Raw genomic sequence first — 576,716 nt, 5'->3', positions numbered from 1 at the left:
AATCTCACTAACTCATTATGGCTCAATTCTATTAGCTCTGCTAGAGTAATCTTTTAAAGAAGAGGGCCTAAAAAGGAAAGAAGGACAGACAGTAGTGGAATTTCAGGTAGCATGTGTGTGGGGGAGCCGTAATAGCCTGGGGGAATGAGACTGGTGAAGTAATCTCCTCAAGATCCCCCTAGATCAGACTAGATAGATATTTGCAGTGGCAGACGAATGGGGAGAACTGTATGGATGAGTATCTAAGTTGAATTTCCTGCTGTGCCACGGCAGAAGGCCATGGAGAGGTGCTGGAGTGAGAGCACCAGCTGGTTGTCCTCTACATCCAGTATCAGGGTGAATATACATCACAGCTTCAAGGTTTCCTCCACTGAAGCCCACCTTAAATTTGAGTAAAGCTGATCCCCTGGGCTCTAGGAGACCTGGACACTGACTTATGGTGTGCCCTCTGGAAATTCACTCAAGTAGGGCTTAGTTCCGTCATTCATTAGATGGAGTTAAGCCTGGCCCTGCCTCACAGGGAAGTGACCATGAAATGAAACAACATGTTAAATCACTTTGTAGAACATAGACTTTTATATTATTGTGAGAGGCTACCTTTCTATTGAACTACGAACTCTTTAAAGGCAGGAATCCCGTCTTGTTTGTTGTTGTATTGCAAGCCCACCAGATAGTGCCTGGCCATGGAGGCTTCCTTTGGTGGAATGGATGGCTGGATGAATCCTAGGATTGCTGGTTGGCTTTGTGGGGCAGCCTTAAGCAGGGAATCCTGCTATACCTTGGCTGATTGACAACTGTACACGTTTTCTCTTCCCCCTCACCGCTGACAGTTCCATGTTTTCCTCCTTTAAAACTCCATTTTGGAAATCTGTTCTGTCCCAGAGAGTACATGAAGGTAACTTTGCTTGTGGTAACTTCCTTCCCTCAAAGGCTCATTATTTAAATTATTGTTCATTGTTAGCAGTCTTATTTCCCCTGGCAGCTGTGAGGTGCAATGACATTTTCAGGTCTCTCAAAGCACCTTGGGAATGATTGTGCCAAGTCAGGTTGCTCCCACTGATATAGCAGCAACAGGGAATGTTGCGGGGAGTTGCCTACCATCACATTAAGTGGGCAACAAACACGGAGGTGTCCGAATTCCCTACTGCTGACTCTACTCTGGATAAAGCCCCTTTTTCAGCACTGCCTGAAAGAAAAGAAAGCAGAGGGTACCTGGTTATTGTCCTGTGATAGAGTGAGCCTTAACTGTCAAGATTGGACCAGCCTGGCTGCTTTTGGGTTAAAGTATCAGGAAGAGGAGGTCATAGGCAAGGTGGGAAGGAGGGAAGCAGAGAAAATCTGTCTGTGTTTTTTTTAAAAAAAAAGAAAGAAAAGTTCCTGCCTTTCTTTCCTGCGTGAGAAAAACTATTTAAACTGGCACAAAATATATTTAAGAAGCGTATTCTTAGAGTTACTTAGAAAAATACCCTGCATATTCTGGCAGCAGCAAAATGTATCCTTAATAGAATTCATATGGGGCCTTCAGTGATCGTGCTGTTTGGAGAGGAGCCAGATAGTAAGTAATTTAAACATCACAGGAAATTAAATTTTAGAATTCAATTTTGCATAAAGTTTTCTGTAATGAAAATGTCACACATAAATTATGAAGTCTGATTATATTCTTTTTTGACTTTTTAATAAAATAATAGAGGTACTTGACAGTCAAGAACAAATGCATATTTTATGTGAATAGTATTGCGTTCAACCAACGTCCTCTGGAAATAATGGAACAGATGTTAACACTGCTCTATCAGCTATCAGGTGCTCTGTTAAACAGCTCCAAACACAAGTATTTATTAAAAAATGCTAACGGGGTTGTCTTTTAGGGTTATCTAATTGTAGGCTTAAAATGTAGATGGTTAATGTAATTAATTATACATGTAGAATTATATAGTCAGGCTGTAATTTATTATATGTATGCATATATAAATTATATAATATTCTGTTGTAAATTAATTTAATATGGGCACAGGGAATGACTTCTTGAAAATATTAAATAGTTCATAATGTGGTTATAAATCAAAACTAATCTGAATTTCCACTTAATTTTGAATTTTGAGAAGGAGGATGCTTTAACTCACTGTAGGGGACTTTGGGGGTGCTGATTGTGTTTTAGATTAAATCCACAGCCTGTAATTATTTTTAATAATATTCAGCTAAAAAAATGCCCCAAATAAAAAGCCTGAGCACTCTTAATTTGTTTAAGGCCAAGCAGCATTTTTCTTCAAAGGGTAAAATATAATGAACGTTTATTTTGAAAATTGACCTCCTCCATCATAACTCCAGGGCCCCAAGCGGGTCTTTCTTCAGGCTAACGATGAACTCTTGCTGATTGCAGTGATCATGACCTTGCTGTCTTTTAGGAGAGAGAAGTTCTGCCTATGGATGTCCCATTAAATATTTCCTTCTTTGAATCCTGTTATGACTTTATCTATAAGCTTTGTATTGGGGAAGGGGGCTGCACACATTTTAAATTTTCAAAGCCAACAAAGCTTTCTTACTTAATCAGAGTCACACAAAAATGTGGGCCAGGCTGTTTGTCCAGGAGCTTGTGTCTTCTTTTGGAAAGTAGGCCATGTCAGTTCACAGTGGAAGGAAGATGAAGAAGATGCCTTATATGACTTCCAAGGCAGATTCTACAGACATGGGTACCTTTTTGTTTTTATCTGCTTTTTTAAGAGAACAATGACTAGGGTGACCAACTTGTCCCAGTTTGCCTGGGATTCTCCTAGTTTCAGCACAGAAAGTTTCATGTCCTGGGAACCCTCCAAGTCTGTGTAAACTGAGGTAGTCGGTTACTCTATCTATGGCCCACAAAAGCTTACAAACCAATACTTTAAAAAGATTAGGTACAAAAGCATATGCTGCCTCCACATAGGTGGCATGAAGAGACAGAAGGTGCCTATGTTCATTGAGGCTGGACTTCTGCCTCTGGATTTTCACTGTGTGCCAGGGAGCTGGCCCACGCCTTTATAAGTTCAGTACTTAGACTTTGTACTCTGGCCCTTGGTTGATCAGGCTCTAGTCAAAAATGGAAGGGAGCTTTTGTTTGCATCAGACTTTATATAAACAAATATGAATTTTCATTGAGCTGAGTCACTGGGATTTGGGGATTGATCTGTGGTGGTGACTTGTGTAGAAACTACTATCTTGAAGCGGGGTGCTGTCATTAGAAAAACTTTTTTTTCAAAAATATTTTTTATTTATTTATTTGACAGACAGAGATCACAAGTAGGCAGAGAGAGAGAGAGGAAGAGAAGCAGGCTTCCCACTGAGCAGAGAGCCCGATGCAGGGCTTGATCCCAGGACCCTGGGATCATGACCTGAACCAAAGGCAGAGGCTTTAACCCACTGAGCCACCCAGGCGCCCCCCATTAGAAAAACCTTAAAGACATGCCATTGCTTTAGTCATCACGGGTGGGTTGTGAGTAAACTAACATTGGAACCTGGAAAGATGACGATCCCTTATGTTGTGACACAATATTTAGGTAAACTGTTGCTTCTAATAGCTAGGCAGGCAGACATGTGCCTAATGAACTTGTAGGGCTATCAGAAGAGAGTGAGGAACAGGACCTTACTATTGTTTTATTATTGACTATGTTTGGCAAGATATTATAAGAAAGTTATGAACTAAGGATAGAAGTAGTTCATAAAGCAGAAAAAAAGGTACAGGGAGAATTCAAAGCTCAGGGCCTAAGAATTTGTAAGAATTGTTTGTTTCTAGAACCCAAACAGTAAGAGGTGGTCTTTTAAAAAGACCTTGAGGGGAAAAATGCCTCTCCCTCGATTAATATGCCTCAAAGCAAACACTGGTCAATATGTAGCCTTCTCATTCATGTCTAATAGCCTAATTTCAGTAGCCACCATGAAGGTGAGAGAGAGAGGCATGGAGGTAAGGAAGCAAAATAAAACAGATCTGAGGACCATAGGCTAAGAAGTCCTTTGAGGGTGCCTAGTGTTGAATGAAGAGAGAGAGTTTTTAGAGAACTACATAACTAAAGCAACCAGGAAAGAATATCTGAATATTCAGAAGTTAAAACAACCCCGGGGGCGGGGGAGGGGTGGCCCTGATAGTCAATGCGTAGGAAGCAAGATGAGAAAGCAGAGAAGTCACCCAGAGGTCCAAGTTCCTCAAAGTTCACTTCAGATGTGGCCCAAGAAAAAGTGAAAGAAAGAATCTTCTGGAGAATGAATTTCAGAGCTATGGAGAGCAATGAAAAAAGCAGCTTTCCTGGGAGAGTAGAATTTCATATATCCTAATGTGGGAACCTCCCATTCCCAGAGTGGGAGGTTTCCTGGTCACCTGGCTGAATTCCAGAATTGCTACAGTTCAGTGGCTGCTCTGTTTCCCCCATTCTTCTCCTTCCAAAGGGAAGTATTTATACCCACCTTCATAGGTAGATGTGTATGCATGTGCATATATGTGGAGAGGGAGTAGATAACGTGTCTCTTTTTAGATCAAGACTTTAGAGCCTGAAAAGTCACATCTAACTGAATCTGATGGAGAGACAACTGGACATCACCCAGAAAGATGAACTGAGTTGGATGTGGTGGCTGGATACAATGTTGGCTTGTCTTGTTTGGGGAGGAGTCTAGTGTATTCTGTGTGGGAAGAAGAAAACAAAGAACTATCTGGTGACAAGAAGGGTGGATTGTGGCAGAGTCAGTAAATGATGATCCACTATTACATGTGCTTATTTATTCTTCCCAGAGTCTGTGCAGGTAAATCGGTGATGTGGTTAGTGGACTCCCACTCTGTGTTCCTGCAGGTAGTCATTTCTACTTTTTTCACACAGATTCTCATTTATTTACTTCTTTTTCAGACAGTGTTTCCTGACATGCTGGTACCTATCCCACTTGGAACTTGTCTCATTCCTTTCACTGTCAGTAGATATTACTTTGTTCTGCTCATGACAATGTCACCTAGTGTTTAGGGACCCAAACTTAGTTTACATATATACAACATTGGGCAGGCTTCTCCCCAGATCTACGTGTCCTGGAAAGAGACTCTTATTTTTGCCTCCTTGCCATTTTTGGAATCAACTAGAAATGCTACATATGAATGCGAGAGATTTCATTACCTCCAGAGCACTGTCCTTTTTAAGCCCTTACCATATTTATCAAGCAGAAAATTTGGTCTCAGTGAGCCTTGCAGAGAATGTGATTGGCTGGAATCTCAAGTTTTTAGTTTTGAACCACTTCTCCAAAGTGTTACCCTAAGGATTTCAGAAATTTTATTTCTTGGCCTAGAAAGAAGATGACTCATTGAACCAGAATCTTTTCTTGAGTAAAGAAGTCACAGGAGAGTCTATTGCTGATGCAGTGGCCAAAAGGAAGACCCTTATCCAAGTAATTGCTTCCTGACCTCAAAGCCTGGAGCTCTAATTCTATTGACATCTCTGGTTGTCATGAATACCAGCGGCATTGTTAATGGGACCAGCCTTATCTTAGGACGTACATTCCTTTCCTAGCGTGCCTTCCAGAGACACACATGTAAAACTGTCTCTATTTATGGATCATAGCAGATGAGTCTAGTGGCTTTTCTTCCTTTGATCTGCTAGTTCCTGTGAGCTACCATTTTCACTCTTTGCCTTACTCCTAAGAGAGGTGGGGTTTTGTGTCCTCACGGGACAGCTCTAGGAGGAGAGGCAACCAAAGCAGGCCCAAGGAACAGTACTGCTGTCCTGAGGTAGAGAAAGCAAGAAGAGTTCAGGTCGACACTGTGACTGTGATGTTTCTCATGTGATTTGGGGTGTTAGGGATTTCCTTACTGAGGTTATGGAGCATACCTGTAATGAGTTTACCTGAAGTGCTGCCCCAGGTGATAAGTTATGACATCCCATGGAAAGGGCCTTTGGGCCTAGCTTACTTAGAATCTCCAGACACCGGCTATATCATTCCACATTTACCATGCAGATGTAAGAAAAAGTCATTACAGGAGACTTTTATCCTCTGAGTTTTCAATATCTAAATTTCTTTAGTAGTTTTGAGTGGGTTATTGTATCATAAAACATTAATAAAGTGACCTCCTATAAAATTAGCCTCCACTCAATATTTGTGTCTATCTCTGCTCATGGCATCAGCACCCTTGTCTGATGGCTCTTGCTAGGTTTCTGAGGTGGTAAATATCTGACAATAAAATGCAAACACAAGGGAAATGGACTGCAGGAGGGAAATGGGCAATTATGCAAAAAGTGCAAGATTTCATGAAGTCGATAAAAGTGATGTTAGAGAACTATTTCAGCCATACGTAAAATCATTGACAAATGAAGGATTTGTCGGGGATGACAGTTACAAAGTAGAGAGGGATGGCTTCGCTGTGTATATTCAAAAGAGAATCACTGAAATATCAATTTTTTTTCTTGAAAACATTTCTGAAGTTCTTAGGTCTATTTGTGAAAATGACATTTCCTAGGATTTTCTGCATATGTATAAAGTGAATACCACATTGCTGTTAGTTTGATTTAAAAATTTACATAAAATCCAAACAAACCAATAAATACTTGATTCATTCTTTGTTCCTTCTAAGACTTAGCAACTAGTTGCAATTATGACCCCAATTTTGTTAAATATAGTATAACACTTATTTTCATTATCATAGTTTTATCAGGTTGGAGTCATAATAGAAGCTTCTGTCCCCCACTACATTAAAGGGACTTAAAACCTTTTCAGGTACCAATTAACTTCAGAGACAAAAGGCCTTCTATACTTGTAGTAATGGCATAGAAATTATTTCATTTCAATTTCATTATCAACAATTCAAATAAAGAACAGGGAATAATGTAATAGCAAATATATTTAAATAAAATGTTGTATAAATATAAATTATCTGAGTTCAAAAATATGCTCTTGTTAAAAAACTTAATTATAGGGGCACCTGGCTGGAGGAATCAGTTAAGCATCCAACTCTTGGTTTTGGCTTAGGTTGTGATCTCAGGGTCCTGAGATTGATTTTCGAGTTTGGCTCAGCAGGGAATCTGCTTAAGACTTTCTCTCCCTCACTCTCTGCACCTCTCTCTCTCTCTCTTTCTGTCTGTCTAATAAATAAATACATCTTTAAAAATATTTAATTACATTTACCATATTGTTTTCCCCCACACACCTTAGATTGTCTCCTTTCAGGGCTTCTCACCCTTGGTTTTGTTGTCAGCTGACAAGCAATGTGTCAGTGTTTAAATAATCCACTATTTACTGATCCCCTTGGAGCTGCTTACTTGAATTTATATGCTCTGATTATTATTTCTCAGGAACTGATCCTTGGTGCTTTGGTCCTAAATGTTGGAGAAAACTCTCTTTGCTGGTTTTCCAAAATGTGAGACAGTAGAAGACTTAAGTTATAACCCAAAACCCTTACTGGGTTTATGATAATCACTTAATTAGGTGAGGACCTTAGTTTCATGATTTCTTTTTTTTTAAAGATTTTATTTATTTATTTGACACACAGAGAGAGAGAGAGATATCACAAGTAGGCAGAGAGGCAGGCAGAGAGAGAAGGGAAGCAGGCTCCCTGCTGAGCAAAGAGCCCGATGTGGGGTTCAATCCCAGGACCCTGAGATCATGACCTGAGCTGAAGGCAGAGGCTTAACCCACTGAGCCACCCAGGCATCCAGTTTCATAATTTTTAAGATGGAGTTAACACTATCCACTTATCTCCTTTAAGTGGTGGTTGTGACTTTAATGGGACAATGTCTATGTTTGGGAAAGCACTTTATAGTGTGAATGGAACTAACATTGACAGAACATCTGTTAGTGTATTTGCAGACCTTTTCTCGTGTGCTTAAGTGCAGTGTTTGGATATTATGATGATGATGATGATGATGATGATGTGGTGACTGTCCTAAGAGTCTTTGATTATTGTGAAGCAAATTCCCTGCTCTAGTTCTTTGACCTGCACAGTGGAGACCTCCAATCCCATTATGTCTTGCTGAGTTGTTTCTAATAGATTCACTCAGGCTATCCCTGGGTGAGCAGCTCAGTGAAACCCTGTGACCTTGGAGCACACACTGCCCATGGGAAGACCACCCAGTAACTGAGAGTCCAGATTGTAGAGCCATCTTTCAGTGCTCCCACTCTCTAACCACCTCCAAACATCCAGCAAGTTAAAAAGATCTTTGAATTCCACCATTGCCGTACCTGTTGAATCTATTTCTACCCCGTCTTTCCTTTTTTATTGGTCTATTCCAGGTGGTTGTTAGGGACACCCCCTTTAGGTGTTGGCAGCAGGACTTCTCAGAGGGTATAAGGCCCCCTGTCTGTGTGCTGGGTGCTGCTGCTCCTGCATCCAAAGGGCAGCTGGAGAAGCAGCAGGGCAAGAGTGAGAATTCTGCCAAGGGCCCTGGTCTCAGTCCACTTTGACTTTGATTGTCTTCCTCTTCCTTAGTCCTATTGGTTGTACCAAGAGGGTGACTTGGTGGTATAGGTTGAGGGGGCTTCAGTTTCTCCATAATTTCCATCAGAACCCGCTGGATGTACTCCCAAAGGATGTAATCCAAGTTTGTCATGTGACTATAGCTTTCAGTCCCTAACAACCCTTCCAATGAGATTGTCATTCTGCGCTTCCTGTAATATAGGGATTCCAGAGTCATGGAATAGTCTTGCAACTGGATTTTCCATCATTGGTGCCTGATTTGACCTTCTCTGCTTGCTGGATCCAGCTTTGCTACTTGTTTTTCCTCCCCACTGCTTTAGTCCCAGCCTGGGAGAGGGTCTTCATGGCAGTCTGACAATGAGAGCTAGTGGAGTTGAGGATCCAAGAGAAGAGCCTACTTACAAAGAACTTTGTGTCCCAGGGGTCCTTAACGTGGTATACTGTGGAACTGCCTACAAAGATTGTATATTGATTGAATTTTTTAAAAAGGTTTTATTACATAAACTTTCAAACTTATATGAAAGTAGAAAGGAAAATACAATGAACCCCCATGTACTCATCACTTGGCTTCAACTGTTATCAACTCATGGCCAATCTTGTTTCTTCTATACCTTACCCACTCCCTGTACCTGCTTCATTATTTTGAAGTAAATCCCAGACAAAATAACATTTCACCTATGAATATTTCATTTTGTATCTCTAAAAGATGAAGGCTCCACTTCTTAAAAAAGCTACAATACTATCAACCACACAGGGAGCTTTGGGAGAATTCCAAATGCCTGGACCCCAGACCAATTAAATCAGAATATCTGGGGGTGGGCCCCAGGCATTGGTAGTTTCAGAAAGCTCCCAGGTGATTTAATGCTGTTATACTTGGTTTGGAGGTTGAAACTGAATAGTGAGGGCTAAGGCTCATATGCAGGATGGTCATAAATAGGGAACAAGAGCAGCATATGCTTCTTTTAGTGTGAGGTCATGTTTGGTGTTCCTCTGACCTTTCTCATCTTTAGCAAACCACGCCACTTCAGTCCTCACCTCTCTGCAAGTAACTCCCAATATCAACATCTACTCCTGACTCATCTTCTGAACTCCAATCTCAGACATTTCCCCTCACTGTAGGCCATTTCCATTAGTATATCCTACCATTGCCTAAACCTTAGTATGCTTTATATAAACTTTTGCCTCTGTTTCCCAAAACAGGCTCCTCACTGAATGATTCCATTCTTGCTATCAGGATAGCAAAAGGATGGTTATGTTTATATTCTTCCTAGTCATTTATGTATCAACCAGAGCCTAAATCTGTCCATTTGTCACATCCATCTTATTCTTTTTGTTCACATGTTCACCACCTTACTTTAGTTTTCTATCCTTTCAGGCTATCTTATTGCAATAACTTCCCAATCATTCCTTCACCCCTTTTCTCTTTTGCTTCTGATCTACTCCATATTCTGAAATCATATGTTCTCAAAATGCAGTTGTAGATAAACCCTAAATGAATCTCTATTACTTATAGGGCTTTAAAATTCACCAGGCAGGGGTGCCTGGGTGGCTCAGTGGGTTAGGCCTCTGCCTTCGGCTCGGGTCGTGATCTCAGGGTTCTGGGATCGAGCCCCGCATTGGGCTCTCTGCTCAGCAGGGAGCCTGCTTCCTCCTCTCTCTCTGCCTGCCTCTCTGCCTACTTGTGATCTCTATCTGTCAAATAAATAAATAAAATCTTTAAAAAAAATAAATAAAATTCACCAGGCATTTCAAATTCCCATATTTCATGAACTCTTACAAGACCCTCCACTTTAGCCACATTGTACACTATTCTTAAATCTGCCACATACATTGCCATCTCCTAATCTCTGCCCATACCATTCTCTCTTCTCATCCTGCTCTATCCTGCCCTATTCCATCTTAACAGATCTCAAGTTTTTCTTCTTTCAGAAATGCCCTTACAACCCACAATAACATCTTTTTCTCTTGATTTCCTCTAGCACTTATTATAGTTTTTATTGTTCATTTTCATTTCATATATATGAATATATACACACGTGAGTATGTATTTTACCCAATTTCTGCCCTACAAGAGCAGAGATCTTGTTTTATGTTGCTATGTTTCCATCACATGAGCCCACATCATATTTTGTATATAGTAGATGATGAAATAGGTGATTAGTACATATTGATTGATTTTGAATTTACCCTCTAGAGTATAGCACTATGTCTTCAAGGACTCATCATTGGCAGGGGAAGGGTCTTTTAGACCTATATGGAAGCATATATATCACATGATGCTTCGATAGGAGCTTGATTTTTCTTTTCATTGTTCTCAGTTGATGGTGATCATTCCAAATTTGGTAATTGTTTGTGATCTACTATAGATACCACAGAGCAGAGTTGAAGTTTGGCCTCATATAAAGGAAATACAAAGTGCTTCTTCTTTCAAATACAGCAATAGCACCAGAGGCTAAAATTTCACCTCAGTTCTGTAAGCAACTTGGGCAAGACACTTCCATAACTTTGGTGTCTCCCTCTATGAAGACAAGCAGTTAAGACCAGACTACATGGTCTCAAATGTTTTTCCAGCTAGAAAAGAGTTGTTAAGAGTTGATGTCATTTTCTGCTCATTGGTGCACTGTGGCCAATCACAACTTGAGTTTGGATAGAGAATAATGGAAGCATCACTCATGGAGGATTTAAGTAGTAGATAAGGATTGTGTATAGTCAAAATTCTCTTAGTTAGGATTCTGTTTTGCTTGTACATCAGGCAAAGAACTGAGATTGGCTCACATTTAAGAGGCATAAAAAATAATGTTAAGCACTAGAGATCCCATTGGTATGAGGAGATACACAGTGAGACACTCAAAAGACCTGGGAATAGCTGAGGGAATAGCACATCTAGTTTCCCCATCTATCCTTCCTTGGGTCCAGGTGCATTGAATGAGATGACAGTTGGCATGGCCTTCTGTATTAATGTTCTCTCTTTCTGGTGTGTGCTTGAATTTGCTCAACTTAATTGACCATGTGTATAAAATCAGGGGTAGAGCTACCACTCACAGATCAGACCATGCTTCTGAAAGAATGAGGGGAAGAGCCAAAATGCCATAAAGAAAAGATTTATTGTCTTAAAAATTCTTTGCTAAGGGAGCATCCACTCCTCTCCCCTTCTGCTCCTAGGTCTCTTTTGGAAAGAAGCCAATCCTCTCTCTGATCCCTTCCCAAGGCCAAAGAAATGCCAATTCAGCATTGAGAGTTATCAGGAAGTGATCGAGAAGCTGGCAAAATCCCAGATCTCATATTTAGGGCAGAATGTGTGAGGGAGGTCTCATTATTTCTCACAGAGAGATGTCAAGACATTGTATCCCTCAGATAGAAAACATTGAAAAGGAATGGGCATGTGGATTTGGATATAGCTCCTAGACTAATTTAATTTGGTTATCACTGCTTACTTTTTGATATAGGAGACTCATTCCTGAGAATCTCCTCTGAATTTCTTAGACAAGAGAATCCCAACAATTTCTAGCTTCAACACAACCATTCTTACATTTCAAACTAATGTATTTAAGTATGAGAAGAGGGTATAATTGTGAAGAAAAAAAATTAAAAGCTTATCAACCAATTAAAATGTTTCCTTTTTTAAATAAAAGAATGAAGATAATTAAATATGTGCTCAGACTCTTCATTTTATTTGGGATTTACTGGAGACCATGTAAGCTCAGATATAATTGGAAGGTAAAGTTTCTTCAGTTATGGAGCATGGTTAGAAATAAGAATCATGGACAATCTAGGATACTGGGGTGTGCCATATAGTCAACACTTCCCTCTTGAAGAAAATTCTAGAATCCAAAATTGTATTCTAGAACTTGGCCCATGTAGAGTGGTCATTAAGTGAGTATTGAGGAGAGGGGGGTACATCCTAATTCAAATATTGCAGATGTGGAGTCTGATGTTTTGTGTACTTCATCTTTTCCTCCTACTTCTGCCATTACTCTATGCATCTATTCCTCTATCCCTCATCCCCTTCTAGCTCTTAGTTCCTGGCTAACTAATCTCTTCAATGCATTAACTAAGCATAGTTTAACATATTTTCTCTCCCATTCAATAATTCAAACGTCAAAAAATTGATTTTCAAATACAGAATTTTTAGGTGTTAGGGGAGACATCTGGAGACAGGGAACCTTGACCAGCTATTTTATTCCCCACATAAAGGCTACTGTTGGGCACCTCCTTTCCCTTGTTATTGCTTATACATAATTGTTATCAAAATACTTCCTTGCTAGAATAATAAACTTCTTGAGGGTAAGGACAGTGCTGTCCCCAAGACATAGCACAATACATGGCACCTAAAATGTGGTCAGAGAGGGAAATTGAAGAAGGTTTCAGAGTCAAAGAGAAGTGGAGCTAGGAGGTCATTTAGAGCTCATCTAAGACTCCTTTATACTATAGAAGAGAGGGGGAAATGACACATCTTGGCATCCCCCATGTGTATTATTCCAGGCACATATTTCTTACATCATTCCATACCCCTAATATGGTTTTATAGTTAAAATTTTTATGCTCAGTACAGATCAGGAGACCAAGCCTCATGGAGGATAAATAACTTACCCAAGCTCACCCACCTGTCTTCTGGGAAAATGCTGGGGATAAATAAGTATTTAGGCCCAAGATTACAGAGCTCACTGGAAGCAGAGCCAACACCAGCATTAAATCTGACATCTCTCAACTCCAGTCTAGTTTGAGGAAACTAATGAAATGAAATAATGAAATGTAATAAATGTAAATGAAATAATACTTTAAGATTCCATACTTGTCTCCACTGTATTAGAACATTTCAAACACTGGCCTAAATAGTAACAGCACGTCAGTACAATAGTTACCAAAGGAGGCCTATTCCATCACCCCTCTCTTCTGATGCCATGAGCATGGGCCCCACATTTCTGATCACCTGAGGTTTTCTTCTGTTTAGGGGCCTTTTCCATTGGCTAGTACACCTTCACTCATTCTTTGCTCTCTTCTATTGAGTTGGCAACTGTTCTGGAAGAATGACTTTGCTGTTGAAAAGCTTTTACAAAATCCTTGACATAATTTAGAATGGTTTCCAAAAGATGATAGTCATTTTGGTGGTGTTTCTTGTATGTGTTCCATATAGATCTGGCCTGGCTTCTTGAAGGATTGACAATTTGATCACATTACCGTTCAGCTTAGTGGTCACTGTTGGTCACTGTCACTGCAGGCTGAATAAAGCCCAAAGCCTTAACAGGATACACTTCTTGCACAGGTCCTCTCCTGCTTCCCTGACTTTATTCCCCTCTACTTTTTGCCATTGATACCTTGCTTCATCCATAAGAATTTCCCCAACTTTCATGACCTTCCATGACTTATGTATATGGCATTACCCCTTCTCTGATGGGTAATTTCCAGACTATATTTTAAAAACTAGCTCAAATTCACCATTTTGTGATACCTTTCTTAACTCCTGAAGGATAGCACTTATGACCTCTAGACCCTTTTTAGAGTACTTTGCACAAATCTCTCTGACAAGGGAAGGCAGGAGAGTACCAGGCTGAGGAGTATCTATTTTGCATTTAAATCCTGGCTCTGCCTTTTTAAATTTGTAGAAACTTGACAAGTTATTTAACTTGTTAAGCCTCAATTTTATTACTTAAAAAACAGGGATAATAATGGTACTGCCTCATGGGGTCATTGTGAGAGTTATATTGATGATCCACTAAGATATTCAGCAGAATGCCAGGCATTCAGTGAACCACAGTCACACTGTGATGTAGCTTGTTTGTTTTTTGTTTTTTTTTTGAACCTGCTGTGTCCTCTGCTAGACAATGAGTTCTCAGAGGCCAGGAAGTTGAGTCTTACTCTTCTTTGGTCCTCTGGTACATTACAGGAAGGCTGGCTACATGACCAGTGCAACTGAATAGGACCCTTGCTCAGAAAGGTCCTATGCTTGGGGTTTAATATTCTACAACCCCTGTCTTAAAATTCTTAATTGTTTCATCTTTGAGTTTGTATTTGTGTTTAGGTTTAGGTTTGTATAAATAATGTATGCTGGAACAATGGAGGGTGTGTCAGAAGACTTGGAGCCTGGGCTCACATCTCCTCCCCACCTCTCTAGGTTTAGTGCCTTACCTCACCCAGCCTTCCCTTCCCTGCCTCCCCCAAGCCTGCTGCTGCCCTGCACTGGGGGTCATGACCAGTTCACTTGGCTGAGGTGGGAGGATGTTCACATTGCATTGGCACTGTGAGCTGCCAGCAGGGACATAGGTGTGGGTGTGGGATGGGTTCAAGTTGGGTGTGTGCCCCACAGCATCTCAGTGGGGCAAGGTAACAGCCATCCTTACCCCAGGCTGGCAGCTCCATGATGCACTGGGCTGATGTCTCAGTAGTCGTCTCGCTAGATCTCACTATGAGTCCATTTACTAGAGGATATCCCAAAGCAAAGGTTTCAATCCTTGGAGGGTGGTGCCAATCTTCTGTGGATTGGGGTGGCTGGCCCATGGGGAGATTGTCTTCATAGTTCTGGGAGGAACCCCAATTTTTATTTTGTACCAGGCCCTCAAGTTATGTAACCAGTCCTGTGTGTAGATACTTCCAGAAAAATACTTACTGAAGGACTGCAGACCAGCTAGGGTTGAGTGAAGATGGAAGAAGACAGTGTTTACGAAGACCAGACTCTACCAAAAATCCCACGTCTGGAAAGACAGATGGCAGGCTGTAAGGCAGCTGGGAGCTGGAAGGGGGAGCATGCCATTTCTTAGAATGACACGTGCTTTTCCATGTTCAGATACATAGTTCACTTTCTCCTTCCTAATTCAGTTTTACTCACTTTTTCCCTCACTCACATCTCTTGCAAGGCCCCCAAAATATCTTCTGTTTTCCTTTTGCCAGGATGAAATAAGGATCTACATTTGGGAGATGGTGAAATAGTGATAAAATCTCATTAGAAGGAGTTCCTTATCGTGAATATAATAACTAGGCTCAGACATGTGAAGAGCTTTCTCTTTAGCAGTCACTGTTCATAATGAAAAAGCAACGGGTGATAAATTCTCAGCAGCTTTCAACACAGTCTTTGCAGAGATCTCCTCACAGTGAGAGGAGACAGGCGCTCTGGCTGTGTCTTACAGATCTTTTATCCTGCTTCCAGCAGCTCCCTCTTCCTTGTCCTGTCCTCCACCTTCCCCAAACACCCATAAACATCCCAATCCCTAATTACCATGCCAGGAAAGTTCACTTTAGCTGTTGCAATTTCTTCCCATATGTTACATGACTTGAAAAAATAAGAGGATCGAAGTAAACTTAGCCATATAATATCGACAAATACTTTTTGAGACCCCAATACACAGCAGACTTCTCTTCATTGGCTAATTCGGTTCTGGAAAGAGAGAGGAGAATGTGTGTTTGTGTGGGGTGGGGGGAGTGGGGAGAGAGAGAGAGAGAGAGACCAGACGTCACTTTGATATCATCTCCAGCATATACAGACTAAGAATATGATTTATAGCAAAACACTAATTAAAATGAAATCATTGAAAAATATTTGGGAGCCCAGTGGAATTCTTTATAACAGAGTGTGATCTATAGCAGACAATTAGAAGCATACATCAAGTCAGCTAACTTGTGTGTTAGGGAAAGGCAGGGGAGAAAAAGGCCAAAATGAGAAAGAAACAGACCTCAGTGGAGGCGGTTTCTCAAGAACCAGCCTGAAGTTTCATATCCAACAGCCCTTGAGAGTGCTGAGTGAGACTGCAGTTCTAGCTCAAAGATTTTCCAGCTGATAGGTTTTAACCCTCTTCCCCAGGTCTCTGCCAGTCCTGAGGCTGCCAACTCTCAGTCAGCCCCCCGTCCTCCTAGCTTCCTTTCCCCTCCTCTCTTCCCCCATCCCCTTTCTCCCCACTTCCTTTTTTAAAACCTGGGACAAAGTATGAAATGCAAAATGTGCCATTGCCTCCAGGCACCATGGCATTTCAGGGGTTGCCTGTTTTTACACTAATTTATCAAAACACAAGCAATAAAATGGCAATGCTAATCTAAAGTATATATTTTGTCAGGGAAAAAAAACAAGAGAGAGAAAAGGAAAGAAAAGAAAAGAGCCCAGTGAAAATAAACAACACAAACGCAGTCAGTCCGCAGAGTTCAAACTGCTTTGAAAATAAAGTGGGATTTGTTTGCAAGGATTTAAATTGGTAAATGATTTGAATTTCTCCACCCCTAGGTGAATGATTTAGATGGCCTTGACCCCAGTCTGACTGCAGGGATTAATGTGGTATAATGATTGCTGAGGCTATCATTGCAGCCGGCATCATTAATTATCCTTATTGATTGTAGCTTTCAAAGATAAAGCATTATGCTGACTGGAAACTACCCTCTTCCTGCAAGGTCAAGGCTAAAATAGGGAAGCTAAATAATTGCATTAACAAACAAAGAAATAAAAATAACCTCTCAGAGCATTGTGTAATTAAGATCCAATTACAACGTTTGTTCTTGTTTACAAAATGACAGAGTTCTTCTTGTCAAGTCATTTTCCCGAAAATTGCTTCAGTACATGATAATTGCATTATAGCAGGTAACCAGAATGGAGCATTAAAAGGGGGATCAGTTTCCTTGGATAGCTGCCATGGCTCTTCCTGTCTGACTCACCTACAAAGTGTGAGAGCCCCTGGAGACTTGTCTAAAAATACTAATGATATGTTAAATGAAGGAGGTTAGATGGAGGAAGTAATAATTGGGCTTCAAATCCTATTGTATTTCTTCTGGATAGTGTAATGGAGCTGAGAGATATCCCAAGGACGTTATCGCCAACATATTTCTTTACCTCCTTTCCCAGGCCACATTATTTTCACTGCTGTGAAAATCTTTGCTCTAAGGCCCTATTCTGTTGTAAATCTCTCCAGTGAAAAGAATTGGTATTAGAGTTTCCCTGCTATTGATTAGGATTTGGGCTCCTAAAAAAAGAGGCTTCTAAGTGTAAAACACAAAGCTACATGTGTTTTTCCGTGTGAAAATATGTCAAACAAATGCTTAGCTTTTTCTTTTGCTAAAGGTCTTCTGATGCTGAACATATTAAGTTCTGATTAAAAAAGGGATAGGCTTGAGCCAGTGGGGCTGGTGGGGGATTTGGGTGTCCACTCTTCAGTGCCCGGGTTTATGACTTGTGCCAGACATTTTGTCTTTTGGGGACTTAGTTCCTCCACCCGAGAAAGTGGGGATCATTACAACCCTACCTTAGTCAGGAGGAACTGAAAACTAAGGACCTAACAATGACAAAAATCCTCTATGTAAATTGTTTCTCATGGAGTGGGATTCTTAAATAGAAGATATTGTCAGAAGAGAAGGTGATGCTTTATACTTCCTGAATTTTATTGAGAGAGAGAGAGGGAAAGAGGGAAAGAGTGAGTCACCATTCATAACCCCCTATACAATGGATTGGGCACAAGTGCTGAACATTTTAATTAATTATTTATTTATTTAGTAAAGATTTTATTTACTATTTTTTTGACAGAAAGAGACACAGCGAGAGGGGGAACAGAAGCAGGGGGAGTGGGAGAAGGACAAGCAGCCCCGATGCCAGGCTCGATACCAGGACCCTGGGATCATGACCTGAGCTGAAGGCAGCCGCTTAACCACTGAGCCACCCAGGTGCCCCTTAATTGTTTCATTTAATCCTCACAACCACTCTGTGAGAGATTCTATAGCTATCTTTGTTTTATAAACAGATGGGGAAAATGAAGCTCAGGGAGGAGAAATCATTTTCCCCCAACACACAACTGGGAAATGACGGAGTAAATATTTGAACTCAGGTCCTGACTACCAAGTCTGTGCGCCTCTGTTTTTGATCCACATAGTTATAGAAAACTGTGTTCCAGGCTTGTACCTCAACTACTTGAAACTAGTCTTCCTTTTTTAGCTTCATCTACCAGCCTACATTTCTTAATATAGAAGTGAAAGATGGATATCTTCTTGTTGTAAAAGCTCATGCAATACATAAGTTCAGAGAATAAAATGGGAAAGCCCCTGTCTTGCTAACCTCCAACTCTTAGATCCCTATATGTAGCAACAGTTAAGTTTGGTATTTTTTTAATACCTTTCATTTTGCATACATGGATGCATTATTTTACATATAATGGGATTATAAATTTTATTCCATAACTTGTCTCTTTTCCTTAAGAGTATACGTAAGAGAGATTTCAAGCAGCATATATAAAGCCATTTATTTCTTTATAATGACTCTGTAGACTTCCAGTATGGGAATATATCATAATTTATTTAACCTGCCTCTTTGAGAATTTCAGTTGTTTTCAATTGTACTATTACAGCCAATGCTGCAGTGAACATCTGTGTACATCTATCTTTGTGGACATATGTGAACATTTTTCTAGATCATATTTCTAGAAGTCAAATTTCCGGGGCAGAGGATATGCACATTGTAAAGTTTGATAGATAATGAAAAATTCCCCATCAGAAAGACTACCAACCTACACTAGTGTAGAATGTACTTGTTTTTTCCCATATTTGCAAACACAAGATGTTATTAGTCCTCTAATTTTTCTGTCAGTTTTTTGATGAGAAATTATTTCTTATTATGCTTATAACTTGCATTTTCATAGTGAGGTAAAATAGTTTTTATATGTTAATTGGCCACTTGTTTATGTTTTTGTAAATATCTATATATTGTGATTACTTTTCTATTGGGTTATTTAATAGACAGTGACCTTTTTTTGTCATGAAACATCTAAGCACCCTGGCCTGGCCAATTGGTTGCTCTTGTCCAAAGCACCTGAACCTTGAGGAAATAAGGTAAAAGCACAGGGATAGTTGATTAGTTATCCCTGGCAGCTCTGGTAGCATCAGTAGTCTTTTCTTTACAAGATTGTTTTTGTGGCAGGACCTTGTCCTATTTCCTGCTGTCTAACCTCCCCTTGTTCCTGCTCAATCCCAAATATGCTGACATACCTGATGACCTTCCTAGAAATTCTTTTTGCTTAAGTTAGTCAGAGATGACTTTTATTGGTGGCAACAGAAGGCTCCAAAAGTTAGAGTAATCCACAAGAGAGTGGATCACACTCAAAAGACCTTCAAGGAGTTGAGAGGGATCTGGAATTGGTTATGTAGTATAAATGAGACTAAGACAATGAAAATCCTATTGGTATTCAAAGATGCCAATCTGGCAAGAGATGGTGAAGCAATTATTATTATGTAAAATTATTTAAATTATTGCTTGTGGTGACCCAGAATCAAGTGCCTATTGAGGACCTCTTGGACGCTCTGTAAATATCACTATTAAAATCCAGTTGTATTTAATGAACAGCTGACTGAACAACATAATTACCGCAATGTAGTTAGGATAATGTTGTGACTACGGTTGTGTTTTTTTGTTGTTTTGGCCCAAATTTATAGATCTTATACGAAATAGGAATGACTAAAATTTTTAAGGCATTTGTTTAAATTTTTATTCCAGTATAGTTAACATACAGTGTTACATTAGTTTCAGGTGTATAATATAGTGACTCAACAATTCCATACATCACCCAGTGTTCATCACGATAGGTGAACTCCTTAATCCTCATAATGTATTTCACCCTTCCTCTGCCCACCTCCCCTCTGGTAACCATCAGTTTGTTCCCTGTAGTTAAGAGTAGGCCTCTTGGTTTGTTTCTCTCTCTTTTTTTCCATTTCTTGTTTATTTTGTTTCTTAAATTCCACAGATGAGTGAAATTACATGGTATTTGTCTTTTTTTGACTTATTTTAATTAGCATTATACTCTCTAGTTCCACCCATGTTGTTGCAAATGAAGATTTCAGGTTTTTTTAAATGACCAAATAATATTTCATTTATATACCACTTCTTCTTTATCCATTCATCTACCAGTGGACACTTGGGATTTCCATAATTTGACTATTGTAAATAATGCTGCTATAAACATTGGGGAACATGTATCTTTTTGAATTAGTTTTTTGTGTTTTTTGAGTAAATACCTGGTAGTGCGATTACTGGATAAAAAGATAGTTCTACTTATAATTTTTGAGTAACCTCCATACTGTTTTCCGTAGTGACTGCATCAGTTTGCCTTCCCACCGACAGTGCAAGAAGGTTCCTTTTTCTCCATTTCCTTCATTTCCTTGCCGACACTTGTTTCGTGTGTATGTGTGTGTGTGTGTGTGTGTGTGTGTGTGTGTGTTTTATTAACATATAATGTATTATTTGCCCCAGGGTTACAGGTCTGTGAATCATCAGGCTTACACATCTCACAGCACTCATCATAGCACATACCCTCCCCAGTGTCCATAACCCAGTCACCCTATCCCTCTCCCCCACCCTCCAGCAACCCTCAGTTTGTGTCCTGAGATTAAGATTCTCTTATGGTTTGTCTCCCTCCTGATCCATTCTTATTTCATTTTTTCCTTCCCTACTCCCCACGACTCCACACCCTGTGTCTAAAATTCATCATATCAGAGAGATCATATGATAATTCTCTTTCTCTGAATGACACACTTCACTTAGCATAATACCCTCTAGTTCCATACACATCGTTGCAAATGGCAAGATTTCAGGTTTTTTTTTTAAATGTCAAAGTGTTTTGCATCTTTTTTTTTTTTAAGATTTTATTTATTTACTTGACAGACAGAGATCACAAGTAGGCAGAGAGGCAGGGCAGAGAGAGAGAAAGAGAGAGGGAAGCAGGCTCCCCGCTGATGAGAGAGCCCAAAGCAGGGCTCAATCTCAGGACTCTGGGATCATGACCTGAGCCGAAGGCAAGGGCTTTAACCCACTGAGCCACCCAGGTGCCCCAAGATTTCAGTTTTTTTTGATGGTTGCATAGTATTCCTGTGTGTGTGTGTGTGTGTGTGTGTGTATTCATATATATGTGCATATATATATTTCATATCTTCTTTATCCATTCATCTGTTGATGGACATCTAGCTTCTTTCCAGTTTGGCTATTGTGGACTTTGCTGCTATAAACATTGGGGTGCATGTGCCCCTACGGATCACTACATTTGTATCTTTAGGGTAAATACCCAGCAGTGTGATTGCTGGGTCATAGGGTAGGTCTATTTTCAACTTTTCAAGGAACCTCCGTACTGTTTTCCAAGGGGTGGCACCAGCTGGGATTCCCATCAACAGTGTAGGAGGGTTTCCTTTTCTCTGTGTCCTCGCCAACACCTGTCATTTCCTGACTTGTTAATTTTAGCCATTCTGACTGGTGTGAGTTGGTATCTCACTGTGGGTTTTATTTGTATTTCCCTGATGCCAAGTGATAGTGATCTTGAGCAGTTTTTCATGTATGTTGGCCATCTGGATGTCTTCTTTGCAGAAAAGTCTGTTCATGTCCTCTGTGCATTTCTTGATTGGATTATTTGTTCTTTGAGTGTTGAGTTTGATAAGTTCTTTATAGATTTTGGATACTAGCTCTTTATCTGATATGTCATTTGTGAATATCTTCTCCCATTCTGTCAGTTGTCTTTTGGTTTTGTTGACTCTTTCCATTGCTGTGCAAAAGCTTTTGATCTTGATGACATCCCAATAGTTCATTTTTGCCCTTGCTTCCCTTGTCTTTGGCAATGCTTCTAGAAAGAAGTTGTTGTGGCTGAGGTCAAAGAGGTTGCTGCCTGTGTTCTCCTCAAGGATTTTGATGGATTCCTATCTCACATTGAGGTCTTCCATCCATTTTGAGTCTATTTTTGTGTGTGATATAAGGAAATGGTCCAGTTTCATTCTTCTCCATGTGGTTGTCCAATTTTCCCAACACCATTTCTTGATGGTGTTTCTTTTTCCATTGGGCATTCTTTCCTGCTTTGTCAAATATTAGTTGACCATAGAGTTCAGGGTCCATTTCTGGGCTCTCTATTCTGTTGCATTGATCTATGTGTCTGTTTTTGTGCTGGTACCATACTGTCTTGATGATGACAGCTTTGTAATAGAGCTTGAAGTCTGCAGTTGTGATGCCACCAACTTTGGCTTTCTTTTTCAACACTCCTCTGGCTATTTGGGGTCTTTTCTGGTTCTATATAAATTTTAGGATTATTTGCTCAATTTCTTTGAAAGAAATTGATGGTATTTTGATAGGGATTGCATTAAATGTGCAGATTGCTTTAAGTAGCATAGACGTTTTCACGTTTTCACAAAAATTTTTCAATATTTGTTCTTCCAATCCATGAGCATGGAACGTTTTCCATTTCTTTGAGTCTTCCCCAATTTCTTTCATGAGTACTTTGTATTTTTCTGAGTACGGATTCTTTGCCTCTTTGGTTAGGTTTATTCCTAGGTATCTTATAGTTTGGGGTCCAATTGTAAATGGGATTGAGTCCTTAATTTCTCTTACTTCTGTCTTGCTGTTGGTGTATAGAAATGCAACTGATTTCTGTGCATTGATTTTATATCCTGACACTTTACTGAATTCCTGCATGAGTTCTAGCAGTTTTGGAGTGGAATCTTTGGGTTTTCCATGTAAAGTATCATATCATCTACAAAGAGTGAGAGTTTGACTTCTTTGCTGATTCAGATGCCTTTCATTTCTTTTTGTTGTCTGATTGCTGAGGCTAAGACTTCTAGTACTATGTTGAATAACAGTGGTAATAGTGGATATCCCTGCCGTGTTCCTGACCTTAGCAGAAAAGCTCTCAGTTTTTCCCCATTGAGAATGATATTTGCGGTGGGTTTTTCATAGATGGCTTTGATGATATTGAGGTATGTACCCACTATCCCTACACTTTGAAGAGTTTTAATTAAGAAAGTATGCTATGCTTTGTCAAATGCTTTTTCAGCATCTATTGAGAGTATCATATGGGTCTTGTTCTTTCTTTTATAATGTATTGTATTAATGATTGATTTGTGGATATTGAACCAACCTTGCAGCCCAGGAATAAATCCCACTTGGTTGTGGTGAATAATCATTTTAATGTACTGTTGGATCCTATTAGTATTTTGGTGAGAGTTTTTTGCATCTGTGTTCATAAAGGATAGAGGTGTGTACTTCTCCTTTTTGATGGGGTCTTTTTCTGATTTGGGGATCAAGGTAATGATGGCTTCATAAAATGAGTTTGGAAAAAAATTTCCTTCCAGTTCTGTTTTTTGGAACAGTTTCAGGAGAATAGGTATTAATTCTTCCTTAAATATTTGGTAGAATTCCCTTGGGAAGCCCTTTGGCCCTGAGCTCTTGTTTCTTGGGAGATTTTTGATGACTGCTTCAATATCTTTACTGGTAATGGGTCTGTTCAGGTTTTCTATTTCTTTCGGGTTCAGTTTTGATAGTTTATATGTCTCTAGAAATGGACCCATTTCTTCCAGGTTGTCAAATCTGCTGGCGTATAGTTGCTCATAATATGTTCTCATAATTGTTTGTATTTCTTTGGTGTTGGTTGTGATCTCTCCTCTTTCATTCATGATTTTATTAATTTGGGTCCTTTCTCTTTTCTTTTGATAAGTCTGGCCAGGGGTTTATCAATATTATTGATTCTTTCAAGGAGCCAGCTCCTAGTTGTGTAGATCTGTTCTACTGTTCCTTTGTTTTCTATTTCATTGATGTCTGGTCTGATCTTTATGATTTCTCTTCTCCTGCTGGGATTTAGGTTTTTTTGTTATTCTTTCTCTAGCTCCTTTAGGTGTAGAGTTAGGTTGTGCATTTGAGACCTTTCTTGTTTCCCGAGAAAAGCTTGTATTGCTATATATTTTCCTCTCAGGACTGCCTTTGTTGCATCCCAAAGATTTTGAACAGTTGTGTTTTCATTTTCATTTGTTTCTATGAATTTTTAAAATTCTTCTTTAATTTCCTGGTTGACCCATTCATTCTTTAGTAGGATGCTCTTTAGCCTCCATGTATTTGAGTTCTTTGCAACTTTCCTCTGATGGCTGACTTCTAGTCAAAACATTATGGTCTGAAAATATGCAGGGAATGATCCCAATCTTTTGGTACCAGTTGAGACCTGATTTGTGACCCAGAATGTGATCTATTCTGGAGAATGTTCCATGTACACTAGAGAAGAATGTGTATTCTGTTGCTTTGGGATGGAATGTTCTGAATATATCTATGATGTCCATGTGTTCCAGTGTGTCATTTTAGGCCTTTATTTCTTTATTGATCTTTTGCTTAGATAATCTGTCCCTTTCAGTGAGGGGGGGTATTAAATGCCCCTGCTATTATTGTATTATTGTCAATGTGTTTCTTTGATTTTGTTACTAACTGGTTTATATAATTGGCTGCTCTTATGTTAGGGAAATAGATATTTAAAATTGTTAGATCTTCTTATTGGATAGAACCTTTAAGTATGATATAGTATAGTCTCTTGTTCTTTTTTTTTCTTTTTTTTGTGTTGAGTTTTTCCACTGTCATTTTATCCAGATAAGAATAGATGAATGAGAGAACAAAATGCTAAAAGGGTATCAAGGACCCCAGAAAGATATACACTAACCGAATCAGAAGAGACTCAAAAATGGGGAGAGAAGAAAGGAGGAGGGGAAAAAACTTTAAAGATAGGAAAATTCATATATATATATATGTGTGTGTGTGTGTGTGTGTGTATGTATACACACATATATATATGTTTACCTTTATTTTTGCATATATGTGTGAATACACACACACACACACATATATATATACACACACACATATATGCAAAATATGCAAAAATAAGGGTAAACATGATTAAGGGATAGAATATGAGTGTAAAGATGAAAATTTAAAAAGATTGTAAAGAAGGAATTGATAAGTTAAGAAGTTGGTTTAAAAAAGAAAAGAAAAAAAGAAAAGAAGAAAGAATGTGATCAGGCTGGAGACTAGAACAAAGCCATGTGCTAGATTTAGGGTATATTTTGATCTATTAGAAGAAATTGTATCCCAAAGTTTTAAAGAAAAAAAAAACCCTATATGTATAAAAAAATAAGGTTAATACAATGAAGAGATAAAATATGACTATAACAATGAAAATTAAAAAAAGATCTTTAAAAAGGTATTGATAAGATAAAATAGTTAAAAAACAGTAAACCCTGAAGTGTGTAAACCTGGTGATTCACAGACCTGTACCTCTGGGGCTAATAACACATTATATGTTTATAAAAAATAAAAAAATTCAAACAAACAAACAAAAAACACATTAAACTAGGAAAGAGGAAAAATTAAAAAAATAGAATAAGAAAAAATAAAATTAAAAAATTTAACTTTGAAAGACTAAAGGATCATAGGAAACAAGCCATGGATTCTATGTGTTCTGGAATTTGCAGTTCTCGTTGATTGGTGACGTTGGTCTTGGCTGGATGTTCTTGCTGATCTTCTGGGGAGGAGTCTGTTGCAGTGATTCTCAAATGTCTTTGCTGGAGACAGAATTGCACCACCCTTGCCAGGGGCCAGGCTAAGCAATCTGCTTGATTTTGCTCTCGGTAGCTTTTGTTCCCTGAATGCTTTCCGTAGAGCTTTGGAGGACAGGAATGAAAATGATGACCTCCCAATCTCCAGTCCTGTAGGAGCTGAGAGCTCAGGGTCCCACTCCTCAATGCACCTGCCAAAAAAGCAGTCAATCCCTCCCATCTCCCTGGTCTCCAGCTGCACTCTGTGCTCATCAGGCTTGTGATGGAGTGTTTCTATCTCTGGTGCATGGCCATATTTGGAGTCTCCAAACCCAGCAGATTCCTGCAGCATGCTCTTGCAGCACTCCTCCTGGAGGAGAAAGGTGAGATCTCCAGATCTGCTGCTTGTTTGTCCCTGCCTGAAGAACAGTGGTCCAGCTGTGCTGTGGGTCACAGTTTAAGGTAATCCCGAGCTGAGAGCTCACTCCTCGGCTCCGTCTCTGCAGCTGGGTTTCCCACTCTGATACCTGGGAGTTTTGCCACACTCAGACATCCCTAGTCTTTTTGTGACCCTGTGGGTCCTGAGACCACACTGTCCCCATGAGGAGTCCACCCCCTGCTTAGCCTCTGGAGTGACATCCCTCAGTGGAGCAGACTTCTAAAAGTTCTGATTTTGTGCTCTGCTGCTCTATCACTTTCTGGGAGTCTGCACCACCCCCCTCTCTCCCCACGGTCTATCTTCCTGAATGTTTCCTCGGATTTACTTCTCTGCATATCCTACCTTCTGGAAAATGGTCAATTTTCTATTCCTAGAATTGTTGCTCTTCTTCTCTTCTCTCTCCTGTTGAGTTTGTAGCTGGTCAGAATGGTTTGATAACTATTTAGTTGAACTCCTGGGACCTGATGATATTTAGATCTCCTACTTCTCCACCATCTTGCTCCTCCTCCTTTTCTTGTGTTTTTGATTTTAACCATTTTGATAGGTGTGAGGTGGTATCTCATTGCGGTTTTTGGTTTGCATTTCCCTGATGATGAATGATGTTCAGCATCTTTTCATGTGTCTATTGACCATCTGGCTGTCTTCTTTGGAGAAATGTCTGTTCATGTCATCTGGTCATTTTTTAATTGGCTTATTTGTTTTTTGGGTGTTGAGTTGTAGAAATTCTTTATATATTTTAGATACTAACCCTTTATTGGACAAGTCATTTGCAATATCTTCTCCCATTCAGTAGATTGCCTTTAATTTTGTTAATTATTTCCTTTGCTATGCAGAAGCTTTTTATTTTGATGCAGTCCCATTAGTTTATATTTACTTTTATTTCCTTTGCCTCAGGAGATATATCTAGAAAAATGTTGTTACGGCTGGTGTCAGAGAAATTGCTGCCTGTGTTCTCTTCTGGGATTTTTTATGGTTTCAGGTCTCACATTTAGGTCTTTAATCCACTTTTAGTTTGTTTTTGTATATGGTGTGAGAAAGTGGGGGAATTACTAATTTTTTGACAAAAAATATTAGGTTAAAATCAGAGAACTGACGAGAATTAGGCTAAAAGACTCCTTTAGCTCTTAGGACCCCAGGACTGATATAGCTTAACATCAAAGCAAAGTTTAATCCTGTGAACTGGCCAAATTGTACTATTCATTGAATTTATAGCTTTCTTGGGTCTTTTATATAAAAATTAAGTAATTGATAAAGAAAAGTAAAAAAGAACTGGAATAGGGATATACAGTAGGTTTTAAGGAACTTGGACTATGCTGAGCCCCCAACTCCCACTAGAGCTCCCTTGCTCTCCAGATTAAATAGCCCCTCCTTCGTGGCCAGATGATACTATAACATGTTCACCTGAAGAAGGCAATTTGTAAAAGGATGCCAGTATTCATTATACCCTTCTCCATCTATTGTCTCTATACACGTAATTAGGCTATGTGCCAGAGTGTTGCTTGGGACCAATCACAAAGTCAAACATAGGAGTGGAGGAACTTAGATACACACCTGTGTACTCACACACACACACACACACACACACACACACACACACACAATCTCACTGTCTGTATAGTTTATGGTGAATTGGATTTTCATTGAAAACACACCAGGGAGAGTTTATATTTTTATAGAATGATTATATGTTTGATATTAGTAGATAACAGTTTGCCAAAGAGATGTACCAATCTTAAATTCACATGAGGAACATATAATAGTTTCACCTGTTTGACATCCCTACTAACACTTAGTATTGTCAGTCTTCATTTCACCCCTTCCAGTGGATATGTAGCGATCTCAATCTGGTTTTAGTTTCAATTTCTGATAACTAATGAGATTGAGCATTATCTTGTATGTTTATTGACCATTTAGATACTCTCTCATGAAATATTTCATGCGAGATACATGGTCTAAATTTCTTGATTTTTTTTTCAATTGATTATCTGCTTTTAAAATATTGATCTGTAGGAATTATTTACATAATCTGGGTATGAGTTCTTTGTGACATATATGTGCTATAAATATCTTCTTCCACTTTGTGGCTTGACTTTTCACTCACTTGATGTTATCTTTTGATGAATGTTGCTTATCTTTCAACTTTGTTTATAACATCTTTCCTTATACAAATATTTAAATATTCTGGATACTCAAAACTAATATTTTTAGTTTGTAACTGTATATCTTGTGTAAAATGGTCTTTACTGCCTCAAGATATAAAAGCTCTTCCTTCAAACTTTTAATTCTTAAATAGCAATAATTAAGTAGTACTTTTGTTTCCATACTCCCTTTTACATTTTAATGTTTTGTATATAATCAAACAAACTCTTATATATCCCTGGGTCTGTTTTAAGACTCTAGTCTATACCACTGAACTATGTTTATTTCTGCATCAATATAGTACTCTTTGATTTACTATAGTCTCCCAATATATTTTGATGTCTGGTATGCAAGTGCCACCATACTGGTTCTTTTCAAACATTCTGGATCGTTTCTCTTTATATTAATTTAGAATCAGGTTGTTGACTTCCATATAATATAACTAATGGGATTTTGATTGGGATTGCATGAAATGTATAGAATAATTTGAAGAAAGAATTAGAGTTTTAAAATATTGGGTCATTCTATTTGGGAACTAGGTATGCTTCTCCAATTACTTAAACATCCTTTTATGTCCTTTAATAAAGTTGTAAGTTTTCTCCATATTGTGCTTTAGTTTTTGGACATTTTATGCCAAGGTACTTTATGGCATATAACTAGTTGCCATTATTTTTTTTGTTTAAAGATTTTATTTATTTATTTGACAGACAGAGATCACAAGTAGGCAGAGAGGCAGGCAGAGAGAAAGGCGGAAGCAGGTTCTCAGCTCAGCAGGGGCTTGATCCCAGGACCCTGAGATCATGACCTGAGCCTACGGCAGAGGCTTAACCTACTGAGCCACTCAGGTGTCCCGCTAGTTGCCATTATTAATGGTATCCTATTTTCCATTTTATTTTTGAAAATATATTTAACCATTGTGTAGGAATTATTTCTATATGTTAATCTTGTGTCAGGCCACCTTAATTACTTTACTAATACTAATAACCTACAGTTGATTTTCTTTGATTTATTACATATTGTTTGAATTTGTTGTAGCATCAACCAATTTTCATATTTTTGATTATGTGTGAGAAGTGAATATTTGACTTAATGGATTTGAATTAAGAACAAGTATTGCTGTCTGAGCTGCTGGTTTGCCAAAGAGCAATGCTACATTTGTAGTAGATGCTGAATATGAACTTCATGAATTCCTGACTGGATGTGGTGCACTTCACACACCACCAATTATCTGCAGCCCACATTTGGGGACTACCATATAAAAAGGGACACTGGAAGATACACAATTTGTACCTATTTTGGAATAATACTTTGCTTTGGAAAATTTTTTTTTCATTATTTATTGTTGCTCTTCCTTTCCTAAATTAGCACAGGTTACTGTGGTTACCTGTATTTTCTATAGATTCCTAAACTCCCACTATTCACTTAGCAGGTATGTATGAAGCTTGTATTGTGTGTCAGGAACTGAGGACATAGAATTAAATATCACTCCATCCCTCTCTTCAAGGAGCTTATTGTCTACTTAGGAAGCCCCACAAGTAATGAATGATTGTAATTCAGAGTGCCTCAATGTGAACCATAATTAAACAGCACTATTATACCGGTGATGGAAAATTAAAATCAAGGCTTGAATTTTAGGTATAATGTTATTGAGAGTCTGAAATATATCCAGAAAATGTTTAATATTCCTCATTGCTTCAGACTTATGGGTATTTGTTGGATCACAGAATTTTAAATTTGAAAAGGACATTAGAGATCACCTAGTTCATTCTACAGATGAAGAAAGAGAAGCCCAGAGAGGCCATGTGCCTTTGCCAAGTCAGTAATCTGTATAAATGCTGTGGTGTGAAATTTAAACTCTCAGATTCTTTATTTAGGACATCTTTCATTATAACACATATAATTTATTCTTCCTCAAGTGATGTTCCATCCAGTGATACTTTTTTTTTTTTTTGGATCAGTAATTTTTTTTGGTCTCTGTTTTAAGGCATCATAAAGTGTTATTGTTGGGTTTTCAAGAATTATCTATTATCCATCTATCTAACCATCTATGATTTTCTAGGTAGGAGACTTTATGAAATAAAATTAGAGTGAAAGATTAATCTTTGATGAATACAAACTGAACCATACCTGCTGTACACTCCAAGTTGATGACATGGGTCTTATAAGGGTTAAAATCTTTCGCTTTGATTCCACTGGTATGGAGCTTTCAATTCAGTTCTTCCATTTACAAGTCCTGTGACTTTGGGCAAGTCATTTATCCTCTCTAAGCCTTAGTCTATCCTCATTGATAAAATGGGTTAATCATATCTACATTACAGGATTATTGTGAAGATTAAGTGAGATAATATGTATAAGGGATAAACACAGAACCTGGAATACAATAAATTTCCTATAATTGATGGCTATTAATTTATTAGATATGGACCATTACCACTGGCTTGCTCTGTTCACATTTTATGATGTAAATTGCCTATATCTTTAGATGTTTTTGTATGTCTGCACTTCTCAAATGCAGTAAAGTCTCCTGTTAATATCACCATATCATGTTATGGTGTGACTGAAGTAGTTCTTTTTTTCATCCATCTTTTACTTCATCATACTGAAATATGACACTAAAGATTTATAGTGCTGAGGTAGATATAAGACAATCATTAAAGTATCTAGGAATATTTGAAAGACTTAAAACTAGTAGCTATTTCATTTTAAAGCTGATGCTTAATATTATTTCTTTTCTATCAATAGTCTAACTACTCAACAAAATGGTTATTGAAACATGTGAGCAATGGATGGTCCCTGCCTTTAAGGAGTTCAAAGGGTAGTGTAAAGTTATAACCATGTGAAAGGGGCAAAACATTCTGAACTCTATGGAAGTATGGCAAAGTACATTATTATAATAGAAAAAAAAAAAAAGAGCTATGAGTATAAAGGAGGGGAGAACTTTTTGACTCGCAAAGCCTGATCTGGGAAAGGCTCTTGGGTGAGGACTGATGAGAGCTGGTTATTGGATAGGGAGGATCTGGGGATAGAATGGAGAGAAGGCAGAATTGGGGGGTAAATTGTGTTTAGGGGACCATAGTTGATCATTTGGCCTGGAAGACAGAGTTCATGGAAATATAAGTTAAAACCAAATTTAAAAAGTTTTTGACTACTGTTAAGTATACAACATTAAGGACTTTAAAGTTTATTTTTTTGACAGTGAAGTTTTCAAATAAGGGAGTGAAATCACCAAGATAGTATCTCAGAAAGATTCATCTGTTGGCCAAATATAGCTGGATTTAGGGGAAAAGCTAGAGAGAAAGAAATCATTTAGTAGGCATGATTATGAGGTGGCGAAGGGCTGAGTGATGGAAATGAAAAGGATGGGGAGAATGCAAATTGCCAAAAAATTGGTTACTGACTGGAAATGTGACAAAGTAGTTTCAAGTTTGGTACCAGTTATAGAAATGGGGAAGTCAACAACAGGAGTGAATTTTGGCTAAATTTTTGTCGAACTGTGTTTGAAATGATGGAGAGATATCCAAATGGGATTGTTTAATAAATACTCAAGATCAAGGCTAAAAACGTAGATTTGATCATTAGCACCAAGAAGTTAAGGAGACCATTGGTGATAGGGAGTGAATTGTTAGTGAGATGAAGCTTTAGAAATTCAGGAGTGGAAAGAAGAAATAATGCTGGAAGATAGCTAGCTAGAGGGAGGAGGCAACTGGGTGACACAATTTTTTTCTTTCTCTTTTTCCAAAAGATGGGGAAGCGTTGTAGAAGTTTGAAGTTAAAGATGATGCAGAGGAACAGGAGCTATGTAGAAGTGAAATATAGAGAGAGGGATTTAATGTGAACTATGAAATCAAGAGAAGGATGAAATGGGACCCATGATGTGATGACCGTTTTCCTTGCCATGTCTTGGGTACTTCCTATCAGGTTTTGTATGTCATTTATAAGACCCCTTTCTCAGGATAATTAAGTTTGGATGAAACAGCACGAATCTTGTGTATATTTTTTAACTTTTCTTTGGGTAAGACTATCCAAATCTGACAGATCAGCAAATTAGTGCTGCTCTTTTTGCAAAAACTATAAAACTCCAAATTTGAATTCTATGTGGTATTGTGTTTATAGGTGAGATATTTGCTTCTTAGGTTATGCAGGCAAAACAAAGAAGACTACAAGCATTTCCTGATAGAAAATTAGGAAAATGAACTTGTCAACTGCTGAAGTATTGTTAGAGTGCTAAGGTTTGGATTTGCAGTGTTTGATGTCACAATTAATTTATCATTGTCAAACTATGACTTCCTGCTTTTGACCCCACACCAAAAAGGCGTAAAAGAGTTTGTGAAGAAAAGCTTGTTGGAAGTTAAATGGCTCATCCAAAACAGCATTTTAATGATTTAAGTAAAAATGAATCAGAAACATGTGGATTTAATTTCCCTTAAAATTCACATGGGTTTGAGACTTAAAGGAAAATAGTACTTGGCACAATGTGTTTAGGATTTGGTTAAACTCAAAACATTTGAAAAACTTTGGAACACTGGATGACTTCGAAATACATCTGGGTTTGCCCATCCATGTGGGCATGGTTACAAAACCCTCATCCTTCATGGTACTATTCAAACATTCTATCAACATGCTTCAGCTTTCAAAAGGTTTAATTAGGATAAAATCAACAAATTTTATTGCCTACTATGTGTAGTCAATAAAGTAGAGAGTCATAGTTTTCCCCACTTAGGTTAGGAAGTCTTCATTGGAGTGTGGTCAAGAGAAATCCCCACACAGACAAAGTCAGAGTGGACCACTAGAGTGGTCCTTTGGGAATTAGAATTCAATTCCACCAGCCATTCCTATTCATATCCTCTGCTATTATAGAATTCCATTAATTTCAGGAGCATGAAAAAGAGAAAAGTTATGTTATATGGTACTGAGTTGGTAATCAAGCATTGCTTTGGGTTTTTAAACCATTGCTTTAAAAGGTCATTCTGGCATGTGTTGAAAACACAATACATGTTTAAAATGTTACATTGGGGACATTAATTAAAATATGTAAAGAAGACCATGAAAATGAGGAAAACCAGGGGTTGGCAAAATAGCCTTTTTGCAATTGCAACCCCAACTAACCCGCATGGCAAACCCAATTGTTAGCAACTCAGTGGCAAGGGGGTTGTAATGAAACCCGCAGAGGTTCTGTCTGAAAGGTACTCGTATTATTTATAGCCAATTATATTAATCCCAAAGCTGAGCGACACCTAGGGAGATAATTGAATTTCTTAGATTTCTCTCTTTACACTCATTGCCATGATCAGAAAAACACAATTTTGAATGCTCTTCTCTCTTAGGGTAAGACCATGCTGTCCGTGTAATTGGATAAGTCTCCAGGGAAAACTGGCTTCTCCATGGCATTTTATAAAAAGCTTTATGGAAAGTTGGCCTCAATTTTTTGGGCAACTTTTTCAAGTAACAAAAAGGATGCAAGTTGCAAAAATCTCTTCTGATTTGTACCCAAGGAAGTTTAAGAACCTTAATCATACAAAAAGCACCGCTTAAGGAAGTAGCCTCAAAAGGTCTAGGCTACGCGAACAAAACAGTCTTTAGAGAAGGACAGCTTTAGTTTGAATAAACAGTAAAATGAAACTCAAAGAGAAATCCCTCCCCACCCCCTCCCCTAAAATCCTAAATGATCCTAAATGATCACAGTTGGTAAACGAAGCTTGGAAGAGGCTGTCGTATACAATGCCCCAAGTAATTTTGATCAACTTAGATAACCAGTCCACAGGCTATAAAAAGACCAAAATGACATGTTGGCATGTGTGAGATACTAGGAAATATCTGTCTTCATTCATAGAAAAGCTTACAGAGCCCTTCTAATCACCTTTCATATTTGTGCTCCTCGATGACCATCTGACATTCTTGGCAAACTTAGGAGGAAATCAACTGTAGATATAATATCCATCACTTTAATTCAGCAAATTTGAGATTCTGAGATCTGAGACTATTGGAGGAAGCAAAGCAGTATGTCTTTCATTAAAGGAGGCAGAGAGGTTAATGGAGACTTCTGCGTTACTCAGAGCCAGGTCTCTTATGATCCTGTAGCTGAAGCTATATTATTCTCATTTGCCCTGCTGGGGAGAGATGAAAATATCCCTCACAAACTTAGGTAAATAGAAGGGTGTTAAGAAAGTAAAACCTTCCTTGGTGTTGCTAAAATCCTCGTGAATCTCTTTGCTTATTTCTCTGTGGCTGCTGCTGTGGAATTGCAGAGGGAGGCACCACTGGTCTTTTCTTCACAGAGGACCAAAGAACTAGCTGATGAATACATCACAGGCAATATGCCTACAAAACAGTCAAGGGAAACAGTTCATTTCTTCAATTAATTACATAATGAGGCGAGTTGTTCATGGCACTGATTAGGCCCATGAAAAGCTTTTCTTTCTTTCTTTCTTTTTTTTTTTTTCAAGATGTTTGAATAAATAGAGGGTATATATATGTATGTATATGTCTATATGTATGTATTCTTTTGGTATGAATTAAAGCCTCCTTTCTCCCTCCTCTCTTATTTCCACATAAATTAATTCTACAATTTAATAAAATAACAGGTGGTTCCACTTCAGGCTGAGCAGATGTTAGACTGAATGAATGGAGACCCCTCTTGTGTTCAATATATCCCTGAGCTCTTTCTTTCTTTATCTCTTCACTTCTCCCTTTTCTCTCCACCCCCCACCCCCAATTTCTGCCAGATTTATGAGCAGCTACAGTATGAGCTGTTTTGTTTGAGCAATATGAATATTGATGACTGACACGTGCTGATTTTAGATGTATCAGTGACATTCATAATCCTGAATATGTAGACATTTTTCACCAGATAATGAGGTACCAGATTGCCGTACAACGAAATTCCCTTCTCTTGGTTTCTATAAGTAGATAATTTCTATTACTTTACAGATGGAACTTGAAATTTGAAGCTTATTGCAGAAGTTAAGGGAAAATATAAAATTAGATTTGCAATTCAGAAAATCTCTGTGTTGCTCAGAAGTCTCATGTATTACTTTAGTGACATTTTTGACTCCCCTGTTGGTTACTTCTGAGAAATAACCCCCCCCAGTTTAAAAACAAGAACTTTCTGTGTTCTTCTCTCTCATTAAGTCTAACGTAGAATTGATTCCATGTTCTTTCTCAGTTTCACAGACTTTGTAAACAATGGGACACAAGAAGTGAATCAAGAGAGTTGTTTTTTCCAATGAATCCTCTTACAGTTGTTCACCCAGGAAATGCCCTTGGGACAATAAAATAGTGGCCCTCAGGTGAAAATTATTTTTCATTTTTCATACTAAAATCACATGTTTATGTTTATGCTTCTAACATTATTTCAGATTGTGTTTAATAAGACATTTTCTGTATTTTAATTCTGACTTCTTCCTAAAAACATACCTGGAAGTTTATGGCATGTTTCTGGTTCTCCCAAAGCTTTGATGAAAGTAATTTTCTTCCCTTGGGACCAGTCAGATATGGCTGAGACATTGCTGATGAGAGGAAAAAGTCACTCTCAGCCATTGATTATCAGAATTGGGATGAGCTTGATACTATCAATCCCATTCTTGGCTATTCCCCATTTTCCCCTTCTTTCCCCCTTCTCTCCTCTCCTCTCCTCTCCTTTTCCTTCCTTCCTTCCTTCCTTCTTCTCCTCTCCTCTCCTCTCCTCCCCTCTCCTCTCCTCTCCTTTCATCTCCTCTCCTCTCCTCCCTTTCTTTCCCTCCTTCTTTCTTTCTTGGCCTACCCTGCAATAAGAAAGGAAAATATAAAGCAAAACCATAGGAGATGTTAGTTCTCTTAGTGTTGGGATATAGTTTCTTCAGTCATCTTGGATTTTTCTTGGAAAATCACCTAAGTATATAAATTCTATTTCCATCACTGATTATAAGTAGCATCTCTTGGAAAATTACTGACATTATCTACATAACACAAATCAGTTTCTTCCCCCTGTAAAATGGAGTTGTCAGGATCTGTGGGGATGCAGAGGGTTCTGAGAATATGGGGTTAGTTTGTGAACCAGCTGTGAGTATAAAGGCCCTCAGTTCCTTTACTGTCTCTGGTGTTATTCTCCCTTTTTGATTCCGTTGGTATCAGCAGCTTCCTTTATCATCCACATTCTGATTTCTCTTGTTTTTGACCTTGACTTTACTTATTAGGCTTATAATATACCTGATATTGATTTGGCAACATGATTGTCATCCCTTAGATTCCTTACTTAAACTTCCTGTTTGCTGCTTCAATTGCTCCCTAAATCTTGACATCTGTGTTCTTGACTCCAGGCTGATAACCTGATCTCAGATCTGGAAATTCTTCCTAACAACCTCAGGATCAAGTTGCTGAGGCCTGCCTCTGGTAGGGGTTGGTGTCTCAGATAATGTAGAACTAAAATGTTGCTAAGGACACTATCAAGTACCTCTAATGTTCTAGACTTTATGATAGTAATTTTTTAAAAAATATTTTATTTATTTACTTGTTAGAGAGAGAGAGAGTGAGAGCACAAGCAAAGAAAGAGGAAGAAGTAGGCTCCTTGTTGAGCAGGGAGCTCAATGCAGGACTCAATCCCAGGACCCTGGGATCATGATCTGAGCTGAAGGCAGATGCTTAACTGACTGAACCACACAGGTGCCCCTGTGATAGGAATTTTATATATATAATTTCTACTGTCATGTGATGTCTCTAACCTAATGAGGCAATATAATGCAATGGTAAGAGTGTTAACTCTGGAGTTCAGATCTTTGGATTTGAATTCTCGTTCATACTTATTAACTGTGTGACACATTGGGTAAGTTACATGAACTCCCTATGCTTTGGGTTTTTCTTTTCTTAATCTGTAAAATGAGGATAATAATAGTGCCCATTATATAGAGTTCTTGTGATGATTATAAGATTTAAAAGAAGGAATGTGCTTATGATAGTTCCTGGCACAGAGAAAAGCTTAATAAAAATGTTAGCTATTATTACTATTTAAAGTCAGTGTGTTTGGAAGGACAAGTACATTAAAATATTGTTAAAGTGACTTGGTCTAGATTTGTTTTCAATTACTTATTTAATTAAAGAAATTGTAGATTCCATTTTCTTTGGAATAGCTATGTTAATTATTTTGGGTTTTGATTGCAGTGAAAAGTGAAGCCAGGGAAATATATGGATGCTGCTGCTATTTTACATAGACTTTCTAGTTCTCATAGACTTCTTTGGCCAAACAAAAATAATTTTTGTTCTAGTGAGGAAAAATTAGAATAGAAGCAAACCTAAAAAATCCCATATTACCTAAACCTACAGCAAATTCAGTCCTCTGGAAAGATGTAATTAGGCAAGACCCAAGAACCCGTTTAGTGTTTTCAAGTATCTTGCTTCTGTTCTACAGTTATTTCTGCTTCTAAAGTATCAGAATCTGATCTTGACTAAATATCACCTAAATTGGTGAGTTATGAAATCTGTACAAATGATTCATTTGTCAAGTGCTTTTTGAGCACCTACTCTATCTTGGCTTATCTATCTTATCTCCCAGCTCTGGGAGTTGAGCCATAAATGAGATAGGTGAGGTTGGCCTCTTCTTGTCACTTATATTCCAAAGAGAGAAAATGGGGCCATGAAGAATGGAAAAGATGGCGCTGTGACAGTGAGTGTTGGGGTGGTGTGGTTGGGCATTCCTTTGGTTAGGGCCATGGAGGAGATGATAAAAAGGAATCAGCCACGTGAAGATTTGGGGTCCACAGTGCCCAAGCAGAGAGCACACCACATTCCAGCTAATGCCCTGAGGTGGGAATGAGCATGGTCTATTGGAGGAAACAAAAGATGCCACTGTGGCTAGAGGGACATGAATTTAGATTTTTAATAGAATAAGAAGTCACTGGAGGATTTTAAGCAGAAGAGTCATATCCAATGTTTACTTTATACCAAGTTCGTTTAGCTGTGATGAGAATGGAAGGAAGTGGGGCATGTGTATGACCAAGATGATCAAAGACAGGACTCCATGGCAGTGGTTCTGGCAGAGGCAATGGGTGGCTGGGACTAAAGCTGGTGCAGGGGAGACACAAGGAGCGGAGACTCAGAATATGTGTTGGAGATAGGACTTGGCAGTGGACTGCAATTTGAGAAATGAGGGACAAGGACCCAGAAATAATTCTTAAATATGTGGCTTCATTGGCCGGGTAGATGATGGTACCATTCTTGAGATGCGGGAAAACAAAGGAGGAACAAGTTTGTGAGTAAAATCAAATGCTTTGTTTTGATCTAGTTATTTTTGGAGTGCTGTGGGCCAAACATACCAGTGAGTAAAAACAATACTTTTGCTAAACCTATCTGCAGTAGAAGGCAAGTATATGAATAACCAAATAACTTAGATATTAAAAAACTCCATTTTAAGACATAATATTGATTTGTTAAATAAAACATGCAATGAAATATCCCTCTGATTTTTTTATGCATATAAGGAGATCTTAAAGTCAAAATCAAACTATTACCACCAGTAGTTCTTTTAAAGACAATAAGTCTTTTTTTTTTTTTTTTTAAGATTTTATTTATTTGTCAGAGAGAGAGAAAGCACAAGCATGGGGGGCAGTGGGCAGAGGGAGAAGCAGAATCCCTGCTGAGCAGGGAGCTTGACATGGGGCTTGATCCCAGGGTCCTGGGATCTTGACCTGAACCAAAGGCAGACACTTAACCGATTGAGCCACCCAGGCATCCCAAGACACCATGTCTTCTTTTAGGAGTATGGCCATTGATCCTTCCAATGTTTTTCCCACCTACTTTCACATACCTATTGTGCTTTGAGATTTTATTGTTTTCAGATTTTATTAACAAAGTTAATCCTGAATATTTTTGTCTTATTTTGAGTTGATGTAGATTCCTCATGATTAGATAACAAATGGCTGAAAATAGTGTTAGGACGTAGTTGCTAATTGGCAGGTGAAAACTGTAGAAGAGTTCTATCTTCATTAGTCTTCAGGGTGAGTATTATCATTGGATACCCTTGTAAGCAATAGACTCAGAAAGATTTGAGCCCAACTCATACATTACATATATCTATGAACTAACCTGGCAGTCATCACTCCATCTGTAGTTCAGCTGCCTTTGATTTTATTATGTACGTTTTATAAATAGACTCTTGAATACTGTATTATCTTGCATTAACTTTAGACACTAACAACTACTTTTAGTGTATTAAAACATACAGAAACAATGAGCTCCCATCATTTAGACATAATGAAATACTAAACTTTTCTTATTTAGCTAAGGATTAAATTACAAGCTTAATTTACCGATTAAAAAAAAATTCCCATCTAGTAGACTGTAATGCACGCAAAGATATGTGCTGTTTATATAAATAACATGGAGGTTAATTCAGACCATTTCATGGGAATAGTTTATGTATTGTAATCATGAGTCAATACACAGTTCTCTCTAAATTTAAAACAATATAAATTCGCCAAGCCAATTTGATTCCTGCCAAGAAAGAATATTCCTTAAAGCCATGTTTTTAAGTTTATTAGGTTAAATGCAACTATATTATGTAACTAATAAGTGAGAGGATTTATTGAATTTTGAAACTCACTGATTGTAAGTTATGTTTTTAAAGTTACTTAAGCCAGTTAAATATGTTTATAATAATTTCATTTCCTATATTACATCTAACTAATAAGAAAAAAACAAGGCCAAAGCCAAGTTTAAATCCTGTACAAATGCCACTTCTCAATCACAGCTTTAAAGGATTAAATGTGATTATCATGGCATTTCTCTACTTTTCTGATATACAAGTTCATGTCAAAGCTATCTTGAAACGTGCCATTGAGTTTCACCCTTGCGGTGAGAAAGTAGCCTGATGAGTGAATACTTTATTTCTACAAAGAAGATACATTTGCTTACTATAAATTGGGTAGCATTTACAGCTATTGTATCTGACTTCTTTATGCAGAAATCATGTGAATACTGGACTATAAGAAGAGAATTTATATCAGTGTTTTTGCAGATTTGAGTAAGTTTTTCTGTGCTCAAGAAATTTCTGCTTAGTAAGTCTGGCTTTCTGCTTGTTTCATTTTGGAGAAGAGTCTAATTTAGTTACAATGATTTTAAAGCTGACTGGACCAAACATATAATATGCAGTAATTTCTTTACATTTTGGTAACATGTGGGCTCTGAGATGGAAAAATAGTTGGTTTAGGATATTCCTTCCTTGTTTGTCTCAGAGTATAGTCTAATTTGAATATGTTTTCTCTACTATGATCCTTTCTCATTTTTCTTTTTCTTGGGAGTGTACTGTAAGGAGAATCATCTTGCCAATGACAATTGTAGTTTTATTTATTTCTAAGCTCTCTGTATCATGTTACCCATATTTCCTGATTAAAATATTTGGTTTGATTATCTCTCAATGTACGTTACTATTTACATAATAGGTATTTTGAGTTTGGATTTGGAAAATATGGGCACAGTCTTCTAAGCTTGCTTTCCCCATCTCAATGTGGTCATGGCAGAGCCTCAGCAAGTTTTCTCTGTGCTTTGTGCTTCACTTCCTAATGTACAGTGGCCTCCTGATGCCTCACATGGCTGTGCTGTGAGGGGAAGTTTCACTTGCCCTCATGTAAACCACTGAGGTCCTCTCTGGGCAGGACCGACACGAGTTCCAGACTCCTGTCAGAAGAGATGCCTGTCTGCTGCAGCCATTCATTTGAAGAACAGGGTGTTGCTGGAAGTGCTGAGTCAGCCAGCTTCAAATGGTATTTAAAGGAGACTTTAGAGAAGTTAACTGCTGGGAAGCTATTTCTTCAAGAATTTTTTGAGCTTGCTCTGGTGATAAACCTGCCACCTGATAAGTACTAAGTAGTAACTGTACATTTTCAAGATAATGATGCAACCAAAAGGTGGTCATTATATGCCACCAAAGGAAATGCATTTGCCCTGGGGTTTTAGATATGATGTTCCTACTTCAGGGGTGTTAGCGGGCATTCCCCAGTTAGCCTGTTCCTATCAGAAAAGTCCTGTCTTAGCGTGACGGCTACTTGGAGTGCATGCCAGACATATATGGCAGATTGTCTTGCATTTGTGAAATCGCTATTGGTTAAACCTTTATGAAATGCCATTAACCATGCTCAGTATAGGGGATATAATGATAGTTAAGTCACAGCCTCTGCTCACAAGGATTTTCACACAAGAAGAGACAGACATGTAAACAAACAAGTACGATAAAAAGGACCAGATATTGGGTTAGAAGTGTGCATGGGGAAGTGACAGTATAATGAAGAGGGCTCAGTCTACTTATTTGGAACAAGAAGGGAACTGGGGAAGATTTGCAGAGGTGTTGGGCTTGAGCTGAGCCCTGACGAATGCATAATGTGGGCACACAGAGGGAGAATGTGTAGGAAGGGCTGCACCTGGGCCAGTGGCTCATAGGCTGCTGGGGTCTGGAAGAATCTGGTGGGAGATAAACCTGAGGACAGAGGCAGGAGCAAGATTATGGAGGACCTGGTAAGCCATGGTAAAAATTGATACTTCATTTAGTGCATGATGGGTTTTAAGCAACGGAGTCATACTGACATATTTACTTTTTTTTTTTTTTTTCCTCTAAGAGTAAGATCACTGACAGCAACATGAAGGATAATTGGGAGGGATTTGGCTTGACAACATTTTGGAAATCAGTTAGGAGACCAAGGCAGCAGCCCAGGAGAGAGACCATGAGAGCTCAGACTTAGGCAGATACGGAGTATGAGGAAAAGGGGAGGAGGTAGTTTAGAGAGATGTCATGGAATAGAATGAGTAGGTCTTGTATTGGTGACCGACTGACTGCAGGAGGAGATTCCAAGTCCCAGATTTCTGGTCTGGGTGGTCAGATAGCTAATGGGGCCGTTTCCCAAGACCAAAACAGTGGGGCAGGCTTAGCCATGTTCAAACTATTGGATGAACTCATATCAAAGATATTGATGAATTCTATATAGGATTAACAGTGCATTCCACTTTCTTCAAGAATATCTAACAACTTGATAATTCAAGTCCTCTCAGCATTTCCTTGCCTCTTCCTCTGTCAAGATGTGCCAAGATAGTTGAAAATGGGTGTGTGTTGATTTTGAATTTTTTGGTGGATTCTTCAGTTCTCCACATACGAATGCATGTGGTACAGCACAATTATCAGCTCTGGAAAATACTGCTGTCTGCATTCACAGTGACTCTTTCTAGCAACTTCAGGCAATTGTCAAAGCCCCAGTGAGTATACAAATATAAGTTGGAGGATTTATGAGAGGATGAGAATGTTTGGGTGAGTCACAATGCCATTTTTTAAAAGTCTCAGATTTTATAAATAAATAAAACTGAATTATAGTAATTTTAAATGTATTTTATGTGTATGTGTCTCTTTAAGCTTTAAAAAATACATGAAAGGATGTGAATTGTCCCCTAGGATCCCAACAATAGAAAGCAATAGTAATTAAGCAAAAAATAAAAAAAAAATTGACGTGGATGTATTGGAGCTAATATAAATCCTGTGCAATTGGCATAAAGGAATTTGTTATTTTCAAAACAGAACTAAATCTCTTTTCCATTATAGATTTAATTTAAGTAACATGATAAATAGTGGTAAATTGAACTTTATTATGTATTCATGAAATGCAGTTTAATACAATTGTTATTTCTGGCATTTGTGGTTTAAAGATATTCCCTTATGGGTAGATGTTATTTTTAATGTGCAAATTCAGAAATAATGACCTCCAGTTCCACTGGTGAATTAGGGCTGATATATACACATGGACAATAAGGGAAAAATAGTCTCTGAATTCTGGGCTTTATGAAAATTTCTAGTGTAATCTCTGATCCTTTAAAAACTGACATTAAACAAATTATTTTAAGGTTACAACTGTACTGCCAGTGAAGAAGAAAGTAATAAAGTAAATATTTTCCTAAGGTTCTTAAAGGAATGGTATTTGACAAGGACATACCTGAAAGGGGAAAACTCACTTACCAAGAACAGGTTATTGAAAAATCTCTGCACAATTTAAAAAAAAAAAAAACAGATTAAAAATTCACATGAAATGATGTCTTCCTGGCATGTCCAGAATATAAAATTGGAAACCCAAAGGGAACGGACAAATAAACAACATACGCCAAATAATTTCTACGAGCTTCTCTTCCAGATAATCAGCAAGAACCGGTTCAAGGGAGAGAAAAAAGGACTAGTTCTTTGTCATAACTTTATATTTAGCTCAATTCTTTTCTGTGCCGGGAAGTTTGTTGGCTAGGTAAACCAACAGGAAAAACTGTAATTAAAAGGCAGGACTTCAGGAGGCCCTCAGTTCATAACTAATGGTGTGGGGTGACTTCTCTTCAACTTTTCCTCGTTGGACCAAGAGGGCCTTCTAGGTTGAAGCTGTGTTCTAAAGACTACTTAAGCTACCTCTTTTAAAAAAAACCTTTAGAGGGGATGTTGGCTGGTTGAGTTTGACTTTCATCTGATCTGTCGTTACAGTTTATAAAGTTTAGGTCAGGCCTGTATGTAAACGGAGATCTCAACCAGGAGCATGTAGCTATAGCTTGGAAGAACAGAAATGGTTTGGAGTTATCCGCTTGTGACAAATGTTTGTGGAATGTGAGGCCTATTTTGGGTGCTGGGCCCTGGTCTTGTCAGCATAGCTGTGGTCCTCTCTGGAGGCAGGCAGGTGTCTGAATGCAATGCTTAAATCCTGATCCACTTTGAAGGTTCACAAAGGTTTCCTTAGATCTCCGTTGTTCTACGTAGGTTGAGGGAAGCAGAACTTCAGCTACTGGAATCATCACAATGTTATTCTCAAAGTTGTCCCTTGAGCAATGACCTCAGATTCATTGACCAGAGTGCTCTTTCTTACATGGAAGGAATAATTCAGCATGCATTGAGCCCACATTCAGAATTTGGACACCCCACAACTCTGGAAAGTGGACATCACTGCCATAACTTATTTGTTGGCAAAACTGGACCCCATCTGAACTTACTTGATAGAACAAGCTGACCCGACGTTATGTAAGACTATGTATATCCCTTACCTTATTTAGTGCAAATATTCATGCATTTTGATTACTGGGGACTGCCTCAGACTCTACTCAGGGTGTAGTAAGATATATGATATGCACACTTTATTGACTTCCTAAAACATGAGAAATTCCGAGTTTTGAAACCCATCTGTATCCAAAGGTTTTAGATAAGGAAGGAAACTGTGGAGCTGTATCCACAAATGAGGCTTAATTTTCCTTTTTCTGCATGCAAATACCTTCTAATAATGTCCTTAGGGATAATTTGTTTGGGGAAGTTAAATACTGTTACTAAAATCTGATTTAAACTATTAATTTGCTTAGCAAAATCATATATTGCACATTGGCAAATTCAGCTCTGTTGTGGTAAAATTATCACAAATTATAAATTAGTTGCCTCTGAATTAATGAGGTTTTATTATAAACATAAAGCAGCATTACTTCCAATGCCTAATTTTCATTAGTACAAAAAAAAAAAAAAAAAAAAAGAAGACCAAATAAAGCCAAAGGGGAAAATAAAAAGAAAAGAATTGCTTCTGCTATCTATGTACCCCTCAAATATTTGAAACGTGGCTGATTTTTTTTTTAAATTTATAAGGGTCTGAAAAGATGTTTATATTGCCTGCCCCAATTTGATTTAGATTAAGGCTGCCATAAAATCCTTTTAGTTCCAGTGGTCTGTGTATGATTCCTGGACTCCTAATCTCTTATTTTTAAATGTACTAAGGCTAGAGTTTTCTCAAGAAAACAAAGAAGAGACATGATTTTTTTTTTTTTTTAAACGAGAGGACAGGTGGGCTGCCCGGGGTACCAAGGGCATTGTGCAAAAGCGCCAAAGCAGATAAAACTCAAGCAGGTTAAGGGTGGAAGGGCGGGATGAAGGAGGGGTGGGCGGGTCAGGGCGGGGTGGCGGGGAGGTGTTGGTGCTGGGGGTCCCCGGCTCCGTGGCACAGGGGGGCAGCGGGGCTGAAGGCTGGCCTGCCAGCCCTGAAATCCACTCCGCTTCTTTAAAATCAGTCACGCTCCTTTCTGCTTGTTTGCAAAGAGGAACTGTGTGTTTAGTTCCTACTGAGTATAAGGAGGTTTCCTGTCTTTTAACCATAAACCCACGCATAAATACTACATAATAATCCTTTTATTAGACAAAAATGCTTTTTATCTTGAAGCCTATAGGGTTACTTCCGGACCTGTGGCTCTTTTAAAATCTTGGCCAGCTCACCTTTCTCTTTTTTCTTGCTGTTCTGGACTCTTTCTTTCTGGTTTCCCTTTCAAGGGGATGTTGTCACTGTTCTATTCCAAAGCACACGCTCAGACGGAACAGCAGGCAGGGGTTGCAGACTCCTTGCGGGAAGGAAGAGAGGAAGGTGTTGATGTCAGCCGATTGGCTGCTTCTCTCAAATACGCTGGAGCAGGGGCCCCAGTAACGACGACCTCCCAAACACTGAGGAGCCCCGGAGGATGGCAGGAGACCAGCTCACCCACGGAGATGCTGTTCGAGCTGGAATCACTTCTGTGGCAGAGCTGTCTTCAGTTCTGTGGGAAACGTGCAGGCCCAGCGCTGCCGCGCCTGGGGTGTCAGTGTTGGGCCAGGTAGTTGTAATTGAGTCAGGCGCCTGCTTCCATTCTGCCTTGCCGACTGATAGGATGGAACCTTCACAAGGGTTCCGCCTATGAAGGATGAGAAAACCCCTGCCAGCAAAGGGGCTGCGTCCCGCTCACATTCCTTGGTTAGAATCTTCATTACAGGAGATGGAAAGAATATAGGAGGCTGAGCCATCCATTCCAGACCTCCGAGGGAGGCTGTGACATGAAAACTCATTATACTGCGACCCAAATAATAGCAAGTTCACCAGAAAATGTAAAATAGTCCTTGGGGGGTATGAAAGAGAGAGCAAGGTTTAAAGCAGAGGGGTGGTGGGCAGAGGCATTGGGAGTGTTTGGCCCAGACCCAGACAGCCTTCAGTTTGCTTCCCACACTGCTGTTGGTTATCATTTGGAAAAAAATAAAACAGCTAACTTTGTTATGTCTAATTTACAGAAATCAGCGAACTCCCTGTAGCCTCCAGGATAAAGTCCTGGCATACAAGGCTCTGTATATGCTGATTCCAACCTAAATCTTTGTGGGCTTTCCCATTCTCCCTCCCTGTGCCTTTGCCCCTACCATGGTGGTAGGTTGCCAGACCTTTGTGGGCCTTAGACGTGGATCCTGTTTCTTAACTCTCATGTTCTCCTCTTGGCAGGTTCCTCCTCATCCTGCAAGGCCTTGGTTCAAATGCTACCTCTCATTTTTTTCTCTCATTCACTCACTCATTCATTCAACAGAGAGTGACTAGGCAGTGTCAGGCACGTTGCTGGGCTCTGGGGTACAGGGCGTGGAAGAACAAATGGTTTGGGTCTTGTTCCTCAGGAGCATCAGTCTTCCTAGGTACCTTGCCAATCAGGGAAGGAGTCCTGGAGGGAATTACTATCAAGATGACAGCTGAAGACTCAGGAGGCCTTAGCCAAGTAAAAGTTTGCTGGCATGCACCATGCAAAGCAGTATCACAACAAACTGTTGATTGCCTGCTAGGATCCAGACATTCCTCTGTCATGTTGTATTGTAGTGATCTCTTTGCTGTCCCTGGTTTCATTCCCAGACTGCGTGCTCCCGATTAGTGAGACCCATGGCTTAACCTCTTCCATGCCCCTGGAGTCTAATTCACTGTCTGGTACCGAAGACTGTGGCTCAGCTGGGTTAGTAGGAACTGGGACATTGAGGCAGGATTGAAGAGTGCTGTGGTCATATCTCGAGACCAGACAGATCGCAGTGGTAGCAACTTCACCTATGTTGAATGGCAATCCCATTTTTTTCCCCCCTATATCCCATTAGCTTGGGAAGTAATTTTTTAAATGTTTTCATTGTTGGGAGGTGTGAGAAGCACCTCTTGCGTCCTCATCACTTCATCCCCAAAGCTGGCAGTAAGTAGCACCCTTGATCATTGTTGCATGTCCTGAAGGAGTTTTTAGTCCCCTGATGGGCCACCAGGAAGTCTGACAGCAGGGGCTGGTATAAGAATGGTAATCACTGGCCAGATCAAGAAGGGAGCTATGAGACTTACTGTGTACAAGCTAGGATGCCTCAAAATGTTATGGGTGCCCTGAAGGGACAGGAAAGGAGAGAGGACTATAGAGCAACAGGGGCCTGTGTGGCTAACCAAAGCACTGGGAGGTCCTGAGTAGGTGATGCGAGCAAAGCATAGTGCTGCGTGCTCCGAGAAGTCAATAAGGAAAGTGTCTTTATCCAGGGATGGACAGTGGGTGTTGGGTTAGGTGGTTGGTTGGATGTCTGAAAGATCAAGCTACTTCGTGTGCCAAAAAGATGACCATGATCTCTCTAAGAATTACTCTCTCATAATGTGGCTCTGTCTGGATCGCCTTTGGACTCAGCTTATGTTCTGGTCTCCCAGGAAAGCCAGCCCCTTTGAAGTATTGCAGAGAAGATGATGGAAATTTCATCTTATTCCTGGAGCCCTTCCTACCATTAAAAAAGGAGTTGGACACCCCTTCTCTGAGGGACACTGTCTTTTCATTCATGTTGACTAAGCCACTCCTGTTGTTCCTAATGTACTCTCAGGCAGGAATAAGCAAACCTTTTATTCTGTTAGGAACAAGTGCTGGACAACAGGTAAAATCTCTACTTCAAAACTTTTAAGCCTGTGTGCCCAGAGAACCAGTCTTCAATTCCTTTGGATGTAAGGGTACAATTGGCAGGTGAGACTTGAGATTACGAACACCAGTTGAAGCTAAGCATGAGACCCAAAGAATAAAATTTACCAGAACATCAATCTTAACACACAAATTAAGAGGAATTTTGTAAATAAATGAAGCCATGCAATTCCTGAAAAGCAAAGAGGAGAGGGCTGGGTTTCCATTTTAGTATAGATGCCAAGGGTCCTTTCCAACCTGATGGTGCTTGTGTGGCTCTGAAATTTGAGAATCATTCAATTTCTCTAACAAGTGAAGATTAGTGATCTATTCTTTAGAAAAGTTTTTGTGAAATAATGGTTAATAATAGATAATTCTCTAAGAGAGAATCCAGAACCAGATTATCTGACTAAAGTCTTAATGGATATTCTAATCAGCCATTGTTTTTTAAGCTGCTGTTTGAAGGGTTCAGTGGCCAAGGGCTACGGAGGGGCCACAGAGCTGTGGAAAGTCTGATCCGTATTTAGTTGGGGTAAGGAAATATGTGATAGACTTTCTGCTGTTTAATTGTTGAATAAAGAAATGAAGGAATGTAAACAGATCCTAACTTCAGAGGGTCCCCCTCCACCAAGGATGCAACTTTGCATTATGAACATAGGTAGAATTTGGTTACTGGATAGAAATGCATTTCAAGGATATCAGAGTCAGTGCCAGTGATAACATACCTTTCTTCTTAATGGGTTAAAACAGTGATGTGTCTGTATGTACTTGTATCCCTTGAGTTTTAAGAGAAATCTTAGGTCCCTGGAAACTTCAGGCATATTGTCTGTTCAATAGAATGGAGAACATTTTCCCTGTCTGAAAATTGTATTACTATTTATTTCTTAAGGAGAAAAAAGCAATTTAATGGTGCTTTTGTTGTAGAAATTCTCAATAGGAATGAAGAGCTAGAGCAATGGTAGGATTAAAAGTTTTACTGGCCCCGATTAGCTCCTAAGATCTCAGCCTCGAATACCTTGATTCTGTGCCTCATCTATAAGCAAGGCTGGGCTGTCCAATCCGCTGTGGTATGCTTTGTGGGAATCATCTGCTCCCTCATGCAGATTGCGTTGCCAGAAAGATCTCAAAGCACACATATCACAATGGTTTCTTTTGGTATTTTATTTTCTTCAGAAATAATGATGTCTGTAGTATAACTTGGGTTTCCATGGAAAAAATACATATCACTTGGGATTCAACCTTTGAAACCAGGGGTCGGCAAATTATGGCTGGTGGACCAAATCTGGCCAGCACCTGTTCTTGTTCTGTATTCAAGCTTAGAATGTTTTTTACATTTTGAAATGGGTAGCTTTTATTTTTATTTTTATTTTTTTTTAAAGATTTATTTATTTATTTATTTGACAGAGGAGAGATCACAAGTAGACAGAGAGGCAGGCAGAGAGAGAGAGAGGAAAGCAGGCTCCCTGCTGAGCAGAGAGCCCGATGCGAGACTCGATCCCAGGACTCTGAGAACATGACCTGAGCCGAAGGCAGCGGCTTAACCCACTGAGCCACCCAGGCGTCCCATGGGTAGCTTTTAAATTGTTGGACAAGTTGCTTACATAATATCCTTAATTTTGCCTTTTGGCCCACAGACCCTAAAATATTTACTCTCTGAACCTGTACAGGAGAAGATGACCAACCCCTGCTCTAAAACACCTGACTGTAATGGCTGTTACTGGAAATAGGGATTAATGAGAATGGCACCCAAAATAGATCTGTAATGGGCATAAATCTAGTTACCTCTTTATTTTTGATCAGAGCTCACAAGGCAGAAGCCACAGCTGTTTGTTGACTTTGCCCTGAGAAAAGGCAGCGTGTTTAGGCAAAGGAAACCCTTCAATGTGACACTGGGAAGCAGTGAGGAGAACTCAGGCTTGGGAAGAAGATATGATTTTGGAAGTGTCCTCCTAGGATAAAGTTGATTAAATTTGAAGGGAGTAAGATCCTATCACAACAATATGCTACTTCATATGGTTTTTCATTATTTCTTGGAGCAGCTTCTGGTTTCAGGCTCCAGCCTCCTCTTCAGGCTTCTAGATTATGGATGAGGTACAGCTGTGACCAATAAAGCTCCTTCTTTCAGAGTAAAAACAGGTCCTGTTGGTGTGGCTCAAAGGACAGCGCAAGACAGTCAAGGGGCGGACCCATTCGGGCATGGATCTCTGGTGGGCCTTCCAAAAATGGGATCCTTTTTGTTTGATTCTTGCTTTGTCTCTCTGTTAGTCCCTAAATCCATTCCCCATCCCCCTCAAGTCCTTAATACTGACAAATTCAAAAGCAACATGAAACAATATAGAACATTATCAGTGTTTATACCATGTAAAGAAAAATAGTCAGGAAGCACTGAGATGCCCATGCAGCACCAGAATTGATTCTGAATTCTGCACTTTTGGAAGTCAGTGTGCAAATGGAATGCTCGGAGAGCAGCTGCCTTGAATGGCTTCAGACGCCATTTGCGTTGTGGGCAATGATGTTGTGTCGTGCAGCTAGCCCTTCCTCCTGTATGGCTCCTGTTGCTGTAGTTTTGACCATTTGAGAGAGAACATCAAGGAAAAACTTGCTATTTTAACAAATATCCAGCTCCTACTATGAGATGCTACAAGGGATGAGTCAGATAGTTCCTGACTCCGGGATGTTTCAGGCTGAGAAAGGGAGAAAATATAGAGCAGAGCATATGGAAGCATATGCCTAGTGTTGGACAGAGGCACAGATGAAGTATTTTGGGAACTAAGAGTCATAAGGTACTGTTTTTGGCAAGGGAGGCAGGGAGATTTCATGAAGAAGGTGGCATTGGAACTAAGCCTTGGGAGGTTGTAGGGTTTCATCAGGTAGGGAGGGAAGTTGGGAGAGGGACAGGAGAGAAGCCGTGGTGAGCAGGGGTGAGAAGGGGGGAATGTGGAGTGTTGGGGTGAGTGGCCCGATTTGTTTGAAGTGAGGTTTCCCATCAGAAAATTGTGCACTGTTCAGTTGGGGGAACTGCTCAAGGCCCTATGTTTGAACTGACCTGCATGACCTTTAGCTCCAGAGTTATACTTTCTCTCTGACCATCAGGAGTAAGGGAGAGGAGGACTGGATGCTTGTCCCTGACACCTCATTTCAGAATAAAGGGCTGCAATCATTCAGGGAGCTGTCTCAGAAGTGATAGATTTTCCATTCCTATTTGAATAGCACTCTTATCTCATTTCTGGATACAAAATGATCATGCATATCCAACAGTCTTCTTTGCCTTATTCCCGTCCTAGCAGAAAAAAATACACCCACACCCCATCATCCATCTAGAAATATCCATGTGCTTAGCATTCTTTCAGTGCCGGGCTATCACCTGTCTGATTGCCACTTCACTTGAGATAGCCCAGAAATTTCTTTTACTTTCAGTAAGCAAAGACCTGATCAATTTAATCTGGCCAACATCAACCTGAAAACCATATGCTGCTTTATAGGAAAAACACATGTGTATGAAACTGCCTGATCCCTCACCTTCTTCATCATCCGCTGCTCTCTTCCTGTAGGTGAGGCAGAGATTTTGCATGCCTCAGAAAGAGGCTGAATATGTTATTCTACCCAGGGAAATTACTGCTCATCCAGAAAAAGGGCCTATTTATACTGAACAGGGGAAAAGCAAACACTGAGGCCATTTATTTGCTAACTGCGAACCCCTTGGGCAGAATGAACTTGAAGATTTAAAATTCTGTGTGGACTGCCTTGTCAAGTTTCAAGCTCGCAAGATCAATTTCTGCATTGATTTCTTATCTCTGGTACATAGTTTGCTTGAATGTTCTACATCGAAATGCCATAGACCTACTCATTGCTCCCTAGCAGAGTTTGGGGTGTCATCAAATTGTTACCACGTTGTGTTAGTCTGCTCAGGCTGCCATAACAAAATACCATCAGCTGGGTAGTTTACATACCACAGGTTTATTTCTCACAGTTTGCGGAGCTGGTTAATCCAAGATCAACATGCCAGCCAGTCCAGTTCCAGGTGAGAACTTTCTTCCTGGCTTGTGGAGAGTGGACTTCTCGCTACTTCTACAGATAATCATCCCTCTGTGCTGGTGTGTATGGGGAGAGAAAGGTCTTTCCCTCATTTTCTAAGGCCACTACTCCCAGCACAAAGGCCCCACCCTCACACCTGATCTAACCTAATTATCTTCAACATCTCCAAATCCCATTACATGTGAATTTTGAGGGGACCCAAGCATTCGGTCTGCACAAATGCCACAGAGACCATGGTTTCTTAATAGGTATTGTGGGGAGATGAGACCAGGCAGAAGTCCTGGCATGGCTTATTATGTCCTGTCATGGATGGGCACTAGTGTGTCATTAATTGGAAAAAAAAAAAAAAAAAAAGAAGAAGAAGTCATGTGGAAATACAATATCACAATGGTGTGTTGACATTTGCACACAAAATGATGATGACTAATTATGAAGTTCATACATATTGAGCACAGGTTGTGCCAAGTACCCTGCTAAGTTCTTTCATATAAATCATTTTGATCCTTACGAGAAGATGTAAAGGTAACTTTTATGTTTTCCAACTTACACAAGGAGGAGCTGAGGCTCTGTGAGGTTATGAAAATTGCCCAAGGTCACATATCTAGAAAGATCTGTTTGACGTTAAATCTCATGTTCTTTTTTCAATAGCACTTAGACTAAGGGAAAAATAACATCCTCTCTGAAATCTACTTGTGAAATTTAATGGGAAGACTTACAAATAGCTTTTTTAAAAAATTGGGTGAAAAATTGATAGTTTGAGATCAATAAAACCATGCAGAATTTTCTGCTCATAACGAGGGAAGAAAAAAAGTTAAATGCCAGGGAGGACTGTAGAAGTGGATTAAGGTCAGTTGGAAAATGTTTGCCAGACTAAAGTAGCACGAGTGTGATCCAGTGGAAGAAATGCAGCACTGAGACAGGTCTATCAGATACTGCTGGGCTAGTGGCACACTGCCCAAATTTGAGGGCCGTCATTGAACGCCGCATTCTGCACAAATGGTACACTCTGGAGTTGAGCCATCCCCAACCTGTGGGAACATGTAAAGTGGTCCTGGCAGAGTCCTAAACTCTATCTAGTCCTGAACTCTAACACAATTGCAGAATTGAGTTGGGCCACTCGTTTCCCTCCTAGTTTTGATGTTTCCATTGTAAAATCATTGTGAATGATGGCTTTTCAAATTTTGTTTTTTAAACTTGTACTTGATTAGAATTTTTTGAGAGAAAATGGGAAAAAAACATGGTTAAGTATTGTCTTTGTGAGTTTATAGCATAAAAAATAGAAGACTAGATTTTGCTTTAAAACTTTTTTGGGATTTTTCATTTATAAATGTAAAATTATCTTTTATGTCCTATTAATATCTTTTTAAGCATACAATCACCTAATGATTTTTTTCTCATGTTTAGTTGTTAGTACCCGATTTTTATTTTAAGTAAGTGAAAGAACTGAAAGGATTTCCTACATTATATAGGGAGTTGTTCTTGAGCTGAGTTAGCAGTAGTAGAGAAGTGGAGATGTGTACCTTAGTCTTATTGTTGTACTTGGAAACATACATTTATTTTCAAATGAATGAAATAATGATGGGAGAAAAAATATTTTAATCTCTAGCATAGAAATGTTATCCAGAAGCAAGATTACTTTTTTTTTTAAGTGATGAGAATAATTTAAAGGCCTTTTCTTTTGGATTATATATTTAGGTAATATAAATAAGATGTAGTAATGAGATTTAAGAACAGATCTTAAAATTTCCTTAAAGGTGGAAATAAACTACTTAGGCTATAAATTAAATGATCAATAATGACAATGAGGCAGGTTGCAAGAAATATTCCTTCTGTTTTCGTAAATTATTTCTCTATCAGTAGAGAAGCTTTCATGAAAAATTAAAAAGCCTAGAGCAAAATTAGTTATGATATTTATGTCTTAGCTTTGAAATGGACTTGATAGTTAGTGTTTTGTTGTTTTTGTCCAACCCCTTTAAAAGGAGAAGAGATAATTATTTAATAATAATATACTTTGTAGCATTATTTATGATCATTAATTAAACCTGGCTCATTTGAGGTGGCTTCATTTTATAAAGTTCATTGTTGGAAGACAGGTTTTCACGGGTTTTCTGTAAATATTCCATTATTCTGAATCTTTTGCCTTGGGAATTTTTGTCCTTGAAATTCTAGGTTATTAATTTAATTGATGTCATCCTTGGGGATCCATTTATCTTATCTTTGTAATCAAATAACTGGGATTTAAGCAGATGTTAAACAGAAATCCAAGAGAGAGGGTCTAGCTCAGGAGGAGAACCCTTTGTCCTTGGTGACTATCCTCATGTGTCTTCCTTTCCCCACTAGCTTCTCTGGGGCAAGGCACCAGCACCTTGTGCTAGAAATAACCACCATAAACACTTAAATTTTGATCCAAGCCCGGTTTCTATGTTTTTTTTTTTCCTGTGTTCTTTGAAGTGCTAATTAACTGCAACAATCTAAGATGTCAGTGGTAGCTATGTATGGGCAAAGGCAGAAAATGATTTATATTCTGATTCGATTGGCATCTTTTTGCCAAAACACAAACCAGGAGTTGATGATGTAACTAAACAAAAGTAAAGGATGCAATGCCAGTCTCCTGAGGACATGATTTGAATTGAAGAAGAGACCTCTGCAGAGGCTTTTTTCTATTTCCTGACCTTTTCATATTGTGAACCAACAGGACATCAAACCTTGTCAGGCTTTAAGAAGGGCTGTTCAATTTATCTCCATGTACGTAAGTGCAGTTGAGGGCAGAACACGCTGAAAGTCTATAGCTGCTGAAATGATGGGTAAACATGCAGTACCCTTTGAACAAGTTGAAAAATGTGTTTTCCGGAGATTCTTGACAAAGAAAGTATCCAGTGGTAGATTTTGTTTTTCCAAGACAAGCACAGGTAAAGGTCAGCAATTATTAATGATTTGGAGCCACCGTTACCAGTTGGCTATTCTTCGTGATGGTTGAAGAACACTTAAAAAGACTAGTTCTAGTCTTTACCACAATGTCTGATGTGTCTACAGTCTTCATAAAAACAGTATTTTTCATGAATAATTATAATTGAGCAGTAATCAGATGCCCAGCATATAATGAGAATGAAATGCAAACACATACAACATCCACCACCATTGTTAGCAGCAGTGGAAGCCACACAGCAACTTGTCTTATCATCCACGTGTCAAAACTGCCCCTTTGAAAGGAACCATTTCCTCAGTCAGTATATTTTGTCCCTTGGGGAAAACTCAGAAATGATAACCACTTTAGGAATATCTTTGTCAAGGCTGAAGAAAACAAAGGGACATATTGGGACAATAATGCAAACCATATTTAAAAAAACCAGAAAGTAGATGGCAAATGTGCCTGTGGGAAACACAGCCTGTAACAAGGCCATGACAAGAGAAGCAGCTGCATAACGATATTGAGCAAGGTGTTCTTCTCCTCAACTCTATGGTTTGACCTTGTTCTCTATTCTTCTCATTGTCATTTCTCGACTTACGGGAATCTCTTTGGTGAGGGACCTGAAATCATGAGTAAAAGAAAACACAATCGAATGATAACCAATAAAGGAACCTTGGGTGATTTCATCAAAAGGCAAGAGCTTTGATTCATTACAGAACAGTTGGTGGAGAGAGACCTGACAGTTTATGCCACCTCCTTAATTTTATAGATGAGGAAACTGAGGTTAATTCATTAATTCATTCATTCATCTATTCATCTATCCATGCATTTGACAAATAGATATTCCCCTGATCTAGGCCCTGGGGAACAAAAGAGATAATGCCCTTGACCTACTGATTCCCATACTTTAGTCAGGGGACAGGCAATACAACATGTAAATAACTAATCTCTGAGATTAGGCTGTGGTGCGTGCTGGGAAGAAAATATATCAGGATGAGAATGACTGAGAGCTAGCTCTAGGTTGGATAGCCAGGGAAGGCTTTCCTGAAGTGGTGGCATTTGTGCTGAGACCTGACTGATAAGAAGAATCCAGCCACAGGGCATTGCAGCCAGAGGAAACAGCAGACACAAAGCTGCAAGGCATAAATTAACTCAACAAAACTGAGTAACAGAAGAAAGACACGGTGGTTTGAGCTAGGTGGACAGGAAGGAGAGGGAGAGGATGCAGTCAGGTAAGTTGGCCAGAGCAGGATCACAAAAGCCTTGTTGGCTATGGTTGTGAGTTTCAATTAAGGGAATCTAATCAGCAGAGCAGAGCATGATGAGGTTAAGAAAGGGAGTAGCTCTATGACTTCCCTAAGCAAAATCACATGGTGTAGAACATTTATTCAAGGATTATTTATTGAGTATCTTTTCTATGCACAATGCAGTTCTACGTGCTATGTGCTGAGAAGTTACAGAAAAAAAATCCTGGACACCCTCCCCCGCTTTTAGAAACTCACAATTTAATGAGAATATAAAACTCACAAATGAAACAATTGATGTTGCACTTATGGAACAAATCAAAACAAAAGGCACGATATGATTAAATGGGAAGGAGTACTGGGTTAAGAATTAGAATTCTTGACTTAATCTGTTTCTCATAGTCTTGGCTTTGTCTTCCAGAAAGAGAGGAATAATAATGCCTGTCTTGCCAATCTTCTCAGGGTGTTGTGGTAGACCAAAAGAGATAATGTTTGCAAAAATGGTTTAGGAAAACACTTTCAGAACCATCCGCTGTCACATAAATGTAGCCAGATGGCTCGGTATAGGTCACTGGGGTTGGATAAGGGATCATGTTATGGAGACTCTTAAATCCAGATTAAGAATTTATTCTGAGGGCAAAAGTGAGCTCTTTAGAGGTTTTAGAAGAAGGAAAAACCATGATGAAAAGTAGTTTCATTCATTCATGAAGGCATGGAATACTGAGTAGGGAGGAAGGAGAAGAGGAAAAGATTATTCTCAAGGTGTTGAATTTTAATGCCTGCGAAAAGGATGGTGCTATTGCTTGAAAGCCTGTGGCTATGAAGGGACCACTGTTCACAGGAAGATAATGAGCTAAGGTCTTAAAACACCGATAACCATGAGATGTTGCACCCTTCCTGTGGGGCTGTGATCTGTGATGTGGGGACATGGGGATCCTGGGCATGAGGCTCAGATTTGACCACCATTTTGCACTGCAAGTAGTTGAACCTTGATATATATATAGGTCCTGTGAATGAACAGAAGTGGAGAAAGTACTAAGAATGAGGACTGAGCCTCAGTTTGTACCCAGAATCAAAACAGAAAAGAACTAAAGAGAATGACAGGCGGGGAAGCAGGACTAGAAAAGCATGGATATTAAACTCCCCCACTCCACCCCAGGAATGTCCTGCCTGCTTTTCCTTCCTTGTAAACTCAACTCTGATCTCTGGACCCAGCTCACATTCTCTAGGACATTATCTTTGGCTTGGTTTGTTGGTAAGAGGATAACAAGGCATGTGCTTCTGACACCCAGTGCATCTTCCAATAACATGCCATTCTTGTTTGTAAATGTAGGATTCTTTTCTGCCTTCTGTATTGGGTTATAGATTTCTTGAAGGCAGGGATGGTACTAACCCCCATGTTTAGCACAGACTTGTGTCCACCAATAGATGTTTGACAAATGATGGCATCCAGAACTGAGACATAAGGTGGCTCTGAGAAGAAAGGATGGTAGACAGAAATAATGCATAGTGTAGTATAAAATATTAAGCACTGATGAGAACATTTGGTTTAAGATTTGGAGTTATTAGAGAACTTTAAGGCAGAATCAGTAGAGTAGGACTGAAGTGGCCTGACAGAGATGTCATTGTGTGGGCTGGGGAGGGGTTGGAGAGGGAATGGTGATAATCAATTGGAAGTGGAGGGGTCTTTTGCACCCAAAATTTTGGTAGGGAAATAAAGAAGATATGGAGGAGAGGAAAAGCAGAGGTTTTGTCCATTTTTAAATTGTTTTTGAGATAAGGAAAACCAGGTATCGTGTATAAGTCCCCTCAAAATGCAGTTAAATATTATGCCTACATAATGCCAGACATTCAGACATTTTTGACATTGTGCTATCCACCTTCACCTGGAAAACCCCCCTCAGGCACAAATTAGAACTGAATGTGGTAGAACCATATTCCCTCATGAGCTATGACTAAATGCTCTGCCAATAGTTAGTCTAGGGATTATTTTAACCTAGATGGCAACTGCAAGTTTTAATTTATTATTTATGAACCTTTACAGCTGTATTTCCATGAGAATGAATTGCTGGCTCATTTATCAGGTGTGAAGGAGGGGATGTTAACAGGTAGGTCTGAAAACTTGGGAGAAAGGATAACCTATTTAAATCATTGCTGGTGAAGGTGCAGAGAGGTTCCTGACAGGACAGTGAGGTAAGGCGGAGGAAAAGCCAAAAGTTGATTGATATCCCTCCTTTGGGTCAGAAAGTGTAAATTTCTCTCACAGAGATTTTGAAGTTGACAGCATTTGCCCCTCCAAAACTTTATTGGCATGTATGTTAAAATAGCTTTCTATTTCTTCCAGTCAAAATCTGTCAATGCCTCAGGTATACCTGTGCTCAGATTTTCAGACTGATAAACTTCTATCTACCTTCTGGGACCTAGTTTTGGGGCCATGTCCTTTCCTTAATTCTCCCAGGAGAGTCAGTTGCTTCCTTCTCTGTCTTTCTTCTGTACTCCTGTTGTGTGTGCTCTGTGGGATCATAATTTATTTTGGACACAGTATCTTTTCTGCTAGACTGAGCTCTTCTAGGTCAGGGGTCATGTTTTATCCTTGGCATCCAGCACAATCCAGCCAGAGTAGGCTTTTAATAAAGAGTCTGTTAAATGAATGAAAGAAATGGCAGGGACTCAGCCTGATGCAAACTTGGATTATTCTTAAACACACAGGCAGTTGATTAATTTTTTTTTAAAGACCACCTGTGTTGAAACACAAGCAGCAACTGTGGAGTGAGGGATGGGGGGAGGAGATAAAGAAGCCAAGCAATGGTGCTACTGAAGAGTTTCAGAAGAGGGAGCCACCAGGAGGCTGGTGAGGGAGTGGACTGATAGACACTGAGGGGACTGGCTAGTGTTTGTTGGACTCCTAGGTAGTGTGCCAGGGAGGAATTTACACGGATCAGGGATGGGGAGGGCTCTTTCCTGAAGCTGAGTCAGGCACATCCCCATAACGCTACTTCTTGGTGTAAGAAAATGAGCTGTGTGGAAAATAGACAAGAAAAAACTTCTCTCATTCAGAACAAAACTCTAATTTTCAGAAGTCCACTGAAAGATACATAAGAAACTTCTGAAAAGCAGAAATTGCTTGTAGAAGTTCTGGACAATAGAGGCTGATCATCTAGATATACCTGCATGTGACAATTTCATCATTCAAAGAGTGTTTTTCTTTTTCTTTCTTTTTTTTCTTGAGCTCTTTGGTTAAAACTATGGTCTCCCTTCTGTCCTATACTGGAGGACTCTGCCCGGAAAATATAATAACCTTCTGTGTTACTGGAATATAATATTTCATTTATTCTTAAGAGTGCCTGCTTCTCAAAAATTCAAAAATATTAAAACCAAATAAATTGTTTAAAGGTTGGCAATATAATGTTCCCTTTATATGAAAATATAATACATTTAAATATAAATTCAATTAACCTATTGAATGGTTTATTTGAACAACAATGAAACCTAATGATTTTGTGAGCAAATCAAATTATAATTGATACATTTCATGTTTCATAAACTAATGAGTACTTTTACATTCCTAAAGGCTTAAAAAATTCTTTCAAACCTTAAATATAATGTTTGCATATATTTTACCTCTCCAATTTATTAAATTTCACCATCTCTTGAAATTTTCAGGGGATTTGTCATCACTAATGAGTGTGAATTAAGAAAGGCTGACACATAATTTGGGTGTGGGTTTGTGAAAGAAAGCAGTAAGAATTTCCTGGCCTTGCTGAGGTACTTGCATTGGACAATAAGATTAGGAATTTGGGGAAAATCCTGTGACCAAGAAATCTTTCCTGCAATGGCTTTTCTGAAGACCTAGGTGTATTTCTGTGCTTAGATGATATGGAGGAAGTGACCGTCCCAGCTTCTTGTGGCTCTTCAAAGGCCCCAGAGCAGGAAAAAGCAACGGATTGAATCTCAGCTTTGTGACCTAGACCCTGGATGACACTGAACAGATGATTTAACCTTTACATGCCTCTATTTTCTCATCTCCAACATGGAGCAGCTAATGCTTGCCCTACTCACGTCACAAGTATGAAGTCATAAATGTTACTGAATGCTACAACTGAAAGTAAACATATCTTCAAACACAAACTCTTCACTTTCTGGGTCAGGAGTCAAGTGACTTTGGACTAAAGAAAGCAAAATGGGACTTCTCAGTACTCATACTGATCAAAGGTGCATGATTTCTTGCCACAGAGGGATCTAGGTACAGTATTTCCTGGACTTTGAGTCTCTTTCTTCGTGGAGCATCTTCTGGGTCTAGTGTTTCAGGTAATACACTTTGGGAAATGTAAGGGAACTCCTAAAAATAATGGAGAACACTTTGAGAGAAACTAATTTCTGAAAAACAAGCTAGTGATGAATTCTGTCATAACTTACTTGATACTCATAAATGGATGAGGACTGGATTGTCTGCATTATAAGATAAGAATATTTTTAGTATATTATTTATTTATTTATTTACTTACTTACTTACTTAGTTTGACAGAGATAGCGAGAGAGGGAACACAAGCAGAGGGAGTGGGAGAGGGAGAAGCAGTTTTCCCGCCAAGCAGAGAGCCCCATGGCGCTTGATCCCTGGATCCTGGGATCATGACCTGAGCCGAAGGCAGATTATTAATGACTGAGCCACCCAGGCACCCCTATTTTTAGTATTTTAAAAAGAACCATTTAGTTATATCTGATGACAACCATCTCCTCTGAATTTTGTGGGAACAAATGGAAATTATGAGAAGAGCCTACTGTACCATTTAGACTTTTAAACTGCTGAGTAGTGTTTTAATGTTTAAAAAATGCCATTTTTTATGGTTTCAATTCCATGCTCGTGGCTATTCTTTCTCTCTTTTTATATGACGATGTCTCCAACTGCAAAGGGACATCTCTGCTCCTTGAACTGTTCTTTTACCTGTCGCCCTATGGTGACTGAGCTTGTGAATGGTGGTGATCATGTTTACAAACACTGGATGGAGTCCTCACGCAAAGCTCACTGCTCCCAGAGGAATAATTCAGTCTCCCATAAGAAATCCATTTAGGAAAAGGTCATTGGCAGTTTGTGTCTTTGTATCTAAGACATTTGGAACCTAGGACTTTAGAGAAATGTCAAATTGAAAAAATTGACTTTACCTTTCCTTGTCTCAGTTAGAAGTTTGGGTGGTGGTAGTTGAAGAACCCACCTTTGGAACAGGGAAGGGGCTCTTTAATTTTATTCTAGAGCCCGCTTATTCTAGAGGACCATTTCTTAACTTTTTTTAAAAAAAATTTTTCTTTTCAGTGTAACAGTATTCATTGTTTTTGCACAACACCCAGTGCTCCATGCAATCTGTACCCTCTCTAATACCCACCACCTGGTTCCCCCAACCTCCCACCTCCCGCCCCTTCAAAACCCTCAGATTGTTTTTCAGAGTCCATGGTCTCTCATGGTTCACCTCCCCTTCCAATTTCCCTCAACTCCCTTCTCCTCTCCATCTCCCCTTGTCCTCCATGCTATTTGTTATGCTCCACAAATAAGTGAAACCATATCTTAACTTTTACCTTTAAAGATGTAGGGGTTAAGGAGGTAGGAGAAGAGTAAATGAAACAAGTTGGGATTGGGAGGGAGACAAGCCATAAGTGACTCTTAATCTCACAAAACAAACTGAGGATTGATGGGGGGAGGGGGGTTGGGAGAGGGTGGTGGAGTTATGGACATTGGGGAGGGTATGTGCTATGGTGAGTGCTGTGAAATGTGTAAACCTGGCGATTCACAGACCTGTACCCCTGGGGATAAAAATATATGTTTAAAAAAAAATAAAATTTATTAAAAAAAAAAAGATGTATCCCTTTTTTATTCTGTTGAAAGCCGTGCACCTTCTCCATAGAAAAAAATGCATAGAATCAATAGAATCTGGTAATTCATAAAAACCCTGTTTGTGTTTCCTCTTTGCTTAAAGCTGGAGCCCTTTGCATTTAAAAATGTTCTTTGTGTTTCAAAACTCACCTGATTTGTGTTTTGTTTTTCCAAAGAGAACTTTAGAGTTTGATATTAGGAAAATATTTTGTGGGAATACTGGGGTCCTTCCCAAGTTATTTCTGTTAGCTGTATATTGGGATTAACTACTTCATACATTTTCTGGTTTGGACTGGATGCCTGTTCTTGGGCAAAGATAACTTCTATCCTTTTCAAGAGAAAAGAAAGTTTCCCAATTGAAAGAAATAACTCAGAAATCTTTGGTTGAGGATTCATTTGATTTTATATTTGCAATAATAACCTAATATATTCTAAAAGAGAAGATTTGGATTCACCTGTCAGAACAAGGCTGAAATGTTAAATAGTGACAATGTAGGTTTGAAATCATACATTTCAGTTGTTTCTGAAAAGGTATATATTAACCACTCCTTTCAAGAGTCTGCCAACAAATGACAAGAGGAGCTATAATTTACAGGACCAGAACACGTTTTAGAAATAATCAAAGCATCACAGGCAAGGAGAAGAAACTTTAAAGATGTCCTTGAGCCAGGATAAACTTTCTTTCCTCAGCAAGTTAGGATCTCAGGGCCACAGGATTGTGTTAAACCACATAGTTCCTGGCATACGATTGGTGTGTGTGCATTCTAAAAATGAGATCTACTTATGATGTAAAATGGAAAATTTAGGATAAATGTCTGATGTATGGTAATGGACATGGTTGTTTCAGGTGCCACATGTAACTAAGGAAGTATCAGTATTTTATAATGTTAATACCAACCTAAACATGGCAAATTTTAGATATGAGAGCATACAATAGCATAATGTGAGAAACCAGCTAAGTATGAACTGAGCAACACTACATCAGTACTTAGTAACATATTTGTATGTTGGAGAGTTGAAGAACCCAAAACACATAAAAATGAACTTGGGAATTTGAAGTTAAGTCTAGCTTCAGATATAGCACACTATAGACACAGAACTAAAATGTGCAGACCAAGACATTTCCTATACTTTTGCTTAGTTCTGGGAAAAGTGAAATGTAGAGGCCATTTATCATTCTTTTTAGGCTTCTCAGTGAATAAGCTCCCTTTCTGTGTGAAGAATTCCCCCACCTTATGAATCTTAGTGGGAAATAGAGAACATGTTCCACTAAGGGCATAGAAAATGCTAGATGAGGGCTCTGCCAGCTTCCCTGAGAGCCCGGGGGGGAGGGGTAGACACATAACCATGTTTTGCTGATTTAGTTTCAGTAGTGGTGACACAGAAGCAGGCACTGCGGGGGTTCCATTCTGGTGTGGATGGTGGACAGGATTCGTTTGGTAGGACTCCAACCAATGGAACTAAGATTCCATTCTGGTACAAGTCAGGGGTCTAGTTATATATCCCCTGCAGCCCATACTGGGGATACCAACAGAGTAAGTGGCTGGGGCATGGCCAGGCCTGTGCCCCAAGAGGCGGGGCTCTCACAAGACAGTGATGAAGTATGTTGGGCCACTGCTCCTAGGTTTGTAACCTCAAGTCTGGTTTTTTACTTTCTAAAGAGTAGCCTTTTGAGAATTCCTTTTCTGCCTAAATTAGAGTTGTTTCTATTGTTACTAAGGACTCTGGCAAATACAACTCATATTTGATTATGTCATATTTTAAGTTCCCTGCTGAGAAGCCATAAAGCCAGTCTTTCGTAATGCTCAATACTTAGCATAATTGTCTATCACACGAGAAGACGTTGGAAAACATTGCAAAGTTGATTGTAGTGCTTAAGATAACATATCTTTGACTTACAATTGTGACATTATCTCATGTTGTGTGCCAACATCACATTCTTATTTTGAAGACTATTAGACAAGAACAAAAAGTTATAGTCACTTCCAAGAAAAAGATACACACCTACCAATCAACAAAAGCCAAGACCAATTAATGGGAAAAAAGTTGCTCCAAGGTTTTTCCAAACCAGTGTCCTCAACACTAGATGGCCAATAGCAACCTCTTGGACAGCTTTAAAAAATCCTCATGGAATTCCTGGTGTAAGGCCCTAGGCATCAGTATTTTAAAGTTCTTCATTTGATCATGGATCAGGATTACAGCTAGGTTTGTAGTCCACTTTACACAGAACCTTTTCCCTAGCCCTAGGCTCTGGCTGTGGTGTCAATATCCTGTGTGCAGAGAGGGACTATCGACTTCTCTGTAACATATATTCCCTGAAATAGCACGGACCCTTTTGACTTCCATATCATATTGCCCTGATATCAGATTCAGTGAAATTAGGCACTATCCCTGACATGTCTCCTTTTACTTTGGCTGCTTTCTAGGTTTCTGGGTTTGCTGAATGGCTTGCTATGGATGCTTATCTGCATATAATAAAATTCCATTCGTTTTTTTAAACTATATTCCATGGGGTCATTTTCCATATACACTTGTCTGCCTTACCATTTTGAATTCTTCTCTTTAAGCAGTTTAGATAATTGCATGCTATATGTGTTTTATTTTAAAGGCACAAGAGAATATATTACTGTGTTTAATTTTAGACATCTCTTCATTCTGTGTGCTAATAGGGTGGTCTTTAAAATGTGTCAATCTATCTTTTACAATGATTGGCTTTAGTTGGTTATCCACTTCAGAGTTTGTTTGTATTAAAAATTAATTATGCTTTAACTCTTCTCATTATACCCCATTGCATATATCCAATTAAATTTTACTAATTAGCTTTCTACCACCATTAATGTTTGAATGTTGTGTGTTTAGGCAAAGTCACTATGAACTTCCAACTATTCATATTGCCAATTATCTACGATCAGATTTTATTTCACTAAGGTGTTTTCTCTCTCTCCCCCCCATATATATATATATATATAGATTGATATATATATATCAATTATATATATATATATAATTGATTGGATATTAGGTTGTCTCTACTGTAACTGGAGTGCAACTTACGTGTCAGTTGATGTTGAAGCTGTAAGATTTATCATTCAATTAGAAATTTTAGAGGGATAAAGATAATGTATCTTAATCCTTGAATGACGAAAACAAAAATCCCTTCATAGTCACCATTTAACAAAATCAGAAATTTTGACTCAAATGACTCATTTGCTCTATGTCCTTATACAACACTAGAAGCTCAAGAGAAATTTTATTCTTCACTCATATTTAGGATTTCACAAAAATCTATGTAAAATTTATCTTCTTCTAGATATGTAAAACCCAAAGTGTCTTATCTCTTTCCAGCATGAGATACTTTTTTTTTTTAAGATTTTGTTTATTTATTTGACAGAGAGATCACAAGTAGACAGAGAGGCAGGCGGAGAGAGAGGAGGGAGCAGGCTCCCTGCTGAGCAGAGAGCCCAACGCGGGACTCGATCCCAGGACCCTGAGATCATGACCCAAGCCGAAGGCAGCGGCTTAACCCACTGAGCCACCCAGGCGCCCCCAGCATGAGATACTTCTACATAGGATGGTTTTTCTCACTCTTGTTTAAATATTTCAGTTAAAAAAAACAACAACAGACTTTACTTATGATAAGAGCGCTTCAATAATAACTGAGATGCCAGAAATGAATATAGCTTATGTTTTCCAGAAAAAAAATGAGATGTAAGAGAATGTTCAATTGGTATTGTGGTCTGTCTTTTTTTCATAGAAAAAGAAAAGCTTTTTAAGTGCATGTTTAGTTTTGGTCTCGATATACATATGTGTGATAAATATATCCTGTTCTTTGAGTAATTGATAGGCAGTCAATTCACGTTACATTGTCATGTGATCATTGCAGTTGCAGTGAGATCACAAACTTCTTGAGGATTCAGACTATGTCTTCTCTTCTGTATTTCCTCATCTGTAAAATAACTTCTGATGGTCAAGGTGATGGCTAATATCTTGCCCATCTCCACAATTTGAGTTCTTGACCTTGGCCTCCAAAACCTAGCACCAAACTGAACTGTCAATGAATACTTAAAACCATAGTGATGAGAATGATGTTACTGTATTTTGCTGATTCAAAGATGGACTTTTTGTTTCACATTTATCATCTCTGAAATCAGGATGCATCTTGTAATCAATGATGTGTCAAAGTTCAATTGGCAGTGGGTTTCTTATTGGTTTATTGCCACCTGTTAGTGGCATAGACATTAATGATGCAACTTACAATAAAGGGGGTCTTAGATTGAACAAAATAGGGCATTTACTCCCACTTTCATAGAGAATGAAATAGGGCATTTGCTCCAATTCCAAGAAGAATTTGAAGCACTTTTTCAAAATACATAAAATAAGGTAAAATGGATAGAGATAATATGAAAAAATGTAAAAAACTGAGGTAAGGTAAATTTTAAAAATAAACCAAAAAAAATTACAAAGTTTTGTCAATTTTCAGGTGTGAGCCCCAAATTCAGTTCTGTTTTTCTTGGTATCCAAAGCAAAATGAGAAATTTCCTAGACAAGCTTAAAGTAGTGGTCTGTATGATACTCTTTAAAACACAATAAATATGCTCTACGGAATCCAATTTCCTATATCAAGATTTTTTAGGATCTCAGAAACATTCCTTCCCTCTTTCCCATGCCCTGGCACATTTTTCTTCCCTTTATAAATTTCTTATCCTGACTACACTATGTCTCATTTGTCACTTCTTATTAATTTCAGCTTATCAAAAACCCAATATTTAGTGTTTTGCAGTAACAAAGCCGTAATTGGAATTGCATGTGCTAGGAGAGCAAACACATCCCTGACTTTATGGTATTTTTCTCAACCTCAAATTGATAAGATTAGGATGATGCTATTTTAGGCCTAGAGCTCAAACAAATGGTTAATGTTTAGAAATACCTTGACGTGTTGCATTTGTTGTAGAGATTATCACAGTAGTAAGTCTATTTAAAATTTGTGGTTATTTTTTCTTCCCTCCCATCACACAGTATATTGATATATGTGCCTAGATTCTGGTGTTTATCATCACCTTGACAGTATCTATTAACAGGCTGTGGAGAAAAATATCCATCTGGATAAAAGTGACAGTGTCATGGGCTTGATTGTATGGCTCAGTTTTATGATGGAGCAACTAGATTGTTATAGTGTTGCCTCAGTGAAGCAATCCTTTACTTGTTTAGTTAAAAAAAAGAAATTTTCCATTTTCCTTGTTAACTGTAATGGAATGGTAAGCTAATTTTATTATTTTGTTCATAGGATTTTTATTTGCATTGAAATATTTTAAACACCACATCAAGTAATTTTAAATATTTATATACAACTTTTGTTAGCATCTTTATTTAGAATGTTGATTAGATTTTTCTTTATTAAAATTATATCCAACATTTGACATATTTAAATGCACTCACGTTTTTGTAATCATAACTTATTATATTTCATGTCTACTTTAAAACTTCTTGTGAAGTTTTATGGGGAGTTGGTGATGCTGAATGGTATTTAATAAAACCCAATACGAGATTATTGGAACATTTAAAAATTATTCACTTATATTTCCACAAGGCTTTGTCTGTAGTCAGCATACAATCTGACTGTGGACAACTGTTTCATTCATCTTGATAATAAAGAAATTGAAGCTGTTTTCCTGTAAAACAATTAGTTCTTATAACAGAAGCATGTGTCAGTTGAAGTACATCTGTGATACAACCTCCGCTTCTGCTGAACATAAGGTTATCTCCGAGTTGTTTTAGCTGAACATGAAATGGGATGTCCATGACAATTCAAGGCCAGCGGTCCATGTGATTCTATAATTACTTTTGCCACTTTGCTTTTGTGGAGTCATTCATTATGAGGGTGGGCTTATCTTGTCTTACCTCCGTGTCATTAGCAATGTTTTAGTGTATTAGTGACCAAATGCAGGTTTAACGGTTGTTGATTAGAGTGGGACAGCTGCCAGCAGAATGAGTGGGATCTGAAACTCAGCCATTGTTTAGTGAACTTCTATTACTTACAACAATAGTATTGGAATGGTGATAAATGAACTTGTTTTCTATGAGTAAGATACACAGGAAGGAAAGTGTCTATAAAAAAACAAAGCCAATAGGATGGTTAACAAATTATAAATCATTGATATTTTCCAAATTAAAATAAACCGATGAATTAATGTTACCCTGACTTCTCATTGTAAAAGTTACAGATCTGACTAGTTTCAGCTTTCAAAGGGGAAGAGAAAGAAAAAAAGAGCCTGAACCAAAACTCAGTGCTAAGATGTGATATTTTGATATGAAATAGCCTCTATTCTGAGATCAACTGGTTTGGATCAGCAGTTCATTTGTGTGAGCTTAGTGTTTTATCCAGTTAATGTTCCTTAGTTTCCCATACCCCATCCGTCCCCCATCCCCATTCCCCATCCCACTCCCACTGAGCACTTATTTTTCAGTTTGTTCTAACTTTCCCTGGTAAAGGTCAAAGTGATGATGATATGCTGGGAACAAGGTTGAATTTGAATGATATTTTCTGTTACAAAAATAAGGGAAGCTTCATTTTCTTTTTAAACACAATTTGTCTTTTTCTGTACAGCATTTGCATTTTCAATAAAATACAAATGATACTGTTTATTTGGTCACAGCTTAAAAAACCATTGAGTTAGGATATCTCTTCACCTGAAGTAAGCATCTTTAGATTAATTTGTTTTTAATGCGATGGATTGTTTTCACTTATAGGGTGGACTGTAAAATATGTAATTAGGTAATTTCATGGTAGCATATTTACAACTCCTTAAAAGATTTATGAAATGTGAGGACTTTGTTTTCACAATAAATTATAGGAGAAATAATAAAAATTTTAAATTTAATCATGGGTCAAGAAAATAAAGTTAAGCATTCCATGACAACATTAGTAAGGTGTTTACGTTGCATGAATATAAAATTTTGTGTTAGACATGAAAATATGAACTTCACTAACCAGCTTCAACAAGATGAACAAGTTGCCATTGCAAGGAAAACCAGTTCTTCGGTGTTTGGGGCTTTTTGTTTCCATTGGCATCTATGAAATCAGATGTTTTCAGGTCACTGGTAAAAAATGGAAGCATTAAATTGAGGGGAAAGAATCGAGTTAGTTCAAATTGAGTCTTAATTAACTTGAAAAGATATGTTAACCCTTTTAATCCATCTCCAACTAAGGATTGCATGTTTTACGGCATGACTGGAGATTTGAAAGCATTTTAAATTGATGAAGTCATTTCATTCCATTTAGAAGTATATATCTAACCACAAAAAGTTGATTTAGAATTAGATTTTATAAGCTCTTTTTTTTGTAGGGGAAATAAAACACTTAAATCTTACATGAAAGAGGTAGACTCAAATAAGAAATAATATTTAAACATTTTGGCTAGAAAAAATGGTTAGATTTTGCCTTTCTTTGTCATGTCCCAAAAATAACCATGAGGTTCACATAAGAATTTTGGCCCTTATGTAATCTAAAATGGAAAAGAATTGATTCAAACTTGTCTCCTGCTGAAAGCAAGTTGCCCTAGATAAAGGCCAAAATCTTAGGGACTTTTGTGCATGTAAAATCTCTTAAAGTAAAATCATGTGTTGCATTAAATTAAATGTATGTTATTTTGACCATTTTTTACACTGGTAAATTTACTGAAAGGTTTATCGTTAAGTATAATAAATGCAATAAGTGTTACATCATTTTTCATAGAAGACATTTCAGAGAAAGTTGAGTCCAAATAGTGTAATAATAAATCAAAATGAACAAAAAATACCAAAAGATCTTACATACATAATCTAGATCCGGACTGATGTGTAAAAAGAAAATTATAGAGACAGTGCTTTGGGACCATGTAAATCATTTTTAAAGAATCAAGTTCACAGCTGGCTGTCTGGACTTGGGCGATACTTTATTATCTGAGAATGTTCTCTTCTTCTTTCACCAAATTTTGCAAATGTATTGCATTTTATTTGTCAGTCCTAATAACTGAAAGGCCATCTAAGCCTTGAAATCACCCACATTCTGTCTTACAAATAATATCATATGAGTGGGCAAAAGTCTCTGCCAGCAGGCCCCTTAATGAGATAGCAGCTCATTAATAAATAGTACTTAATTCAAAGGGAGGGTCATGTGTATTAAGGGAAAGTAGTTCATATAGGAGACTCAGCTCTATGGCTTTTGGTGGTACTTTTAAATGTACACACCTGAGTTTAAACAGTAAATAAAACTCCTAGAATTATTTAGCTAGAAGTCTATTTTAATTATTCAAATATGCACAGGACTTCCTTTCCAAAATTTGTCCATGGTGTTGTAGACATAGTTACAGATTGAACAGAACGCAAAAAAAAAAAAAAAAAAAGCAAATGAACAATGACTTGTTCTGAGTTAAAGTGACTGAAAAGGTAAAAAGATAATAAGGATAATTTGTTTTTTAGCTAACAATATCAAGTACAATATGAAAATTAAGTAGAGGAGTTTTTGTTTCCTTATTTAAAAAACATTTGTGAAACATACATGTGTTCCTAAGAAAATGGAACAGTGAACAGGTATTCACTTTTATTTATTTATTATACCAAACTTACTAGAAATTATAACTCATGGATAAGATTATGTTTAAAAATCTGTCATGAACGTAACAATCTTGAATTTATAACCAAATTCAAGATTGAATTATAGCCAAATGTTTGTATTTAACTTTGAGTAGTTTTTCCAAACCAAACCAAATTTAACAAGGATGATTATCCCTATCATTGTTCTAACACTGTAATGTCCACAAGTGAGGAGAGTTTACTTCATTACAGGGAAATTATATAAAAGCAGTGAATGCATCTGTTAGTGGAGACTGTAGATCTTACTTACCTCTTTGTTTTATAATATGGGTATGATGTATAGTAACAGTTCTCAAACTCAGGAATATATCAGGATCACTGGGAGGGCTTGTTGATACTCAAGACACATCTTTTGAGTTCTGATACAGAAGGTCTAGGATTGGGTGGAGAATTTGCATTTTTAACAAGCCGCCTGTGATGCTGATTCTGCTGGTCTGGGGAGCACAAATTTATTCTAACTCCTTCACTCTGCACACTCTTTCCCCCAAACCAAGAGCTGTATTTTTTCAGTTATTTATTTATTTATTTAAGTCACATGATTATTGTTTGAATCTGTCTCTTATGAAGCCAGGTCAAGGGTTGGGACTCGATTTAGGACTTCAATTGGCATAATGATATATTGATGTAATCAGGCTTTGCCTGTGGAAAGGGCTCCACAGAATATGAATAACTATATGGTAATTGTATGTGGTTTTCCTAATTCCTGGGAAGATAATTTCCTATGGGAGATTTCCCATTAAAATATTTTTAGCATGAAATATTTTGTAATAATTCAGTGGATATTAATGTGCTTACGCTATGTCTCTTAAGTATTTTCTAAGCGTTGCTCAACAAATCCTCACAACTGTAGATGAAATAAGTAGTGCACCTCATACAGGTGAGGTGAAGTAACTTGTGCTTAGTACATGGCAGGGTTGGGGCTTCTAACCATTTTGTAATAAAGTCCACTTCTCTTCCTGTCTTGAGAAATTAGGCGGATGTGTCTTGGGAAGTTAGTTGGAATCGATGAAGAAGACCTTATATTGAAGGGAGTGTTTACGCTTCTATGCTGACTTCTAACTCTTGTTAATAAAGCAGTAGTATTCAAATTAGGAACCAGTACTAGGTGAGTCACATGAGGCATTGGGATGCAGAAAAGATATATTAACATTTATATTAACTTATATAAAGAAATTAAATCAAACCACCAATTATCTAAGGTATGGACTTCCCCACTCCACAGCTGGTGATCAGGTGACTCCCAAAGGATGGACAAGAAGAGGGCGTTGTAATGTGCCCGCGGTGGATGGAGGGGCATATGGAGGACCCTGACTCCTGTGTTGGTCTTTAGATGCATAGCTTTTTATGTGTCAAGTGTATTTATGAGTGCTATCTTGTTTTGTTTAAACCCTCACTTAATAAGTAGTTTAACAATATTTCTGTAAAGGAATTAGTTTTAATCTGGTACTGAAAATGCACAAGTAACTCACAAGAAAACTGTGGAGCTGATCTTTTCCTTCCTGCCAGATGGACTCTTCTTCAGTTACTTCACACAGTAAAATTGATGTTGAGCTAATCATACTCTGACAAGAAGTTTAGCCAAAAATATTCAAAATTATCAGGAAGGCTTGTCATATGATTTACATCTAGTATTTTAAAAGCATGAACCTTGCCCTAAGCTGATATTATGTCTTGAAATATTAACTATTGACAGCAGTACTTATTCTATATTACATAATTTATAATAAATAAATGCATATATGTTGTGGGTATGTGCACAGGAATTTTTCTTTCTTTTTTTTTCTGAGAGCAGCATGTGACTAAGAAAACCCTGGAGACCATTGACTGCAATAATGAATTTTTGCAGCTAGTGAGTAGAAATTTTCATATGTCTGATGTTTCTGGATCTCTATTGATTTTGCTCACTGATAGCAAGTATACAGCTTTTCGGCATGACTGAAGTTAGCCTAAGGTTGGTTCTGTATGTCAGTCTCCTCCTCCATAAAATGGGACTATGCATGGGGCTGTTGTGAAGACTGAATACACTAATGCATGGAACATCCTAAACACAATGCTAACCACATGGTAAAGATGCAATAAATTTTAGTTCCCCTATATTCTCTAGTATATCACTAGAAGAAGAACAAGTTGTATTATTTGAGTAGGAAATTGGTAGACAGGTTAGTGATTTTCATCCTCCAGTATTCTTGAGACACCCAGATAGGCTCTGGAAACAAGCCCTTTAATGACCAAGAGTGCTTTGAGTTACCTTGATCAGAGAATTTGTTTGCACTCTCTAATTCTCTGCTTTTACTTATAAAAGAAACTCCTGTGATGCTCAACATATCCTAACATAGTAGTATGTAAGAGAAAAATAGAATATGGAGAACTCATTTAAAGTTATACTATACTTTAAAAGAAATTGTTTCTAGGCGCTTAGAAAGATCTGAAGGGTTATGATTAAATTTCAAAATGGCCAGTACATTTCTATTATGGAAAGGCCTTTTGACACAAGTCTAATAGCTGTCCTTCTTTCAATCAGTTTTAGATTCACATAATCTGAAAACGATCAGGTTCTTGCAGAGTAGGAGAGTCTGACACATTGCTATCGTATTTGCAATACAAGTACAAGACATCTTTGCAGATATCAGCCAGACTTAACTCCATCTGCTGACTTCCTTGTTTTCCTCCCCAGCTTTATTGAGATATAGTTGACATAAAACATTGTGCAAATTAAAGATGTATAGAGTAATGGTTTGATGCATGTATATATTGTGAAATGCTTAACACAGTAAGGTTAGTTCAAACATCCTTTGTCTCACATTATTACCTTTTTTTTTTTGTTATTGTTATTATGGTGAGAACATTTAAGATCTACTCTCCTAGCAGCTTTCAAGGATACAATGTATATAATACAATATTGTTGACTGTGATCACCATGTTGTCCATTAGATCTTTGGAACTCACTGATAGCTGAGGGTTTTTACCCTTTGATCAATATCTTCCCATTTCCCCCACCCCTGGTAACCATTAATCTACACTCTGTTTCTATGACTTTGACATTTATAAGTTCCACATGTAAGTGAGATCATATAATATTTGTGTCTGTCTGACTTATTTCACATAGTTTAATGCCCTCAAGTTCCATCCATGTTGTCACAAATGGGAGGATTTCCTTTTTTATGGCTGAATAATATTTCACTGTGTGTGTGTGTGTGTGTGTGTGTGTGTGTGTGTGTGTGTATCATGTTTTCTTTATCCATTCTTTTGTCAATGGGTACTTAGGTTGTTTCCGTGTCTTGGCTATTGTGAATAATGCTGAGTGATCATGGGAGTATAGACATTTTTTAAAGATAGTGATTTTATTTCTTTTGGATATATACCTGAAGTTAGAATGGCTGATCGTATGGTAGTTCTATTTAAAAATTTTTAAGGAACCTCCATAATTCCATAGTGGCTTTACCAAGTGCTGACTTCTTCTTCTTTTTTTTTTTTAGAAAGAGAAATCACAAGTAGGCAGAAGTAGGCAGAGAGGCAGGCAGATAAAGAGGGAGAAGGAGGCTCCCTGCTGAGCAGAGAGCCTGATGTGGGGCTCAATCTGGGATCATGACCTGAGCTGAAGGCAGAGGCTTAACCCACTGAGCCCCCCAGGAGCCCCCCAAGTGCTGACTTCTTGAGTGGTTTTGACGCCTCTGTCAACAATGTGCCATATTTTGTCATAGCTTTGGAATTTTTATGTTTCAAAGCTTGATTGCTTTTATTTCTGATTTGAATTTACTTTTTAAAAAAAATTAGGAAAGCTGTACTTTATTTGCTGTTTAATCTAATATATGTATCTTCTCTGTCTTTTATATTTGCCTCCAAACAACTCAAAATATTTTGCTTCTGAACAACCTTAAATATTTACAAACGTAAGAACTATTGAGAAAATAACTTTGGCACATGTCGATGTTTGCCTTAAGTGAGCCCTTCCTTTCTGTAATAGATCAGATGCAGGCAATTGTTAACATTTAACACTGGATTGCATTTGAGTGAGTTTACATCAGAACAGCATAAACCATCTTGGACCCTACTTAATAGTGTACTGCTGCTTTCTAACAATTTCTCAAGTAGTTATATTTTCTTCTATAGCTATGCATACAACTTCTATGCTGGGATTGATTTTTTTTTAACTTCATTGTAAACAGCAAGATAAGCAACCTGTGGACTAAATTCCATGTAAGTGTGCATACTTAAAGTAGGGTTAAAGAACTCTTAATGTTGATATTTCTTTAGCTTGGCAGTAAAACAAAATCAATGCTAATTTAATAGGAGCTCACAAACCAAGTTTTGCTTTCATTGCCCTTTTAAAAAGAGTAAAGGGCTGTAGTTATAAACAGAATTAGTAATTGCTTGGTTGATATGCCTGTTGAATAGCAGATGATTTTTATTCAATCTATTCCTTTTAAAATCCATTACCTTAATTTTAGATAGATTACTCAATAACAAGACTGTTGATCAAAATGGTTGCATTAAACCTGTTTATAATTTTGCAAAATGATTTTTAATTCTCCCTAAACACCCTTCCTCCTGGCAGAGGAAAAAAAATTGCTTGTGGGTTGTTCAAAATTGGCTCTGTTTTTCTTAGATGATCTTTAATTACACTTTAAAGCGGGATTTCTTTATGGGGAATTGAAATTCTGCTTGTTAGAAAATTACAGAGGGTATTTTGGGATCTGCTATTAGCTGCAGGAAAAAATAGAGAGATTAGTAAGACAAATGATCAGTAGCCTAAAAAAATTACCTATGGGAGACAATTATTAGCCCGGGGAAGATCTAGCTGTGGTGATGAAGGTTGCCTAAATGATGAGTTTATCAAACCTGTTTTAGAAGCTGCTGAGAAGAGAACAGGAGGTTTATATTAGCCACTAGGATTCAGTGGAAGGGGTCAACTTGGAGATTAATAAATTTACTGTGGTGTGTTTTCAGACCTCAGTCTATACCAGCAGTGATCAAGGCTGGAGTTAGAAGTGTGGGAATAGCAAGTAGAAGTCCATGAGCCCAGGTCCATTGAGGAGAAAAGGAGAAAGGTTTTATGGTGATATTTTGGAGCAAGAAGGTAAGATGTAGGTACACAGAGAAGGCAAAGTAAATGGAATGCTTTGTCTCTTTCAAGGAATCCAGATGTGATAAAAATTTGGGGTAACCATCTTGTCACTAGTAATCTTTCTGAGTCTCCCATGTCATGGTAGCTTAGAACTGAGAGACAAGAGAAATCAGAGCTGATACACCAAACACGTTGCCTAGCAATTTTATTGAGACAAAATGAACATTTCATAAACTGATTCTTTAGCTTTTTTACAGATGTAGTATTTCTGACATGAAATGTGAATAATCTCTGTGCATATACATAGAGCTAGAGGAAAAGGAACTGTGTGTGAGTTAAGGGGATGAAGCCATGGAGAAAAAGGCAAGGAATCCTAGAGTAATTAAATACACAGTCTTGTCTTGTACCTGACATTTTGACCTTCTGTAGGGTTTCACCCTAGTGCGATAAACACAAAGATCACTCAGAGACAACTTTTACATCAGACAACCTATCCATCCCTCTGTATGACCATTTGAAAACTTGACACCTCAGTAAAAGATCAGCACGAAATAGGTGTTCAGTGAAAATGTATTGACTCGGTGAATGAATAAGTATGTTTATAGATCATTTTGTCAGACAAAGATAGGTATTATTTATAAATAGGTTGATTTTGAGAAGCTATTGTGTTGAATTTTTTAATTTATTTTTTAATTTTATTTTTTATTATTGTGTTGAATTTTTTATTCCCAGTTTTTTTTTTTTTTTTGTCTTAAACTTGAAATGGGTAGGCCTCTTATTACACCAGAGCTTTCCCCCTAAAATTTACAATTTTTTTTAGTCATTGTTTAGGTATTTTGGGAAACTCTGAATAGATCCAAGTCAATTTAACTGCTTTTTAAGCAATTCCTCTGGGTAAGGTACCTTATTAGGCATGGGAGGATGTAGAGAAAATAAAACTTGTTCTGTGTTCTTAAAATATACACTAATAATTTTTATTCCAATTTTTAATTAGAATCATAGCAAAGGATAATGGTAAGGCTATAGTTGAGTATGGTAAAAGAGATAGATATTGTACCAGCTATAATCCCATCAAAAGAATCAATAGTCTTGATCAAAATAATGGCGGATGATACTTGAGGTCATCACTGTCTTGGGTGTTGTCTAAGGAGACTTGTCTCTGGAAGTGAGGTCATAACCATGTTGGTCATGGAAGGCTTATTTTTCATGGGCCAAGCAGCATCAAGTTGTCTGCTGAAAGTTTCGTAGGAATAAATAACATTACTAACAAAGTGGAAGAGGCAATTCATTGGAACTCTTTGTTTATTGATGTTTGCCTTGTGGGCTGGTACTATGTTTTATATGTGTTTGTTTCCATTTTCTTTAAGTCATAGAGTCATAGGAAATTAGTATTTGTTGAATAAATGTATGAAAGGTTGTAGACAACTTTTTCTCCATATTTGTAAGTTTGTAACAAGAGCATTAGCAAGGGCAAGAAACCATTTTATGGGTGGTCCCTGTCGATGTCCAAAAAAATACTGCAGAGGACAGGGGGGAAACACTGAGGCCACTTCTGAATCGTTCCATTAATGTTCACATTCCCCAGATCACAGGCTGTCCTAGGGCAGAGTGCCCCTTTGCTTCAAGGTGAAATAGTTCTGCCTTTATGAATTTTGAATAAAATGCAGGATTTGAAGGAGTAGCTTATGACCTCTTGGTTGAACTGTAGTGTCAATATCCATGAACTTTTTTTAAACAGAGAACTGGCATATTGGGGTTCACCATTTCTGTCTTCTTTTTCATCCCCCTGACAGGGTAAACTTAGATCAGAGAGATACACTCTGCTTACTCACCACATCCATGCATGTGTGTATGCACACATGCACACATACAATCACACCAATATGTAGAAGAGACGGTGCAAGTAATGGGGTTGGTGATGGTGTTGGTAGAAAGCTGGGAAAAGTTGGGGAAACTTCTTATGTCTGAAAAATTGCAATGTCTATATTTGAACAAGTCTATAATGGTACCTCAGTCCCTAATTACCAGATTTATAATTTTATTTTTTAATGGACTTAACTTCTGAATTGGCCAATTGGATAAGCCATTCCTGATTGGGAATGGTCTTAGAACCTTAACAAGCAACTTGAGCCTCAGGAACTTTAGTCTGAATTGCTATGGGACTTTTTCTTTTATGTTACTATGTAGGAGAACAACAATCTTAGTTTAAGCTGTAGCTGGAATTGTTCTTTAAAAATATGACAGTTATAAGGTGTATACAAATACCTTATTTTAAAGAACCTTGAGATATAGTTCTATTATTGTTCACTCATTCTGTGCTATAAAAAATTGGACAAATCTAGTGGTAACAAAATATTATGCTGACAGAAGACCTGAGACAAGGAATTTCTGCCACTATGCGGTTATTTTATGATACCCACAAACTTTAGTTAAAGGTTTGCACTCAAATAACATTCTATTCAAAGTAACCCTGAAGCAGTCTTAGTTTGGCAATTTAATGACCCTCCAGTGGAGCACCTTCAGATTGACCATATACATTTCCAAAGTTTGGCAGAAGTTAGAGCTTTGATGACTCATCTAAAAATATTGAGTCTATCTCCCTGCGAGACCACTATGAATTTATTGTTTCCTTTAAAAAAAAAAATTCCCAAGCTCCAGAAGGCTTTGAGGGTGTTCCTAGCTTAAATGGTAGTGGCAGAGGGGAAAATAAGATACCATGTTTACCATTGGTGATTTCCAAATTGTTGTGTCTTCCAGATGGTTTAGAGGAATTAAATTACTACAATGAATACCATTTTGAAAATGTTTCTTTTGATATCCAAAGGCATCAAATTAAAATCTTCATTTTGTGGAATTTTAACAGAACCCACATTTTCGTGGTGCAGGCTGGCAGGCAGGGGCCGGGGGGACATCACAAAAGGTTTTCACTTATTGTTATCTCCAAACTCCGCAATGATAACTGACCGCTTGTGCTGTTGTCTTGGGGCAGATAATGTTTCCCAGCTGTCTTGTTACCCCTTCTTCCTTCTCTTACTTGGGACACCACTTGCTTTCAGTGTAATGAAGCAGTTAAATGTGCATTGACTATATCATCAGATGAAAAAGAGTAGACTGAGTTTATAATATGTCGCATCTCTATCAATTAGAAATCAACTCTGAGTTTCAAGGTGACTGTCATCAAGACGTAGAGGAAGAGAACAGCCACTAAGCCAGCTGCAGAGAGGCGTAAGTCCTTTCCTGAAATGTAAAAGCTCTCAATATTTGTTTTAACCTGGCTAATTAATTATTATTAATGTAGAAATGGAATTATAGAAAAGGCAGATGATCACATAGATTCTGATACTGGCCTGCTTTACTCAATGTAGAGTCAGGAAAAGGGACAAGTGCCCATCAGATCCCCATACTACAAAGAAGCTCTCACATGCACCTGTAAGGGCAGCCCTCCCAATACTCATATTGGCTTTTAAAATATGTCTTCTTAAGGTTCTCATAGGTTTAATAAAACCTCCATCAAATTTTGGTGTTGCAGCAGCCCCAAACAATCAAATTTTAAGGACTTGTGAGGCCTCACCTGGATTTGCACAGCCCCAGAGCCAGACAGAGTTTTTATTAAATCTGATCTCACACTGTTGGAGATGCTTGTGGAGTCAAGTGAATGAGCAAGTGGACTCATTCCACAGTGGGGCAGATCCAATCGGCAACCCTCCTTGCAGGCATCCCTTCAGCATTGCTTTCCTGTTGTATGTTGCAGTGTTTACATAGAGTTTTCACAGAAGGATTCATTTAGGATTAACCTAATTGAATAAACACAAAGCTGCATAATTTATGGACCAAAATAGTTTTTCCTGGTTGGGTTGCTGACTAGCATTTCCTTTCTCCCTAATGGAATATTGCAAAGCCCCATATTGTTATAATCAGAACTTCATCTTTGAGTCAATCCAGTTCATTTGCATGATATGATTTTATTCTAAGCCAGATGTATAAATAATTGCTCATGAAGAGAGCCTTTTCTTCAAGCGAAGTAATGGATGTGTGTGTGTATATATGTGTGTGTGTGTGTGTGTGTGTATGTGTGTGTGTGTATTCTTTCTTCCCCCCTAACAGAAATGGCTAAGGCCAGTAGCAGAACCTATCATTATGGGAATTATACTGAATTCTTGTTACTGTTTCCAAAAAAAGATAACTTAGGAAAATAATAAATATTGTGACTTAGATTTTGCTAATATGATAGGATAAATAAAAGAGCACATGCTGGGAAGATGTGCTAATTTATTTAAGATCCTAGAAAATTAGCAATCATAGGACTTCCCCATTTAAAAATGCACAACGATTCTCTATTGCCTGTTAGATCAAGTTTGGGCTTCTTATGTTTCAAGAGCTTGCATAATCTGGCTCCATCCTAACTGCCCAGGCTGATTGACCTTGCTCATTACTATATGCCCTCCATCAGGGATTGATGAGCAGTGATAATCACTCCCCATGGGCTCTACATATGGTCTCATGCCTCATTTGCTGAAAACACATGATGGCCTTTGCACCTGCTGGTCCCCTCACATTGAATGCCCACCTTTTTGTTTCTGCCAGTTTAAAGCTTAACCATCTTTACAGGTGCTTCTCAAGACCCATCATCTCAGCAGTAAGAAGCAAATGCAGACTATTCTTCCCCTGATACACTTTTGCTTTTGTGGGTAGGCTGAAAAATGGCCTCTCGAAGATATGCCTGTTTTCTAATCTCCAGAACCTGTGAATGTAATCTTATGTGGAAAAAGGTCTTTGCAGATGCAATTAAATGAAGTATTTTGAGATGAGGAGATTATCCAGGATTATATAGGTGTAATAAAGCCATAGCCAATGTCCTTACAAGAGAAAGGGAAAGGGATAATTTAAGATAGCAGAGGAGAGTGAGGCAGTGTGATCATGGAGGCAGAAACTGGACTGATGCAGCCACAAGTTGAAGAATTCAGACCACCAGAAACTGGAAGAGGCAAAAACCAAAAGTCTCTCTAAAGCTTCCATAAGCAATGTTGCCCACTGACACTTGGAGTTTGGAATCCTGGCCTCCAGAACAGCGAGAGGACACATTTCTGTTGTTTCAAGCCATCAATTTGTGGTCACTTGTCACAGTAATCACAGGAAACTAATACACCTTCTTTAGGAAGTACCATGCATTTACTCTGCTTGGTAGAGGTAAGTGCCAGATGGTACCCTAGTGTTTCCCATGGAAGGCTGCTCTTTTCCCAAATAGATTACAAATTCCTGGTAGGCTTTTAGAGGTAACTGGTACAGATTTGGTCATGGAATGTCACTGAACTCTTTGGAATAATTTATTGGTTATTTTTAATGTACTGGGAGAGATAAAATTCTGGTTGTATCTCAGTGATCTATTGGTGATTGATGTCCTTGCTTCAGGTATATAGTTCACTTCTATAATGAGACTGTGGGTCTAATAAAATGTTTTCTCTTAAGCTGGCTGTTGCAGAAGAGTGTAATAAATGTAGGTCTTTGATATGCTTTTGTTATCTAGTTCAATCTCCTCCTCACCTGCAAGTCTTCTTTAAGGTGACTTTCTGGTTCCAGGATTACTGACCCATCTGTAGTCCATTCTCATCTGTTGCAGAATATCAGCATTATTATGATATCAGTAATATAAGCAGGATATATTACTACATACTGCTTAGATTTCTCCTGTTCCCAAAGGAGAGGTACCAAGAGGTTTATGAGTTTGGCAGTGTTGTATCTTGGTTTAGAATGCTGGGTTTACGCAACTCAAATTGGGTTAGTGAAATTAGCAGGTGTAGGAAACATGCAATGCCACACCTCATGAGGTAGGTAGTGCTTTCATTTCCTCTGATATCCAGGGCTTTCTGGAGCAGTGCTCACAGTGATTCAACATTCTTTCATGGAACATGGGTAGATGGGGAATTGAGCTCAACAACCTACACTGATAGACATCTGACAATCTTTCAAAATGATTCATTTATAAGAAAGCTGAATTTTTAAGAATTAATTCCTTCAAGTTCAAGGTTTGGAGCCCCATTTTTATTTGGTCACTCACTATAATTATTATTTTGTCACAAATGTAGCTTGTAATTGTAGAGAGTATAGGCTGGTTCTATCATTTACGGCTTTAGAACCTTCTCTGAGGTGCATAAATACTTAGGAATCTGAAGTGCAGAGGGAAAGTTCATCTAAAGATTTATCTACAGGATATCTAAACTAGAAAGGTTGGTTCACCACAAGACTAATCTCTTGAGACAAAGATGAAGTCATTTGATCAAATTAATCTACAACTGCATCTTAAGGATATTAAATAGTAACCCACAGGGTTGGTCTACAAGGAACTTTCATAATGTTTCCAATCCTAAGACTACTAGTATTAATATAACTAGTGACTTCCCATCTGTAGGAGAAGGACAGGTTAGATACTGTAAAAAAAAAAAAAAAAAATAATAATCGCATCCCCTTACTTTGCTATTTATACTGCCCCCAAGTGGGTCCTCTTGGTAAGCCAGTGTGTGGGTTCTGGGGTGTTCCTGGCGTGGCTTCCATGAGAGGTATCAGGTAAACAAAATCCCTTTGATAATGAGATAGTTTTTCCTGATTTACTGATGCCACAAATTTACATCTGTAGAACTAGGTAAACCTACTTATTGTAGCACTTTTGTTAATTTCCCTTAGAAAGAAAGTCCTTGTAGAGGGAGGTCTTTAGCTGTAAAATGACTTTAATCCCTCTCTGAGTGATGGCGCAACTTGATTAACTCTTCAGGTGTAGTTAAGGTAGAATGGAACAAAGAAGAGTCAACCTAATTTATACAAAGGGCAATAATTTATGACAACCAAAGTCATCCAACTGGCTTCTAAGTGTGTCCTCAAATCTCTAAATCAACTTTCTTTTCAACAAACTACATACAGGTCTGTGTCTCTCAGTCTATTGTTCTGTAAGAGGAAGGGGTAGGCTATAGGCATAATAATTGTTGCCACTAATCAGGACTATATTCAGTATAACTCAATTGAAAATATTTAAGAATAATTTTAGACATTTTGTAGCATTTTTTGGCTTATCAATGGCCTTTGATTCATATATGGGAACTGTCACTTAGGCATGCCATCTGATCTTGATCTAGCCTTTTAAAGTTTTTTTTTTTTTTAATAACATTTGTCAACACACTGCATCAAAAATCACAGTGGGCAAAACAAATTCCATTCTTAAGTAGCACAGGGAAGACTTTCTGTGTTTATAGTCATTTCTAATGATTTTCTGTGGTCCTAAGATGAATTGGATGCCCACTACCAAATGCAATATATACTTTACATTCTGCTGATTCCAGAATGTCACCTAGACTTAAGATTGCCTTAGGACTCAGGGATGACTTCATAGAGGAGGTGATACTTGGAAAGTGGCTTGACCAGACAGATGAAGGGTCAGAGAGAACTCTGGTAGAAGAAACAGCATATTTACATGTATATATATAACAACTTCTGTTGTTACATCATTGTTTGTATAATACATTAAAAATTAATATGAGATATGAGAAAGAATTTCTTTAAACTTCCATGTGAACAATTATCATAATATAAACACCATTTTTTGATTAATTTTAAAAGAATGATATTTTCATAATTAACCTCTAGTACTTTCTTCTAAATATTTGTGTTAGTATATGGATTCTCTATATCATTTTCAAGATCACAAGTCAGGGAATTTCCTGAAAGCTCAGAATATGAATAAAGCACAAGTTTAAAAAAAGTATTAGATAAAATCTATTCAGATTATAAGATCTATTTATTGAACAATCTCTATATGCCAGACATTATACTCATGGTACATAAAAAGAAAAAAACATACTTCCTATCTTCAGGCTTTTTAAAGTTTAGTGCAGGAAATGAAGAGTGAATAGGCAATTATTCTATAGTTAATGAGTGAGATTGTAGGAACTTACCCATAATTCTAAGGGAACACATCATAGGGACACTTGGGGGCTTTCCCAGGTGAGATGGTGTCTGCACTGAGTTTTGGGAAAATAGAGAACTTGAGCAAAGGAGCAGGGGGAATTACTTTCCAAAAAGGGGAGAGCATCACATGTAAACACTCAAAAGTAAAAAAATTATGACAAGTTAGAGGAACTTGTAGAAGTTCATTCTGATGGAGAAGGGAAGTAAAGTTAAGAGAAGAGAGTAGGTTCTGAATGGTCTTATTTGCTAGGCTCTGGATTGTGGACTTGGTCCTGTAAGAAGTGGAGAATCACTGGAAGACTTTAGCAAAGGGAGTACCATGGTTAGAAAGATGATTCTGGATGCACCCGTGGTGAATGGATTGGGAGGGATTAGAAGGGGGATCATGAGACCTGCAGCTGTTGCTATGATGCAGAAAGAGAAATTAGACCCCAAGTTAGTCAAACAGGACTGGAGACAAGGGCATGGGGATGAGAAATATTCATTAAGAGGAATCAGCACTATTTGATGACTGAATATAGAAGGTGAGGGAAAGAGAAGAGTCAAGAATGACCTCTGGGTTTCTAGCTTGGGAAAGGGGGTGGTTTCCCTCTCTCCTGAGATGGGACGAACAGGTGGAGAAGCAGACATGGGTGGGAAGATGGTAAATTTAATTTTGGTAATTTGTGTTGAAAGAGTCTGTGGGATGGCCACATGATGGAAGAGTCTCATGGGCGGTGGTATGTACCAATTTGAACTTGGATGAGAAATATGGGCTAAGATTTCTCTAATTCAGGGCATACAATTGGCATTGGAAGTTGAAGGACAAGGCAGTGGTGCTCTGTGTCTGGTACACATAAAATGCAGATATAAATTTAGATGTATCAGTGAGTCAGTTAAGGCATGGAGTCATGAATTCTTTGGAATTAAAGAGAACTTCAGGGACCATGTATTCTATAAGATTATGGATGAGGATATTGAGGTCACACAGAGAGGTTTACCCAAATATACAAGTTGAATTCAGATGAATTCAACATCTATGAATGTATGTCCAGTTCTCTTTCTACCCTATATTGTTATTGGGTGTGGATCAAAAGGCGAACTGAATGAGAAAATACATGAAAGCGGAACTGGCTTAGCTAGAGTAAGAAGCAAGAGTTTGCCACCATGCAATGATGAGCAAGGCCATCATCCCTGACCCGCATACCCCATCCCTTTCCTAAAAGACAGTCATTCAAATTTTCATCTCTCGGACACCATCTCAGAGTCCATATTTCTCCCCTTTTTCCTGAGTTAGAGGTCATTTTGTCTCAACCTGAAAATTATGAAGGTTTGCTTTGTTCTGGGAGAAATTTTTAATCACCTGTACAAGTCAGAAGCCATGACTTTCATTGCTCTGTGACCCAGGAAAAGCTTCAGATTTTCAAAAAGAGAGATGCAGTTGTGTAATAGCTTTTTCACTGCTGTGATGTTTCAGGGCAACCTCACTGTAATGTCATTTCCATGCTTCTGAATTGTTTTTATCGTAGATGAAATGAAATGAAGCTGTTAATGACAAGCCAAATGGGAAATGCATCTGGCAGCTCTGTGTGATACACATCGGGCTGCCCTTTACTCCGTGAGAGTGACACCTTGCTTTTATTTTGCCCAGCTCTTCAAAGGGAAATGGTCAATAGCATTAGCAGATCAGGTCGGAGGACTTAAGTCGGCTTTGTAGTGCAACTTGGTGTTTCTTTGCTGTTAGACGCATTTGTGTGAAGTGCCTCAATCTGTTCAAATATCAGAGGAGGAAAGTTGGGATTTGGACAGTAGTGATTCTCAGGTTGATGGGCAGTTCGTAGGATAGGTTGCTGTATTAAAGAAAAGAGGCCATTTCTTAAGGTTGGCCTTGGCAAGGCCTGGGTAAAAGTTAGGAAGACGGATCTCGTTAGGCTAGAAGGTGTTTTATATTATCAGAGCAAGACTTTCCCTACGAAGTTTGTCTTTTGCCCGGGGGAAGATGAGTTTTCTAAATGACTTAACTAACTTCTTTTTTGGCATACTTTTGCAATTGGTTCATTTCCAGGTACCAGAAAGAATGTAAATATGGAATGAATCAACTTTTTCCACATTTTTCTCTAGCAGTTCTTTTATGAAGAACAGATTTTCCATAGAGGAAATTAAAAAATACATAAAACTGCGAAACTGTGGTGTTGTTGAGAACGGCCTCATTTTCCCCGTCACTTTGTAACTGGCAGTGTATTCAAATGGCATTAATATAAAGTACGGAGTTTGTTTCAATTAGCTTCATTTTTCCTTGAGACGAGGAATTATCATAAATCCCTGAAATAACAGTTGACTCACAGAGATGCTTGTGTCATTGCATTGGGAATTTTTTTATGGCATTTTTTTTCCTCACTACATCTAGTTCTAAAAATGATTAAACTCTGATTTAATGCATTTGATATGGGCCTTTTGCCTAAATTAGGAATGGGGAGAGAAGGGCAATGGTATAACTCATTTCTTCAAGACAGACAAATTACTCTTTTTGCAGTAAATTTGGGTAGAATGATTTTTTCCATTTTAGAGCATTTTCCTACACAAAACACAAGAATTTTCATTAGCATTTGGTTCACATTTTTTCTTGGATGCCATTCTTTTGAATGATTTGAAAATATTCTTCTGGTGCATCTGTAAACATCTGAAAATTAGATATTTGGTAAAAGACAATTGATCCGGACAGCTCAAAAAGCCAGAACTTAATGCAAAACGGTATCTGGATTGCCATCTAAATGAAAACCGCATGTCAAACAGATGTCATAAATATGAATTCAGACAAATGCCCATTGATAGTTTTTCCGTGGTGCGTCTTAGATGGTTCAGCGAGTTACAGATCTCATGAAGTGCAGCCTGTTTGGTATGCTGAAGGCAAGTTAAAGTTCTTTTCCTTTCTATTGTGACACTACAAGTCTAACCTTTATTGTCAGGGTCTCAACTGAATTTTCTAACAGCAGATGAGTGGGAATTCATGGAAATAGCATGTGTTTCACCAGTTTCCTTTATTTCTCCCTCAGGATAAGCAGCTGTCAGGTCAGCCCCCCATCGCAGAGCTTGAAGCCATCAAGAGCAGGGATATATTTGCCTTGTTCTGAGGGCAGGCTTTCTGCCGACTCAGGAGATCACATAAATACCTTCAGGCCAGCATATCTGAGTCATCAGTGAGTGACCTCCCTGACAGGCTGAAACCACAAAATGCGACTTATGGAGCCATAGGAGCGAGCTGCCCGGCTCTGGGTTCAGCTGAAGCAATAAACAGGAAGGGATGAATTCATTCATGTTCACACTCCCATTTTTCTACATGGTAGGAAACTAATTCCAGAGAGTAATAGTAGCATAAAAATGCAGCCACATAACTTTTATAACCTCGTTTCCTCGAGTGCTTTACAATGAAATTCAGAGTCTTTGATAGAACTTGCTCTATATCCTAAGTTCTTAATGATTACAGCTAGTCATGGTTTCGGAGAGGAAACCTGACTTTTTAAAATATGAATTTGGTTTCTTTTCATTAGCAGACCTCATGTTGGCAAGACAAGGAGGACCAATTTTGCAATTAATCTACCTCTCTTCTCTGGGTCCTTGGAGGTGGACTTCCTGGAGTGATGAGAAGGAAAATGCTAATCTTTAGTTTCAGGTATATGTCATTCATATGTGGGGATGGAGGATTTATTTCCTTTGTGTCTTTTAAGAGTGTTGGTCCTCCTGTTTTTCTTCTCAATATCTAAAATCTATTCATTGCTAGATTATTCACTAGATCATTGCACTTACATCTTCAATCAACCTTATGAGATTGATATTAATATTATTGAACTTGGGGTGAAACCAAAGTTGATGGAGGTAAATCCAGAAGTTCTGCTAATGAGTAAATGACCTGTTTGAATCCTGACCATCTGACCACAGAACCTATGCTCTTATTCATTCCTTTACCAAGGCATGAAAAGATGTGTGAACCAGCAGTGGGGTATATTAATTTACCTTCATACCACAGGGTTGTTAAATACCTGTATTTGTTATGTATATTTATTTAGTACACTATCATTTAAGTTTTTGGTGTTTTATTTATTTATCTAACAAGTATTTATTAAAAACCTTCTACGTGTCAACATTCTATGAGGTGCTGGGGATATAACTGTGAATAAAACAAGTCTAGTCCATCTTTTTGGGAATTTACAGGCCGGTGGGGGACAAGTGCCATCTGTACTGCCAAAGAGGAGCCCTGAGGATGGAATCCCTCACCCGGTCTGGGGAGTGAGAGTTGGGCCTTTCAGGGTGTTTAGGAGTCTTGCTATGTGTTCAGGGTGGCAAAGAACATTTTAAATGAGGGAGGACTCATTTGGAAACTATGAAGAAGAAGTGTGAGGGCTTCCAGAAACCACCTACCTTTGTCCCCTAGTTTGGAATCTCCCTGTACCATCCTCCCACAACACACATACTTTGCCCCCACTGCCCACTTACCTGGTGGATCCTTCCATAGCCTTCATGTCTTGGTATAGATTTTACTTCATCTGAGAAAACTTCCCTACCTCTGTCAATACTATTCAGATGTTCACCCATAACAATCAATGGTTCTCAGTATTCTAACACTGAAGACATTATTATTTTAATTGCTAGCTGTCTGCTGCTTCAGACTGTAGGCCTTTTGGAACCTAGCACATAGAATGTACTAAGTAAATGTTAGTTGAATGAATGTGTATGGGAAAGAGATACAGATAAGGGATAAGTGGGAATAGATCATGAAGGACAGAGTATGGCAAACAGGTGTTCTTCCTGTGTACAACCATGGCTAACCAACAGACATTCCCAACCCCGTCTCTTTTGCCACCTCTATTCAGTGGCTACAAAAGTGAAATATTCACTTTCCCTACCTCCCTTGTAACAAGGGATAGCCATATGACACGGTTCTGGTTAAGGAGTCCTAAGCAGAGGCCTCCTGGAAGGGCTCTGAGAAAGTGTTCGCCTTCCTGATAAAAAAGAGAATATTATATTTAGAATGGTTCTTCATTGCTTTGAGTGAAAAAGTGAGGTTGGGATAGATATAGTAGTTACCTTGTAGCTAGGTAGGAAAGGCCAAGAGAATCAGAAAGATTTTGATATCACTGAGCTGCTGAGCCAGTGCCAGAAGCCTGGACTTCTTCTTGTATGAGAAAAATAATCCTCTGCTTCAGTTGTCTGTTACTTATAGCCAAATGCATTCTTAATTGCAATACTATAAAATGATAATAGTAGTTATACTTATTGAACACTTACTAATTCTATAATAGTTTCAAATACTTTCCCTATGTATATCTCAAGTAATATTCACAACAACTCTACATAGAAGGTACTATTACTATTATCAACTCCATTTTACAGATGAGAAATAGATATGTTCATCCATTCAAAGTTCACTAGCCAAGGAGAGTCAGAGCCAAAATTTGAACCCAGGACATCCCACCTTACATTTGTGCCTTTGACCCCTGTACATAATGCCAGGTCAAGGAGCTTGAACTCTGTTCTGAGGTTGGTGAGGTGGTCAGGTAGGAGGAATAATGATGTCCTCCAGATGTCCATGTCCTAATTCACAAGGTTGCTAACCAGCCGCCCTTAACATGGGGAGATTATCCTAGGTCATCCAGGTGAGCCTAATGTAATCATAAAGTTTCTTAGAAGGGGAAGAAGGAAGCAATAGAGGTCAGAGTGAGTCAGAGAACTCAATCTGCTGTAGCTGAAGATGAAGGAATAGGCTAGGACCCAAGGAAGAAAGATGGCTTCTAGAAAGTGGAAAATGCAGGGAAATGCATCTTGGAGCCTTCCTCAAGGAATAAAACTTTGCCAATGTCTTGATTTTAGCCCCATGAGACCCATGTCAGACTTTTAACCTACAGAAATGTAAGATAGTAAATTTTTATTGTTTTATGTCACTAAATTTCTGGTAATTTGTACTCATACGGGTAGCACCAAAGGATTTTCCACAATTAGATCTGCTGTGCAATCAGATCTGCTGTCTTTTTGAAATCCCTGTGTTAACTATGGAAAGTTTGGATCACTGGGGCAGAGAGCTGAATTAGGAGGCATTGCAAAGGCAAAAGCAGTAGAGTGTCCACCCAAAAGCAGTGGATGTGGTTCTGTTTGTTTTTCAATGTGTTTGTGGAATAAATTTAAAGTTGAAGAGAAGTCAGAGATGAATAATACCTTTTAAAAAATTTAAGATGAAGAGTAGATACTTGTTGGAACTAGGTGTCAGAACCAGTAGGAGCAGGGATGGGTGTTAGTCTTTGGAATGGGAGCAATGTGTTGATAGGGAAAGTATCACACAGTTTCTGGTGGTATCTGGGAACAAAACTGGTTGTGGTGTGATGGTGGAGAGGACAACATTGTGGGGGGTGGTAGCTTTGGGCACAGGTAGAAGGAAAATGCAAGCAGCCTGCTTAATATCTTCCATTTTTCTTTGTTGGCAAGGAGGAGAGTCCATCAATGGAAAGTGAGTGAGGTAAGGTTTAAGAGTCCCTCTGTAGAATGGAGGGAGGGGCAGTCCAGGTGGGATTAAAATTTTACCTGTTTATGGTACTGTGTTTTAAGATTGTGTTATATTTGGAATCAGAGCCTTGGAGTTGGAACAGAGATGGTGTATTAAGGAAAGGGAATTTGGAAGAGAGAAGGAAGTGAGAATTTTTACTCCCCTCTTTAGTAGGAGAATGGTTCTTATGTGGGACAGAAGGAAAAACCATCTCATTATGTCTGAGGCTGACGTCATGAATTCTTAATAAGCACATCCCTCATACCATACTCTACAAAACTCCCTCATTCAGTTCAATAATACCTCCTCCTAGTATTGCAACTAGATCTTTCTTTCAAATTGGGGTCATTGTCTCCTGTGAAGGCAGATGTCTCAAAAAGAGGGGCAGAGCAATTCGTGCCAGCCTTTGTACAAATAAGTCAGCTCCTCTCCTGGGAAAAATATAGCTGGAGTAGGAATGGGGGAGGACTACAGTGAGCTAGATGGGAAAAGGGCTCCATTTGGGGGCTAGAGGTCTGAAGGTAAATGCTTTCTCAGCCACTTATGACCTCCTTCCTACTTCCCAAAGGGAGTGCCTGGGCCTGGAGAGGTGTAAGGAGATGGCAAAATCCTTTTTCCATGGGGTACCTGGATATTCTGTACTCTGTCAAGGTTTGCTTACACTCTGAAGTGTGTCTGCAAGGGATCGTTTGGGAGGAAAAGGTGAGAAACCACAGGAGCGGTAAAGGGAAGGCATACACCCTCCTTGTGGGTCTGGAAGAAGATGTCCCTCACACCCTCTGGCAACAGAGAGAAGGAATGAGCAGAACTAGTGCCATCTTATGTCAGACAAAGTCAGGAGGATGAGAAGATACAGCATTCAATCCAAAAGGTTCCTCGAGGGCTGGTAAACCTCTTTGAGAGGGATATCCTACAAGGAATGCACAGCTTGCTAGGTTTAGAGTTCTGCTTATTATCAAAGGAAACCTTTCTCATCTTTGAAAAAAAAATTTAAAAAGAGAGCCTGTAATCCCTAGGGCCTCAGATTTATGTTTTCCAAATGTGGACCTCTATTTCTCCATGTGCTCAATATCTTTTTAATGGACCACAAATATTTGAAATGTGTAAATACACCGTGGGAGGATGAGTATTTTAAGTGTGTAGGGATGTGGCTGGATTAGGAGAATGAGGATGTCATTATGAAAGAGGAAAGCAGGAGATGAAATGTCCCAGCAGTCTGAATTGCTGGACTGGAGCACACTTGTAGGACAGGCAAACTGGAAACATTCTTGCGTTTGAACTTTTAGGCCAGTCACCTGGACAAAAGCACACAACATCTTTCTTATTGGAGGTATACTGTCTTTGGACTTTATCCTTTCTCTGGGGAGAGAGGGATTGTTTCACTCTTCCTCCATACTGGCCTATCTTCCAGTGGAAGTGGGGTCAAGTGTGTCTTGGAACTGCTCCCCTGGTGTTGCTGATAGACTCTTCTCTGCTTCCACCCCAATCCTTCCCAGTGGGAATTAATAAGCTCAAAGCCAAATACTGACACGATCAGAAAAGATTGCTCGTTCTAAATAGGGTGATGTGTTTCCACTCAGAATAATCTCTGGAGTCTTCTCTGTGGTTTTCCTTAATGGACTCTATTTTTCAGACATACCTCCGCTGGAGATCTTCTGTTTCCCCAGGTGCAGAATGGGATGAGGATATCCTGCATGATGTTTTGGTGAAGATTAAATGAGATATTAATGTAGGTGAATCACTTGCATATGGAGAGCCCTCAATAAATGTCAGTTCTCTTCTTCATCATGTCATCAGTTGATAATAAATTATTCCCTACTTCTCCTAATGCTTATTAGTATTTCCATGCATTTACATACCTATTAGAGAATTTAGAACTAGAATGGAGGTCCATGGGTCTCAGCTGTCAGTATTTTGTTTGCTTACTTTTGGTCATTGAGTCGTTGTCAATAAGTGGCAGGATGGCATATGGTGAGAATATGGGCCCTGGAATGAGATTGACTGGATTTGAATCCAAGTTCCATCCTTTTAACTGCACCTTCCCAGGCAAGTCTCTTAACTTCTTCATGCCTCAGTTTCCTTATTACAGTGTAGGGGGGAATGATAATAACAATGCCTGCCTCATAGGGTTGTTCAGAGGATTAAATGGGCCAGTACATGTGAAGGATACGGATCAGGGCCTGACATCAAGTAAGACCCATAAATTGTGATTGCCATTACTGGTTTTTGGTGACTACATATAAGGCATTCATGATGGTGTTCAATACATGTTAGCTATTGTTTTTATTATAATATGGCCTATAAGCATGGTCAGAGATCTCTGACCCATGAAACTAAATTCCAGCTTCTTGAGAATAATGAGACTCAGAATGATTTCTAGGACCAGAACTGGGAATTATTAGTTGTAGTTAAGGTGGCAGCAAAATTCAGTCTGTAGAAGCAGATGGCCTGGCTGGTAGGGACTTCAAGGTCTTATCGGGAGCTCCCATGAATAACAGAGGAGTATTTGTTTCTTTTTTTTTTTTAATGATTTTTATTAACATATAATGTATTATTTGCCCTAGGGGTACAGGTCTATGAATCGTCAGGCTTACACACGTCACAGCATTCACCATAGCACAAACCATCCCCAGTGTCCATAACCCAAACACCCTCTCCATCCCTTCTCTCCCCGGCAACCCTCAGTCTGTTCTGTAAGATTAAGAGTCTTATGGTTTGTCTCCCTTGCGATCCCATCTTGTTTCATTTTTCCATTTTTTCCTCCCCTACCCCCCCAAACCCACCACTCTGCCTCTCAAATTCCTCATATCAGGGAGATAATATGATAATTGTCTTTCTCTGATTGACTTATTTCGCTAAGCATAATACCCTCTAGTTCCATCCACGTCATTGCAAGTGGCAAGATTTAATTTCTTTTGATGGCTGCATAGTATTCCATTGTGTATATATACACCACATCTCATTTATCCATTCATCTGTGGATGGACATCTAGGTTCTTTCCATAGTTTGGCTATTGTGGACATTGCTGTTATAAACATTCAGGTGCATATGCCTCTTTGGATCACTACATTTGTATCTTAGGGTAAATACCCAGTAGTGCAATTCCTGAGTCATAGGGTAGCTCCCTTTTCAACTTTTTAAGGAACCTCCATGTTGTTTTCCAGAGTCGCTATACCAGCTTGCATTCCCACCAACAGTGTAGGAGGGTTCCCCTTTCTCTGCATCCTCTCCAACATCTGTCATTTCCTGACTGGTTAATTTTAGCCATTCTGACTGGGTGAGGTGGTATCTCACTGTGGTTTTGAGTTGTATTTCCCTGATGCTGAATCATATGGAGCACTTTTTCATGTGTGTGTTGGCCATCTGGGTGTCTTCTTTGCAGAAATGTCTGTTCATGTCCTCTGTGCATTTCTTAATTGGATTATTTGGTTTTTGGGTGTTGAGTTTGGTAGGTTCATTATAGATTTTCAATACTAACCCTTTATCTGATATGTCGTTTGCAAGTATCTTCTCCCATTCTGTCAGTTGTCTTTTGGTTTTGTTGACTGTTTCCTTTGCTGTGCAAAAGCTTTTGATCTTGATGACGTTCCAATAGTTCATTTTTTGCCCTTGATTCCCTTGCCTTTGGCAATATTTCTCGGAAGAAGTTGCTGCGGTTGAGGTCAAAGAGGTTGCTGCCTGTGTTCTCCTCAAGGATTTTGATGGATTCCTGTCTCACATCGAGGTCTTTCATCCATTTTGAGTCTATTTTTGTGTGTGGTGTAAAGAAGTGGTCCAGTTTCATTCTTCGGCATGTGGCTGTCCAATTTTCCTAGCACTATTTGTTGAAGAGACTGTCTTTTTTCCATTGGACATTCTTTCCTGCTTTGTTAAATATTAGTTGACCACAGAGTTGAGGGTCTATTTCTGGGCTCTCTATTCTGTTGCATTGATCTATGTGTCTGTTTTTGTGCTGGTACCATACTGTCTTGATGATGACAGCTTTGTAATAGAGCTTGAAGTCTGCAGTTGTGATGCCACCAACTTTGGCTTTCTTTTTCAACATTCCTCTGGTTACTCAGGGTCTTTTCTGGTTCCATATAAATTTTAGGATTATTTGTTTCATTTCTTTGAAAAAAAAATGGATGGTATTTTGATAGGGATTGCATTAAATGTGTAGATTGCTTTAGGTAGCATAGACATTTTCACAATATTTGTTCTTCCAATCCATAAGCATGGGATGTTTTTCCATTTCTTTGTGTCTTCCTCAATTTCTTTCATGAATACTTTATAGTTTTCTGAGTAGAGATTCTTTGCCTCCTTGGTTAGGTTTTTTCCTAGATATCTTATGGTTTTGGGTGTAATTGTAAATGGGATTGAGTTCTTAATTTCTCTTTCTTCTGTCTTGCTGTTGGTGTATAGAAATGCAACTGCTTTCTGTGCATTGATTTTATATCCTGACACTTTACTAAATTCCTATAGAAGTTCTAGCAGATTTGGAATGGAGTCTTTTTGGTTTTCCACTAAAAGTATCATGTCATCTGCAAAGAGTGAGAGTTTGACTTCTTCTTTGCCAATTTGAATGCCTTTAATTTATTTTTGTTGTCTGATTGCTGAGGCTAGGATTTCTAGTACTATGTTGAATAGCAGTGGTGATAGTGGACATTCCTGCCATGTTCCTCACCTTAACGGAAAAGCTCTCAGTTTTTCCCATTGAGAATGATATTCGCTGTGGGTTTTTCATAGATGGCTTTGATGATATTGAGCTGTGAACCCTCTATCCCTACACTTTGAAGAGTTTTGATCAAGAAAGGATGCCGTACTCTGTCAAATGATTTTTCAGCATCTATTGAGAGTATAATATGGTTCTTGTTCTTAAATGTATTGTATCACATTGATTGGTTTGTGGATGTTGAACCAACATTGCAGCCCAGGAATAAATCCCACTTAGTCATGGTGAATAATCCTTTTAATGTACTGTTGGATCCTATTGGCTAGTATTTTGGTGAGAATTTTCACATCTGTGTTTATCAAAGATGTTGGTCTGTAATTCTCCTTTTTGGTTGGGTCTTTGTCTGGTTTTGGGATCAAGGTAATGCTGGCTTCATAAAATAAGTTTGGAAGTTTTTCTTCCATTTCTATTTTTTGGAACAGTTTCAGGAGAATAGGTATTAATTCTTCCTTAAATGTTTGGTAGAATTCCCCTGGAAAGCCCTCTGGCCCTGGCCCTTGTTTGTTGGGAGACTTTTGATGACTGCTTCAGTCTCCTTACTGGTTATGGGTCTTTTCAGGTTTTCTATTTCTTCCTGGTTCAGTTTTGGTAGTTTATAGGTCTCTAGGAATGCATCCCTTTCTTCCAGGTTGTCAATTTGCTGGCATATAGTTGCTCATAATATGTTCTTATAATTGTTTGTATTTCTTTGGTTGGTTGTGGTCTCTCCTCTTTCATTCATGATTTTATTAATTTGGGTTCTTTCTCTTTTCTTTTGTTAAGTCTGGCCAGGGGTTTATCAATCTTATTAATTCTTTCAAAGAACCAGCTTCTCGTTTCATTGATCTGGTCTACTGTTCTTTTGGTTTCTTTTTCATTGATTTCTGCTTTGATCTTTATTATTTCTCTTCTCCTGCTGGCTTTAGGCTTTCTTTGCTGTTCTTTCTCCAGCTCCTTTAGGTGTAGGGTTAGGTTGTGTACTTGAGACCTTTCTTGTTCCTTGAGAAAGGCTTGTATTGCTATATAATTTTCTTTCAGGACTGCCTTTGCTGTGTCCCACAGATTTTGAACAGTTGTGTTTTCATTTTCATTTGTTTCCATTAATTTTTTCAATTCCTCTTTAATTTCCTGGTTGACCCATTCATTCTTTAGTAGGATGCTCTTTAGCCTCCATGTATTTGAGTTCTTTCCAACTTTCCTCTTGTGATTGAGTTCTAGCTTCAGAGCATTGTGGTCTGAAAATATGCAGGGAATGATCCCAATCTTTTCGGGCCAGTTGAGACTTGATTTGTGACCTAGAATGTGATTTATTCTGGAGAATGTTCCATATGCACTAGAGAAGAATATGTATTCTTTCCTTTGGGATGGAATGTTCTGAATATATCTGTGATGTCCATCTGGTCCAGTATGTCATTTAAGGCTTTTATTTCCTTGTTGATCTTTTGCTTGGATGATCTGTCCATTTCAGTGAGGGGGCATGTTAAATTCCCCTACTATTATTGTATTATTGTCAATATTAATGTCAATTCTTTGATTTTGTTATTAATTGGTTTATGTAGTTGGCTGCTCCCATGTTAGGGGAATAGATATTTAAAATTGTTAGCTTTCTTGTTCTTGTTGGACAGACCCTTTGGATATGATATAGTGTCCTTCCTCATCTCTTATTATAGTCTTTGACTTAAATCTAACTTATCTGATATAAGGATTGCCATCCCAGTTCTCTTTTGATGTCCATTAGCATGGTAAATTGTTTTCTACCCCCTCACTTTAAATCTGGAGGTGACTTTGGGTCTAAATTGAGTTTCTTGGAGACAGCATATTGATGGGGTTTTGTTTTTTATCCATTCTGATACCCTGTGTCTTTTGATTGTGGCATTTAGCCCATTTATATTCAGGGTAACGATTGAAAGATATGAATTTAGTGCCATTGTATGGCTTGTAAGGTGACTATTACTGTATACTATCTCTGTTCCTTTCTGGTCTACTACTTTTAGGCTCTTTCTTTGCTTACAGGAACCCTTTCAATATTTCCTGTAGGGCTGGTTTGGTGTTTGCAAGTTCTTTTAATTTTTGTTGTCCTGGAAGGTTTTTATCTCTCCTTCTATTTTCAATGATAGCCTAGCTGGATATAGTATTCTTGGCTGCATATTTTTCTCATTTAGTGCTATCAATATATCATGCAAGTTCTTTCTGGCCTGCCAGGTCTCTGTGGATAAGTCTGCTGCCGGTCTAATATTTCTACCATTGTATGTTACAGACTTCTTGTCCTGGGATGCTTTCAGGATTTTCTCTTTGTCATTAAGACTTGTAAGTTTTGGGGCACCTGGGTAGCTCAGTGGGTTAAAGCCTCTGCCTTTGGCTCAGGTCATGATCTCGGGGTCCTGGGATCAAGCCCCACATCAGGCTCTCTGCTCAGCAGGGAGCCTGCTTCTCTCTCTCTCTCTCTCTCTCTGCCTGCCTCTCTGCCTACTTGTGATCTCTCTCTCTCTGTCAAATAAATAAAAATCTGTAAAAAAAAAAAAAAAGGCTTGTAAGTTTTACTATTAGATGACGGGGTGTGGACCCTTTTTTTTTTTTTGAGGGAGATTCTCTGCACCTCCTGGGTTTTGATGTTTGTTCCCTTTGCCATATTAGGGAAATTCTCTACTATAATTCACTCCAACATACCTTCTGACCCTCTCTCACTTTCTTCTTCTGGAATCCCAATTATTCTAATATTGTTTTGTCTTATGGTATCACTTATCTCTCAAATTCTCCCTTCATAGTCCTGTAGTTGTTTGTCTCTCTTTTGCTCAGTTTCTTTATTCTCCATCATTTGGTCTTCTATATCACTAATTCTCTCTTCTGCTTCATTTATCTTAGCAATAAGAGCCTCCACTTTTTATTGCACCTCATTAATAGCTTTTTTAAATTTCAGCTTGGTTAGATTTTAGTTCTTTTATTTCTCCAGAAAGGGATTTTATTTCTCCAGACAGGGATTCTCTATTATCTTCCATGCCTTTTTCGAGCCCAGCTAGCACTTTGAGGATCATCGTGCTGAACTCTAGTTCTGACGTATTACCAATGTCTGTATTGATTAGGTCCCTAGCCATCAGTACTACCTCTTCTTTTTTCGTGGTGGGTTTTTCCATCTTGTCATTTTATCCAGATAAGAATATATGAATGAGAGAACAAAATACTAAAAGAGTGGCAAAGACCCCAGAAAAATGAACGCTAACCACATCAGAAGAGATCCAAAATGGGGGGGAGAAGAAAGAGGGAAAAAATAAAAATAAAAAAATAAAATATATATATTAGACTGGTGAATAGAACAAAGCCACCCATTTCATTTTGGGTGTATTTTGGTCTCTTAGAAGAAATTATTCCCCCAAATTTTAAAGAAATAAAACATACACACACACACACACACACACACACACACACACAAAACAAGTGTAAACATGATGAAGGCATGGGATATGACTGTAAAGATGAAAATTAAAAAAAAAGATCTAAGAAAAGGAATTGATAAGTCTATTGGAAAAAGAAAAAAAAAGGAGGAGGGGATGTGCTCAGGCTGGAGACTAGAAAAAAACCATGTGCTAGATTAGGTTATGTTTTGATCTATTAGAAGAAATTGTATCCTAAAATTTTTTAGAAAAAAAAAAACACTTATATGTATAAAAAAAATAAGGTTAAATACAATGAAGGGACAAAATATGACTATAATATGAAGGTTTAAAAAGATTTTTTTAAAAGAAAGGTATTGTTAAGATAAACTAGTTTTAAAAACTCTAAAAGAAGAAAGAGGAAAAGTTAAAAAAATAGAATAAGAAAAAAAATAAAATTTAAAAAAATTAACTTTGCAAGACTAAAGGATCATGGAGAAAAAGCCATGAATTCCATGCACTGCTTTCTGCTAGCTCTGGAGTTTGGCTCTTCTCCTTGATCAGTGAGCTTTCTTTTGGCTGGATTTTGCTGCTGATCTTCTGTGGGAGGTGTCTGTTGCAGTTTTTCAGATGTCTTTGCCTGAGGTGGAATTGCACCACCCTTGCCAGGGGCCGGGCTAAGTTATCTGCTCAGGTGTGTTCTCAGAGCTTTTGTTCCCTGAATGCTTTCTGTAGAGCTTTGGAGGACTGGAATGAAAATGGTGGCTTCCCAATCTCTAGCCTGGAGGAGCCGAGAGCTTGGGCCCCACTCCTCAGTGGGCCTTCAGAGAAAAGCAGTCAATCTCTCCTGTCTCCCTGGTCTCTGGCCTCACTCCATGCTCACACAGCCTGTGGCCAAGCATTTCTATCTCTGGCGCACGGCCCAGTTTGGAGTATCCAAACCCAGCAGATTCCTTCCATGCTGTTTCTCCTGGAGCAGGAAGGTGAGTCTTCCTGGATCGGCCACTTGTGGGGTCCCTGCTCAAAATGTAGTGGTCCGATGGTGCCTTGGATCATGGTTTAAGGTAACCCTGAGCTGAAAGCTCAGTCTTTGATTCCATCTCTGCAGTCGGTTTCCCCACTCTGATACCTGCGAGCTCTGCTACACTTTCTTTCTGTGACCCCGATCTTTCTGTGACCCCACAGGACCTGATACCACACTGTCCCTGTGAGGGTTTCACCCCCGCTTAGCTTCTGGAGCGATGTCCCTCAGTGAAGCAGACTTCTAAAAGTTCTGATTTTGTGCTCTACTGCTCTGCTGCTTGCTGGGAGCTGGCCCCTCCCCCTGAGGTCTATCTTTTCATCACTTTGAATTCCCTTCTCCGCATGTCCTACCTTCCAGAAAGTTGTCAATTTTCTGTTCCTAGAATTGCTGCTCTTTTTCTCTTCTATCTCCTGTTGAGTTTGTGGGTGTTTGGAATGGTTTGATACCCATCTAGTTGAACTCCTGGGATCTGATGTCATTACAGTCTGCTATTCCTCCACCATCTTGCCTCTCTCCTGGAGTATCTGTTTCTTAAATACCATAGACTACACCTGCAAACTTATGATCAGCAGACCCAACTGTGCCCACAGACACAAACCAAATAAATTGGATGCCAACATTGAAAATTTGGGTGATTTCACATAAAACTGGGCTTCCTGCATTTCAAACAATTACTGGATCTACAACTCTGGTCTTGCTCTCCTAAATAGTGACATCTTCATTTGTATAGAACTGCCTATTTTAGATTGCTTTTCATTTTTCCACAAACTGTACTATTTCATGTTGTATTACATTTGGCCCATTTCACTCACCAGTGTTATTGAGTAATCTCAGTAGGTCTCTAAATTTGCAACTCCTACTGTAAACTGGTAAGAGGGAAGTGTTCCAGAGATGCAGGACAGGTGGTACATTTCTGCCATATGTGGAAAGAGATACTGTTCATCTTGTCTTGATTTGTGACATGTTCTCTCAGCCCACAAATGGGTCACTTAGTGTAAACTATTTATCATTGCCTCTAAGTGAAGTCAATTCCTACATCTCAGGTGTGCTAAGTGTGCTTACTAATGTCCAACAGTGACAATTACTATCAGAAAATGTTTATCGTAGATAAAAAAAAAAAATCAAGTAGTACCAAAGAGAAGGCTGGGTTAGCACTGTATTTTCACAGTTACACAAAATATGTTTGAACCCAAATATTATTGGTAATTATGGTTTTGTTACATAATTCTTCTGGAAACAATAAATGGAACAAATATATTTGGAATTGAATTATGGGGACATCTTTAGAAGTTGGGTAATTAAGAACTTGGATACCAAGTTCTCATTTCTGGAATTAGAAGCAAGAAGGCTAAATAAGTAATATGGTTGATCTTTGGTATATCCAGGAGGTTGGGGGATATATTTTAAATCTTACATGTAATTGTGTTTACTACCACCAAACCATCACTCTGATCCTGACATCTCTCTCTTTTTTTTTTTAGTGTTCAATAATTCATTAGTTAAGTATAACACCCAGTGCTCATCACAGCATGTACTCTCCTCAAAACCCATTACTCTGTTACTGCAGCCCCCCTCCCTGCTGAAACCCCTAGATTGTTTCTCAGGATCCATAGTCTCTCAAGTTTCATCTCTCTCTCTGATTTCTCCCCCTGGCACCTTCTTTTGAAACAAGTCATTGAATTGAAACCTATCTTCAAATTACTGTTGTACTGAAAGAAATGTTCTATCATTTAGATCAATCAGAAACCCACAGGTATGTGTCAAGTGTGCCTAGGTAAGAGATGTATTTTTCAGAAGTAGGTGATGTTCAATCATCAGAATGAAAATATTTCTCCTTCACTTGCCAACAGGGAGAGGGTTCAGAAACTGTTGCCTCAAGGCTTTCTGGACCAAGTAGAAGACCGTCACTGTCAGAGTATACAGTTAGTGTTGCATCATGCAATGCAAATTATAAGACATGCTTCTTTATCAGCAGAGCTTTATGTTAATGTAACTGTCACATTAAATATTTGCTGCTGTGACTCAGTTAATGACTGTCATAAAAGTGTGGCAGTATCTGGCATTTTAAGTGTTTGTGGTGCCTAATGTACAGCTTGCTATTGTAAATAGGCCACACATTTAGAACTAATTACATGCAAGCTATGATAGCAGGTTTATATTTTACAGCTATCTGAGCTGTGATCAGCACTTGTAATCACAAAACAAGGAAAAAATAGGCAGTGACAGCAATACCTTCATGTTGAAAGCAAATTCTTGTTCTGAAGTGTTATGAAGTATTAAGTATTTTTCAGTAGAAAGTGAATATGATTAGTCAGAAGCAAATATAATTATGAAATAGCCTGGATCTGGTTTATATACTCTGTTTACATCAATACACGTTTTTTCTTTAAAGATTTAGCCAGTCCAGTTAACAACCCAAATTGTATCATTCTTAAGGCAATATATACTCTTTTTTTTTTTTTTTCCAAACTTCCAAGCATCAAGGAAAGGAAATTTGCTGTCTGGGAGTCTACATGATGCGTTGTTTTCTTGTGATTTTTTTGGTTGCAGCAGAGTTACAAACTCTGCTTTGTAACTTTATGTACTTTGTAACTTTTGTAACTTTATGGTTAAACCATAAAGGAGGCTAATAAACTCTTCTTCCTCCTGGCTTAGCAATACCTCTTACTTGGGCTGCAGTCCTGAGCATTTTCCAATGCTATCCTCCATGTCCGAAATAAGAAATTAGAGGTTTCTGGAAAGCAGTTATAGATCAGGGAATCTTAATCTGTAATCAGTGGACTCTCTGGGGTCCATGGATAGGGTAGGGGGCTAGAGGAAAGCAAAACCCCCAAAATGCATGCAAAATTTTATAGGTACGTGTCTTTTTCTGCCCTTAGGGAGATTCTCCAGAGCTTTCTTCAGAGCCTGAGAAGGAATATTAAGCATCACCAATTTTCACAGCTTGCTTAGACAACATGAAATAATGAAGAAGTGGTTCTTGAAAGTCACCTGGTGTCTGTAGTCTTGAGGATGATGACAAAGGGGCTTGTGATAATTGAGCAGAATTCTCTGAGTAACTGCTGCTAATTTTTAGAAAGCCCCAGAAAAACCTGACTGCTGGTGTCCTCCTGAGAGTGTTGGAATGTGTCCCATTTTCCTCTTCTCAAGTACAGGGCTGGGACCCCAGCAGGAGTATGAGAGAGGAGGTGGAGATGAGGGAGGCAGCCACGATGGTAGGGTAGCGGCCCCTATAACAGCAGCTCACCAGTCTCCCTTTGGTCCAGTGTCCAGCCTGGGAAACCAGTGCTTCCTTGGCTCTGTGGGAAATCTCTTTCCAATCCAGTGGAGATTGTACAACTGACTATGCTGGGCCATTTCTGGACCTCAGGCGGATGGAGACTGGGGCTTGGGACTGAGGGGAAAGGTTGTGGTCTAGGAACAGGCCAGGAACTCTGAGGCAGGCTGTCGCCTGGCCGACCAGGGAGGGTGACAAAGGCCAGGAAATCTGCAGAAGATTGAATGGAGACCCCCAATCCCTACATGTCTTAGAATCTCCATTCCTTTATTTTCCTATGTCTTCTCTTTTCCCCTTTTTGCTCCCTGGGCAGACTCCAGAGCTCAATGCAAACTCTCCTCCATATCTGCTAATTCCCTGCTCTCTGTTTCTTATTTCCTTTGAAACCTGTTCCCTCTTTCTCTCCTTTCCCTCCCTTTCCTGTTTTTGTTCTATCTTATTAGTATCTGGAGCTTGCCTTCTCCCTACCTTTTGGTTCTCCTTATCTTTTGTCACCAAATGCAGTTTTTGCTGCTGCTGCTGCTGTTGTTGTTGTTTCTGGTGCATTCTTTCTCTCTCTGTCCCCCCACCCCCTTCCCCCTTCTCCTCTTCTATGTTTTTCATTCAAGAGAGGGAGAAGGTGGAACAGATGACCTTGGTGATCTTTGCCCTTTTAAAATGATCTAGGGGAGCCTGGGTGGCTCAGTGGGTTAAGCCTCTGCCTTCGGCTCAGGTCATGATCCCAGGGTCCTGGGATGGAGCCCCGCATTGGGCTCTCTGCTCAGCAGGGAGCCGGCTTCCCCTGCCCCTCTGCCTGCCTCTCTGTCTACTTGTGATCTCTCTCTCTCTGTGTCAAATAAATAAATAAAATCTTTTTAAAAATTAATATAAAATAATCTGAAATTTTTGAGCACAAAGCATCTTTATTTTATTAACATAAAGTCTAAAATATCCCATGGGTGATGAGAAGAGAATGGTTTTTGGGTCTATGGGAATCTACCTTAGGCAGCCCACCTTGTGAAGCAGAGTTCAGCTACCCTCTGCCCTGGCTCAGCTCTAGCCATAGCTCCGGCTCAGGATGATTCTGGATGACATGTGGATTCCCTGGAACCATCACTGAGAACCCAGTGGTAGACTTTATTGCTTGGTTGTTTTTATGCAAGTCAAAGAGTAACATTCTTTATGAGCCTGAACTCTTCTACCTACATTTCTACTGAGAACTGAGTTGTATCTTGGAGAGATTTTGGGGGGACTTGGAGCTCTCTGGCTCAGTCTCATTCTTAACTAGAATCCTAGCTACATTCAAGCCCATCTCCCCATCCAACTCCCTCTATCTTTAACTTTGTTCCTCTAACGTCTCACAATTTCAACTTTCGTGCCTTTGCTGCTGGTCTTCTCCTCCAACCCACTTTATTGAATCACTTCTCCCTCTTCACTGCCACCTGCTCCATGAAGCCTTCTTAAGTCCTCAGCCAGGATGACTGTCTCCCTTAGGCTCTATTGTCTCAAGAAACTTACCTATGTTTCTGTACATATTTATCATAGTTTCTTGAATTATAACCAGGTATGTACCTCAGGAAACAAAAATGTGAAGGAAGGGACAACATCTTTTTTATCTTCACTGTGCCTAGGACCATAGTTTAGTAAATGATCGTTCAAGTGACTTGCAGAGTGGCCAATGAGGATATTTATCAATAGTCCTCTGCTTATTTTTCATGCATGTCTAACAGAGATTCTCTTTGATAAGTTTAGTGATGTTCACAATAATTATTAGCATATCTGTTTTATCTTTTTGATTTCCATCCTCCCATTAACGTTTTGAGGGAGTGGATTGTCTCCACTGCACAGAAGAGGGTGGATGCTCATCATGAAGCCAGCATTCTTATCCTTGTCAATGATCTCTGAAGTCCCTGCCCTTTCTACTTTATTCTGAGATTTCTTATGGTAAGGGAAAGCCCAGCAGGCATATCCTGATGGTCTCCACTTTCCTGAAGCCATTGTGCTGTCTGTACTTCACCTAGGAGGACATCACAGTTGGGTTGGGGCACCTTGCTTGGTTTCTTTTTTAGGGGAGCAGACACCAGTCCCCCTATACAAGGCTCTGGGGCTGGGTGTCTGGTGCTCTCTCTGGCTGAGACAGCAGCATGACCATGCACTTGAAAAGATCACAGCCCTTGTTTGCATACAGTTCCCACTCTCAGCCTGCTCTGGGGCAGAAGCCAGCTTTGATCCCTGTGCAGGCCTGGGAGGTTATGGCCCTAATTAATTCATGCATAACAATCTGAATTTCCTTTTCATTTGGCAAAAAACGTGATCATTTCAAAACTTTCATGATGCTGGAATTCTTTTTTTTTTTTTTTCTGATGCTGGAAATCTTTATACTCTGAATCTTATTTGTAAATCTGGTCATGGTGACCTATGGAATAGCACTGAAACAAAAAGATAATGGGAAAATGTTTCCTTTAAATAACTGAAAACTGTTTCTGTTAGAAGAATAGTTCTTGTCATCACGCAAGGTTTCAGAAGAAAAAAAATTATAATAAGCAGTGGAATGTCAACAAACTCTTCATTAGAATCCATTTTTTGTTACCTGAATGTACCAGCTTACTAAACCACCCCATTCAATGGAAATGTCATATAAATTGAAGAAAAATAAAGGGTATGAGGGAGACCATGGATATGAAAGCACTTTGTAAACAGCAACGTGCTTTATAAATGTGACATATTATTATAGCTTGACTTCTGCAGTTCCCTTCCCCATGGTTAGAAAGTTATTAGAGGTCCCCTGACTCCTGTCAGATGCCTTTTTAATGATCTTTAAGCCTTATTCCTAAAGGCAGGACAGTGATAATGGCAGGAAAAGTGCTTAATAATTTGTTTATGGTAAAATGCTATCCTAATTAGTAGATCTCATTAATTTCAATAAGGCATCACCCAGCATTTTCTCTCACTCCCTGAAGTCAATCAGCCAGAAAGTCTTCCTGCCTTTACTGAGATCTCTTTCTTACCTGTTTGCTTTGTCCCCATGGCCACCACTCAGGTTTGTGACCTCTTGGCCCACCTGGGCAGCAAAAAAACCTCCTACACCCTCCTACATTCCATCCTCGCCAGAGTCAGGGGGATCCCTTAGAAACAAATCACATTGGTCACCCTCTAGCTTCAAACTCAGCAGTGGGTTCCATCCCAGACCCAGCCCTGGATGCTGTCATCCTCTTCCTGTACCACCTTCGTCTTCCCTACTGGTCTTTTCCATCCCTCAAATACTCAATGCCTCTTTCTGCCTCATGGTTGGCCTCTGCTATTCCTTCTGCCTGGAGTGCCATTCTCCCAGATCTTTGTGTAGGTTGACTGCTCACCTGTTCATTATCCGCTCCCCCACTCCTTCCTCAGTGAGGCCTCCCTGACCATACACCCTGCAGTGACTGCCCATTGCCACTAGCCTCTCTTACTTGGTTCTTTCACCTTTAACTCTCCAACATTGTCTTATTTATGTAATTGTTCATTTATTAGTCATCTCTTTCTGCTCAAATATATGTTTCACAAGGGCAGGGACTATCTCTGCCTTGTTCTCTGCTATTTCCCCAGAGCCTAGAATAGGGCCTGGTACAGGAAACCTTCCTCCATTTATATATTGGACGAATGAGTGCTAACTAAAGGCAGAACCTATGGAGTGAGGGGGAAAAAAAAGGTATGTTCCAATAAGGTGATTTTGTTTATGTTGGCAGGATGTTAAAACAACTAGCAAAATTCAATTCAATCGAGAAAAATAGTCAAAATGGGTGTTTTTTCTAATTATTGGTTAATTCAGCTACAGAAGTAACTCATTGTTGATAAAATTATGGCAGGTATTACAGAATTTGACAGCTATCCCTCTCTTTTAGTTAAGCTAGCCATAACTTCTTATGATGCATATGATTCTTGGGATGCTTCTCATTCAAATTTAATAAATGAAAAAAATACGGGAGTCAGATAATCTATTTTTCCAGAAAATAATTATTTCTGGGAAAAGTCCTAAAGCCCAATCTGAAAGGTCTGAAATGATGCTTTTATTCTTCTCTTATGTCTTATTCATTTATTCTAGTGTGTATCACTTCATCATGGGGAGTGTTCACTCTACAAATAACTTTTGTGAGCTTCCTTTGTGCTAGGCTCTCACTTTGCCAGTGGAGAGCTCATTTGGAACCAGACACATAATATCCCTGCTCTGGTAAATGTTGGTTAATGAGTTCGCCTCTATAGGAATTTAGAATGAACACATCTCCCCTGTGCTGTCACTTCCATGGAGTTTCAAGGAAGACAGACGGTGATAGTAGGATGGTATGGAGGTCCCAAGAAAAGTTCATGTCCTTATGAAGACCAAGTAGGAGATTATCTGTAAAAAAGAAAGACAGACTAGGTCACATGTTCTTAAAATAAACTTTATAGTTAGGCCACAGTAACAGTCATGCTCCTAGTAGAAGCCTACCAAGTAGTCTGAGTTAAGAGAGAAATTTGGGGCAAATTTAGAGTCTTTTCAAACTCCCTCGGCTCCATGTCTAAAACCACATTTCGGCCTTTTCAATATTGGTATCTAGTCACTGCTAAAGGAATGCCTAGTTAAAAGATAAATGAGGTTATAGAGTCTGGGTTAGATGGAAAATAACTGGAACTAAATTGTATTTTGTTTAATTTCAAAATGGCTCAGGAACAATTGGACCATATTTTCCTCAAAATTAACATCAGTAAAACAGATTAAGCAAAAATAAGTCCCTCCTGGGCAAAAAAAAAAAAAAAAAAAAAAAAAAAAAAAAATTGTAAACTGAGATTTGCTCAAACCAAACTTCTTCCAGTTCTTCCATCCTTGGTTGACAAAGACATAAACTTGGGAGTGTGGGCAGGTTTCTAAGCCTTTAAGATTATTATGAAATCAGAGTTCCAAGTTTTGGAAATGTTTAAAGAAGAGGATTTTTTTCTTGACATTTCTAATTTCTGCTAAGTATTGAAATATACCACCCATAAAATAATTACAGGTCATAGGATTTCAGAGCTGGAAAGAACCCTGGAGACAATTTAGTCTAGTCTATGTATTTCTACAGAGGTGAAGACCCATTCAGGAAAGCAAATGGACTTGCTCAAGGGTATGCAAGAGCTTGTGACAGAGCTGGGGTCTAAGTTCCTTTCATCTTATGGAAATGCCCATATTGGACAGGTCCAGTCTCACTTGACTATTTATGAAGCTCTGTAAAACCCCTGGAATTTTGTTGTGCTAAAAATGTGAGACTTTGATGGTCAGATAACTTATGGGTTAATCTTATGTTCACAGTCTTGCTTTTTCTTCTGAGATGTGGCTGTTCAGAGGTAATGGGCACTGAAGATACTCATTAGAAATGGAATGTAAAGATTTAGGGAGGTGGAATGGGACTGAAACAGTGTGTGGCATGAACAGATTGTGATTGGAAACCCCTTCCTTCACTCCACCATTCCTTTATGCTGTGATGCCCTCTTTATTCATGGTTGAGTTTTGAAGCCTTCATTTTCTCCACTGCCTGGTGGGAAGTAGTCCACAGCCTAAAATCAGAGGTGGCCTAATGAGTGAAACATCTTTGTGAACTTCTCTTTTTGTTAGAAGGGTGTGTGCGTTTAGGACCCCTTAGTTTCTGATTTCATTGCATGATCCTGACTGCAAGGAGTTATTTACACTAAACTTTAAGAATGAAAAGCAGGAAAAAGAGTGCTTTTGGTTGTGTTGGGATTGCCCCAAGCCTCTGTGATGGGTTGGGGTGTTAGTCATCACCCTCATCTTTGAATGCCAAAGTCATGTCATACAAATAGAAAGAAGGGTCCTATATGCCTTTAATACAGAGTAACACTTCTTTTTCTTTCATCTTTTTTTTTTTTTTAATATGGGAAATGTTCAGCTATGGATTCCTGTAACCTGTGCCCCTCCCAACCCCCTTGTATGACAGCTGTGTCCAGACAGGGATGGGTATGGATATAGAATTTAAAGGTACCAAGAATTTAACATTTAGAAGGTACCAAGTGAGGAGAAACTTCTGCAGGGGAGAATGGGAAGAGGCTGCCTGAGTAGTGATGATCTGATTTGGCCCTTTGAAAATACTTAGGACTCAACAAGTTGCAACCAAAGTTGTTTTGCTTTTGTTTTTTTAAGACTGTTTTAACTGAGGAAAATAGCTACCTTGCTTCAACACCCCCAACACACACACAGCCTACAACTGCATTTCCTGAGGCTGTGAACTCCTCAGTTTTTACAAGCCAAGAAGAAATTTAGCAGGTTGGTAGTTGGAAGACAGATCTGTAGGGAGTAAGTAGCATGAGTAATGAGTGGGCCATATCCTTTTCCAAGATGTTCCCAACTAGTTTTGGACCTAGGCCTGGGAAATAAATATTATGTGAATTTCCCTTGGAGACACTGTTAAAATGTATTTTATTAATTAGTGTCTACTTAAATTTGAGTCAGTACCCAGGGAAATCAGTACTGTTCTTAAATCATACCAATACTTAATGATGATAATAAAACAATACTTTATAAGTATAATGTCTACTGCCAAAAGTCCTTACATCTATTGGCTTATATATTGCCTTATATATACCTTCCAGAATACTTCATTAATCAATTTTTTGATGGTAACATGGAAATTCACCATTTTTCTAATATCAGATGATGATAAAAACATTCATATTCACAGTACTTTTTAAGTACCAATTCCTTATAATACCAACAATACTGATCTCATTTGACTTAAGTGAAGAACCACAAAAGAAGTTTCTATTTCAATGAAGTTTATCTTTCTGACATTCTCCACTTTATGTTTAAAAGGAGAATGGGCAAAGCCATTTGGTTATCAGAGTTTAGCTGGATGACACACATTCCACTTGTGAAATTGGTCAAGATCAGAGAATGTCTTCATTTCTTGTCTCTTAGAAACTTAGTAGTTAATATAGTTATCTTCTCTGGCATTGAGGTCGTGAGTTTTTCACAGACCCACATGAAGGAGAAAAGAGACCTTTTCTATGTTAGATTTGCAGAATAACTTCAGATGTTTTGAGTGGAGAGCTGCAGAACACAATGGAAACCATGCAAAGTCATGTTGCCTTCCAGAATCCACTGGGCTCTGTTATTGTTAGTTATCTGTTGGAATATCATGCTAGGGTCCTTAGCCAATGTGGTTTGGCTTTATAATTCCTCTTAGGATCTTGTTAATGTTTAGTTGACCTGCTTTCTATATCAGATCTCCTGTCAGTATCTCCTATCTAAACTTTTAAAAAATTGAAATTATTTCATGTAAACCTTCTACATAGAAATATACGTACATAACCATCTTCCCTTTCTGTGGAGAGCATCGGAACTATCTTAGGAAGCTTGCCTTATGGGGATCATCATGGAACCTACACACTCTTTTGATGAGTAATGCTATAGCCTCTGAAAATCTGAGAAGCTGAGTAACTGTCCGTTCTCTCTTTACTCAAAAACTGTGGACAGAGCACCTGGTGGATTGCGGGGAGAAGATACAGAGTGGGATAAAAGATGATTTTTTGCTCCTCACTGAATGGCCTGATCTCTTCCCTGCATAGAAGTCTTGTCCTTGAGGAAACCAACATCGTGTTGCATCCTGGATGCATCCAGGGACTCGCTTACCTCTAATTTTTTCAGCGAGTCTATTCTCTGGGGTTAATTTTAGCTGTGTCCGGAGATATCTTTGGAAGTCGGTATTACGCAAATTTTTTGTTTTGAGTGAAGACAGCGGGGGGACATGGTTAGTAGGGTAGAATGTGCCTGTATTAGCCAACATCACTGCGTTGCAGAGACACAAAGAGACTTGTTCCAGACTTTCAACTTTTCCTTGAAATCCACAGTTTACTGGCCCAGGCTGTGTGCATGAGCAAGGCCCTCAGATGGCTCATCTTTCCCCACTTTATCCCACCTGAAGAGAACTACCACCAAAGAATTGGGCCATGATGGCTAGGCATTCCCTTAAAGCTACTTTGCTTCTTTGAACACACTCAGAAAATGGGCAGTGCCCAATAGTCTGTCTCTTCCTTCATCTTATAGGCCTTTTTTGGGGCATGAAATAGTCTTCCTAATTTTTTTTTTTTTACCAGCTTTTTTTTTTTTTTTTTTTACCAATTTTTTATGAATATTATTAGAGTGTATTCATAGGTGGTTGTCTTATTTGGGCTGAAGTTAAGGTCTCATTCTCTGTTGGGAGCAGCATGTTCTCTGACAAGGATGGTCAGCTCAGGTTTTAGTCCCAGGGAAGAGGTCTAACCTGAGATTGGACACCAGAACACTGGACAATACTCTCCTTAATTTGTTATCTTGGATTTCTTATGTCAGGAGCTGAGATGTTTTGGAATGTATTCTGGGATGGTGGGTACAAAGATGGTGTCTAACACAAGGAGCCAGACGCAGGGATGGGGTGGGATGGGTCTTGAACCCAGGAGATCTGGTTACAGGTTTCTGTCTCAGCCTCTTTCACTTAATTGTTTAAAACTCTTAGGGGCACCTGGGTGGCTCAGTGGGTTAAAGCCTCTGCCTTCAGCTCGGGTCATGATCCCAGGGTCCTGGGATCAAGCCCCGCATCGGGCTCTCTGCTCAGCGGGGAGCCTGCTTCCCCTCTCTCTGTACCTGCCTCTCTGCCTATTTGTGATCTCTCTCTCTGTCAAATAAATAAATAAAATCTTTAAAAAAAAAAAAACAAAAACAAACTCTTAGCATTTTCTTAAATGTCCTGGGCTGGTCTTAGCTTGACTTTAAGTGAAGATTTGGGCTATACCTGGCATGGATTGTTAAAAGGAGCAGTATCCTTTAGATTGGGACTGTGGTGGCAGCAGGAATTAGGGAGAAATACCCAAGAAGGAAAACAGGAGTGGCAGTGAACCTAAAAGTCAGTGTCAGGACGTTGACCCTGCCTCACTGCTGAAGGGGATTCTTTCCTCAGGGCTGGCTTTAGAGGATCTAGACAGTGTTTTCTCAAGAAAGGAGGTGGCTTCCTAATAACTCTTGGGCACTTTGTTTCTAGAGTATGTTTTTGTTGTGTTGTTGTTGATTGTCTGGCTGGTTTATTTGTTTCAAAAATACTTAACAAGAGTTGAGCATCAACTGCTGCTTCAACAAACAGAAAGGCCAGAGGCTCCCTCTTTGAAGACAATACTCTGTGTTTAAAATCTCTAGAGAGAAAGTGAACCCTTGACTCTATATGATCATCATAAGAAGGGATTTTTTTTTCTTAAAGACAAAATTAAGAAAACATGTATTATATTGTTTGGCGATAAGGAAGATCATAGATATCTATCAAATGCCATCTGATATGATGAAGTTGTAGGTGAAAAGAATAGATAATGGAGTTTTTTCTCAGCATCTTAAATATGACATCAATCATAAGACCACTCTTGTCCAGCACAGCAGTATGGGGAAAGTTATCCATGATGGCTAATGTTTAGGCTGACCAAAATGATTCACTAACATGCCTCTAGGTCTGTGGTTTGAAGTGAATCCACCACTTAAGTCAACCTAAAGTAATTCAGCTGCACAGCACCACCTGTAGGAAAACTATGTCTGGGTGCTGTTCAACACCCAGACATAGGGTAGATTTCATTTTTGGAAACATGATCATTTATTTTCTTTCTGAATTGAATGAGTATGGCATGTTCAAAACTATTTTTTTTTTTGAGAACTTAATGATACTAATGTTTTCTAGGCATAGCACTGTGACTCATAGTTTTGGGGCTGAATATGTCTCAAGTACTCTTCTTAACTGACCGGCAAAAACAAAACTAAACATATTACTAACACAGGTATTTACATTCACTGACTTCTTTCTCTTTTTAAATTAAATGGGTTTTTTTTCTAGAGTCATTTCCTACAGCTTCAGTGAGACATTAGATTTGAGATTTTTATGAGACCAGAAACTCTACAAAGATCGGACCAGATTTCTGCATTGTTCACCAGTGTAGGTCTTGCACCGGACACAGTGCTTTGCACACAGCAAGTCCACAGAAGATATTTGTTGAATGAAGGAAGGGATATATGTAGTCTCTTCATCTGACCCTCTTTTAGGGTATGCCAATAATGGTTTCAATAACAGTGCCCTTTCTTTGTAGAGCCTGACTTCCTAATACAGAATAACCAACTATTTCCTTCAGAGAAACCAGATTTCCCAACCACCCCCAAAGTACTTTTTACATTGATATATTTGTAGTTCATTTACTTTATGTTTGTCCCATCCGTTTGACAGGAAGCTCAAAGAGGATGAAGCCCAAGCTGTTTTGTTCTTCACTCTAGAACAGTGCCTGACACAGAGCAGTGCTTAATAAATAGTAGATGATTGGATGTGTGAGTGAACATTGCCTATCCACCTGCACATCTGTGGTGACAGTCATATGCTGGCCCTCTTTTACCCTTGAATAATAAAGAACAATTAAAACTACCACAGGCATGCCCATAAGCACATCTTGTTTCAGCAAACTGTTAGAGACTGAGTAGCTAAAAAGAGTAAATTTTATCCTATAGTCAGCTCCAGGGTTATCTGGTTTGGGATAGAGAACGTGTCCATTTCAATGTATCATAATATGGCCTTAGATAGGCCCTAGATGTAATTTTGTCTCTAAGAACAACTGTGTGATCTTGGGGAAATTACACAACCTTTCTGAACCTCTTTTTCTACTATGTCCATGTAGAACACAAATAGTACTGACTTCCTGTGGTTATTTAGAGGGCTAAACAAGATAAAGTATGTTGAATATGTAGTCTAGTGCTTGGCACAGAATAGGGAATAAGTACTCAATAAAAATTATTATTAAATTAATAATAACGTATGAAGTCCATCAGTGGGCTAGCAGTGTCCCAGGACTCAATTTTGTTGTAATTAAATGTATTAAACAGTATCTTAGGCTCAACTTCAGTGAAAGGAATTATTGCTTTGCTTTTAATGGCTATAAAATTCTACTTATCTAAATAATGGAATCAGATGAATTCCCTACAGTCAAGGCTAGATTTAGTAAGATCTGGAAGGTTATGGCACAAGCACACAGTCACAGCAGATTAAAATATCTCTGCAACCCAGCTATTATGTTATTTAGTAGCATGTTGGATGGTCTCTTAAAATTTCTCTGACAACAAGGATATTCAACCACATAAGATAAGAGTTTAAAAGAAATCTATATCTGTAACCTCACCAAAGTGTGATATAAGCAATATCCTGTGGTAAAAATAATTATGTGAATATCTTTTTTAAAACTTTTGGCTAAGTATTACCAGTGTATTAGAGTTTTTTAGAAAATAAAATCTTTGAATGTAAATGTTGAAAAATATTTAGTCTTATTGACATGACATAATTTTTTATATATATGTATGTATATATAACAATTTAGATAATTTGCAGTGACAGGTAAGGCCTAAATTACATGAACCAGAAACCTAATTATTTCAAATTGAATAATCTTGCTAACCAGAGCCACTCATTTCACGGGAACAAAGGCAATGGCTTTTTAAAAATTTCTTACTTATCTTAATAGTTGTTATAATTTCCCATTAAATTTTATCAGAGTTCTTATATATCACAAAAGCTGGTGTATATATGGGGATCAGTGGAGGCTCTTATTCTACAACAGTCAGCCTACAATCTTCTCATCACTCTTCAATTTGGACCAAAAAAAAAAAAAAACCCAGTATTCAGGAAAAAAAAAAATCTCACATTTCAGACATTATGGTAGATGTGGGTGGTATATTGTAAAATAGTTTTTCTCCCTGTTACTCATACCCTCGAGTTTTTGACAGGATAAAGACTTTAGTAAGCCACTAATCTCTTGTGTTTGTCATCTCTTTCTTTTTAAGGGGTTGACAGGGTGTGTGTTTAAGAGGAGAGGGTTTAGGTTCTGGAATTCTAGCTCGCAGCTTCTGAGGCATGTTGGAGAAACCACCTCACCATGCTCTTCCTTTATGTCTCTGGAACATCAAATAAGCAGGCTGTCTTCAGGGATGGCAGAGGGTAGTGATACCAACAGCTTTCTTTATTATTACCAGATTTGCTGCTACCCACACCCTGTGAAAAGGGCTATGAACTTAAGACATGGGTGAGAACAATAGTGAAATAATTGCTTTTTTAGATTAAGAAGACCTATTTGACTGAACTTGTATTTTAATTCTAGTCAAGGTAATGCCAGGCAGATACTACCCTTAAAGAATATATATTATGTGCTTTCTGAAACACTTGATATTAGGTAGGTTTATGCTTGCACATGCCTCTTGCACAATCAGCTTCTCTCCTTCTCTCTTCTCTTTCTCTGTCCCTTTGTCTCTCTCTCTCCCAGATACACACACATACACACACACACACACACACACACACAATTTTTCATTGGCATACTCATCCAAAAAACAAAACAAAGAAACAACAACAAAAAAACCCCAACGTAATGCTCATCAGATACTTCTTCATTCTCTTCTCATCCCAGCAAAACTCATGAAAGAATTGTCTATATTTTGTGTCTCCACTTTCTCACCACTCTTTCCCTTCCAAACCCACGTCATCCAAGCTTTCATCCCTATCACTCAATTAAACTGGCCCTTATCAAGGTCACCTGTATCCAACTGAAGCCACTGGCCGATTTCCCATTCTCATCTTACCCTGTCAATAGCAGTTGACCTTGCTGAACACATTATTCTTTCTAAACATACCCTTCTCTTCTCTGTCTTCTGTGGCATCATTCTCTTGCTTTTCCGTACCTTGGGGGTAGCCCTATCTCCTCTCTGTTCCTGCTTACTCCTTTTCTACTGATATGTAGAAGGGCTCAGGACCCCAATGACAGAAAACTCCTCTAGATGCCCTTTCTCTGGTTCCATGACATTAATACCTCCATACACTGACACATCTCAAATGCGTATCTCCAATCTAGCTCTAGACTATTTATCCCAGTGCCTACTAAACATCTGCATCTGCTTGTCTAAGGGATACAAAGAGGAAGGGGGAGATAAGGACCCAGTTGCAGTCCTCTCTCCACAGATAAGAGAGAGTTATTTTATTTCTTGAAGCCAAGAGAAGAGTGAACTCAAGTGAATTCTTGAAATGGTCAATTGAACTGTATTTTCAATTTTGAACACATCTCAGGACCAAGAACAACTTATAGTTGCAAATAAAGGTGTCTGCTGAATAAAGTGGGGGTTAGGGGTGTTGACTGCCTGTGTAGTCAAAAATCCACTTTTGACTCCCCAAAACCTTAACTACTAATAACCTGCTGTTGACTGGAAGCCTTACTGACAACATAGTCTATTAACATATTTTCTGTTATATGTATTATATACTATAATCTTACAATAAAGTAAGCTAGATAAAAGAAAATGCTATTAAGAAAAATCGTAAGGAAGAGAAAAAACATTTATTGAACTGTACTGTATTTATTGAAAAATATCTGTGTACAGGTGGAGCTCTGCAGTCCTAACCTGTGTTGTTCAAGGGTCAACTGTATAAGCTTATAGTAAGACACCACTCAGCTCCTAGATAATTTTGCATACTCCAAAAACCTCTGAATGTCTTGTCCTAAAACTGACTACTTACTACTAGACTCCCAGTTTTCCCCTGCCACCTCTACCCTCACTGCTAAACCTTCATGTACTTCTCAGACTAAGATTTGACGGTTCAACTCTTCACATTCTCTCTGTGTGCCTGTAGTAGCCATAAACCCCACTCTTCCAATGTCCCAGCTTCACACCGCTCAACATAATTTCCCTTCACTCTTATTCATGAGACAAAAACAGTGAATATTGATACTGTCCTAAAGGACTCCTCTCAAATGATCCATTTTTATACTAGTCAGGAATTTTAAACACATGTGAGAATCAAATGCTAAACTTATAGAGAAAGATCTAATTCTTTATTCCTTTTCTTATATCCAGTGATTGTTTCTGTCATCACAATTATTTTAAAAGCATCTGGGATTTAGTGCTTTAAAGGAATTTACCCTGCCAGCTTCAGATATAGTATTCCAAATGGTACCGATTCACAGATTCCCACATTCTCTGCTCCATCTCATGACCAACCAAAAAGAATATTCAGCCTGAAAGTGGTAGGGAGAGTCCTTTCTACCTTCCCTCATATTTCAGCCTTGTTCATGGAAAAAACTTCTACTTCTCCCACCCCAACCATCGATAACTCACTCTCCCTCAGTGGAACAGCAATGCCTAATCTGACTGGGAAGAGTCCAGTATTCACTGGGTCACCACCAATGGGCAGTGTCATTATGCTCTCAATGCCTGTGCGCCCCTCCTGCCCTTGACGGTAGGAGCCTCTTGGCGGCAGCATGCTTAGGGAGGACCATGGTCATATTTTTAGCCCTTTGTCCCTAGTTTCTGAAGAACTGTAGGCCCATTCTCAATTAGGAAAGAAGACATGGGATACTCCAAGTTGTCCTCAAGCTTAAGCTCTATTCTTGGATATGCGCTTCTCAGGAAGCCCCTGCTTCTCCAGAGTTAGCAGTACTTGCCCAAATTAATAAAACAGCACTTCCTATTTCATGAGGTTATCAACCCTTGGGCAGTTCCTCTGCCAGAAATGACCCCTGGGGAGGGAAACAAGTGAAGGGTGCTAAACTCCTAACATAACGATTAAAACAATTTAGAAATTAAAAGCAGAATTTCAGTTGTGTCAGTTTTCCATTATACACAAATGACCACAAATTTAGCAGACTCGGACAACATCTGCTTACTGTCTTGTGGTTCTGTAGGTTGCAAGTGTGGGCACAGCACGGTTCAGCTACTTCTCTGCTTAGGATCTTGCAAGGCTGAAGGCAAAGCATCAGTAGAGCTGCTTTGTGGAGGCTCTGGAGACGAATCTGCTTCCATATCCATTCACGTTGTTGGGAGAATTCAGTGCCATAAGGTTGTAGGACTGAAATCCCTGTTCCCTTGCTGGTTGTCATCCAGTGGTGGTTCTCAGCTATTGGAGCCTGCCCACATTCTTCTCTTTGGTCCCCTGCCTCCATCTTCAAAGCCAGCAGCGGCAGATAGAATCCTTCTCAGCCTCACATTTCCTCTGCTGCATCTGTGGCCTTCCTCTTCTCTTAAAGGTGACTAGACTGGGGGCACCTGGGTGGCTCAGTGGTTTAAAGCCTCTGCCTTCAGCTCAGGTCATGATCCCAGGGTCCTGGGATGGAGCCCTGCGTCGGGCTCTCTGCTCAGCAGGGAGCCTGCTTCCCTTCCTCTCTCTCTGCCTGCCTCTCTGCCTACCTGTGATCTCTGTCTGTCAATAAAAAATAAAATCTTTAAAAAAAAGTGATTAGATTGGGCCTGCTGGGAAACTCGCCATATTTTAGGTTCAGCTGATTAGTAACCTTAATTCCACATGCAACGCCCTTTCTCAGCGATGGTCTAAATGAGCATTTGGCTGAACAATCAGGGGATGGAAACAACTCTCAGCTCCTCTCACACTCTCAATTCTGACTAAATTTTCACGTTTGCCCCAAATGTCTAGGCATCAAATTTTACTCAGTGACACCCTTCCATCCCAGGGGCAGCCACATTCCAGCACTGTCTGTATATCATTGGACAAGTGCCTGAACCTCTCTGAGTCTCACTTTTCTCAAAGATAATAGAGATTTCCTATACTACAGTATTGTTCCAATTATTAAAGGAAAATTTATTAAGCAAATAGATTTCAAAGACTGTAAAATGAAATGTGAATGTCTGTAATATGTATTCATTTTGTTCTAAGAAACACATTTTAAAAATAATATTTTAAAAAACAGAATGGAAAGTTTTTTAAAAGAAACCAAGGAACAATAACTGTTCATTCTAAACCAGCACATATATTTTCATATGATGATTTGTAAACCTAACTGGAACTGACGTCAGAAAACACAGGCTAGAGCCCACTCATGAGCTGGATGACCTTGGTCATGTCATTTAGTTTCTCTAGGTTTTTTTTTTCTTTCTCACCTGTGAAATTAATGTGGTTAACAAGAGAACCTCCCCATTCAGCTCTGAAATTCTATGCTTCTATTTTATGCTCTCTTTTCAAGATACACTAAGAATCAGAGTTGCAAGAAGCAATCTATTTATAGTGAGCTCTTCACAGGATGACTGTAAAATGCCGGAGACAAGCTCATAACACTGGGACTAGAAATCTCTTCTAGGATAACCTGAAATATGTCTGTAAATCCCCACAGGTTTTCAGTCCTTTATCATTATCATCAAGCATGTCTTCAGCATGCAATGCCAAAATATTCGGCTAATAAACAGTTCCCGTTCAGAAAGTCATATTGTTTAATTGACTAGATCCTATGGTGTTTCAGAAAAATACTAAATATAATGCACTAATAAAAAGAAGAATTTTGTTTCTAAAGAAAAAAATCAACCATTAGCATCTAATTCAACATTTGTGAAATTCTGGATTCCTCTACTTTTTCAGAATCTCTACATTGAGTTATAACGTAAATTGTAAAATCTGCCTTTTTTTCTCCATAAGAATTCTGCTTTTTGTTTCAAACTAAACCATGAAGATTGAGCTGTGTGTCTTTAGTGATGGTATCAAGAGTCACTGATGAATGCATTTGGTTTGCGGGGTGGTAGTCTCTTCTACATCCCGGATCTGGAATAAAGATGATTTTTTTTTGTTTGTTTTTAATGAATTTTACTTTTGGATTTTAAAAAGGAACCATTTTCCTCAAACTCCCTTTGGGTGGGTTTTCATTTCTATCAGGGCATTGGTGCAGGATTTTAGGGGAACGAGGTCCTGAATTTTCGAGCCCCTTTTCATTTGATAGGCACCTTGGAGAGCCCCGCTCCCTGCGGGGGCCGGGCTGGAAACAGGAAAATGACAGGGTCGGCCGAGTGTTAGCACACGTCCTTGTCACATTTGAGTTAGTGCTTCTTAAGGGGGGGAAAATGAGTTATTTTGACCACACTGTGATGGTCAACCAGCCTTCACTTAAGGAAAATAATTTTCTTTGCCATGGTAATCTCCTAGGTTGTTGTAGCTGGCTGGAGCTGAAGTTCCACAAGATGAATGTGGTGTGTAGTGTTTGTAGCTCTAATCAATTGCACGTGTATGATGGCTTCGGCTCCCAGGGCTCTACCTCTGCAGCGGGTGTGAGCTGAGACATCTGCCCGACAGCCGCGCGGAGTGACACGGACGGTGGGTGGGTTAGCGCACTGTACTTGCAGTCTCTCAGCCCGAAGTTGGCAGTCTTCACCTGGGGGTTAAAAAGAGCCCAGAGAAAGAAAAGAAGACAAGAGAGAAGGGGCTGTAAAAAGGCGAGGGGGTGGGGCAGGATGGAAAAATAGCAAAATAGTAGCCGACTTTGAATTTGTTCTTGGAGTTGCAAGAGAAGAAGAGAGGGAAAAAAGAGATGTGTAGGAGAGGCGCTTGTTGATTTGTTTATTACGCATTCAACAGACCGAGTACCTGCTTCTTGCTCCGTGGTCGGGCGAGTTATTGGCGATCCAGCAGTAAGCAGAACAGACGTTGTCCCTGCCCTTGAGGAACTGATGGTTTGTAGGAAAAACTAGTCTGAAATGTGCATTCAGGTCCTACTTAGATGCGTAGCTTTGCTCAGAAAGAGAGGAACTCCGCTGACCAGGCAGATGCTTCGTATCTTCCCAGAACCTATTCCTGTAAGCACTGAGTGCTCCTTCCTGAGCTTGAGGGTTAGGCCCATCTCACTGAGTTCCTCAACTGTAGAAGCTATGTGTTTGAGGAAGCACTTTCCAATTTTCAGTTTGGAAAACTGTTGGTAAGTCACAGTTTATGGAGTTTTCTAGTAGACAGATTTGTTTGTATTGGGGGAAGAACAATCACAGAGTGACATATGAGTGGGGTTGGAATAGTTCTCCAGCATAGTCAAAATACTTAGTACCTCACCTAAGAATGGGTAAGAACAAAGCTGGACAAAATTGGGAAGCCAGTTTTGGTGACTTTCCATTTGCCCCTCTGTGGTCCTCTTCAGACTCTTACCCTACTGAGGGCCTTATGGCACCAGCCTCCCGGATCAGATATCCTTTCCACAAGTCCAGTTTTATTTGTCCCGTATCTCAGTTCTGGATCTTGCTTGGCAACAGGAAGCATCAAATAAACTTATTCATTCTGAACTGTCCCTAACAGGTACCGGGCCAGGAGTAACTTGTCACTCTTCCAGCCAACCATTAGTGTCCGTGTGGCTCAAATGAGTTAGCGACAGGGGATTTCAGACACTCAGCCAGGGCCAGGGTAAGGGCAGGGCCTTTGGACTCTACTCAGTTCTTGTGCTTATTCTGGAAAAGCATAAATCTACTGGGGAAGGTTCTGATGTCTCTGTGACCAACGGGTAAAAAGGGGGAAGCATCTGGGGGCTGTTCTGGTGAAGCTGCTCATTCTTCGCACATGAAAAATCACTACTCAGATCTTTCCACTAGAAATTCTAACAGCTTAGATCCAAATTCTGACTTGAATTAAAAGATGTCTTTCATTCTAAGACTGGGTAAGTACACCTCATATATAATCATTTTTGTCAGATCCTCCCGCATCAAAAAGCATGGCTTTTTAGACCAGTCCCTGGATGAAAAGTGCTTTGAGTTTGAGATGCATCCCCCCACCCCTTTCACCATTTTGCCTTTAGCAGCCTTGAGAGCCACTGAAGGGGGCAAAACATCTGCAGCGCTGTTCCTGGGCTTAAGGGAGGGGCTGAAAGAGCCCCAAGTTTATTCTTCTAATCACTCATTGTTTAAGAAATAAAGTTTTATTTACTTATTGCATATTTTTTAGTCCATTTTCCTATCAAGTGAAAAGATAGGAAACTGAAATTTGAAAAACTTTGTGGGAGTTATGTTTATAAATCTGTTTATCTACCTGCCTGTGCTAGATTTAATACATTAAAAGGTTATTTTAACTGCCGTTTATGGGGTATTTTATCATTCCCAAGGTCCTTAATATACATTTTCTCATTTGCTCCTCATAGCAGCTCTATGGAGCCCGTTACTGCCTTTCCCTCACCACCACCCCCCACTCCAAGGGGGAGGAAGAAAAGGCCCACTTACCTCTCCCTGGATTGCACTAGTCACTTTTATAAATATCTGATTCATATGTATATTCATGCAATTCTTACAGTGAAGTAATATTGTTTATGTCTTTGCAAGTGAGACTCACCCCACTTTAAAACAGAGAAACCAGGTTTGTTGGGCCTCAAAGCCCTATATTCTTGCTCCTACTCCTCCATCACCCCCCCCCACCCCCAACCAGGGCTGGCATTGTTTATTCTGGCCCTGGTGGCTATTTCCTCTCCAAGCACTACTAACCTCTGTCTGCAGGAACAGCTGGCTTTGTTCCCAGTCATGTTAGAGACTTAGCCTTCTTGGGAGGTACACAGGCCAATATGGCACGTTCTCTCACTTAATAAGGACCTGGGTGGATGCTTCTCCCACAGCATCCCCAGCCTCTGAAATTATGTGGTGGGGACAAGGAAGGGTGCTGTTCAATGCCTCACTTATCAAAGGCAAACGTTGCTGCTTTTACCCATATGCTATCAATTATTGCTTTTTGCCTGCCCATCGCCTCCATCACATTTTTCTAAGTCACTTCAATCTGCCCCCAAACCTAGAAAAACAGACCTGAAGTTGTAGATTTCTGAGTTACTCCTTTAGGTCATTCTGTCTGCTTCATCCCACTTAGTAAAATGTAGATTTTGTGCTCGCCACCACACTCATGCATCTTCTTCACTTCAGCCCTTTTCTAAAACCTACAAATGTTGGTTCCACTGAGGAGAGAAGGCAGGGGATGTAAAGGGGGGGGGGGAATCAATGCCAGTCTCTGGCTATCATTTAAACAAAATAGAACCAACTTCTGTGGACATCTGCTATTCGCATGCTAAATTATGGTGTTAAAAGACTTGAAACTGAAGAATGTAAATTATGAAATCTGTTTTTTAAGTGAAACTTTTGTGATTCCAATATTTAAAAAATACATTCAATCCCTTGTTTCTTGTCCCATCCTTTAAAACTACGAATAGCCTAGACCTACTAAAAAAAAACTGATAAAAAATATACCTGGATTAAAATGCAGTAACCCATTTCAAAGCCCAGGCAAGTAAAGCCCTTTTGCCCTAATTTTGGCTATTTTAAAACAAACTCTTGGAAATGTTGTCAACTGTAGTCTTCACTGAACATTTCAAAATGGCGCCTGGAAGGAGCTTTCAAAGCTGACAACTATTTCCTATTTGTCAAGAATAAGAAAGAAAGTTTTTAAAGAAAACAAGATCTCCTCCTTTCAGATGTAAAAAATAATAATAAAAATTACTCTCTGGTCCAAAGGGTTGGCTGGAAGACACATGCAAGAAGAGGCAGTGTGAAAACCTGATGGTCATGTCAGTTCAGATACAGAAGTTATCTCTCCACTGTAGGGGTGGCCTCATTACCCACTTCTGGTTTAGTTTTGCTGCAGCAGCCATGAGTGATGAGGCTACCCTATCTCACAGAGATGAAGACCATATTCTCCATTACCGTGACGTGCTCTTTCTGTGTAACCGATTATGACACAGATTTCATTTCCAAACTACACATGTGCATCTCTCTCTCTCTCTCTCTCTGACACACACACACACACACACACACACAAAACAGAAGAAAGAACTGCCTGTCTTTAAGTGACGTTCAAAGATGAACGTGACACTACTGACATTTTGAACGAGAACTCCCCCTTCCCCAACACTGTAGACACTTGAATGACTTTCAAAAGTCATTGGGGGCACCTGGGTGGCTCAGCGGGTTAAGGCCTCTGCCTTCGGCTCAGGTCATGATCCCGGGGTCCTGGGATCGAGCCCCACATCGGGCTCTCTGCTCCGCGGGGAGCCTGCTTCCCTTCCTCTCTCTCTCTGTCTGCCTCCCTGCCTACTTGTGATCTCTCTCTCTGTCAAATGGGTAAATAAAAAATCTTAAAAAAAAAAAAAAAAACTGACTCCCCATTCTCTATCAACATGGTTTTATACCAGTTCAGCTTCTTGTGCCAAAACATTTTAGAAAACTCAGTGGCACATATTAAAAGCCAAAAAGTGACACTGCCTGTCTGTGGAGTGGAAAGCAAGCAAACTCCTTGTTGCTAAAGTTCCAGTGTATTGAATCATCGCTGTCCCATGAGTCATCGGCGTCACGAAGCTCTGTCAAAATGTACATTCTCAGGTCATTTCTTTTCTAGAGCAGGGCTCCTGGTGGGAGGCCTGGGGACATGAAGAGTAAGGCTTTGACCTGCTTAAATCAACTGATCGCTCTATATTGTGCTTTCTCTTTTTGGTTTTAAATTATTTATTAAAAGACACAATGCCTGTTAGGGCAACCTCATCAGGATGGAGAACATGGATTCAGTGACTTGTGCATAAAATCTGCAGCTCAGATGAAAACTGTGGGGAAACTTCAAACAGTGACAGAAGAGAAGCTACTCGAAAGTAAGGTGTTCCCCTTCCTGATTTCAGGTCAGAAAAAGAGATGGCTCGTAAATATTTTGGCTTTATTCTCCAAACATTTCCCCCCACCTTTTAAAGGTAAAATGTTTTTAGAAACTCCCAACTTGGCTTTTCCTCGTAAAAATGCAGGGAACCCTGCTTGGCGTTAGTTTTGTCACTCCTGCAGGAGGTGCATGAGGGTTGGTTGGGAGGTGAAGAAGGGCTCGCTGCTCTCTTTTTCTTTGCTTTGATGGATTCCTCCCCTCGTAAACCATAGCCCAGCTCATAATTATAATGCAAAACAGCATCCCCCCAGCCCGCTTGGTGCATTTCAAATCTGAACTTCCTTGAAGTTCTAAGGATTTTTAAATATTGATATTCATTAATTGTGTGACTTTTGGTGACATAAATGCACATTACATACTTTCATGTGCTGGAAACAGCTAAAAATGCCATGTCACAAATGTTTACATGGCTGTTATGGAAAATGGTACCATGCTAATCTATGTCTGCTTCTTAAATTCTGTTAGCAGTTGTAAGACAGTTAGATACCACCCGTGGGATCTTGTGCCCTCATGAAACACAATTACAATGAGAATATCTCATTATCTCATTGGCTTTAGCTTACTGCTCTGTTACCATGGTTTCAAATACACAGAGGAGTCTGAAACTAAGAGTGCTGCTAACAAAGAACATATCCTTGTACAATGACATCAGATCATGTTAGACAGAATAGACTTAATTAAATACCCCCTGATGGAGGCCAAAATACAGAAGTTGGGTCTACTTTTTAAAAAAGGAAGCCAGCCATTTCAAAACATTCTGCCTAATTTACTTGGGAATTTTGCATCCTCTTCTAAGAGGAACTGCAGTAATAAAAATAAACAACTCAGATCCCATTTAATATTCACCGCTGGTGATGAGAAGTTAAGGAAACGGTGAAGGAAAAGACAATTGCCAGAAGGGAATGATGGCAGATGCTTGTCTGGCTCCCGAGCCCACCAAACCTCAGACTGAGCAATTGGAACAGTTCTTGAAGGTGCAGACTCTCGGCCTCGCCGTGGTGGGTGATGTGTTGGTGGAATTCAAAGCACGATTTCTGGCCTTCGTGGACAAGAGATCTGGTTCTGCCAGACCCACCTATGGCATTTCACACTCTCTTCTGACGCTATTATGTGGAACTGGAAATTTTACTGTTTTTCTTGATGGGAAACAAGTTGACTCTATGAGAAGACAGCAACTTCGGACTCTGGGATTTCTGGCTGCTGAACAGCAGGTTATGCCAGGATAGATTTCCAGGCCAGGGCTTAAACTCTGCATTGAGGAAAGTGCCTCATGACTCTGGCTAACGGGGCTTTTGTTGAAGCAAATCTTTAAAATACACTTGCGTATGGAAACTCATTTAGGCCTCTGAGTTATGGTAGTGTATGACCATTTTTACCCAAAGACCAGAAACAGGGGTTTGCTGATTTCTCAGTTGTGAAATTAATTTACTTATAATAGAAATCTCCCTTGTCAGTGTGAAGCTTATCCTTCCTCTGGCCAGCACACACATGCACACACACACACACACACACACACACACAGGAATCATAGCAGTAAGAAAAAATTTAAATCACTTATAGGCCCTGGAGACTATCGGGTGACATAATGTGACAATAATGACATCCCTGGTGGTGTTAATTGATTTTGTCCTGGTAGAGGGTAATTTGGCCTCCACAATGACTGCCGGATCATGGACTTACTGATTGGTCTGTCTAGGTAGTATTACCATTAATGAACAGAAAACACACTTACCTCCTTAAAAGATACTGGTAATTATGGGGAAGGGAAGATGGAAAGCCATAGGTCCTTAATCATTTAAGGAGAGTTAATTCTGAGCTGTTTGCATTAAAGGGGATGTATGGTAAAAGACTGTGAATTAGCAATTCAGAGTCTCACTCCATAAAATCCAGCTGCTTTTATGCTACCTTAGGAAGATCTGTGAAAAAATCAAATGATTTGTAAAGTGCGCTTTTTCCGAAAAAAATAGCAATTGGCAGTCGCATGTGCTGTGTGATTAAAAGTGATACATCATTTGTCAAACTGGCTTACTTTATTGGTCTACATTCCTTTCTTTATGGCTTCTAATTGGTGTGATTTTAAAAAATATTTTAAAAATGAAAAACACATCTCATTCTAAATTGTGTGCAGAATAAGATACTGAGATAATTCTGATTTTCAGAAGAGTTGGAGAGATTTGGGGATCATTCATGTTAAAATCAAATCAAATAATTGATTCTGTAAATAGAAATGCTGTTACCCACATCAGTTAAAGGCACCATTATTCTCCATGTCACTGAGCTTGGAAATTTTGGAGGGAGGTATGTCACTTAATTTCTCACCCGTTGAGTTCGGCCGGTTATCAAGTTCCAGCCATTCTCCCAGGCCTGTTGATACTCTGTCTCTAGGTCCTAGCTCTGCATAGCAGTGGCTTAAGGCTGGTCTCCATTCTGATGGGTCAACATCTGTGCAGACTAGCTGTTAAATATTTTGTATATCATCCCTTCCATTTAAATGTCATTGGAGGGGTGCCTGGGTGGCTCAGTGGGTTAAGCCTCTGCCTTCGGCTCAGGTCATGGTCTCAGGGTCCTGGGATCGAGCCCCACATCGGGCTCTCTGCTCAGCAGGGAGCCTGCTTCCCCCTCTCTCTCTGCCTGCCTCTCTGCCTACTTGTGATCTCTGTCAAATAAATAAATAAAATCTTTAAAAAAAATGTCTTTGGAATCCACCCCATTTTGTCTGCCACTGTCCTAGGTCAGACTTCAGTTTGCTCTAACATGATTCCAATAACACTGTATTTTTTCAGGGTGATTATGGGCTAGTAATTTCTTTTTCTCCAGTAATAGCCTTTCAATTGGTCCTTTTTACTCCAGTCTCCTCGTACTGTAATCCATAGTCCACACTCCAGCCACAGATACCTTTTATATTTATAGAAACTATTTTTTTTAAATAGAAGTATGGAGTACATACAGAAAAATGCACAGATTGTAAGTCTACAGCTGTATTGTTTTTGAACAGTGTCCCTAGAAGCAGAACCTGAGATCGGGATTTTTATGTATGTGATTTATTGAGGGAGTGCTCTCAGCTGAAACCTGAAAGAGAACAGGTGAAGCAGGGGACGTGGGAGATGATGTTGTAAAGAAATGTGAAGGATCTGAGATTAGACTCTACTTGCAAGCTAACAAATTAGCTGGCTACTTTCATGGATGCTAGGTCAGAGATAAAGGGCTTTATTCCTGACAGCAACAGCACCAGCAAGAATATCAACATTTGTATGGGTTTTCGGAGCCATAATTCCCACAGAGAGATACAAGAGGGCCAGGTAATGCAGCACAAGTAGTGCATTATGTTACACAAGAGGACTCTGACCTCCGAATTTTTTATAATGGCCAGTAACCTGTCTGAACTTTGTCCTGGAAGGAGGCATTATCTTTATTATAATGGACAGTAAACAAACCTACCTTCTGCTCCAGGGAGATGCTATTTTTATCTTCCAAGGCTATTTACTATATAGACATCCTTGTAAGGATCATGCAGAACAAAGGCATTCAGTGCCTGGATTTTATAAGATATGCAGAAATGTGAAAGACCCGTAGGGAATTGTCTCCCAACAGAAGAATACAGGTTCAGCTTAAGTCTAGCCTTATTGTGATTCCACTGGGAGCTCCTCAGGGAAGGGGCTGCACTTCCTCATCATTTGACCATTGGCTGTGGATCACACTGATAGTAAGGCCTGATCAAATATTTCCAAGGGAAGCCACTCCCTTTGAACTCAGAATAAGGATGCTGCTGTGAACTGCTAGTAGCCACCCCTTAACGTCAGCTGAGGAAAGCATAGATTAGGTAAAGGGGATCTGGGTGAGGCATCAAGAGGATCTACCACATTGATTAATTATCACAGAACAAATATACTCACGTAATTACAATCCAAGATAAGAAATGGAACATCACCAATCCTCAGAAGTCCCCTTTTGTGCCTCCTTCTGGCTATTACCTACCCACTCCTCCTTAAATATAGCCACTATCTTGACTTCCAGCACCACAGATTGGTGCCTGTTGTTGAACTTTTACAGACAAAAATCATGCAGTATGTACTCTTTTATGACTGGTGTTTCTCACTCAATGTTATTTTTGTGAGAGTCATATTGAGGTGCCCAGCATTAGCTCATTCCTTTCTCATTGCTATATAATATTCCATTTTGTGGACATACCACAGTTTGTTTATTCTTCCTTCTCTTAATGGGTATTCTTCTCTTAATAATTCATTCTGGGTTTTGTCTATTGTGAATAAATCCTATAATATTCCTGTACCTGATTTTTGTGTTCACATTTCTGTAGAATATATACTTTAGAATGGACTTGTTGATCATAGGATATTCACATGTTCAGCTTCTGTACCTGCTGCCAACCACTTTTCCAACATGATTGTCCTAATTTATATCCCTCCTAGTAGAATAGCAAATTTTCACTCACCCTACAACATTACCAACCCTTCAGCTTTGTCAGTCTTTTATATATTAGTCATTTGGGCAGGTATGTAGTTGTTTTTATTGTTATTTTTACTTTTTATTTCTCTGATGACTCACAAGGCTCAATACTTTTTCATGTATCTGTTGGCATTTTGGATATCTTTTCTTTAAGTGCTTATTTCAAATGTTTTGCTCATTTTTCTATATTGTCTTTAGCTTACTGCTTTGTAGGAATTTATTGTATATTCTAGATGTAAGTTCTTTATCAGATATAGGTATACAAATAAATGTCTTCTCTCTGTAGATGCTTTTTCACACTTTAAGTGATGTCATTTGTTGAATAAAAGTTCTTAATTTTAATGTTATCCAACTTTTTAATCATTTTAAAATGGCCAGTGATTTTAGTGTTCCCATTTAAGAAGACTTATCTACCCCAGATCCTAAAGTAATTGTGTTCTTATATCTGAAAGCATTATTGTTTTACACTTCACATTTAGATCTACAATTCATCTGGATTGATTTTTTAGTATGACATGATGCAGAACTCTATTCATTTTTTCCCCATACATGTATCAATTAACCCAGTACTGTTTTTGAAAAGACCATCCTTTCCCCTCTACACTTGTTGTCACCTTCATTATAAGTCTAATGTCTATAAATGTATGATCAGTTTCTGGGCACTCTGTTCTTTTTCATGGATCTGTTTATCTTGCCTTCACATGTCTGTCCAATTTCACATACTCTTAATTTTTGTAGCTTTGTAATGTCTTGATATTTAGTAATGTAAGGATTATAACATTTTTCTTCTTTGTCAAGGTTATTTTGACTATTCTTTGCCCTTTGTGTTGTCAAATAAAATTTAAAATTAGCTTGACAATTTCAAATGATAACAAAACTGCTAAAGATAAAACTCACAAACACAACCAGAAATAATGTCTAATCTGACCAGCCTGCGGTCAGTCAAGATGATACATAAAATTAACAAATCATACATGGTGTAGAATTTTCCATCCTTTGATTTTTGTAGCATTCTTTATTCTTTTGTTTATCATCTGTCATTTGTAATTCATGTATAGTTACATTTTTATTTAGGCTGAAAAAATTATCTTTTAGTTGGAATATTTAGTACATTTACATTTGATGTAACTACTGATATAGTTATATTTAAATCTACCATCATCCCTTTTATCTATTTGTCATCTAGTCCTGCTCCTTTTTCTCTTTTTTCTTTTTTTGTCTTTTTATTAATCCCATATTTTTGTTATTCTGTTTCCTCCACATTGATTATTTTTACATTCTTTTACTATCCTTCAAATGATTATCTTAAATTAAAACTTGTATTCCCAATTTATAAACTTGAATACAAATATTTACATTTCCTGAAACATGAAAGGATTTTAGAAAGTGTTAATTCCACCAACCCATGCCATCTTCAATGTGGTTTCATTTTTTTTTTTTTTCCTGAAGAACTCTTCTTTTGTCAGAAGAGCTTCCCTTACATATTTCCTGGTTGTGATAAACTATTTCAATATTTGGTTTTTTTAAAATTTTATTTATTTTTTATTGAAGTATATGATTGCCATATAATATTATATCAGTTTCATGTGTACAACATAGTGATTCTACATTTGTACACACTATGAATTGATCAGCACAATAAGTGTAGTTACCATCTGTCACCATGCAACATTATTAAAATATTACTGACTATATTCCTTATGCTATATTTTTCATCCTTGTGACTTAGTTATTTTATAACTGAAAGTTTGTACCTCTTAATCTCTTTTACCTATCTTCGACATTCCACATTCTACATTCCACATTCCCCAACCTGCTTCTTTCTGGCAACTACCAGTTTGTTCTTTGTGTTTATGAGTCTATTCTTTTTGTTTGATTTTGTTGTTGTTGTTGTTCATTTATTTATTAGATTCTACATATAAGCAAAATCATATGGTATTTGTCTTTCTCCATCTAACTTATTTCACTTAGTGTTAAGACTCTTTAGATGTATCCATGTTGTTGCAACTGGCAAGATTCCATTCTTTTTTATGTACTATTTCATTATAATATATATTTATATATATATATATTTTATTATAATATTTCATTATATATAGATTATTATATATTATATAGATATTTATAATATCTATGGATAGAGATATATCTATAGATACAGATATATAGATATATCTCCCACATCTTTGTCCATTCATCTATGGATGGATACTTGGGTTACTTCCATATCTTGGCTATTGTAAATAATGCTACAATGAACATGGCATGTAGGTCTTTAAATGAGTGTTTTCATTTCATTTCTTTGGGTAAATATCTAGCAGCAGAAACATATCATATGATCCATATGATCATATGATATTTCTATTTTTAATTTTTTAGGAACCTCCATACTGTTTGCCACAGTAATTTTGCCAATTTATGTTCCCACCAAAAGTACACACCTCACCAATACCTGTTAGTTCTTGTCTTTTTGGTGATGATAGCCATTCTATCCGGTGTGAGTTGATACTTTGTTGTGGTTTGATTTTCATTTCCCTGATGATTAGTGATGTTGAACAACTTTTCATGTACCTATTAGCCATTTGTATGTCTTCTTCAGAAGAAATCTATTCAGTTCCTCTGTCCATCTTTTTAATCTTAATTTTTAACTTAATTTTAAATTAATTCCAGTACAGTTAGTATACACTGTTATATTAGTTTCAGGTGTACAATATATGGACTCTGACAATTCTGTACATTACTCAGTGCTCATCATAAGTGTACGCTCAATCTCCTCTACCTATTTCACCCTTTCCTCTACATACCTACCCAATTGTAACTATCAGTATTTTCTCTATAGTTAAGGTCTGTTTTTTGGTTTTTCTCTGTTTGTCTTTGTTTATTTGTTTTGTTTCTTAAATTCCACATAGGAATGAAATCATATGGAATTTTTCTTTCCCTGACTTATTTAACTTAGCATTATACTCTCTAGATCCAACCTTATTGTTGCAAATGACAAGATTTCATCCTTTAAATGGCTGAGCAATATTCCATTGTGTGTGTGTGTGTACATATGTGTGTGTATGTGTGTGTGTGTGTGTGTGTGTGTATCTATCCCTCTCTATAGATATATCCTTACCATATATACCATATATTCTTTGCTCATCTATTCGTGGACACTTGGGCTGTTCTCGTAATTTGGCTATTGTAAATAATGCTACAATATACATAGGGATACATTTATCTTGTCAAATTCATGTTTTTGTATTCTTTGGATGAATACCCAGTAGTGGAATTACTGAATCATATGGTAATTATATTTTTAATTTTTTGAGTAATCCCTCAAAAATGAGATTTTTTTTGCATTCCCACCAGCAATAATTGATGAGGGTTCCTGTCATTCCACATCCTGTCCAGGATTTGGTGTCAGTGTTTCAGATTTTGCCATTCTAAAAAGTGTGTAGTGGTATCTCATTGTTTTAATTTGCAATTTCTTAATGGTGTATGACATTCAGCATCTTTTCCTATGCTTATTTGCTACCTGAATATCCTCTTTGGTAAGGTGACTCTGCAGATAATTTGTCCATTTTTAAATTCAATTGCTTGTTTTCTTAATGTAGCATTTTGAAAGTTTTTTGTATATTTTGGATACAGTCCTTTATCAAATATGTGTTTTGCAAATATCTTCTCCCAATTCTCTGCTTGTCTTTTCACATTCTTAATAGTGTCTTTCACAGAGTAAAGTTTTTAATTTTAATGAAGTCCAACTTTTTAAATTTTTGCTTTCGTAAATCATGTTTTTGGTATTGTAACTAAAACTCATCATGAAACCCAGGGTCAGCTAAGTTTTTTTTTCACCTCTCATCTTCTGGAAGTTTTATAGTTTTGTGTTTAAATTTAGATCTATGATTCTACTCAGCTTATAAAATTATCTGACTACACAGCTTACAAATACCCAACAACCTTGATAAGAAAGGAATTTAGACTATTGTTTCACTTCTCTGCAATCCCCTTCTCTCTGCAATCTTGACCCCCCCAAGTATTGATTGCCTTGATATCCCTCAACTCCAATTTTTGTCTCTTCAACTGTAAAAATGGCTGAAAGATATGCCTAGTTTTAGTTTTTTAGCATCAGCTTTTTCCTTTCCACCCAAGATGTTTATGAACTGGAAGATCCTTAAGGGAAAGGGAAGTGTAGAAATCATGTTTACTTCAATGATTTTCTTTTCTCTTGACACCTTAGTTCTTTAAGCCCTCAGTGGTTTGGCAATTACACAGTGTGTTCAAAGTAAATTTAAAAAATATTAAATTTATCTTTTCAGCTGTTCTTACAAAAGGACTGACCTGCTATGAATCAGTCTTCCAAAACTGAAAGCACAGTTAAAAATACAGTTTATACACAGCTTTTTAAAAACTATGTTCAATTAGCCAACATATTGTACATCATTGGTTTTTGATGTAGTGCTCAACACTCATTAGTTGCTTATAACACCCAGGGTGGCTTTCTTGTCTAAAAACCTTTCAAGGCTTCTTACTGTCCACAACTTGGCGTATATTGGGTAGCATAGCTTACTATCTTTATATTGTGGTTCATGCCTATGCTTCTAGACACAGTCTGTACCTCATACATGTCAAACAATATCATAATTCACATTTTTTCCCCATCCTTTGGGTCCTTTGTCTGTGTTCTTCTTTCTACCTATACCAGCATTCTTCTGACAGTCCTCCAAATTGCCTAATTACTCACTTATCCAGCCCAAATCAAAAGTCACCTTTTTTGGAGACCATTCCTTAACCTCTCTCCCTAGGTAGAATGAACAGTTCTCTCCTCTATATTCTTATTGAATATTTTACAAACCCTAATCATGGTACTTTTTACATTTCATTTGATTAATTTTTAAAAATTTAATTTGTTTTTTCAGTGTTCCAAGATTCATTGTTTATGCACCACACCCAGTGCTCCATGCAATATGTACCCTCCTTAGTACACACTACCAGGCCCTCCCAACCCCCCATCTTCCTCCCCTCCAAAACCCTCAGTTTGTTTCAAAGAATCCACAGTCTCTCATGGTTCATCTCCCCCTCCAATTTCTCCAACTCACTTCTCTCCTTCACCCATTTGATTAATTTTTTGTGTTTCTATTTCATACCTTTTAGAAATTTTCCTATCATCAGTGCAGTAGAGCACAGCCTATAATAGGAACTCAATAGCTAACTGTTGAGTGAATAAGTATTCAAACTATTAAATCTTCTGATTGACATCACTACAATTTCTCACTTTCTTATGTTTTCTCCAAACATTTCTCAGCAATAAAGTTAGTTCATTCACTTAATTTTTTTTCATTTACTCATTCAACAAATGTTTGCCAGTCATCAATCAGGCACTTTCCCAGGAAACACAGGAAACATAATAATGAACAAGATAGAATCAGTTATTACCCACATGGAGCTTCTAATCTAGAGATGTTAAAGCAGTTTTTTGAAAACATGTTTCTCACATTGTTTGATAGGAAGTAGTTTTAGCCAGAACGCTTCCTTCTTGATTTTCTTTCTTTACTTTGTGTCCTAGATCTGTTAAGCTAAATGTCATTATTTTCAGTATTTCACACTCTTATCTATTACTGCACCCTATGTACCATGGAAAACAGAAGGGCTCACATGCTGAGACTTCCCATCTCAAAGAGCAATTAAAATATTTTAGGTAGCTCCTGTCAGTCAAGTTACAGAGAGTATTTCATTAAACAATATAATTATTTTATCTTCATTTTAAGTGACAAGAATGTCAAAACTTTGATGTTAATGATATTGCCAATTGAAAGGTTGTTAAAAATCTTTCATTTGATGCCAAATAGCTATTTTGATGTTTTTAAACCTCTTTTTTTTTTTTTTCATTGAATTGATTCTTTTTGTGGGGTGAAGGCATGGAAGGTGTTGGATATCTGAACTCTGTAGTAAGTTCATGCTATGTGGCAGCTGGAATAATATCTTGAACATATTATTTCAAATACAGGATACTTCTCTAATTGTGACATTGTAATTTTCTTTGTCTTATTTACTACATTTATCTTTATCCCTGGAAATGAAATAGTCCATGGTAGTAAGGATTGTAGGCTATAAAAGAATTTTTTTCTAAAAAGATTTTCCTAATATTAAATTTAAAACTCCTAAAATTTAAATTGTGATTAAAAATTCTTACACTTAATAATTCTTATACTGTTTTATTTAAATTGACCCACAAATTTAAAAATGATTATTGGGTTTTTTTTTTTTTTTCAGATCTCCATTTACCACATTTGTAACAAATAAAGCAAATAAAGCCTGGGAAATTTAAAGTTTGGCTATATGAACTCCACATTGTCTAAGCTAAACTTCTCATTATTTAATAAAAATTATGCTTAGGATTTTAAACACTGTGTAAAAAATTACTGAGAACTTCAAAAATATGTTTAGTGTGAGTCAGCATACAATTATTAGATGAACACAAAGGGCATCTTTTAACAGGTTGTGGAGAAGACAGTTGATCCTGGAGTTTGTAACATGTTTACTTACATTAAAACATTAAGCAGCTATCTAGTGGAGAAATAAAAAAGTGGATCAAAATGTTTGATTTGAACAAGAAATAATGGGTGTTGAGAAGGGAAAATTTCTGGAAAGAGTAAGATGTCTCTAAAATGTATACAAATAACACCTTTCTTCAGATTTTATACTAATCACCCAGGGTAAGTTAACATTTTGACAGTACATTTCCCCATGATGACACTACAAAAGAGGCAAGGAATGGGACCCAGTTATTATAGTGGAGGAGACAGGCCCAGATTGAGAGCATGTGTGTGTGGGGGGTGTAGTTCTGCATGCAGATGTATAAGATAATGAGATCAGAGGGCAAGAAGAATACAACTTACACAGAGCACAGAGCAGTTCACTTCTTAGCTACAAGACAGCAGCAAAGCCTCATTTGGCCACAGGGATACTCAGTACCAAAGAGCATGTGTAGGCCAGGGAAATTAACTGGCAAGCATTGTTTAGAAGCAGCAGAGAAGATAATAGACTGTGACTTCTAGAATATTTACAGTTCATCTTGGGCTTTCCTTAAAATATAAACTTTCCTCTGCTTAAACCTGGTGAGGGATATAAAGAAAGCACAAAATTCCAGTGGGATATTAGTTGAGAACACTCATTCTCTCTAATTACTGGAGGGAAAAAACAAACAAACAAACAAACAAACAAAACCCCACAACTCAGGATCAACTTTCTGGGAGGGAATAGGTATGTGGAAAAGTTTTAAAGTAGGGACAAGATTACTTCACTGGGATAAAATTCAATGCTTTTATTAACTTTCTTCCCAATTCAATCTAAGCTTTGTTCTGGGACATCAGGATCTGGGGCTCACTCTCACACTCACATCAATATAGCTCATATTTCCTGGATTTTCCAGTTCTGGGGTTCCAGGCCACCTCCTGATGGCCTTGCCCCTCCATGTCAAACACCTCTGCTTCTGCCCCAGTGATCTCCCTATGAATCAACAAACAGAATCTCTGTGCCTCTAGTCATGCTGCTCCTTCACTGAGATGCTTTCTCCCCATTTCTCTGGAAAGCTACCCATTGTTCAATATGGACCTCACTGCCCTGTTTCATGACCTGCCACTTCCCTGTGTCTCTGAGTCCTTTGGACCCCTGTGGTCGTGATCACATTCTGCTGTTTTCATGGTCAGTTGTGCACACCTCTGACTCTCCTCTCAGATGGTAAGTTCCTTGAGGGTCTGGACCATGACTTGTTCATATTTGATTCATCCATAGCATCTAGCTAACAACAGCAACAATGACATTTATATGGCAGTGTATAATACATAACACTCACATACCTCTTCTTCATGTGTGCCTTTCAACAATCTTGTGAGGGCAATAAGAGAGACAGTGATTTCTGTAATTCGCAAAAGCTGAACTTGAGGTTCAAAAGGTTAAGTAATTTATCTTCAGTCTTCCAGCCAGCAACTGGAAGTTTCTAGACTTGAGTTCAAGTCTTTTGACTCTGCATTCTAACTCTTCCTTGCCCTATTCCACTTCAATATGACTGTGAAACTGAAGTAAAGAAACCACTGGCTTAGTCCCAAAAAGAAGAAAATAATCTCCAAAGAACTACTTGTATGTAAGGTCTGACCAGTGAATGAGCTTGTAGAAAAGCACCTTGCTTCATGGTTTGGGATTTGTAGCTTCCCAAAACCTATAACTGAATTTGACTTCAAATTAGTTAAAAAGGGCATTTTCAGTTACATTTTGCTGGGGTTTGTGTGATCTCTGATTAAACACAACCAATCTCTGCTTTTTTCTATTCATCTTGTCAAATCACAGGCTTTCCTTTTCTCCCTGAGAGGAACACTTGAAACTCATCAAAGTAAATGGCAGGGGTTTTACTTAACACACATGGCAAACCAAACAGAGAGAGCAGGAGATCTCCAGGAGTGAATCCAAAGAAGCTTCTAACAAAGAGAACAATTTGTGCATGTAGGACTGGGGGAAAAGTCATCAGCAACTAGCAACTGGCAGTATCAACTGAGAAAACACCTTGAAGGAGATATGCTGTGGCTCTTGGTGCCTTGTAACAGAATGCAGGGGACATAGAACTCAGGGAGAGGTGCCCATGATGCTCTTTCTGGGTTCAAAAGGGGCAGGACCCCTTCCTTTCCTGCGCTCCTTTGTATGAAGTTGGTAAAGCTAGAGGGTGCTAGAGGGAGCTCTTAGGAACATATTTTGATCCCTTTAGTTGGAAACTGCCCTCAGACAAAAATAAGAACACATCCTCTTTTGATGTGAACTATCTGACTTCTCCAGGATGTAGTCTCTAAGTTAGAATGCTGTGTCCTTAATTTGTCATTGTGAGTTTCTGTTGGGCTGATACTGCATCAGTAAAGGCACAGTTGATGAAAATTTTTCTGCTAACAATTAGTAACAAAGCAATTTAGAATATTTACTTCATGGCTCTTTGACCTTAGGCTTAAATCTGCTTTAGATACCACATAAAAACATTTTAGTAGTACCGGATACAGAGATGGCAGGGAAGTTTTACCTTGTCTGAATATCATCAATTAATTCTCTTTTTTCTTTTGTGCCTATCATTTATTCAGTCTTGGGTACTATCATAAAAACCTTGGGACCCCAGGCCACGCCACCTGGAGTTAAGAGGATCATATCAAGAATGGCAATCTTGCCTCTCACCTGTTCATGCAGGACCATCAGCCATCCACAAAGGTCTGTTTGATGATTTTAAGAAGGGTTCAGCTTTGTTCATGAATATTCAAGACCAGTATCACTGGGCATCTGCTGGGCGTTGCTGCCTCTTCAGGACCTCATTTCATTGTGTATTGGTATCTCTTGTTAGGTCTCCTGGTATATCTACTATGTAAATGACCATATCTTCTGGGCTCTGCCATTTATGCCCCCGCGAACCCTGTACACCATGGCCCAAGTCACTACCAGACATCTCTGCAGGCTTTCTGAGGTTTCACAGACTTTTGTAGCCACTCCACGGCTGGAGCACACAGTAGACAGGTCTCCATGCCCTTCTGTGTTACACCCTGCTAGCAGGACTCCATAGCTATGCTTCTTTATGGTGGTTTTATTGAAAACAGTTATTTCAATTATTACTTTGCAACACCCAACAGCTCCTGCCAGGGGACTAGATTGGGAACAAAGCCAGTGATAAACACCATGTGCACTTTTCCTCACCTCCTCCTGCCTCCAGCACATCTATAGTTCTGTCATGAGGCTTGTCTTGCCTGCCTCATTCCTATAACACAAGTTCCAAACATATTTAGGGAGATGTTTAGGATCATTTTCTTTGGGTAATTTGTTTCCTATTGCTGTTGTAACAGATTGCTCTAAGTTTAGTGGCTTAAAAAAACACAAATTTATTGACTTGTTGTTCCAGAAGTCAGAAGTCTGAAATGGATCTATTGGGTTAAAATCAAGGTGTTGGCAGGGTTGTGCTCTTCTGGATGCTTTAGGGGATTTTCTTCTCTTCTCCCACATCTAGAGGCTGCCCTCATTCCTTGACTTGTGGTCCCCTTCCATTTTCAAAGTTCACAACGGATTGTTGAGTCTCTCATGAAGTTCTCTCTCTGGTTCTTTCTCTTTTGCCTCTCTTTTCTATTTATAAGGACTTGTGTGATTACATTGGGCCCACCTGGATAATCCAAGATAAGCTCTTCATGTCAAGGTCAGCTGAGTCCTTAATTCCATCTGCAAATTTAATTCCTCCTTACCATATGATGTAACTTATTCAAGGTTCGAAAGATTATGGACATGACATCATGTATCATTCTATTTAACCCCAGGTAGGTAGAAAAGCATAGTTCAATAGTAGCTACTCATGAGGGTTATGTGCACGTGCAATGGAAAGGAAGTGCTGGGTAAGTGAACATGGGTCAGTGTGACTTGGGGTTTCTCTATAGATCGGCCCTTATCCCTGGAGCATATTATTAAACACTACTACACTAACTAAAGTGGCCGCATTTTGTTCTTAGAAAGACTTGCTATTGGGACACCTGGGTGGCTCAGTTGGTTAAGCTTCTACCTTCGGCTCAGGTCATGATCCCAGGGTCCTGGGATCAAGTCCTGCATCCGGCTCCCTGCTCGGCAGGGACCCTGCTTCTCTCTCAGCCTCTGCCTGCTTGTGCGCACTCTCTCTCTCTCTGACAAATAAATAAATAAATAAAATCTTTAAAAAAAAAAAAAAAAGACTCGCTATTCCCACACATAACCTGCTCTTTCTTTCTTAGGATCTTCTATTCCCCCAAACCCTCTGATGCCATAAATATCATTGGCTACTATCCTAATTTTGGTGAATCTTTGTGGAGAACTCCGGACCCAAACTGATACTCTCATCCGCATATTAGATGCCGATAGGTAAGTCAGCATGTTTTAGAAACAATTATTCTGACCTGGAATTATCACATTAGTTACATTAAATGGTCCTTACCTTGATTTTGCACAGAGTTTTCTCAGAAAGCAGGCATAGTGCAAATGGGACTTTCATGCCCTCTTTCCATTGATTTTAAGACCTACAGATCTCCAGGCCACTTACATGGACCTCCATCCACTCTCACCTCAACACAAGAGACCTTCATGGAAGAGGAGAACAAAGATGGTGCTTATGGAAACCATGACAGATAATGAGGTCAGAGTTGTAAGTCAGTGGAATTCTTCCCCTGCAATCCCTGCCTCCAACTGGAGATCTAGGTTGTCAGTTTACCTCAGCCCCAAGGCCCATTCTTGAATCAGTGATATTTTATAAAATATTTATGGTGCTTACATGCATAGGCTTTCTACCTTTTGACCTACAGAAATACATTTTTCAGGTTTGGTTGATGGGGTACACTGACTGGCTTTCCACTGCACTTCCCTGAGATCTTTCATTTTGTTTCATTTCTGTACCTGTTCGGGTTTTGGTGTGCACGCACACACACAACAGTAATACCAGGGCTAGTCCTTGGTAGCATGTGTTAAAACAACCTCCAACCAAACAAAATACCAGCAAATTTCCCCTGATTCTGAGATGGGCAGCTCATTTTCTGTGAAAGCACATGATATTCAGAGTAAGCATCTCTTGAGAATACCAGAAATCTTGCAGAAATTCCTATCTTGGCATAATGTTGATCTAATTTATATGGAAAATATGAGAACTTTAACTTAAGATGGAAATGTAACCCATTTACAATATCTGTACACCCCAGATGGGTAATAAGTTGTCACTCTCATGTGGTGCAAATGCATCTCCCAAGTTTGAATTTTGAGAATTTCTCATTTTGCAAATCCCTTGAGAAGGAATCTCTCAAGAGGGAAGTAAGAGACAGCAAGAGGCAGCAAGTGGTCCCTGCACCCTGCAGCTAATTTGAGCATCAGTGATAGCCTAAGCAGCATCCTGCTGCCACATGTAATGAAGAACATGCTTAGCTCTAATTTGTAGCATTTCTCCCCTTCCTGATTATACAAGATGGGTTCATTCATTATTAATCTGGTTTGTCAGACAGCACAGCCCTCCAAGTGTCAGGCTTCCTTGTTTCCAGGCAGTGAGTTTGTGTAGGAGCAATGAAATTTCAGAATGCACAGATCAGCAAGCTCTTGTCTGCACCTGATTAAAGTTAGATAGACCAACTTAACAACCTTAAAATAATTCTACATGAAGCAGCAGGACACCTTTCTATATTTGTCCTTATTATTGGAAAGGAAATAGACTGAAAGAATCGTTATTTTCCTTCCAAACTGCACATGATTTGAAAGGGAAGGAAAACGATCCCTCTTTGTCCACACCAAGTAGCCTAGAAATCAAAAATAGCAAAGGAGACATAACTCCAACTTTGCTATAAAGACAGTGTCATTTTAGCATACACACACACAGATGCACACATGCACACACAAACATTCACATACACACCATGATCCTTGCTTTGTGGAGCTTATAACTTAATGTTAACCATATTATGATATCGTATTGTCACTGACAAAAGAGCTGGACTTGCCAGATGAAGATTTGGGTTGATATGATTCTTGGGGAAGGAGCCTGAACAAACAATCTGGTCATGGGTCATATGACTGGGCTTCAGGGCACAGCTGGAGAAAAGGAAAAAGTAATACATAATGGGGAACAGTTACAGACACCATGCATTTCACAACAGTAATTATTATGTAAAAGACTAAGAAATGGATTCTAGCTGATTTCCAAGTCATTTGAATGAGCGCTGGAATTATTCTTCTTTTGTAACAACTAGCTTTAGAGGAAGTGGGTAAATAAAACGATGGGATGATAAAATCTTGAACTAAATGAACACATTTCCATCTATGCCTGTTGAGAATGTTTCATTAAAGGTGTCTCTTGACCTTTTTCTTCTTTGTACTCCTCAGAAATCCAGCACTTTCGTCAACCAAAAAAAATCTTTAGGCTGGTTTTTGCTCCTGGGATGGGGGTACCCACATATGTGGCAGGAAAACCATTCATAATTAGGACTTTTGGAATAGCAGCCCTCTCCTGGAGGGCTGTTTGGAAAAAGAGGGAGAACCGTGTGTGAGGACAATGGTGGAATATTTGTATGGACTTGCCAGCCAGAAAAATTAAGTAGATACTAGGTAGAGCCTGAAGCTGGCACAGGGACAAAGAGGGCAGGTTGCAACTGTTGGGGATATGCTGGAAGTCTCATTTGCCTAAAGAGTATAGCTAAGAAATCTCCGACACAGATTGCCAAAAATTTGATCCCCTAAATTTAGAGAAAATAACAAAAGTAGTTTCTACTTTATACCAGTGGCTCACAGCAAGAAAAGGGGGAAATTTTGTCTTTCAGGGGACATTTAGGAATATCCGAAGATACTTCTGAGTGGCACAGTTGGGAAAAAGTAACTTGCTATGAGCAGAGAAGGAAAGAAAAAGGGGCTGGGGAAGTGCTAGCTAGTCCTTGCCACAACCTCATGGAATATCAGTGTCTCATTTGTGTGATGGATAGTTTAGTAGTTACTTCTTTGGTTATTGTAAATGTTAGATGAGATAATGTATGTAAAGTACTTTTCATGGTACCTGACATAATCATGCCTCTACAAATGATCACTATTATTATTAGCATTATTTTTTAAAGATTATTTTAAATTTATTTGAGAGAGAGAAAGAGAGAGAGAGAGAACAGGAAGGAGGGACAGAGGGAGAGGGAGAAGCAGACTCCTCGTTGAGCAGGAAGCCTTACATGAGGCTCTATCCCAGGACCCCAGGATCATGAACTAAGCCAAAGACAGATGCCTAATCAACTCACCCACCCAGGTGCCCCTATTATTAGCATTATTATATTATTTTTAGGAATAGAGTTTGATTATCACACCAAGGGAAAATTACTTTAGAATTTGGGGAGACAAAAAGAAATTTCTGACAAATCCCACACAAAGGATGCCAGTGGAAAACTAAGTAAGGGGGGTGGGGTGGCGTGCAGAGCTCAACAGGGGAAGCTCCTGACTGAATTCTATTTTGTAGAATGCACACAAAGCATAAAAGAACATACTATAAAGAAGTTTTTTTTTTTTCCTAAAAGGAATATAAAACAGAGAGAACAATCTTAATGACTAAAGACTGAAGTAACACTGTCCAATAGAAATATAATGGGAATTCCACTTACAATTTTAAATTTTGTAGTAACTACATTCAAAAAGTAAAACAAAAAATAGAGAAATTAAATTTAATAACATTTTATTTAACCCAACCTATCAAAAATATCATTTCAACATGAAATCGATATGAAAATTATTAACCAGATAGTTTGCATTCTTTTCATCATGAAGTCCCCAAAATTGAGTGCATATTTTAGACTTAGAGCACATCTCAATTTGGACTGGTCATATTTCAAGAGCTTAATAGCCACATATGGATAGTAGCTACCGTACTGGACAGCAAATATGTAAGAGATGGTTGTAAAAATGTTAGGAATGCCAAAAACAAGTCTTTAAAGCTATGTCTAGAATAAGGAGGGTAAGAAAGAAAATACAAACCTGCTGATATATGAAGATAATTTAATGTTAGCACCCCTCACTACTTTTTTTTAAAAAAAGATTTATTTGCTTGTGAGAGAGAGATTGAACACAGCAGAAAGGGTCAGAGGGAGAGAGAGTCTAAAGCAGATTCCATGCCAAGCCTGACTCTGGGCTCAATCCCATGAATCGAGATCATGATCTGAGCTGAAATCAAGAATGAGAAGCTCAACCGACTGTGTCACCTCAACTACTTTTTAACTTCCATCTTCTCCTTCATGAAACTTAATTCCCTAGGAGGTACAGTTAGACCTCACCTTAGTGTAAGATATTTAAAGGCCAGGGGTGCCTGGGTGGCTCAGTGGGTTAAAGCCTCTGCCTTTGGCTCAGGTCATGATCCCAGGGTCCTGGGATCTAGCCCTGCATCAGGCTCCCTGCTCAGCGGGGAGCCTGCTTCCCCCTCTCACTCTCTGCCTGCCTCTCTGGCTACTTGTGATCTCTGTCTGTCAAATAAATAAATAAAATCTTTAAATAAAAGATATTTAAAGGCTAAAGTATGTGATAAAATATGAAGAGATCATTTTGAGTGATAATAATAAATTAAAATATCTTTTATTAGATGAATATGTTTTAGGGATCTGAGAGATTCTGGAATTGTTTGGAGGAATTATGAGTGGCAATAGGGGTGTGGAGAAACTAATGTTAAAAATAAGCAAGTAATGGGGTGCCTGGGTGGTGCAGTCAGTTAAACACTGACTTCTAGTTTCAGCTTAGGTCCTGAGCTAAGGGAGGTGAGATTGAGCTCAGGGTGGTGAGATGGAGCCCCAAGTTGGGCTTTGCACTCAACATGGAGTCTGCTTGGGATTCTCTCTCTCTCTCCCTGTGCCTCTCCCTTGCTTGCACTCTCTCTCTCTAAAATAAATATATCTTAAAAAAAAAAAAAAAAGCAAGTAATGCTTCAAAAGGAAGAGGACCTGTGGGCTCCTGTGCAAATTTGATATACCCTTTTGTGAAAGCCAATCTCTGGGTCCTAGGTTTCTCATGTATAGACTATAGACTCAAAGTCTGAATCAAATGAATTCCATGGTGCCTTGTGTTCTAACAGCCTATGAATCTCTAAGATTATCCAGAGTTGTCTTTTGAGCACTGAGGCAGAGAAAACATGATCAGAAGAGTCCAGCAATAGCTTATGAAAAGGAAATAACACCAGCCTAACTTCATTTCCTCTTGTAAGAGGGTCTCTACCTTTTATTGTCAGGGAAAGGCTAGGGTCATAGACTTCTGGATTTTGGCAAGAAGTTTGGAACTTATGTTTAGTGAGTACCTACTATTCATTTAACATTAATTCAACAGATATTTATTGAGCATATATTATGTTTTAGACACTGAGGCTATGACACTATATATTTCTTAAGAAACTAATTACACAAGGGGGTGCCTGGGTGGCTCAGTCAGTTGAGTGTCTGACTCTTGATTTCAGCTTAGGTCATGATCTCAGGGTCATAGGATTGAGCCCTTCGATGGGCTCCATGCCCAGCAAGGAGTCTGCCTCTCTCTTCTCCTCTCTTGGCCCCACCACATACTCCCACCTATGAATGATCTCTCTCTGAAATAAATAAACAAATTAAAAAAAAAAAACTAATTACACAAACTTCGTCATGGAACAATGTGGAAGATGCAAGGGACATAGATTTGAGGGGTCACTTAATTCAGTTAGAAGAATTTGTAGGAGGATTTCTCTAGAAAATGGCATCTATATGGACACCTAAAGATGTTATTCAGAAAAATTTTGCAATGTGACATCAGGAATAAAATCTCAGGAAGAAGAAACAGTAGGTCTGAAGGCTCAAAAGTCAGGACAGAGCTAATGTATAGAAAAACAGTGTTTCTCAAAGCTTAATGTGCATCAAAATCATCTGAGGAATCTTGTTAAAATGCAGATTCTTGTTCCAAAAGTCAGGGGTGAAGTCTGAGATTCTGGATTTCCAACAAGCTCCGAGGTACTGCTGATGCTGCCAGCCTGTGGACCTCACTTTGAGTTGTACCAGTGGAGATATGCAAAGAGAGAAGTAAAAGAGAGTACTGAAAATGTGGGTATGGCTTAGACCATGAAGGACATTGTTGGTCATGTTGAGGGATTTAAACTGTTATTTCAAGGGCATTCAGCAGAGACGAAATGTGATGAGTTTTGTGCTTTTGAAGGATTACACTGACAGAAGTGAGGAATTAAAACAAACAAATCTAGAAGCAGTTCTGTTGAGAGTTGAGAGGATCTTATGTGAACTCCTGGAGGGAGGATCATGGTATTTAGGAGATGAGAAAGAATGATTAATTCAAGGAGGAATTTAGGAGGCAAGATTGATTGGAATTGACGAGGATGAACCTGGCATGGCAGCTGGAGGGACAGAAGGGGTAAGGAACAAGATCCTGACAACCAGCAGGTTCAGCTTGGACAATGGGAAGGAGGTCAATTTACTGAATGGGGAAAACAGGAGAAGGAGAGGGTTTGAAGGGGACTGGATAATCGTATTGAAAAGGAAGCATAACAGAACAACTACATGGAGATGTCCAGTAAGCAGATAAATGTGCAGGCCTGGTACTCAGGAGAGAATATGAGTTAAAGATATAAATAAGAACCATTATCGCTTCTCGGCCTTTTGACTAAGATCAACTGTAAATAAGAATTATTAGCATAAAATGAGTAATAAAAAATATAAGAGTGAATGAGATTCCCCAGAGGAAGAGAGAATTGAGAGACTGTCCTCAAATGCTGAAAGTGCTGTCATGTGTTTAAGAGTTATTCTGTGTTTCCAGATGAAAGGATCTGGATTAATAAGAGGATATTTACAAAGAGACTTTGTTTCTTTATAGGGGAAGAAATTTCTCATGGTATTCTCTCTCTCCCATTAAGGAATAGGTTATCTTATGAGGTAATGAATCCCTAATTTATGGAGGTATTCAAATAGAGGATAAAAGTCCACTTCTTAGGGAGTGTTGGAAAGAACATTCACACGTCTGCTAAGGAGTTGGACCAATGAAAAAGATATATGCACTCCCATGTTCATCACAGTACTATTAACAATAGGCAAGACACGTGAACAACTTGAGTGTCTATAGATGGATAAATGAATAAAGAGATTGTGTGATATACATTCAGGAATATTATTCAGCCATAAAAAAGAATGAAATCTTGTCATTTGTGACAACATAGATGTACTTTGAGGGCATTATGCTAAGTGGAACAAATTAGAGCAAGACAAATACTGTATGATCTCTCTGATAGTGGTATCTAAAAAATAAAAAAATAAAAACAAAAAACAAACCATCCTCATAGATACAGAGAACAGACTGGTGGTTGCCAGGGGGAGGGGAAGAAAGTTGGGAGAAATGGGTGAAGGGGAACAAAAAGTGTTAAATTGTCTCTAGATGATTCTATGTGCACCTGGGTTCTTAAACTTGGACTACATTGCCTCCTAAATCTGAATTTTTACAGTAATCTTTTTAAAAAATATATCATCCTCAAGATCCTAATGTTTACATCTGTGAAGAGTCAAACCACATTTCCCACAGTGTCATGATGAGACATTTTCTAGTTTTCCACCTTCCACTTGGGGCATGCCTTTTTTTTTTTTTTTTTTGCAAATACCACCTAATGGGTAGCCAACTGTTTCATGTTTTCTCTATGCATATGAGATGATGTGATGGGTCTTACCAGGAGGGCTTGTTAAATGGGAAAGCCATGCTATTAACAAGCACAAGACTCAGTGGCACAAAAGTCACCAGCTTTTCCTTAATTGAAGAAAAAGCAAACATGCATGTTCCTTATATAAACACTGATATATTTTTTTAAGATTTTATTCATTGATTTGACAGAGAGAGATCACAAGTAGACAGAGAGGCAGGCAGAGAGAGAGAGAGAGAGAAGCAGGCTCTGCGCTGAGCAGAGAGCCCGATGCGGGACTTGATCCCAGGACCCCGAGATCATGACCTGAGCCGAAGGCAGCGGCTTAACCCACTGAGCCACTCAGGCGCCCAAACACTGATATTTAACATTTAACTCAACCCTCATGATTCATTAAGGAAAGGAAATTCAATAAAGTTGAGCAGATATGACTATAGGAAAAAACTACCCCCAGTGAATCTGGCTGTTTCTGGAACTTTAAGTAAAAGAGAAACCAGTCTTTGAAATAAATGTTAATACAATGACCATCATTATAAATATTATTATTTATTTTTAGTCCTATAGTGATGATCTTTTATATCTCATACAACTGGGTTTCTTCATTCCTTTGGAATACTTATTAAAGAATCTCATTGTGTGTGAACCTCAAACTCTTGGGTCAGAAAGTGAATCGTGATAGTTAAGATCCTAGCTATTTCTGATTTCCAAAAACAAAAATTGATTTTTAGGAGACTCATTTTGTGGGTTAGAATTTGTGGGAAATGAAGTAGGCACAATAAATTGGCAGCAGAGAGGAGGCAGAAAATAATAGAAAACAGACGTAAGGTCTGGAAATGTATGGCCGTCTGGGACCATTTAGTGAAGTGGCAGACAGTTCTACACACCTCAACAGTCCCTGGGGCATCCCTGGGGCAAAGGGTATAATCTATTTTATAAGGCTTTCCATCCAAATAAATTTTAAAAGATGCCACTAAATAGTATTTGTGCCTAAAAAGCATGAAAGATGCCTTGTAGGGAGTGAACAAGGGGTGCTTAGGTGGAGAGAGAGACCTTTAGGGATTTAAAAACCTAGAGATTTTCAGAGGGAGTCACAGAGAAGAAATATTCCATGATGTTATTTTCCAAAGTCATACAGCTCTGGGTACACTACTTTAAACAATAAGTTGTGAAAAAACTATAAAGAACATTTTAAAAAGTACAACAAAAGTTTCAGTCTAATTTTCTGCCTGAATGGGACTTAAGAAATGAGTGGCAGGTTTCACACTGACTTTCCCAAGGCTTCCCTTTGGAATTATGGGCAGCAGCCCTGCCACTTCCTCTTCCAACAAAATTTTCATTCTGCTAGGCCAAATAAATACCACTGAGGTCATTTTCTTTTTCCTTCACTCTAGTGCAATTAGAGACAAGAGAGTGTGAGCTTGGGAAATGAAGGCCGACAGCTGAAGTCTGAAGGACTCTGTCAAGACAACAACAGTGATGCTGAACTACCAAAAAGCAGGTCAGAGACTTAATACAGAAATAGAAGTAAACCCTGAACTGACCTTTAAGGAAGTGACAGTGAATGGGACAATGGCAATAGTCCCATCTACAATGTGAACGCAAGGACCATTTAAAATAATGCATACTGGTTCCTCCATTATTAGATGGTTTTGTGCAAGTTGAGTCTTCCTAGCTAGTGCAATATGCAAATATTCTAAACACTGTGATTAGGATCATTATACATAAGTTCATTGTAGTTAATTATTCTATTGTTTCCTGCAGAGGCACATCATACTTAGCAAATTTCTTAGTTGCCCTAAGAAAGTATATATGGTACTTTTTGTTTAATTCTGGTTCAGAAGTTCAAAAACCATGGGGGCAAAATTGAAGAGATCTTAGGACCATATGAACAGGTTGAATGATTGATGTACCTTGTGCCCAGTGTTTCTGCTTTCTTTCTGTTTAATTTGGAGAGGGAACTGTTATAAACCAAAATGTGTCAGGATTCTTTGTGACTCAATTATACTATAGTTAGAATATTTTAGAATTTGGGGATTTTTTTCAATATTTATGAATTTGGGGATTCATTACTAGAGTAAAAAGAATGAAATCCTCTCATTTTCTCTGCCTCCTTCCATCCTTCCTTCCTCGCCTCCCTTCCTCTTTTCTTCCCTCCTTCTATCCTTCCTTTCTTTCTTCCCTTCTCTTTTCTCCATCAGTTTTTCTGTGCCTTTGCTAAACAGTGTGCTCAATCTAGAAATGAAAATCTAAGTCTCTGATCCAAGATCCTGATATGACATGATCAGACTTGAGTTTCATGGGTGGAGCAGTAAGCTAAGTTGGGGTAAGAGAGTCATACCTTAATGCTGTGTCAAGGAGTATGAACTCTCTCATCTAATGTCCAACAGGGAGTCATTCAAGATTTTTTGTGCAATGCAAGTTATTATGTTAGACTTAGAATTTATAACTTTTACTCTTGGAAGAAATTTAGTATCACATAATTGATGTTCAATTCATGCTTTGTTATATATGCTAACAAGAAATGCCATATACAAAGTAATAAAGCTTTCTTTTTTGGTACATTTTTCCAAGGCATTCCACATCCCACATATTGACATGCTCCATGAGGTTAGTTATGGTAAAGTTAGAAAAGTCTGCAGCAATTAGATTTTGTTATCAATGATTTATTAAAAATATTGTTATGCATTTTCTACAATGTTGAAAATAACTATTTCTCAGGGCATCATTAACTGGTTAGGTATAGCTCTTTTTTACAGAGAAGCAGCAAAATTTGGTGGGAAGGGCATGGGCTTCAGACTCAACTAGGCCAAGTTCTGAATTTTCTATTTGATCCTAAGTGAGTTACTTATATTATCTGAAACTTGGGTTTTTTTTTTTTAAAGCTGTAACGTTGGGATCACAGGGTCATTTTGAGGATTATATAAATTTATATATATAAAGCACTTAGCACAATGTTTGGCATATATACTAGTAGTGATGATGATGTTGACAATAATGACAATAGTGATGATAACAGTGATAATGATGAAGGTGATGATGGTAATGGTGATGTTAGTGAGGATTATGGGGTATCTTCTGAGAGGTAGTGTGGTATCAATATTTATGAGCATATATTCAGGAGCCAGACTTTTTAGGTTCAAATTTTGGCTGTGCCACTTACTAGCAATATAATCTTGGGTAAGTGTGTTAGCTATCTTTTGCTTCATAACAAATTACCCTAGGGGCACCTGGGTGGCTCAGTGGGTTAAAAGCCTCTGCCTTCGGCTCAGGTCATGATCCCAGGGTCTTGGGATCAAGCCCCGCATTGGGCTCTCTGCTCAGCAGAGAGCCTTCTTCCCCCTCTCTCTCTCCCTGCCTCTCTGCCTACTTGTGATCTCTGTCAAATAAATAAAGAAAATCTTAAAAAAAAAATTACCCTAAAGCAAAGTGCTTGAAACAACATATATTGTCTCAAAGTGTAGAAGGTTAGGAATCAAGAAATAATTTAGTAGTGTTCTCTGATTTGTTGTCTCTCAAAAGACTGCAGTCAAGGCCTTGGCCCAAGGTCTGGGATCTCTTCTGAAGCTTGACTGGGGAAGGATCTACTTCCAAGCTCAGTCATGTGGTTACTGACAAGATTCCATCCTTGATAACTGTTGGATTGAGAGTCTAAATTCCTTGCTGGCTGTTGGCTGGCAGTTGCTCTCAGTTCCTCGCCCCATGGACATTGCCAATGTAACACATCAAAACCAACAGAAAGAGTCTTCTGGTGAGACAGATATCACAGACATTTTTAAACTAGCCATGGAAGCTATGTCTTTTTTTTTTTTTTTTTGTCTGTTCATCTGAAGTGAGTCATTAGCTTCAGCCCACAACCAAAGGGAGGGAATTATAGAGCATGACTGCCATTTGGGGACCATCTTTGAAGTCTGCCTCAATAGCAAATTATTTAACCTCTCTGTACCTTAGTTATTCCACCTGTTAAATGGAATTAACAATCATGACTACTTAACTGGACTATTATAAAGATTAAACAAGTTAGGGGCTGCCTGGGTGGCTCAGTGGGTTAAGCCTCTGCCTTCGGCTCGGGTCATGATCTCGGGGTCCTGGGATGGAGTCCTGCGTCGGGCTCTCTGCTGGGCGGGGAGCCTGCTTCCTCTTCCCTCTCTCTCTCTCTCCCTCTCTGCCTACTTGTGATCTCTCTGTCAAATGAATAAAACCTTTAAAAAAAAAAAGATTAAACAAGTTAACATCTGTAAAGTACCTGTGTCTGTCACACAATAAACACTCAATAAGTGTTTGACATTATTTTTCTAAAATATTAATTTACAGCCTTTTTACCTGTTACCAAAGCATTGGCCAAACCTGCATCAAACTCTGTGTCAAAAGGTGGTTATTGCATCATCAGCTTATACAGGGAAATGACAACAAAGTTCAGGGCAAAGTGTGAGAACACCAAAGGAGCACTGTGGAGTGAGGATCCAGTTCAAGTTCTGTTTTTCTTTTAATGGGAAATGTAGTGTGGGGGCATCCAGTTGGCTCAGTTGGTTGAGTGACCAAATCTTGGTTTGGCTCAGGTTGTGATCTCAAGGATCATGGATGGGATGGGGCCCGCCTGGGGTTCCACGTTCTGTGGGGAATGTGCCTGAGATTCTTTCCTTCTGCCCCTCTCTCCACCTTTGCTTTCTCTCTTTCTCTCTCCCTCAAATAAGTAAACAAATCTTTTTTTTTATATATTTATCATTGTGTCTTTACCTGAGAAATGAGTGCTTCAGACCCTATCAGGAGTGATATTCATGATATTTAGCAACTTCTTGGGATCAGGCACTGGACAATCAAAATAAGGGTTGCCATAAGTATGGTATGGTTTTGCTCATGTGGACTGGTTGCATGACAACCTCAAGAAGCTACCTTTACAGTCCCTTCTAGCCCCAGACATCTGTGATCCTATGACCTATTTCCAAATCACTTAATGATTTTGTGGTCTACACAGTCTTTAGTTTTGTTTCTCTTACTTTTATAACTTTTTTTGCCAAAGTGGCAGGATACTAAAACAATCTAAATAAAAGGCCATTTAATGTGATACGATTACCCTGTTCTGTGGATTTAAACAGTGTGAGCAAATATATCTAAATATAATCAAAGTATTTGGTTCAGGAGCTAATCCCATTAAATGTGTTTTTAAAGCTCAACAAATGTTATTTCAGAGACTCATTACCAGAATGAAAATTTTAGCCTGAATGTTTCTGGCAGACCTTCTGGATCCTTCTCAAGAAGCTCACATATGCCTTCAGACAAAATGTCACCCAGTGAGGTAACAGTGTCCTTGCTCTGTGTCTGTAGTTTTCCAGACTCCGCGTGTGACCTGCCTCTTTCCTAATGCTTGCTAAGTACCTGATACTTTCCTATGCAGGAAGCTTATTTGAACTAATTAACATTTAATGAGAGGAAACCAACTGATTAGAATGCTTTTCGTGGTACTTTAGCTAATAAATGTTGTATATACTTTTGACTACATCTAGGCAGCATGTGGCTTCCTCCTCCCAACTGCATCCCTTCTTTTTCACAGCTCTGCCATGCTTTAAGGCTTTCGGCAGTAACCTGGCTGAACAGTTTGCCTTAGTTAATTTGAGGAAAGTTTTGGACCAAATTACCAAGGTAAATATTTTGATTAAATTTTGCTTAGAGCAGTAAGTGAATGAAGCTTCTGAATCCAAATCAAGACCAAATCATTCCAACCATGGTTGATAGAGAACAGCAAGTTTGATGAAAGGCAAAATCTGCCCAGCAGAGTCCTAGGCAGCTGAAAATGATTTTGCCTGTGTTTATGAAGGCAATTAGGTTGCACTAGTGCAGCTCTGGAGGCCCAAAGGAAGGGGAGGGGAGGTGTAACTTCAGAGGCTCAAGCACTTCCCATGGAGTATCTGGATCTAGCTGTTCAGTATCTACTAGTGGTTTCTGAATTATGGGAAGTGCCCTGAGATGGGTCAGATTAAGGTCTCCTATATCAATGGTGTCCCATTTTTTTGGTCAGGTATTATTATCAGCAAAAGGTTGTTGCGCAGCACTTCCAGTGTATTTATAAATTATCTACATGTGGTTCGGTAATTTGTTAATAGCTCAGAGGACAACATACACTTGGATTGAAGTGCATCTCTGATGACAGTGGATAAATCCACATTTTAAAGAGTCTTGGTGATTTGTTATACTTAAATAAATCCTCATTTTAAAAAATTCTTGACCTACATTCAATTTAGTTAACATATACTGTATTATTAGTTTCAGGATTTAGTGGTTCGTCAGTTGCATACAACACCCAGTGCTTAATACATCACATGTCTTCCTTAATGTACATCATCCAATTACCCCTTCCCCCCACTCCTCCCCTCCAGCAACCCTCAGTTTGTTTCCTTGATTTCAGTGTCTCTTATGGTTTGCAGTTCTCATGGTTTTCTCATGTTGTGGCTGGGATCAAAGCAAATGGAAAGGGTACCATAAGTAGCACTTGGGTCAGTTCTATCATTTTGTTTGCCTGAGTTTGCCTTATTAGTATCATTATCAGCAATCATATAACTTGGCAGGGATATTTTAAGCCACATGACTACTTTATTTTTTTGAAGATTGGTTCTGTTAAAGCCAGGTAACAATTGATTATGTTAAAACGGGTGTGGTAATTAATTTTTTGTGTCAAATTGACTGGGCTAAGGAATGCACGCATAGCTGGTAAAACATTACTTGTGAGTGTGTCTGTGATAGTATTTCAGGAAAATATTCACATTTGATTTAATAGGCTGAGTAAAAAGATTCACTCTCACCAGTTTGGGTGGGCATCATCCAATCTGCTCAGGACCAGAACAGAACAAAATGGCAGGAGAAGAGTAAATTCCCTCTCTTTCTTCTTGAGCCAGGGCATCCATCTTATCCTGCCCTTGGGTAGTGGAGCTCCCCGTTCTCAGGCTTTAAGATTCTGGGACTTATACCAGTGACTTCTTGTTCTCAAGCCTTTTACCTCAGGCTGGGAGTTACAGCATTGGCTGTGCTGTTCCTTGGGTTTTTCAGACTCACACTGAATTATACCACTAGCTTTCCTGGCTCTTGAGCTTGCAGATGGTATACTGTGGGACATCCCAACCTCCATATTCCCATAAGCCAATTCTTATGTTAAATCTCCTCTTATATATGTCTCTCTATGTCCTATTGGTTCTGTTTCTCTGGAGAACCCTGACCAATGCAACCAGATAACATAACCTATAAATCTACCTAAACAGAACATGGAAATTTCAATGTGTTGTAAAACAACCAAATGAAAGAATAAGGGCTCTGCTCTCACACTGCTATGCCATGGAGCTACCATTTCCCTAAAGACGTGACAGATGTGCTATTTGTCCTGTGTGACATAAGGAAGGAATGAAAGCGCTGGTATGAGCCTATTTATTAGGTGTTAGAAAAACTTAATTTCTTATTTTAAAATAGAATTACTACATTAAGAGAAGTTCTCATATTTTCTTCTCATTCCCCAGTGGATTTTTATGAGCATCCCCCCCAAAGACCATTGATTTAAATCTATGTCTGATGGCATAATCTAGCCAGTTCTGTTTACGCTGGAATAAGTCTCTAATAGTCTCATTTATTCCTGTCAGCTCCCAGGGCCTTGACCAAATTTCATAGAGTTGTGTAGGGCATTCTACATAGTTGAAAGCTTAATTATGCACCACATGCACAGCAAAAGGTGGTATTAGCCTTCACTGAGATGTTCAGTTTAGATTTGATATCCCTGGTTTCCCCAAAACCACAAATGAACTTAAAGTTCAGTATGGCTCAGTGTACAGCGAGACCTCTAATAGGTACCCTTTTATGTGAGGTGATCTGAGAGCTGCCAATAAGTCTTTTAGTGTACATAAATCTAAACTTCTCGCAATTAGACATTTGGTCTTTTTGTCATTAGTAAGGAGCATGAAGCTGCAAAATGAGTATGGATTTGGTCATCAGAAAAATATGAGTTCAAGTCCTGGTTTTGGACACTCTAACTGTGTGAACTGGTGCAAATTCCCACCTCTCTGAGCTTCAGTCTTTTTATCTTTCAGTGAGTATAATAATATCTACTTTCCTTGACTTTTATGAGAATTAGAAATAGTGTATATTTGATGGTAGGCACTTAGTAAATTCTAACTACTGCTATTGTTATTGTTATAATTATTTAAATATTTTCTTGAAAAGAGAATGTTTTTGCATAATATTAAAATGTTTGCCAGAAATGAGTTTTATCTGTTAGTATTACTTACATCCTAAGGCAGCTATAGATCACAGATCATGTAGATTGGTGGGGAAGGACTGGCTGTGGTGTACGTCCTGGGGGCTAGGTGAGACTCAGTTACTGAAAGGCATTGATCCAAGTGTGTGAACATAATCAAACAGAAAGCCACCAAAGCACAGAAGTGCAGCTAGGCTGTGAGGAAAGCTAAGCCTCATAAATGCTCTGTGGTTGTGGACCTTAGTGCTTTTGGGGTGCTGTGTTATAAAGGAGTTGGGATAAGGCCAGAGGCAAGAGAATGGATAACCTCTCCTTGGAGTCCACTCTTTTATCTGTCCCATGTTAGTTAGAATAAGCAAAACTAGGTGCTATAACAAACAAACTCCTGATCTCAATGGCTTAATACAAACAGTTTGTTTTTTACCCCTTCACAGTTCAGTGTGGCTTGATGAGTGAGCAGCTTTCCACATAAACATGGAGGGCCTCAGACTTCACCTGTCTTACAGATTCAGTTACAGGAGAGGAGAAAGCAAGAATTATGTTTGGGAAGTTTTCATGGGAAAATTTGAAAGGGATGGATGGCATATGTATTCACACTTCTCGGCCAAAATTCAGTCATGTGGGTACACCTAACCATAGAAAAGGCTTATGATCTAACTGTGTTAGCAGAAGAAAGGAGAAAATACAAGCATTGATGAATACTTATACTTTGCCTTAACTGGCTTTCAAACTTTTTGGATTACAGTCCACAGAAAGCATATCAATATCCAACACACACACACACACACACACACACACACACACCACTTGTCAGAAAATACTCAACCCTATTATAAACGATACCCTTTGATATTTTCTATTCTTCTGTATTTCACTTAAAAATGCTGGTTGTGACACATTAAAATAATTTCACAATCTGGCAGAGTGAAAACTACTAATCTTATACTCAGTAATGTAAGCCTGAATATAATATCCCACTAGTTATCACCAGAGACAGAGCATGAGGCCCTGCCTAGCATGATCAGGATGTAGGGTGCCTAAGAGCACTTTCTGGGGGTCCATGTGAAAAAAATGTGATCAATGGGTCTAAAGACAGCAGAACTCTGAGACAACACTGATGTAGTATAGGGTTCAACCTGGGATGAGACACAGCATTCAGATACTTCCCTTTCAATATAACAGCCTTGATACACAGTTAAAAATAAAGGGAGGACAAAACTAAACATAGAGTCTTGATGCTTGGTGAATGTTTCTCCTTATCTCCTCCAACATTTACAAGTGTGAAACAGAATGCCTTTCTCATTAGCTGTACTTCATACCCCATATCTTCCCACCTCCATGCAAGTAAAGAATTAGTATCTCATACTTTAGATACCACTATTTTAAGAAAGTGACCCGTGGGCAAGTGAAACTGGAAAACTGCTCTCCTAGGGTGAATAACAGGTATATATTATTTTGTACTTAGATATTTTCATTGCTGTATAACTATGGACTCCTCCCTAACTCCTTATACAGGACTGGCTTGATATTAGAGTGGTGCTGAATTGTCGTGGGAACCGAGGTGGAGAGCTTTATTGTTAAGGGGAGACCAAGTCAGGCATACTGAAAGACTTCATACATACAATTTTTCCTCTATGCAGAGAAATTCTAGGGGGCACCAAGTGCCATTCAGATCTCCAAATCATATGAAGTGAAGCATTTAATCTAAGAATACTTTTTCCAAATCCTTCTTGCTGTCCTGACTCCATCAATTACAGAACAAAGTTTGGTTTTCATAGTGTGGCTATAGTTTATTGTTTTGAATATTAAGTAGCCTTGCTTTATGTACGGGTTGCTGATTTTCTAATCTTTAGAAACCTAATACAAAAGGAACTAATAGGTTAGGGGCAACATAAAATTGACTATATATTAATGACAACAGTGTGTATAATGAGTATAAATTAGCTTTCATTCAACAAAAGTTCACTTTCAGGTGTGTATTTAATGAGTAGATGCCTTATGTCAACAGAAAGAGTAAGAGGTAAAATTTGAAGCAACCAAGATAATCAACCCCCTTGATTTGGTGAACAGAGTTCCCTGAGAATGTTATGACACATCATTATAGGCTCTGGGTCCCTAAAATGTATCACCAGGAAGATACTTGTGTTAGATCATTCTGATCTCAGCTATATGCAGAAGAATGAAACTTGACCATTCTCTTACACCATACACAAAGATAAACTCAAAATGGATAAAAGATCTCAACGTGAGACAGGAATCCATCAGAATCCTAGAGGAGAACATAGGTAGTAATCTCTTTGATATCAGCCACAGCAACTTCTTTCAAGATATGTCTCCAAAGGCAAAGGAAACAAAAGCGAAGATGAATGTTTGAGACTTCATCAAGATCAAATGCTTCTGCACAGCAAAGGAAACAGTCAAAAAAAAACAAAGAGGCAACCCATGGAATGGGAGAAGATATTTGCAAATGACAGTACAGACAAAAGGTTGATATCCAGGATCTATAAAGAACTCCTGAAACTTAACACACACAAAACAGACAATCATATCAAAAAATGGGCAGAAGATATGAACAGACACTTCTCCAATGAAGACATACAAATGGCTATCAGACACATGAAAAAATGTTCATTTTTATATTAGATTAAATGTCATTGTAAATTGGTACTAAATATTTTGGCCTTGGTAAACTCTGTCTCTCTGTAGGTGTATTTTAGCTGGACCAGTTTAACTTTTAATACCTGGGACTTTGCTTATGATTTTCAGCACTATATTCAGGGCTAAATTGGCTCAAAGAAAGCTTTCCTCAGTCCCTTTCCCCACTAAGAAGAGAAGAAACAATTACTGGACACTGTTGTTTTTATCAATGGCAACATAACTATAATGAGAATTGTGGAGTCTACAGTTTAAGTGAAAACCACACAGACCTACATTCCCTTACCTTTTAGTCTTCAAGAAAAATAAAGCAATTTGAAGGAGTAGCAGCTGATAATTCAAACTTCAAAGCTTTGATAAGTGAATGGTATTTTTCCAAGTGGTAAAAAGATGTTAATACATGCTTTATCAATGAGCATTTCAAGTGTCTGATTTAAGAAGTGAAAATGTATTAATACTGTTAAAGTTAAATGTTAATATTTTATTATCTCTTTGCTCTCAACTATCTATTTATTAATTTATTTGCTTATTTGACAAATACTTATAAAGCTTACAATGTGCTAGACTCTGCTCTGAGTGCCTGGGGTATGTCAGTGCACATATCAGAAAAAGCCCTTGCCCTTCAGGACCTTACAGTCTAGCAGGAAATAAATGAGCAAATAAAATATGAAATATGTGAGTGCTGAAACCTGAGGAGAATAATAAAGAAGGGAAGAAGGAGAAAAAGTGGCAGAGTGGAGTTGCAATTTTAGACAGCATGTCCAAAGAAGGATTCGCTGATAACATGACACTTAGGTAAAGGAGGTGAGAGAGCCAACCATGTGATATCTGGGGGGACAGGGTTTTGGCACAGGGAACAGCAGGTGCAAAGACCAAAATGGGAGCATGACTGCTGCATGGAGGAATGTCGGTGAGAAGGTGGTCAGATAGGTAGAGTGGGAGGAGTGGAATAGGTAAGTATGGTAGTAGAGCAATGACGGGGGCCAGACCGCATGGGGCTCTGTAGGATGGGGTGAGTGCCTTGGTTTTTACTCTGAGTATGACAGGGAGCCAAGGGAGGATTTTAAGCAGAGAAATAACAGAGATATTTAGTTTTTAAGAGTCACTCTGTCTGCTTGTTGAGAATGGACCAGTTAAGAGGTCAGTGCAGTAATCTGGAAGAGATGACGATGACTTGGACCTGGGAAGTGTGGTTGTGAGAAGTAACTGGATTTTGGAGAAGGTTGGAAGTAGAGCTGCTCTGATTTGCTGATGAATACGGGCTGTGAGGGAAAGACAGGCCTTGAGCATGAAGGGGGTTTTCTGGGTGGGCAGACGATGGGAGAAGCAGATTTGGGACAAGAGAAAAGCTCATTTTGGGTCCTGTTAAAAATTGAGTGGAGATGTCAAGTAGGTGGCTGGCCATATATGAGTCTGCAGTTCAGGGAACATTAGGGTTTACCTCCAGGCTTTTCTAATCCTCCCATGTATTGGGTAACAGAGCTGTTGTAAATTATGAGTGGGGCAGCTGCATCTTCAAAGAAAGAGTGTCTAACCTTTGGTTAAAGGTCAGGTTTCCTTTTTATAAAGACTAGTTATTATGTGGGGTACATTTCTTAGGATTCATCTCTATAGCAGCCCCCTGCCAGTTGCATAGCCTTAAGTTTCTCTTTTTCTGCAGTCTTTGTCATGATCAGTGGGGGTTTGCTTCTGACCACAACCAAATTAGCAATTACTACTTCAGTTATTGATATAAAGATCTGTAACATACATTAGACTCAGGGCATAGCCTCTTTGTCCACGATGTGATAATTATGCATTAGATCATGACTTATCAGAACCCGTGAAGGGCTGTTCTTTTGGGTTTCTGCAGGGTTGTGGCCAACTGCTAATTGAAATAGAGTTAGCACCCCACAACTTGTCAAGAAAAGTGATTTGTTCTAAACTGAGCCGGTCAGGGCACCAAATGTGGGCATCTGAGGTGGCTGAGAATGCACACTCAGAAACATCAGAGAACCTGGGCTCAGCTCTGATGATAACACACAGCACCAAGTGAGCCTCGCTATCTTGGAGAGTGGATATTTTTTTCCTTTGTGTATGATAGGAGGTTGATGGATTGTGTCTGTTGCAGAGACACAAGGAGAAAAAGGTGACTCAAATCCCAAAATAGCCCCTTTGAATGCATTAAGAGAAAGCATCTCTGACACAGACAGGAAGAAACGAAAGAGGGGGCAGGAATCGGTGACAAAATGTTCAGTGTGTTGGTCACCAGCATTGATTCATATTAAGTTATCGTCCTCTGCTAGGAATGACACTGTCCTTTGCTTTTACGTTAAATTATGAAAACCCTCTAAAAACTGTACAATTGTCTGAAGATTAAATTGATTGTCCATTATCTGTATTTTAACAATCTACTTGGTAAGTGTTTCCTATCATTTCTTCATCATTTCACACCCGGTTGAGGTTTGGAGTGGGTCTTATGCACAACTCTATTTGATAATGTGGTGGTTACATATCTGAATTCTCTATAAAAGTAAGAACATCGGTATTGAAGTGGGACTAGGCAAAAGTCTCATTTAAGTTTGCTTTAAATAGACAAACAATATCTGAAAGAACTTTAGTGGAAGAAATTATCCCATTCACAACAGCAGCAAAAACCATTACGTATCCCAAACACAGTAAAGAAACGCAGAAATATATAAAGAAAACTGTAAAACTTGTAAAGGACATGAAAGGAGACTTAGTAATTAGGCAGAAAGACTCAATAATGTAACGATGCAAGTAATTCCTAAATTGATCTATAAATTTGATGCAGTCTCAATCGAAATCCCCTACAGTTTATTTTATTTTCTTTGTTCATCGTTCACTTATTTTTTAACTTGTCGAGACTAGTGAGAAAAAGGAAAAGAATATTGAGGGACACCAACCTTATCATACATTAAAATGTATTGTAAAACTATAATAATTGAAACTGTGCAGTATCAGCATAGACTAGAAAGATTACACCAATGGAACAAAATTGAGAAATAGACCTAACTTTATATAGAAATTTCATACATGATAAACCCATGATCTAATATCAGTAGGAAAAGTATATTTTTCAGTAAGTGGTTTTAGAAAAACCAGCTAGATCTCTGGGAAAAGAATAAAACTGGTATTACTTAATCTTCCTCCTAAGAGATAGATGAATTGAAGATTTAAACATTTAAAAATGAAACCATGGGATTACTAGAAGGAAACATGAGGTTTGTATATATTTTGAGGTGGCAAAATCCTTTCTAAGGAAGAAAAATCCAGAAATCATAAACTTAAAGGTTAATAAATTTCACTATCTAAAAATTAAATGTTCTGCACAGTAAAAATGTCATAAATACACTCAAAAGACAAATCAACAACCAGATAAATATTTAGAACATTTATTACTGACAAATGATTAATTTCTTCAGTATATAAAGAGTTCACTCAACTTAATAAGGAACAGGAACACAAATTCACATTTTAAAAAAACGTTTATAAATATATGAAGAGATTCCCGATCTCACTAATAATAAAAGATATTCACTAACAGTTCGATAACATTTTGCAATTTTCAAGTTGAGGGGGAAAAAACACTTGGGGCAAGGATCTAAGCGTCCTCATTCACTGTGGACAGGAGTATAAATTGTTTTGCCCTTGCTATGGTCTGAATGTTAGCATTCCCCCACCCCCCCCAACATTGCCCCCATCACTGCCCAAATGCATATGTTGATAGCCTAATGCCCTAGGTGATGGTATTAGGAGGTGGGGCCTTTGGGAAGTGATTAGGTCATGTTGGCAGAGCCCTCACAAATAACATTAACACTCTTATAAATCAAGCACCAGAGAAATCCCTTGCAGGCTTCTACCCTGTGACTTTATGAGAAGTCTGCAGTCTGAAAGAGGTTTTTCACCTGACCGTGATCACGGTAGCACCTTGATCTTGGACTTCCCAGCTTCTTGAATTGTAAGCAATACATTTCTGTTGTTTACAAACTACCCAGTCTAAGGTGTTTTGTTATAGCTGCCTGAATGAACTAAGACAGCCCTCATTCAGAGGAGAATTTGATAATATCTACCAAATAATAAGGAGCACACGCCCAGCGGCTAACACCTTGTGGAAATTGTCCCATGTTATATTTACACGTGTGCAAGAAGTGTGAGGGATTATGTTTATTACAGCTTTGTTGGTCATAGAAAAAGTTTGAAAAAATTGTCAACAGGTAGGCTATTTATTTAAACAAATTATGGTGAATACATACAATAGAACACTGTACAGTTTTTAAAAAAGAATGATGTAGTTCTATTGGTAGCATAGAGTTCCAAGATCTATTATTTAGTTTAAATGTGAAGCAGTGCATGTAGTATGCTCTAATTGATGTAAACATAAAACAGGTTGCATATGTATATATACTTGCATGTATTATGTATGCATCACACCTGCTTGTACATGCCTTGCATGCTTGTATATGCCTAGAACATTTCTGAAAAATTGTTCCCTCTGTGGAGGGGTGCTGAGGAACTGGAAATGTTTGGTGGTAAGAGGGAGATTAATTATTACACATAGGTTTTGATGCTTGTGTCCTTTTTTCATGTATATTATTTTTGGAATAAAATAAATTCTTCTAAAAATAAATTCTAAATATATGGGATTTTATAGTATATAAATGTAGCATTTCAAATTAATAAGGAAAAGGTGAATTATCCAATAAATAGCATTGACACCACTCCTGGCCATTTAGAATAAAGTTGGATACACCAAAATAAATTCTAGAGGGATCAAAGTTTTAAATGTAATAAAAAATAAAACCATTAAGCTTGCTGAAGAAGATGATACTATTATTATTATTATTTTAGTTGTTGGGAAACAACTTTCTTTTAAAATGTTTTTGTTTGAGTATAGTTGACACACAATGTTACATTAGTTTCAGGTGTACAACTTAGTGATCTGACAAGTTTATACATTATGCTATGGTCATCACAGGTATTGCTACCACCTGTCCCATTATAATATCATTATTACAGTATCATTGACTGTATTCCTTATGCTCTATGCTTTTTGTTCCCCTGACTTACTCATTCTATAACTGGATGCCTGTATCTCCCTCTCCCCTTCACCTATTTTGCCCAACCCTCCCCTCCTGCCCCTCTGGCAACCATCAGTTAGTTCTCTGTATTTATAGTTTTGATTCTACCTCTGTTTGTTTATTCTTTTTTTATATTCCATTTATGAGTGGAATCATAGTATTTGTCTTCCTCAGTCTGAATTATTTCTCTTAGCATAAAACATTGGTCCATCCATGTCCATCCATGTTGTCCCAAATAGCACAATCTTGTCCTTTTTTATGGCTATGTAATATTCTATTGTGTATAAATATCATGTTTTCCTTATCTATTTATCTGTTGATGGACGCATATATTGCATCCATGTCTTGGTGATTGTAAATAATGCTGCAATAAACATAGGGTGCATATATCTTTTTGAGTTCGTGTTTTCATTTTCCCTGGGTAAATACTCAATAGTGGAATTATTGGATCATATTGTAGTTCTACTTTAAATTTTTTGAGGAATTTCCATACTGTTTTTTACAGCAGCTGCACCAGTTTACATTTCCACAAACAGTGCACAAGGGTTCCTTTTTCTTTACATTCTCACGAACACTTGTTTTTTCTTATATTCTTGATTTTAGCCATTCTGACAGGTGATATCTCACTGATGTTTTGATGTGCATTTCACTGGTGATTAGTGATTTTGAACATCTTTTCATGTGTCCATTGCCCATCTGTATGTCTTCTTTGGAAAAATGTCTATTCAGGTCCTCTATCCATTTCTTAATTGGATTATTTGTTTTTTTGGTTTTGAGTTTTATGTGTTCTTTATATATTTTGGCTATTAGCCCCTAATGGGATATATCATTTGCAAATATCTTCTTCCATTTGGTAGGTTGTCTTTTGGTTTTGTTGATGGTTTCCTTCATTTTGCAGAAGCTTTTATTTTCATGTATTCCCAATAGTTTACTTTTGCTTTTGTTTCCATTGCTTTAGCAATCTGATCTAGAAAAATGTTGCTATGACCAATGCCAGAGAAATTACTGCCTGTGTTCTCTTCTAGGATTTTAATGGCTTTAGGTCTCACCTTTAGGTCTTTAATCCATTTTGACTTAATTTTTGTGTATGGTGTTATAAAGTAGTCCAGTTTCATTCTTTTACATTAGCTGTCCAGTTTTCCCTGGGCCATTTATTACAAGGACTGTCTTTTCCCCATTGTATATTCTTGCCTGCTTTCTCATAGATTAATAGATTAATTGATGAGTTTACTTCTAGGATCTCTATCCTATTCTATTTTTGTGCCAGTACCATATTGCTTGGATAATTACAGCTTTGTAGTATATCGCAAAATCTAGAATTGTGATCCTCCAGCTTTGTCCTTCTTTATTGATTGCTTTGGCTATTCAGAGGCTTCAGTGGTTCCACAAAAATTTCAGAATTATTTGTTCTATTTCTGTAAAAATTGTTATTGATATTTTGATAGGGATTGCAATGAATTAATTGATAGATTGCTTTGGGTAATATGGATATTTTCACAATATTAATTCTTCCGACCCATGAACATGGAATATCTTTCTAGTTCTTGGTGTCATCTTCACTTTATTTCATCAATGTTTTTTAAAATTTTTTTTTAAATTTTTTGGAGTACAGGTCTTTTACCTCTTCGGTTAAGTTTACTCCTAGGTATTTTATTCTTTTTGGTGCAATTGTAAATGGTGTTTTAAAAATTTCTCTTTCTGCAACCCTGTTTTTACTGTATAGAACTGTTACCAATCTCTGCATATTATTTTGTATCCTAACACTTTACTGAATTTATGACTTCTAGTAGTGTTTTGGTGGAATTTTTAGAATTTTCTATGTATAGTGTCGTGTCATCTGCAGATAATGACAGTGTAACTTCCTTTTTACTAATATAGATGCCTCTTCTTTTTTTTCTTTTCTTTTCTTTTCTTTTCTTTTCTTGACTTGACTTTTCTTTTCCTGTTTTGTTTGTCTGTTTAATTGCTGTGGCTGGAACTTCTAGTGCTATGTTGAATAAAATTGGCAACCTTAAAGGGAAAGCTCTCAGTTTTTCACCATTGAGTATGTTGTTAGCGGTAGGTTTTTCATACATGCCCTTAATTATGTTGAGGTTTGTTCCCTCTAACCCCATTTTGTTTAGAGCTGTTTGTTGTTGTTGTTGTTGTTGTTTTTAACAATTAATGGATTTTGAATCTTGTAAAAAAAATTTCTGCATCTATTGGATGATCATATTATTTTTATCCTTGGGTTTTTGATGGGGTGTATGATATTGATTGATTTGTGAATTTTGTACCATCCTTGCATCCTGGGAATAAATCCCACCTTATCTTGGTGAATGATCTTTTTAATGTATTGTTGTATGCAGTTTGCTAATATTTTGTTGAGGGTTTTTGCTTCTGTGCTCATCAGGGACATTGGCATGTAGTTTTCTCTTTTGTAGTATCTTTATTTGATTTTGGATCAGGGTCACCCTGGCCTCATGAATGTATTTGGGAGCTTTCCTTCCTCTTCTAATTTTTGGAATAGTTTGAGAAGAATAGGCATTAACTCTTCTTTAAATGTCTGGTAGAATTCACTTGTAAATCCATCTGGTCCTGGACTTTGATTTTTTGGTAGTTTTTTGATTTGACCAGTTCAGTTTCATGACTTGTAATCAGTCTATTCAGATTTTCTATTTCTTCCTGATTCAGCTTTGGAAGATTGCATGTATCTAGGAATTTATCCATTTCTTCTAGGTTGTCTAGTTTGTTGGCATATAATTTTTCATAGTATTCTCTTATAATCCTTTGCATTTCTATGGTATCAGTTGTTACTTCTGCTTTCTGATTTTATTTATTTGGGTTCTATCCTTTTCTTTCTCTCTTTCTTTATTTATTTTTAAAAGATTTTATTTATTCATTTGACAGACAGAGATCAAAAGTAGGCAGAGAGGCAGGCAGAGAGAGAGGAGGAAGCAGGCTCCCTGCTGAGCAGAGAGAACAATGCGGGGCTCGATCCCAGGACTCTGGGATCATGACCCGAGCCGGAGGCAGAGGCTTTAACCCACTGAGCCACCCAGGCGCCCCGTATGCTTTTTTTTTCTTGATGAGTCTGGCAAGGATTTTTCAATTTTTTTTAAAGATTTTATTTATTTATTTGTCAGAGAGAGAGTGTGTGCACACAAACAAGCAGGAGGAGCAGGCAGCAGAAGGAGAGGCAGAAGCAGGGAGCCTGGTGTGGGGCTCCATCCCAGGACCCCTGGGATCATGACCCGAGCCAAAGGCAGACGTTTAACTGACTGAGCTACCCAAGGCACCCCCAGATTTTTCAGTTTTGTTTATCTTTTAAAAAACAAACAAAAAAACAGCTCAGCTCTTGGTTTCCTTGATTTTTTTCCTATAGTGTTTTTTAGTTTCTACATCATTTATTTCTGTTCTGATTTTTTACTATTTTCTTTCTTCTACTCACCTTTGGCTTCATTTGTACCTCTTTGTCTAGTTCCTTTAGGTGTAAGTTTAAATTACTTATTTGAATTTTTCTTGTTTTTTGAGGTAGGCCTGTATCACTATACACTTCCTTTTTAGATTTGCTTTTGCTGTGTTCCAGAGATTTTGCACTGTTGTGTTTTCATTTTCATTTGTCTTAGTGTATTTTTAAATTTCTTCTTTGATTGTTTCATTCACCCATTAGTTGTTTAGTATCATGCTTTTTAGTCTCCATGTGTTGGCTTTTTTTTTTCTAATTTTAATCTTCTGATTTATTTCTAGTATCATACTACAGGGATCAGAAGAGATACATGGTATGATTTCACTCTTTCTAAATTTATTGCATCTTGTTTTATAACCTCATGGGTGTGTACTTGTGGAGAATGTTCCATGTGCACTTGAAAAGAATGTGTATTCTGTTGGTATTGGTTGGAATGTTCTGTATATATCTGTTATGTCCAACTGGTCCAGCGTGTCATTCAAAGACATTGTTTCCTCATGGATTTTCTGTCTGGATGGTCTATCCATTGCTCTATGTGCAGTGTTAAAGTCCTCTACTATTATTGTATTACCATCAATTTTTCTATTTGTGTCCATTAATATTTACCTTATGTATTTATGTGCCCCAGTGTTGGGTGTGCAGATATTTTCCATTTTATATCTTCTTGTTGGATTGATCCCTCTATCATTATGTAATGTCCTTTTTTTTCTCTTGTTACAGTGAGTGCTGTGAAGTGTGTAAACCTGGCGATTCACAGACCTGTACCCCTAGGGCTAATAATACATTATATCTTAATAAAAAAATAAAAAATTATAAAAAATTAAGGTCTCACATAATTTGTCTCACATAAGTATTGTTACTCTGACTTTTTTTTTTCTTCCATTTGCATGGTGAATGTTTTTCCATCCCTTTACTTCGGTCTGTATGTGTCTTTAGTCTAAGGTTAGTTTCTTGTAAGCAGAATGTAGATGGATCTTATGGGGTTTTGTTTTGTTTTTGTTTTTTATACATTCTACCACTCTATGTCTTTTGACTGGAGACTTTAAGCCATTTATATTTAAAGTAATTATTGATTATTGTTAAGTATGTACTTATTGCCAATTTAAATTTTGTATTCTGGTTATTTTTGTAGTTCTGCTTTGTTCCTTTCTTCTTCTCTTGTTCTTTTTCTTTGAGATCGATGAGTATCAATAGTGTTTTGTTTGGCTTTCTTTCTCTTTCTTTCTTTTGTGTATTTATCATAGGTTTGGGGTTTGTGGTTACCATGAGGTTCTTATATAACATTCTAAGTAAATAGCAGTCCATATTAATCTGATGGTCATTTATGTTCAGACACATTTTAAGAAAGAAAGAAAAAGGGCCCCTGAGTGGCTCAGTCATTAAACATCTGCCTTCAGCTCAGGTCATGATCCCAGGCTCCTGGGATCGAGCCCCACATCAGGCTCCCTCTCAGCATGAAGCCTGCTTCTTCCTCGTCCACTCCCCATGCTTGTGTTCTCTCTCTCGCTGTTTCTCTCTCTGTGTCAAATAAATAAATAAAAATCTTTAAAATAAAAAAAAATTAAGTAATTAAAAAAAGAAAGAAAAACGAAAAAAGAAAAATCTTCTTTCTTTTTCTTTATCTTCTCTCCCCTTTTTACTGTTTTCTCACATTTTATGTAGATGTCATATTTTACATCTTTTTATTAATATTTTTCTTATGTCTAATTGTGGTCAGTTCTTTTCCACTTAAAGAAATCCCTTAACGTTTTTTTTTTTTGTAAGGCTGTTTTATTGGTGATAAGTTCCTTTACCTTTTGCTTGTCTGGGAAATTCTCTGTTTCTTCTTCAAATCTAGATGTTCACCTTGCTTAGTAGAGTTTTCTTTGTTACAGTTTTTTTTCCTTTCAGCACTTTGAATATATCATGCCACTCTCTTCGGGCTTACAAAGTTTTTGCTAAAATAGGTTTCCCTTGTGGGTAACTTTCTGTTTCTCTCTTGCTGCTTTTAGGATTCTCTCTTTATCTTTGAACTTTGACATTTGAATTATTATGTGCTGTGGTCTGGACCTCCTTAGGTTCCTCTTGTTTGGAGCTCTCTGTGCTCCTTGGGCATGAAAGTCTATTTCCTCCTCAAGTAAGGGAAGTTTCCAGTTATTATTTCTTCAAACAAGTCTTATGTACATTTCTCCTTTCTTCTTCTGGGACCCATATAATACGAATGTTAATTTGCTTGATGTTGTCCAAAAGATCTCTTAATCTATTTAAAGTTTTCTCTTTTTGCTGTTCAGCTTGCGTGCCATTATCCTGTCTTCTGGATCACTGATACCTCTTCTTCATTCTCTAATCTACTGTTGATTCCCTCTAGTGTGTTTTTTTACTTCAGTTAAATTGTATCCTTCAGCTCTAATTGGTTTCTTTTAATATTTTCTATCTCTTCATTGAAGGTCTCACTGAATTCTTCCATTCTTTTCTCCAGCCCGGTATCTTTATGATCATTACTTGAAATTCTTTATCAGGAATATTGACTGTTTCATTTAGTTCTTTTACTGAGGTTTTTGGTTATTGTTTTTCTTTTGGAGCATTTTCCTCTGACTTCCTATTTTGTTTGACTTTCTGTGTTTGTTTCTATGGATTTGCTGAAATGTCTATTTCCCCTAAAGTCAAGTAAGTGGTCTTGTGTAGATGATCCTTATGCAGACTGTGTTGACCTTTATTGGCTGGTTGGAGCTATGGCTGTATATACTTTTTGCACTTTTAAAACACAGCTCTTTATAGAGAGATAAAGAAAAAAAAATGATAACAAAAGAAAAGAAGAGGAAAAAAAGGAAAAAAGAAGAAAAAAATGAAAAGAAAAAGAGAACAAGAAAGAAAAGAACAAAACCAGAAAGAAAAAAATAAAAACAAAAGAAGACAAGAAAAATTATTTTTCAAGATTTTATTTATTTATTTGAGAGAGAGGGAGGGAGGAAGGGATAATCAGATTCCCCACTGAGCAGAGAGCCCAACTTGGAGCTCCATTCCAGGACCCTGAGATCATGACCTAAGCTGAAGGCAGATGCTTAACCGACTGAGCCACCAGGTGCCTCAACAAGACATATTTTAAAAAGTAAAGCAAAATAAGATGGTAAAAATTAAAAACAAAAACACAGCCCCCCACAAGCAAAACCATGACTTGTTTTCTGGGCCCCAGCACCAAAGGGTGGCTGGTATGGGCTTGGAACCATGGACTCAATGTGGTTACAAGCTCACTGTGAGTTAGACCCTGCTCCAGGCTGGGCTTCTATGGTGGAAGGGGAGGGAATATTCCTCAGCCCTTTTAAACCCTGAATTTTTTTCTGAGCCCCAGTGTCACCAAGGCTGGTGTGGACTTTAGGATTCTGGGCTTGCTGAGGTCATAGCTCCCGGTAGCAACTGGACCCACTAGTTATGGTGTTGGGACCCTCCAATTGTGGCATCTGAACCCATCCCTTATGGCAGCTAGACCTTGCTCAAGTCTAGGCTTTTAAAAGAGAGGGGGAAAGAGTGTTCTTGCATTTCCTCCACCCTTTAAACCACAGGCTTTTTTCTGTGACTCTGTGGCCAGGGCTAGTGTGGCCTTGTGGATCCTGGGCTTGCTGAAGTTGCAAGGTCCCTGTGATAATTGGATATACCCATTATGGCACCCAGATTCTGCTCCAGTCTTAAGGTGAAGTGGGGATATAAACCATGTGTTCTCCAGCCCCTCTGACCTAGAGAGCTTTCCTGTAGCTCCTCCACTTCTTGGCAGAGTTCTAGTGTCTCTGTTATATGCTACTTGCTCTTTTATATCATGGCTTCTTTCCCCTGTGCTCAAGGACAAAGAAATCTGTTCCTAGTCCCTCAGTGTTATCCCTCCCCACTGGCATTGGCAGCATCAGTGTTGGGGATTCCCTTTGTTACCATGTCTCTGTCTTGCTGTTTTCTTGTCATTCTGTCTGTCTTTGGTTGTTCAGTCAGCTCTCAGTTCTTCAGGAGGAATTGTTCTATTAATACTTGTAATTTGCTGTGTTCTGTGGAGGAAGTGAATTCAGTCTTCCTACATCACCATGCTGAACTGGAACCAGGGAAGAACTTTCTAATTATGTAATGAAAACTCATAAAATTGAGCAATTAAACTACAAAAAATAACTTTGGCTCAGTTAAAAATATAAACAATGTTGAAAGACAAGCAAAATGGGAAAAATATCTCTAAGACAAATGATACATCACAAGTCAATATTATTGACTGAATATTCTTACAAATCAATAAAGAAAAACCTAAAAAAAAAAAAGAGCATAGGATATGAACAGACAATTCACAGAAGTAAAACTTTCACACATAAAAAGATTTCAACCATGCTGGTAATCAATGGAATAAAAACAATAAATTTTGTTTTCTCCCAGAAAATGAACAAAAATAAAAATTTTAAGCTAATAAAAAGTTTGAGCAAGAGTTCTTTCACACACATTTTGGTAGAGATCAAAATCGGTACCTTTCTGTGCATCACCCTAATAGTTCAAATGCACAATGTGTGTGATGTTTATTGTAGCAATCCCTCATACAGGAATTCACTCAGAAAAAATAATCATTCAACTTCCAACTGAGAAAAATCTCAGTGATGTTCATCACAATGTTATTTAGGATCACACACACACATGAAATAATTTAAGTGTTCATCAAGGGAGTGTTTGTTTTGTAAATATTGGCACCTACAGCAATGGAACGCAATGTAGCCCTTTAAAATGATACAGAACGTATGTATGGACTTGCAATTTTCTCCTTGACCTACTGTCAAGTGTTTAAAAGCAGATTACAAAACATCATGTAAACCACAATATAGTGTACAGAAAGAAAGCTCTCAGGAAGGTTGCTCATACAAATAGTTACCATGGCTTTTATTGAGTGGGAGGAATTTAGGTAATTTTACTTTCTTTCTTATGCTCTTTAGATTAAATCAGGGCATGTACCATTTTGCCCCACTCTCTAATTAAATGAATCCTGCATAGACATTAAAAATAATGTAGAAAAAAATGGAATGGAATGAAAAGATGCTTACAATTTATTAAGTAGAGAAATATAGATTACAAACTAATATGTATAGCACTATTCCATGTTAGAATAAACTGTAGAACTATACATCCACATTACATACATTTGTGACTGGAAAAGTTAGCTCAAATATGTTAGCAGTGGTAATCAGTGTGGTGGGACTTTGGCTGAGTTCTTTAGAAAATATTTTCCATATTTTCTTTTTTTTTTTTAAGATTTTATTTATTTGACAGACAGAGATCACAAGTAGACAGAGAAGCAGGCAGAGAGAGAGAGAGAGAGGGGAGGAAGCAGACTCCCTGTGAAGCAGAAAGCCCGACTTGGGGGCTTGATCCCGGGACCCTGGGATCATGACCTGAGCCGAAGGCAGAGGCTTTAACCCACTGAGCCACCCAGCTGCCCCTCCATATTTTCTTAAATGAAGTATCACTTTTCAATGGGAATTATTACCATTATCTCTTAAAAAATTATCTTAGGGATGAAAATGTAAAAATCTAGGCTTAGTGAAAACAAAGAATCATTCTTTCTTCTTAACCTCATATTTAATAACCAGATTAAAAAATGGGGAAGAAGGGGTTGAATGATAGATGGTGAAAACTGTATGACTGAATGGCTTTCCATGATTCACGGATTCCCTATCAGAGTCTTAGCTATTATGGAATTAAAGCTTTTCCATGATATTTTTTAAAACTACATTATGTGGTATATAAATACAATTATCACTTGGATCAACTCCCTTCCAATATGGACAACCACGTGGGCAGAAAGAGTTACACTGGGATTGCTGAACAATCAGATGTCTCTCAAACACATGGCCACATGAGCCCTCCTCAACACATCACGAACCAAGAAGAATAAAGGGTTAAACTGGTCATCAAAACTGCGAAAAGACCTGGAGTTTGTTTTCATACAAGATCCTTATTCTCACTCTGTTGTAAACTGGCATTTGAGCAGTAGAAGCTCTTTTTCATAGAGAAGCATGGGTTTTTAAGTTCTGATTTTATTTCTGATTTGTTTTTCTTTATTTCCTGAAGCTATTGATGTTTCAGAGACAGTGGGGGAAGTGAGAAAGCCCTGGGAGAGTTTCAGTCTTTGAATTTCGGAACTCGACCATTCAGAAGTTCATACTCATGTTCACAAAAACAATGTCACAGGGTCACTTTGGCCAGTGGAGTGTTTTGTACGAGGGCTGATGCTCGGGTCCTGTGCGTGTTTGCTGAAGCAGCCTTTCACCTCTTCTACACTTCCCTTTTTCTCTTTCTTTTTCCCTTTATATCAACATGTTGTAGCCTGTGACACCAACTAAATTAATCACTCACTGCACTCAGGGAAGTCACCGCAGGATATAGAATAACAAAGACAACAAAATTATTGCAAGGCTGGAGAGAAGGGACTGGTTTGTGAATAGAGCCAGCACACCCTCACCAGCTGTGTCCTCATAGGGACTAGAGCAGCAGATTAAGTTGGGACTTTTTTATTCAATTTATGTGGATCTGAGGATGGCTACAATGCAGTGCCAAGGGCCCCTAGTGAAGGGAAATCCCTTCAGAATTCTCAGCCTACTGTTAGAACTGAGGCTTTGGGCTTCAGCATTACCTTCATTCTCTTAGCTACATTCAGTGTTCCCTTGGGCATGCTTTGCTTGAGCAGATCCGGCTGAGTGACTGCTGAGCTTCTAAGATCCAGAATATACTGTGTCCTTAAGCCAGAGCCAACAGAGAAATAAAAGCCCCCATAGTCTAAAAGGTATGGTTTGTGTCCTAGTGGGCCATCTGCGTAATAACTAAGAAAAAGATGGAGAGGATGGAGGCTGTCAGTTTCTTTGACCCAGAGGATAAAGGAATCCCTAATGACAAATGTCAACCGAAAGAAAGGCAGTATGGTGAGTTCACCAGTGTCCCATTCTATACCTAAACTCATGTACCAGTGTCAACCCACAGGGGCCTGTCCCAGAGTGACCTAGAGCTTTGTTGGACCTTTCCTCTTAAAGATGTCATCCACTTTAGTTAAGGCAGAGAAGGCATGGTTGTGCACTGCATATATAGCTGAGAGACCTTGCAAGGATACAGAATGACAGCTTTAAGATTCAGAAGCTCTTTAAAGCTGCAAACAAGAAATGAAAAATAGCAAGAGGAAGTATAAAGAGGATGATAATAAACACATATTTTACAATCATCAACAACAACAAATATAAGTATAAATGACTACCTTTGGGTTCAGAAAATCAACTTAAAGAAGAGGGAGTAAGATTTAACTTAACAGCAAAATCACCCCAAAGAAGTTCTAGGGTCCTGAAGAGCCAGCTGAGTGACACAGGTGTAAAGCTAATGCCAGTGGAAGAATGGAGTTTGGAACAAGGGGAGTAAGAGTTGTACTCCTTAGCACTTTTCAGACCATATCAGAAGAAGGCCTACCTCTAGCATGAGCAGGAAAGCATGCAACATATTCTGGGGACCAGAGGGAGCAGAACTAGATCCAGTATAGGAAAACTGAAGAGAACAAAACAGGGGCTTGTTACAGGCAGAATTCTGTCCCATCCAGGTTCATATGTTGAAGCCTTAACACTTAGTATCTAGAATGTAACTGTAGGTGGAGATAGAGCTTATAAAAAGGTGATTAAATTTAAATGGGTCATTAGCAGAGGTTCTCATCCAATCTGATTGGTGTCCCTATAAGAGGAGGAAATTTGGACACGCAGAGAGACACCACAGGTACATACACATGGAGGAAAGGCCATGAGAGGACAAAGCAAGAAGGTGACCATTTGCAAGCCAAGAAGAGAGCCTCAGAAGAAACCAAATTGTCCAATACATTGATCTTGGACTTTTAGCTTCCATAATGGTCAGAAAATAAAGTTCTTTTCTTTAAGCCACCCAGGGTTAAAAAGAAACAAATGTTTTCTAACAAAGTGGCAGAGATAATCTAGGTTGTGGTAGCAAACAACAAGGACTCTTTCCTTGAGCCAACTTCAGTGGACTCCTGAGTCCTCTACTCAGCTGGACCTCTACCTTGGCCCATCGAGCCCCATTTTAGCAACAAATTCTACTAAGCCAATTTACCAGGAATTCCTTCATCTTTGATACCTAATGAAGTTCCTTTTAGTAATTTTCCATCCACTGACTCCCTCTCTGTGCCCATTGGCTATGTATCCCTAGTTGTTGTACTGGCGCTTGAGTTCAGTTCCATACTGGTCTCTTTCCTCTACAGAAGTAGCTCAGATAGAATCTGTCTTGCCATTTCTCTTTAATGCAAAGAACCTCAAAGTGTCTGTCTTAAGAACATATGCTCAGTACACTTTCATGTTACTCATGGGTGTGGACCAGCCGAGGATTCACTGCAGTCACTGGAGGAGCGGGGTTCATGCTGCCCCATCCTGAGGCATGCTTCCACAGTCCTTGTGTCAGTGGGAGGCGCTGAGCCCATATACACACTGGCTCTTAAAGGCTTCCGCCCAGATGTGACCTTCACTTCTGCTCACGTTTTACTGGCCAAAGAAAGTCACATGGCCACACCTAACTTCATTGGTGAGGGGAAATAAAATCTTACCATGTGCCTAGAAGGAGGAAATTTGAAATGTTTGTCCTTAACCCCAAAGTCTATAGTTATATTTAAAAAAGAAAAGAAATTAATTCTTTTTTTATGAATTCCTCTAGAAAGTGGTTTTATGAAGATAACTAAGATGTGATGATGCCTATGACCTAGTAGAGGAGACAGACATGTCTACTACTAACTTTGTCAATGTGGTACCCGGTTTTTCACTGTCAACCCTATCACCCTGTGTCACCTAGAGAATCTGTTTATGCCTAGGTCCCTGAAGAAATTGCCTTTGATCACCACTGATTGGGCCAGGAGTAGGCACCTCATCCAACGTGACTTGACTAGACTTAAGATTAAATTTTTATTCTTGTACGTTTTAACGAAAGGGCAGAAAGTCTAGCTACTTCGTTGGGGACTATTTCCTTCTTGTCTTTAGGATGCTTTGGGGGACCACAATCCCTGGATATGGCCTCCATGGCTTGGCTCCAGAACCCCTTCCTGTGTGTGGCTCCAACTGCCTGGGCCCAGCCCCAGGGACCTGATCTGATTTGTGTGACTTCAGAAAAATGCTACTGAATGATGCTGGGACAGGGCTGTTATAGAAAGGGTTCTTTAATTGGGGAGGCAGTTGGAGGAGGCACTCTGAGAATGTGGATACTATTACTCGGACCCATTGCAAGAGTTGAATATGCACTAGGATTAGATGCCCACATTTGTAAGACGGAATATTCCTCTAAATGGTATTTGCCTCAAATTCTTATATTCCTATCACCTGGGTCTCTGTGTCTTATCACTGGACTGAGTCGTCTTCAGTAAATCATAGATGTTTAACCCATGCAACAGGAACTTGGAGGAAGTTACCAGGCTTTTATTTATTTATTTTTTTAACTTTCGGGGAGTATCAGGAATATTAATGCTCACTTTCCTGGGATACAGCCTGTTGATCAGTCTGCACAGTGTGAACTGGTATTTGTGTGTGTATATGTGTCTTTGTGTGTTTAGCTCTGTGACTGTTTTGCCATCAACACCACCTCCCTCTCTCTCACATGGCTTGTTGGAGTCCTTTTATGTTAACACCCTCCATAAGAAGCCTTCGGTTTGGTAGCGCTTCTCACTCCTAAAAAAATGCATCAGAAAGTGCACACCCCTGCCCACTGGTAATCAGAGCAATTACTTAACGAGCACATCCCTATTTCCTCCAGGGTGGACTAATTAAAAGGCTTCCATGCTGTTGTTAGGAATGGACAGCGAGTGTTTTGTATTACTTTCTGGAGAAGCTGAAAGCTAACATTTGGTTTTACATGGAAACCTTTTCAGTGTTACCCATAGAATTCTTCTCATCTCTGCTCTTCTATGGAAGGCTCAATTGTTGGCCATTGACTGAAAAGGCAGGGCAAACAGTAGGTATGTGGCTTGCACCTGTTATTTTGAGGACAGGTAGTCTTCAGCTATACAGAGGTAGCTCTTAACTTTAGCACCCTTCAGAATCTCCTAGAAGGCTATTAAAACATGGCCTACTGGCCCAGCCCTGGAGTTTCTGATTCAATAGGTCTGGGACAGGACCTGAAAACTCATACTTCTAACACGTTCCCAGGTGTTTTTCATGCTGCTAGTGGGAGACTGTACTTTGAGAGCACTGCTATAGAGAAGATCTTTTCTTCTCTGATTCCTACCACTCCTCAAGGCAGCAGGAATATGACTCTTCCAGTGGAGCTCATGGGAGAGAATCAGTCTTAGACACTGTTACTTTGCAAGATGGAATAGATGCTAACAGACACTTCCCTCAAGTGGAAGAGATGTAAACTCTGGGTTCAAATCCCAGGTCTTCCATGTGGAAGTTATGTGACCTTAACCTGATTGCTCAGTTCTGTGATTCCCAGTTTTCCTTCTCCATAAAATGGGGGTGTGTGCTTCACGAGATTGCTTTGAGGCTGCATGAAGTGGCTAGTGTAGGATGTGACATACCCTTAGTGCCTAATGAAGAAAAGGCCCAATTTGGTTTCTTCCTCTCACCTCTTCCTGCATTTCCCTGGGGAGTTTGGAATGATGTGCCTTATTCCTCAAGGTTTATGTAATCCTCATGTGATAAATGTCAGGCACAGTTTACTTTGTGCGGCACTGCATTAGTTAAAAAGATTTGCTTAAGGGGACTCAAGTCTTAAGAGATAAAGGATAAACTCACTTCACGAGAGATTTCGCATGCAGAGAAATTTTAATAAACAGGAAAAAATAGTAAGCTCCAAAATTTACTTTCTTCCATGGAAACATGGTAGCATAGGGAGGAAAAAAATATGTTGATGTAGTACTACCTTCTAAACTTGCACATTCAAAGCTTAAACACAGAGTCAATTTAAGCCAAAAGACTACAGTAAAACAATTTGAATGCAATCGGCCAGTGGTGAAGGAAAGTTCTGGAATGAAGAGTGTGAAAGGGTATGGAGTCATTTTGTTTTTTATGTTCACATCTTCAGCCTTCTTAAATCCAGTAAAGATTATTAATCCTGCTCTTGTTGCTGGTAAAATGAAACTATCTTAAAAAGAACATCTCTCAGGGCACCTGAGTAGCTCAGTGGGTTAAGTGACTCTTGGTTTTGGCTCACGTCATGATCTCAGGGTGGTGAGGTTGAGCCCCATGTCACTCAGTGCAGAGTCTGCTTAAGATTCTTCCCCCACTCCAATCCTCCCGTACTCTTGCAAGTGCACACACTCTCCCCCACAGATAAATAAATAATATATTTTAAAAAATGAACATCTCTCTTACCTACTTCCTACTGAGCTTACTCAGAAACCAGGGCAGTTTTATAATTATAACTTTAAAGTCTTTATCAATAGCTCTATTTTATTGAGCCACTATTATGTGCCAGACTTGGGGCTATGTACTTCACCTGCATTATTAGATAATGCCTATAACAACTTAGTAAAGAAGTACTAAAATTTTCCCCAATTTATAGATGAGAAAACAGAACCTGGAGAAAGAAATACTTTGTCCAAGATTGTAAGAACTGGAGGGCTTAAAACTCAGGCCTGTCTGACCCTTTGAACATCTACAAAGCCTTTCTAATTTCCTCTGATCAAAGGACACCAAATGCTGAAGAGGTAGTTTTATAAAATTCAAGCAAATTGCATCTACTTGTCAACTCTACTCTTAGCACAAGCAACCCAGTTTTTCATGAGTCTGGAAACTATGTCCCACTGAAACCTGAATATGCCCAAAGGTTATAACTTTATGCAGGGTCTTATGGGAGAAGCATTAGAAAGAGATTTCTCATTCACCCTAACTATCTCCAATCTCTACCAGAGAAGTGCCTGGCATTTTCTAAAGAAAATACTAAACAACTAAAATTCAGTGGCTCTCTTCTAGTCTGTAATTTCTTCTATTAGGGAAATCTAACCCTTTAAGAGTCAAGGTCTTGAAACTAAAGTGAAAATGAAAGTTGATATCTAGAGCTATTTAGTATTCAGTGACATAACTTCCCCAATACACAGAAATTTAATGCACATTTGATTGAACCCATAATTACAAAATTTGTTTAAAGCCGTTATATTATCTTCTTATTTGACACAATATGGCACAATTTTGTTATAGGATTGAAAACCAAATAAGACAACTACAGTTGGTAGCATTTCAAAGAAATATTCCCTTTAAGATGAAATCAATCCTGTTTCAAGTTTATTCCCCTGCTTTATGGTTGAGGCTCTAGGGGTGTATTTTGCTGAAAAATGTTTTTTTGATTTTTTAGAAATTCTTTAGATTAATATGCAGCTGTCATTGCAAGGCAAATCTAGATCTGCTTTTATGTTTCCTCTTTCCCCAGGCTGCAAATAGTGTCTACCTCTCCAAGAGAGACAGTCCACTCATTTCTGATTGGGGTTTGATATTCCAGGTCAGACAGCAAAGAATTCATCAACTCATCATCATTTAGAGCATGTCACACTTTGTCTATTTACATTGACTGAATACATTTCTTTGCTTAATATGTCCAATATCTTGGTCTTAACATTCTGTTGCTGTCTAATTTCATTTCCTGTTCACACACACATACACGCACACACATGCACACACACATACACACACACATTCACACCCAGGGTGCACCATACCATACTATCACAATTCTTAACATAGTAAGAAAACAATCCCATGCTTTGATGTGTTTCTGAGTATGGTTTCTGTACTTATTTAATTTTCTTCAAGGTTTTTCTTCCTGTCTTCCCCTCTATTCAATTTAAAGGGCAATGGGCTTTCCTCTTGTGTTCTAACGACTGCACATTTTCGATTCTCCCCCTGTTCTAATTCCTCTTTTATAGATGTAAGCTTGTTTATCTGCACATTTTAAGTGTATCTCTTAAAGGTAGATTTGTGCCCTTGATTCCATGATATGAAAACACAAGGAGGTAGAGAATAAAATGAAATTTTTCTGAAACCTCTTTGTAATATGTTTGTAACAAAACAATTTTTTAGATGTCTAAACATAATTTAGCTGCCAGTCAGTTCCACAGCACTCAAAGAACACACATTTGTGTTGACTTATTTAATGAGGGGGCATCTTCCTCGTCCTTCTTTAGCTTGGATGTGGATGTGACTCATTGGATTGAACAGGATGTGTTGATGACAGAAAGATTAGAAGCTTTGTTTGTAAGAAATGGGAGGGTCTTTCTTTGATATTACTTACCATATAACCAGGACCAACTGTTTGTCTTTTGCTTCTTCTTAGCACTTGAAATATGGAATATATGGATTCCATTTAGTCAGTTATCAAGAGAAAATATTAAAACACTGGATCTGGTCAGCATGCTACAGCTCACAGACCAAATCCTGACCTCCTACTTTAGTATACACTGTTTTATTGGAGCAAACCCACTGGTTTACATATTGTCTGGATGCTTTTGCTACAGCAGCCAAGTTGAATAGTTGAAACAGAAACATTATCTGCTCACAAAGGCTGAAATACTGATTAACTGGTCCTTTAAAAACAGTTTGTCAACTCCTGATATAGATGTTCAGAGGGGGTAATATTTTATTTTATTTTATTTTTAAAAGATTTTTATGTATTTATTTGACAGAGATCACAAGTAGGCAGAGAGGCAGGCAAGGAGAGAGGGGGAAGCAGGCTCCCTGCTGAGCAGAGAGCCCAATGCAGGGCTTGATCCCAGGACCCTGAGACCATGACCTGAGCTGAAAGCAGAGGCTTAACCCACTGAGTCACCCAGGTGCCCCCAGAGGTGGTATTATTTTATTTATTCATGTATTTATGTATTTATTTATTTATTTATTGAGGTGATGATATTTTAAAGCCTTTCTTTCCTCAGAAGAAGGTCTGTCAGTTTTGCTCATGAGTCTCAAAAAACATGGTTTATAAAAGATGTTGTTTTAAAGGCTCCATAACAGGGCAGACTATTCCCCCCAAAAATTATTTCTGCCTGAAATTTATAAAGACACCCCATATTATTCAACTAGTATGATAAAATTCTCTAAAACAGGGTAAACATATAATTTATCATCCAAACCAGGGTGCTTTAGAAAGTAAAAAGGGTTCTATTAATAATTATGTTGAGACAGCAGACATAGACTAGGACTGTTGCAGGCAAACCAAGATGTGTGGTCACCCGAAAAGTGCACCAGATTCAGTAAAATCACAATATGTAAGATAAATATGTATGATTTTAAGTTCATTTCTACCACAGAAGCATATTCATCATCAAAGCCTTCTTTGTAACTGGAATTTCTACCTAACTGGTAAGAATCAAATGGGTGTTCCCAGTTCATTTGGAGAGTTAACATAAGATCATTGGACCATCAGAAAACATTATGCAGTAATCAATACAGCTTTTGAAGAGGAAATTGAGCTTGAATAATTCTTGCTATGATTGCTCACCTGGACAACAAGGAAGTCACAGATACAAGTTATCTCAGCTTTTACTGATACTTTCAGATGTGTCCTGCATGATTGGCAAGTTGTAAAAGAATGACTTTGACCTTTCTGTCATGCTCTTCAAGGGCAAGGTACTCAGGTTCCACTGACCCATACCAGCGTGGTATGGGAAGAAAAGAGAGAGAGAATCAAGGGTACAAAGATCCGCAGATTCGTTGTTTAGAATTCAAGATCTCAAATATTTATTTTTTCAACACCTGAACAACTCTAAAACAAATAAAAACATCATAGCCTAGGACCATTACACTGATTCATTTATATTGTATAGTAAGGTCTCTAATTGAATATTTATTCTACCCTCAAAAAAGGTAATAGAAGATATTAGAAACTACCATCTGTTCAAATCTTTAAAATATTCTCTCTGGTAATTCTATCCAATATTTGTTTAGGTAAAGAAACTTAGAATGTACCTCTTACATGTGAAGATTCTAATAGTACTCATAACAAACCAAAATTTATGTGGTGCTTTATTTCGTACAAAGTACTTTCAAATGTATTCTCTTACCTGAGTCTTACTATATGCCAGTAAGTCAGTAAGGCAGAATTACTATTACCCCTTTTTGCTATGGATGAAACAGTCTCATAGAGGTTAAGTCACTTCCTCTAGGTCACACAGCTAATGAGAATGAGATCCAGGATTGGTCTAGGACTTCAAACTATAGGTCATAGGTCATTTACCTCTACCACATTGTTTTCTAAGTTGTTACAAATTAGTAATATTATTAATACTCCTGAAAATTTAATTCAAATGGAAATGACCATGATGTGTTGGAGAAGAAGCCAAAATGAGCATGAAATTTAACACAGGCTAGTTATAAATACTAAAAGAAAAATATAAATACTACAAATGAAGTGTAAACTATCATTGTAGTGTTATTATAGTCTAGGTCAACATGATAAAAGAGATGAAAGGAAGCATAATATATAAGTGATTAAGGAATATACCCTAATTATTAGGTAGAATTAAAGTTTAATACATATTGTGTTCACTTGAGGGTGTCTTCTGGCTACATAGAATAAAAAGCACCTAAGTCACAATGGCTTAAACAAGACACAATTCTTTTTCCAACAAGGAAAGCCTAGATATAGACAGATGAGGCATGCATGGAACCTCAGTGAGTTCCCCAAACCCCTCCCAGCTTTCCCTTCTGCCATCTTTACTGTGTGACTTGTATCCCTGGAGTTCAGGATGGAAGCAGAAGCTCCAGTTACAACATCTATGTTCTAGGTGACAGGAAGAAGGAAAAAAGAAAGAAGGACACTCATTCTCCTTTTGAAGAGACCTTCTGGTGGAAGTTACACGGCACTTTGGCTAATATTTTTTGGCAGCATTTTTCATATGGCTATCTATAGCTGCAAGAGAAGCTAGCAAATGTAGTCTTTAGCTGGGCCAGCTCGAAATTAGAGTCTTGTTATTAGAAGGGAGGGAGAAGAAGGGTGCAGATTGGGAGAGGCAAATAGCCATCTCTTCCATGCTCTCTTTTAAAAAGAATGGAGTCACTTGGAAGTTTTAGAGGATAGGGATACAATATTGTTGTGTTTTTCGACTTGCACCAGGCTTTTCACCTATGTTCCATAACAACCCAGAGGTCAACTTCATTAGCCCATATTACAAAGGAAAACTAAGCCACAGAGAGGTTGAGTAACTTGTTCTAGTTTAAAGAATTGATATCTGTGGTGCAGAAGCCATTTGCTTCCATGATACCTTCTTTCCTCCCAAGTTTTTATAAAGAAGAATTAGTCGTGTGGAGAAAAAGTGAGGGATATTTAATTGCTTGGTCAAGAAACAGGATTTTGAAGGGGGTATGCATGCATTTGTTTACTCATTCATTCAACAAACATTAATGGCTACTCCTACACGTCAAGACTTTTGTTTTCAAGTAGAGAGTTTTTGGCTTTTTAAGAGAAGCCAAATTATCAATGAATGGGAATCAGAATCTTTGAGGTGAAGGGTTTTTGTAGATAATTGTGTCAGTCTTCCTCATTTTATAGGAAAAGAAATGAGGCCTGGCGTGGTGAAGTCATTGTCTTCTATTACTCAGAGGAACAAAGGACAGGAAATTGATCCATCTTTAAGCTAGAACAGATGAATTGTGTCCCAGGACCACGTGACTCTAGAATACGTCACTGAAGGAAGTAATGGGATCTCAAATCTGGGAGGTCTTCAAGAAAAGACAGGAAAAGTTTCTCTTCTAAAATGTTCCTACTTTCTTGGGCCAAGTGAGTTGCTTCAGACCACTTTCAATCCTATGATGCCATGAGTGTAGGCATCTGTGAAGGGACAAAAACCCCACTTAGGTTTAACCTAGGAGTTTAAACCGGCCTTGGTATATTCAAGGATATGGCAAGAAAGATATTTTCAAATAGAAAAAGATCAAAGTAAGAATCACTTCCTTGTCTTGTTTGTAACAAATATATTGCTGGTAGTGAGAAAACTATATTGTATGATTAGGATTTCATTCATTAGGGAGATTTCCTGACTCCTCTTTTTCTTTGCTTGGCTCTGTTTTTAAGCATTTAATTATAGGCTTTATTTTACTATAGTTATCACAGTAGTTCAATTTAGACAGAAGTTGACAATCCACTGTGTAATTCTGTGGCCCTGGGTATCCTATTACTATAGAAATCATGTCTGGAGCTGGCAATTTACCAAAATGACTTTCCACCAAGAAGGGCAGAGCAGGGGTGGTAGTAGCAAATTGTGGCAGTGGTAGGAACAGCAGCTGCCGCTAAAAGCAGCAGAAGTGTTCTGCCAAAAGAGGGGAAATTTAATCTGTATATTTATACTAATGGGACATAAGCAGGTCATGCCAAACACAGAGTCACCCTTTCCTCAATGTTAGAAATAGGGCATATTACACATGCTGCCATGACTCGTGTCTAATTAATATATATTTTTTGAGAAGTCCAATTCTATCTCAGTGTTCCTATTTACCTAATTCCGTTGTTTTAATTATTCTGGTGTTGGCCACTTCACTGAATAAAAAATGGAAGGAGGGAGAGAAAGAAGGGAGGGAGGGAGGGAGAAAGGAAAGGAAAAGACAAAGAAAAAGTTAGAGAAAAGATAGAACTACCAAAACGTATAACTTTTTGATTGGGTGCATTTTTATGGAACTGAATAATTCTGATTGTGTCTCTTCTCTACAACTGTTGTTCCTCTATAGCTGGAGCCACACAGGGAGGAGAAGGGAGTGTGCATATAAATAGAGGCCTGCTACTTTGAATTTCCTACACAAAAGTAGTCCCCTCAAGTTCTTCTCACTCCCTATCTATGTTCTCAGTTTGATTTCCCTGTTTCTCATCTTCCTGCCTTCAGGGCAAGCGCTGAGAGATGGTCGGGCCATGACAATGCCACACGTAGTAGGAGTCTGAGTTTAATGAGGTTTGAAAATTTGAGTTTATGACAGGTGACATCAGCTTATGAAAACGGTGTTTGTTATTTTCAAATCACACTCATTGAGAAATATATTGGAGTCACAAGACATTTAAAACAAAGCATATTTGATCCCTTTTAGATAGGAAAAAAAAATGCGATCCTGGGCATTTTTGCAAACACTCCTTCAAAATCTGGTAAAATGATTTTGAATCCATGTTTCAAGAGACGAAAAACTGGAAACTACTTACCTTTTCATCTTGGATGAGAAATATGTAAAATATGGCAGTTAAGTGAACTGTTGGTAGTTATTTTAATTCTCGTCTAATATTGCTGGGAAAGAATGAGATGGTAAAATTGACAGTGGCTCTATCTATTCCTCCCCTCACCCCAGTTATTTCCAAATGATGTTTAGTGTTCCCCAAACTGCAATCACCCTGTCTTACCTCCCAAGAGAAGGCATGACCACTCTCCCAGGAAATCACCATTCTGGAGCTCCAGGAGATATCTGCTTACCATGTTTATTTTTGTTTTTTTGAGGGAAAAAATACCCAGAGAAATGAAATATTGAACCACTCCTGAACTCCCTCATTTTCGTTTCTTTTCCTTGCATTTTATCTGTTTGGATTAAGGAGGCAAAAACATTAGGGAGATGGTGTTACCCAACTGAAAGAAGGCTAATGGTGGCTATGTTCTCATATTACCAGAGGTTAGCAAAGAGCTACTTTAATATGACAGCTAGTATAACTCATTGATGCAATTACTCAAAAAGAAGAATGCCATTGGTGTCCAGTTACATCCCAGCAGTTACAATTAGATAGGCCAGATGGATGGGGTCCAGCGAGACAGACTGACAAACCTGCAGACAGGTCAGCAGGGACATGACTGGGGTAAGGTGGACTTCATGAATCAGGCAAAAGAAAAGGTGCCCTAATTAATTATAGGCTTTTTAATCCTGAGGTTCTTAAATAAGACCTGGATAGAAAGAACTAGCTTTTGGGCCTATTTGCCAACCTTAAGCTAAATATTTTGAATAAGCAGTTTCCTTTAATGGATGATGACTACTGACTATTAAAGTCATCTTAGGTTGACTTTAAAAATAATAAAATGGAAACTCAAGGCCTCCTTAGAAAAGTGGGTTACTGTTCTTTGAGCCAGTCTGTGGTTGTGAAATTACCCTGCTCCCATCAGAAAACAGTAGGGCTGAAAGGGACCGTACGGTTCAACTTGTCTGAACCCTTTATTATATATATTAGACAAGCCCACCAAACAGGGCTCCCGCAGGTTGTAGACAGCACACTGAAAAGGCTTCCTTTAAGGGAGCTTTTGGAAGGGACTAGTCCAGAGGTTTTGGTAGAATTAGGGGTATTGAAGCCCTGAGAGACTAGCAACAGTGAAAAGCTTTGACAATTCCTCAACTGAAGGGACAAATGGGGGACTGCTCTTGAACCTAGAAAGAGCTAAATCTGTGGACAGGGGTCCCCTAATGGGGACAGAAGCCAGAGACACAGCCACTGGCAAATTATTGCCCTACCAGGAAGGAGATAGACAGAGTAGAGACAGAGACAGAGAGAAAGAGAGAGAGAGAGTAGGGATGATGATGAAACCTCTTCCATCGCATCCTTTGATCTCCTGCATCTGACTCCCTCTTGCCAAACCAAACAAGAAGCCACAGGACAAGAAAAGTACTAAAGGGGTCAGCTCCCAGTGCCCAGAGCAGGGCAGAGCAGGACAGAGAACAAAGTGAGGGGAAGATCAATGGAGAATCACCAGCTCAGCAGCCAGCGAGGAGAAATGACCCCTCAAAGCGTACTTGGTTAAGACTAAGACTAGAATTTAGTCTTTTGATCCTCACACACTGAGAGGTTCTTGGTATGAACCATCACACTTTTAGCTACAGATATCCCCGCCCTCTGAAACTAAAATGAGTTGTAGAGAATAGGCGAGACTCTCCTCTGGATAGTCTTCCTGAATGTATCCAGTCTGGGAAAAGCCTGGCTCGTCTAACAGCAGATGTCTGATCCTTGGGCCTGAGAGGTGTGAGGGGTGTATGCTCCCTGCAGAGCCAAGCACGAGGCAACTATTAGTGGCAAGGGGGCCTGATGTCCAGTTCCGATTTAAGGGAATTGCTTTTACAAATCACATACTAGTATCGGGATTTCCAAATGAGCATCACATCCTTCTGCAAGGTTCTGTGAGTGACCAACATTGTCACACGGATTCTGCTATTTCTCAAGTCGCTTTTGAGCTTCTCTCTGGAAATGATCTTTGGAGCCAGTCTATGTGTTACGTAAGAAACTCAACTCTCAAGATGCTACTCACCAGCTGCCTTGCTTCTTACTTTTGCTGGTTTTCCTCACCAGCTTCAATGTTATTTGCCAAACTTGACACAATGTGGTCAAGTCCAAAAATCAAAGCCAGCCACAGAATAAAAGACTTATCACATGTGAGATAGATCGAAAGCATAACAGCAAGCTCAGAAGTAGTTTACCAAGTGGATGCTCAGAAGTTGAACAATTAAGTGATTGCCTCTCAAGGCATTTGGACTGGAATGGGCAAGGTTAATTTGGTTATAGGTAGCTCAGTATTACATGTAAAAATACGTAACGATGTTAGGTAAGAATACATAAATTGGCAAGATTTGTCTTAGAGGAGAATTGTGGCCAGGTAAAATATTACATCTGCACATGGACAGAGATGGAGAAAAAAGGAAAAATGAAAATGTGATTCATTGAGAAGTGGACTTATGAATGGATTTCCTTCTCTTTTGAAAATGTCTGCTATTGTTATGATAGTGCTTGCAGAATATGTACAATTATAAAACCATAAAATAGGAAGACACGTTGTCTTATGGAGACATTTTGCAAATGCTATGAAAGGAAATGAAACACAGAAAAGTGACCACATTGGCACAGAACCTAAGTGGGTGTGCTGTACACGTAATGCTCATACTTTGCTCAAATGTAGATATATCCGTATTCTTATTGATGTCAGTCAAAGAAATATTGCATATGTTTGCTCTTAACACCTTTCTTGGATTGGTGCGCCTGAGTGGCTCAGTTGGTTGTGTCTGCTTTGGCTCAGGTCATAATCCCTGGATCCTGCGATGGAGCCTTGCATCCGGTCCCTGCTCAATGGGGAGTCTGCTTCTCCCTCTCCCTCTGCCCTTCCCTAACCCTCCAATTCATGCTCTCTCTCTAGCTCTCTTTCTCTCTCAAACAAACAAATAAATAAATAATTTAAAAAAGACTTTTCCCTTACAACCCTATGAAACAATGGAAGAAAAGATGCTGCAGAATCTTTGGGAGGGGTCATTGCATACTGCAAAGAGATTATGGAAAGGATGATTTGGAAGAGGGAATAAATGGGCTGGTGGGAATGGATGTTGACTAATTAAACTTGGGCACAGAATTCATTATGTAAGCACAGTTCCTAGAAAGCCCATAAATTTGATAATATTTATGAGCTAGTGTGTTTTAATTACTACTACATGTTGACTTTGTCAACATCAGGATCATCTGCCTTCTAGAATAACTACTACCGCTGTATGCCTAAAATTTCAGAATTTTAGAAAATTGATGAAGGGGAGCAGGGGATAACAAAAGAGAGGGGGAAAGATTTAAACATTATTTAGAAGACGCTCCTTGGCTTCTTAAATGTGATGACACTTAATTGTTTGGGAAGGAAATGGGTGAAGATCCACAATTATCACCTGCCTTCAGCAAGTTTTGTACTTCATTAAATTGTTTTGAATTATTCTAGTAATCCCTCCAACACATAACTCAGAGATATGGGTATTGGTTTTATTGCTTTGTCATTTCTAAAGACAGAAAAAGAGCGTTCAGAAGGTTTTATTTATTTGTTTTATTTCCTTCTGTGAGCAGATGTTGTGTTTTAAGAATCTCATTGTTTCTTTTAAAACATACGTAGTCTGACCTTCTAACTCCAAGATTTGGACTGTCTACATAATTGAAATATTCCGTTTTCCCAAATGGGCTAGGTTTAGGAAAATCAATTCCCCATCTACAATGTAAATTTACAAATACAGGGTAAAGCCAGTAATTCATCGTGACCCTTTGCTGAGAAAACCAGTGACCTGTCCCGTATCACTCCTTCAATTCTCCCCACTTGTATGGAGATGCTAGAGCTTGAACTCTGGGACAAACAGAAGCAGTGAGAAGAGGTTTGCTTATAATAAAGTTAAGTGTAGCTCATGTCTACATGAGGTCAGGTAAGAAGAGATGACTGTGTTTAATAATTAATTTGGGGGTGATATGTCCTTGGCAGATAATGATGCTGACTTCTGAAACACAAATGTAAATGCTCATCTCTGGTTGGATAGATCAAGTGGACCACCACAGTGGCAGCAATGAGGGGAAGAGCCCACATGGCTGGGGTGGGGGTCTGGAGTCACACGAGGGTCCAATCCTGATACCACTGCTCACTAACTGGGTACTCTTGAGCACAAAATCCCTCTGAGCCTGACTAACTTCATCCATAAATAGGGAACTCATCATAATAATACCTCCAAAGGTTGTTGTGAGGCTCAAAGAAGGTAGCTTGCATAAATTTCCTGGTATAGATAGGTGCCACTAATCGTTTTTTAAATAAATAATAAACAGAATTTCTGTTCTTTCAGATTTTAGGGTTAATAGGTGAGTCCATATGCAAAAAGTTATCCCAAGTAGTTTTCCAGCCGAGTTTCCTAGCAACTACCCAGATAACTACTGCAGTTTTTCTCTGCTACACCTGCTCATAATCTACTCTGCTGTTGCCTGTATCTCAGGGAGGGTCAAGTTGGATACAGGGGAGCTGAATCATTTCTCAAAACGATGCCAAGCACAGATATTGCTCCCCAAAATACTGGGGTGGAGGTGATGGTGGTCCCAGGTAAGATCCAGTTCAACCCTTTTCCCTTGGGCAGCCATGTCCAAGGCACTAGCTGGAGAGACTTCACGGGAATGTGGACATGGCAGCCAGAGGGCTGGAACATAAGGGAGATGGGCAAGAAAGGCCTGGGGACAGACCTTCAGGAGCCATTGGATTGGGATGAAGCTATGAGAGGGGCGCTACGTTCTCAGAGGATGAGCGCTCCCTGGGAAGATTTCAGGGGCCTTCTGCATCTAGGCTGCTCAATTCATTCTCATGTATTTTGAGGTGTCTACGCAAATGTCATGCATTTCCCAGGCACTAAACCTGCATAGGCTAAAGTGAAAGGTGTATTACAAAGACATAGTGAATAAAAACTCTCATCGCTCTTTCACAAGGACTGATTTTTGTACTCAAAAGGAATTTGATGAGATATTTAGTAAGGCTGCAGAGGCTATTTAGGAAGCCCTGGGACCTATGTCCTGTTGCTGCTTGTACCACTCATGAGCTTTCAGACAGAGGTTGCCATCACTGAGCCTCAGTTTTGTTACCTGTAAAATGAGGTAAACAGACAACCTGCGCATGAGGTTTAAATAAATTGACATATTCTGCAGTGCTTTGAGATTCATAGATGTTAAATAAAAGTAGAATAGTGTTGATGAGCCATTTCTCATGCCCTGCTCCCTGACATCAGCTGATAGAAGGTGCTGTCCCTATTGGCTCTCTATGTATGGGAGAGTAAACCAAACAGCTAGCGACCGAAGTGTGTGAAACCTGACTTTTGCTTAGGAAGAAAGGAAAAAGTCCCTGCCCTTCCTGCCTTCTCCCAGAACCCACACATGGGCCCTTCCGTCTCCACCCTTGGAGACTTCTTTAGCATGGTTCTAGATCTGAATCTTTTTCACGTGATGGGGATACTTACTTCATTACATTCTTTCCCCTGAAGTTCAGCTTCAGTCTGAATATGTATTTTTGAGTTCTTCTGACTTATCAACCAATAAATGCGTATTAAATTTCAATTCTGCTCCAGACGACGACTAAGAGGTAGAAGGGGCAGGGCCACAGTCAGGGAGCCTAAGGATGCTGAATGGCATTTGATCAGATCTAGAAATTAAACTGAGTGCTAAGAAAGCAGGACAGGTGATGCTAGAAGGGAGGAGGAAGCTCTCTGTGTGGCGGAGTTGTCAGGGGGCTTCCACTGATCTGCCTTCTGGGCAGCCTCTCCCCCTGGGACCAGTTTTAAAAGTAGGCAAAATCTCTGTGTAGGATTGGTTTAAAAACAAGCTCACCTGCACCCTGGGTCTCTACCTTGTGGGTGGACCCTAGGAGATGGGGCTGACCACAGAGTAGAGCCTTTCTTGGTCCATATCAGAGACAATAGCTTTGTTCCTTGTTTTCCTATCTTGTGCCCTCCCACACATTTCCCATATACAGGATTCACACACTCACTTTGTTTCCAGCTTTTATCGCTACATTGGATTTTACTGCTGTCACTTTGTTATTAAATCACTGTGGAATTTGCTGCATTAGAGCTAAGGAGGAAATTGATTACAATATAGAGGACTGCCTTGCAATTTCCAACAGGAGCTGTCTGAATGAACACATTGTTTCTTACTAGTTCTCTGGAAAGAGCACACATTATAATCACTATTTACAATATACTGTGTAAAATGATCTTCTTTTGTTTTCTACAATGGATATTGTGTCATTTAATTAATTTAGACTAAAGAAAAGCAATCAACATTCAGTAACAACATTCCCTTCGGGGATATAAATGAAAATTTTCCCATACCCTACACAGCCGTTCGAGCAAAGGAAGTGCAGATATTTATTTATGAATACCAGTGCTCATAGTTGCAAGCAGCAGAACCCTGGCTGGTTTCAGCAGTGATACATGTAGGAAAAGGATGTGGAATCCTTTTCAGATCACCATGAGGGCTAGAGAAACATGCAGAATGCTAAACATTCAGAGACAACAGGCCCAGTCATGCCAGAGAGCAGGACTGAGGAGGAAAACCACGAGTGCATCCACCATGCCCCTGATAAGGCCACGTAAGTCTCTTCGGTACCTAAAACGTCACGGTAGCCTTGCAACCACCAACCCCCACTGCCACCAGAGAAAGGACCCATGCAGTGCCCACTTCTCTGAGTTGACTCTCAGAGGCCAGTTCATGAGTTCATTGTCCTCTCTTGCAAGGGAGACCAGGACAGCAAGGATGGGGAGGTTTTTGCTTTTAGATCTACGGTGGGCTCTACCTGTCTCTGAATCTTAAAAGGTAAGAAGTCCCTAAGTGTATGAAGCACTCAGCAGGAAAAAAAAAAAAAAAAAAAAAAGGACAAATGATCCCCCTGAATCAGCATTGCCAAGAATAGGACCTCCAATGCTCTCAATCAAAGCTACGGAAATATGTCAAAATTTCCCCTTGAACTACACGAATAGATAGTCCAACAGCCTGGCCTTCCTTGGAAAAAGGGATGAACCGCCACTGGGAGGGACAGATGCAGGAAGAAATTATTTTTTCACCAAATACTGTACTTGACCAAACTTAGCAAAATGGAGTCTGAGCCTCTTGTGTTGGAATTCTTCATTTTGAGTCCATCTTGATCAGATTTTAAATTGGGTGGAATTTCCTATTTTATGCCTCATCTTTATTTACTAAGAACAGCATGTTCTTTTGATGGGCCCAGGAGACTAAAGACTTGGATGTGCAGCTGTGGTTTGAGAGTAAACTAAGAAAATGTGATTTTTTTTAAAGAATATTTATTTGACCATTAGAGCTCTAACAACAATTGGTTTGGAACACCAGTGGAAATAAAAAATAAATACAGGGCAAAGAGAAATCCTGGCAGTGGGTAAAAGGACCCGATAGCCTACCAGGCATTTACACAGTGCAAGTTCAAGATTCTAAGATAGGGGATAATCAAATAAACAGCTGACTTTTCTGTAATTGCATTTTAAAATCTCATTCTATCCGCACAATTTTTCCCCTCCTGTCTGATGCATGCCTGGGTTGATACGATTTTTTTTTTTATTAAGATAGATTGATTGGCCAAAGTTTTAATTTTAATCCCTGGGTTTATTTAAAAGAAAGCAATTTAGCAATCCATGTTGTTAGGGATGTTTATGGAAGATGAGGCAAAGGAGCAGAGATAGCCAGGAGAAAAAAACTCTGCAGTTTAGCATTCCTGTCCCTGTAGGATCCTTCCTTATATTATGGAAATTTCTGCAGACCTTAGGCCATGAGTATTGAACAGATCTCACCTTCCACAGCTTCTCATTGACCTACAGCACAATATAGGGTTTTTTGAACATGAAAGAATCATTGACAACCTCTATATTACTCTAAGAAATTGTTCACCCATGTGATAAGAAGCCTCTCAAACTTCCTTAATTAAAAGTATGTTACATCGATGACCCACCTTCCTAGTGGAGAAGCTGAAATCCATCAAGCCTCTCTCTCCCCTACCAGTTAGATCACTTCCTCAGTTTGTTTGCATCTCTGTTCCTACTAGGTGTGTGATTGCGCAGGGATGATCACCCCCTGCCCCACATGTGACTGACTCAAGAACAGATTGCCCAGAGTCTCGAAAGTCTCTGGGCAGCTAAACCTTTTTTGCCTTTGGGGTTATTTATCTGTCAGCACATTATCTGAGAGGAGTTTGGGGGAGGAAAGGGCTGAAGATCTGTCTGCTCGATTTGTCTGTCCTGCTCATTTCAGCCTACCAAGCTGGGTGGAGACTAAATTCCAAAAAGGGGGCAGACTTAAATGTGCCTTCATTTTATGATGCTGTGTTGGTTCCCACAATCTCCGTGTTCTTGCACAGGATGACATAAACATATTTACAAGGGCAAGAAGAAAGAAAAGAGGTAGAGAGAACCAGAAAAGGAAAAGAAACCCTGCTGCATCCATCCTTGGGGAAGTAACGATCATTTTGCACAGATGTGTGGATTTCCTGGAACAGTCAGCCAGGCTAGAGCTTTCAGACTGCTATGAATTTGCAAGGTTGCTTTAATTTGAAAACAATTAAAAATCAAAAGACAGCATAAAGAAGGCAAGCAAGAAAATAGCAGTTCTGTGCATTAGCATTATCTTACTAGCTGTTAGTGTCATTCATGATGCTTCTCTTTTTACAAAGACATTCAAAATTCAATGAACTATAATTTTGTGTAGCACTTCTTTTAAATGAAGAGATATCTTTACATAGGGACAGCAGAGAAGGAACTCGAAAATAATTGGATTATTAAATAATTTAACTACTATAAAGCTTAGTGACCAAGGGTTTACTTTCATTATATAAATAAGGCATCTTTTTTGACTTAAAGAAGTTTTATAACTGAATGGCTTTTTTTTGGTATAAGATGAAACTGGCAAAGTAATAAGCAACCCGTTCAATGAGCCATCCAATCATCACCAAATATCTGAGTGTTTTCTCCAATCATGTAGATCGCATCCATTCATTTAACATTTAATGAAATGACATCTGTGTTCCAGACACCATGCTGGGTGGGGGTATGGGATGCAAAATGAAGAAAGTATATTCGAAAATGTAATCCCCGCACAAAGGAGCTCCGTCTAAAGAGAATTTGAATGCATTCATTTCCTAGGGCTGCCCTAACAAAACACTACAAACTGGGTCCCTTACGACAACACAAATTTATTCTCTTACAATTCTGGGGGCTCGAAGTCCAAAATCAAAATGTCAGCAGGGCTTCTTTCCTTTGGGAATTCAGAGGGAGTATATGTTCTAGCATTCGGTGGCTGCCCACAGTCCTTGGTGGTCCTTGGCTGGTGGCAGCAAAGCTCTAGTCTTGGCCTCTGTCATCACTTGGTGTTCCCCCCTGTAAGTGTCAGTGTCCAGATTTCTTTTTTCTTGTAAAGACACTGGTCATTGGATTTAGGGCCCACCCTAGTCCAGTATGATCTCATCTCAACCTGATTACATCTGCAAAGACTCTATTTCCCAATAAAGTCACATGGAGGTTGGTACTTCAGCATGTCTTTTGGGGATGAGGGCAGGGGGAACAGAACACAAGTAAGCCCATTAAGACCATCCAGAAGACCTCCTGTGGTGAAGAGGCCTCAGGTGAACGAGCCTGGAGGCACCACCAGTGTGCGGGGCCTCAGGGGCAACTGAGTGACCTGTCATAGATAATGCAGGGAAATGGATGGTGGGGATGAGGGCCACCCAGAAGGGTTAGCTTTAACCATCCGTACCAGCAGGATGAAGCAACACCATATAAAAGCCAGTCAAGTGACACCTTTCCTGAAAGAGTCAGAAACTGAAGCCACCAGACTGCATAAGGTGGGGAAACAGAGAGGTAGACCACCGTCCCTCTCTTGTCACAGGTGTCCACTTATGGTAAGATCCAGTGGCGTGAAGAGGGAAGACGATCTGAAACAAAGCTCAGAGGTCTTACAACTAGCTAGGGTGAGACACATTGATTATTGGTCTGAGACTTTTTGAGGGCTAAAGTGACCAGAGGATTTATTAGCCACAGGGGACTAGAAAAGTCATGGACCTGCCCATTTCTCATCCTAAGGGGGCTGCAGGGGAAGGAGTGGGTAGGTGGGGCAGGCGTGAGGAGAGAACAAAGATGCTCTTAGTCCCACCTGACAGGGCCCAGCTTGTTGCACACAAGCTCTGCCAAGGGAATGGGTGCCTAGTGTGCTTGGGCAAAGAGGATGCCTTACGTCCTGAAATAGAGATACACCTACACCCTCCCATCTCCTACAAGGCTTTGTCACTGTTGGGGCCCTAGAGAACACACAAAAAGTTCCCAGGACCACTGGTGATGGGCTTGAAATGTAGTTGTGGTTTGAGAGAGACACACTCCTTTTCATGTGCTGAGCTGAAGGGGAGGCTCCCTGTGTCTCAGGCTGTAGGTGGTTACCCTGAACTGCAAACCTGATTCATGCCAACTCGGCTGAGCCTCAGAAGACCAGGAGCCCCAAATGTCCCAGTTGGAGTAGGGGGATGCCATGGAACTGATCTGCACATGGGGCCCTCTATGCCCCTGTGAGAGGAACTAGAAGTCCTCTGTGTTGACAGTTCAAGTGCCAGCAGGCCACAGGCTGCCCTGCCTGGGAACAACATGACCAGAAGTAATAACCTGACCTTGGAAGGGAGGTGCCTCAGGAGGGACAATCCGCACCACAGTGCAGCATGAGGGTGGCTGGGGAGGGCTTAAGGAGAAGAAGCCTCACTCCAAAGTCAAGGCAGCCATCTGTAGTCAGACACTCACCACCCATAGAAAGAGGGGAGAATTTTGAGTTAACTCTATTATCCAATCCAAAGACACAATCAGAAGGAACCGAGTTGTTGGATGATTCGGTCTTCAGCTGCACCTGGAAACATGGCTCCAAGAGGTACACTGAGTTAATTGACAGAGAAGCAAAGACTGTTCTATTTAGGCACATCTATGCTATGGTTGTGTGTTTCCATCCTGCTAACTGAAATCATTATGTTGGTTAAAGAGTGGGGGAAGCAGAGAGCAGCAAGTGTACCGGAGGGACACCCGGTGAGTGTGGGAGGGTACATTCAGGACAACCTGGATGAGCAAAGAACAGATTCATTCAACAGTGGAGAAAGTTTTCACCAGCTAACGAAAACCAAAGTGTGGCTTTAAGAGAGACTTGTATTTCTACACTAGCAAAGTTAAGTGCATTATTTGCTCAAAAGCTGCAGAAAACCATCATTTCTGACTGATAAATCAGATCCGTGGAGTTGGGCAAGCAATATGGATTCTAGGATACTGTAAGCTTCCCTGAGATAGGTGTTCCTTGTGGCCACTGAAGCTGATTGCAAACACCCCAGGAAACACCACACGGATGCCAGATCTGCTGCCACTTGTGTTAAATGGTGGCCCACTGGTGTTAAGTATGTAGAAATGCAAACATGCAATTATAATGTATTGATACAAAAGCAGAGAAAAGGAATCCATGGAATTCTCTGGGTCTTGGTCCCCAGGTTTACTACTTTCAATGGTGCATTTCACCAGTGCGAAAATAGTCATATTTTGAATGCCAAAAGAAGACACTATAATTAACAAGTATATGATGTTAAGTAGTACCAGGCACTAGTCTAAGGACTTTATATAAAATAACTCACTTAAACCTTACGCCAACTCTATAAGGTGGGTACAATTATTATCCCCACATGTGATGAATGAAGAAGCATAGGTACAGAAAAGTTAAGAAACTCACCCAAGATCATATAGCTAATAAAGACCAGCCCTGGGAATCATACAGGTAGTATGATAAATAAGACAGAAACAGAGACCAGTCTTGGATAAGTGCAATTTGCTAATACTCTCTTCTTTGTAAATTGTAGGGAAGCGAGCTGTGACCATTTTCCCTCAGTTCTCCTTTCCTCTTTGTCAGGGAAAGGCCCACCTTCTAGAAGCTGAGTTCTGTGGTTGCTTAGCAGCCTTCACCTATACAGAGGTCCATTTGAAGCTCTGACACATCAGTTATTTCCTGAAAGGATACCACAGAACAGGAAGGAAGAGTTTAGCATACAGTCTCAGGAAAACACTCATCAATCCTTCCAGAAAGTACAGAAGAGAATTTTTTTTTTCAGAAGAGAAATTTAAAATGATAGCAGGATGTGGTTCATTTGCTATCTGCCCTTAAAAAAGCTGGTATCTCCATGGATTTTTTTCCACAATTACTGAATGATCTGTGCTTACTCTTGGTGAGATGAGATGCAAATAATGATCTAATTTCTAACTGGACAATAAAGTTAACTGCACATGCCAGGAAAGGCTGACTCAGGGGGAAAGGAAAGTATTTTAAAACTATTGTGAAATACAAAAGAACAGTGTGTGTAGGTTATATGTATGTAGTTGCTCGTTTTTCTTTATTTTTTCCTCTTCAGGAAGACAAACTCCTCTGAAACATGGCTGTGGTTCCAGCTGGCAGTCCATCTCATGGCTTCAAGGAACCCAAGGTTTTACCCGCGTTCCTCCTGCTCCCTTTGGGCTCGGAGCTTAGCCCGCATAGAGCTGGAGCAACCTCCTGGCCTTTCCATTTTTTTTTAAATATTTTATTTATTTATTTATTTGACACAGAGAGAGAGATAGCAAGTAAACAGAGAGGCAGGTGGGGCAGAGCTGAGCAGAGAGCCCAATTCCGGGCTCTATCTCAGGACCCTAAGATCATGACCAGAGCTGAAGGCAGAGGTTTAACCCACTGAGCCACCCAGACGCCCCGGCCTTCCCATTTTTAACACTGAAGTACAATATTCATCAGAACAGAAGCTTCTGGTGTGCATTGCTGGTTTCAATACAAGTGGTTGGCCTGACCCACATATTGCAATGATATCATAATAGCTCATGTTGTCCACTGAGGTCGAACTTGGCTATTGATCTATTTAAACACAAATACTACAATTAATTAAAGATGGGCTTGGACTAAAATAGCTGACCTTTACGGGTTCTTGAGAGTATCACCAGGATAACCTCAGCTAAGAGACAAAGAGTCTGAGAAGGGCATTTTTTTACATAAGGATATTCTCAACAAATGACTCCATTGGGCTGGACCAAGGATTTGCTCCATCAGTATTCAGTGACTTCTATCAGCTTTTCATGAAAAAACCACGCTCTTACACCCCGGAGAAGCTCAGGATGGCTGTGGGACAGACTGGTGAGGAAAAGGCTTGTTTCCTGAAATATATAGGCTGAAGCAAAGAAAGAAATACGGGCAGATTTTTCACTTGACTTCAAGCCTCCCGGCTTCACCTCCCAGTAATGGATGGCCACACCGGATGGGAAGATGGAGCTCCATGTCATCCAGAGATCTTTATTCATGTTCTAGATATCTCAGCAGAAATCAGGGATAGACCACAGCAAAAATGGACACCAGGGCTTTTCTCCCTCAATGGGAGAGTGGGGGCTGACATGGGGTCTCCCAAACTCTCTGTGCTCAAAGGAGTACATGTGTGTGTTCCCCATAGTGGCACCTTGGAGCTTTTCACTGGATCAAGCGCCAGTTGACATTCTCATAGCAGTCAGTGAGGACTCACACGACCTGGCCCCAGTTTCTCTTCAACTTCATCTCACACCCCCATGGCTAGCTCACACAGGCCAGTATCCCTGCCTGTGGTTCCTAGTCCTCAAATGTGACAGGTTGCTCCTTCCTCAAGCTGCTGAGGTTGGGTGGGACTGTGGGACACTCTGTCCAAACACTTCCCCCAGCTGGTCCCCCCTTGTCGCCCCCATCCCCAGACATCAGTTCACATGTCCTCCATGGCTACCTTCTCTGATATGGCCTTCTCACCCATCACTTTCATTTCCTAATGTTGTTTTTCTCCCCACACTTTATTATGGAGCTTCTCCTGCTTGTTTGGCCCTTATTTCTTATCCCCCTCTTCTATTCTGGATAAAAGCTTGATGAAAATAGAAAACTCATCTCTCTTTTTTAGCACTGCTGGCCACATAGAAAGTTCTTAATAAGTCCATTTTGCATAAAGAAAGGACTATTGGAGTTTTAAGGGTGTTATGACAGTAGGATCTCCTTCTCAAAGTTTCTTCTTCCTCCTTCACTTACCAGGCAGGACTGAACTGTAAGTCACCTGAGTGAGACTTGTTGCCCCATATGATATGGCAAAGGTGATTCTAGCATAAGACTGGCAAGTGGGATAACACTTATCTTCCAGAGTCTCTGGAGATGCAGGCCATCTTGGTGACATTTTGAAATCGCCACAAGCTCCCAACCTGTTCATCAGGTAGCCAGGGACTAGAGGCACCCAGATGGCCAGGCAAGGCCCCTGTGCTCTGGTTGCTCTGACCCAGTTGTTCCTAAGGCTTGGTCTTCACCCTCATTGTGGCCACCAGCCTGAGAGGCTCCCTGTCTTATGCTTGTACTTGCTGCTACACAAGAATGTCTTGGTGGAGTGCTTGGCTTTCCCTTCAGGAGTGCTGGCATCCAGGTGTCATTTTGGGCTAAATCATATTCATATGCTGGCTCTGCCATGTATGTGCTTTGTAACCTCAAGCAAGATACGTAACTGAGGTCTTAATTTTCCCCATTTGTAAAATGAGAATAATACAATAAAGTTGTTTTGAGGCTTAAGTGAGAAAATGATGTAAATAAATACCTGGAAAACTATTTACCAGGTGCTATGTGTCCCTTTGTGTCCTCTCATTGATTAGCTTTAGTTATGATGTCACCTCGTCCCTGATGACCTCCTTGACCCTGACTAAAATAAACCCTTGCTCATGCCTCTCTAACCCAGTGCATGTTTTGGTTTCCTGGTAGCAGTATCACGAGCAGACACAATCTGGTTGACTCCTATGTTTACAGTTTATGGTCTGTCTGCCCCTGCCAGAATGAGAACAGGGTCCCTATCTTTCGTGTTTGCTGCCCTATCCTCTGAGCAGAGGACAGTGCCTGGCTCATAGAGGATGCTCAACTGATGCTTGTTGAACAAATGACTGAATGTTCCAGCTGCTTCACAAACACCACTTCAATGAATCCCGACAATTCAGCACAATACTATTGCCATTAAAGACAGTAAAAACAAAACTGAAATAACCTAAATTATGTAATCAGTACTATTTACAGAGTGCTCACTATGGGTCAGACACCAAGCTCAGGGATCTTTAGTGATTATCTCTTTATTAAGGAAGAGAGGCAAATGAAGCAGGGATGAGTCCAGAAGGACATATAGGGCTGACCAGTTCTACTCTAGGCTCAGTACTCATTTTAAATGAAAATTAGGTCATAGAAAGGTGTCCGAGTTTTCTTTGACCCTTAAATGTTCTGAAATCCCACCCACACTCACCTGGCAATTGCTTTAGCTGTTAAACAATTGGAAGGGACATGACTTGCAATTGTATCAGTCCATTGGTAACAGAAATCCACCTTCTGGGCTTTAACATACTTTATTTTCTCATCTATTAGGAAGTCTGGATGTAGACAGTATAGACCTATTTAGTGCATAATTGATGTCACCGACGTCTCAGTATCCTTTTCATTTTGTGCTCTGTCCCTCTTGGCGTTGGTTGCTTCTTCATGCTCGCTGTTTCTTGGTTGTAAGACGGTTGCTGCATCTCAGGTTTTACATCCACATTCTGGTAAGCCTGGAACAGAGACTGGTATATTGCACTATGTCGGGGAGCATGTGAGCTTGCAAGGAAGAAGAAGAAAGTAGTTATTAACCAGGAAACCACAAAAATGATGACTAATTCAGCTGACACCATGACCAATTTCTCTTTATTAATATATCAGATAATCAGAGATCAAGATGAGTTGAGGGAATATAGTTAGTTTTTGGCTTTTCAAATTACCAGAGAATCAATTGGCATTGAGTTCCACAAAATATTTAGAGCTTAAATGTATATTGATGAATGCCCTTTGAGCCAGATACTCTTCAGATATTGGAGGAGTGGAGGCAGGTTGTTAGCTGTTTTCCAAAAATGTGACTGAACCTACCCTTACCTTGTGCCATCTAACAGGGGCCATTCACCTGAATCTAGCTTACCCTAGTGAAAACTCAACATGGAGACTGCCCCATGGAGAGTTTAGTCCAGGCCAAGGAAGGCCTGGAGGAGGTGGTTTGGTAGAGGTGACATCAAAGCTGAAACTGAATGATGAGAGAACACAAGGGACACATAGCAATCAATGAATAGTCATCCTAGTGTTTATTTGCATTTTTTCTTACTAAAGCCTCATAACAACTTCATTATATTATTCTCATACTACAAATGGGGAAAATTGAGGTCTAGTGAGATTAACTTATCTTATTTCAGATTACAAAGCACATAGAGGTGCCAGGGTGGCTTAGTCAGTTAAGCATCTGTCTTTGGTTCAGGGCATGATCCCAGGGTCCTGGGATGAACCCCTAAGTTGGGCTCCCTGCTCAGCGGGGAGTCTGTTTCTCCTTTTTCCTCTCCTTCTGCCCCTTCCTCTGTTCATGTGCATGCTCTCTCTCACTCTTTCAAATAAATAAAACCTTAGAGAGAGAGAGAGACAGAGAGAACAAAGCAGAGCCAGCACTTAAACCAGGATTTCTCAATACTCCCGAGTAGGTGGGAATGGGAGCTACCATCTGTTGCATGTTGGCAAGCACTGTAAATTGCCTCCCTGATAGCTATCTCTATCCCTTTTTCCCAGTAACATAATCCCAGTTTGTTCAGTTACTGAGTAGAGATACCTTCAGTTCACAGAGTATAGGTCTCCACCCTAGCTCCAAGGAACAAATCATGATTAGTCTAAATTAGTCATGGCGAATTCCTTATCCCTGGACAGTAAATGATCTGTGGAGGCGAGAGGGAGGGGTATGCCCAATTCTAGCCATGAGAAGGAAAGTCTGCTGTAGTGGTAGTGCCTGTGGAGGGAGGGGACTAGAAGTGAGGTGGGATAGTTCCCTTCCCCCAAAGACAAAGACTCTCTTTTTTTTTTTTTTTTTCCCAAAGACAAAGACTCTTAAGGAGGAAGTGCTTTCTCTCGCAGCTCTGAAGGTACATGTGTCACTGGAGCTATGCCACCATCTTGGGAGACATCAATCCTGGCATTGTTTTGTTGCTGAATAAATCTGAGCAACTATTACCTCTATTTCTGGCAATGTGAGAAAAGAACATCACTATTTAAAACATGGGAGTTTTGTTTTGTTTTTTTTCTTCCTATTACTTGCAGCCATACACAATTCTAATTCTTACACAGTCTGTGTCAGGCACAGAAATGGTGCTTTACCCCCCAGTTCTATGCTTTCTGGTTGTGGACTTCATTTCAGTTTTCAGTTCAGTTTTCACTTTCAGTTTTCAGTAAAACCAGACTAATAAAAGCACCTGCATCATTGACTGCGTTGAGGATGAAATGAGCAGTCCCTGTGAAGAGCTCATTTCTCATCCTGTCACACTATAAGCTGTCAGAAAGTGGTAGCCGTCATTATTATTCAAGGGCATTTGCTTTTAAAATATTTTGGGAACTGCATAAGGCTGGCTGGCAGAAAAGGAAAAGTAATGAGAGGGTCAGCAATGGAGCTGCTGGGGGCAAGATGGGGCTGAAAATGTGGATTAGGAAACTCCATGAGATTGTAACAGCAACAAAGCCTGACTGGGAAGGAAGGCCCTGGGAGGAAAAGAGGGAGCAGAATGGCAGAGGCGATGGAGAGAGTCATGTCATCGAGCATTGTGAGCATGTCAGACAGACCTACAAAATTTCCAAATAGGCAAAAAAGGACATACATGTATGTGTGTGATGGAAATGGGATCTTGAGACAATGTGCTTGCTGCAGTCAGGACTTGGGATAGGTGAATATAATTTTTCTTGCTATACTTTTATTTCAAAGTGCTCTGTGTATGGCTAATAGAACAGAATATGTGCTAAAAACAAAACATGCAAAACCAAACAAACAAAAAACAAAGTCAGAGAAAGGAAGCCAAGCCTAATATGGGAAGAATGGCATCATCTAGGTGGTAGAAAGGCCTCCTGGAGCATATGAATAATTTCTTTTTTTAATTTAATTTAATTAATTTATTTGCCAGACTGAGAGAGAGTGAGCACAAGCACGGGGAGCGGCAGGCAGAGGGAGAAGCAGGCTGAGCAAGGAGCCTGAAGAGGGACTTGATCCTAGGACCCTGGGATCATGCCCTGAGGTGAAGGCAGGCACTCAGGCAACTGAGCCATCCAGGTTAGCCATCCTAACCTTTGAATCATTTCTTATTGGTGTTCTGTTCTGCCGGCAGTTAGGTTTCATTCTCCCTGATCATAATTACTCAGAAATTTCAACTCACCCCTAGGTTCTCATACAGAAGGCAATGCAACATCTCAAACTGATTTTCCCCAGTTTTAGCTGGTTAGCTTGAAACACAGAGAAGCAAGTGTGTTCATCTTAAAGATGCCCCAGCTGAAAGTGTCCAGACAGTAATGCTGACCTCTTTCACTTTAGGGCTTTCAGCATAAATCCCTGGCAGATCTCAGACATGAATCAATAGTGCTACCAATCCCAGGTAGTTGGAACACACCCTAATTCTGACCTGTCTTGGGCACAAAGCATAATGGTATTTCTGCTGGATATGCATAGCAACCACCTTTTCCCGTAGAAATCCTCAGGGAAAGCCAGTCTCTTGGAACAAAGAATCATGTGTAAGTGTTTATGCGTATTTGAGTCTTCCTTGACTGTTTAGTGACTGAAAGGACTCCTATAAATCAGTGAAGTATTCCTTCAGCTGTATATTATGATCTGAAGATGTTAGACTCTGCTTTTGTTCCTGATGATTCTGGGAACAAACACATGCCTTCATGGGAATTTTATAGGCCAGAAATATTTTGTTTGGCAGAAATGAGCCCATCTTTTGTACATAACGGGTAACCCTTGTGTCTATGTGTGTGTATGTATACGTGTGTCCAACCTTCCATCTCTCATCTGGATTATTACTAGGAATTATGGTCTACTTTATTTTGCCAGTCAGTCTTCCACATTCTAGTCTGAATGAGCTTCCTAAAATGAGAACTTGCCTCTTCCCTGCTTAGGACCCTTCAAAGTCTTGTCCATATGATAAAAGTCCACATCATAGCTTGTTGTCAGATGACATTCTCCCTCATCTCCCTGGGATAGTCCTGATTCATGCCTTATACTTATTAACAGTAAGTATTAACTGATGTTCCATTTCACTCCCCAAAGTAGTTAGATTGGGAAGATATAGTGAAAGATAAAGTATGTGGGGACCCTATTTATCAGGTCCCAAAACTTCCGGTTTTAGTTATCCCTACTATACCCTTCCACCTTCCATTCCAGATATGGAATATGTCACAAATATGTCACATTTCTCCTTGCCTAGGACCCTTCTGTATGCATTTTTTCCTTTGTCTAAAACAGTACCCCCTCTTCCAACCCCCTTCACTTGGCAGCTCCCTACTCATTCTGGGATGCTTTCCCCAAATCCCCACTTCTACTGGAATTTTATGGCCCTCCTTTGGCTTCCCATCATACTCTAAACTTTCCTTATTTCAGCTTATCACATCATCTTAAGAGTGCCCACTGTGGGACAGATGTTACTATCCCTCTCAGTTGTTCCCTTGCCTCTGCATAAGGATTATAGATCCTGTCTGTTGCTATGTAACTTGCCAAGTTTGATGGAGGAGTTGTCCAGCCTACCATGGATGGCAGACTTGGTCATGTAACCTACCATGGCCAGTGAAAGGGAATACAATGTACATTATGTCTAATGGGGGCTTTTTGAGCCATGGTGTGCCTGCACCAGCACAAATGCTCTTACCACAGGGACAGAATATCCTATGTAAAGAGTTTCCCCTTAGCCTGGATCTCAGAATGAAAAGACTGTGGACTAAATCACAACCAACATCATATAACATGAATGGAAAAAAATAAAGTAGTGATTGTAAGCCACCTGAAATTGTGGGGTTGTTACTGCAGGAGGACACCGTGAAGTCTGACTGCTCTGTATAATCTCCTTCATCTCTTATGCACTAAACACCCTGAGGTCAGGGGGCATGCCTATCTACTTCATTCTTATCTCCCTGTTTCCTAGAGCAGCACCCAACACAGGTCATTTCTCGTTAGGTTTTGTTTAATGAATGTTTGGATGTGTATCTTTGGCTTTCTGGAATAGTAGATTGAAATAGTAACTCTTCCAATGTCCAGATTGGTTTCATCTTTAGAAAACAGTATACTTCTCACACAACATTCCCATTTACTACTTCATTCAATTTCACATTCAATTCTGTAAAAGAAAGCAGTGTCACCAGTTTTGTAAATGAGAAAACTGATGCCAGGGAAATTTTTGCCTCTAAGATCACACAGCAATTTAGCAGCATGGGAAGAATGAAAGCTTTGACTTTGGGGTGCCCAGTTTAAGGTTCTTTTCTATACTATCCTTGACCCAATCCCAGAGAAGACAGGATATAACTGTTTGTCTTCACCCAAAACCTTCTTGGTATCAGCTTTTATCTGTTCACCATAACCAGTCTTATGGGGAGATACATGGAACCCATCATCCCTCTCTTTAGGATTAAGGGGGGCAGTTAACTAAAATGTCTTCTCTGTTTTAAAAAGAGAGCATTTGAAGAATAGAAGGGAAGAGAGAATCACCCAAATTTAGTTCCTGTCTGGTCTTTGTAGATTTCAGGAACAAATTCTGAGCTCCCACAGAGTGAATGAGGTTTTTTTGTTCTCCACAAAGGTTGCGTTCAAGAGAACAGGCTCCAGTCTGCCTCGCCAATCCACATTCTCTTAATATTTCAGGAAAGAGTAACTCTTGGTGGTTTATTTAAGTCAAAGCTGATGTTTAAGTGTCACATCTTCCTACAGCAACAAATATTTATTGATTATCTCTATGCACAAGGCATTGTGCTAGTGGGAGTTGAGTTAATTTTAAGTGCTTCCTAATTGCCCTCTGGCTGGCTAAGGTTAAAGTAATTCTTAATCAAAACCTTTGCATCTGTCTTCACTGAGGAAAATGTAAGGGCAGTGCTTCTCTAATTGGCCGCACATTGGAATCACCTGGGGAGGTTTTAAAAATAGTGATGCCTAAGTCCCACCTCCTGTGTTCTCATTTAATTGGTTGGGGATGTCACCTGGACACTGGGATTTTTAAAAGTTCCCCCGAGTAGATCATATGTATAGGCAATGTTACAAACCACTGAGTTCAGGAATCCCACCCCCAAATTTCTTCTTGTAGACCAGCGATCAGAATCATTAGCTCAGACAATGTTATGTTCTGAAGATCTTCCTGACCCAGTTCACTAGCTGGATTTGATACAGGCTGGGGTGGAAAGAGATGCCACAGAGAGAGTGGTCAAGAGATCTGAGCTCCAGATCTGGCTCTGCTGCTCACTAAAAATGTCTCATCTTGACTTAAGTCCTCTGAATCTCAGCTTCCTGGTCTGAGAAATGAAAAAAATTAGACTAGACCAGTGTTTTCCAAATGTTATCATTAGCGACCACCCTTTAATCCCCCCTCTTTCCAAATGGATAAAATGTTTTTAAAAACTCCATCTAGTAAATCCCATTTGTTAAGGGTTAATACTCCCTCCTCCAATTAAATAAATTGAAGATATTGTCAGAAGTTTAAAGAAGGGATCTAGTGCCTAAATCGTACCACCTATTATTTTTTCTTTTCCACATTTTGGCTCACTCTGGATAAATGCAAAATACTGAGTTGAATGATTATCAAATGTTACCTTTTTTTCATCTTAGAAAACATGACTGGGATGATGACTTCCCATCTTGGGAGCTGGGCATGGCTGGGCCATCCTTACCATCTCCACTGCCCACACCAGCCTTTACCAGGGACCATCAGGGGAGCCTAAGAACAGTGGGACCTCTCTTCTTACCTCTTGGGGTAACACAGCAGCTCATGAAGGAAACACACATGAGATCCTGCTTCCAACAGGACAACATTTAATTCACTAACCCTGCCCAATAAAGAGAAGAAGCCATGGAAAATGTTAGACTCCTCCCAATCTCATCAGACTCCCCTCCCTCTTCCTGTGGAGAGAAATAAGTAAGAGGATGGAAGGAGGGAATGAAATCATCTCTACAGCCTTCTGCAAGAGAGCTACCCTCCGCAGAAGGTCTTTTCTCTGGGGACTGAGGCAACAATATGGGAAGGAAAGAAAAATTGGACTTCTATGGTTATAACTGCCCACAAGATCCTCTGATTAATGTAAAATTGTCAGTGTTATCATTGAGCAAATACTTTTTAAGCCTAAAGCAAAGAGAACTGGTGAGTTAGCCTGCTTTTGAGATTTAATTTGATAAATGTTGATTTTCGTTAAGGATTTTTAAACAATAAAAATAGTTTATAGATCCCCATGACTAGCTTTGAAATGAGGGGATGACTGAGACTCCTGAATTCAATGGTTCTAAGATTCTTCTAACACTAAAAAACAAAAATTCTATTATTTACCAATATAAATAGAAGGGAGGGGTTTTTAAATTCTTGTTGGTGGTGAAGAGGGATCAATATTAAAGAAAAATTATAGACTTTGTTTTAACCAATATAATGCTTTGAAAGTGTTCAAAACCAATGTAATTATAAGGGAAAATTTTTTGGAACTGAATATGTGCATATTTTGAGATAGACCACTCAGAGAATCCCATGTATGTGGGAAAAGTATTGCATTTTTAGCTGAAACCCTTTGTCTACTCACCTTAAGCCAATGAAATGGGTGTTGTACAAACTAAACATATGCAGTACCAAAAATATTTTTGGTACTGTGTTAACTTTTGATTATTCAACGGCTAATTATATCACTAGACAAATGCCAGAGACTCCTGCTTCCCTCAAACTTTGCCTGGCTGTTGTCTTTTAAGTGCTATAAAGCTTCACTCTTACACTTCTTTCTGATGAGTGGGAGTATAACCTGAAAAGAGACTAAATGGGTCTAATATTGATACTTGTGAGCATCTCCATAGCAAGTATGTCTGGCAAACATGTGGTGGTTGAATGGGTAGACTTGCCAATTTTCTAGTCATACTTGACTTCTATTCTCATCCAAACTATCCTGTGCACACATGTAGGGCATCAGTCCTTCCTTATACATCACCAGACAGAACACCATTGATTGCACCAAGGGTAGGCAGTTGATTAAAAGCGAACAAAATATTGGTTGGGTTAAACCAGATTTTTCTTTATAATTTGAACCTAGAGAGACAGAGACAGTAACTGAATAGTGGTGTTCTCTAGATCTCAAAAGTCATAGAGGTGACTCCAGTCCAGTCAAATGATGAGCTGACGTCCCAAGAAAGTAGAAACTACAAGGCCTGTGAAGGAAAGCAGTGGTCAAGACAATGGAGCAGAAACACAGATGGAATGCCTGGGTGGCTCAGTGGGTTAAAGCCTCTGCCTTCAGCTCAGGTCATGAACCCAGGATCCTGGGATCAAGCCCCACGTCAGGCTCTCTGCTCCTCAGGGAGCCTGATTCCCTCTCTCTCTCTGCCTGCCTCTCTGCCTCCTTGTGATCTCTGTCTGTCAAATAAATAAATAAAATTTATTTAAGATGAGAGATGATGTAGCCACATGAGTGAACAAATGTTTAACAATCCACTATGTGCTAAGAACCTTAAAATGAATAAGAAAATGCCTCATGCTTGAAGAAATCTATTATCTGAGGAGACACACATACATTATTAGCTATTATATTCATCAATTTCATCCCTCAAAATTTTGCTTAACCTCATTATGCATTCTCTAAATAGTTTGTGGAAAGTTCTTTGGGAACAGAGAGGAACAGAGTGGTAATTTTGGCTGGCATTGAGGAAAGCCTCACAGAGGTAAGAATGAGCAGTGAAATTGTTCTAGTATACCATGCTTCCTGACATGTGTTCCGTGGAATGCTAGTTTCATGAGAAGTAATCATTGTTAGCGTGGATGATGGATGGACAAACAATCAATGAAGAAATAAGTTTCAGAAATGCTGGATGTTATATGTATGATGAATCACTAAATTCTACTCCTGAAACTAATATTATACTATATGTTAACTAGAATTTAAATAAAAACTTGAAACAACAACAACAACAACAAAATATTGGGTTTATCAAAGATCGTGGTTTATTTTTTTACTTACTTACTTACTGTAGGCCTTCTCAGAGCCTTTAATATTCAAATGTAAATTCTGAAACTCCAGGAGAAAACTTATATTACATTGCAGTGCCCTAAATTATTGGTTTACAAAACTCTTTTTTCTTTTGAACATTTTTTAGGGGTCAGTATTTCTAGTTATAGATGGAAAAAATGGATTTTGTCCATTTCTGGTTATTTCTGACCTTTGTTATTCAGAATGGTTAGGATATGATTCCCATTACACAGTCATGGCAACATTTTAATATCAAGACTACCTAAGGAAGTCTTGCTTACAGAGTTCTAAAAAGATCTATTAACAGTTCAAAAAATCTGTTTTATTTTGATAAGAAATTGACATATCTGATAGTATCCAAAATATATAAAGAACTTATAAAATTGAACACCACCACCCCAATAATCCAGTTAGAAAATGGGCAGAAGACATGTATAGACATTTTTTCCAAAGAATATATACAGATGGCCAACAGACACATGAAAAATGATGCCCAACATCACTCATAATCAGGGAAATACAAACCGAAACTACAATGAGATACCGCCTCACACCAGTCAGAACGGTTAAAATTAACAACACAGGATACAATCAGTGTTGGCAAGGACGTGGAGAAAGGGGAACCCCATTACACTGTTGGTGGGAATGCAAACTGGTGCAGCCACTCTGGAAAACAGTATGGAGTTTCTTCAAAAAGTCAAGAATAGAACTATCTTATGACCCAGCAATTGCACTATTAGGTATTTACCCCAAAGATACAAAAATACTTGTTTGAAAGGGCACATGTACCCTGATGTTTATAGCAGCATTATCAATAGTAGCCAGATTATGGAAAGAGCCCAAATGTCCATTGACTGATGAATCGATAAAGAAGATGTGGCATATATATACAATGGAATATTACTCAGCCAAAAAAGAAAAAGAAAGAAAGAATGAAATCTTGCCATTTGCAATGATGTGGGTGGAGCTGGAGAGTATTGTGCTAAGTGAAATAAGTCAGTCAGAGAGAGACAAATATCATATGATTTCATCATATGTGGAATTTGAGAATCAAGCCAATGAACATGGTGGGGGGTTGTGAAAGAGAAACCAGAAAGTAGACTCCTAACTATAGAGGGCACACTGAGGATTGCTGGAAGGGAGGTGGACAGGGGGAAATGAGTTCACCAGGTGATGGGGATTAATGAAGGCACTTGTGATGAGCACTGGGCGTTGTATGTAAGTGATGAATCACTAAATTCTACACCTGAAACTAATATCATACTGGACATTAACTAACTGGAATTTAAATAAAAACCTGAAAAGGGGGAGAAAAAAAGAAATTGACCAAATTGAACTAAGACGTTTTCTCCAGATTTTTAGATTTTCATCCTCCAGCAAGTTTCTCAAAACTATCAAAATCATATTTCAAGGAGAGCAGTGGGAAGTGAGGTCCCCTACACCTGGACATCTCTGGGCCATGTCACCATACAGCTTGGAGTGCACACACATCCGTACCTGCCTGTGTGTCAGGCTGCAGGTTAGCATCCCAGGCTTTTTCTTGTGGCCATACAACTGGCTCCACGGGGCATCCTGTATGATGTTTGTTCAGCTCAGATGAGAGAAAGTTGCTGCCTTGGAGTCAATAGAAATTTAAAGTCAATAGAAATTTAAAGTCCTGACAGTCTTGTGTCTCAGCATGTTCAAATCTGGCTACTTAATCTGAATCTTTAGGGTTTTTTTTTCAAAGTTGTGTTTGTTTCCCTTCTTGCTAATTTTGATCTATAAAATGACCTCTTCAAAAGCCTTCATTTGAGGGCTCATTAAAATTCTAGGAAGTCTTTCATTTTCTTATTCCTTCACAGTCATTAATTTGCTTGGCCCATCATAATAAGAGGGTGAAAGAGAACTTGGAATTACTTCATACAGCATTTCACTCCCATCCGTTGCTACTAAACAGGTCAAATCAGCTGTGTGGGACCATGCTACCATTGACCATCAGGCTTCTTGTCTCTCTTGCCATATTTTGTGTCAGTCATTAAAGAGAACAAAACACGCTTTGGAAAAATCACTGTGTTCTTTGTTTGCTTGTTTGTGTTTTTTTGGGTTTTTTGCACATAAGACAGGAGGCTAACAAGGCAGCTTCTGGAGGAGACTTGTTAGCTATTTGGTTTCCATGAAACTTTATAGCCTTCATGCTTTTTACTTTATAGTTTTCAGGTTTTCATCAGAACAGCTAGAGCTACCAAAGCAGTTGTTTCTTTCCCACTGAAAAAATTGAAAAGCACTACACCTTGACATTTAAAGAGTTTTTCTTCCCTGTAACTTAGGAGTTATTTTTCTTTCCAGGTTCACTAATTTATTCTTTTAATATCTTATTCTTATTTTAGAATCTCTTTTTTGTTTGTTTGTTTCACAGATACAATTCTTTCCTTTATCTCACTGAGGTTATTAAATTTATTTTCAATTCTTGTTCTGTTTTAACTCTGTTTCCTTATATGTGGGTAGATTCCTTTATTTATTTGTTTTGTCTATTCTCTTTTTTAAGACATTGACTTTCCTCAAATTATGATGATTTTTGGTTGTGAGCTCCCCCCTTTTTTCTGCAATAGATTCCCCCACTGACCACCAAAATAGAAACTTCATATTGTAATTACCTAAACTTGGTATGTTTTTCTTAGAGATCCTCATAGTTTCTGGTCTGCTGTCCTTCATTGTGCTTGAATGTCTGAAGGCATGTATTGCCGTGTGTTCTCAGTCTACCACCTTTTCCTAAAACCAATAGTTATTTTCATATGTGCTCTTACTTCCCGGGGAAATCTCATATAATGAACAGTTTTTCAATTTAAGGTTTGCCCTATTCTGTAATTCCTTTCAGATTAGATTTTTGCGATGGGATTCATTCACATTTTAAGCAAAATCTAGGCCTAGTATCAAAGGCCTGGTATATGTTTTGGAATCATGGTTGTCTTGTCCACTAACTAGGACGTGTGGCCTTGGGCTCAGTAAGTCCAAGTTTCTTCTTCAGTGAAATTGGGATAGTAATTTCCACCTTATAGGTTAATATAAGGGTATAAGTTATGTGTATAAAACAGCTAACACTGAGCCAGCCACATAGTAAATGCTCAAACAAACAAAAAGGACTATATTTTTTATCTATATATTTATCAGTTCCTTATTCTTTATTCCTTTTTATGAACCTAGGTTTCTTTCTAGGAATGATTTTCCTTCTGCCTGAAGGATTTTTTCGTTTTTAAAACATCTTATTTTTAAGTAATCTCCACACCCTATGTGGGCTTGAATGTACAACCGTGAGATCAAGAGTCACATGCTCTACCAGCTGAGCCAGCCAGGCACTCCAGGATTTTCTTTGAACAATTCTTATAGAACAGGTCTGCTTATAATGAATTCTCTCAGCTTTTGCATGTTTAAAAAGTCTTTATTTCACCTTCATTTATGAAAGATATTGCTGAGTATAGGATTCTAGAATGATCATTTTTCAATACTAATAGATGTTAATCCACTGTCTTCTGATTTGCATTATATGTAATTCAAAGTTTGTTAACTTTCTTATCCTTGTTCCTTTGTGTATAATAAATATTTTTTCCTCTGGGTGCTTTTAAGATTCTTTCTTTATTACTATTTTTTTAAAGATTTTATTTATTTATTTGACAGAGAGAGATCACAGGTAGGCAGAGAGGCAGGCAGAGAGAGAGAGGAGGAAGCAGGCTCCCCGCCAAGCAGAGATCCCGATGCGGGACTCGATCCCAGGATCCTGAGATCATGACCTGAACCAAAGGCAGAGGCTTAACCCACTGAGCCACCCAGGCGCCCCTCTTTATTACTATTTTAAAACAATTTGATTAATATATGCCTTGGAGTATCTTTCTTCAAGTCTCTTGGGTTTGAAGGTGAATTGAGCTATTTGGATCTGCAGATTTATAATTTAAAATTTGGAAAAATTTAACCATTATTTCATCAAATACTTTATATCCCCACCCCTCCTTCAGGGATTCCGGGTACATGTGTAGCAGGCTCCTTGAAACTGTCCCACTGGTCATTAGACTCTATTAATTTCATTTTGTTCTCTTTGTCTTTCTGTTTGTCATTTTGCATAACCTCTATTGCCATGTCCTGAAGTTCACTGATCCTTGCTTTAGCAAGGCCTAGTCTGCTGTTAATTCCATCCAATGGACTTGTCCTATCGGACATTGTAGTTTTCATTTCTAGTTCAATTTAATTTGTGTCATTTCTATATCTTCCTGTACTTAATATGCTTATGCTTTCCTTTATCTTTTTGAACATATGGACCCTAGTTATAATGATCGTTTTAAAATCCTTATCTGCCAATTCTTTTGAACCCTTTTTGAAAGTAAGCTCCATTCTCAATATGGGGCTTGAACCCACAACCCTAAGATCAAGAATCACATGTTCTACTGACTGAGTCAGCCAGGTGCTCCCCTCTTGTCTGCTAACTCCATCATCAGCGTAATTTCTGAATATTTTCTATAGATTTTTATTTTTTTGTCCTTATTATGAGACCTATTTTATTCTTTGCATGCTTGGTAATTCTTGGTTGGAAATCAGACATTATGATTTTTTAACTTGCAGGTTGCTAGATATTTTCTATTTCCCTAAACATTCTTGATCTTTATTTTCTGAGATGCAATGAATTTATGTTGGAAGCAGTTTGATTCTTCAAAGACTTGCTTTAAAGATTTGTTAGGCAGGCCAGAACAGCCTTCAGTCTAGCGGTAATTTTCTCCACTACTAAGTCGGTACCCATCTGAGTATTCAATCCAGTGCTCCATGTATTGCAATGTCCTTTCACTCCAGCCAGTGAGAACATGAAGTTATTCCTGCTCTGTTCTTTTCCAACATTTTTCCCCCTCTTTCGGTGGTGTCCTCATTTGTATGCACGGATCAGTACTGAGTTGAAGACTTTGAGGAAACATTGATAGATCTCCAGAAAACTCCCTTTATGTGCATCTTTTCCTCTTAGTGACTCTTCCCTTAGAATTATAGTTGTTTGTCCTTCTTTAATTCTCACCCTTGTCTCCTCAACTCAGAGAGAACTCTGTTCTGTTTGGGTTCTCCCTCCCTACACTGAGGTATGGGGACTCTCCAGGCAGTAAACTGGGACAATCATAATGTTCACCTGGTTTGTTTCTCTTCTCTTAGGTACTGTCAGACTGTGCAGCCCGTTGTCCAATCTCTGCAAATCATTGTTTCATATATTTTGTTTGTTTCATTATTTCACTTAATATAATGTCCCCCAGGTTCATCTGTGTTGTTGCAAATGGCAGGATTTCTTTCCTTTTTTAAGCTTAATAATAGTCCTCTGTGTATATGTATATAGACACATTTCTTTGTTCATTAATCTGTCAGTAGACACTTAGGTTGTTTCTACATCTTGGCTACTGTGAACAGTGCTTCAATGAATATGGGAGTGCAACTGTCTCTTCAACATACTGATTTTATTTCCTTTGGAGATAGAGAGATAGATAAGGTTGTTGGATCATATGGATTAAAACTTGGATAGAGTGTTGATTTCTTCAGGAATCTCCATACTATTTTCTATAATGGCTGCACCAAATCATGTTATTCTTATTTTTGACTTTTACCATCTACCCAACACCATATTAGATCCTGTGGATTTGAAAAAGTATACAACAAAACTGGGTACTTTCTTATCTGTGTACTCTTTGTCTTTTTCCTCTGTACATCTCTGCATTTTTGTAGTCTGCTCTCTTTTTAAACCAGTAATTTTATCCAATATATTTTCCTGTGTTTCTGCCTAGTCTTTGCAACAATTATTTTTAATATTTGCATATTCTTTCACTGAGTGGATGTACCTAATTTACTTACTTATGCACTAATTTTTGAGGATTTGGTTTTTCCAATTTTCTCTGCTGAGATAAAAACCAAATGTAATACTATTTGTGCGTGTGTGTGTGTGTGTGTGTGTGTGTGTTGATAAATAACCAATTTAGATTCGTTTGGCATGGCAACAAGGAGGAAAACCTTAGTAATGTTATAAAGTCAGAGCTCCACTTATTTGCTTTATAATTTTCTTCCTTTATTCCTCTTTCCATTCCCTCTCTCACTCTGTTTTTCATTCTCCTTCTATCTCTCCCTCTTTTCCATGTTTCCTTCTTCCCAGTAAGTATATATTGAATACCTTCTATGTTCCAGACCCTGTGCTGGTGCATAAAGTATAATTGTGAATAAAAAACAGAATTCTAGCTTCAGTGGAAGTTGTGATTAGGCAAGGGGCAGACAGAAAATGTAATAAATAATAAAAATATATAATTAGTACTCTGACAGGGGAAGTATATTTGAAGAATTCAGAAAACATCAGCCCATTTAAGTTTCACACATCTTTTACAAAGGAGTGAGACACAGGAGGAAGGAATAGGCACTTTGGCCAGTCTCTTTATTCATACTTGATTTGGTACAGAAACATGCACTCAGTTTAATATCTGACAGGCCTGGCTTCAAGATCAGGCTCTGCTATGTACGAGATATGTAAGCATGGATAAGTTAACTTTTCTCAGTGTGACTTTTAACCTCTAAATAAGAGTAGTAATACATCACAAGGCCATTGTGACAATTAGAGATAACATATTTAAAATGCAAGGCACACAGCAGGTTCTTGGAAAAATAATTATTATTACTATTACTAACTGATCTTTGGACCCCTCTGGACTTCAGTTTACTTATCTGTAATATGATTATTTGTATATTCCTTTTCTAAAGTTCTACAAAGGCAATGAACTTGTACAAATGCCTACCGTTGGTCTCACTGACACACTGAGAAGATATTATAGAACCTCTTCTGAGCCAAGTAGTTCTCCTCCCTTATCCCTGATCTGGTCTTGAGCTTAGTCTGTTCTGAAATATAGTGGGGTTCTTTCTTACCTGGAAACCTGGAATTCATCAAGAAACTACCCATTGGCCAGTCGTCCCTCGACAGCTGCCCAGAAAGTGGGGCATCGGCTTGGGAAAGCTAAAAGTTAACACATGAAATAAATAAAAGATCTCAGACATAAAACATTCTGTAAGTAGAAGATAGAAAGTCATCTCCTATAAGAATAAAAATGATAGGGGCGCCTGGGTGGCTGAGTGGGTTAAGCCTCTGCCTTCGGTTCAGATCATGATCTCAGGCTCTTGGGATCGAACCCCTCATTGGGCTCTTTGCTCAGGGAGAAGCCTGCATCCCTCCTCTCTCTGCCTGCCTTTCTGCCTACTTGTGATCTCTCTCTCTGTCAAATGAATGGATAAAATCTTTAAAGAAAAAAAAGATAACTTAGATTTTTTATTTTCTGAGTTCTGGAAGTAATTATTTTTAAAATTTCATAAAATGAGAGCTTCCATACCCTACTAAATATAAGGTTCTTCTCCTGCGAGAATTTCTGGTGGCCAAGAAAGCAGAGAGATCAATAAAATATCAAGACAAACTTTAGCATGGAACCCTCCCTTCCTGGCTGCTAAACATTGGGAGAAAGTTCTCCATTATTTCTTTCTTGTTAGCACATTTTTCTCTTTCCTAAATACCAAGCTTTATGTTTTACAAATTCTGGGTACTTTGCCTATATTATTGAGCACATAGACACTGGGAGAACTTTATGATTCACCAGGTCCAGCCCCTTTACTTTAAAGATAAAAAAGCCGACATCCAGGTTTAATAATAAAAATAACAACAACAACAACAACAATGAACAATAAAAATAACAACAATGAACAATAATAATAATAATAATAAAATCCTCAGAGCATGTGGCTAGAAAGAAGGAGAAAGGGAGTGAAAGCATGACTGTTCTTCTCTGCTCGGGATCTAACCATATTTAGGAAATATTAGTCTGATTTGTGAGCTATTGGATTTGTGCTGTTGTTAGGAGCAAAAGGAGATCACTTGTCAGCATTTGGGTTAATCTCAAGTGTCAGACCATCATCACATATTGCTAATTGCTCTTTATTCCTTAGAGGTGGGACTCGAGGTCTTTAACATTGTCTGTTACCCAGTTTTACTGACAGCTTTTTTAAAGGTGAGTTTATAAACTCTTCTAAAAACTTACCTTAGATAACACTGTAATGAGTTAAACTGACATCACATGTTCCCTGATATGATGCCCTCCCTTGGACATAACTCTACTTATGGAGAATTCCTGCTTGAAATGTATTACCTGAATCTAATTGTAAAGAAACATCAGACAAACCCAAATCAAGGTATTACATACAAAACAACTGACCTATTGTTTTCAAAAATGCCAATGTCAAATATTTAAATATTCAAAATATTTAAAGACTGGGGAACTGTTTCAAATTAAAGGAGACTAAGGAGACATGGAAACTAAATCTACTGCATTATTTGTGCTGGAAAAAAAGGTTAAAAAGAAGACTATTGGGACAATTAATGAAATTTGAATATGGACTAGGTTTATATAATAGTATTATATCAGTGTTAAATATCTTGAATTTAATAATCATACTATGATGATGTAAAAGATTATTCTTCTTTTCATGTAATATACACTGAAGTATTCAGGAGCAGGGGACTTAGTGTATACAACTTACTCTCAAATGGTTAAAAAAAGCAATTTTATGTGTGCGTGTGTGTGTGTATACATGTGTAAATAGAAAGTGAGGGGGAATAATAAAATGAGGCAAAATGTTAATAATTAGTGAAGGTACATAAAGAGTATACAAGTATATATTACTCTTGTAACTTTTCTTTAAATTTGAAATTAAAATAAAAAGAGATCCACATTCTAGCAATAAACAAGTGGAATTTGAGATTTATACCACCATGTCACTTACATTTATACCCTAAAATATAAAATACTTAGATAGAAATCTTTAAAAAATACAAGATTTTTATGGGGAAAATAAAATTGTTATGAAAGAAAACAAAACTAAATATATGGAGAGATATTCCGTGTTCATGGACAGATATGTTCAATACTATCAAGATGTCAGTTCTTCCTAATTTAGTCTACAGATTCAATGCAATCTCAATCAAAACCCAATGCAATCTCAATCAAAATCTCTACAAACTGATTCTAAAGTTTATATAGAGAGGCAAAAGGCCTAGAATAGTCAACACAATACTGTAGGAGAAAAACACATACAGAAGAATACTTGACTTCAAGAATCATTACAAACCTCCAGTAATCCAGTGTGTTACTGGTGAAAGGATAGACAAATAAATCAGTGGAACACAATAAAGGGCCCAGAAATAGACCTTTATAAATATAGTCAGCTGATCTTTGACAAAAAAGCAAAGGCAATATAATGGGGCAGAGATAGTCTTTTCAACAAATAGTGCTAAAACCCTGAACACCCACATGAAAAAAAAAAAAGAATCTAGACATAGACTTTATATCCCTTCATAAACATTAACTCAAAATGGTTCATAGGCCTAAATATAAATTACAAAACTTTAAGACTCCTAGAAATTAATATAGGACAAAACCTAGATAATCTTGGGTGTGGACATGACTTTTTAGATACAACATCAAGGCAAGATCCCTGAGAGACAGAATTGATAATCTGGACTTCATTAAAATTAAAGCCTTTTTCTCTGTAAGAAGCATAGTCAAGAGAATGAAAAGACAAACCACAGAATGGGAGAAAATGTTTGCAAGAAACATATCTGATAAAGGACTGTTATCTAAAATACACAAAGAACTCTTAAATCTTGACAGTAAGAAAACTAACAGTCCCATTGAAAAGTAGACAAAAGGACTTAACAAACACCTTGCCAAAGAAGATGAACAGATGACAAATAAGCATATGAAAAGATGCACCAATGTCATGTGTCATAAAGAAATTGCAAAGTAAGACAATAATGAGATACCACTACACATCTCAAGTGTCAGACCTGACACCACCAAATGCTGGTAAAGATGGGGAGCAACAGGAACTACTATTTATTGCTGGTGGGAATGCAAAATAGTACATCTATTTTGGAATATATCCTGGCAGTTTCTTGCAAAACTAAACATACTCTTTCAATATGATTCAGCATTTGTGCTTCTTGGTATTTTACCAAAGGAGCTAAAAACTTATGTGCACACAAAAACCTGTACATGGATGTTTATGGATGTTTTATTCAAAACTGCCCAAACACAAGCAGTCAAGGTATCTTTTAGTAAGTGAATGGATAAATGGATAAAGAAATCCAGACAAACTGTGGTAAATCCAGACGACACTAAAATGAGCTATCAAGAGAGAAAAAAAACACATGGAGAAAACTTAAATGCATATTACTAAGTGAAAGGAATCAATCTGAAAAGGCTACATATTGTACGATTCAACTATATGACATTCTAGAAAAGGGAAAACTAGGGGACAGAAAAAAACAAAAACAAAAACAAAAAAACCCTGTGGATACCAGGGGTTGATGGTTGGGTAGAGGGAGAGATGAGTAGACAGAGCACAGAGATTTTTAGGACAGTGAAAATACTCTGTATGATACCATAGTGATGGATACGTATCATTATACATTTGTCAAAACCCATAAAGCGTACAACACCAAGAGTGAAATCTAATATAAACTACGGACTTTGGATGATTATGATGTGTCAGTGTAAGTTCATCCTTTGTAACAGATGTACCACTCTGGTGTGGGGTGTTAGTAGTGAGGGAGACTGTGCATATCTGGGGGCAAGTTCATGTAGGAAATCTCTGTACATTCTGCTCAATTTTGCTGTGAACCTAAAACTGCCCTAAAAAATAAAGTCTATTAAAAGAAAATCACTTAAACCTTTCAGTATATTTCTGGGGCGGTTGGGTCGGGAGATGAAAAGATATACTTATGTACACATGGAGATCATCAACCTGTGTCCTGATAATCAGCAAGAACGGGAATGGACGGGGAGGTGACCCAAGAATGAGGTTGCTCCTCATATCTTTGGACAAATGACTGGGTAGTGGCTGATTTGCAAACGGACCTTCTCCTCTAATTTTATTTCACTAATATTTCAAATTGCCTGCTGGAGTATCTAAAACCAAAAGGACAAAATGGCTTCTTTGTTGAATTCCCCATCCTTTAAAAAGGGTCATATGTAATTGACACTCTCAGTACCGTGTGTCATGTGCCAGGCACATACCAACTCATAAAAATGTCCTAAGGCATTAATTATCACAGCTAAGGAGAGTAAAGACAGCAGTTCCTGCTAATTGTCAAAATCCCCTCTGTGACTGCACACTGCCACACACCCAGTTGGGGCTTGAAGAAACTCGAATTGGCAATGAAAGTTGCTATTCGCCTTCTTTGCAGGCCATGGCGGTGATTAAGTCAGGGCAGGGGGAGGTTCAACTAAAAAATCCCCCTCTGCCTGCTCAGGCTCAAACACTCCAGCCACACTCAGATCCCCAGCCAGTGGCCACCGCCCTCCAATGGTGATCAGCAATTTGGTTTGATTTAGGAAGTGCTAATCAATAGCGAGTTCAACCTGGGGCATGGTACTGGCTTAATCATTTTGCATCTGGCACCCAGGACTGGCACACCCCAGCTGGAAGGGAGGGGGACCGACAGGGAGGGAGCAGCCTGTGTGTGTGTGTGTGTGTGTGTGTGTGTGTGCTGGGGTGTGTGCAGAAGGAGAGAAGCGAGTTCATGAAAAACCAAGTAAACCTCTTTCTTGAGTTAAAAATCGTTTCAACTTTCAAAGGCGAAATCTCACCCCCAAGTGAAAGACATGACAGAAATGCAAAGGCAAGTGAAGATAAACAAAAGGCACCACTCAGATGTTCCTGAGGTTATCCGTCATTGTCAAGGAATTCTTTACACATCATAATGACTCCAAGCACCCTGCCAGGTTGTCTCAAATTCTATTTCTATATCTTACAGGATTTTTTTTTTTCGTTTCTCCAGTAAACAGCAGTTTACAACACAAGGTTTGACTGTAATTGTCATCAAACTGCAAGTTGTGTGGGTTTGTGAGAGACATGTTATTACTTAAATCCAGCTGTAATGCTCCTTTACCTTCAAGGGCCGTTCCTTTTATACACTCTGTCAGCTGAGGGCAGCGATAACAATTAGCCTGAAAGTCTAGCCACTGAAACGAATAATAAAATGAGGGAGGATTGCGGGCAAGGTGTGTTCAAACTCCCCTCTGGTGGATTCAGGGTGGGTCCATTTGTCCTCCTCTCCTTGCCGCCTCCCCCTGGGGGCCCCATTCCCAGACATAGGGTCCCAGGAGGCTGGACTTTGGAGTTTGGTGATGAAAGGGAAGAGGCTGCCTGAAGATCTGGCCCTGGGCAGCAGCCATGAGCCATCCATGAGCCCCCCAAACTCTTGCCCCAACTTAATTACTGCTGTGCCTTCAAGGAAGAATAGCAACTTCCATTGCCATGGAGGAAAATCTGCACTTGAAAACTAGGCTGATGGTCCAACCAGCTGGCCATCTGAAGCTGAGCACTGGCTGAGACCAGGCCCATGGTGAGGCAAAGGGGTGGAAAATTGAGAGCAGGAGACCTGAACAAGAGGGTTCTGAACGAAAGGCCAGAGGCAGAGCCTGGTTTGTTTTCCCGAGATGTTGGGCTTACCCCAGTGCCACAGGCTCATGTCATAGATGCCTCTGACCACCACTGAGAGGAGGAGGGCAGATAGGGAGAGAGCAAGAGCTTTTAAGGGCCCTGAGGAAGTCAGAAATCTGATGAGGAGAAAACACTGTTTTCTTCGCTACTCAATGGTAATATTTGGGGGGCTGGCTAATCTCTCTTTGTGTAAATGAAAATAGACCTACTCACATAGTAATGACTCTTATGGCAATTTTCTTAGGTTTTAGTCAAATTGGTTGTTTTCTTTTCCTTTTCTTTTTCTTTTCTTTCTTTTTCTTTTTTTTTTTTTTTTTTTTGCTCAAAATTGATCAGTTTTATTAATGAAAAGAAGACATAAACAGGTAGAAACAACAGATTATCACTGCTCACCCTTTAGGTTGGCATTGGAGCTCTTATTCCCTGCTGGGGGAATATAAATTAGTCCCCCACCTGGAGAACACCTTGGCAGTTCCCATCACCATTAGTGGATCAAGTTTCATTAGTTCATTGAGATGTCTGGTCTCACTGGGTGATAAACATGGCAAGATTTTATTCTGACAAATGCCTCATTATACCAGGCTGAGTCTCCCTGCCAGTTGAGGAACAGGCTCCCTTGATAACCTTGGCCAGTTTCTCCAGCTTTAGCCACTTTTACTTATTAGAATCTCACTGATGTGTTTAAACAGTACTGCTTGTTTTAAAGCTTCGATCTCTTACCTAAGGCAAAGCATTTCTCCTCCTCTCTCTCTTTGTAGAAGCTCTAGTGACAGAGGTAGGGATCACAGAAACTCTCAAACACCATCTTCTTCTCTTTCTTCTTCCTGCTCTCGAGTTGGGTTGGGAAGAGGAGCAAGAAAATGGCAGAATTCCTTCTTGCATGATTGAGTGAGGGAGCAGTCAACTTCTCTCTATGGTTTCTGCTGCTTCTCTGGCTCCACATTGTGGGGTCCAAATACTAGGCTGTCATGGAGCACATGTGAGGATTCTTTGAAGGCCTCCATTAGGAACTGTTCCTTGAGTAGTTACCTGACCTGGGATTTAATCTATCTGAACTTCTTCCACCTGGCCTCAGTGTTGCCATAGAGCATGACTTCCCCCCCGCCCCCAGAGGATGGCACTTTTGTGGGAGTACCACCAAGATGGCTCAAGGGCAGCCAGTTTCTGTGGCATCTCCTCAGAAGAGGAGACATAGACCAACAGTGGTATATTTGTCACGCCAAATGTAGGACCGCCCACTGCCTCTTTCTTAGTCCTTTCTCTCTTCCGCATCTTTCTCTAGACCCTAGCAGCATTAGGCCTTCTGCAAGACCAAATCCTCACCCAATTTCCATAAGACAGGACCACCAACTATGTATGGAAAGAAAGGGGCATGATTCTGATAGGTGCCCAGAAAATCATCTATTATCTTTGGTCTTCCTTCCTTGGCATGCATGGAAAATTTTGTGAAAATGTGAAGAGATAGAATATATTTTCTTTAGGAACTTGATATTCCAAAAGACCCCCTCTTCTCTGCTAGTTCTTCCTTTAGGTTGACCCATAGGAGAGTGGTTAGAGAAGACCTATTCTCAGCATTGGTGTCTCCCAGTGTGCCTTCCTGGGAGGTAGCTGGTCACAACCGCTGTGACATCATGGTGGTTATATGGAATGTGGGGTACTTAACATCTTTTGTCCTCGGCTTTGGGCCTTTGCTACAATTCTGATACAACACAAAAATAAAATAGAACATATGTGTAGCAGACCACCCATCAACTCTACTCCTAAGTGTGCATTTAAGAGAAATTCTCGCAGATGTGCATAAAGAGATGGCTGCAAGAATATTTCTAGCAGTCTTGCTTGTCATAGTGAAAAATTAGAAACAATTTGAATTTCATACCAATGAATGGGTAAATAGTGTGGAAGCTGGTTTCATATATTCAGCCAGGTGTGCACAGGGTACACCTCAGTAGGCACAGGTACCCAGAGGTGTAATTGCTTATGATGAATACCCTGTGTGTTGCTTAATGCCAGAGCCATGCCAGTTGTTAAATATTTTTAATATCACTTCCTGGTCATTTGGTTGACTACAATAGTAGTAACAAAAATGAAGTGAACTAGGCAAATACCAATCAGAATGGAGAGAGCTCAAATGGGGGCTCAGAGGAAGAAGTGCAGAAAAAAATAATGATAGTATTTACATGCGATTTTAAAAGCATACAAAGGAATGCTATTTATTAAGTATACAATGTGTGTATATACATATATAATACCTATGTTTTATTTTATTTTTTTTTAAAGATTTTGTTTATTTATTTGACACAGAGAGAGAGATCACAAGTAGGCAGAGAGAGAGGCAGAGAGAGAGGAAGGGAAGCAGGTTCCCCGCCTAGCAGAGAGCTCGATGTGGGGCTCGATCCCAGGACCCTGGGATCATGACCTGAGCCGAAGGCAGAGGCTTTAACCCACTGAGCCACCCAGGTGCCCCTATAATACCTATGTTTTTAAAGGTATAAAACATGGATAGCAAATGGGACACCAGATTTATGATAGGGGTAGCCTCTGAAGAGGAAGAGAGCTTTATCAGGAAACAGTAGGGAGGAGACAGCAAAATTATCATTATATCCTTGTTCTTATCTTAAAAATGATCTGGACACTTGGGATGCCTGGGTGGCTCAGTTGGTTGAGCGGCTGCCTTCGGCTCAGGTCATGATTCCAGCGTCCTGGAATCGAGTCCCACATCGGGCTCCTTGCTCAGTGGGGAGTCTGCTTCTCCTTCTGCCTCTGCCTGCCACTCTGTCTGCCTGTGCTCACGCTAAGAAATAAATAAATAAAATCTTAAAAAAAAAAAAAAAAGATCTGGACACTAAAAGTAAGCTCAACAAAAGAAAAATAGGTAAAGTGAAGTCATCAAAATTAAAAACTCTTGTGCTTCATGGGCACCTGGGGGGCTCAGTGAGTTAAGCCTCTGCCTTCAGCTCAGTTCATGATCTCAGGGTCCTGGGATGGAGCCCAGAATCAGGCTCTCTGCTCAGCAGGGAGACTGCTTCCCCCTCTCCCTCTGCCTGCCTTTCTGCCTACTTGTGATCTCTCACTCTATCAAATAAATAAATAAAATCTTAAAACAAAACTCTGTGCTTCAAAGGACATAGTCAAGAAAAAAACCTATTTACAGAATGGAAGAAAAGATTTGGAATCATTTATCTGATAAGAATTAACATCTAGGTCATACAGATAACTCCTATAGTTCAACAGTAAAAAGATAAAACCTGATTTTTAAAAAAGCAAAGAACTTGAATAAACATTTCTCCAAAGAAATGTCCAATAAGTACATGAAAAGATGGTCAGCATCATTAGTCCTCAGGGAAATGCAAATAGGGACCACCCTGAGATACTTCACTTTGCCCCTACTGGAATGGCTACTGAACAAAAAAAGGAAAATGACAAGCATTGGTGAAGATGCAAAGAAACTGGGACTCTCCTCCATTGCTTTTGAGAATGTAGACTGGTGCATCCACTATGGAAAACAGTTTGGCAGTTCCCTAAAAAGCTAAATATAAAATTGACATATGATTCAGCAATTCCTTGCTTAGTTCTGTGCCCAGTGGAATTGAAAACAGGGACTGGAACAGATACTTGTATGTTAATATTTGTTAGAGTGTTATTCACAGTAGCAAAAGATGAAAACATCCCGAAGGTCCATCAACAGATGAATGGATGGAAAAAAATGATATAAATATACAATAGGGTTACTACTTAGCTGTAAAAAGAAATGAAGTTCTGAATCATGCTATGACATGGATGAATCTTGAAAACACATTTTGCCAACTGAAATAAACCAGACACAAAAGAACAGATAGCATATGATTCCATGATTATGAAATGTCCACAATAGGCAGATTCATAGAGACAGAAAATGGATTAGAGTTTATCAGGGACTAGGGTACAGGAGAGCAGGATTTAGTTTCTTGTACCAACTTTCTGTTTGGGGTGATGAAAAGCTTTGGACATAGATAGTGGTGATCATTGCACAGCATCATGAATTAATTAATGTCATTGAGCTGTACACTTAAAAATGGTTAAAGTGGCAATTTTATTATAAATTTTACCATGATTTTAAAAAATGAATAACATATCAAAACCCACCAAATTACACACTTTAAATGGGTGAATTGTATGGTATGTGCTTTATAAAATAAAACTTTTTTTACAAGATTTTATTTATTTATTTGACAGACAGAGATCACAACTAGGCAGAGAGGCGGGCAGAGAGAGAGGGGGAAGCAGGCTCTCTGCTGAGCAGAGAGCCCGATGTGGGACTCGATCCCAGGACCCTGAGGTCATGACCTGAGCCCAAGGCAGAGGCTTAACCCACTGAGGCGCCCCAACAATACAACTTTTTTAAAAAAGATCTGAATTAAATAGGGCAAAATTTTATTGGTTCTTGGAAATCAGTATAAGGAGGTTTTTTCGTATGTCTGTACTTGTCCAAATGTTTGAAAACTGTTTTCTAAATAAAGAACAAACAGAAGACAAGAAGCGAGTGGGTGAATAATGATATCTGAAAGAGAATGTGGATAGACATTTAAGAAGAGGGCAATAAAACACGCATTTCCTCCTCATTGTACTTGGAGATGCACATGCATATTTAAACAAACCATCTGTTTGCCCGATATTTATCTCATAATGGTGAAAGAAGAAAATATTGACCAGAAAAGGATTTATTTTTTCCTCTATTTCCCCCTTAAACTATGGAACTATATAAAACTGTAAAGGTACTAATTAGATTCAGGTTTGTTTCTCAGGAGCTCCTTATCTGACCAGCTTTGCTATGAAGAAAATGGAAATCAGTCTGTGGTGGGAGAGGGGGAAAGCAGATTGGAGGCAGTAGAGGTGTTAGAACATTCACACGTTCATTTACCTCACTTCAAGATTCCGAGGTACCCTGCAAACGCCCTTCCTGGAAATGCTGACATCACCGCTCTCACCTCTGCCCCACAGAGTGGCCCTGATGTAGAGCAACGCTTCAGTGAGACTCAAATGGCAACCGCTAGTCCACAGGCTATTAGGGAAAAAGGGAGAAATCTGCCTGTCATTCTGCTTGGAAAGGTGGGGTGAGTGGGCAAAAATGGTGCTACTGGAGAAGCTGTCTGAAGAGAGATACCATCTAGCCAAATGTATGGCTGGTAGAGAATCCACAGTACACAAGAGAATGAGTCAGGTTTGGGTTTGGGGAATAAAAGATTATAAACTCTCTACCTTCCGTGTTCTCGTAGAATCTTCAGAGAACTCCTTTTGTGGAACTTGTCCGCTGAGCAAGTGCCACTCTGTTCCAAGACCGCTCCTTCTCCTTCTCTTCTTCCTTCCTGCTTCCTTCTCTTCCCCCTCCTACTTCCTCCTCTTCTCCTTCTTCATCTTCTTCTCCTTCTCCTCGTCGTCTTCTGTAATTTGCCTGTTTCCTAAAGCGATTGAAGCTTCTTATAACCGGTTGATACAACCCAATTATAATACACCAGTTTGAAGCTAGTTGCCAATGCTGTATTTGAAAAGTTAGTTTGATTGGTGTTTTCTATATGCCTTTAGAGGACTGAGATTTATTTTGGCCTAAGAATTCTGGCTCTCCCTGAGCCCAGAGGGCAAGAAACAACCTGGTTTACCTGGAGGTTGTGAAGCTACCAGATGGGCTTCCTCCCACGCACCCTCCACCACCATCAATGGACCTTGTCCCCCACTGGAGTGGAGAGAAATCACCCTTGCAAGAGTCTGCCTGTGTTGGATGCTCCCCTGCCTTCCCCCCAGCACTGAAGTCAGCGTTGTTTCATCATGCGCCATGGCGCTGAGTGCCCTGTCCTGGGGCCCACTCCTTTAGAGGAGAAATAACAGCTAGCGGCAGCAACTCCCGCAACTGGAAAGTCAGTCCTTATTTGTCAAGATGAAATGTTCTAAATTTCTTCAAATTTGGAAAAGTTAATGATCGTGCCAGAGGCCAACATCAAGTTTATTATTTTATGTGTAGCTGCTCCCAAGTAAATTAATGTCATGTGTAAGTTAGAAAAGCCTTAATTGAATATTACATTTTTATATATGTCTTAGGAAACAAGAATTAAATCTTTCAAGAGAGGTAGTATACACTGAAAACAAAAATCTCCGTTATCTGGAAGGAAGAACAATTTTTCCTGGATCTGCTATTGGTTCCAGGAAGGCAATGGGTAGAGGGCTTAGTGACAGTAACGAACATCTTCACAGGCCTCATCAGAGGAAGAAAATTCAATTAGTCTAGCCGGCATATTTCAAAAATGTAACTGATGTATGCATAATTTCACATCACTTTGCTGACATCAGGGACACTCTAGGATATGCCAGGAATTACCTGCAGTTTATAGGCCTCTGTTGTTTTAAGCACTGAGAGTTGCTCATGTACGCCATCATGGTCTCCCCCACCTGAGGACACTAGGCTTTAACACTTATTCCTGCAGAGTTTAGACTAAAGGGAGAGGAGATCCAGTTCCCAAAGTCACGTGCACAATAATATGGGAAGTGTTAGGCAAAGCCTAGAGTTCCTGGTGCTGGGCCTGGGTCTGAATGTGGCACCCCTCGCTTCCTAGCTGGATGACTGTGGACAAGTTTCTGTATTGTATCATTTCCTTAGCGCCACTATAACAAAATGCTACAACCTGACTTGAAGCAGCAGCAATTTCTTCTCTCAGTTCAGGAATAGGAAAGTCCAAATTAAAGGTGTTAGCAGGCTTGGTTCCTGATTGTGGCCTCATCTTAATCACATCTGCAAAGATCCTGTTTCCATGTATGGTCACGTTCACAGGTACGAGGGCATTAGGCTTAGATCTATCTCTTTGTGGACACAATTCAACTCACTGCACCATGGGCTTGTACTTAGCATTTTATCTGACAATTCAGGGAAACAATGCAGTGCCTGACTCATAGGACATATGAAAGAAATCCTACTTCCCTCTTCTGATAGTGTGACTCTCTTTTTTTTAATGTTTCTTTGACCTGCTTCAGTAATCAACATAACTATTAGTTTGTGTCTCCAAATCACAGGCAAAAGACTTTTATTTGACTGGAAATCTGTGAGTTCCTAAAGTACTTTTTTCATCTTCTGTAGGGATGTAATGGGAAAGCTACACTAACATTTAGAGAAATATCTGCAACTCAGCTATTCCTTCTAGCAGAAGGGAAATTGCCCTCAACTTGAAAAAGCAACATGCTACAATGTAGCGGGAACAAATCTGGCCCTTCGCGTCTGTCTACTTATTGGTAAATATTGAATGGCAGTTAGTCAATGAGACCAGCAGCACCGTAATAGTAGACACGAAAACCTACCAAGGAGAAACCATAGAAAAAGCACATTTTTGTATGTTCATAAAGGGTTAAGAAACCTAGCAGAGGTATAAAAATGTAATACTCACACTTGATATTGGAAAAATATAGGCACCTTTTCTTAAAATTTCAATTGGATTAATTCAAAACCTTACCCAGAATAAGAACAGAGCAATATGCCAGATTCTTTGGCTAAATCCTTCATTGTCAAAGTCTTGAATTATTGCAAAGACCTCAAGATTTCAGAATAATGATGATATAGAGCAGTAACTTTCTATCACTGCACAAGATGTACAGAGCTATAAATCTTATTATAATATAACATAGAGTTCTAGAAATGCTTAAAATTCTAGTTGGTAAGATGTAGCGTCCACAATCCGCTGGTAGAAAAACCGAGGTGACTGACCTCGCTATAATCACAGCCGAGGGAAGGCTGGATCTGCTTAGCTAATTACACTACAACAAGTGATCTGGTCTACAACCTCCTCTGTAATATTTATTTTTAATGAAATATACAAAAGTTTGCAAACATCTTGTCTTCCTTATAAGTATTTCCCTCAGGACTATTTAAAGATCAAAAAGGAGATTTCAAACGAGCAATCTGTTAAAAAAAAAAAAAAAAAGCAAGCGAATAAACAGCGAGATAAGCTGTCTTACAGGAGGCAAACCACAGCCAGTATGCTCTATTTACGGCTTCCACCCACTCCCTTCATTACGCCAGTTTTCCAAGGGATACCTTGAAATCTTGGGCCTGGGAGAGTCTACCTGCCCCTTTCTCCTTTTGATATTTTCTTTCCAGGCTCATGAGCTCCCTCCATTTAGCACAACCATTTATGAAGTTTCCAAACTACGCCATCCCTTCACATTCTCATCTTCACCCCTGTTCCTTAGCAGTCCAGCCCTAGGTAGAGACACAGAATCAATACTACTTATCAATGCTGATGATTCCTGGCTCTCTCAGTTTGTCCCTTTCTCTTGCTGGGAATACCACTTCAGGATACAGCTCGTCCAGGGGAAATGTATTCGGCTTCCCACCTTGCGCCTGCCCCGCCCCCCCCCCTTTCTTTTTCAGACCAGCTAAAATCAATTAAGGATGATGGCAAGATGGCCAAGAATTCAAAGACAATGGTTCCCCGAAAGTCGACCTGTTGAAAAATCTTTGAGAATGAAATACAGCCAGGGCAAGAAGGCTTATCATATAGCTCTTTACCCCCCGACACTCCCATCCCTATCTTTAAGGATCAATCCAATGGCAATAAGAAAGTTCTGTTGGGGGAGGGGGGGTAAACCCGGGTGGGCTTTTTCAAAGCACGAGTCTGGTGATTCTGTCTGGTATACCTTTTTTTCTGGGATTTCAGTTCATAAGGACAACAGCAACACCAACAAAACAAAAGGAGGAAAAAACCAATCAAACCCACCACCACAGAAAACCTAGGCTCTTGGAGGCCTCAGCTGATGTCGTATCTGTGGGAGGAGAGGGTCTCCCAGGCATGAGTAGAAATCCCAACCACCTGTGCAGCTTCGACTAGCACCAGGTGTTGAGTAACTGGTTGAAAGGGGCTGGGCCCGAGCAGCTGCCCCACCTGTGCCTGGAAACTGCTCTTCCTTGAGTGTATGGCCTGGAATACTTTAAGTAGAGACAACCTTCTGGGTACTGGAACCTTAAACCTGAGCTGGGAGTGAGCTCATCACAACACTGAGCCCTGAGACATGGGAAATGGGTGAGGATTAAGAAAAGGATCAGAAGACGGTGAAGTCAAACTCCTGGCCGTGGAGGGTTGGTGTGAAGGAGTCGGTTTTAAGAGCATGACCCGAGTGGGACACGGCAGTCCATCCCAAGCTCCCCTGATTGGGCTGAAAGGGAAAGAGGGAAAATCCAAATATGGAGTAGACACAGGATTGGGAAGAACGCTGGGGACTTGAAAGCACCAGGCCTCCATGTCCTCACCTGTGTGTTGAGGAACATGTGCTTCCCACTGAGCTGTTATTTTGCTTCCTGATGAGAATGGTGGCAGAGAAAAGCCAGCATTAGGAAACCAGAGATTTCTCTTAGTATACTCCTTTCCCAAACCTCTGCCTGCCACAAATCCTGCAGCCCTATGAACGGGACTGTGCTCATGCCTCTTTCGCACCCAAATTCTTGACATAGGAAGAAGATGCTATTCACCCAGTGTCGATAGACGATGTGGGTCGAGGCTTTACAACCAATGGGGCAAGGAACCCTGATCACCTGTTTATACTCTCAATTCCAGTTCTGCCTGACTGGGGGGGCCTTCGTTAAAAAAAAAAAAAAAAAAGTTGGCATAAAGCCTTGTGAAATAGATTGAAACAAATTGTTTAAATATTTACATTGAAACTATTCCTTTGAACAAATTAATATATTCCAGCTATCTAAACTTAGCGACCATGCGGTTTTACAAATGTATACTGTTTATAATGTTTTTTAAACACCAAACAGCCAATCTTGAATTAATATAGTATACCGATGTTTAGCCCTCCTTTACCAAGGTTAATTGTTCATTATTCCAAGGCAATTATTCATGTTCTTGAAAGTGGGTTTGCTGAGCCTGGGTCCTCAGAGCCATGTGTTAAGATTTGTAAGAGGCAAATACACTCGCACGAAGGCAAATTAATTATTTAGGGAGGAAAGGCTTAATCAAGACAGTGGGCCACTACAATAATTAGACTTTGGAAAGAGAAAGCAAACAGCAGCACAATCCGTGATTACTTATTCTTCTTCCCCCTCTCCAAATATCAGAATTAGATATCTAGTCCCAAAAATACTCAGAGAATCACATATACACCCCCGTGTCCCTGCTCCTTGCCCCTCTGCCCCATCTCTTCCCATTATTATAGCTGAAGGACTGTGAAAAACAGATCACTTACAGCATTTTAGAGCAAATAATCCACTTGGTCATTCCTCAAGGCTCCAAAAAATAGACCTTTGAACAATGACAGCTGGAAAATCCTGAGGCATCAGACACAGCTAATAGAGGATTCCACTCCTGTTTCCAGGAGTCTTTGAAAACCGAAAGGCATCGTCCGCAGCACAACATGTGACAAGGCATTTATTTTCATCTATTTGCTGTAAGCTGTTGAAAACTAGAAATATCAAATTAGATCAAATGTTTTAAAATAGGTTTAAATCGATCCTTTTCTTGCATTTTGGGTTCTGCCCCAACAGTCCTCAGGTTGGGGCCTCTACAGCCCAATGTATACTGCATCGTAAGAGGGAAAGAAAAGCTGTGAATGGTGATAATTACCGTCACCAAACTAGAAGGCAAACTGTCAGAGGTGCTCCCTCCTCTCTGGGGTTGGGCGGCGGCGCGGGGCGGGGGGGGGGGGGGGGGGGGGGGGGGGGGGGGGGTGGCGTGAGATGTGGTTCCCTCTGCGGAAGGGACAAGGGGCGAAGCAGCCATCTTTGGGCAGAATGGTTTTTCCTTTCCATTCTTTCAGGAGGTTTAAAATCATTTCATCTCTAGCACAGCCTAATCAGGTAAAAATCCGGTGAGAATTTTGTCAAACAAAGGCTTTCTTAGGGATTTTTGTTTTGTTTTGTCCCTGCCAACCGTCTTTGAGAAATGGAAAATGTGGAAATCCACAGGACACAGAGGCCTTGTGACTTTGGCCGAAGTTGCTGGCGTGTGTTCTTTCTATTGATCTTTACGACTCTGACCCACGGAGAAGCAGCACCTTCCTTAAAGAAACTCCAGGCCTCTGACTGCTTTTCTCTCATCATTAATCCTCACAACTTCCCGGAGAAGCAGGGAAGAGACAGCTCTGGGCTCCCTCTCTTATAGCCGGAGAAGCTGAGGTTTGGGAAGGTTAAGTGACTTGCCCAAGGTTATTTAGCAAATTACGAGAGGCCACCTGGGACGAGAGCTCTGGGTTCATAGTTTCTGGGGCTGTAGCCAGCAAACACCCGCCACAAAAAGACTCTCTTGTGCTTGATTTTGTTGACTTACCTGTTTGTATAGAGACTAAGTAAATGTTTCAGTTCTTCTGCTCTGTCTTCCCCTTTTATGCCACACACGGCTCCCCCCTCGCCCTTCATGAGCTGTTGGGGCAAAAGTATAGTTCTGGATTAGAAGCTGCAAATAAATTCGCTGATTTGCTGCAACGGTCTCAATGTGGCCTATTGTTGTAGGCCCTACTGCTTGGAGGTGTCACTCCTCCTTCCTCTCCTCACTCTGAGAGCTGGGCTCTAATACCTCATTATGACCATATTAAAGAGCTCGTGCGAGAACAACTACTCCATTGATATGGACTTTCTTTTTAAAAAACCTTTAAAGAAAATTTATTGCTATCATCCTGAGGGAGAGTAAAGGTGCTGTGTAATTCCGAGAGAAGAATGAAGTCCTACAAACCAAGGTGCTTTCGTGGGATGTTTTGGATTAGCATGCAGTCGTCGGACTTGAAGAAGAGGTGCCTTAGTTTTCAGGAGTGAGTAGTGTCAAGGTAGGGGAAGAAAGAAGAAACCAAACCATCTTAAGGAATACATTTTTCTGCCTTGTCACAGAGCTCGGCATAGAAGGATGACTCACTAGAAGTTTAAAAGGGTGAACTCCCACAGAGACACTGCCTGTGGGGAGAAGTGACCTGTCCTGAGGAAAGAGGGAGAGGCATATCAAAGTCTAGGAGGAAAGAAAAGAATACCATCTTCAGGGCAAGCAGTGCCTTCTCGTTTGTGTATATGCTGGTTTGTAAGTACAATAGATCCTTTGGTAAAAGGCTTGTACCTCCGGGCTGCGAGTTTTTAATTTTTGAATTGCAAGTGCTCCATCTAGTGGTCAGTTTCTAGAACAACAAGCCCGTGGTGTTAACTGATGTCATCCTTTGGACGCAAATTATTTAGTTCAAGATTTTTTTTTTTTTTTTTAATGACTAATGCCTGCATCAATCATAGCAAGCTACTGAGAATTTAACTTCCGGCAGGCACAGTTGGCAGTGGCTTCCAAGAACTAAAAGTATCTGTATATTGGCAATTTAAATCACAGCATTTTTCCACTGCTGAGACCAACTTCCCTGATTCATTATTATGTAAAATATAATTATCCTGACATTGTTTCTGGGGTGAAAAAGATAGTCCCTCAGAAAATTTACCAAAATGTATTCTTAAATTCAACATTTATTCTACTGTGAAAAAGAAGGAGAGTCAGACATTCGTTTGGCGTTGGGTGAGCAGCAAATGCATGAAGCTCTTCCAGTGTCCCAGCCTCGAAGGACACTGCCGCACAGGGGGAGGGCAGGAGTCAGCTGACATCCAAGGAGTCACAGAGGTCTGCTGTGGTGGCATTGTTGACTGCCACGGTCTCAAAGTCAGAGAATATCCTACCGATGGTACTTGAGAAAAATTCTTCTCGATGATATGAAGATGGCTTTAGGTAACATCAAAATCGGATCCAGAATCCATTTCCACATGTCCTACAAAGACTTCAGCACCTCTGAGACTTGTCAGTCATCCTTTATAATCAAAGAGAACAGGCTTCCATCTTATTTTCTTTTCCCAGGCAGCAATACCTAGTTAGAATTCCATAGAACTACATTTCACATTGTCTTTAGTTATAGCTTTCTATCAATGGCAAGTGATATTACTTTTTCATTAGGCAATTACATAAAATTTCCCCTTAAAAGAAACTTATTTAAATAAAAATGTGACACAATTTGAAGAAACAATAATACAGGAGGTAGATGGGCAGAGGAGAAATTATGAAGGTTCACACGGAGGCAGGATGATTGGAAACGCATCACGAGGACAGATCATGCTCTGGGAACACCTGAGTCTGTGCTCCCCTCTGGATCTGACATCTGCCCTCTGTTCATACTTGGTCATGCTACTGAATCTCCATTGACCTCCATTTTCCTCACCCGTAGACTAAGGGTTTGTTTTAGGTGAACTCAAAGACATCAATCAAACCAGAGCTTCTTTAAGCAATTTTTGAAGTGGAATTATCTTTTACTTGAATTCATAAGATGAGTGGGAGATAGGAAAGGAAACAGAATATCCTAAGAAAACCTACATGAAAGAATGAAGGGAGACACGTGGAAGACCCAAGAGTTTAGAGTGGTAGTGAATTATGTCTGGCGTCTGAGTTGTTCTTAACCACAAGCCGCAAATTATAGTCATATTCTCCAAAATTCTAACTCATGCATACTAAGGAACCATCAAATCAAAGAGCTATCAAAATATATCATTTCTTATTATAGGGTTTCAGGAAAAGGGCAATATCTTGCCCCTTAAAGCCATGCAAAGGACTGTTCGGTGGGAATATAATGCACCTTTCAGCCTTTCAGACAGGATTTTCTTTCCTTTTTTTTTTTTTAAAGATTTTATTTATTTATTTGACAGAGAGACACACAGAGAGAGGGAACACAAGCAGGGGGAGTGGGAGAAGGAGAAACAGGCTCCCTGCTTAGCAGGGAGGAGGTCTAGATCCCAGGACCCTGGGATCATGACCTGAGCCGAAGGCAGATGCTTTACTGACTGAGCCACCCAGGTGCCCTTCTTTTTTTTTTTTTTTTTTTTAAGATTTTTTTTTTTTTTTTTGAGAGAGAGAGAGAGAGAGAAATCAGAGGGGGGAGTTGCAGAGGGAGAAGAAGCAAGAATCTTAAGCAGACTCCATGCTGAGTACAGAGCCCTTTGTGAGGCTCGATCTCACCATCCTGAGATCACAAACCTGAGCCAAAACCAAGAGTTGGACGCTTCACCAACTGTGCCACTCAGGTGCCCCTCAGACAGGCTTTTCTTGGGCAGAGAGACAGCTTGCTGGGGAGTGTTGGGTCTAAAAGGAACAGCTAGGTCTGGGCTATGTAACCTAGGCCTGTAATAACAGAGAAGCACCAGGTGTAAGCAAGGAAGTATCCAGTGATGCTTAACAAGGACTCCTGGGGCCTGAGCTATGGCTCCTTTTTGTGCCTTCACTGAGCTGCCAGTGGGCTGGGATTCACGGAACACCAGAGGCTGGACCCCATGTTCATAATCTGTATCCATCCGGTCCCGACAGCAGCCCTGCAATGCAGGTGTGTTACCCCATCTTGACAGATGTGGCAACTGGGACTCAGAACCAGTAAGCTCCTTGCCAGAAACTACCTGGCTTGTAAGTGGCAACACCAAGTTTGTGTCTAAGTCTCCATGATCTGGGAACGCTGTTTCCAACACCAGGTGGAACAGGAGGCCTGGACTCCACTTTGGGAAGACATGGCTTCCCATCTTCTCTATGAGGGACAGAGGCAGTGGGTGCAGAGAGACTGGCCCCTCACCTCTCTGAGAGATGTAACTGTTTTTAATCAGTCCTGATTCTGCCTTGGTCTTTTTGATCAGCCCAAGTCTCTAGCATTCAAGCCTTGGTGCCCAGAGTTACAGGCTCCTGCCTTTTATTTTCTTCCTCCTAATCCTCCTCTAGGCATTCACTTTCATGAAGGGCTACTCCCTGCCTAGTTCTAAAGAATTGAGCCACTGGGTTATTTGCTGTCCTAGGTCACAGATGGGCACATAGAAGACTGACCCATCCCAAGAGGAGAACAGATTCCCTTCCCTTCTTCCATGTCGCTCTCAGGAGCCTACGTGATCCTTCCTTCTACAAGGGCAGAAGAGCCTCCTTTGTTCACCTCAGATGTCATCTATGGAACCTAAAGAACAAGCCACCAGGTGAGAACAATAGCTAATTGCAAGAAAACACAATGAGCTGAATTCTTGCCCACCTCTGAACCATCACCCAATGTGCTGAGTGGGGAGCACGCATCAGGCGTCGCACTAGGCAGGATGGGGCAACAGAGCATGAATAGAATCCCCTTCTGCTGTCAAGACCTACCAGTGAAGAGGCAAAATGCGTAGGTTTATTACAGTCTATGTTACTTCCATGTTACTATGTCTTATTACTTCTTTGTGTCTCCATGTTCTTCTTTCTTTGTAAAATGGGGATAGTAAAACCACTGGCCTTGGAGGGTGGGCTTGAGGGTTAAATAGAAAAACCCATACACTTAACACATTTCCTGATCTGTAATAATCAATGTTATGCCACCAAAAGCCTCCTCCTCAACCTTAATTTGGAAAATGACAGTGTCAGACCTTGGATGACACTGGGGCTGAACTTGGATGACTGTTTTTTTGGCAGGTAGAGGTCTGTGGGAAAAACAGGGTGGCATTCTATGTGAGGTGGCTAATCTAGAAAAAAGCAAGGGCGTGAAAAAGCTCGACGGAGAAAAGGTGAGTTCAGAGAACTCTAAGAAATATGGCTTGGCAGGAGGGCAGGTCTGCGAAGGGAGGGTCAGCCCATGGAATGGAGAGCTGACACTTGGGGGAGAGAGTTGGCTTGAATTGGTAAACAAGGGAGACCTACCACTAAAACCTTTGGATGGGAGTAAGATAAAGTTGGCCCTTTACAGGAGGACAGAATGGGGACAATTAGTGGAAAGGGGGACCGGTCAGGTGACAGTTACAGCATCCAAATGACAAGTAAGCACATTGATAGTGTGTCCTGACCACGGTGACTCAGGAATGTACACACCATTACTCCCTGGTCTTTCTCCTCTGAAGCATGGCTTCTACTCAAGTAGAAGCCGAGCTCACATGCCCTTTGCCTACTGCTCCCCACAGGAGAAATTAAAAGTCTATTTTCTCTACAACTACGGCTTCTCGTCCCTCCTACAGACAAAGTTTGGATGAAGGTTTATAGGTACTGTTGACCTCTTCAAATGCAATGAGAATCTCAATATAAAACCAGCTCCTGGTCTGAGGACAGCCTATGTTAGGAGGCTCCCTTTCTTCCTTTCACCAGGTTTGGGATGAGTGGGCACAACTCGAGACATACTGGTTGGGCAAATCACCTCAGGAGGGGATGGAGAGGAGCTCCTGGAGATGGGTCCCAGAGCTGCCTCCCCTCCCAGTTGCCCGACCAGGTTCTCCTCTGGAAAGTCTGGGTCTCCCTCTGGCCCAGCATGGCTATCAAGATGGGCCTTGAGTGTCTTGGCAGGATCCATCACAGTGCTTACAACACGTGGGCCCATGGATGCTCAATGCTTCTAATCTGGCTCATGAATAGTGGGGTAGGAAACACCTAAAGCCAAAGCCCGCCTTTGCATCTATGCGTTGGCTAATTTTCACTTGGAAAAGAGTGTCAGTACCTGTCCCTCCCCCTGCCGGGATTTGAAGTCTTAAAAAAAAAAAAAAAAAGACAGTGTTTACTGGAAATCACTGCTCCCCACCATTTCTGTCCAATAGAATCAAATACGTGAACTGTGATACCAGCTGGTGGAGGCAGGCGGGGTGGGGTGGAGGCAGAGGGGGCTCACAGGCAGAGCTGGGGACCTCTCATCAGGCCAGTTTGCTTTTGGAGCTTTATTTCTTCTTTTGCATGGTGATGGCAGAGGGGGTGCTCTGGGGGCCCTGACAGTCTCAAATTCAGTTCCAGTCCAGTAGAAAAAACAAGTGCCAGGCATAGTCATATGGTCAATATTAGTCTTACCCCCAATCCTTTCCCCTTACTGATAACTTGGGACAACAGATTCAGGACTGTGGGAAAGGAAAACATGAGTCAAGAGAACATGCTAGCTGGGAGCCAGGAGCTGCCCTTGGGCATCTGGCCTACACAGGCAGGCTTCTCACAGACAGAGAGGGAGAGGCAGCTCCCTGAGGGGACAGCTATGGGTCAGATGCCTTTCCTCTCTGCTTGATCCCCAAACCATAGAGAACACAAACCCTGTGACTGGGAAATTGTTTCCTGGGCCAATTATCATCATCATCTACATGTTTATCAAATAAAAAATCATTTTAAAAAATCTCTGTCTCATTAGACTTCTATGTGGAGGGTGGAGCCAGGAGCTTTTTATAGGGGTTGGGCACAGAGGTGTCCATGGTCGCACACCCTTGTCTGGCCCTCTCCCAAGTGGTGGGAACCGTTCTCAGGCTTAGAATCCACAGGGAATGTTGCTGGGGACACTAGGCTTGAGGGACACTTTCTCAGAATATGGCATTCCTGGGCACACATTCACATCCTCTGGTCCTTCACCTAAGTAGAAAAAATAAACCATTGAGACATGATCCTGGCCAGACAGTAAGGCCCACGACTAGCGAAGGAACCCATTCCTGCCTTTCAATGAGGGGGACTCAAATCCACCCCTCATCAAAATGCCCACAGTCCTTCTACCGCCCATACCGTGTGCCCTGAAGACCTGCTGCCCTGCCTCAATCCGTTGGGGAGCTGGCACCGTGGGGGAGCTGGCCGGGTGAACACCCCAAAGTCCCTTTCACTGACTTCACTGTAGTCCCTTGGCCTCCTGGTCCAAGCTGTGCAGGAAACACGGTCCACACTCGGAGCATTCGACTGGCCTAAGGCACGGAGGTGGGAGTGGACTCCCTTGATGCCCGTTGTTCCCTGGAGCACCAGAGCGGAAGAAGCACAAGTCCCCGGGCTGCAGCAGGTGGACGGGAAGCCTGCCTGTGACCTGGACAGCGCCATAGACTCCTGTTCCTCACACTCCTTTGGGGGGTGCTGCTCTCCTTCTGCAAATAAGCCTGTTTTCTGAGGATCAGATCCGAGAGGGCGCCGGGAAGATTAGGAGAGCTTCCTTTCATTTCCCTTTTCTCTCTCAAGGCTGCCTTCCGGAACAAGAAGCTGTCATCCACCTGACCTAGAGTCCCCTCAAGAAGAAAGACATGGGGTGTTATTTCCTCCTTCAGGGTAAATACGTTACCTGATGTATCAAAGTCAAAATCTTTGGCCCCTTCATCCCATGACTTTGAGCCAGAGTCTGTCCTTTGTACAAACCTGATACTGGATTTAAAGTTCAGCACTGCCTCTTTTGTGGTGGGGGCGTAGGGGTCTCAGGCGAGTGAGAGAGAGAGAGGCATCGGGGCTATTCACTTCCAATTCCCTAGAAGGAGGCTTTGTCACTACTCTCTAGAGAGTGATCACTATTGTTTTTACATTTGGGGCCTTAATCAGATGCTCTAGTATCTTTCTTTTATTGCTCGTCCCCTTGTCATCCTTAATTGAGCCTGCCATTGCATTAGATAATTACATTCAGCCTCCCTGGCTCCCCCTTCACAAACCTTCTTGGAAGGCTGAGCTCATGACTCATCTTTCTCTGATACAAAGTGACTCTCTGAATTCATCAATACCTGACATGGGGCTGCCCCCGTCCCCATTAGGCACCACATCATTGACTGGTTGGTTAATTTCAGGATTTGGTTCAGGGTCATAGGAATGGTTGCAAAATTTTTGTGACATCAGGCTTTTGCAGCCCATCAGCTCGTACAGGACCCAGGAGTAACCTTCAGTATTGAATATAGTTAGTCCTTGCAAATTCCTAGGTGAACAGCGCTTGCCAGGGAATGAGCCATAAAAATGGCCACTGCTCCTCCTAACCAACATCCCCACTTTGTCTTCATTGGGTCATTATGCTGCATGTTCAGGGGGCTATTATGAGGCCATTGCCTGCCCCTCCTCCTGGAAATGTCTGTCCCTCTACTCTGACCTGGAATAAACCACTGCTAGTGGGGTCCTCCCCTGTCTTAGCTTTCTCTCCTCTTCTCTTCCCTTGGAAAGCCCCAGAATTCTGAAGGCTAGAGGTGAGAACCCCAAGGCCCACAGCGATGATGTCCTTCCTGTTATTGACAGAGCCTATACATTTGGGCTGTGCTTACCCCAGACCCTCTCATCCTACAGGTGTGGTGAGTCTGGAGTCCCCACCTTTCCTGTCCATGCTTCCCGCACTCTGAACCCTTCACACACCGAGGCCTCCATCCCACACTCCTCCAGCCCCTCCCTGTAAGAACCCCTGGATGAGTCCTCCTGGAGGGGTGAGAAAGTCTTATTCTTACAGGGACCTTGTAAGGAGCGAGTTGGCCTTGCACTCAGTTCAGATTCTGGGTGTGTTCTCTCCCTGAAGCAATGTTTTTAAAGGGATGTGTGTTGTTTATTAATAGGAGGAATAGAATTCCACTACATTATGGCATCTGTGAAAGGGTCTAGATAGCGATCCACTAGTGACCTGAAAGCTGTCTATAATCCAGTTTTGCACGTGAGCCCAACATGCCTCCTAACCAAACCAAGCTTCTACCTTCTAATTGACAGAAGTAACAGCTGGCAGCACAGGGTGTGGGGTAAGACACACCCCGGGGACCCCCACTGCAGCAGAGAGGGTCCTGGGACCCCGGACCAGAAATCTGGGTTCGACTGCTAATCTGTCCACCTTGGACACCGCTGTCCTCTGAGAGACTCTATCTTTCTTCCAGGGCAAAACGAGAATGGTGTGAAGATGAAGTGACGTGATCATTGGGGGAAACCTCAGACAGTAAGGGTGTCAGAACTGTTAGTTGAATATGAATTCCAAGCAGAATAAGAAGAGATACCGTGAGCTCCAAAGGTTGTTTACAGGTTGTGCAACTCTGTCATCACTCTCTCTGTTTCCAAAGACCCATATCTGACCCACCTTCAAAATCTCACTCTCTGAACCTCCAACGTCACCAGCTCCTCCTCACATGACTGGGAAATGTTCCTGCTGCCTTATGTCTTACACCTTTTGCTTTGTGTCAGAGACACTGGCACGCCGGAGACCAGGGCAGCCACTCCGCACCCCCACCCTTGGCTCAGGGAGGCATCGGGAGGAACTTTGCCAGATTTAGCCAATGGGAATACATGGCATCCAGTTAGATGTGACTTTCAGTTGAACGACAAATATTTGCACATTCTTAGAAGTAGAAAAACAACTCATTGTTTCTCTGAAAATCAGAGTTAACTGGTCACCAGGTATTTTGTGTCTGCCCTAGGCATAGTGTGTGTTTGTCTCATGTAGGTGAAGGTCAGATGTTGTTAGGACAGTGTCATTGGAGCCACTGAATTATAAAACTTTCTTCAACCCTGAGAAGATTTAGGATGCTTTGGGGGCCAGCCTTGGGTCTTTTCTATTATTCATTCCCTGGTCAGGACGTGCCAGCTGCTGGAGGCTTCCTTTCAGCCAAGAGTCCCCTGTTAAGCAGGGAGTTAGTTGTCCTTCCCCCAAGAACAGCCCTCAGCCAGTGATGGGTGAAAGTTGGGATCAATATCTCAGCCTTTACGTCCCTGAGTGAGGGCAAGACATCAGAGGTATCCATTATCCTCTACACTGTCCTCAAGTTCTGCAGTGGGACTGAGCCCCGAATGTCCACAGGGTAACCATGAGCAGTGCACCTCTTATAGTCTTCTCTCTTCACCTCTCTGTCTGACCTCCTGATTCTCCTAACAGTGCTACCTCAGCCACTTCCCAATCAACACCCTGCACAGAGATCCATGACTCAAGGTTGGCTTTTGCAGGCCCTCGCCTAAGACAAAGCTGGACATTCTTTCTTTCTCTCTCTACGGATTCTCCAGCTGGAATTTTACGGATTCCAGAAATCACGAAAGGTTAAACTCATAGGGTACTTCCTGAAAATACAGAACCAGGAACCCAAGGATGATATCAGGAGTCCTAACACATTGGATGCCAAGGTCTGTAGAGACCCCAACAACCAAAGGAGATGCTCATGGGAGAAGAGCTCAGCCTTGCTCTCCAGTTACCAGGCTACCAAACCAGGAGCCATGGAGTAGAAGAGCCGGTGTTCTGTGTTCATGGAAGAAGGATGGCATCCCACCTCCTGTCCAGTCCTTCTAGGAAGTTAACCTTGCAGCCCAGTCACAGATTATCACTGCCAAGATGGTATGCTCTCCAGGAGCTGTCCTTTGAGAAGATTCCGGAGTCGAGCAGGGTTTCAGCTGTCCTGAGACACTGGGAAAGGCAAGGGTTTGAAGCCACAGCAATCCAGGCTTGAATCTTGGTCTGCCTCTACCTGCCTGTGATCCTAGATGGACAGCCTCTGTCTGCTCACCTATAAAATGAGAGCGATAATGACTCTTTTAGGTGAATCACATGCAAGTCTGTTGGGGCCAAAGGCTGTGTGGCAGTCAGTAAATTACTCCTTCCCGATTGTAACGTACCAGCAAAACCAAATGAGAACACACCCGGGTATCATTCTGTCTGGGATGGTAGCTTTCACAAGCCCTGTCTCTCACTCAGGCTGGAAGTCAGGCCCAGATCTTGTTAATTGCTTCAGCGGGCTCGACCTGCTCTGCTCTTCCTCCCACCTCACCTTTCTCCTGGATCTCAAGAAGGTTCCATGAAGATTGCCACCAGCAAGTCTGTCTAGCCTTATTCCAGAGCGGATCCCACCAGTAATTTGCTGTGATGGATAGCGTGCCTCAAACTGCCTGTGTAATTGTGGTGAGCAGCCAGAGCCGTGGAGCTGCCGTGTTTAGGAAATTCAGACTTGCAGGGAACGCGGCGCTGCCTCAGCCACAGTCATTCCAAAATTAGACCTTTCCCCTACTCCATCATTACATGGCTAAGCAGTCAGAACACTTCCTGAATACGAACCACATATCAGAAGTGATTTATGGAAACATCCACATGTGTGTGGATGGGTGGCAGACGGAGGGAGGCAGGCGTGGGGTTGGCCCCAGACCTCACTACCGCTCTGCACATCGCTGCTTAGACCGGGCACCAGTCACCTCAGCCACCTCCCCAGCAGAACGATTGTTGCTCCTCTGCTGCAGGGACGGGGAAGGGCCACTGTCTACTGGGGACAAGAAAGGTAAAGTCCTTTCAATTCACAGACATGCCAGACCATAAACCCCCTTACCATGCATGTTAACAGTTCAGATGCCCTGGATCCTGCCCTAAAGTCACTGATTCAGTGGGTCTAGCTTGGGGCCCAGGCATCAGTGCTGAACACGTGGTTCTCAAACCATAGCTGTACATCAGAGTGGCTGGGGAACTGGCAACTCTCCTGGTGCCCAGGCCCCATTCCCCAGACCAACGACATCAGAGTTGCTGACTGTGGGACCCAGGGACAGGGGCTTTTTACAGAGCTCCAGGTGATGCCAATGTGTGATCTGGTTTGAGACTCACTGTGCAGATAATTTGAAAATCAGACACGTTTGGGAAATACAAGTTCAGGGACAGAAGCCGAGCTAGGAGAACCAAGTGCTTTATTTATTTGTCATCAGCAAACTGTAATTCAGCGCCCCTGAAGGCTTCAGCAGGTAAAATCGTGTTGTAGGGGTTGATTCCAAGCCCTTGTTCTGATTCTTAGACTCGTCAAGTTTATCCGTTTTCTAATACAGTTTTCCAGATCGCAGTTCCCATAGCTATCTACATTTTAAAGGTCCCGTGGATCATTTGGATGCTCTTCCCAACCTGGGGACCAGTGACTTCAGGGAATTTATGAGTTCGAAGCTTTTGATTTATAATTATGTAAGAAACATGAGGGTTTGAGCCACAAGGAAATTTAATGGTGACCGAACATTTCTAGACATATCTTTATTTTTTAAATTTTTGTTAAAAAAAAATGTTTGGTTGACGACTAGAAATCCTAAAATAGATGTCATGCTCTAAATTTCTAATTTGGTGTTTCCTTAACTCTCGAGAGAGGGCGTGGTAAGGTAACTCCACCCTTCAAGTTGATTTCCCCATCTTGATGCCACTTCAGCCAAAGCAAGAAAAGGCTCGAACCTCTTCCCTTACCTGTCCAATGATCACAATGGTGGAAAAAAAAAAAAAATTACTGAATTGGGCGATCTGTGAGGTCCCCAGGATCATCTCCTGGGTGCTGTTGCAGGCCAACTATTTCCTGGGGGTGCGCCCCCTGGTGACAGCGTGCGGGATAACTTCTGATTAGTGCACCAGGAGGGGCTTTGCGCAGCCTCCTCCAGGGGTCAGGGTGTGAGAGGCTTGGGTTTATCTCAACCAGGCTTCTCTGAGCCACCCTTTTCTCCGCGAGTCTCCCGAATTTTATTTTCAGCCCTGCCAAGGACAGATTAAATGGCTACATGAATGGGAAAATACAGGAGGCTTTGAAACAGATGGTTGGCTGTGCAGGCACAGCGACTTGCCAGGCCCTGGATTGTGCTGCCATATGAATGAAAATCCCACCGTGGCTGGGTTTTTATTTCTCCAACCTATGGATGACAGCCGCTCCCTGGTCCCCCTGGCAGGGCGGCCTGGAGCAGTTACCTGCTATTATTTGCCTCCCATCAGGGCTCAGCTTCTCGCCTCTCTGGATTTTCCTGGTTCCTTTCTCTGAAAAGGAGTGCCATTCTAGACTAATTTCCTGATGGTGTAAATGATTTAGCAGGGCTGATGAATATCAATAGAGCTGCAGATGGGTTTAAGGCTCCTAATGAATGTGACAGTCACCAGTGCCAAATATTTTTCCAACTTGCATTTAGGATGAAAACAAGCTTGAATAGTGCCCACAAAGGTTACTTCTTTAATTATGCATTATACATTTTAAAGTCAGTAGACAGGTGTCAGCAAATTTTGTCACAGATGAGAAGCTGTGTACAGGGCCACGCGTTGAATGCATGGGAGCCACAGAGCCCTGGGTTCAAATCCCAGCTCTGCCACTAACAAGCTGTGTGAATTTGAACAGGTTATGTAATTTCTCAAAACTTGATTGCAAAATTCAGATAATAATACTTGCCTTTAGGCATTTTAAAAATAACAAGCATGGGGACATGTAGCATGAGCTGCATTCAAATGCAACAAATAATTATTATGTCCTACTATGCAGAAAGGGGTGCACTGTGTGCTGGGGAGTCAGAAGATTCTAGAAACTCATAGGTGAAGGAAACAACTAAATCAATGGTATACCAAGGGTAAGACAGAAAGCCCCCCCCACCCCCAGCCACAGGCTATAGGGGGTGTGTTGTCTGCAGAGAATTTAAAAACAATAACAAAGCTGACTAAAAGTTGATCTGCTTTTTATTATCAACATGTTCCAAAAATTCTAAACAATATCAGTGATGAGATGTTCTTTCCCCCAACAACTTAGACCGAAAAAAAATTACTTGTTGGTCCAAGTTCTAGAGAGCTAGTATGGTTATTATTGGGTATTAATACTATATACGTAAGCTTTGGATTATCTCATTTTTAAAATTATTTATTTTTTTAATGAACATTGTATTCTATCCAGAAGTTAATTGGAAGAATACCAATTGCCAATTACACAACGGGTCTCCCCGTCCCCCACCTCCTCAGCATACGTGGGCTCAGGCCCAGGGGTTGGTTCTAGGCCAAGTTTGTAACCATTGGACATGGTTGAAGCAACTGGTTCTAGAGCAGGTTTTGCCACTGACCCTGGTGGTAGCACTTTTTTCTGCATTTAAACAGTAGATTTAAAACAAACAATAGCTGCTCAGTGATTGCAAAACCAAACATATAAAGATCTCTGAAGTATATCCGTTCTGTCGTTTATGCGTAACCTCTTGGAGAGTCTGGGTTTTAAATTGAAAATAAGGAAACTGAATGGTGAGGTATAATATTTTTTTTGGCAAGTGTACATTTTAGTTCATACCTGACATGTGCTGAATTCAAATTATCTCTAAATTTGCGATTCACTCTTCTTTTTAAATTATTTAAATTATTACTTGCTTTAAAAGAACAAATCAAGAAAATAATGATTATTGCTGATTATTAATGTGATTATTACTGAAATTAATTATTACTGATAATGTGATAATTACTGAAATTAATTACTGAAAATAATTCTATCACATAAAGAAGGGAGTGTTAAGTGATGATTCACCTCAGATGTCAAATATACGAGGTACCTCACTGCAATGAATCACACAGTTCATTTTTTAAAGATTGTAAATTGACAATAAATGATGGTCCTTCCTTTTTCAACATGGCCCTACTCAAAGACAGAAGTTCACGACGGAAGAACGAAGGTGTCTGTGGTCTTTCTGAAGATCTGACTCCGGGGCCCTTTGTATCTATGAAGGCTGGAGCTGGCCTCTTGAAGACATTATTTAGGCTTCTCAGTTGGACAGTGAGATGTGTCTGATTATCCCGATTTAAACAATGAAGGAATTGAGGCTGGGAGTAACACAGCTGGAGCTGACACCAGGAATCACCCGGTTCTGAAGCTTGTTCTCTCAACCCCACGCCATCAAAAGGAGGGATGCTGATGCTGGCCTTTCAGTTCTTGACTAGATTGCTGGAGAGGCTTTAGGACGACGAGATGCTAGACTTTGTTTGTCTTAACAACCATGCAGGGAGACAGGACACTGATGCTAACAAAACAAATCAGAGTCTGAGCTGAGATGCAGCCCAGGAGTTATGGAGAACTTCTCATTCACAGAGAACAAAGCTGAGGCCCTGAGAAATTCTTGCACTAACAATCACACAACTATTACTGGACCGGGAACCCAGATTTCCGTCCACCTACGCCATGCTGCCTCTGGGTCTCAATTAAACAAGCTCTTTTGCCCTTTCCAATTCTCTCACTCTCATTTCCACGGGTTTGGGCTTGGAAAGGGGAGACTCTAGCTGCATGACGCTTTAGCTTTGAGAAAGCCAGATGACAATGTCACCGATAGAAAGGAGAGGTGTGTGGACCAGAGTTAGGGCAGGTACCTTGGCTGGGATGACTTGCGGTATCTACTACTCTCCTTGGACTCTACTGTTCAGCTTCCCAGATAGTGCTTGACATTGATTGTGATGACCTGCTCACACCTGGAGAAAGCCTCTCCTTTCCTTTCTGTGTAGAAACACAGGATGGGCTTACGCAGAACCATGCTCTTTTCTCTTTCCTTGAGTTGTTTGGTCCTAAGAGGTTTTGCAATGTTGTTGCAGCCCGGTTCACCTGCCTGGCTTTAGAGAATTTATATTATTTGCTTTCCAGTCTGTTTCTCCATGTAGAAAATATGAGCCCCTAACTTAATCATTCCAAACTTCGAATGCACATGACTATTGCTAAATGCAACTTCCTGGGCTTCACCCCAGATGCTCTGATTCAGTAGATCCAAGTGGGGCCCTTGAATCTGCATTTTCAATGAAGATTTGTTGGAGTTTTTCTTGAGACTCCATTCTGAGACGCTCCGAAACAATGACATTTTTCTTCTATTCTTCCCAGGTCTTTATGAATGATGGGCCCTTGGTAAGAGTCTGCCGATTGAAAATTAAAGCCACTTTTATCCTTCTACTGCACATATACACTATTTGGAAAATTTCATGACGACGTCAGGGTAGGCTTATTTTAATGAACACGATGTTGATTCTAGAAACTATCACTCTCAGACCTCATTCATAGTTTTTTGTTGTTGTTGTTTTTTAAAAGAATCCAAAAGTTATGTGTTAAAAGAGAAGTTGCTTAATCAGCAATCTGATTTAGAAAAGAATTGGCAACTTTTATTTTACTAACATCTCACACTAACTGTTAGGAAATAGATTAAAAGGTAGAGTAAGAAATCATAATTCATTTGTAGGTACTTTTAACAACAGAAAAGATCCAGCTTAGGAAAAAAAAATGGATTTCCCTTTCTTGATAATATAAAGTCTTCATAATATTTGCAATGTCAAAAAAAGAATTGATTAGCAAGATTTAGAGAACCCAAAGTCAAAGAAACCCAACAGTCATTTTTGCAATAATGAGACCTCCCAACCGTCATAGAGGTGGCAGGAAATGGAACCTGATAGAGTCTGGGAAATCAGGATATTCTCTTAAAATAAACAATAAAATAAAATAAAATCCTAAGGTTCTTCTGCCAGTTTTTGTGACAGTCATTATTTTTACACTTACACCAAAGTTTTAAAAGATGAGTAAAACAATAGGAAGCATATGTTTCTCTAACATCTGTCACCAGCTTGTGAGACCAAAAAAAAAAAAAAAAAAAAAAAAAAAATTAACAGAGGACCTGATGATTTGCTCTATAAGTTATTACAGGGCATCAGACAAGGTCTTTACCAATCATTATAGCACCTCCTGGCATTAGGGGACTGCACTGCTGGAGGGTTTTACCGTTATTTTCAAGAAATTCTGGTTGGAAATCCATTTGTCATATGTGACTTAATAATCAAATTATTGTAGAACCTGAAACTGAGCCACTTGGGAGTTTGGTGAACAAAAATAAACTTACTTCCTGTTTTAAAAGAATTTCACCTAAAAGCTAAGGCAAGGCATTCTAAACCAACCAGCTGTGTGGCTCTAATTTTAAAATAAGGATGATTCAAGATGCAAAACTCTCAAAAGTCTTCTTTATCATGCTCTTCCAATCACACCCTGTCTAAAGCTCTCTGAGCTTTGCATCTAAATTCCCTAGAGGTGGGGTGCCTGGGTGGCTCAGTCAATTAAGCATCTGACTTCGGCTCGGGGTCCTGGGATCGAGTTCCGCATTGTGATCCCTGCTCAGCGGGGAGCATGCTTATCCCTCTGCCTGCCACTCCCCCTGCTTGTGTGCACTCTTTCTCTATGACAAATAAATAAATAAATAGATAGATACATTCCTAAGAGGTGCTACTGTCTCTTAAAATAACAGAGACATGTTTCTTGGTCATCTGCTAGGCTCGGTCTCAGTTTATTCTACCCAAGTGAAGAGTCAGATTAGGACCAATCGCATACCTTGAAAAAGAACAGCTCTAAATCCCAAGGTAAAAGAGTGAAGACAATATAACATTTTAATTTCCCTTGATGTTAAAGAATATTCTGAAGACGCCGGTTTAAAAATAGAGTGGTTAAAAACTTAAATCCACATTTTTCAAAATGAACCACAGTGGGAACAAAAACAGAAGAAAAATCAACTTCCAGGATATAATCTCCTTGGCCCTCAATTTCTCTAGATCGAATCTCCTACAGAATGGGGGAAATAGCTTTCTTCATAAGAAACACTGGCTAACTTAATTTTTTTTTTCCACAAGTAACGCTGGATGTGAAGATCTCTGTCACCCACATTTTCAGGAAAAAAGGAAATGGAACACAGGAACATTATCTTGTGTTTACATTTCATGATGACTTATTCTTCAATTTACTTGAATTTATAGACAAAACAGCCCTTTGGCAACTCATTCATCTAAAGCAATGAATTGTTCCCACAGTAGATGACCAAAAAATTAAGTGGATTCAAAAGACTGTATTTTTATTCAGACTTTTAAAATGAGCCCCAAATGGATAAGAAGTCTTATGGGGTGTGACCCTCTTTTTTTCTTTTTTAAGATTTTATTTATTTATTTGACAGCAAGAGAGGGAACACAAGCAGAGGAGAGTGGGAGAGGGAGAAGCAGTCTCCCCATGGAGCAGGGAGCCCGATGCGGGGCTTGATCCCAGGACCCCAGGATCATGACCTGAGTCGAAGGCAGACTCTTAATGACTGAGCCACCCAGGCGCCCCTGTGTCCCTCTTTCTTTAAGCTATTAAACCCAATCATACTCTTCCCTGATGTTTGTACATATAAAAGCAGTATCAGAGGCCTTCTTCAGGCCCATCTGCAGGCTTTCCCTGTCTGAAAAGTTCCAGACCTGGGCTGGTGGAAATCACAGCAGCCTGAGGGTCAAGGTATTCATCTCAGGCCTTCTCCTTTATCTGTATGACTCTGTCTCAGTCATTTAACCTCAATGTCCACATCTATAAAATGGGGAGATTGGCTCATTCCTTTTAGCTCTAGCTTTCTAGGTTGTATGATATATCACTTGCAAAGTGGTTTCACTAGTCGAAAGAAAGATACAAACCTCCAAATAACAGAAACCTGTATGACTGATAAAGATAATAGCTAACAATCATTAGGCCCTGAGACATGCTAAACAAAATGCTAAGTGCTTTGCCCTTACTACACTACTGGAAAATAGGAAGGTTTTGTTTGTTTGTTTGTTTGTTTTAATTCTACATATTTCAGTGTAGAATGCTCCAGAAACTTTAATTGCTTTTATATATACCGCTTAATGTAGTCAATATAAAAATTATAGTTATGTTATGGTCGTATGACATTTATATATCAACTTAACAAGATTGAAGGTGTCAATGATCAAGGTAAATCTTCAAGGTGACTTTTTTTTTTTAAGATTTTTTATTTCTTTATTTAACAGAGAGAGAGACCACAAGTAGGCAGAGAGGCAGGCAGAGAAAGAGGGGAAAGCAGGCTCCCTGCTGAACAGAGAGCCCGATGTGGGGCTCGATCCCAGAACCCTGAGATCATGACCTGAGCCAAAGGCAGACGCTTAACCCACTGAGCCACCCAGGCGCCCCTTCAAAGTGACTTATAAAGAAAAATCTCCTTTCAGAAATATTCAATGGAACATGGTATAAACACATTTAATATGCAGATATGCTGATTTTACTTCTCTTAAAGATATGAAACATAAAAGGGCAGAGAGCCCCGACAAGTGACAGTCCAAACTTCTTCCTGATGATGAATTTGTTGAAGTTAGAGCATCCTAAGAATGGGAACATGTGATAATATTACCCAACGTTTACACTTCAATTTCAGTGAATGCTGGTTTCCATCTCAAAACAGAATACCAACTTGCGAAGTCTTGTTGATACTCCATGGAAAATTTGGTGAACTAAATTTGCTCAAGTCCAAAAGATCTCACCCTTTTGTGACTTTTTTGGCATCTGCACCTCAACCCACTTGGGCAACCAGCACACAGCAAGATGAGACCAGCTAACTTTGCACACTTCAGGTATTCATGGTGGCCAACATGTTGCTAATGGAAACTTTTGGATCCTCAAAAAGCAAATTGAGTGACAAGTTTTACTAAATCATAAATACATATGATGATAAGTATCAATCAAAATTCTTTCATCATGAATTAAAGAAAATATGTTGTAGATATAGAATGTACAAAATTTTACAAGTTTTGCCTGAAATTTTTGTCTTTTACCCTAAAAACAACAACAACAACAACAAAACCCTAAAGATGGGGGAGCTCAACTTCTTCGTCATGAAAGTGAAATATTTTATATTTAGAGGATTTAAGACCATCAGTGTTAATTTAGTTTTAAAATTTTATTAAGCAAAAGGAATGTCCACACACAGGAGTATGAATGTGCCCCTCACCCCTGCCAAACATGAAACTTAACTCCCTACTTGCAAAGCTGTAGTACAAGGAAAAGGAAAAAGGTTAGAATTATTGTTATTCTTTCTAAAACTTTTAAACATTTCAAGATATTTAAATTAAAATTTAGGCAGAGTTGGGTCCTTTTATAATCAACCAACATAGCTGTGTCTCTACCTTCTTCAGTCTCTGGCAGACATGTGGCCTTGAAAAAATGTACTACAAAAGGGATGAAAATTACTGAATAGAGTGTTTTCTTGCTCCTTTCCTCCATGCCTCACCTACATAGTTCAATGACCATCTACATACCAAAACTGTATCAACTACTCACAAGAAAATATCCATTGTGTCCTAACAAACAGGAGGTTGAGGCCGCCTACTCCAAACTGGGCAGATAAGAGCAAGCTTGGCACAGAATTCTTGTATCAGACAAGGAAGGTGTATAGTTTAAGGAATCTAAGGGAAGGGCTGTTGCTCTAAGAATAGTCATAGCTGATGTTGGCGTGCCAACTGTTCTAATACCTTTGTACCTAAACTTGATGTTTTTCTAACAGTACTTTGAAAGATACAGGGGGAAAGTCTGGGAGAATCCATTCCTTCATTCATTTTTAAAATTTCAACAAATATTTACTGATTGCCCACCAATCCCCTAGGAGGAAGTCCTGGGGATACAATAGCTAAACAACAAATAAAGTGTCTGCCCTCATGAAATTATATGACAATGAGGAAGACCAAGTTGGCATAGGATATAACCAATGCATTCATGTGAATGAATTTTACCAAATGACTTTCTCCTATACTGCTAACACCCGGGGTATAAAGAGATAACTGGGCACTTGGCTGGGTTAACAAAATATAACTGCATTCTCACTCCTTAACTTTTCTCTGGTCTATTTCCTCTTTGATGGTGTCACTCTAAAGTTGTGTATTTGCCACTAAGACATGTTAGAAAGACATTGAAACTTTTATGTAGAAAAACAGCGTCAAGTATTGGTCCGTGTTTTTTTCTCTTGACTTTCCCCTTTTTCACTAGTAGGGAAAAACTTAAATTCACGTTGCTCTTTAAAACTACTTTCGTTAGAGTCTTGGAGTTTTTCATAAAGGCTTATGGGGAGAAAGCTAAGTAAAGGGCTTGATGTTTTTATAACTAAATGAAGTCAAGGCCCCTATATAAGACTGAAGTAACAGAATGAAGTTAGAGAGGCCACAGAGCTGGTGTGTACATTACAACTTCAGGTGAGTGAACTTGATTTCTAGCAATAAACATTCTATCAAACTCAATTTCCTTTCACAAACTTATAGTGAGTAAATGCAATTTCCCATTCCAAGCAAGTATGTCTCTGAGATTAAGGATATAGTCCAAGAGAAGATAACAATAAAGTTTAGAGTCAGTATTTCTCTAAGGAAATTCTTGCAAACGAGTCAGAGAATGATTTAATGGCAACAAGATATGGAATAAATATAAACATGGGGAAAAAAAGACCGTCACTCCAACCTTGCTGTTTATATTCTTAGTGTGTTTAAAGTAAACATCTTACATTTTATAGCCATTATAGATTAAGATGATCTGGCGAACTCAGTGCTTTGCCCCGTGCCAACATTCTTCAAAGTTTTTTCCTTAAACTGATCACTAAAGCTTGTGATCCTCTGGCTTTGATCACAATTTCAGCCAAGGCTAACTTATCAAATAAGTTTCAGAGGGCTAACTTTCTATTTCCATTACTCCTTAGTGTCACCCTGATGCTTTCCACTGGGTGCTTATTGCCTCTGGGAACAAGTGATGGGGCCTAAAGAGAGAAACAAGGCATTTTCTCTGATTTGTGCAAAGGTCCAACCCTCAAAGGAAAACCCAAAGGATGCTTGTGCAGAAACAATATAACAGGCTTTGTGAGCGTGCTTGCTTCTGTAAGTGCAGGGCTTGCTGCCCCAGAGGTTGGAAAAGATTCCCTGAAGCAGAGGGCAGGGCACCTGGGAGGAGATGCTCTGGGGCCTGACGGAGGGGGTTCTGCAATGACAAACACAGTGGAATGGAAGGAACCTATCACTCTTCCCTGGGCAAAGAGTGAGGAGCAGCACTATGCCAGAGTGGAAATGGCTACCCCTCATATCAACATAAATTTGCCAGAGGAAACCACACAGTGTGCCCCTGCCCAGGATGGGGTGGAAGCAGCAGACTCATCCTCTATGCCCAGGAGATGTATGAATTAGTGGAGACCCACGCCTTGCAGGGGGTGTGAGGGAGGACAGCAGCAAGGACCAGACAGGAATGAGATCTTTTTCAGGGATGCCAGCAAGAGCAGATGATGACTCAGATCTCATGGGTACCCTCCTTGCCACAGCTCCATCCCTGTGCCTTGGTATCATTTAAATTCCCAAAACTTAGTGCAAGCTCTGGGAAAGAGGGAGAAAATACTCTTTATTGACTCAAGCTAAGATTTTGCCACCCAATGAGATGGGGTGTGAAATAGAAACTGAGTTGAGTTACAGAAAAATAAAGCTCCATTTCTTGCACAGCTAAATTTATGGACGATATCCTCACCTGATATGTTTCTTATAAAGAGATGGGTATTTCAGCTGAATTAGGATTACTTGGTGGTGGTTCTGGGCAGAGACTCATTTGTTTTAGCAAATGAATTTTCTGTCTTTTATTCACATGGGTTTTTTTTGTTGTTGTTGTTTGGTTGGTTTGAAGGAATAGAGAAGAAGAGAAGAGGATCTCTTTAAATTAGGGTGGAAAGTAGGAGTGACTGTTCTGAAGTTACCAGTTTGAATTATAGATTGGCAAAGCTTTGACTACATAAGCTAATAAAGTTTGATGAAATTAGAATCATGGAGATTAAAATTCTTTGGTATCAAATTTAACTTTGCTTTCCAAACTGTTATAAAAATTTGAAAAGTTGACCGTAATCAGTGATTTTTGCAATCTTAGCTGTACATCAGAAATCATCCACAGGATTTTCTGTAAATAAGACATACCCAGGACCTACCAAATCAGAATCTCTTGACTGGGGTCTTGTTCTTAAACTAAGACTTTTCTGGGCAGCCCTTTTTTAAAATGTCACAAGGCTCTAGGACAGCTAACTTAGTGTCGATCGACGTGTGAGAAACCTATTCTGATGCAACAACTAGGAGTATTATCAGAAGCCACGGAAAAGGACACTAGTGCATTTAATGAAAAAATTTATTAAGCACGAATAATTTCTTGGACTCTCTAGGAGGTAGAACGTACAAATAAATAGACTTTTAAGACTTGCATGCAAGATAAAATGCTGTTTCAGCTTCAACACCTCAGTGGAAGCAGTGTCACATAACTCCAAAGATGACTCAAGTTGAGTTTCCCTGCAAGAGTAGAGCTGGGACTTTCCTCAGAAGCCCAGAACCAAGCAAGCCTCCTGAAGTCTTCCACTCATGTGTCCATTCTCCGCTCAGCTCAGAAGCAAATCATGCCAAGAAGCCTGGCAACTCTCTGTTACTGGCAGGGGATTGTCAGGGGTGTGGTGGTAAGACCTGGAACTTTAATAAGGCAGGGATGCCTTCTCGCTCTTATGCAGGGGTGAGTCCTGACCCTCTCCCACCAACTCCACTCGCCCTGAGCGGTATCATCAAGCATGGGGCGGTCCTGCCGCGTTCCTGCTGCTGAGGGCCACAGGGATTCCACAGGCGTCAGACCTTCTCTGACAACTCCCTCAAGATAACATCTCCCAAGTGCCACACTGACCATGCCACCGTTCTGGAGCCTTCAGTGGGTCGTCGCTGCCCACAGATGACCCTCGAGGCCCTGAGAATCTGACCTGCCTGTTCCAGCCTGTCCTACTCCAGCCCTGAAGTTATTCTCCCCTCGTCAAACAGTCTTATTGTATCTCAAATACCTGCCCCCCACTAAGCCTTTGCTCTAGCTTCTGCACTGCCTGGAATTTCCTTCCTTTTAACTCAGGCGACTGATAAACTACCCATTCTTTCAAGCCCACCAAATGCTCCCTCCCCCACAAAGGCTCGTATTAGCTTGCTTGGGCTCCTATAATGAAGTACCTCAGGGCGGCTCAAACAATGGCATTTGTTTTCTCATAGTCCTGGACACTGGAAGTTCGAGGCTACTGTGTCAGCAGAGTTGGGTCCTTCTAAGAGCCGTGACGACAGGCTCTGTGTTAGGCCTCTCTCCCTGCCTTCTAGATGGCCCCTTTCTCAGTGTCTTCACATCGTCTTCTCTCTGTCCATGTTTCTGTATCCAAATTTCCTCTTCTTATCAGGACACCAGTCATACTGGATTTGGGCCCCACTTTACGGACCTCATTTTGACATAACTACTTCTTTATAGATGTTATTCCAAATATGGTTACATTCTGAGGTATTAGAGGTGAGGATTTCAACAGATGAGCTTTGGGGGCAATACGCTTAAACCCATAACAACCGTATTCTGGTTGCTCATTCCAGTCAGAAGTAACCTGTCCTCCCTCGTGCTGATTGTCTCTACCGTATATAACACTTAGCAGCAACTGGATTTTATCTTTGTTCCTCAGCTGGGGATGGGCACATTGTACCTACATGGTGAGCACCTATTACAGTAGAAGCTGCTTCACAGACCCCCACTCACAAATTCTGCAGATGAGTGATTCCTCACAGCCTCTGTAAACCTCCCCCTTCCCTTCTCTCTCTCAGAGAGTTGGCAGTGATCAGGCCTCCCTCTAGAACCAGTGGGCTTCTAGTCAGACTAAGTGAGTTGTACGTTCACCAAGAATCTGTTTTTGAGCCCCAAACTGTGTATCCCCTGTTGGGCTTCATAGATGTACATGTTTTAAGAATTATGTGAAGCAATGAATTATGAGTACAACGGGAAGGGAGTATTTATATGGAGATGAGGAGGCCTGGTTTGGAAAGGCTTGCCAAAAGGGAGCTCCTCAAAAATAGTGCTAAATTAAGCATGAGTGAGACAACCATTAAGAGTCAGGGAAGAGGGGCTCCTGAGGGGTGCAGTCAGTTAAACATCTGCCTTGGGCTCAGGTCATGATCCCAGGGTCTTGGGATGGAGTTCTGCATCAGGTTCTTTGCTCAGCGGAGAGCCTGCTTCTCCCTCTTCCACTCCCCTTGCTTGTGTTCCCTCTCTGGCGCTCGCTCCCTCTCTCTCTCTCTCTCTCTGTCAAATAAATAAATAAGACTCTAAAAAAAAAAAAGAAGTAGGGGAAGAAATAATTACGTTCTGGAGGCCTCTGTTCGTAGATGACAGTATGAGTGTTTTTAAGTTCTCGTAATGAAGACATACTTTAAAGAAGCTCAAAACTGGATATTGTAGATGGTGCATTATAAATGGGGTTTGTGAAAGATAGCTCCAGTATCAGACCCAGATTCAACAAAAAGACTCCCCCCACCACATCAAACGATTCCTGAATGAACATACTAATTTATGTTTTAAGTTGAAAGAAGTGTTTATAGCATGTATGTCTTAGCTTTTTAAGATGACTCTTCATTTTATGTAAATTTTCCAACCAAGGATCCAACTCCCCATCCCTTTTGCATAAGCTAGGAGGGACTCTGAATAAGCTGACTTGTCAATGAAGGATTGTACTGAGGTGTGGTTTTCCTAAACAAAGAAGGCATGAGAGCTATCTACAGAATTTGCTAAGCACTGGCTGCAGCTGACAGACCTCAGGCTTAAGGAATGTTTCTTCCCAGACAAAGAGCTCAGGGCCACGCTCTCAGATGCAAAGTCTGGAGACTCCGGGTGTCTCAGAGACAGTCTGGTGGGTGACTGTGGGGGTTCAGCACAGCCCCTCACCTCTGGCTGGAGAGAAAGGTCTGCCTTGGGCTCTCCTGCTGGCCACACCCACGAGCCCAGGTCAGTCAGCTTCCCAGCCCTTGATCCAATGTTTCTGGAACTCCTGCTCACACCAGGCAATTCTGCTTCAAAAACACTTTGCAATCTTTTCCACCATCGGTTCACCCCACAAATAATCGATATGTTCCTCACAGCCCACGAGGAAATGAAACATTTTATAGCTACCCAAAATAGAAGGCTAACATTCAACCTGTCTGCCTTAAGAGACCAGGTTGTCACACAGAGCACACCGGAGTGCTTTTTGTTGTTGTTGTTGTCGTTATTCTGTACATTAAAGAAATGACAGCCACTGCTGACTACTGAATAAAGTAGGAATAGAGATAGTAATTCCTGCAGATTTTCAGATCAAGTAAAATGTAGCCAATTGCAGAAAACCCTGGTCGGAAACAATTTCTTTATTTTGTAACCAGTGGACCTGGCTGGGACAGAACATTGTAGAATGACCATGCGGTGTGAAGGTAAAGGCAGGAACTCGTCCCTGCACCCAAAGAGTGTCAACAAGAGGACATCCCTCCCCACACTGTGGACAGAGACCGAGGGTCCTCTTTACGCTTTCGGATGTGGATGTCTCCTCATTAACTAGTAATGGTTCTCCTTCCAGCACCCCCAAACTGGGCTGTGGTGGTCTCCCTTTGCAGTACAGAATGAACTGTGCAGTCATCTGGAATGTTTTTCTTAAGGTAAAGGTTAAAAGGATTATTAATTCTGACACTACTTACAGAATTACACTGCAAATCATCAGCTATTTCCCCCTCCTATTAAATCTGAGATACGGGAAATTAACCCGCCTCCCACAGTCCTGTCACCCCATTACTTATCTGTAAGCTTATTTCCTTTCACTCTTCTCCAAGTTTTTTCTCACTCTTGTTTCCCCTTCTTGATGTTTGCCTTCCTCGCCTCCTTCCTGGCTTGCTCGCATTCCTTGATGTCCAGCCCCCAAAGGAATTAAACAAACAAAGAAAGAAAGCTCTTGAGTTGAATGTAAAGAAGAGACAAAGAATTCTAAAGCTGGAAAGGCTATTAAGGATGTAATGGAACTACTTCCATTATTGACAAGCACATGGAGGTGCAGACTCGAAAGCCAGTTGAGGCAGATTCTGGCTCTACAGTTCAGGTAGGAAGCTCTGGGGTTGTACTCGTGCAGGGACTAGCTAAGGCAAAGGCCATGCCAGCTCTTTGAACCCCCTTCCCCCGCCCCTGCAAGGACCTTCCCTCCAAAGAGCAGCAAGGCGGAGATGCCATGTGTGAAATTGCTCTGTCAACTGGGAAACATTTTAAATGCTTAAATGTTTTCAAAACTCTGTGTATCACCAGTAAATTGTAGTGACCTATCTCCTGCATTCTGAAGTCCCATCCAGGCACCATGAGGGCTGGAGTGAAAACTTCATTTAATTAGGTCTCTGCCTGCTCCCTCACTGCAAGGGGTTAAATGAATGCCTCCATAAGATGTGTCCTTAAAGCTTCACGTTTAAAAGAACCCAGAACTCTCAGGAGAGTGATAATAAAAAGAAGAAGGGTACCACATGCTAGGACTGTGTGTTACTCTTGTCAGCACCCAGAATCAAATGCAATCCATTCTCTCACAGGGAATGGACATTTTTCTCAGTTTAAACAAGAATAGAATTCATCCTTTGAATTACCTGAACATTCCCCATTTATTTATTTGTTTACTTACTTACTTACCAACTTACTAGTTTACTTCATATTTGGCCTTGTCACTTCCTGCCTTTGTCATTGAAGTTCTCATCCAGGAGATAGTCTGCCTTCAGCACAGGAATTTGTAAAATTGAGTTCATGGCTGGCATGTTTTTCAAATATAAAATTCTATATTACGGCACAAGTAATGAAAAATCGTAGAGCACGCCTCCCTCTTTCATCTGGTGATCACCCCCCAAGGGATACTCTGTGCATGGCTCTTATTTCTTTCACATAAAGGATACATTTTGCTATTAAATGTAGGGCCCTGGTACTAACTTCTCTTCTCTCTCATCTAGGTTCACATCAACCCTGGGGAGCTTCTGTGCTCTGGCATCCCACATTGGTTTGGATGGGGATGACTCACTGAGAGCGGAAGTGAAGAAAGCGTCATTCTTTCAAGCCGGCTCCTTTGGGGTCCTGAAATCCCTTTGCCCTTCCTTAGTGGGGCCACAACACCCTGGCATAACATGGACCCCACGGGGGTCTCAAAACTCCATCCCAGCCAGAATCTACTTCCACAGAAGGAGGGCAGGTGGGGCATTAACTAAACACAGGGTCCTGACCTAAAGATGGGGGAGGCGTGGAATGAACGCCCTTCATCTTGGCCACTGACTCAGTCAGGAATCAAAGCAGAAAGAGGGGGAAAATGAATCCAAATCTCATTCCCTCTCAACCTGAAAGAATTTTAAGAGTTTTCTAAGAGCAAAAACTGCCACCAAGGCTGTAGGAGTCAGGCTAGCTGGGGTCTGTGACTGGTGTGACAAAGGCTAACTCTTACCCAGATGTCCAATAAAAACACTTAGCAAGTATCATTTCCATAAGGCTTTGTCTCCTCGAAACACAAGCCAATTGTTTGGGTCCAATTTATGAAGCAAGGTCTTTCGAAGGTTATGGGGTGAGGAGGCCTGATGACAACTAAATTGCCTTAAATGGAGCTCAAAATACCACCTTAACCATTCTCCTCTCCCAAGAAATGCTTCATCATAAATCAAGTGGCTCAAAACGTATTAAAAATGACAAATAGAGCAAGCACTTACATTTCATTTTTTTCTTTTAATTCACCAATGCATCAAAGATTTCTGAAGGATATTATTCCGCACAAAAGAGATGAAGTGCACCAGGAATGTGAGATTCCAGGGATAAAAGAGGAGATTAAAAAATCAAATGCTGGACCAGACTTAATGCCGAAATTTATTCTGAAAATAGACACACTCATTTGAGAACCAGGACACGAGGATGGTCTGTTCCGAACTTGTAAGGAGCACTGAATCTCACAGTAACCGGACACATGTTTTTCATCTTAGAAGAACTTATGAATCCATTTTAGCGCATTAAAGTTCATGGGTACTGTTTGTCCACAAGTGAGCTTTCTCCTCCCCTTCCCCACCATGCATATTTTAATGGGGTATTGATTCAATAGGGGGGAAAAAAAAAAACTTCCAAAACTCACTAATGTTTCCTGAATTGCCATTAGGCTAGCTTTAGAAGGAATTTTACAGCATGTGTTAAATGAAACTTTCTGGGCAAGAATCTTTAATATTCTTCTACTTTGGGATAGCAGCTTATTTTTTATGTGTCCCTTCCTCTATATGTAGAAATTCATTCTCCTCAGTAAGAATTATTAAGTGCCTAACATAAGATGTAAAATTGTCTTGAGCTAGAATAGATTAGGAAGAGGATCAGGCAGAAAAGTCCAGCCCAGCAAATCATAACACATCTCCTCAAAAGGCATTGGTTCTGAGCACTTGGATGGTTCAGTATGGAAGGAAGGGAGGGAGGGAGGGAGGAAGGAAGGGAGGGACGGAGGGACGGAGGGAGGAGAGCAAACTCCATGAAAACAGCTCTTATTTCCCCTCCCTTCCTGTTGATTACAAAAACCTGAAAAATTCAACCAATCCTAAAGGCAGTGAACCTGATTCCCCCCACCCCCAAAACCTTTTTCAGTCTATTTGGAAACACCTGTTTTTAATTGCATTTGGATTTGAAAACTAATTTCAGGTGAGATTGAGTTCAGGCTCCAATCAAGTTGGAACCAAGAGATTATTGCTTATCCACGCATCCCAAAATTCAGGGAGGCTTGAGGCCAAGGATACCACACGTTCTGAATGCATGCATGAGGCCCATATGTTTAGAAATGAAAAAGGAATGGCCTAATTCTCTCTGGGAAACTTCTTTAAGGCCATGATTGGGGGTTTTAGGTTACAGCTTTTAGATTCAGCTTTCGATTTTGGGAAAGGTCATTGGGAGGACAGTACCCTCCCAGGCATTCCAACACACAGAGCAGGAGATGAAGCATTCCTGTGATCAATTCAAAATAAAAATAGTATTTTAGGTTGTTCACTGAAGAGACCATAAATCCACCCCACTCACCCAATATGAAAGAAATTGAAATAAACAGGCCGCCGCCTAACCACAATTTCCCTGCTATAGTCTTTAAAGACATGGAGCCTCTCTCTGCCCTCCTTCATACTAGAAAGGTGAAGGAAGGAGTGGGACTCAAGAATTCTTCTTTGTACAGGTTCTAGGACTGCCTTTTCCACTCCAGAACCTGTTGAGATCAGGGCCTGGGGGCTGGTCCCAAGCCTGTCACTCACTCACTCACTCACAGTGTATTCCTGGGCTCTTGGCCTCAAAGTAGGCAATTTTAAGTGAGGTTCTTATTTCTCTGCTTTACAAAACATTTTGGGAATTCTCATTACTGATTTGTCATAAAGTACTAAAAATCATAAAGATCTGCTGAAGTGCAAGAGGCTATTCTGATTTTCTTTAATGGCTGAGTCTAAGGAATAAAAGGAAAATTCATGCCTAGAATCCTAAAGTGATTATTTGATATTCTGCATGACAATCCAAAACATAAGACTTGGTTCCCTTGCTTTGCAATATTCCAAATGACAACTAGTGCCAGTTTTATTGAACTGATCAACAATAAATACCTCTTTGATTTTTAAAACTGAAAGCACCAAAGAGTAAGAGAACATAGAAATATATTTCAATTTGACTATAAAGCTGTTATAAATTTCAGTAAGCTAAAATACTGAGAACACAGAGCGCCCTCATATTTTTTCCCCACATTCAAAGGATGCAGGTAGGCTTAAACTTAAACACCATTGTTAATTTTCACTAAATTCATTAACCAATTTTTATAAATGTTTTACATACTATAAGTTATTAATTCCTAAGATTCCCTTTTATGGATGAATGGCAGAGCACCACTTATCATTTGTTAATTGTTCTAATGTTCTAATTCTAATTCTAATTCTGAGGACCACCCACTAATGAAGAAAACATTGTTTCCACGAAGCTTCTTTATTCTTATTCAGAGTCTGCAATGTGCTTTTTTGTTGCTGATTATTGGTTTATTTATTCCTCTTCCTATATATTTATATAAATACCAATATATGTATATGTTACTCTTAAAATTTTACTTTTGTAATACTGCATATCAAATTATTTACATAGATGTAAGACTATTTGGGCTCTGGAAATTCAAAGGCATTAATTAGAGAAAAATGTGATTTTACTCGCATTAAACATTTAGAAATTTCATTGGGGGTTTTGATTTCTAGGACCTGATAGAAGGAGAAAATACAGTATCTGGAAATTCCCAGAAATCATGGAGAGCCAAAGAATCAGGAAGGTAAAATACACATCTCCAAGTTGGGTCCTCTGTAGGTTGCCACAATGAAGTAGGTCAGCTGCAAAGTGCAAGGAAATAGTGACTTTTTCACAATTGAAACAACCACAACACCCATGGCAAATGCTTCATATAATTTATTGTGACTGCGTTAAATTGATGTTAATGATGTTGCAAGCCCTCCAAAACAGATTTAGCAAAAATTCTGGCGTATCTAATTCTGCTGCCTAAACTGAAAGGAGTTTAACAGTCAAACAAATCTGAGCAAGAATCATTGTAGCACTGTGACTTCCGTGTTGCTGGTCCTGAAAGTACTTCTTAGAATTCTAAGGCATCTTCCAAAAGCAGATGAAAAGAAATAAGAAGCACTTTCGATTGATCAGAGCATAAAGAGCAAACAATGTACTTACATTTCTATATAGTTGGAGTAGAATATAAGTAGAATTATACAATATATGTAGCCACAAATAAAGCCTGACACTCCAATTTGCCAGTGGCAACACAGAGAGAATGAGAACATTAAGAGGCAACCGAAACATACCTTAGGATCTGAATATTTTAGGTGAAACTGGGAATCATTAGAGAAAATTTGGATAGAAGTAATTTTTCTTCTGCGTTCTTGTGAGTTTAGAGACCGATGAGTGTTAAATATCTCTTTCTAGGATGGGTTGTGTCCCTAATCAGATAGAAAATCATGTATCTACACAGTTAGATATGGGAAGTGGTTTTAAATAATGGCAATATAAAAAAACATTTTCTAGGGGCACCTGGGTGGCTCAGTTTGTTTAGCGTCCAGCTCTTGATTTCGGTTCAGGTCATGATCTTGGGATCCTGAGATGGAGCCCAAAGTCAGGCTCATATGCAGCAGGGCCTCTACCCCTGCTCTCTCTCTCTCTCTCTCTCTCTCTAAAATGAATAAATAAATGTTTAAAAATTTTTCTAAATAACTTCAGTAGAGATTTACTTATCTGGTTTCCAGAATTTCTGCTTCAGCCCCACAGAACCCCTTCTCTACACTAGGAAACCATCTGCCTCTAGGAGAGGCTTACAGAGCAGGTTCTCCAGCAGGATGGGTCTCCTCACTTTGAATCAGGCCCTTCTGCCCACCAGTCTCTGTCCCATGAGTGGAGACGGTGCTTTCTGGAGTTTCATGTATCTTACCAAGCCCTGATCAGTTATGGTATGCCAAAGTTTACCACCTACGAAATCCCAAAGGCTTAAAGTTTCTTAGATGTATTTCAAAAAGTTAATAAAAACACTTTCTTCAACTTTCTTATTGGAAGAACGTGGAGGGGGCGGAGATTGCTTCCCAGCACACTCCTATTACTTTTTCAAAATAATTTCCTAGACTAACATAAGCACGTGGACAGCATCTTTGTGAGGTTATAGAATTAACAGCAATGAAAGACTGGGCAAAAATACTTCCTAAGTGCCCCCCCCCCCCCAAAATGGATCTAGAGTTTACTGCTCTCAAGTGATGATTACCTTTCTCAATTCTGTTCAAGTCCCACGTTGATTCTTCATCAGTAACAGGCTGGGCATTGCCCCTGATGGCGCAATGGACACCAGCGCCCTGAGTGGGCATGCGTGAGCTGCCTTCTCCCCAGGGCTTCACAAGGAACAAGGGGTGGGGGGGATGCCACAAACCAGTGAACTGACACCCACTGGCACGCTGAAAGAAACTGTTGCGGCTGCATAGCACATATTTGGTATTTAATCTCCCTAATACTGGCATTTCTGGAATGGCACCACAACAAAAGGTACCAGGGGAAAACATATGCCCTTTCCTCAGAGCTCAGAATCCCTAAGTGCTCTGAAAGGACAGCCACAGGTAGTGTCTGATGGACTGTGGCGATGGGCGGAATCGATTCTAAGAAAGCGATGTAGTGTTTTAATAAGCTCAATGCCTCCATTCCAGCCCGGACAGACTTTGGGAGGGGACAGCAGACGAGAAAGAACACTGCGGAGATGAAGTCGGAAGAGACTGCAGAGGAGGACGGAGGAGATTAAACGTGGTGTTAGTGACAGCAGTAGCCAGCCGCATTAAAAACGGGAACAGGGATGGTGATGCAGGCCTCCGGGAGGAAAGGCCGCGAAAAGCCCTGCGCTTGAGCCAGATGAAAAGCAGAGTGACTGAGAAACCCAGGCACTGCTGAGAAGTGTCAAGTGAGGGTCCTGCGATGGGGGAAATGGGGTCATTTAACCAACACGTTCTTGATAAACACCTACATCTCCTCTATCTGCACGTAACACTCAGGGTTAAGTCAGTAGTGCCCGGCCAGGTACGTTTGGGGAAGCTCTCCAAAGGAAAAACAGAAAGCAGCCGGCCATAAACCTTTAACGTTGCAGGCCATAAACCTTTAATGTTGCAGAGCCAAACGACTCCTTCTCCTCGGGCCCTGGCTGTCTGTATTCTAACTCCAGCAGGTAGTTGTAAAAGCCAGAGAGCTTCCAGGGGCGATAATCAGATTGAATACTCTTGTTTAGAGAGCTAGGAAATCCTGGGATGTAGAACCTTAGCAAATGCGAAAGGCAAAGCCAGAAACCCAAACTAATCACGCAAAAACCGAAGGAGGAAACTGGGCCCGGAACGAGTCAGATCATCGTCCACCAGAGCAAGCCCGTGCATTTTTAACCTCTGTACTTATTTTTTAAAATTAAAAATTATTTTTAATTTTAATCTTATCTTTTTAATTTTTATTCTATTTTTAAAATTTTTAATTTTATTTTTTAAATAAAAAATTAAATTTTAAATTTAATTTTTAAAAATTCATCCATTTTTCATGCTGCATCAGTATGAGGGTTAATAGCAGGGGACACCAAATACACAGACATCTGACTGCAAGATTCTGGGTAAATCGTTCCCACTTGTTTAACATCAAACTGATGAAACTTTTATATTAAACCATTTGTGGAGTTATAACTGCAGCAGTAGAACTCACAGTTTCACACACATTACAGCCACATGGTAAGACAATAGACTTCAATATAACATTACCTTCAAACACATTTCTTATTTGGGGGATTTGCTTTATCCCCTAATGTTCAGGGCTAGAGAGACCATCGAGCACACGTTCCTTTGCAAAACTTAATTTTCTTTTGAACCCTGCATTGACCTTAAGTTTAACATCATTCCAAATCCGGTCTACTTTGCCCACACAAGATATTGCAGCTAAGCAAAACTGTTCCGGAAGGCTCATAAATTGTATGAGCTGCTCATTTTAAGCCTGAGGGAGTAAATTGAAGAGAGCTAGTGTGTCATATTGTTTTAGACTGTTTGGCACAGGAATTCAGGATTTGTTCTAGATTGATTGAACTAGTTATTGTGGGGACTCTGTGTGTGTGTGTGTGTGTGTGTGTGTGTGTGTATTATAAAATATATACATGGAATCCATACTCTGTTGTTGTAGTGACCTTTACCAAGTTGTCCCTTTTTTTAAGTTCTTGCTGTCAAGCTTTATTTAATACACTTAAAGTGGGTTTGGTGTTGTGGGGGTGTAGGGGAGAAAACTGATTAAGTGTTCCCAAGTACCAAATGCGTCACTGGGGATGACCATATATTTTGTAATTCGTTCTATTCTACTGCTATTCACCGAATGTCTGCTATGTGCTGGGTGCTTGGCACTCCTTATTGAAGAGACAAGCCCTCTTCTTATGAAGTGATTTTTCATGTGACACCATTTTAACTTTTCATCAGTCAGATAAATCCCCGACATCACCTAATGTTGATTCAGAAACCTAACGATCTTAGCCCAGTTCATTGACATTTCGGTTTTATCACATGTACAATTGGTGCTGCTAGGAGAAATATGAGAAAGCAAAGAGCACATATAAAAAGGACACCCCTGGGAGGTGTCCCCATTCCTTCTTCTCAACTGGATGTAGATTTAAAAAAAGAGAGAGAGATCGGAAAACAGACTGGCCTCTTTTCCACTCTACACAAGTTGCAACATGAGGACAGTCCCTGGGTACCCAGTGGGATTCGGAGCTGATTGCATCGATTTGTGCAGTGGTCCTCACCCTTGTCATAGTTGCAGCCACCAGGTGGCAGTAGGAAACGTGTCCTATCTGAGAAGGAGAGAAACGGGGCCACTTTCACCGATGTAGAGCTAAAACCAAATTCAGTTTTGTACTGGTTCTAAGAAGACAAATGAAGAAACATACAGATTAAACAGTATTTAAAGAAATGGTAATCAGAGGAAAAGTAAGAATGATATTTAGTTATTCAATAAATCACAAAAGGTGTTGTGACCACCAACCTCGGATGATGAAAATAGGACCTACCCTACTGAGTGGTGCAGGGGAACTACAGGACAGTACTGATGCATAGTATATGCTGGAACTGTTTGCAGTGATTATTTTGGAAGGAGGGGTTTTTAGAGTAGCCGGGAGAGGAAAAGTGGGACTGTTTATCAGCTCAGATAGCTCTCTGAGTATTTGACTTTCCTTGCCAATCTCTCCCTTATCTAGAGGGACCGAAAGTTTATAACTGTACTTTCTGTTCACTTTTCGGCCACACAGACCAACTGAAATAAAAAGTAATAACATGGAATCTGAATGTGCCACAGCCAAAAATTCTCAAAGGACCCATTTGGGATGAGAAAGAGAAATATTAGATCTTACCAAAGAATGCCTTATCCTACTGAAAATAACACAAAAATGTTCTTATTGGTTTTTAAATGAGAAAATGTCAATTACAAACAGAAGTTTACAAAACAAAACAAAACAAAAACAAATAGAAGTTTATTAGAATAAATGATTACCAAACTTACACTTTTTTTCTGATTCTTTAACTTGTAATATATGAATTGTGAGAACATGCTTATATCCATATTTATGTAAAGATATGGAGTTGTAAGTAAGGGTAGACATCCATGCATATATAATCCAAAGCCACCATTATCCAACATTATAATGTGGCATATGAAGATGACAAAGTCATTTACATGTTTAAATACATTAACACGATATTTTAAAGGTTACAGATCTTCCACTCCAGTTTTTTTTTTCCATTTGAATACTGTGACAGAGATGTTCACCTGTGGCCACGGACTGTATTTTTTTAATGATAGTCATTGTGGACTACTTGTCAGCATCTGTGGATCATTGCTCAGTCTTAGGATAGAAAAGAATAAGATATCCCCTAACGGCAACATATCATGTTCAGCTACCTTGAGGCAAGAAAATATTCAAACCGGATGAAGACAAGAAATTAAAACTGGATGTAGATTTAAAAAAAAAAGAGAGATATCGGAAAACAGACTGGCCTCTTTTCCACTCTACACAAGTTGCAACATGAAGACAGTCGCTGGGTACAATACAAGATTTTCATGCAAGATTTAAGGCGTGTTTGTACTGAACATTTAATCATTACTTATTTGAAAACCACACCTAACTGGGTGTCTTGCATTTTTATTTGCTAAATCTGGCAACCCCGCCCATGAAGTCCTCCATGTACATATAACAGAGCCTTCCTTCCCTCTTTGAAGATAAATCCTCAGCAGCTGGTTCATCAGGGAGCAGCCTATGAAATTTGCCGGGTGCCCACCCATCTGGCATGTCAGGAAGTCTGGAGAAAGGGCTTCATCCCCTTTTCCAGTTCTGGAGGCCATGCAGAGGAGGCTGCAAAATAACAGTTGGCAAATACCCAGACAACAAAACTTAATGAGCCAACTTAGTACCAATGACAAACAAAAGGTGACCATATAACAGCCATGAAACATGTCATTCACTCCTGGTCAAGGCTCCCTGACTGTTCTCTAACCTGTCTTCCTTTATAGCAAGGAGCAAACACATTTAAAACCTAAAAGAAACCCGGTGGCGATCTTAAAAAATTAATTTGCCTCTTTTCTCTGCCTTTTCTTTGGCCATGTATATGGAAATTCATATACATGTCCAAAATACATGATATGCTTTCTTGGCCTTATAATGAGGGAATTCATGAAGTCAGGCAATTAGGGAACTAGGTATGACACTAAAATGTAAATAAGAGCACAGTTTCAAAATTCCTATCAGTGGTTAGATTTTAAATCAGTATCATTTTTACCAAATAAAATCACTTTTAATCAAATTGCCCATATGCACTGGTATAAGCAGGGAAATAAATGTCAAGATCTATTTGACCCTTGCATATAATAGGGAAAAAAAAAAAAAAAAAAAGACTTGAGCTCTAGGGTCCAAAAGATCTGAAGCGATGACTTGTTACCTGTGGGAAACCAGACAATTACTTAACCCCTCAGAACGTCAGTTTCTGTGTTTATACAATGAAGTTAAATGTTGATGATCACAAGCCAAGGGTAGAACTGGGCATCACCCTGAGTCTCCTGACTCCCAGCGAATCTTCCAGTAGGACAGAAACAAACGACCTCAGAGTGAACCATCCCAGCACAGGGATCTGAGACCGTACACCACAATGCTGAGTCATGCCTCCAGCCAGTGCTGGTGTGTGGGATACCAACGTGATTTTCAAAATGCACTTCCTTCTGTTTTGGATTTCCAATGCTTCTGAGGACTGATTATATTCTGTACTTTTCTACAGTATTTTATAAACAGATGACTTATCTAGGCATCTATAATATTTTACAGCTTCCCTAGAAGCAGCTCTCACTTAATAGAGATTATTTCTAGAGTAGATATGGTTGGTGTCTGACTTCTATTATAAATAAGATGGACAAATTTGCTCTGCGGAGTATCCTTCTCAGATTCTTCTTGAAAAGTACTCCCCTTGGGCACCTGGGTGGCTCAGTTATTAAGTGTCTGCCTTTGGCTCAGGTCATGATCCCAGGGCCCTGTGATGAAGCCCCACATTGGGCTAACTGCTCAGCTGGGAGTCTGCTTCTTTCTCTGCGCCTCCCCGCTGCTTGTGCTCGCTCACTCTCTCGGTCTGAAATAAATGAATAAAATCTTTAAAAAAAAAAAAAAAGGAAAAAAGAAAAGTACTCCCTTGTCCACTACAAGAGAATAGTATAATGCAATATATGACCAAAGATGATTAAAATTTTGCTCCCATCAAGGAACACATGTAAAAGAAATTCAACATAGAATAGTGAACATATAAAGTACATATGCTTTATTGTCTTTTTTTTTTTTTTTTTTTTATTAAATTTAAAAGGTTGGTACATCTGAGTCAAGAAAAAAAGGTAGTCAGGTTTGCCTGGGTGGCTCAGTAGGTTAAGCTTCTGCTGTTAGCTCAGGTCATGATCCCAAATCCCTGGGACCAAGCCCTGAGTTGGGTTCCCTGCTCAGTGGTGAGCCTGCTTCTCCCTCTCCTTCTGCCTCTCCCCTCTGCTTGTTCTCTCTGTCAAATAAGTAAATCAAGTCTTGAAAAAAAAAAGAAAAAGAAAAAGAAAAAGGCAGTCAGTGAAACATATCAACAACCTTGCTGTCATATTTCAAAATGTTTTAGAATAATGTTTCTCTAGTACATTCAAAATATACTTTACCAAATATACTATACAAATATAGAACTTTTGTCCAATAGCAAGCCCAATAGGAATAGTTTGAATAAGAATGTTTAAATATTTAAAAATATGTACAAATATGGACAAGAATATTAACTTATGAACTCGAAATCCAAGATTCTTAACTCATGGTAGAGTAGCAAACAGAAAACAGACAATGGAATCCAGTCCTATAGATGTGCTCCAGTATTCCCAGGAACTGGACACACATTCCCATAGGAGATGTCAAATCCAAGATACCACATTCAACAACACTCCTGTTCTCTGCTGAAGAAATGCTGGCAGCAAGCAAATGCACTTGAAATTCCATCGTTAAAGTAGGGATACTTGATGGTTCTATCTGCTAAGAAAATGTAATTTTAATTTGAGAATGAAGTCTTGCCTCCACAGAACTTGCAGCCTGGCTGGAAAGGTAAACAAGAAAGAGCTAGGAAAGAATGCTATGGGAGAACTCAGTGTGAGCACTTTACTTGCTCTGGGCCTGGGGAGTGAGAGAGGATGGGAGGGAGATGTGTATGCAGGGTGATCTGGCACTTAGACAAGGCTCCACGGGTTTTGCCTCTAAACCACACAACCTGAACAAGTTGAGTGTAACTGCAGAAATCGCTAAGGCAAAACTCTGTACTAAGCCCAGTGAGTGATATGGATATAAACTGTATACATAAATTGAACTATAAATTAAATTTAATGAAGAATAAGCAATGGTCAACCCTCTTAAAGAGACACAAATAAAATAATGTGGGAGTGAGGAACAGTGATCATAGTTTAGAGTTCCAGAGAAGAGGAAACAAAGTAGAGAAGGAGAGCTCCATAAATCTACATATGGGTCACCTTGAGTCTTTGGTTGATTATTGATTCAAAGTAGGACAAGGCTCTAGGAGGCCAGGCAAAGAACAACTACTGGGGAAAGCAAACCTCCCAGAGCTCATGCAAGACTAGAAGACATTTGAGTTCTGCCTTCTTGAATACTGGTAACATTCAGTAGAGATTCCAGTAGGCCCTGCCTTGGAAGTAGGGATAACTCTTGCCTTAAAGGATGTCTAAAATTTAAAAGATTGACCATACTAAGTTTCAGTGAGGATGTAGAGTAACTGATTCTCATACATTGCTGATGGGGGTGTGAGATGTGTCAAGGACTCAAAAGGTTTGGCTTTTTTTTTTTTTTTAATAAAATTAAATACACATTTACTTCATGACTGAGCAATTCCACTGGGAGGTGTTTACCCAAGAGTAATGAAAACATGACCACACAAAGAGCTGGACAAAAATGTTTATGGGAGCTTTTATTCATAATTTCCCAAATCTGGAAGCAACCTAAATGTCTATCAACGGATCACTGGATAAAAATTTGTGACTGACTTGTACAATGAAACCTACTCAGGATTTAAAAAGAATGAATTACTGATATGCTAACAAAATGACTATGCTATGTAAACATTCATGGACATATCCACTTAAATTAAGTGTATTTTATTGCATGGATATTATACTTCAATAGAAGTTTCTTTAACTGAGGTAAAGTTCATGTAATTAATTTTATATAAACTATTTTATTTTATTTTTCCCTTTCAAAATACTTTTATTTATTTTTTATTTTCTATTAAATTTTTCAATTTTAATTCCAGTACAGTTGACATATAGTGTTATATTAGTTTCAAGTCTACAATATAGTGAGTCAACAATTCTCTATGTCATTACTCAGTGCTCATCACAAGTGTGCTCTTAATCTCCTTCACCTATTTCACCCATTCCCCCACCTTCCTCCTCCTGTTTGATATGCTTTATGTTATATATGAACTATTTTAAAGTGTAGAACTCAGTGGCTTCCAGTACATTCACAATGTTAGGCAACCACCACCTCTATCTAGTTCCAAAACATTTTCATCACCCCAGAAGAAATCCTTATGCCCATTAAATAGTTACTCCCCAAGGCTCCCTCATCTTGGCCACTGACAACCACCAATCTGCTTTCTGTCTCTATGGTTTTACCTATTCTGGATATTTCATGTCAGTGAAATCATACAATAAGTGACCTTTTGCATTTGGCTTCTTTCCCTTAGCATATGTTCTCAAGTTTCATCCACGAATGTATCGTATTTCATTCCTTTCTATAGCTGATTAATATTCCATTATAGGTGTATACCACAATTTGTTTATCCATTCAACTGCTGATGGACATTTTGGTTGCTTCTACCTTTGGGCTATTGTGAATAATGCTACTATGAATATGCATATGTATGTGTGTGAACACATGTTTTCAATTATTTGGGGTTTATACCTAGAAGAGCAATTTCTGTGCTATGTGGTAATTCCATGTTTATCTTTTTGAGGAAACGACAAGATGTTTTCCAAAGCAACTTGGACCATTTTACATTGTCACCACTAATGCCTGAGGGTTCCAATTTTTCCATATCCTCTTTAACACTTATTTTCCTTTTTTTTATTATGTCCATCCTAGTAGGTGTGAAATGGTATCTCATTATGGTTTTTATTTGCAGTCCTTAAATGACTAATTGTGTTGAGTGTCTTTGCATATGCTTGCTTCATATCTACATCTGCTTCAGAAAAATGTCTATTGAAGTCTTTTACCTATTTTTTAATTCGATTTTTTGTCTTTTTGTTATTGAGTTGATTCTTAATATCGTCTGGATACTAGACTCTTACTTTATAGTATATGATTTGCAAATACTTTCTCCCATTCTATGAGTTATCTTTTTACTTTTTTACAGAGCCATTTAAGGCATAAAGGTTTTTAATTTCACTCAAGTCCGATTTATCTCTTTTGTCTTTGTTGCTCATATTGTTGGTATCATATCTACAAAGTCATTGCCAAATCCAAGGTCATAAAGATTTAATTTTATTCTTTCTTGCAAGAGTTTAACACTTTTCACTCTTATAGATAGGTAATTGATCCATTTTAAGTTAATTTTTTATATGTGTGAAGTGAGGGTCCAAGTTCACCTTTTGCACATAGATATCTAGTCGTACCAGAACCATTTGTTGAAAAGACTACTCTTTCCCCATTAAATGAACTTGGCACCCTTGATGGATCTTTTTCCACATATTTAGGTCTTCTTTAAATTTTCTCAGCAGTGTTTCATAGTGTTTAGTGTACAGGTCTTTCACCTCCTTGGTTAAATGTATTCCTAGTTATTTTAGTCTTTAGGTGTTTTATAAATGCAATTGTTTTCTTAATTTCCTTTCTGAATAGTACATCACTGGTATGTAAGAAATACAACTGATTTTTGTGTATTAATCCCATCCCCTGCAACTTTGCTGAATTCATTTATTAACTTCAATGGTTTGTTGTTGTTGTAGCTGTTACATTTTGTTTTGTTTTGTTTTCAGACTCTTTGGGATTATCCATATATAGTAATATGTCCTCTGTGAATAGAGATAGTTTTACTTCTTCCTTTCCAATTTGGATGTCTTGAATCCATTTGTTTCACCTGACTGCTCTGGCCAGACCTTCCAGTACAGTTACAAATGCTGGTGGTGAACACAGACACCACTGTGTTGTTCCCCAAGACTATAAGCTTCCTTCCTTATAGTCTTTCACCATTGAGTGAGATGTCAGCTGTGAATTGATGTTAGCTGTAGGTTTTTCATAAATGCTCTTTATCACATTAAGGAAGCTCTTTCAGTTCCTAGTTTTCTGAGTATTTTCATCATGAAAGGGTGTTGGATTTTGTCAAACATGTTTTCTGTGTCAGTTGAGATGATGTACCTCTTTCATTCTATTAATGTGATGTGTTACATTGATTGATTTTCTCATGTTGACCCACTCTTGCATTCTTGACATAAATCCCACTTGATCATGGTGTATAATCCTTTTAATGTGCTATTGGATTCAGTTTACTAGTGGCTGGTGATTTTTACACCTTTATACATAAGGGTTATCACCTGTAGCTTTCTTGTGGGGTCTTTATCTGCTCTTGGTTTCAGAGTAAGGTGTACTGGTCTCACAGAATGAATTTGGAAGTCTTCCCTCCTCTTCAATTTTTTAGAAGAGTTTGAGTAGAAGTGGTGTTAATTCTTCTTTCATTGTTTGGTAGAATTTATCAGTGAAGTCTTCTGGCCCTAGATATTTGTTTGTTGAGAGGTTTGGTTATTGAGTCAATCTCTTGTTATAGATCTGTTCAGTTTTTAATTTTATCTGAGTCAGTTTTGGGTCTTTGTAAGAATTTGCCATCTCATCCATGCTATCTCATTTGTTGGCCTATAATTGTTCATAGTATTTTCTTTTAATCCATTTTATTTTCTGTAAGATTGGTGGTAACAACCTACTTTCATTTCTGATTTTAGTTATTTGCATCTTTTTTCTCAGTAAATCTGGCTAACGCTTTGTCAATTTTGTTGTTCCTTCCAAAGAACTAGCTTTTGGTTCACTGATTCCCTCTATTGTTTTTCTGGTCTCTAGTACAATGCATATATTTTTTAATGCTATGAAGGATATCGATGACAGAGAAATCAATTTTAATTAAGGACTCTTGGGAGGGTTTCTTTGAATGGTTACAATAGAATTTGGCGTTAAATTCCTAAAAAGCAAATGTATTTCACAGCTTTCTCCCAGATTGAGAAAAAGGCCTGGAAACAATTTTCCCCTTTGAAGAACTGCTTGTTTAAGGAAGGTGATGCATTTGGCAAACCGTATGTGTTTATTTGACGTCTTATTTAGTGGCTTTTTGGGTAATGGTTAGCTTCTAACATGCTTATACTAAGAAAGAAGATCATACAAGTGGCCTATCTAACTGTTCATGGCTTCTTCCCACTTCCTGAGCCTCAACAGCATAGAACACGATTGTTGTTTTGAAATCTGAAATGATACAGAGGTCTATCTTATTTATCGAAGTTCTGCATTCTTAGATCCTGAAGAATGTGTTCTGAAAATGAATGTGATCCAAAAAAACCCTTAAAGGTAAAGCCTACTCATGTTTCAAAATCAATGAAATGAGGGTAAGAAAAACAACTCATGCACTAAGTATCTCGCAAACTTCTCTTAGAATTTGGAGTTTGAAACCCTTTCTTTTTGGCCATTCCCGAATATGCCACTTCCTTTAACATATACATTAAAGTGAAGAAGAGTATAAAACAAGTAGAAAAAAGACAATTTTTTAAAAAAGGTTTACACTGTGATGTCTGGGTGACTCAGTTGGTTAAGCAGCTCCCTTTGGCTCGGGTCACAATCCTGGAGTCCCTGGATCGAGCCGTGCCTCAGGCTCTCTGCTCAGCAGAGCGTCTGCTTCTCCCTTTCCCTATGATCCTCCCCTCTCTAGTACTCTTTCTCTCACTTTCTCTCAAAAAAAGAAAAAAAAAAAAGAAAGAAAGAAAAAAAGAAAGAAAGGTTTACACCATGTTTCATCATTGTATTTCTCATTAAATTTACTCTCCTACACACAAAGTACAACAATAAGCCATTAATCACCTTAGAGATGTTACCTACTTTATTAGTATAAAAATTCAGATCCTATCTATAAAATCCCATAGGCTTTCATTCGAAGGTAATAGTCCACAGCTACGTTTTTCTTTTGAGATCACATTTAGGTTTGAGATTCCCACACAAACCCCCTCCCTCGCTCTCCATTTTCCTCTTCTCCATAATCTTCTATTGTAAAAACGAAACTATTTGAAAATGGTAGTCTTCGGTGTAATCTTTTGCAAACCATTCTGATTTGTCCTCTAAAAAAAGTATAAAAGGAGAAATACCTCACAGGCTGCACATCACTGTCGGTCTATCACAGCCGGTAAAGCTTAGTCACATGTGGCAAATACCACCCAGTATGTCATTAGTGGGCTCTTACTAATATTTCAAATGTGTGGTTCTAGCATTCCCTTGTGCTCAGAAATAAATCCAAGATGGAAATTATGCATCAAAGACTATACCTGTAGTTAGGTTGGTTCAGCTTTCTGACTGACCAGCACTCAACTATAAGGCAGGCAGCTGTCAGCTAGGGTGGTCCAACAGATTTTGTTGTTGTTATGGATACTTCATATAATCTATTAAAGACACTGCTGGCGATTCAAGTGTGAAGAGGTTTCTGTAAAGATCCTTACAACACTCTCTCCACAGTAATGTGGAGCTGTGACATCAGTATTTTCCCAGAGATTTTAAACAAACCCCAATCTTGGCAGATTGCAATCATTATAGGCGTGATCAAAGCTATTCAAACATCTAAAAAGTATTATTCACTGGAAGTTCTGTGCTGCTCCTTTTACCCACTTGACGAACACACTTTCGCAATTTCCTCAGATCACATAAGGACAGTGAATGAGAGTCTTTTGAATGGAAGATACCAATTAAGACACAATTAGAAGTTTCAGGTAAAGAATTTCCAAAGCAAATATCTCACAGTGTGTTCTTTATCTGCTCTGTGCCAGTCAAATGCTTTACAGCACCCTTTTCTCTCATAGTGTCTCAATAATAGCATACAGGTTTGAGACCCGGTGGTATCTGATCCCCACGTACAAACTGCCAAGCAAACAGCCGTCATTGCAGACAGTGTGGGGCAGGCGTCATGATGTTTCTACTCCAGCAGTTAGTGATGCCATGGGGAGAGCCATGGACTAACCTCCGGACAGATGCCATTTTCCTCATTCCAAGGTGCCTTGGTACCTGCCTCATGACCACCATGCAAGGTTCCGGGCTAGTGATTTGGGGTCTTGAAAGAGTTTAAAGATACCAGTGCCTGCGAGGACTGTCAGCTGGCTTGTTGCTACAGCGCCTTGTCTAAAGTCAGGGGCCCTGACTTTAGAGTGTAAGAGGCGCTTGGGGACCAGGATCTGGGGCAAAATTCCCCTGACAACTGAGAAACAAGCACTGGTGGCACCAGAAATCCCAGGCATTGTCACTAAGGTCCAGCGTCATCCTTCTTGAACCTCTTCTGCAAGCTTCAATTCCTTTTCCATCATCATCATTCCTTCATTCCTTTTCCGTGAGATCTATTTTGAGGGCATGATACCAAAGGCAGCCAGGAGTGGGATAACTGTTTGGGCTCTAGTTGTAAAATGTTTTTAAGTTGTTGCCAACATTTAAAAACAAAGAGAATTCCCATAAAAATAGAGAATTTGAGCTTCTCTTAGAAATAAGAAAATTTGGCAACAATTTCTCCATGACAGTGGGCTAAGCTGAGGAGTAGCTTCACCTTCTAAGACAGGACAAGCGCCCTGGATAGCTGTTGACATTGGAGTTTGCAACTCTGACTCCAGAGCACCCCTAAAACATGCTCACACGGGACACCCGGGTGGCTCTGTCAGTCAAGCGTCTGCCTTAGGCTCAGGTCATGATCCCAGGGTCCTGGGATTGAGCCCCACCTAGGGCTCTCTGCTCAGCAGGGAGTCTGCTTCTTACTCTTCCTCTCCCCTTGCTTGTGTTCTTTCTCTCTTTCTCTCTCAATCTTTCTCAAAAATAGATAAATAAAATCTTTAAAAAAAAAAAAAACATGCTCGCTGCAGAATCTGTATTACTTTCTGAATGAGAGGCATGGTTTTGTGTGTGTCTGAGTAAAACTGGGCCATTATGACTCTCTGGTCTCCTGTTTGTCTTGTTTACTCACTCAAAAAAAAAAATCTGCTTCTTGCTTGAGGAGCATTTAACATTTTCGAACTTTTTGCTCCTCAGTTCATTAAAGCCATTTGTAAAGTGGCTGCAGATACTTTTCCTGCTCTAATTTCTGTCTTCTGCCTTGAAGCTATAATTCTACTACCTTTGAGACATTCATTGTTGGTGGAATGAGAAACATTAGCATCACCAGGGGCTTGTTAGATTTTCAGAATCTCAGGCTCCTGCCCAGACCTACAGAATTGGAAACTGGATCTTAACAACATTTCCAGATGATTCCTATGCACGTTAAAAGTGTGAGAATCACTGCCCATAGCTCACATACTCGTCAATTGGGCACTTTATTGATTATCTCTGTTCAGGATACTCATCAAGCACTTTCTATGGGCCAGGTTAGTGTGAGAGATACTGAGATTCTTCTCCAAAGTAGGAATTATTAATGTGTACATGCTCAAACTGAAACTCAGAAAGTTTGTGTTTTTCCTAAGAAAGATAAGTCAAGAAGGGATCGTGGGGGGTCTCTCCAGCTGAGGCTCTCAAATGAGTTTAGGAGGCAGGGCCTGAAAGTTATGGTAATCACTCTGAAGAACAACTTGAAATATCAGACAGAGAATTTTATCACATGAATGAGAAGTACCTCTACTAGTAGGATATAGGTTTAAATTATGTGTTTGCAACATAAAAATCACAAGCTAGAGCATGGGGGGTTGGGAAGCAAGCTGTCACACTCTGCAGTTAGCTGCTTCTGAATTTTACCATTAATATTCATCTGCTCCCAGATCACTAACTTTGCCTTTTGCTCACACTCACAAGGCCACAAGCTGTAACAGGCACCAAAGCTTTAGAAAGCGCCCATGAAGAAATACTTAAAGATAAGACCATTTTGTTAAAATGTTGCCCTTGTGATTTGGATGGAAAACGTGCCTGGCCCATTTAGACAGTCAGGTATTGCTGCGTGTAGCTCCTGGTATTTGCAGGGAGGCAAGTTTGAGAAGCATTGGCTGAAAAACTCTCCTTAAGCTGTTCATGATGCAGAGAACTAGCCATGCTGCCTCCTTGGTCCTGCTGAGTCTTCCTCCCAAATAGGCTCACACACGATCGCCTATTTTCCGTGCACCTCCATCCCCTCCAAGTACCCACAGTCATCCGCAGACCTTTGAGGCCTCTTCCAGGCCCCTACTATGTGCCCCATTTTTAACCAGCCCCTCATGGAGGGTTGAAATCTGGGCAATGACTGCCTCCGTGTGGAGCTGGATTTAAGGGCTTGTCCCAGCTTTTTTTCTTTCTTTCTTTTATTTTCCTCCTGGGCTAGCTCCTTGAACCCTCCCAGAAGACCCAGTAAGTGCTGGGCAGCGCCCCCCCCCCCACATAATCCCAGCCTATCTGCAATTCCCCTTTAAGGCCACAGCTCTGCCTACATTCTGCACATGGACAGTGTGGCCACTGGCTCCCTCGTGCCCACCGGGGCTGGAGAAGATATCCCTAGGCCCACCCACCAAGTGGCCCGAGAGGGCTAGCAAGCGCAGGATGGTGCGAAGCTGGGCCAGGACAGTGACCCCTGCAGGCAGCAGGACCACAACCCTGGCCCACAGCCAGCCTCCCGCACTGGCTAGTGTAAGATGCTATGCACTGGGGTGCACCCCAGGCTCGCGCCAAATAGAGGCACTTCCATGTAGCACACACACGCACAGTCGCTTGTCCACTGAACTTGTACATAGTAACGACATTCAAACATACACACAACCACACGCATAGACCCCGTTGCATGTACAGATGTGCACTCATACATTCTTTCAAGAACCTGGTAGCACACACGGGCACTTTCTTACACCTAGGTCACACCTAGGTCTTACACCTAGGTCACACTCATAGGCAAGGCTCCCCTTAACAAACACTTGCACACTGACACACTTTTTATGCTACCTTTTATGACAAAAGAGGATTTTGCAGGTGTGACTAAATTCAGGTTCTTGAGATTATCCTGCATCATCTAGTGAGCCCTAAATGCAATGTTTATATGAGGGAAGCAGAGGAAGATTGAGCATTTAGAAGAGGAGGCAGTGAGAGCAGGAGGCAAAGCGGGAGTGATATGGTCTATCTAAGGACTGCTAGCAGCCGCCAGAAGCTGAAGAGGCAAGGAAGCAGCAGAGCCTGGGAGAGCGACTGCTACCCCGCAAACACCTAGACTTCAGCCTGGTGAAACGGGTTTCTGACTTCTGGCCTAAAGAACTATAAAAGAATACATCTGGGGGTGCCTAAGTGGGCTAAGCCACTGCCTTCAGCTCCGGTCATGATCTCAGGGTCCTGGGATTGAGCCCCACATCGGGCTCTCTGCTCCGCGGGGAGCCTGCTTCTCCTTCTGTCTCTGCCTGCCTCTCTGCCTACTTGTGATCTGTCTCTCTGTCAAATAAATAAATAAAATATTAAAAAAAAAAGAATACATCTGTGTTGTTTGAAGCCATCAACTGGTTATTCATTACAAAAATCATTGGAAAAAAGTACTTTCTTATTCATACTCCCACCCACAGTTCTGCATCCTGGAGCCTTTGGAGTCAAAATTAAGATCAATTAGAATCGTGCCACTTATAATAGTTCTTTCACTTTAGCCCAGTTATGGAAACTTTGGCAGTCTCGGTGTCCTCACCCTGAAAACCTGAACACCAAAGGAGCAGGTTGTTGTGAGGACTCCCTCATACATGCATTCTTGCTTTCATTCCCAATTAACCAGCCACTTCCTGCCTTGTACCAGGCGCTGCTCTGGGGGTGGGGTTAAGTGAGCCTGTACCTGAATGTAGGTACAGGGCATAACAAAAGCTCTGGGAACCATGACTGTCTGGTATACAGATGTTGCGGTCATCATCTTTGTCGGAGTCTGAACACCCAGCCTCACTTTAATGGGACCTCACGCCAGCACCTTATGGAGAGAGACTCTAAAAGCAACAGTAATGAAAAAAGCCTGAAGAGGCTTCTTACACTCAGAACACAACTGTTCTCTCCACTCTCCTTAAGCCCCAGTCACTTTGCACCTTTCCCGCCAGCAATGCTACACATGTTTCCGTTTAAGACTGAAACATCCAGTGAGAAGAGAGAGTGGCTCTCTCTGCTGAATGGGGTTCATAGTCATCCCTTACCGTAAGCCCAGCCTGTAGGCACACAGAGCTACCTCTCTCCTGAGGAGACTTCCTCTACTCTCTGCTACCTATTCCACTTCAAATAGTCACTCCATCTCGGACCTGAGTTGTTTTCATAACTGAACTTGCCCTAAGCTGGCTTGTAAGTAGCAGAACAGTACTCGGGCAGAAACCTCCTGAACTCAGAAGCTATGCTGCATCAAAACCACTCCAATAGCTCATTCTTAGCACACATTTTTCTCCACAGCGACATGTAAGCCCCCCAAAGAAAGGACAGCCTTCATCTAGTGCCACTGACACCACTGGCTTTTTTGTTTGTTTTCTGTTTTTAAAAATTTTATTTATTTATTTGACAGAGAGAGATCACAAGTAGGCAGAAAGGCAGGCAGAGAAAGAGGGGGAAGCAGGCTCCCTGCTGAGCAGAGAGCCCAATGTGGGGCTCGATCCTAGGACCCTGAGATCATGACCTGAGCTGAAGGCAGACGCTTAACCCACTGAGCCACCCAGGCGATCCCCCACCACTGGCTTTTTGAAAGGGACGATTAGTCATGGGGTTCAGGCTGTCTTGGACATTGTAGAACATTTAGAAACCTTGGGCTTAATCATTTAATTTGTGTGGTACCCCAGGATTTGTGACAATCAAAACTGACCACACATTTCCAAACAGGAGTGGGAAGGTGAGGCCATGTGGATGGAACAGTCCTCATTTAGTTCAAGTTTTTCAATGAATTTGGCCCCACATTTTCCCCATGGCATTTAATAGTGCCTTATTTAACAATAGGTATGCATATTATAAACTAAGTGAATACCCCAGAATATGCAGTAATTTTTAAAACAGAGAATATTTCCAAAGAGTACAATGTGCTTCACCACTGCGATCTCAGGCAAGTTGCTAATTTCTCTGTGCATCAGTTTCTTCCACTCCCAGATGGACATGATAAGAACCTCTCAAGGACAAACAATCCTTGTTCCCCTTCCATAGTGTAGAATTGTTCTGGGGAGTGGCTCCCTGGCCCCTACTGTATCAAGGTTGGACTGTGAGCTTATTCAATAAAATGTGAGAGGTGATGTGGTTATTCAGTAAGATGGGAAGTGATGTGTGTTGTCAATGTGGTTTGGAAATAGGTGCACCTTTTGTACCTGTTTCCTCACTTACCAGCTAGATGTCAGTGTCCTGAACATCCTAGGAAGCCACACGTTGGAAATGAAGGAGCAACAATGTGGGTAGGGCCTGGGATCTTTGTTTAGAGGAGAACTGCCTGCCCATCAGGAATACTCATACCAGCCTTGAATGGACAAAGAAGCTTCTATTGTACTTGAGCCATAGTATATTTTGGAATTTGTTAGAGCAGGTAACAGTGCCTTAACTAATACAAATATCCCGGTATGGGGTTACCAGAATGATTAGCACTCCCTTGACCTGAAAAGTTCGTGGTAGATTAAATAATGTAAAGTGCTGAGGAAAGTCCCTGGTACATAGTAAACATTCGATAAACGCTAGCCCTAGTTATTATAATTATTATTATTTTATCCCTATATTATTTAGTGGGATGGAAGGTACTAAAGTCTCCTCCATTGTTTGAGAGAAATTAAGTGTGTAGGGTCCTTTTGGATGCAACAGAAAACTCAGCCTGAAAATGTCTTAAATGATCATAATACATAATATCTCACTTTGTAAATTCAGAGTCAGTGGTTTCAAGATTGAATGGACTATATTGTCACAGACCCTATTGTCTTTTTCCTCTATCATCCTGGTGTGTGATGTTGTCTGTCCTCATGTATTTGGGGGATCACATGCAGGCAGGGAAATGTCCAATGAAGAAAAGGTATTTCCTTTTAATTAGTGAAGAAGACCTTTTTCCAGAAGACCCCAAACTCCTTCCCCAGGATCGGCTTACCTACACAAGACAAAACTAGTCACTACTGAAACCATCATCATTGGTCACCTTCCCCAAGCATATGGGAAGGTAAGAAGCCAAGATAAATCGAGACTCTATAACAGATGCTCTGGGTGGTCCCCTCTTCAGAACATGTTAGCTGAACTTCTAACAGCTGACACCTACGTTTTTCTAGCTGGGACTTTCTATGGCTTCCAGAGCCTGTTTTACTCAAACCTGCAACAGGAAGAAGCGCGAGGGGTTAACACTCCAAGAGCAGGCCTCAGTCAATGGCTGATGGGAATTGGGTGTCTAAATACCCAACTCCCCCTCACCTTTGAGGAGATAACTCTGAGGTATGTGACTACTTCTGTTGCTGTGGGAATAGTCTCCCATGGTAATTATCTTGCTAAGTAACTAACTCTTCATTAGCCATTTTCCCTTGCTTGTCTTCCCCAATTCCATATCTATGTTTCCTGGAATAACCTCCCAAATAATACTCATATCAAAGTTATACTAAAGCCCTTGTCATAGGATTTACTTCCTGGGGAACTAAACTAGGGCAGCTTGAAAGAATAAGTAGGGGACACAGCAATCAACAAGGTCTACCACGGTTAGCTTCTTCAAACAACACTTTCTTAATATCTCTTCCTTATTTAAAAAAAAAAAATCCCATTGACTCTTTTGGTTGAATGGAAAACTTTTCAAGATCAAGGAGGTGCTAATCATCCTGTACCTCCAGTACCCAGTACCCAGCATATTGTCTGATATACAGTAAGCACTCAAAAATGTTGTTTATGGAACTAAATTGGTTTACTAAGCTGAGGGTGAGCAACTGCCCTAACTTACCTGGGACTGAGGTGTTTCCTGAGATGCAGAACTTCCAATGTGACAAGTGAGGAAGAGTTGGCTACCCCATCTAGGCCCTCTATCACCAGTTTCCACTCTACCTTCCCTCCATGAGTTTATGGATAGGAACAAAATATTTTCTGTTGAGACTGTAAGGTTTGATATAGTGGTTTGATAAAGGCACCTGGTTTCATTTGAATGAGAACATTAATTTGTTTATCATCATAGCCATTCTGTCACTTGTGGAATGATCATGGGTAGACAATAGGTAGAGCCACCTCCTGGGCCAAGACCAGGGCAATTGGACATTTCTAAGTGCCTGGCTGAGACGGGCCTGAGGCTCTGACAGGGGCCTCAGGAGGCTACATGACCCTGCCCTCCAGGTCTTCAGCGGTGTAATTTCAGATTAGTGTAAAGCCTGAAACATAATAGTGTAGGATCCATAGTTTATAGGCCCAACTTTATTTACCTCTTTGATTGCATTTCCGTTTATTTTTGTCTACATTTCATACTTGGTCAATTCCTTCTGTGAATTTCATCTGATTTTGATGCACTAAAAGAGAAAAGAAGTTTTGTCTACACTTGGGCTAGCATTTTGAATTAGTGGAGCATTTTCTGGCTGGAAGACAATGGTAACCCACATAAGAAAACTCCAAGGGGAAAAGGGAACACCATGGGAAAGGTCAGAACTGCTTCGCCAACCACCTTTTCCCATCTTCCAGGGCTAAACCTTGATGGGGAATACATTTTTTTCTAATCAGGGTAGGGATCTCTTATCCCGTACTGTTTAATAGCATGGACTGTGGAGCTAGATTACATGAATTCTTAGCTCATAACATACTGGGCGGCTTAAACAACAGAATTTTATTTCTCATTGTTCTAGAGGCTGGGAAGTCCAAGATCAAGTTCCCAACAGCATTCAGTCTCTGGTGAGGACTCACTTTCTTGCTTGCAGATGGTTACCATCTTGCTATGCCTTCTCATAGCCTTTCCTCTGGATGCAGGAGAGAGGGAGGGAGTAAGAGAAGGTTGGGGAGGGGGGAGAAAAGGGGGTTCTCTTGTGTCCCTTCTTATAAGGGCAGTAATTCCACCATGAAGACCTCACCCTCATGACCTCAAATAAACCTAATAACCTCCCAAAGGCTTCAACTCCAAAAACCATCACCTTAGTGGTTAGGGCTTCAACACATGGATCATGGGACGGGAGGATGGGCACAAGCATTCAGTCCATAACAAATCCCATTCTGGTTCTGCCTTTTATAATCTAAGGGACCTTTGACAAGTTACTTCACTTCTCTCTATTTCAGTTTCCTCATCTATAAAATGGGTATTTAAAAAAGGCCTCATGAGATTATTGTGAGGATTCAATGATTTAATAGTTGTAAAATTCTATTTTTTAAAAAGATTTTATTTATTTATTCGACAGACAGAGGTCACAAGTAGGCAGAGAGACAGGCAGAGAGAGAGGGGGAAGCAGGCTCCCCACCGGGCAGAGAGCCCAATGTGGGGCTCGATCCCAGGACCCTGGGATCATGACCAGAGCCGAAGGCAGAGGCTTTAACCAGCTAAGCCACCCAGGCCCCCCAATAGTTGTAAAATTCTTAGAAAAGTCTTAGTTATTATTAACATTACTATTTCCCTAAAGGAACATTTTATACTTTCAGTAGAAGTCTATTTTACTCATCTTGCAAATATCCTTTATCAGGTTTACCTCTGAGCCTTTGCTCATGCTCATCATGTCCTCTGGGATGGCTGGGAGAGGGAATTGGGGGGAGGTGGTCAAAAGGTATAAACTTCCAGTTATAAGATGAATTAACATGAGGGATACAAGGTATAGTATGGTACATTATTGGTCCATTATGTACATGGTACATAATTAACACTGTTGTATGGTATATAGAAATGTTAAGAGTAAGTCCTAAGAGTTCTCATCATAAGGAAAACAATACATTTTTTTCTTTTTTGCTTTCTCTTTTTTTTGTATCAACATGAGATGATGACAGCAACTAAATTTATCACAGTAATCATTTCACAATATAAGTCAAACCATTATGCTGTACACCTTAAAATTAAACAGTGATGTACGTCAATTATATCTCAGCAAAACTGGAAAAAAAGAATTTTGAATCTTCTGATTCATGAAAAAAATGCTCATCTAACTTCATGGTAGCTATTAAGTAAGTTATTCAATCACTGTAAATCTTGGTTTTCTTACCAATAAAATGGGAATAATCAATTGCTTTAAAAAATTTATCTCCAAAGACAACTATCATATGATCTCCCTGATATGAGGAAGTGGAGATGCAACTTGGGAGTTTAGGGGGTAGGAAAAGAATAAATGAAACAAGATGGGATCGGGAGGGAGACAAACCATAAGAGACTCTTAATCTCACAAAACAAACTGAGGGTTGCTGGGGGGAATAGGGTAGGGAGAGGGTGGTTGGGTTATGGACACTGGGGAAGGTATGTGCTATGGTGAGTGCTGTGAAGTGTGTAAACCTGGTGATTCACAGACCTGTACCCCTGGGGCTAATAATATATGTTAATAAGAAAATTAAAAAATTTTGAAAAAAATTTATCTCCAGTAGCATACCCATTTGGAAAACAAAGAATCATCACCACATGAACTTGATTTTTACAGTGTTCATCAATTATCATACCTCAACAACCACTCTTGAGCACTGAAATACCCCCAAGTGGAAACTTCATCACTACAGTTGCACCAAGAATTTAAAAATGGCAGGTACCCAGCAGGTCAAAGGTCTTCTAGTCATTCTAGATATCAGGTGTAATCATGTATTTCCTTTTCCAGAAAAATGTGTCACCATTTGTCTCTTTTCTGAAAAGAGATCCAGGGCATTAAGTCACAAAGGGGGAAAAAAGGCAGGGAGAGTGGATTTAGGAAATCACTTAGTAGTTGCCTTAGGACTTGCACGTAGACTATACAAGATGAAAGAAAGTGAAGACACAATCACTTTTAATAGTCCCTTAGAAAAACTCCATCCCCAAGTGTCCTTCATTCTTGTTTCTATTTGTTGAAGGTTTGCAAAGCTGACTAAGAGTGTTTTATGCTAATTGGCTTTATCTGACATCCCTTTATCATTTGAAATTAATAGACAGCCTAGTAGATACAAGGTTAATGGAATATCTTCTCCACCTCAGATTTGCAACTTGGCGTTTTCCCCAAAACACCACTTTCATCTTTGTATAAACGGTCGTGTCTCTAAAGTCTTCTAAGAAAGACATGCTGTCTAATCCCATCAACCCATTTGTGAAATGTTCCAGAGGGAAATTGTTACACTGTCATTGTAGAAGCTGTTCTGTTCTTGGCATGCTCCTAAATGCCCAACAGATTTGACATCCTCTTAGCATGGTAGGAAGACAGCGGTCTGATGTGCCAAGCACTAAGCCACAGACGGCCCTGCAGCAAAGCCTATTCTGCAGTGCTTTGGAATGGTTACCCTCTGAGAAGAGGGAAGCATAATGAGAAGGGGAACCGAGCTCCACCCCAAGATGCAGAGATGGTAAGAGGCCCTCTCTCCTCTCCTCCTGCTTCTCCCTTCCAAGGAATCCAGGCTGAGGTGACACTTGTAGAGAAAGTATGAAAATGTTATAAGACCAGAAAGACTTTGGCTGAAGGAAAGCTTCTCTGAGTATCTGTGAGGGGCAAGCGCAGAGGAGAGGAGGGGAAGCAGAGAGGGTGACAGCTTTGCCTTCCCAGGGAGTTAAGAGAACCAGCAGGTTTATTTCTGTTTATCCAACTCAGGTTAGCAAAGGGAAAGGAGAATCGAGGGAGACAGATCTAATCCAGGGTCCATAATGACTAAGTCCATATGCTTTACGCTCCAAAGTCTCCAAAGTCTTAAATAGAGTATGTCAGTATTTAAGACTCCAAAAAGGTAAAAAGAATAAAGCAAAACAAAGTCAATACACGTTTATATATGTGTCCCATCTCCTCCCCCTGCATCCTAACCCAGAAGTAATCCCAGTCTTGAATCTGTTGTTTACCACCACATGCTTTTCCACACCTTTGCCACATGCTAATTGTTTTGCGTGTTTGTAAACCTTATTTACACATGTATCCAATGTAATAGAAACAAATGGGTGCAGAGGATCATAGGGGAAGAGAGGGAAAAAATGAAACAAGATGAAACCAGAGAGGGAGACAAACCACAAGACACTCTAAATCATAGGAAACAAACTGAGGGTTGCTGGAGGCGAAAAGGGTGGGGGGTTGGGGTAATTGGGTGATGGACATTGGGGAGGTTATGTGTTATAATGAGCACTGGGTATTTTATAAGACTGATGAATCACGGACCTGTACCCCTGAAACAAATAATACATTATAGGTTAATTAAAAAAAAAAAAGAAAGAAAAGAAAGGAACAAATGGGTGTAACAGAAGAAAGAAAGAAAGAAAGAAAGAAAGAAAGAAAGAAAGAAAGAAAGAAAGAAAGAAAGAAAGAAAGAGAAAGGAATGAAGGAAGAAAGAGAGAAAGAAAAAAAAAGAAAGAAAGAGAAAGAAAGAAAGAAAGAAAAAGAAAGCTGCTTAAACAAAACACAAGTTAATTCCTTTATCACATAAAAGAAATCTGGAGGGAGGCTCTCCAGGACTGATACAGTGGTACCTGCAAATCTGTCTCATCCCAGCTCATGGTTTCCATTTTCAATGTCACCTTCTAGTCTGAAGTTAGCTTCTGGAATTTCAGCTAGTATGTTCACGTTGCTGGCTGGAAGAAAGGGAAAAGGCAGAAAGGCAAGAAAGGGCCATTAACAGCTGAGCACAACCCCTTTAAGAAATTCCTGGAAGTCATGGTCATCGTTTCCAGTTACAACTTACTGGCCAGAAGTAAATCACATGATCACATCAAGCTGCAGGGTTCCCTTTATTCTGAGAAGCCATCTGCCAAACGATATTGGTGTTCTATTACACAGAAGGAAGTAGAGAACAGCTTAAGCAATTGTAATTTCTGCAAGAGTTAATGGTCCGTATGTGTTTTTTGGGGCTGGGTTACATTTGTGAGGTTCATCCACACTGAATATTATGTGCTCATTCATTTTCACTGCTGTATAGTATTTCATTTTGTGACTATCTTACAACTTCTTTATCCGGTCTCCTGTTTATGCTTTTTTTCTCTCTTTTTGGGATGCTGAAAAGAGGGTTTACAGAAGTAATGCTATGAATGCTCTTGTATATCTCCTGGTTCATACATATGAGTATTTCTCTATGGCCCCTACTGGGGAGTGGAATTGCTAGGTCAGGGGTATTTACCTGTTCAACTTGAAAAGATAGTACTGAATTTTTCTTAAAGCGATAGCACCGTTTATGCTCTCCTAGCAGTCAGCGGGGTCCCTTGCATTCCACTTCCTCAGTAACAGTTGGAAGTTTGAGACTTTTCAGGTTTTTAATGACCATAAAATAGTTTTCCATTGTGGCTTTCTTTTGCATTTTCTTTTGTTAATAGTGTAGGTGAACATCTTTGTTGTGTTTATTGGCCTTCCACGTTTTGTATTCTATAAACCATCCAACTTTTTGTCCATTTTTCAAAAATTGGGTTGTTTGCTTTTTTTTCTTTTTGATTATTTATATGTCCTGGCTATTTACCCTTTGCCAGGTATAAGTGTTGTGAATACATTTTTCCCCGTTGGGATTTTCCCTTTCACTGACTTTATGGTACATTTTGATTAACACAAGTTTTGAATTGCAGTATACTTGAATTTATCAAACTTATGTATAGTTTATGTTTTTTTCTTTTAAGAAATATTTTCTACTCCAACTCAAAATATTTCTTTAATCTCTTCTAAAAATTTTAAGGTTTTTTTCATATTTTAATCTTTAATCTCCTGACACATAAATTTTAGGATGTGAGCTGAACTTTGAAGTTTGCTTTTATTATTTGACTAGTCATTAGTCCCAACATGACTTAACTAAGTAGTTCTTACTTCCGTCATTGGTCTGCAATGCCAGGTATGAAATATATTGTTTCCAAGTATTGATAGGACTTCTTTCAGCTCTTTCATTCTTGTTCACCAGTTTACTTGTCTATCACGGTCAAGAAGACACTGTCTTAATTAGCACAGTCTTCACTGTGAAGCTAGCATGGTATGAACAGAGTATCAGACAAGTGAAGCAGTGAAACAGAATGAAAAATCGGTGTTCTTCTGTTTTCTGTGTTCTTCTAAGTGATAGTCAGTCAAGAGCAGCCATAAAAGGAGACATAAGAGAGACTCAGAAACACAGTTTATCATACTCACAGGTTCTGGAGAGGGGATCACCAGAGCCATCTCTCCTCGGGTACTCAGTTGGCATGTTCTAGCCACTCTGGCCTCTCTGGACTATAAGCTCCATCTCCTGGACTCAGAGAGTCCCCCTGACTCCCCTTGGGTTTTCATCTCTGCAACGTGGTGAGAAAACTCTCTGAAGGCAATAATCTGGGGCAAGCAAAAGGCTCATCTCATTTGTTTACCATATTTCAGGAACACTGTCCTTCATTGCCTAATCTTCAATGTCATGAAAACCATTTTTTCGTATATTTTGTCCATTTTTTGTTTTTTCTAGGTATAGAATGAATCTGGTCCTTGTCTCACCAACCTGACTACAAATAACAATCTGATCAAGTTCCATTTTTGTCAACAGCCATGAAAACACTGGTTAAGATTTTGATTGGAATGATGTTGAATTCATATGAATGACATTATTGTGATACTGAGAATTCCTATTAGTGATATGAATACATCCAAATAACTTCATTACAAACATGATGCATCTTTCAACATTTAAAGATTTATAAACAAATTTTTATAATTTTATCCATTAAAGTCTGGCACATTTTTATGACATTTATTCTTTTTTTTTAATTTTTATTTATTTATTTGGCAGAGAGAGAGATCCCAAGTAGGCAGAGAGGCAGGCAGAGAGAGGGGGAAGCAGGCTCCCCGCTGAGCAGAGAACCTGATGTGGGGCTCGATTCCAGGACCCTGAGATCATGACCTGAGCCAAAGGCAGAGGTTTAACCCACTAAGCCACCCAGGCGCCCCTATGACATTTAATCTTAGTACTTTTTATCTATCTTTACTAATATAAGAGCCATTTAGTTAATTTTTTAAAAATTTATTTCTGTATTTCTTTGTAGTTAATGTTTCGGAATGCAAGTGCTTTATATATATTGTTCTTGAAATCTAGTAACCTCGCTAAACTTTCTTATGAATTATATCCAGAGTCTTTCAGATTTCGTATGTAGATAATTATATCATCTATGTAAAATTATAGTTTTCTTCTTCTTTCCAATCTCATACTTTTTCTTTCTTTTATCTCTTTGCTTGCCTGCCTGCCTGCTTTCCTTCCTTCCTCCCTCCCCCCTCCCTTTTTCCTTTCCTTCCCTTCCACCCTTCTTTTTGCCTCTCCCCCTCTCTCCCCTTCCCCTGCCCTCTTGATCACATTGCACTGACTTGAATATCCACTTCAGTGATCAACACTAAACCTAAGTGGTGGTAGCAGGTCTTCTTGTCTCACTCCCATTTTCAAAAAGAACTTTTTTTTTAACACTTCACCAGCTGAAGGTTTGCTATAGGTTTTTGTAAGCTTCTGCATGGGCAGTTTATTTCCTCCTCAGCTTAAATAACAGTTGCAACATGAAAGGAGCTGTGCTAAGGGCTATGAAGAGGACAAAGATATAGAGGACATGGTTTCCACCCCAGGAAACTGACTGGATCGTTAGTGATAAGACATACATTCGAATACTTCACTACAGAGCAGGCTGAACAGGAGCAAATGAAAGATACAAATCAATAGTTTCAATGTTGCATTATCTCCTTGAAGGATTCAACTCCATAAATAAATATTGAATACATGCTCTATGCAAGAATTAGGGAAGCCTGTATAAAGAGGTTATTTAAATCTTAGAAATGTTTCCAAAAATTAAATGATTAGACTCTTGGGTTAGTAGTAGGGATAAATTTGTTCTCAGTACTTTATTTAATGATTTAGCTCTTAAAGCTAGAGAAAGAGAAAAAGACCAATTGTATCCCCACAATAGGGTTAAATTCTAAAATGTACACTACAAAAAGAAAAGGGACATCTTTTATGTCAATATTATGGGAAATATTGTATTGGGAAGAAAAGATACATTTTAGATATAAATTTAAGAAATAGAGTGGAGATGCAAAAGTTGCAGTTCTATCTTTAGAGAAGTAGAGACAAAAAAAAAAATACTGCCCATTAGTAATTGGTTTTAGTGTCTTTGGAACTTGACTATTTGCTCAGGAAAATGCTAAAAGAAGTCTCTTTTTTCCTACATAGGAAAAAAGAGACTTCTTTTAGCATTTTCCTGAGCAAAACATATATCTCTCTTATTATTGTTAATATTTTCTAGCTAAAATCTTGTCTGGCTTAGTTGTATATGAAAAGTCAGCAAAAGCACTACCTAATTCTCTGGTGTATAATCTACTAATAATACTGGAGAAACAAAGAAAAGAATGCAGAGAGTGATCAACAGGTGCTTGTGCTGATGAGATGAAGAAAGATGTCTGAGAAGTGTCCGTTTATGGGGTCAGTAGGGAGTCACTGGCGATCCTATCCACCCAATTTTGGGTGAAGTGACAGGGAGGGAAGACCCTAACCATGAAGGATGAAGGGAAGGTGAGGGAGAGGAGGCAGCAGGTACAGACAACTCTTCCCAGCAGAGAGTCTGCTGCTGTATGTCAGATTCCTTCAAGGGGAGTTGGAGTCCCAGAATCAATGGGTCCCAAATACCAATTTCTGTTGCCATAAAGGGACATGACCAGATTTTCACTGGTTCAAATCGAAGTGAGAAAGATACAGACCACACAGGCAGTTGTTTATAAAACTACATTTATTCAGTTTGAAAAACTGTCTCATGCTCTCAGATAATGACCTACCAAACTATCCCCCAATTTTTGGTGGCGATGGGGTGGGAGTAGAGGTGCAGAGACTGTGTGAAACACCCTTTCTTCTATGAAATGATGGGATAGTAGATAGAGAATTTTTTTTTTTTTTTAACTTATGGGTTTTTTTTTTTTTTTTTTTTTTTTTTAAGATTTTAAAAATGTCTTCTGAGGGGAGGTGGACAGGCAGAGGGAGAAATAGAGAGAGAAGCTCAAGCAGACTTCCCACTGACTGCTGACCCCGTGTAGGGCTCAATTCCACAACTCTGAGATCATGGCCTGAGCTGAAATCAAGAGTTGGACCGTTAACCGACTGAGCCGCCCAGGTGCTCTCCCTACCTTTTTTTTTTTTCTTTTTAAAGTAAAAATGTTCTAACTTGGTAAAAATTTAAAAGTTGTATATTTGTTTTCCTTCCTTTTTGTTGTCTTGAATTTGTTTTGTTTTTTGCTCTCCTAGGATTTCAAAAGTCTTGGAATCAGATTTCTTTACTGGGAAGAGGAACTGCCATGGATAGACCATTACCACAGCAACCCACCTGGGATACTACCCAGGCTTCCTCTCAGAAACCTGCCTGCTTTCTGCCCAAATCTACTTCTGCAGCTGTGCTGACTCTGGGAGCATACAGGGCCCCAGGTGGAGGCCACTTCCTTTTTCTCTTCAGCCCGACGGCATGGAGCAGCGACACGAGAGAGCGTAACCTTACCTCTGTAGTTCTAAGATTGCTAACCACCAATTCTGGGCACAGTCTTGATTAGGGCATCTGTTATAACAGCTGTGCCAGATGTAGTCATATTTTTAGTCATGTGCTGTGGGTGGTGAACTCTTACAGAGTTCACACTTTTATCAGTTTGGTTGACTCTATAGGTTATTTTATTTCTTCTCTTTTGCTAGATGATGGTGATGATGACTGATGTTCCATAGACAGAAAGTACTTTAACTTTATAAATCATGCACATTAAATTATTCATCTACCAAAACAATTTTGTTCAAGAATGGCAAACAGCAAGAATAATGGGCACATGTCGTGGCATTTGTCACATGTTGGAAAAGGGGCCCTTTTTCTGTCCCTGACTCATCGAATCTCTGAACATATTAGAGCATTTGTTGTTTTAAACCACTAATTTTGGATGGTTTGTTACACAGCAACAGTTAAGTGGCAAAGAAGCTTGTCGTTTTATTATGAAATAGTAACAAAAGCTAACATTTATTGGTCCTGGCAACAGGTAAGTAATTGACAGTACTTTCTCATTGAATCCTCAAAATGAGCCCTTGTAATAAGCATTACTTATTATTAATCCCATTTCATAGATGAGCAAACTGATACATAAAGGCATAGACGCAACCTTATGGAGACAAATGTGTTTTATATTTTCATAATTAGTGCTATATTATTTCTCTTTAAGTATTCTGGCTTTTTCATGTGCCAGTGACAAGGGATCACTTAATGTGAAATACCACCCCACCGCCGCTTCTTTTTCAATTTGAACTACTTTTGACAGAATCTGAATTCTGGGTAGACCTTGAAGTAAGTCTATGAATGCAAACTCATGGTTTGCATTGTCTTGTAAGAGAGGTTATAAAACAATTTAATGGAAGAATCCTGGCAAATACTTTGTTCACAGAGAAGACATAATAATAAATTGATTTCTGTAAAGAATATAAACCATTATATTCTTTTATTTTATTATAAGGAAATAAAAAACTGTAAAGTGGCTATCGTTATCTCTCAACCACATCAGCCATAATTCTGTCTCTATTTGGCAGCTCAGAATAGTAAAATTAAGTGAGCTAGAGGGGATCAAATGCTCAGCAAGAGGGTAAGGTATAGGATTTGGACCTCCTAATTTGCGTTCTGGCTTCTCTATTTATCCAACTGCAACTCTCTGTCATGGAGCATGTATTTATATAGTCATTTACTCATTATTAACTTTTAAATTTGTAAATGCCTATTCTACCCCAACAATGTGCCAGGAACAATAGTAGTCTGATGGAGAAATATATTTAAACCATTACTTTATTTAAAAAATGCTTTTTCCACCGTCAGAAAAATGCTTTTCCCAATGCCTAGCTCTTTCCCCAAATTTATCAGTTAGATTTTTCTGGGTTCATAGATTTAAGAAAGTGATATGAAAAGAGAAAGCAGAGAAAAAAGTTTCTGTCTGCTTTTGAGCTTCAAAAGATTAGGCCCTCAGAGCAACACACAGAACCCCTTATAGGAAAAAATTTTTGAGAGAAAGACCTCAAAAATAAGGGCAAAGCTTCTATTTACCTACCTCCTGCTCCTTCTAGGAAGTTTCTCTAAACTGAGACAACAGAGGAGTTGGAGGAAGGTAGTAAGAGTGCAGACCTTGGTGGGTCCTGGAAAATGAGCCTGAGCCTGTGCCTGTCCCCAGGTAGCAATGATTTCACATCCAGACTGAGACCAAGCTTCAGCCAGCAGCAGAGACTGCCCAGGACCCAACATGGCATCAGAACTGGAGAATGGCTCGTTTGCACCTAATGAAAACAGTACTGAGAACCACTGGATGGAAGGGCCTTGTGTTTAGGAAGAAGAGGCCTCTTGGGTGACCTTTGTGAAACATGGACTAGGGCCTAGAAGGACAACAGGTGTGTGGCCAGATGTCAGTATGGACAGAGAACATGGAGATCTTGAGGGGGGCCCATGTAATTCCTCTACAACGTGGGTACATCCTAGTGAAGTGGATGGGGAGGTTCTACCTTGATTTACATTAAATTTGTCTATCTTGGTAGTATGGGAATTTGTGAACAAATATGAAATATTTAGATAGTTATATTTTATACATCTATGTTATGGATAGTGATTTTTATCAACTGAACCAGTTTTAGAGATTACATAGTTGGACAGAGAGATAATAAATAAGTGAGCAAATGAATTAATAGAATAATTATAGGCTGAAGACAGCATTAAGAAGAAAATATATAAGGTGCTAGTGAGTAATCAGGAGGACCTACCTACTATGCAGGGCCAGGAAAGGACTTCAGGAATAGCCTGCACAAGGATCCTTAGCTATGGAAGAGCATGGCCTATTCTTGATCACACAGAAGGCACACTGCCTGGAATGGCAGTTAAAATAAGGCTGGAAACATTATAGGTTGTCTAGGGCCCTCATAAGGAGTTGGAATTTTATTCTATGTGGAACGAGAAGCCATTGAAGGGTTTTAATTTGGAGAAATCAGACTTAAATCTATATTTTAAGATGAATTAAGCTGCTGTGTGGGGTCTGGATTGTCAGGGATAGGGACAAGAATGGAGTGGGGGTCCAGTGAGAGTCTTCTACAGTGATCCAGGCCAGAGATGACAGAATCTTAAACTGAAATGGAATCTGAAATGGAAAAAAGTCAGTAGAAACATGTAAGATATCTTTCCAACATAGAATCAAGAGGAATCACTGATGCATTTGAGTTTGAGAAAAGGCAAAGGTGGATGTCAGGATGATTTCCTCCAGCTGGGTACTAAGGCCATTTCTTGAACTTGGGGAAGAGGTGATGCCTTTTTGGGGTTGTGGTGAGAAAACAAGTGTTCCATTAAGACTTGTTCAGTTTGATGTAGCAAGAAACTGTGCACATGGAGTTGTCAGGAAGTTATTTAGATATGAATTGGGTTCTGAGGGGAGGCCTGGGGAGATGGATTCTTGAGACCTATCACTCTACAAATGGTCTTCAAACCATTTGGGAATGGACATGTTCTATTAGGGAAAGAATGTGATGGAGAAGAAGAGAGGGCCTGGACATCTTTGCTTCAAAGTGAGAAGTGTATATGCATTTCTTTACTCTTTGTGATAACTCTGCTAAGTGAGTAATGCAGCCCGCAGCCAACCAAGCAAAGGAGGCCTGTTCCTCCTATGGGACTCCCTCCTCAGGCTCCTGAGTAAGTCCCCTCAGGCATTAGCTTCCTCAGTGACACAAAAAGGCCCCTGTGGTAGCAGCCACTACATTCTTACATGGTTTGGTGAGAAGTGTCAAGATGGAATTAGACTCAGGCACAAAGATTTACATTCAAATGCCAGCCATTTTCTCAGTCTTTATGAATAGTCCAGACTTTGTGTCTTAGGTCTCTAAAAATACTAATAATGCAAACGGAATCAAAATCATCATATTATTAACAAGCAGTTTTGAGTAATGTTTTGGGTAAGTGCCTAGTAAAGTTTAAGGAATAAAAGTAACTCATGTTTATTAAAGAAGAATTACTAGGTCTCCATTCATAAGCTTCAATATCCTGCTTAATGGATTCCATACAACATAACACAGAAACCCAGTGAATGAATTATGGAGAAACAGTCCACAAAAATTATATGGTTTCCTTTTTTACTGTTGTTCCCCCTCCATGAAATAACGATGAGGAGTGTAGCTTGAATAAAGCCATTTCTTGTGGCAGAACGAAGGCATTAGGGTGACACCGGTTGTATTTCAGCGGGCTGGCGGGGACATCCACAACTTTGCGGTCAGAATGTGCCCCCTTGTGGAAGATGAGAGTAAGGATGCGTGCAGAGGAAGCCACACCACTCTCAAGCTCTTGTGAGAACTGAGGTGGGGAGAGGCCCAAGGAGGCAATGAATAAAATGCTTGTTGACCACATTTTGTAAAGAGCTGTGTACGGAGGAAGGCACTTCATCACGTAAGCAAATGAGTGTAGCCAGATAGGAAGGAGGGCCTGGGGCAATTAAGCTTGCAGTCTCAGGTTCTAGAAAACTTGAATCATTTATGATGAAGAGTAAATGGAAAAGCCACCGAATGAATTGTAAAGTGGTGGAGGAGGGTGTTGTGTCTGGGCTCCCCCTGCCCGGGTGCAAACCTTGGCTCTGGTAGTAGCTGCGTGATTTTAGGGAGTCATTTTGCTGTTCTTTAAGCTTCCATCACCCCGTCTGGGAAGGTCAAGGTTGTTGTGAGGAGCAAATGAAACGAGGTACAGAATGTGTGTGTTTAGCCCAGTGATTGAGACACAAAAGGAGCCATCCCCGGCCACCTGCCAGCGTGTGCATTTAAAGTCAGAGAAAGACATATGTGTGTCTATTTTAAAAGATGGCTCCCAGATACGGACACTTGTTGACTACAGAGGGAAGCTCCGTGGCTCTGTGAAAGTTGGGAGGCAGAAGGTGGTTTGAACCTCTCTGTGAGGTACTCCAGCTATGGTGAATCAGGGTCCAGCCGCTCATCTGCCGTGTGTGTTGCCCAAGCTGTCCAGACACATCTGGCATCAGCGTGGCCAATTTGTTTTCACTTTGGTTGAGGAGGGGTCCGTCAGGGCTCGCTGGGTGGGCGGCTGGGGCTGGGCTTAACTTGCAGGGAGCGACAGGTACAGGCATCCATGGGAAGTTAAGCCCCGGCCACAAGAAGGGCACAGATTCGCCAGAACCCGGAAGAGTTGTACTCCAGGAGAACACAAAAGAACAATCCTGGGGGCAGTTACCATTTTCTCTCAAGTGGGGTCGAGCTGCCAACCTGCAAACAAGAGAATAGCAGCGTGATTATAGGATGGTTTCTGAAACTCGTTTTAAATAAACGACAAAAGTGTTTGTCTTTTCATTCCCTCAAAGGTGCTGCCAAACAATTCAAGTATTTGAAAATGTCAAGAGGCATTGATGCAACTGAGACTTTCAAGGGGGGAAAAGAGGTTGAGTGGTGCGTGCCTGAGGACCGAGCACCAGGCTGAAGGCTCTCCTTTACCAGGGGGCCTCAGGGAGGCGCACGGATGGATGGCTCTCCACCTCTCTCATTCAGTGAAGAGGTCCACAACCTGGATTTGATTTGATTTGATTTATTTTATTATTTTATTTGTTTTTCACAGCCTGTATTTTAAACACAACTTCTGTGAAACAGTTCTCAGATGGGGAATTCCATTTGAATTTGGAAATCTCTTGCCTCTTTTCATCACTATAAGGGAGAATTGTTTCCCACTTTTTTCATATCACAAAATGATAGTTCGGTGAGCTTTGGTAATTCACTCTAGTAAATGTTATGAAACGAAACAAAAGCAGCTTAATGATTCTAATGTTGAAGTTGGGTTTCCATGACCTTCCCTGACTTCATGCCATCCTTCTGGCTTCCGTTGGCTGTCTCCTTGGCTAGGATCATACTTTTACTGTCCCTGCAGCACTCTCTCTAGCACCTACAATCCTCTTCTTCTCGTTGACTTTCTGTGATTCCCACCTGCCAATTCCATTGACTTTCTGTGATTCCCACCTGCCAGTTCACACCTCCAGTAACTCACACTTTCTTTTTTGTCTTTTCTTGATCCGGGCCGACAAGTGTTACTCTGGGGGAACACATCCCTAAGTAGTCCTATTAGAGACCATCATGTTTTTGTCCTCCCAAATCTGATCGGGGAGCTTGAGGCCGCTCTCAAATTGTTTATTCATTTCTTCTTGTTCCCTCCCAGTCCCCACAGTGTCTGAGTCAGACCTAGTCCTTGCCCTCAGGATCCCAGCCCCGATCCTGCCAATTCTCACTCTCAGTAAATCATTTTCCATCCTTTACTATCAAAGGAGATCAAGGGTAATTTTTCTTGGCCGTTCTTTATCCAGCAAACTAATTTTTGTTGTCATTATAGATGCTTTCTTCTGTGTCTCAGGGGAAGGTGGCCCTTCCTTTCTGCCAAGGCTGATCTTACTTTCTGCTCTAGATCTTGTTCTCCAGAGCCTTCTTCAGTGCCCTGCTTCAACATTATCCCTTTCTGTCCCTTTGTCCATAGCTTTCTATATACTTTCTTCTCTGCCTATTTTATCCCAACTATACTTACCCACCATTCAATTTCTATTTCTCTTCCAAACTCCTTACAACAGATCTCTGTGCATATTCTCAGTGGCCATGGCCTTACTATCCAGCCTAGCCCTTCTCCCTCTATTATGATGCTTTCTTGAGGGCCACTGATGACATGTCTTCAGACCTCATCTTTCTTTTTTTATTGTTTTTTATGGTTCAAGTTTTTGCTTAAATTCCAGGTAGTTAACATATAGCATAATATTGGTTTCAGGAGTAGAATTTGGTGATTCATCACTCACACGTAACACCCAGTGCTCATCATAACAAGTGCCCTCCTTAGTACTCGTCACCCATATAGCCCACCCCCCACCCACCTCCCCTTCAACAACCAACCCTTGGTTTTTTTCTCTTACGGTTTGACTCCCTCTGTCTTTTTTTCTCCCTTCCCCAATGTTCATCTCTTTTGTCTCTTAAATTCCACTTATGAGTGAAATGATATGGTATTTGTCTTACCCTGACTGACTTATTTTGCTCAGCATAATATACTCTAGTTCCATCCACATTGTTGCAAATGGCAAGATTTTGTTCTTTTTAATAAATGGCTAAGAGCTATTCCATTGTATATACTTATATACCAACTTCTTCTTTATCCATTCATCAGTTGATGGGCAGTTGGGTTCTTTCCATAGTATGACTATTGTTGATACTGCTGCTATAAACATTGGGGTGCATGTGACCCTTTGAATCAGTACTTTTGTATCCTTTGCATAAATACCTAGTAGTGCAGTTGCTGGTTCAGAGGGTAGCTCTATTTTTAACTTTTTGAGGAACCTCCATAGTGTTTTCCAGAGTGGTTGCACCAGTTTGCATTCCCACCAACAGTGCAAGAGGGCTCCCCTTTCTCTGCATCCTTGACAATACCTATTGTTTTATCTGTTGTTAAATTCAGGCATTCTGACAGGTGTCAGGTGGTATCTCACTGTGGTTTTGATTTCTATTTCCTTGATGATGAGCGATGTTGAATCTTTTCATGTATCTGTTACAGACCTTATCTTTAACCTCTCTAGAAAGTTCCATTCTGTCTTGATACTCTCTCCCTGGTCACAAGCTTCTATCTCTCTTAGTGTTTTCTTTCTGCTCTTCCTAGCACCAGTTTTACAGCCCAGTCCGTTCTCCGTGTGCTGCTGGGCATTCTGTCTAGAGCACATGTCATTCGTCAGCTTAAACCTCATTTTAGGATCATTTCAGGATCAACCTCAAATCTTCAAGATGGTTCATGATGGTCAGCCACCTCTTCAGTCTCTCGCTTCATTACTTCCATCCACTCCCTAATCCAGTTACCTTTAACTCTTTTCAGGCTGTTTCCTCTAATTAAACACTGTCCCTTGCCTTTCCCAGCATGGCCCTCACCACTCATGATCCCCATTACTCACTAAGTCCTACTAGATTTTCATAGTTCAGTTCAGCCACCACTTCCTCCTGAAAGCCACATCTCCTGTCTCATGTCTCCATGTCCCATGTCTCTACTCTGTGCTCCTGAGTCTGCCTCTCTATAAAAGTTATCATGACCTATAACGATCTCCGATCTCCATCCTCATCTCTCACTCCCACCATTCTGTGAACTCCATGATAAGCAGGTTCTGGTTGGTTAGGTCACACCTGAAGACCCAGATGCTGCACAGCAAGTGACAAAGCGTAGAGGTTTAATAAGCGTTTGTTGAATCATCAAGACAATGAATTAAAGGAATTATATAATCCAAATAATAACTAATAACTAACAAAAGTAGCCAACATTTTCAGAGCTTTGTACGTGCGAGTCATAGTTCTAAGGACTCCAGTACTGTTTAACTCATATAATTCTCTTAACATGCTCACACGGCAGGTAGGAGAATGTTTTCATTGCATAGAAGAGTAAACTGAGGATGATAGAGCACTGTTCTAGACCAGTGGTTAATGAACTACCACCCTTGGGCCAAATCTAGCCAGCCGCCTGACTTTGTACCTACAGTTTAGTCGGTATACAGCCATGCCCACTTGTTTATGCATCTTCAGTGGCTGCTTTCCCACCACCATGGACGGTTTGGGTAGTTGTGACAGAGACTACATGGCTCCCAAAGCTGGAACTCTTTGCTATTTGGCCCTTTAGAGGGCATTTGGGGCATGCTGGAAATCATGTTTATTTATACTCTCTTGTGGAAATCCTGAGAAGACAACCTCACATCCTCAAACTGCATTTTAATTTTTAATTTTCCATTTTTAATTTTTGATGTGTTTTGATAGTGTAGTAAAGCAAAATCTATCTGTCTGCAATATAAAATACTTTCCCCTGGTGGAGATGTTTTTCAAAACCTAGGACCTGGCTCCTCCTACTATACAGAATTTAGAAATCTAAGATGCCTGTGGCTTCTCCCATCTTCTTTTTTTAAAAAACAAAACAAAACAGGAAATGAGGCCTGGAGACCCTGAGTTATTCCCTAAAAGTCATGTGAATAGCCAAGGGGAGGGTCTGGACAAGAGGTATCCAGAGGCCCTGGCAGCCCAGCTCTGCCTCCTCAATGGCAGGGCTCCCGGGGCACCCACTCGACCTCAGGGACTCAATTTGGTGTCAGTGATCTGGGGACAGAGCAGCAAGGTTGGACTGTTTATTTCCCAAATATATAGAGTCAATTCTGAGCCCCCAACATAAACAGGACCCAGAGAGTCCAGCTAAAGATAGTTGGGATGTGTTTCCCTTTATTTTCTGTTATTGTTTTGGCTTATTCCCTGATTTCTTTGTTTATGTCATTTATGTGTGGTGTGTATGCATGTGTGGGGGTATGTGCAGGGGTTGGGGGTATGTGCAGGGGTGGTGTGGAGTCCCCAGTTTGCAAGACCGAACCTTAAGTAAATGAGAAAAGTGCCTTAAGGTCTAACTAGGACAAATGCAACTCGAGTGAATATTGGTTTTGATACCACCCGAGCCCTGGGGTACAGAATATGAAAATTCCAAACCGTTATTATTCAGATCAATCAGGAAAAAGCATGTTAACGCCTCCGCGGAGCCGCGCGGCTCTATTAGCACACACAGCACCCACTCTGGGCTTCTTGGATGCAGCTCACATCACTGAAGACCCTGTGCGAGCAATGCTGTGGTTAAGGATATGTCACAGAAAATCAACAAAATATGCAGTTTGATCAGCACATTCTGAGAGCAGATCATTAAAATATGCAACCCGATCCCCCAAGTGCATGAAAAATTAACTAACAAGTTTTGTATCTTGATCAGTTTAATGAGTGAGAAGTCGCTGAACAAGAGTGTCAAATTGTACAGCCCGGCAAGGGGCAGATGATTGTCTGAGAGGAGAGGGGATGGCCAGAGCTAATACGGTTGGTTTTCAAAACAGCGATCCTTAGAATTCAATGTCAGGGAGAGCTGATTAGTATTAAGATGTTGTACAGCCTGTGTCCACCAGGATGTGATGAGATGTTGAGCCTTCTGATGTAAATGAAACATTGATTCTCCTTTTCAGGCTTCACTAAATCTTAATGGACCCAGCCATGCGCCTGGAAACCCCTGCCAATGGCATCATATACACATGTGTGGGACTAAGAGGCAGTGGCAGCCTTCTGGAAATATCTGAACCATCTGACCTTGAAGAACAGCTAAAAAGAAGAGCAGGGGGTGGGGGAAGCCCTTTAATCAAACTAGATCAGAGCTGCACCGTGCCACAGGGAAAGGAGCAGGGCTTAGCAAGCCGGAAATGGCCTTGCTAGAAAGTCGGTGAACAATCTGGGCAAATGCTGCCCAAGTGGTGGAGGGTCACTGGGGAAACATGTGAATTGGATTGTCACAGAGGACTACGGGGACTTCTGCCACCCCGTTATTGGCAGGCTGCGGACGGGAGGTTGACAAAACACTTTTAAAGCAGCCACACATGCCCCCAGTGACTTGGCCCACCTATAAACGGGAACTTCAGCACCGGTCTGTTAATCCTGCTTTGCTACTTTATCTTGGCCGACCGGCTGGCACTGCAGCTACGGGAGTGTCGGTTTCCCAGGGCATAAATTTACCCCCTTCTGTAATGAGCGGGGCAACAGAAAGATGGCAATCCCAAATAAAAGGCAGAAAGCAAATCCAAATGGGAAACATTCGGCAGACAAAGGAGAAGATTGGCAGCCTGGCAACTGCTGAGGCCGGAGCTGGCGGCCGTTGCCCTTCTGCTGAGTGTGTACTTTGGGGGACAGAGGAGGTGGGAGAGAGTAGACTTTTTTTTTGGTCTTTCTAAACTTCATTAGATTTTCTCAAAATACAGTGCACGGACATACCTAGAATGCATTTTGGTCAAATGTGTTGTAGGGACAAACACAAATAAAAATTCTAACAGTTACGATTCTTTTTCATGAACATTAGATAAAATAGAAATAGCACATTAACTTTGTGATTTGACTAATGTCATTTTTTAGAGTGAGATCAAGATAGCAAAAGTGAGTCAAATTAAATTGAAAGAAAATGACTACTTATGTCACAGGACATGTGATAAATGGTTATGTCAAAAATCATGCAGGGATTTTCAAATGGCTGAAGTTTAGGAAAATTCAGGCTAGAACGTGTTCCTTTGGTAAGAAGGTTTTATGCATTTCAGCCTAGCAAATAGGTCCGTGTATGTGTTGAAAAATGTAGGTTGCTGCTTAAAATGATTTTAAGCAGAAAGATTAGAGGATAGGAATAAATCATGGAAATAAAAGAAAGATTTTAAAATTTGTCTCTCATCCCATTTTCATTTGTCAGATGGGCTAAAGGCGGTTGCCCAGCCATCTAAGTCTGGGAGGAGAAAAAAGTTAAGGCTGAACAGATTTTTTTTCCCCACACTGTGTTTCAATGAACATACATTATACACTGCTCAGTGCTTCCAAGGAAGCCAGATCCAGGTCTGCATGAGAACCTTGCAAGCCTCTGTGAATCTTTCTTAGAGCCATCAGAAAATGTTAATTTCAAAAATATATGATACACCGGCAAAAGGATCTTAAAGACCAACGCAGGAGTTAGTAACTGTCTCACTGAACACAGACATACAAAGAAGCTCGGACCCAGAACACATTCTTGAGGAAGCACATCAATGAGCTGTCATAAAACAAAGAAAATATTCCTTGGATTACAAAAAAATAACTTTCAACTGTTAGAAATATTAATGAAATTTTTATGAAGATTTTCAAACAAATTATAACATGCATCAAAGGTATGTATACTAGTATGTATACTATCTATATACGTATGACATGTGTAGTTCTACACATAGACATATTTATGTATATTTTAAAAATAATAGGCATGTGTGTACCCTCCACCCAGCTTAAAAAGTAGAAAATAACTTGTATTTTGAAGCTGCCAGTATGTCCCCACAACAGCAACCCTGTTCAACCCTCCCCTTCCCAGACACCCACTTTACTGAGTTTCAGGGTAATCACTCCTTTACCTTCTTTATAATCTTACTATGTGTACAAGTACCCCAAACAATACATTATCTAAATTTCCTGAATGTCAGTTTTATATTAAAGAAGTCACACTGCATAGATTCTTTGTAACTTGCCTTTTTCACTCAAGGTTATGATCTTAGCATTGACCCCATAAATAGGCATAATTTAGTTTATATATTTTCACTCCTATGTACTATTTCAGTGAACATATCACAATAATTTGTTTACCATATTTTTCACAGATATTTGGACAGATTTTTTTATCTGTCATGAACAAGGCTGCTTTTATAGGTCTCCCGTGTCCATGGCCAAGAGTTTCCCTGGGGATGCACTTAGGGCTGGAATAGCTATGTCGCAGGTAGTGTCATGTTGTTTTCCAAAATGGTGTATCAGTTTATACTCCAACTACTTCCCATAGCAACAAAAATAAAGTGACTGGACCTTTATCTACTAAATACACAAAAATCAACTCAAACTGATAAAACTTAAATATAATACCGGAAACTAAAAAACTCTTAGAAGAAAATATAGGGAACAATCTTCCTGACATTAGTCTTAACAACGATTTTTTGGAAATGACACCAAATGTTTGGGCAATGAAAGCAAAAATAATAAGGAATTAAAAAGCTGATAAGAAAATTGAAAAGAAACGAGCAACCAAAAGAAAAGGGAATGTTTGGAATGGGAGAAAATATTTGCAAACCATATATCTGATACTGAGTTCATGTCCAATGTGTATAAGAAACTCCAAACACTCAATAACAAAATAATAGCAACAACAAAACAAATTACCCAATTAAAAAATGGGCAAAGGATTTGAATAGACATTTCTCCAAAAAGACATACAAATGGCCACCAGGTATATGTAAAGGTGTTTGACATCACTAATAATCAGGGAAATAAACAACAAAATCAAAATGAAATTTTATCCCCACCTGTTAGGATCACTATTATCAAAAACCCCCCAAAGATGGCAAATGTTGACAGGCATGTGGAGAAATCAGAACGCTTGCACACTGTTGTTGGGAATGTAAAATGGTGAAAACAGTACAGAGATTCCTCAAAAAATTAAAAATAGAACAATTGTATAACCCAGAATCCTCACTTCTGGGTCAGTACCCAAAATAATTGAAATCAGGATTGCAAAGAGATATCTGTGCTGCCATTTTCACTGCAGCATCAGTTACCAAGCTGAAATATGGAAGCAACCAAAAGTCCGTTGGTGAATTAATGGATAAAGAACACGTGGCATATATAATAGAATATTACTGAGCCCTAGAAAAGGAGATAATCTTGCCATATGTGGCCACATGAATAAATCCAAAGGACTCTATACTACGGGAAATAAACCAGTCACAGAAAGACCAATACTCCATGATTCCATTTTTACGGGATTCCTAAAATAGTCCAACTCCCAGAAGCAGTGTCTAAAATGGTGGTTGCCTATCGCTTCTCGGTCTTTTGGCTAAGATCAAGTGTAAAATGGTGGTTGCCTAGAGCTGGGAGCAGGAGGGAATGGGGAATTACTGTTCAATGGGCATAAAGCTTCAGCAATGAAAAATGAGTAATTTCTAGAGATCTGCTATACAACGTTGTTCCTCTAACAATATTGTATTGTGCACTAAAAACAATTGTTCAGAAGGAAGATCTCCTATGAAGTAGTCTTACCACAAAAGCAAAACCAAAACAAAGAGGCACAGGAAGACTTTTAGAGGTGATGGCTATGTCTATAAGCTTGCCTGTGGTGATGGTTTCATGAAAGGGTTTATGTGTATGTCCAAACTCCTCAAATCATATGTATTAAATAGGTTCAGTTTTTGTACATCAATTATACATTAAAACTGCTATTTTAAAAGTGTTTAACAGGAACCTCTGGGTGGCTCACTCGATTGAGTTCTGCCTTTGGCTCAGGTCATGATCCCAGGGTCCTGGGATCAAGGCCCCGATCAGGGTCACTGCTCAACAGGGAGCCTGCTTCTCCCTCTCCCTCTGCCTGCCACTCCCCTGCTTGTGTGCTTTTTCTCTCGCTCTCTCAAATAAATAAATAAAATCTTTAAAAAAATAAAAGTATTTAGCATGTTTAAAATGTACAATTTTAGAACAAATTTATTGAAAAATATTGAAGAAGATATAAATAACTTTGGAGTTATCATATGCTATGGATGGGAAAATCCAATATTGTGTAAGTATTGATTCTCAAATTAACTGTAAATTTCATGCTATTCCAATCAAAATCTAAATGTGTTTTTCTTGGAAGTTACAATCTGATTTTCAAAACCAATAGCCAGTAGAATTTTGAAAGAGAAAGAGATGAAGCAAGTCGCTCTACTGAATACAATAATTAAGACAGTGTGGTATTGGTGTAAAGATAGACTGTGTCTAAAAGAACAAAACACAAAACCCAGAAACAGGGCCTTCCCTAGAAGGAAATGGCATATTGCTTTGGCCGTGTGGATTACTGAAGAAGGGACGAACTCCTGTGAACGGCACTCTGGCTCTTGGTTGACTAGACGACGAAAGACAAAACAGATCCTTATGTGCACTCAACAATCAATTCCTTGTAGATTAAGGACTTCAATGAGAAATGCAAAACTTCTACAACTTTTAGGAAACTGTAAAGGAGAATATATTTATGATCTCTGTGTAGGGACAGATTTCTTGAAAAAGAAACAGAAAGCACAAAACATAAACAAAAAGACTTATAATTTTGACTATATTAAAATCAAGATCTCAAAAGACATTTAAAAATATTGTAAAGAGGGTGAAATCCAAACCACAAACTGGGAGGGCATATTTGTGATACACATATCTGGAAAAGAACTCATATCAAAAATACATATAAAGAATTCTTCTGAATAATTTATAAAAGATAAATGACCAAATGGCAAATCAGCAAAAGAGAACATGAATAGGCAGTTCACAAAAGAAAAATATAAATGCCCAATAAATATTAAAAGATGCTCAAACTCCTTGAATTGAAATGTAAGACGAGGGAGAGAGACAATTTCATACTCACCAGACTGGCAAAAATTGAAAAGTCAAGCAGCATTATTATCTGTTGGAGATGATGTAGTGCTAAGAACTCTCACCCATTGTAGGTGGGAATGTACATCAAGACTTTGGAAAATAGACGTTCTCTAGGACAGTGGGGTACTCACATATCCTATGACATAACAACGCTACTGTTAGATATATAAGAAAGAGAAGCACTTGCACATTTGTATGGGAAGACATGCACAAGGATGCCCAGAGCTCACCCTCAGCCACAGCAAAAACAGAACAAGTTAGACAACCAGCAGCAGAGAGAGGATGAATCAATCGAGACGAAGGATGTAGTAGGATACGAGGCAACCGTGATCGACCACAGCTCCATGGCTGAATGGCAAAAATAGAATGTCCGCTGGAAAAACACTGAGTCACAGAAGACTATGTATTATCCAATTAATTTTCAAAAACATAAAGTATTTAGATAAACACATAGGTGGGACCACTCTAAAGAAAAGCAAGAGAATGATGATGATGTACAATTCAAATAGTGCATTATTTCTGGATGGAGAAAGGAGGGAAAATTGGGGAGGGGCACACATTTTGACTTCGGTTACTGTTTATTTCTTGAGCTGGATGGTAAACACCTGAGTGTTGTTTTTATTATCATCCCTTAAATGGCATTTTTAAAAACGATCCATTTCTCTTTCTTACTCTTTTGGATATATTGTAAAACTCACAATTTAAAAAAGATAAAATAATTCTAAATACGGTGGAAGTTGTGGAGGTAATCATTTGATTGATCACATTAGGGTCCTTCTGTGCCAGGGAGAAAAGGGAGGTATGACTGCAGTGCATGGCATGTCAAACATCCCATTAATTCTTTCGGGACACTAGTACATACATGAGTATTTGGCACCTGGGCAAAGAATGGATATTTAATACAGTTGGTGAAAGAAAGAAAGGAAGGAAAGTAGAAGGGAGAAAGAGAGGAGGGCAGAGAGACAGAAGGAAAAAAGGAAGGGAAGAGGTAGGGAGGAGGAGGCTTACCACCCTGGATTTGTGAATAATTGATTCTACACAATGAGTAGATTACCTGTTTGGAAAGAGCTCAGCCTTGTCTTGATGGAGAGAGAACTCTATTCTCTTGAAGAATTCAGCCCACGGAGTCTTCACGTTCCTAATGGTTTCACTGACAGCTCTAGTACACCATAGAGACTTGCTTGTCAAACATTAACTACTATGCCATGTTATTATAGATTTTTTTTTCTGATAGAGTAATCACTACTACTTATGCGGAATGACAGAAGTTGCCTGATAGTATTTAATCTAATCTGAAAATATAAGAAATAGCCCAGCTGTGTAAGACATAGAAATACCCAAAGGGATTTCCTTTCTTTCGTTCTTTCTTTCTTTCTTTCTTTTTCTTTCTTTTCTTTCTTTCTTTCTCTTTCTTTCTTTCTCTTTCTTTCTTTCTTTTTTTTTGAAAGTCAGGACAGAAAGAGAAACATTAACCACATAACTAAACTCTGACAGACTGTACCTTTTGCTTTAGTTTCATGAGAATTGGGGCAGTAGATAAATAAGCACGATGTTGGCTTTTAAAAATTAATTTTTAAAGGTTGAATAAATACAAAATAATATTCATAACACAATCTTAAACTGTAACAATCATGATAAAACAAAAATTTGTGGACACACCAGGCAGCTTTAAAAAAATGTTGAACCCTGAGGCAGTCTTTTTTATTTTTAAGATTTTTATTTATTTATTTGACAGACAGAGATCTCAAGCAGGCAGAGAGACAGGCAGAGAGAGAGAAAGGGAAGTAGGCTTCCCGCTGAGCAGAGAGCCGGATACGGATACGGGGCTTGATCCCAGGACTCTGGGATCATGACCTTAGCTGAAGGCAGAGGCTTTAACCCATTGAGCCACCCAGGTGCCCCGAACCCTGAGGCAGTCTTTAGAGGTTCTTCCCATGTCTAATCCCTTCCACTTTCCAGCACTCCATGGGAAATAATGACTATCCTGAATTTTATTTTTATTATTCCATGGCTTTTGTTTAGGGTGTTACATATTTGTATACATTCTTAACCACTAACTTCTTTGTTTTTACAGATTTTTAAACTTCACATAAATACAACAATGCTGCTTTTTTTTCTATCATGACTTGGTTCTTTATCATTCAACACTCTGTTTTTGAGACTTGTCCATAGTAATACCATAACACGGCTAAACTTTATTCGTTTTCATTGCTCTTTACAATCACATTGTATGGATATCACAACATACATATTCATTTTTTCCTATTGATTCACACTTAAGTTGTTTGCAGTTTCTTGTTATTATGACACCAGGAACTTTCTTGTATATGTTCCCTGGTTCACATGTGCAAATTTCTTTGGGATTATACCTCAGACCAGAATGACTGGTTTAGAGGGCATGCACATGTGCAACTTTTCTAGACAAGCATTGTTTTCTAGAGCAGTTTGCTAATTGGCATTCCCACCAGTATTGATCGAAAATTCCTCCAGGACCTTATCTTCACCTGTCATTTTTGCCACTCTATGGATTAGTGTTCATCAAGCTCTCTAATGTGCCAACCTATATCATACCTTTAAGTAACTGCAGATGTGATTCAGTTAGTATCCAAGCCATAACCTTAGATCTATGCCATGATTTGAAGTTAGCAGCCCTTGTTGAATTGAGCCACGGCCTCATTGGACATTTGTCAAAAAGCGGGGCTTAAAAAGGAGAACGACTCTGTTGTTTTCTCAATAAAGTGCTGATTGACAAATATGAGGAAAAAATCATGATGTTAGTGGTAGAGATGAAATATTATATTTGGCACTGTTGGGAAATCACCCAAGTTTTGTGGGTTTCTGACTTCATAACTACAAGATATTTGGATCAAAGTATACTTACTTTAGGTGACATATGAATTCATAATCCAAGGGAAAAAGCCTCATAAAAATAACTCAACATTAAATATATCTTACAAAAGAACCATTTAACTTGGCAAAATATTAATGAAATAAAACACATGGGTTAGATTTCCCTTCTAATACACATAGGAATAAAATGTGCTCAACAAAATGCGCTTTGGCTTTTGCCAAACTAGAAACATCTGAAAATAACCTAAGAGATTTCCCTAAACTATGGCATGTTTCTGGCTTTGTCCACCATTTAATTAAGTGTTGTTTTAATAATGAAGCACATTAGGGATGGAGGTTGTATCCAACCTACAAACCATTCTTTATGGGGTAGTAAGGAAATGGACAATAGTACCGACATAAAAAAATGTTTAATTTCACGGTCTTACCTTCTTAGCATATGTTTCATATCAGCCTTACTAGTTATTTTCTGAAATTCCCTTTAGTTAAGAAAGTTAGTCATTGTTTTGTCCTTGAAAATGTAGACGGAAATCTATTACGATGGTTCAAGGACAAAAGAGTAGGTAAGATGTGTCCCTGGCAACTGTGATACCGTTGTTTATAAAGAACAAAATTATGTATGCTGGTAAATCATAATTGCAGTTCAGACATTTTCCAAGGCAAGTTATTGCTTTATTCAGTGTCTCCACTATACAAACTCCTGAACCTTTAAAACTAATGTTGTAGAAATGATACAAAAACATCAGTGAATGCCATTTTAGAATAATCTCAGTACATGTGTATACCAAGTTTCTAATCCTATGAAAAAAAAAAAACAATGCATTTTAGAGATAAAAATGTAACTGTTTGAGGCTTTCAACTTCTTGGTCTAAGTAAATCTGATCAGTCCATCTGCTGAGGACAATAAAATCTGGACAAAATATAAATTTTTTGGTATTTGGGGAAAAAAAAGTGTTTCAAGGTATTGAAAAGACACTAAGATAATAATCAAGGTGTGACCCAAGATGTGGAGGGCCACACATGCACACACCTGTACACACATGCAGGCATTGTATGTACATATAAGATAGTACACCTATACTTACTACATCTCCAAGGAAGAGTAAAAAATAGTATATAAGTATATAATTTCCAAGCTTACTGATGAGAAAAGAGGAATAAAATATGCTCCATCAAAATAGGAGCAAGAAAAGAGAAAGAATCATAAAACAAATAGTGTAAGTAGAAAACCAATACTAAGATGGTAAATCTAACCCCAAATATATAATTAGATGAAATGAAAATGGTGTACATGTTCCTATTAAAGGACAAAGGTGATCAGACTGAGGAGGGAAAAAAGCCATATGATGTAAAGAAGACATATCCAAAACATAAGGTTAAAGAGAGGTTGAAATTAAAAGAGATAGAGCCTACCTTCTGGCCCAGAAATTTCACTTCTGATATATATCCTAGGCCAATCCCTGCAACTGTGCACCAGGGAGCACTTTCAAGGATGTTCCTTTTGTTTGTATTTAGCAAACACTCATGTGGCCCTTACTACATTCCAGTCATGTTTCTGAGCACTTTATAAATATTACCTTAGATAATCCTCATAATAACTCTAGGAGGTAGGTACATTAATACCCTTACAGATTTAAAAAAAAAAAAAAAGCCATATATAAAAAGGTTTAAATTGTTGCCCAAAGTCACGTAGCTCGTAAGTGCTAGGACTGGGTGTGAACCCAGGCAGCCTAGTGTGAGTGTGTTCTTGTAATCCCAAGCCCGCAGGCTTTTGGTAGTTCCTGCTCAACACAAACAACTTCATCGACAAAAGAACGGATTAAGAGAAAATGCTACATTCATTGGATAAAATGCTACCAGCCAAAAAAAGGATATATATCTATATATTATATACATATAGATAATGTATATACAAATAGCTTTAAAACATCTTATTGTGAAATGAAATAAAATTTCTGAAAGACTTTGTATACAATTAGTTTTATTTACTTTTTTTTTTTTTTTTTTGAGAGAGAGAGAGCGCGCTGTGGGCAGTGGCAAAGGGAGTGGCAAAGGGGGAGGGGGAGAGAGAATCTTAAGCAGGCTCCACACCCAGTGTGGATCCCAATGGGGGACTCAATCTCAAGACTCTGATCATGACCTGAGCCAAAATTGTGGGATGGTTAACTGACTCAGCCACGCAGGTGCTCCATTATTACTCACTTAAGTGCTTTGTAGAATGTACCAATGAAACTACCTGGACCTTGAGTCTTTTTCATGTGAATGTTTCTAATTGTGATTCCAATTTTTATTTAAAACATTCATTTACTTTTATTCAAGTATAATTAACATACAGTATTATATTAGTTTCAGGTATACAACATAATATTCAGCAGTTCTATACATTTCCCAATGCTCATTGAAATAAGCATACTCTTAATTCCCTTTATTTTACACATTCTTCTTGTCCCCCTCCTCTCTGACAACCACATCTGTTCTCTGTATTTAAGAGCCTGTTTTTCTGCTTGTCTCTTTTTTTTCTTTGTTCATTTGTTTTGTTTCTTAAATACCACATGTAAGTAAAATTATGTGGTGTTTGTCTTTCTCTGACTGACTTATTTCACTTAGTGTTATACTCTCTAGGTGCATCCTTGTTGTTGCAACTGGCAATATTTCATTCTTTTTTCTGTCTGAGTAATATTCCATAGTGGATAGGTTATGTATATTATATATACATATAATATGTATATTATTCTTATAATATATACATACATATTACATACATATATACATGTATATGTATATATAATATGTACATGTATAATATATACATATTATACAGATATAATATATATATAATATGTATATTATTATGACATCCTCTTAATCCATTCATTGATAGGAACTTGAGGTGCTTTCATATCTTGGCTATTGCAAATAACACTGTATAAACATAGGGGTCCACACATCTTTTTGAATTAGTGTTTTTGTCTTCTTTGAGTAAATATTCAGTAGTGGAATTACCAGATCATATGATAATTCTATTTTTGACTTTTTTGAGGAATCTCTGTACTGTTTTCTACAGTGGCTGCCCAAATTTGCATCCCCACCAAATATACACAAGGGTTCCTTTTTTTCTACATCCTTGCCAACACTTGCTATCTCTTGTGATTTTTATTTTAGACATCTGACCGATGTAAAATGGTCTCTCACTCTGGTTTTAATTTGCATTTCCCTGACAATGATGTTGAGCATTTTTTCACCTGTGTTTTGGCTATCTGTCTGTCTATGTTCTATTTGTATGTTGGAAAGATGTCTATTTTTTAGATTATCTATGTTTTAATTGGATTATTTGGTTTTTTTGGTCTTGAGTTATGTAAGTTCTTTACATATTTTGGATGTTAACCCCCTATTGGATATCTCATTTGTCCCATTCTATAGGTCACCATTTCATTTTGTTTATAACTTCCTTTACTGTGCAGAAGATTTTTATTTTGATGTAGTCCCAATATTTAATTTTGCTTTTGCTACCCTTGCCCAAAGGAGAAAGATCTAGAAAAGGGTTTCTATGGCTGATGTCAAAGAAATTACTGCCTTTGTTTTCTTCCAGGAAATTTATGGTTTTGGGTCTCATGTTTAGGTCTTTAATCCATCCTGAGTTTACGTTTGTGTATGGTGTAAGAAAGTGGTCCAGTTTCATTCTGTAATTCCAATTTTTAAGTAAATAAATACAGGACTATTCTAGTTATCTATGTTTTCTTGAATGGGTGGTGACAGTTTTTGTCCTTCAAGGAATTTATTCATTCCATTTAAGTCATCTAATTTATTGACATAAAATTTCCACAATATTTCCTTATTCTTCTTTTATTATAGCTGTAGAATCTATTATAGTAATGTCAACTCTCTAATTTGTGATATTGGTAATTTGTGTCATCTCTCTGATTTTCTAATCAGTCTTGTTAGAGTTTTTCAACAGAAGGTTATGCTCCTTTCTTCTTTACCAGTACTAAGAAATTACAAAAAACAAAACAAAAAAAAAAAACAAAACCTGTTACCAACTTAACAAGAAAATAATTGTATATCAGCCAAATGGATTTCTTTGCTATACATCTTTTTATTTCTGAATTCTTTTCACTTGTATAATAATAATTATTTTTTAAATTTGATTTAGTTTTTTGTGTGTGTTATTTTACTGATTCTTTTAACTTATATAGCTCATTTCATTTATATAATTATTATTTTATTGATGATTTTATAAGGAGAGGCTTCATTCATGAAATTTTGATTGAATTCCTCCTTTGTGACAGACAATAGCCTCGTAGCCTAGTGCTGGAGTTCCTCAGATGAATTAATACCTGGTCCCTTTGTACCTCCAGTGTGGCTGGAGCCCGGCGACCAAAAGCAAGAGTTATAGGAGATGAAGCTGATGCCATGGAGGGAGAAGGGGGAAGCTATCTTATATAGGGCCTTGCTGATTTTGAAAAAACTTTGGTTCTGACTCGGGTGAGATGGAAAGTCATTCCATTGCAGAGAACTGGGCAGAAGGGAGTTCAGTTCTGACTTCTATTTTCATGGGATTATCTGGGTGTTCTGTCACCACTATATTTGAACAAGGCAAGGGAAAAAGCCAAGGAGCTATGGCAATAACCTAAGCGAGACATGAGATGATGGTGTTTTGATCACAGTAATAGTGGTATCAAAGGTAGTGAAAGGTGATGGGCTCCTAGATATATTCTGAAGGTAGTGACCCAGCTGCTCAGGGCTGTGTGTACATGAGAGATGGAAGCAGAGCTGGGGAGGGTGGGGACCATGTTACAAAATCCTTTGGTGCCAAGCCAAGAGTTTTGCATGTCATCCTCAGACAATGGGTTGCCACTTACTAATTTTAAGTAAAAGTGATACATACCATATTTTATTTTAGAAAGCCGATTTGACAGCAGAGTTGAAGGGGCTATGTCAGAGGCAGTGAGACCTGCTAAGAAACTCCTGTCAAAATCCAGACAAGAGAGAATGAAGAATTTAACGGAAACAATAGCTATCTTGCTATCCCAGTGGAAAGAGGGGAATAGTCATGTATTAGTTTTCTATTTCTGTATGACAAATTACCATGAACTTAGTGGCTCAAAATGACACACATTTTTCATCCCACATTTTCTCTGTGTCTGGAGTCCAGGTAGGCTTAGATGGATCCTTTGGTCAGAGTGTCCCAAGTTTGCAATCAAGGTGTTAGCTGGGCTGTGTTTCCATCTGGAGGCTTAGCTGGGGAAATATTCCCCTTCCAACTTCATTCAGTTTGTTGGAAGGATTCATTTCCTTGTGTTTGTAGGACTGAGGATCTTGGCTTCACGCTGGTTTTTCCTTCAGCTTTTAGAGGCCGCCCATAGTTCTTTGTCATGTGGGCTTTCTCAACATGACCAGTTATTGCATTGAACCAGCAAGGAAAATCTCTAGAGTGGGTCTGTTAGCAGGATGGTATCTTCTATAACATAAAGTAATCACAGAAGTAGCATTTCATCATCTTTGTCATATCCTATTTGTTAGAAGCAAGTCACAAGTCCCACCCACACTAAGTGTAGAAAACTCCAAGGTATAAACCCTAGAAAATGGATCCTTGAGGATCACCTTAGGATCTATCCATTGTAGATCATGAATAATGCTAAGGACACAGAACAGACAGAATCTAAGTTGTGATGGGGTCATTGGATGTGAGTGGGAAAAGAAAAGAGAGAAAGAGAGGATGCTATATAGCTTTCTCGTTTGTATGCTTGGTGGATGGTGAAAGCCCTTCACCAATATAAGAAACAGAAGGAGGAGCTAATTTAGGAGAATAATGAGTTCTCTCAAATTTGAGATTAAAAGATACTACTTTTATTATCATATTTTTAATCAAATTCTTTATTTTTTTAATTTTTAATTTTTTATTAACATATAATGTATTATTAGCCCCAGAGGTACATGTCTGTGAATCACCAGGTTTACACACTTCACAGCACTCACCATAGCACATACCTTCCCCAATGTCCATAACCCCACCACCCTCTCCTTACTCAAATTCTTTGTTATTATAATGAATCAAACTAAATAAACCTTAGCCACATTTATCTATTTCCCTGTTCTTTTTTTTTTATTTTTAAAGATTTCATTTATTTGACAGAGAGAAAGATCACAAGTAGGCAGTGAGTGAGGCAGGCAGAGAGAGGTGGGGGGAAGCAGGCTCCCCGCTGAGCAGAGAGCTGGATGCAGGCTCCATTCCAGGACCCTGAGACCATGACCTGAGCCAAAGGCAGAAGCTTAACCCACTGAGCCACCCAGATGTCCCTATTTCCCTGTTCTTAAACAACAACAACAACAAAATAACAACACTTGATTCTCACAGTCCAAGCCATGTGCTAGTTCGCTGAGCTAAAGGGGGCTTTCTGGATATGCCTGGGTATTTCTATAATGAGCTTTTGAAAAGCTGAATGGCTGAATACAGAAAGGTGTACTCAAAAGAGTGTCACAGTTTCAGGTAGAAATATTATTACAGAAACTGGAACCATCTAAAAATTCTGTGTTTATATGTAATTTACCCTTTTAAAGTTGCTTTGAAATTTATGTATCTTCTACAAAGGAAGCCTCTTGGTCCAGCTATGTGGTTAGAGAGGATGTTCTTTATTTCAAGTTTATCAATGGGGGCAGGGGAGGGTAGTGGTGGGAGTTGTACAGAAACAGAAGGGGAAAAAATAAAGATAAAGCTATACTTCGTGCAACTAATTGCCCAAAGGAATTTGAAAATTCTGCATGGATGGATGGATTTGGTGATCAGATTCATTGAGGTCAAAAAAGAATGTGGCCAGGAACTACCAGACAACTCCAGGTGGTTAAAGTGTTTTGGGAAAGTGACTATGATGATGTTGGTTAAGAGAATCAATTTAGAAAGTCACACTTTCAAGTATACTGAATGACTATGGTCTTCCCCAGGCCTTTCCTGCCTCCACTGGTGGTCCGTGAAAGCCTGTGGTTGTCATTAAAGGGACTCATTTGTCATAGCTGGTTCCTAACGCAGCTCATAGTCCACTTCCTTTGCAAGGGGCTGCACTGGGAAGACTGAGATCTCACAAACTGGCATTTGGCTAAGTTAGCCAAACCAAAACTCTTCAGAGGCAAAGGGCAGAAAACCAGGCATAAAATCACTCAGGCTATTAAGGAATTGGGTTACAGAGAAGGGTGGGTCTTGTCAACTCCAGGGCCAGCTGGTTTAAGTGGTCCAAACAAAGTCACTAAGGTTTGGTTTCTTGGTGGCAATGCGCAGGGTCAACCAGACCTTACATCTTCTTGTCGTCAAGTCTAACAGGAAAGACTCTGTCCCCTCAGAGCCCCGTTCATCTTTCTCATGACTCCCACTGGCCTGGAAAGGGTCATCCCTCATTCTCTCAATCAAACACTAAGGTCAGGAGAACATGATCTTTCTGATTGGCTAAGACCTAATGGGTTTATGTCAGTGAACTCTGCCCAAAGAATGTTGTTTTGAAGGGAAATTTGGGTACAGATTTTACCAGAAGTGGGATAAATGGCTGTTGGGTGGCAAATACAGGAGAAAGTCCCCTTCACCCCAGGAGAATGCATTTTAATTGAGCCGGCAATGTATTTACATGGCAGCATGATTGCCAACGACATAGAAATACTGGTATTTCCAGATGTACACCTTATACCTTACTTTTCCCCACCGCCCTGCCCCCCACACTCACACTTAGTTTGACTGAAAGCTAGATAGAAGAGTCTCAGAGATATCCTGTTGCTTTATGTGCAGACAAAACCTCAGATCAATAAGGGGAGAAAACCCATGTCAGACACATAAAAGGGGAGAGGAGAGCCTCCAGATATAACAATCCACTGGGTACCACCAATTAATTTATGCATGAGAGGTTTGGAGAGCATTCTCCTTAAAAGAGAGAGAGATGTAAGACAGCTCATAAGAGATCCCCAGTGTATTAGGCCTGAGAAGAGGAGTTCTATATTTGGATGGTGAAAGGAAGTGAATTAGCAATTTGGATTGGTGCAAGAAAAAAACAGAGTCGGTTTGGAGAAATCCCCAGTGCTGGTAGGGATGCTTCATTCAGCCATTCAGCATTTCTCGAACAATACCAATAGCATAGTTAGACACCGGCCGTTTTGTTTCTCTCAAGGTGGTTTTTTTTTTTTTTTTTTCCCCATGTGTTTGCTTTAAATACTATCTCCTTCCCCCACTTCCCTCTTTCCATTCCTCACTGAGCCTTTCACTGATGCCTGCCTGATAAAAGGCTCCCCATCTGATATTAACCTAAAACTTCCTTGATTCTTTAAAGTGAGTTATTCATTAACAGAAGCTAAGTTACTGGTTGTTAGGCAAATCTTCTAATTCTTGCAAACCACTGATCTGCTCAGAGAAGCTTCTCTAAATCTACCGTAGAAATAAGGGAAGCTTTGTGCCAATTGTTAGCGCTAAGCAGAAGGTTAGGAGAGAGAGAAGTTACGCATTTGCTGGATCGCACACGGTGAGTCCAGGGGAGGGAAGCAAGCAAGTGTACAGCCAGCCTGCCGGACGAGCAGTGCAGGAGAGCACGGCAGCTGCCAACAGGACAGGACAGGATGAGGCAGGAAGGGGCAGGGGCTACCGGGCTGCCTCTGGGCTCCATCATGGGCACCAGCCGAGTTACTCTAAAAATCAAGCATTTTGCCTTCTATTTCCTATGATGGCCAGAGTTTCCTGTGCTGAGAGGTATGGCTATCTTTTTTCCCAGTCCTTTTGTTCAGCAAAAACAAAAGCTAATTAACGTAAGTGTCAGAAGCTGCAGTGATGAAGGAGTGGGCTGCAGGAGTGGGGCAGAGAAACTTCCAGGGGCGGGCCGATTATGCAGATAAAGCACATTTGGGAGTTGTGTGTCTAGCTCTGTATGCCTGCTTTTCGGTTATTAGGGTAAAAAAGCCACCTCTCTGTGGGTTATTAAAACATGTCTCTAGGCCTCAGGAGCAGAAAACCGCGCTTCTAGGTTCATAATATGTGCATTTTTGTTTTACTCCAAAACTGTCTGGGCTCATTTCTATTTCACACTTTTGTTTACCTCAAGAAACATCTCGCAACCTGCAAAGAAATTGGCCCTGCCTCTGATTTTCAAAGAAAATTCAACAGCATCATTCCAGTCAGTGGGTTGAGCAGACACCATTACTGTTAAATGTTGCTCTCTTTTTTCCTTTGGGTATTTTAGGTATCTTACAAACTGTAATTGAATCAAACTACTTTTTTGCTCTTTCAAATACATATTTAAGTTGCTATAGTTATCAACCATTGGAGTACATGACATTTTAAATTGAAACACGGAGGTTTTCAATTTAAGGAACAGAAAAAGTACTTAAGGAATTATTTGAATTGGTCAATGCAGGTGTTCATGGAATTTAAAGGTAAGTAAAGACACGTTTAGCATTGAATTTTCTTTGTAATTTGAGAGTTTGGGTATGTTTTTTGGAAAAAGAAACCTACAAAATTTGAATTAAAAAAACCTTAGCAAGATTTAAGTTCATTATTGATATTTATAGTGATATAAGATCTATTCAATGTATACCAATATTTATATCAAATTTAAGAAAATTTGACCTGCAAAGTCAAAATTTATGAAAATGGATACACTATGAAATCATTACTACAAATCACAAATTCTTGGTTAAGAAAGTTTGTTAGACTTTAAGAAATTTCCCTCATTCCCAAAGAAAGAAAATATTTCCTATCTGTTTTTCAATAAATTGCAATATGTATTCAAAATTAAATGTTTCTTGAGCTCTTGCCTAAACAGGTCACCAAACCTATTTTTTGTAAGTGCTTGTGATAATTAGCCTGCTACAAACTTAGACTGTCTGAGTTCTAGAAAAAGACCACGGGCTGAGTCCTTTCGCATCATTTGGAATAAGCCAGCCTCGGAGGCTTTCAGTAGAAGTGAATGAAGCTACATGTCGTGGTAGAGGAAAGCGAGAGACGCACAGGGAACAATAGACATCTTGTGGCAAGGGCTGAAATGTATGCGGGCAATTCCCATGGGAACGCCTGTAGCTCTTTCATGCTGTGTGAAAAAGATGCTCCTTGAAAAGAATCTTTAATCCTTTCTTTCAAGGGAAAATCTATCTGAGAGCTTTACTGAAAGTTTCTAGAACCCAAACGGGTATCAGTTAGTCAGTGGGCATTTATAATAAAGGTGAATAAGATGAGAAGGTTTTGATGTGCCGTAGTGTTGTCCAAAGCATAACATAAATAAATGCTGCTATTCTAGAATGTTCTAAAGTGAAGAAACCAGAGAATATCCTAACCCCAAGTTGGAAGCTAGAGGCTAATTTTCTCAGAATAAGTTGGCTTGCTGAATTAGTTATGTTTATTGAAACTCCCCCAAAGAGCCTCAACTTTTTCCACAGGTGGTATCCTTATAGTGCGGCAATTAAGTCCACCAGTTCATGTGTATTTTTATTTCATAGATCTATGGATGAATAATAGAGTAAACCAGCAATGTTTTATTAGTGCCCATTGAGTGCAGGTCACCTTGAAAAGTCATAAAAAACTTTTTCCTCTGGTGCCTTGCAGGGAATTATACAGTCCATTCTCATTAAGAAATGTGGGAGTGAGCTCTACACTTATATCGAAAACTAGGTATTTGGATTATCCAACCACAAAAACGTCTGAGATGCATTGTATTTCAGTCTATTTCTACTCTAAAAAAAATCTAGTTACTGTTTAGCCATGTTTGGGGGTAAGGCTATTTCTCCAGGGAACAAGATTGCCAAAAAAAAAAAAAAAATCAACAGGGACACTTTCAAGATAGTGCCTAAACTACATTTAAATTTGGGGTAGAGTACAGCTAGGATATAAATATGATATCCTAGATGGAAAAGACCTATGCATCTCTAACATGTGAACTCAGTGTTGGGCAGAAGTACAGAGGTGTATCAGCTTTGGAAAGGGACGACCTAAGGACATGTTAACGGGAAAATGATCTACAAGAATAATGACATTAGGGATAAGATTGCTGTTACATCTTGTGTGGTTGCTATATGCTAGGTTCTATGTTGAATGCTTTACATAATCTCATGAAATCTCCCAGCCACCCATATCACAATCCTCAGGTGCAAATAAGGAACCTGAGGCTCAAGGAGCTTAATTAACCAGTCCTGATTTACACTGCAGATAATGTCATAGCTGAGCCCAATTGGGTGTGAGTCCCCACACTCTCACCACTCTGCTCTTCTTCCTGGGTTCCTAGAACAGGTCGAATTCTGGACCCTATACTCCTTTAAAAATGTAAGAAAATTGGATAAAATCTGGCAATAAGAACCACTAATAATGAATAGAGAACGAGGAAGAGGGAAGCCTAAAGCAGCAGAGCCTGTTCCTTTGAAAGAGGAGACTGCATCGTATCTGTAAACCAGAAAATTATCAGCGAAAGGCTACACCTGCTCATGGATGACTGGCTTCTCCATTTTTATAGAGCAAACCCTTCAAAGGGATTCTCCATATGTGGATGGCATAAAAATGTGATTGATCACCCGGTGTCTGGAAAGGTCATTCCCCTGGAGCTTAGGACCTGGTTCAATGGCAGGTGTGTCGTCACTAAGACCACACGCCTTTGCAGGAGGGTAGCTCTTCTGGAAGTCCCATCCTCATGATTACACAGATGAATCTGTCTACAGCTCAGCTTCCCATATGTTTTGCCAGCAGATAAGAGATTTGATGGGCGGTAGACCCTCTATAAGGACAAATTAGAGATAAAGAGGAATACAATGAAAAAACATATTTTCTTTGATTTGTTTATGTATTTGAGAGAGAAAGCAAGTGAGCAAGAGAGAGAGCAGGCAGGAGGAGCAGAGAGACTCTCAAGCAGACTCCACGCTGAGCACGGAGCCCCCTGAGCAGAGATCACGACCCTGAGATCGCGACCTAACCTGAAACCAAGGATCCGATGATTAACCAGCTGCACTACCCAGGCACCTCTAAGAACATGTTTTCTTAATGCACCATTAAGCATTGAAACCTTTAAGTGTTGAGAGTTTCAGGATCTTTTTCTCCTCTAGATTATCAGTAAGATTAAACAAGATAAACATTTTCTCTGAGTGTCACGGCAATATTTAACGTACAAATCTAACTTAAAGTGCCAATCCAAGTGGATTTTTAGGAAAAATCTCCCAGCGAGTAGAGTGGAAAAAAAGAAGGTATGCTTTTTGGTTTAGTGTGATTTGTTCATTTTAGTAGCCACTTCCTGCATCCTTAAATTTGCAACAGTATTAATCTAGAGGCAGAACAAGGGGACCACAGCTTTTGGAGTTGTGACTCACAGGACAAATGCTCAGTGTTCCAAACTCTGGGTGTGTAGTCCTGGGAGGGAGTGAGTTCACGAAACCGCAGTCCTCTCTTCCCCAGGCTTTGAGAAATGGCCCCCAGTAGCCATTCCGTTCACCTGCCAGAGTTTCTGTTGAAACTGTTTCCTGAGTGGCTTTTTCTATCCACCCCCCTCCAGCCCCGTTCTTCCCAGGGAAAGTATAGATTTTCAGGAACACAGGAGGTTTTGTGTTCTGTTAAAAACAACTTCACTTGACTGGGGCAGGCTTTCTGTTTCACCCCAGGAAACAGAGCCTCTCAGAGGCAACTCTCCACTGGGTGAGGTGCCGCCTGTCACCTGACCGGCTCTGGCGATGCCAGTGGCAGTAGGCTGCATTCCTTGAATTTTTCCACCGGGCGCCAAGAGCGAGCGCAGCAATGAGCAGCTTTGGGTTCACTGAGCTGAGTGGATTCCTCTCGCCGTGCGCTCGGAGTCCGTGGCTCGGATCTCCCACCCAGTCTCAAAACAGCCAGCTGAATAACAGCAAGTTGCCCACCTTTGAAGAGTAGCACGAAGGTAAATCCAGTTTGTGGGGACAGCTGGGACTCCCTGATATGTGTCACATGGGACTCATAATCACTTTTGTGTGTGGTGTCTGCGTCTCCGTGCAGAAACTTGACTTGTCAACAGATACCTGCTGAAAAAAATAGATACTAAGTAAGGAAAGTGGGCTTCAGGTGAGGGTCCCTTAAGGATTAGGGAGAGAAGCTAGGAGAGCAAAAGCTGGGAGTAAAAAGGGCTTTTATATGTCGGTTTTTGTAATTCCAAAAGTACAAGATTGGAGGCTGACCTACTTGGAAGTGAATCTTGGCTCTGCGTGTAACCTTCGACGCAGTGCCTCACCAGTCCTTTTTCCTCTTTGGTAATAATATCTACCTGCCGAGTTGATGGGAGAATGGAGGAGAAAGTCTCTAGCAAAGAGCTGAGTGCATGGAGAACCCCGGCGGTGCACACACATGTGCACACGTGCACACACGTGCATGCTTGTGTGGATTCGGTGGGCACATCTGTACATGTGCATATAGGCCACAGGACTGTGGCATTCATAAGCGTAGGGAGTTTCTCAGAGGATGAGGTGGAACTTGATCTGTCTCTGACCTTCTCTACTGTTGCAGAGAGATCAGCCCGGGAAGCCAGACACCTGAGCAAAACATTGACCAGAGCTGCTGAAAAATAAATAACATGCCTTGCTGATCCTTATCCAGGAAGGGGCGGTATAATGTACCATGTGGGGTGCCCTTTACATGAAGACTGATAGAAGCAAGCAGCTCAATATTATCACATGTGGTCATGTATGCAGCTGATAGGGCTTCGTTCTGGGAGACCAATTACCTTCAGTTCTGACTCTGCAGAACTGACTCTACTCTCTGGGTGTTCCTGGGCTGGTTGCTTTCCTCTCTGAGCATCCGTTTCTCATCACATGGAATTGTCATGAGAATTAAGTGACTCAGTCCTCAGGAAGCACTCATAGTAGTGCTTTCCACATGGTAAACACCTGCTGAACATTAGCTGTTGGTGTCATTATTTGACAAAGGGCTCTTTTATGTGTTACTAGCTTTGATCTTCAAAATGACCTGGTGAGATGGACGAGGCATGCATTAGCCCCATTTTGCAGATAAAGAAACTGAGGCTCAGGGAAGGGAAAAGCATGCACCAAACCTCAGTCTGCAGACAAGCAGCTGACTTAGTATATCCTCAGCACGTGTGCATTGAAGGAAACCTGTCTGAAAATGTCTGGCCTGAACACCATTTCCTCCACAAAGCCATTCGTTACCATCTTCCCCAGGAGAGATTGCTCTCTCCCTTGTAATTCCCCAAACTTCCTTTTATGGGACAGAGGAGACTTTCCTCTGGGTCATCCTAGTGTTGTAGAATGTTTGGTGTAAGTCTCACCTCTCTCTAACTCACCTTAGACGTGTGAAAGTTCTCATGGACGGTGGTGTTTTGAACAATACTGTTTTGTACATGATGGATACTCAAGGGTAACAGCCGGAATGTCAGGCTATGTACCAGGGGTCACTGTGAGTGTGGAGAGCAAAGAAGGAGACCAGGGAAAACCTGGGGTGCTCCTCTCGACCCGTACGTATTTCTGCTCCATCTCCACGCTCAAGCCATGCTATGTCTGGGGCAGATGTCTCTGCTTCAGGAACCATGAGATGTTGACCAACAAGCTGGCTGGTCATCCAAAGTCTTATTTTCCTGAATATTATTTCACTGAGACCCTGTCACTGCCAATCCCTGAAGGTAGGGGGAGAAATTTGTTCAGGGGACAATTCAGGAAAACACGGTCCTAATTTTTCCTATAGAGATCGTACTCCACCTTCCACATCCTTACTTTGTAGGACTCTCACTCTGCTCTCTCTCCAGCCCCCAAAACTCTCCCCTGAACCCCCACCCCCAACCAACTCTCCTGATTTTCTCTTCCTCTAAGCTTCTCTTCCTTGTGACTTTCCTGGTGTATGCTTGGCCTAAACCCCAGGGTATAGATGGGCAAGGTTGCAGAGTCCCTCCTTTCCTCAGTGTCGGAGGGAAGAGAAATTCATTTCATGCTTTATGACACCACCCATATCTTCATCTTCAAATGTTAGGACTTTTACTCCTAACAGTAGCCGTGCATCAAGCCCTATGTGAAATCAGCATGTCATAGTGGTAATGAACCAGGAGGCTAGCTCTGGAATCTCTGAGCCCAAATCCCAAATCTCCAGTTTGCTAGCTGTGTGGCTAGGGCAAGTTATTAATGCCTCGGTTCCTCACCACTAAAATGGGGATGAAATTTCCTTCTATAGTTATTATGAGGGTTAAGTGTGTTAATGTTTGCAAAGCGCCCAGAACAGTGCCTGGCACAAAGGCAAGCATATGTAAGTATTGGGTATCATTTTTCTAGAGCTGGTAGATAGCACAAAAGTTGCATGTAGGTAATATTGCCCTTGACAGCCCTTCCGTGGCCTACAAACTGCACTGATAGGACTTATTTAACAAGCACCCGGTGAAGGACTGGGCTTGTGTTTAGAGACCACATTGCATGGAGAATATGTGCCTTTAAACTTTAACATTACATTCAGTGCCCAGAGGTGCCTTCACAGTGACAGCTCGGGGAGGGGGTCTGAGATCACCCAAGGGAGCAACAGACTCTCCTCTCCCTTTCACACTCATTCTGGGGAACACATTCTGAATGAAATGCTGGGCAGAATTGCCTACTCCTTATATTCTTATATTAAATAAATCACCCTCGGCTCTCACTCTTGGAACATGTATCTGCATTTGTAAGTTACATGAGATGACTCTACTTCATTGTAAACCACAGGGAAGCCCACTGGCCTGAAATCCTTTCCTGTAACTACCATGGAGACTTTGGAAAGTCGATGGCTAAGGTCTCTACCCGTGTGAATGGTCTGTGATTTTATTCGGCCCGGAGGAGAACTGATGAGAAAAATCAGATATTTACTTTGTGCCATTGCCCTTCTCTCTATGGACTGTTAATTGAGTTAAGAAATATAGTGGGACTTTATTACTTCAACTGTGGGAATAGAGGTAAGATTGCCTTATCCCAATGCCTTCCCTCTTTAGCCTGCATCACAATGCTATCACTTTCAAGTTCGGTGTTCAAATTCAAATTCATACTCACATTCAGCAGAGATCTGTAGCCTCAGACTCCCAGGCAGAATCCTTTCTTTCATTTCTGCTTATTTAGAGAGTATATATGAACAAGGCAAGTATTGAGATCACCTCCTGGATGTAGGATGGGGGGAGCTTCTGTTGTCAGTATAGGAAAGAAACCCAGCCAAGATGGCAAGCACTGATTTCCCTGTCCAGGAATAAAAAGAAACTCAGGCAGTGGTTCTAAGAGATGTCTTCTGTGTTCGCTCTTTCCTTTCACTGCCCTTTTCTGTTTGGTTTCCATGGGAATCTGTTTGGGGGAAATCTGGTGAGTGTTGAGCATATCAGTGCTTGTCCACTTGTTTCCTTACGGCATGAGAGAAGGAGAAGCATATAGAAAGGAGACAAGTAAGTGTGAAGGCTAAGCAGCTTTTTAAGGTTCATAGTAAATTCTAGAGAAACCTAATAATTTTTGGCAAGAACTTTCAGGATAAAAACAAACAAACAAACAAACAAACAAAGGAAGAGCTCATTTGAAAGTCATCAAGTCAGGATCTGTTACTCTGTGTGCATTTCCAAATGTCTTTTTTCCCTCTCTCTGCTGGGCACCAAGTTCATATCCTGAGCCAGGCCATTCTACTAATACTTACATTGTATCATTTGTTTCTTTTCCAGAGAGAGTCAAAGAAGACCTCAAATTCTGGAGAAAAATGACCTTGCAAGGATTACAAAGTATACTTCCTACTGTATGTTTTTGTCTTACTAACCTCTGATGACTGAAACATACGGCCCTGGACCTGCAGAAAGTCCACTGATTATCAAACTACTCATCATGCATCAACTGTTCAGACTGGTTTTAGGACAAAAAGATCTTTCACGAGCTGGGGACCTCTTCTCCTTAGATGACTCCGAGATTGAAGATAGCCTGACAGAAGCTTTGGAGCAAATTAAAGTAATTAGCTCATCTTTGGTAAGTAAACTAGTTTTTAAACTAGATACCCGAAGTAACTTAGAGCCAAATAATTGTATGTATATGTTGGGGGAAAGAATCTTTGCATAGGGAAAGAGGAAAGACCACTTAATATTGGTTCCTTTTAACCCAGCTCTGTGGTTTAGTTTAACATCTAAGAAATAACACCAGGGTAGTCACTGACTTATGGGGGCAGCGAGGCTGCCTACTGCCCACTCCCAGGGATGAGAACTCGGGAAATTGCATACCAAGGAGGAATTATCACAAAAAGGCTTATCTAAGGCTGTTTTTCTATCCTCAAAATGACACGGAGAGGAGTGGGAGCAAATCCTGGGAAAAGCAGATGGGCCAGGCTATATGACAGCATCAGTAAACAAAGCAGGGTGTGTGGAGGAGGGTGAATAATGAAAGAAGGCAGGATGACACCTCCTGCCACACAGGTAACAGGAGACCAGGACAAGGATCACTCTGTTGCCAGAAGTGACAGTTGCCCAGGGCTTGATAACACTGATTCTGTGTATTTCTATACAATCTCCATTAAAAAACAAAAACAAAAAAAAACAACTCTCATTTTACTCCTTTTTCTATACCCACCCATTTAATTCAACTCACCCATCATTAGCCCGCAGTGTGATCAGACAAATTTAAATTCCTCATCAACCCTCCCATCCCTTTGTTTCTCCTCAATGTCAAGATTATATATTCTGAAAGCACTTCCTAAAGGGGGTGGATGTGGAGTGCCCCGTGTGGTTTGCTGTTGCCTTTCTTCACTGTGCTTGGACCCTCCATGAGGTTAGTCCCATTTCAAAGGCCAACTCTCCCAAGCATCTCTTGTGCCTTCACAGCTCAGTAACGTTTGTTAAGACTTGGCACAAACAGCACCTGGGCAGAGGAAAGAGACAGGACTTTAGCCATAAAATACTGAATTACCAAATGTGTACACATTTCACAGATCACAGCTTTCTTCCATGTTTTAATGGAGAGATGTTTGAAAGGCTTACCAGCAACTAGCGTGGCTTCCTCCCCAAGACTGTCAGCTGCTCACTTATTGGCTGCTATGAACACACCATGTCCCTGCTGTGGCCAATGAAGTCATTGCCCAAACACTCGTTTCTCAGCTAACATCTTTGACAGCAGTTATGTGTCCATATTTATTTTTTTTCCCAGAACGTTAATCAGCTTAGTCTGACTCAAAACACAAAGTATTCCTGGTACATTTCCACTTTCCGGGCAGGATTTCTGTGCTGTTTCCAGCAGCCCCTTCCTTCACAGTCCTGTGGAAACCAATTGGCTGAATATGCCACTGATTTTCATCTTATCTAATAAGAATATAGATATAGATATCTTTATATAGGCATATATAGATATAGATGTATTCCCTGAAGACTATTTCCACTAGAGGTCACTACTGTCAGTGATTTCTTTGGTTTTCTTCATCAATTGCTTATTTTAATAGATGTCAAATTCAGAATTTTAGGACAGGAGAGTTCTGTTATATAACCCCACTTTTAACCATTAAGGCAGACAGGTCCCTTGTCACCAGGCGCACTCTCTGTCCTTTAAGCCCTCTGATCAGCAACCCACCAGACCAGCAAGGCTGGAGAGCTAGTGGGTCTCCTGTGGTCTTCACCTGCTAACTTCAATCATGTCTCACTTCCATTTCTCTATCCATAACAGTGGCGTGGGCAGATGGGTGGCAGAATAAAAAGAATTTGTTTTTAGAGGGATTGTGCAGATCAGTTCATTTTTTCTGTTTGTTATTCAATCCTAGTTATAAGTGTGTCTCAGTGTGGAATTCCTTCTCCCATTCCATTCCTTTCAAAGCCAGTTCAAGTTTCATTATTCCTGAAATGGCTTCTAGTGATTCTAGTTCATAGTGATTACTTCCTTCTAAAAATACATAGTTGTCCTTTGGCATGATACTCTGTTCTCATAGAGAATCATCTATTCATATGACCTCCTCCAGGGCAACTTCTACATTATGGAATCCTAGATCTATGTTTTCAGCCTTGGTATCTCTCCCTCATCTCAAGCCCCTATGACTTGATATCCATGATCTCAACACAATCTATCTGAATTAGAAGTTATCATCTTTCTTCCAGCTGTACTATCACTTTCTTAGATCTCCAGATTTGCAACCTGGAGTCACTCTTGACCTTTTTCTCTCACTCTCTCCTTTCTCTCTTCTATGGACACTACCTGAGAAATGCCTTTTCACTGGCTCCTTCTTTTCCCTTCCTGCTCACTATCCCCCTGGCTCAGGCCATCAAAACAAATTTGACCTTCTTGCCTTTGGTTTTACTTTTCTCTAGCTCAGTGTACTAACAGCTACCCAATTAAATTTCCCCAAAAGATTTTATTGCATGTATCCCGTTGTCCAAAATCTTTCCATGATGCCTCAATGCCCATGACAGTCAATGACCAATGCCAGCCATTAGTCCACTGAACAAACATGTCCACTCTATGGCTCACTTCCTTGTTATCTATATCCCATCTTCCCCTTATTAGAGCTTTCCTAATAGCTTAAATCTCAGTAATCAATTCTACTTCTCTACTCCTCTTTACAAACAAAGAACTAGAAGGGATCTAAATCATCTTTTCCAACTTCTTTCCAGCCCAGAAATCCCTTCATTAGGATTCCTGACAAGCAGGTGACCGCTCTTTCTACCCTTGCTATGATGAGAACATAGTAAGTTTCTAATATTTTTTTTCCTGCTCCTTATTTTTCCTTTCATAAATTTCCTTTTGCCATTGCATGAAGCCTCCATGGAACCTTCAGTCAGTTTTCTGCCTTGCCCTTGCCAGGACAGCAGAGAGGGAAAAAGTGGGGACACCTCGTTATGCCAATCAGATCTTATTTCCTGGTAGTTCCAGAAAAAAGTCAGTGAAGGTGATTTGTCATGATGATGGTGCTTAAAAGAGATAGTCCTTTGTTACTGTTATCCAAACTTTTCTGTTGCTTATGACCAATCCTAACTTACAAAGAGACAGTTGTTCCACTGTCAGAATTTTAAATTGTTAGTGTGTTCCTCCTTTGGGCCAGCTGAAATCTTACTCTTTGTATTGTCTATACATTATTCTTTGGTCTGTTCATTGCCCCAACAATCAAGAGCATAACTCTGTTCCTATAAGAACTTTAAACATATGAAGATAGGTATCAGGGATCCCCTCTAGCTTCTCTCTTCTCAGCACACATCTTTGGTGTCCTAGTGTCCCTATGTTTTTCCATGACAAAGAAGGAGCCTATGGCGGAGAAAGGTTATACTACCTCACATTTCCAGGCTTTGATCTGGAAGCTGAATTTTGTCAGTACATGAAAAATTCTATCCAAATCATGCTCTCCAAATGCAAGACTCAGAGGTATAAATTAGAGTGCTGATTTACTGATTTACAATGAAAATTATAATTCATGTCAGAATTTGTGTGCTCCCATGCCATCCCCACCAAGTGTATTACCCAGTCTTTCTCTAGACAATGGGTATTATCATTGATTAGGTTTCCTCTTCCTCTGTTAGGATCATGTCCAGTCCTATCACCCGATATTTAACTCACCTGTAGTCACTCATGTACAGATAGCATGTTGGGTTAATCCTACTCACACAAGTGCATTTTTTTCTTTTTCACTTAATTCTCAAAGGGCAATCTTGTTTCCCTATTTTTGGAGAACATCCCATTGTAGCTCCCAAGTACTGCCTACATTCTCAACATTTTGGTTTCTTTCCACTGGAATCTTCCTAATTTATTATTGTAATTTGTCAAGGCCAAGTACTGAAACCAACTGCTTGAACAATTGCTGATAATAGTTGGATACTCTGTTTCTAAAATTTCTTTTCAACACAATTGGCCTCATTTATCCTGCCATGTACCAGAACCCTCAGCTTGAATCAAGACTTGTAATTAGAGAACTTGAAAAAAAAAAATTGTAGGTGTACTGTGACACATTTTAAACCAGTGTAATAATATTCTTTCCCTCAGGCCCTCGTTCTAGGACATTCATACCTTTTTAAAGTTATGATTCTGTCCAGTATATTACTTCTCATTCCCATCTTTGTAGAACCTGAAAATTTGGCAAGCAACTCCTCAATCCTTTCCCTAAGGTCATTCACACAATCACTCAACCTTCCTAGATTCCATTCTATGCTCCATGCCCTCTTTTCCACTAGTTTGTCCAAAATACTGCTGGGGATACTTTGTCCTTATATTTTGCTTTCAAAATGTGACTGCTCACTTAAAATTCTCTCCAAGTTCCTCAATGTGCCTTTAAGTTTTGTCTTTTCATTTCGAATTCTTTCTGGACTACTTTCATCTCATGATAATTTCTTCTACTACCCTGGCTCTCCTCCCAGACTACTTCATCCCTAAGCACCCATCCTCTTTCCACTCCTCCTTTCCCACCATGTTCCCTTTGCCTAAACCCATACACCTTACATACATCTTCTAGTTCTCTTTATTTTTTTTAAAGATTTCATTTATTTATTTTACAGAGAGAGAGAGAGAGAGAGAGATCACAAGTAGGCAGAGAGGCAGGCAGAGACAGAGGGAGAAGCAGGCTCCCCGCTGAGCAGAGAGCCCGATGTGGGGCTCGATCCCAGGACCCTGAGATCATGACCTGAGCCAAAGGCAGAGGCTTAACCCACTGAGCCACCCAGGTGCCCCTCTTTAATTTTTTTTAAACCAACAAAAAATGTTAGGCATACACAAATTGCCCAATTTTTAAAATTAGGTAAAATTGCAATCACTTGCATGATTCTCTCTGCTTTAAATCTCCTCCCTTTCCTCCCAGAGTAACCAATATCCTGACTATGGTATTTATCTATGAATGTTTTATTTCTTTGCTACACATGCATAACTTAAACATCATTTGTAGCATTGTATTCCATGTTTTTAAACCTTCTATAAATGGTATCATAAGGCTCAGTATAATGATTCTGAGGTTTATGATGGTATAGGTAGTCCCAATTAATTTTTTTTGGAGGAATGGAATGTTCCACTAAGTGACTATGCCATACTTTGATTATCCATTCTTCTTTTGATGGACATTTACTGTTTAAACAGTGTTGTAGTGAACATTCTTACAATCAATGTTTTTGGCAAATGTGCTAGTATTTCTAGTGACGACAACTAGGAGGGAAGCCACTGGCTTGGCGGTTTTATATACTTCCAGGTTTCTGATATGGCACCAGATTGTTCTTCTCTACAGTTGTACCTACTTACACTCCCATCAGCCCTGCTTGAGGTTCCTAGTGGCTTTATATCTTTACCAGTGCTTGCTGTTATCAGATTTTTAAAGTTTTTATTCATTTAAGTGAACCATATCTGATTGTTATTTAAATTTGCATTCCCCTCATGATTGGGAAGGGCAACAGATCATTTTTTCATGTTTATTTGCTATTTGTCATTTGGGTTTCCTCTTCAGTAAAGTACCTGTTTATGATTTTTTTTTTCTCTTTCCATTTTTCCATTGAGGTTTTTAAAAAGACTTTTCTTATTAATCCGTAAGAATTTTTTCTATATTCTTGGACAGACCCTGTCATGTATGAATGTTACAGGTCTCCTATTCCCAATGTAGCTTGCCTTATGCCTTTTACTGCAGTAATTCCTGATATCTGGTGGGACAAATATCCCCAAACTTCTTTAAAATATTAGCTTCCCAATTTTAATGAATGATTCCATGACTATCTTGATAGGAATTTTGTTATAGCTATGAATTTATTTGAAGAAAATTAACATCTTTATGTTACTATCTTCTTATCTGTGGATACTGTATACGTATATATTTACTTAGATTTTCTTAAATACCTTTAAATAAAGTTTTATGATTTTTTCCCTAAAGATCTTAAAAGTCTTGTAAGTCCTTTTTCCCCCCTTTTTAAATTTTATTTAAATTCCGTTAGCCAAGATACAGTACATCACTAGTTTCAGATGTAGTGTTCAATAATTTGTCAGTTGCATATAACACCTAAGTCCTTTTTTAAAAATGTAAGTATTTTAGATTTTTTTAGCTGAGATTATAAATGACATCCTTTAAAAATTATTTTCCAATTATTTTTCAGATGATTAAAACAGAAATGACAATTGCATCATGATCATAAATCCAGTAAACTTATTCAACTCTCTTATTAATACTAATATCTTGTCTATAAATTTTCCCCACTATTTGGCAACACTTATTAGGCACTTACGATTTGCCAGATACTACAGATGCTAAGGATACAAGAGTAAGAAAAATAGACAAAGAAATCTCTGTTCCCTTTTATTCCTCTTTTTCTAAGAACTGATTAATTTTATCAACTGCTTTTTCTACTCTTTTAAAGTAATCCTATTTTCCCTTTTAATTTTATTAATGAGGTGCATTATAATAATTGATTTTTAAAATACAAAGCCATTATAACATTCTGGGATAAAGTGAAATGTGACATTAATTTTAGTACATTTCCTTATTTGGTTTAATGTTTTTAAAGAAGCTTTGGAGCCATGAGATTAGCCTATAATTGTCCTTTCTTCCACTGTTTTTCCTTGACTTTGGTATCAAGTTATATGTACTTGGTCATAAAATGATGTGGGAAAAGTTTCCACATTTCTGTTATCTATGACTTTGTAAGATTGTGACAATCTATTTCTTAATTTCATAGAAAATTATAAAACCCTCTTGATAACATGCAGTTTTTTGGGGTGGGGGGGTTGGGGGAGTGGTGGTGCTGGTCAGTTTTTTAAAATTCATTTTAAAATTCACTAAATTCATTTCTTTGAAGAAAATTAGGAGGGGTTGCTTTAGTCACTTTTGGTAAAGTATCTTTTCTAGGAAACTATATATTTTATCCCAGGTTTCAAATTTATTGGCATAAAACTTTTTTATTTTATTTATTTATTTTTTTTGGTATGTGCTGCTATATCTGTAAATGTTCTTTTCACTGATTCTTTCATCTTTCATCTTTCATTCTTTCATCAATATAGTCAGAGCTTTGTCTTTCAAAAAACTTTTGATTTGTTAATCATCTGTATAGGGTCTTCTATCTCATTGACTCCTTTTTAAATGTTCACTTGTTTTCCTCTTTGATCTTTTTCTGGTTGTTTTCTACTGTTCTTTTTCTAATTCCCTCAGGTATATGATTAGCTTATTGTTTATTGTTGTTTGTTTTACTTTCTTATTTTCCGATATAAGCATTTGAGACCCTCAATTTCTTGCTGAGTACCATAAGTTTTGAGATATAGTATTTTCATTATGAATTCTAAATTCTTATTTTGATTGTGACTTCCTTTTTGATTCATCAGGGACTTAGAAGTTTGTGCTTTAATTTCCAGAAGAATTTTTGTAATCTTTTTGTTGTTAAGTTGAAATTTAGCTGCTTTGTAGTTGGACAACATGAATGGCAGGATACCATTTGTTTAGGCCTGGTCAAGACTTGTTTTGTAGCAAAGTTGATGGCTAATCTGTGTAACTAACAATGTTCCAGGAATTTTCCCAAGAGCTTACCACATGTTAATATATTTAGCCTTTTCAATAAACTTCTGAGATAAGTGTGCTAATATTCTCTCCATTTCATAGATAAGGAAACTGAAGCACAGAGAGGTTAATAATTTAACTTGTCCAAGACTATACAGCTAGTGAATAATCAAGCTAAGAATCAAGCCCAGAGAATTTGGATTCAGAAAACTCTTAGCCACTACACTCTCCTGACTCTTTAGATGTTATATTTGTGCCTGAGAGGAATGTGTATTCTTGAATTAGTGGGTAGAAGGTATTAAGTAAGTTGATGAAAGAACTCTTTTTTGATTGTATTGTCTAAGTTCTCTATATCCTCAATAAATTTGTGTTTGTTTAGACAGCCAAATGCTTAAGAGAGGTGTTTAAAAATTTCCCACTATAATTTTGGATTTGTCGATTTCTCCTTGTAATTTTGTCAAGATTGCTTTACAAATTTGGGAGCTTTTTTAAAAATTGAAGTATAATTAACATACAATGTTATATTAGGTTCAGTGTACAACCTGTTGATTCAATCATTTTATACATTACTCCATGTTCCCCACAGTAAGTAAAGTTACCATCTGTCGCCATATGAAGTTTTTACAATACTGTAGCTATATTCCCTATGTTGCCCTTTTCATCTCTATGACACTTATTTTATAACTGAAAGTTTTTTACTTCTTAAATCCCCTTGTTTTACCCGTCCTCCCACCCAGCTCCTCTCTGGCAACCTCCAGTTTTCAGTACTTAACAGTGTTTTTTTGTTTGTTTGCGTTCATTCGTTTAGTTTCTTAACTTCTACATGAGTGAAATCATATGGTATTTGTCTTTCTCTGGTTTATTTCACTTAGTCTATCTACGTTGTTTCAAATGGCAATATCTCATTCTTCTTTATGGCTGAGTAGTATTTGTGAGTGTGTGTGTGTGTGTGTGTGTGTGTGTGTATGTACTTTTGTATTAATAAGTTTGGAAGAGTTATTTATTCCTTGGAGAACTTTTCCTTTTTTAATTACATACACATTGTGCAACATTATTCTGCTAAGTTTTGCCTATTTTCTTTGAAATAGTTACCTATTTCCTCTTTTTCTTTTTCCTTTTTGCATTCTCACATCCTTATAACTTAAATATAATTTGTAAACACCATGTCAATATATTTTTTAAATAATCCAAATTGAAAATTTGTCTTTTATTAGTAAATTTAGTAAATTTATATTTATTATGATAAATTATATACTTGGATATATTTCTCCATTTTATTTAGGGTTACATTTCCTCATTTTCTAAATTTCTCTTCATCTTTTCTGCATTTTTTTCAATTCAGTGAAATTTTAGCTTTTCATTTTCTAGCTCTGTTGGCCCTGTTGGCTTGAAAGTTATATTCTATTTCTATTTTTTTAGTAGTTACCTTTAAAATTTTAACAAACATAGTAGCCATATATTGTCAATTCCAAGACAGACAGTTTTCACCTATTTATAACTCTGAAACCAGTATATATTTTATAGCTGATTACAATCTTACCATTCCTATTGGTCAGGTATTTAGCATAATAAAGTTGCTGTTGCCTACATGTGCATAAATTTTCCATAGCTTTTCATATTGTTAACATTCCAACTGAATTAGGTACATTATTGTTAACTACTAGCATTGGGTTAAGTGTCCACTTAAAATGGCACGTACCCTCACCCTAAAGCTTTTAGATTATAATGTGGTACTGAAAAAAACACTTCTTGAGTATGCAGGAAGGCATGGAAAAAGCACCAGAGTATAAATTTTACATTAGTGAACAAAAATATTCATCATTGTAGAAATGATAGGAATTCCACATTTTCTCACAAAATAATAACTGAAAGCTTTATGGAACCCAAAAAAGGATGTACTTTTTTTGGTTACTGAGATATTTGTAAAATATTGTCTATTATATCATAATAAGTAATACAACTGAAAGCAGGAGAAACAGACAATTCTCTTGGAAGGCATGAAAGAAATCTGAGAAATAAGAGGCTAGCCAGTACCATCAATTTATGTCTTGCATGGAATTCTCTTTAAGACCTGATATAACCAACAACTTAATTGGCAGTCTTCTTTCTTTCTTCATAATGGAAGATCTCACAATTGACACTGTCTTACATTTGATGGGTTACAATGATGTCTAAAGTTATTCAATAGCTCTCTTCTATTACCATCAGGACCTTGGAATACTCTTCTGCCCCTCTCATACATTAGTGTTAAGCAGGACTTTTTATTTCACCTTAATACCCTTGAAACTATTCTTTAAAATTGCTGATGTTTAAAAAAATTGACCCATTGTTTGTTTCAAGCACCTAGTATTTCCCCATTTTTCCCCTCACTATGCTTTCTCCCCCCGCCCCCGTTGTCTTCCTCTCTTTTTTCTTCTGCATCCAAGTTTCCACTTTCTGAAATATACATATTAAATGTCCTTTCAGCAAAGATCTGTTAGTGATAAACCCTCTCAATGTTTGTCTTTTTCAAAAAGCTCCTTGTTTTGCCCTTAACTTTGAACATTGATCACCTGGGCTTGGATTTCTATGCTTGATCTTAATCAAAAGTCGGAGAAGCGATGGGCTTGGATTTCTAGCTGGGTAGTGTTTTTATTTCTCAGTAACTCCTATCATTGCTGTTATAAAAATCCTCTGTCAGTCTGACATTCTTTATACCTACTCTATTTTTTTATGCTTTAATAATTTCTCTGTCTTTGGCGTGTTCCATGGTTTCATGATTATGTGTCCGAATGTGGTTTTATTTGTATATCCTTGCTCAATCCTCATTGTGTTTTGTGAGTTTGAGGTTCATGCTTTTTGTCAATTTTGGAAATTTAAAAAATATTGTATCAAATACTCTTCTCCATCTCCTTTTTCCTTCTGAAAATTCTACCCATTCCACTCATTTATGCATTCCACAAGTACTTTTTTGAGTACCTATTATCTTCTAGACATTGGGAATATAATCATAAACAAAGCAGACAAAAACCACTGCCCTCACATCCTTCATATTCTCTGATTTTAACCTCCATGCCTTTTAACCTCTTGTATTTTTCATCTATGGAATATATTTTCATTTCCTCAGCTTTATATTCCAATCCACTGAGTCTTTTTTTCAGCTGTATCTTATCCACTATTTCATTCACTCACTGAGTTTTTCATTTCTAGAAGTTTCATTTGTTTTTTTTTAACATCTTTTTTTTCCTCTTAAGAGATTTAGTCTTTGTTTATAAGAATTTTCCTTGATACAATGAATCATTTTGAACATATAATTATATAATTTGGGGTCAATAATTCTGTTATCTGCTTTTTGACTATCTAATATGCCCCAAGTTGTACATGCTGCCATGTGCTCATATTGGCTTGGTTCCAATGTTTTATAAGTTTGGATTTTTGAGTTTGGTTTAAATATAATTTTACTCATGGGAGTACTGGATGATTTTAGCTGAGTGTTCCATCCTTCAAAGTCATTTTATGTTTGCTTTTGCTGTAAGCACCAGTGACATTATCAGCTCTGGGATCATTGGTGCTTCTGGTGGAGTTGTTAGTGTCTCCACCTTGGAGAATCTTAGAAGGGTAGAATAAGTAAGGTGTGTATACATGTGTGCTCTTGAAAGCAGAAAAAATGATACACAGATCAATATATTATTAGTATGGATTCTGTATAGAATGTGACAGTAAGAAGAGAGTAAGTATGTGAAATTTTTGTGCTGTCCATTATGAATTAGATAAGAAAGGGTGAGGGAAGCAGTGGGCAGATCACAAAGGAATCATGTTAGGAGATTTGGGCTTTATCTTGAGAGTAATGGGAAGTTATTGAAGTATTTCAAGCTGGTTAGAAACAATATTTGCGGGGCACCTGGGTGGCTCAGTGAGTTAAAGCCTCTGCCTTTGGTTCAGGTCATGATCCCAGGGTCCCATTTCATTGTGAAATGAATGTATAAAAAAATCGTAACCAGGAGCGCCTGGGTGGCTCAGTGGGTTAAGCCTCTACCTTTGGCTTAGGTCATGATCTCGGGGTCCTGGGATCGAATCCCGCATTGGGATCTCTGCTCTGTGGGGAGCCTGCTTCCTCATCTCGCTCTCTCTCTGCCTGGCTCTCTGCCTACTTGTGATCTCTCTATGTCAAATAAATAAATAAATTCTTAAAAAAAATTGTAACCACATATAAGGAAGTATTTGTAACTCAATGTATGTTACAACATTTATCTGCACTTATCATGTGCCAGACAGTATTGTAAATCCTTTCCCTATGTTAATTAATTTAATCCTCACCATAGTAGCAGGAGATAGATATTAATAATACGCTGATTTTTTAGAAAAGATAATCATTTTTTATTCTCTACAATTTAAGTATTTTTCATATATATTTTTTATTTTTTTATAAACATATAATGTATTACTAGCCCCAGAGGTACAGGTCTGTGAATCACCAGGTTTACACACTTCACAGTACTCACCATAGCACGTACCCTCCCCAATGTCCATAACCCCACTACCCTCTCCCTACCCCCCACCCTCCAACAACCCCTCAATTTGTTTTGTAAGATTAAGTGTCTCTTATGGTTTGTCTCCTCCCCGATCCCATCTTGTTTCATTTATTCTTTTCCTACCCCCCAAATCCCCCACGTTGCATCTCCACTTCCTCATATCAGGGAGATCATATGATAGTTGTCTTTCTCTGATTGACTTATTTCACTAAGCATAATACCCCCTAGTTCCATCCATGTTGTTGCTAATGGCAAGATTTCATTTCTTTTGATGGCTGCATAGTATTCCATTGTATATATATACCATCTCTTCTTCATCCATTCATCTGTTGATGGATATCTAGGTTCTTTCCATAGTTTGGCTATTGTGGACATTGCTGTTATAAACATTCAGGTGCATGTGCCCCTTCGGATCACTAATTTGTATCTTTAGGGTAAATATTCAGTAGTGCGATTGTTGGGACGTAGGGTAGCTCTATTTTCAACTTTTTGAGGAACCTCCACACTGTTTTCCAGAGTGGTTGCACCAGCTTGCATTCCCACCAACAGTGTAGGAGGGTTCCCCTTTCTCCGCATCCTTGCTAACATCTGCCATTTCCTGACTTGTCAATTTTAGCCATTCTGGACTGGTGTGAGGTGGTATCTCATTGTGGTTTTGATTTGTATTTCCCTGATGCCGAGTGATGTGGAGCACTTTTTCATGTGTCTGTTGGCCATCTGGATGTCTTCTTTGCAGAAATGTCTGTTCATGTCCTCTGCCCATTTCTTGATTGGATTATTTGTTCTTTGGGTGTTGAGTTTGCTAAGCTCTTTATAGATTTTGGATACTAGCCCTTTATCTGATATGCCATTTACAAATATCTTCTCCCATTCTGTCAGTTGTCTTTTGGTTTTGTTAACTGTTTCCTTTGCTGTGCAAAAGCTTTTGATCTTGTTGAAGTCTCAATAGTTCATTTTTGCCCTTGCTTCCCTTGCCTTTGGCAATGTTCCTAGGAAGATTTTGCTGTGGCCGAGGTCGAAAAGGTTGCTGCCTGTGTTCTCCTCAAGGATTTTGATGGATTCCTGTCTCACATTGAGGTCTTTCATCCATTTTGACTCTGTTTTTGGGTGTGGTATAGGGAAATGGTCCAATTTCATTCTTCTGCATGTGGCTGTCCAATTTTCCCAGCACTATTTGTTGAAGAGACTATCTTTTTGCCATTGGATATTCTTTCCTGCTTTGTTAAATATTAGTTGACCATAGAGTTGAGGGTCTATTTCTTGCCTCTCTATTCTGTTCTATTGATCTATGTGTCTGTTTTTGTGCCAGTACCCTACTGTCTTGATGATGACAGCTTTGTAATAGAAATTGAAGTCAGGAATTGTGATGCCACCAACTTTGGCTTTCTTTTTCAATATTCCTTTGGCTATTCGAGGTCTTTTCTGGTTCCATATAAATTTTAGGATTATTTGTTCCATTTCTTTGAAAAAAATGGATGGGATTTTGATAGGGATTGCATTAAATGTGTAGATTGCTTTAGGTAGCATAGACATTTTCACAATATTTGTTCTTCCAATCCATGAGCATGGAACATTTTTCCATTTCTGTGTGTCTTCCTAAATTTCTTTCATGAGTACTTTATAGTTTTCTGAGTATAGATTCTTTGCCTCTTTGGTTAGGTTTATTCCTAGGTATCTTATGGTTTTGGGTGCAATTGTAAATGGGATTCACTCCTTAATTTCTCTTTCTTCTGTCTTTCCGTTGGTGTGTAGAAATGCAACTGATTCCTGTGCATTGATTTTATATCCTGACACTTTATTGAATTCCTGTATGAGTAATAAGCATTTTGGAGTAGAGTCTTTTGGGTTTCCCACATAATATCATCTGCAAAGAGTGATAGTTTGACTTCTTCTTTGCCGATTTGGATGCCTTTAATTTCTTTTTGTTGTCTGATTGCTGAGGCTAGGAATTCTAGTACTATGTTGAATAGCAGTGGTGATAATGGACATTCCTGCCGTGTTCCTGACCTTAGTGGAAAAGCTCTCAGTTTTTCTCCATTGAGAATGATATTTGCGGTTGGTTTTTCATAGATGGATTTGACAATATTGAGGTATGTGCCCTCTATCCCTACACTTTGAAAAGTTTTGATCAGGAAGGGAAGCTGTACTTTGTCAAATGCTTTTTCAGCATCTATTGAGAGTATCATATGGTTCTTGTTCGTTCTTTTATTAATGTATTGTATCACATTGATTGATTTGTGGATGTTGAACCAACCTTGCATCCCTGGAATAAATCCCACTTGGTCATGGTGAATAATCCCTTTAAATTTCTTTTGGATCCTATTGGTTAGTATTTTGGTGAGAATTTCGCATCTGTGTTCATCAAGGATATTGGTCTGTAATTCTCTTTTTTGATGGAATCCTTGTCTGGTTTTGGGATCAAGGTGATACTGGCCTCATCAAATGAGTTTGGAAGTTTTCCTTCCATTTCTATTTTTTGGAACAGTTTCAGGAGAATAGGAATTAATTCTTCTTTAAATGTTTGGTAGAATTCCCCTGAGAAGCTGTCTGGCCCCAGGCTTTTGTTTGTTTGGAGATTTTTGATGACTGTTTCAATCTCCTTACTGGTTATGGTCTGTTCAGGTTTTCTATTTCTTCCTGGTTCAGTTGTGGTAGTTTATATGGCTCTAGAAATGTATCCATTTCTTCCAGATTGTCGAATTTGTTGGCATAGAATTGCTCATAGTATGTTCTTATAATTGTTTGTATTTCTTTGATGTTGGTTGTGACCTCTCCTCTTTCATTCATGATTTTATTTATTTGGGTCCTTTCTCTTTTCTTTTTGATAAGCCTGGCCAGGGGTTTATTAATCTTATTCATTCTTTCAAAGAACCAGCTCCTAGTTTTCTTGATTTTTTTCTGTTTTTTTTTTTTTTTTTTTGGGGGGGGGGTTTTATTTCATTGATTTCTGCTCTGATCTTTATGATTTATCTTCTCCTGCTGGGTTTAGGCTTTCTTTGTTGTTCTTTCTCCAGCTCCTTTAGGTGTAGGGTTAGGGTTAGGTTGTGTATCTGAGACCTTTCTTGTTTCTTGAGAAAAGCTTGGATCACTATATATTTTCCTCTCAGGACTGCCTTTGTTGTGTCCCACAGATTTTGAACAGTTGTGTTTTCATTATCATTTGTTTCCATGAATTTTTTCAATTCTTCTTTAATTTCTTGGTTGACCCATTCATTCTTTAGAAGGATGCTGTTTAGTCTTCATGTATTTGGGTTCTTTCCAAATTTCCTCCTGTGATTGAGTTCTAGCTTCAGAGCATTGTGGTCTGAAGATATGCAGGGAATGATCCCAATCTTTTGATACCAGTTGAGACCTGATTTATGACGCTGGATGTGATCTATTCTGGAGAATGTTCCACGTGCACTAGAGAAGAATGTGTATTCTGTTGCTTTGGGATGGAATGTTCTGAATATATCTGTGATGTCCATCTGGTCCAGTGTGTCATTTAAGGGATTTATTTCCTTGTTGGTCTTTTGCTTGGATGATCTGTCCATTTCAGTGAGGGAGTGTTAAAGTCCCCTACTATTATTGTATTATTGTCGATGTGTTTCTTTGATTTTGTTATTAATTGGTTTATATAGTTGGCTGCACAGATGTTAGGGGCATAGATATTTAAAATTGTTAGATCTTCTTGTTGTACAGACCCTTTGAGTATGATATAGTGTCCTTCCTCATGTCTTATTACAGTCTTTGGCTTAAAATCTAATTGATCTGATATAAGGATTGCCACCCCAGCTTTCTTTTGATGTCCATTAGCATGGTGAATTGTTTTCCACCCCCTCACTTTAAATCTGGAGGTGTCAGGGTGCCTGGGTGGCTCAGTGGGTTAATGCCTCTGCCTTCGGCTCAGGTCATGATCTCAGGGTCCTGAGATCGAACCCCACATCGGGCTCTCTGCTCAGCGGGGAGCCTGCTTCCCCCCTCTCTCTCTACCTGCCTCTGCCTACTTGTGATTTCTGTCAAATAAATAAAAATAAATCTTTAAAAAAATATGGAGGTGTCTTTGAGTCTAAAATGAGTTTCTTGTAGACAGCATATTGATGGGTTTTGTTTTTTATCCATTGTGATACCCTGTGTCTTTTGATTGGGGCATTTAGCCCATTTATATTCGGGGTAACTATTAAGAGATATGAATTTAGTGCCATTGTATTGCCTGTAAGTTGACTATTACTGTATATTGTCTCTGTTCCTTTCTGATCTACTACTTTTAGGGTCTCTCTTTGCTTAGAGGACCCCTTTCAATATTTCCTGTAGAGCTGGCTTGGTGTTTACAAATTCTTTCAGTTTTTGTTTGTCCTGGAAGCTTTTTATCTTTCTATTTTCAATGACAGCCTAGCTGGGTATAGTATTCTTGGCTGCATGTTTTTCTTGTTTAGTGCTCTGACTATATCATGCCAGTCCTTTCTGGCCTGCCAGGTCTCTGTGGATAAGTCCGCTGCCAATCTAATATTTTTACCATTGTATGTTACAGACTTCTTGTCCCGGGCTTCTTTCAGGATTTTCTCTTTGTTGCTAAGACTTGTAAATTGTACTATTGGATGATGACGTGTGGACCTATTCTTATTGATTTTGAAGGGGGTTCTTTGTACCTCCTGGATTTTGATATCTGTTCCCTTTGCCATATTAGGGAAATTCTCTACAATAATTCTCTCCAATATACCTTCTGCTTCCCTCTCTCTTTCTTCTTCTTCTGGAATCCCAATTATTCTAATGTTGTTTCATCTTATGGTATCACTTACCTCTCAAATTCTCCCCTTGTGGTCCAGTATTTGTTTGTCTCTCTTTTGCTCAGCTTATTTATTCTCTGTCATTTGGTCTTCTATATCACTAATTCTCTCTTCCGCCTTATTTATCCTAGCAGTAAGAACCTCCATTTTTTATTGCACCTCATTAATAGCTTTTTTGATTTCAACTTGGTTAGATTTTCATTCTTTTATTTCTCCAGAAAGGGCTTTTATTTCTCCAGACAGGGCTTCTCTAATATCTTCCATGCCTTTTTCGAGCCCGGCTAGCACCTTGAGAACTGTCATTCTGAACTCTAGATCCGACATATTACCAATGTCCGTATTGATTAGGTCCCTAGCCTTCGGTACTGCCTCTTTTTCTTTTTTTCTTTTTTTTTTTTCTTTGTGGTGAGTTTTTCTGCCTTGTCACTTTATCCAGATAAGAATATATGAAGGTGCAAATAAAATACTGAAAGGGTGGCAAAGACCCCAGGAAAATGTGCTTTAACCAAATTAGAAGAGACCCCAAATCATGGGGGGAAGAACGGGGGTAAAAAGAAGTTCAGAAAAAAAAAATTAAAAAAAGAAAAAATGTAAAAAAATATATATATATTAGACAGGTGACTAGAACAGGGTCACCCACTTAATATTGGGAGTATTTTGATCTCAGAAGAAACTACCTCCCAAAATTTTAAAAAATGAAAAACATATATAAGGGTAAACACGATGCAGGGATGGAATATGACTATAAAGATGAAAAAAATTTTTTAACTTCTAAAAAGAGAGTTGATAAGATAAGTTGGTTGGGAGAATAAAGAAAAAGAAAGTGAAGAGAATTTGCTCAGGCTGGAGACTAGAACAAAGCCCTGTGCCAGATTTAAGGTGTATTTTGATCTATTAGAAGAAGTTGTACCCCAAAATGTTTTAGAACAAAAAACCTTATGTGTATACAAAAAATAAAGTTAGATAAAATGAAGGATAAATATGACTATAATAATGAAGTTCAAAAAAGATTTTTTTTAATGAAAGGTATTGTTAAGATAAATTAGTTTAAAAATGTTAAAAGAGGAAAGGGTAAAAGTTAAAAAAAAATAGCAGAAGAAAAAAAATAAAAAAATATTAATCAACTTTGCAAAACTAAAGAAGCATGGGGAGAACGCCATGAATTCTTTGCTTTGCTTTCTCCTCCTCTGGAATTCTGCTGTTCTCCTTGGTAAGTGAACTTGGTCTTGGCTGGATTTCTTGTTGATCTTTTGGGGGAGGGGCCTGTTGTAGTGATTCTCAAGTGTCTTTCCCTGAGGCAGCATTGCACCACCCTTACCAGGGGCTAGGCTAAGCAATCCGCTCCAGTTTGCTTTTGGGAGCTTTTGTTCCCTGAATGCTTTCCATAAAGTTCTTGAGGATGGGAATGAAAGTGGTGGCCTCCCAATCTCTGGCCCTGAGAACCCAAGAGCTCAGGGTCCCACTCCTCAGTGCACCCTCGGAGAAAAGCATTCAATCACTCCCGTCTCCCTGGCCTCCACTGCACTCCCAGCTCATGCAGCCTGTGACCAAGCATCTCTGTCTCTGGCCCACAGCCCCGCCTGGAGTCTCTGAACCCCACAGATCCCTGAGCTCTTCCAGGGGGCTCTCCCCAGATCTTGTAGGGTCCCCGTTCACAGAGCAGTGGCCTGTGCCACAGATCATGGTTCAAGGTAACCCCAAGCTGAGAGCTCATTCCTTGGCCCTGTCACTGTAGCCGGCTCCCCCGCTCCAATACCTGTGGGCTCTACTATACTCAGACATCCCCGATCCTTCTGTGACCCCGCGGGACCTGGGGCCACGCTGTCCCCACGTGGGCTTCACCCCAGCTTAGCCTCTGGAGTGATGTCCCTCAGTGGAGCAGACTTTTAGAAGTTCTGATTTTGTGCTCCATTGCTCCACTGCTTGCTGGGAACTGGCCCCTCCCCCCAAGGTCTATCTTCACATCACTTTGGGTTCACTTCTCTGCCAGTCCTACCTTTCAGAAAGTGGCCGATTTTCTTTTTCTAGAATTTCTTCTCTTTTTCTCTTTGATCTCCTGTTGGATTTGTAGGTGTCCGGAATGGTTTGATAAGCTGTCTAGCTGATCTCCTGCTACCTGATGTCATCTCAGCCTGCTACTTCTCTGCCATCTTGACTCCTCCCCCATAATATGCCGATTTTAAGGATTAGGCTACTGAGGTACAGAGAGATAAGTGGTTGCTCAAGATTGCAGAACTGGTAAGAGCAGAATATGGCTCTGTGCGCAGACAAGAGTCCATACTTTTAACTGCTATGCTATGCTGTCTCTCACAGAAGGGAAGGAGAAATGGTCCTCAAGATGTTTTCCTTCTTCTCTTCCAACTTCTACTCCTATGTCAGTCCTATCACTAAGTACTTTATTACAGATGTTCCACATTCCCTTTTTCCAGTGGGCCATCCCCTGAAGACTGTTTAGAGCATAGGAAGTGTGAGTGGTTTATGGTTTATGGATATTGATGTGGAGGAGTTGTATCTGTGGCTGGGTGGGGGTGACACCTCCCAGTAACTAGACTTGGAGGAGCACAATGTGTGGATTTTATATTTTCCCACCTTATAGTTTGGTCTCCCCACTGCTTTAGGGTAAGTTAGTTAAACTTTAACAATGACCAGGTTACTATGAGTATGAATCTCTAAACCCACTTTGATAGGTTTGATATTAAATAGATCTAGTTCCCAGAAGTTACTGATTTTAATATGCACAGGTAATGATTCAAGGTTGAACTTGAACATGGACACATATGTATGCAGACATATATATTTTATAAGATCATGGTGGAATGTGAGTTAGGAAAACCCTAATTGCAAAGCTGATCCCCTGGCAAAAATCTTTAGACTGGTCAATCACATCATTATTTTTTTTTTTTAATTTCCTTTGTCTTTTTGAATATTTGTTGAAGTAGTTAACATCTTTTTGGGTTTTCAACCATTTTTTGAGGAAACCTCCTTTTTGGAGAATGCTTTTCTCCATGTCATATGTAGGGAGTTAAATTTATAAATTGTCTCTAGTTAAAAAAATATTTCCTGCATCCCTTCCTGATCAAAACTCTTCGAAGTGTAGGGATAGAGGGCACATACCTCAATATTATCAAAGCCATCTATGAAAAACCCATCGCAAATATCATTCTCAATGGAGAAAAACTGAAAGCTTTTCCGCTAAGGTCAGGAACACGGCAGGGATGTCCATTATCACCACTGCTATTCAAGATAGTACTAGAAGTCCTAGCCTCAGCAATCAGACAGCAAAAAGAAATTAAAGGCATCCAAATCGGCAAAGAAGAAGTCAAACTATCACTCTTCGCAGATGATATGATACTATATGTGGAAAACCCAAAAGACTCCACTCCAAAACTGCTAGAACTTGTACAGGAATTCAGTAAAGTGTCAGGATATAAAGTCAATTGCACAGAAATCAGTTGCATTTCTCTACACCAACAACAAGACAGAAGAAAGAGAAATTAAGGAGTCAATCCCATTTACAATTGCACCCAAAACTATAAGATACCTAGGAATAAACCTAACCAAAGAGGCAAAGAGTCTATACTCAGAAAACTATAAAGTACTCATGAAAGAAATTGAGGAAGACACAAAGAAATGGAAAAAAAATATTTCCTTAGTAAAGTGGTATATCACAGGAAATTCTTAGCTCAATAGATTCACAGTAATAACAACATTCATAACTGATGTACTACGCCTAATATATTAATATGTTCACTGACATTGTGACCAGTCTGCACTGATTTATCCTTACAAACAGCTGTTTAACTCTTGCAGTTAGAAATCTTAGAATGAGAATATATGCCTTTTGTTAAACAATCTTGCTGACACATTAATTTCTCCTGTGTACTCCAGCTTCATTCCAGAATGCTTTCAGAATTCTCCATCAAAGCACTTCTCTTTTTAGCAGGAAACTGGAATTTTGTTGTTCATGAACCAAGACACATATGTATGTCTTGTACTTTTTACCGAGTTGTACCTTCTACTTTTACTGAGGCTTATTTCATCCAAATGGAAATCTCTTTGCTATTTATTGTTAAACTATTGTTTAGACATGGTTTATTATGCTTCCCAAAGTCATCTATATAAACTCTGCTGTAATTAGGTTCCTAGGAAAACAGATCCCAAAATGGCTGTTTCAAGGGAGGAATAAACCCCAGAGAGGGGTCATTCTCTTTGAGAAGGAACAGTGTCTATAGGCAGACTTGGGTCTGGATTGGTAGCTGAGAAAATGAGTGCCTTTGTCCTAAAGGGGTCTATGGACAATGGATCATAGTATCTACTACAGTCTACCCTTCTCACCATTCAGGTCCACCTGCTATAATTTCATTCTGTATGGACACAGCTTCTCTGAGATGCTTTTCCTAACAAAATTTACAAGAAGAACGTTAGTGAGAGGATACCATCCCAATTGCTATTAAGACTGCAGTTGGTACTCTGTGGTAGGCTGGATCATGGCCACCCAAAGACCTGTGAATTTTATTTTGTATAGCAAAAGGGATTTTTCAGATATAATACAATTAAGCATCTTGAGATGGGGAGATTATTCTATATTATTTGGGTGGGCCCAATATAATTATGAAAGAGCAAGAAGGTCAATTGCCTTCTTTGAAGAGGGAGGTGGGCCGGTGGAAGCAGAGATTTGAGTGATGCACTTTGAATATGGAAGCTCAAGGAGGTCATGAGCCAAGGAAAGCAGTGAACTTCTAGAGGCTAGAAAAGATGTGGAAATGTATTCTCCCCTCAGAGCCTCCAGACGCACCAGCCCTTCTGACACCTTGACTTTTCCCCAGTGAGACTAGTTTTCGACTTCTGACCTCTGGAACTGTAGGCAAATAAATGTATCAACACAAATTCTTGAGCCAGTAAGCATGTGATAATAAGTTAGAACAGCAACAAGAAAGCTAATACAGTGTCCCTCCCCTACCACCTATTCTAATTCTTACACCTTCAGCTGGCCCCTCTGCTGATTTAAGTTGCTTCCTAGTGGGGTGACTCAATACATTTTCCTCAGGGATCTGAGCCCCTGGTCTCCATGCCTCTCTCAGATTGTGATGGTTCCCTTGTCCATTTACCAACAAACTCGGGCAGGGGAGGGCCTAGGGATGCCCCCATTACTTAACAGCAGCCCTACCTTCTGAAGATATGGTCAATTACCTTTGCCAAGTTGGTGACACTCTTTTGTGTGCATGCATGTGTATGTTAATCTTTTGATATAGGAGCTCAAAGTGACGGAGTTCCCAGGTTCAGTGTTCTATCAATAGGGAATCCAATACCATGTAATAGTCATTATTTTAGTATGTATATTGCCTTTTAGAGGATCTTTCCTCATCCTCATAAGATAGCAGGCTGAGTTGTTTCTTTGAAGACATGTTCCATTGACCTATTAGTCCAGCAGTTTCAGGGCAGGGGAAAGACAGGTTATCATATGTGATAGAACTAATACATCCATGATCAGGGGGCCACTGCTGTATCTCCTTTGCTATAAATTGGTTCTATAGTCTGATGCAATATATGTGGGCTCTTGTGTCAGCACACCAAATACTCCATGATCCTTCAAACAGTGGCTCAGGCTTAGGCCCTGTGGTCAGGGAAGTCAAACCCAAACCTGGATCACACGTAAATTCGGCTCAGTATAATTGATGCCCCCTCCAAGGTGGGAAAGGTCTTATGTAAATAACTTGCACCAAACGATTGATTGGTATCCTTAAGGTTCAGCATTGACCTCTATTGCTAGCAAGTTACATGTTTAGGTAATAGCAATATTAATGAGATCACCTTGGTGAATGCGAGCTTATGCTGCTGGGTAATGCATAGCTTTTTCCTCACACCAAGATTATTCTGTTTGCTCACCTACTGGGTCATATTGGGTGGCTATAACAAAGGCTTGGCTCATGTCGTTTGGAATATAGGCTTCCTTTTGTCAATGGTATTGGTTCTCTTTTCTATCTATCCTTATGTATGTACGTATTCTCTATATTACACAAAATATTCTTTATTACACACAATGCTGCTTGATATTTGAAGATAATGCCATTAAAAGTAACTGCTATTTACAAGGGCAATTGTGGCCAAAGATAAATGATTTTAGCCCAAGAGTATTCTTGTTATTTTTCATCCTGAGAACGGTTTTGGCTTTTCTGTTGGTGCAGAGATTTTTTTGGAAAAGTTAGAATCATTTTTTTCTCATTCATATTCTGTTTTGTCTCTATGACTTGGCTTCATAAGAACCTATTTACTGCATAGCAGGATTCTGTTCTGGCATAAGTAATAATTCTGCTGCATTAAAATCAAGTATACAGTCACCAACGAAGGGGGAAGGTAAAAGAAAATATTCTAAAATAATCTGCCAAACCAAGTTGGTGTTCATTCTAGGAATGTGGGGATGGATTAATGTCTGAAAATTTCATACTATATGTTTATATAACACTCATATGTATGCTGGCTAAGAAAACATGCTTGGTGATCTCCATACACATCAGTTTCTATCTCAGAGTTGTCTTTTCTGTTTGCTTGTCTCATTTTACAGTTCTTTTACAATACTAATTTTGCCATTTCATCTCAGGAAAAAATTGACACAGGATACAGTGGGCAATCCCCAAAGGAAGAACTACAAATGATCAATAAGCATGTGAAAATACTCAACCTCACTTCTGATCAGGAAATTCCAAGTAAAACAGCAATGAGATAACTGCTTTTCACTGATCAAATTATTAGCACAAATGAATAATACTCTGTGCTTGCAAAGGCACAATGGGGAAAACATGCTTTCACCCAGCTGATGGGAATATATATCAGTAAGACCTTTCTGGAAAATAGTATGACAGTATGTGTCATGAGCCCTGGAAATGTTCCTGTTCTTTGTCCCAGAAATTTCCACTTCTGAAGACTCTGACCATGGTTAATCTGAGCATGGAGAGGGCTTCGTGCATTAGATGTTTACTGCAGCATTAGATACGATAGCTAACCCGGATTGTCAGTGCTGGAGCTCGCAGTAGGACAGAGAAGCCCCCTCACTTCCCATCTCCCATCACACATGGTGGTGCAAGGATCAAATTGCTTCACTGCTCGATTATATTTTCGTTTTTGTCAGTCTGCCAGGCAACGGACAGACCAGTTTTCTGAATTAAAATCATGGGCCGATTTTTTACATTTAGATCTCGGAGGGTCCTATTACCTCCCAATAAAGATGATTAGATATTTGAGGGAGAATTAAATAGTTAAATAAAGGGAAATTTGGTGGGGGAAAGCTAACGTGGATTTGGTAGTTATTTGAACCAAAAAGAGAGAACTGAAATGATGTATTCTGTTGTGTAGTAGGAGAGAAAGAATGTTTATGAGGGGAAGTTGGAGGGTGATTTGAAACATTTCACAAAAATCACTGAACTGTCAGAGGAAGAAAGTCAACCCTGACCTATAACGGACTTAGAAACTGAAACAGCCTGAAAATTAAACCCTACTTGGCAAGTGAATAATTAAGCTTCTTTGGACTCTTCCCTGCTCCCTGGCTGTGGGTCTGTGACAGCAGGAACCCGCTCCGTTTCAGCACATTTGCATATCGCCTCATCCACCAGATTCTCCTCTCCAAGGCAGAAGGCCCTCATTGTACTGGGGCTCACCCCTTAGCTCCGGGTACGGCACGTCCCTTTGCTAAGTGTATTAGCTGGCATGTCATCAGTCCTTTGGAAGAGAACTTTCCAGACTGTTATTTAACATGAAGGTTTTCTTTCAACTAGGATTACCAGACCAATAACAATGACCAGGCTCTGGTTGAAATCTGCATCACGAGAATCACAACAGCCATCAGAGAGACAGAGTCCATTGAAAAGCATGCAGAGGCCCTGGTGGGGCTCTGGGACTCCTGTCTGGAGCACAGCCTGAGACCCTCTGGGAGAGATGAAGACCCTCCCCATGCAAAAATTGCTTCTGATATCATGAGTTGCATTTTACAGGTATGTCAGCATTCACCATCACGCTGTTCGACACCGGCTTTGCAACGTCGGTGAAGTGGTATCTCTTAACCAAGAGCTAATGTTTCTCTAGCCCTCAGATCCGGGAAGAAGACCCCACAAACCATCAACAGCTGAGCCCCTCAAGGTTCTAGAGAGCCTCTTCTGTCTGCAGGACACACTGTGGGGAATTCAAAGTAATCTGCAGCAAGCTCCAGTCTATTTAGACAGATAAGACACAGGCATTTCTAAGCCTAAGATTAATGTATGCCAAGATGCACATGATGAAAATTCAGAACAAAAAGACCTCTTTTATCCAAGCAGACCAAGGAGGGGTGGGGTCTGAACTGAGGGACCATGAACTTAGAATATGTGGAAAGAAGTGATTTAATCATCTTTACATGTACCACTATATGTATTGTGAATTTTCCACGATGATAATATTTGCCTGTTCTAACTGTGCCCGGCTGCCTCAGTTGGTAGAACATGCGACTCGATCTCGGGATCATGAGTTTGAGCCCCAAGTTGGACATGGGGCCTACTTAAAAAAAAATCCTTCCTCTGGTGTAAACATGAATTTGGAATTTGGGCTCAGCCAAAAACCAATTAAATAACATTGAAATGGTAGGGAAGTCACTTAACTTCCTAAGCCACAATTTCTTGCCTTAAAATACAGATGAGATGACATTGCCTAGGGCAAATTTTACCAACCAGTAAATGTTGGTGCTGTTGATATGTGTTTTTCAAAAGAGGATTCAATGGTCAAGTAAGTTTGGAAACACTAAATTCAATTTTTCTCTTTTGGGCTATCATATGTTTCATAGCATATTAAAAGGCTCTGAAGAGTCCTGCAATTAAGAAAGCTTATTAATTTTATTTAGTACAGTGCTTTTGATTCTGATATGTCCAGGAAACTTCCTTTTCCTTCCCTATCCCCAATACAACATTTATGAATACCCCTCAAAACTATGGTTTCTGAGCCCAGTTTAGGAAATTCTGCTTATGTGGAAGTGTTTAGCACTGTACATGACATCTAATATTAGCCTCCTTTCTTCTTTCCTTCTTCCTCTTCTTCCTCCCCCTCCTCCTTTCTCTCCACTCCAAACCCCCTTCACCTTCCCCTCTCCACTTCCCCTCCCCTTCTCCCCCTCACCTTCCTCTTCACAGCTGTCTATACTTAAGTGAACCATATTCCATTTTGTCTGTCTAGACCAGACAATGGTCTACTGAAAAAAAAGATTCTACATACCCTGTCACACTGTTTTTTCTTCGTCACCAGGGTTAGGGATAAGAGGGAAGGAAATGGGGATTTCGTCAAAGTTAGTGAAAGTTTAATGCTGCAAAGACCTAATACTTCTATTCTTCACTGATTATCTTAAATATGTTATTGATGTTCATCAGAGACCTAGATTATCTTACTCCAAAATGCCTTTCCACAGACATTCAGACAGAAATTCACAAATCATCCATATTCCCTAACTCCCACTGTGATTTCAAAACTATTGGTTTGGACTCTAGAGCGGTGCTATCCAATAGAAATGGAATGTAAGCTACAAACAGAAGCCACATATGTAATTTCAAATTTTCAAATTTTCAAAATTTCACATTAAAAAAAAAGTACCGATGAAATCCATTTGATAATATATTTTTCTTAACCCAGTATATCCAAAAAATTATTTTAATGCATGATGTAAAAGGAGATATTATACTTTTGTTGTATATAAGTCTTATAAATCTGGTGTGTGTTTTAGCACATGTTACTTTGAAGCGGTCACATTTCATGTGCTCAGTTGCTTCCCATGGGTCGTGGTTCCTGTGTCAGCACAGTTCTAGAGAGTCAGGAGGTCTTTCTGGGTGGAGACCATATTTGCAAAGGGTTATGAACCATGAGCAATGATTTCACCAGGTAGGATATGTAGAGCAAGAGGACATTTCAAGCAGACAGAAGATTCCAAGCTTGTACAGAAGTCCAGATTTGTGCCCTGAGATCAAGGTCAAAGAATTTTAAGCAGGCTGCCCTTCAAACTGCCCCAATTTTAGACATAAAGGGGATGGTTCATTCTGGGCAAAGACGTTAGATCTCCTACTTAAAAAGGGGCATACACAAACAATCATGGAGGGCTACATCAAACACTAACGAAGTACTGTATGGTGACTAACATAACAGTAAAATAAATTTTTAAAAAGGGGGGGTTGAAGATGGGGAGAAATAAAAATGTAATTTCATGCTGACCAGTGACTCCAAGGAAATGAATTTGTAGGGTTGTCAAGAGCAGGACCCGAAGCACGGGCACGGATATTTTGGGAAGGGACAGAGGACAGGGCTTCCGGGTAAGCCTCTTGGTTGAGAGGGACAAGTGAGTCACAGAAAGGGGTGACTCCAGCCTGAAGGGCCAGTGTGGGCACAGGCTGTTCATTGTGCACCCTCCGAGGAAGCAAAAGGTATTAAAATGGAAGGCAGGGAGCCTAAAGGCAAACTTGCTTTTCGGCCAAGTTCAGTGATTTGTGCAGGCCACCCCTGGGGATGTGGTTCCAGAAAGTTAGCCCTAGGATCCAAAGGCAAGGCTGTGGTTCCAGCTTTGCTGTGTAGCTTTGATCAAATTTTAAGGGAAAATTTTAAGGGAAAAGGCCTGTGGTAAATATCGAAAACACGATTTTGTACTACATGTAATTTAAGATCTTGTGGGAACCATGTAGAAATCCAGATGACTCATATTCTGCTCTGTTTTTTCAGTAAAATAAAACAGTAGATCAACTTTAAAGCCAACCACTTAGCATTTTGAGCTTACACAAAAACCAAAAAATAACAAAACAACAAAGAAAGAGTGATTCCTTCTCTAGCCATCTACCTCTCCCAGATAAGCAATGCCAGAATCACACTATCAGGCACAGACCTACCCATTCTTCCCACATCCTTGGCCATTTTAACTCGATATTTTTTCTCCTGGCCATTTCACTATCATTTCAGGCTAAATATGTTCCCACACATAGAACCTTTTTTTTTTTTCCCCACATTGCTTTTTTAACCTACTTCAGGTGACTCCTTCCTTTTCCACTTTTATTAGTAATTATATATTTTGTTCTCTCTTTTCTTGGCCCCTATGTTAATGAACTTGGCACGTTTACCTTAAAGTAGTTTTTAAAATTTCAGTATTTGCCTTCTATACATTCTTCTGTACAGAATCAGTACCTGTGTGACATGCACCTGTGAGTTCTGGTTTCTTTTGCCTACCCCATGTCCCCAAGAAAGTCCCACAACCTGTCCTTGATAAAACAGAGGATGAACCAGATGATCTCTTAGCTTCCTTTCTGGTCTGAAATTCTAACTCCTGCAGGAGATGTGAGAGGTAGAATAGCAAAGAGATTTGGAGCTTAATGGCCTTTAAGTCAAATGTTCTTGGTCTTCTATAAATGAGAGCTTGGCAGTTATTTTTATATCTTTCAGTTCTGTCTTCTGTAAAATGGGCATAACTCCACATGCTGCTGGTGAGAACCATCCTTTATTAGAAAAGCAATCTCCATTTGTGGTCTAGCCACTCTCCAGAAGTACATATTTCCTACCATAGCTTCCTCCAACCAGGTTGCTCTGTGGAGTTGGCCAATGCCTATTTCTTTGTTTCTAGAAAAATTCTGAAAGGGAAGATACTCCCTGTAAGGCCCATTGCATTCTAGGATCCATTCAAACCTGGGGAGGGTTGAAGAAAATAAAAAGGTATTGTAAGGAGGCTGTAATTATTGACAGAGCTGAGGTCCTAGAATGAAATTCTAGCTTGAACTGACAGGCCAACCCTGATGAGGTTGAGAGTCAGTGCCTGGTTTTACTAGCTAAGGTGGTTAGAGCATCTTTACCAATCAAACTGCTTACAGAGCTGTTGCCAAGTAAGCTAAGCATCTCCTCTCTTTCTCCGTTTCTGTTCGTGTTGGTGATGACCGTATGAAGAAGGGGATAGATAGCTAAAGGGGGTTGTCTGGGGGCAGGAGAGAAGAATCACAATAGTCCTCATGTTCACAGTTGGATCTCAGAAAGTATTTATTTTTCCTTTTTTCTGTAGATGGACCAACCATCCCTTCGCCTTGATTCCACATTTTAACTTTCTAATTTCCTCTTCAGTTAATGATGTATAAGATTCACAGTCTGTTGCTAGCTGGTATTGCATGCGAAGTGCCTTGGACATTTTTGAGAGCATTTCCTTTGTAGCTCCTGGAGGCAGGATTGGTGACCTTGACCGAGAAGTTTATTCATTAGGCAATCGCAACTCTACCATTTACTTGCAGTGTGATCTTGGGCAGTTCTACCTTTCGGTGCCTTGCTTTCCTCACTGTAAAATGCTGCAGCTGCCTCATGAGTTTTTGTGAGGATTACAATGTCATTAGATAATAGACATAAAATATTTGGGATGCAGGAAATGCTGCATGAGTACTGATTCTGGTTGGCATATTCTAAAATAGCATTCAGTGCTTTCTAACAAGCTATTCGTTTAGGTATTTATTTTAGCCATTGTTCATTGCTTGTCTCCCCCTCCCCAAAAGAGAAGCTCTGTTTTACTGATGATCCTAGCACCTAGAATAGCAAATAGCACATAGTAAGTGCTCAAAATAATATTTATTGAATGAATGAATGAATGATTGAATAGATCAGGAGATGTGGCTGCCCTCTGGATTCTGCAGAACAGCTATGTTTCTCTCTAGAATGAGTCCCAGTACTTTCTCGTCAGTTAATGCCACACAAGCCCATGGCAAAAAAAAAAAAAAAAAAAAAATGGGAGGAGACTGGGACACAACCTCCCAGGTTACTGAGACCCACTCTTTTATTACCTGTCTGAAAATCTAGTGGGAACATTTAGGTGTATGTGCCATTTAGATTTTATATATGCCTATGCTGCTAAGAACCAAGCAATTTATATAAAAATCCAAAATTTGCTTGTTTGATTATCTGATCAGTGATGCAGGGTGAAAAGCCATAAAACAGTGATTTTAATAAATGACACTTAATATTTCTTGAGATTACTCTTTTATGGTTTTTAGTTGAATTCAAAGTCCAAGAGCCAAAGAGCTTTTTAGTTGCTATCATCTCAGACAGATATCTCTTTTACTTCGCTTTATTCTTTTCAATTCTGAAACTCCGGGAAATGTTCCCAAAGCACATGTTTTCAAAAGGAAAACCTCCACCAAAAGCTCAAATTGGTGCTAATCTAGTTAAGAAATATAATTCTTGGCATCCATAGAACAAAGACCTTTTGTTCTGCTTCTATAGCTAAAAATAACCGTCCCCATGAGCAAGTCTTTATATCTACCCTGTACCTCACTGAGTGTGTTCCTGAGTACTGGGCACTGAGTTGTAGGTAAGATGATACACATACCAACAAGCTCACATCTGCACTGGGCCAAGGGCCATCGTAAGCTTCAGCAGTAACAGCTGCTATTAATGTGGTTTGTTTGTACAAGTGATCATTGGGTTTTCTCTGCGTGTGTACCATTAGCATTTCTGTGATCTAAATAATCTTAAAGATAACAAATTCATGGGCCTGAGATCTACTAGAGAGTGAAACTCAGCCATTAGAAGGAGATTGGATGGTACCTGCTAGGTCCATGGGACCTGTGTCTTTCTAGCCCAGGCCCTTGCTCATATCCCATTTCTGTTATCAGTGCCCATGGCTTCTTGATACATTAGAAATGGTCTAAATGCTAGTTAGAGATTGAAAGCTTTTGGTAGTAATTCCTTGGTGTTCAAACAAGCGATGTGCTCTTTGCTTAATGTTTTACTCCTCCTGTCATTTGAAAGATTTCCAGATGACCTATGTGAGAGGAAAATAGAAAAATTGAGTGTGTTGAAGTTTTGTTTTGCTTTTTAATAATGACATTATACTTTTATTTTATTTGACTTTTATTATTTATCTAGTTTTATTAGTTTCAGAGATTGAATTTAGTGATTCATCAGTTGCATATAACACCCAATGCTCATTATATCATATGCCCTCCTTAATGCCCATCATCCAGTTACCCCATCCCCACCCATTTCCTCCAACAACCCTCAGTTTGTTTCCTAGAGTTCACCTTCTCTTATGGTTTGCCTCCTTATTTTGATCTTATTTTTTTTCCTTCCCTTCCCCTATGTTCATCTGTTTTGTTTATTAAATTCCACATATGAGTGAAATCATATAATTGTCTCTCTCTGACTGACTTATTTCACTTAGTGTAATACCCTCCAGTTCCATTCATGTCATTGTAAATGGTAAAATTTCATCCTTTTTGATGGCTGAGTAATATTCGTGTGTGTGTGTGTGTGTGTGTGTGTGTGTACATACACACAACTTCTTCTTTATCCATTCATCTGTCAGTGGACATCTGGGCTCTTTCCATACTTTGGCAGTTGTGGACATTGCTGCCATAAATATCAGGGTGCATGTGCCCCTTCAAATCACTGTTTGTATCCTTTGGATAAATACCTGGTAGTGCAATTGCTGGGTCATAAGGTAGCTCTATTTTTAACTTTTTGAGGAACCTCCATACTGTTTTCCAAAGTGGCTGCACCAGTTTGCATTCCCACTAACACTGTAAGAATGTTCCCCTTTCTCTATATCCTCTCCAACACTAGTTGTTTTCCTCAGTTTCCTATTTTAGTCATTCTCATGGGTGCAAGGTGGTATCTCATTGTGGTTTTGATGTCTTCTTTGGAGAAATGTTTGTTCATGTCTTCTGCCCATTTCTTGACTGGATTTTTTGGGTGTTGAGTTTGTTAAGTTCTTTATAGATTTTGGATACTAGCCTTTATCTGACAAAACATATGCAAATATGTTCTCCCATTCAGTAGGTTGCCTTTTAGTTTTGTTAACTGTTTCCTTTGCTATGCAAAAGCTTTTTATCTCAATGAAGGCCCAATAGTTCATTTTTGCCTTTGTTTCCCTTGCCTTTGGAGGTGTGTCTAGCAAGAAGTTGCTGTGGCTGATGTCAAAGAGGTGGCTGCATGTGTTCTCCTCTAGGATTTTGATGGATTCTGTTCTCACGTCGAGGGCTTTCATCCATTTTGAGTTTATCTTTGTGGGTGGTGTAAGAAAATGGTCCAGTTTCCTTCTTCTGCATTTTTAAAAATATACTGTCATTATTAAAAAACAATGACATTACAGTTTTAAAAAATGTTACACATTTCACTTAGAATCACACTTCAAAGACTTTGATGGTTGCCTACTATTTTTCTCTAGAACATCTAGAGTTGTTGTAAGAAGAATATGATGGAATTGGTTAAGACAGCCTGTTCTTTCATGGTTGCTGGCAAACATTAACTCACCCCCAAGTTTTAAAAATATCAGTTGCTGCAAGTACTGATTTTCATTGGTCTTTCACAGTCTGTGTTCACAATTAGTAGGAACATGAGTCGTACTCCCCAATGCTGCCATCTGTGGTTTCTAAGCAAGTTACAGGTAAATGTGCTTAGAGATATATTCCTCTAATGGGAGATGTATTCCTCTAATGGGAGAGAGCTGCAAGTTGTCCTTGACTAAAGGCTCAGAGTAGATAAAGTAACCCTGGGCACAAAATTCTTTGTTGGAAAGCTCTGAGAAGAATTGTGTGATTGTGTTCCACTCTCAAAACCAGGGCTTTGATTAGCCATGACAGGGATAAAGACGTGTCATCTCAAAATTAAACTAGCAAAAATCTATGCATGATGAAAAGACTGGCTGTCTGTAGGGGCAACCTAAAAATTGTATAGGTGAGACTGAAGGGTTTGGGGAATATCTAAATGCTATAATTGAGGTAACTTAAGTACTACCTCAAGGGAGCAGGGCTAGAATAAAATTATAAAGAGAAATAGAACAAATCAATTGGCCTTGCTAAACAACACCACTTCCTAAACATACTGTGAAGAATATGTCAACAAAAAGGAGGATGCTCAGTGGGGGGTCATTATTATGGCACAGTTAGCACAATTACCCAGTACTGTTTTGTGTGTGTGTTTGGAGGCAGTGGGTAGAGACTGAATCTGATGGATAGGAAAGTTCCAGTCAGTCACTAGAGATGGGGATTTGGTTATGGGGTAGGATTGTTATTTGAGTCGGGTTTCACAGTGGCAGGATGACATAACCCTCAGGATCTCTCTCTGCTCTTATCTGATTTTGTGCCCATCAGTGAGCATTCTGGTTAGTAATCTGGTTCCTGATATCCTGATAATGTGAAAGAGTCTGACCTAGGAAAGACCCTCACTGTAGACGAGTAAACTCACATGCTGATTATGCACTGGGCTTTTGGAAATCCCTTGGTGTGAGTTAGCATCAGTGGATCCAAACAATTCTGTCTGGCCTGACTAAGCACACACTCAGACTTCTAAAGCTGAAAGGCAGGGAGCAGCCAGCCTCCCAGGGAGGCCTCACAGCTCATCACATCAGTAATGGCCCAGTCCAATCAGGCCCAATTAAATTCACCAGGAGAGGAAATACTCAAGATAAAGTCAAAGCCTGGTATCAGAGAAGTCTGGCTATAAGCCATGGTCCCAATAGTTAGACGCTGTGAGGAACTCTAAGAAGGGTAGGACAGAAACCTAGTGAGTGGAACGGCTACAGAAGTACAGGGTTTGTTACAAAGGGATAGGGTCAGAACTTGCAAGATGGCTGACTTAACTGTGCGATATCAGGTTAGGTTTTTGAATACTGACTTTCTCTGCTCAGGAGTCAAATTGACCTTTGAATCTGGAAAATGTGTGGAACTACAGAAATGGATTAAGGCTTTATAGGTCTGTTTTTGTTTCTAGGGACGAGGAGGGGAAAAACGCTTAAGCACAAAAGAGTTAATTGACTCACTTAGAAAAATTGGGGGCAAATATTGGCCTCAACACAGCCTAATGCATAGGGCACAAATGATGCCACCAGGACCTATTGTCTCTAAACATGTCTCTCAGATGCATATTGCCTTGTATCTAATACAGAGTCTCTCCTACTAAGGTCACAATCTGGCAGTAGCTACTCTTGGTCTTTCATGCTCAACACTTTGGATTGAGTAGAAGAGAGAATCTCTTTCACAGAGCCCTTTAATGACTCCTTAACTGTAATTGGGTAACTTTCCCATTCTTGAACCTATCATTTGGACAAATGAAATGTGATTCTCTGCTTGGTCAATGTCTGAGTTATTTGATGACTCCTGAAGCCAAATGTCCCCGTTAGAAAGAAGTATCATGGCTGAATGGATAAAGAAGATGTGGTATACACACACACACACACACACACACACACACACACACACACATATATACAGTGGAATACTATGCAGCCATCAAAAATGAAATCTTGCTGTTTGCACTGATATGGATGGAACTAGAGGGTATTATGCTTAGCGAAATAAGTCAGTCAGAGAAAGACAATTATCATATGATCTCACTGATAGGAGGAATTTGAGAAACAAGACAGAGGATCATAGGGGAAGGGAGGGAAAAAATGAAACAAGATGAAACCAGAGAGGGAGACAAACCATAAGAGACTCTTAATCTCAGGAAACAAACTGAGGTTGCTGGGGTTGTGGCACGGAGGGATAGGGTGGCTGGGTTATGGACATTGGGGAGGGTATGTGCTATGGTGAGTGCTGTGAATTGTGTAGGACTGATGAATCACAGACCTGTACCCCTGAAGCAATTAATACATTATGTGTTAATCCAAAAAAAAAAAAAAAGTATCATGACACCTTGGCCATAGACGTAGGAATTGGCTAACAGGTGTGTAACAACTCACCTGCCCAATCACCTAGTCCAGAAAATGGATGACATTGGAGGTTCAGACCCATACTCAGCCATTGCTAGCAGCAATATGAACAAAGTCATGGGAGCAAATGGGCCCCCCACCTCCGTGCCTCCCTTTCTGTTACATTATGTTCCTGATGACAGCTATCACAATAGATTTACATTTTCTTCATTGGTTACTCAGTTTCTCAGATGTTTATTGAACACTTGCCCCAAACCCAGAATTGTGGGTGGTATTGGAGTAATTCACAGCTGGAAAGATATAAGCACTTTTCACATGAATGGTTACAGAAAAATAACTGCCTTTTATTTCTAATATAATAATATGAAGTCAAACATAGTGTGCAGTGTGCATCCTTTGCCTAATAGGCTAAAGGATGGGGTTGATGGTCAGAATAGTTGATGGCAGTGAAGACAAATTCTTTAAAAAATATATATATTTATTTAATTATCAGAGAGAGAGAGCACAAGCAGAAGTAGTGGTAGGCAGAGGGAGAAGCAGGCTTCCCACTGAACAAGGAGCCTGACACAGGACTCAATTCCGGGACCATGAGATCATGACCTGAGCTGAAGGCAGACACTCAACCCACTGAGCCACCCAGGCATCCCTAACCATTCATTTCTAAGGAAATAATTTATATTTTTAACTATTCCCTAATTAGGTGATTAAATGTTGATGGCACTATTTTATATATAAGGATATTGATGGCCAATCATAAAGTAAATCAAAAAGAGAACTATTTTAGGAGTCAGCATTTCTTTAGTTTTTAGTGTTATGTTCATTCACTTTTTTCTTCTGAATCTCACTGGCTGAGTTTTTAAGATACAGTCAGAAGGCACCATGTTCAACATTCCTTAGGTTGTTAAATATAAATTTGAGGAGTTACTTTTGTCATCAATGATTCCTATCACCTTAAGGATCAATTCCAAATTCCTTGTCATGGAATGCCAGATCTTTCTAAATCATGCCCCTTTCACTTCTCCTGTCCCTGTGCTCACTTCCCTACCCCAGCCTTCCCACAGGTATCCCACTCCCACTGTGCAAAACTATTCACAGTTCCAGTGGTGCCTGCTCTCCGTCACCTCTTCTGTCCACCCCTTTCCTTGCCATCATGGAGGTGGCATCTCCTCTTCATCCACCAGGTCCAGCTAAGACCTCACTCCCTCCAGAAAGCTTTTTGACACCCTCCAGGACTGGGTTCTGTATTTCTCCTTTGTTCCCTCAGCATCCTTCACTTGCCTGTCCGTGCCCTCATCAGCCTATTTACTGCCTGTTTCCCTCCAAGTCTCCCCAGCAAGGGCAAGAATCCCCAGAGGCCCCTATATAATGAAAACAGGGTGGGGCCCGTGTTTTCACAGCTGCATTCTGGAGATTAGCTCAATAAATATTTTTTGGATGAATAAATAATGAACGACTTATTATTTGTTGCTTTCTTATGTTTCCTCAGAATTACAACCGGCCCCCCGTGATGGCATTAGCCATCCCCATCGCAGTGAAATTCCTCCACAGAAGCAACAAGGAACTATGCAGGAATATGTCCAACTACCTGTCCCTGGCTGCGATCACCAAGGCAGATCTCCTGGCTAATCACACAGATGTTATAGTTAAGAGCATACTCCAAGGTATGATACAATGGCTAAGCTTGGGGATGTTTTTTAGGAGTGGTTTTAAAGTATTTTCATGAACCATTTTAATGATTTGTGGAAAGGGGGCCCTAGAATATTAAGAGGTATGTTCGATTCTCTGCTTTGCCACTAGTTGGCTGGTGAACAGGGGTGAGGTTTCTTGGGCTAGGGAGATGAATTATTTGAACTCATAGAGCTGTAAGCTCTCTCTCTTCCAACTCTGCATCTGTCAGTTTGGAGAATGGTGTTTGCCATGCTTCTGGTCACCTTGTCCAGCTACTAATTATGGAGAACCTACCTGTCTGCACTGCGTGGAATGTGTCCCATTATTCTCAGTGGGAGGTGGAAAACCACTTCTGCCTTTGGTTTCCAAAAGCAAGGAATGTTAGATAAAACACAGAAGAGAACATGTGAAGACTTCTTAAACGTGAACAAGATTTGGGAATAATTTGTAATTGTGTTAGTTAAATTCTACTGTAAAAAATTCAAACCAGGACATCTCTGTTAATTGTTTTGCATTTGCATGAAAGAGAGCAAGTTAGTCCAATCAAAATATTCTCTTTGTCTTACTGGTTTTTTTTCCCCCTTTGGCTTCAGATCTATCAGAAACCATGTTTTTTTTCTTTTAATATTTTTTTATTTGGGGTCAGAGAACAGTATATGGTATTATGTGATATATGCCCAATGTCTCTAGTTCTCATTAACAAAAATGTATGAGGTCCATGAGTATCCTGGCCCACATTTTACTGCCACATACCCTAGGTGCTCAAGTTGAATGTCAACTCTCCCAGACCAAGTATTTCTTCTCCATGGGTGTCCCACAAATGCTCCCTTTCTGGGTATCCAGACTAGTCCACAAACCCATGCTGTTATCATCTCCATGCTTCTGGCACAGCTTATGGTGTCCACTTCCACCACCCAAAGCCCAGCAAACTCTATGGCTGCTACCCCTGAAGCTTCAGGATCCACCAGTCCTCAATAGACTAATTTCATGTGGCAGCCTGAGGCAGGATGGGGAAAGGGGAGGGGACATCTGTCTTTTTCCTTGGTGTTACACTTTGGTAACTTTGGGGTTGCTTAGCTCTCAATACCGACTTGTTCCCAAGTTTGCCGTAAAATGTAGCCTTCTGTTCTAAAATGTTCTCTCTCTTTCATGGGCTCACCTATCCAGATAAGAGTCAGGCTAGCAACAAATCAGGCACCCAGTTCTCAAAATGACTATGGCCCACCAAGGACTAAGGTTTTTTTCATTGTATCAGACATTCCCACATAAGAGTTCTTAGCACTGGCCTCTCCAGAACATCTGACGAGCCCCCCACCCTGTGGTCTACTGGATGCCCAGATATGTCTGAACCCCAGCCATGACAATGGAAATTCATCACTCTACCTGTGTTCCCCTCTAAAGATCTGTCATTGATATTACTAGTCAGTATGATTCATTTCCCATTTTCTTTGGCTACAGGATTGAAATGCTAATTTAATTTTTAATCATGATACTAAATTTTCTAAAAGTCCAGAAAAGCAGTTACACTTTTTTCACCATCTTGGCTACGTATTTGGAACAGATTTTACATGATATTACAAACATGTATATACACCACACATTTTAAAACCTTGATAGTTAGACTTGTAACTAACAGATTTATTGGGGAAAAAAAAAAACAGAAAAATGAATTGTTTCTTTGCAGCTGCCAACAACTTACTCATGTATTTGTTTCTTTTTTCTTTTTTTGAAATGCACTTTCAATGACCAAGAAATCTTTTGAAACACAAAATTCACTTTCTGAATTCACTGCAAGCATTTGAAATAAACAGATGATTTGGTTTATTTGATCTGGCACTATAAAAATTATCCTAAAAGAAATGATAATTTGACTAAAAGAAGTTGTGACTACATATTTTAGGGCTTAGATTTTTAAGACTAATGTGTCTGTAAAACTCTGCAATGGTTCACATGAGGCCGTCAAACTTAGACCGGCAAAGTAGAGGGGATCTTACTCTCTCTCAGTAAATTTTCTGCTCTGCAAATCTGTCATATAGTCCCTGAAATTAGCTTTAGAAGCCATCATTAGGATTTATTTTTTTTTACCTATAGTTTTCTCCCCTTTAGGTCTTCCTCCTTAACTTATATTACTTTAATCTGCATTCTCCCATTTTTCTATTTCTATAGAAAATGCTGAAGTGTTACAATTTCTTGATTTGATATATTTTTTTTATAAGACTAGAATTTAAAAATTATAGAATCTTATGTTGGGACTTTAAACATGGTTTAACTGACGTACCCAAGCAATACTTGAATCCCCACCAAATGGTCATCTTCTCAATGATAACAATAATTATAATAACAATTATAACTACAATGGCTAAAATTTATTTCATGCTTTTATGTCAAATACTATATTAAGCACTTTATATGGATTATAGGATTATATCATTTAATCCCCAGAAGAATTGCCCAACAAAAGTCCTATTATTATCCCATGTTACCAATTAATAGTATTTTAAGTAATAGAAACCCCAGGTAAAAATAACTTGATGATGATGACAATGATGGTGATAATGAAGTTGAGGAAGAAAAGAAAAAAGTGGGGGGGTAGAGGGGAAGAAGAAAAGGAATGAAGGGGAAAGAGGAGGGGAAGGAAGAACTTCTCATCAAAATACAAGACTGATAAGTGCATAAGTGTATCAGACTTTCCACATGGCTTGGTTCAGGGCTCAATGGCAGTCCCAAAAGTCATTACTCAGCTCTGCTTCCTTTGGATTGGATTTTCATGCTCTATATTATGGCCCTCTGCAGCTTCCAACTCACATCATCATGAATACCAATTAAGCAAAAGAAACTCCATATTCAGTCTCATCTCTGTTTGACCTGACATGTGTCACATGCCCATTTCTGAGCCAATCCATCATTATTGTCAGGGAATACAGTATTTCAGGTGACCAGGCTTGGGTAATGAACCACCGTCAAAGCAGAAAATTGGGGCAACTGCAGTACCACATGAATGGGGTGCAGATCACCTTGGACCAAATCCAGGGCTGTTGCCAGCAATGGCTAAAATGAATGCTGGGTACCAACAAACAGCTTTATGTATTTACTTTTCTCCTTTTATACTTTCTTTGTTAGAGAGTCAACCCACTACTTTGGCATAACGAGACATTACTGGATAATGATTCTTCCAACTCAGTGTATCTGCAGTTCTTCCCAGTTCTTCTTGGCATCCGTAAATTTTATGAATAGAACCACTATATGAATAGAACCACTCTCCCTTCATTTTAAAACACTAATGAAAAAGTAGATCAGATGGGGCCAGGCAAGACTTGTGGTATGCCAGTGGTGACTGTTCCCTATGCTTGGTTGATATTACTCCTCTGGTTTTATTTTTCATTTGTTTTATACTGGTCTATCTCTGATTCAAAATGAAATGCCTCCTTTATGCTTGTAAGTCAATCATGGGGGGCTGTCAAATGAGCTTATATATCTCTCCTTGAAGGCAAATATTTCAATAATTCCAAGCCAATTTTTACTACTTTTCATTATTAGTAATTGTATGTAAGTGATAATATTGACTTTTACATTAAATGTAAATAGAAATTGATTTTATTTAAATTGCTTAGACTCCATTTGTCTGTTTTATATTCTCCAATTCTCCCAGTGAGAAAGAAACTGTGAAAGGTCCTTCCATTTGGAGAAAAGATCAAAGGCATGAGCAATATTGTCTTGGTGCATACTCGAGAGCTAAGGGGTTAGAAAACCTGAATATGCCTATAACAAATAAGACAATTATATCAGCATTTTTAAATCATCCCCAATTTTATAGAGCAATTAGAACAAACATGTAAATAATAATTACAGGCTTGATTAAACTTTTTCAGATAATTAAAAAACATTCTCCAACTAATTCTGTGAGGCTAGTATACATGTGATATCAAAACAAGAACAAGACTACATAAGAAAGGAAAATCAGGCCCATCTTAATTATGAATGTAGATGCATAAATCACAAATCAAAATGACTCCAGCAATGCTTAAGGAAGATAAGAGTTTACATTTCTGACTGCTTTCTGTGTGCCATTTTCTGGTCTTTTAAGTCAGGTAATTCTCCCAATAACTTATGAGGGAAGAACTATTGTTATCCTCATTTTATAAAATTCATAATGATTCAGTTGAGTTTATCCTAGGAATGCCAGCATGTCTTAATATTCAAAATGTAATTCCCCCCAGTAACAGACTAACAGGTCAAAAAGTCATCTGATCATTAAGAGCAGCCCATAAATTCAGTACCCATGCATGGAAAAAAAGTTTTTTGATGGGGTGCCTGGGTGGTGCAGTCAGTTAAGCATCTGCCTTTGGCTCAGGTCATGATCCTGGGGCCCTGGGATCAAGCCCACCTGGGGCTTCCTACTCAGTGGGGAGTTCTGCTTCTTCCTCTCTCTCTGCCCCTCTCCCTGCTTATGTGCACATGTTCTGTCTCTCTCTCAAATAAATAAAATCTTTAAAAAGAAAAGAGCTTTTTGAAAACTAGGAATTTTGAAGAACTTCTAGAAACTGATTAAGGGGATATTATGTATGTATATATGTATGTCTATAATAGTATATATAAGTAAAAGAATTATACACACACACACACACACACACACACACTTATATACCTATATGCATAGGTATATCCACTTCTTTTGTAAAATTCAAAGTCTGTTCATGACAAAAAAAAAAAAAGAAATGTCTCCACAAACTAGCAGTAGAAGAGGAGCATGCTTAATCTAATAAAGTATAATCTACAAAAACCTACAACTAGAATCATACTTAATGGGAAATATTAAATTCTTCCCCTTGAATTAAAAAATAAGACAAGGATATCACTTAGGTAATATATTTGTTTTCCACTTAAATAATATCAGAAGTAATTTAATATTTTGTGACATCACCACCTTTTCAGAGTGGGAGTCATTTTTCAGTATTCCTGGATAATTCTCCAGACTTGTTCTTTGCCATGTAGATGCATTGTAAAACCTGCCCAGTGTCGGCATATAAAAGCAGGACCAGTGCTTAATGCAACATAATTTAGCGTGTGTTTTACCCAGAAAGCTGGCAGTTTTATTGGAGAGCCTGAAAGTGCGGGTATCTCTAACTGTAAGGGATTATTTGAGGACTTACAGGGAAACCCTTTCCAAATTTTGATTTGGAACTCTGTGATGCAATGCACATCACTCCTATCAAAACCAAAAGTCTCTTCCCCTGCATTTCTGAATCAGTGGTCATAATAAGGAAACAAGCCTCTCCGTCAGTATGCCTTTTATATGGTCCTCTGGCACAGATCACAAGATGACCTCAAATGATTGGAAACTTAAGTATAAAGTCTTTGGAAACAAAATGTAATATTGTCTCAGCAAGAGTCCAAATTCCTTCTGACTTACTGGCAAAAGTCTAGAAGAGACTGTCTAGTTAATTATGATAAATTCGCCTCATTTCTTTCTCTATGTGAGACAAAATTCAAACCACTGATGGGTGAGCTGTCTCAGAAAATAGAGATAGAAAATTAACCTCTCCTTTATTATGGTAATAATAATACGTACCACATAGGGTGAGGTGAGGCTTAAGTGGATAAAGCAGTTATGCTTTGCACAATGCTGGGCACCTAGTTCATCAATGGTTATGATGTTTCTTATCATCATCATTATCATAATCAACATCGTTGTCATTGTCATCCCAAATTGAGCATCCGCCATGTACCAGGTCCATATTACAATATTAAAGGCAGAACCAAATTCATCTGTGGAGTTTTATACTCCCTGGGAACATACATAGCCATTAAAAATTCATGATACGATTATTCTTAAGGAACAAAGTTTTAAGTTCACCGTATTGCAGGTTGTTGAGAAAGAATTTATTAATCCAATTTCTAGGAAACAGACTACAAAGCAATCTTGTTAAGAATATTCAAACTGAATAATAATACACATAGGGAAATATTAAAAATAATGCTCTAAAAAGCCAACCCAAATGTGGATCAAGAAAGACATATCTTGAAACAGAAGAGGACCTCTTCTGAATTGTTAACGAAGTCTGGGATAGTTGCACTCTGGAGTTTGCACCTTCTTGACTCCACCAGCAGATGTTGCTGTGAAGTAAAAGAAGGCCTGCACAGAGAGGAGCATCCCGGGGCAGACCGGCTGAGAATGACTTACCCACAATATAAGGGAATCTTTATATTCGCTTATTTGTTATTTTTGCATGCTTGCTCCTTTTTTCTTTAATGCACTGGGCACAATTTGGAAAAACTTCTTTTTTAAAGACAATTTTTATTTCAAATATTATTTTATGGTTCAGAAAGTACACTTAGATGTATTATCAGTTTTTGTCATTTTCATAAAATCCTTCAGCAAGGGAAGGCAAGTCCTGTTATCCCTAATTTCTTGGCTAATGTGAGACCCATAAAGACTAGTTGGCAGGCCCAGCTTCTTCTATTTGGTAGGTATTTGTGTTCTAGGAATCGAATGGTGAATTTCTGAGCCTAAGACCAGCACACTTTCTTCCACAGTCTGGATTTATAACTGAATGCAAGCATCAGTAATCTCAGTTTTCCAGTTCATTAAATCTATGAATATAGATGTGAATGTTTATAATTACTTTGACCAAGATTTTTAACTTTTTGAGTGCTATTAAGTGGCTAGAAGAGAGTTCTGGAAACATTTGGCCTTAGTAAATTTCTCAAAGAAGAGCTTCCTAATATAAAATTTAATTAAAAAAGTAAAAATCAATGATGATTTCTTCTGTTTGAAAATATAATTGTTCAAGTGAAGTTAACTAAATAATTATAAATACCAAACTTTAAATTCTATAATATATACTTAGGAGTAAAATGTTCTGAATATATTTTAAAGGAATTAACATTTCACTAAAAGCCAATTTACATTGTAATAGACAAGGAAAATATATTAACTCTATTTTGTTCATATATTCATATATTCATATATTCATACCTCTGCAAAAATATTGCTCTGTTGACATACAGATGTACATACTAGAGTGACAAAGTGACAAACTGTCACAATTTGCCAAGAACTGAAGGGTTTTCTGGGACACAGGAACTTCAGTGCTAAAGCTGGGACAATAGCAGGCAAGCCAGAACAGCTGGTCACTTTAGCACACACATACCTAATATTTTGTATTTTATATATATAATGCATTTTTTCCTCCTAATAACTTGAGTCATCTGACACAATTATAATGCCAAGATATAGTGATGCCCTTAATAACCATTCTGGTGAATAAAACTCTTAGCCAATGTGACTAAACCAGAATACTGATTTTTTTTTTAAGAAAATTTATCTTCAGTTTTACACATTTCTTACTTCTTCCTTTTGCTCACACTATGTATTCTGAAACTCAATAAATCGTATTAGAAAAAAAAAAAAAAAAGCCAGAGAGCCAACTTCTGGAGAATTTGGGAAATACACTTTCTGAGTGTAGTCTACGAATGTTTTGAGGAAATAAAGTGTGCATGGTCTTTTCGATTTTTTTAAAAAAATTGTCCTCTTGGATCAGATGAGGTGGTCAAACAGCAGTGGATTTAAAATGACAGAAGTATGGTTTTCTTCATGTTAGAGAAGTGCAGGAACAGGCAGCCCAGGACTGGCAACATCTTCACAACACGGGAGAGTCAAGCTTCTTCTGTATTGCTGCACCGAATTTCGTGATCTCAGGTGGTTGCTGAAACTCCTGCCATCACAACCATATTCCAGTCAAGTGGAAGGGAAAGGGAATCATGTTCAGTATTTCAACATCAGCCAGCAATTAGTCATCTGGCCACACACAGCTGCAACTGATGCTGGAAAATCTAGACTTTGCTCTGAGTGGGCATAACAACCACTGAAACCAGAATTCTCCTCCTTTGGAAAAGAGGGAAAATAGGTATGAGGAAACAATCAGAAGTCCCTTGAAACACTTATCTGGATTTACTGCTGTAGCAGATGAAATTTCTACTTTAGTAACCCAAGAATTCCTTTTCTTCGACTGGCTTCTTCTTTACCCTAAATGAGTAATTCCCATAGAAAAATTAAAAAGGCCCTTATGTTTAACTCTGTCAGCTTATGAGTTTGCATGTATTTTGGCCTGCATCATATTGGATCTTTTGAACAAATCTAATTTGTGCTGAGATGGAGAAATTGAAATCATGCCTAACTCTCAGCTTACATTGGGTCCAGTGTTTCACATTCCACTTAAGCAATCAAGTCATAGAGATAAAGGCTAAACAAGGACTTACCTATGGCCCTTCAAGGACAACCTTGAATCATGTAATCTCCATGGGCCTGTGACTGGCCTATGACCTCATAACTGTGAACAGTCTTTTTAGAGATCAATCATCCTGATTTTGTGGACCTCACAAATGGGATCGAGCTCTACTGATGTCATGAACATCCTCAAAGATTTCTAGATTCATGACATTTTATTGCTAAAGGCACTGAGAGACCAAGTTGCTTCTTTACTGAGAAGACCCAGGGGAGTTAAGTAACTTGTCTAAGGATACTCAACTAGCTAGTTATAAAATGTGGTTTGATAACTGCTCCTGGACTTGTTCTCCAAACCTCACAAACCAGAGATGATCTGGCCCTATTGTTAGGCAGACTCATCATCAGTGTGGCTCTACCACATTTGCTGCTGACATTCAGAAGCAGCGGTCTTCTATTACCCCTGTCTAGCCTTAACAGGAGAGAACTGTAGTGTGGTTGAGAGGTACTTCCCCATCTCTAGGCTGAAGGACCTTGACTGGTCTCTCCTTCAGGCACGAGTAAGAGAATGGGTATTTTTTGAGGGCAGGAGTCGTTTTTCCAAATTCTTAGATCTTCCCAGGAACAATCCCGGTCATGTATATTTGGGGAACTCTGATATTTTGTTTCTGTGTTACATATGACAGAATGTTGCATATGGTTATAGAAACATCAAATTGGGACCTACAGATCAATATCTCCTCAATTCCTTGATTTCTCAGTTGATAAAACTAAAACCCAGAGAGATGAATTGACTTAGCCAAGATCAGATTTCTTGCTCATGATTTATAGGAAGCCAAAGCTTAAATCAACTCTACAGTTTGTTTCTAACAATATTATTACTATTTACACAATAGATTAGTATCTGAAAACTAGTTCCTACTTTAAGAGTATAGTTTTGCTCCAAAGCATCTTTTAAATTTATAATTAGATGACACGGAGTAGTTTTATAAAATATTTTATTTACAGTAGAGTTTTACAAAAATAGTCTTAATAAAATTAATACAAAACCATTTTACAATATAACTTATATAACTATCTTCTCAAAAAAGAGACATTTGATTATAACACATAAACTACATTTGCATTTGTTAAGTCACATTGTAGTATAAATATGTTTTTATCATTTTTTTAATAAGGTACATACCAAGAACAATGAACAATGGACAGCAAATGTTATTTTTTCTCCCGATGTAAAAGTTATCTCTGGCCAAAACAAAATTAACCAGAGAAAAGTAAAACAATTGTCCTTCTTTTCAACAATACAGTCCTTTTAATTATTTGAGAGTTTATCTGACAAAGACACAGCATTAATCTCAAAGCACCATGGCATAAAATCTAGTAACAGTATCCCCAAAAGCATTCTCCAATGTCTTCAACTGTTTATTCAGTATTTTGCCAAGATAAATAAAGATTGATCTCAACTCTCCCCTTCATTAGTCTAAAGTGTTCTTAATATGCACTGAGGTTTTTAGACCGTCCCAACTAGCATATGTTTAAAATGTGAGTTTCTCTCTTTGGCTTCAAGTAGAGTTTCACAACACTTACGAGACATACTGAGCACCTCCATGTGGCTGAATCTCTGTGACTCCCCACCCAACAACATTTCCCCGGATGTGACAAGACTCTGCTCCGCTGGTCTCTCTTATCTCTTCATTGCTGAGAACACGGTTCCAGATATTGAAGCCTGTGAGTCTTCCAGAAAAGGCCAGTGTTTCATCAAAGCCACCACCCACACAGCAGCCGTTCTTTTCTTGGCCAATTTGCAGGATTCCTCCCTCAGGAACAATGTGACCTGTGGCCATCTTGACTGTGGTAGCCATCAGCTCACCATTTACCCACAAGGATGTGCTCCCTTTCTCAGAATTCCAGGTGCTACACAGATGGGTCCACTTTCCCAGGGAAATCACAGTATTAGCAATCAGTGTGTTCTCCTCTCCACCCACCACAAACACTATGGACTGATAGCTGAGGTACAGCTGGATCTCATATGGGTTTCTCTTTGTGCCATAGGAAAACAGGATGGTTTTGTTTAATACATCTGTGGCTTTGACCCAAATGCAGGCACTAAAGGACTCAAGCTTCATTGGTGTCACTGGATGCACGCTTCCAAAAATCTTCTTGGAACGCATTGGGAATAAAATTGCTGTTTCACAACCTAGAGGAGCAGGAAAGTAAGAAGAATATGAGAGAAAATATAAATTCATTCAGAAATGATTCCGACATTTAGGTATTTTAGCACAGGCACTTTAACGACCACAACTGAAAATGATATGCTGTATCCCGTTATGACTTGAGGAGCTTCAAGAGTGATCTTGGTAGAGCAAAGAAAACAGGAATAAAGAAAGTCAATTGTCCTACTCAATGAAGCATCTAAGTGGAGAAGGCATGCAGGGTAGCCAGATTGTCCAAATTCAGAAAATAATGGAAACCATTTCCCCTAGCTTATTTTCTGCTAGACTTTATTTATTTATAATAATAAAATCTAAAATATTTTATTTATTTATTTGACAGAGATCACAAGTAGGCAGAGAGAGAAAGAGAGAAGGAAGCAGGCTCCCTGCTGAGCAGAGAGCCCAATGTGGGGCTCGATTCAGGACTCTGGGATCATGACCCAAGCTGAAGGCAGAGGCTTTAACCCACTGAGCCACCCAGGCGCCCCTACTTTTTTTTTTTTTTAATAAAGATATTGGGTCATTACGCGTTAACTTCAAACAATGATGCTGTAATTTCCAAGAACTTAGAGCCAGACCTGTTTCCCTCTTCTTGACTTCACCAAACTTCCGGAATAAAACAAACCTATGAAAGTCAATGGACCTAGCTCACCCCATTTACCCACTGGCAACATACATTTTTAAATGAAACTCTAGGACTGTCAATTGCAGAAATTTTAATACTCTGTATGTTCCAGATACTTGTAACTTGCAAAGTTTGTAGAAACCTACCTTTGAAAGGCGACAATGTATAACAATTATGACTCACTCTTACTGGGCACTCACCATGTACCAGATACTGTTCTCATCACTCTGAATGTTTTAATCCTACTTATCAATCCTAAGAGATAGTCTTAATATTCCCTTTCTACAGATGAGAGCACTAAGGCATAGAGCACTAAGTAACTTGGTTCTGCTTACTAGCTGGTAAGTGGTAAAACTAGGGGTTTGAACTTGGGCACTGTGGTTGCAGAAGCCACACCCTGAAACTAACACACTGCATTGCTTCTTAATGGGAAAAGAACCCCTTGATTTGGTTAGGAGAGATGGAATTCAGTTTGTTTTACTATTCTTAAAAACTCTTATTTTGTCCACATGCTTATAAATACTATTTAGGCAGCAATAGAAAAAACCTTTAAGGAAGAGTGAACTCTTCCAAGGGGCCTGGTGGAGAACATATTTCTGTTGAAGAGCACTTAGAAGGAGATGCTCAGACACCGCGATGGGAGAATAGTAAAGTCCAGGTCACATGCTTGGTCAAGGAGCTAGAGATGCCCAAGTGAAGACCTTCTAGGTGTCTCTGGGAAATGTGCTAAAACCTTTCGTAGATGAGCTCTGCTTTGTGATAACTTCATGTGAATAAGAGATCAGAAAAAGAACTTAAAAAAAAATCTAAATGAAGGCTAGGCATTCACTTCATAACAAACTAAAGATTTATCATAAAATAGTTCTGATAAGCAAGTTCCAGATCCTCAAAGACCAACTGGTAAACATACAGAACTTGAAGACCCCAAACATCCATGCAAACGGTGTTAAACTAAGTTAAATGCCTGCAAGTGATTGAGGGCGAGGCTCTGTCCTAAAAAATTAAACAGATGTGTACCTACCAACAGTCGAAGAAATACTGAGATTCAGAAAATCGTATAAAAGTTACTACAATACTAAAGCACAAATTGGTCCTGTCACATTTTGGTATTTACTTTTTCATTGAATAATTTGAATTTTTGAAGACTTTTAAGATTCATTCTTAATGAGGCTTTCTTGTTTCAAATGAAATTGGTAGATATATTGTTTTTCCCCTAGCTGTGTTAATTAAATTAAACAAAGATTGTGGAACAAAAGATCACCATATGCATGACCATTTGAGATATACTCTGTAATGTCCCAGTAAAGTAGTGTTCAGGAGGGGGCCTACTGCAGTTCAATTAACTGATTTCCTGTTTAAATAAACCCAGGCAGTCAAGATTGCATTCCAAAGCATTCCTTGATTGCCTCTGAGAGACCCAGCTTTCCCTGCAGGCTCCACTGGCTACAGCTACGTGAGTTCATGGAGTGGAATTTCATGCTCACAGTTTTTTTGTGGCTTTTTTGGTGGGGACCAGTGATTGAGCCTCTTGATATCTCTTCAAAATGTCAGAAACTCTCTGACATGAAAAGACATGAAATGGCTTTTAACTAATAGGTTTTTCTGATTACATTATCAAAGACCAAACAAAATTAAAACCAGGTTCTTAGGAGGCCGACAACAGAATAATTAGGAATCCCTTAGGAACCAAGCTGGCAGGAAACCAAAAAGGAGAAATCAAACCATGTGGGTAAAAATACTATTAGATATAATAAGAAATTAACATGTCAGAACTCAGAAATACATCCCTCTCTGCGCTAACTAGTATACAGAGGTGAGAGTGAAAATTAGCATTAATTCTTCAGTTTGGGGGATACACTGTATGCACAAACATTTCTCATAGTTTGCCAAAGACAAGAAATTTCACCCATTAAAATAGCCACAGAATTATAATTTGCCTCTGTCACTTATACTGAAGATCTATTGTATATTTGATTTTATGCTTTTTCGGTCTCTGAACCCGTACTGAATAGTCAAGAAAATATGCTCAGCACTGATAAACAGTCCGCAAATATTTAGGAAAGACTGTTACTCTGCTATGGTTTCTGTAATTTTAAATGAAACATGCTGTCACACATGCTTACAATTCTTCTTCCTACCCTAACAGACGAGTTGCTTTATTGTAAATATAAAGAGGGATGGCACTGTTTGTAATTGTTTTCTGTTCATGAGAGTCTCAGGAACAGTGTAAGTTATATTTTCTAACCAAGTCACTGATTTTCTAATATAACCCACAAAAGATTTTTTTGCACTACTACCTCTTAGAAATTTTGACTTCTAAAGGAGGGTTATTTGGCTCCAAATCGTCTCATTTCGTTTAACAATCTTCCAGATGTACTATTCAAATGTATTATTTCAAAAGTATTATTTCAGGCCCATGTGTGTTTGGAGATTCATTCATATTACAGGGGAGTTCAACAAGTTGTATCCGGTTTGAACCGCCTCTCTCCTGTTTGGTCCTGACCCCCTAAAGCCCTGGGGAGGAGGGTTACCCATTTGCTCCTCCAGCAGACTGTGGATCCCGCCCAGTCCAAACCTCACATACTCAGCCCTCCCCTCTAGCGGGCTAATTCCACAGACCTCGGGGCCTGGGGGACCCCTCAGGAATTACACTAATCCTTCAGGAGATGGGGTTCAGTCTCAAGTCTCTTGCCGGAACGAGCGGGGAGGAGGGGCCGGCCCAGGGATCGGAAAGTGTAGATAAAAGAATTAGGCTGGGCCCTGAAATAGCGCGGGGAACTAGAACTCCGCTAAAGAGAGAGACAGGCTAAAATTAGAAGAAGTGGAAATCCCAAACGGAGGGAAGCCGGACAGCTAGAGAGGTCACGGTTAAAACCGGCCAATAGAGCTCCTGCACCGCCCGGTCCGATCGGGTGTCAGGGGTCCCTGACGTCTATTTCGAGACTGTGATGTCTATGTCCATAGCTCTCTTCTCGGTTCCCGGGGGCTGGAGAATACTTTTTAAAGCCAGTTTTCGCGCCTTGTACGGTGTTTGTGAGGCCTGTGAGCGTGCATGGAGAAACAGAGGTGTGTGTGTGTCCCCATTGAAGCTGCCCCTAGAGGACCGCCACCAGGCTTCCCGCCACGCGCGTTCCGAGGACAAAGACGCAGGGTGTTTGGGGGCTGTGGGGAGGGGCGGGAGGCGAGGAGGCAGCGGGAGCCACTCCGCCCCGCGTCCTTACCTGCTGGCAGCCAGCGCCCGGCTGCCCATCCTTGCACAGCGCGGAGGTCGGCTCGCGTCCGCCGCAGCTCCTCGAGCACGGCGCCCAGGGCGCGCCCCGCCTCCTCCGGGCGCGGCGTCCCCGCGCTCTCCAAGCGCGCCAGCCTGCGGCCCGCCTCGCGGCTCGCCTGCAGCAGCTCGTCCAGCGCCCGGGACAGCCGGGCCTCCGCGGGGGCCGGCGGCGCGCACGGTCTCCCCAGGCTGCCGGCCAGGCGGCCCAGCTCTGCCCGCAGCCTCTGCAGCTCGCCCCGGAGGACGTCGTCGGTGGCCTGCAACAGCATGCCCTCTCTCATCTGCGAGTCCTCCAGCATGATGAAGAGCTTGTCCCACTCGGTGTGCTCCCGACGGCAGTCACACGGCGTGGCTAGAGCGAGGGACACACACGTTACGGAGCCGCCCAGGCCTTTCTCGGGTGCGCTTTGTACAAAGGTGACCTCCCTCGGTGGTCCCAAGTTCCTGCCTAGCCCCACAACCCCCTTCCCTTTAAGGACACCTCGGAAAAAACAGCGTGTGAGTATCTCGACAGCGACAGGGACCATTCACGCAGGTATATATTAAGTGGAACTCTGTGAAATTGCCGTTCGTGCGGCTCAAAACAGGCAAATATCGGCGATTTCATGCGGTTCAAGCCGTTATGTATCTGTGACAGAAATAACTTTTTGAAATCTCCCCCTTTCCTATAGTGCTTCTTTCTTTTGCAAAACAAGCTATAATTTTTAGCACATTTCCTTGGCTACAAAGTATATGTATACTATTTAGAGCCAAAGAGGTGGGTATGTAGTTAGGGTTAGCAGAGAAACAGTTAAAGAGAACTTACGGTCCTCAGTGGGATGGAGTCCATTGTCTATTTCGTTGTCCAAATTCACATACATGAGTTCATAATCATCCGAGGTCTCCGCCAACGCCGCAAACCAGAGAGCGCAGAACAGGATCACAGGGAGATGCATTGCTGGAGAGAGACACAAAGTTCTTTCTTCGGCCACTTCCCACAGCTGGCCCGAGGGGACGAGGCGAGAAGCTCTCAAGTGAGCGGTGTTGCTGGAGCAGAGGAGAGTGAGAGTGAAAGGCAGGAGCCCAGAGCCCTTAATAAATGCTGGGGGAAGCCTGAATGGAGATGAATGAGTAATGCCGGTGGCACCGCGGTAACGGGAGTTCCCCTGAATTTGGAGGGGAGGGGGCCTGGTGGGAGGGCGAGGGAAACGTGGACGTTGCACAATCATAGACCGCAAAGGTTTACACTGCCGTCAGATTAACTGGAGGAGGGTCAGAGGGGAAAGAGGTGGGGAAACTGGGCTAAGACTGTACCCCCGAGGATTAGCTGTTGTAACTTGAATTGGTAGCACTAAGGGATGAAAGGGAAGGGAGGGGAGGTAGGGGGAGAAATAAGTCAGCAGGCACAGAGGCATGAAAGCAAGATCATCATTTCAGCATTTTGTGTGGTGCCTTTACAGTTTTACAGCCTTTTATGTATAGAAAACTTTCCCCAGTTTTCTTTTGTACACAGTTGATAGGTCTAAGTTGTGAAAGTTACTCCCCTGATTCCAAGATAAACCAACTTAGAGTAAGATTTCTGATTGCTCTAGAAGCCACGTCCATTCCTAGTTATTCCATCTTTAATCCTTCTGGAGTTGCAACTCTACTTTTATAAACATATATATAAAATGAGAGACAACAAAGCAAAACTGGTGAATCTAAAGTAAGAGCGAGCTAGGGGAGAGGAAGAAGCTGATTTTAGGAATATTTCTTTTTGTAAACTGGTGTTATGTAGAAATTGTATTATTTCACTAGGCTTAGAGTTAAAGATCACGTTTTTAAAATAAATTTAGGGATTTCTGCGTCCTTCAAAATAATAAGCTGAAAACTCTCCTGCAAAAAAACACCTAAAAATGCATACGTTATAATGATAACCTTAAATGTCCAAATGAACTACCAATAAAGTAAGGAAAGTATCCAGGGCCCAATGATAGAGAGGGGAACCAAAACCAAACTTCTAAGCCTGAGAGCTGATGCCAGGACTCCTTGGAGGGACATAGAGGGAAATAAGGGTTATCAGTTCTGTAACAACTAAGTGTTAATGACCATGTGGGAACAAAGCTTAGGCCAGAGTGGGAGTTGGAATTGAGAATCTCACCTAAAGCCAGACCCTCAGAGAGTTACATATTGGATTTCAGTGGATATAGCCCTACCCTCTATCCTAACACAAATAAGTGGGAAGTCAGCATGTCTTTGACTGAACTCTGCAGGGTCCCTAGTAGTTTGTGGCATGGGTCTGCCCTCACACATGTTCAAGATTCAAATGTATATTATCTACCACAGTAAAAACAAATTCACAATAAAAATATTTAAACATATGAGGAAACAACCCACCACAAATGAGAATCAGCAGATACAGAAAAAGGATTAGGTACCCCTCTCCTGAGAACTTCATTTACTTAAAATATCAGGTAGGAATTAGAAAATGAGTGTGTTTAAAATTGTAAAATTCCAACACAAGGAGTTGGAAACACGAATAAAGAAAAAAGACATTGTCAAAAGAAAAAGATGAGGCAGATTTTTAAATTCTTTTTACTTTTTTAAAGATTTTATTTATTTGAGAGAGAGAATAAGCATGAGCAGGGGGAGAGGGAAAGGGCAGAAAGAAGGGGAGAAACAGATTCCCCACAAAGCAAGGATCCAGACATGGAGCTCAATCCCAGGACTCTGAGCTGAAGGCAGTTTAACCAACTGATCCAACCAGGTCTCCCTAGGCAGATTTTTTTTTTTTTTTAAAGAACCATATGTAACTTCTACAAATAAAAAAATAATTAAAAAATTTAAAACCTCAAGGAATGGATTAAATGGCAAATAGGCAAAGCTGAAGAGAATATTAAAGAACTGGAAGAAGGATCTGAGAAAATCATCCAAAATGTACTCTTTAATTTCAGTAACCTCAAGTCCTTTCATTGCTCAGGAAGATGATAGAGAAATTAATTTTGCTTTGTTAGTTCTGGAATGTTTATCTTTTTGAAGACAGCCATGAAAACCAAAAGGAAATAGAATGTTCCTTTTGAACATTCTTAGAATTAGAATTAATTTTAGATTAGAATATTTAGAATTATTCTATTAGAATTATTCGAATTAGTTTTTAGATTAGAATTAGATAATTAGATAATAGATAATTAGACAATAATTAGAATTATTAGAATTAGACTTAGTCTATTAGAATAATTAGAATTAAACAAACCTTTTTCAAAAAAAGCGGTAAAGAAAGGGGAAAAACATAGACAAAGCAAGATGAATAAAAAACACAAGATGGGGGATCTGGGTGGCTCTGTGGGTTAAGCCTCTGCCTTCGGCTCAGGTCCTGGGATGGAGTCCCACATCAGGTTCTCTGCTCAGCAGGGAGGCTGCTTTCCCCTCTCTCTCTGCCTGCCTCTCTGCCTACTTGTGATCTCTCTCTCTGTCAAGTAAATAAATAAAATCTTTAAAAAAATGTAAAAATAAATTCAAATATACCAATAATCATCATAACTATTAATAAAACAAACTTTCCAGTTAAGAGACATAAGATGTCAAGTAGGAATATTTTAAGTCCCCAACTATAGGTCACTTACAAAAGCCACCCATAAAACATAAGAATCTAGCGATGCCCAAAGTAAAAAACTTGAAAAAAGCAGGAAAAGAATATACCAAGCAAATGCAATTCAAAAAAGCTAGGATAGTTATAGTTATATCAACTGGAAATAACTATAAGGGAGAAGAGGATAAAGTATGGTAAACACTTTACTAGCATTATTTAGTAACAGTTTCAAAAAATATATGCTAAAGACTGACAAAATTATAAGGAGAAACTGACAAATCCATAACGATGGGGGAGATTTTAATATACCTCTCTCATAACTAAGTTCACTGCTGTCATAAATGGCTACTCAAATTCCCCCCCCAAAAAAACACCTGCTAAAACATACAGAAACTTATGGTACATGAAGTTTGAAATAATGAAATGTATAGAACATTGTCCAGAAGGTTTAATAAGCAAGTTCTACCAAACATTCAAGGAACATATAATCCTCTTCTTATACAAACTGCTTCTAAGAATGAAGTGTGCAGGAATGTGCTAAATACTTTCTATATGTGTAGTACCTATGATACTAAAAAGAGACAAGGACAGTATAACAAAAGGTCAGCTTCATTCAAGAACATAGATGCAAAAGCTCTAAATAAAATATTAGCTAAACGAACTTGGCAATATATGCATAAAAATACATTATAGCCAATCAACCAAGTTGAGTGTTACTCTAAGACTGCAAGATTGGTTAAAATTAGAGTTATCAATTAATTACATGAACAATTTAGAAGAAATTATATAATCATGTCAATAGATGCAGAAAATCATTTAATAAAATTCATCATTTATGTACAGAAACAAAAATAAAACAGAAATAACAAAATTGATAGAGCCATATACATATATAATGATGGGTCCTTAGAAACACACTTCTTAAAAAGAGTAAAAACAAAAGGATACCTTGGACACTAGCTCTATTCACTGAAGTACTGGAGGTTCTAGCCAGGAAAGTAGGATAAAAAAAAAAAAAAAGCATTAAGACATAAGAACAGAAAAAAAGTTGATTGCCTATATACAGAACATCTAAGAGACGCTGAAGACAGATTATTAATAAGAGAATTGAAGTTTTATTGGCTGAAAGATCAACACAAAAATCAGCTGCTTTCTTAATACCAGCAGACGACTGATGATACATTTTTTAAAAGTTTCCATTTACAATAGCAAAACAAAAATGAGATACCTAGGAATCACTTTTAATTAAAAGAACATAAGATGCAGCTAATATCACAAAACTTTATTGAAAAACATTCTTTAAAACCCCACATAGATGGAAGGACATATGTTTTTGAATGGTAACACTCAATTTTATAAAGATGTCAATCATCCCAAATTAGTCTGTACATTCAGTATGGGAGAAAAAAATAAAGTGGTTTTTCAAGGAAGTTGACAAAGTAATGGTAAAATTTATATAGAGGAACCAAGAAGAATTTGAAGTAGAAGATAATTTGCCCCATGAGATATAATGATTCATTATAAAGTTACTACAATTAACAAAATGTGTAATTGGTAAAAGTATGATAAATACCCAGAAACAGACCCAGACATATGAGAAACCTTACATGTGAAGAAGGTATTAAAAAATTGGAAGAGAAACAACTGACAACTTGATAAATGCTAGGACAATTATTTATATACACACAAAAAATCCATTCCTCATGTACAAAAGTAAATTCCAGATGGATTAAAGACAAACATGAAAAACAAAACCATAATGCTTTTAAGAGAAAAATTTTATGAACCTAGGCTAGAGAACGATACCTTAATAACAAAAAAAAATTATAAACTATAAAGAAATTTTAAAAAATCAACTACATTGACATTGCAATAAAAAAAAACAACTAGTGTCTAGAATAAATAAATAGCTTCTACAAATCAAGAAAAAACACAAACATCCCAGCTGAAAATAGGCAAAAGATATGAATGGTCAAATGGTGAGAGGGGAAATGACCTGTAAACATATTAAAAGGATGCTTAGCTGCACAAGCAGTTAAGGAAATGAAGATGAAAACAACAAAAAAATGAGATGCCATCTCACACTCCATCAGGCTGGCAAAAACCGATGTCTGTCAAGACCAAATGTTGACAAAGATAAGGAACAACAGAAACACTCATATTGCCGGTGGGTGTGTAGGTTATTATAGTCATGATGGTAGGCAGAATAATGCCCCCCCACAAATGTTCACATCTTCATCCCCCAACCTGTGGACATGTTATTTCACTGCATTGAAAATTAAGGTTGAGGGGAGCCTGGGTGGCTCAGTGGGTCACGACCCTTCAGCTCGGGTCATGATCCCAGGGTCCTGGGATTGAGCCCCACATCGGGCTCTCTCCTCCACGGGAAGCCTGCTTCCTCCTCTCTCTCTGCCTGCCTCTCTGCCAACTTGTGATCTCTGTCTGTCAAATAAATAAATAAAATCTTTAAAAAAAAAAAAGAATTTGGGCCACTAAGTTTTTGGTAATTTCTTATGGCAGCTTAGAAAACTAATACAACCACACTGCAGAGAAATTTTGGAGAATCTAGAAACTTAACTCCCAGGGACATAGTCACTGCTTTCTGCTTAATTATGTGACCCAGGGACCATCAGCATCATGTGAGAGCTTGTTAGAAATTCAGATTCTCAAGCCCAAACTCTGAACCAGCTGAATCAATATACCCAGGTGATTTCTAAGCGATTAAGCTCGGAGGCCATACCCTAGGGAAGATCTTCCATTTAGGAACAAAGAAATAGGTATAAAAATTGCAGTGCTATTGGTAAAAAGCATCATCATCATCATAGCAGTGTCTTTCAACCATAGAGTATATGAATAAATTATTGTCTGTTTATACAATAGAATACCATACAGCTGTGAGAATAAGTGAAGGAGAGCTTTTTGGAGCTAAAACTTCAACACGGTGTTGAATGTTAAAAAAAAAAAAAGTTCCAAAGAGATTTGTACAGTATGAATATTATTGATATAAAATTTTAAAGCATGCAAAACAACACCATAAAATGTTTGTTGGTATAGACACATGCAACTAAGAAGTAAAAATATCCATGAAGATGATAAATACTATCTTTAGGATGGTGGTTGCCCTTGGGGAGAATAGGAAATGAGTGGGATAGGAAGCCATTTTGGCATGAGGTTTTTTGACAAAGCTAGCCGGTGGGCACAACCCTATTCTTTATATTATTACCTCATTTGCCTAATGTCTTAAAATATTCTATAATTTTAAAAAAAGTTAGTTTATAAATGGAATTTACAGGATTTCTCTTTTTGCTTCTGAATTTATAGAATTTCTACCTCGAAGTGTCTTCATCAGTTTCTAACTTAGAAAAAAATTTTATGCAATTACTTTTGCATCATTTGATCAAAATTCAAGTCAGCTGAAAATGACTAATCTGGAGATTTTCCCTTCAAGACTCTCAGGATGTCTAATGAGTATCACACCAAAAGCCTTATACCAGTTTCCTGTCTTCGATTCCAAAAAGAGTGCTACTTATCATGAAATTTTTTAGGGATTGGTCAGTGTGTCTACATAATTAAGCTCTAAGATCTATTGTACCCTGTACAGAGTGGGCATTACATTTAAAATTCCTGCTTGTTTAAGGAAAAGCTCTTGGTTAAAAGAGAAGGAAAACAGATAAAGCAATGTGTTGTGTATGGACACAACTTGTTTTAAAAAAGAAAACCCTGAATATTTCTAGTACTTTGCAGTCCTTGGGCATATGACCGAAACCTTCTGGAGATTAATTCTATGAATCACATGTGGGAAAAGCAATTCTCATTATTAATCATCACCCATATACATTTAAGTTGATCCAGAATCACCCTTCTACTATTTTTAGTCACTGGTATTCTGAAAATGATAGTCTTTTGTCCAATTCTCATATCTAAATGTCCTTTATATGTGGACACATTCCTTCTGTTTGAGAAAGGTCTACATACGTGTAATCACTGGTGCTTGATTCCTTCTGTGTCCTTCTTCTATATACAAAAGCCAAATTTAAAGTAAATAGACACAAAAAGAATTTTCTTCAAGAAATCCCTAGAAACCAATTCTCCTGAGACATTTAAGTACGTGAGAGGCTTTTGAGAAAAAATCCATACCATAAAGTGATAAGCAGATGTTTCCCATATGTCGTTTGCAGATAAGTCCCTATAGCTTAGGCAATATCTTTTCTGGAGATTTTGCCATTTTAAATCCAGTTGTCCATACATGTCTTTGAGGCAAATCATGTGTGACAAAGAAGCTGAATCTAAACTTCCCTTGAAATAGTACAGAAATTGGGGATTTAAATTTGCATTGCTACTTTTCTGACTATTCATAAAAATAAGGCACCTTTGCCATATGTCAGTTGTCTTAATCGTGCCCCCATATCTCTCAGGAACGTGGATACATTCCTCTGCACTTTTTTTGGTTTGGTTTCATGCTTATGGCACTGCTTAGTTTTCATTTAAACAGCATCCAAATGTTTTTTCTCATCAGGAATTCTTTGTCAGAACAGTTTCCTTCTTAAGGGTGTGGTCTGGTTACTGTCAAATTTTCCTCTTTCCCCGTGGTGCCTTACTCAGGAAAAGTTTTCATTAGATAATAAATAAATGAAATATTCCCTTGTATGGAACCCATTTAAATCATGCTTTAGTGATTTTTCAGAATAAGATATGGTGTTATTTTTAGCAGAAGACTTGGCCCTCACTCCTCACTATTTAATGAATAAGTGCAAAGGTTATTGCATTGACAATAACTGTGTTTCCACTGCCCTTGAGCTAATAACTCACCATTCTCGGTATTGTTCCCTCAACAGGCAATGCCATGCTGTTGAGGGTGTTGCCCGCGGTGTATGAAAAGCAGCCTCAGCCAATCAACAGACACCTGACAGAACTCCTGGCCTTGATGTCTCAGCTGGAACAACCAGAACAGTACCATCTTCTCCGGCTTTTGCATGTAGCCGTGAAGAGAAAGCAACCAGAGGTACAAAAGCAAAAGCACATCATGTATTTGATGGTCCACACAACCAGGCATGTTGTTTCTGGGTATGAGAACAGGATATGTGCTTCAGGTTTCCGCTCCTGTGTGCCCAAACACACCCATCTTTAAATGAAAGCACTCATTCGCTTTTTCTAGACCCATGTAAGTGAGGAGGTGATGGCAGAGGTTGGGTTCTGTGTTATGTTTCCCCAAAGAAACAGAACCAGGATACATATATCGTGAGCAACTGGGATTGGCTTACGTGACTATGAGACTGAGGAGTCCTGCAGTACAACCTTTGTACACTGAGGGCCCAAGAGAATAAGTGGTGTAGTTCCGGTCTAAATCCAAAGGCCTGAGGAGCAGAGGAATCAAAGGTGTGAGCCTTGGTCAGAGTCTGAAAGCTTCAGAACTGGATGGCTGGTGGTGTAAGTCATGGTCTAAGGCAGGAGTGGACCAATGTCCCAGCTCAACCACTCATACTCAGGCCCTCAGCAATTTCGAGGAGGCCCACCCACATTGGGAAGGGCAATCTGCTTTACTCATTCTACCAATTTAAATGCCAGTCTCATCTGGAAACACCCTCAACAACACACGCAGAATAATGTTCAAGCAGGCATGTGGGCACTCCATGACCCAGTGAAGTGGACACATAAAATTAACCATAACAGGCACAGTACTAAAAACAGAACAAGGGTAAAACCTGTCACTATGGCAGAAAAGCTTGAATTGAAATTGAGTGTGGCCATGCAGGCCAGGAATCTGGTTTCTCAGAAAAGGCCAAGGAAATGACCTATGCATGGGGAAGTCAGCCTGGAGTGACAGCAGAGCCTTGTTTTCTAGGTAGCAAGTTAGTTGCTGATTTTTTAGAATCAAATAAAAGATTGAAATAATTAGGATGATTGTGATTAGCAGTCACAGAACACCCAACCCATGTTGATTTAAATAATAAAAGGAATTTATTAGCTAATTAGATGGGGCAAAATGCCTTCTGATGAGGTGGTTGATCCAGGAGCTCAAATAATACAAACAGAACAGTTTTCCTATTCTCTATTTCTCAGATTTGATTTCTGATTTTGGGTTCCATTTTCAGCAGGCTTTCTCCTTGTGGGCTCCATACAGGTCCAAGGGGCTCTTGAGGCACCATGCTTCTTCTGCCTCCCCCCACCCCACCAACATCCAAACAAGAGTCCTGGTATTCTCTGTTTAGGACACACACTGTACCCCTGGTGCTTCTGCTGACCCCCAGTGATACTCAGAGACTAAAGACTGCTAGGAAGGGGAAAGTAGAAACGGATTACAGAAGGTACCCAAACATGTGCTCAAGTGAAGATTAAAGGTCAGCCCAAGGTTTTATCAATCATGGTTGCAACTCTGTTTCATTTCCTGAGTGAACATTAAGGTGAATACTGGAACATTTGAAGTCAATATTCAAACTGTTCAAAGAAAAGCAGGCAAAAATGGTCATATGTGTAATTAACCACAATAGGCTGCCAATACCTGGTGGTAAGGAATCATTTCTTTTTTTTCTTCTGTATCCCAGACCTTGGCATAGTACCCAAAAACACTCAGTAAACATTCATGAAATGAAACAGAATAAAACAGGGTGATAAATGTTCTACAGATGGTACAAACAGAAAGAGGGGCAATAAATTCTGCCTTCGGGAGAAATAGGTAACATGAAGATTCACAGTGGGAAGGGCCTCAGGGCTAGACCTTGAAGAATGGGAGATTTTGGTCCAGGTGGAGCAGAGGGGCAAAAGGCCTTGAGGAGGTGGAGACAGGGTTAGGTTTGGGAAGGGGCCCTGGATTCTGCCTTTTTCCAGATTCTCAGGTGATGCTTTTCCCACTGCTTCAGACCACACTTTGAGTAGCTAGGTGGGAGGTTGGGCAGAGGATTGGGGCATATATGTTACCTGGTGCGCGTTTTTGCTCTTGCCCATAGAGCAATATATTGTCATTATTTTTCCATGACTGTCTTTCCTAGTGTGCTCTAAACTCTTTGAGGGACATAGGACCAGTGTCTGCATATTCACATGCATTCCCTAACATAGTGCTGCACACACAGTAGGATTGCAATAAAAAGTTGATGAATTCAGGGAGGAATAAATCACCAGAAGAGACCAAAGAGCCTGGAGACCATGGAGAACCAGGGAAAGATGTTGAGGTTCCGAAGGGTGAAAAGTGACTCAACAGGATCAAGATCTGGAGAAGTAAAAGACCTCGGAGACAGGAACTGAACTTAGCTTTGACGACCGGGGACTCTGCAGGGCACTGCCTATGTGGGTGGGGTGAGGAGTGGTGGTCCTCTATTATGGACTGTGTGTGGAGGAAGGTTAGGAATTGACTTCACGAATGCAGAAGTTTAAAGAAATAAGGAGAGCTAAAATAAAAACCAGTCACAATGAAGAGATTGCAGATGTGGAACAAAGTACTAGCTAGAATCAGGGGCTAGAGGCAGTTGGAGAATGAATACCAGAGTATAAGTGGAGGAATCAGTTTGGGAAAGAATTAAGGACAGAAAGTTGGAGCAAAACTGTAGTAGAGTTTGGGCAAGGAATAGAGTTGAGGGATCACTGGATCACCTACGTGGAGGCTTGGACTGAAGGGAGCAGAATGGGTAGGGTATTTGTTTCCCAGCCCTGCTGAAACAAATGACCACAAACTTGATTTAAGACAACACAAATTTATTATCCTCCAGTTCTTGAGATCAGAAGTCCCAAATGGGTCAGCAGGGTTGCACTCCTTCTGGAGGCACTAGGGGAGAAATCTGTTTCTTTGCCTTTTTCCAGCTTCTGGAGGCTGCCTGCACTTCTCAGCTCCTGTCCTGCCTCCTTCTCACCTCTGCTTTTCTCATCACATCTCCTTCTCTGACGCTGAGACTCTTTCCTCCCTCTTCTAAGGGCCCTTGTTGGTGCCACCCAGATGATCCATGATTATCTCTCCATCTCAAGACCTTGAGCTTAATTATACCGGCAAAGTCCCTTTTGCTGCACAAGGCAACATCTTCACAGGTTCTGAGGATTAGGTTGTATATACATCTTCGGGGAGTCATTATTCTGCCTACCACAGATAGAATCTGGGGACCAGATGATATGGGGGAATGGGGAGGGGTGACCAAAACACCAAACTTGGTTTCATAAAGGAGCCAGCTGGCATGCCATTTTATTTGCAGCCTGCAAACAAGAGCAAAACATAGTTTTTGGAAAAGCAGGGTCAATAACAATTCAAAGGGGACCTAGGGAGAGTCACTTAATTCAATTTATTTCCCATGGGCTAAAGGCTGGACATAAACGTAGATGAAACCAGCAGGAGGCTCACTTATAGGAAGGGGAAGAGAAAAGACTTGGGGTCTTCCAACCTAAAATGATGGGATCCAAGAGTAATGGTGGCACCATGGGTGACATTCAAAGAGGTCTCATCAGACACCTGGTTATAGCTCCTCTGTGGCTGAGACACAGAAAAAGACATTTATAATCAGGCCCCTGACCACTATCTGTTCTGATGGGGCCTCTTTAACTCCCAGCACCTTGAACAATTACGGGGTCCTAAACACCCATGGTTGGACACTCTCCTCTCAGTGCACTGAGTTTTTATATACATACTGTGTTCTTCTGGAATGTTCTTCCCTCATCACCACTACCACTCTTTCTGGACTGACTATTCCTGGTCCTTAGACAAGTACTTCTATGTCGGTTCTTGCCAGGAATCTTCTGACTCCTTCCTTCCCCACCTCTCTGCCATACCAAATTTCACACTGTAATGAATCTGTCTCTATTGGACTCTCTCTGAACCACCTTGGCTGTGATGCAAATGCTGGAGACATGAAGACGACTTTGTTCACCACTATGTGCCTGAGGCCTTGCATAGTACCTGGCACACAGAAGTCACTTCATGAATATTTCTTAACACAGATGAGTTAGTATTAGTGCCTAAATTTGCAGAGGACCTTATCAATCATAAAGGACTTCTTTTTTTTTAGTATCTAATCCTACCAATCATTTAATCCTACCAATTTATTTATTTATTTTAATTTTAAGATATTATTATTTATTTGTGACTGAGAGAGATAGCAAGAGAGGGAATACAAATGCAGGAAAGTGGGAGAGGGAGAAGCAGGCCTCTCTCTAAGCAGGGAGCCCAATACAGGGCTCAATCCCAGGACACTGGGATCATGACCTGAGCCAAAGGCAGACACTTCACAACTGAGCCACCCAGACACCCCTAATCCTACCAATTTAATTTACTCCTACCAATAACTCTATGATGTGTTATTTTTTTCTCTATTCTATACCAGTCAAAATGGATGTTCTGGGAGGTTAACTTGCCCCCATCACACAAGTAAGTAAGAAGTAAGTGACAGATCTAGGACTCTAATCCCCAACCTCCTTCTCTCTGGAAATAACCAAGTACAATTCACTGCACTTTGCAGCTATTGTATTTTTTACAAATTAAAGTTCTGTGGCCACCTGGCATCAAGCAAGGCTGTGGTTACAATTTTTCCAATAGCACTTGTTTACTTTGAGTCTCTGTGTCACATTTTCATAATTCTTGCAATGATTCAAACATCTTTATTACTATTATATTTGTTATAGTGATCTGTGATCTTTAATGATAGTATTGTAATTGTTTTGGGGTACCCCAAACTGCACCCATAGGGATGCAAACTTCATAGATAAATGTGTGTGTTTTGACTGCTCCATTAACCCTCCATTCCCCATCTATTTCCCTATCCCAGGGTTCCCCCATTCCTTGAGACACAACACAATTGAAATTAGGCCACCTAAGAACCCTAGAAAAGCCTCTAAGTGTTCAGGTGAAAGGAGGAGTAGCAGCTCTCTCACTTTAAATAAAAAACTAGGCATGAATTAGCTTAATGAAGAAGGCATGCCAAAAGCTGACATAGGTCAAAAGCTGGGCCTCTTGTGCCAAATATCGATCTCTTAGCTAAGTTGTAAATGTAAAGGAAAATTCTTGAAGAAAATTGAAAGTGCTACTCCTTTGAACGCATGAGTGATAAGAAAACAAAACAGCCTTATTTTTGCTGTGGAGAAAGTGTGAGTGGTCTGGATAAGAGATGAAACCAGCCATGATGTTTTCTTAAGCCAAAGACTAATGCAGCTCAGTTCTGCGAAAGTGGAGAGAGATGAGGAACCTGCGGAGGTGAAGTTTGATGTTGAAGCTGTAACAAGCTATGCAGATGATCGAGCTAAGAAAATTCATGAAGGTGGCTGCACTAAACAACAGATTTTTCCGTGCTAATAAAACAGCCTTTTCTTAGAAGGAGATGCTGTCTAGGAATTTCATTGCTAGAGAGGAGAAATCAACGCTTGGCTTTAAGACCTCAAAGGACACCCTTCTCTTTTGTTAGGGGTTGCTGCAGTTGGTGACTTCAAGTTAAAGCCAATGCTCACTGACCATTTTGAAAATTCTAGAGCCCTTAAGAATGATGCTAACTCCACTCTGCCTGTGCTCTAGAAATGGAACAACAAAGCCTGGCTGACAGCACATCTGTTTACAACATGGCTTACTAAATATTTTAAGCCCACTGTTGAGACTTACAGCTCAGAAAAAGGAAGAGAAAGAGATTCCTTTCAAAATATGATGGCTCATTGACCATTCACGTGGTCACCCAAGAGCTCTGATGGATATGTACTATGAAATCAATGTTTTCATGCCTGCTAACATGAGTGGATCAGTGAGTGGATTTGAACTTTGAAGTACTACTACTTAAGAAATACACTTCATAAGACTGTAGCTGCCATACATAGTGATTCCTCTGATGGATCTGGGCAAAGTAAACCGAAAACCTTCTGGAAAGGAGTTACCATTGTAGACATCAGTAAGAACGTTCATGGTTCATGAGAGGAGGACAAAATATTATTGTGAACAGGAGTTTGGAAGAAGTTGATTCCAACCTTCATGGATGACTTTGAGGGATTCATGACTTCCCTGGAGGAAGTAACTGCAGATATGGTAAAAATAGCATGAGAACTAGACTTAAACAGGAACCTGAAGATGAGACTGAATTGCTACAATTTCATGATAAAACTTTTAAAGATATGAAGACATGCTTCTTTCGGAGGAGCAAAGGAAGTGGTTTCTTGAGCTGGAATCCACTCCTAGTGAAGAAGCTGTGGAGACTGTTGTAATGACAACAAAGGATTTAGAATCTTACATACACTTGGTTGATAAAGCAGCAGCATGATTTGAGAGTATTGACTCCAGTTTTGAAAGCAGTTCTACTGTGGGTAAAATGCTATCAAATAATATTTCATGCTGTAGAGAAATCATTTGTGAAAGGAAGAGTCAGTCGATGTGGTGAATTTCATTGCTATCTTATTTTAAGAAATTGCCACAGGACCCCAGCCTTCAGCAGCCATCACCCTGATCAGTCAGCAGCCATCAACATAAAGACAAGACCCTCTGCCAGCAAAAAGATTACAATTCGCTGAAAACTCAGATGATGGTTAGCATTTTTAAACAATGTATTTTAACTGAGGTATATACATTTTTTAGACATAATGCTATTGCACACTTAATAGACTACAGTAGAGTATAAACATAAATTTTATATGTGCTGGGAAAGCAAAAAAATTCATTTGAATCTCTTTATTGGGCCGTTTACTCTATTGTGGTGGTCTGCAACCTCTCCAAGGTGTTCCTGTAGGGTTCCCAGCTGGTTACAGGAAGCAGAGGATGGTAAACAAGGGGCACTAATAGTTTTTGAACTAATGTCAAGTTCTGGACACTGTGTAGGTGTTTTACAACATTATCTCACTTATTCACCACAACAACTTTTCCTTTGGTCAACAGAAAAGTCAACGTTTGGAGAGGTTAACAACTGTGGTGGTACAAAGGAATGACAGTGAAGTGGCTTTTCACAGTCTCTTCTTCTTTACCAGCCCCTCCAATTTTCATATGGGCAGTGTCTGTTTCTCCCACTGTTCATTATAGTCATACTGCCCTCCCTGAGACTGCCACTTACAGAAGATCTGTGGCTGTCACTGGTTAGATAACTTTCCTAAAGCCATAGATTTAAGGCTGGGCTACATTGTAAACCCAGTCTAATTCTAGCTGTTGAGATCTTTTGGCCTCAACACCCTGGAAAAAGGCTGTCAGGCTGTGGCTTATGAAGCAGATGGGAATTCCAGAGGGCCCAGTAGACGATAGCAGTCAGAAAGGTGAGCTAGATAGGAGAAGAAGGAATAAGTAAGACTGAATGAGGAGGAGGAGAGAGTGAAAGCAGAGTCCCATAGGCATTGTGAGTACTGAGTGTGAATCCCAGAATGAAGAAGCAAGGGTTTAGGAAATCCACAGTGATGTGAATGGACCCTACCTGTGCCAGGGCCCTAATGGGGGAAGAAGTTAGAGCAGGAGAAAGACCCAAACCTTTGTTTCCCATCAGCACTCCCCTTCATGTTAAAGCAGCCCCCACCAGCCTCCTATGGCTTATCACACAGTTCTTTGGGAGCTCACAATTGATTACTGAGGTGTGTAGGCAGTGAGCCAGAGAAGTGCCAGAGTCACCTTCTCTCTCACACATTCCTTAATTAGACAGTGGGCAAAAAAGAAGCAGGACAGGGGTGGGGATGGGTGTTGTGGCCAGCCAGGCAGGTGGGTTCCCTTCCTCCATCACTGCCCTCTGGGTATCCCTCTTTCAGGAAACTATCCTTTCTAGCTGGAGGGAGGGAATTCCTGGCTGGTGATTCAGGTTGGAACCTCCAGAGAATCCTCAGGGTCCATTTATAGGAAAAGGCTGGGTGGTCAGTTTTCCAAGTGGCCTTTTGGGGCTAAGTCTGTATTCTTGGCTGCCATAAGCCATGCTGTAATCTAGCCAACAAAAGAAAGAGAATTTAGTAACACATAAGAGCCCATCTGTTATTATCCCCAGGATTTGGGCCTCTAGCCCCAACTATACAGAGATGAGTGGCAAAAAATAGCAATGTCAGCCCTCTGTTGATTAATGTCCAAACCCAGAGAAACTGCTTTTGTGGTCTGGCTCCTAGAGGAGAGAGTCATTTTCTTGGACTTTCCCTCAACAGCTCTGAGCATTCCTATTCATGTACCTAATCGTGCAGCACCTACCCCAGCATCATCTGGCTGACAATACTCAGAGGTCACTTTTGGTACTTATTTAAAATAAGAAGCTATTTGCAGAACATTAAGAAGACTGAGTGATGGAATATATAGTCTGTTCTACAACAGTCTTTGAAGCAGAACCATCATTTTAAGAATATATATTTTGTCAGTATGGTAAGAGTGATTAGCAAAGGATGAATGACAGTTATTACAGAGTTTTGGAGATTAATAGATTGTTAATGCTGGCCAAATTAATTAGAAGATAAAATTGAGCCTGAGGACCAATTTAAGAGGGAGTACATAATCACACATGTACACACATATACACACACACAATAACTCTACCTTTTATTCTATGCATAAGAATTGAAGAATCATTTGTTGCCAATTAAGTTATGGTGCTATGTCTTCAGATGGCCCTACCCTCAAGGTCCCCATGGCCTGGGGTGATGAGATGCAATGACGAAACTTGAGGTCAATGACAAGATGCTAAATCTGTCAGCAGACTGCTCTGAGAGCACAAGAAAGACAGTGATTAAGTCTGCCCTGGAAGGAGTGGACAAGTCAGAGATAGGTGCCTATGTTTAAAAATACTTACTTTAGAAGGTCCTGATCTGAGCCTCACCTGCATGTTCTCCCAATTTCCATGCATTCCGTCGTCTATTAAATGTAGTCCAGATAACTGGGACCTTGGAAATCTTTTCCTATGTATCATCTCCTTCCTGCTTCCAGGGCTTCAGCAGGCCTGGTCCCTGGATCTGTTCTCCCAAGGACAGGCCATGCTGATAGTGTGACCCCACAGGCCTGAGGTGTGTCCCAGATGAACTTGCATATGTGGGCTGGGGTATTCACATACATGCATACAAGACTCCTTGCAGGGCAAAGCTGGGGGAGAAGGAGAAAAGAGGGACAAGAAATGTGGTCTAGGGGTCATTTCTCTCTGGTCCCTATACCCAGGCCAAAACTTCCAAATTCAAATCAGGCCTCCTCGATTGTTATAAAGGTATATGTGTCAGGTGGAGGAGTAACTGCTGAGTATTTGAGTGCGTGGTGTGATGACCTTTATTTGTCTTCTAACCCCTGGTTCTGCACGTGTTCGAGTGGGCTGTGGGGAATGGTTCCCAGAAGTAGAGCCATTTGAGATGGGCTTTGAAAGCATAAGTGTTCTCTCTGTGTTCGGGCCAGCTGTGGGTGATCAGTGGCATGTCTCTGGGTCAGAGTTCATGGTGGAAGAGGCAGTAGATATGCCCACCAGTGAATGCCATGGCATTGGGATTCCAGCTGTGGGCCATGAGAAATCTTTGAAGTCTTGACATGATTCTAATGGGGTTTTAGGACAATGACAGCAGAATAGAAGGAAGAGAGATTTGAGGCCAGGAGGTCAGTTGCGAAGCTCTTTCAGAGGTCTGTGCCATGAGGTTTATGGCCTGAACAAAGGCCATGTCGGCTTGCTCTCCTCCAGCCATTGATGCTGTCTTAGTGGCTACTCTGCTCTCAGTGATGACAAAGCTTTCTCTGAGACGTGAAGCAGCCCCAAGTGAAGGAGCATGAAAGAAAGCAGCTTAAGGAAATGCCCTGTGTTTAGAAAATAAAATTCCTTCTTATCCAAGAATAATCTATCTAAAGCCCAAAGTACCACTTGCTTTTCATATGTGTGATAAACTTCAAGAAATATCTATCCTTTCTATCACCATCATAATAAGCTTTGGGCTATCAGGAAATGGCAAAATAATCAACTTTTGTTTAACTGGTAAAATTACTTTGTTTATGCTATTCAAGGCTTCTCTTCTCTTTGCTTCTATGGGTTCAACTCTGCCTAAACATACATGTATTCGCCATGAGCCAGCTAACTAGCTAGCTTGCTCGCTTTTTTTTTCCTTTTTTTTTTTTTTCCTTTATGGGACAATGAATACAGTATTTTCTTGCATGGCTTGGGATGTATGGCTAGAGTTTAAATAAAATTGGCATGACTAGAAGCACGTGTCACAGAGACCTTCATGTTCCAGGAATAGGACATGAAGTGTAAGGACTAGGAAATGGAATTTTATAGAATAGGGCAGGAAGTGTGTAAGCATTTTCCATTCCTAAAAGACTCAGGCTAAGTATGGTGCCCTGACCCAGAGCAGCTGGCTGACACTTCTGCCTCATGTGCCAGGGATCTCTCGTGGTTTCTCCTGAAGGACATACAGCTGCTTCCAAATGCACAGGCAGCATTTATGGAACTGTGCATTCCTATGTGCCATATACCAGAAACTAGCCCTGGCCCTTACTTAGCAAGTACTGGCTATGAGTATCAAGTTTAAATTTGTACATAGGATAATTTTAGTCATCTCAAAATGTCTTTTTTATGTCTCTATTAGTTATGTTGTATACGACATGTGACAATATGTATGTTAAACATTATGTGCAACTGTTCAACACTATGGGGTAGAGTGTGGAGGTTATTCAAAGGCTACCCTATAAAATCATTTAGACATGTCTTCCTTTGATTTGTGCCTCAAATATTTATCGACTCATTTTTTGGCCAGGCTTTGTGCTAGGCTTTGGGTGTGCAATGGAATACAAATTAGAATTGAGTCTTGACCTTGTAGAGTTTTTAATCCAGCCTGCAAAGCAGACTTCTAGAGCAGCAATATAAAGAAAGCATGAGAAGTGTTTGTTGGGAGCCATTTAGGGTATGATGGGGCCTCAGCCAAGACACTGGACAGAATGGGAAGAAAATGGAGTGGAGGAAGGCTTTTAAAGGAAACAGCAGCTAATCCGTGGCCTCAAGAGTGAGGAGTGTCAAGCAAAATAGGATAATAAGAATTATAGGCAGAATCGATCACATGAGTTAAATACTAGATGCAAGAGAAAACTTAGCAGGTCAAGAAAAAATTTTTAAAAAATCAACACGGTTGAAGTATGATACGTGATAGGGTCTAGATGGGAGAGGGTAGAATAGGTAAGATAAGTCTAGAAAGATAGATTGTCATCAGTTCAGAAAAGTTATGTTAAATCTCTATCTGGAGAGCAATATCAAATTAGTGAACTATGTTAAGCAGGGGAAGGGTTACCATTGTAGCCACAAAGCAGAAAAGGAATTGGGTGGATGAGACTGAAGACAGAGAGAATAGTTAGAAAGCTGTTGGAATAATGCAGGTTCAGGATGAGGGGATCAGTGGTTTCAGCTTAGAGGTACCTGCTGACAGTACTTCCCTGACCCCAGCCTGAATGAGGTCCCCAGGACATGTCTCACAGGTCTCACAGCACCTTGGATTTTCCCTGTACGGCACTTAATTAGAATTTATGATTATGCATTTCCTTTGTAATTATTTGTTTTACGGAATGTCTTCTTTACTACACACTGAAGTATTCCACAAAGTCAGATTTATTAGCAGCCGTAACACTGGCACCTAGAACACTACCTTGAAAATAGGGAGGATTCAATAAATATTTGTGAATGAGTGAGTGGAGAGATGAATGAAAATGAAGGGAAGTGGAGAGATACCTGGGAGGTGGAATGAACCACTTGGTGGTTGCTTGGATGAGGCTCTGATGAGGGAGAAACAGCTTTCAAAAGTGACTCCCAGATTTCTGACTTGAGTAGCCAGGCAGATAATGGTGCCATTTATGGAGAAAAGAGATACTTAGAGCTAGCTAGAGAGGGACGTGGGGGAAGTAGGTTTTTGGCAGGAGGTGAATTATAAATTTAGCAGGCCAACCTGAGTATCAGATTCTGTTTTAATACTGGAAGCTACATTTCAAGTTGACCTTACCAAAAAAAAAGTGACAAACCAAAAGAGCAAACCAACATCAAACAAAAAAAATCAACGTAGTAGAAATAGGGATGAGCAAATTGTTTTTACTTTATTGTTCAGTTTTCCACAGGTTATTCTTTCTAATTATTTTATTTTAGCAGACAAAACAATTCATCAAATTGTTAGCATGCAACCTGTGTATTAACATAGTGACTTTATTCCACAAAAAGTCACATTTTCTTTAATATGAATTATTGCATTTTTATATTCACAAAAGCATTCCAAGTCAAGAAAGCAACATTAGGGTATCAGGAATATGGTAGAAATTATTTTACTTTGGTAATCTTTTTTATCTTAGTACATTTTTGTGATCAAAATGGAAAATTAAAGAAAATGTTAAAGCTCTTTCCTGTTTCCTTATTTTTACTATTAAATATTTCCAAGGCATACTTCTCTAACTTGAAGATGTTCATTAAAGTTATCAAGGATCTTTGACATACTTATACCATATTGTCCTTTAAATCATAGCTCTTATGGTGGGTTGGAGGAAATGTAATATTCCTGGTGAGGACATAACACATCAAAACTTGATTTATGAATAGCAGTATCTAAACATTTTTGTAAACTTTACTCTCCAATAGCACAGCACAGATGAAAAGAAACCAAATCCTCTGAAACTTTATCATAAATTTTAAATTCCAGTTGTGGGGGATATGTTTGAGTTGCGATGAGGGCAATAATCCCAGAATGTGCTGACTTTAGATTTCATGCAAAAAATATTAGATTGATTCTGACTTAATTAATTTTCTTCCTTGTTTCTCTTTCTTCTCCTCTCTTTCCTTTTTGTAGGTGGTTCAGAAATGTATTCCTTTCCTAATCGGGTATTTGAAAGATTCAACCCATAATGATGTCATCCTAAACATCCTCATAGAGATAGCAGGCTACGAACCTGTGGCTTTGAATGGTTTTCTTCCAATGCTGAAAGAGATTGGTGAGAGATTCCCCTACCTCATCGGACAAATGGCAAGACTCTATGGAGCTGTGGGGCATGTGGATGAAGTAAGTTTGCCTTTTTTCTCTCTGTTTCCCTAAATTCCATTGACGCTTCATCCATTGGGGCTGTTGGACCTCCAAATTTGTCCTGGAACTTCTCAGAGTTCCCATTTCTCTTTTAAAACCTTTTGCATGGACAGTGGTCCTTGGATCAAGGGCGCATTATAGCAGGGCTAGGTGGAAGGTTCAGGAGGTAAGGATCTCATTGCTGGAGTGTCACCTAGGGAAGGGGAAGGATTAAAATGGAGAAAGCACTAGGACAGACTCAAGGCCACTTTGTAATAACAATAACCAATAAAAGGGTTGTGTCTTATTTCTGGTTGCAGTTTTGCTCAATGAGAAAACCATCAGGAAGCATAAGGTTAGGTCTCAGACATACCTATTAATAAGATCCCATAGCTATACTGTCAATAAATGCCTGAATTCAGTATCTTTTGAGCCCTCTGGATGATGTTACTTGGAAGAGTGAAATAAACATTTGTGCATGTTTAAAAGGCCTAGCCTAAATATTTGCATAATAGAATCTTTTGGCAGGAACAGCAGGATGCCATCAGTTTGTGGGGATTAGGCAACCAAGAAACCATTTCCAGAAATTCAGGTTCTGAAGGGTATGCTTACATGCATGTCTGTCTGATGATTTTACATTGGGATTTAGGATTTTTATCTTTTAAAATTACAGTAAATGTATAATTGATAGAAGGAAGCTTTTACTTTCACCTACTTACATATAATACAGTTTCCTATAAGATAGATATAAAATTGTACAACTCTTAAAAGGGAATTCATGGTTCATCAACTTCAGTCCCTTAATTCTAAAAACTAGATAAATTGAGTGATTTACCCAATGAGACTGGGTCAGTTGGTGACCCAGCTGGAGTTATATCTTTGCTATCCTTGGCACTCTTTTCAAAGTTTGCCTTAGAATGGACATTTGGTTCTGTTTTATTTTATTTCTGCTGAGATTTGCAGATGGCCTAGTGAATGAGAGGCTTCTTTCTGGTGGAGGGACTTCTCTAGCTTCCCAGAAAAAGGTGGGAGAGCAGAGCGGTCAAGCAGCTTGTAACTGTCAACATGAGGGGGGATCTTGTAAAAGGATTACTTTGGTGTGGACATGCTGCTTAATATAATCCTGTCCTATCCACTGTTGTTGGGAATGTCTCACACCTGCCATGATCTGCTTTCTGGTAACACTTTGCGGTGCCTGTCACCTTTGCTGCCAGAGGAACCCACTGGTGTGCCCAAGTACTTTTAGAACAACTTCAGCTGACAGCTGTTCAACTGAATCTGCTGACCTTGCAGATTTTTGTAGGTGCCAAAAAATTCAACTTCTGATGTGTGAGGCCCTGGAATCTTTAAAACTCGTCCTGCACATTAATGGTAGTTGTTTTCATCAAAAATACACTTATGATTCATTAATGTGTTATAATGCACACTGGAAGTGAATGAACTTCCCACAGAAAATGTAATCTGGTTAAAAAAAAAAAACAAACTAGCCACATACAGTTATGTCACTGTAGGTTTACCTGAACTAAGGCTAACCTGACAGAGAGTTGCCTGTTAGGGTGACATTTGTGTGACTCTGGGTGGGTGCAGAGAAAAGGAGAGGAGATCCAAAGAGCCTGAAGAATCACTTATTTCAGAATTCAGAGTATCAAAATATTTGTCCCTCTCACTCCCCTCAATCTCGCATTCTCATATGTCCATGAAGGCATCTGTGTTTGAGGGAGAAAATTCTTTTCTGGTGGTTCTGACTCACCTTCCCAGCAAAGAACAATTCCAGATCAAATACCTTCCAAATATACCTAGATATCAGGATTGCATGGGGAGTTTTTAAATAATATAAGTTCATGAGACTCATAGAAAATCTACTAAATCAGAGTCTCCAGGAAGGGGACACAGCAATCTGGATTTGTAGGAGTAATTCTGATGCAGCTGTCAGGATCAGTATTTGAGATCCCTTGATGTAAAATATTTAAAGCATATTCCATCTTAGATTTAGAATCAGGATTTAGAATCCATCACTCTTTCTCTTTCTTCCATCAAGCTATGTCAATCAATTAAAACTTTCCCAGACTACTGATACAAGCAGTTTAGATTAGGTATGGTTGAGAGTAACACAAAAATTCAACACAATTGTGGCTTAAACAAAGACAGTCATTTATTTCACTCACACTTAAAGAAGTCTTGGAAACAGTCTGTCTAGAAATTCATGTTTCAGAGACCCACCCTTGAGCACACCAGAGAACACGTAACTTCTGTGGCACAGTCCAAGGTGGTTATTTATCCTTACCCATCAGGTCAGTATTTCAGCCATCAAGGAGGTGAAAGGAAAGAAAGAAGACTGTCTTCCAGATAGTCAAATACAACCTACTATTCATATCCCACTGGCTACATAGAACAAAGTTACATGTGACCACACCTAGCTGCAAGGGAGGCTGGAACATGTAGTCTGAATTCAGGTGGTTACATATCAAGAGAGAAGGGCGGAAATAATGATAGAGGGCAAATAATGCCTCTGTTGCAGCTTGTCAAGTCAGAGTTTGTTTTCTCTCCTCAAAAATAACATCCTTGTACAGGTTTACTTTCCTTCTGCTCCAACAGTCTTCATTTCATTATTGTATTTCATTTAAGGTCAGCCTGACCAAATCACCTATAAATGTCAGTATGGCTCCTTTACTGAGAAATAATGTTCTTTTTATTTGTTTCTAACCCCTAAAATATCACCATTAGAAACTCTTTCTTTTGACTTTAAAGAATGATAAAATTTGGATGTACCAAGAATACGTGTAGTAATCTAAGCAGCTCTTAATGGGTTCATTTGGTGAACCTGTTCAACTTTCTAAAAATCTCACAGCACCATTTCCCAAAGACCAAAACCAGCAAGGAAGATATATATGTATGTGTATTTCTACCCAACTCATTCTAAAAGGAAACATGAAGTTACTGAAGTACATTGCCAGGTGGGCCTGAGGGCAGAAGTTAGAGTCCTGGACACCTATGGAGAAGGGAATTGCAGTAAGGAGGGAGCAGCAGGAATTTTGCCTTAAAAAAAAAAAAAAAAAAAAAGCCCACAAAAAAACAAAAAAAGCCCCACCATTTTCTGAATGGAGAACTTGGTCTATAGTGAGATAAAGAGACATGGGAATATATGAGACATGGAAATATTTAGAGTATTAATGATAAGACAGCCATGGGACCCTAGTAACCTCAGGTCCTGGTCCTCTCTCTCATCCTGTCCTGTCTAAAAATTGACTTCATTTAGAAATTTTTCTCCTTGCACCAAAATAGGATTTTCAGATGTATTCAGGGTTTTCAAGTGTCAGATGATGACATTGCTAGGATTTAAATGATTTTAGAAATGCAGAAAAGCAAATCCAACTTTAAGGATCTTCCTCCAACTTTGAAATGCATAATCTGTGACTGACTGGAGCATACTGTTCCATCCCTCCCTTATTGCCTGGCCTCCAGAAAACTGAACTGTTAGATCCTTAAGAGAAATAGGTGAGACTTCTGGGAGTATGCAGTCATCAGGCCAGGGAGAGTCTTGGAGTAGAGCTAGCCTGGAATCAATTGCATGAATTATTAATCAACTTATGCCTCAACTTCTGTGCTTGCATGACGCCAGGAATGAGAACTTCAAGGCCTGGATACAGAGAACCAGACCAGATGTGCCTGTCTTTCATATCAGGGCCCATGTGGTTGGGCACACTGTTATCAGCACCTTGAGAGCAATATAACAGTGTTTCCATCTGCATTGCAAACAACAGGGAGAGTGTATATAAACCAAAAACTAAAACCCTACAGATCGTTATTCTCTCTATCTCTCAAATGACCTCAGGGATCTTTTTTTCACCCAAACTTAAAGGAAACTGAACTTAATAGCTGTGTGGTGCTTGTGTCACTATAGAAGGCAACAGAGTGCCTCATGAACCATTTTCAGGTTTGTGCTTACACCCAAAGCACATCTACTGGATAGAGAATAAAAAGGAAGGACCATAGGCCAGAGAAACATGCTTCTGGGGCAATGATGCATTCTAGTCCCTGAGGTGCTCTTTCCTTGGCACTACACAAATTGTTTCCATCATGCCAGGATTCACCCCAATTATGTGGGATGCTCAGTTGAAGCAGATGCATGAGTAAGAAATATTACTACATTAGATGTGTCTTCACATTAGCCAAAATGCACAGGTCCTTTTGTCTTTCTCCAATGAGAAGATTGCAATGGAGACCTTAGGAGACAATAGCAGCTCCTAAGAATCCAACCCCAAAGTGCCTAGCAGTTTGGTGCCAGCTACCACATCTCTGGACAACACTTGATTGACTCAATGCAAGACCAAGGAAGCCCTAACCTGACCTAATAACCACACAGGGACCAAACCCTGCCCCCAATGGGAAAAGAGAGCCATTACAAATCATTGGGCTTAAAGCAAAGGTGGCTCAGGCACAACAGTAGGGCACACACAGCAGGCACTCTTAAAGCACCAGGTTCTGGTGAACAGGAGACAGTGCCCTGCAGGGCACTACAGAAACTCTTCTTCATAAGGCCCCTACTTCCAAGAACAAGAGATGTAGCTGACTTTCCTAACACACAGAAACAGACACAGAGAGTTAGACAAAATGAAGAAATAGAGGAATATGTCCCAAATGAAAGAACAGGACTAAATCAAAGCAAGACAACTAAACAAAACAGAGGTAAGCAATATGCCTGAGAAAGAATTTAAAGTAATGATCGTAATGATACTCAATGGGCCTGAGAAGAGAGTAGAGACCTCACTGAGATGCTTAACAGAGAGATGGAATACGTAAAAAAGAACTAATTACAGATGAAGAACTAAGTAACTGAAATTTTTAAAAATACAAGAGGAAACAAATACTAGACTAGAGGAAGCATAAGAATGGATCAGTGACCTGGAGGAGGGAGTAATGGAAAGCAATCAAGCTGAACAGGAGAGAGAGAAAAAAAATAATATAGACTGAAAATAGACTTAGGGAACGCAGTGTCAGCATCAGGCATAATAACAGTCACATTATAAAGATTCCAGAAGGAGAAGAAAGAGAAAAGGGGGCAGAATAGCTGACAAGTTCCTGAATCTAAGGAACAGAATCCACATCCAAGAGGCACAGAGAGCCCCTGACAAAATCACTCCAAAGAGGCCCACACCAAGACACATAGTAAGTAATTAAAGTGATAAAGAGAGAATCTTAAAAGTAACAAGAGAAAATAAAAGAGTTACATACAAGAGAAACCCCATAAGGCTAGCAGTGGATGTCTCAGCAGAAGTTTTGCAGACCAGAAGAGGGTGGCATGATATACTCAAAGTGCTGAAAGGGAAAAAATCTGCAGCCAATAGTACTTTATTCAGCAAACCTATCATTCAGAGTAGAGGAAGAGATAAAGAGCTTCCCAGACAAAGAAGGTTAAAGGAATTCATGACCACTAAACCAGCCCTACAGGAAATGTTAAAAGGCAGTTTGAGTGGAAAGGAAAGACCATAAACAGGAGTAAGAAAAATAGAAAGCACAAAAGCAGTAAAATTAAGTATATCTATAAAAATCAGTCAAGGGATTCACAAAATAAAAAGATGCATGGTATATCAGATACCTAAAATATTGGAGACAGGGAGAGAAATAAAGAATGAGTTCAAACTTCCGTGACCATCAAGGTAATATAGACTGCTCTATGCAGAGGATGTTATATACAAACCTAATGGTTACCACAAATCAAAAACCAGTAATAGATATGCAAAAAATAAAGAGCAAGTCACCCAAATATATCACTAAAGAAAATAAAGAGCAAGTCACCCAAATATATCACTAAAGAAACCATGAGAGAAGAGAACAGGAGAAGAAAGGAACAGAGAAGAATTACAAAAACAACCATAAAGCAAGCAACAAAATGGCAGTAACTATATACTTATCAATAATTACTCAAATGTAAATGGACTAAAGCCTCCAATCAAAAGACATAGGGTGACAGAATGTATAAAAAAGCAAGACTCATCTATATGCTGCCTATAAGTGACTCATTTCAGAACTAAAGACACAAGCAGATTGAAGGTGATGGGATAAAAAAACACTTATTATGCAAATGGAAGTTAAAAAAAAGCCGGGGTAGCAATACTTATATCAGAAAAAATAGACCTTAAGACAAAGATTATAACAAAAGATGAAGAAAGATACTATAAAGTCATAACTGGAACATTCCAACAAGAAGATATAACAATTATAAATATTTATTCACCCAACATGGGAGGACTCAAATACATAAAGCAGCTATTAATAAACATGAAGGAGATAATAGAAAAGAACACAATAATAGTAGGGGACTTTGACACCCTAGTTACATCAATGGACAGATCATCTAAACAGAAAATCAACAAGGGACAGTGGCTTTCAATGAAAAGCTTCCAAATTCATTTTATGAGGCTGGCATTACTCTGATACCAAACCCAGAGAAAGAGACTACAAAAAAAAAAAAAAAAAAAGAAAGAAAAGAAAAGAAAAGGCCAATATTGGTGATGAATATAGATGCAAAATCCTCAACAGAATACTAGCAAACTGAATCCAACAGTACATTAAAAAAAAATAATGCACCACTATCAAGTGGGATTTATTCCTGGGATCCAAGGGTGGTTCAATATTCATAAATCAATCAAAGTGGTACATCATATCATCAAGAGAAAGAATAAAAACTTTAGGATCATTTCAGTAGATGCAGAAAAAACATTTGATAAGGTACAACATCCATTCATGATAAAAACTTTCAATCAGGTAGGTTTAGAAGGAACATACCTCAACATAATCAAGGCCACGTATGAAGAGTCCACAGCAAACATCATCATACTCAGTGATGAAACACGGAGAGCTTTTCCCCTCAGATCAGGAACAAGACAAGAATCTCCACTCCCACCACCTTCATTTAACGTGGTACTGGAAGTCATAGCTACAGCCATCAGACAAGGAATGGAAAAAAAATGGGGCATCTGGGTGGCTCAGTTGGCTGATCATTTTATTTTTAGTTTCAGCTTAGGTCATGTTATCAAGGTTGTGAGATCAAGCCCCACATCAGGCTCTGTGCTCAGTAGGGAGTCTGCTTGAGATTCTCTTCTCCCTTTCCCTCTGCCCCTCCCCACTCTCTAAATTAAATCAATAAATCTTTTTTTAAAAAAGAAAAAGAAATGAAAGACACCTAATTTGGTTAAAAAAAAAAAAAGTAAAACTTTCACTGTTGCAGATGACATGATATTATATATAAAAAACCTTAAAGACTCCAGCAAAAAAATACTGGAACTGATAAATGAATTCATAGTCATAGGATACAAAATCAATGTGCAGAACTCTGTTGCATTTCTGTACACTAATAATGAAGTGGTAGAGAAATTGCAAAACCAATTCCATTTACAGTTGCTTGAAAAATAATAAAATACATGGGAATAAACTTAGCCAAGGAGGTGAAAGACCTGTACTCAGAAAACTATGAAACACCGATGAAAGAAATTAAAGATGAGACAAAGACATTGAAAGATATTCTATATTCATGGATTATAAGAACAAATATTGTTAAAAAGTCCATATTACCCAAAGTAGTCTACAGAATTAATGCCATTCCTATCAAAATATCAATAGCATTTTTCACATAACTAGAACAAATAATCCTAAAATTGGTATAGAACCACAAAAGACCCTGAATAGAGAAAGCAATCTTCAAAACGAAGAACAAAACTGAAGATTTCGTAATCCCAGGCTTCAAGATACACTACAAGGCTACAGTAATCAAAACAGTATGTTACTGACATAAAAATAGAGACATAGATCAATGGAAAAGAATACAGAGCCCAGATAGAAATCTACATTTATATGGTCAATCAATCTTTAACAAAGGAGGCAAGAAGATACAATGGGAAAAAGACAGTCTTATCAATAAATGGGAAAACCAGACATCTACATGGAAAAGAATGAAACTGGACCATTTTCTTAAACTATACACAAAAAATTCAAAATGTTTTCAGGACCTAAATGTGAGACCTGAAATCATAAAATCCTAAAAGAGAGCACAGGCAGTAATTTCTTTGGCATTGGCTGTAGCAACATTTTTCTAGGTATTTCTCCTGAGACCAGGGAAACAAAAGCAAAGATAAACTATTGAGACTACATCAAAATAAAAAGTTTCTGCACAGCAAGAAAACCATGAATGAAACTGAAGGGCAAACTACTGAATCGGAGAAGATATTTATAAATGACATATTTGATAAAAAGTTAGTATCCAAAATATATAAGTTGAGTTGGTACAACTCAACACCCAAAACCAAGTAATCCAATAAAAATGGGAAGAAGATATAAGCAGACATTTCTCCAGAGAAGATATCCAGATGGCCAACAGACACATGAAAAGATGCTCAACATCTCTCTTTATCAGGGAAAAGCAAATCAAACCACAATGAGACACCACCTCACATCTATCAGTATGGCTAAAATCAATACCCCCAAAACAACAAGTGTTGACAAAAATGTAGAGGAAGGGGAACACTTGTGTACTGTTGTAGGAAAGCAAACTGGTACAGCTGCTGTGGAAAACAGTTTGGAGTTTTCTCAAAAAGTTAAAAACAGAACTACTATATTATCCAGTAATAGGTATTTACCCAAAGGTAAGAAAACATGGATTCAAAGATACATTCCCCCCTATGGTTATTGTAGCATTATTTATAATAGCCGTATTATAGAAGCAGCCCAAGTATCCACCCATAGATGAGTGGATAGAGAATAAATAGGATATATAAATATAAAGAATGTTACTCAGCCATAAAAAAGAATGAAATCTTGTGATTTGCAGCAACACAGATGGATCTAAAGAGTATAATGCTAAGTGAAATAAGGTAGTCAGAGAAAGACCAATACCGTGATTTCACTTATAGGATGAATTTAAGAAACAAAACCAAAGAAGAAAGGAAAAAGGAGACAAACCAAAAAACAGATATTTAACTATAGAGTACAAACTGATGGTTACCAGAGGGGAGGTGGGTAGGGGGATGGGGGAAATAGGTGATGGGGATTAAGACAGAGTACACTTATCTTGATAAGCACTGATTAATATATAGAAGTGTTGAATCATTATTTTGTATACCTAATATTTGCAACTAATATAACTCTGTATGCTAACTATACTGAAATTAAAATAAAATAAAAATAAAAATTAAATTAAATTAAATTAAAATTAAAATAAAATAAAAAATATAAAATTTTTCTGTCTATAAATAAATAAAAGGTCCAATGAACGCTCTCAAGATGAAAATCTTGTGGGTGGGTGTTTATTTTCTATCCCTGTTAGTCCACGTCTAGTCACCAAACAAGTATTTCTCTGATTCCCTGGAGCCTAATCATATTTCAAAAATGAAAGATACCTATACGTTTGAACTTTATTTCAGAAATTTCTATTGCTGGGATTATTGAAACTTAAAAATATGTAAGGTACAGAGTACATCCCAATATCCGTTTATCAGACAGGGAGCATTACACAGATTTTTTAAATCTCAAAATATATGACTGTTAGAGGAATGCTTTCTCACCATTTCACTGGGTTTTTTTTTTTCTTCCTACAAAAAGTTCTGGGTTATAACAACAGTTAAGGTAGTAGCATTTTTAAAAAGATCTTTTATTTATTTATTTGAGAGAGAGAGAGCATGAACAGCAGAGGAAGAAGCCAACTCCCCACTGAGCAGGGAGCCCAAGGCAGGATTCGATCCCAGAACCCTGAGATCATGACTGAAGCCAAAGGCAGATGCTTAACTGACTGAGCCACTCAGGCACCCCAAAGTAATAACATTTTCTTCTCAAAACTTCAAATTTCATATGATTATAGTACATCTCCCTAAATAGTTTTATTGGATAAGTTTCTGAATTGTTAAACAATCTTTTTGACTTAGAGTTACCTTTATTTTTTTTTGTAGTCTTTATATCAATTTCCCTATCTATAAAATGGGGGAAGTAACTGTACTTAACTCATAGTACTGTTGTAAAGATGAAATGACAGAATCAGTGTGAAGCAGTGCTCCTAGCACATAACTGTGCCTGGGGATTAATGAGTACGCTTATTATGATGAGCACTGAGTAGTGTATAGAATTCCTGAATCACTATATTATACACCTGAAGCTAATATAACACTGTATGTTAACTGTACTGAAATTAAAATTAACACATACACCCAGATCATTCATACAAAGCCTTTAGCACAGTGCCTGGCATACAGTAAGTGCTTGATGATACATTTCAACAATCATATTAACAGCAGCAACTTCTATCACCTCTCTTGGCTCAGTTTCCTCATCTGTAAAATGAGAAGAGCACTATTATTCACCTCATGGGTTTTTGTTTGGATTTAATGAACTATGCTGTATGGAACAGTGTCTGGCAAATGGTGAACAGTCAATAAATACAAGCAATCTAATTAATGTATTACTTCCTCAGTGTTGCTCAAGACTTTCATTTATTTGGAGATACTGAAGCTTAAGCCTAACAGATTGAAAGTAGGGAAGACAGCAACCAGGGAAATGGCTTGTCTCTTCCATGCTTCTCCAATGAAAGAGGCTGAATGTTTGTGTATCCATGGAACAAGTCCAAATAAGGACAGACAGGAAAGGAATGATTTACCATCGGTGATTGCACGTATCTGAAAGGTACAAAGCAGGATTGACTGTATCTTTTCTTTTTTAGAGAATAGCTGGTCTATGTAGATTTTGTTTTCTAAGCAGAATGTATATCTGCTTTATATTTATTTTGCAGATGACTATTCTGAGGGGAATAAGAGTAACAAAAACAATAATAGAACCACATTTAGTAAAAATTTTCTAATTTAAGATAGGCTTTGTATTCTTGAGGGTTTTGGAAGTAAACTGCTTTCCATAAAGGGCAGGTCGTCCCCAGCTCCTCACCTATAAAAACAGCGAAAATAATTTTGCAGTTTTTTTTTTAAAGTTCTTATGAACTAAATATGAAGTGGTTTAAATTAAACCCAGGCCAGACTTACTGGGTTATTTTGTTTTGTTTTGTTTGTTTTTGTTTGTTTGGTTTTTTTGGTCCATGGAGAACTGAAATAGAATGTTTCAATTCCAGAGGCTTTTATTTTTTCCATCATTTTCTTTGACTCACTGGACTGTGTTAGCCATGCACATGGCCTCGGCCCACTGGGTTGGGTACAGCATTTATTATAGACCTCTTTGCTAACGTGGGTCAACATGGAAAAGAGACTCCGTTGGAATGGCTTTGATTTTTTTTTTTTTTTGAGAAGCTTAATTGAATTCATGTGTTCTGTCTATTTACTTAAGGCTCAAGTAAACAAACTGAAAACAATTTTAGTTTAATAGTCAAATCCTAATGGGGACCAACATCATTAGAAGGCACATACCAGTAAAAAGCAAATGCTCCACAGCCATGTTTTTTTCCTCATGCCAGAGCCACAAGGCAGCAGACCAGTGTGCTGGAAACAGAGACTGGATGCCTTAAAATGCTCTTTAAAATGATCGAGCACATGGAAGGATGCTATGGCCGGTTGTTTTCCTTAGCTGGAGACCAACACTCCGCACCTGTGGAGAGTCAAATGGCATGCCCTCCCAGGGCAGCTGCTGCCATGGTGGGTGTTAAATCCTATGTCTTCTGCCTTGTTTTTCTAACTGGCTGGAATATGCTGGCCAAGCACCATGGTGTGTTTATTACATCCTCTCTGGGCTCAGAGTCCTGGACACTTTTCAAGGAAAGAAGTGACACACATCTTGCCCAGGTCGCCTTTCTGTGACATCCGGCAGGGTTTCCACAAAAACACTTTCAAGAGGAAAAGGAAAAGAATGACAAAGGCAACTGACAACCCCATTACTGTCCTCATCCTGACTGTGGAAAAACATCCTGGGAAATAGGAGCTGGATCAATGACTTGCTCATTTAACTTGTAAATCAAGACTAAAGGATCTGGGGGTGGGGGCACTCTACAAAAGGAAGAACCTGTGACTTAAAACTACACTTTCCCCAAAGTTGGAGAATTTAGTCAAAACTCTGGTAGTTTCAGTAACTTTGGAGATTCATTTTCTTAAGCCTTGGCTGGTGCCAACCAGATGCTCCTGAATATTATAGAACCGTCATCAACTGGGGAAGACATTTCCCCCCCAAAATATGCAAAGAGCTTTCTTGTTATTTACATTGTGAGAAGACTACATGTTAATTGTAAATAGTATCAATAATAAACCTCTTCCAAAGTGTAAGGAAAACGAAATCAAAACAGACTTTGAGTATATACAGAGTATGCTTTCAAATAATGGTGCTGCTATTCCAAATCCTCCCTACCTCCAGGATACGGGTGTCGGTCGCTGAGTCTTTCCGGGTACAAGCCCCAGTGCTGATGACGGGGACACAGAGAAGAGAAAAATGTGGTCCTTGCTCGAGAAGTGCTCTCAGCAAATGTGGGCCAAGGGAGATGTACAGATGATTTGAATTTAATTCGGTGTGTGTTACTACTTCATCCTGAACTGGATCAAGAAGGACACAAGGAACTGCATGAGGAAGTCCGGGAGAGTGTTATGTAAGCTTGGTTTGTCAGATGACAGGATCGTGTCATGGGAAGAAGAGGAAGGTATCCATGGGAGGACACAGCACATACAATAACAAGCAGCTGAGGAAAGAACTTGAGTCTCTTGGAAACCATGAAGAATTTCAAGTGCCTGGAGCATTGAATGAATAATGGAGGAGAGGATGAGCCTGGTCTGTAGACTGGGGCTAGATTCCGAAAACTCCTCATTGATGAACAGACAGTTCCTGTCTTCTACCTTGTCTCTCCAAAATTATTCATCCCTGGAGCTCAGATGACCTTATTTTGTTTCCCTCCGTATTGCCCACAAGTAAATGAATACCGTGTACCTCAGCGTTCCCAAGAAACTAAAGAGCCTGGTAAAAGGACAAACAGTCGCCACAAATAGTTGCAAATGCAGAGCAGTAAATAATGGTTACAAAAGTTACATGTTGCAACAATTTTCAACAATGTCTTATAATTATCAACTGTAATTTAGGCCAACTGACCAAATCCACAAATGGCTCTCAGTTCCTCTGTGTGAGCCGGGCAGCTTGACAAAACTTATGATGCAGCAGCAACACCTAGAAGGTACCTCTTCCTGACCAATCTCCCCTTAGGGTTGAACCCCAAGAATGGCAGCCTGTTCCCCACAGAGTTGATCTCCTTTCTTCCAACAGGGACTCTTGGACTTTCTCGCAGAGGTATCTGTGTGGAAGTAGGTGAGTGTATTTGCCCCAGGAAAGTAGGAAGCTCCTACTCAGTGACTCTCCTGTTAGCCTGCAACTCAAGAAGTAACTGAATCCTCCTTCACCAGAAGAACAAATGAGCCTTGGCAGCAGGGGGGTTGAGAGGATAAAGTAGTTGTTAATTCCAGCTCAAATCCTGCTGCTCTTTTAAGAAGCCAGCAGCAGTCCCAGCCTCATCCATTTCCCCCCTCAGACGTTAATCACTTCGGCTTAAGCAGGCTACTTCACCTGCCAGCATCTACATTTCTTTGCCAATGGCTTTCCTCACCTTCACAAGCCACTAAGCTAATATGCATGACAGGATCGAGATGTGAGGAATCAACACTCCCCCAGCAGCCCTCAACCAATGATGGGAGTTGAGGTATATACCTCAAATGAGAGCTCCTTTCCCCAGAATTCTCAGGTATCCTTTGTGACTACTTCCCTTCTGTACCTCCCTTCTACTCCCCTGCTGATTGGCACTTCGATCATCTCAAGGATCCTGATCCAAGGAAAAGGCATTTCCATGCCTCCCCAGGCCATTATGATCTCCCCTGCTCTGAACACATCTGTAATGTGGAGGTTAGCATTTGATTTTCTTCTGGTTGCATTGGCTTTTCATTCATTTAGACTGGAGCTTGACTAAGTAAGCATCAGTATCTTGTGCTAGTGAATGACAGCTGATGACAGGGCAGGTTATATGTAAGGGAGAGGGGCAGGCAGGAGATCTATAAGCATTGGGTTCCAGTCATGGCTGGTGGCTACCGGTTTCCAGAAGCTGTCGGTCTACTTCCTGTGTGGTGGCCAAAGCATGGTCCCCAGACTAGGAGCATTGGGCATCACCTAGGAATCAGAATCCACAGTTTAACAAGATCCCCAAGTAACGTGTATGCATGTGAAAGTTTAAGAGGCACTGGTCTCAAGGAGCCAGGCCCTGCAGGATTTATCTGCTGTAGTATAACACCCCCCCAAAATTTATTTATCAAAAAATTTAAGCCTGGGTTTATTTTGTAGTGAGTAGGAGTTGCCAGCTTGATATTGGTTCATATGGACTGAGCTAAAGCAGCTGAGAAAAGATACATCTGACAGCTGACTGACCAATGGACTGTCACACTGAAATGTTCCTGTTAGAGTTCCTAGCCTTCACCAGAATGATACTAGTTATCTACATGAATACATGAGCACTTGAAGATAACACATAAAAAATGACACTGAGAAGGGTGGCTTGACGTCAGTTTATTTCTTGTTAAGTAATAAATAAGTCTAAAGTAGACAAATACATAGTTGTTGCTATTTAAGATTAGTGCATTTGAGATGACTGGAAAATAAATGTTCCTAGACAGGAGTGAATGGAAATGATCAACCATCAAGGTTCTGTAGATCCCATAGCGTTTCAGATATCTGGCAGTTCACCCGGAAAGGTGGAAGACAAACTTTCCTAACTATCTCAAATCACTGAAATCTTTATTTACTAAATATGGTTGATTTTAGAAATCCCAGAATTAATGCTAAACTCCTACTGTACTTTCCATTCTCTCAGAATATTTCTTGTGCTGACTTCTACTTTGGAGGGTAAACTTCCTTCAGCTGCAGATAGCATTCTTTGTGATGAGGGTCCCTATCTCATGCAAATATCCGCTTCTTCCTTCAAAACCTTTCCAGAGCTGGCCCTCTCTATGACAGCTCTGCATTCCTGAAGCACTATTTGGTTACAAACTTTCTCTCCTTCTTTGTCTCCTAGGTACAAATTCAATTGTCAGAGAAGGAGGGTGATGAAAAGAAATAGTAGAAGTTACAAAGATTTTCTGAAGGAAATATTCTCCTTTCCTTTACCTTGGAGAATGAGAATGACCTTGAAGGCAAGATGCATGGATTTTAGTATCCCATATAGTAGATAAAACGGACACAGTAGATACAATGAGGTGACCCTTCTGTTCTGCTGTTGAGAAATGACAAGATTAAACCATGCTATGATCTGAATGTGCACCCCTCACCCCACCCAATTCATATGTTGAAACCTAACTGCCAAAGTGATGGTATTAGGAGGTGGAGCCTTGGGGAGGTGATTAGATCATGAGGGTGGAGACCTCATGAATGGGATTAGTTCCCTTATAAAAGAGGCCCAAGGGAGCTCTCTTGCCCCCATACTCCTGGAACAAAATACCACATCTAAAAATCCTAAAAGGCTGTTTTACTCTTTTGCCACTGTTACTAGAAGTCAGCTCACAAATAAGTGGAAAGCAATTTGGAACATAATCCTTTTCTTCCAGTCAGTGCATTTCAAACTTTTGAACATACCATCGCATGGCATACCTTCAAAACCCCATCCTAGTCACTGCAATTTGTTTGCATATTTTTATTTACTTGTTTATTTATGCCAGTTAAGTTTAAATAAATTTGTTTATGTCGACGAGAAGTTGAGACTGTTCCCAATGAAAGCGTATTTGCTGTGAGACCAAAAATAATTAACCCAAGGCAAAATCCAATATTGAGAGGTAAGCAGTGGGAGGATGGGGAGCAGGGTACCAGAAAAACAGTATCAAACTCGTCTATCCAATCTCAGGCAAGATTTACACTTTTGCAAATTGCATTTTTCCATTTATTCTCTGCCGTAAGTAATGAAATAATACCCAAATATTTCCATCTAACCTGTGCTTTAGGAGTTAAATCTCAGCTACCATGAATAAAACATCCTGGCTATTTCTTATGAAAATAAGTAGGTACAAAGAAAGATAGTCAACTAGTGTTTAATTATATAATGAGCAAATTATGTAATGTAATGAGTTAATTATGGAAGGTTCAATTGTAGCTGATGTATAGTTCAACTGAGTTAAATCTTACCATAATGTTCCTTTTCTAGTGAACAAAAGCTTTTTTTTTTTTCCTGACAAAAGGCTCAAACACAATTTCTTTCTCTCTTTTTTTTTTTCTTTTCTTTTCCTTTGCTTTTCTCCTTTCCTTCTCTTCTCTTTTTTCTTTTATTTTCAGGCCCATAATAATAATTTTTCTCCAAAATGGTTTCCATGATTGGCCCAGGTCTGTGGTTACTTTTTTTTTTTTAATCATTTTGTGATTATGCTGCATTTGCTAAACAGCTATTGTGTAATTAAAGATGGGCTGCTTCTTGAGTTCTCTAGAAATGTTTCAATGTTAAAGGCCCCAGTGGTCTTTCAAAATGTTTGCTTAATTAAAGGAAAAGAAATAGTGGAACCATTGTTCAGGATAATCAATGAAAGGTTATTTACATGAAGGGACGATGGTGTAGTGAGAGAAGAAATCCTGGCTCAGTATAATTCATTCTGGGTCCCTTGAGTCCACACAAAAGATTTACCTTTAAGAGGCTAAGTTCCCAAGCCCCCAGTTTTTAGGGAGTAAATCCAAACTATAGAACCTCTAAATCTTTTATCAACCCACCAAATAACACTATGTTAGAAGCTCAAATTAGAAGAGACTTCTGTAAGCTTTCATATCTGTATTAGGGGGTCAGTGCAAAGAAAAGATGCTGGAAAAAACCTCAGGACAAATGGAGACCGATTTATGTTTTCAAATATAATTGTGGCCACACTGAATACTATTTTGGGAAAAAATTATTTTTAAATTGGAACACTTTATTTGACAGCAGATCATGTTCAGTGCTTTGCCCTTTAAAAAGTCAATCATACTAAAAACATAATTTATTTGGGTATATTATTATCTCAAAAAGCAAGGCATAAAGGTAAGCTACCTTTCACATTCTCTGATTTCTATTTTAAATCCTAAGTCTTTCTGAGGAAGACATAGTAAGTTCCACAATTAAATAAAAGCCATAATTGGTTTGTAAATACAAAAATTATACTTTTTTAAAAGAAGGGTGGGGTTTACTTGAGCATTCTGTGCCAAATGCATGCTGTTGAACCGTGTCCAACTGGTCCTTAATTTTTGCCATGTTACAAAATTCAAGGTTCTTTCAAAACAAAGGATACATCTGTTTTCATCAGCTGTTTCTTGACTTTTATTACTGGGACTTATTTTTTAAAATTGTTTTGCCTGGATGGCATTGTTTTACTTGGAATGATTTATTACTCTCCCAGGTCCCCACAGAAACTATGTATTCCTGAAATAATGCAAATTAAATCAAAAATAAGAAAAAGATGGGAACTTATTTCATTTACATTGGATTAAATGATCATTTATAATACATTTATATTGTAATAGAATTTTTATTTATCAATGGGAACAAAAATATGTTCAATTACTCTAAGCCGATATACGGAAAAATTGAGGCATGATCAGAGGACAAAAGGAAGAATTGAAGAATGTGACTTTTTGGAATGCTATTTAAAAAATCAGCTCAAAATTGGAGGATTTTCTGCCTAACTGAACATTAACAATGTTTTTATTTATCTATTCTCTACTTTGTTTCACAAAAGATTTCAAGCAGTTTGCCCTTTCAATGTTCTGTTTAAAAATGTATTGAATCTTAGCTTTTGACATCTATGAACTAACAACATTTGATGCCTACTTAACTGTGCAAGCATTTTGCATATATTTTATGCTAATTTTTAAGGCCAGAAGAACATATCTTTGAGTAACATAACATTTAAAGAGTAAATTTATTAGTTGTACTGTTATCTTGGCATTTATAGATTACTGGATAGCTTGACAATTATTGCCTTGCCAACTTCAATAGCTAACTTTTTGTGGGGTTGGAAATGTTAAAATAATAGGATATTTTTACTTTAGATACAGGAAAATATTGAAAAAGACTGGGGAATAATTGCAAAGAAAAAATATCTAGATAACTATAGATAATGAGCTATAACTTGGCTCAAATCACTAAGAAAATCTTAAATTGTACAGTGTTTTTATTCAATCATGTAACATTTTAAAATTTTAAACATTTTAAATTTTATTAAATTTAAATTAAAACATTTTAAAATTTTAAACATTTAAAAATGTTAAAAAAATTTAAAAGTGTTTTAAAAAATTTAAAAATTTTTCAGTAAAATGTAGAGCCTATTTCACTTCTAGATAAACTTTTTGTGTAGTTGGCCCATATTTGCTGATATTGAGCTGATATTGGGGTTTGGGACATTTCTAGAACTTCCAAAACTTTGTCAATTCACAAGATAAGTTAACCAGGAAAATTTGAGGAGATATATTGCTTTTGAGACAGCTTGTTTTAGTTTTGTGATAATTCAAATATCCCTGCATTTGCATTTACAATTTTTGTTACTCAAACAGTAATAGCTAACATTTATTTAGCATTCCACCTGCCAAGCATTGTTCTGAATGCTTTGTTTTTTAACTGATTGAATCCTCAGAGCTGCTGGATAGAGCAGGCACTGCTTATTAATGTTTTATAAGCCAAGACATAGAGAGTTAAGTAACTTATCCAAGGTCCATGACTGGCCATCACAGTGCCAAAATTCAAACTCAGGAAGGAGCCTCCGAGCCCAGTTTGTGACCGCCATGCCTGCTCAGAAAATGAGGCATCGTTGTGTGAGCTTTACGCGCTACTGCCACCATTCTGTTCTCTGAGAGCAGAGTTTTCTCTGCGAATATTTATCCAAAGAAAATCTCTCATATTTATTGACAATTTGAATAGCCAATACTCTTCTTATTTTTGCCTCCCTAGTCTCTTAGTTATCATTTCTATTTTACATGAAGGAAAGAAAGCTTCTGGAAAGCCAAATACTTAACGAGTCCTTTTTTTCAAGAGATTTTATGCAGTGGAACAATTTAGGTTGTTGCTTGAAGATATCTCAGAAAGAGCTACAAATCTCCAGGATTGGTCTCAGCAGAGGCTAGAATGGGAAAATTTCACACATTGCTCAGGCAGACCAGCTGAATACAACAGAAAAGCAACACAAACAGGTCTCTTATGCTTTAGATTCAGTCACCATTTTGGATTTTCTAAAAAGAGTGATTATAAACTCACCAGGGAATAGAATTTTGGAATTTTATCTTAAAGGTTAATACCTCAAATTCCAAATAGAAAACAGAGTAGAAGATGCCAAAAATCTTCTAGTTAATAGGACAAAGAACCATAGACCATCAGCAAGTGCAACTTTACCTGCTCCAAGATGATTCCTACCAATTAAATTTTTTTCTCATAAATGAGTTGCAATTCTCATTCAGGGAGGGTTGCATAGTGTAGTATCCCAAACCAGATGGATCCCTTTTTTTTAATGGCATTTTTCTAACATCTTTTTTCCCCTTTTATATGGAGAACCAAGGAAGAAAGAAAAAAGGATTTCAGAATGTCAATGTTACCCGCATTTTCATCTTCTTCTATAAATAACTGAGTTGTAAGCAAAAAGCAAATGACTATGCCCAGTCTTCAATCTACACACCCGAATTGGGTCACATAGACAAAAAAAATCTATAATGGGGAGAATAATTAATATGTGGTGAAAAAATGCAGTCCAAATGGGTTTGGATGTGTAATAACTCCCCACTTAAAGAAAATTTCAATTAGTTTAAAGACAATAAGAGAACCTGCTGATGATGGAAAGACAAACTGGGAGATGTGCTGGAAACCATACTCCATCTGACCTTAGTAAAGGTGAATTAACATTTCTCTGGGCATGATTGCAATGGTTTATGCAAAGTCGTGTGTTAACAATTTAGAATGTCTTTCAATTCAGACCAACCAAGGTAAAAGCAGGTATTTCCTTTTATAGGAGATCCACAAAGATCTGAGATTAATTAATAGATCCTCCTACCAACCTACTGACCCATTTTCTTTCCTACCTTCCTTCCTCCCATCTTTCTATCTTCCTCACTGATTTCGTGTTTGTGGATTCACCCACCAGTAAAATGTGTTTGTAATCCCAGATCAATACTCAAGGTGCTTCTGAGATCATCCACAGACCTGCACAGAACAGCAAAAAATTTGAGTCACCCTACACAATTGAAGTAGAACAAGGTGCTGTTTTGCCTTCTTATTTCAACTCTCATACAAATGTCTGTTCTTTTCATGGTCTATTTAGTGTCACATTCTTCTCGTCTTTGTCTTTTTTGCTGGTGATTCTGCTGTTTAAAACGCCCCACAAGTGTAGCACTGAAGTGCTGTCTAGTGTTCCCAAGTATAAGAAGGCTGTGAGTTCTTAGGGAGAACTGGAGAAAATGTATGTGTTACAGCAAGCTTCGTCCAGGCACGAGTTACAGTACTGTTGGCTGTGAGTTCAATTTAAATGAATTAACAATATATATTAAGCTGTCTTTAACACACATAAAACAAGGCTATGTACTCCTCAGTTGATGAAGATGTATGACCAGAGGCTTGTGAGAACCTAATCCTGTATTTCCCTAGAAACAATACTTCTGTATTTGCTAGTTCAGTGTTCACACAGATGCACATACAGAGAGGGGGATATACAGGGATGTATCATCAAATCACCAACAATGTGAGTCTATGGAGCAGAATCCTCTGAGCTGCAATAATTTCCCACCTTCTCACAAACTGCCAAATAAGTGACCAACTGTCTCAATTTGCCCATATGCCCTTGATTAAGGGGTTTCCCAGGATGAGGGAAAATCCCAGGGCAAACTGGAAAGATTTAGTCCCCTACTCTGGAATTTCTCGAAGCCAAAGAATTACGGTGGGGTTGGGGCCCATACAGACCCTTCAGATCTTGCTCTGGAGCTAGTAATCCCACCATCATTAGGAAAGAGACTTATGAAATACATATACCTCAAGCCATTAAGCCCCCCGGCCCCACTCATACTTCTAAGGGTTCATGAGCAAAACCTAAGGCCTCTCTGGCAACACTTTATTGAGACAGCATTAACCATAAGTTCATTTGATTTACATTTCTAATGTCCCTATGTCTCTTTGGTGTGTAGAGACTTCAGAGTTGAGCTGTGAAGAAATATAATGACTTAACCCAATAAAAAAGCAAAAATAGCAGATGCCCAAGAAATTAAATATTTCCATTCAGGCAGCTAAATACACTCTTTTCCATTATTTTCTGTACATTGACAAATGACAGAGGAGAGAAAGTGTGGACTTTAAGATTTAATCCACATTTCCTAAATCAATAAATCCTCAACTTCTCCGAGATTTGTGGCTCTGTACAGAAGAGTGATTCTCAACCCTGTCTGCATATGAGAATTATCTGGGAGGTTTAAAAAAGTCCTATGCCTTGACTCCCCCTATTATAATGAGATTAAATAAGAATGGGGGTGGGGTGTTACTGGGCATTAGAATTGTTCTAGAAGCTTCTCAGGTACTCTAATGTGAACCCTGAGCTAAGTAGCACTCACAGGGAAGACGGTGTTGAGGAGAGGTCTCAGGAAGCTTCTAGGTTCAGCAGAGAAGAGCACTATATCAACTGGTGATGCCTGCAGAGGGCGGAAGGCAGGGAAGCTTTCAGCACACAGGGCTGCACTACACACCGGAAGTGGAAACATTCAAACTCTGTAATCAGGCAGCTCTTGATTATCTCTTGGCTCAGCTGTTAGGACTCTCTCACCTGTGTGACGTCGGTCAAGTGATTCGCCCCTTTGTCATCAGTACCGTCACCCGATAGCCATTTTGCGAGATTTGTGGTGAGGATTGAGGTACCACATGCCAAGTACCTGGCACACGGTGAATGCTTAAGAAAGAGAAACTATCGTCATCATGACAGGCTCCCACATTCTCATTTTTGGCTGCTTTCCGAGCTGCATTCTGTGATCCTGACAAAGAATACCAGGGGCTTTATGAGGTGGGAGTAGAATTATTTTAAAAACAAAATGAATAACACTGATAAAAATGAATGGTACGGCCAAGGCAATTTTGTAAGCACATAATCTAGTTCAGGGGTCAGCAAATGACTGCCTGTGGGCCAAATCTAATCATACCCGCTCATTTACTTATTGTCTGGAGCTGTTTTCCCTCCACAGAGATCATATGGCCCCTAAAGCTAGAAATATTTACTATCAGGTCCATTACAGAAAAAGTTTGCTGACCCTTGATTCTCATTCATCAATTCTCAGTGTGGTTCCTGGACCCCTGAGACCCCATCAGGGGATCTATGAGGTCAAAGTTATTTTCACAATAACACTCATACATCATTGGCCGTTTGCACTGTGTTGACGTTTGTGCTGGAAGGACAAGAACCATGGTGGGTAAAACCGCTAATGCCTCAGCACCCATGCAGGCAAGGGCACCAACAGGCTTTTTAAGTTCTTTAGCACCACACCTTCACAGGAAAAAGCAAACAAAAAGCCAGTTTCACTTAACTGAGGGTTTCTTAGCTTTGGCACTATTGACATTTTGAGCCAGATAATTCTTGGTGGCGGGGAGCTATCCTGCCTGATGTATGATGTTTATCAACATCTCTTGGCTCCATCCACTACGGACTGGACTACCAGCCCTTCCTCCCATTCCCCAGTTTGACAACCCAAAGTGCCACCAGCCATGTTCCTTTTTGGTTTTTGTTTTGTTTTATTTTTAATTTCTCAGTTTAAACTTAATACATGTGACAATATAGGGCACATGGGAATAGATAAAACTCAGATCAACAAAAACTCTCTGGGGTCGCCTGTGATTTTTAACAGAGTAAGGAGATTCAGAAACCAAAAAAATTTTAGATCTGCTGCTCTCTCTTTTATTCACGGTGCATTTACGATGTGTATATCACAAAATCAAGGAGCATGTAACTGACGATAAACAAGATGTAGAAACAAAAAGTAGAAAAATATGTGTGTGAGTGGGTTGGGGTCTTTGGACGGGAGGGACTGTGGGTATCCCCAGCGAGTACACGGCTTTAGAGGCAGAGAAGGCATATGTGACCCTGAGCAAATTAGTCTTCTGTTTGTGCCTTAGTTTCCTCCTTATAAAATGAAAGTGATCACAGTACTCCTCTCAGAGTATTATTGGGAGGATTTCATGAATAAACACATAAAAAGTGTGCCAGATAGGCTTGGCACTTAGATTAAGTATACCCTGTGGGTCAGCTATTATTATTTTTATAATAAATAGTTTGTCAGAAGGGATGAGGTCAGGCCTGCAATTAAGGCATACGGGTGCTGCTGACCTTACCCCCAGTGGCATGACTGAAAACAGAAAAATTAAAGTCGCTGGCTCCCCAGAGATAAAATATCATGGAGTTGAGAAAGAAATCAGAATCTTCAAACCCCCTTCCTACCCTAACACCACACTCTCTAATCCAAAATCACATCTGTTACCCCTCTAAGGTACATGGACATTCTCCAAGGTTTCAAACAAACGATGTGAGGTTGGCTTGGTTTCATATGTTAGTTCCAGAGCAGTTATAATTTTTCTTGTTCCTGCACTGTGATTAATTTTCCCTTCAGCTCAATTTGGCTGCCAGAAGACCATCCAGAATTGTATTGGTTTCAGAAAATACCCACACAGTCCCTTTCACCTTTAGGAAGACGCATGCTTTAAAGAAAGGGCTTGCTAGGGACACCTGGATGGCTCCGTCAGTTAAGCATGTGCCTTTGGCTCTGTTCATGATCCCAGGATCCTGGGACCCAGCTCTGAGTCAGGCTCCTTTCTCAGCAGGGAGTCTGCTTCTCCCTCTGCCTGCTGCCTCCCACCCCCTGCTTTGTGCTCCATCTTTTTCTCTCTCTGACAAATAAATAAAATCTTTAAAAAAAATAAATAAAAGGCTTGCTAATTTTTATAGTCAGAAGAATCCTTAATAAAACCATAAGGACACTTCTTGGATAAGCAAATGAAATGTTTGTGCCATGGTTTTAAAAAGTGCTGAAGAAGAATCTGATTCTGAAGGTGAAGAGAGAAGTTACTTGAAATTTGAAATTACATTCTCTGTAGTAAAGTGCCCCACGTGCCAAATCATATCTTCCTAACCTCCCTGTATCGAGCACGACAAGTGTTACTATAGTTATTTTCTGTGGCTACTGAGAATGTTGGGTTTAGATTCTAAAATTCAGTTAAATCCAAATGTCACCTTCTTTGTGAGATCTAACCGCCTTACACTATTTATTTTATTTTATTTTTTCAGTGTTCCAAGATTCATTGTTTATGCACCACACCCAGAGCCCTCTTCCACCAGGCTCACCTATCCCATCATCCCTCTCCCTTCCAAAACCTTCAGTTTGTTTCTCAGAGTCCACAGTCTCTCATGGTTCATCTCCCCCTCTGATTTCCCCCCAATTCACTTTTCCTTTCCTTCTCCTAGTGTCCTCCATGTTATTCCTTATTCTGCGTGAGTAAGTGAAACCATGTGATAATTGACTCTCTCTGCTTGACTTACTTCACTCAGCATAATCTCCTCCATCCCATCCATGTTGATACAGAAGTTGGATATTCATCCTCTCCAATGGAGGTGTAATATTCCATTGTATATATGGACCATATCTTCTTACACTATTTAACATTGACTCCCCTCCCTGCGACTCCCCATCCTGCTTCATTTTTCTTTGGCGCGTATTTCTTTTTCCAACACATGATATATTTTACATAAGTATTTTGTTTATTGTCTGCTTGCCTCATTGTGATGGCAGGGGTTTTTATCCCTTTCCTTCAGTAATGTTTTCCTAGCTCCTGAAACTAAGCCTGACACATGGTAGGGACTCCCAAATTCAGGTTTTGCCTTTAAATGGGGAGTGGAAAATGTCCCTGTGATGCATTGCATACTGTGAATTCACATATGGAGACCTTGCGTGAATGAAAGCATCTATGTTTTGCAAAATAACCTATTAGACTCAAGAGCATTCAACTGTCACTCTGCAACCTGGCAATTGTATGAGCCAAGGTGTCAAATGGGCTGTCAGGAACTTGTTCCAACAGCCTCTACTTTTTAGTCATCTAACATTCTTATCCTTTAATGAATAAATGTCTCTTCATTAGATGTCTGGCTCATGAAATCTTCCCATACACCCAGACAGAGGACTGTGACTTACTGGCTCTCAAGAAATAATTACTAAGGGATTGATTGGCAGCTGTACTCCACATCCCCAAGAGATGTGTTCCAGTGCAGTTGTACAAGAAATCCTCGAAAACCTAATTAAGTATTAAAGACTAGGGAACTTAACTACTTAAATCTGTTCTGTAATAAATACTTCTTGTAAAGCACAAAATTCCTTTGCAACTATATATTTTATTTATAAAGTCATATTTTGGCATATAGGTTTTGCTTAAATGAGTGAAACAAGACTTATACACCGGGTGTAGGCTCTACAGGCTCAATTCTGTGCCAGGCTGATGAATGATGTTGAGAAAGAGCCCCTTTAGGAGACCTGACTGGTATATACAACCATTAGTGAATTATAAATGGAAGAATTATAAATGGAAGGAATTGCAAGTCCCTCCAAGGCAGAGTCCACCTCTTCACCTTTGTCATCTAGAATCTAGCGCAGGCATATTTTAAGCATGCAATACCTACCTGATGATTAAATTAAACATGAATACACAAATAATCAAATGCAATCAAGTACTAATGAGATTTTTTTAAAAGCCTATAATGCAGTGAAAATTCAAACAGAAAAGGTCACTAGGAATGGCTTCATGGAGGAGATAGGGTAGAAGTTATGTCTGGAAAGAAATTAAGGTTTAAGTGCTGGAAAAAAGGGTAGAAGGGAATATCAAGATAGAAAAGTAATTTAGACCTATACACCCATCACTCAAAAGGATTTTGAACATCAATTTCAGCATATGTTTATTTATAATTATATATATTTTCTACTAGAGTAACATAATAAACAGTTTAATACATTAAAAAAGGATTTTAAAGGAGGAATTAAAGATGAAATAAACCATATATTTAAAATTATCTTTATTAATTATATATCATCATTTATATTGGGTACAAATATATGGTTCAACTATCCTTTGATAATTTTGAATTTCTTGGCTAACTTCCATTCATGTTGGATTAATCATGGTACTTCATGGTTCAGGAAGAGATAGATATAGGAGACCTATCAGCTAAGACATTTTGCTTGTTTCGTACTCATGCCTGCATTATTCATATTGTCTTTCATCTTCTGTTTCTCTAAAGGAACTTATTTTACTCACTTGTGAGCATTAACTTGATTACAGGTAGATAATATGATCTGGTCACTTGACCAGGCACATAGAATTCATAACATGTTGAAAGATGCTTAAAATGAATAAATGAGTGAAAATACCCTGGGGAGAGGAGGTAAATGTTGCACACCATGGCACCACCTGACAGAAGGATGGATCAAGGGTGCCACTGACCAGCCTCCCCCTTGTAGGCAATTACTGAATCACAGACATGGACACTGCCCTGAGGAGGACACAAAGTTGGGAAGAGTAGATTCATGGAGTGAGGTCTTCAGTGGTAGTCAAGAGGTTTTGACTTGACAAGATAGGCAAATGAGTCTACTGATGTATTTTTAAATTATTTTTATTAACATATAATGTATTATTTGCCCCAGGGGTACAGGTCTATGAATCATCAGGCATATATATTTCACAGCACTCACCACAGCATATACCTTCCCCAGTGTCCATAACCCAACCACCCTATCCCCTTACCCCCCAGCAACCCTCAGTTTGTTTTGTGAGATTAAGAGTCTCATGGCTTATCTCCCTCCCAATTCCATCTTGTTTCATTTTTTCCTTCCCTACCCCCACAATCCCCTGCCCTGGCTCTCAAAATCCTCATATCAGAGAGATCATATGATAATTGCCTTTCTCTGATTGACTTACTTCGCTCAGCATATTACCCTCTAGTTCCATCCACATCATTGCAAATAGCAAGATTTCATTTCTTTTGATGGCTGCATAGTTTTCCATTTTGTGTGTGTGTGTGTGTGTGTGTGTGTGTGTGTGTGTGCATACACACACCATATCTTCTTTAGCCAGTTATCTGTTGATATACATCTAGGTTCTTCCCATAGTTTGGCTATTGTGGACATTGCTGCTATAAATATTTGGGTGCACGTGCTCCTTTGGATCACTTATCTTTAGGGTAAATACCCAGTAGTGTGATTGCTGGGTCATAGGGTAGTTCTATTTTCAACTTTTTGAGGAACCTCCATGCTGTTTTCCAGAGTGGTTGCACCAGCTTGCATTCCCACCAACAGTGTAGGAGGGTTCCCCAGGGTATTTTCACTCATTTATTCATTTTAAGCATCTTTCAACATGTTATGAATTCTATGTGCCTGGTCAAGTGACCAGATCATATTATCTACCTGTAATCAAGTTAATGCTCACAAGTGAGTAAAATAAGTTCCTTTAGAGAAACAGAAGATGAAAGACAATATGAATAATGCAGGCATGAGTACGAAACAAGCAAAATGTCTTAGCTGATAGGTCTCCTATATCTATCTCTTCCTGAACCATGAAGTACCATGATTAATCCAACATGAATGGAAGTTAGCCAAGAAATTCAAAATTATCCTTGCCAACATCTGTCATTTCCTGACTTGTCAATTTTAGCCATTCTGACTGGTGTGAGGTGGTATCTCATTGTGGTTTTGATTTGTATTTCCCTGATGCTGAGTGATGTGGAGCATTTTTTCATGTGTCTGTTGGCAACTGGATGTCTTCTTTGCAGGAATGTCTGTTCATGTCTTCTTCCCATTTCTTGATTTGGGTATTGAGTTTGGTAAGTTCTTTATAGATTTTCAATACTGGTCCTTTATCTGATATGTCATTTGCAAATGTCTTCTCCCATTCTGTCAGTTGTCTTTTGGTTTTGTTGACTGTTTCCTTTGCTGTGCAAAAGCTTTTGATCTTGATGAAGTCCCAATAGTTCATTTTTGCCCTTGCTTCCCTTGCCTTTGGCGATGTTTTTAGGAAGAAGTTACTGTGGCTGAGGTCGAAGAGGTTGCTACCTGTGTTCTCCTCAAGGATTTTGATGGATTCCTGTCTTACATTGAGGTCTTTCATCCATTTGACTCTGTTTTTGTGTGTGGTGTTAAGGAAATGGTTCAGTTTCATTTTTCTGCATGTGGCTGTCCAATTTTCCCAACACAATTTGTTGAAGAGACTGTCCTTATTCCATTGGACATTCTTTCCTGCTTTGTTAAATATTAGTTGACCATAGAGTTGAAGGTCTATTTCTGGGCTCTCTATTCTGTTCCATTGATCTATGTGTCTGTTTTTGTGCCAGTACCATACTGCCTTGATGATGACAGCTTTGTAATAGAACTTGAAGTCTGGAATTATGATGCCACCAACTTTGACTTTCTTTTTCAACTATCCTCTGGCTAGTTATGGGTCTTTTCTGGTTCCATAAATTTTAGGATTATTTGTTCCATTTCTTTGAAAAAAATTGATGGTATTTTGGGAGGGATTGCATTAAATGTGTAGATTGTTTTTAGACATTTTCACAATATTTGTTCTTCCAATCCACAAGCATGGAACATTTTTCCATTTCTTTGTGTCTTCCTCAATTTCTTTCATGAGTACTTTATAGTTTTCTGAGTACAGATTCTTTGCCTCTTTGATTAGGTTTATTCCTAGGTATCTTATGGTTTTGGGTGCAATTGTAAATGGGATCGACTTCTTAATTTCGCTTTGTTCTCCCTTGCTCTTGGTGTTTAGAAATGCAACTGATTTCTGTGCACTGATTTTATATCCTGACACTTTACTGAATTCCTGTATGAGTTAATAGCAGTTTTGAAGTGGAGTCTTTTGGGTTTTCCACATAAAGTATCATACCATCTGCAAAGAGTGAGAGTTTGACTTCTTCTTTGCTGATTCATATGCCTTTAATTTCCTTTTGTTGTCTGATTGCCAAGGCTAGGACTTTTTTAGTACTATGTTGAATAACAGTGGTGATAGTGGACATTGCTGCCGTGTTCCTGACCTTAGGAGAAAAACTTGCAGTTTTCCCCCATTGAGAATGATATTCACTGTGGGTTTTTCATAGATGGCTTTGATAATATTGGGTATGTATCCTCTGTTCCTACACTTTGAAGAGTTTTGATCAAGAAAGGATGCTGTACTTTGCCAAATGTTTTTTCAGCATCTATTGAGAGTATGATATGGTTCTTGTTCTTTCTTTTATTAATGTATTGTATCACATTGATTTGTGGATGTTGAACCAACCTTGCAGCCCAGGAATAAATCTCGCTTGGTCGTGGTGAATAATCCTGTTAATGTACTGTTGGATCCTATTGGCTAGTATTTTGGTGAGAATTTTTGCATCCGTGTTCACCAAGAATATTGGTCTGTAATTCTCCTTTTTGATGGGGTCTTTGTCTGGTTTGGGATCAAGGTAATGCTGGCCTCGTAAAATGAATTTGGAAGTTTTCCTTCCATTTCTATTTTTTTTTAACAGTTTCAAGAGAATAGGAATTAATTCTTCTTTAAATGTTTGGTAGAATTTCCCTGGGAACCCATCAGGCCCTGGGCTCTTATTTGTTGGGAGATTTTTGATGACTGCTTCAATCTTCTTACTGGTTACGGGTCTGTTCAGGTTTTCTATCTCTTCTTGGTTCAGTTTTGGTAGTTTATATGGCTCTAGGAATGCATCCATTTCTTCCAGATTGTCAAATTTGCTGGCACATAGTTGTTCATGATATGTTCTTATAATTGTTTGTATTTCTTTGGTACTGGTTGTGAGCTCTCCTCTTTCATTCATGGTTTTATTAATTTGGGTCCTTTCTCTTTTCTTATTGATAAGTCTGACCAGGGGTTTATCAATCTTATTAATTCTTTCAAGGAACCAGCTCCTAGTTTCATTGATTTGTTCTACTGTTCTTTTAGTTCATTGATTTCTGCTCTGATCTTTATTATTTCTCTTCTCTTGCTGGGTTTAGGCTTTCTTTGCTGTTCTTTCTCCAGCTCCTTTAGGTGTAGGACTAACTTGTGTACTTAAGACCTTTCTTGTTTCTTGAGAAAAGCTTGTGTCACTATATACTTTTCTCTCAGAACCACCTTTTCTGTACCCCATATATTTTGAACAGTTGTGTTTTCATTTTCATTTGTTTCCATGAATTTTTAAATTCTTCTTTAATTTCCTGGTTGACCCATTCATTCTTTAGTAGAAAACTCTTTAGCTTCCATGTATTTGAGTTCTTGCCAACTTTCTTATGATTGAGTTCTAGCTTCAGAGCATTGTGGTCTGAAAATATGCAGAGAATGATCCCAATCTTTTGGTACTGGTTGAGACTTGATTTGTGACCCAGGATGTGATCTATTCTGGAGAATGTTCTATGTGTACTAGAGAAGAATGTGTATTCCGTTGCTTTGGGATGGAATGTTCTGAATATATCTGTGATGTCCATCTGGTCAAGTGTGTCATCTAAAGCCTTTATTTTCTTGTTGATCTTTTGCTTAGATGATCTGTCGATTACAGTGAGGGGGGTGTTAAAGTCCCCTATTATTATTGTATTATTGTTGATGTGTTTCTTTGATTTTGTTACTGATTGGTTTATATAATTGGCTGGTCCCATGTTAGGGGCATAGATATTTAAAATTGTTAGATCTTCTTGTTGGTCAGACCCTTTAAGTATGATATGGTGTCCTTCCTTATCTCTTATTATAGTCTTGGTTTAAAATCTAATTTATCTGATATAAGGATTCCCCCTCCCCCCCACCGCCAGCCTTCTTTTGATGTCCATTAATGGTAATCTTGTAGACAGCCTATCAGTGGATCTTGGTTTTTTTATCCATTCTGATACCCTGTGTCTTTTGATTAGGGCATTTAACCCATTTACATTCAGGGTAACTATTGAAAGATATGAATTTAGTGCCATTATGTTGCCTGTAAGATGACTGTTACTGTGTATTGTCTCTGTTCCTTTCTGTTCTATTACTTTTAGGATATCTCTTTGCTTAGAGGACCCCTTTCAATATTTCCTGTAGGGCTGGTTTGGTGTTTGCAAATTCTTTTAATTTTTGTTTGTCCTGGAAGCTTTTTATCTCTCCTTCTATTTTCAGTGACAACCTAGCTGGATATAGTATTTTTGGCTGCATATTTGTCTCATTTATTGCTCTGAATGTATCATGCTAGTCCTTTCTGGCCTATCAGGTCTTGGTAGATAAGTCTGTTGCCAATCTAGTATTTCTACTGGTGTATGTTTCAGAACTCTTGTCCTGAACTGCTTTCAGGATTTTCTCTTTGTCACTAAGACTTCTAAGTTTTACTACTAGATGACAGAGTGTGGACCTATTTTTATTGTTCTTGAGGGGGGGTTCTCTGTGCCTCCTGGATTTTGATGCTTGTTCCCTTTGCCATATTAGGGAAATTATCTACTATAATTCGGTCCAATATACCTTCTGCCCCCCTCTCTCTTTTGTCTTTTTCTGGGATCCCAATTATTCTAATAGTGTTTTGTCTTATGGTATCACTTATCTCTTGAATTCTGCCCTTGTGGTCCAGTAGGTGTTTGTCTCTCTCTTGCTCAGCTTCTTTATTCTCTGTCATTTGGTCTTCTATATCACTAATTCTCTCTTCTGCCTCAGTCATCCTAGCAGTAAGAGCCTCCATTTTTTATTGTACCTCATTAATAGCTTTTTTGATTTCAACTTGGTTAGATTTTAGTTCTTTTATTTCTCCAGAAAGGGATTGTATTTCTCCAGAAAGGGATTCTCTAATATCTTCCATGTATATATGTATATATAACTGGTGAACAGAACAGAGCCACCCACTTGTTCTGGGGTGTATTCTGGTCTCTTAGAAGAAACTACCTCCCAACATTTTAAAGAAAGAAAACATATATATACAAAAATAATGGTAAACATAATGAATAGATGGAATATGACTATGAAGATGAAAATTTAAAAAGATTCTAAAAAGGAATTGTTAAGATAATTTGGTTGGAAAAAAAAAAAGAGAATGTGATCAAGCTGGAGACTAGAACAAAGCCATGTGCTAGATTTAGGGTGTATTTTGATCTGTTAGAAGAAATTGTACCCCAAAATTTTAAAGAAAGAAACGTATATGTGTACAAAAAAGTAAGGTTAAATACAATGAAAGGATAAAATATGACTATAACAATGAAAATTTAAAAAGATTTTTTAAAAGTATTGATAAGATAAAATAGTTTAAAAATGTTAAAAGAAGAAAGAGGAAAAGTTAAAAATGTAGAATAAGAAAAAAAAAATTTAAAAAATTTAATTGCAAGACTAAAGGTTCATGGGGAAAAAAGCCATGAATTCAGTGTGTTGCTTTCCCCTAGCTCTGGAGTTCAGCTGTTCTTGATTAGTGAGCTTGGTCTTGGCTGGATGTTCTTGCTGATCTTCTGGGGAAGGGGCCTGTTGCAATGAGTATCAATTATCTTTGCCCGAGGCCGAACTGCACTGCCCTTGCTGGGAGCCAGGCAAAGTAATCTGCTTGGGTCTGTTCTCAGGAGCTTTTGTTCCCTAAACACTTTCCATAGAGCCCTGGAGGACGGGAATGTAGATGGCGGCCTCCCAGTCTCTGGTCCAGAGGAGCCAAGAGCTCGGGGCCCCACTTCTCAGTGCGCCCTCAGAGAAAAGCTTTCAAACTTTCCCATCTCACTGGTCTCTGGCCACATTCCAAGCTCATTCATCCTGTGACTGAGCATTTCTGTCTCTGGTGCATGGCCCCTTTTGGAGTCTCCAAACCCAGCAGATTCCTGCTGCACATTCCTGCACCACTCCTCCTGGAGGAGGAAGGAGTTGTCTCTCTGGATCTGCCACTTGTGGGGTCCCTGCTCGAAGATCAGCAGCCCGAATGTGCCTCAGATCATGGTTTAAGGTTACCCTGAGCTGAGAGCTCACTCCTCGGCTCTGTCTCTATAACCGGCTTCCCCACTCCAATACCTGGCAGCTCTGTCACACTCAGACACCCCTGGTCTTTCTGTGACCCCATGGGACCTGAGACCACACTGTCCCCATGAGGGCTCCATCCCCGCTTAGCCTCTAGAGTGATGTCCAGAGGATCAGACTTCAAAAAGTTCTGATATTGTGCTCTGCTGCTTCACCACTTGCTGGGAGCCAGCCCCTCTGCCACCATGGTCTATCTTCCCATTGGTTCGGATTCACTTCTCCGCATGACCAACCTTTCAGAAAGTGGTTGATTTTCTGTTCCTAGAATTGCTGCTCTTCTTCTCTTCAATCTCCTGTTGAGTTTGTAGGTATTCAGAATGGTTTGATAAATATCTAGCTGAACTACTGGGACATAATGATATTTCAGTCTCCTAATCCTCTGCCATCTTGCCTCCTCTCCCCTTTTGATGTATTTTTAAGAAAGGAATAACGTTTGTTACTCATCATAAGGAAAAAGGTTAAAATCTCAAAGAAGCCAATTCAGAGGCACTGTGAATGAGACATTATTTAGCTTTAGCTAGCTCTCTCAGCTCCCCGTAGAATCGTCATCTGCTGGTCAGGGAACTGTGTTTTTCTTTTAAAATACAGATTTTTTTTTCATTGTTCATTTTTTTTTTCATTGTTTTTTTTTTCATTTGTTTTCATTGTTCTTTAGTTCCCCTCCAGCCTTAACTGATGTATAATTGACTAATTGCAAGATATTTAATAAGTACAATGTGATGATTTGATATACATATTCATTATGAGATGATTCCCCCATATAGAGTCAATTGATGCATCCATCACCACACATATTTACCTTTTGGGGCGGTAAATGAGAACATTTAAGTTCTATTCTCTTAGCATATTTTAATTATACAATACAGTGTTATCAACTATAGTCTCCATGTTATACATGACCTTATTCAACTTATAGCTAAAAGTAAGCTTGCACCCTTTGAACAACCTTTCCCTATTTCTCCCACCTACCCTAGTCCCCTCAGGGTTCTCTCAGTTAAAGTTCAACTTTTTGTTTGTTTGTTTGTTTGTTTTTTTGTTTCCACATATAGATGATACCACATGGTATTTGTCCTTTTCTATGTGGCTTATTTTACTTAGCATAATGCTCTCTAGGTTCATCCATGTTGTTGTGAATGGCAGGATTTCCTTCTTTTTTTATGACATGATTATGGTTAAGTAGTATTCCATTGTGTATATATACTACATTTTCCTTTGTCCATTGATGCTTTTATGGACACATTGGTGGTTTCCATGTCCTGGCTATTATGAATAAATAATGCTACTATGAGCATGGGAGTGCAGAAATCTCTTTGGAATAATGATTTTGTTTCCTTTGGGTAAATACCTAGAAGTGGGATTGCTAGCCATATGGTAGTTATATTTTTTCATTTCTTGAGGAACCTCCATACTGTTTTCCATTGTAACTGTACCAGTTTATGTTCCCACCAACAGTGCACATTGTTTTTCATTGTTTTTGGCAGGAGAGAGCCAGGAGCTGCCTGCCTTTCCTGGTGAGTCAGTTGGCCAACATGGAACATTCGTTTCATCATATTCTCCTGCTGGAGATTAAGAGTATCACTGATGCTTTCTCCTCCATCCTGGGCCCTCAGAGCAGAGATATCTTCCGCATGAGCAACAGCTTCACCACGATTGCCAGACTCCTTACCCAACAACTGGAAACTGCCAAGGCCAAAAGCAGCAGGTGAGCAAGAGCTCCTGTGTACATCAGGGACATGTCATAAACCCATGGAGGTATAGCACAGACAGTAGGCACTCAACCTCCCAAAGAAAACCAAACCCACTATCTCAATGCAGAATAGCTTCTGAGTAAATTATAGCATTTGCCAGAAATTTTTCTAAATTTGTGAAAGCCAGAGTGAAACAAAAAAAAAAACTCCTAAAAGTGTACAAAATGTGACAAAGGAATAAGAATATAGTACAAATAATGCTTATATCACTCATTTAGTCAAGAAGTACTTAGCAATTGTTTGCTCTTACCAGGAATTCTGCTAGAAGCTAGACATATAGAGAGAGATAAAACATATTCCTTGTACCCATAGATCTCACTGTCTAGTAGAGGAAATAAATATTTAAGTGGTAACTAGAGAATAGTGGGAAGGTCATGCTTAATCAAGATGTGGTCATGGAGTCTGGGGACACAAGGATAGGGATATCTACTTCTGCATGGAATGAAGAGAAATAGAAAACTTAGGTCAGAGAAGGCTTCCCAGAAGAGATGATATTTTGAACCAAGTCCTAAAAGATGACCAGATTGCACCAGGCTGTCTTTTGGGCTTTCTAGAAAAGAAGTCATTTTATATGGGTAAGGTATGTGTTAGGAGAGTAACATTAGGTAATGCAAGTGAAGTGGTAGGCAGAGACTGCAGGATGGTGGGCTTGACACCTTCCTAAGGAGTTTGAATTTTACCCTGTAGGCTAAGAAGAATCATTGTGGGGTTTTATACATGGCAGGATATTATCAGAATCCATGTTTCAGGAATCCACTGATTCCAATGAAGAGAATGTCTCAGGGAGAGGTGGACTGAAGTCAAGTCCAGTGAGGGAAGGACAGAAGAGTGTCCATGGGAAATTATTGAAAATTGTGATGAATGAACCACCAGTGATATGGGTGTAAAGAAAACAGAATTCCTGGGGTTGAAGAGAGAGAGTAGATATAATGCATCAAAGTGGCCAAAGTTTGTGGAAAAAAATAAAGATCGTGTAAGATTAAAGGAGGTGTTGTATTTTTATTTTGCTATATTTTGAATAGGGAAGCACTTGGAAAGTTTTATAACCCTTAGAAGTTAAAAAACAGTTTCCAACATGTACTCTTATTTAATCCTCGTGACTGCTCCACAAGGTAAGAAAAGCAGATATCATTATTCCTACTTTACAAAAGAAAAAATACTTCTATTTTTGAGGTGAGAGGTGTTAAATGTCTTCCCAAGGTTAAACAGTGACTAGGTGATAGAGGACAGACTCAGACCTTATCTTCACACCATGGACTGGAGGGTATTCGGCTCTAGAGCAGGACCAGGGCTCATTGGAGACCAATGTCAAATTTTGTGAGTTTTGGGGATATCAAATGATGAATACCATTTCCAGTGTGAATTAAGGATTCCAAAAACATAAGAAGTTCGTATTTAATCATCAGGGTCACTTTATGTCCACTTTGGCATAGTCTTGTGGTTCCAAGAGACATAAGACACCATCCCTTCCCTCAAAGGATTCACAGTCAGGTATGCGATGGGATTTTGGTAGAAGTGTGTACAATGGGCTGTGGAACATGAGAGATGTACTGACTAACAGCCAGGAAATTATAGAACATTTTAGAGAGAAGGTGAAATTTAATTTCATTCCATATTTATTGAGCAGCTTCATGGGCCAGGCATTTCTCTAGGTACTAGATGAAGTTGCACAGGATGAATGAGAGTTCTTCAGAAAAGGGTAGAAAGAATATTTTAAATACAGGGAACAGCATGGGCAAAGTTAGAGGTTTAAGAGTGTGTGACCCAAACAAAGGGAAAGCCATTGATTCATTGTGGTTAGAGCAAGTACATCAGGGCAGGGTGGGAGAGTAAACTGAAATGTCAGGTGAAACAGATTATCAGAAGCTTTTACATGCTGTGTCAAGAAGTGAGACGTTCATCCCTTCAGCAATATGGAGGCTTGGAAAAGTTTTAATCCAGAGAATGATCACAGCTCCTAACAGAGTGATTATCAGATAGGCACTTGATAAATGTCTCTTCCCTGTAGGACCAGGGAAATGAGGAAGCGGCTAAAGCTGTGGAGCACCGAATGGATTTGGCTGGAGCAGCAAGATGGCAAGAGAGTGACCAGGATGGGATCATTGGAACCTTAATAAACAGGCTCTTTCAGCTGTGAGGGGAGCCTGAACTAAAGTGGTAGTAGAGGACCTAAGAAGGCAGGGAGTATCATTATAATGGGGAGAGCAGAACTATGAGGAACTGATTACCAACAAGAGGTAGGGCAAGGAGAAAGGGAAGATTATGGATAAAGCCCAGAGATATATAGTTTGAGGGACTGCATACTCATGGAAGATGATGCTAACAACCATGAAAAGAGGAGCAGGAGGGAAGCCCAAATGGAAAGATCTCTTAGTCACTTACACAGAGAGAATTACCTGACCAATAGGGTCATCAAAGTCAGCAATAGCTATTCATCCATAGAAGACTGTTTTCTTGTAAGTGCCTTTTTGCCCTCAATGCCATAGTTTTGATCTGTTGTTGGCTGGTTCAATATATAAATGCCTACAAACCAGGGTTTCTAATCTTGGTACTATTGAAATGTAGGCTCATTAATCCTTGGTTATGGGGTTTCCTGTGCCTTACATAATATTTGCCAGTATCCCTGGACTCTACCCAGTAGATGCTGGTAGGAGTCCTCCCCTTCAGCTGTGGCAACCAAAAATGTATCCAGACATTGCTAAGTGTCTCCTGAGAGACAAAAATTGCTTACACTTGAGAACTGCTCTTATATACATATTCTATTCAAAAATAGTATTTTTACAGACCCATGACTGGCCTAGCAACAGCCTAAACACAGCGGTATCCAAGAAATCCAAGGCCAGCATCATGAAGGGGTGATTTGTCATTTGTATGCAAGCACAAAATCACTGTTGGCCAATTTTCATGATGATGTGGTTTTAGAAATTTGGTTTAAATCCTGGAGACATTTTGAATTCTGTGCATAGCCAGCCTGCTTATTTCTTCTTCCAATGATGAGCGACATGTGTATCAGATGTGAAAGCTTAGGCACACGTTCTGGCCAGTGTTCTATATGCTCTCTATTGCCTCTGCAAATTCAAAGTTGCAAGAAGCTAGTTGGCATCTGTAAGAGTATATATGTGAAAAATATTGACATAAAGGAAAAACATGTTACACAAGGGTGTTACCTTGGGCATTCTAACAAAAAAAATTGATCCTTAATAAGTAGGCCCAACCCAGTTAGCAATAAAAAATTTCCCATGAAAAGAAGATTTTAAGATACACACACACACACACACACACACGCATATATGTAGCAGATTATAATCTGCTAATGTAATATCTACATTAGATTTTACTATTAAAATATGAATCTGTAGGTATGAGAATGCATTTAAGTTTCTCCTCCTTTTACTATTTTTCTGGGGGAAAAACACACAGAGAGAAATTAAATGTAAAGAAATAAAAATGTCACCACTCATCCCATGTACCACCACCACCACCACCATCCCTACTACCTCTACTTTTCTCGATTCAAAATACTCACTTTGCCAGTGTTCAACACTCACTGTCAGTCTCCTTCTAATTGATTGTAATTATTCAGTGGGAACCTCAAAACGCTGGTGTGGACAGCCAGCCTTTTATATTAGCTGCTCATCCTCTATGGGATGGTTGCTAAGGCTTCTCTCCAACATCTTTTTCCTGAATAGCTTTCACTGTGACCACTTAGCTTTAGTAATTTTAATCTGTGTCCCCCAAAGAAGAAAGGTCTACACTATTGTCTCAAGCACCCAGCAAAGTGTGATCCTTACAATTAAAGGGGAAATGAAGAAGAGAGTTTGAAAGAAAATAAAAGATGATAATATTCAAAATAGATGTCATCTAATTTACAAATCTGACACATAGCCCAGCAGGCCAGATTTTAGACTTCAGGCCAAAAATACAAGATTATCAGAAGAAAAACAATTAGCATCCTAGGGAGAATGAAAAACTGAAGCAGACAGGAGCCTTCTTTGTGCCAAGTCATTCTGAATTAATTGGGTGAGTTTTATTAGATGCACTAGGTAACACACTTGCACTTTTCTTATTTGCATGTTTTAGAGAGAACATTTATACCTAAACAATAAACCAACAGGAGCTAAACAACAGGAGAGCCAAGCAAAGCATTTAGATTTTGAAACTAATTCTGGGGAAGCAAAAAGAGGTAACAGCAATTACGGATTAAAAAGGAAAGTAACAAGATAAGAGAAAGGATCTAAACCTTTCAGAATCTTGGGAGCCCTAGGTAGCCTTCGGGGCAGCCACTAGCCATTGAACTTTATGCCAGCCAGGACCCAGGGGATGTGTAAAAGGAGAGTGTGAGCTCCTGGCAACTGTGTGCTGGCCGAGCATTCAGGTGGTCATTGGACTAGAAGACACCTTTGCCCAGTGCATGTGGTTCCAGGGAGACTGCTCTAATCAGGCACCAACAGATTTGGGGAGAGTTTGTCACAAATGTCTTAGTAGGTGGTTAGGCTCAGGCACGAGTTGGGGATGGAAACTTGGAGGGATGGAAATTATGAAAAGAAACAGGGGTTGGCAGGGGTTCAATAGGCGAATTGAGAAAAGACAGGATGAAAGGATGGCAGTGGGAAAAGACCTAGGGAAAGCAGAGGACAAGGAGGAAGGGCATCTGTACACAGCCCCAAATCCCTGGCCTGGGTGGGGTGTGTGTGTGTGTGTGTGTGTGTGTGTGTGTGTGTGTGTGTGTGAGGGGATTTACAATTCCCTCCAATCCAGTTTTCAAACCCTAACCAAAGCCTTCAAGTTGTGGGGGGAAAAGAGCTGCTTGTAAGAAAAGTTTTAATGTGAAGCATGTGGCTAAAGCTTTCCCAGACCTCTGGCTTGGTTCAGTGGGTGGTATGCTCTTTCGTTGTTTTGGTGGTAATGATGGCAGTCGTGGTGAGATTTTGTGTTGATTCTTTGTTTTTAAGAATCAAGCCCAGGGGCTGGGGGGAGGGGGAATGAAAGGTAAATTATGGCCAAAACAAAATGGGTAAGTATAAATCTGATTTTGATATAAATAGAAAGAGATGACACAATGGAGGGAAGGCAAAAAAAAAAAAAAAAAAAAAAAAAAAAAAAACACAACAGTTTTCAGGGAGAATGAAGAGAAAACAGAATAAGGAGATGATGTCCATAAGGAATGACTCCAGGAAATCTATTCTTCTTGGCGTGTCCCCAGAGTTTTGGCTTATCCTAAATTTCATGCAATAAACATCAAAGAAATGGATTACAGGGGAAAACCAGGGATTTGAGTCGGCACGTGGCCTGAATGTGTAGCCAAGCAACATGGCCTGCAAAGACCCTTTTCAAAATGTGAGACCTTTTGCCACCTGTGTTCCAGAGTTCCCATCTTGATACCCTGGGGATCACTCAGAACCTACCCCCGGTGTACTACACACTCCCTGAAGGCATTGCTCCAGAGGTTGAGAGCGGTGGCTTTTTATTGGGTCCACAACAGAAATCGCAGAGATCGGGGGCCAGGTTCTTTCCAACTTTGCAAAAGAGGATGTTATCCGTAGGTCTGACCATGCCTTTAACTAGCTCCTACCACATGACAGATTTTGTGCTAAGGGCTTTCAACTATATTATACTGTTTAATCCTCACAACCACAAAGTCTTTGGGTATGTATTAGGATGACAGAGGCTTCCCGTTCAAGTGTAATGGAGTGAATCTTGTGGGCAGGCAAAAATACAGGAGCATTCTCCCTCCAATCCTTACTCCCCTCTAGGTCCTTGGTAGTTCTTGCAGGGGCAATAGTGAAAATGTCCAGACATCAGCTCATAGAATTTCCTGCCATAGTCCAGTAGATCTCAAATGTCAGCATGGATGAGATTTACAGTGCTCACAGTACTTCATGGATAATTCAGAAAAATGTTAAAGGATTGTCAAGGGTGACTTTTGCCTATTCCTCCCTAAAGTGATACTTCCCTAACCTTTATCATTATCTTCTAGAATGCCCACTTCCTCCCTCCTTTCCCTTTGAAGGTTTCCCTTCTCTAAGACTCCATTTTGGTACCACTTCCGCAGGAGGTGTTCCCCAACCATCCCTGCCCACTCTGACCTTCTCTCCTCTGAGCCACTACAGTTCATACTGCCATTCCACACCCCTGCACCCACGGTCGTGCCCTGAAGTGTTAGCTATCTTTCTGTGGGCCCCTCTAGTCTCCCCCCCATAGTTGAGAGAGCTCTTATTCACAGCCTGTGCTCTATAGAAGGAAAACAGAGTCTTAAAAACACTTATAAGAGTTCCTACTTTTTTTAGGCAAGACATGTTTTTACAAAGAGAAATTGATTCTTTGAGAGCAACTGTTGGCTCAGGGAATATGAGGAGGTTCAGGATCATAATTAAAAACATCTGATATTCTGGTCAGCATTGCCCCCTGCTTAGGAAAAGCTGAATGTAATTTCGCCCCACCAGGGTAACCAGAGTTTTAATAAAAAAACAGTATATCTTTTCAATCTAGAGAGTTCTACACTGGCCATTGTCTAAAAAGTGAATTTTAACAGCTATTTGTGGCAGTAGCTGTGGCTGTTTTGCTCCATGCATAGGGAAGGAAGGGCTTTGGGGTTTTTCGCCCCTCTTCTCACCGATGAGATTAATTCTGACATGTGGTACCATTTATGTTCCATGTGTTGTTCATTTACTCCACCATTTGTCCTTCCTTAAAGCAGCATTTATGGTGATGTGAAGGTCTGTAAAGGTATTTCAGGAATTCGTTTATCAGCAAGAGATGGAGGTGGGAGACATCATTATCAGCTTTGGAGACAATGAAGCAAGCCCAAGGAGGGTGAGGCCCCAGAGGGGCTGGCTCTGGAAGTGTGGACAAAGAGGTGGAGATGGGAGGAGGGGCAGCCCTGCTACGGAGTGGGAGCCTGCGCAATTGCAGCTTAGGCAGGGGATCCTGGCCTGTAACACAGAAGTGTTTAAAAACAGAAGGCACACCAAAAAGAGCTTTTCATCAAGCTCCTACAGCTTGGCTTCCTATTTCAAACAAGACAGGAAACACCAAAGCTTTAGCCTGGAGAAAAGGAAAAAGTGCACTTGTGGAAGAAGAGGTGGGAAGGACTTGACCCTCTATAGCCTCTTACAGGAGAGGTAACCCTCTCCAGCTCCTTTTTGGGATCAACCAAAATTGAACTCTGAGTTTGCTATTCACATCCCATTTCCTGAGTTTTGAACACCTTTTCAGTTTTGGTTATAGGGGATGCCAAAATTCATTTTTCAGATCCCTATGAAGGGTTTGTTCAATGATTATACGTCAATTCTGTTCTGGTGTCTACTCCCATAGGATGTTACTCAGAGATGTGAGGGTACAATGACTTCTGTTGAGGACTGCATTATCACCACTGCCATTATATGTATTGTTTACCCCTGGGGTAGATTCAGATGCAACCTGAACCAAACAGCTTCAGAGAGGCAGTGGGAGAACGATGTCACATGAGTGCTCTGGAGAAAGATACTTCCGGCTGGGTTTACTTGTGGACCCTCAGTAAGTTCCTGAACTCCTCTGTGCCTTAGCTTCTCCATCTGTAAACGGAGATAGTTATAGGACTTGCCTCACTGGATTATGTAAGAAGTAATATGTGCAGCGAACTTGAACAGTGAGCGGCTCATTCATAGAAAGCCCTCACTAAGTATTAACTGTTAGCGTTAATACTCTGTTCCAAGTGGGCATTATTGTAGGTGCTTTCCCTTAGCATGTCCGTTATGCCAGAGCTACTGAAACCGTAGCTCATGAACCAACACCAGTCTGCAAACTATTCCTTACTAACCTGTGACAAGGTTACTACAGAGATTGAAAATAAGAGTTTAGAACTTTTACAGCAATATGACCTTGGTGCAACATCCAATGCATGATCAGAGGGCTTATACTCTGTATGTCTTTGTTTTCTTCCTTTTATTTCTCTGATGATTTGTTTTTATTGTATTTCACAAAAATATTGGTCTGTGACATCTGAAAATTAAATTATCAAATAGCTTGCTCTGTGCCACAGGTAGTTTGAGAATCATTGCTTTAGATCTTCAATGCAGCTGAACCCAGACAAAGCTTGGAACTCTTTTCAGTTACTGGTATTTTGCTCTCCAAACCTTCCTTTGGGACCTAAAGAAAGAGCTTTAATAAATGAGAGAGAGTGAACACAACACTTCTGCCATGATGGAGATCAACTATTGTGGGAAAAATAGTTCTTAATGGTATTCAGTTTTACCATGAGGCAAAAGGTGGACTTTGTATTAGGGTGAAGGCTGTTGGCTAGACTTGGCTATAGGCAAATGCTGAATTCTAGGTAGACAGTGTTTGAATCACAGCATTTTGTGTAGTGTTCTGTCCCCCACTCAGTCAGTGGTATATTTTGGCTGACTGTATCGCCCCATTTCTAAGTAGCTATTCATTTCAACCAATTAAAAATGGGATAAGAGATCATATTTGTGGTGGAACCTCTGAGAGGGTGTATAAAAAAGGAATACTTAGTCATTTTCCTGTTCTTCCAGTGTAAAAAGCTGGCAAGTGACAGTGTCTCCACTTTTTTCCTCTGCAGGCCCCATGATTCCATTTTCATGGTGGACGCCCTCACTTTAACCCCGTTACCCACTTACATCCCCAAGACAGTAATGTTAGCCTAGAAAAAGAGGAGCATGTTGTTTTTACAGTTCTTACTCTGATTCAAAGTGTTGTAATGACATTACTACTTCACATCTTTATGTTCCTTTATAGTTGACAAAGTGTTTTTGTAACTTGTGTCACATCCAGATGACAATGTGTTAGGACCCAGCAGCCTTCTGTTAAGGCTGGCTTGCCCACTCTAGTCCTGGGAATCCCGCCTAAAGACTTAGGGCACATCTGAACCTCCCACAATGGCCAAACTGACAAGGTACATTTACCTTAGAATCGATAAAGACCTCCAGCGGCTTGAGGAAGACAAAGCTGTGAGGTGGGAACCACATACAGTTTACCACACACCAACTCCAAGTAATGCATGGGTTAAGTCTCACCTTGCTGCAGAATTAGTGAAACCCTTCTCAGCATTTTCAAGGGGAATGTCTGGATCCTGGTCTCATTCAGATTCTGTTCTTTCATTGTCTGGGCCATTTGCTTCTCAAATTTTAATGTGCCATTGGGGTACCCGGGGATTGTGTTAAAATGCACATTCTGATTCAGTGGGTCTTGATTCAGTGGGGTGGCTCTTGAATTTCTGCCTCTCCACAACTTGCAAGGTGATACTGACACTGCTGGCCCTGTGAGCCGACTTTGAGGGCAGGGGCTCTGCTCTTTTTGCTCATCCTTTTACCATATTCCATTCTCTCTCCTGTGGGCTGAATGAAAAGTAAGCAATTGGCTGAGCATCTGTGTTAGAACAGTCACTTCCTCATATCAGGGCTTTCAATTTTTCTTCTAACTGCAAGGAATTCTCTGTCTACAATTGCTCAGAATTTATGCTTACTGTACAGAGTTGTTGTTGTTGTTGTTGTTGTTGTTTTTAACCAACTATTTCTGCATCCCAGTAGCAAGGTTCACTATCCTTTTGTCTGTACTCTTTAAGATGCTGTGGGAGTAAGAGCATTGTATGGTCCCCCCAGCTGTGAGCAAGAGAAGCTCATCTTCCAGGTTTGGTGTCACCTACACAAGCCACCTTCTTTTGGTGTCACATGTCCACACAGCCTAGCAGCCACCCAAGGGTTTTGCCATTTTACTTTTTCATGCCCATTCTGTGTGTGCTACGCTGTCAAATCCATCATATAATGCTTTCAACAATCTGATGGTACTCTATCATTAACCCCATTTTTTTAAAAGATTTTATTTATTTATTTGACAGACAGAGATCACAAGTAGGCAGAGAGGCAAGCAGAGAGAGAGGAAGGGAAGCAGGCTACCTGCTGAGCAGAGAGCCCGATGCGGAGCTCGATCCCAGGACCCTGGGATCATGACCTGAGCCGAAGGCAGAGCCACCCAGGCACCCCCATTAACCCCATTTTTATAGGACAAAAATGAGACTTAGATTTATAAAGGGATTTACCACATCAAAAATAAACAGGAGATTGGAGTCACAAACCTTCCCTGTAAGACTATGTTCAGTTCATTTCCCCACAACCATCTCTTTTTGAGAACCCTTTAAAAATATCTTGTGTGAATGAAATAAACCATAGAGTTGTTTCATTTGAGGCAAAGTTGTACCAGTGGAGTACAACAGTTATATGACTGGTCCCCATATAACCGGGCATCTACTGGTCTCTGGTCTTACCCATGAAGCAGGTCAGAAGCAGACTAGAGTACCAAGACCCAGACTTATCATTGTCCTTTCCCGTAGTATTGGAGTGTGGCTGTTCCAGCACCGTTTACTTCTTACAGTCCCAAAACAGAAGAGCGCTGTGGAGCTGGGGGATCCTCTATCATTCTTATGATGACTGATGAGCCAAGAAATTGCTGAAGAGGAAGGAATACAACATCCTAAGAATTTAGGACTCCATTGTGGATTTGATCCGTCATGTTCTCCTACTTCTCTTCTAACAAACTGAACTTTTCAGGAGTACATATTCTGGACATGGGATCATAAGCCAAGATCATCAAACTTTAACTAACATTATTTTTCTTTGACCTAAGGATCCAGGAGGAGAGGCTGCCAGTCTCTGCACCCCTGCCAGCTTCATAGTCTCATCTTTAGGCTTAGTGAGAGCAGTGAGCTAGCTGCCCAAGGGCTAATTTGTTTCCAAGGGGAGTCATGCTCACACCAGAGGGAGGTAATTTGGCCTCCCCCTGAGCATCCCTAGAGGTACTTTTAAAAACTTTACTTTGGCAAAAAGGCCAGAAACTGTTCAGACTAGAAATCATCTGAGCCTCTTAAATGTGGCGTTTTGAGTAAAAGCCAAGTTAATATTTAGGGGATTATAGAACTCTGACAAAGATTTCTTTAAAATTACCTCTGGAGTTAAAAGTGACAAATGGAAGAGAAATAACAACCCCTTGCATGAGCCCAACCCACTGGCCCCTACCTCCACCCCCAACAAGTAAACACACTCAGGACCCATGGCTCCAACCACGCTTTTGCATTTGTGAAGCATTTCCTTGCTCTCCAAGGAAAAAAGAGTTTATCTCCAGAAAAGATTTTGGTCCTGAACAAATTCTCTCCTGTCTTTTTATACCAAATTTAAAATCTAGGAGAAGTGAAGGAGCATGAATGTTTACTATAAACTCAAACTTCTGTCTACTGTTCCCTGACCTTCCAGCCTATTGGAACCAAAACGTGTCCTAAGTCCCTGCCAGCAAAATTCTGTAACAAGACCCAGGTGGTTCGATGACCAGTGACAAAAAGTTCTCTTTGGTCCATCTTGTGGCTCTGGCTGCCTTGGTGACTCTTCATGACCACCCCTGGCCCCTGACTTCTAAGTTAACGAAGCTCCAAATCATGAAAACAAGGAAGATTGTGTATAAAAGAAAGTCTTTGTGGCAAGAATTCTACTTCTCAGTAATGCTCATCAACCTCATATATAGTGATCACTTCTCTGGCCCAGATATTTTATTGTCATTTCTTCACTCTTTCTATTTGGCCTTTTGCAAATCCCTCATTTTACTCCTACTCTTGCTCTCTGCTTCTCTACATTTGATATTTACCAAATGATACCACCCCACCCTCTACCCCTTATAAGCCAGGAGAAGTGGCCAGTGCCTCATAGGCATCTAGTAGAACTCAGGAGGTTTGGGGGACCCAGAGGGTAGGCTGGCTTAGGAAACCAAGGTGATCTGTGTTCATTTAATCAGCAAACACTTCAGGTACCTATGTGTGTCAAGCATTGTGCCAGATCCAAGGAAACAAAGATGATCAGTACAGGTCCCTGACCACCAAGCAGCAGGGATTTACCCCAGACAGATTTAACAAATAGAAGTACAGGACACCCAGTTGAACTTCAGATAAAGAACAAATAATTTTTTGGTATAATCATTTTAGTATAGTATTATATACACTTTTAGTATATCCCACTAGGGGTATACTCACACCAAAAAAATTAGGTTGTTGATCTGAAATTCAAATTTTATTGGGTATCCTGTATTTTACCAGGCAACCCTACCCTAAAAATACCTACCTGACTTGCCCCTCTTGGGGTGAGTAAATGTATAGGAATAACCCATAACTTCTCTCATGCCCAAAGTCCCCTCCGAGGGATGTTACAAGGCAATCTGAGAATGAAAGAAGGCATGCACCCAACTACAAGAGGTCTGACTGCTGGCTTCATAGCCAACACCTGGTAACTAGAGACAGGGGCGGAGAAAGGGAGCTGACTGTCCTCTCCTAAAGTCTGTTGCCATGGCACTCTCCAGGGACATTAATTCCCTCCAGGATATGGAATATTGGTCTGCCTCTGTCCAGACCACTGATGTGTTCTCTACATATTAACATAAGACAGACAAGGCTGATGAAGTTTCCAAAGGAATAATAATAATAATAATAATAAAAATAATAATATCAGTTAATAATAACAGTCATACTAATAAAATCTAACATCTTTTGAGCAGTGTGTTATCTGTTAGGAAAACTGCTTCATTCTGTTATTTCATCTTTGCAACAACATTATGAGTTAAATACAGTTGTTTTCCCTATTATATAGATAGGGAAATTGATATAAAAAAGTACACAAAATCAAATGAAGACCTCTCTAAGTAAAAAAAAAAAAAAAAAATATATATATATATATATACATATATATATATATATGTATATATATATAAATGTTCCTGGATAATTTTATTGGATCAGTTTCTGGCTTTAAAAAAAAAAAAATATATATATATGTAATCACATGAAATTCAAAGAATTTGAATTTCAAATTCAAAATTTCAAATTCAAATTCAAAAAAATACATATATTTTATATATATATACATATATATATATATATAATCACATGAAATTCAAAGTTTTTTGGAAGAAAATGCTGTTAACTGTTGTTACAACCCAGAGCTTTATGTAGAAAGAAAAAAAATTGTGAGTTTGTGAGAAATTCTTCCTCTAGTAAGTCGTATGTTTTTAGATTTTAAAATTTGCATAATGCTCAATATCTAATGTATGCATATTGAGTGTACTTTATACCTTAAAAAATCATTAAGTTTTAATAATCCCAGCTATGGAAATTTCTGAAATAAAGTTCAAAAACTTGAAGTGACTAATATTCTATTATAAATATATACACATCACTTCTCTATAACTCATCTATGGATGGATACTTGGGCTGCTTCTATAATATGGTTATTATAAATAATGCTGTAATAAACATAGGGGGGCATGTATCTTTGAATCCATGTTTTCTTACCTTTGGTAAATACCCAGTAGTAGAATTACTAGATCACATGCTATTTCTGTTTTTAACTTTTTGAGAAACCTCCAAACCCCCAAAAACCTATGTTTTCCATAGTGGCTGTACCAGTTTGCTTTCCTACAACAGTACAAAAGAATTCCTCTTCCTCTACATTTTTACCAACACTTGTTGTTTTGGGGTATTGAATTTAGCCATACTGATAGGTGTTAAGTGATAGCTCATTGTGGTTTTGATTTGCATTTCCCTGATAATGAGAGATGTTGAGCATCTTTTCATGTGTCTGTTGGCCATCTGGTTGTCTTCTTTGGAGAAATGTTTGTTCATGTCTTCTGCTCATTTTTTAATTGGATTATTTGTTTGGTGTTGAGTTGTATAAGTTCTTTATATATTTTGGATACTAACCCTTTACTGGATATGTCATTTGCAAATATCTTCTCCCATTCATCAGGTTGCCTTTTAGTTTTATTGATTGTTTCCTTGACTGTACAGAAGCTTTTTATTTTGATGTAGTCCCAATAGTTTATGTTTGTTTTTGTTTCCCTTGTCTCAGGGGACCCATCTAGAAAAATGTTGCTATGTCAGATGGCAGAGAAAATCCTACCTGTGTTCTCTTCTAGGGCTTCTATGATTCTAGGTCTCATTTTAAGTCTTTAATCTATTTTGAGTTTATTGTGCATGGTGTGAGAAATTGGTCCAGTTTCATTCTTTTGCATGTGGCTATCCAGTTTGTTCAAAAGACTTTCCTATTGCATCTTCTTGTCTCCTTTGTCAAAGATTAATGGACCATATAATCGTGGGTTTCCTTTTGGGCTCTATTCTGTTCCTTTGATCTATGTGTCTATTTTTGTGTCAGTACCATACTGTTTTGATTACTGTAGATTTGTTGTATATCTTGAAAACTAGGATTGTGATACCTCCAGTTTGGTTCTTTTTCAAGATTACTTCAGCTGCTCCAAGTCTTTTGTGGTTCCATACCAGTTTCAGGATTATTTGTTCTAGTTCTGAGAAAAATGCTATTGATATTTGATAGGGATGGCATTAAATCTGTAGTTTGTTTTGAGAAGTATGGATATTTTAACAATATTTATTCTTCTAATCCATAAATATGAGATCTCTTTCAATTTATTTTTGTCATCTTCAATTTCCTTCATCAGTGCTTTATAGTTTTCAGAGTACAGGTCTTTCATCTTCTTGGTTAGGTTTATTCCTACATATTTTATTGTTTTGGTGCAATTGTAAATAGGATTTTTTTAAAAATTCTATTTCTTCTACTTCGTTATTGTTGTATAGAAATGCAACTGATTCCTGTATATTGATTTTGTATCCTTCGACTTTACTAAATTTATTTATCAGTTCTAGTAGGGTTTGTTATAGGGTTTTTTTTTTTTTTTGGTGGCATTGTTAGACTTTTTAATACATAGTATCATGTCATCGACAAATAGTGAATGTTTTACTTCTTCCTTACCAATTTGGATGTCTTTTATTTCTTTTTCTTGTCTGATTGCTGTGGCTGGAACTTCCAATATTATATTGAATAAAAGTGATGAGAGTTGACTATCCTTGTCTTATTCCTGATGTTAGGGGAAAAGTTCTCAGTGTTTTATCATGGAGTGTGATGTTTGCTGTTTTTTCATATGTGGCCTTTATTATGTTGAGGTATGTTCCCTCTAAACCTACTTTGTGGAAGGTTTTAATGATGAATAGATGTTATACTTTGTCAAATGTCTTTTCTGTATCTATTTAAATGATCATATAGTTTTTATTCTTTCTCTTGATTATGTGTGTATCACATTGATTGATTTATGAATATCGAACTACTCTTGCATCCCATGAATAAATCCCACTTGATTGTGATGCATGATTTTATTAATGTATTGTTGGATTCAGTTTCCTAGTATTCTGGTGAGGATTTTTGCATTTATATTCATTTGAGATATTGACCTCTTTTTTTTTTTTTTTTTTGTAGTGTATTTATCTGGTTTTGGTATCAGGATAATGCTAGCCTCATAGAATTAATTTGGAAACTTTCCTTCCTCTTCTGGTTTTTTTTTTTTTAATAGTTTGAGAAGAATAAGTATTAACTCTTCTTTAAATGTTTGGTAGAATTACCTTTGAAGCTCTCTGCACTCTGGACTCTTATTTGTTGAGAGTTCTTTGATTACTGATTCAATTTCACTACTAATATTTGGTTTCTTCACATTTTCTATTTCTTCCTGGGTCAGTTTTAGAAGGCTTTATGTTACTAGGAATTTATCCTCCCCCCCCCCCCAGGTTGTCCTATTTGTTGACATAAAGTTTTCATAATATACTCTTATAATCCTTTGTATTTCTGTGCTGTCAGTTGTTATTTCTCCTCTTTCATTTCTGAATGTTAGAGTTTGATATCTCTCTCTCTCTCTCTCTCTCTCTATTTATGACTCTGGCTAAAGGTTTATTTATTTTGTTTTTCTTTTTAAAGAACCGGGGCCTGGTTTGATTGATCTGTTCCACTCCTTTTTGTTTTGTTTTGTTTTAGTTTATATTTCATTTGTTTCTGCTCTAATCTTTATCATTTCCTTCCTTTTACTGGCTTTGGGTTTTGTTTGTCCTTCTTTTTCTAGCTCCTTTAGGTGTAAGATCAGGTTGTTCATTTGAGATTTTCCTTGCTTCTTGAGGTAGGTCTTTATTGCTATGGAACCACTTTTCTTGCATCTTCAGGGTTTTGGACTGTTGTGTTTTCATTTTCTTCCGTGTATACATATATATTTTTCATTTCCTTGTTGAATTCTGGGTTGACCCATTCATTGTTTAGGAGCACGTTATTTAACCTCCATGTATTTGTGTTCTTTCCAGATTTTTCTTATTGTTGATTTCTAGTTTCACAATGTTGTGGTCAGAAAAGATGCGTGGAATGACTTCAGTCTTTTTTAATTTGTTGAGGCTTCTTTTGTGGCCTAATATGTGAATTATTCTGGAGAATGTTCCCTGTACCCTTGAAAAGAATGTGCATTCTGCTGCTCTAGGATGGAATGTTCTGAATATATCTGTTAGATCCCTCTGATCCAATGTGTCATTCAAAGTCACTGTTTTCTTGTGGATTTTCTTTTGGATGACCTGTTCATTGATGTGCATGGAGTTTTAAAATCACATACATACATACATACTATAATAATGATTGTATTTTTTAAAATATTTTATTTATTCATTTGACACACACAGAGAGATCACAAGTAGGCAGAGAAGCAGGCAGAGAGAGAGGGGAAACAGGCGCCTTGCTGAGCAGAAAGCCTGATGCAGGGCTGGATCCCAGGACACTGAGATCATGACCTGAGCCGAAGGCAGACGCTTAACCCACTGAGCCACCCAGGCGTCCCCAATAATGATTGTATTATTATCAGTGACATATTTATATTTGTTATTAGCTGCTTTTTTGTATTTGGGTGCTCCCACATTGGGTGCATATTTACAGCTGTTATTTACAACTGTTATATCTTCTTCTTGTATTGTTCCCTTTATGATTATATAGTGTGTTTCTTTGTCTCTTGTTACAGTCTTTGTTTTAAAGTCTATTTTATGTAAATATTGCTACTCCGGCTTTCTTTCAACTTCTATTTGCATGATAACTGATTTTCCATCACTTCATATTCAATCTGTAGATGTATCTTTAGGTGTGAAATAAGTCTCTTGTAGGCAACATTTGGATGGGTCTTGTTTCTTTATCCACTCTTTCACTCTATGTCTTTTGATTGGGGTGCTTAGTCCATTTATATTCAAAGTAAATATTGATAGGAATGTATTTGTTACCATTTCGTTATTTGTTTTTTGGTTGTTTTGCAGTTTTTCTCTGTTCTTTTCTTCTCTTTTCTTCTCTCTCATGGCTTGCTGATTTTCTTTAGTAATACACTTGGATTCCTTGCCTTTTTTGTTGTTATTGCATATCTATTACTGGTTTTTGATTTGTGGGTACCATTAGGTCTGTATATAATATCTTATGCATATAATGGTCTATATTAAATTGATGACCCTGTGAATCTGAAACAGCTTTTACTCCTTTATCCCCACATTTTAGGTATACAGTGACAAATTTTATATCCTTTTATTTTTTGAGTTGCTTGACTGATTTTTATAGATAAGATGAATTTTACTGCTTTTGTGCTTCCTACTTTTCTTACACCTACTTATGTCTTTTCTTTCCACTCAACATTTCTTTAATATTTCTTGTCAGACTGATTTAGTGGTCATGAATTCCTTTTACTTTTGTAAAAACTCTTTACCTCCCCCCACCCTTTTTTTCCCCCAGCAGTTTTTTTTTTCTTTTTTCTTTAAATTAACATATAATGTATTATTTGCCCCAGGGGTATAAGTCTGTGAATCATCAGGCTTGCACATTTCACAGCACTCACCATAGCACATACCCTCCCCACTGTCCATAACCCAGCCACCCTATCTCTACCCCCCACTTCCCAGCAACCCTCAGTTTGTGTCATGAGTTTATATCTCCTTTTTCTATTCTGAACAATAGCTTTGGTGGATAGAGTATTCTTAATTAGAAGTTTTTTTCTTTCAACACTTTGAATATATTATGCCACTCTCTTCTAGTCTTCCAAGTTTCTGCTGAAAAATCAGCTGATAACTTTATAGAGACTCCCTAGTATGTAACTTTTTCTTTCCCCTTGCTGTTTTTAAAATTCTCTCTTTATCACTACTTTTTGCCACTTAAGTTACTGTCTTTGTGTGAAACTCCTTAGGTTGATTTTGTTGGGAGTTTTCTGAGCCTATTTGTTCCAGATTTCTGTTTCCTTCCCAGACTGGGAAAATTTCAGCTATTAATTCCTCAAATAAAATTTCTTCCCCCTTTTCTCTCTTTTCTCCTTCTGGTATCCCTATATTTAAATGTAATTGTGCTTGATGGTGTTGCAGAGTTCTTTAAGTCTTCTTCTTCTTCTTCTTCTTCTTCTTATTATTATTATTATTATTTCTTCTCTCTCCTCTTCAGCTGATTGCTTTCAATTACTCTGTATTCTGGGTTGCTGATCTGTTCTTCTGCTTCTTCTAGTCTACTATTTATTCTCTGTAGTGTATTTTTACTTTCAATTATTGAGTTCTTCATCTCTGATTAGTTCTTTCTTATGTTTTCTATCTCTTTGTTAAAGGTTTCACTGAGGTCATCTATTCTTTTCTTTCTTTATGAGCATTACTTTCAATTATCCAACAGGCATATTACTCACCTCTATTTCATTTAGCTCTCTTCCTGTGACTTTGTCCTTGTCTTCATTAGGAACATATTCCCCTGTCTCCTCCTTTTGTCTAACTCTTTGTGCTCCTTTTTTAAATTTTTTTTTTTTTAAGATTTCTTTATTTGATGGGGGGAAGGGGCAGAGTGAGAGAATCTTTCAAGCAGACTCCCAGATGAGCATGGACCCCCAACATAGGGCTTAATCCCATGACCCTGTGAGATCTTGACCTAAGCCAAAACCAAGAGTTGGACACTTAACTGACTGAGGCACTCAGGTGCTCCTGTTTGTGCTCTTTCTATGTGTTAGGAAAGTCATCTGCATTTCCTGATCTTGAAAGTAGTGGCCTTATGAAGAAGAGGTCCTGTAGTGTTCTGCAGTGCAATGTGCCTTCTTCACCAGAATGTTACTTCATGGGTGTCTCCTATGTGTGTTGAATGTGCCCCACTGCTTTGGCTGAGCCACTTTTGCTTTCAGCCCCATCTCTCTTTGTCTGTTGTGGACAGTATTTGGTACCTGTGTTGTTATTGGGTCAGTTTGGGTCTGCCTTGTTCTTGAGATGAGTCAGACCAGGAGTTTGCCAGAGATGCAGTAGAACTGATTAGCAATGTGCTTTCCTATGTTGTCCCTTGAGAAGGTTTATTGGTAGTTAGTGCCTGCATTCAGAACAGATGCCTGCCCCCAACCCACTGGGGGTGGTTTTGCATGAGAATGTGGGGGTGGAACTTACAGTGTTAACATGCTTCATGCAGGAGTGTTGTGGGAATGGACCTTGAATTGCTTTAGAAAACTGCAGCGGGACTAAAGGGGTCATGTCTACAGGAGAACACAGGGGTGGGACATGCTGCCAGCAAATTAGGTGAGAGTGGTCATGCTGTGCTGGTTCCCACATGTGTTCATGTGTCTAGGCGGGGGAGCCCGAGAGGGAAATTGTGTTTGTCAGTTCCTTTGTCCCTGGAGAAGTCTCTTAAAGATGTCTGCTCCTCCAGCACATTCCCTGAAATTAGTAAATAAATCTTCCCAGGTACCCCAAACGTTTTTCAAATTGCTACTTCTAGGCTGTATCTCTACAGAGCTGTTTGTTGTGCTGTCTCTCTTTTTTTTTTTTTAAGATTTTATTTATTTATTTGACAGAGATCACAAATAGGCAGAGAGGCAGGCAGAGAGAGGAAGGGAAGCAGACTCCCTGCTGAGCAGAGAGCCTGAAGCGGGGCTCGATCCCAGGACCCTGGGATCATGACCTGAGCCAAAGGCAGAGGCTTTAACCCACTGAGCCACCCAGGTGCCCCTGTTGTGCTCTCTCTTTAAGGGCAAGGAATTGGTTTCCTCTTGCCCTCTGGCTCTCCCAGAGTGTAGCCTGCTGATTTTAAAAGTTCCAGGTTAAACCCCTATCATAAGAACTCACAGAATTAGTCCCCTGTGATTTCCAAAACCAAATGTTATGGGGATTCATCGTACTTGTGTGGGTTTCCCAGTCCAGGGTGCTTGTTGTGAGGGTCTGTTCCTCCTCTTCATGTCCATGGTTTCCCCTCCTCCTTGGACAGTCCCATGGGTCCATTTAGCCTCCACCATGTCTCTACCCTTCCTACCCTCTTCAGTGTGGACTTTTCTCTACATTTAGCTGTCAAGATTCTGTTCTGCCAATCTTAAGGTAATTTTTTGGGTTATTTGCATTGATGTGGGTGTTATCTAGCTGTATCCTTGGGACAAGGTGAGCTTAGGATCTTCCTACTCCATCATCTTCCCCAGAAGTCCCATTGGATCTTTTAAAAATAACCTTAATAATCATCATGGTTTGTAAAATAACACCCAGTGATAGTACTATCTTTGTTTCATTTGTAACAGGAGTAAAAGTTCAACTTTTAGAATCATCTGGCTGGAAGATGTCAAAACCTCCCATCTGTTGTGGGCAGCCAGTATCATATATATCATAAAGAAAAATATGCTTGTGATTAGCCTTTATTCCCATGTACTGATTTTGAAATCTATTCATGTATATTTCAATGAAGCATGATATAGATAATAAATTTTGCATTATGTATGTAAAACTATAGGAAGCCTATAAAAATTATATAAATATGTATTTAAGTTTTTTCAGCAATATTTTATTAGACAATAAACAATATCCTGGTTACTTAAATGATGATCTACTTGCTTTCCCAGTGGCACCAATTACATCTGTTCCTGGGCTGGACTAATGGGAATTTTAAAAACTGAAGGCCCCAAAACTATGAACCCTCCCGTAAAACCAGTACTCCTCTCTGGGCCAGCCAGGAAAGCTGCCAACCAACATTTCCCAGTGCCCACCACACACATGGCCCCAGAATGGGTAAAGTGTATTTGGAAAAAACTGTCACCAGCACTTTCATGTTGATTTTCCCTAAAAAGCAGTGTCATTAGAAAAAACAGAATTGTATTTTCTCACTCTCACCTGTGTACTATGCCAGGTTTACCTTGGTCCTTAGGGGGAAATAGCCATATATTTGAAAAAGCCAGGATTGTTTTGTATGTTTGAGGCCATTTTCATTAACGTCTAGGAAAAAATAGTAAAGAGGGCCAGCCAGGTAAATACACACAGACAAACCAACAGAATTATTAAGCCACCTTGATGAATGGATTTCTAGGGATTATTAACTCTTATATTTAAAAAGAAAGAATAATAATCTCATATTATATTGATAGTGATTGTTTAATAAAAAATTGGAATGCCTGGGTAGCTCAGTCAGTTAAGTATTTGCCTTTAGCTCAGGTCATGATCCTAGGGTCCTGGGATTGAGGCCCAATAGAAAGGTTTTTCTTATTTCATAATATAAAAGAATCACACTGAGTGCCATAAAATTAACAACGCCATGAGTTTATACCGTCCATTTGAAATGTTCTATCAATTTCAGCACAAACAAATCACCCCTTAAAATTTTTCTAAAAATTATCTGGCATTAATTTCATGTGAAAGCCATGCTTTTGTAGAACTGGATAAAAATAGGGTAGATAACCATACAAACTGCTTTTTATTCTCTGAATTCTTAAAAAAACTCCTTCTAACGTGAAGTTGGCACACACACACCAATGTTTATACACTTCTAGCAGAAGTAGCTATAGAAACAATTTCGAAGACCTATGTCCATTATTCACCTGAATATGGTGTTTCAACTATACTCAAATTAAAAAAAATTTTTTTTAAAGAGAAGGAAGTTTAGCACACAGATCAATTTGCTATTGGCTGCAACAAAGAGCCCTAGAGTGTGAGTATCAGTGCAGGCAAGATTGAGCAAAGGGTTCAGATCATACCTAGAGTGATCTGTAATGTTACGGCTAATCAGAAGCTGAAGAGGATCTGTGTGGTTGCATAAAAAAAGTCTCCCACCTACACTGCTCCCACTAGCCGGCCACACATCTGTCAGTTCATGATGGTTGTATAATGCAAGGACTTGCAAATGGCCCCATAACGGTGGTAGGCCATCACAATAAGTAGGATGACCTCAGCAGCTCCAAAGAAATGTTCCCCAAAGATTTAAATCATACACCCATTGATTGAATGGTCTTTTATAGAATAAATCTATAATCGGTTTGGGCGTATTTATAGAGGAATAGCAGGCATCCATAAAGAAGAGATGGGCTAGAAAAAGGTACATGGGAGACCCCAGTGATGGGCTGGCAGAGATGGTGACTATTATGAGCACATTTCCTACCACAGAAACAATGTATATGACAGAAACTGGAACAAATATAATTTTCTTAAAAAAAAAAAATGGGGACAACAAGGTCAGTGTGTAGAGCATGTGGCTTTTTATCTTGGGGTTATGAGTTCAAGCCCCATGTTGGGTGTAGAGATTACTTAAAAACAAAATCTTAAAAAAAAATCCTATGTCCATTGTAGTTACTCAATAAACATTTGCTAAATGACTAATCAAAAATTCATCCGGTAAATTTTTCCATTTTGAATAAGAAGCAGTTAAATAGAGAGTAATACTATCTTGAGGGTATATGTGACCATCATTTAATGCAATGGTTTTTATTCCTTTAGGGAAAAACCAAGCACTGAGGTTGAAATCCCTGAGAAGCTGGAAAAAATCAAACTCACTTTGGCTGAAAATGAAGACCATGAAAAGCTGCAAGTTAAAATACAGGCTTTTGAAGACAAAATAAATGCTGAGAACAATACTCCCAGCTCTATCAGAAGATACAGTTTGGGCCAATTTTCTAAGGAAGAAAGAAAGGACATTAGATTTAACAGGTATAAGCTTTGCTTGGCTGGTTTTTTAAAGTATGCACTTCATGTTTGCTAGAAATTATGTTATCACACTGTTATGGGGTGGTTTTTAAATATCTTTTACCTATAGCACCCAAAGTCCCATCTTTTCATGAATGAAATGACATTCACCATGCTTCCGTTATCCAAAGAGGCTTACTTTATTTTTTATTATTATTAAAAGGAGAATACAGATGGAAAACAAATCTATGGCTTATTTTTTTAAATATTTCAAATATAGATGTGCTATATATAGCTTTTATTTATTTATTTATTTATTTATTTATTTATCAGAGAGCAAGAGAGAGCACAAACAGGCAGAGAAGCAGGCAAAGGGAAAAGGATAAGCAGGCTTTTCACTGAGCAGGGAGTGTGATCTGGGGATCGATCCCTATACCCTGGGATCATGACCTGAACCGACAACAGACACTTAACCGACTGAGCCACCCAGGCGCCCCTATAGATGTGCTATTTTGAGAATGACTGTCAAAAGCCTTTCTTGTTTTCTGATGAAAAAGCAGAAGCAAAAGTAGGGAAAAAAGAATATAAGTATGTAAGTCTACTATTTTCCAGTTAGTTTTGCCATGAAATTGACTTTTTAATATCTGTTTTTGGAGGTGGCCTGGATCTTCAAGGATTTGGCTTACTATGTAACTTGTTGCTGATCTATGTTTTTATCAAATCTGTTAATAGCACCAATTCTCTGTTTCACACTCTAGAGGAAGTCATTTTTCCCAACTGTTATTATCCTTTCTTTTCTTCTCAGTGAGTTCTAGCTTGGCTTCTTTACCTGTCTTGGCTTTTTGTTTGTATTGCAGGTCAAAGAGTTTGGCTTTGCACACTGCACTAACGAAGAATGAGAGTTCAGATGATGAGGAAGTTGTAGAGAGTGAAGATAAGCCAACCAGCTTCTTTCTTTCAGAAACAGACCCACTTCGCCAAGGAAATGATAAGTTGACCTTTAAGGCAAACTCTGACAGATCACAGCTGGGAAATTCTTCAGTTTCACACCCAAGTATTATGCGTACAGAATCAGAGAATTTGCCAGAAACAGTTAAAGAAAACTGCCAGGGAGAAACTCCAGAAACAATTGCAAGTCCTGTAGAATACCAAGATAAGCTCTACTTGCACTTAAAGGAAAACTTCAGTAAAGTAAAAGCATATGCTGTGGAAATCGGAAAGAAGATTCCAGTCCCCGATCAGTGTACCATTGAAGGTATGTGCTCTGAACACCCTAAATGTGAGAAATTTCAGACACCTGTTGGGGAGGGGAGAAAGTCTTAAATCATAAAAATTACCATACCCTGGATTTTTTTTGCAAAAGAGATAGTTTGAAAACACCCTCACAATATTTTAATTGCTTTTCCCCCCAATAAGGTCAATCATCTTTTTTATTTCTATTTGAATCTATTAGGTGCACTTAAGTTCACCGACTCCAATTCTTTTCAAACCTCAAAATATATTGTTCCTGGTTCTCTGTCCCTAGTGTTTAGGAAACTCCTGGAAGGGTCCGTGTTCACTAAAATAGGCTCTGGGGTAGGGGTCCAGTCAGAGACATCTTCCCAACCACATAAGCATGCAAGGAAGCCAGATACAGCAAGGAGCTTCAAGAGCTTTTTCTCCCAATCATTCAGAAGCATGTATGAAGCAGCTACTGTGTGCCAGGTACTGTGCTAAAAATTCAGCTTTGTGTGGGATTTAGCTGTGACCCAAAGAGACACAATCCCTGGCCTCTTGGAGAAAAATCATAATCAGGAGATGATATCTGTCAGGAACCAGCAAGAGTGTGAGCTAGTCAGAAAACAGAGAACAAAGAAAAAGATGTCAGGAAACAGGACTTCCCTCGGGTGCACAATTTAAGGAGGTGCCAAAAAACCTCAGTAACATTTTAAGCAAAGACAGGATCAGTATGTCTTGCCAAGCCATACTGGAGCAGAGGCAAAAGGATCAAGAGGTAATATTGATCATGTTTCCATTTATAATTTTGATCTCTTGTTTCATCATGAACTTTTTGCATTCATTTTCATTTTTTAAAAATATTATTTGTTTTGACTACTAAATTTTCTCATACTTCTTTTAAGTTTTTGTGCCCTGTTCCTGGAAGAGATGATAGGTTTGAGGCACAGATACTAAAATGGAAGCGTGCCCAGGGCAAGCTCATCTTTCTGGTAGTGGGTTGAAGAGATTTGGATGTTTTGAAGACACTGTCAGCTAATTAGGGTTTTCTCGCAGTCTTTCTCAGTTAGCAGCCATGTTATTCCCTTGAGATTTAGATGAAGGTCCTAGCCTTCTTGTTGGACCTGACAGCTTTTCACAGGCTACCCCCACATAGGAAAAGCTAGACAGTGTGTCTCCCAGAAAGAAACACCGTGGAAGGATAGTGAATCCAATTCATATTCACCCACGCACTGTCATCCCCTTTGGGGATGATACTAGGAGGGTTCTATTTTCCATACACTACTTACTATCCCTTCTCCCACTCCAAATCAGAGGAAAGAATGTATTCTCATGCTAACAAAGGGAAAGGGGGATTCAAGCATTTGGTAATGACAAATATTTTCTGCATATCTGCAGAATCTGACATTTTCAGAGGTGTTTACATTGATTTATTGCTTACGATTCTTACAATTCTTTTTTTAATGGTGACAATAAAGGTGAGATTGCTCATATTCAATATGAGTGTTGGATAGTTAAGTATAGGAAGACTTAGGAATAACTAAAATCAATAAAACTCAACACAAACTCTTCACAATTTTGCGTTTCACTAATACTCTCTGTATTTAAAGCACAGGTTGGAGAATATAATGTAAAAGAGGTTAAGTGAATTGCCCAGCTTAAGAGAGGAAGTCTGTAGCAAATGTAAAGTTAGACATATTTCCATCTGCTAGAATGGTTTTGTTTTTTAAGTTTAGCTTAAAGCATTGAAGCTGTGCTGTGTGGTGAGTTTTAATCTTGTGAAAATGTGTGGAAGCCCTGCAGTTACTTCAAGCATCTAGTTGTCAAAAATACATGCTATTTCTTATTGCCTTGAATTATTTGGGGAATTTGAGAGTGACTTGGATTTTTATTCCAAAATATTAACTGAATCCATCATCTTTACTAAAAACAAACAAAAATCAACAGGTATTTTCTTTTGATGTTCCCTACTGGGAATGGCATATATATATATATATATATATATATATAAATTTTTTTTTTGAGTATACGTTTTTTTTAAGTTGACATTTTGGAATTTGTTCACATTTTTGTAATTTCCTGGAAGTTCCTGGAAAATTCCTTGCACAGAGATATGTGTGGGGGATTAAAGATTTATATGACTCACTATAAATACATCCACCAAGAAAGGACTCATGCTGACTGCAGGGGACGTATTGTTATTATTCCCGAGATTGCATAAACCATTCAGGAGAATGCCAGCAGTCATCTGGCTGACACAGTTTTGCTTGCTGTCACGAGATCACTCAGCTCAACAATATCACATTTCTATCCTTAAAAATTTATTGAAGAAAGATTTAGGCTTAGAAACTGTGTTATGTGTTGTTGGTGTAAAAAAGGCACATTTGGCCTTTCTTGCTGAATTATGCAAAGTAATCAAGAAACAAAGGGAAAAAACATAAAAACCACTTCCACAACATTTAGAGTTAAAAAGACAAATAGCCATCAGGAAACAACAACAACAATGTAGTAAGAATAATTTTAGACTGATGTCATAATGTCTATACCATAAGAAAAATGATAAAAAACACTTTAAAGAAGTTCTTTTGGTATCGTTTTGAATCGTATGAAAAATAACCGATACTGACATCTGACTCCCTTACTTTGCCCTATAAAAACATCACTCTCATAGGGTTCAACCTAATACTGTAGTAATAAACTGTGTTGAAAGAACAGGAACCTCACTGGTCAGAGTCCGGCAGAATTCAGTATGAGGTGAATCAAGGTCACAAATGCCATTCTTATCCTCAGTCAACCATCCTGGTATTGCATGCTGTTAATCAGAGAGGGGGCAGGCAATGGAGTATAAATACAGCAGCACAAATCTATCATCGTGTCTGGAAAAATTGTCAAACCCCCAGTCTTCCTGAGGTTAGGTCAGCAGTGTCATTTCGGCTATGAAAGCGCCTGTTATTCCCAAGTCAGTAATTCTCTCCTGGGCCCTCTAGGCCTCTGATGTGGGTGCAGGTTAGCCAACCCTGGAAAGTCAGGTATTCATAGAGTAATTGTCTGACATCACTGCCTGATTATATTTACGTGTAAGACTGAAGGAATTTAGTTAATCAGCTAAAGGACATTTTAAACATCCGAATCACTAGAATTCCTTTATGTGAACAAAAATGATTTGAGGCTAAAAAAAAAAAATCCAAAAACACATGATATTGAAATAAATCCTTGAAAATCTGGCCCATCACCGGTGTTCTATAAAGGATGATATAAAAGCTTACAAGAACCCATCAATACGGCTTTGGTACGCTTTGAAGTATTCCCTGATTGGGTGAAAATACATCCCATCTGTAGAGCATATCGGCAAGTCTGACTTGCAGAAAGCTAATTTTAAAGCTAGTAATGTCGTCCTTTCTCTAATAGACTGACAGGAGGTGATTTTTCAACTTGAACAGATATGAGAATATACAAAAATAAAAGTTCATTATAAATATCAAGAAGCAGGTGCTGTTTCATAATTAATCACAAATAAATTTTTTAATTGAAATTTTGCATGTAGTCAAGACCAACCGCATGCTGGGACGACCAAGGAGACAAAGGCAACCTAGTCTTTACCTCTCTCCTTGGTTGGTCTAATCTGGAGGGTGATGTAACATTCATTCATGGAGTGGGTCTGGAGGAAGGGTCTTTCTTTTTTAAAATAGAGTGGTTTAGTCATGGGATTAGGATCATTTATCCTTAAGGAGATTTTTTTTTACTTTTTTTTCTATTTTAATTCCAATATAGTTAACATACAGCATTATATTAGTTTCAGGTATGCAACATAATAATTCAGCACTTACATATATCACCCCGTACTCATCACAATTATACTCCAAAATCCCCATCACCTGTTTCACCCATCCCCCCACCCACCTCCCTGGTAACCATCAGTCTGTTCTCCATAGTTAAGAGTCTGTTTCTTGTTTTTTTTTTTCTCTGTCTCTCTCTCGTTCCTTTGCACGTGTGTTTTGTTTCTTAAATTCCACACATGAGTGAAATTGTATGGAATTTGTCTTTCTCTGACTGACTTAATCTGCTTAGCAATATACACTGCAGCTCCATCCATGTCATGGCAAATAGCAAGATTTCATTCTTTTTGTGGCTGAATAGTATTCTGCTGTATATATATATATACCACTTCTCTATTCATTCATTGACTAATGAACACTTGAGCTGCTTCCATAATTTGGCCATTGTAAATAACACCCCTATAGTCATAGGGACGCATTTATCACTTTTAATCAATATTTTTGTATTTTGGGGTAATGCACAGTAGCACCACTGCTCAGTCATAGGGTAGTTCTGTCTTTAACATTTTTTTTTTTCATTTGACAGAGAGATCATAGGTAGGCAGAGAGGCAGGCAGAGAGAGAAGAGGAAGCAGGCTCCCTGCTGAGCAGAGAGCCCGATTCGGGCTCAATCCCAGGACCCTGAGATCATGACCTGAGCCAAAGGCAGAGGCTTAACCCACTGAGCCCCCCAGGTGTCTCTGTCTTTAACATTTTGAGGAACCTCCATACTCTTTTTCACAGTGGCTGCACCAGTTTGCATTCCCACCAACAATGCAAGAGGTTTCCTTTTTCTCCATCTCCTTGCCAACATTTGTTTCCTGGGTTTTTTATTTTAGCCATTCGAACATGATCTGAGGTAATATCTCATGTAGTTTTGATTCACATTTCCCCGATAATGAGAGATATTGAGCATCTTTTCATGTGTCTATTGGCCATCTGGATGTCTTCTTTGGAAACATGTCTTCTGTCCATTTTTTTTTAAACTTTTTTAAAATTTTTATTTATTTATTTGACAGACAGAGATCACAAGTAGGCAGAGAGGCAGGCAGAGAGAGAGAAGGAAGCAGGCTCCCTGCTGAGCAGAGTGCCTGATGCAGGGCTCGATCCCAGGACCCTGGGATCATGACCTGAGCCGAAGGCAGAGACTTTAACCCACTGAGCCACCCAGGTGCCCCCTTTCTGTCCATTTTTAATTTGGATTATTTGTTTTTGGGATGTTGAGTTATATATTTATATATTTTTATTCTAACCTTTTATCAGATATGTCATTTGTAAATATCTTCTTCCATTCAGTAAGGTGTCTTTTACTTTTGTTGATTGTTTCCTTGGCTGTGCAGAAGATTTTTATTTTGATGTAGTCCCAATAGTTAATTTTTGGTTTTGTTTCCCTTGCCTCAGGAGACATATCTAGAGAAATGTTGCTACAGCTGATGTCTGAAACATTAGTTCCTGTGTTCTAGTATTCTTATGGCTTCAGGCCCCACATTTAGATCTTTAATCCATTTTGAGTGTATTTTTGTGTATGGTGTAAGAAAGTGGTCCCATTTCATTGTTTTCCACGGAGCTGTCCAGTTTTACCAACACCATTTGTTGAAGAGACTTTTTCCCATTGGATATTCTTTCCTACTTTGCCAAAGATTAATTGACCATGTAATTGTGGGTTTATTTCTGGGTTTTCTATTCAGTTCTATTGATCTATGTGTCTATTTTTGTGCTACTACCATACTGTTCATGATGATTACAGCTTTGTAGTAGGGCTTGAAATTTGGAATTGTGATACCTCAGCTTTGCTTTCCTTTTTCAGAATTGCTTTGCTTATTCAAGGTCTTTTGTGGTTCCACACCAAGTTTAGCATTGTTTCTTCTAGTTCTGTGAAAAATGTTGTTGGTATTTTGATAGGGATTGCATTAAATGTATAGATTATTTTGGGTAGTATAGACTTTTTAACATATTTGTTTTCCTAATCCATGAGCATGGAATGCCTTTCCATTTCTTGGTGTCATCTTTGATTTCTTTCATCAACGTTTTATGAAAGACCTACAGGTCTTTCACCTCTTTGGTTAGGTTTATTCCTAGGTATCTTATTATTTTTGGTGCAATTATAAATGGGGTTGTTTTCTTAATTTCTCTCTCTGTTGCTGCATTATTGGTGTATAGAAATGCAACAGATTTCTGCACATTGATTTTGTATCCTACAACTTTACTGAATTTATTTATCAGTTCTAGTGGGTTTTGGTGGAATATTTTGGGTTTTTGATATGTAATATTGTATCGACTGCAAAATAGTGAATTATTTACTTCTTTCTTACCAATTTGGGTGACTTTTATTTCTTTTTGTTGTCTGGTCTCTAGGACTTCCAGTAGTATGTTGAATAAAAATGGTGAGAGTAGACATCCTTATATTATTCCTGATCTTAGGGAGAAAGCTCTCAGTTTTTCCCATTGGATATGATGTTGGCTTCAGGTTTTTCATATGTAGCCTTTATTATTTCGAGGTATGTTCACTCTAAACTTACTTTGTTGAGGGCTTTTACCATAAATGGATATTGTACTTTGTCAAATGTTTTTCTACATCTACTGAAGTGATCGTATGGTTTTTATCCAGCCTCTTATTAATGTGATATATCGTACTGATTGATTTATAAATATTGAGTCACCCTTGCATAGCAGGAATAAATCCCACTTGATCATGGTGAATAATTTTTTAAAAATGGATTGTTGATTTCAGTTTGCTAGTATGTTGTTGAGAATTTTTGCATCTATGTTCATGAGTGATGTTTGCCTGAAGTTCTCTTTTTTTGTGGTGTCTTTATCTGATTTTGGAATCAGGGTGATAAGGACCTCCTGGAATGAATTTAGAAATTTTCCTCCTTCTTAAATTTCTTAGAATAGTTTCAGAAGAATAGATATTAACTCTTCTTTAAATGTTTGGTAAACTTTACCTGTGAAGTGGTCTGGTCCTAGACTTTTGTTTGTTGGGAGATTTTTTTTTTGTTTTTATTTTTGTTTTTTTATTACTGATTCAATCTCCTTGCTGGTAATCAGTCTGTCCAAATGTTCTATTTCTTCCTGCTTTAGTTTTGGTAGGCTGTACATTTCTAGGAATTTATCCATTTATTCTAGGTGGCCTAGTTTTTTGGCATATAGTTTTTCATGATATTCTCTTCAGTTATTTGTATTTCAGAGGTATTGGTTGTTATTTTCCTCTTTCATTTGTGATTTTGTTTATTGGAGTCGGCTCTTTCTCTCTCTCTGATGAGTCTGGCTAAAAGTTTATCAATTCTGTTCATCTTTTCAAAGAACCAGCTCCTGGTTTCATTTATCTGTTTTATTATTTTTTTAGTTTCTATATCATTTATTTCTGCTTTAATATTCATCATTTCCTTCCTTCTACTGGTTTGGGTTTTTATTTGTTCTTCTTTTTCTTAGCTCCTTTAAGGTATAAGATTAGGTTGTTCATTTGAGATTTTTCTTGCTTCTTGAGGTAGGCCTTTATTGCTATAAACTTCCCTCTTGGAACCACTTTTGTGGCATCCTAGAGATTTTGGATGGTTGTGTTTTCATTTTCTTTTGTCTCCATGTATATTTTTTAATTTTCTTGTTGAATTCTTTATTCACCCATTCATTGTTTAGGAGCATGTTATTTAACCTCCATGTATTTGTGTTCTTTCCAGATTTTTCTTGTCATTGATTTCTAGTTTCACAGTGTTGTGGTCAGAAAAGATGTGTGGAATGATTTCAGTCTTTTTGAATTTGTTGAGACTTGTTTTGTGGCCTAATATGTGATCTATTGTGGAGAATGTTTCCTGTGCCTTGAAAAGAATGTGTATTCTGCTGCTTTAGGATGGAATGTTCTGAATATATCTGTTAGAGCCCTCTGGTCCAACATGTCATTCAAAGTCACTGTTTTCTTGTTGATTTTTTGTTGGATGACCTGTCCATTGATGTACATGGAGTGTTAAAGTCCCCTACTATTATTGTATTACTATCGATGACATATTTTATATTTGTTACTAGCTGCTTTTTTGTATTTGGGTGCTCCCATGTTGGGTACATAAATATTTATAATTATTATATCTTCTTATTGGAATGTTCCCTATGAATATATAGTGTACTTCTTTGTTTTTTGTTATAGTTTTTGTTTTAAAGTCTAGGGTTTTTGTTTTTTGTTTTTGTTTTTGTTTTTGTTTTGATATAAGTATTGCTACTCTGGCTTTCTTGTCACTTCCATTTGCATATAAATATTTCTTTATCCCTCCACTTTCAATCTGTATGTGTCTTCAGGTGTGAAGTAACTCTCTATAGATGGGTCTTATTTCTTTTCTTTTTTTTTGAAGGAACTTTTATTTTATTTTATTTTTTTATTTCTTTTCAGTGTAACAGAGTTCATTGTTTTTGCATCACACCCAGTGCTCCATGCAATATGTGCCCTCCTTAATACCCACCGCCTGGCTCCCCCAACCTCCCACCCCCTGCCCCTTCAAAACCCTCAGATTGTTTTTCAGAGTCCATAGTCTCTCATGGTTCACCTCCCCTTCCAATTTCCCTCAACTCCCTTCTCTTCTCCATCTCCCTATGTCCTCCATATTATTTGTTATGCTCCACAAATAAGTGAAACCATATGATAATTGACTCTCTCTGCTTGACTTATTTCACTCAGCATAATCTCTTCCAGTTCCGTCCATGTTGCTACAAAAGTTGGGTATTCATCCTTTCTGATGGAGGCATAATACTCCATAGTGTATATGGACCACATCTTCCTTATCCATTCGTCCGTTGAAGGGCATCTCAGTTCTTTCCACAGTTTGGCGACCGTGGCCATTGCTGCTATAAACATTGGGGTACAGATGGCCCTTCTTTTCACTACATCTGTATCTTTGGGGTAAATACCCAGTAGTGCAATGGCAAGGTCATAGGGAAGCTCTATTTTTAATTTCTTGAGGAATCTCCACACTGTTCTCCAAAGTGGCTGCACCAACTTGCATTCCCACCAACAGTGTAAGAGGGTTTCCCTTTCTCCACATCCTCTCCAACACACGTTGTTTCCTGTCTTGCTAATTTTGGCCATTCTAACTGGTGTAAGGTGGTATCTCAATGTGGTTTAAATTTGAATATCCAGCATCTGTTCCTGATTAAAACGCTTCAAAGTATACATTCCTGAAGGGAACATTCCTGAAGTTCATAAAATCTATCTATGAAAGACTCACAGCAAATATTACCCTCAATGGGAAAAAAGCTCACAGCCTTCCCATTGAGATCAGGAACACAAGGACAAGGATGCCCACTCTCACCACTCTTGTTCAACATAGTATTAGAAGTCCTAACAACAGCAATCAGACAACAAAGAGAAATAAAAGGTATCCAAATTGGCAATGAAGAAGTCAAACTCTCTCTCTTCGCAGATGACATGATTCTTTATACGGAAAACCCAAAAGACTCCACCCCCAAACTACTAGAACTCATACAACAATTCAGTAACGTGGCAGGATACAAAGTCAATGTACAGAAATCAGTGGCTTTCTTATACACTAACAATGAAAATACAGAAAGGGAAATTAGAGAATCAATTCCATTTACTATAGCACCAAGAACCATAAGATACCTGGGAATAAACCTAACCAAAGAGGTAAAGGATCTGTACTCAAGGAACTACAGAACACTCATGAAAGAAATTGAAGAAGACACAAAAAGATGGAAGACCATTCCATGCTCTTGGATCACAAGAATAAACATTGTTAAGATGTCTATACTGCCTAGAGCAATCTATACTTTTAATGCCATTCCGATCAAAATTCCACCGGTATTTTTCAAAGAGTTGGAGCAAATAATCCTAAAATTTGTGTGGAATCAGAAGAGACCCTAAATTGCTAAGGAAATGTTGAAAAACAAAAACAAAACTGGCGGCATCACATTACCTGATTTCAAGCTTTACTACAAAGCTGTGATCACCAAGACAGCATGGTACTGGCATAGAAACAGACACATAGACCAGTGGAACAGAGTAGAGAGCCCAGATATGGACCCTCAACTCTGTGGTCAAATAATCTTCGACAAAGCAGGAAAAAATATACAGTGGAAAAAAGGCAGTCTCTTCAATAAATGGTGCTGGGAAAATTGGACAGCTATATGTAGAAGAATGAAACTCGATCATTCTCTTACACCATACACAAAGGTAAACTCGAAATGGATAAAAGACCTCAACATGAGACAGGAATCCATCAGAATCCTAGAGGAGAACATAGGCAGTAACCTCTTCGATATCAGTCACAGCAACTTCTTTCAAGATATGTCTCCAAAGGCAAAAGAAACAAAAGCGAAAATGAACTTTTGGGACTTCATCAAGATCAAAAGCTTCTGCACAGCAAAGGAAACAGTCAACAAAACAAAGAGGCAACCCACGGAATAGGAGAAAATATTTGCAAATTACAGTACAGAGAAGAAGTTGATATCCAGGATCTATAAAGAACTTCTCAAACTCAACACACACAAAACAGACAATCATATCAAAAAATGGGCAGAAGATATGAACAGACACTTCTCCAATGAAGACATACAAATGGCTATCAGACACATGAAAAAATGTTCATCATCACTAGCCATCTGGGTCTTATTTCTTTATCCACTCTATCACTCTATGTCTTTTGATTAGAGTGTGTAGTCCATTTATATTCAAAGTAAATTGATCGGAATGCACTTATTACCATTTTCTTATTTATTTTATGGTTGTTTTTGTAGTTTTTCTCTGATCCTTTCTTCTCTTTCTCTCTTTCATGGTTGCTGGGTTTTTGTTTTTGTTTTTGTTGTTGTTGTTTTTTTTAGCAAAATACTTGGATTCTTTTGTCTATTCTTTGTATATCTGTTATTGTTTTTTTTATTTGTAGTTACTATTAGGTTTGTATATAACATCTTCTGTATATAGAAGTCTATATTAAGTTCATTATTGTTTAAGTTCAAACCTATTCTTTTCTTCTTTAGAGAGAGAGAAAGTGAGTAGTGATGGGGAAGGGCAGAGGGAGAGAGAGAATTCCAAGAAGGTTCTATGCCCAGGACTTGGTCTCATGACCCCAAGCTCATGACCTGAGCCCAAATCAAGAGTGGGTCACTTAACCAACTGAGCCACCCAGGTGCCCCCAAAACCATCCTTTACTCCTCTCCCTCTCATGTTTGAGGCATATGGTGTCATATTTTATATCCTTTTATTTTGTGAATACCTTGACTGATTTTTTTTACAGACATGTTTATTTTTATTTCCTTTGTGGTTCTAATTTTCATTCTCTCACTTATGGTCTTTCCTTTTCACTCAGAATCGCCTTTAATATTTCTTGTAGGCCTGATTTAGTGGTCATGAACTCCTTATTTTTTTGTTAGTCTGAGAAACTGTTTATTTCTATTTCTATTCTGAATGATAGCTTTGCTGGATAGAATATTCTTGGCTATAGATTTTTCCCTTTCAACACATTGAATATATCATGCCACTGGTTTACGAATTTTCTGCTGAAAATTCTGCTAATAGCCTTATGAGGTTCCCCTTGTATGTGACTATCTTCTTTTCTCTTGCTGCTTTTAGAATTTTTTTCTCTATCACTACTTTTACCGTTTTGATTATTGTGGATTAAAGGACCTCCTTTGGTTGAATTTGTTGGGGGAATCTCAGTGCCTCCTAGATTTATAAATCTGTTTCCTTCCCCAAATTTGGAAAATTCTCAGCTATTATTTCTTCAGATAAATGTTCTGGCCCCTTTTCTTTCTCTTCTCTTTCTAGGATCCTTATAATGCAAGTTATTGCACTTGATGGAGCTACTGAGTTCCCTAAGTTTATTCTAATTTTACATAATTCTTTTTTTCTCTCATTTGATCAACTTGATTACTTTCAATTACTCTGTCTTCTAGATCATTAATTTGTTCTTCTTCTTCTTCCATCCTGTTGATTCCATCAAGTCTATTATTAATATCATTTATTATGTTCTTCATCTTTGTTGGCTCTTTTTTATGTCTGTGTTAAGTGTCTAGCTGATGTCCTCCACTCTTTTCTCAAGTCCAGTGAGTATCTTTATAATCATTATTTTAAATTCTCTATCAGGCATGTTACCTATATCCATTTTGCTTAGGTCTCTTCCTATGGTTTTGTCCTCTTCTTTCATTTGTGACATATTTTTCTGTCTCTTCATTTTGCTTAACTCTCTCTGTCTGTTTCTGTATGTTGGAAACTCAACTTGTTCTTGAAGTTAAAAAAGTTAAGAAAGTCTCTAGCCATTTAAAGTGGTGGGCAGAAAAGAAAAAAAGTGGTGGGCAGAGGTGCCTGGGTGGCTCAGTGGGTTAAGTCTCTGCCTTTGGCTCAGGTCATGATCCCAGGGTCCTGGGATTGAGCTCCACATTTGGCTCTCTGCTCAGCAGGGAATCTGCTCCCCCCCACCCCCACCTGCATCTCTTGTGATCTCTGTCTGTCAAATAAATAAATAAAATCTTAAAAAAAAAAAGTGGTGGGCAGGACATGAACTTTTAATTAATTGGCACTGGTCCTTCTCCACAGGGAATGTGCATCCACAATGGAGGTCAGACCAGCCAGGGCCACTCCACAAAGCATGCGTGGGAAGGAGGTGCAGTTTTAACAAATGCACATGTCCTTAGTGGAAGGTCAGGAGACAGTGTTGGCCAGGTTTGTGTGGGTCTTGCAGGGAAGGGGGATCTCTGGTACTGGGACTGAGGCAGGTCTGGCTGGAGAGGGGTGTGGTATAAGCAAGTTAAGCAGTGAATACAGGTGATGTGCTGGTTCCCACAAGTGGCTCTGTGTTTATGATGAGCGGTGGGGGAGGGAAATAGTACCTGCCATCTTTTTTGTTCCTGGAGAAGTCCCTTAGTGAACTCTGATATTAGTAACTAACACTCCCCCATATAAATCCCAGATGCCTTTCAAACTGCTGCCTCCAAGCTGTATCATCATGGGCAGTTTGCTGTGTTATCTTTTTAAGGAAAGGGACTCAGCTTTCTATCACCCTCTGGGCTCCCTCAGAACTGAGCCTGTTGAATTTTAAAGTTCCAGGCTTTAAGTACCACTAGTTGTAAATACTCACAAAATTCAACCCCTCTGATTTCAAAGCCAAGTGCTATGAGGATTTCTCTTCCCCTTTTAGGATCCCCTGTGTGCCATTCTCTTTCCTAAGCTTCTCCATGCCTGTGGCTCTCTCCCTTCAGTGGCAGACCTGTAGGGTTTAGATTCCCACCAAGTCCTCAAATCCTTGCCCTTCCTACATTTTTTGATGTGGCTTCATCTGTACATTTAGTTGTGGAGTTTTTTCACAATTGCTAAATATGTTTGCAAATTTACTTTTGAGCACCCTAGTAGCCAGTAAGGAAGGAAATAAAACCAGTGAAAAATATAGAGTGTCCATAAATAGAAGTATTATAATTGCTTATAGGGAAAAAAAAAAAGAAAGTTGTTTATTCATTTGGCTAATGATGTTGTATTCACTGAAGCTATTTCATTAAAAGAGGTTTTTATATTATGCAACAAACATTTAACCACTAAACATAAAAAAAAGTACTGGTTCTTCAACTAGAAGCAATTTTATCCCTAGCTTTGGGACTTTTGGTAACAATGTCTGGGGACATTTTTCATTGTCATGAGTGAAGGAGTGGAAGCAGGTGCTACTGTCATGTAGTGCGTAGATGCCAGAGATGCGGTTCACCATTCTACAATGGACAAGACAGCCCCCTGCCAAAATAAAGTATTATCGAGGCTGAAATATCAGTGATGGTCACAAAACCCTGCAACAGACCCTTGTTTCTCAAAGTGTGGTCCATGAACTAGCTACATTGACATCGCTGGGGTACTTGTTAAAAATTCAGAGTTCCTATAGTTTAACAAGATCCCTTAAGTGATTCAAATGTACATTAAAGTTTAAGAAGCATTGTTAATGCAGGATGAGAAATTCCAGTGGATCCCATAGGGATCCCATAGGGAAAATAATTTTATTCCTTATAGTCAATTTGTTATTTAATTAAGTGACTCTTCATTTAATAATCACCTCTTAATTGAGGAGATGACTATTCTTCTCAAGAACACTCAAGGTTACAGGGCTTAGACATCTGGACTATTTATTGAATTTGTGTTTCCAGTTGTCCTTTGATTTTTTTCACAGGATATAGGGTTAAAAAAGGATGAATAGGCTTATAAGCCAGGAAATTCTACTCCATGGTATATGTGTTCATTTGTAGTGCGTTTGACCTTCTGACTTTTTATGAACGTGGAATTTAGTTCCTCATGGAACTAGTAGTTTTAATAGCTTCAAAATATCTTGGGGATCAAGTATAACTTCAATGATGATTAGTAAACTTGTATAAACGAATTAGAAACATACAGAGTATGTTTCCCTTAAATATGCAGAGAATTTAAATTAAGCAAAAGCATGCTAGAGGCAAAATTTGCTTTCTTAAACCCAAAACATTGAAAAGTGGGTTAAGACAAGTATCTACATGTGAACTTACCTATCATTAATATTTATAGATTAATCCCATTGGCCCTCATTCTTTTTAATAGGAAATGAAGTAATTGTACTTTGGACCATCTTTTCTCTACTGAATCTACCTGATTTTTTTTCTAACTTCCTTTAAAAGGATCTTGAAAATATTTTTTTAAAAAAGCTCTCCTTTCCAGTAATTGTAGACAGTTAGGACATTCCTACATCCCTTCCTTGTCTTTCTACTGAATTTATATTTTTCAGTCACACCAGTTACACCCAGGTGTTTTTTGTTTGTTTGATTGCTATTTTAACAAATCCTTTGAAATCTTACAAACAATTGAATCTACAGTAAAAAAGAAGCCAAACAAATATTTTTATTCTTATAACATGAAATTGTATAATCTTTCCATAATTCCAGTGTCAAATGTACAGTGAACACTTGAGATGTTTATTAATGTTTTCAGAAATTTTATCATGTTTAACTTTCCATTTACTATTGTGTATTTTTAATTTATGTGCAACAGCAAGAAGAATTATTGTGTCTTCATAAGACAATTCAGTACCTTATAAATTAAAAAGTTTATTTTAAAGTACTGAAATACAAGGAAATTTCCAAAGCAAAGGATAAAACAATAGCATATTGCCATTCTTGGTTTGTTGATATGTTATCTGTGAATACTTTTAATCTACATTATAGTGTCCTAATGTGTAATGGACCCATCTAAGTTCAGCTTAGAAACTGATTTTTCAAACTCTTGAAGCTTAAGAAATGTCAAAATGTCTTTAGTCAAGCACTATTACTGTTAACTTTTGAACTCATGCACATTTTAGGGAAATGTAATCCATGTGTTTCAAATTTATTTTCACTTTATCCATCAAGATATGTTTTGGTAAACTCTTCTGATCCTTATGAGGTGTTTTACTGATAAAAATATCATCAAAAAAGAACCTTTGCGGGTATTAAGAAGAGACCTATATCCAAACTGCCTTAAAATGACCCGTGACTTTTTTTTTAAAGATTTCATTTATTTATTGGAGAGAGAGAGAGAATGAAAGAGAGAGAGAGCACAAGAAGGGGAGGGTCAGAGGGAGAAGCAGACTCCCTGCGTAGCGGAAAGCTTGATGGGGGACTCGATCCCAGGACACCAGGATCATGACCTGAGCCAAAGGTAGTAGCTTAACCAACAGAGACACCTAGGTGCCTGACCCGTGACTTTTGAAAAAAATATTTTTTTTCTACTTTTGGTCATACTTCTTACTATTAAACAAACAAACAAATCCACATATCTTAACATGGAATCATGGAATCAACTAGTTGTGGGCCAGGTTTGTACAGGGAGAATGTGGATAGGCTACTTTGCCCACTCATGTTATGCAAGGTTGAGTTTGGAACTACTCCTACAATAAAGTAATGATGAGAGTTAAATATAGTAAGTCAGTTAAAGGGTCTAAGAAAATTTCTCCTTCTCTTTTTCAGTCCAAAATATATACTACCACCACTTTCTTGGGCAGGTGCCTCAAATAATTTCTATTAGAAATACATTTCTGTGTGTTATCACCCTTTGTACCTTTACTCCAGACAGAGTCAACTCACATTCTCCAGACAGATGAGGGTCTGAAGACACAAAAACCTAAAAGAGAGAATGTGTGGCTGAGATGTCCTGAGTGCATGCACCAGTATGATAAGAACAGTTGGAGCCCTCAGCTGCCTTTGCATCTGCCCACTCAGTGCTTGACTATACCAACCTAGGAGGAAAAGCAGGGTTGACATTTTGGTGGGCAACTGACCAGGACAGAGAAATCCATGCAGCAATGGGTCCCACCAAAGTCAGCCTCTACGGCCATTGTAGGCCTTCTCAGGGCACAAATCACTGCCTTTAACAGATAAATGATTTCCCAAATAACTTGTGTCTGGCAGTCTTTCACTACCATGAGCAAGCAGAAGCCCAGGGTACCAGACCTGGTGTTCTTAGCCCCTAGGGGCCTCAGCCAGCCCCAAGGTGGGACAAGAATAGCACTTGGAACCTGAAGAGATTCCCTGGGCTCTGGAGTAGGACACAGAGTACCTTCCGTTTAAGGTTTCCAATAACTTGGCTTTTAGGGCTCTGGCTTTAATAACCTAGTTATCTACTATCCTGTACACTTGCACACCTTGTGAGATACCTTCTGAGAGTGTCAGGATTTGGAGTCCCAGACACAGAGAGATAGAATGGGACACCCTAATAATAGCAATTAGAATGAGAAGATCTCAGCACCGTGGGATCTGGGTCTATATCCCTGTGACATCCCTTCAGTCTCCAGACCTTCTCTATCCCCAGTGCCTAACATAGTGCAGAACAACTGTTCAACATACACACTTGAATGAATGAATGGATGAACAAATCAACCAACAAATGGAAAACAAGGAGCAGGCCTTCCCAGAAGCTGACCTCGTACACAGTGTGTGTATCATCAATGTACAACTGAATCACAGTCTCTTTGTCAAGTAGATTTTAACATTGCACATGACTTTCCACGAATGGTTAGGTTGATAGGCTTTACTTAATTAGGAAAAGAAAAGTTAATTGTCTTTTCAACATGAAAGGTTGAAAACAGAGACTTCCACAAATACAGAAATTATATCTTAAACTCAGCTTTTAAAAAGAGGCAAAATGGTTAGTCATTTACTGGGAACACATGCCTGGTATTTTTAAAAACTTGATATATTGAAGAAAATATTGAATTAATAGAAACTGACAACTGTTAGTTCTTTTAATAAATGAGCTTCATTATCGTTATTTATAAAATCAGTGAAGTTCAAAGGTAAGGCAGCTGGGTGGAGTGTTAAGAGCACAGGTTTCAGCAGCCAGAGTAGGAGCCAGAAGTCTCTATAGTAATGGCCTGATGCATCACATATCTGAGAATTAAATGAGATAAGCATCTAAAAATTATTTCTTACAAAAGTTTTTAGTATTTTTAACTGAAATTCAGTCAGTATTTGCATTATAGTCTCCAGCTATCATGGACATTAATTACATATAGTTTTTATCTGTAGGAAAATATAGGGTGAGGAATGAGAGCACAGTGTAACTCTCAGCAACACTCCTACCTCCCATATCCAGGAAAGTCACGTACTGAGCAGCGGATGAGACAAAGAATTTTATTCTCCAGAGCAGTTCCTTAGGCTGTGATTTCTGTGGGGAGGATGATGTTATTCTCCAAACTAAAACTGGGACACATGAGCTGGAGAAATCAAAACTAAACTAACCTAACTGCCAATTCATTTATGTCCAATGGTTTTCATACACAATTCTTAGTCTCCAAGTATTTTGCACTTCTGAGACTGGTATTGCCTGAAATTATTTTATCTACAAAACAAACTTAGCGCATCAATTATCCCTCAGAAATGTAGGCCCCTGTGATAATAAGAGCTGATAAATTTAATTTATCAACTAATAGCACAACCCAATTCCAATCCATTTCCTAGTACAGAAATTCCTTGTGAAATTAATGTTTTTTCTAATTATAAAAATATAATGTCCACTGTAAAAATTTGGAAAATAGAGAAAGGGGCAAAGAAAATTATCCTTAATCTTACCATTTTTACTACTGTTAAAAATTTTGTGTATTTTCTTCCAGGACTGTGTTGAAAAGTATTTTGGCCTTTCAGGGAAGGGCTATCACTTTTTAAAGGGCTATCACTTTTTAAAACCAAAGATGCTTCACTTTTTAATTGTAATGGTGAAAATTTGGATTTGAAAAATGTGGACCAGTTTACAAGTATAATTTAAAGATCTAACCCAGCAATGTGCAATTAAAGCTGCTGTTTGTTACAAAATTTAAGCAGGATGATCTTCTAAATGGAGTATTTTTTTGTTGAGGCGCTGGAAACAATAGGCCAGCTAGTTAATTAACATTTCTTTAATACATACAGAGTTGTCAGATTTCCCTCTGTAAGTAACATTACCTGACAGCTATAGCGGGTACAAGAGATTGAACCTAGATCAGTACTTTTCTTTAAAAAGATATTCTTTTACCATACCTTAGTAAAAGATATTTCCTTCTTGTTTATGGCATTCACTTTGACACTAAAAGTAAATGTAATAATTCCAAAAATTTTAACATTTTTCAAACAAGTTTGAAATAAAAATGTTTACATCATCTTGCAATATTAAACATTTTTATCAGCCTGCATTATAGGCCAGAGTTTGGCAAACTTTTTCTGTAAATGGCCAGATAATAAATTTTTTTCATCAGAAACAAACAATTTGTTCTCAACTGCAACTATTGAACTCTGCCGTTATAGTGTAAAATCATCCGTAGATAATACATAAATGCATGGGCATGACTGTGTTCCAATAAAACTTTATTTACACAAAGAAACAGAGTCAGACTTGGACTACAGTTATAGGTTTATCAAGCCTTGTTCTAGGTAGTCAGTTTTTATTAGCTGCTTCATTCACCAGGACTTTTACGTTAGATGGTGTTTAAGGATTTCTAACCCTCCTCCCCACACACACACATACACACACATAAGACTTCCAGTAAACATAGCTGGTTGAACACATGTTTATCTCCATTATCACTAAAATTCCACTTAAATAATAATAAAGGAATTAAAAGGTGTAAGCTCAGGAAAATGGAGGTGAAAACAGCAGACAAAGGATGTCATGTCAGCAAAGTGTCTAACAGAGTAAAGGAGATGCAAAGTCGGCCCTAAACAGTGGCAGGCTAGAAGTCCAAGAGAATCGGCACACAAGAGAGAGATTTTGTACAGTTCTGCGGAGATCTCCTGGTGATCTGGTGTTGGAGATCCAACAAACTATTTCTCAGGAAAGCTGGTCCTAACCTGATACAATTGCTGTCAGAGCTGCCACACTTAGTGTATTTGTAAAACTCAAAGTAACTGATGTGCAGTGACAGTCGAGGTCTTGACTTCAACTGTAAACATTCTGGTATTCAGTGGGCTTTTGGAATGAGAAGAATAGTGTAACAAGAACTAGCAGTTTGACTACTAATGTTTTTACTGCTATTAAGCTATTTTGAAACCCCTTCTCTCCAGCCTTCTTTCTAAGACCCAAAGAAATGATTTGCTCTTATTTGCAGAGTCACTCCTAGTACCCATTGACCATTGACTAGTACCCTAGTACCCAGGATTCCATCATGTGAGGAAGCAGAGGACAGAAAATTGGAAGATAAGGAGTGCAGAGAGGAGGCTTCTGTTCTTGGATGCTGATTTGCATGTCTGTGTCTCTGTCTGCAGAAGGAAGCACAGACAGGGGCAGGGTGGTAGCTATGGTGCTGGTGGGCTATTTGGGTGTCTCACTCCACAGGCCCGCATGAGTCCAGCAGACAAAGGCGGTGTATAAGGAAGCTGTGTGCTGTGTCGCGATAGATGCAAACTTCAAGAGTGACTGGGGTCAAATATAATAAGCCTCACTAACTCTTAGCCAATAACTCCTATCTCCTTTTCCCAGCGGAGTATTTGGAGAACTGATGAGAAAAAAACAATGCACAGTTGACTGAGTTGGATCTTTTTGGGGGTGGGGAGGGGTTTGTCTTGTCTTGTTTTGTTTTGTTTTGTTTTGAAACAGATACTTTTTGTGTGCTGTTCTCCCTTTTGTCCTAAAGCAGACACTAGTTATATTCAGGTCTTTTTTACTCTATTCAGAGAGAAAAAAAATAGACTTTTTGGGTTATTACTATCACTATCACAGTATTGTCTTTCTTATTTTATTTTATTTTATTTTTTTAAGCTTGTAAACTTTTTTTTTATTATGTGATGTTAGTCAGTCTACAGTACACCATTTGATTTCTTGCCTCATAATAAATCTTCTTGTCTTCTCCCTCTTTGATTTTCTCATCTCCGCTCAGTTCATTGTATTTGCATTTCCTTATTCCATGCTCATTCCTTTCATTCTTTAGGTTGGTCTACTCTCTTTGAGAATGTCAAAGAAAAAATATACCTCAATACCTCATACACACAAACTTCTGGCTTTCCAGTGGCAGTTTTTCAGAGAGGAAAGCACTGAGCACAGAGCATCATAGTGTTGATGAAGGTGATTAGGGGAGTGGGCCGGTAACTGATTTTCAGTTTTGATAGGGACAAAAATAAAATCAAATAAAATTCAGCAGCCCTACAGTCCCCACATAGATTAGGAAAGGCATGAAGTCCAAGGAACAATGTATCTTTCCTGGCCGTGGAGCACTGTGCCTGTCATTACTTCCTGCCAGATTCTGTGAGCTCATGGTGGCATCTGGTTCTCCAGCCCTCCTGGATTTTACATTATTGTGGATACCTGGGGGATCCACATAGCCAGGACCCTACGAAAAGATATCCTCAGACAACCTGTAATTGTTTAGCTTTGAATTTATGTTAAGTGATACTTGCATTTGGGGAAAGGTTGAATCAGCAAGTTTAGGGGGAGGTAAACAACCAGCATTTGTCATGTTGGACCTCTGTCCAAAGAATTTTGGCCGTCTCACTTTGAGTGAGGTGCATATAGTTTAAGCCAGGAGGAGGCAAAATAGAATTATGGTACAAATAAAATTAACCACCTGTTGTTACACTCTTTATTACCATTTTATTCTCAAAGCACAATATAGGCACATGATTCCTCTAAATTCACTGAGTTTGATTTGAGTGGCTTTTTAAGAATGTGATCTCTTGAAGTCAGAGGGCCTTTTGATTTTTTAAATTTGTTTATTTTTCCAAAAGTAAAGTCTCATTATTTATTTATTTTTGATATGTCTGTTAGCTGACAGGCCTCTGTCCTGCCCACAAACACTCCTGGGCACCTGATGGTGTAACTCTCACCCTTACACAGGAATTCAAATCAGGCCTTCCCTTTCAAATGAGAGCTATCACTTCAGATATTCTGTTCCTCCTACCAGATTAACTTCCACAGACAACAACTATAAACTCTGGGAAAAATATAAAATATAGCTAATAAAGGTACCTGAGAGCAATCAAAAGCAAGCAGATTCTGGAGAGGTATCAGCACTTGAAAAAAGGGAATAGCTGCTAGGTTGGGTTTTTAAATTTTTTTAAAATTTAATTCAATTAATAAACATATAATGTATTATTTGTTTCAGGGGTACAGGTCTGTGGTTCATCAGTCTTACACAATGCAATTCACACATACTTCCCCTTCCACACCCCTCCCCTCCAGCAACCTTCAGTTTGTTTCCTATACTTAAAAGTCTCTTATGGTTTGCCTCCCTCTCTGGTTTCATCTTGTTTCATTTTTCCCTCTCTTCCCCTGTGATCCTCTGCCTTGTTTCTTAAATTCTGCATATCATTGAGATCATATGATAATTGTCTTTCTCGAGTTGATTTTATTTGGCTTAGCATAGGACCCTCTGGTTCCATCCACATCGTTGCAAATGGCAGGCTTTCATTTTTTGGTGGTTGCATAATATTCCTGTGTGTGTGTGTGTGTGTGTGTGTGTGTGTGTGTGTGTAGATAGATAGATAAATAGATAGATACCACATCTTCTTTATCCATTCATCTGTTGATTGATATCTCAGCTCTTTTCATAGTTTGGTTATTGTGGACATTGCTGCTATAAACATGGGGGTGCAGATGTCCCTTTGGGTCACTATATTTGTATCTTTGGGGTAAATACCCAGTAGTGCAATTGCTGGTCAGAGGGTAGCTCTATTTTCAACTTCTCAAGGAACCTCCACACTGTTTTCCAGAGTGGCTGCACTAGCTTGCCTTCGCATCAACAGTGTAGGATGGTTCCCTACCAGAGGGCCTTTTTAAAGTCATTCTTCTATGTGTGCTTGGGGGTTAGATTGCCTCTGTTGCCAGAACTAATATTTGAATTTCTATTATAAGAATTGCCAATGAATTTCAAAGATCATTGAGGCCAAGCTGGCTTTGAAGTCATCTATTGTGGTCAAGGTTTATGCAAATTTAAATATATACATATATTTTAAAATATGTATATATATAATATATACATATATATAATTTCCTATATATATTATATGTATAATATATATATGTTATATATATAATGTGTGTATATATATATATATAGGATACCAGGTCTGGCATGGTCTTTGAAAACTGTGTACACCAGCCCCATTGCCCAGGTTCTTTCCCACCCAGGGCTAAGACCACTTTGCCCTCACTCTGCTCCTCATTCAAACCCACCTGTCCTTGATGTCTCAGCACAAACACTGTTTCCTTAGAATAGCCCTCTCTGACCCCCAGCCCAGTCTAAATGAGTTGTTCCAATATTGTTCTTTGGAGAATTTTTACTGTTCTTTTTTTCCTTCAGAGCATTTATCACATTCACTTCCTTTGTGTGTTATTCTTTATTTTCTCCTCCACTAAACAAAATAACACTTATTTCATTTACTACTGCATATTCAGTGTTTATATCGTAGGAACTCAGTGAATGCATGTTGAAAAATGATCTTTTGAAAATTCTTACAAGTCTATGTCTATACTATATTAAACCCCTTTAATACTTATTTTTTTACTGCTCAGAAAAACAAATTTTTATAAGCGCTATTAGTTCACTCTAAACTTTATATGTTCTGGATACTTTGGATTTTATTTTTTTAGCTTTGACAACCTTCTTCCCAGCTAATCCCTACACTTGTAAAAATGAACAAGAAAATAAGGAACTGTCTGTAAATTATTGAACAAAGGAATATACGGATTATAAATAATAGAAATAGACCACAACTTGGTTTTTGCTATTGGTTTTCCTTTCTATCCATGTTAGTATTGTAGGTGTTATCAACCGACAGTGACTGTCATTTGTTTTTGAATACAGCTTATGCCTCTAGATTCAGGGTCCAGTAATTTCCCACATGGACTTGCTCTTTCCAAGTGAATCAACATATTATTTGTAAGAATAGCTAACTTTACTCAATGTACCATAAGGAATATTTATTGAATAAAAAATAACTGAATAAACTTATCTAACCATTATGAAAAGCCTGCAGTCTAATTATAATTGTCCTCATTTTATGGATGAGAAAGTAGACTCAGAAAGTCAAATAGTCTGACCAAGGTGATACAGCCAGTAGGGGGCAGAGTCGGGATTCAACCCTGGATTCAAGGCCACGTCACTGCCAGTCTATCCAATACTGCCTTTCTGGATGTGCCGCTTTCGTCCACACCTCCATGCCTTTGCCCACACTATGACTCCTCTAGGTGTCCTCCACTCCATATATCTAGGCTCATCAAGTCTAGATCAAGTCTTACCTCTTCTTTCCTCAGTGATTCCAAGTACTACTTATCCTGAACTTTACCTTGGATTGTTATTTTTTTTATATTCCTATTTTCCTAATATCTCTTTTTAAGTGATAAGACTTTCACTGAATCTCCTTATAGTTTCAATACCTAGATCAACGCTGTGTACTTGGTAAATTGCCAAAATATTTGTTAATGACAGTGATGATGCTAGGTGTTTCCCTTGTAACAAATGAATAGGATAACAAATGAAATCAACCTTCTTCAAGCTTAATAGCTTTCTATATTGTTACAGCAACTACACGAATGAAAGGTAATCTGTAACATGTTTCAGAATTTATGCTCTAAGAGTATAGTTTACATGAAAATGCCTTCCTCAAATGCTTACAGTCATACTTATAGACTGCAGTATTGAGTTTCCCTTAAAACTAGAATTATGTTCTAAAATTAGCTTCCAAATTCATGGTATATCCCCTAACTTAAATTAGCTACTTTCTATTTAGTGAGTCCTTATTGGGCAGCAGTTAATGAAACAAAATGCTCCCTAATTTTCCCATGTCAGACACATGATTATGAAATCGACTTAGAATAAATCCCCAGTGGACATCCTAGGAAAGTCAGGCTTGGCTAGGAGTTGCTAAAGGTCATTTCTTGCAAGAGCTTCAAAGAGTCTGAAGCAGTTGATATATACTCTGTGGTGGTACCATATATCTTGCACCAACATATCTGACATCATCAAACATCTTAGTAAATACATATCACTCTCCCAGGAGTGTTCTTATGAAGCTGATGGGTGGTGGCTAGGCCAGAAGGTCTCAGTTCACAACTGCCAGCTGGAGAGTAGTAAGACTGATAACTTGCATGCAGTCAGTCTTAGGCTCGTTCTTCTTTCCTCGGGGAGAAAACATGTAAACAGACTCATTTTAGTGGAGTTTAATAATAAAATTTCCTAAAATTTTCTATGCCCTAAATCTGGTTGCTGTTATATATTTTGCAGAATCGTAAAGTAATTGGTTGCACATGAAATGGTACCTGCAGGGGATCACGGCTTGCCTGCCTTGTTTGCCTCTGCACAGCTTTTGATAAATCTCTGCTTGGTAGAGTCAAATGTTTATTTATAACACATGAGCTTCCACTGACTCAGGGTGACCACAAAGTGACTCTGTATCATTGCCAGAAATCAACTAACTACATTAGCATCATAAAAAAATAGAGAGATATATATGTATTTGATTTAAAATTCATATAAATTCCAAAATTACTTTCACTTCTGCAAATTATCTAGCTTCTATGAAACTATCCCAGATTTATTTCTGACCGAATTGATGTTGACTACTCTGTATTACTGTTTGGACATCTAAATCATGTTTGGAGACTGTCAAGGGTGCATGGTGGGAAACAGTTGAGCTCTGCCTAATGAACTTCCCCCTGGAGGGTTTGTGATGTATAAGTGTTTAGTTGGAGGGTGCATTCTTTCTAGTGGCAACCACTAGTAAAAGTTTCAGTATAAACATTTAAAGGTAAGCTCAATTTTAAATTAGTCTCATTATTTTCAATTACATTATGTCTATTTTGGGAATAGTATTGGCTAAATTCCTGGAAATATTAGAAACAGTATTGAAATTAATACAAAAATATGAGTAATGTTACTATCATAACTTTTTTCTGTAATGATAAGCAATCAGTCACCTGATCAGAAATAATACCAATTTGGGGAGTATTTGTAAGAGTCGCTGCTCATCTGTCTGTTCAGTCAGGGGACCAGGGAAGTGAGTGCCCATGTCGCTATCAAGGTACATCTCCTTCACAATTAATATGATGGTTTTATCACTGAGTGAAGTATTACTATTCCTGAATTACAAATGCAGAAACTGAAATATAAAAGAAAAAACAAAATTTGCCCCAGATCATATAACTGACAGATAGATGATAGACCTGAAATTGATCCCAGGTTACCTAGCTGTGGAATCTGTCCTGTTACCTTATGTGCTGTTAGGCTGAGCTGATCTGGTCCTGTGATAGTAAAGCTAATGTGCTTATGGCAACATGTTCTCGGGTTCTCAGAACAATGCTCATAAAGTTTTGGTTCCTAGAGAACACACTATTTTTATTTGCATCTGCAAAGTACAAGGATATTTCTATTGGCTTTGTTATTTACTTGCCTAGCTACCATTAAACATACGCACATAGGCCATGAAATAACTATAAGAAGTACAGTTTCCCTTTCAGTGCAAATTCACTGTGCTATGTAAGGTGATTTGCTATGGTCAGAGGTCCTATGGCCTTCTGCAGTCTTCTTCTGTTGGAATAAGAGATATATGCAATTTTTCAAATACATTTCTCCCTCCCTGTCTTTCATTCCTTAGTAAGCTAAATGAGATTTGGTTGAATCATTAAAAAAGGGCTTGGCCACTAAACATGCAGGAGGTTGAAAGAAGTAAAGAATATCATAAGCACAAAGAATGGGAGTCAGAGTCATGAAGGAGAAAAAACTTAAAACAGAATGTCAGCCTCCTCCAGGGAGCACAAGACCACCCCAAATGATGCTGTCCAAGGGAGTGTGGTTCACTCCGGAAGGTCCCGTGCATTGGCCAACTCCAGAAAGGAACCATTTACACCATGGCCTGTGAGAATGACATCCCCTGGACTCATAGAGTAGAGAAAGCCTGTGTGGCTACAAGCAGTGGCCCCGCAGATAAGGCCTAGAGTTGTATCTGAAAGGATAAGGTTTGCAGGGCAACCAGAACTCTTGGACAGATCCAGTTCTTGGCAGCAAATGAATGCCAAAGGCATGTTTCCAGCATAGTCCATTCAAGTGGACAAAGAAAATCCATGAATAGGGCCAACCTCCAGATGGAAGGACATTAGCAGCAGTTAAGCAAGATTCAAAGTCAGCTTCCATTTCATTAAGGAGATGAGATGGATCCCAGCAGTGGGGAGAAAGTGAAGATCCATACTTACTGCCCATGTTTCTCCATCTTTGATCATCCCAACCTAGACTTTTTCCAGCCCAGTAGCATGAGTGGTCACAGAGCATTCTGGTTAACCACCAGGTCTGCCTTCCTTGGGTCTGAAAGCAAAGCCCACCATCGGAGATTGTTGCTCTTCATAGGTGGGCCAGGGCCGGCCTAGGCAAGGGCAAGTTCTGTGGTATTTGTACCAGGAGCACTGTGACCATTTCAGGCTCCTTGTAAGTGAAATCAGAAACAGCACATTTGCCACTTCTTGCCCCTTTGCCACCCAAATCCTGGGAAAGACCCTCCATCATTTATCCCACTTGCTCTTTTTCTTCTGCTTCTCTCAAATCAGAAGACCAGCCCAGCACTCAACAATAATGAAATGTTTCCTTACAGAATTTTTCATACAGAACAGTACCAGATACTGTATGGTTGCTTAGGTGATTGTGAATTCATGAATGTGAAAAGTCCTCTCATGGGGGACACAAGCCCAATTTCATTTGATAAAGATGCTATCACACAATATATAGATAGGTTTTAAATATCTCAACTGTTTTCAAATACCTCTCATCTTGACTTTATGATTCTCAGAACAACATACAGGGCTTTCGGTGAAAAAAAAAATTGACTATAGATGCCTTGCTGGTGTAGAAACATTTAATTTCAAAATTAAGCCATTATGATCTAAATGCATGGTAAAATTGAATTGTGAGCTTTGCCATGCTTTCAAGGGTGTTTGAATCTCAAGATGGTAAAGAAAAGAATAGTTTCTGAGCTGGTTCCTTTGCAAGTCCTATATTATAAAAAAGAAAACTACAGCTCTGGGATTTTAGCAGATTTCCCACACAAGGCAAACATTTAACATGCCAGAGTTTCTGAGGGCCATGGGCCACTCCTGCAGTCTCTGTTGGATGCATGGTGATTGTCTTCTCACCTCGAAGTTTATGCTACCCCACAGACCACTGAAAACTAGCCAATTGAGGCAGGGATAATTCAACTCTATTCACTCCCACTTTCGTTCTTCAATAGATCTTTCTGTCTTCCTCTATGGAACAAAATATACAACCACCTGTTCCACATTTACAACCAGAAGGTTGAGTTTCTGGAAGTTGAATAATATTGCTACTCTATTTTATTATAACTTTTTCTCTAGGCAGCAATATGAAAATGAAGGTAGAAATAATTTACCAGAAAGAGTAAAAAAAATGACTCTCATTAATGTTAATTATGATGATTAATGTCATCATCCCTGGGTTTTAGGTTACCTAAGAATCAAACAAGTTGCACTTAAAATACAACTTGAAGGAAACAATAGAAGAAACTAAGGTTTTCAAAGATATATTGACCTCTGCCATGTGTAACATTGATTTATAGAAAAATAATTTTATGATTATGACTTTTGCTTCTACTGTAAGCTTTCTAGTTTTCAAAGTTAACTTGACAGAGGCAGTTTATCTCCTTGATTTATTTCTTTGGCTACTATGCTTCCAGTTCAGATGGTTCCCACTGGGGAACAGTAATATCTTGAGCAGGGATTTCATGGGTCAATCACGTGTGTGTCCTTCAAGAGAGGTGTGAGCATGAATGGGAAGCTACCACATAACTCCTCAAATTTTACTATAAAGATCAAAACTGCAATCAAAACCAAAAATTGACTAGCAATGAATCTCTAAATACTGTGTAAATGAAAGTGATACACAATTTATAATAGGATTTACATAATTAAAAATGCCTAGGTGTAAATTAAATCCCTCTTTGACTTCAACTGTTATTAATTGCTGTTTAATCTAAACATAACAAATTACTTAATATCTTTGAGACTCAGCTTCTTTCTCTAAACTGGAAGTATCCATATTGCAGGATTGTTGTGAACGAACACAGTAAGTGGGAATACACACATAAAGCACTTAGAACCGTGTCCTATGCTTCCTGCTGCCTTCTCTCTCTCCCTCTGCCCCTCCCCACCCCACTCATGCGCTCACTTGCTCTGACCTCTCTCCTAAATAAATAAATAAATAATCTTTAAAAATATATAAGAACAGTGTCCAACATATAAAAACCAACTTATTAATGTTAGCTATTTTTTCCTTATTCTGCTGCAAGCAAGTCTTTCTCTCACTTACTTTGCTCTGCATGCAGCAAATGTCAAACCTTCTCTCAGAGCTTCCTAGTGGCATTCTTGCCACATTTCTGTGCTTCGGAGCTTCAAAATAGCATTAGCATCAAAAGCCTCACTTGCTCCTGTCTGGAACACTAGAACTTTGGAGGATTTCAGAGAGACCCTAGTGGATGACTTCAAGCACTGTTGCTAGATCTTCCTTCCTGTCAGATATTCTTCTGTCATGTCTCCAGAGAGATTTATGTCAGTTACGTAGAATTTTACTTCAGCCTGAACTTCAGTATTAGCTCTGTATTAAGTTCTTTTTAAATAAACGATTAGGCAAAAATTTCAGGACACACAAGAGACCTAGAGATTCTAAGGGTGCTTATTCATCCCCTTTAATCCAAACAGCACTATGGCAATGTTGAAACACTCCACTTGGCTGAGAAATCCTCTTTTTATATTCAATAGTACTAGTTGTAATAGTGATCATGATAATGGTAACAACCATTACTAAGAACTTGCTCTGTGCCAAGTGCACTTCCATCAGAGAACTTCGTGTGACTTAACTCCTTTTGTGCTCATATTAACCAGGGTGACCAGTACCTCTTGGTTTTTCCAGGACTTTCCTAGTTTTAGCATGGGAAGTCTCACATCCCAGCAGCCACCTCAGTTCCCAGCAAGCCAGGATGGTTGATCACCCTAAACAGTCCTTAAAATTATGTGTTCTTATTCCCAATCAAGTCACAGAGAGGTATATAACTTTCCCAAGGACATAAAGCTCATAAGTAGGAATGTCTAGCTCAGAATCTGTGTTCCTAACTCCCACATTGGAGAAGGACTGGACTTTGGATGTTGGGTCAAAGCAATTGACCCTAGAATGGCTTGTGAGAGAGGCTTTTCCTCCCTGGGTCAAGGCAGAAAGATTGATTGTATGTGAGCATGTAAGATTCTCCATCACCTGAAAGTTAATGGGCAAGTCTCATTCTGTTCTTTAATAGTGACGTGAAATAATAAGCTGGTATAATTTCTAAACAGTTTTCACATAAGAAATTTATAAGCAGGGGCGCCTGGGTGGCTCAGTGGGTTAAAGCCTCTGCCTTCAGCTCAGGTGGGATCAAGCCCCTCATGGGGCTCTCTGCTCAGCAGGGAGCCTGCTTCCCCCACTCCCTGCCTCTCTGCCTACTTGTGATCTCTCTCTCTCTCTGTCAAATAAATAAATAAAATCTTTAAAAAAAAAAAAAGAAGAAATTTACAAGCATATGTGCACCAGAGACATTAACTACATTCCACTGTGTGTGGTTGGATTTCAGCCCTCATGTGCCAGCAAGTGTCCAATATCTACCCTCTATCCTTTGCTGTGTGACTCTTAATAAGAATTTCTGACTTTCTATTAGGACATGATTTCTTTCTCCACCTGAGTCTTCTTATTCAGCATACTTTTATTCTCTATCATTACTTTTCATTTATTGTGATATTACAAAATTGCACAGTATAATTCATACTTGCAGAGAAGATATATGATCATTTTTTCCAGAACTCATAAGGAGTAACTAACCACTGGCTAGTGAGGGGAGAAATTAACTGAGTCTCGTTTAAATTTAATTCCATGCGATCATTTGAATAGAGCATTTAGGAAACTATTTCTCATTTTGTTGAACATGTTCTTTCTCTTACCCCCTCCTATGGGTATCTCCCTAAGGTGGCATGCTCTTTCTATGTGATGGCAAGAAAGCACTGGGTCTGGAAGTGGAGGGTGGAGAAATAGTGTCTTCTTGCCTAGAGAATAGTGTCCTTTGTTTGCCTGATCACCCTCTCCCACCTTGAGGTTAAAGTGGTGTAATATCATGTAAGAACTCTGCACAGAGACAGGCCCATAGCTCTACCTAGTCACTCTAACCCCATCTCAGCACCCACTGGTGCTGTGGCCCGTCCAAGTTCTGCCTTGGACAATGGTCCCTGCAGTCCACCATGTGGAGCTTTCCACCCCCACATGTATTGTAGTGATTTCTCTGAAAAGCTGTCCAATAACAGTCGCAGCTCCTTCTTCCTCCTGTCCACTCAATAAGAGAGGCAAGGGTGGTCCATGAGAGTTGAACTTCAGACATTCTTTGTTTAGCTCCATGAGCTAAGCTTGTAACTAAGTTGGCTGCCCTATGTTGGTGTTGAGTGCTACCTGGGAATGGATCTCCTTGGTAAAGATCACCATTGCCCCCAGTGTTACCATAACTTATCTAATATATTCCCTCTTGAACAGGCTGAAGCACAAAGATGGGAAAGTCAGGACCTGCATCTGAAGGCTTCACACTTGTCTCTCTCCTTCTCTCCACAATCTCCCCTACCCAAACTGAAAAGCCCTCTCTTCTACTTCTTCTATGTTATGTTTTCCCTCCAACCATACAACTGACCTAGCTGCCACTTGCTCCATACCACCAATCTATAATGCAAGTCCTCCAGGCTCAGGGGTTGATGGACTAAAGGGAGAAAAATAAATGTTAATATCCTTCATCAAGACAGAAGTTTTGCTAGCAAGGCTTTTGTCATGCTACCTAATCCAGTTTTGGCAACTGAATTCTATTTTACTTTATCTTTCTCTTTGTTACTCCTGTCATCATCTGATGTCTACCCTACCACCACTGTCACACCCATCTGACTGATAAGTATATGGAGGTTCACGTGAATTAGGACAAATGCTGTGAACTCAGGAAGCCATAAAAGAAAAATATTTTTTTAAAACTACAAATATTGGCTCCATTGCATGGTAATTTAGTGAGATATTATTAAAATCATCTTACTTAATCAATGTCCACTTTTTCATTGTATATGATCTTTTTTATTTTTAAATTATATAGGTATACACAAATATAAACCCATGATGAGACAGTTATAATAATAGAAGTGTATGGAATAAAAAATGTATGCTCCCCATGTCCAATCCCACTTCTCAATCCAGAATAATCACTATCAATGATTGAGCTATAGTCTTACAGATCTTTCTTCCATGCATTTATATAAATAGATATGTTCATATATGAAAATATAATTTTGACTTTTTTTTCTAAAACCAGGGTCAAAGAAATAGGACTTTGTACAACTACGGTTTGTACATTTCTGAATGTGCAATTACCAAATTTCCCTTTGCTTCTCTGAATTTATTTGTATTAGTAAAGCAATCACTTGCAAAATAACTTTTTCATTTTTTGGATGATTCCAAATAAAAGCATCTGTCATGCTTATTTGGCAATCAACTAGAATTTTTGCTGTGAGCAGGAAAATGAACCTTGTACTTTGGCTCTGGATGTTGATGTCGCACACATGTATTCATGTGATATGGCCAGTGGCCAGCCAGCTGCTGAGAAGAGACTATTTCTCAATCAATAATGTTGTAAGTAGAATTTAGCGAAAATAAGTCACAGTTTCTTTTCCCATCACTTTCCTGCCTTAGATTCTTCATCAACTGAGAAATTTGGTAATTTTTTCTTAAGCACACATCAGTTCAACAACTCACACTTCTGAGCACCTGCTGCAGATCAAAGCCCTGGAAGTACCACAATGACTAAAGCAATGTCTACTCTTAAAGAATTATTTGATATTATTTCAAAGTCATGTCAGAAATTCATCTTTGTTTTTCAGTGTCTAATTTCTTATTTATATAGTAATATAATAAATATATTCTATATTATATGATGGTGGTGATGATTGTACAATAATATGAATGTACTTATTGCCATTGACCTATACACCTAAAAATAGCTAAAATGGTCCATTTCATTTTATATATATTTTACCACAATAAAAGAATCCTTACCCTCAAGGAACTTACAATCTAGGAGAGAGAAAGATAATAAGCAAATAAAACTGTAAAATTTAAAAAATACTTTCTGGATCAGCTTTTTTTTTTTTTTTTAAAGATTTTATTTATTTATTTGAGAGCGAGACAGTGAGAGAGAGCATGAGTGAAGAGAAGGTCAGAGGGAGAGGCAGACTCCCCATGGAGCTGGGAGCCCAATGTGGGACTCGATCCTGGGACCCCGGGATGATGACCTGAGCCGAAGGCAGTCGTCCAACCAACTGAGCCACCCAGGTGTCCCTGGGTCAGCTTTTGGTTGGCCACCATTTTACAGATAAGAAGCCAGAGGACAGAGAGAAAGATGACAGGAAGCTACCCAATAAGATGCTGGTGGTCTAATTTCTGGGCCAATGATCTTTCCATTGAACCATACTTCCTCTTTTTTTTTTTTTTAAGATTTTATTTATTTGACAGACAGAGATCACAAGTAGGCAGAGAGGCAGGCAGAAAGAGGAGGAAGCAGGCTCCCCGCTGAGCAGAGAGCCCTATACGGGGCTCGATCTCAGGACCCTGGGATCATGACCTGAGCTGAAGGCAGAGACTTAACCCACTGAGCCCCAGGTGCCCCCCATACTTCCATTTTGAGGTACTTCTATTACCTCTGTTTTATCTGAACCATTCAATAATATACTAGAAAGAGAAGGACTTTGGAACCTGGGTTCAAATTACAGCTCAATTGCTTCCTGGAAGTTTGATCTTGAAATTTCCATCTCTAAAATGAGGATAAAAAGATCTACTTCATAAGGGTTCAATTTGTTATGTTTATACCTATGTACAAAGTAAGGAGTCAATGAAGATTATCTCCCTTGATGTTAAGTCCCTCAAAATGCCTTATCTGAATTTGTTGCATATATGTGTTATATTCAATGTATGAATCCTTTCAGTCTAGCAATTTCAGCAAATATATTCCTGTGTTTGAGTTTTTATAAATCATTCTAGAAATATAGTTTGGATATGGAGACAAATAGCTCAACTAAAATACCTGGGAAACAAGCCAGATACATTTATTTGATCCTTATTTAGCTGGAAGAGATGTTCCAAAGTGTGAGCTCAGTAAAGAATTCAAAACAAGAGCTAGCTTATTCTTTTTTCTGAAAAATAAAGCTAACTCTTTGATATTTCTACTAGCCATATATATAAACAGTTAAGAGGCATTTATCTCTAAATAAAAAGTATATAATGGCATAGATTATGTATAAGAACCACCCTGGGTGATGCATTATAAGTATCTCATCTCCCAAGAAGAATGATGTGTTTCTCAGATCCAATATAGATATTTAGAAAAAAGTCATACTTGTCAGCTGCTAGCAAGCATCATGGGGCATTAAAATTACCACCACAATCTTCCTTCATGTGATTCCACAGCTTTGTCCACCTCAAGAAATTCTAAGCGTAGCCATTTTGATAATTCCTATAGGGTTTAGAACCTCTTCTACTTAGCACACTGAAGATAAAAGAGACCAATTATTGCCATTTTACACAGGCTTGTAAAGAACTTTTCTTTATAAATTTGCCACATATATATACACAATGGAATACTATGCAGCCATCAAAAGAAATGAAATCTTGCCATTTGCGATGATGTGGATGGAACTAGAGGGTATCATGCTTAGCGAAATAAGTCAATCAGAGAAAGACAACTATCATATGATCTCCCTGATATGAGGAAATGGAGATGCAACATGGGGGGCTAAGGGGGTAGGAGAAGAATAAATGAAACAAGATGAGATTGGGAGGGAGATAAACCATAAGTGACTCTTAATCTCACAAAACAAACTGAGGGTTGCTGGGGGGAGGGGGATTGGGGAAGGGGGGTGGGGTTATGGACATTGGGGAGGGTATGTGCTAGGGTGAGTGCTGTGAAGTGTGTAAACCTGGTGATTCACAGACCTGTACCCCTGGGGATAAAAATATATGTTTATAAAAAATAAAAATAAATAAATAAATTTAAAAAAAATGTAAAAAAAATATAAAAAAAAATTTTGCCACCGTTCTTTAGATTTATGAAGACTTGTCCTACTCCCAGGTTAAAAAATTCCATTGGCTATATAGAAATTACATAGAAATTAAAGCCTTAGGTTACATTTCTAGAGCTGGACAACTTATATGGTCTTGTTAAAGATACTGACAGTTTATCTTGGATTCTTCATCTTGTCCCTGCAAAAATTACAGATAGCTCAGCTAGGGAGGCAGATTCCAGTCTTTAGACAGTGTGGCTTTCAAAGAGGTAGTATCTTTTTATGAACAAAGTATAGGTTTGGCATTTTAATAAACTTGGGTCCAAATCATAGTTCCACATCTTATTACTTGATTAAGTCACTTAACTTTCTGACCCTTTAATATCTTAAGTGAAAAGAGATCCTCATAGACACTTACAAGGATTGAATGGTTGATTGAATTATATAAAACATCTAACAAAGTGGTACGAGAGTAAATACTAATATTAGTTGTTTCACACATTGACTTACTCTAATATTTCAAGCAATTCACATGCACTCGTACACATATGAACTAAAATCTAATTTTTATTTTTGGTTATAGTTTTGTTTGACTTAGAATTTCTACTAGACTTTTAAAATATTACTATAAAATTATAACTTCTTTTTGAAATTTCAGGATGTTATTTAGGACCATTTCTAATTTTATGTTTTCCAAAATGTTAATTGGTATAGTTTTTAGGGTTTTTTTTTTTAGCACTTTACAACCATGAATAAAATAAGTATTTATTTAGCAAGATCATAATATAAGATACTGGCATCTGGAAAACAGCTAAAATACAAGTGACTGAACTAAGGTAGAATGTTCACATTAGCAAATGTATCTCTCATATTAGATATGACATTGTGGATTGTTTAAAGGGAAATAAAATTTCAACATAGAAGTTAATATTGTATTATTATTGCTATAATTTGTCATTATGTTCCTGCGGTTATCCTATGGTTTTATCTTTGTTCCAGAAGGAACAGATGGAGTGTAATAAATTATCATTGTTATGTTTTAAGGTAAGCCTTTCTATACCAGGTACTATAGTAGATGCTAAATATATAAAGATTTTTAAGAAAGAAAGACAGAAGGGAGGAAGGAAAGGAGAGAGAGTGATCTCTACCTTCTATAGTAGACAGATAAAAATACTAACAAAGTGAGAGCCAGGCTTCTCAGTATTGAAGCGGGAATTTTCAGATAAGCAAGGAGAGGAGGAGAATGAGCCATATGGTAATGAAATGAAGTCATTGGTATGAACCCATATTTAGCTTAACACACATGCAGATGGATATTTATGAAAATACTTACAGACATATGTACATACCCAGATTAGTGTACACACATAATTTCCTTGTTTTGACAGCTGAGAGGGCCAAGGGGTAATGACACCCCAGTAGCAACAAATATCCTAGTACCCAGGTCTCAGTTTCTAATACTCTTCTCCAATAAAAAGAACTCCTTAGAGAAACAGCTGATTCTATGACAGGGCAGAAAACAATCATGATGAGTCTGGAGCATCTTTTAGTCCCAGAAAGTAGGTAAGTGCTCAAAAACAAAACAAAGCCAAACCACACACAATGTTGGGGGCACACCAAATGAACACAGAAGGCAATTGAAAGAGTTCCAAATAGCCAAGGCTGAAACAATTAGAGCAACAAACAAAATAAAATACTATTGAAATGCAAAATAAATATCCATGAGTGTGTACTAATAGAATAATTATTAAATCATTTTGAATGAAATAACTGAAGGAGGAAGAGATAAATTTGTCCAGAATCCTACATAATTTATGTAGCTCTTCTCCCCACAAGGAGGTGGAGGTGACTCCCCATTCCTTAAGTGTGCTCTACACATAATGACTTCCTTTCAAAGAGTATAATGTGGAAAGTGGAAAAAAGAAGAGTAACTTTAAAGTAGAGAAACCTGGTAAAACCTACCTCAGCCAGGCGATTAAAGTCAACATCAATATTTATTAAGTTTTGCTGATCAAATGGTACTCTTGACATGTTATGATGAAAATAGCACTTTATATCTGTGGTCCTCCTCCGTAAAACTCAAAATCTCAGTCTAATCCTAAGAGAAAAACAGGCAAACGCTATCTGAGGGATATCCCACAAAATACATACCAAAAGTACTCCTCAAAACAGTCAATGTTATCAAAAACAAAGAAAGTCTGAGAACTTGCCACAGCCAGGAAAAGCCTGAAGATGGCATAATGAATAAATGTCACCTAGTATCTTAAATGGGATCCTGAAGCAGAAAAAGGACACTAAGAATAAACTAAGAAAATCTGAATAAACTATGGACTCACATTCATAACAGTATATCAAAATAGGTTCATGAGCATGGACTATATTTCCATTTGTTTGTGTCATCTTCAGTTTCTTTCATTAGTGTTTTACAGTTTTCAGAGTGCAGGTCTTTCACTTCTTCAGTTAAGTTTATTCCTAGGTACTATATTTTTTGGGGAACAATTATAAATGGTGTTACTTTTTAAATTTTCCTTTCTGTGATTTCATTGTTAGTGTATAGAAACGCTACTGATTTCTATGTACTAATTTTGTATTCTGCCACTTCACTGAATTTATACATTACTTCTGGTAGTTTTTTTGGTGGAATCCTTAGGATTTTCTCTATGTAGTATCATGTCATCTGCAAATAGTGAAATCCCCTTAACATTTCTTATAAGGCTGATTCAGTGGTGATAAATGCCTTTATTTTTTCGTTTGTCTGGGAAACTCTTTATTTCACCTTCAAACCTGAATGTTAACTTTGCCAGGTAGAGGATTCTTGGCGTAGGTTTTTTACTTTAAGCACTTTCAATATATCAGGCCACTTCTTTCTGACTTGCAAGGTTTCTGCTGAAAAATCATCTTACAGTCTTACAGGTTTTCCCTTGAGGTGACTTCTTGTTTCTCTCTTGCTGCTTTTATGATCCTTTTTTATCTTTAAGCTTTGACATTTTAATTATTATGTGCTGTGGTGTAGACCTCCTTGAGTTCCTCTCATTTGGAACTCTGTGCTTCTTGGACTTAAATATCTATTTCCTTCCCTAAGTTAAGGAAGTTTTCAGTTATTATTTCTTGACATAAGTTTCCTACACCTCTCTCTCAATTCTTCTTCAGCGACCCCCTACAATGCAAATGTTTGTTGGCATGACACCGTCCAAGAGATCCCTTAATCTTCATTTCTAAAAATCCTTTTCTCTTTTTACTGTTCAGCTTGTATGCTAGTACTCTGTCTTCCAGATTGCTGGTACATTCTTCTGCATCTTCTAATCTACTGTTGATTCCCTCTAGTGTGTTTTTTGTTTCAGTTATTGTATTCATCCATTCTGATTGGTTCTTTTTAATATTTTCTATCTTTTTATTGAAGGTGTCACTTGAATTCTTCCATTCTTTTCTCCAGCCCAGTTAGTATTTTTGAGATCATTGCTTTAAGTTCTTTATCAAGCGTATTTCTTATCAGTGAGTTCAGGGTTTTCTTATATTGCCATCTTGAGCTGGAACCTATTCTTGTATTTTGTATCATACCTTTAAATCTACCCATGTGTGTGATGTATATATTTTGGATATTTCAACTTATAACACATTATATTATACAATTATTGATGTTAATGTTAACTTCAGTATTTATAAAGACCATAACAAATCCTTTGATTTTTATAAAGATAGGCTGTTGTCTACCAAAAGAAAGAAATAATCAGATGTGGTATATGCAAAGCATTCTATATTTAGCAAAGCATGACCTCCAACATGTACTCTAAAAATAAATAACCCTTTGGACAATAATTGTATAAGCAAAAAATATCATAATGACCCAGATACACTAACCTTACCACCTGGAATTACCTTAAACTTCATGCTTTATATGATTTTTTTTCTGGATGTTCCATATGCTTAAAATGCTTTTCTCCTCCCAACTTTTTCTAAGTTCAAGATCATGGTTATCTTTCAAAGTGACCTCAAATATTTCCTCTTCCATGAAGATTCCCCTTATTCTCCAAATAAAATAGCTACTCATTTCTCTGAGCAGTCAGAATTTTGTGTCCCTCCATTACCCCCATGGACTTAAAACAATTTATGTTTTGCTTATAGATGTCTTTCCCATTTGGCTGTAAGCTTCTTAAGAGCAGGGTCAACATCCTGACCCTTCTTGCTCTCCCTGTAGTGTTTGACATTCATTCATTCATTCAACAACCATTTACTGCATGCCTACCATTCAATACCACAGAGTGAACATGAGGGAGAAAATTGCAGAGAAAAACAAGTGTTAATGTTGTGGGAATTTTTCCCAAGTTAGGAAAGCTCTGAAAAAAGTGAGGAAAAAATATTGCTACAGGGGCGCCTGTGTGGCTCAGTGGGTTAAAGCCTCTGCCTTCGGCTCAGGTCATGATGCCAGGATCCTGGGATCGAGCCCCATATCGGGCTCTCTGCTCTGCAGGGAGCCTGCTTCCTCCTCTCTCTCTCTCTGCCTGTCTCTCTGCCTACTTGGAATCTGTCAAATGGATAAATAAAATCTTTTAAAAAAAATATTGCTACAGATCAGGTTATAGAAAGCATTAACAGAAGATATCTCAGAACCAGCTTATTTTTATAGCCAGCATATTTGCTTCTAAGTTAAAGACCTCTATCTTCTACTGCTTTGCCTATTTTGTGTGACCTGAACCCCTGTAGTTTGTGTATAGAAAACTGGTAGACTCCAGGTCAGTAAAATACATCTAATCAATTTTAATTTGCAGAAGAAAACATGAATGAGCAGTGAGAATATTTAGGGAAAGGGAAAATACAAAAACTTTTTTCATGGTAGAGGCCTGAAGTCCAACTTGTGACTGTTAAGCTACTGCATAGGTTTTTAGAAAAGAACTTGTTCTCTTCTGAACCCTTCTATTAAAGCAAAACGTACTGCTTGCTGTCTCAGCATACACATCACAGCTAGCTTTATTTCAAACACCATTTTTGTGTGTGCTTTTGTGGACTACTTCGTTTCTTGTTTCTCTAGTAGTGATTAATTTAAATCCAATTTTTCAGAACATCTGTACCAAAAAAGTATTTTTAGCTACCATATCAAATAATTTCTGATAGGGCAATTTTAAGCCAATATTATGCTCAATTCTATACATTGAGCTCTTTCTTTCTCAATGGAGGGCCTCTTCGTCTTTTCCACTGAAACTTCAGTCACTTTTTATATCTCATAATTCATTCACCCACAGAATACAGAAATGATTTCTGATTTTATACAAGGATATTGAATGCTCAACCCAATTTTTTTAATTCCCCAAAACAATTAACTTCACAAAAATATCCTCTTACACACCAGTGTTTCAGAATGACAGAAAGTTGTTAATTGTTAAGATTTCTGTATATATTTCTAAATTGACAGGTGACTTTATTTTATTTCTAATGCCTTGTCCTCTTCCTTAATATGTCATTGGTCACTCTTCCTTAGTTTTTCTAAGCTCTTCCTGAAAAGCCTGTTATTCCTCACATCTCAGTCCTTATAGTGCACAGATAGGCCTACCCAATTCTCTAGGGACCCCAAGCACCCTCTTAGGTGGGGACTGACTGCTACTTAATTAGGGTCCCCATCAACTTTATTAATAAACTGTAACCCATATTTCCATTTTTAAAAGTAGGACATACTAAAATCCATTAATTCTCAAAATATTTCATTTAAAATATCAGCTTAATTCTGAAAGAATAAATACCTCATGCATTATCAATATGACAGATCTAAAAATTCCCAGTATGCTAGAGCCTAAAGCATCTTAATGTGGCATCAGCTCAGCTGAGTTCAAATCCTGGCTCTGCCACAGTTTTTCTGCATCCCTGAGCATCACTCATCTGTCCAAGGCATTCATAGTGGTTCACTAAGTGATCCACTAATGTGCTAAGTTTCCTCAGCTATAAAATAGAAATAATAACACCCATCCTGTAGGGTGTAAAAATTAAATGGCTCCTCCTAGTTGTGGCTTCTTGCCACTTCTGCTCCACGCCACCACCACCACCACCACCCTCCCTGGCTCCTTATCCCTAAAAAATGATCTCATTAATTTTCCCTACTGAACTTCTTCAACATATAAGATAAACTTTCAAACCACACCAGGCTAGTTCACAGGAAGCCACACCACTGGCAGAGTTATTCTGGAGTCTATCTTTGTGGCCCCTACACAACCAAGAGAACAATGTTACTGGCTCATGGCATACTATCCACTGCCCAGAAAATGCCTGGGTTTCCTCTCTGTATTTGCTTATCCTTCCCACATTATCATTTCAAAGTGCCCAATCAGATAGTAATAACACTCTTCTCCCTTTTTTTTGGTGACAGGTTTTCTTTCTTCCAGGTGAGTTGTTTGGAGATTTCTGATGCTTTATTAATGAGAACAAGGGAAAGTTGGATAGAAAAAATATAACTTGTTGAAGACCTCTTTAGTTAAATCTACATTCCATGAAATGGAACCCGATTACGTAGTTGTTCGGAGTTACTCGCTTGCAGACTGAAACTGAAGAAAGTATTTCTAAAGGTGTTTCTATATTGAAGTATAAAGTACGACTCTAGAAGAATCTATGTGTAATGCTATGTTTATTCATTTCTAGATTCTGTCAGAAGTTGTGTAGCAAAGTTGTTCTTCACCTGCTCCCTGAAGGGTCATTACTGCCTCTACAGTAAATCCAGTTTTATACTCATCAGCCAAGAACCTCAGCCATGGATCCAGATCATGTTTCTCTTTCAGCAGGTGTGTATATATATGTTTGTCATGGCTCCTTAGTGAGTTAGGGGGTATCAGTTTATAACCATTTTTACCAAATTATCCTTTGATTAGAGTTCATGCATAAATAACAGCAATGCATACACATTTCACTAATAATTTTTAACATGAGTTTTTTATATTTTACAGTAATTTCTTTATGAAAGAATTTGGATTGGTATTAAGGAGGCCAAGCCTAGTAATATCTTGAATGTTCTTAGCTTTAAAAAAGAAGAGAATGTTCTTCTTTAAAAATATATATATATATATATATATGTATATATATATTTTTTGTTGTTGTTGTTGTTGTTGTTAAATGACAACAAAAACAGCTTATTTGGAGGAATAGCTTTCCTTATGTAGTGTTTGTCTTTATTTCTCTACAGCCTTCTGATCTCCAATTAATTTTAGTGTCAACATATCCTTTTTGACATCATTAAGATACTGGAATGTTTTTTTTTTCCCCATAGAATTTATGTATATAGGTAAAGTTACATAAAGAGAAACTTCCAATTAATGAATAACTTGATGCAAAGCTTTTAGCATCAGAGGAGATCCTTGAATATTTGGAAATACTTATCTTGAAAACATTAACTTTCACATAAAAGTTGAATATGGATTATAAAACAGTAGTAGAAGGAGTATCAGCCATCATTTTTACAGATAAGAAAATTAAATGAAGACTGCAGGCCACCTGCCCCCTTTTCAGTGGTCTTTTCTTAGTAGCACGTGTGTTAAAAAATGAAATGGGGGGTTTCAGGCAGAAACAGAGAGAGTTGAGGCAGAAAAACAGAATACGAATATTGTAAAACAGGTAAAAATTAGGTCAAGTGATAGTATAGTTTGTTTCTATTAATAAAATATTTCTATAAGAACCCCTACCAAACAATTGCATTCCTTATAAAGAAAAGGTAAGCTTATTAAAAAAGATGAATTTTAATGTTGAATAGATCATAATCATAAAATGGAACTATAGTAATTAAGAAAGAAAAGAGACTGCTTAGACATGCCTTAGGAAAACCATCTTTTCCTATAGGAAGAACACTTAACAAGAACACTTAAGAACACTTAATAATAAGAACACTTAATAATATCTCATAGAGAACAACTTACATTTTGATGTGAATCAAATTGTATGTGAGTATAAAAACCAGAATTGGTTTTGTTTTTCCTTTTCTTGAAATGACCTTATTTTTCTTCTGCTTTGCTTATGTTTTTCAAATAGTTTCCATTAGTGAGTTTGTATTTGATTTCATCATTAGCTTTGTTCTTTACTTGTCAGTTTTCTGAAAATAAACCAAAAAACTTGATTTACTTTTGTCCCTTCAGTCTTATTTTATTGACTAAGTCTGATGCTTTGTTTTTCTCTTTAACAAAATCACCCAAAAGCATCTGTTTATGATGCTTTTCTTCTTTGTTCATTTTACAGTATTCCTTTCTTTTTCTACAACCTTGATATTGTGCAGCCTGGGAGAATCCTGACTTTGGGGTCAAGAAAAATCAAATCTTTGACTTGGTCATTACAAACCCAGTACTAGCCTTATATGCTGGGTCAGACTCTTTGCCTTTCTTTGTCAAGTTAACACATTGTTAACACATTCACGGAATTCTTTAATTCACAGATTCCAGTCTAACTGGTCCTCTTTGGAATGGTGATTTGTTGAATCAGGTCCTGTTCTTCTTTAAGTGAAAAATCACATGCTGTGTAATTTTCTGATAATAATCAAGAATTTCCCAGATGTGTCCTCGTTATGGGTGGTATAATCAAATTATCTGTTACGGCTCTTAGCCTTTTTTGATCTGTGGACCACTTACTTGGGGTCTAAGATCCTCCACATTTCCCCACTCAGCATAAGAAATAGTTTATCTTGATCATGATAATAATTAGATTTTTCTGGAAGAAAGTTATTAATTTTCATTTACTAAATAGATACTTTAGACACACAGACCACCTAAATTCTGATAAACTAATGCTTGGACAGTCATTAACACAAAAAATAAAATTTTGTAAGCCAGTATCATTATTTTATCAGACCTCACACATAAAGGATAAAATGTATGGTATTATATGTATGTAAATTATATTTTATGACCTATATTATGTTCTATGTTTTTATAAAATCGTTCCTTCCAATTAAAATACTTCTCACTTTATAAATATCATGTCACAATGTTTAAATGACTATTAAATCCATGATTGATTAGTAAATATATAAACACAATTTAAATCTTCCTTTGAAAATTTTATTGTCATTGACTTGAATGAAATATGTATAAATGTGATTTTTACATGAACAATCTTTTTATCCAAAACTAGAGTATTAGCTCTGGAAATAGTTACCTCTTATACATCTTAAGATTAAAAGTGTTTTTGTTGGGACGCCTGGGTGGCTAAGTTGGTTAATCAGCTGCCTTCGGCTCAGGTCATGATCCCAGCATCCTGGGATCAAGTCCCACATTGGGCTCCTTGCTCAGCAGGGAGCCTGCTTCTCTCTCTGTCTCTGCCTGTGCTCTCTCTCTCTCTCTCTCTCTGACAAATAAATAAAATCTTTAAAAAAAAAAAAAGTGTTTTTGTTTCCTCACCATCCATTTATACTATTCATATTTGAGTTGTTGCCTAGTGAACTCTTAGTTATTTAATTTCTAGCCTTCATCATCTACTCTGTATAAACAGACTCAATATTTGTACTCTAGTTTTAATTTTATACCATAATTCTGAGATCTTTGGACAAATAAATATGAATATTTATAATAACCGTATTCCAATTAAGTAACCATGCCTGAGAAATGATTAAGGTAAACATTACATGACAAAGGTTAGGCATATTTATTTATTTTTATTTATTTATTTTTTAAAAAGATTTTATCCATTTATTTGATAGAGAGAGATCACAAGTAGGCAGAGACGAAGGCAGAGAGAGAGAGAGGAGGAAGCAGGCTCCCCGCTGATCAGAGAGCCCGATGCAGGACTTGATCCCAGGACCCTGAGATCATGACCTGAGCCAAAGGCAGAGGCTTAACCCACTGAGTCACCCAGGCACCCAGGTTAGGCATATTTAGAGATCAATATCAACTGGCTTGAAATCCTAATTTTACTTTTCTAATAAAAAATGAAAAGCCTAAGGGGCCCTGAGTGGCTCAGTCACTTAAGTGTCTGTCATGATCCCAGGGTCCTGGGATCCAGTCCCACATCAGATTTCCTGCTCAGTAGGAAGCCTGCTTCTCTCTCTCCCACTCCCCCTGCTTGTGTTCCCTCTCTTGCTATCAAATAAATAAATAAAATCTTTAAAAAAATGAAAAACCTAAAATATATATGTCTCAACTTAAAGATAGATTTTTTTTTTTTTGCTATTTTCCTCAAATTTAAACCATGTTGAATTTCAACCCAAATAGTATGTTGTAGTTGATCAAACAATATTGTTAGGACAGGAGATAATGTTATGATTTTCTCATTAATGCCCTTTCAGAGTCTGTTTCCTGAGCCCCTGTCCATACAGAGTCATTCTGTACAATTCCTCAGAGCTCTGTGGGAGAAGACCCAGGCAGAAGGTGCTCACAGCTTTGAAACAGCCATGATGGAGTCCACATTTCCACAACAGAAGGTAAGTGTTTGTTTCCTTGGACATTCTAAACTAATATTCAAGATTATCTAGAAACAGTTTGCCTTTTTCTTAACAGTTCAATTTTTTTCTTCTTTCCTGTGCCTTTTTGCATCATTATCAAAAAACACTAATTAAGTAATGATTTTCATGTGGTAATCATTGAAAGGACAGAGTGATATTGGTAGATAGGGTCATTGCTTGTTATGACTGTTAAATTAACGTTTGTTAAATGGAACACAGGGTGCCAGATGGTGAGTCCCAGTTCAACAAAATACCACAAGGGAAATTGAAATAGAGAAATTTATTACTCACTGGTCCTGGAGGAAGTACACAGCACACCTCTAGGGGCCACAGCAGGAGGTCAAATTAAGGTGCAGGCAGAGAGAGAGGCAGGGCCTGGGACAGATGCCTTTATTGCAGTTGTGGGTGGAGGGCTTTGGGAAGTTCCCAGGCAAAGGCCAGAGGAGTCAATTCAAACTAAAAAGAGCAGTTTTCTGTAAGCCTTGCCAGAGTCCATCTAAAGGGCACACCAGGAGAAGGCCCTCGGAACCAGAGGAAACTATTGATCACAAGAGCCATTAGAAGTGTCCTGCCAGGAGTGTGTGTTTGCTTGTGACTATGCAGGCTGCCATCTAGGCCATGAGTGGGCACGGAGGGATTAGTGTCAGTTTAAGTGCCCTGCAGCCCACTTGGCCAAACAAAATGGATTCCGAGGCACCAATACTATGGAGTAGCTTGATCAGATTCTCAACAGTGCTGTTTGAGGCTCACGGACTGACATAACACAGCCCACTCAGAGACACACAAAAACTACACAAACGATATGGAATAGAAAGCGTTTTTACAGAAGCAGATCATGGACTTTAGGATCAAAAGGGAAAGAGCATCGGGAAATTGGGTTCCAGTTCTTTGGTGCCTTTCATTTCTTCCCTCCCACACTTCTCTTCATCCCCTCGTCCTCTAAAATTGCCACAAAGTTAAAAAAAAAAAAAAAAGAGAGAGAGAGAGAAAATAAGGTGGGCAGAAGAGAGGGAGCATGATCAGGGTGAGAAAGAGCTCTATTGAGACAGGCAAGTATGACTTGAGACATAGTGTTTTAGGAGTGTGGACACAGGGGCAACGCTCTCAGGACACAAGTGAGACCTCTTGAGCAGATGGCCAAACTGGAAAAGGACCAGAATATGGAACTGCACCCATTCACCCATTCACTCAAAGAGTGAAACTGGAAGTGTATCTACACTGACGTGAGCAGGTTTGCATGAGAAAAGTCATAGGCCTGGGTATGGACAAAACAATCAAGTAAACCTGGCTGGAGATAGGAAGGCTGCTTAAGAAGCTATTACTAGAATCAGGTAGGAGATGAAGGTCTGAACTGAAGTTGGAAGTTGTAGGGAGAGGATGGATTCAAGAGCTATTAAAGAAAGTAGAACCCACAGGATTCGGTTCTTGATAAAGAAAATGGAAGAACCAAGGATAACTCCAGGTGCATCATAGGGCTGCATGGATGAGGGCATGCTTCTGAAAAACAGACCACAAAGGGAGCGGAGGTGGAGGAAGAAGGCATTCTCATTTATGTATTTGGAGTCTGAATTATCTGTGTAGCTAACTAGATGATGATGGTGGCTGAAATGCTTGTGTGGACTTCAGGAAGAAAGCCATTATTGGAGACATGGATTTAGAAGTCATAAAGTAACACTTGATATCACGGCAATTATCGGATCACTCAGGGAGAATATGACAATGAGAATAGAGAATGGTTATTGGTATCTCCTTAGTAAATTTAACGAGCTGCTGTAAGCCCTTCACATATTCAAAGATTCTGATTACCCTTAATTTGTCTTCAAGAAAGCCCAATAATAGGTATTAGATGCTTACTGGGCAAATCAGAGGTTCTGAGAGTATATGATCATGGTCTTTGTCCTTGTTTTACTATTAGAAGGGGAACAAGCACACCAATATTAAATAAATTCAAAGTACAGACAAGTAGCAGATTAATCAAAACCTGTTATATTGTAAAACGACTCAATACCTAAGTGTGAAAGGATTGTAAGAAGAATGACAAATGGGTGTGATTAATCAGAAGTTTATTTAGAATGGTCCAACTATTGCAGAAATTTATTTAATGTGTCCAACTATTGCATCACTATTTTTTGGCTTTGGTTTAAGAATTAGACTTGCCGTAGTAAGAATAAAGGAAATGCCATAATCAGATCAATGTAAAGTAGAATGGATTTTTTTTTTGCATATTTCTTTCAAATTTAAACTGTTGCATCATGATTAAAGACAATGCCTCAACTTCTTATAAATTTTTCATGTGAACTGTATTTTAACGGCAGGCAACTAGTAAATTAACACTTGGCAGGCTGCTTCAAGTCCTGAGAGATTTTTTTCTTAAATTGGTAAACCAGTTTTGTGCATGCTCACAAATATGCTTCTTCATATTTCTTCCATTTTATATCAATAAACATTCCTCTAGGGAAAAATTAACTGCAAATCAAAATGGTTTTGAAATCTTTAGTTTTGTAATTTTATTTATTCATAGGTAATAAAAAGAAAACCCTCTGATATCTGGAATGTACATTATGTAGCAAAGTTATCTCTCCAGGTATTTCTCAATCAAATTGATTTTCTTCTTCTTCTTTTTTTTTTTTTTTAATGAAGTGTTCTGCCCACTGAATTCAGAATAGCTGTGAGAATAATCCAAAGTCTGCTTTATTTCCCCCACATGCACCACTAGGTACATACACCAGGAATTTGAAAGGGATTTATATGTGTATATCTGTTGCTAGAAATGAGTTAACACTGCAGCCAAGGGGATTCACGTACACCAAAAAGGAAGAAACTCTTAAGAAAATGCCTGAGTCTCTAGCATGTAATGCTCTAGAAGGTTTGTTATTGCAATTGCTTTTTAAAGGAATCCTGGAATTTTAGAACTAAACATCAACAGTAAGAGAGCTATTAAATTGCCACCCACTTGAGGACAGAAGTTGCACCCTGTTTATCATGGCATTTGCAGGGCCACACGGTGGTACCCAATAAATGATGGGTACCAACTGAATAAATGAGTGAATCCTGTCATTGTTCAGATATTAAAATTAAAATTAGAAGCAAAGGGACCTGTTGGAAGTCACACGGCTGGTCAATGACACCACAATATGTCTGGTACCTCTCTACTCTGGGCACATAAGAAGATAACATTTCCCTACCTCCTGAAGTAAGGCTTGGCCATGTGACTTGCTTCAACCAATGAAACAGGAGAAGGGATACGTGTCCCTCCAGTCAGAAGCTTTTAGAAACAACTATGTGATTCTCCATGTCCCCTCTCTTCACCAACCATAGTAACTGTAGAAGCAAATGTTGATACTAGGTTGCCAGCAGATGGGCAAAGAATTCTGAGCCACAACATCGGGGACCGCTGCTCTGGAGAGCCACCCAGACCCACTACAAATTTCCCGTAAAGAAGAGGCAATCTTTTGTTTTGTTAAAAACTATGGTTTTGGTATTACAATAGGATAACATACCTATCTTGACTCCTATGCCTACGAGAGTAGGTAAGCATGGCTCTGAAGCCAGACTTCCTGGGTTTAAAATCGCACTGTGCCACTTTCCAGTTCTGAAGCCTTTGGCTCTGAGCTTCGGTTTCTTTATCTATACAGTGGATATAATATCTGCTACTACCTCATAGAGCTGTATGAGGATTGAATAAGTTCATACATAGTTCTCAGAACAGTGGCTGCCATTGTGACTTCTCAGTAAAGCTTAGCTAATATTCTGATTTCTGGCCATCATTTCTCTCCCTTTCTTCCAAGAATAACAAAGACACTATATAGATAACATAACTCTGGGTAGATTAAAGTTCTGCATGTAATCAATGAAACCTTAGAATTAGAAGAAAGTATGAGAAGCTATCTTTATGACCTCAGGATAAGAAAGAATTTCTTAAGATACATAAGCAAAAATCCTGAAAAAAATAAATATTTTTGACTAAATAAATGTTTCAATTTTTGTATTGCAAAATACACTCTAACAAAGTTGAAGACAAGCATAAGATGAAATATGTATAAGTAACACAAAAATTTCCTACATCAACAAGCAAGAGACAAACAACCCAAGATAAAACTGGGCAAAGAATGTGAACAGAAAATTCACTGAACAGGAAACTCAAATGTCAATAAATGTAAGAAAAGGTGTTTAGTCTCACTAAAAAATCAGTGAAATAAGTAATTTAAATATTTAAAAATAATATGCCTTTTTACAACGATCAGACTGGTAAGGATGAAAAATTGTGACAATACAAGTCTTGGCAAAGATGTGGAAAAAATGAGAATGTTTGTATACTATAGATAATATAAAAGATTAACCTACTCATAAAAGAAAAACATACTTAAGAAAAGCTATATATAATTATTAATTAGATTCATAAATGACTGCTAGCTGACAATTCAGGTGGGTGTGTAGCTAGCTTTCCAGAATCTTAATTCCTCTTCAAGTTTATCAGAAACATGCCTAGGCATTTTATCATAAATACGTATTTTCTCTTTTACCATAAAGAGGTTTTGTATTATAAAATACAAAAATCTTCTGTCCTAGACAAAGTTTAAGAAAAATTTTTCTTTGTAATCTTTTTAAAGGAACAATCTGGCAATAGCTAGTGATATGATAAACCCTTGTACCCTATTATCTTGTAGTTCTGTTTCTGGGTGAAACTCTCACATACCTGCACCAGGGGACAAGTACAGATGTCAACTGAATATTATTTGCGCCAAAGCATCAGGAGCAATGCAAATGGTCATCAGTAGAGAAATGAAGAAATTGTTGTGGTATAATCATGCCATACAGTCAGTGAAAGTGAATTAATTAGACCTATATGTAATAACATGGAGTCGGTCTTGAAAACAGGATATTAAGTTTTAATAAGCAAATTGCAAAAGTATAACAATATGGTAACTTAAATCTATTTTTATAATACTCTAAGCAGCATTATGAATGCTCATGGGTACATACCTGTGGTAAAAATACAATACCATATTTGGAATCACACCAAAATTCCTGATAGGCATGCTTCTGGATAACAAAGAAGTGTGTAAAGGAGAGAGGGAAATATTACTGGAAAGGGAATTAAGGAGATCCCAATTTCATCTGTAATTTTGTTTTTAAAAAAATCAGAATCAGGGGGCGCCTGGGGGGCTCAGTGGGTTAAGCCTCTGCCTTCGGCTCAGGTCATGACATCAGGGTCCTGGAATGGAGCCCTGCATTGGGCTCTCTGCTCGGTGGGGAGCCTGCTTCCTACTCTCTCTGCCTGCTTCTCTGCCTACTTGTGATCTTTGTCAAATAAATAAATAAAATCTAAAAAAAAAAAAATCAGAATCAGGGGCATCTTCATGTCAATTAAGCATCCTACTCCTGGCTTCGGCTCAGGTAGTGATCTCAGGAAGGTGCAATCAAGCCCCGCATCAGACTCAGTGCTCAGTGTGGAGTCTCCCTGAGATTCTCTCCTTCTCTCTCTGCCCTACACTGTGCTCTCTCCCTCTCTCTAAAATAAATAAATAAATATTTTTTAAAAATCAGAAGCAAAATACCAGTATTTATTAATATGGCGAGCACATAGATATTTGTCACATTATCCTTTGTGTATGCTTTTCTTTCTTTCAAAAAAATTAACCCCATAAGTAATGTCTAAAAGTAGAGTGTTGATAGATTTGACTACATAAAAATGTAAGGCTTATAGAAAATAGAGCCCGTCATGCACAATAACTTAAAATGAAAATATGTGTAATAATTATGAAAGCAAAAATTAATATCCTCAAGATACCATAAGTTCATGCAAATCAATAATTAATGAGTCAAGGACATGAGCAAATAACTCAAAGGTGATTGTGTTCAGAAAAAGTATTCTGCTTCATTAATAGTCAAAGATATAAAAATTGAATTTAAAATAACATTAACATTACCCTTTTAATCCATTTTTTGAAGGATAATGATCAGTTCTGGCTACAGCAAGGGAGTTTAGACACTCTCACACATTTTTAGTTGGAGTGTAAGTTATTTCAACACTTTTAAAAAACAATTTAGCAATGCAGGTCAAGAGTCTTAAAAATGTTCATATCCTTTAACACAGTGATTCCATTTCTAGGAATCTATTCTAAAGAAATAATCTGAAATGTGTACAAAACTTCAGATTGTGCACACCAAAAAATATTATGGAGTTTTTTATAACTAGCCTAAATGTCTCAAGACAGGCGAATGAAAGTATACAAGTATATACTTTCCATCCATATGGAAGAATATTAAGAAAACATGCAAAATCATGTTTATAAGAAATGTTTAGTGACATGAAACAATGCTACGTCAAATGCCACATTGCAAGATACAAAATTATTTATATAAGGAGGATTATTTGGAGGATTCCGTTAAAACAACCAAAAGGAAATACACAAAAATATTAGCAATAGTTAGCTCTGGTTGATGGAATTAGCATTTTTGAAATTTTATGTTAGAAGTATGGTTTCTTTTATAATCAAGGAATAACAGATATTACAGATGTACTATTTTAGTTACATTGCTTTATGTAAGTAAATGTAAATGAGCAGTTTACTTAAGGAAAAATCCATTTTAAGTTCATCGATTTCCATTATAAAATAAAGATTTTAGGAAAAGGGCAGAAAATCCATTAATTTACTTAGGAAATGAGAAGGATGGCCTCTGGGAGCAACTAGAGATACCATTAGTAATTTCATTCCAGTGCATGTGTGGCCCAGCCCTTTAAAGGGAATGGCGCTCTGATTATCAGAGGAACAGACAGTTGACAAAGTTGATTGGGGATTGCTAAAAGACTGGAATTTGAGAGAGAAATCTCCTTTATTGACACACATGTTCCAGTTCCCAAAGCATGGAGAAGTTCCATATGCCATAGAAATGAGGTCTCAAAACTGCCCATTATGGAGACAAAAAAGAAAAAATTTAATTTACTGCTGAAATAAAATATGCCCCATCTGGCTAACATTTGGAGGTTTGTTTTCAGTCCACACTGTTACAAACACACTTGACAGTTCCCAGGATAATTGGCTGTAGTGTCAAAGCATAAATAAAAGTGAAGCACGAGTTCTGGGTATAACGAAAAGGAGACCTTCTGATGCTCCCCAAGACTTAGATGTAATGTGTTGAGTTGCAGTGTTAATATCATGCTCGAGGAAATAAATGCATAAGTAAGGAGTGGTTCTATTCTATATAAGCTGTAACTATCCACATTCTTAAGAGAAATTTAAGTCTGCACGTGCGATGTAAGTGACAAGTGATGTAGGTCAGCCTCCAGGGAGAGCAGGGTGAATCCCGGGGTTGGAGAGACATTAATTTTGTTGCGCCCTCCCTTTCAGAGCAAGCTAGGTGAGAATGGGATAAACAGGAATTGGGTTTGTTGATTTCAAAAGCCTAGATCAGGGTAGGGACTTTTAAGCTGTAAACTGAGAACCAGGAAAATCTGATCGGCATTATCTAAGAAGCAAAGGTGAGGTCAAGAATGAAAAGAAGGTCTGAATAAAATCTAGTGATTAAGAGGTAAACTCCAGAACAATATCATTCATAATAGGAAGCCAAAGACAAGGGGGTTGAGAGGGCAGATTGAGGGTGGACTGTAGATGCAGATGCAAATGTCTGGGACACTCCTGACTGAGAGAGAGCTGGCTGGCAGGAGGTTAGATATTAAAATAGTCTGGGCTTTTAAATGAAAGAGGTACAGGGCTTCATATAAGGAGGATGACATGAGCAGTAACATGGAAGAAACAACAACAAAATCACAGTGAAGTCCTGGCGAATGGAACCCTAAGTTCATTCATTAAGTTACAAACACTTTTGGCAAATGCCTGCTTTATGCCAAGCTCTGTGCAGAGGCCAGACATAAATAATCATGCTCTGCCCCAAGGAGACAAGCAATCTGCAAGTAAAGAAAGGCACAATGTTCCACTGAAAGATCCTGTAAAAAAAATAAATAAAAGGCCTGGAGGAAGTGATGAAGAAGAGCAGTGTTTGTTGGGTGGTCAGAGTCTTCTCTGACCTCGCGTCAGGTGAGTTTTCCTGGCAAAGAGAATAATTTGCACAAAGGCCTTGAGACCATATTACAAAAACAAAAATAACAGATAATTAAAAAGAAAAGAAGAAGAATGAGAAGAGAAAGGCAAAACCTTGGTGCATTAGAGCATTCTCTTTTAAATTTAAATAATACATCCCATCAGAAAAATAATTTGAGCAAGCACCCTCCATGTTTATATTTATTTACTTATAAATAATACACATGTATTATTACACTCATCATTTTTATTATGAAAATTTAAAAAATAGAAATCTTAAAGGATGATATGAAAAGTATACAAAAGTAAGAGCTCTAATATTGTCCTCCTCCTCCAGTACTGGGAATGGTCATACCACCCCAGGAATAAACCCTTTCCCCTTCCACAGTGTTCTAAGAAGGAGAAGAATCAGGGTAGAGCCCAGGGAACTAAAAGGAGAGTTCGTCTGGGGTAATTTACCTCTGCCTTGTAAGCCATGTAAGCCATGTAAGCCTTGTAAGCCATGGCAAGGAGCTTAGATTTTCTTGTAGTCTATGGGATGTCACTGAAGAGTTTTGAGCAGCAGGCATTATTACCAAGCCTATCTTGAAATGATCACACAGTACACTATGTAGAAGCTAGATCAGAAAGGGGGTAAAAGTAGAATCAGAGAGACCATGAAGACTTTTGCTCACCCAGATGAGAGAGGAAAGTAATTTGAACTAGAATGGTCCTGGTAGGGATGGAAATGAATGACACAGTCAATATAAATTTTGGAGGTAAAAGGGACGTAGCAAGCTAACTGAAAAAGTGTAAGGGTGAGGGAGACTTTTGAATATCTTAAATTTAAAATGCCTGTGGGATGTGCCAGTGTAATTGTCTAATAGACTTATTTGTGGTTTAGGCCATAGACAAGGGCACTCTTGGCACAGAGGTCATGAAAACCATGTGAAGATTAAAGCAATCTGAGAAGATAGTTTAGAGAGCCAAAGCACCCAGTACAGAGGTGAGTTCGGAGAGCAGCCAGAAGACAAAAGGAGCCAGAAAGTATGAAAGTCACCCATCTCAAGAGAGTCCAAGAAAGGGAGAGAACAGAGGTGAATGGGATTTGGCAGCCACACCGAGGCAGCAAAGTACAGAAGGGTGCCCATCTGACTGAGCAACTTGGAAAAGGCAGTTTTAGGGACGTTTTAAAGGAGAGGTTCAAAATGAAATAGCCAAAGGAATGAGGAGAGAATGAGCAAGGAGACAGCATCTGTAGAGATCTGGTGCAGAGGTTGGTGCTGAATGGATTCCGTCATGGAGGAAGTATGGCCATGCTTTAGAATGGGAGCCCCCTGCGCATGTTTGCAAGTGTGGGGATGACACAACAGAGAGGGTGAGGATGGTGAACAGATGAGAAAAAGTGATTGCACACAGACCCAGATCAAGACGTAGAGTTGTTGGGGGAAAGATGAATGAGTGCTGTTTCACGGCTTTTCATCTTTTTCAGTGAAATAAGAGGTGAGGCCATCATCTGAAAGTATGATGGGGGGAGGAGGGATAGAATGTAGGAGGTTTGAGGAAAGAAAGTCTAAAATGAAATTCTCAGAAAAATAAACTATGAACTTACTAGAGAAATATAGCAGGACTTTAAGGCAATGAGAAACAGCCATTTGGGATCTGAGATAACAGACTTAGAGTAAAACGGAATTTTGATTTTCTCCAGTAGTGATTAGCTGTTTCGGTGCTATAATGGAATTCATTCAAGCTTGAGCTTTTGTCTTTTGGTTGGGTGGTAATTAAATAGTGAAAGAATTTAGGGTAGGTAGGGGAGATCTGTGTTTGAGAAAATAAGAGGGTCAAGGGGCAGACCAAAAGAAAAAACTTGAAAGACCAAAAGAAAACATAGGAAAGCCAATTTGAGAAACAGAAAGATGGTCTTTAGATCCCAGAAAAAAAGTTATTTTCTGAATGAAGAAGAGGATGGATTTATGTTGAACTTCTTTTCACAAGAACCCTTGGCTTCTCTTCTCAGCCCCAACCCATGCTCTACCACTCACCTTGGAAGCAAGGGCACAAGCCCATTCTTCATGCGCTGACCAAAGCTAATGCAGACAGCCCGTAGCCACTAGGCAAGATGAGGCTGGCCGTGACTGTGACCAAGGGTGTACCTTGCTATGTGTGTGAGACTTGCAATGCTAGGGAACACTGGGAGACTATTAGCTTCAGCACAAGATGAATTTTATCATAGTTTATGTGCTGTCCGGATACCTACAATCCCCCCCCCACCAGAACCACATTATAATTCATCAGGGATTAACGTGATTAACATAAGAGGACAGGTTCCAAGGTGAAAAGAGTCCTTGAGACCAGACACATCCTCTGGAGACTTGTATAAGCAGGACTTTTATTGATGCCTTAGGACCAGAGAGTTTGGAAGTCCAGCCAGATTCTCAACTTTGCCTCCCTAAATACTGCCTCTACCTTCGTTCAGATTCTTTTTTTTTTCCCCTTTAACAGCTATACATCATAATAATCTATAGGGCCCCTCATTTAAACAATTCCATACACTCAACTCATACTAAGTGATCACACATGACTTTACAAACGCAATGAACCTAAGTGACTGTTTGATTCACTATTTAAAAACTAGAAAATTATTATCCTTACACTTGGCTAATTAATATACACTAATTAATATCTCCCTATCAGCCACACATATTGTGCTTGTGTTGTACATAAACTTTTTTTAAAAGAAATTAAAATTGGCAGAAGGAATACTTTCTCAGTTTAGTTTAAAACCTGGTTGATCACATGTATTGTATTTCCTTCGTTTTTCACAAGCCAAACTGTCCTATGATGAAGCATGTCAATTTTACTACTGGAGTGAACATTCCTTCACAGTCAGCCAGATGTTCTGCATCAGTCAAGGAAATTAAAAAAAAAAAAAAAACTTTAGCAAATAGTTAACAAAATAACTCTATTCCTGGGGGGACAGAGGTACGTAGTTCCTCCAAAATGTCTATTCCAATCCAGTAGTGGTTTGGGTTCTTAATCAGCCCATGAGTAAAACAGTATCTATTCCCCCCTCAGTGCTATCAAGGATATTGTGTGAATGCATACAAACCATGGGCACTAAACTATGATAATAAATAGCACTTTATTTCAAGCAAAGTGGAAGCATGATAGTTAGAAACCCAGGCTCTGTGTTTGAATGTTGACCCGCACTTACTGGTTCTTTAAGTCCTCTGTACTTCCTCTTCTCTACCTATAGAGTGCAGGAAACACTTGGCAAGCATGTTGGGGGATTTAGAACACATAATACATGTAAAATCCTTGGACCAGCAACTGGCCCACGTTGAAGAGCTCAGTCAAGTGTAACTAGTATCATGTTATTATGCTGCCTCTGCAAGACGCCTTCAACAAAATGAATGACCAAGGTTTCATCTTTTGAGAGTGAGATCGATTTTCACAACAGCCAAAAAACTTATGTAGGCCCAGATCTATCATAAAAGGAGACGACTCAAACCAAATAATAGTTAAAAGCTGGGTTTTACTCAAGTAATGAAACTTTTTTTGCACGTGCCTAATGTATATACTCTACAGAACAGTCCTGGAAGAGATTTCTAAAAATGGTTTGAGCAGAGACCATGTCACTGAAGTGTGAGTAGACATCCAAGTTTAACACTCATTTCAAAATATAGATCCTGGTTTTTTTTTAATCTAAAAAAATCAGAGCAATTTAGATATCTCATACTAAATAAATCAAGAAAGAGAAGAGTGTCACTACTTGCCTTTGTCTTTAAGATCCTGTATGTTGCATGTAGATTAGATCTCTGGGGACCCATTACCAAATTACCCTCTTTAGGGATTATGGAGTAACCTTTTTTTTTTTTTTCAATTCAGTATACAAGTATTTTCTAAAGTCTACTTATTTTCAACACATTGTTGTATTGTTCTACTATCTTCACTACGATTTAGGGTTCTAATTGAAGACCATTCCGAGGGGAAGGGGCCTTTTTTTAAAAATTCTTTTGCTAACTACAGCCAACAGAATCATTTAGTGCCTCACTCCAGGCTTTGATAATTCCTTCTGTAGTTGCCCTTGTAGCCAACCCAAATTGTTCATGCTGAGTGTAAGCCCCTTTTTTCATGATCTTTCACCAGCCCTGATGGGAAACATTAGAACACCTGAGTCTGAGGGCTGCAGAGTAGTTCCCAGATCCTAGCACAAGTGAGAGTCCCAGGAGACCTTGTTTAAATGCAAATTCTTGGGACCTCTGAGGATTTTGCAAATGGTAATCTTGGGGGCGGGGGCGGAGTGGGCCTGCAACTCCAACACAAGATCTCCCAGGGACCAGTCTTATGGAAATAGTGAAAAAGAGTCAAAAGCAACTGGAATCCAATTGACTTGGCTTGAGTCACACCTCTACCACCAACACATTCTGGGAATCTGGGCAAGTTGGTTAACCTCACTGAAACTTAACTGCTTCATCTATAAACTGGGAACAGATCCACCTGTCCCATGGTGTTGCTAGGAAGGTAATACGAGGTGATGCATTTCGTTAAATACCCAGAAGAGCAGCTGGCACAGAGTGAGTGCCCCATAAACAGCAACTATAAAACCACTGCTTCATAAATTTTGTGGCTGTGGTGAAATCACCTGTTTAGTTTTCTCTTTTTGGGATTTGTAACAATTTAGGTATCTTTATGGCCCTGCTCTGAATATTTTCCATCTTCACCTACTTCATAAGAACTGAACGCTGTGACCCGTGTCTGATCAGGGTCCAGGTACCTCATTATAGGCCTATCTGTGTGTCTAATCATGCCCCAAATGGGCACACCTCATTGCATCCTTCAATTTCAGCATCTCGTTAGCATGCTCCATTTGCCCACCTTGTTATTTCCCATCCCCTTATCAATGCCCCCCCTTTTTTTGCTTTTCCTTTCAATGCTCACATCTTCTTATGTCCATTTCTTTATTCATCGTAGTAAATCCTTCCTTTTATGCTTGTCATGATTCCTTCCTTTCTGCACAGCTCATTACATGCCTCCATCTGTGAACCTCATTATGCCATCCCATTTTTATCTCGTTACATCCTCACCGTGCACATATTATTAGCTCCTCCATTCATGCATAGCACTGCATTCTTTCCCTCTGCTTCTTATCACGACCTGCCCTTTCCACCCTTCCCATTTAATGCTTCCATTTATAAATCACATTACATGCCCCCAAATGCTTTATCATTACAGTCCTCCATTTATGCATCTCATTACACTATTGCCCATGCACATTTCTATGTGCATTTCTGTTTGTACATCTCATTACAGCCCCATCAAACATACACATGGCATTACTCCCCTTTCAAGTATTCACGTTGCATTACATCCTTCTATGTTTGCATCTTATTACGTCCAATATTCTGAGGTTTAACAACAAACCAACAAAGACAGATAAGTATGTTACTTGCTTTTAGAAAACAAAGTATGTTTCTCAGGCGCCTAACATCAGTGTTTCTTAAACAAACCATTCATTTCAGAAATGTTTACATATTTATCTAGCTAAGAGACAAAAAACCCTGTATTTTATATGCATAAAAAAGCTTCTTATCTCGTTTTGTTCAAATCATCATCATTATCACTACTTTGTATTATTACTCTACAGTGTACAAAGTGGTGCAATTATCCATGAACTTATTTGAAGCGGCAAGTCTCTGCATGAGACCGCTTAGGGATCACAGTCATTTTACAGATGGAGAAGTGCATTGAAAGCACCAAGAAATTATTTCCCAAGACCTGCTAGTGAATGACAGTGGCAGGACTCAAACTCCCATCTTCTGGTTCCAAAACCTTCCTTCTTTCTGCCATACTACTCTCCAGCAAAACAAAAACAAAAAACAATAAAACAAAACAATACCCTTATTTCTAAGTATCACTTGCATCACTTAAGCCATTCCATAACATTTCCCTATGATGGAAGCTGGGGTTAGCATGCTTTAGGTTTGCTTTGTTTTGTTTTCTAAAACAAAACAATGTGATATCAAACTTTGAGATCACTTTGCATTTCCTGTTTATCTCTTTATCTCTGAGTTCAAAGAGCCAGATTAAAAGAAGCTTTAATGTGGAGCCTCTCCCCCAACAAGACTAAATGCACATGGAATAAAATGCAAAAATCAGGAAAAAGTGATGGTCCTTTACTGATCTTCACCACCAAGGCCAGCCTCACACAGGCAAAGTAAGGGGACTTCCCTATGAGGGAATTAAGGCGTACTAAGGAAGCCCCCCCCCCCCCCCCCCACTGCAGAACCTTTCTTCCGACAGATCATAACCCCGGCGAGTTTCTGCTTCATTGAACTGTGTCCTCTGCCTCACTTTTATTTTTTATTAAATTATGAATATCTTATAAATTCAGAAAAGTGCAGAAAAATGATGCCCATTCCCACCACAAGACAGAAGAGATGTTTACATTTCTTCCATATTTACTTCAAATATTCCCCTTGAAAAAAAGAAAGAAACTGTTGCAAATACTCTCTGGAGGGTGGTGTGTATTATTTCCATGGATATTTTGGTACTGTTGTTTTAAACTTCTATATAGGTTATCATATTGCACATATCTTTTGCAATATCCTTTCTCTGCTTACCAATATGTTTTAAAAATGTATCTATCTGTTCACACATGTGGAGCTAGCTCATTCCTTTTAGTATCTACAAAGTTTTCCATTGTGTAAAGAGACAAGAGTTTACTTTATCCATTTCTCTATGGATAATGCAACATCACATCTGCCTTGATCTCTTATTACTTCATCAGTGCTTAATGCTGTGCTCTGGCCTTTGAATAACTAAGTGGAGACATTTGAAATTCCCACATAGAGGAAAGCAAAGTCTTCTCCGCACATCCACAACAGAGTCAGTTTTATTCCCTTTTTTTTTATTCCAAGTAGTAAACACACCAACAAAATGATAGTTCTTAAATAAAACTAGACCCTAACCAAATGTTGATGTATTAAAATAACTGCACCTAGAAAGTGTAGTCTGATTCCCAGAACCTGGAATGCTTCTTATGATAGTGAAAGGCAATGAAGAAAAATGCAATGTTTGCCATATAAATGTGGTTGATTGTCCCCCTGGTTTAAGGAGTCACTGGAGACAACTGCCAGTCCCTGATGCAATCGGACCAATGACTGTGGTCACCAAATGCATGGCCTAGTTCAGATATAAGAAAAGACTGTTAGATAGTAATCCTTCCAGAAGTTTCAGAGCCCAGAAAGGCCTTCCATTGTGAAGCACAAAAGGAATTCTTCATACTGTGCTGGTGGGAATGTAAATTGGATCATTCTGGAAAGTAATTTAACAGAACTTAGTGAAGTTAAAGATATGCATAATGTTTAATTGTTAATGTCCTTTGCAAATAAGATTTCTGGAACAGAGCAGATGACTTACAGCCAATAATCTCACCAGCTCCCCTTTGCTTCAGTTATTAACCCTGGGACACACAATGAGAGCCCGGTGTCATCATACACATACAAGGGTCTATAGGTAAAAGAACCCTGAAAATATGGATAAAAGAACCCTGAAAATATGGATCTGGATACTTATATAGGGGAAGGCCAGCAGCCCCATTCATCTGAAAGAAGGGGAGAAAAAATGTTGGTCTTTGGGAAGGATTCTGGGTTCTTCTACCTTGTGAGATATAAACAAATCTCTCCAAGGGGAGTATAAGACCAGTATCTCCAGGTTGACAGCTTAAAGATGTCTCCAAATCCTGGGTCTCATCTCCACCTTGAGATGTAAACACATATTTCTGGGAAGATAAATCTCTCTAGATTGTCTCTTAGTTTCTAATTAGGCATAAATCAACTTCTCAAGTTTGTTCTTTTAGCCCGAGTCCCAGGTTTTAGTAAAATTTGTCCAGAAAGTCTATGGAGAAACATAAAAAATATTTTCTCTACAGTCCTTAGCACACTTTGTGATGCAGCAGTTCCACTTCTGAATGATTATCCCAGAAAAAATTCTTACTCGTATCACAAAGGGAAATGTATGAGGGTACTCATTGTTGCATGGTGTGTGTAGATGCAAAGATGGGGGCTGGGGAAATGGTGAAGTAAAATGTGGCGGTGTCGGATGCGCACTATGAAATCACTCTGTAGCAGTGATGGCAACAAACCCAGTACACACACAGGCCATATGCAGAGCTTGAGAGACACAAGCAAGAAATAGAATGTGGTCCATGGCAGAACATCATTTGTGAAAATGAAAAATACACTAAACATTGCTCCATATTTTTTGAGAATCAAGACATGTTCAAAGAAATAGATCAAACCCAAAAGAACAAGAGCTTATATAAAGGGGAGGTAGGAGGAGCATCTGGGCATGAGAGTGGTATTAGGGATAACTAGAGAAAAATAAGAGAAGGACCTCACCCCTAACAAAATAACCTACATGGCCAAAGAGTATGGCTATCTCAGTAATTGATTTCCAGAGGAGAAAAAGAAAGCCCCGTCACTGAGCTTGCTCCCTATCAGCACCCTGGGTGGTCTTGTACCATGCGGTAGTACAGTTGTCTCCCACACCGCTTTATCCTCGGGGATATGTTCCAAGAACCCCAGTGGATGCCTGAAACCATGGATAGTACTGAACCAAATATGGACTATGCTTTTTTCCTATGCATACATACCGTTAGGCACAGAAAGAGATTAACAATAAAAACTAATCATGAAATAAAATGATATAACGATGTACTATAATAAAACTTATGTGAATAAGGTCTCTCGGAATATCTTAACATGCTGTGCTCACTGTTCTTGTAATGACATATAGTGAACGAGACGAAGTAAGGTGAAGGACGCACGCGGTGTGGTGGAGAACCACTGGGCTACTACCGACCTCTCATGTGGAAGGAGGATCATTGCTTCCAGACTGGGGTTGACAGTGGGGAACTGAAGGTGTGGAGAGTGGAACCACAGATAAGGGGGGACTACTGGACATTGTGGTGTGAGATGCTCAATATATCATTGTTACAGGCAGATGGCAAGCATCAGTTGGGAGGGAAAAAAAAAACAAAAACTCTACAATTCTTTGCTTTCCAGTGTGAAAGGAGATCCCATGGGAAAGCTGGCTGTCATGCCAACAGTTCCAGTGATTACACTTTACTGCTACCACCACTGTAGAAATGTCATATTTTCTTGACATTTTGAACAGTGGTAATCTTTTGCCCTTGCTTCCACTCTGATTAAAAATACTTTGCTGGCTTTAATGGACTCAATTTTAGAAGAAATTTGGTTCCTAAAGAAAGTCATTAGGGATTTATCAAACATGTATAAAGCTTCACCCAATTTTCCACCTTTAGTTTCCACTCAACTCAAACACTTACATTAGCTTTTGCAAAAAGCTCTTTATTTAAACACTTGTAATGTTTACTGCCAACATTTTATAATCACATTATTTTTTCATGATCCTTAGGCAAGTGAGAAAACTTTGACTTTTTTAATCGAATCAAATATTCTATCATATTTGTTGGTTCTTACATGAAAGAATTCTTCAGAGCCTCTCTGTGAAATGAATCCAACCAGCCACTTGGAGCCAGACCCATGGTTAGAATCACCATGACTTGCCAAGAAATGATTCAGTTCTTCCCATCACGTGGGTACTCAAGGATAGGATGAAAGTCAAGTTTGTTTCATGATCTATAGTGATGGTAAGAAGCTAGCCACACTGACCTCATATACTCGTGTGTACCTAGAGTTCCCTTATTAATCTGGGATAGAAAAAGGAGAAACAATGGAACAGAGCTCATATGACATCCACACTGAACACTGGATCACACTGTGCATTCCTCTGGGGCAGCACCCTCCTGGCCTCTGCTCAGAGTCTGTTGCTCGCCCCTTCCCCACATATCCCAGCATTTCTGCCAACTTTCAAATAAGCCCCAACAACTTCAATTTTCACACCTCCTCTCTTCCTTCCAAGTTTTGTCTCTGATCTTCAAGAAGGGAATTTTTACTCTTGCAACCAGATTGTGTATGTTGTCATTTAAACCAAACTATTGTGGAGAAGTCTGAACGTATGCACATGAGGATTGAAAATTTCCTCAGATGCCAATTAATAGAAACAAATCAGTCATGTTCATTTGTTTCCAAGGATATAGGATTAACCGGCAGTCCTTGCACATCAGAATAACCTGAGAATTTGTTTAGAAATGCAGATTCCCAGGCATAATCACCTGCTGATTGGTTTAGATTTCCAGGGATGGAACCTGTATTTGTTGTTTGTAACAAGTTTCCCTGGAATTCTGGATACCAACACCTTCTGAGAACTGGTGATTGGAAAAGCTGAGAACAAGCAAGCAACATGCTATATTGAAGGATTTAGACAAACACTCTTCAGTTATTAACATTTTATTCTAGCAACTTGTTTTATAAAATTAAAATGAATTCCTATAATACACATAGAAATATAAGTGGTTTTTTTTTTTTTTTAAATAAAAATCTTCTGAAAGGGCTTAGTGGGCATAATTGATGAGAAAATTAAAAACAAATGCTGAGATGCCTAGGTGGCTCAGTCAGTTAAGAATTCAATTAGGGACACCTGGGTGGCTCAGTGGGTTAAGCCGCTGCCTTTGGCTTGGGTCATGATCCCAGGGTCCTGGGATCGAGTCCCGCATCAGGCTCATTCGGCAGGGAGCCTGCTTCTCTCTCCACCTTTGCCTGTCTCTCTGCCTGCTTGTGTGCACTCTCTCTCTCTCTCTCTGACAAATAAATAAATAAATAAATAAAATCTTAAAAAAAAAAAAGCATTCAATTATTGATTTCAGCTCAGGGCTTAATCTCGGGCGTGGTGAGTTCAAACCTCACACTGGGCTCCATGCTGGACATGGAGCCTACTTAAAAAAAAAAAAAGAAAGAAAGAAAGAAACCCTAAATGCTACTGTTGATATAAATTACAGGTAAAATCTCTATGTCTCAATTAGCAAAAATTTGTAAAAGATTCACTGAACATTTCATATGAGCAAAGCACTATACTTAGTACTTTCAGAAGCTACAAAAATAATAAATAATAAGTTTTCTTGCTGAGGGGCTTTAATCCAGTTGAGAGCCAAAAGAGTCACACCAGAAGAAGCTTAATAATGACCACAACTAAACACAAAGATGTATTCCAGCTTTCCTCTGTGAGGAACACTATGGACCCAGTTCATTACTGTCTTACATTCTGGAATGTAGGATGATGTCTCCTTCTTCCATTTATCCTTGGTTTCTGACACAGGTGCTATAAATTGCTATAAGTTAAATTCAATAGTAATATTTTTCAGAAGTTGAAATAAATTTAAAAATTAAATTATAGCATAAATATTCTTCAGAGTTTCTTTTGCTGGTTTATTCATCATACAGTATGTTTCTTACAAGACACTATGCTTGCACAATATAGGACGATATAAATAATATAGAGATAAATGGCAAAAGGATGCCTCATTAATTTTTTTCCTTCAATAAGTTTATTGCACACCCTGGACTCCATAGAGTTAGAATTTGTGCACTAGAAATAACCATAAAGTCATAAAGCCCTTCTATTATATGCAAATATTGGAGATCGTTAAAAAAGAAAAAAAGCTCTTGTTTACATTTCTTAAAACATACTTGAAATATATGCCTAGAGTTGCTCCTATTAACCATAGGCAAACAGAGCACATGAGGCATGTTTTGTATCTGTGCAAAAATAGCTTTAAACAGAATTTAAATGTACCAGAACCTAAAGTTCTTCCAGATGTATGTTTTCACTGATTTCTGGAAAATTGCTTCCCCATACCCTCTCACAGTATATTGACCACTTTATAAGATCCAGAGGCCACTTTTCACTTTCACGGAATCCACATCATTGACTCATGCTGTCACTGTCATGAAAATAATGTTGTAAATATCCTCTCGTCTTTCCATGCTATCTGGCTTATTTTTCCCCTAAGAGGCTTTGCAAGAGATTTTTTATATAGTTCTGCAAATTCCTGTTCCCATTAATGATTTAAAAAAAAAAAAAAACTGGAGAAATGTTCATTTCATCAGCTGTTTAAAAACATCATTTTTCCTCCAAGGGCTTCTACCCCTTTTGAATCATATGGTGTTTATCAGGAAAATCTTTCTTAGCATATCTTTATTATGGTTATATATCTTTCTCTCCATGTTCTTCTTTTTATTGAGGCATGATTTAGAGTTTTCTCAGAAGAATGTGACCCCTCTCATTTTCACTGAGAATTGGCCAATAGGGTCTCTGTCACCTTTCTTTCTTCACGGCACGATGTCAGTATTGATTCTTTTTTTTTTTTTTAAGATTTTATTTATTTATTTGACAGAGAGAGAGAGATCACAACTAGGCAGACAGGCAGGCAGAGAGAGAGGGGGAAGCAGGCTCCCCACTGAGCAAGAGCCCGATGAGGGGTTCGATCCCAGGAGCCTGATGAGGGGTTCGATCCCAGGACCCCAAGATCATGACCTGAACCGAAGGCAGAGACTTAACCCACTGAGCCACCCAGGCGCCCCTCAGTATTGATTCTTTTTTTTTTAATTAATTTTTTTTTATTTTTTTATAAACATAATGTATTTTTATCCCCAGGGGTACAGGTCTGTGAATCACCAGGTTTACACACTTCACAGCACTCACCATAGCACATACCATCCCCAATGTCCATAACATCACCTCCCTCTCCCGGCCCCCCTCCCTCCAGCATCCCTGTTTGTTTTGTGAGATTAAGAGTCACTTATGGTTTGTCTCCCTCCCGATCCCATCTTCTTTCATTTCTTCTTTTCCTACCCCCCAAACCCCCCACGTTGCATCTCCACTTCCTCATATCAGGGCGATCATATGATAGTTGTCTTTCTCTGATTGACTTATTTTGCTAAGCATAATACCCTCTAGTTCCATCCACGTCATTGCAAATGGCAAGATTTCATTTCTTTTGATGGCTGCATAATATTCCATTGTGTATATACACCACCTCTTCTTTATCCATTCATCTGTTGAAGGACATCAAGGTTCTTTCCATAGTTTGGCTATTGTGGACATTGCTGCTATAAACATTCAGGTGCCCCTTCGGATCACTACGTTTGTATCTTTAGGGTAAATACTCAGTAGTGCAATTGCTTGGTCAGAGGGTAGCTCTATTTTCAACTTTTTGAGGAACCTCCATGCTGTTTTCCAGAGTGGCTGCACCAGCTTGCATTCCCACCAACAGTGTAGGAGGGTTCCTCTTTTTCTGCATCCTCGCCAGCATCTGTCATTTCCTGACTTGTTAATTTTAGCCATTCTGACTGGTGTGAGGTGGTATCTCATTGTGGTTTTGATTTATATTTCTCTGATGCTGAGTGATGTGGAGCACTTTTTCATTTGTCTGTTGGCCATCTGGATGTCTTCTTTGCAGAAATGTCTGTTCATGTCCTCTGCCCATTTCTTGATTGGATTATTTGTTCTTTGGGTGTTGAGTTTGCTAAGCTCTTTATAGATTTTGGATACTAGCCCTTTATCTGATATGTCGTTTGCAAATATCTTCTCCCATTCTGTCAGTTGTCTTTTGATTTTGTTAACTGTTTCCTTTGCTGTGCAAAAGCTTTTGATCTTGATGAAATCCCAATAGTTCATTTTTGCCCTTGCTTCCCTTGCCTTTGGCAGTGTTCCCAGGAAGAAGTTGCTGCGGCTGAGGTCGAAGAGGTTGCTGCCTGTGTTCTCCTCAAGGATTTTGATGGATTCCTTTCTCACATTGAGGTCCTTCATCCATTTTGAGTCTATTATTGTGTGTGGTGTAAAGAAATGGTCCAATTTCATTTTTCTGCATGTGGCTGTCCAATTTTCCCAACACCAATTATTGAACAGACTGTCTTTTTTCCATTGGACATTCCTTCCTGCTTTGTCGAAGATTAGTTGACCATAGAGTTGAGGGTCTATTTCTGGGCTCTCTATTCTGTTCCATTGATCTATGTGTCTGTTTTTGTGCCAGTACCATACTGTCTTGATGATGACAGCTTTGTAATAGAGCTTGAAGTCCGGAATTGTGATGCCACCGACTTTGGCTTTCTTTTTCAATATTCCTTTGGCTATTTGAGGTCTTTTCTGGTTCCATATAAATTTTAGGATTATTTGTTCCATTTCTTAGAAAAAAAAAATGGATGGGATTTTGATAGGGATTGCATTAAACGTGTAGATTGCTTTAGGTAGCATAGACATTTTCACAATATTTATTCTTCCAACCCAGGAGCATGGAACATTTTTCCATTTCTTTGTGTCTTCCTCAATTTCTTTCATGAGTACTTTATAGTTTTCTGAGTAGGGATTCTTTGCCTCTTTGGTTAGGTTTATTCCTAGGTATCTTATGGTTTTGGGTGCAACTGTAAATGGGATTGACACCTTAATTTCTCTTTCTTCTGTCTTGTTGTTGGTGTAGAGAAATGCAACTGATTTCTGTGCATTGATTTTATATCCTGACACTTTACTGAATTCCTGTACAAGTTCTGGCAGTTTTGGAGTGGAGTCTTTTGGGTTTTCCACACATAGTATCATATCATCTGCGAAGAGTGATAGTTTGACTTCTTCTTTGCCGATTTGGATGCCTTTAATTTCTTTTTGTTGTCTGATTGCTGAGGCTAGGACTTCTAGTACTATGTTGAATAGCAGTGGTGATAATGGACATCCCTGCCATGTTCCTGACCTTAGCGGAAAAGCTTTCAGTTTTTCTCTATTGAGAATGTTATTTGTGGTGGGTTTTTCATAGATGGCTTTGATGATATTGAGGTATGTGCCCTCTATCCCTACACTTTGAAGAGTTTTGATCAGGAAGGGATGCTGTACTTTGTCAAATGCTTTTTCAGCATCTATGGAGAGTATCATATGGTTCTTGTTCTTTCTTTTATTAATGTATCACATTGATTGATATGGGGATGTTGAACCAACCTTGCATCCCTGGAATAAATCACACTTGGTCATGGTGAATAATCTTTTTAATGTACTGTTGGATCCTATTGGCTAGTATTTTGGTGAGAATTTTTGCATCTGTGTCCATCAAGGATATTGGTCTGTAGTTCTCTTTTTTGATGGGATCCTTGTCTGGTTTGGGGATCAAGGTGATGCTGGCCTCATAAAATGAGTTTGGAAGTTTCCTTTCCATTTCTGGTTTTTGGAACAGTTTCAGGAGAATAGGAATTAGTTCTTCTTTAAATGTTTGGTAGAATTCCCCTGAGAAGCGGTCTGGCCCTGGGCTTTTTTTTGTTTGGAGATTTTTGATGACTGTTTCAATCTCCTTACTGGTTATAGGTCTGTTCAGGTTTTCTATTTCTTCCTGGTTCAGTTGTGGTAGTTTATACATCTCCAGGAATGCATCCATTTCTTCCAGATTGTCAAATTTGTTGCCATAGAGTTGTTCATAATATGTTCTTATAATCATTTGTATTTCTTTGGTGTTGGTTATGATCTCTCCTCTTTCATTCATGATTTTATTTATTTGGGTTCTTTCTCTTTTCTTTTTGATAAGTCTGGCCAGGGGCTTATCAATCTTATTAATTCTTTCAACGAACCAGCTCCTAGTTTCGTTGATTTGTTCTGTTGTCTTTTTGGTTTCTATTTCATTGATTTCTGCTCTGATCTTTATGATTTCTCTTCTCCTGCTGGGTTTAGGCTTTCTTTGTTGTTCTTTCTCTAGCTCCTTTAGGTGTAGGGTTGGGTTGTGTACCTGAGACCTTTCTTGTTTCTTGAGAAAGGCTTGTACCGCTATATATTTTCCTCTCAGGACTGCCTTTGCTGTGTCCCACAGATTTTGAACAGCTGTGTTTTCATTATCATTTATTTCCAGGAATTTTTTCAATTCTTCCTTAATTTCTTGGTTGACCCATTCATTCTTTAGAAAGATGCTGTTTAGTCTCCATGTATTTGGGTTCTTTCCAAATTTCCTCCTGTGATTGAGTTCTATCTTCAGAGCATTGTGGTCTGAAAATATGCAGGGAATGATCCCAATCTTTTGATACTGGTTGAGACCTGATTTGTGACCCAGGATGTGATCTATTCTGGAGAATGTTCCATGTGCACTAGAGAAGAATATGTATTCTGTTGCTTTGGGATGGAATGTTCTGAATATATTTGTGATGTCCCTCTGGTCCAGTGTGTCATTTAAGGCCTTTATTTCCTTGATCTTTTGCTTGGATGATCTGTCCATTTTAGTGAGGAGAGTGTTAAAGTCTCCTACTATTATTGTATTATTGTCAATGTGTTTCTTTGATTTTGTTATTAATTGGTTTATATAGTTGGCTGCACCCATGTTAGGGGCATAGATATTTAAAATTGTTAGATCTTCTTGTTGTACAGACCCTTTGAGTATGATATAGTGTCCTTCCTCATCTCTTATTATAGTCTTTGGCTTAAAGTCTAATTGATCTGATATAAGGATTGCCACCCCAGCCTTCTTCTGATGTCCATTAGCATGGTAAATTGTTTTCCACCCCCTCACTTTAAATCTGGAGATGTCTTCGGGTCTAGAATGAGTTTCTTGTAGGCAGCATATTGATGGGTTTTGTCTTTTTATCCACTTGGATACCCTGTGTCTTTTGATTGGGGCATTTAGCCCATTAACATTCAGGGTAACTATTGAGAGATATGAGTTTAGTGCCATTGTATTGCCTGTAAGGTGACTGTAACTGTATATTGTCTGTTCCTTTCTGATCTACTACTTTTAGGCTCTCTCTTTGTTTAGAGGACCCCTTTCAATATTTCCTATAGAGCTGGTTTGGTGTTTGCAAATTCTTTCAGTTTTTGTTTTCCTGTAAGCTTTTTATCTCTCCTACTATTTTCAATGATAGCCTAGCTGGATATAGTATTCTTGGCTGCATGTTTTTCTCATTTAGTGTTCTGAGTATATCATGCCAGTTCTTTCTGGCCTGCCAGGTCTCTGTGGATAAGTCCACTGCCAATCTAATATTTTTACCATTGTATGTTACAGACTTCTTTTCCCGGGCTGCTTTCAGGATTTTCTCTTTGTCGCTAAGACTTGTAAATTTTACTATTAGGTGACGTGGTGTGGACCTATTCTTATTGATTTTGAGGGGGTTTCTCTGCACCTCCTGGATTTTGATGTTTGTTCCCTTTGCCATTTTAGGGAAATTCTCTACAATAATTCTCTCCAATATACCTTCTGCTCCCCTCTCTCTTTCTTCTTCTTCTGGAATCCCAATTATTCTAATGTTGTTTCATTTTATGGTGTCACTTATCTCTCGAATTCTCCCCTCGTGGTCCAGTATTTGTTTGTCTCTCTTTTGCTCAGGTTCTTTATTCTCTGTCATTTCGTCTTCTATATCACTAATTCTTTCTTCTGCCTCATTTTTCCTAGCAGTAAGAGTTTCCATTTTTTATTGCACCTCATTAAAAGCTTTTTAAATTTCAAATTGGTTAGATTTTAATTCTTTTATTTCTCCAGAAAGGGCTTTTATCTCTCCAGAGAGGGTTTCTCTAATATCTTCCATGCCTTTTTTGAGCCCAGCTAGAACCTTGAGAATCATCATTCTGAACTCTAGATCTGACATATTACCAATGTCTGTATTGATTAGGTCCCTAGCCTTCGGTATTGCCTCTTGTTCTTTCTTTTGTGGTGAGTTTTTCTGCCTTGTCATTTTGTCCAGATAAGAATATATGAAGGAGCAAATAAAATTCTAAAAAGGTGGTAAAGACCCCAGGAAAATGTGCTTTAACCAAATCAGAAGAGATTCCAAATCATGGGGCGGGGGAGAAAGGGGATAAAAAGAAGTTCAGGAAAAAAAATTAAAAAAAAAAAAAAAAGAAAACAAATTTTAAAAAATATAAAAAGGAAAAAATTTATATATTAGACTGGTGACTAAAACAGGGTCACCCACTTAATTTTGGGAGTTTTGGTCTCTTAGAAGAAACTACTTCCCAAAATTTTAAAGAATGAAAAACATATATAAGGGTAAACACAATGAAGGGATGGAATATGCCTATAAAGATGAAAAAAAAATTTTTTTTTTATATTTCTAAAAAAGGAGTTGATAAAGTAAGTTGGTTGGGAGAATAAAGAAAAAGAAAGTGGAGAGATTTTGCTTGGGCTGGAGACTAGAACAAGCCCAGAGCTAGATTTAGGGCATATTTTGATCTATTAGAAGAAGTTAGACTCAAATTTTTTAGAAGAAAAAACCCTACGTGTATATAAAAAATAAAGTTAGATACAATGAAGGATAAAATATGACTATAATAATGAAGTTTCAAAAAAGATTATTTTTTTTATGAAAGGTATTGTTAAGATAAACTAGTTAAAAAACATTAAAAGAGGAAAGGGTAAAAGTTAAAAAAAATTTAGGAGAAAAAAAATAAAATTAAAAAAAAATTAACTGCAAGACTAAGGAATCATGGGGAGAAAGCCATGAATTCCATGTTTTGCTTTCTCCTCCTCTGGAATTCTGCTGTTCTCCTTGGTACGTGAACTTGGTCCTGGCTGGTTTTCTTGTTGCTCTTCTGTGGGAGGGGCCTGTTGTAGTGATTCTCAAGTGTCTTTGCCCCAGGCGGAATTGCACCGCCCTTACCATGGGCCGAGCTAAGTAATCCGCTCGGGTTTGCTTTCGGGAGCTTTTGTTCCCTGAGCGCTTTCCGTAGAGTTCCGGAGGACGGGAATGAAGATGGCGGCCTCCCAGTCTCCGGCCCGGAGGAACTGAGAGCTCGGGGCCCCACTCCTCAGTGCGCCCTCAGAGAAAAGCGCTCAATCACTCTGTCTCCCTGGTCTCCGGCCATGCTCCAAGCTCACCCAGCCTGCGACCGGTTCAAGGTAACCCCGAGCTGAGGCTCACTCCTCGGCTCTGTCTCTGTAGCCGGCTTCCCCGCTCTAATACCTGTGAGCTCTGCGACACGCAGACACCCCCGATCCTTCTGTGACCCCACACGACCTGGGGCCACGCTGACCCCACATGGCTTCACCCCAGTTTAGCCTCTGGAGCGATGTCCCTCAGTGGAGCAGACTTTTAAAAGTCCTGATTTTGTGCTCCGTTGCTCTGCCGCTTGCTGGGAGCCAGCCCCTCCCGCTGCAGTCTATTTTCCCGTCGCTTTGGATTCACTTCTCCGCCAGTCCTACCTTTCAGAAAGTGGTCGATTTTCTGTTTCTAGAATTGTTGCTGTTCTTCTCTTCGGTCTCCTGTTGGATTTGTAGGTGTTCGCAATGGATTGATAAGCTATCTAGCTGATCTCCTGCTTACCTGATGCAGTCTCAGCCTGCTACTTCTCCACCATCTTGACTCCTCTTCCTCCTCAGTATTGATTCTTAATGCTGCATAACAAATTACCAAAACCTAGCAACTTAAAACAATATCTGTTTTCTCACAGTTTCCTTGGGTCAAGAATCTGCTTGTGATTTAACCAGGTCTTCTGTTCAAGGTCTCCCTAGGCTGCAAAATCAAGATATTGGTTTGGCTATGGTCTCATTTGGAGATTTGAATGGGAAGGGTCTGCTTCCAAAAGAGCTTGGGTTGTTGGCAGTTACTATTTATTTGGGGTAGTAAGACTATAAAGACTTGGGACTCGTACTGACTATTGGCTGAAGGCAGCCTTTATGTCCTAGAGAAAACCCACAGTTACCTGCCAGGTGTAACTCTCCACAGGTGTTTCACAACATGGCAGCTTGCTTCCACAAGGCCAGCAGAAGAGTCTCCCAATTGCATCTGCTAACAATATAGGGGTGTGTGTGTGTGGTGTGTATGCATATGTGAGCAGTGTATGTGGTGCATGTGTGTGTACACATTATAATGTAAACATAGGGGGCGTCTGGGTGGCTCAGTGGGTTAAAGCCTCTGCCTTCAGCTCAGGTCGTGATCTCAGGGTCCTGGGATCGAGCCCCACATCGGGCTCTCTGCTCATCAGGGAGCCTGCTTCCCTCTCTCTCTCTCTCTCTCTGCCTGCCTCTCTGCCTACTTATGATCTCTGTCAAATAAATAAATAAAATCTTAAAAAAAAATAATGTAAACATGGGATTGGTATCTTACCATCTTTGCCATTTTCTCAGAAGAAAGTCATAGGTCTCTTCCACACGTAAGGGAAAGGGATTAGATGTGGGGAAGAATACCAGGAGAGGGGAATTATTGGGGGCAGTGGAGGGGGGTCACACTAGGGTCTGTCCACCATAATCGCATTGAAGTAGAATACTCAGAGAGGGACTATACTTAGATATGCATGCTTTTTATTGTTCTTCTGGAATCTAGTTGTTTTAAAAGAAGCTTATAATTCTTTTAACAAAACAATTTTAGTTCCCTTGTATTTAAAAAAAAAAAAAGAGCCGTATAAGTGATCTTAGGCAAGGCCTGGGAAGCTATAGGACCTAGAAGGGTAAAGAAGTTAAGTAAGAGAAATAATGACATCAAGCACAGTCAGGAAACCGAAACTCCAAAAACTTAGGTATTACTGGTTGACAGGTTTTGTTTGCTTATTTTGTGATTGATTCTGCTTTGATTTTCCAACAATATTTGGAACTACATGTATTTCATCTGTCTGTATCCAAAGTTGGCTGTTACAGCTGATTTCAACAGTTCATAGAATTACCATCCACCTTCTTCAGTCAATTCCCTTCGCACAACACCTAATCCTCTGAAGAAGTAAGTCTGCTTTTGACTTCAGCGCTTGAATACTGGAATGTAGCTCACCATCTGTCCTAAACTTTTCAAGTAACTTTTTGCCAAGACAAATGCGGATTATAAGCAACAACCTGGGACATTTCTGGTCTCTGAACAGGAAAAATAAAGGAACCCTTACGTATTATTTTAAGTACTTTGTTTGTTAGCGGTGTTTGTGGTGAATGAGAAATTGATCCCTAGTTGTGTGAGAAATAGAGAAGTGATCTGCATGCCAATGGCCAAGCATAGACTTCAGAGACTTAGCAGTTTTGAAACTGATATTTATGAACATCTGCTTTTCCCCCATAAATTTTAATATAGATTTCATCCTTTGAAACCTGCAAAACTCCCAGGTGCTTCTTCAGTCTTTATCTTGGGAACATTATTTAAAAAAAAAAATAGTTATTAAACTTTAGCAACTGAAAATGCTGTATTCAGCATGTTGAGCCTCCAAGATGTCCAATCCCAGAACACAAGCCATAATGGTCTTAATAAAGAGTGCTGAAAAGTATTTATTTCTAGTCCCAGTTTATGCCTTTCATTATTCTACAAATATTTATTTAATGCTTGCTTATGTGATAGGCATTTTTAGTGCTGAGATCATAATAGCCATTATAACAGAGAAAATCCCTGCCTTCATTGTGTTTATGTTCCAGTGAATATAAATGTGCTCTTAAATAATCCCCTTTAAATGTTCATAATACTTTCACGTAGGTCATTGGAAAACTTTACATTGGGCTTGCAAGCCATTGCTGTGATTCCATTCCTGATGCTGGACTAGATTCTGGGACTACAACTTTGAACAAAGTGGATGTTCATTCTCCCAAGGAGCTTAGAGTTTGGCATATTTCTCACCTCTGTCAAGAAATGCAGACCTGGGAAACAGGAACTTTGGAGTAGAAACTAGGAAGCCACTTGCCCATTCTCTATTTTAGATCCATCAGAAGCAGCACACACAGTGCCTCCATCCCTGGGGCTCTTGGGCTTACGCTGTTACTCTGGGTAGAAGATCACAGCGTGTGGACCAGAGGAAAGGGAATAAAATCTCAACTCAACAGAGGACAAACACATCCGTCAACTGGGCATGTGTAAGGCTAGCTGGCAAAGACATTAAATCCCTCTTAGGAAAGCAGGCTTTTAAGAGGGCAGTTCTGACCACCCCGTAGCAGAGGCTACAAGTCATTTACATAATAGGAAAGCCTCAAGAGGACAGTAGAGCTATTTAATTTGGTTAGGCTAATCGTATTCCATCCATTTACAGTGTAATGGAACCTCTCTCCTCTGCCTCTTAAGCAGGAATGCATTGGCACAATGCCACGGGGCACATAAGACAAGGACAGTCTTGGTGCATCAATTCAACTCAGCCTTTGGGAGGGGGAAAATTAATTAATTTACTGATAAGTAGTTTAAGACATTATTTTCCATTAAAATCAATACAGCCATATCATGGAATATAATGCAAGATTTGCATATAATCTTAAAATAAAAGGTAGAACTGAAACAGTGCCAGAGCCAAGGGCTGAGGGATTAAACCCTCTCCCACACATTTCCCATCAGCCCCCTGCAAAGCTAGCCTAACAAAAATAATTTTTTGAGATGGATACTCGATTCTCAACTTTACGCAAACTGTACATAAAAGACAAACTCTCCCATAGCATTCCTTTCAACCACATTGCCACATGGCTTCCCCTCCTTTTTATCCCTCTAATGTCTGGAGCAGACATTAGATGCAAGAAAATGCTGGGCCACTTCAGGCCTCACCCCCAACCCTGAGGCCCAAGCTCACTGCCCTCCGCATTGCAGAGAACTCCCTTGGAAGGGCTTGAGATGGCTGCGGTTGTGCAGGATGGGCCAGTAGAGGTTTTCTCACTGCTCCCTCCTTGTCCTTAGCACCAAATCTGAGCACTGGCCACCCTACTCCCATGTCCCTTCTTTCAGTCCCAGAATGCTACATAGCAGGCAGATCAGCTTATGGGTTCTTTGTGCTTTGTGTTCCTGGAACAGGATCTGGACCAGGTACAGCTCCATCTGGAAGAAGTGAGATTCTTTGATGTATTTGGCTTCAGCGAAGCGGCAGGAGCGTGGCAATGCTTCATGTGCAACAATCCCGAGAAAGCGACCGGTGAGAGACCTCTCCCGTCCACTTGCTGCTCAGAATCACTCGTGCCTCTGGGATTCACAGGGACCTCTGAGCCCTGCATTTCTCATTGGCCTTTGTCTCACATCCTACGTTGTAATAATACACAGAGGGGTGCCTGATCACCTCTGTCTTGTGCTGGGAAAGGTATCCCACCAAAGTGGGAGTGAGAGAAAGGGAAGATGTGGAAAGGGAGAGAAACATAAGCCAGAAACAAGCAAGAGAAGTGACATCTTACCTGTATGTAGTTAGCAAGGAAGCTGTACAGACTGTTTTGCCCTGAAAGCATTCATTTCAGCCCAGGTGACCCTGAGGGTTAGAGAAAAACAACCAAACTCTCAAAAGCCCCGAAGGAAGGAGATCAGACTGAGGGAGTGAATGCAGACACCAACCCTGTCATCTCGAGGTCATCCCTCACACTCCTGTTTCGTGATGGAGCTACATAAAAAGTGAAACTTTTGAAGAGTGAGGATTTGAGGAATACCTTCATAGCTGTTATTTGCCCTCTCACTCCCTTTCTGTTGCCCAAGGAATTTGGTCTACTGACCTTGCCTAAAAGTAACAATTATTAGTGAATATGAGCCCAGCCCTTGCTAAATGTGTTAGGTATAGTTCATTAACATTTACAATGATCTTATCAGGTTGGTACTAACATTATCTCCATTTCACTGATGGGGAAACTGAGGCACAGAGCAATTTGATTAACTGAGGTCACACAGGTAATAAATAAACAATAGTAGGATTTGAACCCAAGCTGACTCCAGGGGCCATGGTTAACATTCCACCGCTCTGCCTCCTCATTACGCTTGTCCCAATCGGACCAGTGGAATTAGGTCGGTAATATGTCTGTCTTCAGAAAGTTATGCTGGCCTTGGAAATGGATTATTTCATCACTCACTTGCCTTCTGAGAGGACCCAGACTTCTCAACACGGACACTGCTCATGAACTGCAGTTTCAACTAAGAGAACAGTGTTCAAACCCCATTGAAAATCCACTTTGTAGGTGATCCATTCTCTAGAGAGCCACGGGTGACAACCCCCCCACCACCACCCTTATATCCGTAACCTCCATTTTAGGATTTGGGGGCCTCTTAAAGATTATCCATTGTGGCAAGTCTGTTCTCTTGCTAACTGCTGAGAAGGTAAGGCTGAATGGAAAAAAAGTGTCTTTATTTGGCCAGATGGGGATGAGAGGGGCTCTCAGAGAGGGACCAATTAAAAGGTCTTCCCCCACAGAAAAGGTTGTGGCTGGAGGAAGCTGGCAGTGAAGGATGGCAGCCCCTGTGAGGCACAGATTGTTGGCCCATTACAGAGTCTGTGTTGAGCTGATGCCAGAGTGAACACCCCGATTTTAATAAGTTAATTTGGGCAAATAAGAAATTGGGGAATTGAAAGTCTCCATTATAAAACTTTCTAATTAAACCTGACTTCACCTATGAAAAAGACAGGGCGTAAAAGAAACTTTATTTGAGAACATGGCGAAGTAAGGCACTTATGTTAGGTGGCTCTGAGAGACCCTTAAGAATTCTCATTCCAAGTCAGCTGAGTCCTTAGTTCAATAAACATTTCAGCGTTTCTGGTCAATGGAGGCCTCCGAGAAGGGTCTGGAAGTTAGAAACACAAAGTGTTCCTTTAATATATGTTTTCTCAAATTCGCTGCCATACACTTGAAAAGGACATTTTGCAATTTACTCTTTCTTACTTGTGTTTCTCACCGTTAAATACAGACTGAGAACACACAGCAATAAAGACTCAAACAAGGCCAAATATTTTATAACAGAACATATTGAATCAAAATGTTTGGCCCCAAAAACTTCCGTGTGCTTACATTTCTTTGCTCATTTCCTTTTGCTACATAAAAGGGGATGCAAGCCTGCAAGAAAATTATAAACTATAATTTTCACCAAGAACTCCCAATTCCCTGAAAAATTTATGTAGGTTGTTGATCTCATCTTGTTTTGATATAAGGGTATAGGTTATACATTTCATATAAATGAAAGGTCTGACATAATACCGCTAACACATTATTCATGGAGACGATGGCTGCCTTCATGTTCTTCAATTGTGAGTTTAAATATGGTCAAGGAATAACTAGGAATAAATATTTTATTGTTTGGTTACGCACAGCAAGCATAGTACCTGCATCCCACTGTTCATTTATGTAAGTATGTGTGTTGCCTTGGTCGAATGTCTTCTGCAGGCTGTGGCTTGGGACAAAATCTGAGTAAGGTGCAAAATCTCCACTCTGAAAGGATTCAGAATCCAGTTAGGGTCAGCCAGTATATATGGAAAAGTCTAGCAGACACCCTCGTATGTTTATGGCACGCAATGAATACTTGCTGAGTGAGTGAATGAATGAATAATATTTGGGAATGGCAACATCAGATACGCCTCGAGTGTTAAAATAAGATGTTTCAAAACTGTGGTTATGTGTTAATCAAATCAAATATATCACTATACCATACCCAGTGCATTGTGAATCTAGTAAATGGAGGTTGGTGCTTCTTTCCTCCTTGAGAGAAGTCAGTAGATATAAAACAAGTGGCCCACTTCCCTAATGTAGCACCTGACATACTGTGCTTGAGCCCTGTTACCATTCTGGGTTTTAATCAGTGCCCCTGAAGGATCCAGATGCCCCTCACAAGGTTTAGCCTCAGAGAGGATGGGGTTTAAAGAAGCAGGGTTGGAGTCTAAGGCAAAAGAAATTTTTTAAATGGATTTGGGTTTTTTATTTAAGTACTGACAAATGATACAACAATTGCTGTCAAGTATCCATTGTTCCAGTATAGAAAAAAAGATGCTATTCAATATCTCCATAAGTGAGGAATAAAACTTGAGGCATTGAGAAAATTTCAATTAGACATCAGGAAAGACATCCTAAAATATAAATCCTTCTTAACAGTGTGTACCCTACACTATGGGACTCATTCAGGAATTGACAGAAAATCATCTGGCTTATGTGGTCACCTAAGTACATTCCCTTCTTCAGATCAAAATCTTATCACCCACTAACACGCTTATCAACATACAGAAATTCACAGGCATTTAATATCTACTAAGTCAGTAAAATGCACTTTGAATCTAGTTAGGTACAGATGAATTCAGAGGAAAATGAAGGCTAGAATAGGCTAAAGATCCTAAAATTATTATAATTACTGTCGTTTATCATGCTAACTATGAGTTAAACATTTTTCTCATTATTATTGACTCCATTTTATAGATGAGGAGACTGAAACACAAAGAAGTTAAGTAATTTCCCCAAGGTCACAAAGCTACCAAGAGGTAGAACCACAATTTAATGCAGATTAATTCCTGAACCTGAACTTCCCGCCTCTTGGGCAAATCCAACTTAAGGACATGGACTATTTGAAATTCCAAGACTGATTATTTCACAATGTTATAATATCTTCCTCCCTGCTGACTTATTCCACTTAAAGAACAGGGGCTTTGGTGTGATCATGTGTGGGAAATGATTACGTGAGGGAAACGGTTACAGTGAAAGCTATTTCTAATCCCTCCGATGGCTGATTCAGTTTCCGATAATCATTTTATAAAAGTACAGAGTCCACGATTAGCAAATCACTGGAATAACTCAAGAATCCTCTGAGATTTGCTTGGTGGTGTTTATTGCCCATCCCTGTACTCCTCATGAATGAGAGAATCGAGATTGAGCAAGTGAAAAGAACAGAACAGAACTTCCTTCTGGAAAACCAAGCAAATCCCCTTTATCAGTTGGCCTCCTGTCTTGGAACTGCAAGTGCACGTTAGCAGTAACAGTGAGTCAGCTCGGCCATCCTGGAACACATCTGGCTCTCTCTTCAGTCACATTTGTCAAAAGGAGGAGGAAGAACTAGGTCATGACTTTCACTCTTATTTCTTGAGACACTTGAGACATTTCTTGTTCTTATACCCAACAAAAAATAACTTAGAGACATCTCGGTTTTGGCACGGGTGTCCTCCTCTGTAAATCCGATTGCTTCCCCGTGTGATTACTCTCTTAGTCACTAGATACTTGGATGTTGTGAATGTATTTGTCCGTAGGAGGGCTCCTTAGCATATGAAAGAAAATGAAAGCATGTCTTTTTTCAGATGACCTTCTTTCAGGATTCCTCTTTAGAACTTGATTTCAAATCTTTGTGCTATAAAACCATGCTGTCTGTTTTATCACACGGGCAAACAGAGTTGGTTTCCAAATGATAGCAAGTAAAGAAAGGCCTCTTGTGAGGAGATTTTCTTCACACCTGCTGGGTAACTGGTAATAGCCTTTGTGACTTTCGTTTGCCGGACGCCTTCAGCATGGGCCGGCTGACTCTCCACTCAGATGCCCATGTGAGAACAGGCTTATGACCTCCGAGGTCAGAGGCCGCAAATAGCTTTGTGAGTCCATTAATATGAGACTTTTCCATTGAATTTCATGGTCAACATTCACAGTACTTTGGAGGTGACAAGAAGAAAGCCCCACTTTGGATTTGTGTGGTGGCTAGGTTTGTCATGTGAGGCCTTCCCTCCTACTACATACGTTAGAACACTGTCTTACGTGCTCAGTGTTGTTTGAGCACCAAAAGCAATGTGGTGCTTGTGTTCATATTTATCTACTGCTAGTGACTACTGAATACGCATTCCTTACATCAAACTGAACCCCAGCTTGTTATGCAAAGATACTTTCTATTCATGACAAAATAAAGACACACATATTGACTCAGATAAATCATTATCCTGAAATCATTTTCCTTTTCCTCCTCTTCCCATTTTCCTGTTTTATGCCTTTCTGGCATGGGCATCCCTCTCTCTTTTAAACCTTCCCACCACACACTCACGTCTCTCTCTCACAACACACACATGCTTGCACGTGGGCACACACACAGTATACGCAGACACACCACCACCCCAGATAATAGATTCCTCTCCTCTGTTCTTTCCGTTCTCTGCCCACACTTCTGGGCTTGTTCTTATCAATCTCCCCACTGAACAGTGAAGCAGGGGCGATTCTTCATCCTTGTATGCCCTACCAAGTACCCAGCGTACAGTAATGCCCAACAAGTATTTGGCGTATGGATGGACTATTGAGTAATTCATGGATAGTGTTAAGTGATAGGATGACTATGGAAGATAGAGGATTTGTTGTGAAATGCAAATTTCAAATCTAATGCTTTCTCAAAATTAAATAAACCCTGAACTGAAACCTTAAAGGAGCAACTTTTGCGAAATAAATGTTTATAAGAAGAAAATGTTACTGTACGTGAGATTTTAAGATACCCAGATCTAATGTTTTACTAAAAGCTTTCAATACACACATACACACAGAGTCCATAGTAAACTTGCTAGTAACATGTGAGCCTCAGTGGGAAATAAGCTGAGATCAGTAACCTAGCCCACTTCAGGGCTTGATTTCTATTCTTCGTCTCCCATCACTACCTAATCCTTCTGCCTTTTCATGTCAGGTCAACAATCCTATCTTGAAATAGGATAAAAGTGTCTGATAGGCCTTATACTGGCAGTCAAGCATTAGTCACCCTGTGGCTCTCCACAAATAAATCATCGGACATGGAAATGTGTCCTTTTCCACTTGGAGAATCAGTTGACTCCAGCCAATCTATGCAGGAGGAGAAACATGCTTTCAAAAGGCAGACTAGAGGGGCACCTGGGTGGCTCAGTGGGTTAAACCTGTCTTCAGCTCAGGTCATGATCTCCCGGTCCTGGGATTGAGCCCCACATTGGGCTCTTTGCTCGGCAGGGAGCCTGCTTCCCTCTCGCTCTCTGCCTGTCTCTTTGCCTACTTGTGATCTCTGCCTGTGAAATAAATAAATAAAATTAAAAAAAAAAAAAAAGGCAGACTAGAGTGAGTAACTCAGTCTCTTATCACTACACAGGCTTAAGATAACATTAATTTTAAAAAATTTTATGTCCCTCCAAAATAAAGCACTTAGTATATTTCAAAAGAACTCTAGTCATCACCTTTCAGAGTAACCCTAACTTATTTACCTATATAAACACATTAAGAAAGAAATTTGTTTTTCAGCCACACACTCACCTATATAAATAACATATAGGTGCTTTTAGCAGCCACAGAAAGTCATCAAATATCTCAAGAAGGTGGTGATATTTTGTGAAGGATCTCATCCTTCCCACCTTCTCATACACATCACCCTTTCTTACATATTTTGTTTCTTCTTCCCAACTGAATCCTCCCATTGGCTTTTTCTTTAACTTATTTTATTTAAACTCGATTAGTTAACATATAGTGTAACATTAGTTTCAGATGTAGAGTTCAGTTATTCACCTGCTGCATGTAACACCCACTACTCATTAAATCATGTGCCCTCCTTAATGCTCATCACCTTTTTATCCCATCCCCCCACCCACCTGCCCTCCAGCAACCTTCAGTTTGTTTCTTGGAATTAAGAGTCTCTTATACTTGCCTCCCTCTCCAATTTTGTCTTATTTTATTTTTCCCCTCCCTTCACCTATGATCCTCTGTTTTGTTTCTTAAATTCCACATATGAGTAAAACTATATGATAATTGTCTTTCTCTGATTGACTTATTTTGCTTAGCACAATACAATCCAGTTCCATCCATGTTGTTTTAAATGATAAGATTTCATTCTTTTTGATGGCTGAGTAATATTTCATTATATGTATATATTATATGTATATCTTTCACCATATGTGTGTGTATATATATATAACATATAGCTATATATAAAGAAGTTTATACATATAAAAAGTTTATGCATATAAAACTTTATATGTATATACTATACATATAACTTTATATGTATATACTATACATATATACTATACATATATATACTATACATATATAGTATATATACTATACATATATATACTATACATATATATAGTATATATACTATATATACTATACATATATATAGTATATATACTATATATACTATACATATACTATACATACAAAACTTTATATGTATATACTATACATATAAAAGTTTATACATATAAAACTTTATCTATATATATCCATATATATTATATAGATATTTATATATAAAACTTTCTTTATCTATTCATCTGTCAGTGATCATCTGGGCTCTTTCCATAGTTTTGCTATTGTGGATATTGCTGCTATAAACATTGGGGTGCAGGTGTCCCTTTGAATCTCAAGATTTGTATTCTTTGGGTACATACCAGTATGTTTGTATTCTTTGGGTAAATACCAGTAGTGCAATAACTGTGTCACACATAGCTCTATTTTCAACTTCTTGAAGAATCTCTATACTGTTTTCCACAGTGGCTGTACCAGCTTGCATTCCTGACAACAGTGTAAGAGAGTTCCCCTTTCTCCACATCCTCACCATCTGTTGTTTCCTTGCTTAATTTTAGCCATTCTAACTGGTGTTATATCTCATTGTGGTTTTGATTTGTATTTCCCTGATACTGAGGGATGGTGAGTATTTTTTTTTCATGTGTCTGTTGGCCATTTGTATGTCTTCTTTGGAGAAATGTCTGTTCATGTCTTCTGCCCATTTCTTGACTGGACTATTTGTTTTGTATGTGTTGAGTCTGTTAAGTTCTTTATAAATCTTGGGTATTAGCTCTTTACTGCTAAGACATTTGTAAAAATCTTCTCCCATTCTGTAGGCTGTGTTTTGGTTTTGCCGACTATTTCCTTTGATGTGCAAAAGCTTTTTATCTTGATGAAATCCCAAGTTCATTTTTTCTTTTGTTTCCCTTGCCTTGGGAGACAAGTCCAGCAAGAAGTTGCTGTGGCAGTTGCTGACTGTGCTTTCCTCTAGAATTTTGAAGCATTCCTGTCTCAGTTATGCCTTTCATCCATTTTGAGTTTATCTTTGTGTATGGAATAAGAAAATGGTCCAGTCTCATTTTTCTGCATGTGGCTGTCCAGTTTTCCTAACACCGTTTGCTGAAGAGACTGTCCTTTTTCCATTGGATATTCTTTCCTACTTTGTTGAAGATTAATTGGCCATAGATTTGGGGGTCCATTTTTGGGCTCTCTATTTTTTTTTTTTTTTTTGAAGATTTTATTTATTTATTTGACACAGAGAGTTCACAAGTAGTCAGAGAGGCAGGCAGCAAGAGAGGGGGAAGCAGGCTCCCTGTTGAGCAGAAAGCCCAATGTGGGGCTCAACGAGGGGCTCAGTGTGGGGCTTGATCCCAGGACCCTGAGATCATGACCTGAGTCGAAGGCAGAGGCTTAACCCACTGAGCCACCCAGGCATCCCTGGATCTCTCTTCTGTTCCATTGATCTATGTGTCTGTTTTTGTGCCAGTACCATGCTGCCTTGATATTTACAGCTTTGTAATAGAGCTTGAAGTCCAGCACTGTGATGCCCCCAGATTTGCTTTTCTTTTTCAATATTCCTCTGGCTATTTGGACTCTTTCCTAGTTCCATAAAAATTTTAGGATTATTTGTTCCAGCTCTGTGAAAAATACCAGTATTTTGACAGGGATTGCATTGAATATGTAGATTGCTCTGAGTAGCATAGGCATTTTAACAATGTTTATTCTTCTAATCCATGAGCATGGAATGTTTTCCTATTTCTTTGTGTCTTCCTCAGTTTCTTTCATAAGTGTTCTGTAGTTTTCAGAGTACAGATCCTTAACCTCTTTGGTTAGGCTTATTCCTAGGTATCTTTTGGTTTTTAATGCATTAGTATATTGGATTCCTTAATTTCTCTTTCTTCTGTTTCATTGTTAGTGTATAGAAATGCAACTGATTTCTATGCCTAGATTTTATATCCTGCCATATTGCTGAATTCCTATATGAGATCTAGCAATTTTAGGGTGGAGTCTTTTGGCTTTTCCACATAAAGCATCATGTCATCTGCAAATAGTGAGAGTTTGATTTCCTCTTTCCCAATTTGAATGCCTTTTATTTCTTTTTGTTGTCTGATTGGTGAGGCTCGGACCTCTAGTACTATGTTGAATAACAGTGGTAAGATTGGGCCTCCCTGTCATTTTCCTGACCTTATGGGAGAAAGTTCTCAGTTTTTCACCCTTGAGAATGGTATTTGCTGTGGGCTTTTCTTAGATGTTTTTTTATGACATTGAGGTATGTTCACTCTATCCCTATACTGTGGAGAGTTTTAATCCAAGAAAGGATCCTGTATTTTGTCAAGTGCTTTTTCTGCATCAATTGAGAGAATCATATGGTTCTTGTTCTATCTTTTATGTATGTAGTGTATCACATTAATTGATTTCCAGATGTTGAACCATCCTTGCATTCCAGGAATAAATCCCACCTGGTCATGGTGAATAATCCTTTTAATGTATTGTTGGATCCTATCTGCTAGTGTTTTGGTGAGAATTTTTGCATCCATGTTCATCAGTGATATTGGTCTGTAATTCTCCTTTTTGATAAGGCCTTTGTCTGGCTGATCCTGCCAGTCAGCCTCCCATGTTGCAGCCAGAATGGTCTCTTCAAAATGCAACTCTGATAGGGCCACTCCCCTGCATGAAACCTTACAACAGCTTTCCATAGCTTTTAGCTTAAAGACCAGATTCTATAATATGCCCCTCACAGCCTCACATGCAATGGTCTTTCCCATCCTCTGCAGCCTCATCTTTTCCCATATGTCATCTATTGTCTCTCCACTCAGGCTAGAAGGATCTTCTTTCAGTTTCCCATACACACCATGCTTCTTCCTGTCACTTCCTCCCCTCCTTATCTGGTTAATAGAGATCTTAGCCTTCCCATTACAATTCAGATTCACTGCCACAGGGAAACCTTCTGTGATCTCCCTAATACTAAGGTCCTCAAAGCCTTTCAGACTTCTACTTATGACAGTTGTTACACCTGCTGTCTTGTGTTTTTATTTGTGGCTATTTGATTAATGTCTATTTCCTCTGGTAAATAGTAAAGTCTATGAAGGGAGCTCTCCTCATCCATCCATCTTCAGCCCCTAGCACACAATGCTCAATAAATATTTACCAAATAAGTGAACATCCAAAGTTTGTATCATCTCAGAAAATTTTTAATAAAATTTTTCTCAGGTAAATGGTGACAAAAAACAAATTAATGAATTCACAGTGATTCATTTTAAAGGACAAAGATATTAATATAACATTTTGAGTATAATTTTTGTGCCAAATATATTCTTTGAATAAATAGTATCTTCTTAAATAAGTTCTTTTCAAAAGTAATATGGGATATCATTTTATTTATATATAATATAAATATATAATAATTACATATTTATATTATATATAAATATATCCAAATATCATATATAAATATATATATATATAAATATCAAACACACACACAAAGCATGATGGCATACATGTATACATGTTACAGATAAAGCTTCCAACTTCTATTTATTGCCAAAAGATTTGAACCACAACAGATGGAACTTGTGCTTAATCAATTCTATGAAAGCATTGCAGACAACACCTTAGAATGTTCTAATATGCCAAGAATGTACAGGGAGCTGGGACAATGGCTAGGATGTGCTCAATTTACACAACCCAAACAAGTGGACAAGAAAGTATGTCATATCTGTTTTTCCCTGTGCAAGGAAAGCAGCTCTGCAGTACACAGGCAGTCAACATTTACAACTGTCTAAATCCTATGGCCAGTTTTGCCAGCAAGACAATTAATTCATATTAATGGAATGGCAGTGTGCACCCAACACAAGAAACGTGTGTGAAATCCTTCTCATTCAAAGTTCCATCCTAAAGTTGAGCAATTATCTTTATTCACTTCCATTCTCCCTAATATTTTCCCATTGGTCCCTACCAGTCCTAATGGGCAAGTCTGGGCCAGTCTTCATTGATAGCTTCCCATGAAGGCATTAAAGTATATCATGCTTGCTGCACAAAACTAGTGAACAGGGGGTACCTGTGGCTCAGTGGGTTAAAGCCTCTGTCTTCAGCTCAGGTCATGTTCCCAGGGTCCTGGGATCAAGCCCCACATCGGGCTCTCTGCTCAGCAGTGAGCCTGCTTCCTCCTCTCTCTCTCTCTCTGCCTGCCTCTCTGCCTACTTGTGATCTCTGCCTGTCAAATAAATAAATAAAATCTTAAAACAAAACTAGTGAACAGATTACCTTCATAGCAAGTGGCTTTAGAATTTTTGTTTCACTGATGATATAAAAAATAAGCCAAATTCCATGAATACTGATTCTGAGCATTTTTTCTGTAACTCAGTTGATTTAATCCAAAGACATGCATGTTATCTTATACTGCTATCCTGTTTTTTAATTTTATGGAAATGTCATAACAATTTTTGTCCCATTATTGGTTTGCAGTTTAACTAGTTTTTGTATTATGTGACCTATTACTGTCATCTACCATGAAGTTCCTTTCATTTCCTAGAAGTTCTTGAGAATCACCAGGGCATCTTGTTAAAAATATAAGGCCCCCTCACCCCACCCCAAAATTATGATTCAGTAGATTTGGGCAGCACCTGGGAATGTACATTTAACAAACCAGCAAGTAACTCCAGTGTAGGTGGTCCTCAGAACACAGTCTGGAAAACATTGTTCTATAAGCTTCTAAAATAGTCGTTCTGAGGTTTCTTTAGATAAATAGTTCAGTGATTGACAGAGAAGCCTAAAAAGCATACTATGTTTTTTGTTTTGTTTTGTTTTGTTTTTTAAGATTTTATTTATTTATTTATTTGAGATAGAGCACGAGTGGGGTGAGGGATGGAGGGAGAGAGAAGACGACTCCCTACTGAGCAGGGAGCCCAATATGGGATTCAATATGGGGCTCGATCCAAGGACTCCAGGATCATGACCTGAGCCAAAGACAGACATTTAACTGACTAAGCTCTCCAGGTGCCCTGTGTTTGTTTGTTTTAGCATACTATGTTTTGATGGATATAAAATTATTGATGAAGGAAACCATTCATTTACATGTGAAAGTGTCCTCCTCAAAGGGCTGCTGTCAAATTGAGTTTGTCTGTCATATTCTGGACCACACAGCATCTTGTAGGATGTTTCAAAATCTATGTTGGATTATGCCTCCTCATTCATTCACTACTGATAAAGAAATATGACCTCCTAAAACACTGCCTAGATATTCATTAGAAACATACCATTTGTTATGATCCGTAGTGATTTCTAAAACCACAGACAGTGAGTTTACTAAATGTGGCTTCTATGACCTCCTCATCTAATACTTCTATCCCTCTTTAGGCATTTCCTTTGTAATTAGGGTTGGCTTTATTAGAACTGGCATGCATACAAAAAAATCAGTAAAGCCATGGAAGGGAACTCAAGTAAATCTGAGACTCTCAATGCATACAAAGAAATTCCCCACAGACTGTATCAGAGTTATAATTCCCAGAAGCAGTAATTTCAAGGGAAATTGGGAAAAAACAACAACAACAACAACAAAAAAAAAAAAACAAATAACCAAAAAAACCCACTTTTTCTCAGTTCTTATTTAAAAGTGAAGTATTTGAGATCTATAATTTTTTTCTTCCAGAATATGCCTTCTTTTGAAGATATTTACCTCTAATAGTCAGGAAAGACTATCTAAGAATTCTCTCCTTATTCCTAACACCTTCATGTAGATTTCACTACATTCTTGATTTGAGGGAGGGAGACAGGTTTTATCCTAGAGCCATTGGGTTATGGTATTTATAAAAACCAAGTGTTCATCATCACAATAAAAGCATGATGATGATCATTTTATGTTGTTGGTGATGATGATATCATGATCATGATGATAGTAGCTACTACTTATTGATCCCTTACAATGCACCAGGCATTTGGTTAAGCAAGGCCATTGTTAATCTTAATGACACTTTTGTGTGTTTTTATTTCTGGTGGATGAAATCCACTTGGGGGTGTATGGCTTGAACATCAAAATATAAGCTGAATTTCAGCCTCTACTCACCACCTTGGCTGCCTGTTTTTGTGCAGTGAATAACCTACACACCGGTTCATGGTGGCCCTGTTGTTAAGCATGACATATCTAGAGAGTTGGATAAAACTGACAAAATCCTGTCCAAGGATCTTTAGGACTGGCACTCCCTTGACCTTCACACCAACTCTGGCCTTCCAAGTCCCACCAGGTTCCCATCACATAGTATGAGTTAGTTTCTAGAAGGCGTTGCATGAGCCTTTTCTAAGCCTTGGCCTTTTGCCTGTTTTTTGTTTCTGTTTTTGTGTTTTCAGTATACCTCTTCTCCCTTCACATTCCTCACTGTTATTTGTTCTTCAGAATTCAGCTCAGACTCATTTACTCCAAGAAGCTTTCTTGCTCCCTCTGCCCAGTTAAGAAGAGGTGCCTCTCCAGGGTGTGCTAAGTCTCCCTTACCTCTGGCTTTCAGTTACAGTTGACCGCTAGCGACAAAGACAGATGATCAGAGGGAGGGAGAAGACCGAGGTTGGGTTATTTATTCCCAGCTTGCCCTCTGCTTGGTCGCTGCAGGTTGACTGTGTCCTATGCCCAAGACCACAGCTCCTGTCAGTCAGTTCTCTATACAGGTTTCCATCTGAGTCCTAACTGTTCTCTCCCATCTCTTCTTCACACAGAGGCATGTTATGCCTTCCCACACTTCCTGACCCCAGAGTACTACGGTGCTTTTCCTACACCTTGCTCACATCTGTGTAAATAGTCCCTTCATTAACTCCCCTCAATTACCCAGCTTGAGGTGTCCTCTGTTTCCTGCTGAGATGTTCTGTGATACATAAATGATCCCATCTGGGGCCCAGAGGGACTTCATGCCTGTGCTGGCTCCACCTTCACAGGCTCTAGGCTCCTGCTTAGTCCTTAAGAAAAGCAAAGTCCATTCTAATGAGTCTTCAAAAAGACCTGCAATTAAATTCCAATACGACCTCACCATGACAGTTTGTTACCCAGTCTCTTTCCTGGATCTTAAACCTAGAAAATCTTTCATTGCCTTCACACTCTCCGCCCCCCTCCACCTATGGCTTTGTCCCAGAGCAATTGCTTTATGAAGTTTCTTCTGAGTTCATGGATCCTTCCATATTCTTTAAGTTCTTTTCTTTTCATGTTCTCTCTCTTACACATCCCTCTTGTACTTCGGCCCTTTTCTGCCCTTTTCCTAAATACCCTTTTTCCTTCCCTAGTACAGGCCCAGCTACCATGTCACCTCCTCCCAACCAGAAGTAGAATTTCCTTTCTTTGAGTGTCATGGTGCTTGGCTTTTCCTTCTTCAGTGGCACTCGCCAAATTCACATTGAGCTGTATAATTTGTAAAATGCTTTACCTCCCCTACAAGATGATAAATCCAAGAACTCTGAACCTGGCATTTTAACTCCCTCAGATCTAAACATAATGCCTTACAGCTTATCTGTGGTCAAAAGTGCAGTGGGATGGCTGGGTGGTTGACAGATGAACAGAGGACTATTCTTTATTGTTTTGCTCTTCTTGCCATGGGGCTCCTCAGGCTTAAGGTCTCTGGTATTACTTTGCTCTGACTCACCACCTTCATGCTGAGTAAGACCAATACCTTCAAAATTCATTTTTTAGCAGCATAAATATCTTCAATTCTTGCTACACAAAAGAAATACAATTAATGTATACACATCTGTGTTGACACTCAGAAAGACTTTTAAGTTGATAAACACAGTAACAGTTTGGGCTCCGATTGCTCAAGGTAATTCAGTTTAGTATTCCATAGCTTTTTAGCCAACTGACAACGAGAAGAACAGATCCAGGTTGGTAGAGAATACTTAGTCAAATTGTTGCACTTTAAATGAACTAATTAATTAATTGGCAAGAGAGAAAATATTTATTTATCCTGCATGTGTTATGTGCGAACAAGATAGTTTCAGACACATGATCATTCTCACAGTCTCGTTCCATGTGTTATTTTTGAAATAGAATATGATCATCCCTAGAAAGAATTGGTTCCCTGTTTTGATCATGAAGACAGTGTTTCATGAGAATTATTGCTTACAAGGACATGATATGGGCAATAGACCTATTAAAATGACACATGGCATCTTTTGCCTATGTTGGATATAATTGAAAAAAAAAATTAAGACATGGGATAGTAAGTGAAAAAATTTTAACTCTTTTTATTTTCTGCCTTTTGAAACTATTTTTGAATTAATCCTAAAGCTACAAATAGCTTGGTTTTTATAAAATTATCTGAAGTTGACTCTGATGCCTAAATTGGGCCCTCACAGGCAGCTTCTTTAAAGTTCTGCTAACATTCCCTTCCTACAAGCCTTTCAGTGGACTTTTCCCCCCGGGTAATTTTGGCGGGGCCCTACAGTGAAAAGCCTCTGTTTAGCAGCATTTCTCAACAGTCCTTCATCCTTTTGTGCTCCAGTAAGCCTATCATTTTGTCTTGAGTCTGTCATGGTCATTATGGTCACATAGTCATTATGTAGGTCTGTGGGTATGATATCCTATCCACTCTGTGTCTTCAAGCAATTCCTTCAATTATTTTCCCAAGTGCTCCTTGCAAACTTCTGTCACATACTCTTTGGGTGCAATACTTGTAAAGTCTTTTCTTTTCTTTCTTTCTTTTTTTTTTTAAGAGAAAGAGAGAGAGCAAGTGAGCATGTGGGCAAGCGGGGGAGAGGCAGAGGGAAGGGGAGAGAGAGAGAGACTCTTAAGCAGGCTCCACACTCAGTGCATGCAGCCCCAATGTGGGGCTGGATCTCAGGACCCTGAGATCTTGACCTGAGCTGAAATCAAGTCGGATGCTTAATCAACTGAGCCACCCAGGCACCCAAGTGCAACGTTTGGATCTGCCTTGAGGAGAAATATTTGAAGCTAATACCCTATGTCAGATCCAGAAGGATCCATGAGCATAAATATTACCTAAATCAACCACGATTTCTAATCAGCTCAGGCATCATGACTATTTCTAATGCTTCTTTGAATAACTATAGAAAATTGAAACTAGAGAAAGGTTCTGTTATGAAGCCATTACATTAAATCATCTTACCATTAAAACCATGGCAAGGAAGCAATGTGATTACAAACTATGAAGTAAAGTCTAATAAAAGAGGAGTATGGAGGGGTCCGTAGTGCTTACTTACCTGGTGTACTCACATAAGTTTCTTAATTTTGAATTTTGATCTCATCATCTTTGTGAAGAGTTGGGATCTTGCTGATCAGAAAACTGTAGTTGAAAGAATTCAAGTATAACTCTACAGAATTCTTATTAAAAAATCCTTGACCATCATAATTAGATTAGCAATTTTTTCTCATTTAAAAGCATAGAAATTGATGTTTTAGGAAAGATTTTAATGTAAGTCTCAGCCTGGGTCTTTCATTGTTTGTTTAGAGTTTGCTTTCTTTTTATCTTGGATCTCCCTTTGGACCTTCTGTTCCTCCTCAGAGACAGACTGTTGTCCCCTTCATGACTCAAGAGCACACTGTTAGTAAACACTGAACCCATGGTCCAGGCCAACACTGTAAAGCTGATCTGGCTATCTAGGACATACAGCACAAGAAAGACAGAGCATCTGTCCTAAGTGCTTTATCCAAGGTAACTGCAGAGTGTAGAGACCGCACAAAGGAAGCAAGCACCATGTTTATGGGACAATTAAATTTGCAAAGAGCATATGGTCTTTAATACTTTAAATCAGATGATTCCTAAGTAAAGCAAAGCAGAAATCGTTTTCTTTTCTTTTTTTTTTTTTTTAAGATTTTATTTATTTATTTGAGAGAGAGAGAGCACAAGCAGGGTGAAGGGCAGAGGGAAAAGCAGACCTCCCACTGAGAAGGGAGCCTGATGCAGGACTTGATCCCGGGACCCTGGGATCATGACCTAAGAGCTAAAGGTAGACACCTAACTGACTGAGCCACCCAGGCACCCCTGAAATCATTTTTTTGAAATTGATAGTCAATAATTCTTGAGTTCCTGGTTTCCCTATACTCTGCTATGCACAATACAGGTCACCATGAAGCTTCTCATAAGATGGGAGACACTTCTCAATGCTAAAGTCTCAGATTGAAGATCCTTTCAAATGTCCAGGCTCTTTCCTGACCACCTATGTGAGTGTGCACTAATCCCCAGGTCACTCCCTACTTTATTTTCATCATAGTCTTATCACTATCTAATAATATATTTGATAGTATTTTCAGTTTTTAGCTTTAATTTGGGATTGACAAAAGAATATCCGATTGAATAGTCATCAAATGGGGTGGGGAATGTCAAACTTGCCTTAGTAGAACTTTGTGAAAACTATACATTTCATACATTTCATCATTCTTATCCTGAAAATCCTGTCAAGGTGGATAAATCCTCCTTGTCTAAAGTAGTTATGAGACCTATATTAGCAAAGAGAAATGGTAGGTTAGGGAGAATAGGTTGTGTTTATATGGTCAAATAGGCATTGTCTAAATTTCCAAATGATGAAACACATTTTATTACTTTCAAAGTGCTATGAAAATTGAACATAATATATATAAGTATATATTGTCATAATCCCTAGAAATCAGATGCTTACTTATAAATTTAGAGAGTGAATCTTTCATTTTATTTTATTTTATTTTTTCAGTGTTCCAAGATTCATTGTTTATACACCACACCCAGTGCTCCATGCAATACATGCCCTCCTCAGTAACCACCACCAGGCTCACCCAAATACCCCCACCCCACCCCACCCAAAACCCTCAGTTGGTTTCTCAGAATCCAGTCTCTCACGTTTTGTCACCCCCTCTGATTTCCCCCAATTCACTTTTTCTTTCTTTCTCTTAATGTCCTCTGTGTTATTCCTTATGTTCCACAAGTAAGTGAAACCATATGGCAATTTACTCTCTCTGCCTGACTTATTTCACTCAGCATAATCTCCTCCAGTCCCGTCCATGTTGATACAAAAGTTGGGAATTCATCCTTTCTGATGGAGGCATAATACTCCATTGTATATATGGACCATATCTTCTTTATCCATTCATCTGTTGAAGGGCATCTTGGCCCTTTGACAGTTTGGCAACTATGGCCATTGCTGCTATGAACACTGGGGTACAGATGGCCCTTCTTTCACTACATCTGTATCTCTGGGGTATATACCCAGTAGTGCAATTGCAGGGCCATAGGGTAGCTCTATTTTTAATTTCTTAAGGAATCTCCACACTGTTTTCCAAAGTGGCTGCACCAACTTGCATTCCCACCAACAGTGTAAGAGGTTTCCCTTTGTCCACATCCTGGAAAGTGAATCTTATGTAGTTGACAAAATGAATGAAATTCTTCAGCTCAACATTGTAACTTCTGACTCTTGACATTGTAACAGATCTTCTAATTCTATGATTATGTGCAATTCTATACACTCTACTTCACTGTAAAATTAACCTTTTCACATAAAAAATACTTACAGATTCCCTGTATTTGCCAGGTACCATATTAATGCCCTGGTGATATATCAGTGAACAAAGCAAAGGCCCTCATGGAGCTTTCAGTTCAATGGGAAAGACAGACCTGAATCAGATAAACACCAAGAACAGTCTACCAATGATGTTTGATGTAAAAGAAATAGGCCAGAGGCTGTGAGAACATACGGCAGGTGAATCCACTCTGGCCTGAGTTTGGGGAAGTTCCCCCCAAAGAAGCAACATTTGAGTTGACTCGTGGAATGATTAGTTGTTGATTGGGCAGAGATGGACATATGCAGAAAGGAGAGGGTGTATATGTGTTCCAGAGTAGAAATACCGTGTTCAGAAGAGTTACATTTGCCCTTGCAACTTTGTGTCTTCAGGAAAAACACATCTTTGGAGACACTGCTTGGGCTTTGGCTGCCTAACAGCTAAATGTACTTGGTTTGTGATTAGTTATAAAGCATGCTTCTAAGCAGTTCATGTGAACAGAATTTCATGAAATAAGAGTTAAGAAGCACAGAAAGCTGGATATTGGAATATGCCTTAAAAACTGCTAACCAGATGCTCTTTTTGTGAACATATTCTTTTGAAAATCTCAGTGAGGACTTTCTACAGGATCCCACTGTCATATCTAAATTGTGCATTCCTTTAGGGACAAAGGGGGAAAGGTGAACCAAATTCATAATTTATTAGCGCACTTTCCAGATACGCTTACTGGGTTCTGGTTCATTGTACAACTCTGACTTTTGATCACTTGCCAAATAAATAATGGGAAATAAATGATCATTCTCTTACCTCCAACAGTTGTAAATCAAGATGGCCAGCCTCTCATAGAAGGAAAACTTAAAGAGAAGCAAGTCAGATGGAAGTTCATCAAAAGGTGGAAAACTCGTTATTTTACGCTGGCTGGAAATCAACTTCTGTTTCAGAAAGGAAAGTCTGTAAGTTTCCCCCCTGTCTTTTACACTTTCATTTTTAAGGTCTTGATCTCCACCAACCAGCTAGGGATTTTGTCCTGAGTTAATACGCCAATAATTTGTCCTTTTCCATTTATAATTTTACAGTGTCTTTTTTTTTTTTTTTTTTTTTTTTTTTTTTTTGCATACATCCCTTAGACTGGCTGTTCTGTTCTGTCCTCCCTTAGCTGATACACTGTCTCTCCTCAGTTTGTTCTGGAAGATCTTTTTTAAAAGTTGGCTTAAGTTGTGAAGATGAACTGCCAAAGGACCACCCAGCGAGCTTGGCTTGAACAGTGTGCCTTTTGTATCCTTATAGATCACCTCCATAAATTAATAGCTTATGATATTGACCCTGACTCCCTTTATAATTAAAGGTTATATTTGGAGGCAGGGACACAGGGAAGAGGGACAGAAGTCTGGGAGAAAGAAACAATGAGTTATTATAAGTACTTTTTGTAGTCAATTAAGTTCAGTTCTGGTTAGGGAAAACCATTATCATCTTTCAGTCACTTAATACTCAGTTAACAAATATATTAAGGGGCGCCTGGGTGCCTCAGTGGGTTAAGCCTCTGCCTTCGGCTCAGGTCATGATCTCAGGGTCCTGGGATCGAGCCCCGCATCGGGCTTTCTGCTCAGCAGGGAGTCTGCTTCCGCCCTCTCTCTCTGCTTGCCTCTCTGCCTACATGTAATCTCCATCTGTCAAATAAATAAATAAAATCTTTAAAAACAAACAAACAAACAAAAAACATAATAGGGTCCTAAAAAGAATGAATAAATATTCTTTTAATATAATATTCAATCTAAGCTAGGCTGCTCAGTAAATGTCTATACTCTGAATTTTCAGTGGGAAACTTCTGAAATAGCATTTTATTCCAATAAGCAATGCAGAGTTATTCCCTTCTTTTCAAGTCAGCTTTATCTATCATTAAATTCTATTCATTCAGGATCAGGGAGAAAGAAATGTGGACCTACTTCTTGGGTATTTTGAATATAATAATAATAGCTTATCACACGCCACCCTGGATTGTCTTAAAGAATCCTCAAAACAGTCCTTTAAGGTTAGCACTATTGTTATTGCCATGTTTCAGATGGGTAAATCTGGGGTGCCTTTCCCTCCCTCTCTCCTTCCCTGCTGACAGATGGAAGCATATTCCTCTGAGCTAGGTGATCCTCGTGGCCTTCTGCACAGTGCACAGGCCCTGAGAGCCTGGGTCCCAAAATGGGCAGGCACCAGGTTAGGTCTGATGCCAAGAAAGCCTTGTGCAACCAGACTTTAGCAGTGAAGGCACTTTCGGTCTTTATCTCACTGCCAGGCAAGCCAGGAAGGGCAAGATCCTGGCCTTTGGATTTCTCATATCCCACTTTTACAGGTGTCATTTGAACCCCAGAATCAGAGTGATGGGGGAAACATGAGCATATGTACACATGGTCATCCACTCCTGTACAAAGATGCCCAGAGAACACACATACAACACATTGCTGATGCCTTTATATCCATCATTCCCCACTCGTGGCATTTGGGACCCAGGGTCTGTCAGTCATTACCAGGAGTTGGCCTTTGTCCTAATCAAAGATATCTGGGAAATACAAAGGAGCTTAAGGCTCTGACAAGTTCTGCAGGAAAGAGCCCACTTAATTTTGTTTCACTACTATATCTCAAACTTGTTCCTCCATATGGTACTTTTACATCATGTAACATCAGACCCAGTCCCACTCCCTTCCCCTTGTGAGAGAGACAGAGAGAGAGACAGAGAAACAGAGACTCTGACTGGCTTGACAGATGAGTCAGTAAGGTAAAAAGAGATAAAACTGGAATCAGGTACAAGGCAGTGTGACATCAAAGCTTGCTGTTAAATGAGTGTACTGTCCCTCTTCTTATGAACACTGAAAATACAGAGCCAGTGGCAAACCAAACTGTGTTTGAATTAATTAATGAAAGATTTTAAATTATTTAAAAATTACGATTCACTGAGAATATGGGCACTATATCTTCAGAGTGCTCATTATAAAATTTATTTGAACTTTTTGCTCAACAGGAATAAAGTATGGTATATCCGAATTATGACAAATTTTTATGACCATTTTTTTTAATTAATAAAACTTAATGTTAACTTTTTGAGTGAAAAAAAAAAAAGCCCTAAGCTCATGCTACTTTCTTCATCTGTGTGTATTATTAAATATACAGATGGACTTTTCTGTGGCTGAAGATCTTTTTGAAAGGGAAGTATAATGGTATTCTTAATTCAGACAGTTATTGGAGGTCTAAAGAAACTTTTCTTAGCATAGCTCCACATTGAAGTATTTTTAACGTGTTTAAAATGACTGACTTTCCTGTTTTTACTAAAGAAATCAGAAATAGAAGTTAAGATGTAGTGATTTCTCCTATCCCTTGAGATGGAGCAGAGTTAGTGCATAAGAATATTTTTCCTGAACTCAAATAATGATCTTTAAACATCTTGATTCAGAGCTTTTTAATAAAACTTAGAGAATCAGCTATTTTATAATTGGCTAACTTGTTTAACATCTTTATAGGGAAATAATGGTTTGACATTTCAGAAATCTGACAGCACATGTGGCTCAAATATTGAGAAATAATATAATGTACTATAAGGACCACAACAAATTTCCTCTCATCCCCAGGGACACAGTAACCTAGCAGAGGTCAACAGTCCAGCTGAAGCTTCAGGCCCATAATAAGGAAACTTTCTTATAAATGAGAAAAATGGTAAAATGTGCATTTTTAATAAGGACTGAAAGACAATAGCGTTATTTTTTACTTTCACATGCTTAAAGTCTTGATCTCCACCAACCAGCTAGGCAATGGTGCCCTTTGACTTCCTGTCCATTTCTCTTGGGTAATTCACTGTCTCTCTCTTTTTTTTTTTTTTTTTTTTAAGATTTTATTTATTTATTTATTTGAGAGAGAGACAGTGAGAGAGAGCATGAGCGAGGAGAAAGTCAGAGGGAGAAGCAGACTCCCCATGGAGCTGGGAGCCCGATGTGGGACTCGATCCCGGGACTCCGGGATCATGACCTGAGCCGAAGGCAGTCGTCCAACCAACTGAGCCACCCAGGCGTCCCTTCACTGTCTCTCTTTAGAGAACTATGACAACTTTTTGTTTTCTTGATCAGTTCTTCCATGTATCAATTTCTATTCTATAGACTAATCAAAGAAATACAGCTTTATTGCTGTCAGATATTTACCATAAACCAAATTAAGCTAACAAAGTATTATCTAGTACAGGCAACTTCAAACTTTATTCTGTCTATTCCCTAAAATAATCTTGAAAATCTGTGTAATACCTTGCCACATTTTAAGTTTATCATAAGTTTAAACAGTTGCACAAACTGTAATTTCTGTAGAATTGAAAATATTATCATTTTGAAATAAAAAGTTCATACCTCTCCTTTAAGTATAACCATTGGAAAAAGATACCGTAGCAATTCACACCTAACACCATCCATTAAAAAAATACATAAATTAGTTCATCTTTTTTTATTATGTTCAATTAGCCAGCATATTCATTTCTGATGTAGTGTTCAACGATTCATTATTGAGTATAACTCCCAGTGCTCATCACAACATCTGCTCTCTTTAATAACCATCGCAATGCTTACATGGTATCATTTTTCTTTGAAATCATATTGTTTTCTACCTAACCCACAGTATTTTATCCTGATCATCTAATCATTTTTCACTGCAATGAAACTATGTATATAAATTGAAATTTAATTATTTTAATAATTTGTGACTATCAATCTCTAAATGTTAAGATTTTTCATTATTATCTTAAAATTAATTATAATTTTAATTTATAGTCATAAGAATAACACCAAATGCAATAAGTAGTTACTAAACATTAAAAAGGGAAATGCTATTGGAAATGCACCTCTTGATATAGTAGCTGGGGAGTGATTGTTTTGCTTTGTTTGAAGGACACTTCCTTAGCATCAATATTTTGAGTTGATCTTTCCAGTTCTTTGATCCTCCAGAGATTTTTCCAAGTTGGACGATACACCATGGTAACTTTGGGATGAGTGAGAAGGTTGCCTTTCCATTGCAGAATGAAAGGAGAGTGGGTTGTACAGGGGGCATGGGAAAGGAGAGTTGGCCAGATCCTCAAGCACAGGCACATCTTCCAGGAGACAAATATATTCAGGGATGTTAAAGACATTTCTGTAAAGAAGTATTTGATCTTTTGAAACTACTCATACTAGCCCATTGGGATCACCCTCATGTTGTAGTTGTGATCTATAAGCCTCTGTTTTGGTGCCAGAAAAATGTAAATCATTAAGTATTCTTTCACTTAATGTTTGCAGACAAATCATACTTCCAGAGCTCCAGTGTGTCTCAAAACAGTTTGATCTGCTTAAACATTAGGACCCTGTTTATTCAATTAATACACCTTTCTCAGAAATAACACAAAGGAAAATTCAATTTCATACTTCCCAAATTATTTCAGATTCTGAGTTAATAGTACTCCAATTGTACTATTGCATTTTGCTCTATTGATAGTGTTGATACCAATCAAACATGACATAAAATCAAAGAAGTATGAATTAAACATTTTCCCAAATCCCACTGAATAATAATTTCTTATAAATTGGCCATCTTGTGCCAACTTAATATACTGTAATGTAGGACCAATTGCTCACTCCCTCCATTGTTCTAATGAGTGACTCACTGAGGCCTTAGCATTCAAAATAACAAAGGCTATGAACCATTTGCAGTGAAAGGATTCTGATCTTCTTGGAAAATTCTCCAGTTGCCAGAGATCTTTTCATACTCTGGGAGCCAGCTCATGTTCTCTCCTTCCCATATGCATTTCAGAAAGATGATCCTGATGACTCCCAAATAGAACTCAGCAAAGTACAGAGTGTGAAAGTTGTGGCCAGGAAACGCAGGGACCGCTCCCTCCCTCGAGCTTTTGAAATCTTCACAGACAATAAAACCTATGTTTTCAAGGCCAAGGATGAGAAGAATGCAGAAGAGTGGCTCCAGTGCATCAATGTGGCAGTTGCCCAAGCAAAAGAGAGGGAAAGTAGAGAAGTAACCACATATCTGTAGGGATTTGCAAGCCGACCTCACACTGATTGCATACAATGGGCATTGCGCTATCATTGCCAATGTTAAGAAAAAGAGATAAATTCACCAAGTCACACTGTGTTTTTCTAAGTACCAGTGGAATTGTTTTCCCTAAGAAGCAGGACCTAAAAGTGGCGGGATTCTTACGCATTTCATATTCTAATGGCGCCTGCATTAACTCTAGAACATCTGTGTGACCCTACAGGAAAAGGAGCTACAAATGGTATGGGGCAGAAAGGGGAGAATTGGGGATCTAGGAGACTCTGAAGATATGCCATTGTATGTTGTAAGAACACAACTCTACAGGATACCTGAAATACCTATCCTGAGGAAAGATTAAATACTTCTGATGAAAACCATAGTTTGCCAAAAGTAAGAAGGAAAAAAAAAAGCCCTATTGGGAAAAATCAAAATATCAACCCTAAGGGAAAACATAGAACTTATTTATAGACCTACAATTGTGCTTTTTCTTTCTAATGCAAATAAGGCTGACACATGGTAAAATGGCCCTCAAGTGAAAAAAGTTATATAATTAAATGTCTTTCAGACATTTATCTGATTATTCCATTTAGATTCATATAATATGATCTAAAATGTAGGTTCTTGGATATATCCCTTGCCCAAGGCAGTAAGTATAAGCTAGGATAGGCATAGAAAACCATTTTCACCATCTTCAAAATATGGGCCATTTCCATTAATATTTGAGATGTTAAAGTTCTATACCTTTTTTCTTCACATTCAATCTTTTAATATCTCAAAATTACATTCAATGGTTTTCCCTTCACTCATATTTTTTTAAAAATTAAACTGTGGCAGGCAGAATTATAGAATGATTCCCAATGGTCTACACTCTGACCCTCCCCTTGAATGTAGTGGAAATTATAACTTGCTTCTAACTAATAAACTATGGAAGAAAGAATAGAACAATCTCCCCCATGATTATATTACATTACATGGCAAAGGTGAAGAGATTTCTGGTTCTTAATCAGATGACTTTGAACAAGTCAAAAGGATATGACCCTGGGTGGGCCTGACCCCATCAGATGGGACTTTTTAAAAAGAGTGAACAAGTCAGAGACTCTCTCTTCCACTGGCCTTGAATAAGCAAGCTGCCACAAGTTCTACAGCTTCAAGGGAATGAATTTTGCCAACAACCAGTGAGCTCGGAAGAGGATCCCAGCCCCAGCCAACACAGCTTTGCAAAACCTGGACAGAGGACCCAGCTAAGGTGTGCTTAAATGTCTGACCTAGAGTAATCTTGAGATAATAAATACATGCTGTTTAAAGCTACTAAGTGTGTGAAAATTTGTTCCATAGCAATAGATAATTCATACAAACACTAACTTAGTATACATATAAAGGGTCATTTTTTTCTTTTAAAATTTATTGACCATGTAGTCTAGTATAGAAACCTGGAAAAAAAAATCTAAGTAGTCAATATTCTTAATTCTACCTTGACTCTACTACCAACTCCCTAGGATAGGGAATAGGTAAGAGGCCAAGTTTGAGGAGAGAAACATTTGGATTTTAATATGTAAAGTTTGAGAGTATTGTGAATCACAAAAGGTATTACAAATTGAAAACAGTTCTGAAGGTCAAGGTTTTGCCTCATTGGATGTATAGATGGTTACTAAATCTGTGGAACTAGCTGAAGTTACTCAGGGAGAATAAGACAAAAGAACAAATAAGGGCTTCCTTGGGATACCCAACATTTAAACAATGTGCCACTGGATTGGCCAGTCAGTGTTCCGAGATATTATAAACCAGGGAAAACAGTGTCACAAACCCCAAAAATAAGGTTTCAGGAAGAAGGGAGAGATTAACAATGTAAAATCCTAGAGTAATCATTTAAGACAAAGAATGACTTTTGCAGTTAGGAAGGTTCTTGGATATATCCAAGCAATTTGTATCATTGGTAGGAACAATTTCATCAGAGTGTTGAAGTAAAAGTCAAATTCCATTGGGTTGAAGAATCAGTAGGAGGTTAGGAGTTTAAAGCAATAATTGGATAATATTTTCAAAAAGTTAGAGCTAAGATACAGAAAAGTGGTTTGTTGTTTGTTTTAAAGATGTATTGGACTTAAGGGGGAAGAGTCTAACATACAGAAAGAAAGAAGAAAAATAACTTTGCTTGAGCACAGTTTCTAGAAGTGATGGAAAAGGATTAAAATTCATGCCACACCAATTTACGGAACAGCTAGCAAGCAACAGGTACCATGTTTGTCCTGGAGATACAAAAATACCCAGCTCCTCCCCTTAAAGAGTTTATAGGGTAGTGAAGGAGACAATCATAGATAACAAAAATTGAAATGCTAAGAGGCAAGTGCCTTGATAGAGGTTTGCCCGGGGGCCTGTGGAAATGCAGAAGGAGGCAACCCTATAATTGACTTTGAACTCAACACATGGGCACCCTCACTCTTTCTCAGAGCTGTTAGAGAAGGATCGTGTCCTAAAGAACTAAGTGAGAAGGTCATGGGCAGATGAGGAGAAAATGGTCAGTTGAGAGCTGCAAAAGCACAGGAGGGAAAGTGAACAAAACTTGGTCCGTTTGCAAAACAGCAAGTCCTTATGTAAGATTGGAACATAAGGGGACCATTGAGGAATGGTGCGGAATGATGCCAGAGAGGCTTACGGGGCCATAGCATAAAGGGCTGGGTTATGCTAAGGAATCTTAAAATGATAAAACACCATTAAAAGGTTTTAAGACTTGCATTTAGAGAAATAATTTTGTAGTGGTATAGAGACTGGATTGTAGGGATATAAAAAATTATATCAGGGAGATCATTTAGGAGGTTCTTGGAAGTGGTGAGGTCTAGTAGCAGAGGAGATAGAGGGGAATGGAAATGCAGGAAAAATATTGAAATAGTAAAACGGACTGGACACTGGTGGAAGGATAGAGCCTAGGTACAGGAATTGGAAGGAAAGTGTCTCTGAAGATCCCTGGGTGCTTTCTTGGGAAACTTGATGTATGATGGTATAGCATTTTACTGAGAGAAAATTCCAAAACAACAGTTTAAGAGGTGAGCCCAATTGTAAAATCAATTTTAGTGTATACATATAGAGTATAGATTGGTGATTCATCATGGACTGGAGAGACATCTCCAGTGATGAAGTCAGGCAGGAAAAGGCAAGAAGATACAGTTGTAAGTGAGTCTCTAAATATTATTTTGAAATCTAACAGCCCATTCTTAAGAATCTCTTGAGTAAACCTAGCTGTTAATTAGAAAAAACTGGTAACAGACAAATAGAATATCAAATAACACTGCATTAGTTATTAATAATTTAAAAGCTAACAATGTGCTCAAACATTTTATAGCAGAGAAAATTACAGTAACACTCAACCTGGTTGCATACCGATTCTGTTTTCACTGAATGCTTGTCCTAGGAAAGAAGAGAATGGCCCTACTAGCTCAATTTGGAAGAAATGAATTATCTTTGTTACTTGTTACAAAGACCTTGTGATTTCCTTAACCGGATACCTCTAGTTTAGAATGCAAATTGCAGAGCCTTTAAACCAAATCTAGAAAGAAAGAAATGTATGAAGTGTGAATAATGATCTTCCTGGTTTCATTCCACGAGGTAGTAGCAATTCCAAATGCAAGCAAATTCTCCTGGGTTTAGAATCAGACAAGAATCCCAGACTGATTGGTTTCCCACTGATATTTCTGGCAATTCCACCCCTCTTGCCAGCTAGCTTACCACAGACTGGCTTTTCCCAAGAGGCTGCAGTTCCTGATCCTGATCTAAGAAGAAACCACTTTTTAAAACATGTTTAAACCTTTAAAAATGTTGGGATGAATACAATTATAATCATGGTTAGAAATTCAAGTGGTTTTCATTTTCATTTTATTTTGGTTCTTTTTTTCCCTCTCAGATAGCTGTGGAAACAAACGTTTATATGTGAGACTCTCATCTGGTTATTTCTTGAGAACCTGGAGTTCGGTAAAAATAAATGTTCAATACTTTTCTAATATGAGTTTTCTGAAAAATCCTTGTCTGGTGATATTTAGAGACATTTATTGGGTTATCTCCAATTCACCTATTTTCTGTAGGCACTTTTGGATCTATTATTGTAACTTTATTCTCAGGCATAAATGAAGAGTACCCAGTTGAAAAACTACCTTTGAGAGATTTATGTTTAAATTTAAAGGTAAATTTACATTTACATATTGCCTTTAGGAAACCATTGCAAGATGATTTAAGAGAACATGTGAGGGGTATTCGTGGTACACTGCAGAGAAGTCAAAGCCAAAAGGACCCTAGGCAAGATTTTAAATCTGAGGCTTAAAAGCCCAAGCCAGGATTTCCAGTCCCAAAATCTAAGTTTTTAGATGAACAACTAAGAAAAACCCAAAATTTCATCTTGTTCCTGAATACCTCGTTTATAGGCCTCTTGGTACCATTCCTCCCCAAAGGTGCTTCTGAAGGACAGAGGAGTTGAGAAATTAGGGTGACTTCTACCAAGGTAGTGAAGGCTAGAGAAGGTGTCACAGGCTCTGGTAATGGGCACATGAAGATTCAAGTCCTAGTTCTACCAAAACTAAATGACCAACCTGAGTAAATGACTCATCTCTCATCTCTAGGTTGAGGATAATGACATTGATGGAGAAGAATTGGTGCGAGGCTTAAATGTCAAGTACAAACATCCACTAGAGAACCTTTAATTGAATAGGTACTTGATGGCACATTATTTCCTACAGAACAGCAAGGGAGGAAAAAATCCTACAAATGAAATCATGATGCCATGTCTTAATAATATTCTAATCAGTGGTGTTTTACTTCCAAATGTCTTTTACATATTCTGAGAGTTTGGGCAGTTTCTTCTGACTTTGGATACCTTGAGTGATGTGTGATAGGACATTCTTTTGTATCTATTTCAGCAACAAAATGAAACTAGGCCTTCTCTACATGTTGATACCTTCCTTCATTGGGTAAAATATTTAGTGGCTGCATTGCAAGACATAGGGACCTGCTGTGATGGCTCTTTGGTTCCCAAATATCACAATTCATTCCACTCTTTCTTTGCTTCTCTGTGTACCTGGTAACTTTTTGTTTCAGTCAAATCATATTATAATTTTTAGGACATATAAACAGCAATTAATACATATAGTGTCGACCATGCAGGTAACTCATTTGAAATGACAACACGAAGAACTGGGACCAAGTTTGAATGACACCTGGTCACATTCATTCCTAGTAGATGACAACTGCCAAACGCCACTGAATATAAGACACCTCCTGGTTTCAGAACTGAAAGTATGGGAGAAAAAAATTTAAGTAAATGAGTGAAAGTTAAGTATTAATTTAAGAGTTCTATGCAGATTTGTTTCATAGTAATCAAAACTGTTTGTAAACGTTTTTGTGAACAATAAAGCATATTGCATATATAAGAAATTTTTAAATCTTTTTAAATGGTTAAAATGCATCCAATGCATCCATTCTCAAAGGTATGGGATCAGCCATTTCTGTGAATGCTTACCTTCTGTATTACCAGGGTTCTCCTGAGAAGTAAAACCAACAGGATATATAGAGATAGATACGTAAGAGGAGATTTATTATAGGAATTGTCTCATGTGTTTACAGAGGGTAAGAAATCACAATCTCTCATCTGCAAGCTGGTGACCCAGGAGAGCCAGTGGTGTAATTCAGTCCAAGTTGAGAGGCCTGGGAACCAGGGAGGCACTGGTTTTAGTCCTAGAGTTTGAAGTCCAGAGGCAGAAGAAGATGGACATCCAGCTCAAGAAGAGAGAAAGAATCCTCCCTTCCTTTGACATTTTGTTCCAATCAGGCCCCCAATGGATTGGATGATGTCTACCCCCATTGGTGAGGGTGAATCTCTTTACTCAGTCTAATGATTCAAAATGCTGATGTCATCCAGAAACATCCTCAGAGACACACCCAGAAATAATATTTTACCAGCTATCTGGACATCCCTTTGGCCAGTCAAGCTGACACATAAAATTAACCATCATACACTCTCTTTTGATGGAAAACAATATGGTTAATATCCACACACAAGCCATTTCCCAATGCTTCTGTATCTGCCTTTCCATGTTCTCCTTTATGCAAATTCTCTTTCTTTGGCAGGGAAGCTAATAGGGAATGGGCCAAGGTGGCGGGAGTGAGGGTGAGGGCACTGGAGTGTCTTTTACCCATTGTCACAAATTGGAGAGCCTGGAGGTGAAATTAGGATGGTGTCTATGGAGAAATTCCAGACCACATAGGAGAATTTCCAGAAGAGGCCCTCAGGGTCAACCACACTAGAGACAAAATGAGGGAGGCAGGGCCTCAAGCCAAGTTGGAAGCTGGGGAACCAGGGAAGAGTAGAGGGAGCACAGGGCAGAGCAGATAGAAATGATGAAGTCTGTAGGACATTTAACAGAGCACGCTAATTCCCAGGGCTGCCTGTTCTCCGGTACTTGCCCAGGCAAGGAGGGTTCTCTTCAATGTGCTTTGATGAGACAGGTCTTTACCTCCCCATTTGTGTTTTCCTATTACCAGGTTATGTAAGGCCCTATAGCCATGTACTTGGCAGAACAAGTGACTAGCTCCCCCAGAGGCTTTAGGGAGTCTGGGTCACACCATGAGATTCTAGCCTTGCAGAGCACTTTGCATATGGACATTCTTCTCATTCTATACCCCCAACCCAGCACATATTGAACTTGTCTACTTCAAAGAAAAACTTTCTGAGGGTATGGAGAGGGGGAGCTGGAAATCCTAGAACTTCCTTAAGCATTTTTCTGTAAGATGATAATCAGACACATTGTGTTTACATGGTTCCTTATGGCTTTGTGGGCAAACCTTTTTAGAATCTTGGGTCCAATAGAAAGGAAATGCATTCCCTTCTTCGATCAATAAAATAATTAGAATTCACTTTGATACTGAGAACCTGGAAGAGTTATAAAGAAGTCAAATAATGTAAAAATAGAAAATATTCATACAAGTGACAGACTCATTTGTTCATTAGAATAACAATGCTCCTGAAGATCTCACTGGAAACTAAGGAGGAGGGGGTGGTAATAACAGTGACTTCTCATTTTTCCTTTTTGAATTCCTCTTTGCCTTGTTTTGTTCTTTGACCATCAGTCTACTTACGTCAGTGATGACCATAGTACACCTTGATACACATGTACTACACATATATTCTTTTACACTGGTGTGATGACAATAACACAATAGTTTTCATGCATGCATTATAAAGATCAATCTTATTTCATTATCTCAAATTTCTTTCTCTCTCTCTCTCTCTCTTGTCTCTGTTTATCTATCTAGGCTGGGATTTCATGTCATGAGAAGGCCTTTATGTGAGTTCCACTGTTTTCTGGGCAGAGATTCACTTCTACACACCAGATTTCCTCTGGGAGTATTCTGTTCCCTTTTAATTCTGAACTATTGTAATATGGAGGAAATGGTCTAAATACCCTTTCTCTTGAGAGTGAAAAACAATGGTCCTGTTTGCCAAACTAGCCTATAAACTCACAAATCAGAATGGAGCCCATCTTTTTAATTTAACCAAAACCACAGTTTGGAAATGTCTCTTTTTAAAAATTAGCCATTAAATATAATACTTAGGGTATGTGTGATTCAAGTGCTGATTTGAGAACATTTTAATCAGGATTCACTCAAACAGTTCAGAGAGATACCTTACACTTCACACAAACACCTCTCACCCACATATTCATGCTCTTGCCATCACTAACTCCTGCTGTATATCAGCCTCAGTGGAATACAGATCAAATTCCACTTCAGCTGATCCTGTCATGGTGAGGTTCCAATGTGAGGAAATACTGGAAGCCTGGAAGGCAGCCAAGCACACTAGACCAAGTTCTTCCAAGAAAGGGGACTCAGCATCTATCATTCAGGTAATAGTGTATGATGGGCTGGGATGCCTGAGGAGCTCAGTTGGTTAAGCCTCCAAGACTCTTGGTTTCAGAGTCCTGAAACCGAGCCCCAAGTCAGGCTCCATGCTCAGCTTGGAGTCTGCTTGAGATTTCTCCTCCTCTTGCTCCCCTCCTGCCTCTCCCCCTGTTTGTAGTCTCTCTCTTTCTCAAAAAATAAATAAATAAAAGATTTGGGGGTGGGAAACAGTATCATGGGCTATTGGAGTCAGAAGAATCTTGGGGCATGTGAGCTCCAATCTCCCCCTTCCCAATGGAGAGGTCCCTTCATTGGCAAGTGTCATTCCTGGCTGTTCAAACACTCTTAGGGACAGAGAGCCCATTGCCTTGTCACATGCCCATATCTTTATAAAGTAGTTTTTGTCTGATTTAGTTATTGAATTTACTTATTTACTGCATATGAAACCAATACAGTATTGTAGAAAAAGTTAGAAAACACAAGAAGACTATCAAAATAAAGTAACAATTACCCATAATCCCAGAACCCAAACACATTCAATAGAATTGTTCAGATATGATTTCTGTTATGTTATTTTTATTAGTATTAGCTTTTGGAAAAAAATTCTGCCTTTCCCTAATTTTTAACCTTAAGTCCTGCTTCTCTCTCCTGCAACAACACAAAATGTCTGTTCCCTCTGCCCCACCCCCTAACAATCCTTCAAACAATTAGATTCAGGCATTCATTTAACAAATATTTAGAGCATCCAATATATGCCAGATACTGGTAGGGCATCAGGGCTCAAAGATGACTAATAAATTGTCCATTCCTTTAAGAAACTCAGTAAATAAATATATATTTATCTGGTAGGTAAGTCAAAACATAAAGCACCTCCTATGTCCTGGACTATGGATTAGGAATGCTGAGATGATCAGGTGTCCCAGCCTTTGTGCAATTTATATCCTAGTAGAAGAAAAAGATGCTGAAGTCTTTCCTTAATCAACTATGAAATTGCCGTGTGACCAGTACTACAAAGAAGCACAGTAGATAGAGATCCATGAAATGAGACATGTGACCTAGTCAGGGATTTAGGGACAGTCAATCTGAGATCTGAAAAAGAAACAGGAGTTCTTATCTGTGGAAGAGGTGGAGAAAAAGCAGACAAGAAAGAACACAATGAGAGAAGATCCCAGGAAGAAAAGGTGCACAGCCCATCAGAGAAATCAAAACAGGCCACTGTGTCCAAAAAACAGCAGCAGAGAGAGGAAAACTGATGACGGTAGTGAGGCTGGGGAGGCGGACAAGTCATGCAGGCCCAGAGAGGGAGCTATTGACAGGTTAGAACAGAGTGACACAATTAGATCAGCATTTAGTAGTAGTAGTATTATCATTATTATTATTACTGGAATATAACTAACATGCAATGTTATATTCGTCTTGGGTTTATAACATATTGATTACAACGATTCTTTACATTTCTCAGTGTTCACCACAGATATGTAGTCATCATCTGTTGCCATGCGATGTTATTACAGTATTATTAACTATAGTCCCTATGCTGTAATTTTCATCTCTGTGGTTTGTTGATTTCATAACTGGAAGTTTGTACCTCTAATCCTCTTTTTCATTTTTGAAAGAGCATTCTAGCTGCTGTGTCAAGAATGCAACCCATTCCATTGGGAAAGCAAGAATAGAAACTGAGAAAAGGAGGTTATTAAGATAGTACAGGCAAGAGATGTATTGAGAGCTTGAAAGGAGGGAGGAGCACCAGAAATGGAGAGAAATGGAAGGCCAGAGAGATATTTAAGAAAAAATATTGCAGGACTTGGTGACAGATAGGAAGCACCCTTGGGATTCTGGCACCGGTGGGTTGGTGGCAGCACTGTTTATCTTAAGGAGAACACCAAAGAGGGTGAGGTTTGAGGGGAAGCCTTGTCAGCAGAGAAAGTATCACAGAGCTGTGATGTAGGGGCCATGGCAGAGACAGAGTGGGAAGCAGATGGCCCTGCCTGGAGGGAGTCATCAAACCCTCCACTAAAGAGGTGATGATATTCTGGGTCTTGAAGAAGGAATCCACTCTTCTTTTTCACATTCATACTTTTTCAGTCAAAGAAGTCTTAGGGAAGAGCATATGCAAAGATTCAGGATCAAAGTTAAGGTAAGAGACAGCATCAATGGGTGAGGATGAGAACAAGGATCACTCATTTCTATCTGCTTATTTTATTTGTGCCCAGTTCCAAAAATTATCTATCATTCTTTTAAAATATATTCTAGATTTAAAAAATAAGTGAGTATCTTAATCCATTCAGGCTGTTATAACAAATTACTCCAGAATGGGTGGCTCATAAACAAAAGAAATTTCTTTCTCATAGTCTTGGAGGCTAGGAAGTCCAAAATCAAGGTGCCAGCAGATTTGGTGTCTAGTTCATAGATGGTGTCTTCTTGCTGTGTTCTAACATTACAGAAGGGATGAAGGGATGAAGGATCTCTCTGGGGTCTCTTATGTAAAGATACTAATCCAATTCATGAAGGCTCTGCCCTCATGACCTAATCACCTCCCAAAGGTCTCACCTCCAAATGCCATCACTTTGGAGACTGGGTTTCAACATGTGAATTTTGGGGGACACAAATATTCAGCCTATAGCACTGATGTACCACCAACACCCCCTTGAATGAAGAATTTGGTCCTCTAGCTGCAAGGAGTACTTTTGGTAAGTACTCTTTTGCTGTCATTCCCTTCAAGGATTGCCTCAGCATGCCCAATGTCACAACTCTAACCAGAGCATTTGACAATCTAATGAATGGTTGCTGGAGGAATATAAAGATGTGGCTACTCATGCTCAATTTGGGACAACCCTGGGGGCCATTCTAGCTCCAGAGCTCCCTTTGAGGTATTCTGAGGCTATTATTGGGACTGTATCCAAGCTCAACTTCTTCCCCTCCCCAATCTTGATTCCTCTTCACTCCTTAAGAAACATTCTGCACCTTAAATTCCATCTCAGAGTCTGCTTCCCACAAAGTCCAACCATACTGAAAGTAAGTAAAGGCATAGGACAAAAGGAAACAAGACAAGAAAAATAGTCACCAGAATGAGGTAAGTAGGTAACATGAGGTTCCACTCACTCACAAAAGGTAGGTAATGTTCAGAGCTGACTCTGTCTTTTCGTGCAAGCAAATTTAAGGGAGATGTTCAGTCAGATTCATAAGTCACAATTTCCCAGACTAAATATAAACCAGTTACCCAAAGGAAGAAAATATTCCCAAAAGTAACACCCAAGAAATTTTTCCCATAGGGCCTCACAAAGAGAACACTGTAATATATCAACAATGGCCTCCACTTCTTGCTAAAAAAGTCTCCAGAGGCAAGGGAAACAAAGGCAAAGATGAACTATTGGGACTTCATCAAGATAAAAAGCTTTTGCACAGCAAAGGAAATAATCAACAAAACACTAAAGGCACCCTATGAAATGGGAGAAGATATTCGCAGATGACATGTCAGATAAAGGACTAGTATCCAAAATCCAAAAAGAACTTATCAAACTCAACACCCAAGTAACAAAAAATTCAATCAAGAAATAGGCAGGAGACATGAACAGACATTTCTGCAAAGAAGACATCCAAATGGCCAACAGACACATGAAAAAAATCTCAACATCACTCAGCATCAGGGAAATACAAATCAAAACCACAGTGAAATACTACCTCACACCAGTCAGAATGGCTAAAATTAACAACTCGGGAAACAACAGATGTTGATGAGCATGCGGAGAAAAGGGAACCCTCCTACACTGTTGATGGGAATGCAAACTGCTGCAGCCACTCTGGAAAACAGTGTGGAGGTTCCTCAAAAATTTAAAAATAGAGCTACCCTATGATCCAACAATTGCACTTCTAGGTATTTTTCCAAAGGGTACAAAAATAGTGATTTGATTTGTTAGCAGCAATGTCCACAATAGTCAAACTATGGAAAGAGCCCAGATGTCCATCGACAGATGAATGGATAATATAGATATAGATATATAGATATAGAAACAGATGTATATGGAATATTACTCAGCCATCAAAAAGAATGAAATCTTGCCATTTGCAACTATGGGGATGAAACAAGATGGTATTATGCTGAGCAAAAAAAGTGAGTCAAATACCATGATTTCATTCATATGTGGAATTTAAGAAACAAAACAGATGAACATAGGAGAGGGGAAGGAAACATAAAGTAAGGTGAAACAGAGAAGGAAGTAGACTATAAGAGACTCTTAACAATAGGGAACAAACAGGGTTGCTGGAGGGGAGGTGGGTGGGTGGATGGGGTAACTGGGTGATAGGCATTAAGAAGGGCACTTGATATAATGAGCGCTTGGTGTTCTACACAACTGATGAATCACTAAATTCTACCTCTGAAACTAATCATATACTATATGTTAACTAACTTGAATTTAAAGAAAAAAAAATTTTAAATGGCCTTAATATCTCCTTGATAAGGACTATAGCATGTTTTATAAGGATTTGTAAGGTACAGACACCAGCTCATGAATTTAAACATGTAAATAACATAACCGTCTTTATTTCTTTGTATTTGAACTTGATTTATGTCTTAAGCCCTGGATTCCATTTCACCTGGTGGCAAAAAAAAAAAAAAAAAAAAAAAAAAAAAAATAATCTTCGTCAAATCAAGGGAAATGTGATAAACTTGGAGGATTCTCCACTTATTCGGGTTTTTCCTCATCCCTCTTCTCCACAGTACTCCCAAACGTATTACTTATGCAACAAGGTTCATATCCTGGTTCTTCAGAATCATGAATATTTTTAACATCAAAATCTTTCCTTCTAAGACGAAATCCTATTTCCTCAAAGTATTACCTTGACTGTGAGTCTCAGAAATCTATTCTGAAATTCAAAAGCTGACAATTCACTGTTACTTCTGTGTAACTCCTTTTCAACTTCCCTCTTCTGAGGCAATGAACTCCTCCTGCCTAGTGTCAGCGAGGGGTTAGGGGTGACCGAAAGGGCAAAATGGTCTGCAGGAAACAAAATGGGTAACAAGGGATTTTTTAAAACCATATTAGTTAATGGATTGTTACCATTAAAAGAAAAAATAACATTCTAAGGTGAAAATCAATAGCACAACACTAGTATATGGAACAAATAAAAGTAATTTGGGTGTAGGCTGGTGTATAACCCAGACAGACAGCATCTGTAAGTCATAATTATGGCAGGAATACATTTTTGAAAAGAGCAACGGACACACTGTGTAACTTCCAAGCAACCTTTCACAAGGACCATCCAAGTGGAGTGAGAATTCTCTATTATTTTTTATACAATATTTCCATATTTAGGATATCTGCTTCAAAAAAGCAAAGAGTTGTAAAAGTTTGTCTTTGTTGTTTTAAATAAAAGCCCCTGAAAGAAACGTGAGGCTGTCCCCCCAAATGAAAAAGTTATCATGAAAATTCTGTTTATTTTGTTCTCTGCCTCCACTAACTAAACCCAGCCAGTTTTGTTTTAAATTTCAAACCACGGGAGAGGACAGGCTGGGGGGGCGGGGGACGGGGCAGTGGTGGGTGAAAGTCCAGAGAACAGAGCAAAGGTCAAGAGGGCAGGGGGCCCCCTGAAGAGGGAATTAAAATAGCAGATGTACAGAGAGCTCTGTGTGCTGAGAATGCTGAAAACATCAAGAGATTAAACTGAGGTTCTGGGACGCCGTGGGAGCAGACATGTTAGGCTTATACCTGTAACCAAACAGAGAGGTTAAGAGATGATTTCTGGGGGCGCCTGGGTGGCTCAGTGGGTTAAAGCCTCTGCCTTCGGCTCAGGTCATGATCCCAGGATCCTGGGATCGAGCCCCGCATCAGGCTCTCCGCTCAGCGGGAAGCCTGCTTCTCTTCCTCTCTCTCTCTGCCTGCCTCTCTGCCTATTTGTGGTCTCTGTCTATCAAATACATAAATTTAAAAAAAAAAAAAAAAAAGAGAGAGAGATGATTTCTGTTGATGAGAATGGATGCCTTGAGGGTAATCTTAGACTATCTAAAGAATGAGTTTGGCTAGTCATTATCCCAGGACAGCAATCAAACCCGTATAGCTGAATATTTTGTGGGGGAAGGTACTGTTACAGAGAATTACACCGTTACTGTGAAGTTCGCCCCTTAGGTCGTGTCTGCTTGCTGAAGTTTCAATTGTAATTCTCCTTTGTGATCACTTAACTCCACAGCAAGAAAGAATATGATTGTAGATAGCCTGGTATTTATGATGAAATTCCTCAAAATAGAAAGAGCTGTAAAGAATAATCTAATAAACCCCTTACAACCACCATTCAGCTTCAGAAAAAAAAAAAAAAAATCCCTGAAAATGTTTTGGAAGCCCTCTGTGTATCCCCTCCCTAAATGCAATTCCTTCCATACCTTACAGATAACGACTCTCTTGAGTTTGGTAATTATCATTCCAATACGTTTCTATACAAGTTTACTACATAGATATGCATTTCTAAGAAATACATGGTATTGTTTTATACGCATTTAGACTTTACATAAATGGTGTCATATTGCATGAAACTTGCTCTGTTTTTAAGGCTCTTGTTTGTGAGACTTACTGATCTTGATATATCTCTAGCTGATTTTCTTTGCTGTACATTATTCCTTTACATGCCATTCCACTTCAGTATTCATTTCTGGGTGGTGTCTGTCTCTGGTCTTTGCCATGATCAAAAATATAGGAAAACTCTGGTTCTTGGTGTGCAAAGTCAAATATTTCTTTGTGACCCAAAGATCCCCGACTTGCCCAGACCTCTTGACCCCCAGGCAATCCATGAGGTCAAAACCATTTTCCTAATAACACAGAGACACGTTTCCCATGTTCATTGTGTTGTCAGTTGTACTGATGATATAAAAGCAACGGTAGGCAAAGCTGCTGGTGCCTCACACAGATCAAGGCAATGGCACCCAGCCGTACTCGTGGTCGTTGTGTTCATTACCACTGCACATTGGGGATTTTAATAAATCACTTAAGAATATTAATTTCATTAAAATTCAACTCTTACATACTCATCTATTTCGTATTCCGTCTGTCAAATGGGAAGTGAGCACAAAGTACTTTTGCTGCCTACCCGAGTGCAATAGTGGTTCCGAAATCACTGTGGTTGTTTGAGTTGCAAGACAAATTGCCACTTTGTCATGGAATAGTGTTTTCATTTGGAAGAATGACTGGCAGACAAACCACAATTCATTCAGTCTCTGATATCTGGCAGACATTTTCTCAAAAGATTGATGAGGAAAAACTCGAATTTTTGAAAACTTCAATCCAAATGCGAGCTTGACGGCTTCTCAATATCTCAAAAATTCTCTGATGAGTTGGTGGTGATTTTCTGATATTGTCTAATATAATTAAACATATCAACATTTAGAAAATCTGTGTAACTCAGTAAACCAGTATCTTCTTTCTTTTTTTTATTATTAGAATATAATGTATTATTTGTTTCAGAGGTACAGGTCTATGGTTCATCAGTCTTACACAATACACAGCACTCACCACAACACACACCCTCCCCAGTATCCATCACCCAGCCACCCCAACCCCTACCCACCCTTCCCTCCAGCAATCCTCAGTTTGTTTCCCGAGATTAAGAGTCTCTTATGGTTTGTCTCCCTCTCTGGTTTCCTCTTGTTTCATTTTTCTCTCTTTTCCTCTATGATCCTCTGCCTTGTGTCTCAAATTCCACATATCCAGTGAGATCATATAATTGTCTTTCTCTGGTTGACTTATTTCGCTTAGCATAATACCCTCTAGTTCCATCCACATTGTTACAAATGGTAAGATTTCATTTTTGATGGATGCATAATATTCGTGTGTGTGTGTGTGTGTGTGTGTGTGTGTGTGTGTGTGTGTTTATCACATCTTCTTTATCCATTCATCTGTCGATGGATATGTCAGCTCTTTCCACAGTTTGGCTATTGTGAACATTGCTACTATAAACATTGTGTTGCAGGTGCCCCTTCAGATCACTACATTTGTATCTTTGGGATAAATACCCAGTAGTGCAATTTCTGGGTCATAGGGCAACTCTACTTTCAACTTTCTGAGGAACCTCCATACTGTTTTCTAGAGTGGCTGCACCAGCTTGCATTCCCACCAACAGTGTAGGAAGGTTCCCCTTTCTCCACATCCTCACCAAGATCTGTTGTTTCTTGACTTGTTAAGTTTAGCCATTCTGACTGGTGTGAGGTGGTATCTCTTTGTGGTTTTGATTTGTATTTCCCTGATGCTGAGTGATGTTGAACAATTTTTCATGTGTTTGTTGGCTATTTGGATGTCTTCTTTGCAGAAATGTCTGTTCATGTCTTTTGCCCATTTCTTGATTGGATTATTTGTTCTTTGAGTGTTGAGTTTGATATGTTCTTTACAGAATTTGGATACTAGCCCTTTATCTGATTTGTCATTTGCAAATATCTTCTCCCATTCTGTCATTGACTTTTTGTTTTGTTGACTGTTTCTTTTGCTGTGCAAAAGCTTTTTATCTTTATGAAGTCCCAATAGTTCATTTTTGCTGTTGCTTCCCTTGACTTTGGCAATGTGTCTGGGAAGAAGTTGCTGCAGCCAATGTTGAAGAGGTTACGGTCTGTGTTCTCCTCAAGGATTTTGATGGATCCCTGTCTCACATTTAGGTCTTTCATCCATTTTGAATCTATTTTTTGTGTATTGTGTATGGAAGTAGTCCAGTTTCATTCTTCTGCATGTGGCTCTCCAATTATGCCAACACCATTTTTTTCCACTAAATGTTACAAAATGATGCATGAGTACAAAGATCCATTCAAAGTGCAAGATAGAACATAGATTTTCGGAGTGCCTGGGTGGCTCAGCTGGTTAAGTGTCTGCCTTCAGCTCAGGTCATGCTCCCAAGATCCTGGGATTGACCCCAACATCGGGCTCTCTGCTCTGCGGAAAGTCTACTTCTCCCTCTGCCCCTCCTCCTGCTCATGCTTGCATTCTGTCTCTGAAATAAATAAAATCTTCAAAAAAAAAAAAAAAAAAAAGATCACAGATTTTAATTTAACAGAGTATGAAAAGTTCATTGACATGATTTAAATTCCAGTTCAACTAACCTTTAAGAAACTACTACTTGTTAGGGTGCCTGTGTGGCTCACCAATTAAGCCTCCAACTCTTGATTTTGGCTCAGGTCGTGATCTCAGCATCCTGGGATCAGGCCCCACGTTGGGCTCCCTGCTCAATGGAGTCTGCTTCTCCCTCTCCCTCTGACCCTGCACACTCATACCCTCTCTCTCTCTCTCTATCTCTCTCTGAAATAAGTAAAAAAAAAAATCTTTAAAAAAAAAAAAAAAAGAAGCTACTACTTTTTGAGTTTTGGGCATAGTATCAAAGAAAGATTAAAAAAGACTATTGAGATACCACTCCCTTCTTTGATTCCATATTTGTGCGAGTCTGTTTTCTTCACATACTTCAATCAAAACAATACACCACAATAGATCGAATGTGGAAAAAGACTCTAGCTCTCTTCTTTTAAGCTAGCCATAAATAGCAGAAATGTAGAATAATGCCACTTTTCTCACTAAAATTTTTGTTTGGGGAAGATAGAATTATTTTATAGAAGTGTGTTATTCCTATTAACTTGTAATAGGCTTATATTGCTTCTTAAATGACTTAATAAATGTATTTTTAATTTCTCAGTTTTATTTTCTAGTATAATAAATATTGGTAGATATAAATGAAAGCTCTTCAGCATCCTCAATAATTTTTAAAGGTCTGAGGGTCTTGAGACCAGAATGCTTAAGAACTGATGATGTAGGATATACCCAAGAGTGGAATTGTTGGGTTGTAATTTATCTTCGTCAAGTATTTCCAAGTATTTCCAAATTATTCTTCACAATGATTGCATCTAAATTCCTACTTGCACTATATAAGAATGCCTATTATTTACATTCCTACCAGCACTTTGAAATTGGTTCATGCTTAAATTTTTTTATACCTAATGAGATTCAAAGTGTTGTTTTAATTGTGTTGCATTTAAGTATTGTATTTCTCCAATTATTGCTGAGATTATGCATTTTCTGTGTATTTATTGTCTCTACAGATTTTCTCTACTTTGAAAATCCTGCTTACATTTTTTTGCCCATTCCTCTACTGAATTGTCTTTTCACATTAATTTTTGAATAAAACATTCACATTTTCCAGGCATGTATCCTAGCTGGTTTCTCTTTTTTTCACCTTTAATTTTTTACTTTTTTATTGAGATATAAATTACATACAAGAAAAGGTACCTAATGTAAACGTTGAGTTCATGAGCTTTGACAATTGTATAAATCCATGTTATCAACACCCAACATAAGATGTATTAGAATATTACTCTCATTCCAGAAATTTTCTCATGCTTCTCTGCAGAAGCAACCGCTATAGATTAGCTTAGTCTTTTCTGTAACTTCAAATAAATAGGATCATATCTGCATATGTTCTTTTGTGTCTGGCTTTTTCTCTCAACATGTTCTGACATTCATCCATGTGTTTATGTGTATCAGTAGTTCATTTCCTGTTACTGTTCAATACAGTTCTATTGTATAAATATACCAAACTTTGTTCATCCATTATCCGGCAGATACACATCTGAGTTGTTTCCAGTCTTGGACTATTGCAAGTAAAGCTGCCATGAACATTCTTGTACACTTTTGTTCTGTTTTGTATTGGGTTTTTTTTTGTAACATGTTATCATGCCTTCTGGGTAAAACACTGAGGAATGGAATGAAACACCTTCTAAATTTATGTTTGACCTACAAATGTTGTCTTCCATATGTTTTAATTTTTCCTTTTTTCCCCCCATCTCTTTGTACTGTTATACAAGAGCTCTTAAGAGTTATCTCCTGGCTACTTATTACATATACCAAGTTTTCATTTCAATGATTGCATTTTCATTTCCAAGATTTCTCTTTCATTTCTTTTTTGAATCTTCTGGTATTTTTAAGTAGTATCTTATTCCTTTCTCTTATTGTTTAGTCCATGTTTTACTGCCCTGATTGTTTAAAATAAAATATCTTTACTCAATGTTTTCATTTTCTGATTTGGCGGGAGCTCTCATCACATTGTTACTGTTTTTATTAACTCTTGGTCTTTAGTAGTTTATTTCCTCATGGTTTATAACTTGATGTTGGAAAAGGTTTTTTTTGTTGTTTTTTTTTTTTTGATGTTGGAAAAGTTTATCTGTGGGATTTATGCTGTTATTTTGATCATGTGTATATATGTGTATGTGTGTGTATACATATCTATCTACATTTTTTTTTTTAATTTACTGCTTTTCCGCCCCATTCTGGAACTGGAGATGCAAAGTGAGGCTTGGAGCCTGCCACAGGAAAGTCTCAATCTGAGCAACAGGCAGGATTTCCTAGAGAGTCCCTCCATCCTGGAATATTTGTCCTTGGTAGCCAGGGAAAGGGAGACAGTGGGGAGACCAAACTGTAACTTTGACAATGCTAGTACCCATCATAGTAGCTGACCCCCATTCTGAACACTGGGACTCTGCCCTAACCTGGATTCCCTGAGGACCTGAGAGATTTCTTTGTTGAGAGAAGGGAAGCCTGGGATCTGGCCCTTTTTGAGGATAGAGGTACCGCTTGATTTGAGCTTGAGATAAGAAGCCCATGTTCACTCCTTCTCCCTTTCCTCCCTATCCACAACATGGAATCACCACATTACAATCTTCATGGGGCTGCCTCAGGGTGAGAGGTGATCAGAATAGCCTTATGGGG

The 576,716-nt window shown here is 39.1% G+C and overlaps 2 protein-coding genes across 7 annotated transcripts; one reads left to right on the top strand and one right to left on the bottom strand.

Moving 5' to 3' along the window:
* Window positions 1-318,294: 318,294 nt before the first annotated feature.
* On the top strand, window positions 318,295-564,651 carry VEPH1 (ventricular zone expressed PH domain containing 1). 6 transcript variants are annotated; one of them, XR_004382083.1, is made up of 15 exons: window positions 318,295-318,440; window positions 326,571-326,865; window positions 351,356-351,571; window positions 362,738-362,912; window positions 385,635-385,801; window positions 398,470-398,679; window positions 433,105-433,325; window positions 455,939-456,148; window positions 456,982-457,379; window positions 498,302-498,441; window positions 501,921-502,055; window positions 532,705-532,822; window positions 551,899-552,035; window positions 562,264-562,430; window positions 564,412-564,651. XR_004382083.1 is itself a non-coding variant. In XM_032852594.1 (15 exons), exons 2-15 carry the CDS (start codon window positions 326,668-326,670, stop codon window positions 557,119-557,121), a joined length of 2,463 nt encoding a protein of 820 aa, XP_032708485.1. In that variant the 5' UTR covers window positions 318,295-318,440; window positions 326,571-326,667; the 3' UTR covers window positions 557,122-558,326. The 6 variants fall into 6 exon arrangements, 5 of the variants coding, with proteins under 5 accessions (XP_032708485.1, XP_032708486.1, XP_032708484.1 ...); XM_032852594.1 differs by lacking the exons at window positions 562,264-562,430; window positions 564,412-564,651 and adding an exon at window positions 556,885-558,326 and having other exon boundaries at window positions 433,105-433,134; window positions 433,234-433,325; XM_032852595.1 differs by lacking the exons at window positions 562,264-562,430; window positions 564,412-564,651 and adding an exon at window positions 554,694-554,920.
* PTX3 (pentraxin 3) lies at window positions 372,365-378,436 on the bottom strand. The gene is made up of 3 exons (XM_032852598.1): window positions 378,058-378,436; window positions 377,203-377,604; window positions 372,365-373,340 (listed from the first exon to the last, which is right to left on the bottom strand). The coding sequence occupies exons 1-3, from the start codon at window positions 378,185-378,187 to the stop codon at window positions 372,727-372,729; spliced, it is 1,146 nt and encodes a 381-aa protein (XP_032708489.1). The 5' UTR covers window positions 378,188-378,436; the 3' UTR covers window positions 372,365-372,726.
* Window positions 564,652-576,716: the final 12,065 nt, after the last annotated feature.

This window comes from Lontra canadensis, unplaced genomic scaffold (assembly GCF_010015895.1).
Source record: "Lontra canadensis isolate GAN:19392208 unplaced genomic scaffold, GSC_riverotter_1.0 scaffold6, whole genome shotgun sequence".
NCBI lineage: Eukaryota > Metazoa > Chordata > Mammalia > Carnivora > Mustelidae > Lontra > Lontra canadensis.
Note: the sequence above shows the minus strand (reverse complement) of the source record. Positions and strands in the feature narration are given on the sequence as shown.

What these genes read in the sequence shown, in the direction of transcription:
- VEPH1 (XM_032852593.1), top strand. Translation starts at nt 326,668, where the DNA reads ATGACTGAAACATACGGCCCTGGACCTGCAGAAAGTCCACTGATTATC. An exon ending in AAGTAATTAGCTCATCTTTG is followed by an intron (nt 326,866 to 351,355) that starts GTAAGTAAACTA and finishes TCTTTCAACTAG; the next exon opens with GATTACCAGACCAATAACAA. An exon ending in TCATGTTTCTCTTTCAGCAG is followed by an intron (nt 498,442 to 501,920) that starts GTGTGTATATAT and finishes ATGCCCTTTCAG; the next exon opens with AGTCTGTTTCCTGAGCCCCT.
- PTX3 (XM_032852598.1), bottom strand. Translation starts at nt 378,187, where the DNA reads ATGCATCTCCCTGTGATCCTGTTCTGCGCTCTCTGGTTTGCGGCGTTG. An exon ending in ACTCCATCCCACTGAGGACC is followed by an intron (nt 377,605 to 378,057) that starts GTAAGTTCTCTT and finishes CCCTCGCTCTAG; the next exon opens with CCACGCCGTGTGACTGCCGT. An exon ending in CGGGCGCTGGCTGCCAGCAG is followed by an intron (nt 373,341 to 377,202) that starts GTAAGGACGCGG and finishes CTGCTCCTCTAG; the next exon opens with GTTGTGAAACAGCAATTTTA.